The sequence below is a fragment of the Sturnus vulgaris genome, unplaced genomic scaffold, assembly GCF_052056855.1.
Source record: "Sturnus vulgaris isolate bStuVul1 unplaced genomic scaffold, bStuVul1.hap1 Scaffold_195, whole genome shotgun sequence".
NCBI lineage: Eukaryota > Metazoa > Chordata > Aves > Passeriformes > Sturnidae > Sturnus > Sturnus vulgaris.
The window spans coordinates 1,860,932-2,348,518 of NW_028276170.1; the positions used below are offsets into that span (position 1 = coordinate 1,860,932).

The window sequence follows — 487,587 nt, forward strand, 5'->3', positions numbered from 1 at the left end:
GGACTGTAACACCTGCCCCAGCTCGCACGGCACCGGGCCGCCTGCCCGCCGGACCCTTCCCAGACCACCCGGAGCCGGTCACAGCGCAACGCCACGGAGGAAATGCGCCTGGCCAGGGCCGGCCACCGGCTGGGCAGGGGTCCCCGCACGGGCCCGGCCCCCTCGGCCTTTCCCCGCGGCGGGTGCCCGGGAGATGGAGGGGAGATGGAGGCGAGGATCCGCCGAACCCGCGCCGGCCGAGCGCAACTCGCCGGGTTGAATCCTCCGGGCGGACTGCGCAGCCCCACCCGTTTACTTTTAACGGTTTCACGCCCTCTTGAACTCTCTCTTCAAAGTTTTTTTCAACTTTCCCTTACGGCACTCGGTGGCTATCGGTCTCATGTCGGTATTTAGCCCTAGATGGATTTTACCACCCGCTTTGGGCTGCATTCCCAAGCAACCCGACTCCGAGAAGTCCCGGGCCCGGCGCGCCAGGAGCCGCTACCGGCCTCACACCGTCCGCGGGCTGCGGCCTCGATCACAAGGACTTGGGTCCCCTGAGAGCGCCCATGGGGACGGGGGCTTCTGTACAGCACAGGTCCCGCTCCCCACCGCGGGGCGAGGATTCAGCGCTGGGCTTTTCTCTCTTCACTCGCTGTTACTAAAAGGAGTCTTCGTTAGTTTCTTTTTCTCCGCTGACTAATATGTTTCAATTCAGCGAGTCGCCATGAAATAGAGAAATTGAAATTTAAGAATCAAGCATTAAGAAATGCTTTGACTAAAAGGGGACTGACAAAACTGTATTGTTTGCTATAATTTACGGCGCTTACAAGAACAGAAGGAGAGCAAAGCTACAAGGTGGGGTCAAGGGCTAGAATGTGCAAACAGGCTGCAAGGACAAAGACATCACAGGATAAGGGGGTCCTCAGACCCGTGAGACCTGGAAAACTGATATCAAAGTCTGGAGAATGATCAAAGGACTAAAAAGAGAGCATGTGCAAGAAGGAAAGGTGAAAAGTTCAAACCGAGAGGAAGAGTGTTTACCTCATCCCAAAGAGTCCCAGACGACCACCAGAGCAACCTAAAAGGAACAATGATCTGTAGGGACACATATTGACAAAGCAAGACAATTACAGCCTGGAAAATATTCCAGGCCGGAGCTTCTCGGCTCTGTTCCCAGCCGATAAGCTGGTCCAGCTGAAAGTCAGGGAGAATTTCTCCAAGGGTGATAACTTGGTCAAAATAAAAAGGAATTAATAACAAAGATAAAGCACCTGTTGTGGTACGTGACCAGGCCCTGTGAATGGGGTGTCTTCTCTCTGAACCAGTCATCTTCTTTTACTCTCGGAGTTGTGAGCCATGCTATAAAAACAAGCATGTTTCTGAATAAACTTGTCTCTTTCTTTCCTATCATGAAAGATGACCATGTAACTTTGCATTTTATTTCCAATGCACTTAAAGGGTTAAAATCCCTTTCCACGGCTACAAATGCTCAGTCGAAAAGAGGAGTGAAAGTAATTTCAATGTGAAGCTGGGATAGGCAATGCATATGTATTAGGTGTATTGTGTAGTCCTAGTTTGTAGAGAATAAAAGGAGAGGGCAGGTGCCAAAGGTGTGCATGTTTTTGGAAGAGCTATCCACCATGCACCTCAGCGCTGAATAAATACACATCTACTCTTATAACTCATTTTGTGGGTTATTGAGTGTTTTTCCACGCTTCAATGGGGCCATGGTCAGTTCATCCCCAGTGGCTTCTCCCTCTGCTCAGGGACAGGAGTCGTTCCCCTGCTGCACCTTGGGGTCTCTCCCACAGAAGACTTCTCCTGGACTTCTCCAACCTGAGTCCATCCCATGGGTACCAGCCCCCTTCACTCTGCTGCAGCGTGGGTCACTCTGCCACGGGCTCAGTCCTTCAAGGACAGGCTGCTCCAGCGGGGGCCCCTCTGTCTGCGGGGTCACAGCCTCCTCTCAGGGATCCCCACGCTCCTGCGTGGCTCCTCCAGGGGCTGCGGGGGGATCTCTGCATCCCCATGGATCTCCAGGGTCTGCAGGGGGATCTCTGCATCTGGAACTGCTGTGTTTGGAGGCAGCAGGAATAGGCTGAGCTCTGCCTGAAGCTCTTCTCACAGTCCCCACACTCGTAGGGCCAATCCCCAGTGTGGATGTTCTGATCTTTCCTCAGCTTGTAGCTCCACCTGAAGCCTTCCTACATTCCAAGCACCCGTGGGGCTTCTCCATGGCCTGAGGCTTCTCCACCAGTTCCAAGATCTGGCCGGATCTCCCATTGCCTTCCTGGCACAGGGAGGGTCTTTCCTCCTCACAGCTCCCTGGGCTCAGTTTGCAGCCCCTCCTTGCGTGGGATCTCTGGGACTTTTCCTTCCCGTTGCATTTCAGTGCCACGGAGCTACTCAAAACGGCCTCTTCCACAAGGTTCTGTGCCAGGGATTTGTTGTCTCTGGTCTCTGTCTGCAGCTCAATGTCTGGGGGAGGAAGGACAAGGAGAGGAAGGGACAGCGAGAAGGGAAAAGGAAAAGGAAAAGGCAGGAGAGGAAAGAAGAAGAAGGAGCAAGGGAGGAAGGAGAAGGGAAAGGAACGTGGATGGATGAAGGACAGAAAGAGGAGAGGAAGGAAGGTGGACAAGGAGAGGATGGGATTTGCCTCCATTGCAGATGGAAGGGGAAGGAGATCCCCCCCAATCCGTCCCTGGCAGGAGGTGTCGGCAGCGGGGTTGTCCTGCAGCCGGGGGTGATGCTGGGCTGGGAGATGGAGCAGAGGAGAGGAGGAAAGGGGCACCTGCCCCTTCACCTGCCTCCTACCCAGGGCATCTTCCTTTTCCTCGCAGCCTCCTCCTCCAACATCTGAACAAAGTTTGGGATTGACAGATCCTGGCTTGGGGGGGAAAGAAAGTGGTGAGCACCTTGGGTTTTGTGAGGAACCAGCCTCACTCTTTAAAATTTTTAAAAGTTTAATAAGAGACAAAAGGGACAATAACAGTGCTGGGTGCGTAGCCACAGCCAGAGGCACACTGGTTAACCATAACAACTTTTTCATTGCATTGGTCAAATACATATTTATAGGGATTATACATATTCAAACATTGCTTTGAATTCGTTTACATCTGGCAATTCTTTAGTTTGGTTCGACCCCTGTCCCCGCTTCTGTGCAGCTTAGAGGGTCCTGTGTCACTTGCTCACAAGGGTCCCCTGTTTGGTAATTTCAGTGACAGTTATTGACAGTCAGCAGCAGAGTCCTCCTTACATCTGTTCTCTCAATGTTATCTGCATGGTTCTTTCAATGATGTCTGAACATGCAGACGGTTTCAGCTATTTCCACTACTCTAAGTTTATTATAAGTACTTTGAATCAACATAGACATTTCACAAATATATTTGAGTTATTCTAAATATTGTCAGTTAGTTATAAAAATAAAAGTATTATTTATTATTTCACAACTACATTTATTTCTGTAAATATTAATATTATAATGCACAATACAAAGCCTCTACTTAAATATTTTGTGAAAGTTTTAACTATAATATACATTTATCATGTATTAGTCTGTATGGACCCCCTAAACTACAAGTTTGTGGGGGACTCTCAGCACCAAGAAAATGGAGATGTAGAGTATCCACAGTATGCCACTGGGATCCATCTCCAAGACATCTGTGGATGCTCTCCATCAGAGAGCAGAATTCCATTCGGATCCACAGAGTGTTGAGGTTTTCTACTTAATTTGGCTCTTTCACTCTCTTTCTCTCCCCCCACCTCTATTCCATTTCTATTTTTCTCTCTCTGTCATTTTCTCTGCCTCTCATTTACTCTTCAGTAAAACCCACACTATTAACTTTGCCACATGCTCTCATTTGCACCCCAATTGAGGCAGAGCCATTTCTGATCATTTTCATCAGTGGATCAGAACAAGGGGCTCGAAGCCCTCCAGTCTGGCTGCTGCTCCATGCCACTTCCAGGGGCTTGGGCTGCTGAAGGGGTGCTGGGCTGGGCCCTTTGTGACACAGGGCCGTTCTATCGGGTTCCTGGGTGCTGTTGGCCATTCTGTTGTCCTGGTGACATGGCACAGCCCCGCCCTGCAGGGGTATATACGGGGCACAGGGCCCTGCGCTGCCCAGTGCCAGGAGTGCCACTGGCTCAGGAGGAAGCAGCTCCCGGGATCTCTGTGCTCCAGGCAGTTGCACATGGAGAAGGAAAAGGTGAATCCCAACTCCAAAGCAGCCAGCCCCATGCCCAGCAGGCTGGAAGAGCAGGCCCTCAGCGGGCAGTGGCTGGGGACAGGCGACAGCTCAGGCCTGCAACCATGCAGCAACCTCAGCAACAGCTGCCATGAGGGATCCCAAGGGGAAGCCTGCATTGAGCAGGAGCTGTCCCCACTGAAACCACCAGAGACCATCAGGCATCCTGAGGGGAAGCCTGCATTGAGCAGGAAGTCTCCCTAGAAAAAAACACCAGCAACCATTAGGAATCCTGTCCCGGCTGGGAGGACTCTGCTCCCTGCGCGCACGAGGGGCGGCGTGGGCAGAGCACAGAGACCTTCCAGGGGCCTGCGGGAGGGACATTCGTGGCCAGCGCCTTCCAGCTGATCCTTGCTGTCTCCTGCTTCCTCCAGGCCATGGCAAGAGCTGCCGTGTGGGATGGATGGGGCACGATGAAAGCAACCCCTTGGATGTTAATGCATGCAACAAGTCCTTTAAAAGGTCAAAACACATGCCAAATTTTGTGATGCAAGACAGAAACAGCTGGAAGGGCTTGAAAAATGTGTTCCAGGAACTCGTGATATGACAGCACTGGTGTTGCTTGGGAACTGTTCTTCCTCACCTCCTCCCTCATCTCCCTCATCTCCTCTTGGAGGCTCACAATTACAGCAGAGACATGAGCCTGCATCGAGCCTTGATCATACTCGCAAAATTTCTAAGCTTGTTGCTTGTTGGCAACAGAACCCACTGTCTCTTGGTTATTATCAGCATTAATTGTTGCAATGAAGGTGGTGTATTGAGATGGCCCCAGGTTTGCCAGATTCCACAACATCTGCCCTGTGCACCTGACCTTGTCAGGGTCATTGTCATGCTGTCCATCCCTCCCAAAGAGCACCTCCAGCACTGCCACTTCTCTCAGCTCTTGGATCCCTTCCTCAAGGGTATTCCAGCACATTCTATGGTGGTGCTCCTGCATTCTCTCTCTGTGGACAAACCTCTCTCTCACACTCATTAAAAGTCACTTCCAGAGGGAAAGGGACCCTGGCTCCCTTACAAATACCTGGTCCACACCTGAGTCCTGGGTCAAGGGTCCCAAATTCCTGGCCTCAGGACCATCCAGCTGCACACCTGTACCCATAAGGTCTCACACCTGCAGTAACCAGGTGGTAAAAGCCTCACGGCCTCGTCACTCAATGTCTTTTTGCAGAGTATGGAGACTTTTGTACGACAGGGACTTGGGGATGATCTCAACCTCTGGCTCCCCTGCTGGTTGTGAGGGCCCTCCTTTCTTATCCTTATTATCTAGGTACCTTGTTTTCATCTTAGACTTCTTTGTTTCCACAGGGGTGACTATTGCTGGCTGTGAGTGCCCTTGCAGTTCAGCTGGAACCTGGACAGATGTAATGTCTGTGGGTTCCACTGCTGCACCATCAGACTCTCCCTCTTTAAGGCAGGGGGAGGGTTTCTCACCAGCTGGGGAAAGGTACTCCTTCAGCATCTGGCCCATCTCACACATCTCCTTCACTAAAACACCCACCCAATCCGGGTGTTTCATTTCTGAAGTGGGCTGTGGGGCAGGGTCAGGCTCTGCAGCAGCATCCCAATTTCCTGGGGTAGGTATCAGGGTTGTTATCCAAATCAATCTCCCCTTATCTCTGAATGTTAAATAGAACAGGTTTAACAGTCTTATCAGCAACACCAGCCACTGTAAAGGCATTAGCATTTAGAGAAGATTTGAAGCCTTTGAAGCCTTTCAAAACTGGTGGGGTGGACCTAAACGGTGGACTGGATGAAGGGAAGGGAGAAAATTTCCCATGCTATTTTCCTCACAGTAAGTACCATTATTGAAGTAACCCCAAAAACTCACAGTTAGAGTGCAATAGCTCTGAACCCACGTTGCCATCTTCCAGAGGAAGTTAAAAACCCATGAATTCCTCACCTTATCAACCCACAAAATGAACTGGATAATAGTCACAGCCTTACTGATAGGACCCATGTTCAAATAAGGGCCTGCAAATGGGAGAGATGTAGCAGTGACCACGTGCAGCCCAAAACAGGGTAAGCTGGACAACATGGTGCCACCTAAAACACAAAATCAGGTCACTCAAGAACTGTTATTGCTTTTCCAGCTTTTCCACTCAGTGTCCACAGGTTTTACCGTTGGGTGCCAAAATCACTCCTGATTTGAATAAAAGACAGGTGTGTGCTAGGGAAAGCAGGGCCTTCCCTTGAAATGGAGGAAGTAAATCCCTCCCTCTGAATGAGTATAATTTTGAAATTAAGGGGCTCTCAGGCCAAGATATGGGGACAGGAATGACAGTTCTTTACTAGTATATGTAAGAAGGCAAACAGAACAACAACTCTGGAATCAAGAACAAGCAGAACAGGAACCCAGTTCCAGTCCTTCTGGGCCTCAGGGACTTTTCCCCTGTGCTGCAGTCACCGTCACCGCTGGCAGTGAGCGCTGGCAGATTCCCGGTGGACGGGGCAGATGTGACGATCCCGGCACCTGCAGGGGGCTGGGGGTGATGGCAGCTGTGTCCCAGATGGGAAGGGATGGAGGAGAGGCAGGATGCTGGGAAAACAGCAAGCTGAAGCAGGAGGGCGTCCAAGCAGGGCTGCGGGGTCCAAAACAGAGAGGCAGCTCCCGGCGTTGGGATGGTGGGGGGGTAGCAATGACCTTTCTGCTCCGAGAGCCAAAAGCGAGCGAGAGCCAGCAACTGCCCCCCACCCTCCTTTACCTGCTTCCAATCTCACCGTGTTCCCCCTTTCCCTCCCCCCACCCTCCGAGAGAAACTCCCAAAAAACCAGTGACGCTCTCCCTGGTGCTGGGACCCAACCATCAGTGCTTCTTAGCATGTCAATGGGAAAAAAATTCCACAGGCAGAGAGGAAAGGAAAAACCAACCCCCAACAGACGCTTATCCAGTTCTTCACTGATTTCAGGTTTATCAGCTGTTGCAGACACTGGGATGATGGTACAATGTTTTAATGTTTGGTAATAATCTAATTTTACAAGTGTTATTAATTATATCTCTTATCGGAAATGTTTTGGATTGCTGTATCAGAATTATTCCCAATTACTCTAAGTTTCTGGTTTTACTACATGTATTGTTTTATTTTGAACTTCCCTTCATGTTCATGGCAAGAGTCATGAATGCTGTTTTTAAAACAAAGAATGGAGAGTTAGCTCCTAAATATTTACGTATTTATAAAAATTTTTTTGCAATATTTTTACCAAAAAAATTTAAAATATTTTTATGTAAGGCTCTTGAATTGAAGGTACAATGACAAAGTCTAATTAATTCATTAACTTAAGGAGAAGGTATGCATGTGTTTTTATCATCAAGTTCAAAGTAGTCACCTCTTCATTCAGCCAAATATCAATTGCCTCCAAGAAAATTAAGCCCAGTGAGAAGAAAAAGAACCTAATCACCATGCAGCCTTCGTGGCCAGAGCAAAAACAGAATAGGACTGCCAAGACATGGCTGTGTCTGGAAATTTACAGGCAAATTGCCAACAAAAGCCTTGTGTCATCATCATGGTATAGTGTTCCTACTAACCTTCTTCAGTTATTCCCTGTTCCAGGATCCAAGAGCACATTCAGTAATGTCAAAGATCAACATTTCCAGCTAATGGACTATTTGGACTTTAAAACAATGGTCATTTATTTCCATTTCCCTAGGAGACATTGGACATTATGCTTTTGTTTTCTCATGCTGTGAAACCCTGGGTCAATGACATGATAGAATTTGCTAAGTTTTGTTGATTGTAATCTGTCTTTTATGTATCTTATCCCATATCTAACAGATAACCAGTGATAGCCTTAATGAGATAACACCCTCACAAGAGAGAGCTATTTTATCATCAGAACATATGAGCCTTTTTTGAATTAATGAAAAAGGGTGAGATGTTGCAGTCTGGTAGACAAATTATAAAAGGAAGGCTTCATAAAATCAGGTCTTGCTCTCTGCTAAATTAATAGCTAGCCTGTCACTTCTTCTATGTGCAGCTAAGTTACTTGCTTGTTCCCATGTGAAAACAATCTTAAACCTGAAAACGATTAACACAACAAGCTATTCTGGTAAGAGAACCATTTGCACCTGCAAGAAATAAGAAATCTGTCGTGCTGGGGACAAGGACGTTCATTCCCTTCCAGGAGCCCAATGCCCGGCTGGGGCTCCAGGGCAGGGGGTCCTTGAGCAGCTGCCCCAGAACCTCCGCCAGGGTCTCCCAGCGCAGCCGGAGCCGCTCGGCCTGGGGTCCCCAAAGGCCTCAGCGAGCCCCAAGTCCCTGCCAGGAACCCTCAACTCCCTCCAAGCCAGCATCCCCCACAGCCCCTGCAAGTTCCCCCCATGGCACCGGCCGTGGCCGTGTCCCCACATGTCACTGGCCATGTCCCACCATGTCCTCACCCATGGCTGTGTCCCCACCATGTTTCCATCCCTGTCACTGTCCCCCACATCTCCATCCATGCCCGTGTCCCCCCATGTCCCCACGAATGGCCACATCCCCCTCCATGTCCATGTGTCCCCATGTCACTCTCCATGTCTGTGTCCCCACCATGTCCCCACCCATGTTTCAGTTCAGTGTCTTTATTTTTAGCCAGTGTTGGATGTTTTAAAGGACGAAGATAAATGAAAATCAAATCCAGGCCAAAAGAAAATTATTTCCATGTCTCTGCGGGCTGAGGATTAACGTGCTTGGGAGGGAGGGAAGAACATTTTTGGAGGAGTTTCCACCCCACTGTCTCCAAAATCTTGGTCTTTGCCCCAGTCCATCACCATTTGGCTGCAGAAGACACCCCTGGGCAATAGGAAATTAAAATCCTGGAATCACTGATGTTTGATGTAGTGGTTTTGGTTTATTAATTTGAAACTTTTTTGTGAGAGAGGATTAAGAAGTAGACAAAAAACAGGTTTAACTTTAAATGGTACAAAGAGAAATTTTATTACTATAAACCAGAAGAAATATAAACTTAGAATAAAACTTGAGACAACTTTATTTCTTCCACACAATCTTTTTTACTACTGAAAACAAAGAAAAAAATCAGGCAGTTTACCATCTTTAAAATAGTTTTTTACTAATTTACTTCAAAGAGGAGACTTTTTTTCAGTCTATGGAGATTTCTTCACAACAAACAGTTTTCTTGTGGTTTGGATGTTACAGTGATTAAGATAATGGAAATCTGATTACTATCTAAAAACCCTTTTTTCAGACTAAAAGTTTTTCTCACAACTTTTATTACGGACTATATTAACTTATGAGGCACACTTTAAGGATTATAACCGTTTAAACAAAAGCTTACTTTATTTTTGAGAACAGAGGTTTTTTTCTGTTTTTTTTTTTTTTCTGTGGAACACCAGGGGGATTTTGATTATTTAAACGTAGATTACAGCAATTTTAACATGTGCTTACTTTAATATTACTGCCTTTGTTTATATTTACAGTTAGAACAGTCATATTCACTTCGTAATATTTTTATGTGGTATAGAGGAAACAAGAGTTTTTTTCTCCATATTTAAAAAAAGAGAAAATTTAGTTCATGAGTTTTCTCCTTTCTTTATTTGGTGTTTGACTTTTCTTTTTGTTTGATTTCGATGTTTTTATATTGTTTCTGCGTGTATTACTATTTTGGGTTTTTAAAATTTATTTTATTTTTTATTTAGGCGCGAGAATAAAGTATCTGTAAAGTTTTATTCTGGGCATTGAAAGAGTTAATACCTTGCCCAGAGGGCAGCAGATGGTTTTGTGATTTTTTCCAGGTGGGGCAGTCGGAGTTATTTACAATAAAAAGTCTTTCAAGGCCACGCTGGGGGCTGGGTGAGGACTGTAGGGTTCAGTCAGAGGAGCCGTGATGAGTTTCTGGTTTCATGGCTGTTCTCCGGCGCCCGCTGCACTCAATTCCAGCCACGGGCCGGGGGTTCTTCCTCCACCCTGCCCAGCAGGGCACCACCAGAAGAGAGGATTGAACACAGAAGAGCCAAATCCGCCCGCGCAGCCCCCGCCGAGCCCGAGCGGCGGCCGCCGGGGCCCTGCTCCCGAGAGCGCTGCGAGGAGATGGTGGCGCTGGAGCGGGCCGAGGAGCGCATGGCCGAGCTGCAGCAGGAGAAGGGCAGCCTGCGGCAGCTGCTGGAGGACGTGCGGGCCGCCCTGCAGAGCAGCGATGCGCGGTGCCCGGCGCTGCGGCTGAGTCCGGGCCGGCTTCTGCACCGCGCTCCCGGCGGCGGCTCGGGTGGCCCCGAGCGCTTCAGGAGAGATGCTGCTCTCGGAAAGTCAGTGTTTAGAACCCCTCCACCTCCGCACTGAGACCGAAGTTGCTCCTTCATCCTCGGCATTAACTTTCCAGTAAAGTTTAGTTACAAGGGAGGCTTTTAGGAGAAATGTATGGCATCGGTGTGCCATTAAATATGTTTGTGATGAGCACTATTCAAAGTGTAGGGGAGTTCAGCTTAACAAACCCACGTGTACAATGCTGCTGCTGCTTCTCCTGCACGTGCAGCCAGGATGTGCTGATAGCAGATGCTGGGTATGCACTGCTGCAGGGTTTTTCCTGAAGTAAGAAAGAACTTTGGGATTCTTACGTGCACAAGCACGTGCAGTGCCTCAGTCATAAGTGCCTCATAAATATCAGAAGTGTGTCTTCTTCAGAGTGTGGTCACAAGGGTTCAGAGTTGGAGCCAGTTCTGCGGGCAGGCTGATGAATAATCTGGGGCTCCTCTGCAGAGCACCATTCATTCTGGGGCTGCTTTCTGCTGGTTCTGCTGGACTGCCTCGAGTGAAACACACACCCAATTAACAGCAGTTAAATTACTCTGGCATGAAACAGTGGGGAACAGGCAGAGCAGTGAAGGGCAGCATGGATCAGTTGTTCTGGCAGGTCTGACGAGGTCTGGTTTGATACAGCACTCACAGAACTCTGCTCCACCTGTGACACTTCCACTTGCAGCAGATGACTGTTCCTCTTCACAATATCCAGCAAGGCAGGTCAAAGACACTTTTACCATTTTCATCTTCAAAAGGGAGAGGAAATCAGTAGCAAACATGAAGTAACCAGTCAGAGGTCCCAGGAAGAAACAAAAGAACAAAGAGTAGTGGATAAAACCAGGTGGAGCAGTGATCCTTATCTGTGTGGGAGATATCCTCTGCTAATGGGCCACCTGTTAAAACCAGGTGGGGCAGTGTTCTTTATCTTTTCCACAACCCATCCTTCCTCCAGGAAGATATCTTCTGTTAATGGGCCATTGAGTGCCACTGCATGACTGATAAAATTCCATCATCCCATTGGGAGATGCTCCAGCCAGGCGGAGGAGCCAAGCCTGTCCTACCTAGATAAAATCTGAGGTTTGGAGCACCAAGGCAGCCCTCACCCACTGGTTTCCAGAGGACAAGAGCTACCAGACCTTTCTACAGCATCACTACTACAAGACCACTTCATTGGGACTGCTACCACCACCCTAACTAGCGGGGTGTCAGGTTGTATTCTGATTCTGTCAGTTGTTTTCTTCTGTACTATTGCATGTATTTTTTTTCTCTTATCTTTTTTCCTATAGAATTGTATTTCTGACTGATTCTCTCATTGGTTTTGCTTTCAAACCAGCACATGTCTGGAGGGTATTTTGGCTGAATCTTGATATTTGGGGAGTTTTTGATCCGTGTGTTAAAGTTTGGAGGATTTTGGGCAGGAATCTTGGTGTTTGGGAGGTTATTACAGACACAAGATGCTCAATGACTTCCAGAGATGAACTTGGGCAAGGAGGAACACCCAGTTTATGGAGCTCTCTTCTTGTTATTTCCCCCTAATCCAGGAATTTTCATTCCTCAGGTGTCCGGGGATGGAGGAGGCAGAAAAGCCCCAGAGATCTCTCACGAGGAGGGGCTGCAAACCCAGCTCAGGGAGCTGCGAGGAGGAAAGACCCTCCCTGAGCCGGGAAGGCGGCCGGAGATCCAGGCAGAGCTCAGAGCTGGTGGAGAAGCCTCCTGGAGGGGAGAAGCCCCACAAGTGCTTGGAATGTGGGAAGGGTTTCAACTACAGGTCCCAGCTGATCCTACACCAGAGGATCCACACTGGGGAGAAGCCCTACCAGTGTGGGGAATGTGGGAAGGGCTTCAGCAACAGCTCCAACCTGATCCAGCACCAGGTGATCCACACTGGGGAACGGCCGTATACCTGCTTGGAATGTCGGGAGAGCTTTGGATGGAGCTCTGACCTGAGAAAACACCAGCGCATCCACACTGGGGAGCGGCCCTACGAGTGTCCCAAGTGTGGGAAGAGGTTTCAGACCAGCTCCAATCTCCTCCTACATGAGCGGATTCACACAGAGGAGAGGCCCTTCCGCTGCCCCGACTGCGGGAAGGGATTCAACCGCAACTCCACTCTCATGAGGCACCGGTGCATCCACACTGGGGAGAGGCCCTACGAGTGTCCTGAGTGTGGGAAGAGCTTCTCCAGGAGCTCTCACTTGACCCAACACCAACGGAGTCACCACTAATGGAAGCCCTGTGAATGCCCCGAGTGTGGGAAGAGCTTCGTGCTCTGCTCCAGCTCCATCCCCCATGGGAGGATCGGTGTTGGATGATCCCCAGTGACCCCCGTTGGGCAGAGCCCTGGTGATCTTTGGTCCTGGTGATCCGTGTTGGGAAGACACCTGGCTGGGGGGGTCTGCCTCATCCTGTCTCCCTGTGGGCACCTGGATGAATGCTGGGGCAGGAACGTCCATCAGGATCCAAACTGACATTGGGAATTCTTTGAGGAGAGCAGATTTGTTGACTTTCAACCCCAAAAAATCTCCTGTGTTCAATCCTATCTCCTGGTGGTATCCAGGAATATCCAGGAACGGTCTTGGACATCTTTTCCAACCTCACTGATTCCAGGATTTTCATTTCCTATTGCCCAAGGTTGTCTTCCGCTGCCAAATGGTGATGAACTGAGGCAAAGACCAAGATTTTGGAGACAGTGGGGTGGAAAGTCCTCCAAAAAATGTTTTTCCCTCCCACTCAAGCACATTGGTCCTCAGCTCACACAGACACGGAAATCCTTTTCTTTTAGCCTCGATTTGCTTTTCATTTCTCTTCATCCTTTTAAAACAACCAACACGGGTGAAAATAAAGACACTGAACTGAGACATGGGTGTGGATACGGAGGGATAAAGACATGGTGGGGCACAGACTTGGAGAGTTGAATCATGGTTTTAAAGAGTTAAGATTTTTGCTAAGGGTAGAAGGAGTTTCCATGGCCAAGATGTACGTTAGGTAGGTAATTACTTGATGCTTAGGAAAGAGCTAATTGGTATAATTATCTGCTTTTATGAACTTACGTAAAGAAGAACATAAAATAATAAACCGTTAATCATGAAGCACGAGGCCTTGGATCGTGCCAGAGGATCACAGAGACCTGATGAAGACTCTCCTGACTTCATCCATCGAGACCACTGACCCATTTCGAGACCACCGACCCAATTCAAGAGAAGAACTGCGCACACGTGAAGGACGAATGGGCTCATTTTAATATGGGATGGGGATGGGAGGTGCTGGGGTTATGCACATGTATTGTATGTAAGATCTTGGGCAATAAATAGAGGGCAAAGAACCTTGTTCGGGGCGGTCACGCCTTTGGGAGGTGACTCCCGTGCCGGTGAATAAACACACCACTTTGTCACTTTAATTAGTTAGAGGGTCTCTGTCCGTGATTATTCCGGTTTTTAATGATTCAGGGGGACAAACTGCGGTCCCGTGGGGACACTGCAGGGACATCGTAGTGACCCAAAACAGGACAGGCGACCTCAGGGTGGCCCTGATGTCCCCAAGGCAAGGCACCAAGGTCCCCAGTGTCCCTCGGGGTGACAGTGCCGCCCCCATGTCCCCACCCTGTCCCTGCATCCCGGGCTGCCGCCAGCTTTTGCATCACTTCCTTGTGTCCCTCCACCGAGGTCCCCAAGGCCACCACGATGTCCCTGAGGGCCTGGGCAGCTCTGGGGAACCCCTGTCACCATGTCCCACATGTGTCACCATCATGTCCCTGTTAACAGCGTCTACCAAGTACCCCAGGTGCCATGTCACCGTGTCCAGCTGCCCCTGGACATTGCGGTGACCTTGCTGGTGGCCGCGGTGGCCTCGGCACTGGCCCTGGTGGTCACCACCTGCTGGGTGCGGTCGAGCAGGCGCTGGGCCATGGCCCGGTGCTCACGGGCATTGGTGGCCAGGTGTCACCGCGATGTCACCGAGGCCTGCAGGGTCACCTGGCAGGACACGGCCACCATGCCCAGGGCCAGCAGCAGGTGACTGTCCTCAGTCACCCCCAGGGCAGCGCACGCCGAGTCCAGGGACACTGCGGGGACATGGGGACACTGCACAGGTGGCACTGGGGACACAGCAGCAGGGCAACCAGCACAGTGGCACCTGAGCAGTGGCACCAAGAACACCCCAGAGCCACCAGCCCAGGGCTGCCCCAGTGTCACCATCCCAGTGCCACCCGTTCAGTCTCAGTGTCACCAGCCCAGTGTCCCCAGTTCAATCCCAGTGTCCCCAGTTCAATCCCATTGTCCCCAGTTCAACCCCAGCACCACCAGAGCTGCCCCAGTGTCCCCAGTCCTGTCCCAGTGCCACCAGCTCACTGTTCCCAGTTCCTTCCCAGCCCAGTGTCACTTCCCCATTGCCACCATACCAATTTCACCATCCCAGTGCTCCCAGTTCCCTCCCAGTGTCTCCAGTCCATCCCAGTGTCCAGTGTCTCCAGTCCATCCCAGTGTCCCCCATCCTGTCCCAGTGTCCCTGTCCCAGTGCTCCTAGTTGTGTCCCAGTGTCACCAGTTCCATCCCAATGCCACCAGTTGTGTCCCAGTGTCACCATCCCAGTGCTCCCAGTTCAATCTGTGTCTCCAGTTCCCTCCCAGTGCCACCACCCTACTGTCCCCATACCAAAGTCACCATCTCAATGTCACCAAACCAGTTCCCTCCCAGTGCTCCCAGTGCCATCCCAGTGTGCCCCATCCTGTCCCAGTGCTCTTGTCCCAGTGCTCCCAGTTGTGTCCCAGTGCCACCAGTTCCCTCTCAGTGTCACCATCCCAGTGCTCCCAGTCCCATCCCAGTGCCACCCCCCCATTGTCACCATACCAGTGTCACCAACCCAGTGCCACCAGTTCTGTCACCACCCAAGTGCCACCAGCCTGGTGTCACTAACCCAGTTCCAGCCCAGTGTCCCCAGTCCTATCGCAGTGCCACCAGTCCTGTCCCAGTACCACATCCCCAGTGTCCCCATACCAATGTCGTCACCAGCCCAGTGTCCCCAGTGCCATCCCAGTGTCCCCCATCCTGTCCCAGTGTTCTTGTCCCAGTTCTCCCAGTTGTGTCCCTGTGCCAGCCCAGTGCCACCCCGTCATTGACCCGTACCAGTGTCACCAGCCCAGTGCCACCAGTCCTGTCCCAGTATCACTAGCCCAGTGCTCCCAGTGCCAGCCCAGTGCTCCCAGTGCCAGCTCAGTGTCACCATCCCAGTGTTCCCAGTTCCATCCCAGTGCCACCAGTTCTGTCCCAGTGTCACCACCTCAGTGTCACCAGTCCCTTCCTAATGTCCCCATCCCAACGTCCCCTTTCAGTGTTCCCAGTTTCATCCCAGTGTCCCCAGTGCCATCTCAGCGTCACCAGTGCCACCCATGGCACCACCCCCGTGTCCCCAGTTCAGTCTCAGTGTCCTCAGTCCTGTCCCAGTGTAACCAGGCCACTGCTCCCAGTTCCATTCCAGTGTCCCTGTCCCATCCCAGTATCCTCCATCCTGTTCCAGTGTCCCTGTCCCCATACTCCCAGTTGTGTCCCAGTGCCACCAGTTCCATCCCAGTTCCATCCCAGTGCCACCAACTCATTGTCCCCAAAACAATGTCACCATCTCAATGTCACCAAACCAGTTCCCTCCCAGTGCTCCCAGTGCCAGTCCAGTGTCCCCATCCTGGGACAGGGGAAGGTCTCTACTGGTCCATACTGGTCTGTACAGGTCTGTACTGGCCAATACTGCTCTATACTGGTTTATACTGGTCTGTACTGGTTTATACTCACACACAGCACCATCAGCCCCAAGGCCAGCCCATGCCCAGCCTGGAGCTCAGCTCACCCAAACTGGTATATACTGGTTTATACTGGTTTATACTGGTCCATACTGGTTTATACTGGTCCATACTGGTTTATACTGGTCCATACTGGTTTTTACTCACACACAGCATTGCACAGCACCATCAGCCCCATGGCCAGCCTGTGCCCAGCCCATAGCCAGCTCTGGCACTGCTGTGCCCCTTCCTCCTCCCGCTCCAACATCATCATCACTGCTGCCTCAGCCAGGACCCCTTGGAGCCCCACAGCTCCTGCTCATCCTCATCCCCCAGCGTCCCCTGGGCCACTGCCGGGGCCACCTCGGCCTTCCTGGCCTCCTTTAGCTCTTCCAGGGCCACTTGGGCCTGATACAGCGTGACCTTGGCTTCAGCCAGTGCCTTGGGGACGGTGCTTGGTGTCCTCAAGGCCTCGGCCAGGGCCACCAGAGCCACCAGGGCCACCAGGGCTCGGTGCCACATGGTATCCGCCTGGGCCAGCTCGGGGGGCAGGGCAGGGGGGGACAGCTGGGGACAGGAAAGGGGGGGTTAGGGGTGGGGGACAGGAGTTCTGGGGAGGGTTTGGGTGGTCCCAAGTGAGAATTCTCAAGGATTTGGGGTTTCCCGGATGCGGCTTGTGATAAATGTGATTCGTGCTAATTCAGACTCACTGCTGAGGCCTTGCAGCAGAGCACTGCTCCTGATGCAAAGGGATGCAGCAGAGCCAGAGGCTGCTGCCAGAGCCTGTGTCAGACTTGTCCCTGCCAGGGGAGGAACCTGGGCCTTCCCACCTGCCCCAAGTGTGTATGGACCCCCTGAACTCAGTGTTTGTGGGGGACCCTGAGCACCAAGAAGACAGAGATGTAGAGCATCCACAGGAAGCCACTGGGATCCATCTCCAAGGGGTCTGTAGATGCTCTCCATCAGAGAGCAGAATTCCATTGGGATCCACAGAGTGGTGAGGTGCTACATATAAACTATGTACATGGCCTATCTTGTTCTAACTGAAAAATGTAAGCAATATTCTTAACTCTAACTCTATTATGTCTGAAGCGAGGTTCTTGGAGCCTCGAAGGAAACACTAGCATGTCTTTCAACCTTCACTAGAACATGTACTACTTCTCTGGCGTCTAAGACCTTTTACTCACTAAAAGCACTTAAAACTTATTCCATTTACTTACTTATTGTTCCCTCGTGCTACAACCTAAACCTTCACCTCTGCTTTATGTGTGAGAGGCTTAACACATTTCAGTCCATCTCAAGACTTTAATTCAATCCCTCCACTCTGATTTCTCTCTGAAGGATTCAGAGAAACTCTTGACTTAATGACTCTAACACATCCCCACATTGATTTTAGAGGAGTCGTGTGTCCCACACCCAGCCCCGCTGTCATTCTGCCCAAGCACAGCTGCTCCAGTGTTCCCAGTAAAACTTCCCAGTTCACCCCAGTCCCGTTTATTGGGGGGCGGGACTGGGGAGGGACCTGGAGGGACCCCACTCCTTACAAACAGAAAATCCTGGATTTGGGTGAAACACTGGCTTGGGGTGTGCTTTCTTTTCCTCCTCCCTTTTGCCAACTCCTGCTGTTTTCTGTCTCTCTGTGAATGCTAATTTTTGCTGTACATTTTCCCTCAGATAATTGAACTGCTTACCATATCAAATGTAACAGTTGTTCTTCACCCAAATTTAACACGAGCAGGTGCTACTTCTCTTTCAGGTTAAGATCAGAGCTTGAATGCAGTGATTTCCAAGTGAATAAATTACCTTTCCCTCTTTCAGTCTGAAATGAGCTACTGCCACCTGCACTTGCCCTTCCCTTCCTCTCCTGAACCACCGAACAGCCCCACTGGGATGGCAGGAGCTGGGCCTGGGAACTGCTGCCTTTGGAGTTGCATCTCCTCCTCCCGTGGCCGCTGCTCAGAGCCCAGAAGTGCTCTGAGAACTTGGAGTTCTGGCAGCTGGGTTAGAGCCTACATGGGAGGAGGAGAAGGTTCACCAGAGCCCTTCTCCTGCCGTGCCAGCTCCAGGGCAAGGAGTGCAATGGAAGCCAGCCAATGTCCAAAGCCCATCTGCTCTGCCAGTTCCTGTGGGAATGAGCTGCTGCAGAGGGGAAGATTTGGGTGGGAATGTGGTTCTCTAAGAAGGCCATAACTAAATGCTTGCATGGGGGTTTTGGCTTCTGGAGCAGTGGGGTAGGGCTGTTGTTGGTTCCTACCCCTCCATCCCATGATGATGTAAGGGGTGAGGGATGCCATGTGTGCTGTGCCCTGGCAGTGATCCTCAAGAAATCCTATGAATCCTCTCCTTCGAGCTAGTCAAGCTCCTGGAAATGACAGGACAGAAAAAAAATAAAAAAGTGCTCAGTTTTTTGCCCTTCTTCCCTTGTGGGGTGAGGGGCAGGAGGCAGAGGTCCAGCTTGGTCTCTCTCTGACCTTTCCTTTGAGACAACACTGTCTGCTCCCACCACAAAGGCACAGAGGGTGCTCTTTGCCCCCACCAGTGGGAAGTGGCTCTGCTGACCCCACTAAGAGTGCTAGAAGATGAGTCTGTGAACGAAACAGTTGAATATTGCCTAGAGGGGGGTAGCAGGCAGTAGATGTGCCACCATTCTATTTCCAGGAGCCCACTGGGAGTACTTGAACTATCGACCATGAGAGAGAGATAGGGACACTGAATGGTGATCAAAATCCAATTTTTACTGAGCACTACATGTGCTTATATACCATTTACAGGAAGGCTGGTAATATTTTACTGCAATCACATAGACAAACCTTACATAGACAAACTCTCACATAGACAAACTTTACATTTGGACTCAGTAAAATCTTATTTCCCATAACCCACACTTGATCCAGTCCTCTTGCACTCAGATCTCTGTTTGCTCTTGCCAGGCATCCTCGTTGTCAGGCTGCATTTGCTGATTAAATCTGCAGTACTCTCAGTCTCATTTGCATTACCCATATCCACACCTCCCCCGTTTCTTTTAACTAAAAATAGACTCTTAAGCGATTTGTCTATTAAATTCTTAACACACTGTAAAATACAAGGAATAACTACTACAATGCATAATATGATGCCTAATACATACAAACCTATTTGAACTAAATTCCTGACCCAGCCAGTGAGTCCGCAGTGCCCTAAGAGCCAGTTCAGCCAGTCGTACCCATTATCTACACGAAGTTTATGCACACCTTCTTTGAGGGCTTGAATGCTGGCATAGATGGGCTGGGAGTGGTCAGAAAGGTTAAGGCAGCACATCCCATCGAATTCCTCAGCCACAGGCGGCGGCGGAGCTCGGAGGCGGCCCCAGCGCAGGTGGGAGCCGCGCTCGGTTGTGCGGGGGCTCGGGGCTCGCTGCGGGCCGAGGGGGCGGCAGGGGGCTCTGGCGGGTTGGTTGTGCCGGTGCCGGCCCGTGTTGGCGCTGGGCTGAGGGCGCTGCGGGAGCGGCTGCCCGCGGTCTCCTTCCCGCTGGGGCCTCGGCAGGAGCCGGTGCCGGAGCAGCGCTGGCTCGTCCCGGTTGCTGTGGGTGGCACAGAGGTGTCTGCCCTGTGCCCGGGGCTGTGCGGGAAAATTCCCGTGGCCAGAGGTTTGTGTGCCCAAAGGAGACAGAGGAGTCCTGTAAAAGTGACTTTATTCCTGAACAAAGAGAGAGGCCATGCGGCATTTGCCATGCGGTCTCTAAAATGCAGCCTCCTTTTTATCCTCATTTTCCAGGCTGCGTCTCCCTCTCCCTTTCCCCTCTGGCTGAGATACTTGGAAGGTTCAGAATTCCCGATCCGCCTACTGCATGTCCCTCTTAATATTCACCCCTACTACGATATTAATCTTACTGCTTTCAATCCTTCCTTTTCTCATATTCTCAAGAATTGCCTTTACTAACTTTTAATTTCCATTGACTCAATTTCTTTTCCTGCATCCTCTTTGGTGCAAGGTGTCGTGCATGGTAAAAAGCTGAGAGTTGCTGCAGCACGTCAGAGGAGCAGCAGCATTCGTTTAAGCCGTGGTCAGACAGAGAAACACGAAAATTTGTCCCATTCCCATCCTTTCTCCGGAATACGAGATATTTTCATATTTCCTTTGCTATCTGTTTAACCACTTTTCGGTTATCATCTGTTTGCAAACAGCCGTTTGCGTCACTTAATTTTCCACAAACTCCTCCTTCTTCTGTAAGTAGATAATCTGATCCCATCCCATGGTGAAATGTCTCTTTCCTCATTTGAGTGGATTGTTTGGCAGGAAGGTCAGGAGCTGGAGCTGTCTGCTTGGTTATTATTTCAGGGATACTTTTAAACCTAATTATGCCACTCAAATTATGGATGGGTTTTCTGTGTCCTGATATGAATTCGTTAGGGATCCCAGGGGCTGGTCCATGGTGTTGTAGCATTTGTTCTGGTGTCTGTTCATCTTTTTCCCTTTTTTGGGTGCTCCCTCCTGCCACGGCTGCATCAATTGACCACTTTTATCTTATGAAATGATAAAATGTTTGGATTCCCAACTCATTTCTCTGGACTAGCAAAAACACCTCATTGCTTTCGGGAGAGGGATGATCCCCCCCACACTTTTTTTCATGAAATTTGCTCAATATTCTCCGTTTGCTTTTTCCCTTTGCAGCTTAACCAGTTTCTGTTGCAGTCAGATATCCTCACTATGGGCTCTGCCTTTAGTTGTGCAAATTCCATCTGTGCAAGCAGGCAGAGCTGGGGGTGAGGGGCAGATGGACTCAGGGAAATTCCTCCCCCTGGCAAGAAGGCCCTGGGGCATTGTCCACACTTTTCCAGAGCAATGTTAATTTGCATTTCTAAAACTCCTCTCCTGGCTGCCTGGAACTAGGATTTTCTTCCAGAGCAGCCTTTAGGTGATTCACACGTCCACCCTCATAATCTGCTTTATTTTTCTTTTTTTATTTTTTTTAGCCATTTTTTATTAACAGTTTATGCGTTAAAGCCTCACCATTAATACTCTTCTAGGTTTGCAAAATGCAACTTAAAGCTGAGCTTCTAAAGATCCATTCTGAAATTCTGCCGTCATTAAGAGCCACCACAAATATATAGAAAAATATTCCAATGCAATCAAGTCTTTTCTGCCTCTTCTCCTAGGAGTAAAAATTGCTTGTCACACCACTGGCCCAAACCTAACTGACAATCTAAAAGTAGGATTAATGTGAAAAATTTTTCTCATGGTGTAATCTTGTCACTGAAACTGCAGGGACAATAAAAAACTCTCCAGCAATATCTTTAGTGTTAGAGAGTTAAGGCATTACTTGATTCTGGTCAGGATGTGCAACAGAAACAATTTCTTCCACACATAGCCCGGGTGTGCAGAGAAAATCATTCCATGAGGTGTGAATTTTACTAGATTTTTCCTGAAATTTTACAGTCTGAACCCATTGAAATCCATTGGTTTAGTGTACATTGCTTCAAAGTTGTGTAGTTCTTAGTGTTTGGTTTCCTATTGCACTCAGATTTCTCCTCTTCTGATGTTAATTAGATCCACATTCCTGGATTTCCTTCTCAGTCTTTTCCAGACCAGGTGTCTCCATCTTTGCTGGGGCAGTGTCTGGGGTGGGTGTTCCTTGATGTTTGCTGATGTTTCCTTGATGTTTTGTTGAATGTCGTTCTCTTTGTGGGAATATTTTGGGCTATTCCCAGATGTTAAACTCATCTCTGTTGAGTGATGCAACATCCCTTAAAAAAAACCTTTTAAAATTTCTTTCCTGAGAGAAAGGCAAACCGAGCCTGACTAGTAAAATGAAAGGTAAAAAAAATTTAAAGTTGGTATACTTTCCAAGAGTGGAATCGCAGGCAGCCCAGTGTGTGAGTGTAATTGAGAGGCAGAGTCCTGGGTGGATGCTGTGAACAGCAAAGTGCCAAGGCAGGCTCTGTGCCAGCCCAGCTTCCTGTGGCAGAGATTTCACAAGAGACAGGATTCTGGCCACAGACTGCTTGAAATATCCATCCCTTATCTCCAGCCCGCACTAGGTGGAGAATTCCCAGGGTAAGGAATTGCAAAGATCAATTCCAAGGGAGAGAATTGAATATCTGCCCTGGCTCTGGCCAAAGGTTATAATGGCCAGATGCTTGGCCTTCAGCCAAGGGCACACACTGACTCAGAAAACACTTCCTAAATGCAGCAACATGTTGCATATTCATAGACCTTCATGCATTATTCTGAATCACTCTCCTCTGACCTGTAAATCATTTTTTCCTTCCCTGGGGTTTTGGTGTCCTATAATCCAGGAATGTGAAGAATTTCCTGATTATCTTTTTTACCATTCTCCAAGTTTGTTACATGAACAAAAGATTTTTACATTATACTCCAAGAAAAATATATTTATCACACAGCTATTTATAAGTTTTGTTAATTGCAGAACTAAAAGAAACTATATTCACACGGCAATGTTTTCCAGCATATAGCATTCATTTTAATATTTGCAAAAACTCAATAATATAATGTACACTTATAACACACTTAGAATTCAAATTTCTTTTTCTCAGTGTGGAGGAGACATAGCTGGTGGTCCAATCATTTTGTTATTTTTCATTTTCTCAGGTTTTTTTCCTTTTCTCCTGTCCATACATCCCTTATCTCCACCCTCCACTAGGTGGAGAATTACGAGGGTAAGGAATTCCAAAGATCAATTCCAAGGGATATAATTCAATATCTGCCCTGGGTCTGGCTTTTATTCTTGCCCAAGTCAATGGCAAAAGCCGCTACCATGGCATCTTGGTTTCTATCACCAGCTTCCAAAGGAGTTTCTTTATTTCCCCATTCATTCTTTCTACCTGACCTGAGCTCTGGGGGTTCCAGGGCTTGTGGAGGTCCCATTGTATTCCTAAAGCAGCCATAACCCCCTGAAGGGTCTTTGCTGTAAAATGAGTTCCCCATCTGAGAGTCTGTTGTTTCCACAATCCCTTATCTTGGAGTTATTTGTTTTAGAAATACCTTAATAAGCGATCCGGTTATTGCTGAAGAAGTCAGAATTGCTTTTGCCACCCTGTTAGCTGCCATGCTGTCACCAGAAGATATTTGAGCCTTCCTCCTCAGGGCATTTCAGTGCCAGGCTCTTCCAAGCACACCCAGCTCTGCCGGTTGAGCTGACCATGCAGGCGGTAACCTGAGCTTGGTCTAATTCCCTTTCCTTCATCAGAGCGTGTCTTGGAGCTCTTTTCCCTTCTCCTGCCCTTGCAGACCCATCCATAAACACATTTTGTCCCTCAGGCCAGGGAATGTCTCCTAAATCTCTCCCAGCCTGGCTCTGGAGCTCTGTCACTTGAATGCAGTCATGGGTTTGTTCCCAGCCCCCTGTGCCGGCTGTTCAAACAGGAGCCTGGGTTAAACCCTTCCCCTGTCCTCAATTCTAAATCCTCCTGTGCCACTGAACAAGTTTCATTCTGTAATCACCGAGCACTGCTCATCCATGTAGAGGCTCCTTTGGTTATCAAAGCTTTGACTTGGTGCCAGACTTGAACAACAGGAGATCTGCTGCCATCAGTTTTTGGGCCTCAGGTCCCATTAAAGCTGTGGCTGCACAATTCTGCAGACAATGAGGCCACTCTGGCCACTGGGCTAAACATTTTAGCACAAGAATTCCTTTGGAATGGCCCTGTTTAACACCCACATCCAATTCAAATTTCTTTTCTAATTCTAAAGGAGCCGTGTCTGGGGCAACAATCATTTTGGTTTTATTTAATTTTTTGAAGTTTTGCAGTTTCTCATGTCCATACCACAACATTGAGGCTATCTAGGCTTAAAAAGTCAGACAATCTTCAATCCAGGATTGAGGATCCAATTGCAGGTCCTGCAATTATCTATTCAGTCTCAAAATTCTCCCAGCCCCATTTTAGTGCTGGGTAATGTTACTTCTGAGATTCCCTAGTCTTTCTCTGGGTCAATACACCACAAACCTTCAGTCAAAATATTTAACCTTTTTCTCCACCATTTGTGTTTTTTTTTTCAAATACTCAAAGATGCATTTTAGCCTGAACATTCAGCCATTTCACAGAGGCTTCTTCTGCCACTTCTTGTCCTCCTGATTGCAGCAAGTCATCCACATCCTGCATTAACCCAATCCCTGGGGATGGGGTAAATTCCTGTGATATTTTCTGCAAAGCTTGCCCCAATAAGGCTGGTGCTTCCGTGCATCCCTGCAGAAGGACCGTCCATGTCTTTCTCATTTTCCCTTCTACCTCTTGTTCCCACTCAAAGGCAAAATCCAGTTTACCACCCTGTGTAAGTGGGCATCCCCAGAAAGCATCTTTGCCATCAAGTCCTGAATGGTGTCAGTGTGAGGAGGGCACCTGGTTCAAGATGGTGTAAGGATGTGAGAGCCCCTGGGTGCTGGAGCCCCCTCGGGCCCTGGGGTTCATCCCTCAGGGGCTGTAGAAACTCTGCCATGGCCTTTGCCTTCCCCTTGGCCTTTTCCTCATCCCTTCTTGCATTCCCCTGCTGTGCCTTTGTGACCAAGTGCTCCAGGGGCTTCTTCTGCCCCTCCTGCAGCCCCCTCAGTGCCTGGGGGTGCTCATCCTCTGACAGCTGCTGAGCTTTCTGCTAAATCATTCCTTTCTGCGGTGACCCAAGGAAAATGCTTAAAAGTTAATCTGGATGCTTGCCCGTCCAATGCCCATTTCCCAGCTGTTCCTTTGTCCTGCTGCTCCTTGTGCTGTGGCTGCCGTGGCCAGCCCGTATCCCAGAGCCGGTGCCTGTCCTGCCGCAGTGTCCAAACGCGGCCCCCCCGGCGGGCAGGGCCGGCAGCTCCACGGGGCCGGGCAGCGGCCGGGGCGTCCCGCGGCCTCCTGGGGGCCGGGGGCCACTGCCGGGCCTGCAATTGCCGGGGGGTGCTGGGCTCAGGCAGCGCCCGGCGCTGAGCCCCGGCTGCCCCACAGCCCCGGCCCGGCCCCGCAGCTCCCCACAGGCCCCCAGCCCGTGCTCCCGGTGCCGCCCCTCTGCGCCCGCTCCTGCCGCTGCCCAGCACAGAGAAACCCCCTGCAATCCTGACCTCCTTGTGTGCCTGTCCTGGCAACCGGGGATACAAAGGATCTGCAGCAGCTGGCAACTTCTGAGGATAAGAGCCTGCTGGAAAACATCCCCATCCTCAGTATTTTTCTCTTCGTCGTCTTTGTCATCATCCATTTTCTTCCCACATAGATTCCTGCTGCTTCTTCTTTCCTGAACCATATTCCTGCCCACTGCTCTTCACCCAATCTCTTCCCAGCACACCAACACCATCCATCCCCTGTTGTCTAAATCCCTTCTGGACTTCCCTTATTGCCCCCCTGGGTGTCCATGTCCTTGATTACCTCTGGGGGAATGTGCAAACTCCCTCAACATGCTCCCAAGGGCCCCTTCAGAGATATTGTGGGATCGTCATGTCTTTTGCCAGGATCCCTTCCTGGCTTTCCATTTGTCCCCGAAGATCTCACTGTAGTCCCTGCTGAGATTTTCAGTGCTGTCTGGCTGCCGACTCTTCCCAGCCCCCCTGATCTGTCACTCGTCTGTCTCCTGGTCACTCTCGGGTACCCAATCCATGCCCTGTGCTGCTGCCACCCAAGGGAGCCGATCACCCAAACTGGGTGAGGCACCTTCAGCTCCACTCACTGTCCCCGCCCTGGATGGGGGAAGGAATTCGGACCGAGCCCCAAGGTGTGTGGGAAAATTCACATCACCAGAGGATTCTGTGCACAAAGAAGACAGAGGACTCCTGTAAAAGTAATTTCATTCACAAATAAAGGAAGAGGCCGTGGGCCATTTCCCATGGGGTCTCTGCAATTGTTAGTAGACACAGCATCCTTTTCATCCTAATTTTCCCAGCTGCATCTCCCTCTCCCTTTTCCCATTGGCTGAAGTACTTGAGAGGTACCGACATGCCAATGCACCTGCTGAATTTCCCCCCCCCCCGTTAATATTCATCCACTTTTGTATAGCTAACGATATTCATTGCTCTGTTAAGTCCTTCTTCTTTTTCTGGGAGTTCATGAATTGAGCAGGACCTTGGCTGAGCAGCAGTCTGTGTGATCAATTAATAACATTTTCTGACCCTGATGGCTTCTGCTGTCACTTCCCTATGTCCACGTCCCCGGCCCTGTGTCCAAGCGGATTCGCAGCCTGTGTTTGTAGAGACCCTTTGCTGTTGTTCCTTGCATGGGGGTCCCCCGTTTTGGGGCCATCCCCCCTGGAGCAGGGTGTCCCGGCTTGGTGCAGCCCCGCCCCTCGGGCAGCGCTGAGCCAATGAGAGCGCGCGGCGGTGATGACGCAGCAGTGTCCAGGCAGAGCCGCAGCTCCCAGCGTTGCCCACCTGGAGCCACCTGCGCCCGGCCCGGGCCCCAGCGCCCCCCGGCAGGGGAATTTGGGGAGGTGGGAGGGGGGGAGCGCCAAGGCCGGGCCCCCCCGCGCTGTGGTGGCGTTTTGGAGGTTTTTCCAGGCACGAGATGCCCAGTGACTTCCTGAGATGAACCTGGGCAAGGAGAAACCCCCAGCCTAAGGCCCTCTTCTCTTTTGTTTTCCTCCAAACTAGGATTTTTCATTCCAAAGACCTGGGCAGATGGAGCAGGAGGAAAAACCCCAGAGATCCCTCTCGAGGAGCGGCTGCAAACCCAGCCCAGGGAGCTGCGAGGAGGAAAGACCCTCCCTGAGCCGGGAAGGCGGCCGGAGATCCAGGCAGAGCTCAGAGCTGGTGGAGAAGCCTCCTGGAGGGGAGAAGCCCCACGAGTGCTTGGAATGTGGGAAGGGTTTCAGGTGGAGCTCCAGGCTGATTCGGCATCAGGTGATTCACACTGGGGAGAAGCTCTACGAGTGTGAGGAATGTGGCAAGGGATTCAGAGACAGGTCAGGCCTGATGCATCACCAGGTGATCCACACAGGGGAAAGGCCCTACACCTGCTTGGAATGTGGGAAGAGCTTTGGATGGAGCTCTGCCCTGAGAGACCACCAGCGAATCCACACCGGGGAGAGGCCTTACAAGTGTCCTGAGTGTGGGAAGAGATTTCAGACCAGCTCCAATGTCCTTGTACATAAGCGGATTCACACAGAGGAGAGGCCCTTCCACTGCCCCGACTGCGGGAAGGGATTCAACCGCAACTCCCATCTCATCAGGCACCGGCGAATCCACACTGGGGAGAGGCCCTACGAGTGTCCTGAATGTGGGAAGAGCTTCTCACAGAGCTTTCACTTGACCCAACACCAACGGAAGCACCACTAAGGGAAGCCCTGTGAGTGCCCCGAGTGTGGGAAGAGCTTCGTGCTCTGCTCCAGCTCCATCCCCCATGGGAGGATCGGTGTTGGATGATCCCCTGTGACCCCCGTTGGGCAGAGCCCTGGTGATCCGTGGTCCCGGTGATCCCTGTTGGGTGGAGGGAAGGGGTTGGAGAGATTTCTTTCCCTTCTCCTCGTGTTGCTGTGATTTGGTTGGTAATAAATTCCCTCGCTGTGCCCAGGCTGGCTCTGTTGTTCCCGTGCCGGTGCTCGGGGCGGGATCTCTCCTGTTCCTTCTCTCAACTCCCGGGCCTGTCCTCAGCCAATCAGAGAATGCGATGAAGAAGATTCAGCCAATGAGAGAGAGCAGCTGTGATGACTCACCGGTTGCCGGGCAGACCCGCAGCACCCAGTGTTCCCCACCTGGACCCCACCCTCCCCGCCCAGTCACGATCCCCCCGCGGGGTTCCCCCAAGTCCTTTCCCAGTCCCTCCCCCCAGTAAACGGAACTGGGTCTAATTGGGAAGCTTTATTGGGGAGGGGGGACATGACTCCCGGGACCCCCCCACCCCACCTTCTTGTACAGGTAGAAGCCGAGCACCAGGAAGACGAAGCCCAACACGGAGCCTCCGATCCCCATCAGCACCTTGCTGCAGGCGGCGTCTGGCAGCATCTCTGGGGATCCACAGGGGTCAGGACCCTCCAGACCTTCCGCAGCCCCTCTAAGCACCTTCCTAGTCAACTCCTGCCCACCCAGGACACCCTGTAACCTCCTCCCAATCTCTTCCCAGCCTCCCCAGGACCCACCAAAGCCCCTCTATTTCCACTCAGGATCCCATAACTCCCTCCTAGTTAACCTCCCCACTGCTCCAGGATCCCCAAACCCTCTCCCATTCCTTTCCAGGACCTGTCAGAACTCACCAAGGCCTTCCCAGTCTCTTCCCATCACAACCAACCTCATTCCAACCCTTGCTTTCCAATCCCTGATCTTGTTCCAGCCCCTCCAGGCTCACCCAGATCCCTCCCAGTTCCCCCCAGCTGATCCCAGTGTGTCCCCACTGTCTCCTAATGTCCCCTAGTTTGTCCATCTCACTGTGGCCTTCGAGCTCCCAGCCCAGCCCCAGCTGCCTGCTCTGCTCCGTGATGGATTTCTACGCTGCCAAGATCCAGCTGAGGTTTTTTCCAGGGCCAGCAGGAGCTCTCGGGCCACATGGTGGCCACCGAACTCAGATGGCCTAGACCTGTTCCCAGACAGCCCAGACTGCTCAAGTTATATCATGACAATAGTTATAGAATTATTTACATTATAAAATTACAATTGGGATTAGTTATAACTGGAAGGCCTCCAGGCCAGCTGTTAGCTACTACAGGTTTAGTGCTGGCCAAATCTTCCACTAGAATTATTTACTCATTTCCTGCTGTGAGATAGGATTAGGAGGAAGGCAAAGCAGGCTCCAATCTTAAAGGGTATAAAGAAAGAACTTTATTAACAGAACTAAAAGAATTATAAGAATCAGAATAAAACCTTCAGAACATTTCTCCTCTCCCACACCCTCTTTTCTTTACACTGACAGAGTGCAGGAACAATTCAGCCAGTTTACCATCTCTAAAATAGTGAACTTTTTCCAGTTCACTTAGGGAGAGGAGTCTCTCTTGTCATGCTATGGAGACTTCTCCACAAGAGACAATTCTCTCGTGGCTTCAAAGTCACAGTGCATCAGCTGCCCAGGAGAATGGAAATCTCATCACTTTGTAAAAGTCCCTCACCTCGACCTACAGCTTTCCCCACAATTGTTTTTGAGAGCTCAGTCTTTGGCTAATAGGGTACACTTTTAAGGATGAGCTGTTCAGAAGCAAAGGTTCTCTTCATCTGTCTCTGAGATCATCTTCATCCCTGGGAACAGAGGTTCTCTTCTTCTTCCCTGGGGTAAAGGGTCTTCATCACTCTCATCTCTCTCTGTTCAAGCTACTTCAATATCTGCTTGTTCAGCATGGATGCTTTTGCTCACGTCTACAATTTGAACGCTTCATCCTCCACATGCTTTTCAACAAGTTACAGGGAAATAGAGTCTGATGTATCTTTCCCATAGACTTACAAGAGGATTTCAGCCCAAGAGTGAAGCATCTCCTCAATCCCTCCCATCTGGGACCTGAATTCTGCTTCTCTAACCTTGGGGTCCAAATGTTGTTCCTCTACGTGTCTTCACTCTGTCCTGTTCTCTCACTCGAGAGAGAATTGAAGGTCTGCAAGACTCATCTGTACAGTGAAAGAGATAATATCTTGTTCCAAGGCCTGCAGATAATCATATGATCCCTGCTGGTGGTGGCCAGAGCTGTTTACAGTGGAGAATTCTGGGGGGGGGTGTGCCAGGATTTTCAAGGGCCCCAGCCAGGACAGTGTGGCCGCTGTGGCTGCACAGCTTTTTCAGTGGTTTAACAGGTTGTCAGTTCTCAACACTAATCACTGATTAGATTTTGTCAGACATGGAGGAAGCTCTTAGCAGCTCCTGTCAAAAAAAATCATTTCTGGGGGTGACTTCTTCCCTCCTCACAAAATGTCAAATGTGCAAAACCAGCACAGAGGGTCCCCCCTTTCTGTTGTGGGGTCTCATGTTGTCACCCTTGGCTCCATGAGGCCCTGTAAAGTCAAAATGGATCCTTCATTCCAGGAGACCCCACAATGTCACAATGATCTCTGGACACCATAAGGCCCTGAGGCATCACAATGGCCCCTTGGTTCCAAAAATCCCCACAGAACCATAGGGACCTCTGGATTCCATGAGACCGCACAGTGTCACAGAATCCCTTTCATTCCCTGAAGCCCCAAAATATCACAAAGGATTCTTGGTCCCATGAGGCCCCACAGAACTATAAGGGCCTCTGGATTCCACAAGACTCCAAAGTGTCAGAGTCACTTTATTTCTCCAAATCCTGAAAGTGTCACAATGGCTTCTTGGATTCAAGAGACCCCCACAGTGTCACAGTGTCCCCTCAGTTCCATGAAGTCACAGAGAACGACAAGGCCTTGTGGGATCACAATGGATCCTTGGTTCCATGAGGCCCTGCAGAATCACAGGGGCCTCTGGATTCCACAAGACACTGCAGTGTCACAGCGTCCACACAGTTCCATATGTCTCCTGAGTGTCACAATGGCCCCATTGTTCCACATGTCCCCTCAATGTCGTAATGGCCCCAAGGATCCATGAGTCCCGTCAATGTCACAATTGCCCCATTATTCCATGTGCCCTGTCAGTGGTACAATGGTCCCACAGTTCCAAGAGGCCCTGAGGTGTCACAATGTCTCACAGTTCCATTTGTCCCCTCAATGTCACAATGGCCCCAGAGTTCCATGTGTCCCCTCAAAGTTACAATACCTCCAAAGTTCCATGTGTCCCATTAGTGTCACAATGGCCCAGGGTTCCATGTGTCCCTTCAGGATCACCATGGTCCCACGGTTCAAAGAGACCCTGCATGTCACAATGGCCCAATGGTTCCACGTGATCCCTCCTGTCACAATGGCCTCAGGGTTCCATTCGTCTCCTCAGTCTGACAGTGGCCTCAGGATTCCATGTTTCCCCTCAGTGACACAATGGCCCCAGGCTTTCATGTGCCCACCAGTGTCACAATGGCCCCACAGATCTGGGAGGTCCTGCAGTTTCTCAATGGCCCCAGGGTTCCATGTGTCCCCTCAGTGTCACAATATCTGCACCATTTCAAGTGTCCCCTGAGTGTCACTTTGGGCCCAGGATTCCATGTGTGCCCTCAATGTCACAATAGCCCCACAGTTCCATGTGTCTCCTGAGTGTCACAATGGCCCCACAGTTCCATGTGTCCCCTCAGTGTCACCATGGTCCCATAGCTCCAAGAGACCCTGCCATTTCACAATGGCCCAACAGTTCCATGTTTCCCCTCACGTCACAATGGCCTCAGGTTTCGATGTGTCACAATGGCATCAGGGTTCCATTTGTCCCCTCAATATCACAATGGACCCAAAGTGTCATTTATGCCCTCATTGTGACAAGGGACCCATGGTTCCATGTGTCCCCATAGTGTAACAACGGCCCCACAATTCCAGGAGGCCCTGCAGTGTCACAATGGCCCCACAGTTCCACCTCTCCCCTCAGTGTCACAGACGAGCAGCACTGCAGTGGGAGCAGCACCACTGGAGGGGTTGCAGCTGCACTGGAACAGGAGCAGTGGCTGTGGAACAACAGGGGAGAAGCTGTGGAACACAAGTCCTGTGAGGAGCAGCTGAGGGAGCTGGGAATGTTTATCCTGGGGAAGAGGAGGCTCAGGGGAGACCTCATCACTCTCTACAACTCCCTGACAGGAGGGTGCAGCCTGGTGGGGGTCGGGCTCTTCTCTTAGGGAACAGGGACAGGACAAGAGGACACAGCCTTAACTGCACCAAAGGAAGGTCCTCCCGTGTCTCCACCCATGTCTCAGTTCAGTGAATTTATTTTTACCCCAGTGTTGGATATTTTAAAGGGATGAAGAGAAATGAAAAGCAAATCAAGGCCAAAATAAAAGAATTTCTGTGTCTGTGTGAGCTGAGGATTCACGTGCTTGGGAGGGAGGGAAGAACATTTTTGGAGGAGTTTCCACCCCACTGTCTCCAAAATCTTGGTCTTTGCCCCAGTCTGTCACCATTTGGCTGCAGAAGACACCCTTGGGTAATAGAAATCAAAATCCTGGAATCACTGATGTTTGATGTAGTGGTTTTTGTTTATTAATTTGAAACTTTTTTGTGGTGAGAGAGGATTAAGAAGTAGAAAAAACAGGTTTAAATGGTAGAAAGAGGAATTTTATTACTAGAAACTATAAGAAATATAAACTTAGAATAAAACTTGAGACAACTATTTTTTCTTCCACAGAATTTTTTTAATACTGAAAACACAGAAAAACAACTCAGGTAGTTTACCATCTTTAAAATAGTTTTTTACTAATTTACTTCAAAGAGGAGACTTTTCTTCAGTCTATGGAGATTTCTTCATAACAAACAGTTTTCTTGTGGTTTGGATGTTAGTGTTTAAGAGAATGGAAATCTGATGACTATCTAAAAACCCTTTATTCAGACTAACAGTTTTTCTCACAAGTTTTATTAAGGACTATATTAATTTATGAGGCATACTTTAAGGATTATAACAGTTTAAACAAAAGCTTACTTTGAGAACAGAGGGTTTTTTCTTTTTTTGGAGGGGGAACACCAGGGGTTTTCTTATTATTTAATCTTATGAGATTACAGCAATTTTAACGTTTGTTTACTTTAATATTAATGGTTTTGTTTATATGTACAATTAGAACAGCCATATTCACTTCATAATATTTTTATGTATTATAGAGAAACAAGATTTTTTTCTCCATACTTAAAAAAAGAGGAATTTTAGTTCATTACTTTTCTCCTTTATTTTATATTTGACTTTCCTTGATGTTTGATTTTGGTGTTTTTATACTGTTTCTGTGTGTTACTTAAGTATTTTTTTTTCTTATTTAGGAGAGAGAATAAAGTATCTGTAACGTTTTATTTTGGGCATTGAAAGAGTTAACACCTTGCCCAGGCAGCAGAGGGTTTTCTGACTTTTTTCCAGGTAGGGTGGTTGGAGTTATTTACAATAAAGAGTCTTTCAAGGCCATGGATGGATGGACGTTCCTGCCCCTGCATTCATCCAGGTGCTCACAGGAAGACAAGATGATGCAGAGACCCCAAAAAAGGTTCCCCCCCCCCCAAAACACGGATCACCAGGACCACGGATCACCAGGGCTCTGCCCAACGGGGGTCACTGGGGATCATCCAACACCGATCCTCCCATAGGGGATGGAGCTGGAGCAGAGCACGAAGCTCTTCCCACACTCGGGGCACTCACAGGGCTTCCCTTAGTGGAGCCTCCGTTGGTGTTTGGTCAAGGTTGAGCTCTGTGAGAAGCTCTTCCCACACTCAGGACACTCGTAGGGCCTCTCCCCAGTGTGGATGCGCCGGTGGACAGTGAGATGGGAGTTGTGCCTGAAGGCCTTCCTGCAGTGGGGGCAGCGGAAGGGCCTCTCCTCTGTGTGAATCCGCTCATGTACAAGGAGATTGGAGCTGGTCTGAAACCTCTTCCCGCACTGGGGACACTCGTAGAGCCTCTCCCCGGTGTGGATGTGCTGGTGGTATCTCAGGTTGGAGATCTGTCCAAAGCTCTTCCCACATTCCAGGCAGGTGTAGGACCGTTCTCCTGTGTGGATCACCTGGTGCTGCATTAGACCAGAGATGTCTCTGAAGCTCTTCCCACATTTCCCACACTCGTAGGGCTTTTCCCCAGTGTGGATCATCTGGTGCCGGATCAGATGAGAGCTGTAGCTGAAACCCTTCCCACATTCCAAGCACTTGTGGGGCTTCTGCCTTCCAGGAGGCTTCTCCACCAGCTCTGAGCTCTGCCTGGATCTCCGGCCGCCTTCCTGGCTCAGGGAAGGTCTTTCCTCCTCACAGCTCACTGGGCTGGGTTTCCAGCCCCTCCTCCTGAGGGATCCCAGGAAATTTTCCTCCTCCGCCATCTGCCCACCCCATGGGAATGAAGAATCCTGGTTTGGGGAAAAAACAAGAGGGGACTGCCTTGAGCTAGAGGTTCTTCCAACCGATGTGCAGCTGAGGAAGACACTGGGCATCCTGTGTTTGTAAGGACCTCCCAAACACCCAGACTGATCACAAAAATCCTCCAAATATCAAGACGCAGATCAAAAACTCCCAAAAAACCAAGATTCAGCCAAAACCCCCTGCAAAATATAAAGATTCAGGCCCAGCAAAAAAACAAAGCACCACGTCTTAGCCCAATAAAGCTCAGAAACAACAAAGTTCACCCCTCTGAAAATGGTGGATCCCCCTCTCCAGTCACCTGCTGAATGTGGAGGGGGGGGCCAACACACTGGGACTGGAGGGACGCTGTAGGTTTGGAATCCTGTGCTGCTTCCCATTTCTGATCCTCCTGTGTCTCTGCTTTTCCTCCCATTCCTCTTCCTCCTACTATTCCTCCTTCTCCTCCACAATCCCACCTTCTCCTCCGATATGCATCGTTTGATCATTTTGTTCTTCAACTCTGCTTGTCCCTCCCTCCTCCTGCTGCCCCCAGGCCCAGCACCCACTGCCGGCTCCCTCTTCCCCCCAAACCCACAGCATCCCAGCGCAGGGGCAGCCATGGAGCTGGGGCAGCTCGGGCTGGGGCAGCGCTGGGCTCTCGGCCGCTCCCGCCCGCACTCGCTCCCCACTGCAGCCGCTGCCGCCACCACAGCGCAGGGGGGCCCGGCCTTGGCGCTCCCCCCCTCCCACCTCCCCAAATTCCCCTGCCGGGGGGCGCTGGGGCCAGGACACAGACGAGTGACAGATCAGGGGGGCTGGGAAGAGTCGGCAGCCAGAGAGCACTGAAAATCTCAGCAGTGACTACAGTGGGATCTTCGGGGACTAAACATGGCAGGGCACCCGTGGAGGGTAGAAAGGGAAAGCCAGGAAGGGCACCCGGGAAAAGGGCTGATGATCCCAAAATATCTCTGAAGGGTCCCTTGGGAGCATCTTGAGGGAGTTTTCACATTCTCCCAAAGGTAATCAAGGACATGGACACTCAGGGGGGCAATCAGGGAAGTCCAGAAGGGATTTAGACAACAGGGGGATGGATGGTGTTGGTGTGCTGGGAAGGGATTGTGTGAAGGGGAGTGTGCAGGAATATGGTTCAGGCAAGAAGAAGCAGGAGCAATCTATGTGGGAAGAAAAAGGGTGATGGAAAAGAGGAGGAAGAGAAAAATGCTGAGGATGGGGATGCTTGTCAGCGGGCTCTTATCTGCAGCAGCTGGCAACTTCTGAGGATCCTTTGTATCCCCGGTTGCCAGGACAGGCACACAAGGAGGTCAGGATTGCAGGGGGTTTCTCTGTGCTGGGCAGCGGCAGGAGCGGGCGCAGAGGGGCGGCACCGGGAGCACGGGCTGGGGGCCTGTGGGGAGCTGCGGGGCCGGGCCGGGGCTGTGGGGCAGCCGGGGCTCAGCGCCGGGCGCTGCCTGAGCCCAGCACCCCCCGGCAATTGCAGGCCCGGCAGTGGCCCCCGGCCCCCAGGAGGCTGCGGGACGCCCCGGCCGCTGCCCGGCCCCGTGGAGCTGCCGGCCCTGCCCGCCGGGGGGGCCGCGTTTGGACACTGCGGCAGGACAGGCACCGGCTCTGGGATACGGGCTGGCCACGGCAGCCACAGCACAAGGAGCAGCAGGACAAAGGAACAGCTGGGAAATGGCGATTGGACGTGCAAGCATCCAGATTAGCTTTTAAGCATTCTGTTTGGGTCACTGCAGAAAGGAATGATTTAGCAGAAAGCTCAGCAGCTGTCAGAGGATGAGCACCCCCAGGCACTGAGGGGGCTGCAGGAGGGGCAGAAGAAGCCCCTGGAGCACTTGGTCACAAAGGCACAGCAGGGGAATGCAAGAAGGGAGGAGGAAAAGGCCAAGGGGAAGGCAAAGGCCATGGCAGAGTTTCTACAGCCCCTCAGGGATGAACCCCAGGGCCCAAGGGGGCCCCAGCACCCAGGGGCTCTCACATCCTTACATCATCTTGAAACAGGTGCCCTCCTCACACTGACACCATTCAGTCCTTGATGGCAAAGATGCTTTCTGGGGATGCCCACTCACACAGGATGGTAAACTGGATTTTGCCTTTGAGGGGGAACAAGAGATAGAAGGGAAAATGGGAAAGACATGGACGGTCCTTCTGCAGGGATGCACGGAAGCACCAGCCTTATTGGGGCAAGCTTTGCAGAAAATATCACAAGAATTTACCCCACCCCCAGGGATTGGGTTAATGCAGGATGGGGATGACTTGCTGCAATCAGGAGGACAAGAAGTGGCAGAAGAAGCCTCTGTGAAATGGCTGAATGTTCAGGCTAAATAGCATCTTTGAGTATTTGAAATAAAAGAGGAAATGGTGGAGAAAAGGGTTAAAGATTTGGGACATATTTTTGACTGAAGGTTTGTGGCGTATTGACCCAGAGAGGGACCAGGGAATCTCAGAAGTAATCCAGGACGAAAAAGCAGCTGTAAGAATTCTAAGGATTAATAGGAAATTGCAGGACCTGGATTGAAGATTCTCTGCTCTAGCCACAACATTGTATGACTTCTTAAACCCAAATATCCTCAATGTTGAGGTATGGACAGGAGAAAAGGAAAAAAAAAACCTGAGAAAATGAAAAACAACAAAATGATTGGACCACCAGCTATGTCTCCTCCAGACTCAGAAAAAGAAATTTGAATTCTGTGTGTGTTATAAGTGTACATTATATTATTGAGTTTTTGCAAATATTAAAATGAATGCTATATGCTGTAAAACATTGCCGTTTGAATATAGTTTCTTTTAGTTCTGCAATCAACAAAACTCATAAATACTTGTGTCATAAATATATTTTTCTTGGAGTATAATGTAAAAATCTTTTGTTCATGTAACAAACTTGGAGAATGGTAAAAAAGATAATCAGGAAATTCTTCACATTCCTGGATTATGGGAAACCAGAACCCCAGGGAAGGAAAAAATGATTTACAGGTTGGAGGGGAATGATTCTGAATAATGCATGAAGGTCTATGAGTATGCAACATGTTGCTGCATTTAGGAAGTGTTTTCTGAGTCAGTGTGTGCCCTTGGCTGAAGGCCAAGCATCCGGCCATTATAACCTTTGGCCAGAGCCAGGGCAGATATTCAATTATCTCCCTTGGAATGGATCTTTGCAATTCCTTACCCTGGGAATTCTCCACCTAGTGCGGGCTGGAGATAAGGGATGTATATTTCAAGCAGTCTGTGGCCAGAATCCTGTCTCTTGTGAAATCTCTGCCACAGGAAGCTGGGCTGGCACAGAGCCTGCCTTGGCACTTTGCTGTTCACAGCATCCACCCAGGACTCTGCCTCTCAATTACACTCACACACTGGGCTGCCTGAGATTCCATTGCTGGAAAGTATACCAAATTTAAATTTATTTAATATTCCATTTTAATAGTCAGGCTCGGTTTGCCTTTCTCTCAGGAAAGAAATTTTAAAAGGTTTTTTTTTAAGGGATCTTGCACCACTCAACAGAGATGAGTTTAACATCTCAACAGACTGGGAATAGCCCAAAAGATACCAACAAAGAGAACGACATTCAACAAAACATCAACGAAACATCAGCAAACATCAAGGAACACCCACCCCAGACACTGCCCCTGGCCCAGATGGAGACTCCTGGTCTGGAAAAGACTGAAAAGGAAATCCAGGAATGTGGATCTAATTAACATCAGAAGAGGAGAAATCCATTTGCAATAGGAAACCAAATACTAAGAACTACACAACTTAGAAGCAATGAACACTAAACCAATGGATTTCAATGGGTTCGGACAGTAAAAAGTTTAGGAAAAATCTAGTAAAATTCACATCTCATGGAATTATTTTCTCTGCATACCCGGGCTATGTGTGGATGAAATTTTTTCTGTTGCACATCCTGACCAGGATCAAGTAATGCCTTGACTCTCTAACATTAAGATATTGTTGGAGAGTTTTTGTTTTTCTGCAGTTTCAGTGACAAGATTACACCATTAGAAAAATTTTTCATAGTAATCCTACTTTTATATTCTGAGTTGGGTTTGGACCAGTCGTGTGAGAATCAATTTTTACTCCTAGGAGAAGAAGTAGAAAAATCTAGATTGCATTGGAATTTCTTTGTGTGTATTTGTGGGTGGCTCTTAATGATGGCAAAATTTCAGAATGGGTTTTTCGATGCTCACCTTTATGTTGCATTTTGCAAAACTAGAAGAGTATTAATGGTGAGGCTTCAACACATAAACAGTACAAAATTGTTAAAAAAAAAAGAGAAAAGAAAAAAAAACCAGATTGTGGGGGTGCACTTGTGGATAACCTAATGGCTGCTCTGGAATAAAAGCATTGGATCCAGGCACAGCCAGGAGAGGATCTTTAGAAATGCAAATTAACACTGATAGGGCAATGTGTGCACAATGAACCAGGATGATCTTCATGCCTGGGGGAGGAATTTCGGTGATTGCCTCTGTCTCACATGCCAAGCTCTGCCTGCTTGCACAGATGGAATTTGCACAACTAAAGGCAGAGCCCACAGTGAGGATATCTGACTGCAACAGAAATTGGTTAAGCTGCAAAGGGAATCAGCAAACGGAGAATGTTGGGAAAGCTTTACTAAAAAAAGTGGGGGGGAATCATCCCTCTCCCTGCTCCAACCTGTGCTGTCACTGTCCAGGTTATATAGGGTGTATTGGGGCACTGGGGTGTTTTTGGTGCCACGAGTTCAGGGAACTGAGTTGGAAATCCAAGTATGAGGTGATTTAATTAGATGAAAGTGGTCAATTGATGCAGCCCTGGATGGAGGGGGCACCCAAAAACGCAAAAAAGATGAACAGACACCAGAGCCAATCCTACAACACCATGGACCAGCCCCTGGGAACCCTAACGAATTCAGATCAGGACACACAAAATCCATCCATAATTTGAGTGGCAGAATTAGGATAAAAAGCTTCCTCGAAATAATAACCAACCACAGAGCTCCAGCTCCTGACCTTCCTGACGACCAATCCACTGAAATGAGGAAGGAGACATTTCACATGGGATAGGATCAGATTATCTATTAACAGAAAGAGGAGGTGTTTACGGAAAATTACAAGACTCAAACTGCTGTTCGCAAATAGATGATAACTGAAAAGTGGTGAAACAGATAACAAAGGAAATAAGAAAATAGCTCATATTCTGGAGAAACGATGGGAATGGGACACGTTTTCGTGGTTCCCTGGCAGACCACGGCTTAAACGAATGCTGCTCTTCCTGTGATGTGCTGCAGCAACTCTCAGCTTTTTACCATGCAAGACACCTTGCGCCAAAGAGGATGCAGGAAAAGATTGAGTCAATGCAAATTAAAAGTTTGTAAAGGCAATTCTTGAGAAAATGAGAAAAGGAGGGATTGAAAGCAGTAAGATTAATACCGTAGTAGGGGAGCATATTAACGAGGATATGTAGTAGGCGGATCGGGAAGTCTGAACCTTTCAAGTACCTCAGCCAGTAGGGAAGGGGAGAGGGAGGTGCAGAAGGGAAAATGAGGATAAAAAGGAGGCTGCGTTTCAGAGACCGCATGGCAAATGCCGCATGGCCTCTCTCTTTGTTCATCAATAAAGTCACTTTTACAGGACTCCTCTGTCTCCTGCGGGCACACAAACCTCTGGCCACGGGAATTTTCCCGCACAGCCCCGGGCACAGGGCAGACACCTCTGTGCCACCCACAGCAACCGGGACGAGCCAGCGCTGCTCCGGCACCGGCTCCTGCCGAGGCCCCAGCGGGAAGGAGACCGCGGGCAGCCGCTCCCGCAGCGCCCTCAGCCCAGCACCAACACGGGCCGGCACCGGCACAACCAACCCGCCAGAGCCCCCTGCCGCCCCCTCGGCCCGCAGCGAGCCCCGAGCCCCCGCACAACCGAGCGCGGCTCCCACCTGCGCTGGGGCCGCCTCCGAGCTCCGCCGCCGCCTCCCCGGGCTCCGGCCGCTGCCGCCGCTGCCGGGCCCGCACAGACGCTGCCACAATGGCGCCTTTGCTGCTCTGCCCAATCAGCGCGCGACAACCAGGAGTGACATTGGCACAATCAGCCAATGGCAGCGAGGGCCGGGCTCTGCACACGGCCCAGCCTCGGCCCGCGCTCTCAGGGCCCCCCGGGCTGTGGGAGGGCAAAGGCGGAGATGAGGAACAGCCCTGGAACGGGCCCGGGCCCGGGCCCGAGCCGCCATTGGCCTGGAAACACAAACAAAGTTCTCCGCAGCTCCCGGCACGCCTTTCCCAGCCCTGCGTGTTCGCTGCCTCCGTCTCAGCGGGAAGCCCTGGAGCCTCACTACCGCTTCCCCTAATTAGGAGCGTCTGTGCTTGGCTTTGATTTCCCCCAAAAAGGGAAAACTGCCCCAAACCCCTGTGGATGAGTGGACGGGAGAGATTTCTGGCAGAAAACTCCAAAAACTCAGAGCAGGATAATGAGAAGTAAATGGAGACCCTTCAAACCAGCTTTCCACACGCCTCCCTCCTTCCAGCTGCACCTCCTACCCTGGCAGCGCAGGGTGTGAGAAACGACGCTCACTTTTAACATTTTAAAGGTTTATGAAATCTTTAAAAAATGTAATAGTTGTCTTGTGAGAAGCGACAGGTGTTGGAAAGGATAAGGATTTGACAGGAAGGTCTCACAGATATGTATGTATAACAGAAAGGTCTTTGAATGTAGAATCTGAAGTAGGAATACAAATCATAGCAAATTTTGATGTAGAAGGGAAGAATTGCTGAACCAGTCTGACTGGGTAACTAGAAGGCAAAGAGCAAGTGAGTTGGAAGGGGCTTTTATGATTTAGAGCAAAGGATAAACCACCTCAAACAAAAGATTTTGGAAAAAAGTTTTTACCAAGCAAAAAGATTTTCACAGACAAACAAGAAAGCCAATGTTTCAAGTAGAGAAAATATCTCAGAATTTTCCACTGCAAGAAAACGGAAAAAGAACTTCTAGCTTAAACTGTAACATAGTAACCTTTTGTGATTGGACAATAGTAACATGAATATGGTTATGTCAGTAGTAAGGACAGGCTATAGGTAACAGTAAAGGTATCGATTGGGTGTCATGTACTGAGATGCTCTGTAATGAAACGTATAGAATGCAGTGTAACCAGAACTAGAGAAGCTTCAGACGAACCTACAGCTGTGGCTGAAAAGGCTCCATGACCCGTGAATTGCTGTATCATCTGGATACAATAAACAGCATTTGAAAGAGCCACCTGGAGCCCCACATCCCTCATTTCTGGCTCTTACACAAATGCAGAGCTGAGTCCTTTGTTTGAACTGCTAAAAGGAGACTCAGACCTTTTATCACCTAGAAGACTCAATTCACAAACTCATCAAGCCCTGCAGGGCAGAGCTTAGCAAAACGGCAAGGTGCACTATGTGCACTTCTTTTCATAATTCTGGCACAGCTAAACTGCCTCATGCTTTGATACTTCAATGGGACTCCGATGAACCAGACCCTTTGTTTATCATTGAATGGATTTTTTGGCCACACCAAGCAACCAAAGCCATCAGTACCCAACATGGAATGATGGCACAGCTGATTGTTAAAGCCCGACAGAGACTAACTTCCCTGGCAGGAGTGGATTTTTCCACTATTTACATGCCTATTACCACCTTTTATTTGGATTGGATATTTCAGGAATCTGAGGCTATTCAGATGGCCTTTGCTGAATTCAGAGGGCAAATTTCAATACACCCACCAAAACATAAGCTTTTAACCCCTTTATTCCAATTGATAGAAAAACCAAAGAGAAGTGAAGTCCCACTTAAAGCTTTAACAGTATTTACAGATGGTTCTGGTGCTCTCATAAATCAGTGGTGGTATGGAAGAGACCTCTCACCTGGTGTTCGGAAATCAGATGTGTCCACAGTTGAGGGGTCTCCCCAAATTGTTGAACTAGCTGCTGTTGTCAGAGTTTTTAAAAAATTTTCTGATCCCTTTAATTTGGTAACAGATTCAGCTTATGTTGCAGGAATTGTGATGACAGCTGAAGCATCAGTTTTGAAAGAGGTTGAATTTTCACAACTCTTTTATTGGTTACAGCTTCTTGGTTTTTCCTTAGAAAATAGAACATCTTATTTTGTTATGAATATTCGATCATACACAGACCTTCCTGGATTTTTGGCTGAAGGGAACAGGCAGGCTGATTTTTTAGCAATGCATGTACTAAATTCTGTACAGAAGATGGACCAAGCTAAATTGAGTTATTCATTTTTTCTCCAGAACGCTGCTGCTTTGCTTCAGAACTTTGGCATTACTAAAGCCCAAGCTTCAGTAATTATCACTGTTTGTCCTGACTGTCAAAGGTGTTATTCTCCTTCTATTGCAGGAGGTGTTAATCCCCGGAGGGCTTCAAAGCCTTCAAATCTGGCAAAGAGATGTTACCCATTTTGCTGAGTTTGGCTGTTTAAAATACATTCATTCCTCCATTGACGCCTTTTCTGGCGCTCTTTTTGCATCAGTCCATTCAGGGGAAACAGCTAAAGATGTCTGCAGACACTTTACTGCTGCTTTTGCAACTCTGGGTGCACCTTCTGAGGTGAAGACCGACAACGGCCCAGCTGATACTTCCCATCGAGCTGCTGCCTTTTTTGCTCTATGGGGAATTAGTCACAAAACAGGTATCCCTCATTCCCCAACAGGCCAATCTAGCATTGAATGAGCTCATGGCTCTCTTAAAGGTCTTTTAATACTACAAAAAGTGGGAGCTGGAGATGGCACCCCTGCCGAGAGACTGCAGAAAGCTCTTTATGTTTTTAACTTTTCGAAATGTTCTTTTATGGACCCCAATCCACCAACTGTTCACATTTTAATTGTAATTCACAATTGCAACATAAGGAAAGGCCCCCTGTTTTAATAAAAGATCCAGAATCCCGTAAAATATTGGGGGCTTATCCTTTGATCACCCGGGGTCGAGGTTTTTCTTGTGTCCTTACAGAGAATGGTTCCAAGTGGATCCCTGCAAATAATGTGAAGCCATTTCGAGAACCCCTGAATGCAGCACTGGAGGATTCGCCTTTAACTGCAGCACCTGAAGACCCACCTGTAATACCACCATGGAAGGAGGACACCCAGGAACAGGACTTTTAACTGAGGCTGACTGTGTTAGACATGCTACTCTGCAAAATAGAGCAGCAATAGACTTTTTGCTTTTAGCACAGGGACCTGTGGGTGAGGAATTCGATGGGATGTGTTGCCTTAACCTTTCTGACCACTCCCAGCCCATCTATGCCAGCATTCAAGCCCTCAAAGAAGGTGTCAATAAACTTCGGGTAGATAATGGGTACGACTGGCTGAACTGGCTCTTAGGGCACTGGGGACTCACTGGCTGGGTTAGGAATTTAGTTCAAATAGGTTTGTATGTATTAGGCATCATATTATGCATTGTAGTAGTTATTCCTTGTATTTTACAGTGTGTTATGAATTTAATAGACAAATCGCTTAAGAGTGTATTTTTAGTTAAAAGAAACGGGGGAGATGTGGATATGGGTAATGCAAATGAGACTGATAGTACTGCAGATTTAATCAGCAAATGCAGCCTGACAACGAGGATGCCTGGCAAGAGCAAACAGAGACCTGACTGCAAGAGGACTGGATCAAGTCTGCGTTATGGAAAAAAAGATTTTACTAAGTCCAAATTGGGAGGAATGTTGAATTTGTCTTTCCAAATGAGTTGTGGATCAGCCTATAGATAAGGCTAGCACTGAGAGATAAAAGAAACAATGGGATGGATTCCACTGATTGATGAATGGAAAGAGATATTTGCCTTTACAAACAAACTGTAGGGCTGCTGATAAATGAAATTGGATATCGAAAGATGAAAGAAGCAACGGGGGAAAACTATGAATTCTGTAAGAATTAAAAAGTAAAAGGGAGGGTTATACATTAGAGGGAAATTTCAGGTATCAGGCGTTCCGGGAAGTCTGTGCCTCTCAAGTACCTCAGCCAATGGGGAAAGAGAGAGGGAAATGCGGCCGGGAAAATAGGATAAAAAGGAGGCTGCGTCCTCCAAAAATTTGAGAGATCCCAGGGGAATGTCCCATGGCCTCTCCCTTTATTCGAATAAAGCAAAAAGGACTCCTCTGTCTCCTTTTTGGACATAAACCTCTGGTGTTTGTGGATTAATTTTCCTGACATAGGTGACCCGGGAGAGGGACCTTGCCCCCAATATCTTGGGCGGTCCTGGCAGGGTTTTTTTGAAAGGGGGAGGGATATTTGGAGCTCACCCGAAGTATCTTTGGTTCTCCCTGTTTGTGTATTTCGGGAGGTGGCGGGCGGAGCGATGTTTGCATCTCGCAGAGCTCCAAAGCTGTCCCGAAATCCCCTTTTGGGGGATCCTGCGGGGTCCCCGGGTGGTTTTTTTGGGGATGTCTGGGTGGCGGCTGCAGACAGAGCCCCGGCGGTGGGTGGGGGATGGAGGTCCCCGGAGCCCCGTGGCGATCGCCCGGGACTGGCAGGGCGAGGGGAGCAGCCTTGAGGGGGGGAAAGCGAAAAGGGGAGAGCCCCGGGAGTGCCGGAGCCTGAAATGGGGGCCTGGAGAGGGGGGACCCCGAGAGCCGGGAGTGAGGGGAGCCTGGAGAAGGGGCAGCCCGGAGAAGGGATGAGCCTGGAGACGGGGAACCCCTAGGACACCAAAGTGGGGACAGAAAGGGGGGGACCCCTGTGAGCCCTGGCAGGCCGGAGCAGGGAGTCAGGTGAGGAGGCACCCCTGGGAGCCCAGAACTCTCGGCATCCCTTAGTGCCACCCAGAGAGGGGCACCCATGGGACCCTCAGCAGCCCAGAGAAGAGGGAACCCCAGAATCCCAAAGTGGGGAGACCAAAGAGGGGGGATCCCTGGGATTCCCGGGAAGCCTGGAGCATCGGGACACCCTGCAGAGGAGGGACCACAACATATATGCAGGATCCAGGGCATCCAGGACAAGGGGATCCCCAGAACGTCATAGTGGAGACCCCTGTCTTGGGGTGACTGTATGATGCCTGTATCCCCAAATCGTCTGTTCTGCTGGTGTTGGATATTGAATTCTGCAGTTTTAAGACTGGTTCCAGGAGTGAAGGGGGAGAAAGAAGAAATGCAGAGTTTGTTATCAGAGACTGCACAGGCTCCCCCACATTCCTGCTCACAGACTGTGTTGTCTGCAGTGGACAGCCAGAGAGAGCTCTCTTTTTTTGCTTTTGGTTAATTTTTCTGCCTAGCTGAGGCAGAGAATCTCCCTGGACTGTGTGTTTTGGGTTTTTTTCCTTTTTCCTGGAACTGTTTGAACCTGCTCTGGACTGAAAACCCAGAAGGGCACCGGGAGCTCACACCTGTGGCCCACCAGGCCTGGCCTGGGCCGTGGCATTTCCCAGCACAGGAGGGACTGAGAACAGACTGAGTGAGCCGGGCAGCCCAGGGAAAGAACTCTTCTAAATCTGTCATCTCTTGGGAACAGCGAGGGGTTTTGCTGTTTGGTTTTGTTCATTTTTGTGCTGGGAGGTGTATTGCCTGTTGAATAAACAGTTTTTTCCTTTTCTACTTCTCTCCGAGGGAGTATTTATTCCCGAGCCAGCTGGGGGAGGGACGGCTTGAATCTCTTTCCTAGAGGGACCCCATTCAGAGGTTTCCTCCCAAGTTTGCCCTAAACCAGGACAAATACTTCTTTGGCGCCCAAGGTGTTGCAAGAAAGTGGAAAAGAAAACCTGATCTGATTGCATTTTGGTTGTACTTACTCTGTATTGGGGTAAAGCAGTCAGTAACCATGTTTTTTGAATTCATAATGTCTGTCAGGGTGAAGGCCTTTATGTGTCTCGGGTCCCTAGACTTTTTTGAGGTTTTAATACCTTTTTGGTCCCTAGGCTTATTTTCTTATCTGGAGATGTCTCCAGTAGTGTCCCTCATATGCAGTTTTTTCAGTAGAGGAGCACAAATTAGAATAGCTGTTGTGCTGGGCTCAGTGATAATGATTTATAGAAAGTTTATAAAGCTACTGAAGTTTGTTCCAGATATTTATGGTTCATGGTTTCTTCATCCAACCCTGCATCCCATTTCCAATAGCCTGTTTTGGGAGTTCATTAGTAATTGCACCCGGTTTGTTAGAGGAGAAGCAGGGGATGAGGCTTTTTTGCCTTTCCTTCTTCTCCTTTGAATCTGTTAAGTCATTTTTTGAGGATGTTCACTTTCCCCTGAATGTCAAGGATACCACTGTCCTGGTATTTCATCTGGTAAGCTTCCTCTACACAGTCTGCAGCCTCTCTAGAATGAGGGCTGAGGTGTCCAGAGGAGCTGATGGGACCCCTGACCCAGGAGTAGGCCCAGGCATGGAAAATTCTGAGTGGGATGGGGAATGGGAGAGAATGGGCAGAACCCTGAAGAAATTTTCTGATCCCCCAGCCTGGGAATTTTCACGTGAACAAATTCAGAACCCAGATGAAGTGGGGAAATATCTGGAAGAGAAGGTCCATGATGATTCTAATGAGAAAAAGATCATTGCAGTAAGCTGGGCCCTAGCATATGCTTATTGCACACTGCTAGATACCGTAGGGCAGCAGAGAGAGGCAGGGGGGCAGGGAGATAAATCAGCCAATACCCCAGTCACTCAGGCTGTAGCTAAACCAGACAGTGAGCCTAAGCCACTGGCAGTTGCTGTGGGGAGGAAGCACACCAGCAAAACTGATCGGCCAGTGGGTGATGATGATCCAGGGGAAGGATCCTCAAAGTGAGCTCCTGGTACAAAATCAGAAGTCAGAGCAACTGAGACAGGATCAGAAGCCAATATTGAGTCCTTATCCCTGAAAGACCTTCGTGGCCTGAGAAAGGATCACACCTGATGACCTGATGAATCTATAATTAGCTGGCTGGTCCGTCTTTGGGATGCTGCAGGCGAGGCCACAATTCTGGATGGCACTGAAGCCAGGCATTTGGGGTCCCTGTCACATGATCCCGTTATTGACCAAGGAATGATGAGGGGGGCTAATCCTCAGAGTCTCTGGGCACGGGTCCTGGGAAGTGTGGCATAAAGATATCTGTGTGCAGATGATCTCTGTATGCAGCAAACCCAGTGGGAGACCATAGAACAAGGGGTTCAACGCTTGAGAGAAATGGCAGTGGCAGAGATTGTTTTTTCAGATGACCTAACAACTAGGAATCCGGACTTGGTACCATGTACATCTGTGATGTGGCGAAAACTTGTACGACTTGGGCCACAAGAATACGCTTCTGCTTTAGCAACAATGAAGCTGGAGGAAAGGGAGGAGACCGTGCTCGATATGGAGAAGAAGCTCCGAGCATATGCAGATGCCGTGCATGGCCCAACACATGCCAGAATCTCAGCTGTGGAAACACTTCTACAGAAATGAGAAGATAAGATAGAGGAGAACCACAGGAAACTCAGGGAGGAGATGAAAGAGGGATTTCTCCAAATCTTGGCTGTACAGATCAAAAGTTCTGGCCCCAAACGTAAACGTTCCCCAGATGGGGAGAGAAGACCCTTCTCACGAGCTGAGCTGGATTCTGGAGAAAACATGAAGAAGAGGGATGGAAAATCTACTGTTGCTCTGGTAAAACTGGTGCTTGAATTGCAGGACAGTGAGATGCAGAGAGGGATTTCCACAAAAAAAGGTGGAACTTCACCAAACTTCACCAAAAAGGAAGCAGCTCCAGTTGCCGGTAGTCAAACTGCCAGGTATGATGATGATGATGATGACATGTCCAATCCCCTTGAAGGAACCTCCAAGACATAGCTCAGGAAAGAAGAATAACCAGGCTTAGAGGGGCCCTGCCTCTAGCCAGGTAGAGGCTGGGGAAATCCAGGTTTTTTGGACTGTGTGGTATCATTGGCCTGGCACATCAGAACCACGAAAATATGAGGCCTTGGTCAACCCTGGTTCACAGTGCACATTGATTCCATCAAGGCAAGTGGGGGCAGAATCTGTTTCTATCGCAAATGAGAGCATGTGCCGAAGTCAATAGTGTGGGTTTAAAGAAGAGTAAATGAGAGGCAGAGAGAATGACAAAGAGAGAAAAATAGAAATGGAATAGAGGTGGGGGATGAGAAAGAGAGTGACAGAGAGGGGATGAGAAAGAGAGTGACAGAGACAGATTAAGTAGAAAACCTCACCACTCTGTGGATCCCAGTGGCTTCCTGTGGATGCTCTACATCTCTTCTTGGTGCTCAGGGTCCCCCACAAACACGGAGTTCAGGGGGTCCATACACACTTGGGGCAGGTGGGAAGGCCCAGGTTCCTCCCCTGGCAGGGACAAGTCTGACACAGGCTCTGGCAGCAGCCTCTGGCTCTGCTGCATCCCTTTGCATCAGGAGCAGTGCTCTGCTGCAAGGCCTCAGCAGTGAGTCTGGGCAGCGCTTTGGGGCTCTTGGATGGATTCTGGCACCTCCTCAGCTGCCCCTCACGGCAATGTGCCGTGGATGTGGCCTTCCCGGGCTGGGGATTTTCCAGCGGAGCCAGTTTGTGTGAGGGAGGATGGGTGTTCAGTGCCTGTGGGCAGAGGTTCCCCCACAGCCCCAGAACTCTCCTCCTCCCTGGCTGGCTGTGGGCAGTGTGTGCAAACGTGGCCTCAGCAGATGAGCCTGTGGGCTACGGCCTCCCCCAGCCCCAGCCTGGCCCAAGCTGATTTTCAGGACAGCTGCTGGCTTTGCCTTGCTTTGGATACATTCTCCTGCCTCAGTCTCGTGTCCTTGTCCCTAGGCCAGAGGCAATTGATCAATGGTGTCACCTTGATGGTACCTCAGGTGCTGTTAGGCCACTCAAGTCCCAGGCCAAAGCTGCAGTCAGGTGAAGGAGGGCTGGGCTGGGGTGGTCTCAGCCTCTTTATTCAGTAGAGGATTTCTGAGATCCTTCACCACCCAAACTATGGTTTGACTCTAGAAGATGTGTGGATGTGTATTTTAACTTGATAACATTAATACAAATCATTATTATCATCATAACTTTATTATAACTATTTACTACAACTTCTATTATTTAATACTACATCTATTACTTCCTCCTCCTCCTCCTCTTCCTCTTCTCTTTCTTCTTCTTCCCATTCCTCCTCTTTTTCTTCTTTTTCTACTGTCTATACTTATAATGATTATTACATTTATTGCTACCACTATTTCTTCTTCAACTTAGGATTTTTATCATTCTTCTTCCTATTATAATTTTTACTATAACTATTTCTTCTTATGGGCTTCTTCTACTTGTTCTCCTATTTCTACATCTATTTCTTATTCTTATATTCTTATAGTCTTGTTCTTGCTCTTATAGTCTTATTTTTATTACTTTTTGGGTATTTTTCCTTATTCTTAATTCCTATTATTTTTCCTATTCTTATTCTAATTCTTCTTATTATTCTTTTTCTTTCATTTTCTTTTTTTCTTGTTCTCACTCCTTTTCCAGTCCTCCTGCTGGGGCAGTGGAGCCAGGCAGGGGCAGCGGCAGAGGCGGCGCAGCGCCCGCAGTGCCCGCCGCAGCCGGGATCGATGGTTATTGATGGCTGCAGGCGCTTCCACACGGGCAGGGCAGGCACAGCACGGGCCTGGGGAGCTCGGCTCAGCTGGTCCCGGCTCAACCCAGGCCTGGCGAGGGGCAGCCAAGGGGAACCCGCCTGCTGACAGACCTGCCCATCTGCGCTCTCTCTCTTCTTTCTCCTCACAGAGCTCGAGGACTGTGAGGTTTTGAACCTCCAGGTGCTCTCAGGCACCCAACTGTCGGGTTATTTTCTTTCATGTGCCAAGCAGCTAATCGTTACTATCAAGTTGTTTATTGCAGAAGCACATCAGTCTCAAAGGCAAAAACAAAGCAAAGCAATGGCAAAAAGCACATGGCATTAAAAGCAATGGCAAAAGCAATGGCATAAAGCAAGTGGCAATGGCAAAATGCAAGTGGCAAAATGCAATGGCATAAAGCCATGGCACAGAGCACCAGCTCTCCCTAAAGCATGTTCTTTTATAGAGACTTTCCAGCTTGCTAAGACACAAACTCGGACCACTGCTTCTTAACCTATTAGAATTCTAGTTTCTTAGCACGCCAGGCTACATATAAACTATGTACATGGCCTATCTTGTTCTAACTGAAAAATGTAAGCAATATTCTTAACTCTAACTCTATTATGTCTGAAGCGAGGTTCTTGGAGCCTCGAGGGAAACACTAGCATGTCTTTCAACCTTCACTAGAACATGTACTACTTCTCTGGCGTCTAAGACCTTTTACTCACTAAAAGCACTTAAAACTTTTTCCATTTACTTACTTATTGATCCCTCGTGCTACAACCTAAACCTTCACCTCTGCTTTATGTGTGAGAGGTTTAACATATTTCAATCCATCTCAAGACTTTAATTCAATCCCTGCACTCTGATCTCTCTCTGAATGCATCCCCACACTGGGATCTCAGGGGTGCCCATGGCCTGGGTGACGCTGGCCCGATGCCAGGCACCCACCAAAGCCACTCTGACCCTGCCTCTCCAGCTGCAAGGGAAGAGAAAGTTTAACCAGCAGCTCCAGGAGCAGATTAAGACAGGACGAGCAAACACAGGAAACAGCAAAACGGGTGACACAGACCCAGCCTGGGCACAGCGAGGGAATTTATTACCAATCAAATCATAGCAACAGAAGGAAAAGTGAGAGAAATCTCTCCAACCCCTTCCCCCTCACCCAACGGGGATCACCAGGACCACGGATCACCAGGGCTCTGCCCAACGGGGGTCACTGGGGATCATCCAATACTGATCCTCCCATGGGGGATGGAGCTGGAGCAAAGCACGAAGCTCTTCCCACACTCGGGGCACTCACAGGCTTCCCTTAGTGGTGACTCCGTTGGTGTCGGGTCAAGTGAGAGCTCTGTGAGAAGCTCTTCCCACACTCAGGACACTCGTAGGGCCTCTCCCCAGTGTGGATGCGCCGGTGCCTGATGAGAGTGGAGTTGCGGTTGAATCCCTTCCTGCAGTCGGGGCAGCGGAAGGGCCTCTCCTCGGTGTGAATCCACTCATGTTTGAGGCAATCAGAGCTGGTTTGAAACCTCTTCCCACACTTGGGACACTCGTAGGGCCTCTCCCCAGTGTGGATGCGCTGGTGTTGTCTCAGAGCAGAGCTCCACCCAAAGCTCTTCCCACATTCCAAGCAGGTGTAGGGCCGTTCTCCTGTGTGGATCACCTGGTGCCACATCAGGTGAGAAATCCTTGTGAAGCCCTTCCCACATTTTCCACACTCATAGGGCTTCCCCCCAGTGTGGACCACCTGGTGCCGGATCAGATGGGAGCTCCACCTGAAACCCTTCCCACATTCCAAGCACTTGTGGGGCTTCTCCCCTCCAGGAGGCTTCTCCACCAGCTCTGAGCTCTGCCTGGATCTCCGGCCGCCTTCCCGGCTCAGGGAGGGTCTTTCCTCCTCGCAGCTCCCTGGGCTGGGTTTGCAGCCCCTCCTCCTGAGAGATCTCCGGGGCTTTTCTGCCTCCTCCATCCCCGCACACCTGAGGAATGAAAATTACGGGTTTAGGGGGAAATAACAAGAAGAGAGCTCCATAAACTGGGTGTTCCTCCTTGCCCAAGTTCATCTCTGGAAGTCATTTGTCATCTTGTGTCTGTAATAACCTCCCAAACACCAAGATTCCCACTCAAAATCCTCCAGACTTTAAGACACAGATCAAAACCACCCCAAATATATAGATTCAGCAAAAATCCCCCCCAAAATTGTGCTGGGTTGAAAGCAAAACCAGTGAAAGACTCCAAGTCAGAAATACAATTTGATAGGAAAAAAGAGAAGAGAAATAAAATACATGCAATAGTAGAAAAGAAAACAACTGACAGAATCAGAATACAACCTGACTCCCCGCTAGTTAGGGTGGTGGTAGCAGTCCCGATGAAGTGGTCTTGTTGTAGTAGTGATGCTGTAGAAAGGTCTGGTAGCTCTTGTCCTCTGGAATCCAGTGGGTAAGGGCTGCCTTGGTGTTCCAAGTCTCAGATTTTCTCTAGGTAGGAAAGGCTTGGCTCCTCCCCCTGGCTGGAGCATCTCCCAATGGGATGATGGAATTTTATCAGTCATGCAGTGGCACTCAATGGCCCATTAACAGAAGATATCTTCCTGGAGGAAGGATGGGTTGTGGAAAAGATAAAGAACACTGCCCTACCTGGTTTTAACAGATGGCCCATTAGCAGAGGATATCTCCCACAGAGATAAGGATCACTGCTCTACCTGTTTTTTTCCACCAGTCTTTGTTCTTTTGTTTCTTCCCAGGACCTCTGACTGGTTACTTCATGTTTGCTGCTGATTTCTTCTCCCTTTTGAAGATGAAAATGGTAAAAGTGTCTTTGACCTGCCTTGCTGGATATTGTGAAGAGGAACAGTCATCTGCTGCAAGTGGAAGTGTCACAGGTGGAGCAGAGTTCTGTAAGTGCTGTATCAAACCAGACCTCGTCAGACGTGCCAGAACAACTGGTCCATGCTGCCCTTCACTGCTCTGCCTGTTCCCCACTGTTTCATGCCAGAGTAATTTAACTGCTGTTAATTGGGTGTGTGTTTCACTCGAGCCAGTCCAGCAGAACCAGCAGAAAGCAGCCCCAGAATGAATGGGGCTCTGCAGAGGAGCCCCAGACTATTCATCAGCCTGCCCGCAGAACTGGCTCCAACTCTGAACCCTTGTGACCACGCTCTGAAGAAGACACACTTCTGATATTTCTGAGGCACTTATGACTGAGGCACTGCACGTGCTTGTGCAGGTAAGAATCCCCAAGTTCTTTCTGTCAGGAAAATTAATCCACCAACACCACAGGTTTATGTCCAAAATGGAGACAGAGGAGTCCTTTTTGCTTTATTCGAATAAAGGGAGAGACCATGGGACATTCCCCTGGGATCTCTCAAATTTTTTGAGGACGCAGCCTCCTTTTTATCCTGTTTTCCCAGCCACATTTCCCTCTCTCTTTCCCCATTGGCTGAGGTACTTGAGAGGCACAGACTTCCCGGAACGCCTGATACCTCAAATTCCCCTCTAATGTATAACCCTTCCTTTTAATTTTTAATTCTTACAGAATTCATAGTTTTCCCCCGTTGCTTCTTTCATCTTTCAATATCCAATTTCATTTATCAGCAGCCCTACAGTTTGTTTGTAAAGGCAAATATCTTTTTCCATTCATCAATCAATGGAATCCATCCCATTGTTTCTTTTATCTCTCAGTGCTAGCCTTATCTACAGGCAGATCCACAGCTCATTTGTAAAGACTAATTCAACATTCCTCTCAACGTGGTTCTCTAAGAAGGCCATAACTAAATGCTTGCATGGGGATTTTGGCTTCTGGAGCAGTGGGGTAGGGCTGTGGTTGGTTCCTACCCCTCCATCCCATGATGATGTAAGGGGTGAGGGATGCCATGTGTGCTGTGCACTGGCACTGATCCTCAAGAAATCCTTCTAATCCTCTCCTTCGAGCTAGTCAAGCTCCTGGAAAAGATGGGTCCAAAAAAAAAGTGTTCAGTTTTGTGCCCTCCTGCCCTTGTGGGGTGAGGGGCAGGAGGCAGAGGTCCAGCTTGGTTTCTCTTTGACCTTTCCTTTGAGACAACACTGTCTGCTCCCACCACAAAGGCACAGAGGGTGCTCTTTGCCCCCACCAGTGGGAAGTGGCTCTGCTGACCCCACTAAGAGTGCTGGAAGATGAGTCTGTGAACGAAACAGTTGAATATTGCCTAGAGGGGGGTAGCAGGCAGTAGATGTTGCCACCATTCTCTTTCCAGGACCACACTGGGAGTACTAGAACAGAGATCTGTGAGGCTTAGAGGTTGAATATTGCCTGGGAGGGTGGCAAGCACTGGATGTGACTCGACTCATGTGGGCACTGGCCTGGCCTTTCCTGTTTGTGCAGAACAAGCTCACTGTTCACCACGGGTGTTCTCTTTCCAGCACAGATTCTCTGTGTGTTGTTTGCAATGGGAGGGAGATTTCTAGGTTGTCTTTTGTTTCTTCATTAAAGGCGAATGATGGTGGGCAGAGCTCTGCAGAGAGTGAGATGAAGAAAGGAACAGGGTTGGTTGCCCCTAAGAACATGAGAGGAGAGGAACAGTCCCCTTGTCCCCCGCTGAGCCTCGCCAGAGGGAAATAACCAAGAAATTGTCCCCAAACACAGGGTTTTGTGCAGCCTTGTGTTACCTGCAGGAATGCATGCAGGACCTGTCTTCGAGTATGTGTGTGCGGGAGGGTTGGGGAAGTAAGCAGAAGTTCTAGGGACATATTTTAACTAATTGTAAGCATCAACGGTGCCACAATGTGCCACCCATATTCCACTCTCCTGTCCCCATCCCCACCGTGTCATGATCCCACAGAGAGACCCACAGGGGGCTCGGGGCCAGGAGGGCTCTAGAAAAGTGCAGTGCACACGTGTGCCAGTGTGCAGAGCTCTGTGTGCACACACAGACACCGAAGTGCACACGTGTGTCAGTGTGCACAGCTGCACACACGGATATTTTCTAGCGTGTCCAGATGTAAGAGTGCCCGTCCTGCTTTGCACAGTGTCCATGTGTGCGGGTGTGCACAGCACTGTTCACATCTGTGCACTGCTGTGTACACGTGTGTGGAGTCTGTGCACAGCTCTGTGCTTGTAGGTGTGCACAGCTCCGCAAGGGTGAGCACGGCTCTGTGTGGGACATCCGTGTGTCAATGACACTGCACGTATTCGTGTGCACGAGCTCTCTAAGGACAACAGGTCTTGTGCTTGTGGGCAGGTGAGCATTAGTGGAGACTGTGCCTAGGTGGGTGTGTGTGTAGCATGGATGTGCTGGGGGGTGTGTGTGTGTGTGTGTGTCTGTGTGTCTGTGTCTGTCTGTCTGTGTCTGTGTGTCTGTGTGTGTCTATGTGTGTCTGTGTGTCTGTGTGTCACTGCTGGGCTCTGCTGGCTGCAGTGTCCCCTGGCTCTCTGTGTACACTCTGTTCTTGTAGGGAGAGGAATTCACCTCTACATATAAATTTGCCAATAATGTTTATAAGGTTGTGTACAGTGATTTCCATCAAATTTAGTAGTGTTTAAGGTTACATTGAATCCCTGTAAGATGTGCCTGCTTTGCACGGGTGTCTTTGGGAGGGGTGTGTGTTCTCTAAATAGATTTCATAGTCATTTCCAGAGCTTTGATTTATACTGACATTTTAAATCTAACATGTCAAACAAGAGTTTTTCAAATACATCAAGGAACAAGTGGCATTATTATGTGCATCCACTGCTGCTCTCACCCACGTCCCCTAGAAACTGCTGCCATCAAGACGAGAGGCCATGCCAGGCACATAACCTCTCTATAATTTAATGCTCCCCAAGCCAGTTCCCTTGTGTCAGCAGTGGTGAGCAACTGCCTTAGGGTGAAGCAGGGGGGGCAGTACTGGGGTGGAAATAGCCATGAAGAATAGAACTGCCTGCTAATATGTATTTGTTCAACAATGCTTCCTGAGTCTGTGCTTTCCAGCCCTGGCTGAGTCTCAGACACATTAAGCATTTCAGTTCCTTGTCCAACACTCAACAGAAGCTGCTATGTAGAAAAATGCTACCTTATGTACATTTTCTTCAGTGTCTGTCTTTTAGAGAAAGACCAGCTTTTAATCCCTCAGTGGGGAGGTCCCTTTCAGGTCCTGCTCACCACTGAATTGGCTGTGCCAACTGCAGAATGGGACTGGACTCATGGCAACAGATTTAAAGGTCCAGTAAAAGAACCCAAAGAATAAACTATAACATCCAGAACAGGTGAGATAGAACTGATTCTCAAGCTGAGACTGAGAGATAACCAAAGAAGTATGAAGACATCCAAAATGTGGGGTCAAGCTTCCACCAGCCAGCTCAAAGAGTGTTTTAACAAACACTCTGTCAGGGGGAGGGGGTTTGAACCATGTCAGTTATTAATGTAATTGTCCTGTTTTAATGGATGGAAATTACAAGCATCTGTTTAGGGAACCATAAGAGTTGCTGGGGTGGTTTCCTTAGGAACCAACAAGTGGAGTTCACACAAGAAATTCAGGGCAAGACGGGGTTGGCCCCTGTGTTCCCCACCAAGAAGATTGTATAGCCCTGCTGTGGGCAGCAACCCTGTAGGCATGGTAAGGTGGGGGCAAAAAGGCCATACCAGACCTCTATCATTCCTCAATTGGTGTGTAACAGGTGAGCTACACCTGCTATGGGCAGTAATGCCATCAGCATGGTAGGGGGCCATACCAGGACCCTGTGATTCCCAATTGTTCATTGTGAATAAGTGGGCCTAAGGAAAACCTGAGATTTTCTGTTCCCACTGTCCTCACCCACCTCAACAGATGCTAGTATGAAAAAACTCAATTTTGAAATGTAAGAGCGAATCATCAGAATCAAAAATAAGAGTCCATTGTTTAAGACAAATGACTTATGAAAAGGAAAAAGGAGGTCTGTTATAGATGAGAAATGTGATGGTTGGCTCTCAGAATTAAAGGATAAATATTGTGCCTAAGTTAAGATAAGTTTTATGGATGTATAATGATGTTATTGTAATATATCCTCCCATAGTGCTCTTTCCCCTCCCCCTTGTATTGTTGTAGTGACACAGCTTAGGTAGTCGGGGCATTTGGGCAGGGCCGTTGTCCTGGATTGGAAAGACAGGTGTGCTAGGGAAAGCAGGGCCTTCCCTTGAAATGAAGAAAATAAATCCTTCCCTCTGAATTAGTATAATTTTGAAATTAAGGGGCTCTCAGGCAAAGATATGGGGATAGGAAATAACAGTTCTTTACTAGTGTATATAACAAGGCAAACAAAACAACATCTATGGAATTAACAACAAACAGAACAGGCACCCAGTAACAGTTCTTTTGGTTGTGGACACCTTTTCCCTGTGGTGCAGATGCCGTCCCAGTTGGCAGTCAGTGCCAGCCGGCTCCCGGTGGGCAGGGGCAGACGCGGTGATCCCACGTGGCTGCAGGAGTGCTGGGGGCGATGGCAGCTGTGTCCCAGATGGGAAGGGATGGAGGAGAGACTCTGCTGGCGAATCCTTGGAGCAGTGTCGGTCCCGGTGCTCCAACAGGATGCTGGAGATCCAGACTGAAGCAGGAGAGTGTCCGAGCAGGGGTGAGGGATCCAACACCAGAAGAGGCGTTGGGATGGTGGGGCGAGGTTTTCCAGGGGCCTTCCTGCTCCCAGAGCCATAAGTGAACGAATGCCAGGAACTGCTCCCCCCCATCTTTACCTGCCTCCAATCTCGCGGTCTTCCCCCCTTTCCCCCTACCTCACCACACCCCCGCCGATGGCCTTCTCCAAGAGATACTCCCAAAAATCCAGGGAAGCTGTCCCTCCCCCATCTCAAGGTCTCAAGGATCTAGCCATGAGTGCTCCTTAGCATGTCAATGGGAAAAAATTCCACAGGCAGAGAGGAAAGGAAAAAACCAACCCCCAACACCCGGCTTGTTCCTACACCTGACCTCCAGTGCAGATGTAAGAAAGGAGTCTCCAGCAATGGACCGCAGAGAAGGAGTTCAGGGACAAGACTTTGGGAGGGCCCAGGGGCATAAAAGGCAGAACATCCATTCTGTAGGGGAGCACGTGGGGGTTTAGTCCTGTGCTCCCAGGGCTGATTTTTCTCATTCTACAGTCTTTTCTTGTATTTTTATGGTAAGCTTTAATAAACCTCTGAAATTTTTTAAAAAGTGAGCGTTGTTTCTCACACCCTACACTGCTGGGGTAGGAGGGAACAATGGGGGAAACCTGGTTTGAAGGGTCTTAATTTACTTCTCACTATACTGCTCTGAGCTTTTGGAGGTTTCTGCCAGAAATCTCTCCCCTCCCCCACTCATCCCATGGGGTTTGGGGCAGTTTTCCCTTTTTGGGGGAAATCAAAGCCATGCACAGACCCGCCTAATTAGGGGGTAGCAGCAGTGAGGGTCCAGGGATTCCCCCTGAGCCGGAGGCAGCGAACACGCAGGGCTGGGAAAGGCGTGCCGGGAGCTGCGGAGAACTTTGTTTGTGTTTCCAGGCCAATGGCGGCTCGGGCCCGGGCCCGTTCCAGGGCTGTTCCTCATCTCCGCCTTTGCCCTCCCACAGCCCGGGGGGCCCTGAGAGCGCGGGCCGAGGCTGGGCCGTGTGCAGAGCCCGGCCCTCGCTGCCATTGGCTGATTGTGCCAATGTCACTCCTGGTTGTCGCGCGCTGATTGGGCAGAGCAGCAAAGGCGCCATTGTGGCAGCGTGTGTGCGGGCCCGGCAGCGGCGGCAGCGGCCGGAGCCCGGGGAGGCGGCGGCGGAGCTCGGAGGCGGCCCCAGCGCAGGTGGGAGCCGCGCTCGGTTGTGCGGGGGCTCGGGGCTCGCTGCGGGCCGAGGGGGCGGCAGGGGGCTCTGGCGGGTTGGTTGTGCCGGTGCCGGCCCGTGTTGGCGCTGGGCTGAGGGCGCTGCGGGAGCGGCTGCCCGCGGTCTCCTTCCCGCTGGGGCCTCGGCAGGAGCCGGTGCCGGAGCAGCGCTGGCTCGTCCCGGTTGCTGTGGGTGGCACAGAGGTGTCTGCCCTGTGCCCGGGGCTGTGCGGGAAAATTCCCGTGGCCAGAGGTTTGTGTATCCAGAGGAGACAGAGGAGTCCTGTAAAAGTGACTTTATTGATGAACAAAGAGAGAGGCCATGCGGCATTTGCCATGCGGTCTCTAAAACGCAGCCTCCTTTTTATCCTCATTTTCCCACCCCCATCTCCGTCCCCACTGGCTGAGGTACTTGGAAGGTTCAGACTTCCCGATCCACCTACTGCTTGTCCCTCTTAATATGCACTCCTACTACCATATTAATGTTACTGCTTTCAATCCGTCCTTATCTCATTTTCTCAAGAATTTCCTTTACAAATTTTTAATTACCATTGACTCAATCTCTATTCCTGCGTCCTCTTTGGCGCAAGGTGTCGTGCATGGTAAAAAGATGAGAGTTGCTGCAGCACGTCAGAGGAGGAGCAGCATTCGTTTAAGCCATGGTCTGCCAGGGAACCCCGAAAACGTGTCCCATTCCCATCCTCTTCCTCTTTGCACTGGTACATGAGCTACTTTCTTATTTCCTTTGTTATCTCTTTCACCACTTTTCGGTTATCATCTGTTTGCAAACAGCCGTTTGCATCATTTAATTTTCCACAAACTCCTCCTTCTTCTGTAAGTAGATAATCTGATCCCATGGTGAAATGTCTCGTTCCTCATTTCAGCGGCTTGGTCAGCAGGAAGGTCAGGAGCTGGAGCTGTCTGCTTGGTTATTATTTCAAGGATACTTTTTAACCTAATTATGCCACTCAAATTATGGATGGGTTTTCTGTGTCCTGATATGAATTCGTTAGGGATCCCAGGGGCTGGTCCATGGTGTTGTAGGATTTGTTCTGGTGGCCGTTCATCTTTTTCCCTTTTTTGGGTGCTCCCTCCTGCCACGGCTGCATCAATTGACCACTTTTATCTTATGAAATGATAAAATGTTTGGATTCCCAACTCATTTCTCTGGACTAGCAAAAACACCTCATTGCTTTGGGGAGAGGGATGATCCCCCCCCACTTTTTTTCATGAAATTTGCTCAATATTCTCCATTTGCTTTTTCCCTTTGCAGCTTAACCAGTTTCTGTTGCAGTCAGATATCCTCACTATGGGCTCTGCCTTTAGTTGTGCAAATTCCATCTGTGCAAGCAGGCAGAGCTGGGGGTGAGGGGCAGATGGACTCAGGGAAATTCCTCCCCCTGGCAAGAAGGCCCTTGGGCATTGTCCACACTTCTCCAGAGCAATGTTAATTTGCATTTCTAAAACTCCTCTCCTGGCTGCCTGGAACTAGGATTTTCTTCCAGAGCAGCCTTTAGGTGATTCACACGTCCACCCTCACAACCTGCTTTATTTTTCTTTTTTATTTTTTTAACGATTTTTTATTAACAGTTTATGTGTTAAAGCCTCACCATTAATACTCTTCTAGGTTTGCAAAATGCAACTTAAAGCTGAGCTTCTAAAGATCCATTCCGATATTCTCCCGTCATTAAGAGCCACCACAAATATATAGAAAAATATTCCAATGCAATCAAGTCTTTTCTGCCTCTTCTCCTAGGAGTAAAAATTGCTTGTCACACCCCTGGCCCAAACCTAACTGACAATCTAAAAGTAGGATTAATATGAAAAATTTTTCTCATAGTGTAATCTTGTCACTGAAACTGCAGGGACAATAAAAAACTCTCCAACAATATCTTTAGTGTTAGAGAGTTAAGGCATTACTTGATCCTGGTCAGGATGTGCAATAGAAATAATTTCATCCACACATAGCCCGGGTGTGCAGAGAAAATCATTCCATGAGATGTGAATTTTACTAGATTTTTCCTGAAATTTTACAGTCTGAACCCATTGAAATCCATTGGTTTAGTGTTTATGGCTTCCAGGTTGTGTAGTTCTTAGTATTTGGTTTCCTATTGCAAATGGATTTCTCCTTCTGTGATGTTAATGAGGTCCCACTCCTGGATTTCCTTCTCAGTCTTTTCCAGACCAGGTGTCTCCATCTATGCAGGGGCATTGTCTGGGGTGGGTGTTCCTTGATGTTTGCTGATATTTCCTTGATGTTTTGTTGAATGTTGTTATCTTTCTGGGAATCTTTTGGGCTATTCCCAGTCTGTTGAGATGTTAAACTCATCTCTGTTGAGTGGTGCAACATCCCTTAAAAAAAAACTTTTAAAATTTCTTTCCTGAGAGAAAGGCAAACCGAGCCTGACTAGTAAAATGAAATGTGAAAAAAATTTAAATTTGGTATACTTTCCAACAGTGGAATCGCAGGCAGCCCAGTGTGTGAGTGTAATTGAGAGGCAGAGTCCTGGGTGGATGCTGTGAACAGCAAAGTGCCAAGGCAGGCTCTGTGCCAGCCCAGCTTCCTGTGGCAGAGATTTCACAAGAGACAGGATTCTGGCCACAGACTGCTTGAAATATACATCCCTTATCTCCAGCCCGCACTAGGTGGAGAATTCCCAGGGTAAGGAATTGCAAAGATCAATTCCAAGGGAGAGAATTGAATATCTGCCCTGGCTCTGGCCAAAGGTTATAATGGCCGGATGCTTGGCCTTCAGCCAAGGGCACACACTGACTCAGAAAACACTTCCTAAATGCAGCAACATGTTGCATATTCATAGACCTTCATGCATTATTCTGAATCATTCCCCTCCAACCTGTAAATCACTGTTTTTGCCTTCCCTGGGGTTTTGGTTTCCCATAATCCAGGAATGTGAAGAATTTCCTGATTATCTTTTTTACCATTTTCCAAGTTTGTTACATGAACAAAAGATTTTTACGTTACACTCCAAGAAAAATATATTTATCACACAACTGTTTATAAGTTTTGTTAATTGCAGAACTAAAAGAAACTATATTCATACAGGAATGTGTTCCAGCATATAGCATTCATTTTAATATTTGCAAAGTCTCAATAATATAATGTACACTTATAACACACCTAGAATTCATTTTTCTTTTTCTGAGTCTGGAGGAGACATAGCTGGTGGTCCAGTCATTTTGTTGTTTTTCATTTTCTCAGTTTTTTTTCCTTTTCTCCTGTCCATAGCACAACACTGAGGGTATTTGGGTTTAAAAAGTCATAAAATGTTGTGGCTAGAGGAGAGAATCTTCAATCCAGGTCCTGCAATTTCCTCTTAATCCTCAGAATTCTTGCACCTGCTTTTTAGTCCTGGATTACTTCTGAGATTCCCTGGTCCCTCTGTGGGTCAATACACCTCAAACCCTCAGTCAAAATATGTCCCAAATATTTAACTCTTTTCTCCAAAATTTCCTCTTTTATTTCAAATACTCAACGATGCTTTTCAGCCTGAACGTACAGCCATTTCACAGAGGCTTCTTCTGCCACTTCTTGTCCTCCTGATTGCAGCAAGTCATCCACATCCTGCATTAACCCAATCCCTGGGGGTGGGGTAAATTCCTGTGATATTTTCTGCAAGGCTTGCCCCAATAAGGCTGGTGCTTCCCTGCATCCCTGCCGAAGGACCGTCCATGTATTTTCCATTTTCCCTTCTATCTCTTATTCCCACTAAAAGGCAAATACTAGTTTTCCATACTGTGTACGTGGGCATCACCAGGAAGCATCTTTGCCATCAAGTACTGAATGGTGTCAGTGTGAGGAGGGCACCTGGTTGAAGATGGTGTAAGGATCTGAGACTGTTAGGTACCTGGGTTGGATAATCTCATTTATTTTCCTTAGGTCCTGCAGCATTCTATCGATTCCATCTGATGTCTTGACCGGCAGGATAGGAGCATTACAGGGAGAGATCCCTGGCTTCAAAAGCCCTGCCTTTAGCAGGGACTCAATAAGAGGCTGTAAGCCTTTCCTTCCCTCCCTTGGAGCAGGGTACTGCTTTTAGACACCGCTTGTCCTGGTTGCTTCAAAGAGCTTTGGAGAGGCTCCATATCTAATTTTCCCTATTTTTCTGGAGCTGCCCAAACTTCTGAGTTCACATCAGCTTAGGCCTTGCCAGATATTTGACACAAAGGCAAAACAGAACTTGACTCTGTACCACCTTTTGCAATGTTAATTTGCATTCGAATTTAGCTATCAAATCTCTTCTCAGTACATTACAATCACAATTAGGTGCAAATGAAAATTCTTGCATTTCAAACTCAGTCCCCTGGGTGCTGGAGCCCCCTTGGGCCCTGGGGTTCATCCCTCAGGGGCTGTAGAAACTCTGCCATGGCCTTTGCCTTCCCCTTGGCCTTTTCCTCATCCCTTCTTGCATTCCCCTGCTGTGCCTTTGTGACCAAGTGCTCCAGGGGCTTCTTCTGCCCCTCCTGCAGCCCCCTCAGTGCCTGGGGGTGCTCATCCTCTGACAGCTGCTGAGCTTTCTGCTAAATCATTCCTTTCTGCAGTGACCCAAGGAAAATGCTTAAAAGCGAATCTGGATGCTTGCACGTCCAATCCCCATTTCCCAGCTGTTCCTTCGTGCTGCTGCTCCTTGTGCTGTGGCTGCCGTGGCCAGCCCGTATCCCAGAGCCGGTGCCTGTCCTGCCGCAGTGTCCAAACGCGGCCCCCCCGGCGGGCAGGGCCGGCAGCTCCACGGGGCCGGGCAGCGGCCGGGGCGTCCCGCAGCCTCCTGGGGGCCGGGGGCCACTGCCGGGCCTGCAATTGCCGGGGGGTGCTGGGCTCAGGCAGCGCCCGGCGCTGAGCCCCGGCTGCCCCACAGCCCCGGCCCGGCCCCGCAGCTCCCCACAGGCCCCCAGCCCGTGCTCCCGGTGCCGCCCCTCTGCGCCCGCTCCTGCCGCTGCCCAGCACAGAGAAACCCCCTGCAATCCTGACCTCCTTGTGTGCCTGTCCTGGCAACCGGGGATACAAAGGATCTGCATCAGCTGGCAACTTGTGAGGATAAGAGCCTGCTGAAAAACATCCCCATCCTCAGTATTTTTCTCTTCCTCCTCTTTTCCATCATCTTTATTCTTCCCACATAGATTTTTCCTGCTTCTTCTTTCCTGAACCATATTCCTGCACACTCCCCTTCACCCAATCCCTTCTCATCACACCAACACCATCCATCCCCTGTTGTCTAAATCCCTTCTGGACTTCCCTTATTGCCCTTCTGGGTGTCCCTGTCCTTGATTACCTCTGGGAGAATGTGCAGACTCCCTCAAGATGCTCCCAAGGGACCCTACAGAGATATTTTGAGATCATCATCCCTTCTGCCGAGAGCCCTTCCTGGCTTTCCCTTTCTACCCTGCATGGGTGCCCTGCCATGTTTAGTCCCCGGAGATGCCACTGTAGTCACTGCTGAGATTTTCAGTGCTCTCTGGCTGCCGACTCTTCCCAGCCCCCCTGATCTGTCACTCGTCTGTCTCCTGGTCACTCTCGGGTACACAGTCTGTAGGAATTACTGCGTTGGGATTGTAGGGACAAACTGAGGCGCTCTGGTCTTGAAGTTTGCAGTTTATTTGGTAGGGCGTGGGTATATATAAGGCCCTGCTAGGAACTGCAGCTGCAGCTCAGAGCAGGAAGGAGAGAGAGGGATAGAGCAAGAGTTAGAGCAGAGAGCGTAAGAGAGTAAGAAAGATGGCAAGAGTAAGTGCATAAGAGTGAGATTTTCCCGTTTACAATACAAGAAATTTTCTTCTATGTTGAATATTCTAGTTTCCACTAACCACTCTTCTAGAAGATACAAATTGTCTAACATTTGTATGCAACCTATAGGAATGACTATATTACCATGTTTTACTGCTTTTCTTATCTCTAAATTTTATCTGGGACCCTTCGTGCCATGCCTAGGGAGGATGTCTGTTTGCTTTTTGGTATTCGCAGCATCTAACATGATCGAAACAAAGGGGCCTTCAGGCATTCAGTTGCTTTCAGCCACACAGTCAAAAATGGCTATCATTTCTATTTTGCTTATATTTTTCCTATTCTCAAAGTCTTTTGTTAGGCACTCGTATTGATAAGGTTTCCCTAATTCATCCTTCCCAAGCCCAGTCCATGCCCGATGCCGCTGCCACCCAAGGGAGCTGATCACCCAAACTGGGTGAGGCACCTTCAGCTCCACACACTGCCCTCCACCCCGGGCGGGGGAAGGAATTCCTGCCGACCCCCAAGGTGTGTGGAAAAATTCACATCACCAGAGGTTTCTGTGCTCAAAGAAGACAGAGGAGTCTTATATGAACGTAGCAGGACCTTGGCTGAGCAGCAGTCTGTGTGGTCAATTAATAACATTTTCTGACCCTGATGGCTTCTGCTGTCACTTCCTTATGTCCACGTCCCCGGCCCTGTGTCCAAGCGGATTCGCAGCCTGTGTTTGTAGAGACCCTTTGCTGTTGTTCCTTGCATGGGGGTCCCCCGTTTTGGGGCCATCCCCCCTGGAGCAGGGTGTCCCGGCTTGGTGCAGCCCCGCCCCTCGGGCAGCGCTGAGCCAATGAGAGCGCGCGGCGGTGATGACGCAGCAGTGTCCAGGCAGAGCCGCAGCTCCCAGCGTTGCCCACCTGGAGCCACCTGCGCCCGGCCCGGGCCCCAGCGCCCCCCTGGATGGGAATTTGGGGAGGTGGGAGGGGGGGAGCGCCAAGGCCGGGCCCCCCCGCGCTGTGGTGGCGGCAGCGGCTGCAGTGGGGAGCGAGTGCGGGCGGGAGCGGCCGAGAGCCCAGCGCTGCCCCAGCCCGAGCTGCCCCAGCTCCATCGCTGCCCCTGCGCTGGGATGCTGTGGGTTTGGGGGGAAGAGGGAGCCGGCAGTGGGTGCTGGGCCTGGGGGCAGCAGGAGAAGGGAAGGAGAAGCAGGGTTGAAAAACAAAAGGATCAAACGATGCACATGGGAGGAGAAGGTGGGATTGTGCAGGAGAAAGAGGAGTAATGGGAGGAAGAGGAGTGTTAGGAAGAGCAGGGACCCCAGAGGAGGAGCAGAAATGGGAAGCAGCACAATGTTCCACTCCTCCCTGTATCTGCAGCCTCTGCCCCAGCCCCGGGAGCCTTGCTCCCGCCACATGCAGCAGGTGACTGAAGAGGGGGATCCATGATTTTCACAGGGGTGAATCTTGGTGTTTGTGAGCTTTATTGGGCTAAATGTTGGTGCTTTGATTTTTTGCTGGGGCTGAATCTTTATATTTTGTAAGGGATTTGGGCTGAAACTTGCTTTTTGGGGAGATTTTGATCTGTGTCTTGATGTTTGGATAATTTTTGTGCTGAATCGTTGTGTTTTGGAGGTTCTTATAGACACAAGATGCCCAATGTCTTCCTGTGTTGCACTTTGACAGCCCAAGGTGCTCTCTTGTGTTTTCCTCCAAACGAGGATTTGTCATTCCCAAGGCGTTGGTGGATGGAGGAAGAGGAAAAGTCCCAGGGATCCCACAGGAAGAGGGGCTGCAAACCCAGCCCAGGGAGCTGCGAGGAGGAAAGACCCTCCCTGAGCCGGGAAAGCGGCCGGAGATCCAGGCAGAGCTCAGAGCTGGTGGAGAAGCCTCCTGGAGGGGAGAAGCCCCACAAGTGCTTGGAATGTGGGAAGGGTTTCAACTACAGGTTCCAGCTGATTCAGCACCAGATGATCCACACAGGGGAACGGCCCTACAGCTGCTTGGAATGTGGGAGGAGCTTCGGGTGGATCTCTGCCCTGAGATACCACCAGCACATCCAAACCGGGGAGAGGCCCTACGAGTGTCCTGAGTGTGGGAAGAGGTTTCAGACGAGCTCAAATCTCCTCCTACACGAGCGGATTCACACAGAGGAGAGGCCCTTCCGCTGCCCCGACTGCGGGAAGGGATTCAGGCACAACTCCACCCTCACTGTCCACCAGTGCATCCACACTGGGGAGAGGCCCTACGAGTGTCCTGAGTGTGGGAAGAGCTTCTCCAGGAGCTCAACCATGACCGAACACCAACGGAGGCTCCACTAAGGGAAGCCCTGTGAGTGCCCCGAGTGTGGGAAGAGCTTCGTGCTCTGCTCCAGCTCCATCCCCCATGGGAGGACTGGTGTTGGATGATCGAAAAAAACCCAAAAACACAAAACCGAAACAAACAGAAAAACCCAAAAAACAAACAAAAATAAACCCAACAAATCAAAAGAAAACAAACAAACAAAAAAAACCCCGAAACAAACAAAAAAACCCCACCAAATTAGTGATACACACAGAAACAATATAAAAACACTGAAATCAAACAAAAAGAAACGTTAAATTCGAAGCAAAGAAAGGAGAAAAGTCATGAACTAACATTTCTCTTTTATTAAACTATGGAGAAAAAACTCTTGTTTCCTCTAAAACATGTAAAAATATTTTGAAGTGAATATGACTGTTCTAACTGTACATATAAAGAAAAGCATTAATATTAAAGTAAACAAATGTAAAAATTGCAGTAATCTCCTAGGTTTTAGTAATAGAAAACCCCTGCTCTCCCCCCCAAAAAAAGAAAAAGGAAAAAACTCTATTTTAAAAAATAAAGTAAGTTTATTTTCAACTGTTATAATCCTTAAACTGTGCATCAGAAGTTAATATAGTCCTCAATAAAAGTTATGAGAAAAACTGTTAGTCTGTATAAAGGATTTTTAGATAGTAATCAGATTTCCATTCTCCTGGGAAGCTAATCACTGTAACATCAAAACAAAAAGAATCCGTTTTCTTGTGGAGGAATCTCCATAGACTGAAAAAAAGTCTCCTCTTTCAAGTAAATGAGTAAAAAACTATTTTAGAGATGGTAGACTTGAGTTGTTTTTGTACGTTTTTAGTATTAAAAAAATGTATGGAAGAAAAAGCAGTAGACTAAAGTTTTCTTCTAAGGGTTTTTTTCATATAGTTTCTAGTAATAAAATTTATCTTTATACCTTTTAAAGTAAAAGCTGTTTTTTGTCTACTTCTTAATCCTCTCTCACAACAAAAAAATTCAAATTAATAAACCAAAACTACTACATTTAACCTCAGTGGTTCCAGGATTTTGATTTCCTATTACTCTAGGGTGTCTTCTGCAGCCAAATGGTGATGGACTGGGGCAAAGACCAAGATTTTGGAGACAGTGGGGTGGAAACTCCTCCAAAAATGTTCTTCCCTCCCTCCCAAGCACGTTGATCCTCAGCTTGCAGAGACATGGAAATCGTTTTCTTGGCCTGGATTTGCTTTTCATTTCTCTTCATCCCTTTAAAACATCCAACCCTGGGATAAAAATAAAGACACTGAACTGAGACATGGGTGGGGACATGGAGGGACAATGACATGGTGGGACACAGACATGGAGAGTGACATGGGGACACATGGACATGGAGGGGGACGTGGCCATTCGTGGGGACATGGGGGGACACAGGCATGGATGGAGATGTGGGGGACAGTGACAGGGATGGAAACATGGTGGGGACACAGCCATGGGTGAGGACATGGTGGGACATGGCCAGTGACATGTGGGGACACGGCCACGGCCGGTGCCATAGGGGGAACTTGCAGGGGCTGTGGGGGATGCTGGCTTGGAGGGAGTTGAGGGTTCCTGGCAGGGACTTGGGGCTCGCTGAGGCCTTTGGGGACCCCAGGCCGAGCGGCTCCGGCTGCGCTGGGAGACCCTGGCGGAGGTTCTGGGGCAGCTGCTCAAGGACCCCCTGCCCTGGAGCCCCAGCCGGGCATTGGGCTCCTGGAAGGGAATGAACGTCCTTGTCCCCAGCAGGACAGATTTCTTATTTCTTGCAGGTGCAAATGGTTCTCTTACCAGAATAGCTTGTTGTGTTAATTGTTTTCATGCTTAAGATTGTTTTCACCTGGGAACAAGCAAGTAACTTAGCTGCACATAGAAGAAGTGACAGGCTAGCTATTAATTTAGCAGAGAGCAAGACCTGATTTTATGAGACCTTTCTTTTAGAATTTATATACCTGACTGCAACATCTCACTCTTTTTCATTAATTCAAAAAAGTCACATATGTTCTGATGATAAAATAGCTCTCTCTTGTGAGGGTGTTATCTCATTAAGGTTATCACTGGTTATCTGTTAGATATGGGATAAGATACATAAAAGACCAATTACAATCAACAAAACTTAGCAAATTCTATCATGTCATTGACACAGGGTTTCACAGCATGAGAAAACAAAAGAATAATGTCCAATGTCTCCTAGGGAAATGGGAATAAATGACCATTGTTTTAAAGTCCAAATAGTCCATTAGCTGGAAATGTTGATCTTTGACATCACTGAATGTGCTCTTGGATCCCGGAACAGGGAATAACTGAAGAAGGTTAGTAGGAACACTATACCATGATGTTGACACAAGGCTTTTTTTGCGATTTGCCTCTAAATTTCCAGACACAGCCATGTCTTGGCACTCCTACTTCTGGTTTTGTTCTGGCCACGAAGGCTGCATGGTGATTAGGTTCTTTTTCTTCTCACTGGGCTTCATTTTCTTGGAGGCAACTGATGTTTGGCTGAATGAACAGGTGACTACTTTGAACTTGTTGATGATAAAAACACATGCATACCTTCTCCTTAAGTTAATGAATTAATTAGACTTTGTCATTGTACCTTCAATTGAAGAGCCTTATATAAAAATATTTTACTTTTTTTTGTATAATATTGCAAAAAAAATTTTTATAAATATATAAATATTTAGGAGCTAATTCTCCCTTCCTTGTTTTAAAAACAGCATGCATGATTCTTGCCATGAACATGAAGGGAAGTTCAAAACAAAACAATACATGTAGTAAAACCAAGAACTTGAAGTAATTGGGAATAATTCTGATACAACAATCCAAAACATTTCCGATAACAGATATAAATAATAACACTCGTGAAATTAGATGATTAACAAGCATTAAAACATGGTACCATCATCCCAGTGTCTGCAACAGCTGATAAACCTCAAATCAGTGAAGAACTGGATAAGCGTCTGTTGGGGGTTGTTTTTTCCTTTCCTCTCTGCCTGTGGAATTTTTTTCCCATTGACATGCTAAGAAGCACTGATGGTTAGGTCCCAGCACCAGGGAGAGCCTCCCTGGTTTTTTGGGAGTTTCTCTCGGAGGGCGGGGGGAGGGAAAGGGGGAACACGGTTAGATTGGAAGCAGGTAAAGGAGGGTGGGGGCAGTTGCTGGCTCTCGCTCGCTTTTGGCTCTCGGAGCAGAAAGGTCATTGCTACCCCCCCACCATCCCAACGCCGGGAGCTGCCTCTCTGTTTTGGACCCCGCAGCCCTGCTTGGACGCCCTCGTGCTTCAGCTTGCTGTTTTCCCAGCATCCTGCCTCTCCTCCATCCCTTCCCATCTGGGACACAGCTGCCATCACCCCAGTGCCCCTGCAGCCGCACGGGGATCGTCGCACCTGCCCATCAGGAGCCTGCCAGAGCTCACTGCCAGCTGTGACAGCAACTGCACCGAAGGGGAAAGTGCCCGTGGCCCAGAGACTGGAACTCGGCTCCTGTTCTGTTTGTTGTTAATTTCATAGTTGTTGTTATTCCTATTTCCATATCATTGCCTGAGAGCCCCTTAATTTCAAAATTATACAGAGTGTTTATGACCCTCTAAAACTGGTGGAAAGCAGCAGGATCTTCCCTAATATCGGCTTCTGTGCTAGTTTCACCCGGGGAGAAGAAACTTAAGAGAGAAATTCTCTCTGTGAGAACTCCCTCTGGGAGTTGATGGGACCAATTGGAGGCTGGTTTGGTTATTGACAGCCTGAACAACCAATTGCAGAAAGTTAGTTCGCTCGGTGAGCACACATTTTGAAGGCGGTAACCCGGGAAAAAACTCTCTTTTATTTCCGGTGGCTGAGCAGGTAACAACGGCCCAGCCCGGGCTCCCTCCCATGTGGGGGGAGCTCGGGAGGCCGCTGGGCCCCGTTTGCAAACCAGGGAACCCGATGGCCGGGGGGAGGAAAGGCTCATTGATGAGACCTTAGCCCGGCTTCCTCCCCTACGAGCCCGCGGCTCTGGGGGGGCCCGGCTCCTGCTGCTGGCTCGGAGCAGCTTTGGAGGGGCCGAGCCCGCCCAGCCCCCGCACGGCCTGGGGGAGGCAGCCGGGCCCTGTCTGGAAGCAGGGGTGGCCATGGGCAGTGCGGGGCTGCAGCAAGCTCCAGAAAAGCTGATTAACATCTCAGCCGCCCCCACACCCAGCGCCGTGACTTCTGTGTGAAACTTTAACTCTTTAGTGCTCAGGTAAGATTTTGCAGACCTTCGGCTTTCCTTTGAATATGAGAGGGGAAAAAGGAGATGCTCCAAAGTCAGTGAAGCAAGAGCTAAGATTCTTTAGATGGAAGGAGAATGAGGAGATGCTGTGAAGATGGCTGAAAATCCTTTTGTAAGATTGTAGGTATGAACTGATGTACTGAATATTCCTATAAACCATGGAGAAAGACACGGGGAGGTTGGAGATGTTCCATTTGATAGATTGTTAATCAAAGGCATCTCTGTTGAGAATCCTTCACCCCGAGGAGAAAAGGGGATCTCTTTTTCTGGAGATGGAGCATGAACAGAGAGAAAGAGAGATGAAGAAAATGTTTGGTTTGGAACAGTTAATTCTTAAAACTAAATACCCCATGAGTATGGCCCATAAGCACAGCTTTGGGAAACGACTTTGCAAGTTTTTTCCCGGGCAGATGCAAATCGTGAAAGTGAAGCCACGAGAGGACTGTTTTTTTCCCTTCTTGTGGTGAAGTCCCTATGGCCTGACAAGAGGAAACTTTTCTCTCCAAAGTGAACTGAAAAGGACTATTTAAGTTGGGAACTGACTGAAGTAGTTTTTTGTATGTTTGTTTTGTTGTTATGAAGGTTGGGAGAGGGAAGGAAGGAGTGGTCTGAAGATCTTCTGAATTTGCTTTTCTTTCTCTTTTTTTTGTGTAGATAATAAAGTTTTTTATACCCTTTTTAAGTTTTAGTCCTGCCTTGCTCTTTTGCTCCTAGTTCTGTCTCACAACAGAAAAATGAGTATATTTAAATTGCAAGTCAAAACTATAACAATGGAGGAGAGTGTCAGCAGCTGCAGCTAAGGGCTCGTGTCCCATCAGAGTCTCTAACGATGGCACCAACACTGCTGCCTTGCAACAGCCGACTCTGGAAGGCGAGTGTGCCCTCGAGCAGAGCCGCTGAGGTCAGTCAGGGGGACAGGCTGCAGCTGAAGCTGCCAAGCGTTGCTGTGATTCTGGCAAGTCAAGAGAAAACCATGGTGATCACTTTCCCTTACACCCTTTGCCAAGCCACGAAAAATTGTGCACACAGCATCCCCTCTTTTGGCATCCTGTCTGGTGTGCATGTCTTCCTGAGGAGGTACAAGCCTTCTGGGTGCTGCTGTTCCTGTGCACACTCTGGTGATTTTTCTCTGCTGTCCAGAGCCACGTTGACAGCAGCAGCTCCACAGGCCAGCTCCAGGAGACATCGTTCTTGCCATGGTGGCAGCAGCTCTGTGGGTCCCGAGCTCAGTGTCAGGGGAGTCTTGGCCACACAGCACAGTGGCCTGGACAGCTCTGGGGACCCGGGCTGATCGCCAGTGCTGCCACTTTCCACTGCTCCTCGCCTGCAGCAGCCAGTGGCCGTGCTCCAGCAGGGCCTGCTTGGGGTCCTTGTCCCCCCTTGTCCCTGGCCAAACCGGACTGGGCACCTCGGGGCTGTCCCCACCGTCCTGCTGAGGCCAGGCCTCGAGGGCTTCTGCCGCGGGCACCAGAGACGCGTCGGGGAAGCGCCAGAGCAGCCAGCTGGCAGGAAGAAGGTGGCTGTCTGGGGGCTGCTTATGGCCTCTGCCACCCAGTTCCTCAGGGCTTCCCACCAACCCATCCACACAAGTCCTCCTGGCCCATCACAGCCTCCCGCCACCCAGCGCCACACGCATCCCCCTCACGCCTTCCCACTGCCTTCTCCGGGCAGGCCTTGGCAGCACCGCAGCCCTTCATGGCCTCCCACTGTCCCGTGCCCTCCAGGCCTCCCCCAGGCCTGCCTGGCTGCTGAAGGAGCTCCAGAGGAGCCGCATCAAGAGGCACCTCAGAGCCCTCAGCAATCCAGCCAGCAACACACGGGCAGGACACAGATGGCGCTTCCAGGCTGGCAGAGGGGTGCTGGCCATCTCCAGGGACCGGTCTCTCAGGGATCCCCGCCGCAGCTCCGGCCTCTGCCCGCCCGCTCTGTCAGAAGCCTTAAGGCTTCCACAGAACCACCAAAGGCCAAGGGCCTTTTGGCCACTTTCCCTTCCACACCGCACGCTTGGCCAACTTGGCGAGCACAAGCACCCTTTGTGCCCTCTTCCCCATTGGCCTGAAGACTCTGGGCACCAAAAGAAAGCTCCTGGACCTCTGTGTATGACAACAGCAATTTACTAATCCTACAATGGGGTGAAAGAATGTCCTTGAAGTGCAGAGGTGTTCCCTGCAGGCTCAGGTGGCCCCAGCAGACGCAGCCTCCCGGATCAGTTCTCCACAGTGCTCACACAGGACAACCAGCCCCTGCGACACAGGGAAGGCCGTGACTTCCAGAGCCGGCGGAATCCATCTCGCATCTGCTGGAGTCGGGAGGAGGGAAGGCTCTGTACAACGCTGTTGATGTACAGAGTCTGAAGAGCCAGGCATGAGATGGCAGGGCTGGTGTCATCTGTCATGTCCTGAAGGGCTGGAAGAGAGAGGAACAGAGCCACAGTCAGAGCCTGCATCTGCAGGGACCTGGGGAGACCCTCCTGCCCCATCCCTCCCACACGGCAGCTCTTGCCATAGCCTGAAGGAAGCAGGAGACAGCAAGGATCAGCTGGAAGGCGCTGGCCACGAATGTCCCTCCCGCAGGCCCCTGGAAGGTCTCTGTGCTCTGCCCACGCCGCCCCTCGTGCGCGCAGGGAGCAGAGCCCTCCCAGCCAGGGCAGGGAACGCAGCTGCCAGCGCCAGCCCCCGCTGACAGCCCGCTGGCCTCACTCACCCCTGCACATGAGCTGCAACTCTCGCTGCTGCTGCTCTCTCAGGAACCGCCGGGCCATCCCTGCCAACACAGAGCCTGTCACGGCCCCAGCCGCACAGCTGCCCCGCAGCGGCGCTGCCAGCCCTGCGGCCACAGCAGCGCCTTCCCCTGCAGGGCTCAGGCCCGGCCCTCGCCGCATCCTGACGCCCAAGGACACGGCTGCGAGAGGGCGGCAGCGGCGCCGAGGGCAGGCGGGGCTCCAGAGCCCCGGCCCGGATGGCGCTGCCGGGGCAGCAGGCGGGGCTGGGGCCGAGCTGCGGCGGGGCGGGGAGGGAGCCGGGCTTGTGGCTCACCAAGAAACCTGAGGGCCGCCTCTCGCAGGGGCTCCTGTGGACTCCGCAGGTATGGCAGCGCCTGGCGCAGCAGCTCGGCCGCTCGGCTCCTGTCCTGTGCCAGCTGGAGAGAGCGGCAGGGCACGGAGGGAAGGGTTGGCGCGGGCTCTGTCCCTTGGCCCCGGCCTGCCCTGCCCGCACAGCCCTGAGCGGGGCAGAGGGCCCGGCAAGGCGCGGGCTTGATGGAGCTCGGGGCTCCATCAGCTCCTGGCCTGGGGCCAGAGGAGCCTGGAGAAGAGCCCACGTGGGCAGCCCAGGGAAGGGAGCAGCGTTCTTACCAAGCACTCGCCAAACCTCCACATCTGATCCGCCATCAGCAGATGCTCAAGATCTCTCCTCTTCAGGAAGCTTAGTGCAGAAAGCAGCGTTTCACAAGAGGCCTGCAGAGCAGCAGAGACCCAGAGATGGCACCGCAGTCCAGGGCACAGGAGCTGCCTCCCTGTGCCAAGGCCAGGAGGAGGCTGGAGCCCATGAGGTGCCCGGGTGCAGGGAGACAGCTGAGCCCCCTGCCAGGAGGACAGCAGCGCCCAGGAGTCCTCACCTCTGCCACACGCATGTTCTCATGGTGGCAGTTGAAGAAGAGTGGCAGCAGGCTCTTGCTCACAAGCATCTTGAGGGGCTTTTTACCCCTGGCCGCTACCAACCTCATCACCTCTTGGAAGAGGCGAATGGAGAGCAGCTGCACATGGCGGTTGTCCTGTTGGAAAGGAAGCAAAAGCCCTCCTCATCAGCTGCTCCAGGCCCCTCTGTGCACAGGCCCAAAACTCCACGGGGCCCCACACTTGGGGGCAGCACCCAGTGGCCGTGGCTGGGGGCACAGAGCCTTACGTTGTCCAGCAGTGGCCAGAGCGCGCCAGCCAGCCGCAGGGCGATGGGGCTGGGTATTGCGAGGTGTCTGTGCGAGAGCAGAAAGCTGAGCACCGCGACGGTCATCTCAACGATGTCTTCATCTGCATCCCGCAACAGGTCCACAAGGCTTTCTGTCAGGCTGTACATTCTAATGTTCTGCATGGAAGACAAGGCAGGGCGAGCCCACGCTGCTGCTGCTGCCGTGGAGCCCAAGGGCCGAAGGGCTGTCCTGAAGCACTCGGGCAGCTGAACAGCAACGCAGGAGAGCTGGGAGCAGCTGCCACAGCTCCCAAAGGCCAGCCAAGCCCAAGGGGCTGCTTTCCCCAGCCCCACGCTGCCAGCACAGCTTCAGCCGCTGCTGTCTTCTCACCATCGAGGGGTCCTTGCTGAGCTGCACGAGGCCTCTGAGCACCAGGCGACGCATCTCCCTGGACGTGCTCTGCAGGCGCCTTGCCATGATTTCCAGGAGGCTGTCACCCCATTCTTTGATGTCCAGGAGGTCCAGGACCTGAAAGGCACAAAGCAGTGACCGGGGTGCCCAGCTGGCAGGAGCTCAGAACTGCACAGGCCTGAGCCAAGGCAGCAGCACAGGGCACGGGCACCGTCCCAGGCAGCTGCGGCTGTGAGAGGGCAGAGAGGTGGGAGGCAGCTCAGCTGTGCTGCCCATGGGGCTCACCTCCACAAGGAACGCCATGGCAGGCAGCTGCCAGTCTGAAATGTCTTGGCTGAGGAGCTCCAAGAGGCAGGAGATGAAGCTGCAACACCAGATCATGGAGACACAGCGCATCTCCCTGGTGGGGGGGAAAAGGCATCATTGCCCCTGAGCCGAGAGGGCAAAGCTCTCCCAGGAGTGACCCACGGAGCTCTGGTCTTTTCCCAAGCCCCCCGTGGGCTCTTTGGGAGGCGGCTGTTCCCGGGCACCCTCCTGTGCCAGCCTTTTCCAGTCTGCTCGTCCTTCTCTTTGTGACAAAGCCCTCTCACCCATGCCCATGGGAACTGTGTGGGGCACCCTGGGCACAAGTGCCGGGGGCAGCAGGGAGAAGGGGGTCTCACCTGGCCAGGAGTCCCACCGCATAGTGGTGGGTGTCAGTACAGAGCAGCGTGTCCCAGCCAGCCTTGCCTTCCATGGCTACCACAACACGCTCACACTGCACTCGGCAGAGCAGGACCTTCAGGGTCTGCACCGCAAACCTGTGTGCAGAGCAAAGCCCAGGTGATGCTGTCAGCCCTGGCTCCTGCCTTGGAAGGGATGGGGAGACTGGGAGGACTGGGATGGAGCACCTTTGGGGGTTGGTGGCAAGGCCCAGTTGCTCCTGGCACCCCTTCCAGAAGGTATCAACCTCCTCTGGCGTATCCAGTGCGCTGATGTAAACTTGGAAGAGCAGACACAGAAAGAGACGGGGAAAATACTCCAACACTATAGGTGGGCACCAGGTCAGGTTGAAGACCCTCCACAGTGTCACGGTTGCCTGCAAAAAATGAACCACCCAGAGACAACACTCAGTGCCAAGACATCCGTGTGGCAGGGCCCGAGCATGCCAGGGAGAGGCTGGGGGAGACACCTCGGGGTCACCCAGCCTGGTGCCCCTGAACCTTGCCCCTAAGGCAGGTTTCAGCCCAGTGCCTGAGGCAGAGAGATGCAGCTGGGGGGAGGACAGAGAGCTAGCTGCTGGAGAGGTGGCCTAGGGACAAGCCAAGGTCAGTTGCAGGAACTCACAGCCAGGGCAAAGACTCCTGTGCTGTCGCCATCGGAGGTGTACACACTGTCCACTGGCCAGGCGTTCAGCACATTGAGGAGTATCTGCAGCGCCGGCTCCGCAGTCCCAGTGGAGGACATGATCACTCCCCACATGGCCGTAGCAGCTCTGTGGGGTCAGAGCTCTGTGTCAGGGGGGTCTGGGCCACAGCACTGTGGCCTGGGCTGCTGCAGGGGCCCGCGCTGGCCGTCAGCCCTGCCTCTGCACACCGGCCCTCGCTGGCAGCACCCAGCCAGCCCACGGGGGTGCAGGCATCTTGAGGGGCAGGGAGGGAGCGTGGCAGCACGCTCAGGGGCTGACATGGCAGCACTGGCAAACGGAGGAGCCAGAGGCTCCTGGAACTGTCCCCCTGTCTGGCAGTCACCAGGGACAGGCTCTACAGGGTAACGGGCCGGGGAACCCTAAACCCTCAAGGCAGGTGGGGCTGCCGTACCTGTTACCCGATGGGGCCCAGCGCAAGAGAGTCATCAGCACATCGCAGGGGTATTCCCTGGTCAGCTCCAGAAGGGCCTTGTCCAGCCTGTGCCCAGCAGACTCATTGGCCGTGAGCCACTTGTGGATGTACCTCACCATGGCTGGCACCTGCAGAAGGCCCGGGGAGACTTGGACACCTGCCCGAGCAGCAGGTTCCCCAGCTTCCCCTGAGAAGTGCTGCCCTTCCCACCCTATTGGTCTGGGCCTCAAAGACTGAAGGAACCCAGCAGAGCTGGCTTGAGGCGCCACACAATTCCTGGGGTGATCAAGCCCTGGCCACAGGCTGCTTACTTGCTTTGGATTGGAGACACCCTTCTCCACAAGCAAATCCAGCATGGCAGCCCCGGTCTCAGCATTGAAGAGGGGAAAGTTTGCCAAGAGCCCAGTGCCCACACCGGTGGTCTCTTCCCACCAAATGCACATGATGAATTCATAGATCATCTGCAGGAGAAGGGCAGGAAAAGAGGGAGAATCCATGGAGTGCTCCAAGCACGGTGCTGGGCTGAGCAGTGACAGCAGGCCCAGCCCAGGTGGGGATGGCTGCAGTACCTGCGCTGTTCTGCAGAAGCGGCCACGGGCAGGGTCCTGCTCTTGTGTCGGGTCCATGGCGGCCCCTGGCAAAGAGCGAGCGCAGCCAGGGCTGAGGGGCTGTGGGAGAGGCCGGAGAACACAGGCCAGCCCTGCATTCCCAGGCAGGGACAGCCCTGGGATGCTCCAGGGATGGGGTGTGGCTGCCAGGGGGTTGAGGCACAGGCCCTCTTCTGTCCTATCCATGGGCATGTTGGATGGGATGGGATGGGATGGGATGGGGCTAAGCTGGCTGCAGGCACCAGCTCTGTGGCCCAGATCTGCTACTCACCCTCCTGCAGAAGCTGGATCTGCTCCAGCTCTTCAGGCTGCTGTGCTGAGGGAGCTGCAGCCTCCTCCTCCTCCTTCACCCAGGCCAGCTTGGGCACTCTGGGTGGTGTCTGCTCCATGTCACTGTTTGGAGTTGGGACTGCTTGCAGGAGAGATGTCTTGGAAAAGCTCCAGATGAGCAAGTGCTGCAGTTGTGCTTTGTAGGCAGCTGCAACAGAGAAGCCTTGGGAAGGCTACAGGACACCGTGTCCTGCAGTCTGTCCTCGAGGCCACCTGCAGAGGAAACGCTTTGGAAAAGCTCCGGGTCAGTAAGGAACAAGCTGGCTGTGTGGGGGCTCCTCACAGCACTGCTCTCTCCGTCCTGTCCCGACGAGTGACCACGGTGCACTGTGTCACAAAGAGCCCTAGGACACACCTCCACGTGCCCTGTGGACATCCCCACCACCCCCCCCCCAAAGTGGCCCAGCTTGCAAGGAAGACGTTCCCCCAAGGTTCGAGGACAGCCCAACAGGAATTTTAGGAATGGCTCAAACAACAAGCAGATGCTCCTCTGCTCTGCCTGCTCAGGGCAGCAGAAGGAGCCCCCACGGTTGCCGATGCAGCTGCAGCAGGAAGGGCATCGGGGCCTTCCACAGCAGCTGCCGGGGCCGCTCTGGGACAAGACCCGGTGCTGGGTGGCCGTCACACACACAGGAGTGTGACACAGACACGGGACGTATGGCCCAGGGCACGAATGCTGCTCTGAGTCCTGGGAGCAGTGAAATCAGCAGGTGTGGCAGAGTCCCTGCCAAAGGAGACCTGCCGCCCCCAAGGCCTGCCAATGCTGGTGCCTGCTCCTGCCACAGAGACCTGTGTCCCCTGGGGACTTCTCTGCCAGAGGACAGCCAAAGCCCACGTGCATTGCTGTGTGTGCTCCTTTCTGCAGGCGGCTGTTGGCAGGAGCACGTGGTGGCAACACTTGGTCTCTGTCAGAAGCTGTTACTCCTTCCTGGAATGATTTTTGCATGGAAGTGATTATGTGCAGTGTCCACGCATCTCCCCAGCCCATCACTGCCTCACACACGAGGTGACCACCAAGCCACTGTCCGGCCATCTGACCCGCAGCTGAGCCCTTCCCAGAGTGCCCGCACCCGCAGGGAGCGCAGGGCTGGATTTGGCCGCCAGAGAGTTGGTGACCCTCGTGAGATCCTCGGTGCATTTAGTTCCTACAGGAGTGTGGGCACCACTGGGAAATGATCTGCATGCCTTGTTAATTGGATGTTCTTCCACCGCTAGCCTGGGGCAGGATCTCTCCCGGTCCTCCTCTCAACTCCCGGGCCTCTCCTCAGCCAATCAGAGAAGGCACCAAAATAATTGAGCCAATCAGAGCGCGCGGCGCTGATGACTCCTCAGGCAGTCCCAGAGCGCCCAGAGCTCCTCACCTGGACTCCACCCGCGCCCCGCCCCCAGCGCCCCCCGCCAGGAGAATTTGAGGTGGGGGCTATCACGTTTTATCTTCTTTTTTGTTTTTCTAGAGTCGAGATTAAATGCTCGAGAGACGGTATTTCGTGTTCGGACTCAGATATTTATTAATTCTTATCTATATTACAGTGAGTTCTGCAGCACTTCTAGCTAACAGGCTAAAAATGGAGACGTATCTCTTTCTACAAGGCCTTTTAAGGGCCAATCTTTCCAATTAAGAACAGACAGCTAAATTCTTTTTACTTTTAACCCACCAACCAATCACGTGTGACCTGCAATGTGGAATTTTTTATCCAATTACAATTATCACCTAGACCCGTGAAGAAGGTGAAAAAGAAAGAAAACTCCACCCTAAATCATCCATCTTGTTTTATAAGTATTAATATATTCTAAAACCACAAATATTAAATTTTCCACCATGGGACATTACACACTTCTATTCAAACTACACACCAGTGATTTCAGTTCTATCACACAATTCTGGAAAGCTTCTTCACGGCCTCTAGTAAAAAGCAGTGTTTTCCTGGCGGTCAGTGCCTGTCAGCACAGAAAGCCCAAACCCCTCAGTTTCCAGGGTTCCAACAGGGGGAGGTGTCAGACCCTGCCCGGCGCTGGCCATGGGGCGTGTGGGGCAGCTGGGGCCCTACTGGTGCCACTGGGAGCCCCCCGGGCTGGGGGCGCGGAGCTCTCGGGTGAGCGGGAGGGGCGGGAAGGGAAGTGGTGGGAACGGTGGGGAGAGAAAGGGAAATGGGGAGGTGGGACCCCCAAACAGATGTTGGGGAGGGCTGGTGATTGGAGAATGTTGGGAAATGGGGAGGAAAATACAGAGAAGCCTGGAAAAGAGGAACTGGAACTGCGGGAAGAAGGGTCCCATGACGGCTGTGGGGCACTGGGGTTGCCCCGGAGCTCTTGGCTACTGTGGGCTGCTGGGGGGCTGCTGGGGGGACACCCCCGGACCTGTGTCCTGCACACACAGCGCTGTTCCAGGAGATGGTTTAGTCCGAGTGTCACTTCATTCACGGCACCGACCGGCTGAGGTTCGTGGAGAGGAACATCTCCAAGCGGGAGCAGTTCCTGCACTTGGGCAGCGATGTGGGGCTGCACGTGGGGACACCTCCTTTGGGGACAAGGCTGCCAGGCACTGGAACAGCGACCCGCAATGGATGGAGTACAGACGGGCTGCGGTGGACAGGCACTGCCGGCACAACTACGAGTTGTCCAGCCCGTTCCTCGAGGAGCGCAGAGGTGAGCGTGGGGCAGAGCGTGTCCCCTCGGGCCCTGCCCTGGGAATGACCCTGGAGCCCCTCAAAACCTCCCTGGGAATCACCCGAGACACGTCAGCCCTTCTTGTGCCCATCCCCGGGGCCTCCTGCCCCCTCACCCCAAGTGACTCCGGTTGCTCTCCCAGTCCATCCCAGTCTGTCCCTGTGTCCTCACGGTCATTCCCAGTGCCACCAGAGTCCCTCCGAATTCCTCTCATTCCACAGCAATTCCATTCCCAGTCCACTCCCAGTATTTCTAATTCCAATGCCAGACCTCCACCCTCTCTCCCAGTGCCCTTCCAGTCTGTTCCAAGAATTTGTACTCCAATTCCAGACTGCTACGCTCTCTCCCATTACCCCAATCCACTCCACTCTTTCCCAGTGTTCCCCGACTCTCTCCAATTTAATTCCCAGTCCCTCTCAGTGCAACACCAGCCCTCTCCCATCTCCCAGTTCCCCCTAGTTGATTCCAGTGTATCCCCACTCTCTCCCAATGCCCCCCTGTGTCCATCTCACTGCTTCCCTCGAGCTCCCAGCCCGGCCCCGTCTGCCTGCTCTACTCCCTGATGGATTTCTACCCTGCCGACATCCAGCTGAGCTGGTTCCAGGGCCAGCAGGAGCTCTCGGGACACGTGGTGGCCACCGACCTGGTCCCCAATGGGGACTGGATTTCTACCAGCTCCTGGTGCTGCTGGAAACCCCCCCCCGGCACGGGGTCAGCTCCAGCTCCAGGTGGAGCACGTCAGCCTGGAGCACCCCCTGAGCCGGCACTGGGGCACGGCCCGGACCCCACAGCGCCGGGAGGGGCTGGCAGGACACGGAGGGGACTGGGGGTCCTGGGCTTAACGTGGACACCCTCCCTGGGAACCCTCTTCCCGCTGTCCCATCTCCCTTTATACCCCCTCTCCCACCCCTTTCCCACCAGTCCCGTTCCCTTCGCGCTCACCCGAGAGAGCTCCTCGCCGGCAGCCGAGGGATGGAGGAGAAGGAGCAGGAGAGGGAGGAGGAGGAGCAGGAGGAAGAGGAGGGGTAGCGGAGGAGCAAGAAGAGGAGGAGGAGCAGCGAGAGGCGGCAGCCCGTGCGTCCATCGCTCTCTGGATCTGCAGCCCCTTCGCGCCCGCAGTATCGGCCCCCCCGTATTGTGTAGATGACCGGGGAGGGGGACCTCGCCCCGAATATCTTGGGCGGTCCTGGCAGGGATTTTTTGAGAGGGAGAGGGATATTTGGAGCTCACCCGATGTATCTTTGGTTCTCCCTGTTTGTGTATTTCGGGAGACGGCGGGCGGAGCGATGTTTGCATCTTGCAGGGCTCCAAAGCTGTCCCGAAATCCCCTTTTGGGGGATCCTGCGGGGTCCCCGGGTGGTTTTTTTGGGGATGTCTGGGTGGTGGCTGCAGACAGAGCCCCGGCGGTGGGTGGGGGATGGAGGTCCCCGGAGCCCCGTGGCGATCGCCCGGGACTGGCAGGGCGAGGGGAGCAGCCTTGAGGGGGGAAAAGCGAAAAGGGGAGAGCCCCGGGAGTGCCAGAGCCTGAAATGGGGGCCTGGAGAGGGGGGACCCCGAGAGCCGGGAGTGAGGGGAGCCTGGAGAAGGGATGAGCCTGGAGACGGGGAACCCCTGGGACACCAACGTGGGGACCCCAAAGCCTCCCAGGGCTCTGGCCACGCCAGGGGCTACAAGGCCACGAGGCCGGGGCTGCTCCGGGCCGCTTCCAGGCTGTCCCTCTGCTCTTGGGTGCCGGGGGTGGCCCTTTGTGACACGGGCGTGTGTCAGGGCCCTCGGTGATGCGGGACATTGTGGTGCTGTCATGAATGAGAGCGTTTGAGATCGCTTAAAAATCGGTGACAAGGGCATGAGCAAAAGTCAGATTTAATATTAAGCACCAAAGTACAATAAGTTTGTTGGCAAGATTCACTCTACTGCCTACAGGACAGGTGAGGCACAACAAGGCAAGAACAACACCAAATAAAATCCATGCAATCAGAACAGAAATTAACTGGGAACTCTCTAGGGGAGTGTGGGTGGGTGTGTGCTGTGTTTAGGTGCATGCAGGGATTAAAAGGAACACGGCCTAAAATCTCAACAACTCTAAACAACTCTTTAACTTCTACCTTAATTTGTAACTTAACTTATACCTTAGGCAGAGCAAATCAACAGAGGAACAATACTGAACGTGTACCTAACTTAACTTAGAACTTAACATTAACAATTCCACAGAGCAGTAACAATTAACAGCATTTAACCTAAAATACAGCTATAACTTCCGAGTTGTACTTGGCAATTAATACAAAAACAACAGTTATGACTTCCATTTAAGAACTTAGCAAAACACTTAGCATTTAACAGCATTTAAGTATGTTCATAACTATAACTGAACCTTGCTTTCAGGCATAACTTAGATATCCAAGGTACTTCCACATCTAGGAAAGCTGTATTTCTCCCAGATTTGCTATAGCATATGTGCAGGGGCACACACACAGACAGGAACATAGAGTGCAAACAATTCCCCCAGAGCTCAGTGAAATCCTCCCTTCAGATGTTTTTGCATCTCCCACTGGCCGAAGGATGGGGCCTTGAGCAGTGAGGGTATGGGCCCAGGACACGTCGTGTTTCAGCGATCCTCCAGGCATAGCAAAGCCGAGGGTTTGCTGGCTCTGAGAGGCCACTCAGAGGGAGACTGCTGCTCACAGCCCACGGTGGCCCAGGAGAGCTCAAAGGTCTCCTTTTGGATTTCTGTTGAGAGGGTCACAAGTGAGTGGGGTCCAGTCATAACCATGTTTCATCCCAGCCGCTGTCTGGGTGGGCACTTTCTCTAGGAGTGGGGGAATGCATCCCCACACTGGGATCTCAGGGGTGCCCATGGCCTGGGTGACACTGGCCCGATGCCAGGCACCCACCAAAGCCACTCTGACTCTGCCCCTCCAGCTGCAAGAGAAGAGAAAGTTAAACCAGGAGCTCCAGGATCAGATTAAGACAGGACGAGCAAACACACCAAACAGCAAAACGGGTGTAACAGACCCAGCCTGGGCACAGCAAGGGAATTTATTCCCAATCAAATCATAGCAACAGAAGGAAAAGGGAGAGAAATCTTTCCAACCACTTCCCCCCACCCAGTGGAGTCACCAGGAACACAGATCACCAGGGCTCTGCCCAACGGGGGTCACTGGGGATCATCCAACACCGATCCTCCCATGGGGGATGGAGCTGGAGCAGAGCACTAAGCTCTTCCCACACTCGGGGCACTCACAGGGCTTCCCTTAGTGGTGATTCCTTTGGTGTTGGGTCAAGTGAGAGCTCTGTGAGAAGCTCTTCCCACACTCAGGACACTCGTAGGGCCTCTCCCCAGTGTGGATGCGCCGGTGGACAGTGAGGTTGCCATTTTCCTTGAATCCCTTCCTGCAGTCGGGGCAGCGGAAGGGCCTCTCCTCTGTGTGAATTCGCTCATGTTTGAGGAGATTGGAGCTGGTGTGAAACCTCTTCCCACACTTGGGACACTCGTAGGGCCTCTCCCCAGTGTGGATGCGCTGGTGTCTTCTCAGGGCAGAGCTCCACCCAAAGCTCTTTCCACATTCCAAGCAGGTGTAGGGCCGTTCCCCTGTGTGGAACACCTGGTGCTTCATCAGATCAGAAATCGTCCTGAAGCTCTTCCCACATTTCCCACACTCATAGGGCTTTTCTCCAGTGTGGATCATCTGGTGTTGGATCAGGTTGGAGCTCCACTTGAAACCCTTCCCACATTCCAAGCACTTGTGGGGCTTCTCCCCTCCAGGAGGCTTCTCCACCAGCTCTGAGCTCTGCCTGGATCTCCGGCCGCCTTCCCGGCTCAGGGAGGGTCTTTCCTCTTCGCAGCTCCCTGGGCTGGGTTTGCAGCCCCTCCTCATGAGGGATCTCCCGGGCTTTTCCTCGTCCTCCATCTGCCAACGCCTTGGGAATGAAAAATCCTGGTTTGGGGAAAAAACAAGAGGGGAGTGCCTTGAGCTGGCAGTTCCCCCTTGCCCAAGTTCATCTCAGAAAATCATTGGCCATATTATGTCTGTAAAAACCTCTGAAACACCAAGATACAGCCCAAAAATCCTCCAAACCTCAAGATACATGTCAAAAACGCCTCAAAAAGTAAGATTCAGTCCCCGCAAAAGAAATAAAGCATCAACTTTTACCCCAATAAAGCTTTCAAACACCAAGATTCACCCTTCAGAAAATCATAGATCCCCCTCTCTGGTCACCTGCTGCATTTAGAGGGGAGCAATGTACCTGGGGCTGCGGGGCTGAGGTTGCAGATACAGGGAGGGATAGAAACTTGTGCTGCTTCTCCTTTCTGCTCCTCCTTCTCCTGTGTCCCTGCTTTTCCTCACATTTCTCTTCCTCCTTCTCCTGCACAATCCCACCTGCTCCTCCCATAGGCATCGTTTGACCATTTTGTTCTTCAATTCTGCTTCTCCTTCCCTTCTCCTCCGGCCCCCAGGCCCAGCACCCACTGCCGGCTCCCTCTTCCCCCCAAACCCACAGCATCCCAGCGCAGGGGCAGCGATGGAGCTGGGGCAGCTCGGGCTGGGGCAGCGCTGGGCTCTCGGCCGCTCCCGCCCGCACTCGCTCCCCACTGCAGCCGCTGCCGCCACCACAGCGCGGGGGGGCCCGGCCTTGGCGCTCCCCCCCTCCCACCTCCCCAAATTCCCCTGCCGGGGGGCGCTGGGGCCCGGGCCGGGCGCAGGTGGCTCCAGGTGGGCAACGCTGGGAGCTGCGGCTCTGCCTGGACACTGCTGCGTCATCACCGCCGCGCGCTCTCATTGGCTCAGCGCTGCCCGAGGGGCGGGGCTGCACCAAGCCGGGACACCCTGCTCCAGGGGGGATGGCCCCAAAACGGGGGACCCCCATGCAAGGAACAACAGCAAAGGGTCTCTACAAACACATGCTGCCAATCCGCTTGGACACAGGGCCGGGGACGCGGACATAAGGAAGTGACAGCAGAAGCCATCAGGGTCAGAAAATGTTATTAATTGACCACACAGACTGCTGCTCAGCCAAGGTCCTGCTCAATTCATGAAATCCCAGAAAAAGAACAAACACCTAACAGAGCCGTGAATATCGTTAGATATACAATAGTGGGGTGCATATTAACGGGGGGGGGAATTCAACAGGTGCATTGGAAAGTCTGTACCTCTCAAGTACTTCAGCCAGTGGGAAAAGGGAGAGGGAGATGCAGCGGGGAAAATTAGGATGAAAAGGAGGCTGTGTCTACTAACAACTGCAGAGACCCCATGGGAAATGGCCCACGGCCTCTTCCTTTTTTTATGAATTAAATTACTTTTACAGGACTCCTCTGTCATCCTAGCAGACAGAAACATCTGGTGATGTGAATTTTTCCACACACCTTGGGACTCGGCCAGAATTCGTTCCCCCGTCCGGGCCGGGGGCAGTCAGTGGAGGTGAAGGTGCCTCACCCAGTTTGGGTGATCGGCTCCCTTGGGTGGTGGCGGCACCGGGCATGGATTGGGTACCCGAGAGTGACCAGGAGACAGACGAGTGAGATCGGGGGGGGCTGGGAAGAGTCGGCAGCCAGAGAGCACTGAAAATCTCAGCAGTGACTACAGTGGGATCTTCGGGGACTAAACATGGCAGGGCACGCATGGAGGGTAGAAAGGAAAAGCCAGGAAGGGCTCCTGGCCAAAGAGATGATGATCCCAAAATATCTCTGAAGGGTCCCTGGGGAGCATGGTGAGGGAGTCTGCACATTCTCCCAGAGGTAATCAAGGACATGGACGCCAAGGGGAGCAATCAGGGAAGTCGAGAAGGGATTGGTACAACACGGGGGTGGATGCTGTTGGTGTGCAGGGAAGGGATTGGGTGAAGGGCAGTGTGCAGGAATATGGTTCAGGAAAGAAGCAGCAGGAAAAATCTATGTGGGAAGAAAAAGGATGATGGAAAAGAGGAGAAAGAGAAAAATACTGAGGATGGGGATGTTTTTCAGCAGGCTCTTATCCTCACAAGTCACCAGCTGATGCAGATCCTTTCCATCCCCGGTTGCCAGGACAGGCACACAAGGAGGTCAGGATTGCAGGGGGTTTCTCTGTGCTGGGCAGCGGCAGGAGCGGGCGCAGAGGGGCGGCACCGGGAGCACGGGCTGGGGGCCTGTGGGGAGCTGCGGGGCCGGGCCGGGGCTGTGGGGCAGCCGGGGCTCAGCGCCGGGCGCTGCCTGAGCCCAGCACCCCCCGGCAATTGCAGGCCCGGCAGTGGCCCCCGGCCCCCAGGAGGCTGCGGGACGCCCCGGCCGCTGCCCGGCCCCGTGGAGCTGCCGGCCCTGCCCGCCGGGGGGGCCGCGTTTGGACACTGCGGCAGGACAGGCACCGGCTCTGGGATACGGGCTGGCCACGGCAGCCACAGCACAAGGAGCAGCAGCACAAAGGAACAGCTGGGAAATGGGCATTGGACGTGCAAGGATCCAGATTAGCTTTTAAGCATTTTCCTTGGGTCACTGCAGAAAGGAATGATTTAGCAGAAAGCTCAGCAGCTGTCAGAGGATGAGCACCCCCAGGCACTGAGGGGGCTGCAGGAGGGGCAGAAGAAGCCCCTGGAGCACTTGGTCACAAAGGCACAGCAGGGGAATGCAAGAAGGGATGAGGAGAAGGCCAAGGGGAAGGCAAAGGCCATGGCAGAGTTTCTACAGCCCCTGAGGGATGAACCCCAGGGCCCAAGGGAGCCCCAGCACCCAGGGGCTCTCACATCCTTACACCATCTTCAACCAGGTGCCCTCCTCACACTGACACCATTCAGTCCTTGATGGCAAAGATGCTTTCTGGGGATGCCCACTCACACAGGATGGTAAACTGGATTTTGCCTTTGAGTGGGAACAAGAGGTAGAAGGGAAAATGGAAAAGACATGGACGGTCCTTCTGCAGGGATGCAGGGAAGCACCAGCCTTATTGGGGCAAGCCTTGCAGAAAATATCACAAGAATTTACCCCACCCCCAGGGATTGGGTTAATGCAGGATGTGGATGACTTGCTGCAGTCAGGAGGACAAGAAGCGGTAGAAGAAGCCTCTGTGAAATGGCTGAATGTTCAGGCTAAAAAGCATCTTTGAGTATTTGAAAAAAAAAGAGGAAATGGTGGAGAAAAAGGTTAAATATTTGGTACATATTTTTGACTGAATATTTGTGGTGTATTGACCCAGAGAGGGTCTGGAGAAGCTCAGAAGTCATCCAGGACTGAAAAGGAAGTGCAAGAATTCTGAGCATTAATAGGAAATTTCAAGACCTGGATTGAGGATTCTTTCTTCTACCCATAACATTGTATCACTTTCTAAACCCCAACAGCCTCAAGGCTGTGGTATGGCAGGACGAAAGGAAGAAAACCTGAGAAAATGAAAAATAACAAAATGATTGGTGCCCCAGCTATGGCTCTTCCCGACTCAGAAAATAAATTTGAATCCTAGGTGTGTTGTAAGTACATATTATATTATTGGCTTTTTCAAATATTAAAATGAATGCTATATGTTGGAAAACTTTGCTGCATGAACACAGTTTCTTTTAGCTTTGCTATTAACAGAACTTATAAATAATAGTGATAAATACAGTTTTTGGACTACAAAATTTTGATGTAAAAAGCTTTTCTTCATGTAACTAACTCAGAGAATGGTAAAAAAGATAATCAGGAAATTCTTCACATTTTTGGACTCTGGGACACCAGAACCCCAGGGAGGGAAAAATTAATGATTTACAGGTTGGGGAGAATGATTCTGAATAATGCATGAAGGTCTATGAATATGCAACATGTTGCTGCATTTAGGAAGTGTTTTCTGAGTCAGTGTGTGCCCTTGGCTGAAGGCCAAGCATCCGGCCATTATAACCTTTGGCCAGAGCCAGGGCAGATATTCAATTCTCTCCCTTGGAATTGATCTTTGCAATTCCTTACCCTGGGAATTCTCCACCTAGTGCGGGCTGGAGATAAGGGATGTATATTTCAAGCAGTCTGTGGCCAGAATCCTGTCTCTTGTGAAATCTCTGCCACAGGAAGCTGGGCTGGCACAGAGCCTGCCTTGGCACTTTGCTGTTCACAGCATCCACCCAGGACTCTGCCTCTCAATTACACTCACACACTGGGCTGCCTGCGATTCCATTGCTGGAAAATATACCAAATTTAAATTTTTTTTACATTTCATTTTACTAGTCAGGCTCGGTTTGCCTTTCTCTCAGGAAAGAAATTTTTAAAGGTTTTTTTTAAGAGATGTTGCACCACTCAACAGAGATGAGTTGAACATCTCAACAGACTGGGAATAGCCAAAAAGATTCCCACAAAGAGAACGACATTCAACAAAACATCAACGAAACATCAGCAAACATCAAGGAACACCCACCCCAGACACTGCCCCTGGCCCAGATGGAGACACCTGGTCTGGAAAGGAAATCCAGGAATGCGGACATCATTAACATCAGAAGAGGAGAAATCCATTTGCAATAGGAAACCAAATACTAAGAACTACACAACCTGGAAGCAATAAACACTAAGCCAATGGATTTCAATGGGTTCAGACTCTAAAACGTTTAGGAAAAATCTACTAAAATTCACGTGTAATCGAATGATTTCTCTGCACACCCGGGCTATGTGTGGATGAAATTATTTCTGTTGCTCATCCTGACCAGAATCAAGTAATGCCTTGACTCTAACACTAAAGACATTATTGAAGAGTTTTTGTTTTTCCTGCAGTTTCAGTGACAAGATTACATCATTAGAAAATTTTTCACATTAATCCTACTTTTATTTTATCAGTTAGGTTTGGAGCAGGAGTGTGACAACCAATTTTTACTCCTAGGAGAAGAAGTAGAAAAGACTTCATTGCACTGGAATATATTTCTATATATTTGTGGCTGGCTCTTAATGATGGCAGAATTTCGGAATGGATTTTTCAAAGCTCACCTTTAAGTTGCATTTTGCAAACCTAGAAGAGTATTAATGGTGAGGCTTTAACACATAAACAGTTAGTACAAAACCGTTAAAAAAAAAAAAAAAAGGAAAAGAAAAAATAAGCAGATTGTGAGGGCGCACATATGAATCATCTAATGGCTGCTCTGGGAGAAAATCATAGGTTCCAGGCAGCCGGGAGAGGAGCTTTAGAAATGCAAATTAACACTGCTAGGGCAATGTGTGCACAACGTACCAAACTCTTCTAGCCTGGGGGAGGAATTGGGCGGATTCCCTCTGCCCCTCACCCCAAGCTCTGCCTGCTTGCACAGATGGAATTTGCACAACTAAAGGCAGAGCCCAGAGTGAGGATATCTGACTGCAAGAGAAATTGGTTAAGCTGCAAAGGGAATCAGCAAACGGAGAATGTTGGGAAAACTTCATGAAAAATAGTGTGTGTGTGGGGGAATCATCCAGAGAAACCAGTTGGGGATCCAAGTATTTGATGATTTAATAAGATAAAAGTGGTCAATTGATGCAGCCCTGCCTGGAGGGAGCACCCAAATATGGGAAAAAGGCAAACGGCCACCAGAACAAATACTAAACACCATGGACCAGCCCCTGGGAACCATAATGAGTTCATATCACGAGACAGAAAATCCATCCATAATTTGAGTGGCATAATTAGGTTAAAAACTGTCCTCAAAATAATAACCAACCAGACAGCTCCAGCTCCTGACCTTCCTGCAAACAATCCACTGAAATGAGGAACGACACATTTCACCATGGGATGGGATCAGATTATCTATTAACAGAAAGAGGCGGAGTTTGTGGAAAATTAAATCATTCAAATTGCTGTTCGCAAACAGATGATAACCGAAAACTGGTGAAATAGATAACAAAGGAAATAAGAAAGTAGCTCATGTACCAGTGCAAACAGGGAAAGGATGGGAATGGGACACGTTTTCGTGGTTCCCTGGCAGACCATGGCTTAAACGAATGCTGCTCCTCCTCTGATGTGCTGCAGCAACTCTCAGCTTTTTACCATGCAAGACACCTTGCGCCAAAGAGGACACAGGAAAAGAGACTGAGTCAATGGAAATTAAAAGTTTGTAAGCGCTACTCTTGAGAAAATGAGAAAAGGAGGGATTGAAAGCAGTAAGATTAATATCGTAGTAGGAGTGCATATTAAGAGGGACATGCAGTAGGTGGATCGGGAAATCTCAACCTTCCAAAAACGTCAGCCAGAGGGGAAGGGGAGAGGGAGATGCAGACAGGAAAATGAGGATAAAAAGGAGGCTGCGTTTTAAAGACCGCATGGCAAATGCCGCATGTCCTGTCCCTTTGTTCATCAATAAAGTCACTTCTACAGGACTCCTCTGTCTCCTGCGGGCACACAAACCGCCGGCCACGGGAATTTTCCCGCACAGCCCCGGGCACAGGGCAGACACCGCTGTCCCACCCACAGCAACCGGGACGAGCCAGCGCTGCTCCGGCACCGGCTCCTGCCGAGGCCCCAGCGGGAAGGAGACCGCGGGCAGCCGCTCCCGCAGCGCCCTCAGCCCAGCGCCAACACGGGCCGGCACCGGCACAACCAACCCGCCAGAGCCCCCTGCCGCCCCCTCGGCCCGCAGCGAGCCCCGAGCCCCCGCACAACCGAGCGCGGCTCCCACCTGCGCTGGGGCCGCCTCCGAGCTCCGCCGCCGCCTCCCCGGGCTCCGGCCGCTGCCGCCGCTGCCGGGCCCGCACAGACGCTGCCACAATGGCGCCTTTGCTGCTCTGCCCAATCAGCGCGCGACAACCAGGAGTGACATTGGCACAATCAGCCAATGGCAGCGAGGGGCGGGCTCTGCACACGACTGCTGCAAAGTGCTCCTCTCGTGCCACCGTCTCCTCGTGTCACCCAGACCAGTTTGGGGAGCTCTTTGTGTCACCCAGAGGAATTTTGGGGCTCCTCGTGTCACTGAGAGCCCCGCGAGTGTCACCAAGAGCTCCTCGAGTGCCACCAGGAGGAACGGGGGGATTCCTCGTGTCACCGAGAGGCCTGCGAGTGACACCGAGAGCCCTGTGTCACCAAGAGCCCCTCAAGTGCCCCCAGCTCTTTGTGCCACCAGGAGCCCCTGGAGTGCCACCAGCTCCTCGTATCACCGAGAGCACCAAGAGCCCCTCGTGCCACCAGGACCTCGTGCCAGAGAATTTGGGCAGAGTGTCTGTGCCACCCGGAACCCCTGAGTGTCACCAGCCCCGTGCCAGGGTCCCCATTGTCACCGCGGTCTCTCTCTGTGTCACACACCAGACCCCCCCTCCGAGCACCAGGACCCCCGAATTTAACCGTCCTCGTGCACCGGGACCCCCTCAGGACCCTCGAGTTTCCTCTCTCCCCTCCTCGTGCACCGGCATCACCGGACCGCCCCCCCCCCTTTCCCGAGGAATCGCCGGAGACCCCCTCCATCAATCACCGGGCACCAGGACCACCAGAGGACCTCCCCCATCAATCAGCACCGTCACCGTGCACCGGGACTCCCCCCACCCATCGAGCAGTGACACCCCCTCATCGTGCACCGGGACCGCCGGACACCCCCCCAAACATCGCCAGCCTCGGGCACCGAGATCACCGGAGACCCCTCCATGAGTCACCGGGACCCCCCCGTCATGCACCAGGACCACCGGAGACCTCCCCAGGAATCACCGGACACCCCCTCACGAATCACCGGGCACCGGGACGCCCCCTCGGGCACCGGGACTGGAACCCCCCTCGTGTACCGACCACCCTCCGGTGCACAGGGCCCGGACCCCCCTTTGTGCCCCCCCTGCCCATCCCGGGGATTCCGCCCCTCCCCTTTGACTTCCCCCGGGAACAGGAGCGGGAATGGGGGGGGCCGTGCGCTGGGGGGGCACCGGGGTGTCCCCAGCAGCGGGGGGAGTCCCTTGGGACTCGCTCCTTTCCCCCCTCTCCTCCGGTTATCACCAGGGACCCCCCCCAATTTACCGGGGCTCCCCCTATTCACTGCCCCCCCGTTCACCGACCGCCCCAAAGCGCTGGGACCCCCCGGATACTTGGGACCACCCCAGCGCGCCAGGACCCCCCCTCACTCACCGCCCCTCCCCCATCCATGGGACCCCCCCCCCCACTCACCGCTCCCCCCCCGTCACCAGGACCCCAAAATCCATGGGACTCCCCCCACACTCGACTCCCCCCAAATCCATGGGACCCCTCCCTCCCCCCCACTCACCACCCCCTTCTCAGCACTCCCCGGGCCCTCCCCATTGATCGAACGCCCCCATGGCCCCCCCAGCCCCTCGCCCTCGCATTGGGCCCCCCCGGGGCCGAGGCAGAGCCCTCCCTGAGGGACACCCCTCATCCCCGGCCTGCAGCCGCCCATGGAGCCGCTGACCACAACTCCCTGCCTGCGTCCATCCGGCCAATTCCTCTGGCCCCGCACAGCCCAGCCTGCAAAGCCAGCACCTGCTGGGCACCTGCTCCATGCCACTTCCAGGGGCTTGGGCTGCTGAAGGGCTGCTGGGCTGGGCCCTTTGTGACACAGGGCCGTTCTATCGGGTTCCTGGGTGCTGTTGGCCATTCTGTTGTCCTGGTGACATGGCACAGCCCCGCCCTGCAGGGGTATATACGGGGCACAGGGCCCTGCGCTGCCCAGTGCCAGGAGTGCCACTGGCTCAGGAGGAAGCAGCTCCCGGGATCTCTGTGCTCTAGACGACGTTACACATGGAGGAGGAAAAGGTGAACCCTGTTATAAATGAGAGACAAAAGTCTCGATATTCAGCAAAATTTAGATTGCTTTATTTGATATAGAAAGAGCAAGCAGCGCTGGGGAACGTGAGGGGTCACCGCCCACTCCACGCTCCACCCAACCTTGGTTTGCAGCCTCTTCTTATACTGTGGGTTCTCGTTGTACACAACTTCACAAAGCCTCCGGACGATAATCAGTCACAGATAGCCATCTGGTCCTTGTAGATAAGCACCAGAGAAGTTCTCGAAGTCTGGTCCTTGAGATAGGCAGTATTGATCAGACAAAGGGAGGAAGGGCTATTGGGAAGTCTGATTTTGCAAGCTGGTAGCCGATACAACTTATTTGGAAAACAGAACATAATATAACATTACATAAAATAATATACCATAACAAGGTGATTTTAAACAGCATGATTTTATCATATAATTTCCTTTATCTAGTGTCCATGCTTCACTTCAGAGCTTAGTATACTGGTTTATAGAAACCACAATGCTTTTGTGATTAACACGAATCTTTTATCAATTATCACAATTTCCCCACTTCTTTTTTGTTTTTTTATCCCATTGATTCGTGTTCTGGCTTCAAATTTTGTCAATACCTCTTGTACTAGATTTAATTCATTTACTGTCATTAATTTTTTTGCCTTCTCAGGTTCTCTTGGTATTGTAGCAACTTGCATTCCTTGAACCACCGACTGGATTAGTCGAATGAAGCATGGAACAAGACAAGGGATGAACAGTAGTCCTAATAATGCACATGTTAACATAAACCCTAATTTCTTCCACCAAGCTCCCCCCCAACAGGTTATTCCACCAATTATCATTAAGCATAGAGTTCCAGGTTTGTACAGGCACATGGGCTATTCGTTTTATTTCTTCTGCAATTTTAGTCATTACTTCACTATTATAATAAATTTCTAAGCAGCATTCAGAATTATTAAATTTCCCACACACTCCCCCTCGATATTTCTGTTTGATTTCACTGTAACAACTGCTCTGGCCCTAATCCTTCACCCCACCTCCTTGGCCATTGTTCAGTCATCTGCATTCCTCTACAGATCCAACAGTGAGTTAAGTTCAGTAGTAATTTCTTTCATTAATTCTACAAATAAATTTTTCCCAAGGTGGGTAAGTCCCATTCGCTGAGTTGTTGTTTTATTTTCTCATACAAGTTAAAACTTCCTCCACGGTTTGTCCTTGTTCCTTTGAACATTTTAGTTATAATATTTTTTTTATCAATTTCTCCTTGTAGTGATCTTGCACTCCTCCCTGATCTGAATATCCCCACATACCTTCTTTTGTGCAGCAGAGGTGTGTCTCTCCTACTGGGCAACTTTGGTATGCTGATGGAGCCCACCCTCCTTTTCCCAAATTGGTGGCCACTTCTTTCCATAATAGTGCATAATGTGTTTATTACAGCAGGCCGAATTGATGTGTGTGTGGAAGGCAAGGGTGGATACCGTGCATCCCCGTACCCAATTGTCTGGTGACACTTGGAACAAGCATCAGCATTATTTCCTTTTATCATCATTAGCAATGGGATGACTCCCATGACCATTTTCATCCCTCTGCCTCCCTCAAGGCCTACGGGGTTGCTGCCAGTAGCCGAGGTTTGTTTCATCTTCTCGGCAGCAGGGAATATGTCCTGGGCTCTCCCACTTTGTCTTTCTCTTTTGGTAGTTTCTTAATTTTGTCCCAGCTTTTAGCTTTAACATTCCAGTACGAGGTACAGCAGTAACAGCTCGGTATACACAACCCTTCTGACACTTTCTTGCCAATACCTCTGCTCTGGCTCTCTTTTTTTCCTTATTCCTCCCACCAGTTATGATCATCAATTTCGATTTCTCCTTGTGCTGATAGGGTATTAATACTTTAATAGTTTCCTTACATTCATTTCTTCTACACTGGACACATAATGGGAATGGGGGATACCCACCATAGGAATAACACCACAATAACTCAGTACAATATGGACACCTTTTCTTGATGAACAGGCTACAGCCGGGTTTGGGGCAGGTGACTTTCAGTCCTGATTAGGAGACCTTCGAGACGAATTGATCCGATATTGACATCAAGTCTTCTGAATTCGCCCTTTGAGGTCTCCAGGCTCAGATGTCACTGTCCAACCTGCAGTAGGAGGGGTTACAGGACCCTGGACTCTACTCACATGTGTCCACCCCTTTCCAGCTGTCCTCACAGCTGTTTCAGTTGTTAACAGAACTAATTACGGTCCTTCCCATTTTGGAGCTAGATTTTCTTCTTTCCATACTTTAATTAACACATGTTGTCCTGGCTTAATTTTATGTATGGCAAATCCTAGAGGGACAGTTTGAGCTAAAATCCCCTTCTCTCTTAATTCTTCCAAGTTTTTGCTGATTGTTATTATGTAATTCTGAAGAGAAGGGTCCTGAACTAAGGTCGGATCAAGGTGTACTCCTTTAGGGTCAGGCATACCATACAGCATTTCATATGGTGAAATCCCCGGTTTTGAATTTGGCATTGTTCGTATATTAGACAGGGCTAGTGGGAGGCACTTTGTCCATGGCATTTTAGTCTCAATCATTAATTTTGACAGCTGTTGTTTCAATGTTTGATTCATCCTTTCAACCCTGCCAGAACTCTGAGGGTGCCAAGGTGTGTGATACTCCCAGCTGATGCCCAGTGCCGGGGTCAGTGACTGCAGCACCTTTGATGTAAAGTGCGTCCCCTGCTCTGAGTCTATTGCTCGAACCAGGCCATACCTTGGGATTATGTGTTCCAACAATATTTTGGCTACCACTTGTGATGTGGCCCTAGCTGCAGGGTATGCCTCTACCCAGTGGGTTAATTAGTTACTATCACTAGTAAGTATTTCCACCTTCCTATTTTTGGTAATTCTGTAAAACCTACTTGTATTCTTTTAAAGTGTCTGTAAGCAGTTTTCAGTCCTCCTGACGGACCTTGTCACATACCTTTTTTATTAATTTTCTGACAAGTTAAACAACCTTGTACGCTCTGCTTTGCAATATCAAAAATGCCCATGCATCCAAAAAATTTTAAAAATTGGTCTGCTAGTGCTCTGGTTCCCCAATGTGTTTGTTGGAGTAATTGTTCAATAATTTGTCTGGCCTGGGTCTTAGGTAAAATTTCCCTGCCATCTGGTAAAACCCATTTGTTCTCATGCTGTTCTGCCTTTAATTTTTTTATCGCTTCTTTTTCCTGAGGAGTAAATAGCTTCTGTAATTCCTGGTTTGGGCTGAGATCTTTAACTGTAGTACTTAATACAGAAACAGGTTTTTGCTCCAATGCTGCTTTTTTTGCTTCTTTGTCAGCCAGATTATTCCCCCTTGTATGGTAGCTTGTTCCTTTTTGGTGCCCTCTTATATGGACCACAGCAATTTCAGTGGGGCCCCTAAGAGCCTCTAGTATTCTAACAATTAATTCTTGATGTATCAACCCCCATCCTTGAGTGTTAATTAACCCCCTTTCTTCCCAAATTTTACCAAATGTGTGGACTATGCCATAGGCATACTTAGAATCCGTATATATCGTCCCTTTTTTACCTTCTAAATAAGACAATGCCCTATAAAGAGCAAATAGTTCACAAGCCTGAGCAGACCATGCTGCGTTTAAGGGTCCGGATTCTACTAATTTCAATTCTTCTCCTCCTACTATGGCATATCCTGATTTTCTTTTTCCTTCCACCACTCGAGAAGATCCATCTATAAACAATTTTACTCCATCCTTAAATTCAACTTCTCCCAAGTCAGGTCTAATTTTTGTTTGTAATTCTATAACATCCAAACAATCATGTTCTAAATTTTCTCCTGGTTCCCCATATAGGAATTGTGCAGGACTTTGAGCAGTTGTTGCTTTTAGCTCCAAATCTGGGGAAGTGATTAGAATAGCTTCATATTTTAATATTCGGGCATCAGTTAACCATTTCTCAGCTTTTTGATTCAGAATTCCCCTTACGTTATGAGGGGTGTGGACCACTAGGGCTGCCCCAAAGGTAATTTTTCGGGCTTCTTCAATTAAAAGTGCTGTGGCCACTGGGGCCTGGAGGCATGTGGGCCAACCCCGACTGACAGGGTCGAGCAGTTTAGAATAAAATCCCACTGGCTTTCGACTGCCTGCCCATTCCTGGGTGAGCACCCCATATGCTGTTTGATCAGAGGTGTTTACAAATAACTGAAATGGTCTCTCCAAGTCTGGGAGACTGAGTACAGGGGCTTGAATTAAAGCATGTTTGACCTTTTCAAAACTTTTATCATCCTCTTCTGTCCATTTTAGGCGATTAGTGATAAGCTTTTCATATAGAAATTTTACTTTCTCACTAAATCCCTCTATCTATTGACGACAATATCCCAGCAATCCCAAAATTTTCCTCATTTCTTTTTTGGTTTTTGGAGGTCCCAGACTTAAAATTCCAGAGATTCTATTAGGATCCAATTTCTTTTTCCCTTTACTTAGCCAATGTCCCAAATATTTTACTTCTGGTTCTCTGAAATGTAATTTGGCTTTGGATACCTTCAATCTCTGCTGTCCCAAAAAGTTTAAAAGTTTTATAGTCCCATTTCTAGTAGATTTCTCGTCTTTTCCTGCTATTAATAGATCAACTACATATTGTAACAATTTCACCCCGTCTGGTGACTCAAAAGATTGCATTAATTCTTCTAGGGCTTGTCCAAAGAGATTGGGGGATTCTGTCAAGCCCTGAGGCAATAGTGTCCAACGCAGTTGTTGTTTCCTGCCCTTATCAGGATCTTCCCATTCAAAGGCAAAGCAATCTCTGCTACTTTCCTCTAATGGGCATGCCCAGAAGGCATCTTTTAGATCTATTACACTATACCAAGTGTAGTCAGGGGACAAATCCTTTAAGAGTGTGTAAGGGTTTGCTACTACAGGAAATTTGGTAACAGTTCGCTGATTTATAGCCCTCAAATCCTGTACCAATCTGTAATTCCCCTCTGTCTTTTTGACAGGCAGAATAGGAGTATTATGTGGGGACATACATGGTTCCAAAGCCCCCTGTTGCAAAAGGTTTTCTATGAGAGGCTTAAGGCCCCGTCTCCCTTCCAGAGATATTGGATATTGATGAACTCGGATAGGTAAATCGAGATCAGTGATTTGCACTTTGATAGGTTTCATTTTTAACTTCCCTATTTCTCCAGGGGTGTACCACACCTCAGAACATATTTGCTCCTCGTCCTTTTGGGTTAAAGCAAAAATTTTAAGCTGCCCTTGGGATACTTCAATTTTCAAATCCAATGCTATTATTAAATCCCTCCCCAATAAATTATTTTCTGCCTCTGGCAGTAACACCAGATCTTTTAATTCAATTTTGTTCTGAGTCTCAATTTGCACATTTTTAATAATAGGGACCTGAAATGGTTCACCTTTTGCTCCAACCACGAGTGCTGTTTCTCTACTAGGTTTACACCCTTTTGGTAGGTGTTTAATTGTGGATTTTTCGGTTTCTGTATCTACTAAAAATTCCACCTCCTCCCACTGGGGACAGATCCTTAATTTTATCAAGGGCTCTTTGGATGGTATGGTCCCCAGTACATACAGCCCCTGACACCCCTATTCGTCTTCCTGGAACTTTTTTTTTTTTTTTTCATCCTGTATCCGTTCTTTACAATTTTTCTTTATATGAACTTTCTTGTTACAGTAAAAGCAGATTCGCCTTGGTGAATTATTTCCTGCTTCATTTCCTTGTTTCGGGGGGGTTTTCGTGGTTTCCCTCCCCCTTTCTGCTGGGTTTCTTTCTGTGTTTCACGAACTGCAGCTATAAAGATTTTAGCTTTTGCTTTTTGCTTCTCTTAGCAATTCTTGTAACCCCCGATTTTGCCAATTGTCTAACTTTTCTAATTTCTTTCTAATATCTCCCCGTGATATTAGAAAGAAATTGGGTTTTGAGGAGTGCCTGACCCACTTGTGTGTCAGGGTCTATCCAGGAGTACATTTGGAGATTTTTCCTCAGCCTCTCCAACCAGTCAGTCGGGGATTCGTCCTTTTTTTGTTGTTCACTAAAGGCTTTATTAATATTTTGTCCTTTAGGAACTGATTCTCGGATACCTTTAACGAGTATCCATCTTAAGTCCATCATATTCTGGCGATGGACATCATTTTGATTATCCCAGTTAGGATTATTTAATGGCCATTTCTGGTCTCCCCTAGGTCCAATCTGATGCTCCCGGTCCCATACCCTCATTCCAGCCTGTCTGATCATTTCCCGTTCCTCCGTGGTGAATAGGATACTTAATATAGATTGTAATTCCATCCAAGTATACATACTTGGTCCGAGGAATTGATCTAGTCTCTCTGATACTCCTATAGGATCTTCTAATAGTTTTCCCATTTCTTTTTTAAAGTTCCTCACTTCCCCTGTGTTCAAGGGAACATTTACAAATCCAGTTAATCCAGCCTGTTGTCCTGCTAATGGCACTTCCCTCAGGGGGTAAAGGCGAGCCTTTGTGTCGTTATCTCCCTCCTCTCTGGTGATACCATCTCTCCTGGTATTCCTTTGACTGGAGCGAGTTCTCAGAGCTATGGGAGTACCAGGAGGAGAAGTGGGTGCGTGGGGGGGTCTCCTGTATTTTCTGTATTATATGGAGGTGGGAGATTATCGAGGGGTTCCCAGGTAACCTTTTTTTTATCCTCATTCTCTTTTTCTTTTAAAGTATATATCAAGGATGGCTTGGACTGTTTTGCCCACAGGGCAGCATACTCACATTCCTCTCTGTTAAATGGTTCTTTATGAGCCACATATGTGTTTAATGCCCGACAAATCCAACCCTCAAATGATCGGAACATGGGCCAGTATAGGTTATCTTTATGGATTATTTCTTTGGTCCATTCCACCATGCAATATTGAATCAATTTTTCTTTACTTTTTCCTCTGTATATCACCCCTGTGTCCCAACATTTTAATATTACTCCCAAAGGGCTGCCTGGTGGTACTTCTGGCAACCTACTTGTCTTGTCTTTATTTTCCCGGTCCCTTTGTGGACCAAATGAACTTGAACCTCTTTGTGGGTCCCTGGGACTCAGAATTTTACTCTTTCTTTGTCCCATTTTTACCTCAAGGGACTGTCTTGAGGTGTTTGTACTCCCCGATGTGTTCTGCTTGAACCCCTGCCTCTCCTTGGGTCAGGATGGACTGGAACCCGCCTCTACCTGGGCTGGGATGGGAAAAGCAGCTTTTCCCTTCTCCCTCCGTGACTGGTGTCTTGCCATCTGCTTTTCTTTTCCTCCCCCTTCCCCCTGCTTTTCCTGGGTCCTGCCTTTGCCTGGACTAGGATGGGAAGGACCCAGCCTCTACCTGGGCTAGGACAAGAAAAGCAGTCTCTCCCTTTGTGCTCACTCGCTTCGTCCGGTCACCGGCCAGGTCCCTCGCGGGATGCTGGAAACGCGGATAGAAGGACTCCACTCTCGCTTCGCAGCAAAGGCCACGTCTCATTCAGGCAAGCACACAGTCATCCCCACCAAACCACACAGATACTCACAGTCCGATGCTCCTGTCTGGCTCTTCGTGCACGAGAATTCCAGGTGATTTTGCCGCGGTCTTCCGGGGAGATTTTCCTTGCTCAGTCTCTATGGTGCGGGACGTCGATGGGTCCCGAGAATCACTGACGAACCGGGGCCACAGCAGTGGGGCGCCTCCCCGAAATCGCAGTGCCTCTCAGGGCTCCAAGGACGTCCCGGGTATCAGCACCAAATTGTTATAAATGAGAGACAAAAGTCTCGGTATTCAGCAAAATTTAGATTGCTTTGTTTGATATAGAAAGAGCAAGCAGCGCTGGGGAACGTGAGGGGTCACCGCCCACTCCACGCTCCACCCAACCTTGGTTTGCAGCCTCTTCTTATACTGTGGTTTCTCGTTGTAATCAATAATTTTTGGTTTTTTGTTGTTATAAGCAGTGGTGGTTGAATAAACATCCTTACACAAATTCACAAAGCCTTTGGGTGATAATCAGTCACAGATAGCCATCTGGTCCTTGTAGATATCCACCAGAGAAGTTCTGGGAGTCTGGTCCTTGAGATAGGCAGCATTGATTAGACAAAGGCAGGAAGGGCTATTGGGAAGGCTGATTTTGCAAGCTGGTAGCCGATACAACTTATTTGGAAAACATAACATAATGTAACATACTACAACATAATATACCATAACAAGGTGATTTTAAACAGAATGATTTAATCATATAATTTCCTTTATCTAGTGTCCATGCTTCACTTCAGAGCTTAGTATTCTGGTTTATATAAACCCCAATGCTTTTGTGATTAACACGAATCTTTTATCAATTATCATACTGAGAACCCCAAAACTCCCCCTGGACCCTCACCTGGGAAACCCCAAATCCTTGGGAATGCTCACCTGGGATCCCCCCCAAAAATCTCATCTGGGTACCTGGGAACTCCAAAACCCCCTGCAGCCTCATCTGGGAAACCCCAAATCCTTGAGAATTCTCACTTGGAACCACCCAAACCCCTCCCAAACCCACCCCAGAACTCCCCAACCCCTCCCCCACCCCCTAACCCCCATTTCCTGTCCCCAGCTGTCCCCCCCTGCCCTCCCCCCCGAGCTGGCCCAGGTGGACACCGCGTGGCACCGAGCCCTGGTGGCCCTGGTGGCCCTGGCCAAGGCCTTGAGGACACCAAGCACCGTCCCCGCGGCACTGGCTGAAGGCAAGGTCACGCTGTATCAGGCCCAAGTGGCCCTGGAAGAGCTAAAGGAGGCCAGAAAGGCCGAGGTGGCCCCGGCGGTGGCCCGGGGGACCCTGGGGGATGAGGACGAGCAGGAGCTGTGGCACCAAGGGGTCCTGGCTGAGGCAGCAGTGATGATGATGCTGGAGCGGGAGGAGGAAGGGGCACAGCAGTGCCAGAGCTGGCTATGGGCTGGGCACAGGCTGGCCATGGGGCTGATGGTGCTGTGCACTGCTGTGTGTGAGTAAAAACCAGAATGGACCAGTATAAACCAGTATGGACCAGTATAGACTAGTTTGGATGAACTGGGCTCTGGGCCAGGCACAGGCTGGCCATAGGGCTGATGACACTGTGTGTCAGTAAAAACCACTATAAACCAGTATGGACCAGTATAAAGCAGTACAGACCAGTACAGACCAGTTTGGGTGAGCTGAGCTCCAGGCTGGGCATGGGCTGGCCATGGGGCTGATGGTGCTGTGTGTGAGTAAAACCCTGTATAAACCAGTATAGACCAGTATAAACCAGTATAGACCAGTATGGACCAGTATAGAGCAGTATGGGCCAGTACAGACCTGTACAGACCAGTATGGACCAGTAGAGACCTTCCCCTGTCCCAGGATGGGGACACTGGGCTGGCACTGGGAGCACTGGGAGGGAACTGGTTTGGTGACATTGAGATGGTGACATTGTTTTGGGGACAATGAGTTGGTGACACTGGGATGGGACTGGGATGGAACTGGTGACACTGGGACACAACTGGGAGCACTGGGACAGGGACACTGGGACAGGATGGAGGATACTGGGATGGGACAGGGACACTGGAATGGGACTGGGAGCAGTGGCCTGGTTACACTGGGACAGGACTGAGGACACTGAGACTGAACTGGGGACACGGGGGTGGTGCCATGGGTGGCACTGGTGACGCTGAGATGGCACTGGGGACACTGGGATGGAACTGGGAACACTGAAAGGGGACGTTGGGATGGGGACATTAGGAAGGGACTGGTGACACTGAGGTGGTGACACTGGGACAGAACTGGTGGCACTGGGATGGAACTGGGAACACTGGGATGGTGACACTGGGACAGGACTGGTGGCACTGGGCTGGTGACACTGGTACGGGTCAATGACGGGGTGGCACTGGGCTGGCACAGGGACACAACTGGGACAACTGGGACAAGAACACTGGGACAGGATGGGGGACACTGGGATGGCACTAGGGACACTGGGCTGGTGATGACATTGGTATGGGGACACTGGGGATGTGGTACTGGGACAGGACTGGTGGCACTGCGATAGGACTGGGGACACTGGGCTGGAACTGGGTTAGTGACACCAGGCTGGTGGCACTTGGGTGGTGACAGAACTGGTGGCACTGGGTTGGTGACACTGGTATGGTGACAATGGGGGGGTAGCACTGGGATGGTGACAATGGGGGGGTAGCACTGGGATGGTGACACTGAGAGGGAACTGGTGGCACTGGGACACAACTGGGAGCACTGGGACAAGAGCACTGGGACAGGATGGGGCACACTGGGATGGCACTGGGAGCACTGGGAGGGAACTGGTTTGGTGACATTGAGATGGTGACTTTGGTATGGGGACAATGGGGTGGTGACACTGGGAGGGAACTGGAGACACAGATTGAACTGGGAGCACTGGGATGGTGACACTGGGACACAACTGGTGGCATTGGGATGGAACTGGTGACACTGGGACACAACTAGGAGCACTGGGACAGGGACACTGGGACAGGATGGGGGACACTGGGATGGACTGGAGACACTGGACACTGGGATGGACTGGAGACACTGGGAGGGAACTGGGAGCACTGGGATGGTGAAATTGGTATGGTGGCAATGGGGCAGTGACACTGGGCTGGGAAGGAACTGGGAACAGTGAGCTGGTGACACTGGGACAGGACTGGGGACACTGGGGCAGCTTTGGTGGCGCTGGGGTTGAACTGGGGACACCAGGCTGGTGACACTGAGACTGAACGGGTGGCACTGGGATGGTGACACTGGGACACAACTGGTGGCATTGGGATGGAACTGGTGACACTGGGACACAACTAGGAGCACTGGGACAGGGACACTGGGACAGGATGGGGGACACTGGGATGGACTGGAGACACTGGACACTGGGATGGACTGGAGACACTGGGAGGGAACTGGGAGCACTGGGATGGTGAAATTGGTATGGTGGCAATGGGGCAGTGACACTGGGCTGGGAAGGAACTGGGAACAGTGAGCTGGTGACACTGGGACAGGACTGGGGACACTGGGGCAGCTCTGGTGGCGCTGGGGTTGAACTGGGGACACCAGGCTGGTGACACTGAGACTGAACGGGTGGCACTGGGATGGTGACACTGGGGCAGCCCTGGGGACACTGGGCTGGTGGCTCTGGGGTGTTCTTGGTGCCACTGCTCAGGTGCCACTGTGCTGGTTGCCCTGCTGCCGTGTCCCCGGTGCCACCTGTGCAGTGTCCCCATGTCCCCGCAGTGTCCCTGGACTCGGTGTGCGCTGCGCTGGGGGTGACCGAGGACAGTCACCTGCTGCTGGCCCTGGGCACGGTGGCCATGTCCTGCCAGGTGACCCTGCAGGCCTCGGTGACATCGCGGTGACACCTGGCCAGCAGTGCCCGTGAGCACCGGGCCATGGCCCAGCATCTGCGAGACCGCACCCAGCAGGTGGTGACCACCAGGGCCAGTGCCGAGGCCACCGCGGCCACCAGCAAGGTCACCACAAAGTCCAGGGGCAGCTGGACATGGTGACATGGCACCTGGGGTACTTGGTAGACGCTGTTAACAGGGACATGATGGTGACACACGTGGGACATGGCAACAGGAGTTCCCCAGAGCTGCCCAGGCCCTCAGGGACATCGTGGTGGCCTTGGGAACCTCGGTGGAGGGACACAAGGAAGTGATGCGAAAGCTGGAGGCGGCCCGGGATGCAGGGATAGGGTGGGGACATGGGGGCAGCACTGTCACCCCAAGGGACACTGGGGACCTTGGTGCCTTTGCCTTGGGGACATCGGGGACACCCTGAGGTCGCCTGTCCTGTTTTGGGTCACTACAATGACCCTGCAGTGTCCCCACGTGACCGCAGTTTGTCCCCCTGAATTGTTAAAAACCGGAATAATCACGGACAAAGGCGCTGTAACTAATTAAAGTTACAAAGTGGTGTGTTTATTCACCGGCACGGGAGTCACCTCCCAAAGGCGTGACCGCCCCGAACAAGGTTCTTTGCCCTCTATTTATTGCCCAAGATCTTACATACAATACATGTGCATAACCCCAGCACCTCCCATCCCCATCCCATATTAAAATGAGCCCATTCGTCATTCATGCGTGCGCAGTTCTTCTCTTGAATTGGGTCGGTGGTCTCGAAATGGGTCAGTGGTCTCAAAGGATGAAGTCAGGAGAGTCTTCATCAGGTCTCTGTGACCCTCTGGCACGATCCAAGGCCTCGTGCTTCATAAATAACGGTTTATTATTTTATGTTCTTCTATACCTAAGTTCATAATAGCAGATAATTATACCAATTAGCTCTTGCCTAAGGATCAAGTAATTACCTACCTAACTCACATCTTGGCCATGGAAACTCCTTCTACCCTTAGCAAAAATCTTAACTCTTTCAAACCATGATTCAACTCTCCATGTCTGTGCCCCACCATGTCTTTGTCCCTCCATATCCCCACCCATGTCTCAGTTCAGTGTCTTTATTTTCACCCGTGTTGGTTGTTTTAAAAGGATGAAGAGAAATGAAAAGCAAATTGAGGCCAAAAGAAAAGGATTTCCGTGTCTGTGTGAGCTGAGGACCTATGTGCTTGAGTGAGAGGGAAAAACATTTTTTGGAGGACTTTCTACCCCACTGTCTCCAAAATCTTGGTCATTGCTTAGTTCATCACCATTTGGCTGCCGAAGACAATCTTAGGCAATAGGAAATGAAAATCCTGGAATCAGTGAGGTTGGAAAAGATCTCCAAGACTGTTCAGTATTCCTGGATGCGAACAGGAGATAGGATTGAACGCAGAAGATTTTCTGGGGATCAAAGTCAACAAATCTGCTCTCCGCAAGGAATTCCCAATGTCAGTTTGGGCCCTGATGGGCGTTCCTGCCCCTGTGTTCATCCAGGTGCCCACAGGGAGACAGGATGATGCAGAGACCCCCCCCCAGCCAGGTGTCTTCCCAACACGGATCACCAGGATCACGGATCACCAGGGCTGTGCCCAATGGGGGTCACTGGGGATCATCCAACACCGATCCTGCCATGGGGGATGGAGCTGGAGCAGAGCACGAAGCTCTTCCCACACTCGGGGCACTCACAGGGCTTCCCTTAGTGGAGCCTCCGTTGGTGTTGGGTCAAGTGAGAGCTCTGTGAGAAGCTCTTCCCACACTCAGGACACTCGTAGGGCCTCTCCCCAGTGTGGATGCGCCGGTGGACAATGAGGTTGGAGTTGTGCTTGAATCCCTTTCCGCAGTCGGGGCAGCGGAAGGGCCTCTCCTCTGTGTGAATCCGCTCATGTTTGAGGCAATCAGAGCTGCTCTGAAACCTCTTCCCACACTTGGGACACTCGTAGGGCCTCTCCCCAGTGTGGATGCGCTGGTGTTTCTTCAGGTCAGAGCTCCAGCCAAAGCTCTTCCCACATTCCAAGCAGGTGTAGGGCCGTTCCCCTGTGTGGATCACCTGGTGCTGCATCAGAGTTGAAATAGTCCTGAAGCTCTTCCTGCATTTCCCACACTCGTAGGGCTTCTCCCCTGTGTGGATCTTCTGGTGCTGCATCAGACCAGAGATCATGCTGAAGCTCTTCCCACATTCCCCACACTCGTAGGGCTTTTCCCCAGTGTGGATCCTCTGGTGTTCGATCAGCCTGCACCTGTAGCTGAAACCCTTCCCACATTCCAAGCACTTGTGGGGCTTCTCCCCTCCACGAGGCTTCTCCACCAGCTCTGAGCTCTGCCTGGACCTCCGGCCGCCTTCCCGGCTCAGGGAGGGTCTTTCCTCCTCGCAGCTCCCTGCGCTGGATTTGCAGCCCCTCTTCCTGTGGGATCCCTGGGACTTGTCCTCCTCCTCCATCCATCCACGACTTGGGAATGACAAATCCTGGTTTGGAGGAAAACACAAGAGAGCACCATGGGCTGAGGGTTTCTCCTGCCAAAGTGCAACTCAGGAAGTCATTGGGCATCTTGTGTCTATAAGAACCTCCAAAACACAATAATTCAGCACAAAAATTATCCAAACATCAAAACTCCCCAAAAAGCAAGTTTCAGCCCAAATCACATCCAAAATATAAAGATTCAGCCTCTGCAAAAAATCAAAGCACCAACATTTAGCCCAATAAAACTCACAAACACCAAGATTCACCCCTGTGAAAATCATGGATTATCCTCTTCAGTCACCTGCTGCATGTGGGGGGAGCAAGGGACTGGGGCAGAGGCAGCAGATACAGGGAGGAGTGGAACATTGTGCTGCTGCCCATTTCTGACCCTCTTGTGGTGTCCCTACTCTTCCCCAAACTCCTTCCTCTTCCTCCCATTATTCCTCTTTCTCCTGCACAATCCCACCTGCTCCTCCCACGTGCATCCTTTGACCATTTTGTTTTTCAACCCTGCTTCTCCTTCCCTTCTCCTGCTGCCCCCAGGCCCAGCACCCACTGCCGGCTCCCTCTTCCCCCCAAACCCACAGCATCCCAGCGCAGGGGCAGCGATGGAGCTGGGGCAGCTCGGGCTGGGGCAGCGCTGGGCTCTCGGCCGCTCCCGCCCGCACTCGCTCCCCACTGCAGCCGCTGCCGCCACCACAGCGCGGGGGGGCCCGGCCTTGGCGCTCCCCCCCTCCCACCTCCCCAAATTCCCATCCAGGGGGGCGCTGGGGCCAGGAGACAGACGAGTGACAGATCAGGGGGGCTGGGAAGAGTCGGCAGCCAGAGAGCACTGAAAATCTCAGCAGGGACTACAGTGGCATCTTCGGGGACTAAACATGGCAGGGCACCCGTGGAGGGTAGAAAGGGAAAGCAAGGAAGGGCTCCTGGCCAAAGGGATGATGATCCCAAAATATCTCTGAAGGGTCCCTTGGCAGCATGTGGAGGGAGTTTGCACATTCTCCCAGAGGTAATCAAGGACATGGACACCCAGGGGGGCAATAAGGGAATTCGAGAAGGGATTTAGACAACAGGGGATGGATGCTGTTGGTGTGCTGGGAAGGGATTGGGTGAAGAGGAGTGTGCAGGAATATGGTTCAGGCAAGAAGCAGAAGAAGGAATCTATGTGGGGAAGAAAAAGGATGAACGGAAAGAGGAGCAAGAAAAGAAATACTAAGGATGGGGATGTTTTTCAGCAGGCTCTTATCCTCAGAAGTTGCCAGCTGCTGCAGATCCTTTGTATCCCCGGTTGCCAGGACAGGCACACAAGGAGGTCAGGATTGCAGGGGGTTTCTCTGTGCTGGGCAGCGGCAGGAGCGGGCGCAGAGGGGCGGCACCGGGAGCACGGGCTGGGGGCCTGTGGGGAGCTGCGGGGCCGGGCCGGGGCTGTGGGGCAGCCGGGGCTCAGCGCCGGGCGCTGCCTGAGCCCAGCACCCCCCGGCAATTGCAGGCCCGGCAGTGGCCCCCGGCCCCCAGGAGGCTGCGGGACGCCCCGGCCGCTGCCCGGCCCCGTGGAGCTGCCGGCCCTGCCCGCCGGGGGGGCCGCGTTTGGACACTGCGGCAGGACAGGCACCGGCTCTGGGATACGGGCTGGCCACGGCAGCCACAGCACAAGGAGCAGCAGCACAAAGGAACAGCTGGGAAATGGGCATTGGACGTGCAAGCATCCAGATCAGCTTTTAAGCATTTTCCTTGGGTCACTGCAGAAAGGAATGATTTAGCAGAAAGCTCAGCAGCTGTCAGAGGATGAGCACCCCCAGGCACTGAGGGGGCTGCAGGAGGGGCAGAAGAAGCCCCTGGAGCACTTGGTCACAAAGGCACAGCAGGGGAATGCAAGAAGGGAGGAGGAAAAGGCCAAGGGGAAGGCAAAGGCCATGGCAGAGTTTCTACAGCCCCTGAGGGATGAACCCCAGGGCCCAAGGGGGCCCCAGCACCCAGGGGCTCTCACATCCTTACACCATCTTCAACCAGGTGCCCTCCTCACACTGACACCATTCAGGACTTGATGGCAAAGATGCTTTCTGGGGATGCCCACTCACACAGGATGGTAAACTGGATTTTGCCCTTGAGTGGGAACAAGAGGTAGAAGGGAAAATGGGAAAGACATGGACGGTCCTTCTGCAGGGATGCACGGAAGCACCAGCCTTATTGGGGCAAGCCTTGCAGAAAATATCACAAGAATTTACCCCACCCCCAGGGATTGGGTTAATGCAGGATGTGGATGACTTGCTGCAATCAGGAGGACAAGAAGTGGCAGAAGAAGCCTCTGTGAAATGGCTGAATGTTCAGGCTGAAAAGCATCGTTGAGTATTTGAAATAAAAGAGGAAATGATGGAGAAAAGGGTAAAATATTTGGGACATATTTTGACTGAGGGTTTGTGGTGTATTGACCCGAAGAGGGACCAGGGAATCTCAGAAGTGATCCAGGACTAAACAGCAGGTGCATGAATTCTGACGATTAATAGGAAACTGCAGGACCTGGATTGAAGATTCTCTGCTCTAGACACAACATTGTATGACTTTTTAAACCCAAATATCCTGTGTTGTGGTATGGACAGGAGAAAAGGAAAAACCCTGAGAAAATGAAAAATAACAAAATGATTGGACCACCAGCTACGTCTCCTCCAGACCGAGAAAAAGAAATTTGAATTCTATGTGTGTTGTAAGTGTACATTATATTATTGAGTTTTTGCAAATATTAAAATGAATGCTATATGCTGGAAAACATTGCTGTATGAATATAGTTTCTTTTAGTTCTGCGATTAACAAAACTTATAAATAGTTGTGTGATAAATATATTTTTCTTGGAGTATAATGTAAAAATCTTTTGTTCATGTAACAAACTTGGAGAATGGTAAAAAAGATAATCAGGAAATTCTTCACATTCCTGGATTATGGGACACCAGAACCCCAGGGAAGGAAAAAATTATTTACAGGTTGGAGGGGAATGATTCTGAGTAATGCATGAAGGTCTATGAATATGCAACATGTTGCTGCATTTAGGAAGTGTTTTCTGAGTCAGTGTGTGCCCTTGGCTGAAGGCCAAGCATCCGGCCATTATAACCTTTGGCCAGAGCCAGGGCAGATATTCAATTATCTCCCTTGGAATTGATCTTTGCAATTCCTTTCCCTGGGAATTCTCCACCTAGTGCGGGCTGGAGATAAGGGATGTATATTTCAAGCAGTCTGTGGCCAGAATCCTGTCTCTTGTGAAATCTCTGCCACAGGAAGCTGGGCTGGCACAGAGCCTGCCTTGGCACTTTGCTGTTCACAGCATCCACCCAGGACTCTGCCTCTCAATTACACTCACACACTGGGCTGCCTGCGATTCCACTGTTGGAAAGTATACCAAATTTAAATTTTTTTTATATTCCATTTTACTAGTCAGGCTCGGTTTGCCTTTCTCTCAGGAAAGAAATTTTAAAAGGTTCTTTTTAAGAGATGTTGTACCACTCAACAGAGATGAGTTTAACATCTCAACAGACTGGGAAGAGCCCAAAAGATTCCCACAAAGATAACAAACATCAATAAAACATCAAGGAAACATCAGCAAACATCAAGGAACACCCACCCCAGACACTGCCCCTGGCCCAGATGGAGACACACGGTCTGGAAAAAGCTGAGAAGGAAATCCAGGAATGTGGATCTAATTAACATCAGAAGAGGAGAAATCCGTGTGCAATAGGAAACCAAACACTAAGAACTACACAACTTGGAAGCATTGAACACTAAACCAATGGATTTCAATGGGTTCGGACAGTAAAAAGTTTGCGAAAAATCCTGTAAAATTCACATCTCATGGAATGATTTTCTCTCCACATCCGGGCTATGTGTGGATGAAATTATTTCTGTTGCTCATCCTGACCAGAATCAAGTAATGCCTTGACTCTAACACTAAAGACATTATTGAAGAGTTTTTGTTTTTCCTGCAGTTTCAGTGACAAGATTACACCATTAGAAAATTTTTTCATATTAATCCAACTTTTATCATTTAGGTTTGGACCAGGGGTGTGACAAGCAATTTTTACTCCTAGGAGAAGATGTAGAAAAGACTTGCTTGCACTGGAATATTTTTCTATATATTTGTGGCTGACTCTTAATGATGGCAGAATTTCCGAATGGGTTTTTCGATGCTCACCTTTAAGTTGCATTTTGCAAACGTAGAAGAGTATTAATCGTAAGGCTTTAACACATAAATAGTTAATACAAAATCGTTAAAAAAAAAAAAGAAAAATAAAGCAGATTGTGAGGGTGGACGTGTGAATCACCTAAAGGCTGCTCTGGAAGAAAATCCTAGTTCCAGGCAGCCAGCAGAGGACCTTTAGAAATGCAAATTAAGATTGCTCAGGAAAAATGCAGACAATGCCCAAGGGCCTTCTTACCTGGGGGAGGAATTGGGCTGATTCCCTCTGCCCCTCACCCCCAGCTCTGCCTGCTTGCACAGATGGAATTTGCACAACTAAAGGCAGAGCCCATAGTGAGGATATCTGACTGCAACAGAAACTGGTTAAGCTGCAAAGGGAAACAGCAAACGCAAAATGTTGTGGAAGCTTAAGGAAAAACAGTGTGGGGGGGGGGGGAATCATCCCTCTCCCCAGAGCACTGAGGTGTTTTTGCTAGTCCAGAGAAATCAGTGGGGAATCCAAGTATTTGATGATTTAATAAGATAAAAGTGGTCAATTGATGCAGCCATGGCAGGAGGGAGCACCCAAAAGGGGGAAAAAGATGAACGGCAACCAGAACAAATCCTACAACACCATGGACCAGCCCCTGGGATCCCTAACGAATTCATATCAGGAGACAGAAAATCCATCCATAATTTGAGTGTCATTATTAGGTTAAAAAGTGTCCTTGAAATAATAACCAACCAGACAGCTCCAGCTCCTGAACTTCCTGACAAACAATCGGCTCAAATGAGGAAAGAGGCATTTCACCATGGGATGGGATCAGATTATCTATTCACAGAAAGAGGAGGAGTTTGTGGAAAATTAAATCATTCAAATTGCTGTTTACAAATAGATGATGACCGAAAAATGGTGAAACAGATAACAAAGGAAAGAAGAAAGTAGCTCATGTACCAGTCCAAAGAGGGAAAGGATGGGAATTGGACACGTTTTCGTGGTTCCCTGGCAGACCATGGCTTAAACGAATGCTGCTCCTCCTCTGACGTGCTGCAGCAACTCTCAGCTTTTTACCATGCACGACACCTTGCGCCAAAGAGGACGCAGGAAAAGAGATTGAGTCGATGGAAATTAAAAGTTTGTAAGCGCTATTCTTGAGAAAATGAGACAAGGAGGGATTGAAAGCAGTAATATCGTAGTAGGAGTGCATATTAAGGGGGACATGCAGTAGGCGGATCGGGAGGTCTGAACCTTCCAAAAACGTCAGCCAGAGGGGAATGGGAGAGGGAGATGCAACGGAAAAATGAGGATAAAAAGGAGGCGGCGCTTTAGAGACCGCATGGCAAATGCCGCATGGCGTCGCCCTTTGTTCATAAATAAAGTCACTTTTACAGGACTCCTCTGTCTCCTGCGGGCACACAAACCTCTGGCCACGGGAATTTTCCCGCACAGTCCCGGACACAGGGCAGACACCTCTGTGCCACCCACAGCAACCGGGACGAGCCAGCGCTGCTCCGGCACCGGCTCCTGCCGAGGCCCCAGCGGGAAGGAGACCGCGGGCAGCCGCTCCCGCAGCGCCCTCAGCCCAGCGCCAACACGGGCCGGCACCGGCACAACCAACCCGCCAGAGCCCCCTGCCGCCCCCTCGGCCCGCAGCGAGCCCCGAGCCCCCGCACAACCGAGCGCAGCTCCCACCTGCGCTGGGGCCGCCTCCGAGCTCCGCCGCCGCCTCCCCGGGCTCCGGCCGCTGCCGCCGCTGCCGGGCCCGCACAGACGCTGCCACAATGGCGCCTTTGCTGCTCTGCCCAATCAGCGCGCGACAACCAGGAGTGACATTGGCACAATCAGCCAATGGCAGCGAGGGCCGGGCTCTGCACACGGCCCAGCCTCGGCCCGCGCTCTCAGGGCCCCCGGGGCTGTGGGAGGGCAAAGGCGGAGATGAGGAACAGCCCCGGAACGGGCCCAGGCCCGAGCCGCCATTGGCCTGGAAACACAAACAAAGTTCTCCGCAGCTCCCGGCACGCCTTTCCCAGCCCTGCGTGTTCGCTGGCTCCGGCTCAGCAGGAAGCCCTGGAGCCTCACTTCTCCTACCCCCTAATTAGGAGCCTCAGTGCATGGCTTTGATTTCCCCCAAAATGGGAAAACTGCCCCAAACCCCTGTGAATGAGTGGGGGAGGGGAGAGATTTCTGGCAGAATACTCCAAAACCTCAGAGCAGGATAATGAGAAGTAAATGAAGACCCTTCAAACCACCTTTCCACACGCCTCCCTCCTTGCAGCTGCACCTACTACCTCGGTAGTGCAGGGTGGGAGAAACGACGCTCTCTTTTTAAAATTTTAAAGGTTTATGAAGTCTTAAAAAATATAATAGTGGACTTGTGAGAAGCGACAGGTGTTGGAAATGATAAGGATTGGACAGGAAGGTCTCACAGATATGTATGTGTAACAGAAAGGTCTTTGAATGTAGAATCTGAAGTAGGAATACAAATCATAGCAAATTTTGATGTAGAAGAATTGCTGAGCCAGTCTGACTGGGTAACTAGAAGGCAAAAAGCAAGTGAGTTGGAAGGGGCTTTTATGATTTAGAGCAAAGGATAAACCACCTCGAACAAAAGATTTTGGAAAAAAGTTTTTACCAAGCAAAAAGATTTTCACAGACAAACAAGAAAGCCAATGTTGCAAGCAGAGAAAATATCTCAGAATTTTCCACAGCAAGAAAACTGAAAAAGAACTTCTAGCTTAAACTGTAACATAGTAACCTTTTGTGATTGGACAATCGTAACATGAATATGGTTATGTTAGTAGTAAGGACAGGCTATAGGTAACAGTAAAGGTATCGATTGGGTGTCATGTATTGAGATGCTCTGTAATGAAAGGTATAGAATGCATTTTAACCAGAACTAGAGATGCTTCAGAGGAACCTACAGCTGTGGCTGAAAAGGCTCCATGACCCATGAATTACTGCATCATCTGGATACAATAAACAGCATTGGAAAGAGCCACCTGGAGCCCCACATCCCTCATTTCTGGCTCTTACACAAATGCAGAGCTGAGTCCTTTGTTGAACTGCTAAAAGGAGACTCAGACCTTTTATCACCTAGAAGACTCAATTCACAAACTCATCAAGCCCTGCAGGGCAGAGCTTAGCAAAACGGCAAGCTGCACTATGTGCACTTCTTTTCATAATTCTGGCACAGCTAAACAGCCTCATGCTTTGATACTTCAATGGGACTCCGATGAACCAGACCCTTTATTTATCATGGAATGGATTTTTTTGCCACACCAAGCAACCAAAGCCATCAGTACCCAACATGGAATGATGGCACAGCTGATTGTTAAAGCCCGACAGAGACTAACTTCCCTGGCAGGAGTGGATTTTTCCACTATTTACATGACTATTACCACCCTTTTATTTGGATTGGATATTTCAGGAATCTGAGGCTATTCTGATGGCCTTTGCTGAATTCAGCGGGCAAATTTCAATACACCCACCAAAACATAAGCTTTTAACCCCTTTATTCCAACTGATAGAAAAACCAAAGAGAAGTGAAGTCCCACTTAAAGCTTTAACAGTATTTACAGATGGTTCTGGTCGCTCTCATAAATCAGTGGTGGTATGGAAGAGACCTCTCACCTGGTGTTCGGAAATCAGATGTGTCCACAGTTGAGGGGTCTCCCCAAATTGTTGAACTAGCTGCTGTTGTCGGAGTTTTTAAAAAATTTTCTGATCCCTTTAATTTGGTAACAGATTCAGCTTATGTTGCAGGAATTGTGATGACAGCTGAAGCATCAGTTTTGAAAGAGGTTGAATATTCACAACTCTTTTATTGGTTACAGCTTCTTGTTTTTTCCTTAGAAAATAGAACATCTCCTTATTTTGTTATGCATATTCGATCACACACAGACCTTCCTGGATTTTTGGCCGAAGGGAACAGGCAGGCTGATCTTTTAGCAATGCATGTACTAAATTCTGTACAGAAGATGGACCAAGCTAAATTGAGTAATTCATTTTTTCTCCAGAACGCTGCTGCTTTGATTCAGAACTTTGGCATTACTAAAGCCCAAGCTTCAGTAATTATCACTGTTTGTCCTGACTGTCAAAGGTGTTATTTTCCTTCTATTGCAGGAGGTGTTAATCCCCCAAGGGCTTCAAAGCCTTCAAATCTGGCAAAGAGATGTTACCCATTTTGCTGAGTTTGGCTGTTTAAAATACATTCATTCCTCTGTTGACGCCTTTTCTGGCGCTCTTTTTGCATCAGTCCATTCAGGGGAAACAGCTAAAGATGTCTGCAGACACTTTACTGCTGCTTTTGCAACTCTGGGTGCACCTTCTGAGGTGAAGACCGACAACGGCCCAGCTGATACTTCCCATCGAGCTGCTGCCTTTTTTGCTCTATGGGGAATTAGTCACAAAACAGGTATCCCTCATTCCCCAACAGGCCAATCTAGCATTGAATGAGCTCATGGCTCTCTCTTATACTACAAAAAGTGGGAGCTGGAGATGGCACCCCTGCCGAGAGACTGCAGAAAGCTCTTTATGTTTTTAACTTTTCGAAATGTTCTTTTATGGACCCCAATCCACCAACTGTTCACATTTTAATTGTAATTCACAATTGCAACATAAGGAAAGGCCCCCTGTTTTAATAAAAGATCCAGAATCCCGTCAAATATTGGGGGCTTATCCTTTGATCACCCGGGGTCGAGGTTTTTCTTGTGTCCTTACAGAGAATGGTTCCAAGTGGATCCCTGCAAATAACGTAAAGCCATTTCGAGAACCCCTGAATGCAGCACTGGAGGATTCGCCTTTAACTGCAGCACCTGAAGACCCACCTGTAATACCACCATGGCAGGAGGACACCCAGGAACAGGACTTTGAACTGAGGTTGACTGTGTTAGACATGCTACTCTGCAAAATAGAGCAGCAATAGACTTTTTGCTTTTAGCACAGGGACCTGTGGGTGAGGAATTCGATGGGATGTGTTGCCTTAACCTTTCTGACCACTCCCAGCCCATCTATGCCAGCATTCAAGCCCTGAAAGAAGGTGGGAATAAACTTCGGGTAGATCATGGGTACGACTGGCTGAACTGGCTCTTAGGGCACTGGGGACTCACTGGCTGGGTTAGGAATTTAGTTCAAATAGGTTTGTATGTATTAGGCATCATATTATGCATTGTAGTAGTTATTCCTTGTATTTTACAGGGTGTTACGAATTTAATAGACAAATCGCTTAAGAGTGTATTTTTAGTTAAAAGAAACGGGGGAGGTGTGGATATGGGTAATGCAAATGAGACTGATAGTACTGCAGATTTAATCAGCAAATGCAGCCTGACAACGAGGATGCCTGGCAAGAGCAAACAGAGACCTGACTGCAAGAGGACTGGATCAAGTCTGGGTTATGGGAAATAAGATTTTACTAAGTCCAAATTGGGAGGAATGTTGAATTTGTCTTTACAAATGAGTTGTGGATCTGCCTGTAGATAAGGCTAGCACTGAGAGATAAAAGAAACAATGGGATGGATTCCACTGATTGATGAATGGAAAGAGATATTTGCCTTTACAAACAAACTGTAGGGCTGCTGATAAATGAAATTGGATATCGAAAGATGAAAGAAGCAACGGGGGCAAACTATGAATTCTGTAAGAATTAAAAATTAAAAGGGAGGGTTATACATTAGAGGGGAATTTCAGGTATCAGGCGTTCCGGGAAGTCTGTGCCTCTCAAGTACCTCAGCCAATGGGGAAAGAGAGAGGGAAATGCGGCCGGGAAAATAGGATAAAAAGGAGGCTGCGTCCTCCAAAAATTTGAGAGATGCCAGGGGAATGTCCCATGGCCTCTCCCTTTATTCGAATAAAGCAAAAAGGACTCCTCTGTCTCCTTTTTGGACATAAACCTCTGGTGTTTGTGGATTAATTTTCCTGACATAGGTGACCCGGGAGAGGGACCTTGCCCCCAATATCTTGGGCGGTCCTGGTAGGGTTTTTTTGAAAGGGGGAGGGATATTTGGAGCTCACCCGAAGTATCTTTAGTTCTCCCTGTTTGTGTATTTCGGGAGGCGGCGGGCGGAGCGATGTTTGCATCTTGCAGGGCTCCAGAGCTGTCCCGAAATCCCCTTTTGGGGGATCCTGCGGGGTCCCCGGGTGGTTTTTTTGGGGATGTCTGGGTGGCGGCTGCAGACAGAGCCCCGGCGGTGGGTGGGGGATGGAGGTCCCCGGAGCCCCGTGGCGATCGCCCGGGACTGGCAGGGCGAGGGGAGCAGCCTTGAGGGGGGGAAAGCGAAAAGGGGAGAGCCCCGGGAGTGCCGGAGCCTGGAATGGGGGCCTGGAGAGGGGGGACCCCGAGAGCCGGGAGTGAGGGGAGCCTGGAGAAGGGGCAGCCCGGAGAAGGGATGAGCCTGGAGACGGGGAACCCCTGGGACACCAAAGTGGGGATAGAAAGGGGGGGACCCCTGTGAGCCCCGGCAGGCCGGAGCAGGGAGTCAGGTGAGGAGGCGCCCCTGGGAGCCCAGAACGCTCGGCATCCCTTAGTGCCACCCAGAGAGGGGCACCCATGGGACCCTCAGCAGCCCAGAGAAGGGGGAACCCCAGAATCCCAAAGTGGGGAGACCAAAGAGGGGGGACCCCTGGAATTCCCGGGAAGCCTGGAGCATCGGGACACCCTGCAGAGGAGGGACCACCACATATATGCAGGATCCAGGGCATCCAGGACAAGGGGATCCCCAGAACCTCATAGTGGGGACCCCTGTCTTGGGGTGACTGTATGATGCCTGTACCCACAAATCGTCTGTTCTGCTGGTGTTGGATATTGAATTCTGCAGTTTTAAGACTGGTTCCAGAAGTGAAGGGTGGGAAAGAAGAAGTGCAGAGTTTGTTATCAGAGACTGCACAGGCTCCCCCACATTCCTGCTCACAGACTGTGTTGTCTGCAGTGGACAGCCAGAGAGAGCTCTCTTTTTTTTGCTTTTGGTTAATTTTTCTGCCTAGCTGAGGCAGAGAATCTCCCTGGACTGTGTGTTTTGGGTTTTTTTCCTGGAACTGTTTGAACCTGCTCTGGACTGAAAACCCAGAAGGGCACCGGGAGCTCACACCTGTGGCCCACCAGGCCTGGCCTGGGCCGTGGCATTTCCCAGCACAGGAGGGACTGAGAACAGACTGAGTGAGCCGGGCAGCCCAGGGAAAGAACTCTTCTAAATCTGTCATCTCTTGGGAACAGCGAGGGGTTTTGCTGTTTGGTTTTGTTCATTTTTGTGCTGGGAGGTGTACTGCCTGTTGAATAAACAGTTTTTTCCTTTTCTACTTCTCTCCGAGGGAGTATTTATTCCCGAGACAACTGGGGGAGGGACGGCTTGAATCTCTTTCCCAGAGGGACTCCATTTAGAGGTTTCCTCCCAAGTTTGCCCTAAACCAGGACAAATACTTCTTTGGCACCCAACGCGTTGCAAGAAAGTGGAAAAGAAAACCTGCTCTGATTGCATTTTGATTGTACTTACTCTGTATTGGGGTAAAGCAGTCAGTAACCATGTTTTTTGAATTCATAATGTCTGTCAGGGTGAAGGCCTTTATGTGTCTCGGGTCCCTAGACTTTTTTGAGGTTTTAATACCTTTCTGGTCTCTGGGCTTATTTTCTTATCTGGAGATGGCTCCAGTAGTGTGCCTCATATGCAGTTTTTTCAGTAGAGGAGCACAAATTAGAATAGCTGTTGTGCTGGGCTCAGTGATTATGATTTATAGAAAGTTTATAAAGCTACTGAAGTTTGTTCCAGATATTTATGGTTCATGGTTTCTTCATCCAACCCTGCATCCCATTTCCAGTAGCCTGTTTTGGGAGTTCATTAGTAATTGCATCTAGTTTGTTAGAGGAGAAGCAGGGGATGAGGCTTTTTTGCCTTTCCTTCTTCTCCTTTGAATCTGTTAAGTCATTTTTTGAGGATGTTCACTTTCCCCTGAATGTCAAGGATACCACTGTCCTGGTATTTCATATGGTAAGCTTCCTCTGCACAGTCTGCAGCCTCTCTAGAATGAGGGCTGAGGTGTCCAGAGGAGCTGATGGGACCCCTGACCCAGGAGTAGGCCCAGGCATGGAAAATTCTGAGTGGGATGGGGAATGGGAGAGAATGGGCAGAACCCTGAAGAAATTTTCTGATCCCCCAGCCTGGGAATTTTCACGTGAACAAATTCAGAACCCAGATGAAGTGGGGAAATATCTGGAATAGAAGGTCCATGATGATTTTAATGAGAAAAAGATCATTGCAGTAAGCTGGGCCCTAGCATATGCTTATTGCACACTGCTAGATACTGTAGGGCAGCAGAGAGAGGCAGGGGGGCAGGGAGATAAATCAGCCAATACCCCAGTCACTCAGGCTGTAGCTAAACCAGACAGTGAGCCTAAGCCACTGGCAGTTGCTGTGGGAAGGAAGCACAGCAGCAAAACTGATCGGCCAGTGGACGATGATGATCCAGGGGAAGGATCCTCAAAGTGAGCTCCTGGTACAAAATCAGAAGTCAGAGCAACTGAGACAGGATCAGAAGCCAATATTGAGTCCTTATTCCTGAAAGACCTTCCTGGCCTGAGAAAGGATCACACCTGATGACCTGATGAATCTATAATTAGCTGGCTGGTCCGTCTTTGGGATGCTGCAGGCGAGGCCACAATTCTGGATGGCACTGAAGCCAGGCATTTGGGGTCCCTGTCACATGATCCCGTTATTGACCAAGGAATGGTGAGGGGGGCTAATCCTCAGAGTCTCTGGGCACGGGTCCTGGGAAGTGTGGCATAAAGATATCTGTGTGCAGATGATCTCTGTATGCAGCAAACCCAGTGGGAGACCATAGAACAAGGGGTTCAACGTTTGAGAGAAATGGCAGTGGCAGAGATTGTTTTTTCAGATGACCTAACAACTAGGAATCCGGACTTGGTACCATGTACATCTGTGATGTGGCGAAAACTTGTACGACTTGGGCCACAAGAATACGCTTCTGCTTTAGCAACAATGAAGCTGGAGGAAAGGGAGGAGACCGTGCTCGATATGGAGAAGAAGCTCCGAGCATATGCAGATGCTGTGCATGGCCCAACACATGCCAGAATCTCAGCTGTGGAAACACTTCTACAGAAATGAGAAGATAAGATAGAGGAGAACCACAGGAAACTCAGGGAGGAGATGAAAGAGGGATTTCTCCAAATCTTGGCTGTACAGATCAAAAGTTCTGGCCCCAAACGTAAACGTTCCCCAGATGGGGAGAGAAGACCCTTCTCACGAGCTGAGCTGTGGTCTTTGCTGCGTGATTCTGGAGAAAACATGAAGAAGTGGGATGGAAAATCTACTGTTGCTCTGGTAAAACTGGTGCTTGAATTGCAGGACAGTGAGATGCAGAGAGGGATTTCCACAAAAAAAGGTGGAACTTCACCAAACTTCACCAAAAAGGAAGCAGCTCCAGTTGCCGGTAGTCAAACTGCCAGGTATGATGATGATGATGATGACATGTTCAATCCCCTTGAAGGAACCTCCAAGACATAGCTCAGGAAAGAAGAATAACCAGGCTTAGAGGGGCCCTGCCTCTAGCCAGGTAGAGGCTGGGGAAATCCAGGTTTTTTGGACTCTGTGGATTCATTGGCCCGGCACATCAGAACCACGAAAATATGAGGCCTTGGTCAACCCTGGCTCACAGTGCACATTAATTCCATCAAGGCAAGTGGGGGCAGAATCTGTTTCTATCGCAAATGAGAGCATGTGCCAAAGTCAATAGTCTGGGTTTAAAGAAGAGTAAATGAGAGGCAGAGAGAATGACAAAGAGAGAAAAATAGAAATGGAATAGAGGTGGGGGATGAGAAAGAGAGTGACAGAGACAGATTAAGTAGAAAACCTCACCACTCTGTGGATCCCAATGGCGTCCTGTGGATGCTCTACATCTCTGTCTTCTTGGTGCTCAGGGTCCCCCACAAACACGGAGTTCAGGGGGTCCATACACACTTGGGGCAGGTGGGAAGGCCCAGGTTCCTCCCCTGGCAGGGACAAGTCTGACACAGGCTCTGGCAGCAGCCTCTGGCTCTGCTGCATCCCTTTGCATCAGGAGCAGTGCTCTGCTGCAAGGCCTCAGCAGTGAGTCTGGGCAGCGCTTTGGGGCTCTTGGATGGATTCTGGCACCTCCTCAGCTGCCCCTCACGGCAATGTGCCGTGGATGTGGCCTTCCCGGGCTGGGGATTTTCCAGCGGAGCCAGTTTGTGTGAGGGAGGATGGGTGTTCAGTGCCTGTGGGCAGAGGTTCCCCCACAGCCCCAGAACTCTCCTCCTCCCTGGCTGGCTGTGGGCAGTGTGTGCAAACGTGGCCTCAGCAGATGAGCCTGTGGGCTACGGCCTCCCCCAGCCCCAGCCTGGCCCAAGCTGATTTTCAGGACAGCTGCTGGCTTTGCCTTGCTTTGGATACATTCTCCTGCCTCAGTCTCGTGTCCTTGTCCCTAGACCAGAGGCAATTGATCAATGGTGTCACCTTGATGGTACCTCAGGTGCTGTTAGGCCGCTCAAGTCCCAGGCCAAAGCTGCAGTCAGGTGAAGGAGGGCTGGGCTGGGGTGGTCTCAGCCTCTTTATTCAGTTTACCCATAATGTGCAAATCTCCTTCCTGGCAGCGTTTAAGCCATTCCCCATAACATTTCAGTGTGTGACACCGCTGCTGTGCCCAGAGCCCTGTGAGGCCCAGTGGCCCAGGACAGACCCCCCCGAGCCCCACAGTGCCAGGCCTGGCTTTGCAGGCTGGGCTGTGCGGGGCCAGAGGAATTGGCCGGATGGACGCAGGCAGGGAGTTGTGGTCAGCGGCTCCATGGGCGGCTGCAGGCCGGGGATGAGGGGTGTCCCTCAGGGAGGGCTCTGCCTCGGCCCCGGGGGGGCCCAATGCGAGGGCGAGGGGCTGGGGGGGCACAAAGGGGGGTCCGGGCCCTGTGCACCGGAGGGTGGTCGGTACACGAGGGGGGGGTCCAGTCCGGGTGCCCGAGGGGGCGTCCCGGTGCCCGGTCATTCGTGAGGGGGTGTCCGGTGATTCCTGGGGAGGTCTCCGGTGGTCCTGGTGCATGACGGGGGGGTCCCGGTGACTCATGGAGGGGTCTCCGGTGATCTCGGTGCCCGAGGCTGGCGATGTTTGAGGGGGGGTCCGGCGGTCCCGGTGCACGATGAGGGGGTGTCACTGCTCGATGGGGGGGGGAGTCCCGGTGCACGGTGACGGTGCTGATTGATGGGGGAGGTCCTCTGGTGGTCCCGGTGCCCGGTGATTGATGGAGGGGGTCTCCGGCGATTCCTCGGGAAAGGGGGGGCGGTCCGGTGATGCCGGTGCACGAGGAGGGGAGAGAGGAAACTCGAGGGTCCTGAGGGGGTCCCGGTGCACGAGGACGGTTAAATTCGGGGGTCCTGGTGCTCGGAGGGGGGGTCGGTTCCTGGTGTGTGACACAGAGAGAGACCCCGGTGACACTGGGGACCCTGGCACGGGGCTGGTGACACTCAGGGGCTCCGGGTGGCACAGAGACTCTCCCCAAATTCTCTGGCACGAGGTCCTGGTGGCACGAGGGGCTCTTGGTGCTCTCGGTGATACGAGGAGCTGGTGGCACTCCAGGGGCTCCTGGTGGCACAAGGAGCTGGGGGCACTTGAGGGGCTCTTGGTGACACAGGGCTCTCGGTGTCACTCGCAGGCCTCTCGGTGACACGAGGAGTCCCCCCTTTCCTCCTGGTGGCACTCGAGGAGCTCTTGGTGACACTCGCGGGGCTCTCGGTGACACGAGGATCCCCCAGATTCCTCTGGGTGACACAAAGAGCTCCCCAAACTGGTCTGGGTGACACGAGGAGACGGTCGCACGAGAGGAGCCCTTTGCACGAGGATCCGTCGCACGAGGACCCCCAAAATTCCTCGAGCGAACCCCCCCGAAATCCTCACGCGGAACCCCCACTCAGCGCCAGCCCAACCCCCCCCTCCTGGTCCTCACCCCGGGGGTCTCCGGGTGATCCCGCCCCAGGTCCTCCCCTTTCGCCCTTTTCCCCCAGGACTGGGAAGGTCGGAGGGACTGAAGGGGGGGTGCAGGTGCGGGTTTTTTTCGGGGGGGTCCCGGCGGCCCCCGGGGCGGGGTCAGTGCTCAGCAGCGGGGCCGCGCCGCTCGCACCCGTTGGCCGAGATCGGGTGGGGGGGGGGGGGGGGCGGGGGTGGCCCGGGGACCCCCCTGGGCCCCCAAATCACACCCGGGTCTGCTGCTTTAGTCCTGTGCTACCAGCGCTGATTTTTCTCCTAATTCAGTCTTTTAGTGTATTATTATGCTAAAGTTTAATAAACCTATGACACTTTTAAAAACCCCAAAAACAACAGCGTCGTTTGTCATAAGACCTTTATTATATTTTGTTAAGGTTTCAGAAACCATTAATATTTTAAAAAGTGAGCGTCGTTTCTGCACTGCCGGGGTAGGAGATGAAGCTGGAAGGAGGGATGGGTAGAGGAAAGCTGGTTTAAAGGGTCTTCATTTATTCTCATTACACTGCTCTGAGTTTTTGGAGTTTTCTGCCAGAAATCTCTCCCCTCTCCCACTCATCCCCTGGGGTTTGGGGCAGTTTTCCCTTTTTGGGGGAAAACAAAGCCATACACTGATGCTTCTAATTAGGGGTAGCGGCAGTGAGGCTCCAGGGATTCCCGCTGAGCCGGAGGCAGCGAACAGGCACGGCTGGGAAAGGCGTGCCGGGAGCTGCGGAGAACTTTGTTTGTGTTTCCAGGCCAATGGCGGCTCGGGCCCGGGCCCGTTCCAGGGCTGTTCCTCATCTCCGCCTTTGCCCTCCCACAGCCCGGGGGGCCCTGAGAGCGCGGGCCGAGGCTGGGCCGTGTGCAGAGCCCGGCCCTCGCTGCCATTGGCTGATTGTGCCAATGTCACTCCTGGTTGTCGCGCGCTGATTGGGCAGAGCAGCAAAGGCGCCATTGTGGCAGCGTCTGTGCGGGCCCGGCAGCGGCGGCAGCGGCCGGAGCCCGGGGAGGCGGCGGCGGAGCTCGGAGGCGGCCCCAGCGCAGGTGGGAGCTGCGCTCGGTTGTGCGGGGGCTCGGGGCTCGCTGCGGGCCGAGGGGGCGGCAGGGGGCTCTGGCGGGTTGGTTGTGCCGGTGCCGGCCCGTGTTGGCGCTGGGCTGAGGGCGCTGCGGGAGCGGCTGCCCGCGGTCTCCTTCCCGCTGGGGCCTCGGCAGGAGCCGGTGCCGGAGCAGCGCTGGCTCGTCCCGGTTGCTGTGGGTGGCACAGAGGTGTCTGCCCTGTGCCCGGGGCTGTGCGGGAAAATTCCCGTGGCCAGAGGTTTGTGTGCCCAAAGGAGACAGAGGAGTCCTGTAAAAGTGACTTTATTGATGAACAAAGAGAGAGGCCATGCGGCATTTGCCATGCGGTCTCTAAAACGCAGCCTCCTTTTTATCCTCATTTTCCCGTCTGCATCTCCCTCTCCCTTTACCCACTGGCTGAGATACTTGGAAGGTTCAGAATTCCCGATCCACCTACTGCATGTCCCTGTTAATATTCACCCCTACTACGATATTAATCTTACTGCTTTCAATCCTTCCTTTTCTCATTTTCTCAAGAATTGCCTTTACAAACTTTTAATTTCCATTGACTCAATTTCTTTTCCCGCATCCTCTTTGGCACAAGGTGTCGTGCATGGTAAAAGCTGAGAGTTGCTGCAGCACGTCAGAGGAGCAGCAGCATTCGTTTAAGCCATGGTCTGCCAGGGAACCACGAAAATTTGTCCCATTTCCATCCTTTCTCCGGAATACAAGATATTTTCATATTTCCTTTGCTATCTGTTTTACCACTTTTCGGTTATCATCTGTTTGCAAACAGCCGTTTGCGTCACTTAATTTTCCACAAACTCCTCCTTCTTCTGTAAGTAGATAATCTGATCCCATCCCATGGTGAAATGTCTCGTTCCTCATTTCAGAGGCTTGGTCAGCAGGAAGATCAGGAGCTGGAGCTGTCTCCTTGGTTATTATTTCAAGGATACTTTTTAACCTAATTATGCCACTCAAATTATGCATGGGTTTTCTGTGTCCTGATATGAATTCGTTAGGGATCCCAGGGGCTGGTCCATGGTGTTGTAGCATTTGTTCTGGTGGCCGTTCATCTTTTTCCCTTTTTTGGGTGCTCCCTCCAGCCAGGGCTGCATCAATTGAACACTTTTATCTTATGAAATGATAAAATGTTTGGATTCTCAAGTGATTTCTCTGGACTCGCAAAAACACCTCATTGCTTTGGGGAGAGGGATGATCCCCCCCACACACACTTTTTTTTTCATGAAATTTGCTCAATATTCTCCGTTTGCTGTTTCCCTTTGCAGCTTAACCAGTTTCTGTTGGAGTCAGATATCCTCACTCTGGGCTCTGCCTTTAGTTGTGCAAATTCCATCTGTGCAAGCAGGCAGAGCTGGGGGTGAGGGGCAGATGGACTCAGGGAAATTCCTCCCCCTGGCAAGAAGGCCCTTGGGCATTGTCCACACTTTTCCAGAGCAATGTTAATTTGCATTTCTAAAACTCCTCTCCTGGCTGCCTGGAACTAGGATTTTCTTCCAGAGCAGCCTTTAGGTGATTCACACGTCCACCCTCACAATCTACTTTATTTTTCTTTTTAATTTATTTTAACGATTTTTTATTAACAGTTTATGCGTTAAAGCCTCACCATTTGTACTCTTCTAGGTTTGCAAAATGCAACTTAAAGGTGAGCTTCTAAAGATTCATTCTGAAATTCTGCCATTATTGAGAGCCACCACAAATATATAGAAAAATATTCCAATGCAATCAAGTCTTTTCTGCCTCTTCTCCTTGGAGTAAAAATTGCTTGTCACACCCCTGGCCCAAACCTAACTGACAGTCTAAAAGTGGGATTATTATGAAAAATTTTTCTCATGGTGTAATCTTGTCACTGAAACTGCAGGGACACTAAAAATCTCTCCAACAATATCTTTAGTGTTAGAGAGTTAAGGCAGTAGTTGATTCTGGTCAGGATGTGCCACAGAAGTAATTTCATCCACACATAGCCCGGGTGTGCAGAGAAAATCATTCCATGAGATGTGAATTTTACTAGATTTTCCCTTAACTTTTTACTGTCCGAACCCAATGAAATCCATTGGTTTAGTGTTCATTGCTTTAAAGTTGTGTAGTTCTTAGTGTTTGGTTTCCTATTGCACACGGATTTCTCATCTTCTGATGTTAATTAGATCCGCATTCCTGGATTTCCTTCTCAGTCTTTTCCAGACCAGGTGTCTCCATCTATGCCGGGGCAGTGTCTGGGGTGGGTGTTCCTTGATGTTTGCTGATGTTTCCTTGATGTTTTGTTGGATGTCGTTCTCTTTGTGGGAATCTTTTGGGCTATTCCCAGTCTGTTGAGATGTTAAACTCATCTCTGTTGAGTGGCCTAACATTCCTTAGAAAAAAACTTTTAAAATTTCTTTCCCAGGACAACGGCAAACCGAGCCTGACTAGACAAATGGAAGGTAAAAAATTTAAAATTTGGTATATTTTCCAACAGTGGAATCGCAGGCAGCCCAGTGTGTGAGTGTAATTGAGAGGCAGAGTCCTGGGTGGATGCTGTGAACAGCAAAGTGCCAAGGCAGGCTCTGTGCCAGCCCAGCTTCCTGTGGCAGAGATTTCACAAGAGACAGGATTCTGGCCACAGACTGCTTGAAATATACATCCCTTATCTCCAGCCCGCACTAGGTGGAGAATTGCCAGGGTAAGGAATTGCAAAGATCAATTCCAAGGCATATAATTCAATATCTGCCCTGGGTCTGGCTTTTATTCTTGCCAAAGCCAATGGCAAAAGCTGCTACCATGGCATCTTGGTTTCTATCACCAGTTTTCAAAGGTGTTTCTTTATTTCCCTGTTTGTTCTTTCTACCTGACCTGAGCTCTGGGGGTGCCAGGGCTTGTGGAGGTCCCATTGTATTCCTAAAGCAGCCATAAGCCCCTGAAGGATCTTTGCTGTAAAATGAGTTCTCAGTCTCAGTCTCTAGCTTCTGCAATCTGTTCTCTTGGAATTATTTCTTTAAGAAATACCTTCATAAGCGACCCAGAGATTGCTGAAGAAGTCAGAATTGCTTTTTTCACCCTGTTAGCTGCCATGCTGTCACCAGCAGATATTTGAGCCTTCCTGCTCAGGGCATTTCAGTGCCAGGCTCTTCCAAGCACACCCAGCTCTGCCGGTTGAGCTGACCATGCAGGCGGTAACCTGAGCTTGGTCTAATTCCCTTTCCTTCATCAGGGCGTGTCTTGGAACTCTTTTCCCTTCTCCTGCCTTTGAAGAGCTATCCATAAACACATTTTGTCCCTCAGGCCAGGGAATTTCTCCTAAATCTCTCCCAGCCTGGCTCTGGAGCTCTGTCACTTGAATGCAGTCATGGGTTTGTTCCCAGCCCCCTGTGCAGGCTGTTCAAACAGGAGCCTGGGTTAAACCCTTGCCCTGTCCTCAATTCTAAATCCTCCTGTGCCACTGAACAAGTTTCATTCTGTAATCATCGAGCACTGCTCATCCATGTAGAGGCTCCTTTGGTTATCAAAGTTTTCACTTGGTGCCAGGCTTGAACAACAGGAGATCTGCTGCCATCAGTTTTTGGGCCTCAGGTCCCCTTAAAGCTGTGGCTGCACAATTCTGCAGACAATGAGACCACTCTGGCCACTGGGCTAAACATTTTAGCAGAAGAATTCCTTTGGCATGGCCCTGTTTAAGATCCATATACAATTCAAATTTTTTTTCTGAGTCTGGTAGAGCCATGGCTGCAGCATCAATCATTTGTTTATTTCATTTTATTAAGTTTTGTTCCATTTCTTGTATCCATACCACAGCATTGAGGCTATCTGGTGTTAAGTCACAAAGTGTTCTGGCTAGAACAGAGAATCCTCAATCCAGATCCTGCAATTTCCGATTAATCGTCATACTTCTTGCAACTCCTTTTTAGACCTGGGTTATTTCTGAGCTTCCCTGGTCTCTCTCTGGGTCAATACACCAGAAACCTGCAGTCAAAATATGTCCCAAATATTTAACCTTTTTTTCCACCATTTGCGCTTTTTTTTTTTCCAAATATTTAAGGATGCTGTTTAGCCTGAACATTCAGCCATTTCACGGAGGCTTCTTCTACCACTTCTTGTCCTCCTGATTGCAGCAAGTCATCCACATCCTGCATTAACCCAATCCCTGGGGGTGGGGTAAATTCTTGTGATATTTTCTGCAAGTCTTGCCTGAATAAGGCCCGTGCTTCCATGCATCCCTGCAGAAAGACCATCCATGTCTTTCCCATTTTCCCTTCTACCTCTTGTTCCCACTCAAAAGGAAAATCCAGTTTACCATCCTGAGTAAGTGGGCATCCCCAGAAAGCATCTTTGCCATCAGGTACTGAATGATGGCAGTGTGTGGAGGGCACCTGGAACAAGATGGTGTAAGGATGTGAGAGCCCCTGGGTGCTTGGGCCTTAATATGCACTCCACTTTTGTATAGCTAGTGATATTCATGGCTCTGTTAAGTGTTTGTTCTTCCTCTGGGAGTTCATGAATTGAGCAGGAGCTTGGCTGAGCAGCAGTCTGTGTGGTCAATTAATAACATTTTCTGACCCTGATGGCTTCTGCTGTCCCTTCCTTATGTCCACGTCCCCGGCCCTGTGTCCAAGCGGATTCGCAGCCTGTGTTTGTAGAGACCCTTTGCTGTTGTTCCTTGCATGGGGGTCCCCCGTTTTGGGGCCATCCCCCCTGGAGCAGGGTGTCCCGGCTTGGTGCAGCCCCGCCCCTCGGGCAGCGCTGAGCCAATGAGAGCGCGCGGCGGTGATGACGCAGCAGTGTCCAGGCAGAGCCGCAGCTCCCAGCGTTGCCCACCTGGAGCCACCTGCGCCCGGCCCGGGCCCCAGCGCCCCCCGGCAGGGGAATTTGGGGAGGTGGGAGGAGGGGAGCGCCAAGGCCGGGCCCCCCCGCGCTGTGGTGGCGGCAGCGGCTGCAGTGGGGAGCGAGTGCGGGCGGGAGCGGCCGAGAGCCCAGCGCTGCCCCAGCCCGAGCTGCCCCAGCTCCATCGCTGCCCCTGCGCTGGGATGCTGTGGGTTTGGGGGGAAGAGGGAGCCGGCAGTGGGTGCTGGGCCTGGGGGCAGCAGGAGAAGGGAAGGAGAAGTAGGGTTGAAGAACAAGATGATCAAATGATGCATGTGGGAGGAGCAGGTGGGATTGTGCAGGAGAAGGAGGAAGAGGAGTGTGAGGGGCAGTAGGGACACAGGATGAGGACGAGGAGTAGCAGAAACAGGAAACACCACAAGGTTCCACCCCTCCCTGTATCTGCAGGCCCCCGCAGCCCCAGGGGCGTTGCACCCCCGACCTGCCGCGGGTGATCAGGGAGAAGGATCCATGATTTGCACAGGGGTAAATCTTGGTGTTTCTGAGCTTTATTGGGCTAAATGTTGGGGCTGAGGTTTTTCTGTGGGGACTGAATCTTTATATTTTTTTCCTCGGTTCCAATGTAAAATGTGCCCAAAAGTATGTATTCTATCACCATCTGTTGAAGCCAGCTGGGGTAGTGATCCTTATCTCCGATGGAGATATCCTCTGTAAATGGGCCATATGCTAGAAAACAGGTGGGGGAGTGTTCTTGATCTTTTCTTCCATCCATCCTTCCTCCAGGACGATATCAGGTATCTTCTGTTAATGGGCCATTGAGTTCAATACATAACTGATAAAATTACATCATCCCATTTTGCGATTCTGCACCCAGGGGGAGGAGCCAAACATTTCGTACCTAGATTCAAACTGAGATTTGGAACACCAAATCATCCCTTACCCACTGGTTTCCAGAGGACAAGAGCTACCAGACCTTTCTACAGGATCACTGCTTCAACAAGACCACTTCATCTGGTCTGCTACCACCACCCTAAGTAGCGGGGTGTCAGGTTGTATTCTGACTCTATCAGTTCTTTTCTTTTGAATTGCATGTATTTTATTTTTTTCTCTTGTTTTTTTCTATTAAGCTGTATTTCTGACTTGGAGTCTCTCACTGGTTTTGCTTTCAAATCAGCACAATTTTGGAGGGGATTTTGACTGAATCTTGGTGTTTGGGAGGTTATTACAGACACAAGATGCTCAATGACCTGCAGAGATGAACTTGGGCAAGGAGGAACTCCCAGTTTATGGAGCTCTCTTGTTTTTTCCCCAAACCAGGACTTTTCATTCCCACGGCGTGAGGAGATGGAGGAGGCAGAAAAGCCCCGGAGATCCCGCAGGAGGGGCTGCAAACCCAGCCCAGGGAGCTGCGAGGAGGAAAGACCCTCCCTGAGCCGGGAAGGCGGCCGGAGATCCAGACAGAGCTCAGAGCTGGTGGAGGAGCCTCCTGGAGGGGAGAAGCCCCACAAGTGCTTGGAATGTGGGAAGAGTTTCAGCTACAGGTGCAGGCTGATCCAACACCAGAGGATCCACACTGGGGAAAAGCCCTACGACTGTGGGAAATGCGGGAAGGTATTCAATGAGATCTCTGGCCTGCTCCGGCACCAGGTGGTCCACACAGGTGAACGGCCCTACAGCTGCTTGGAATGTGGGAAGAGCTTTGGATGGAGCTTTGACCTGAAAAAACATCAGCGCATCCACACTGGGGAGAGGCCCTACGAGTGTCCTGAGTGTGGGAAGAGCTTCTCCAGGAGCTCTAACTTGACCCGACACCAACGGAGGCTCCACTAAGGGAAGCCCTGTGAGTGCCCCGAGTGTGGGAAGAGCTTCGTGCTCTGCTCCAGCTCCATCCCCCATGGGAGGATCGGTGTTGGATGGTTGAAAAAAACACAAAAACACAAAAACCAACTAACCAAACAAAAAACTCCAAAACCCAAACAAACACACAAACAAAAGAACCCCCCAAAAACAAAACAAAACCAAAAACCCACTAAAATAGTGATACGCACAGAAGCAATATAAAAACACCAAAATCAAACAAAAAGAATAGTCAACTTTGAAATAAAGAATGGAGAAAAGTCATGAACTAACATTTCTCTTTTTTTAAACTATGGAGAAAAAACTCTTGTTTCCTCTAAAACATGTAAAAATATTTTGAAGTGAATATGACTGTTCTAACTGTACATATAAAGAAAAGCATTAATATTAAACAAATGTAAGAATTGCAGTAATCTCCTAGGTTTTAGTAATAGACAACCCCTGCTCTCCCTCCCAAAAAAAGAAAAAGGAAAAAACTCTATTTTAAAAAATAAAGTAAGTTTTTTTTCAACTGTTATAATCCTTAAACTGTGCATCAGAAGTCAATATAGTCCTCAATAACAGTTATGAGAAAAACTGTTAGTCTGCATAAAGGATTTTTAGATAGTAATCAGATTTCCATTCTCCTGGGAAGCTAATCACTGTAACATCAAAACAAGAAGAATCCGTTTTCTTGTGGAGGAATCTCCATAGACTGAAAAAAAGTCTCCTCTTTCAAGTAAATGAGTAAAAAACTATTTTAGAGATGGTAGACTGAGTTGTTTTTGTACGTGTTTAGTATTAAAAAAAATGTATTGAAGAAAAAGCTGTAGCCTAAAGTTTTCTTCTAAGGGTTTTTTCTTATAGTTTCTAGTAATAAAATTTCTCTTTATACCATTTAAAGTAAAAGCTGTTTTTTGTCTACTTCTTAATCCTCTCTCACAACAAAAAAATTAAAATTAATAAACCAAAACTAATACATTTAACCTCACTGATTCCAGGATTTTGATTTCCTATTACTCTAGGGTGTCTTCTGCAGCCAAATGGTGATGGACTGGGGCAAAGACCAAGATTTTGGAGACAGTGGGGTGGAAACTCCTCCAGAAATGTTCTTCCCTCCCTCCCTCCCAAGCACGTGGATCCTCAGCTCGCACAGACACAGAAATTCTTTTATTTTGGCCTTGATTTGCTTTTCATTTCTCTTCATCCCTTTAAAACATCCAACACTGGGGTAAAAATAAAGACACTGAACTGAGACATGGGTGGGGACAGGGGGACAATGACATGGTGGGGACACAGACATGGAGAGTGACATGGGGACACATGGACATGGAGGGGGATGTGGCCATTCATGGGGACATGGGGGGACACAGGCATGGATGGAGATGTGGGGGACAGTGACAGGGATGGAAACATGGTGGGGACACAGCCATGGGTGAGGACATGGTGGGACATGGCCAGTGACATGTGGGGACACGGCCACGGCCGGTGCCATGGGGGGAACTTGCAGGGGCTGTGGGGGATGCTGGCTTGGAGGGAGTTGAGGGTTCCTGGCAGGGACTTGGGGCTCGCTGAGGCCTTTGGGGACCCCAGGCCGAGCGGCTCCGGCTGCGCTGGGAGACCCTGGCGGAGGTTCTGGGGCAGCTGCTCAAGGACCCCCTGCCCTGGAGCCCCAGCCGGGCATTGGGCTCCTGGAAGGGAATGAACGTCCTTGTCCCCAGCAGGACAGATTTCTTATTTCTTGCAGGTGCAAATGGTTCTCTTACCAGAATAGCTTGTTGTGTTAATTGTTTTCATGCTTAAGATTGTTTTCACCTGGCAACAATCAAGTAACTTAGCTGCACATAGAGGAAGTGACAGGCTAGCTATTAATTAGCAGAGGGCAAGACCTGATTTTATGAGGCCTTCCTTTTATAATTTGTCTACCTGACTACAACATCTCACCCTTTTTTGTTAATTCAAAGAAGGTTCATATGTTCTGATGATAAAATAGCTCTCTCTTGTGAGGGTGTTATCTCATTAAGGTTTTCACTGGTTATCTCTTAGATATGGGATAAGATACATAAAAGACAGATTACAATCTACAAAACTTAGCAAATTCTATCATGTCCTTGACACAGGGTTTCACAGCATGAGAAAACAAAAGAATAATGTCCAGTATGTCCTAGGCAAATGGGAATAAATGACCATTGTTTTAAAGTCCAAATAGTCCATTAGCTGGAAATGTTGATCTTTGACATCACTGAATGTACTCTTGGATCCTGGAACAGGGAATAACTGAAGAAGGTTAGTAGGAACACTATTCCATGATGATGATACAGGGCTTTTGTTGGCAATTTTCCTGTAAATTTCCAGACACAGCCATGTCTTGGCAGTCCTGCTTCTGGTTTTGTTCTGGCCACGAAGGCTGCATGGTGATTAGGTTCTTTTTCTTCTCACTGGGCTTCATTTTCTTGGAGGCAACTGATGTTTGGCTGAATGAACAGGTGACTACTTTGAACTTGTTGATGATAAAAACACATGCATACCTTCTCCTTAAGTTAATGAATTAATTTGACTTTGTCATTGTATATTCAATTCAAGAGCCTTACATTAAAATATTTTGCCTTTTTTTGGTATAAATATTGCAAAAAATTTTTTTATAAATATGTAAATATTTAGGAGCTAATTCCCCCTTCTTTCATTTAAAAACAGCATGCATGACTCTTGCCGTGAACATGAAGGGAAGTTCAAAACAAAACAATACATGTAGTAAAACCAAAAACTTAGAGTAATTGGGAATAATTCTGATACAACAATCCAAAACATTTCCGATAAGAGATATAATTAATAACACTTGTGAAATTAGATTATTACCAAACATTAAAACATTGTACCATCATCCCAGTGCCTGCAACAGCTGATAAACCTCAAATCAGTGAAGAATTGGATAAGCGTCTGTTGGGGGTTGTTTTTTCCTTTCCTCTCTGCCTGTGGAATTTTTTTCCCATTGACATGCTAAGAAGCACTGATGGTTGGGTCCCAGCACCAGGGAGAGCGTCACTGCTTTTTGGGAGTTTCTCTCGGAGGGTGGGTGGAGGGAAAGGGGGAACACGGTGAGATTGGAAGTAGGTAAAGGAGGGTGGGGGGCAGTTGCTGGCTCTCGCTCGCTTTTGGCTCTCGGAGCAGAAAGGTCATTGCTACCCCCCCACCATCCCAACGCCGGGAGCTGCCTCTCTGTTTTGGACCCCGCAGCCCTGCTCGGACGCCCTCCTGCTTCAGCTTGCTGTTTTCCCAGCATCCTGCCTCTCCTCCATCCCTTCCCATCTGGGACACAGCTGCCATCACCCCCAGCCCCTGCAGGTGCCGGGATCGTCACATCTGCCCCGTCCACCGGGAATCTGCCAGCGCTCACTGCCAGCGGTGACGGTGACTGCAGCACAGGGGAAAAGTGCCTGAGGCCCAGAAGGACTGGAACTGGGTTCCTGTTCTGCTTCTTGTTAATTCCAGAGTTGTTGTTCTGTTTGCCTTCTTAGATATACTAGTAAAGAACTGTCATTCCTGTCCCCATATCTTGGCCTGAGAGCCCCTTAATTTCAAAATTATACTCATTCAGAGGGAGGGATTTACTTCCTCCATTTCAAGGGAAGGCCCTGCTTTCCCTGGCACACACCTGTCTTTTATTCAAATCAGGAGTGATTTTGGCACCCAACGGTAAAACCTGTGGACATTGAGTGGAAAAGCTGGAAAAGCAATAACAGTTCTTGAGTGACCTGATTTTGTGTTTTAGGTGACACCATGTTGTCCAGCTTACCCTGGTTTGGGCTGAACGTGGTCACTGCTACATCTCTCCCATTTGCAGGCCCTTATTTGAGCATGGGTCCTATCACTAAGGCTACTGTGACTATTATCCAGTTCATTTTGTGGGTTGATAAGGTGAGGAATTCATGGGTTTTTAACTTCCTCTGGGAGATGGCAACGTGGATTCAGAGCTATTGCACTCTAACTGTGAGTTTTTGGGGTTACTTCAATAATGGTACTTACTGTGAGGAAAATAGCATGGGAAATTTTCTCCCTTCCCTTCATCCAGTCCACCGTTTAGGTCCACCCCAGCAGTTTTCAAAGGCTTCAAAGGGTTCAAATCTTCTCTAAATGCTAATGCATTTACAGTGGCTGGCGTTGCTGATATGCCTGTTAAACCCGTTCTATTTAGCATTCAGAGATAAGGGGAGATTGATTTGGATAACAACCCTGATACCTACCCCAGGAAATTGGGATGCTGCTGCAGAGACTGACCCTGCCCCACAGCCCACTTCAGAAATTAAACACCTGGATTGGGTGGGTGTTTTAGTGAAGGAGATGTGTGAGATGTGTGAGATGCTGAAGGAGTACCTTGCCCCAGTTGGTGAGAAACCCTCCCCCTGCCTTAAAGAGGGAGAGTCTGATGGTGCAGCAGTGGAACCCACAGACATTACATCTGTCCAGGTTCCAGCTGAACTGCAAGGGCACTCACAGAGAGCAATAGTCACCCCTGTGGAAACTAAGAAATCTAAGATGAAAACAAAGCACCTACTTAATAAGGATAAGAAAGGAGGGTCCTCACAACCAGCAGTGGAGCCAGAGGCTGAGATCATCAACGAGTCCCTGTCGTATGAGAGTCTCCATAATCTATGAAAAGACCTTGTGTGACAGTGCCGTGAGACTTTTACAACCTGGTTCCTGCGGATCTGGGACATTATGGGAACAGGTGTGCAACTGGATGGTCCTGAGGCAAGGAATTTGGGACCCTTGACCCAGGACTCTGGTGTGGACCAGGTATTTGTAAGGGAGCCAGGCCTCCTTTCCCTCTGGGAGTGGCTTTTAATGAGTGTGACAGAGAGTCCACAGAGAATGCAGGAGCACCACTATAGAATGTGCTGGAAGACCCTTGAGGAAGGGATCCAAGAGCTGAGAGAAGTGGCAGTGCTGGAGGTGCTCTTTGGGAGGGATGGACAGCATGACAATGACCCTGACAAGGTCAGGTGCACAGGGCAGATGTTGTGGAATCTGACAGACCTGGGGCCATCTCAATACACCACCTTCATTGCAACAATTAATGCTGATAATAACAGAGACAGTGGGTTCTGTTGCTAATAAGCAACAAACAAGCTTAGAAATTTTGAGAGTATGATCAAGGCCCAATGCAGGCTCATGTCTCTGCTGTAATTGTGAGCCTCCAAGAGGAGATGAGGGAGATGAGGGAGGAGGTGAGGAAGCAAGTGTTCCCAAGCAACACCAGTGCTGTCATATCACGAGTTCCTGGAACACATTTTCAAGCCCTTCCAGCTGTTTCTGTCTTGCATCACAAAATTTGGCATGTGTTTTGACCTTTTAAAGGACTTGTTTTATGCATTAACATCCAAGGAGTTGCTTTCATCGTGCCCCATCCCTCCCACACGGCAGCTCTTGCCATGGCCTGGAGGAAGCAGGAGACAGCAAGGATTAGCTGGAAGGCGCTGGCCACGAATGTCCCTCCCGCAGGCCCCTGGAAGGTCTCTGTGCTCTGCCCACGCCGCCCCTCGTGCGCGCAGGGAGCAGAGCCCTCCCAGCCGGGGCAGGATTCCTAATGGTTGCTGGTGTTTTTTTTAGGGAGACTTCCTGCCCAATGCAGGCTTCCCCTCAGGATGCCTGATGGTCTCTGGTGGTTTCAGTGGGGACAGCTCCTGCTCAATGCAGGCTTCCCCTTGGGATCCCTCATGGCAGCTGTTGCTGAGGTTGCTGCATGGTTGCAGGCCTGAGCTGTCGCCTGTCCCCAGCCACTGCCCACTGAGGGCCTGCTCTTCCAGCCTGCTGGGCATGGGGCTGGCTGCTTTGGAGTTGGGATTCACCTTTTCCTTCTCCATGTGCAACTGTCTGGAGCACAGAGATCCCGGGAGCTGCTTCCTCCTGAGCCAGTGGCACTCCTGGCACTGGGCAGCGCAGGGCCCTGTGCCCCGTATATACCCCTGCAGGGCGGGGCTGTGCCATGTCACCAGGACAACAGAATGGCCAACAGCACCCAGGAACCCGATAGAACGGCCCTGTGTCACAAAGGGCCCAGCCCAGCAGCCCTTCAGCAGCCCAAGCCCCTGGAAGTGGCATGGAGCAGCAGCCAGACTGGAGGGCTTCGAGCCCCTTGTTCTGATCCACTGATGAAAATGATCAGAAATGGCTCTGCCTCAATTGGGGTGCAAATGAGAGCATGTGGCAAAGTCAGCAGTATGGATTTTACTGTAGGGTAAACAAGTGGCAGAGAGAATGAAAAAAAAAGAGAAAAATAGAAATGGAATAGAGGTGGGGGGAGAGAAAGAGAGTGAAAGAGACAGATTAAGTAGAAAACCTCACCACTCTGTGGATCCCAATGGAATTCTGCTCTCTGATAGAGAGCATCCACAGATGTCTTGGAGATGGATCCCAGTGGCATACTGTGGATGCTCTACATCTCCATTTTCTTGGTGCTGAGAGTCCCCCAAAAACTCGGAGTTTAGGGGGTCGAGACACACTAATCCATGATAAATGTATATTATAGTTAAAACTTTCACAAAGGATTTAATAGAGGCTTTGTATTGTGCATTATAATATTAATATTTGCAGAAATAAATTTAGTTGTGAAATAATAAATAGTACTTTTAATTTTATAACTAACTGACAATATTTAGAATAACTCAAATATATTTATGAAATGGCTGTGTTGATTCAAAGTACTTATAATAAACTTAGAGTAGTGGAAATAGCTGAAACCGTCTGCATGTTCAGACATCATTGAAAGAACCATGCAGATAACATTGAGAGAACAGATGTAAGGAGGACTCTGCTGCTGACTGTCAATAACTGTCACTGAAATTACCAAACAGGGGACCCTTGTGAGCAAGTGACACAGGACCCTCTAAACTGCACAGAAGGGGGGACAGGGGTCGAACCAAGCTAAAGAATTGCCAGATGTAAACGAATTCAAAGCAATGTTTGAATATGTATAATCCTTATAAATATGTATTTGACCAATGCAATGAAAAAGATTTTATGGTTACCCAGTGTGCCTCTGGCTGTGGCTACGTACCCAGCACTGTTATTGTCCCTTTTATCTCTTATTAAACTTTTAAAAATTTTAAAGAGTGAGGCTGGTTCCTGACAAAACGCAAGGTGCTCACCACTTTCTTTCCCCCCCAAGCCAGGATCTGTCAATCCCAAACTTTGTTCAGATGTTGGAGGAGGAGGCTGCGAGGAAAAGGAAGATGCCCTGGGTAGGAGGCAGGTGAAGGGGCAGGTGCCCCTTTCCTCCTCTCCTCTGCTCCATCTCCCAGCCCAGCATCACCCCCGGCTGCAGGACAACCCCGCTGCCGACACCTCCCGCCAGGGACGGATTGGGGGGGATCTCCTTCCCCTTCCATCTGCAATGGAGGCAAATCCCATCCTCTCCTTGTCCACCTTCCTTCCTCTCCTCTTTCTGTCCTTCATCCATCCACGTTCCTTTCCCTTCTCCTTCCTCCCTTGCTCCTTCTTGTTCTTTCCTCTCCTGCCTTTTCCTTTTCCCTTCTCTCTGTCCCTTCCTCTCCTTGTCCTTCCTCCCCCAGACATTGAGCTGCAGACAGAGACCAGGGACAACAAATCCCTGGCACAGAACCTTGTGGAAGAGGCCGTTTTGAGTGGCTCCGTGGCACTGAAATGCAACGGGAAGGAAAAGTCCCAGAGATCCCACACAAGGAGGGGCTGCAAACCGAGCCCAGGGAGCTGTGAGGAGGAAAGACCCTCCCTGTGCCAGGAAGGCAATGGGAGATCCGGCCAGATCTTGGAACTGGTGGAGAAGCCTCAGGCCATGGAGAAGCCCCACGGGTACTTGGAATGTGGGAAGGCTTCAGGTGGAGCTACAAGCTGAGGAAACATCAGAACATCCACACTGGGGATTGGCCCTACGAGTGTGGGGACTGTGAGAAGAGCTTCAGGCAGAGCTCAGCCTATTCCTGCTGCCTCCAAACACAGCAGTTCCAGATGCAGAGATCCCCCTGCAGCCTCTGGAGATCCATGGGGAGGCAGAGATCCCCCTGCAGACCCTGGAGATCCATGGGGATATAGAGATCCCCCCACAGCCCCCGGAGGAGCCACGCAGGAGTGCGGGGATCCCTGAGAGGAGGCTGTGACCCCGCAGACAGAGGGGCCCCCGCTGGAGCAGCCTGTCCTTGAAGGACTGAGCCCGTGGCAGAGTGACCCACGCTGCAGCAGAGTGAAGGGGGCTGGTACCCATGGGATGGAGTCAGGTTGGAGAAGTCCAGGAGAAGTCTCCTGTGGGAGAGACCCCAAGGTGCAGCAGGGGAACGACTCCTGTCCCTGAGCAGAGGGAGAAGCCACTGGGGATGAACTGACCATGGCCCCATTGAAGCGTGGAAAAACACTCAATAACCCACAAAATGAGTTATAAGAGTAGGTGTGTATTTATTCAGCACTGAGGTGCATGGTGGATAGCTCTTCCAAAAACATGCACACCTTTGGCGACCTGGCCTCTCCTTTTATTCTCTACAAACTAGGACTACACAATACACCTGTAGCCGTGGAAAAGGGTTTTAACCCTTTAAGTGCAGCAGAAATAAGATGCACAGCTACATGGTCATCTTTCATGACAGGAAGAAAGAGAAAAGTTTATTCAGAAATACACTTGATTTTATAGCATGACTCGCAACTCCAAGAGTAGAGAAAAGGTGATTGGTTCAGAGAGAAGACACCCCATTCCCAGGGCCTGGTCACACACCACAACAGATGTTCTATTTCTGTTATTAATTCCTTTTTATTTTGACCAAATTATCACCCTGAGAGAAATTCTCCCCAGCCTTGAGCTGGACCAGCTTATCGGCTGGGAACAGAGCTGAAAAGCTCCAGCCTGGAATATTTTTTAGGCTGTATTTTCTTGCTTTCTCAATATGTGTCCCACAGGTCCCCCTTCTGAAATATATTAAAAAAAGAAGAGAGAAGTGTTTGTGCTTCCCAGAAGAGCCAGGAAAAACAAACGCAACCCAAAGACCTGAGGATATTTGAGTGCCAAGGGTTTGGTGTCTTTTTTCTGCCTAAATCCCATCACTAAGTGAAGTAAAACAATGGACATTTCACCACTAAGTGATTATACTAATACAATTGTGAAAACTGCGACTATTTCACCCAAACACATATCAACAGCTCAATGAACAGATGAATGTCCATCCCCCACATGTAGAGGGATCATCCCGTTGGTGTTTGGTTTGTTGTGCAGCATGGAAACTGAATAGTGACCACATTCTGCTTTTGCTGGCACAGGACAGAGTGAGCATTTCTTGCAGGTCACAGTAGAAACCCAGATGTGTCTCATCCAAAGCCTGTAATGAGGCAAAGGTGATTCACAAGAACAGGATTATTTTGATTTCTTTTTCTCTTTTTCCAATTTCTCTGTCCTGCCTTGGAGACAGCAACAGAATTTTGCTGTTCTGCATTTGAGACAGCAACAGCTATAGGAAAAACCTGTGCTTCTCCCATTTGACTGTCATTCATGCAAATTGTCAGGAATTCTCTTGCAGAAATTGACTCAAGCACAGAAACATCTGCCTGAGAATTCCTTTTCCCCATGCCCACCCCAAGAATGGACCCAGCTCCTCCTCCTTTCGAAACGAGAGCAGGGTTGTTGCTGCTGCCAGCACAGGACTGGAGCGATGCAGCGCGGTGGATCGGTGGGAGGAGACCCCCTGAGACCGGACAGACAGACAGGTCTCCTCCGGTCGATGAGATCGGTGCTGGGGTCAGCAAATTCGAGGAAAAGGTCATCTCTTCTTGGCGAATGAATGATGAGGCTGAGGGGGAAAGAGAAAACACCCTTTCCTTTGCCGCAGCAGAGAAAGAAGGCGGAGACCCAGGCCCCACGAAGGAGCCAGGCTCTGACACCAGGGAGAGGGGAGGAGCCGGCACCATCCCCGGACTGGGGAAAGGTGCCCGCGTCCCCCTCTCAGCAGCAAGCGGGTCGGGATCCGATGTCATCGTGAAAGGGCGGGCCAGCACCACCGCTCTCTCTGAGAGCGAGGGCGACAGCCCGGCAGGGGAGGGGGGAGTTGCCACCGCCCCTCGGGCTGGGGTTGGCGGCCGCATCTCCCTCCCAGCATCGGGCGGCCCCGGAGGGCAGCGCAGCCCCCGCAGGCGCTGGCCGTGAGGCTGCGCCCCCCGTGAGCGGCTCGGGGGGGGCTGCTGAGTTGGAGCGGCTCACGGCGAGCTCGAGGCTGCCCAGCAGCAGCCAGCGGTGTCAGCTCCGGGCGGGCGGCGGCGAGCGCGTCAGCCGCCACGGCGACCGGAGCGCTCCCCGCCCCAGCGAAGGAGGGGGAGAGCGAAACGGCGCCCGGGCCCGGCCCGGGAAAGGACAGAAAGGGCGGGTCAGCCGCCGGGGGCCCCGCTGCAGCAGCGGTGGCGGCGGCGCCGGGGCTGGGCCCCGCCGGCGACCCCGAGCCGGCAGCCGGCGGTGCATGGGCAGCAAAAGCGGGCACAGCTGCCGGGGACGCGCAGTCCCCGGGCGCTGCCAACTTCTCGCTCGCGGTGCCCGGGAGCGTCTCGGGCACTGCTGCGCCGAGTTGAGTGGCTGTTAAAACTTCTAGTTCCTTATTTACAGCTTGCATAACTTGTTCTGTGATCACGGCCATGAATCAAGTAACCACGCCACTTGGAAAAAACTCTGTCTCTGCGGGCGAGGGGGACACGTGAGCGGGGAGCCGGCGCTGCGAAAGCGGGGAGACACGGAGAGGTAAAGGTTCCGGTGCAGTCTAAATCAATTAAAATGTCTCTCAGAGTTGAGAGCACAGTGTCCTGCTGTTTAGAATGTTGAATTCCCATATTTAAAGAAAAACCCGGTCCTCCCAGGAATAATCCTGGGGTTTCCGCCGCCTAAAGCGAGCTAAACAATAGCTCTGGAGCAAAAGTGCTCCCGTTACCTCTGTGATGGAGGCACAGCCGACGAATTCCGTGGGATGTCCCGTCCCGCTGCAGTCGGGTGAGGGATCCACGATCTTCCCAGACGGCTCTCTCGGTCCCGGCTGTCGTCACGGGTCCGGTCCCAGCCCCAGAGACCGGTGTCCTGGTTTTCTGGGTATTCCAGCCTGCTCCAGCACAGCTCTGGCTAGACAAAGCTCAGCTCTGAGCACAGCCCCGGTTATCGACAGCCTCTCTGGGTATGCCCCGGTTCGGCAGGCTTCAGGCCCCGAATTCTTCAGTGTCCTTTTCGACAGAGGTCCCGTGGACCTTCAAATGTCCATCGGTGGAACCTTCCAAATGTAGCCGTGGAAAGGGGTTTTAACCCTTTAAGTGCAGCGGAAATAAGATGCACAGCTACATGGTCGTCATTCATAAGAGGAAAGTAAGAGACAAGTTTATTCACAAACACACTTGGTTTTATAGCATGACTCGCAATTCCAAGAGTAGAGAAAAGGTGATTGGTTCAGAGAGAAGACACCCCATTCCCAGGGCCTGATCACACACCACAACAGGTGTTCTATCTGTGTTATTAATTCCTTTACATTTTGACCAAGTTATCACCCTGAGAGAAATTCTCCCTAGCCTACAGCTGGACCAGCTTATCAGCTGGGAACAGAGCTGAGAAGCTCCAGCCTGGAATATTTTTCAGACTGTAATTTTCTTGCTTTCTCAATATGTGCGCCTACACAGCAAAGCCCAGGAGGCCGGGAGGAGAACCCGGGGCCAGCGCAGCTGCTTGGCAGTTGCTCCTTCCAGGACCTGGACCCAACCCATCCCTGAGCAGCCACTGCCAGCCCCGACCCCCCCTGCCCCGTGACAGCTCCCCCAGCCCAAGGGGACAGAGTCAGGCCCTCTCAGGACACATCTGGGCCTGGACCTCCTCCAATGGCACGCCAGGTAAAGAGGGAAACCATTGAGAGCATCTCCAGAGACACAGCCTGACCAGCAGTGTCAGCAGGCAAAACAAAGGTTTTGCTAAGCAATGGCCTTTCATGGAGCAAAACATTTACAATCAGGGCAGTCCATTCGTGCAGATGGGGGTACACTCTGGGGGCACAGCTAAGGCCATGAGGTCACAGCAGGCTCTGGGGTCACAGCAGGCTGAGGTCACAGCAGGCTCTGAGGTCCCAGAGGTGCCAGAGCCCCGTGGTTGCACAGCACCACAGGCACCGAGCAGTCAGGCCTTGAGCACAACTGCTGCGGCAGCAGCGGCGGCGGCGGCAGTGGTGCTGACATTGGGACAGCGGTGTCAGGACAGCGGGGGCAGCAAGAGCTGCGGGACTGGCACAGGGCAAGGCACCATGGCCCTGGCTCTGCGCCTCTTCCTCCTGCTCCTCCTGGCACTGGCCCTGCCTGCCAGGGCTGCCCAGGCAGCTCCGTGGAGAGCACAGGGAGCAGGTGAGCTGGGGGCCTGGCTCCCCTTTCCTGGGACAGCGCTCCCTTCTACCCAAGAAGCTTTGGGGATGGTTTTCCATAGGGCTTTAGGGAGGCTTTCCTCAGTGGGAGGGAGAGAGCCCACATGGGCCCTGGGCTGGCCTGGTTTCCCCTCCAGGGATGTTGAACAGGGCATGGAAAGAGTGTGCAGAGTGACCAGAGCCAGCCCAGAGCTCCCCAGGCCTCTCTGCAGCTTTGGCCATGTCCATTCACATCTGGCTCCCACAGCCTCACCCTATGCATACACTTGAAGTGCAACTGTTTTGCTCTAAGGTCTTCCAAAAGCCAAGAGGCAAGACACAGGAGACCAGAAATCTCTGGAGGCAGCCAAACATCTGGACCAGATGCTAAGTGATCTGGAGAGACACCGTGGTGGCTGCATTTCCCTTCCTTGCACTGCCCAGTTCCCTAAGGCAGAAGGGGATCCCAGCACACCATGGAAATGCTTCTGCTCTGTTCTCCCTTCTAGGTGAGGTTCCTGGGAAGGCTTCTCAAGGACGTTGGGTGGAAGATGATTTGGAACTCTTGGGAGCTTCTGCAGGTAAGTTCTTAACTTCCCCTCACAGCAAAATCGTTAGCAACCTGGCAGAAACCAGGTGACAGAAGCTTGTGTGGCTGTTGAGTTACAGGTGTGTCTGCAGGGAGCACTTTGGCAGCTCCAGGGCTGGATGCTGTGTACAAACCCAGTTCCCATAGCAGGGGTGAGTGGTGTGTCCCTGCTGAGCCCACAGGCTGAGCACTGCTGTTGTGGGATCCATTCTGTGGGCTGGGGGAGCTGTCACGGGGCAGGGAGGGTCGGGGCTGGCAGTGGCTGCTCAGGGATGGGTTGGGCGCGGCTCCCTGGAAGCAGCGACTGCCCAAGCAGCTGCGCTGGCCCCGGGCTCTCCTCCCGGCCTCCTGGGCTTTGTTGGGTGGCACAGCCTGTGCCAAGGGGTGCCAAGGTGCCTGCAGGCCCCAGCTCTGGGGCAAACAGAGAACGTCCTGGCCGTATGCAGCGAGCTGCCAGCTCAGCAGTGGAGCACAGCACGGGCTCACGCTCCCCATTGCTCCCACAGATGTTATCCCTGAAACAGGAATAGATGCTCAGGATCCAGAGCGCCTTCCAAGAATTGTCTGCCCCCAGGATGTGTGCTGGTCCTGCATGATCGGCACAGTAGTGACAATGTTCACTGTGCCACTTTCCATGGTCCTGTGCTATGTCGGGTTCCGGTGGTGGAAGGAAAGGAAAGCAAACAGTAAGTTGTTGTTGTTGTTCTGGTTGTTGTTGTTGTTGTTGTTGATCTCCACCCTCCAGCTTCTTTAAAGGCAGCTGATAGGAAACATTTCCAGTGAGGCTGCTGTGGACTTGTGGATGGTCAGTGGTTGTCCACATAGTTCTGCTGAGGGTTCTGCTGCTGCCCAGTGCTTTAATTGGCCTCTTAATTGCTGGGCCTTGTCCTGGGGAGCCCGCTGGGGCTGCAGCCAGTGCTGGTTCCCACTGAGGCTGCGTGGCCAAGAGCAGCCCCAGGAGCAGCGGCAGAGGCAGAGCAAGGTGGGGAGGAGAAAGAGCAGGGACCAGATGGCCCTTGGAAGGCAGACGTGCTCTGGGGCCCGCTCCTGGCCAGGGACCCTGCCCAGAGCCATCCCCTGCTCGCCAGGGCCTTGAGGGGCAGCTGTCCAGCTGGGCCAAGGTGTGCCAGCAGCTCCAGCCGTGCTGGGGAGCCTTGCCAGCTCTGGGCCCTGCTGTGCAGGAGGGTCCCTGTGTGAGCTGGGGTCTCAGCCACTCCTCTCTCCACACTCACCCTGCTGCAGCTCCACCATCCCGGCCAAGAAGGCGCGACTCTCCCTCGCCCCCAGGGAGCCCAAGGACCGTCCGGTTTGACAGCTCTCACACACGGCCTCAGCAGCAGCAGTCGCCCAGGAAAGCAGAGCACCAGCCCTCCCTGCCTCCCCCACGGCCCCCCAGCCCGGCCGTGAAGTGGAAGCCCCCCGAGATCCCCCCACCTCCTCCCCTGCCCAGCCAGCCACCCTGGTCCAGCTAGGACTGAAACTGGGCCAGCCACGGCAGGACTTGGGCCACCAACAGCTTGGGGCATCTGCTCTTCTCTACAAATAACACGTGTTACCTATGGATAACATCCAGAGGCAGTTTTCATACTGTTGTGCCTTCAACAGGAAGGGCTGAAGATTCTTCCCATGCCCTGCCTCATCCTTTGCTGTTTTGATTTTCATACACCCGGGTTCTGGCTGAATCTCTTCAAAGAACATTTCTAACACTGCATGACTTAGACCAACTATCGAGAGAAAAAAAAAAAATTCAGACTTTATTTTTAGTGTCGATGGCCACTCCCATTTTGAGCAATTAATTTTCCATAGTACCTCTGCCCTTTTCCTTACAATCTATAAAAAGTACATCTGGACATGAAAATCACCACTATTACTGAGATTCACCTCAAAGCCCAGAGGACAATCTAGCACAAAATATTCTCCCTGTGTACTGCACAATAAGAAATATTGAGGGGAAAATACAGTGGCAGCTGAGGCTTATGGAACTCCCAGAATACTGAGCCTGCAGAGGAGGCAAACAGCCCTGGCAGTGCCTGAGGGGACTTCTCCTCACAGACTCCTCTCAAAGTGTGTCACTTCAGCAGGGAAAGGCTTTCAGACCTTTGCCTTTCCTTCCTCCTGTGCTAAAATTTAAGGCTCCTCCTGAGAAAATACTGAGCGACAAACAATTCTCCATTATTCAACAAAGCTGCTCAGTTGCACCACTTAAGAAAGAGCAAAACCAAAGGTGGTCAGAAATTTCCCATCAAGGCCTATTTGCAGAGAAACCCCATCATATGTGAGCAAATATTTATTACCATCAGTTCACTCAAAAGAAACCCAACCCTATATTAAGCAGTGTTTTAAACGAACTTGAATTCTTTTTCCTGTCATATCAGCTGGACTGGTTTGCTCCTTTTTTGTCCTAGAGAGAATATTAGAACGATTTGCTCTTGACAGGACTCCTTGGGTGGTCCCCAGCCCTGGCTCCTCACCACGCCTTGCCTGGGCTGTTAACGCAGCCTGTCAGCACCACCTGACTTTGGCAGCCTGTTCAGACCTCGGGCACGGCTGGTGCCACGGTCCCCTCTGGCTCCTGGCGTGTCCCTGCTGCTGGAGGAGCCCTGCTCATGCTGCTGCCTGCATTCAACAACGCCGGTCCTGCTCCCCAGGCAAAGAGAGACCAAAATCACTGCTTTGGGCAGCTCGTTTGAACGAGTTGAACACTTACTCATCTCTAACACAGACCTCTTAACATCCACACACCAACACCAGGAAGTCACCTCATCTACAGAGGTGAGGAATCCTGAGCAAACAGAAGGACGAAATTGTAGCGCATGGGGTTTTTTATTTAGTGGAAGCACTCACTCGTTCACAAGCCTTACTTGTCAAACTGGATTGTGCGATGCAATTGTCTTGCTTGTGTTAGAGAGAAACCAGGGAGAAATCAGCTAAGAAATAAGAACCACACTTGGGGCTCGGGCTTGGCAGACAAAGGGAGCAGGGCGGCACCTGCCCGCTTTGCCCGAGTCCCTGCTCCTGCCGGACAAAGGCGGACGCGGCTCCGTGCGGGGCGAGCCGGGCGCTCCGTGCCGGGGCCGGGGCCGAGCGCTTGGGCGGGCGGCGCTCAGGATGCTCGGGCAGCGCCGCGGGCCGGGCGGGCGCGATGGAGCCGCCTGAGGGCTGGGACCCCTCCGGGCGGCCGGCCCGGCGCACGCAGTGGCTGCTCAGCGCCCTCGCCCACCGCTACGGGCTGGAGCGCGGCGTGGAGAACGAGATGGTCGTGCTGGCCAGCGGCCCGGAGCAGTCCCTGCAGGAGATCTTCCAGCAGCGGGACTGCGCCGGGCCGGGCCGCATCCCCGGCGAGGAGTCCCGCACGCTGTGCCGGGCGCTGGGGCCGGAGGAGGCGGCGGAGCCCGAGGAGTGCGCGGGGCTGTGGGACGGGCTCTGGGCCGAGCTCACCTTCCGCCAGCTCCACGCGCGGCTCTGCGGCCACTTCAGCACCCGCGCGGGGCCGCGGCTGCCGCTGGGCCGGGAGGGCGAGCACATCGAGAGCCACATCCGCCCGCGCAGCCCCCGCCGAGCCCGAGCGGCGGCCGCCGGGGCCCTGCTCCCGAGAGCGCTGCGAGGAGATGGTGGCGCTGGAGCGGGCCGAGGAGCGCATGGCCGAGCTGCAGCAGGAGAAGGGCAGCCTGCGGCAGCTGCTGGAGGACGTGCGGGCCGCCCTGCAGAGCAGCGATGCGCGGTGCCCGGCGCTGCGGCTGAGTCCGGGCCGGCTTCTGCACCGCGCTCCCGGCGGCGCCTCGGGTGGCCCCGAGCGCTTCAGGAGAGATGCTGCTCTCGCAAAGTCAGTGTTTAGAACCCCTCCACCTCCGGACTGAGGCCGAAGTTACTCGTTCATCCTCAAAATTTAGCAAAGTTTAGTTATAAGGGAGGCTTTTAGGAGAAATGTATGGCATCGGTGTGCCATTAAATATGTTTGTGATGAGCACTGTTCAAAGTGTAGGGGAGTTCAGCTTAACAAACCCACGTGTACAATGCTGCTGCTGCTTCTCCTGCACGTGCAGCCAGGATGTGCTGATAGCAGATGCTGGGTATACACTGCTGCAGGATTTTTCCTGAAGTATGAAAGAGCTTTGGGATTCTTCCCTGCACAAGCACGTGCAGTGCCTCAGTCATAAGTGCCTCAGAAATATCAGAAGTGTGTCTTCTTCAGAGTGTGGTCACAAGGGTTCAGAGTTGGAGCCAGTTCTGTGGGCAGGCTGATGAATAGTCTGGGGCTCCTCTGCAGAGCCCCATTCATTCTGGGGCTGCTTTCTGCTGGTTCTGCTGGACTGGCTCGAGTGAAACACACACCCAATTAACAGCAGTTAAATTACTCGGGCATGAAACAGTGGGGAACAGGCAGAGCAGTGAAGGGCGGCATGGACCAGTTGTTCTGGCAGGTCTGACGAGGTCTGGTTTGATACAGCACTCACAGAACTCTGCTCCACCTGTGACACTTCCACTTGCAGCAGATGACTGTTCCTCTTCACAATATCCAGCAAGGCAGGTCAAAGACACTTTTACCATTTTCATCTTCAAAAGGGAGAAGAAATCAGCAGCAAACAGGAAGTAACCAGTCAGAGGTCCCAGGAAGAAACAAAAGAACAAAGAGTAGTGGAAAAAAGCAGGTGGAACAGTGATCCTTATCTGTGTGGGAGATATCCTCTGCTAATGGGCCATCTGTTAAAACCAGGTGGGGCAGTGTTCTTTATCTTTTCCACATCCCATCCTTCCTCCAGGAAGATATCTTCTGTTAATGGGCCATTGAATGCCATTGCATGACTGATAAAATTCCATCATCCCACTGGGAGATGCTCCAGCCAGGGGGAGGAGCCAAGCCTTTCCTACCTAGATAAAATCTGAGATTTGGAACACCAAGACAGCCCTTACCCACTGGTTTCCAGAGGACAAGAGCTACCAGACCTTTCTACAGCATCACTACTACAACAAGACCACTTCATTGGGACTGCTACCACCACCCTAACTAGCAGGGTGTCAGGTTGTATTCTGATTCTGTCAGTTGTTTTCTTTTGTACTATTGCATGTATTTTTTCCTCTTATGTTTTTCCTATGAATTTGTATTTCTGACTGATTCTCTCACAGGTTTTGCTTTCAAACCAGCACAGTTTTGGAGTGGATTTTGGCTGAATCTTGATATTTGGGGAGGTTTTGATCTGTGTCTTAAAGTTTGGAGGATTCTGGGTAGGAATCTTGGTGTTTGGGAGGTTATTACAGACACAAGATGCTCAATGACTTCCAGACATGAACTTGGGCGAGGAAGAACACCCAGTTTATGGAGCTCTTTTCTTGTTATTTCCCCCTAAACCAGGAATTTTCATTCCCCAGGTGTACGCAGATGGAGGAGGCAGAAAAGCCCCGGAGATCTCTCTCGAGGAGGGGCTGCAAACCCAGCCCAGGGAGCTGCAAGGAGGAAAGACCCTCCCTGAGCCGGGAAGGCGGCCGGAGATCCAGGCAGAGCTCAGAGCTGGTGGAGAAGCCTCCTGGAGGGGAGAAGCCCCACAAGTGCTTGGAATGTGGGAAGGGTTTCAGCCAGAGCTCCAGGCTGATCCGGCACCAGAGGATCCACATTGGGGAAAAGCCCTATGAGTGTGGGGAATGTGGGAAAAGTTTTAGGGACAGCAACTACCTGATGAGGCACCAGGTAATCCACACAGGGGAACGGCCCTACACCTGCTTGGAATGTGGGAAGAGCTTTGGGTGGAGCTCCAACCTGAGATATCACCAGCGCATCCACACTGGGGAGAGGCCCTACGAGTGTCCCAAGTGTGGGAAGAGGTTTCAGACCAGCTCCAGTGTCCTTCTACACGAGCGGATTCACACAGAGGAGAGGCCCTTCCGCTGCCCCGACTGCGGGAAGGGATTCAACCGCAACTCCCATCTCACTGACCACCGGCGCATCCACACTGGGGAGAGGCCCTACGAGTGTCCTGAGTGTGGGAAGAGCTTCTCACAGAGCTCTCACTTGACCCAACACCAACGGAGGCTCCACTAAGGGAAGCCCTGTGAGTGCCCAAGTGTGGGAAGAGCTTCGTGCTCTGCTCCAGCTCCATCCCCAATGGGAGGATCGGTGTTGGATGATCCCCAGTGACCCCCGTTGGTTGAGGGGAAAGGGGTTTGAGAGATTTCTTTCCCTTCTTCTTGTCCTGCCGTGATTTGGTTGGTAATAAATTTCCTCTCCATGCCCAGGCTGGGTCTGTGATGCACATTTTGCTGTTTCGTATGGGATGTTTCTCCTTTTTACACCAACCCAGGAACTCTGGGTTAAACTTTTTCTCCCCTGTTGCAGCTGGAGAGGCAGAGTCAGTGGCTTTGGTGGGTGCCTGGCATCGGGCCAGCATCACTCTGGCCATGGGCACCCCTGAGATCCCAGTGTGGTGATGCATTTCCGCACCTCTAGAGAAAGTGCTGACCCAAACTGAGGCCAGGATGAAACATGGTTATGACTGGAGCCCACTCTCTTGTGACCCTGTCAGCAGAAATCCAAAAGGAGACCTTTGAGCTCTCCTGGGCCACCGTGGGCTGTGACCAGCAGTCTCCCTCTGAGGGGCCTCTCAGAGCCAGCAAACCCTCGGCTTTGCTGTGCCTGGAGGATCGCTGAAACACGACGTGTCCTGGGCCCATACCCTCACTGCTCAAGGCCCCATCCTTCGGCCAGGGGGAGATGCAAAAACATCTGAAGGGAGGATTTCACTGAGCTCTGGGGGGAATTGTTTGCACTGACTGTTCCTGTCTGTGTGTGTGCCCCTGCACATATGCTATAGCAAATCTGGGAGAAATACAGATTTCCTAGATGTGGAAGTACCTTGGATATCTAAGTTATGCCTGGAAGCAAGGTTCAGTTATAGTTATGAACATACTTAAATGCTGTTAAATGCTAAGTGTTTTGCTAAGTTCTTAAATGTAAGTCATAAGTGTTGTTATTGTATTAAGTTGCTAAATACAACTTGGAAGTTACAGCTGTAAGTTAGGTTAAATGCTGTTAATTGTTATTGCTCTGTGGAATTATTAATGTTAAGTTCTAAGTTAAGTTAGGTATAAGTTTGGTGTTGTTCGTCTGTTGATTTGCTAGGCCTAAGGTATAACTTAAGTTACAAATTAAGGTAGAAGTTCAAATGTTTTTAGGCCGTGTTCCTTTTAATCCCTGCATGCACCTAAACACAGCACACACCCACCCACACTCCCCTAGAGAGTTCCCAGTTAATTTCTGTTCTGATTGCATGGATTTTATTTGGTGTTGTTCTTGCCTTGTTGTGCCTCACCTGTCCTGTAGGCAGTGGAGTGAATCTTGCCAACAAACTTATTGTAATTTGTTGCTTAATATTAAATCTGACTTTTGTTCATGCCCTTGTCACCGATTTTTAAGCGATCTCAAACGCTCTCATTCATGACAGCACCACAATGTCCCGCATCACCGAGGGCCCTGACACACGCCCGTGTCACAAAGGGCCACCCCCGGCACCCAAGAGCAGAGGGACAGCCTGGAAGCGGCCCGGAGCAGCCCCGGACTCGTGTCCCTGTAGCCCCTGGCGTGGCCAGAGCCCTGGGAGGCTTTGGGGTCCCCACGTTGGTGTCCCAGGGGTTCCCCGTCTCCAGGCTCATCCCTTCTCCAGGCTCCCCTCACTCCCGGCTCTCGGGGTCCCCCCTCTCCAGGCCCCCATTTCAGGCTCCGGCACTCCCGGGGCTCTCCCCTTTTCGCTTTCCCCCCTCAAGGCTGCTCCCCTCGCCCTGCCAGTCCCGGGCGATCGCCACGGGGCTCCGGGGACCTCCATCCCCCACCCACCGCCGGGGCTCTGTCTGCAGCCACCACCCAGACATCCCCAAAAAAACCACCCGGGGACCCCACAGGATCCCCCAAAAGGGGATTTCGGGACAGCTTTGGAGCCCTGCAAGATGCAAACATCGCTCTGCCCGCCGCCTCCCGAAATACACAAACAGGGAGACCCAAAGATACTTCGGGTGAGCTCCAAATATTCCTCCCCCTTTCAAAAAAACCCTGCCAGGACCGCCCAAGATATTGGGGGCAAGGTCCCTCTCCCGGGTCATCTATGTGAGGAAAATTAATCCACAAACACCAGAGGTTTATGTCCAGAAAGGAGACAGAGGAGTCCTTTTTGCTTTATTTGAATAAAGGGAGAGGCCATGGGACATTCCCCTGGCATCTCTCAAATTTTTGGAGAACACAGCCTCCTTTTTATCCTATTTTCCCGGCCGCATTTCCCTCTCTCTTTCCCCATTGGCTGAGGTACTTGAGAGGCACAGACTTCCCGGAACGCCTGATACCTGAAATTCCCCTCTAATATATAACCCTCCCTTTTCATTTTTAATTCTTATAGAATTCATAGTTTTCCCCCCGTTGCTTCTTTCATCTTTCAATATCCAATTTGATTTATCAGCAGCCCTACAGTTTGTTTGTAAAGGCAAATATCTCTTTCCATTCATCAATCAGTGGAATCCATTCCATTATTTCTTTTATCTCTCAGTGCTAGCCTTATCTAAACGGAGATCCACAGCTCATTTGTAAAGACAAATTCAACATTCCTCTCCAAGGGGTCCTGGCTGAGGCAGCAGTGATGACGCTGGAGTGGGAGGAGGAACAGGCACGGCAGTGCCAGAGATGGCTACAGGCTGGGCACAGGCTGGCCATGGGTCTGATGGTGCTGTGCAGTGCCGTGTGTGAGTAAAAACCAGTATGGACCAGTATAAAGCAGTATAAACCAGTAAAATCCAGTATAGACCACTATAAACCAGTATGGACCAGAATAAACCAGTATAGAGCAGTACAAACCAGTGCAGACCAGTTTAGGTGAGCTGGGCTCCAGGCTGGGCATGGGCCGGCCGTGGGGCTGATGGTGCTCTGTGTGAGTATAAACCAGTAGAGACCAGTATGGACCAGTACAGACCTGTACAGACCAGTATGGACCAGTAGAGACCTTCCCCTGTCCCAGGATGGGGACACTGGGCTGGCACTGGGAGCACTGGGAAGGAACTGGTTTGGTGACATTGAGATGGTGACATTGTTTTGGGGACAACGAGTTGGTGACACTGGGATGGGACTGGGATGGAACTGGGGGCACTGGGACACAACTGGGAGCACTGGGCTGGTGACACTGGGACAGGACTGAGGACACTGAGACTGAACTGGGGACACGGGGGTGGTGCCATGGGTGGCACTGGTGATGCTGAGATGGTACTGGGGACACTGGGACAGGACCAGTGACACTGGATTAGTGACACTGGGACAGAACTGGTGGTACTGGCATGGAACTGGCCACACTGGGTTGGTGACCCTGAGCTGGCACTGGGAGCACTGGGCTGGCACTGGGAGCACTGGGCTAGTGGCACTGGGACAGGACTGGTGGCACTGGGCTGGGGACACTGGTATGGGTCAATGACAGGGTGGCACTGGGCTGGCACGGGGACACAACTGGGAGAACTGGGACAAGAACACTGGGACAGGATGGGGGACACTGGGATGGCACTAGGGACACTGGGCTGGTGATGACATTGGTATGGGGACACTGGGGATGTGGTACTGGGACAGGACTGGTGGCACTGCGATAGGACTGGGGACCCTGGGCTGGAACTGGGTTAGTGACACCAGGCTGGTGGCACTTGGATGGTGACAGACAGAACTGGTGGCACTGGGTTGGTGACACTGGTATGGTGACAATGGGGGGGTGGCACTGGGATGGGACTGGGAGCACTGGGATGGTGATACTGAAAGGGAGCTGGTGGCACTGGGACACAACTGGGAGCACTGGGACAAGAACACTGGAACAGGATGGGGGACACTGGGATGGCACTGGGAGCCCTGGGAGGGAACTGGATTGGTGACATTGGTCTGGTGGCACTGGGCTGGCACGGGGGACACTGGGATGGTGACATTGATATGGTGACAATGGGATGGTGACACTGGGCTGGCACTGGGGACACTGGGGCAGCTCTGGTGGCGCTGGGGTTGAACTGGGGACGCTGGGATTGAACTGGGGACACTGGGCTGGTGACACTGAGACTGAACGGGTGGCACTGGGATGGTGACACTGGGGCAGCCCTGGGGACACTGGGCTGGTGGCTCAGGGGTGTCCCTGGTGCCACTGCTCAGGTGCCACTGTGCTGGTTGCCCTGCTGCCGTGTCCCCGGTGCCACCTGTGCAGTGTCCCCATGTCCCCGCAGTGTCCCTGGACTCGGTGTGCGCTGCGCTGGGGGTGGCCGAGGACAGTCACCTGCTGCTGGCCCTGGGCACGGTGGCCGTGTCCTGCCAGGTGACCCTGCAGGCCTCGGCGACATCGTGGTGACACCTGGCCAGCAGTGCCCGTGAGCACCGGGCCATGGCCCAGCATCTGCGAGACCGCACCCAGCAGGTGGTGACCACCAGGGCCAGTGCCGAGGCCACCGCGGCCACCAGCAAGGTCACCACAATGTCCAGGGGCAGCTGGACATGGTGACATGGCACCTGGGGTACTTGGTGGATGCTGTTAACAGGGACATGATGGTGACACATGTGGGACATGGCAACAGGGGTTCCCCAGAGCTGCCCAGGCCCTCAGGGACATCGTGGTGGCCTTGGGGACCTCGGTGGAGGGACACAAGGAAGTGATGTGAAAGCTGGAGGCGGCCCGGGATGCAGGGACAGGGTGGGGACATGGGGGCAGCACTGTCACCCCAAGGGACACTGGGGACCTTGGTGCCTTTGCCTTGGGGACATCGGGGACACCCTGAGGTCGCCTGTCCTGTTTTGGGTCACTACAATGACCCTGCAGTGTCCCCACGTGACCGCAGTTTGTCCCCCTGAATTGTTAAAAACCGGAATAATCACGGACAAAGGCGCTGTAACTAATTAAAGTTACAAAGTGGTGTGTTTATTCACCGGCACGGGAGTCACCTCCCAAAGGCGTGACCGCCCCGAACAAGGTTCTTTGCCCTCTATTTATTGCCCAAGATCTTACATACAATACATGTGCATAACCCCAGCACCTCCCATCCCCATCCCATATTAAAATGAGCCCATTCGTCCTTCACGCGTGCGCAGTTCTTCTCTTGAACTGGGTCGGTGCTCTCGAAATGGGTCAGTGGTCTCGATGGATGAAGTCAGGAGAGTCTTCATCAGGTCTCTGTGATCCTCTGGCACGATCCAAGGCCTCGTGCTTCATGATTAACGCATTATTATTTTATGTTCTTCTATACCTAAGTTCATAATAGCAGATAATTATACCAATTAGCTCTTGCCTAAGCATCAAGTAATTACCTACCTAACTCACATCTTGGTCATGGAAGCTCCTTCTACCCTTAGCAAAAATCTTAACTCTTTAAAGCCATGATTCAACTCTCCATGTCTGTGCCCCACCATGTCTTTGTCCCTCCGTATCCACACCCATGTCTCAGTTCAGTGTCTTTATTTTCAACTGTGTTACTTGTTTTAAAAGGATGAAGAGAAATGTAAAGCAAATCGAGGCTAAAAGAAAAGGATTTCCTTGTCTGTGTGAGCTGAGGACCTATGTGCTTGAGTGGGAGGGAAAAATATTTTTTGGAGGACTTTCCACCCCACTGTCTCCAAAATCTTGATTTTTTGCCTCAGTCCATCACCATTTGGCTGCGGAAGACAACCTTGGGCAATAGGAAATGAAAATCCTGGAATCAGTGAGGTTGGAAAAGATCTCCAAGATTGTTCAGCATTCCTGGATGCCAGCAGGAGATAGGATTAAACACAGAAGATTTTCTGGGGATCAAAGTCAACAAATCTGCTCTCCTCAAGGAATTCCCAATGTCAGTTTGAGCCCTGATAGACGTTCCTGCTCCTACATTCATCCAGGTGCCCACAGGGAGACAGGATCATGCAGAGTCCCCCCAGCCAGATGACTTCCCAACAGGGATCACCAGGACCATGGATCACCAGGGCTCTGCCCAACGGGGGTCACTGGGGACCATCCAACACCGATCCTCCCATGGGGGATGGAGCTGGAGCAGAGCACGAAGCTCTTCCCACACTCGGGGCACTCACAGGGCTTCCCTTAGTGGAGCCTCTGTTGGTGTCGGGTCAAGTTAGAGCTCTGTGAGAAGCTCTTCCCACACTCAGGACACTCGTAGGGCCTCTCCCCAGTGTGGATGCGCCGGTGGACAGTGAGGATGTCGTCGCGTTTGAATCCCTTCCCGCAGTCGGGGCAGCGGAAGGGCCTCTCCTCTGTGTGAATCCGCTCATGTAAAAGGACATGGGAGCTGCTCTGAAACCTCTTCCCACACTTGGGACACTCGTAGGGCCTCTCCCCAGTGTGGATGCGCTGGTGCCTTCTCAGGTGAGAACTGTGCCCAAAGCTCTTCCCACATTCCAAGCAGGTGTAGGGCCGGTCCCCTGTGTGGATCACCTGGTGTTGCATCAGATGAAAAATGGTCCTGAAACTCTTCCCACATTTCCCACACTCATAGGGCTTCTCCCCAGTGTGGATCCTCTGGTGCCGGATCAGCTGGGACCTGTAGCTGAAACTCTTCCCACATTGCAAGCACTTGTGGGGCTTCTCCCCTCCAGGAGGCTTCTCCACCAGCTCTGAGCTCTGCCTGGATCTCCGGCCGCCTTCCCGGCTCAGGGAGGGTCTTTCCTCCTCGCAGCTCCCTGGGCTGGGTTTGCAGCCCCTCCTCGTGAGAGATCTCTGGGGCTTTTCTGCCTCCTCCATCCACGCACACCTGGGGAATGAAAAATCCTGGTTTAGGGGGAAATAACAAGAAGAGAGCTCCATAAACTGGGTGCTCCTCCTTGCCCAAGTTCATCTCTGGAAGTCATTGAGCATCTTGTGTCTGTAATAACCTCCCAAACACCAAGATTCCCACCCAAAATCCTCCCAACTTTAAGACACGGATCAAATCTCCCTAAATAAAAAGCTTCAGCCAAAATCCCCTCCAAAATTTTGCAGGTTTAAAAGTAAAACCAGTGAGAGACTCCAAGTCAGAAATACAATTTGATAGGAAAAATGATAAGAGAAAAAAAATCCATGCAATAGTACAAAAGAAAACAACTGACAGAATCAGAATACAACCTGACTCCCCGCTAGTTAGGGTGGTGGTAGCAGTCCCAATGAAGTGGTCTTGTTGTAGTAGTGATGCTGTAGAAAGGTCTGGTAGTTCTTGTCCTCTGGAAACCAGTGGGTAAGGGCTGTCTTGGTGTTCCAAATCTCAGATTTTATCTAGGTAGGAAAGGATTGGCTCCTCCCCCTGGCTGGAGCATCTCCCAATGGAATGATGGAATTTTATCAGTCATGCAGTGGCACTCAATGGCCCATGAACAGAAGATATCTTCCTGGAGGAAGGATGGGTTGTGGAAAAGATAAAGAACACTGCCCCACCTGGTTTTAACAGATGGCCCATTAGCACAGGATATCTCCCACAGAGATAAGGATCACTGCTCCACCTGTTTTTTTCCACCACTCTTTGTTCTTTTGTTTCTTCCTGGGACCTCTGACTGGTTACTTCATGTTTGCTGCTGATTTCTTCTCCCTTTTGAAGATGAAAATGGTAAAAGTGTCTTTGACCTGCCTTGCTGGATATTGTGAAGAAGAACAGTCATCTACTGCAAGTGGAAGTGTCACAGGTGGAGCAGAGTTCTGTGAGTGCTGTATCAAACCAGACCTCGTCAGACCTGCCAGAACAACTGGTCCATGCTGCCTTTCACTGCTCTGCCTGTTCCCCACTGTTTCATGCCAGAGTAATTTAACTACTGTTAATTGGGTGTGTGTTTCACTCGAGCCAGTCCAGCAGAACCAGCAGAAAGCAGCCCCAGAATGAATGGGGCTCTGCAGAGGAGCCCCAGACTATTCATCAGCCTGCCCGCAGAACTGGCTCCAACTCTGAACCCTTGTGACCACACTCTGAAGAAGACACACTTCTGATATTTCTGAGGCACTTATGACTGAGGCACTGCACGTGCTTGTGCAGGTAAGAATCCCAAAGTGCTTTCAGTCAGGAAAATTAATCCTCAAACACCAGAGTTTTATGTCCAAAAAGGAGACTTTATTGGAATAAAGGGAGAGGCCATGGGACATTCCCCTGGGATCTCTCCAATTTTTGGAGGACGCAGCCTCCTTTTTATCCTATTTTCCCGGCCGCATTTCCCTCTTTCTTTCCCCATTGGCTGAGGTACTTGAGAGGCACAGACTTCCCGGAACGCCTGATACCTGAAATTCCCCTCTAATGTATAACCCTCCCTTTTCATTTTTAATTCTTACAGAATTCATAGTTTTCTCCCCCGTTGCTTCTTTCATCTTTCAATATCCAATTTCATTTATCAGCAGCCCTACAGTTTGTTTGTAAAGGCAAATATCTTTTTCCATTCATCAATCAGTGGAATCCATCCCATTGTTTCTTTTATCTCTCAGTGCTAGCCTTATCTACAAGCAGATCCACAGCTCATTTGTAAAGAAAAAATTCAACATTCCTCTCAATGTGGTTCTCTAAGAAGGCCATAACTAAATGCTAGCATGGGGGTTTTGGCTTCTGGAGCAGTGGGGTAGGGCTATTGTTGGTTCCTACCCCTCCATCCCAGGATGATGTAAGGGGTGAGGGATGCCATGTGTGCTGTGCACTGGCAGTGATCCTCAAGAAATCCTTCTAATCCTCTCCTTCGAGCTCGTCAAGCTCCTGGAAATGACAGGACAGAAAAAAAAATTTAAAAGTGCTCAGTTTTGTGCCCTTCTTCCCTTGTGGGGTGAGGGACAGGAGGCAGAGGTCCAGCTTGGTCTCTCTCTGACCTTTCCTTTGAGACAACACTGTCTGCTCCCACCACAAAGGCACAGAGGGTGCTCTTTGCCCCCACCAGTGGGAAGTGGCTCTGCTGAGCCCACTGAGAGTGCTAGAAGATGAGTCTGTGAACTAAACAGTTGAATATTGCCTAGAGGGGGGTAGCAGGCAGTAGATGTGCCACCATTCTCTTTCCAGGAACCCACTGGGAGTACTTGAACTATCGACGATGAGAGAGAGACGGGGACACTGAATGGTGATCAAAATCCAATTTTTACTGAGCACTACATGTGCTTATATACCATTTACAGGAAGGCTGGTAATATTTTACTGCAATCACATAGACAAACCTTACATAGACAAACTCTCACATAGACAAACTTTACGTGTGGACTTAGTAAAATCTTATTTCCCATAACCCAGACTTGATCCAGTCCTCTTGCAGTCAGATCTCTGTTTGCTCTTGCCAGGCATCCTCGTTGTCAGGCTGCATTTGCTGATTCAATCTGCAGTATTCTCAGTCTCATTTGCATTACCCATATCCACACCTCCCCCGTTTCTTTTAACTAAAAATACACTCTTCAGCGATTTGTCAATTAAATTCTTAACACACTGTAAAATACAAGGAATAACTACTACAATGCATAATATGATGCCTAATACATACAAACCTATTTGAACTAAATTCCTGACCCAGCCAGTGAGTCCCCAGTGCCCTAAGAGCCAGTTCAGCCAGTCGTACCCATTATCTACCCGAAGTTTATTGACACCTTCTTTGAGGGCTTGAATGCTGGCATAGATGGGCTGGGAGTGGTCAGAAAGGTTAAGGAGGCAACACATCCCATCGAATTCCTCAGCCACAGGCGGCGGCGGAGCTCGGAGGCGGCCCCAGCGCAGGTGGGAGCCGCGCTCGGTTGTGCGGGGGCTCGGGGCTCGCTGCGGGCCTCGGGGGCGGCAGGGGGCTCTGGCGGGTTGGTTGTGCCGGTGCCGGCCCGTGTTGGCGCTGGGCTGAGGGCGCTGCGGGAGCGGCTGCCCGCGGTCTCCTTCCCGCTGGGGCCTCGGCAGGAGCCGGTGCCGGAGCAGCGCTGGCTCGTCCCGGTTGCTGTGGGTGGCACAGAGGTGTCTGCCCTGTGCCCGGGGCTGTGCGGGAAAATTCCCGTGGCCAGAGGTTTGTGTGCCCAAAGGAGACAGAGGAGTCCTGTAAAAGTGACTTTATTGATGAACAAAGGGAGACGCCATGCGGCATTTGCCATGCGGTCTCTAAAACGCAGCCTCCTTTTTATCCTCATTTTCCCGGCTGCGTCTCCCTCTCCCTTTCCCCTCTGGCTGATGTTTTTGGAAGGTTCAGACTTCCCGATCCGCCTACTGCATGTCCTCGTTAATATTCACTCCTCCTACGATATTAATCTTACTGCTTTCAATCCTTCCTTTTTTCATTTTCTCAAGAATTGCCTTTACTAATTTTAATTTCCATTGACTCAATTTCTTTTCCTGTGTCCTCTTTGGCGCAAGGTGTCGTGCATGGTAAAAAGCTGAGAGTTGCTGCAGCACGTCAGAGGAGGAGCAGCATTCGTTTAAGCCGTGGTCTGCCAGGAAACCACGAAAACGTGTCCCATTCCCATCCTTTCTCCGGAATACGAGCTATTTTCATATTTCCTTTGCTATCTGTTTAACCACTTTTCGGTTATCATCTGTTTGCAAACCGCCGTTTGCGTCACTTAATTTTCCACAAACTCCTCCTCCTTCTGTTGATAGATAATCTGATCCTATCCCATGGGAAATGTCTCCTTCCTTATTTCAGTGGATTGGTCGTCAGGAAGGTCAGGAGCTGGAGCTGTCTGGTTGGTTATTATTTTGAGGACACTTTTTATCCTAATTCTGCCACTCAAATTATGGATGGATTTTCTGTGTCCTGATATGAATTCGTTAGGGTTCCCAGGGGCTGGTCCATGGTGTTGTAGGATTGGCTCTGGTGTCTGTTCATCTTTTTTGCGTTTTTGGGAGCTCCCTCCATCCAGGGCTGCATCAATTGACCACTTTTCTCTAATTAAATCACCACATACTTGGATTTCCAACTCATTTCCCTGAACTTGTGGCACCAAAAACACCCCAGTGCTCCAATAGACCCTATATAACCTGGACAGTGACAGCACAGGTTGGAGCAGGGAGAGGGATGATTCCCCCCTACTTTTTTTAGTAAAGCTTTCTCAACATTCTCCGTTTGCTGTTTCCCTTTGCAGCTTAACCAATTTCTGTTGCAGTCAGATATCCTCACTATGGGCTCTGCCTTTAGTTGTGCAAATTCCATCTGTGCAAGCAGGCAGAGCTTGGGGTGAGAGACAGAGGCAATCACCGAAATTCCTCCCCCAGGCATGAAGATCATCCTGGTTCATTGTGCACACATTGCCCTAGCAGTGTTAATTTGCATTTCTAAAGATCCTCTCCTGGCTGTGCCTGGATCCAATGCTTTTATTCCAGAGCAGCCATTAGGTTATCCACAAGTGCACCCCCACAATCTGGTTTTTTTTTCTTTTCTCTTTTTTTAACAATTTTGTTTTAACTGTTTATGTGTTGAAGCCTCACCATTAATACTCTTCTAGTTTTGCAAAATGCAACATAAAGGTGAGCATCAAAAAACCCATTCTGAAATTCTGCCATCATTAAGAGCCACCCACAAATATACACAAAGAAAATCCAATGCAATCTAGATTTTTCTACTTCTTCTCCTAGGAGTAAAAATTGATTCTCACACTCCTGGTCCAAACCCAACTCAGAATATGAAAGTAGGATTATTATGAAAATTTTTCTAATGGTGTAATCTTGTCACTGAAACTGCAGGAAAAACAAAAACTCTCCAACAATATCTTAATGTTAGAGAGTTAAGGCATTACTTGATCCTGGTCAGGATGTGCAGCAGAAATAATTTCATCCACACATAGCCCGGGTGTGCAGAGAAAATCATTCCATGAGATGTGAATTTTATTAGATTTTTCCTAAACTTTTTACTGTCCGAATCCATTGAAATCCATTGGTTTTGTGTTCATTGCTTCCAGGTTGTGTAGTTCTTAGAGTTTGGTTTCCTATTGCAAATGGATTTCTCCTCTTCTGATGTTAATTAGATCCACATTCCTGGATTTCCTTCTCAGTCTGTTCCAGACCAGGTGTCTCCATCTTGGCCAGGGGCAGTGTCTGGGGTGGGTGTTCCTTTATGTTTGCTGATGGACTTTGATGTTTTATTGATGTTTGTTCTCTTTGTTGGTATCTTTTGGGCTCTTCCCAGTCTGTTGAGATGTTAAACTCATCTCTGTTGAGTGGTCTAACAGTCCATTAAAAATAACCTTTTAAAATTTCTTTCCTGAGAGAAAGGCAAACCGAGCCTGACTAGTAAAATGAAATGTAAAAAAAATTTAAATTTGGTATATTTTCCAGCAATGGAATCGCAGGCAGCCCAGTGTGTGAGTGTAATTGAGAGGCAGAGTCCTGGGTGGATGCTGTGAACAGCAAAGTGCCAAGGCAGGCTCTGTGCCAGCCCAGCTTCCTGTGGCAGAGATTTCACCAGAGACAGGATTCTGGCCACAGACTGCTTGAAATATACATCCCTTATCTCCAGCCCGCACTAGGTGGAGAATTCCCAGGGTAAGGAATTGCAAAGATCAATTCCAAGGGAGATAATTGAATATCTGCCCTGGCTCTGGCCAAAGGTTATAATGGCCGGATGCTTGGCCTTCAGCCAAGGGCACACACTGACTCAGAAAACACTTCCTAAATGCAGCAACATGTTGCATATTCATAGCCCTTCATGCATTATTCAGAATCATTCCCCTCCAACCTGTAAATCATTATTTTTTCCTTCCCTGGGGTTTTGGTGCCCCATAATCCAGGAATGTGAAGAATTTCCTGATTCTCTTTTTTACCATTCTCCAAGTTTGTTACATGAACAAAAGATTTTTACATTATACTCCAAGAAAAATATACTTATCACACAACTATTTATAAGTTTTTTTAATTGCAGAACTAAAAGAAACTATATTCATACAGCAATGTTTTCCAGCATATGGCATTCATTTTAATATTTGCAAAAACTCAATAATATAATGTACACTTAGAACACACATAGAAGTCAAATTTCTTTTTCTCAGTATGGAGGAGACATAGCTGGGGCACCAATCATTTTGTTATTTTTCATTTTCTCAGGTTTTTTCCTTTTCTCCTGTCCATAGAACAACACTGAGGATATTTGGATTTAAAAAGTCATACAATGTTGTGGCTAGAGCAGAGAATCTTCAATCCAGGTCCTGCAATTTCCTATTAATCCTCAGAATTCTTGCACCTGCTTTTTAGTCCTGGATTACTTCTGAGATTCCCTGGTCCCTCTCTTGGCCAATACACCACAAATCCTCAGTCAAAATAAGTCCCAAATATTTAACCCTTTTCTCCACCATTTCCTGTTTTGTTTCAAATACTCAAAAATGCTTTTTAGCCTGAACATTCAGCCATTTCACAGAGGCTTCTTCTGCCACTTCTTGTCCTCCTGACTGGGGAAAGTCTTCCACATCCTGCATTAATCCAATTCCTAGGTAAATCCTAGGGATAAATTCTTATGATATTTTCTGCAAGATTTGCCCCAATAAGGCTGGTGCTTCCCTGCATCCCTGCAGAAGGACCGTCCATGTCTTTTCCATTTTCCCTTCTACCTCTTGTTCCCACTCAAAGGCAAAATCCAGTTTACCATCCTGTGTGAGTGGGCATCCCCAGAAAGCATCTTTGCCATCAAGGACTGAATGGTGTCAGTGTGAGGAGGGCACCTGGTTGAAGATGGTGTAAGGATGTGAGAGCCCCTGGGTGCTGGGGCCCCCTTGGGCCCTGGGGTTCATCCCTCTGGGGCTGTAGAAACTCTGCCATGGCCTTTGCCTTCCCCTTGGCCTTTTCCTCATCCCTTCTTGCATTCCCCTGCTGTGCCTTTGTGACCAAGTGCTCCAGGGGCTTCTTCTGCCCCTCCTGCAGCCCCCTCAGTGCCTGGGGGTGCTCATCCTCTGACAGCTGCTGAGCTTTCTGCTAAATCATTCCTTTCTGCAGTGACCCAAGGAAAATGCTTAAAAGCTAATCTGGATCCTTGCCCGTCCAATGCCCATTTCCCAGCTGTTCCTTTGTGCTGCTGCTCCTTGTGCTGTGGCTGCCGTGGCCAGCCCGTATCCCAGAGCCGGTGCCTGTCCTGCCGCAGTGTCCAAACGCGGCCCCCCCGGCGGGCAGGGCCGGCAGCTCCACGGGGCCGGGCAGCGGCCGGGGCGTCCCGCAGCCTCCTGGGGGCCGGGGGCCACTGCCGGGCCTGCAATTGCCGGGGGGTGCTGGGCTCAGGCAGCGCCCGGCGCTGAGCCCCGGCTGCCCCACAGCCCCGGCCCGGCCCCGCAGCTCCCCACAGGCCCCCAGCCCGTGCTCCCGGTGCCGCCCCTCTGCGCCCGCTCCTGCCGCTGCCCAGCACAGAGAAACCCCCTGCAATCCTGACCTCCTTGTGTGCCTGTCCTGGCAACCGGGGATACAAAGGATCTGCATCAGCTGGCAACTCTTGAGGATAAGAGCCTGCTGAAAAACATCCCCATCCTCAGTATTTTTCTCTTCCTCCTCTTTCCCTTCACCCTTTTTCTTCCCACATAGATTGCTCCTGCTGCTTCCTTGCTGAACCATATTCCTGCACACCCCCCTTCACCGAATCCCTTCCCAGCACACCAACACAATCCATTCCCTGTTGTCTAAATCCCTTCTGGACTTCCGTTATTGCCCCCCTGGGTGTCCATGTCCGTGATTACCTCTGGGAGAATGTGCAAACTTCATCAACATGCTCCCAAGGGACCCTTCAGAGATATTTTGGGATCATCATTCCTTTGGCCAGGAGCCCTTCCTGGCTTTCCCTTTCTACCCTCCATGGGTGCCCTGCCATGTTTAGTCCCCGAAGATGCCACTGTAGTCCCTGCTGAGATTTTCAGTGCTCTCTGGCTGCCGACTCTTCCCAGCTCCCCTGATCTGTCACTCGTCTGTCTCCTGGTCACTCTCGGGTGCCCAATCCATGCCCGTTGCTGCCGCCACCCAGGGGAGCCGATCACCCTGGGTGAGGCACCTTCAGTTCCACTCATTGCCCCCGCCCTGGATGGGGGAAGGAATTCCGGCCGAGTCCCAAGATGTGTGGAAAAATTCACATCACCAGAGGTTTCTGTCTACTAGGAAGACAGAGGAGTCCTATAAAAGTAATTTCATTTAGAAAGAAAGGGAGAGGCCATGGGCCATTTCCCATGGCGTCTGCGATTCTTAGAGAACACAGCCTCCTCTTCATCCTAACTTTCCCTTCCTCATATTCCTCTCCATTTCCCCTTTGGCTGACGTACTTGAGAGGTACAGACTTCCCAATGCACCTACTACATCCCTCCCTTAATATGCACGCCACTTTTGTGTAGCTAACGATGGCCAGGACTCTATTAAGTGTTTGTTCTTCCTCTGGGAGTTCATGAATTGAGCAGGAGCTTGGCTGAGCAGCAGTCTGTGTGGTCAATTAATAACATTTTCTGACCCTGATGGCTTCTGCTGTCCCTTCCTTATGTCCACGTCCCCGGCCCTGTGTCCAAGCGGATTCGCAGCATGTGTTTGTAGAGACACTTTGCTGTTGTTCCTTGCATGGGGGTCCCCCGTTTTGGGGCCATCCCCCCTGGAGCAGGGTGTCCCGGCTTGGTGCAGCCCCGCCCCTCGGGCAGCGCTGAGCCAATGAGAGCGCGCGGCGGTGATGACGCAGCAGTGTCCAGGCAGAGCCGCAGCTCCCAGCGTTGCCCACCTGGAGCCACCTGCGCCCGGCCCGGGCCCCAGCGCCCCCCTGGATGGGAATTTGGGGAGGGGGGAGGGGGGGAGCGCCAAGGCCGGGCCCCCCCGCGCTGTGGTGGCGGCAGCGGCTGCAGTGGGGAGCGAGTGCGGGCGGGAGCGGCCGAGAGCCCAGCGCTGCCCCAGCTCCATCGCTGCCCCTGCGCTGGGATGCTGTGGGTTTGGGGGGAAGAGGGAGCCGGCAGTGGGTGCTGGGCCTGGGGGCAGCAGGAGAAGAGAAGGAGAAGCAGGGTTGAAGAACAAAATGGTCAAACGCTGCACGTGGGAGGAGCAGGTGGGATTGTGCAGGAGAAAGAAGAATAATGGGCGGAAGAGGAGTGTGAGGAAGAGTAGGGACACCGCAGGAGGGTCAGAAATGAGAAGCAGCAAAATGTTCCACCCCTCCCTGTATCTGTAGCCTCTCCCACAGCCCCAGGAGCGTTGCTCCCCCCACATGCAGCAAGTGTCCGAAGAGGATGATCCATGATTTTCACAGGGGTGAATCTTCGTGTTTGTGAGCTTTATAGGGCTAAATGTTGGTGCTTTGGTTTTTTGCAGGGGCTGAATCTTTATATTTTGGAGGGGATTTGGGCTGAAACTTGCTTTTTGGGGAGTTTTTGATCTGTGTCTTGATGTTTGGATAATTTTTGTGCTGAATCATTGTGTTTTGGAGGTTCTTATAGACACAAGATGCCCAATGACTTCCTGAGTTGCACTTGGGAAGGAGGAACCCTCAGCCCAAGGTGCTCTCTTGTGTTTTCCTCCAAACCAGGATTTGTCATTCCCAAGGCGTAGATGGATGGAGGAGGAGGAAAAGTCCCAGGGATCCCACAGGAAGCGGGGCTACAAATCCAGCGCAGGGAGCTGCGAGGAGGAAAGACCCTCCCTGAGCCGGGAAGGCGGCCAGAGATCCAGGCAGAGCTCAGAGCTGGTGGAGAAACCTCCTGGAGGGGAGAAGCCCCACAAGTGCTTGGAATGTGGGAAGGGTTTCAAGTGGAGCTCCGAGCTAATCCAACACCAGATGATCCACGCTGGGGAAAAGCCCTATGAGTGTGGGAAATGCAGGAAGAGCTTCAGCACTATTTCCTATCTGATGCAGCACCAGGTGATCCACACAGGGGACCGGCCCTACACCTGCTTGGAATGTGGGAAGAGCTTTGGATGGAGCTCTGCCCTGAAATACCACCAGCGCATCCACACTGGGGAGAGGCCCTACGAGTGTCCCAAGTGTGGGAAGAGGTTTCAGAGAAGCTCCACTCTGATCAGACATGAGCGGATTCACACAGAGGAGAGGCCCTTCCGCTGCCCTGACTGCGGGAAGGGATTCAAGCACAACTCCATCCTCACTGTCCACCGGCGCATCCACACTGGGGAGAGGCCCTACGAGTGTCCTGAGTGTGGGAAGAGCTTCTCAGACAACTCAGTCTTGACCCGACACCAACGGAGTCACCACTAAGGGAAGCCCTGTGAGTGCCCCGAGTGTGGGAAGAGCTTCGTGCTCTGCTCCAGCTCCATCCCCCATGGGAGGATCGGTGTTGGATGATCCCCAGTGACCCCATTGGGCACAGCCCTGGTGATCCGTGATCCTGGTGATCCGTGTTGGGAAGACACCTGGCTGGGGGGGGTCTCTGCATCATCCTGTCTCCCTGTGGGCACCTGGATGAACACAGGGGCAGGAACGCCCATCAGGGCTCAAACTGGCATTGGGAATTCCTTGTGGAGAGCAGATTTGTTGACTTTGATCCCCAGAAAATCTTCTGCGTTCAATCCTATCTCCTTTTCGCATCCAGGAATACTGAACAGTCTTGGAGATCTTTTCCAACCTCACTGATTCCAGGATTTTCATTTCCTATTGCCTAAGATTGTCTTCGGCAGCCAAATGGTGATGAACTGAGGCAAAGACCAAGCTTTTGGAGACAGTGGGGTAGAAAGTCCTCCAAAAAATGTTTTTCCCTCTCACTCAAGCACATAGGACCTCAGCTCACACAGACACGGAAATCCTTTTCTTTTGGCCTCGATTTGCTTTTCATTTCTCTTCATCCTTTTAAAACAACCAACACGGGTGAAAATAAAGACACTGAACTGAGACATGGGTGGGGACACGGAGGGACAAAGACATGGTGGGGCACAGACATGGAGAGTTGAATCATGGTTTTAAAGAGTTAAGATTTTTGCTAAGGGTAGAAGGAGTTTCCATGACCAAGATGTGAGTTAGGTAGGTAATTACTTGATCCTTAGGCAAGAGCTAATTGGTATAATTATCTGCTATTATGAACTCAGGTATAGAAGAACCTAAATAATAAATAAAATAATAATGCGTTAATCATGAAGCACGAGGCCTTGGATCGTGCCAGAGGATCACAGAGACCTGATGAAGACTCTCCTGACTTCATCCATCGAGACCACTGACCCATTTCGAGACCGACCCAATTCAAGAGAAGAACTGTGCACACGTGAAGGACGAATGGGCTCATTTTAATATGGGATGGGGATGGGAGGTGCTGGGGTTATGCACATGTATTGTATGTAAGGTCTTGGGCAATAAATAGAGGGCAAAGAACCTTGTTCGGGGCGGTCACGCCTTTGGGAGGTGACTCCCGTGCCGGTGAATAAACACACCACTTTGTAACTTTAATTAGTTACAGCGCCTTTGTCCGTGATTATTCCGGTTTTTAATGATTCAGGGGGACAAACTGCAGTCACGTGGGGACACTGCAGGGACATCGTAGTGACCCAAAACAGGACAGGCGACCTCAGGGTGGCCCTGATGTCCCCAAGGCAAGGCACCAAGGTCCTCAGTGTCCCTCGGGGTGACAGTGTCACTTCCATGTCCCCACCCTGTCCCTGCATCCCGGGCCGCCTCCAGCTTTCGCATCACTTCCTTGTGTCCCTCCACCGAGGTCCCCAAGGCCACCATGATGTCCCTGAGGGCCTGGGCAGCTCTGGGGAACCCCTGTTGCCATGTCCCACATGTGTCACCATCATGTCCCTGTTAACAGCGTCTACCAAGTACCTCAGGTGCCATGTCATCGTGTCCAGCTGCCCCTGGACATTGTGGTGACCTTGCTGGTGGCCACGGTGGCCTCGGCACTGGCCCTGGTGGTCACCACCTGCTGGGTGCGGTCTCGCAGATGCTGGGCCATGGCCCGGTGCTCACAGGCGGTGGTGGCCAGGTGTCACTGCGATGTCACCGAGGCCTGCAGGATCACCTGGCAGGACACAGTCACCGTGCCCAGGGCCAGCAGCAGGTGACTGTCCTCGGCCACCCCCAGGGCAGCGCACGCCAAGTCCAGGGACACTGTGGGGACATGGGGACACTGCACAGGTGGCACTGGGGACACAGCAGCAGGGCAACCAGCACAGTGGCACCTGAGCAGTGGCACCAGAGACACCCCAGAGCCACCAGCCCAGTGTCCCCAGGGCTGCCCCAGTGTCACCCGTTCAGTCTCAGTGTCAGCAGCCCAATGTCACCAACCCAGGGCCATCCCAGTGTCCTCAGCCCTGTCCCAGTGTCATCCGCCCAGTGGCACCAGGGCTACCCATGTATCACCAACCCAGTGTCCCTAGTTCCATCCCAGTGCCACCAGTTCTATCCCACTGTCACCAGCCCAGTGTCACCAACCTAGTGCCACCAAGCCACTCCCATTCCAGTGTCCCCAGGCCTGTCCCAGTGTCACCAGCTCAGTGTTCCCAGTTCTTTCCCAGTGGTCCCAGTGCCAGCCCAGTGTCACTGCCCCATTGCCACCATACCAATTTCACCATCCCAGTGCTTCCAGTCCCTCCCAGTGTCTCCAGTCCCATCCCAGTGTCGCCCATCCTGTCCCAGTGTCCCTGTCCCAGTGCTCCTAGTTGTGTCCCAGTGTCACCAGTTCCATCCCAATGCCACCAGTTGTGTCCCAGTGTCACCATTCAGTGCTCCCAGTTCAATCTGTCTCCAGTTCCCTCCCAGTGCCACCACCCCGTTGTCCCCGTACCAATGTCACCATCTCAATGTCACCAAACCAGTTCCCTCCCAGTGCTCCCAGTGCCAGCCCAGTGTCACCATCCCAATGTCACCATCCCAGTGTCCCCCGTGCCAGCCCAGTGCCACCAGACCAATGTCACCAATCCAGTTCCCTCCCAGTGCTCCCAGTGCCATCCCAGTGTCCCCCATCCTGTTCCAGTGTTCTTGTCCCAGTGCTCCCAGTTGTGTCCCAGTGCCACCAGTTCCCTCTCAGTATCACCATCCCAGTGCTCCCAGTCCCATCCCAGTGCCACCCCCCATTGTCACCATACCAGTGTCACCAACCCAGTGCCACCAGTTCTGTCTGTCACCACCCAAGTGCCACCAGCCTGGTGTCACTAACCCAGTTCCAGCCCAGTGTCCCCAGTCCTATCCCAGTGCCACCAGTCCTGTCCCAGTGTTCTTGTCCCAGTGCTCCCAGTTGTGTCCCCGTGCCAGCCCAGTGCCACTCCCTCCTTGACCCATACCAGTGTCACCAGCCCAGTGCCACCAGTCCTGTCCCAGTGTCACTAGCCCAGTGCTCCCAGTGCCAGCTCAGTGTCACCATCCCAGTGTCCCCAGTTCCATCACAGTGCCACCAGTTCTGTTCCAGTGTCACTGGTCCTGTCCCAATGTCCCCAGTGCCATGTCAGCGTCACCAGTGCCACCCATGGCACCACCCCAGTGTCCCCAGTTCAATCTCAGTGTCCTCAGTCCTGTCCCAGTGCCACCAGCCCAGTGCTCCCAGTTCCATTCCAGTGTCCCTGTCCCATCCCAATATCCCCCATCCTGTCCCAGTGCACCCAGTTGTGTCCCACTGCCACCAGTTCCATCCCAGTCCCATCCCAGTGTCACCAACTCATTGTCCCCATACCAATGTCACCATCTCAATGTCACCAAACCAGTTCCCTCCCAGTGCTCCCAGTGCCAGCCCAATGTCCCCATCCTGGGACAGGGGAAGGTCTGTACTGGTCCGTACTGGTCTGTACAGGTCTGTACTGGCCCATACTGCTCTATACTGGTCCATACTGCTCTATACTGGTTTATACTGGTCTATACTGGTTTATACAGGGTTTTACTCACACACAGCACCATCAGCCCTATGGCCAGCCCATGCCCAGCCTGGAGCTCAGCTCACGCAAACTGGTCTCCACTGGTCTGTACTGCTCTATACTGGTCCATACTGGTTTATAGTGGTCTATACTGGATTTTACTGGTCTATAGTGGTCTGTACTGGTTTATACTGGTTTTTACTGACACACAGTCATCAGCCCTATGGCCAGCCTGTGCCTGGCCCAGAGCCCAGTTCACCCAAACTGCTCTATACTGGTCCATACTGGTTTATACTGGTCCATACTGGTTTATACTGGTTTATACTGGTCCATACTGGTTTTTACTCACACACAGCAGTGCACAGCACCATCAGCCCCATGGCCAGCCTGTGCCCAGCCCATAGCCAGCTCTGGCACTGCTGTGCCCCTTCCTCCTCCCGCTCCAGCATCATCACCACTGCTGCCTCAGCCAGGACCCCTTGGAGCCACAGCTCCTGCTCGTCCTTGTCCCCCAGGGTCCCCCCAAGGGTTTGGAGTTTCCCAGGTGAGGGTCCAGGGGGAGTTTGGGGTTCCTAGGTACCCAGGTGAGATTTTGGGGGTCCCACCTGAATCTCCCCAGGAATCTAGGGGGTCCCCCCCCTTTTCCCTTTCCCTGGCCCCTCTGAACTCCACAGACTCTGGAACTTTCCACTTCCCCTTTTCCCTCCCTCGGCGCTGGGGGGTCCCAGACTTGCCCCAAACGCCCCAAAATCCCCCCAGAAATCCCCCCCGACTCCCTCTCCCAGGATAGTAACCCCGCGGGATTTTGGGGTTCCCACCTGTGGCTCCATCCCGGTCTCCATACGGAGGCTCTGCCTGGAGCTGTGTGGGACGAGGGTGTTGAGGCTCGGAGGAGGGAGGGCCCTGATCCTCCCCCGAGGGCTTTGTTTACCCTGCCAGGACCTGGGTGACACTTTCGGAGTGGAGTTTAACCCCCCGGGGCCCAGATCCTCCCCTGAGGGCTCTGATTTACCCTGACAGCACCCCCTTGGAGCCCATTTTCCCCAACCAGGGATCTCTTTACCCTGCCAGGACCCTGATTTGGAATCGAATTTAGGATTGCTTTTGGGGATCCAGCAGGATTTGGGGTCTGGGATTTGGGATTTTGGGGGGATCTGGGATTTGAGATCATTTAGAATTGGATTTTGGGGATCCAATAGCATTTGAGATCTGGGATTTTTTGGGATGCAGGATTTTTTGGGATCCAGGATTCGGGATTTGAGATCATTTGGGATCATTTCCTGGATCCAGCAAGATTTGGAATAATTTGGGGTAATTTTAGAACTGGATCGGATCCCAGATTTGAGATCATTTGGGATTATTCCTTGGGATCCAGCAGGATTTGGGATCATTTGGGACCCCAGGTGTCCCTAATCCCCCCCGCCATGTCCCCAAGGGGTCCCATTTTAGCCCCCATTGATCGCTCCGCCCCTTACCACGCCCCATTGATGGCCCCACCCCCTCTCCCCCGCCCCATTTCTTGCCCGCTCCTTCCCGCGCTCCCCTTCCCGCCACACCCAGGCCCCGCCCCCTCCTCTCCCCATTGGCCGTCTCTCCCAGGGCCCGGCCCACTGCTCCACACACCATTATTTCCTGCGCCCTCTCCATCCCCGCTACGCTCCCGCCGCCTCCCATTGGCCGCCACGCTCGGCCCTGCCCCTCACTGGGCGTGGCTAAAAGACCGGTGGGCGTTTACTGAAAGGCTCCGCGCAGTGGCGGCCCCGGGGGGCGGAGCCAGTCAGGCCCCGGGGGAGCCATGGGAGCGTTCGATCAATGGGGAGGGCCCGGGGAGTGCTGAGAAGGGGGTGGTGAGTGGGGGGGAGGGAGGGGTCCCATGGATTTGGGGGGAGGAGTCTTGATGAGTGGAGGGGGGGGAGGGTCCTGGCGCCCTGGGGTGGTCCCAAGTATCCGGGGGGGTCCCAACGCTTTGGGGCGGTCGGTGAACGGGGGGGCAGTGAATAGGGGGAGCCCCGGTAAATTGGGGGGGGTCCCTGGTGATAACCGGAGGGGGGGGGGGGGGGGGGAACGGAGCGAGCCCCAAGGGACTGACCCCGGTGCTGGGGACACCCCGGTGCCCCCCCAGCGGACGGCGTCCCCCCCCCCATTCCCGCTCCTGTTCCCGGGGGAAGTCAAAGGGGAGGGGCGGAATCCCCGGGATGGGCAGGGGGGGCACAAAGGGGGGTCCGGGCCCTGTGCACCGGAGGGTGGTCGGTACACGAGGGGGGGTCCAGTCCCGGTGCCCGAAGGGGCTTCCCGGTGCCTGGTCATTCGTGAGGGGGTGTCCGGTGATTCCTGGGGAGGTCTCCGGTGGTCCTGGTGCATGACGGGGGGGTCCCGGTGACTCATGGAGGGGTCTCCGGTGATCTCGGTGCCCGAGGCCGGCGATGTTTGAGGGGGGTTCGGCGGTCCCGGTGCACGATGAGGGGGTGTCACTGCTCGATGGTGGGGGGGGAGTCCCGGTGCACGGTGACGGTGCTGATTGATGGGGGAGGTCCTCTGGTGGTCCCGGTGCCCGGTGATTGATGGAGGGGGTCTCCGGCGATTCCTCGGGAAAGGGGGGGCGGTCCGGTGATGCCGGTGCACGAGGAGGGGAGAGAAGAAACTCGAGGGTCCTGAGGGGGTCCCGGTGCACGAGGACGGTTAAATTCGGGGGTCCTGGTGCTCGGAGGGGGGGTCGGTTCCTGGTGTGTGACACAGAGAGAGACCCCGGTGACACTGGGGACCCTGGCACGGGGCTGGTGACACTCAGGGGCTCCGGGTGGCACAGAGACTCTCCCCAAATTCTCTGGCACGAGGTCCTGGTGGCACGAGGGGCTCTCGGTGACACGAGGAGCTGGTGGCACTCCAGGGGCTCCTGGTGGCACAAGGAGCTGGGGGCACTTGAGGGGCTCTTGGTGACACAGGGCTCTCAGTGTCACTCGCAGGGCTCTCGGTGACACGAGGAATCTCCCCGTTCCTGCTGGTGGCACTCGAGGAGCTCTTGGTGACACTCGCGGGGCTCTCAGTGACACGAGGAGCCCCCAGATTCCTCTGGGTGACACAAAGAGCTCCCCAAACTGGTCTGGGTGACACGAGGAGACGGTGGCACGAGAGGAGCCCTATGAACGAGGATCCGGCGCAAGGGGACCCCCAAAATTCCTCGAGCGAACCCCCCCGAAATCCTCACGCGGGACCCCCCACTCACCGCGAGCCCAACCCCCCCCCCCTCACCCCGGGGGTCTCCGGGTGATCCCGCCCCAGGTCCTCCCCTTTCCCCCTTTTCCGTCAGGACTGGGAAGGTTGGAGGGACTGAAGGGGGGGTGCAGGTGCGGGTTTTTTCGGGGGGGTCCCGGTGGCCCCCGGGGCGGGGTCAGTGCTCAGCAGCGGGGCCGCGCCGCTCGCACCCGTTGGCCGAGATCGGGGGGGGCGGGGGCGGCCCGGGGACCCCCCTGAGCCCCCAAATCACACCCGGGTCTGCTGCTTTAGTCCTGTGCTCCCAGCGCTGATTTTTCTCCTTTTTCAGTCTTCTGATAATTGATAAAAGATTCGTATTAGTCACAAAAGCATTGGGGTTTTTATAAACCAGAATACTAAGCTCTGAAGTAAAGCATGGACACTAGATAAAGGAAATTCTATGATAAAATAATTCTGTTTGTTATAATATGTTGTATTATGTTGCATTATGTTATGTTATGTTTTCCAAATCAGTTGTATTGGCTACCAGCTTGCAAAATCGGACATCCCGAAAAGCCCTTCCTGTCTTTGTCTAATCAATACTGCCTATCTCAAGGACCAGACTCTCAGAACTTCTCTGCTGGTTATCTACAAGGACCAGATGGCTATCTGTGACTGATTATCGCCCAAAGGCTTTGTGAATTTGTGTAAGGATGTTTATTCTACCACCACTGCTTATGACAACAAAAAACCAAAAATTATTGATTACAACGAGAACCCACAGTATAAGAAGAGGCTGCAAACCAAGGTTGGGTGGAGCGTGGAGTGGGCGGTGACCCCTGACGTTCCCCAGCGCTGCTTGCTCTTTCTATATCAAATAAAGCAATCTAAATTTTGCTGAATATCGAGACTTTTGTCTCTCATTTATAACAAACTTTTGTTGTATTTTTTTTGCTAAGGTTTAATAAACCTTTAAAATTTTACAAAGTGACTGTCGTTTCTCACACCCTGCACTGCCGAGGTAGGAGGTGCAGCTCCAAGGAGGGAGGTGAGTGGAAAACTGGTTTGAAGGGTCTTCATTTACTTCTCATCATCCTGCTCTGAGTTTTTGGAGTTTTCTGCCAGAAATCTCTCCCGTCCACTCATCCACAGCTGTTTGGGGCAGTTTTTCCTTTTTGTGGGGGAAATCAAAACCATGCACTGACGCTCCTAATTAGGGGGTAGGAAAAGTGAGGCTCCAGGGCTTCCCGCTGAGCCGGAGCCAGCGAACACGCAGGGCTGGGAAAGGCGTGCCGGGAGCTGCGGAGAACTTTGTGTTTCCAGGCCAATGGCGGCTCGGGCCCGGGCCCGTTCCAGGGCTGTTCCTCATCTCCGCCTTTGCCCTCGCACAGCCCGGGGGGCCCTGAGAGCGCGGGCCGAGGCTGGGCCGTGTGCAGAGCCCGGCCCTCGCTGCCATTGGCTGATTGTGCCAATGTCACTCCTGGTTGTCGCGCGCTGATTGGGCAGAGCAGCAAAGGCGCCATTGTGGCAGCGTCTGTGCGGGCCCGGCAGCGGCGGCAGCGGCCGGAGCCCGGGGAGGCGGCGGCGGAGCTCGGAGGCGGCCCCAGCGCAGGTGGGAGCCGCGCTCGGTTGTGCGGGGGCTCGGGGTTCGCTGCGGGCCTCGGGGGCGGCAGGGGGCTCTGGCGGGTTGGTTGTGCCGGTGCCGGCCCGTGTTGGCGCTGGGCTGAGGGCGCTGCGGGAGCGGCTGCCCGCGGTCTCCTTCCCGCTGGGGCCTCGGCAGGAGCCGGTGCCGGAGCAGCGCTGGCTCGTCCCGGTTGCTGTGGGTGGGACAGCGGTGTCTGCCCTGTGCCCGGGGCTGTGCGGGAAAATTCCCGTGTCCAGAGGTTTGTGTGCCCAAAGTTGAGAGAGGAGTCCTGTAAAAGTGACTTTATTCCTGAATAAAGGGAGACGCCATGCGGCATTGCCCATGCGGTCTCTAAAGCGCATCCTCCTTTTTATCCTCATTTTCCCGTTTGCATCTCCCTCTCCCATTACCCTCTGGCTGAGGTACTTGGAAGGTTCAGATTTCCCGATCCGCCTACTGCATGTCCCTCCTAATATGCAGTCCTACTATGATATTAATCTTACTGCTTTCAATCCTTCCTTCTCTCATTTTCTCAAGAATAGCGCTTACAAACTTTTAATTTCCTCAATTCCTCAATCTCTTTTTCCGCATCCTCTTTGGTGCAAGGTGTCGTGCATGGTGAAAAGCTGAGAGTTGCTGCAGCACGTCAGAGGAGGAGCAGCATTCGTTTAAGTCATGGTCTGCCAGGGAACCACGAAAACGTGTCCCATTCCCATCCTTTCCCTGTTTGCACTGGTACATGAGCTACTTTCTTATTTCCTTTGTTATCTGTTTCACCAGTTTTCGGTTATCAACTATTTGTAAACAGCAATTTGAATGATTTAATTTTCCACAAACTCCTCCTCTTTCTGTTGATAGATAATCTGATCCCATCCCATGGTGAAATGTCTCGTTCCTCATTTCAGTGGATTGGTCGTCAGGAAGGTCAGGAGCTGGAGCTGTCTGGTTGGTTATTATTTTGAGGACACTTTTTAACCTAATTCTGCCACTCAAATTACGGATGGCTTTTCTGTCTTCTGATAAGAATCCGTTAGGGATCCCAGGGGCTGGTCCCTGGTGTTGTAGGATTTGTTCTGGTGGCCGTTCATCTTTTTCCCATTTTTGGGTGCTCCTTCCAGCCGGGGAAGAATCAATTGACCCCTTTTCTCTGATTAAATCATCAAATGTTTGGATTCCCAACTGATTTCTCTGGATTAGCAAAAACACCTCAGTGCTCTGGGGAGAGGGATAATTTCCCCCCCACACTTTTTTTATTAAAGTTTTCCCAACATTCTCCGTTTGCTGTTTCCCTTTGCAGCACAGCCAGTTTCTGTTGCAGTCAGATATCCTCACTATGGGCTCTGCCTTTAGTTGTGCAAATTCCATCTGTGCAAGCAGGCAGAGCTGGGGGTGAGGGGCAGATGGACTCAGGGAAATTCCTCCCCCAGGCAAGAAGGCCCTTGGGCATTGTCCACACTTTGCTTCAGGTAATTTGCATTTCTAAAGCTCCCCTCACGGCTGCCTGGAACCGATTCTTCTCTTCCAGAGCTGCGGTTTGCTGATTCACATGTGCACCCCTACATCCTGCTTGTTTTGTTTTGTTTTGCTTTTTTTTTTAAACGATTTTGTATTAACTGGTTATGCATTAAAGTCTCACCATTAATACTCTTCTAGTTTTGCCAAATGCAACCTAAAGATGCGCATCCAAAAATCCATTCCGACATTCTGCCATCATTAAGAGCCTCCTGTAAATATGTACAAAAATATTCCAATGCAATCAAGTTTTTTCTGCTTTTCCTGGGAGTAAAAACTGTCACAACCCTGGCCCAATCCTAACTGATAATATAAATGTAGGATTATTATGAAATTTTTTTCTAATGGAGTAATCTTGTCAGTTAAACTGCAGGAAAAACAAAACTCTCCAATAATATCTTTGGTGTTAGAGAGTCAAGGTTTTACTTGATTCTGGTCGGGGTGTGCAACAGAAATAATTTCATCCACACATAGCCCGGATGTGCCAAGAAAATCATACCATGACACGTGAGTTTTACTAGATTTTCATAAAGTTTTTACAGCCGGAACCCATAGAAATCCACTCGTCTATTCCTCATTGCTTCAAAGTTGTGTGGTTCTTAGTATTTTGTTTCTTAGCAGACCCGGATTTCTCCTCTTGTGATGTTAATTAGGTCCGAACTCCTGGATTTCCTTCTCAGCCTTTTCCAGACCAGGTGTCTCCATCTGTGCTCGATGCCGGGGGCAGTGTCTGGGTGGGTGTTCTTTGATATTTGCTGATGTTTCGTTGAGGTTTTGTTGATGGGCATTCTCTTTGTGGATATCTTTTGGGCTTTTCCCAGTCTGTTGACATATTAAACTCATCCTTATTGACTGGTGTAACACCCCTTAAAAAGTTCTTTAAAATTTCTTTCCCCTCTTTCCCCAGTGCAAAGGCAAAACAAGCCTGAGTTGACAAATAACTTTTAAAAATTTAAACTAGGTATATTTTCCAACAATGGAATCCCGGCAAGGCCAGTGTGTGAGTGTAACTGAGAGGCAGAGTGGAATTCTGCCATTGTCTTCCCCAGCAGCTGTGGCAGTGCAGGCACTCTTTTGGTTATCAAAGCTTTAATTTGATGCAAGACTTGACCAACAGGAGATCCTCCTTCCAGCAGTTTTTGGGCCTCAGGTCCCATTAAAGCTGTGGCTGCACAATTCTGCAGACAATGAGGCCACTCTGGCCACTGGGTTAAATATTTTAGCATGAGAATTCCTTTGGCATGGCCCTGTTTAGCATTCTCATACAATTCAAATTCTTTTTCCCTTTGTGGTAGGGCCAGGGCAGGAGGCTCAGTTAATCTGCTTTTTAACACTTGAAAATTCTGCTTTCCTCCTGGTGTCCATCCCTCCAGTTTCTTGACTGGCAAGACAGGAATGTCTTAGGAATAAGTACCTGTCTCCAAAAGCCCTGCCTTTAGCAGGGACTCAGTAAGAGGCTCTAAGCCCTTGCTTCCCTCCCTTGGAATAGGGTATTGCTTTCAGACTCCAGTTGTCCTTGTTGCTTCAAAGTACTTTGGAGAGGCTCCATATCTAATTTCCCTATTTTCCTGGAGCTGCCCACACTTCTGGTTTCACTTCAGCATAGGCCTTGCCAGACATTGGACACAAAGGCACAACAAGCCTCTGTATCACCTTTTCCAATATCAATTTGCATTCCCAATTTAGCCATCAAATCCCTTCCCAGTAAATTACAATCACAATTAGGAGGAAATAAAAATTCCTAAATTACAAACCCATCCCCCACAGCTGCTAACAGCGGTTGAATAAAACACACCAGCTCACCTTTCCCATTTATCCCCTGAATAATTTTTGGCGTTTTGTCACCTTAAATCTAAGATTGGGAGTGGATGGAGAGGTCTCTGTGTCCATCAGGAAAGGCCTCCTCTCGATCCAGATCCACCCTGAATGTTCTCAAGGGCCCCAATGCGGTGTGTCCCTGGTGTAATGGGAGCTGTGACACCCCTGACAATGTATGTCCATCAAGGGCTGGACTTGCTCCTCCTGAGGGTGCTCCTGTATCTGCTTCCAGTGTCCTTCTGCCCTGCACATGGAACCCGGATTCCTTCCCAGGGACTGTTTGGGTCGGCTCTCCCCTGCCGAGGAGGGCAATGCCTCTGCCAGGTCCTTGTGGCCGACCCCGTCCCCTGGGTGCTGGGGGCCCCTTGTGCCCTGGGGTTCATCCATCAGGGGCTGTAGAAACTCTGCCATGGCCTTTGCCTTCCCCTTGGCCTTTTCCTCATCCCTTCTTGCATTCCCCTGCTGTGCCTTTGTGACCAAGTGCTCCAGGGGCTTCTTCTGCCCCTCCTGCAGCCCCCTCAGTGCCTGGGGGTGCTCATCCTCTGACAGCTGCTGAGCTTTCTGCTAAATCATTCCTTTCTGCAGTGACCCAAGGAAAATGCTTAAAAGCTGATCTGGATGCTTGCACGTCCAATCCCCATTTCCCAGCTGTTCCTTTGTGCTGCTGCTCCTTGTGCTGTGGCTGCCGTGGCCAGCCCGTATCCCAGAGCCGGTGCCTGTCCTGCCGCAGTGTCCAAACGCGGCCCCCCCGGCGGGCAGGGCCGGCAGCTCCACGGGGCCGGGCAGCGGCCGGGGCGTCCCGCAGCCTCCTGGGGGCCGGGGGCCACTGCCGGGCCTGCAATTGCCGGGGGGTGCTGGGCTCAGGCAGCGCCCGGCGCTGAGCCCCGGCTGCCCCACAGCCCCGGCCCGGCCCCGCAGCTCCCCACAGGCCCCCAGCCCGTGCTCCCGGTGCCGCCCCTCTGCGCCCGCTCCTGCCGCTGCCCAGCACAGAGAAACCCCCTGCAATCCTGACCTCCTTGTGTGCCTGTCTTGGCAACCGGGGATATAAAAGATGTCAGTCAGCTGGCAACTTTCCTGCTTCTTGCCTGAACCATATTCCTGCACAATCCCCTTCACCCAGTCCCTTCCCAGCACACCAACACCATCCATCCCCTGTTGTCTAAATCCCTTCTGGACTTCTCTTAATGCCTCCCTGGGTGTCCCTATCCTTGATGACCTCTGGGAGAATGTGCAAACTCCCTCCACATGCCCTCAAGGGACCCTTCAGAGATATTTTGGGATCATCATCCCTTTTGCCGGGATCCCTTCCTGGCTTTCCCTTTCTACCCTCCACGGGTGCCCTGCCATGTTCAGTCCCCGAAGATGCCACTGTAGTCACTGCTGAGATTTTCAGTGCTCTCTGGCTGCCGACTCTTCCCAGCCCCCTGATCTGTCACTCGTCTGTCTCCTGGCCCCAGCGCCCCCCTGGATGGGAATTTGGGGAGGTGGGAGGGGGGGAGCGCCAAGGCCGGGCCCCCCCGCGCTGTGGTGGCGGCAGCGGCTGCAGTGGGGAGCGAGTGCGGGCGGGAGCGGCCGAGAGCCCAGCGCTGCCCCAGCCCGAGCTGCCCCAGCTCCATCGCTGCCCCTGCGCTGGGATGCTGTGGGTTTGGGGGGAAGAGGGAGCCGGCAGTGGGTGCTGGGCCTGGGGGCAGCAAAAGAAGGGAAGGAGAAGCAGGGTTGAAGCACAAAATGGTCAAATACTGCACGTGGGAAAAGAAGGTGGGATTGTGCAGGAGGAGCAGGAATAGTAGGAGGAAGACGAGTGTGAGGACATTTGGCGAAAACAGAGGAGGAGGATGAGCAGAAACGGGAAACAGCACAAGGTTCCACCCTTCCCTGTATGTGCAGCCTCCCCTCCAGCCCTAGGAGTGTTGTTCCTCCCACCTGCAGCGGGTGACAACGGAGAGGGTTCCACGATTTTCACAGGGATGAATCTTAGTGTTTCTGAGCTTTATTGGGCTGTTGGTGCTTTAGTTTATTTGCAGGGCCTTAATCTTTCTATTTTGGAGAGGATTTTGGCCCAGTCTTGTTGTTTGGGGGGGTGGGGTTTGAGGTGTATCTTGATCTTTGGAGGATTTTTGGGCTGAATCTTGGTGTTTTGAAGGTTCTTACACACAGACACAAGATGCTCAGTGACTTCCTGAGATGATCTTGGGAAAGGAGAAGCCCCCAGCCCAAGTACCTCTTATCTTGTTCTTTTCCTCAAACTAGGATATGTCATTTCGAAGGTGTGGGCAGATGGAGGAGGAGGAAAAGCCCCATAGATCCCTCAGGAGGAGGAGCTGCAAACCCAGCCCAGGGAGCTGCGGGAAGGAAGGACCCTCCCTGAGCCGGGAAGGCGGCCGGAGATCCAGGCAGAGCTCAGAGCTGGTGGAGAAGCCTCCTGGAGGGGAGAAGCCCCACAAGTGCTTGGAATGTGGGAAGGGTTTCAGCTGCAGCTCCCACCTGATCCAGCACCAGATGATCCACAATGGGGAACAGCCCTACGAGTGTGGGAAATGTGGGAAAAGCTTCAGGACGATTTCTGATCTGATGAAGCACCAGGTGATCCACACAGGGGAACGGCCCTACACCTGCTTGGAATGTGGGAAGAGCTTTGGGTGGATGTCCTACCTGAAGAAACACCGACGCATCCACGCTGGGGAGAGGCCCTACGAGTGTCCCAAGTGTGGGAAGAGGTTTCACACCAGCTCCCATGTCCTCAGACATGAGCGGATTCACACAGAGGAGAGGCCCTTCCGCTGCCCCGACTGCGGGAAGGGATTCAACCGCAACTCCACCCTCATCAGGCACCGGCGCATCCACACTGGGGAGAGACCCTACGAGTGTCCTGAGTGTGGGAAGAGCTTCTCACAGAGCTCTCACTTGACCGAACACCAACGGAGGCTCCACTAAGGGAAGCCCTGTGAGTGCCCCGAGTGTGGGAAGAGCTTCGTGCTCTGCTCCAGCTCCATCCCCCATGGGAGGATTTGTGTTGGATGATCCCCAGTGACCCCCGTTGGGCAGAGCCTTGGTGATCCGTGTTGGGTGGGGGGAAGGAGTTGGAGAGAACTTTTCACTCTCCTTGTCTTTGAGCTATTTGGTTGGTAATAAATTTCCTCCCTGTTCCCAGGCTGGGTCTGTGATGCCTGTTCTGCTGTTTTTGGACGATCTCTCCCTGTCTTAATCTGACCCAGAAATTCTCTATTAAATTTTCTGTCCCCTGTGCAGCTGGAGGGGCAGGGTCATATTGGCTTTGATGGGTGCCTGGCATTGGGCCAGCGTCATCCAGGCCATGGGCACCCCTGAGATCCCAGTGTGGTGATGCATTCCCCCACTCCTAGAGAAAGTGCCAACCCAAACTGAGGCCAGGATGAAACATGGTTATGACTGGAGCCCACTCTCTTGTGACCCTCTCAGCAGAAATCCAAAAGGAGACCTTTGAGCTCTCCTGGGCCACCGTGGGCTGTGACCAGCAGTCTCCCTCTGAGGGGCCTCTCAGAGCCAGCAAACCCTCGGCTTTGCTGTGCCTGGAGGATCGCTGAAACACGACGTGTCCTGGGCCCATACCCTCACTGCTCAAGGCCCCATCCTTCGGCCAGTGGGAGATGCAAAAACATCTGAAGGCAGGATTTCACTGAGCTCTGAGGGGAATTTTTCCCAGGTACCTTGCTTGCACTGAGTGTACTGTCTGTGTGTGTGCCCCTGCACATTTGCTACAGCAAATCTGGGAGAAATCTTACTTTCCTAGATGTGAAAGTACCTTGCATACCTAAGGTCTGTATGCAAGGTTTAGTTATAGTTATGAACTTTCTTAAATACTTCTATTATTCTATTGCTAGATTGTTAAATGTAAGTCATAAGCTAAGTGGTGTTTTTCTATTAAGTTGCTAAGTACAACTTGCAAGTTATAGCTATAAGTTAGGTTAAATGCTGTTAAGTGTTATTCCTCCGTGGAATTCTTAACGTTAAGTTATAAGTTAAGTTAGGTATTAGTTCAGTGTTGTACCTCTGTTGCATTGCAGGGACTAAGGTATAAGTTAAGTGACAAATTAAGGGAGAAGTTAAAGTGTTCTTTAGAGTTGTAAAATTTTTAGGCCATGCTCCTTTTAATCCTTCCCTGCACTGTCTTTTGTCCCATGCGCATAAACACAGCACACACCCACCCACACTCCCCTAGGGAGTTCTCAGTTCATTTCTGTTTTGGTTGACTGGTTTTTGTTTGGTTTTGTTGTTGCTTGTTTTCCCTTGTTGTGCCTTAGCTGTTCTGTAGGCAGTAGAGTCAATCTTGCCATCAAACTTGTTGTATTTTGTCGCTCAATATTAAATCTGACTTTTGTTCATGCCCTTGTCACCAATTTTTAAGCGATCTTAAGTACTCTCATTGATGATGAATGGATAAATGGATTTCAATGGATTTCAATCTCATTCATGACAGCACCACAATGTCCCGCATCACCGAGGGCCCTGACACACGCCCGTGTCACAAAGGGCCACCCCCGGCACCCAAGAGCAGAGGGACAGCCTGGAAGCGGCCCGGAGCAGCCCCGGCCTCGTGGCCTTGTAGCCCCTGGCGTGGCCAGAGCCCTGGGAGGCTTTGGCCACGGTGGGAGCCGGCAGCCCCAGCCCCGGCCTGCAGAGCCCTGGGGCTGCAGCCCGGGCTGGCCGGGGCAGGAGGAATTGGCCGGGCCGGACGTGCCAGGGCCTTGTGGGCAGTGGCTCCGTGTCCCGCGGGAGGCCGGGGACGAGGGGTGTCCCTCAGGGCTGTGCCCGGGCACCGGGGCTCGTCAGTGCCTCGCTCAGTGACACCCAGGGGCACCGAGCGCAGCCTCGGCGCCTTTGCAGGGCACGGGGAGCTGAGCGGGGCAGGGGCACCACGGAAACACCGAGTGCCTGCCCGGGGCAGAGCCGGGGCAAAGCCGGGCTGGAGAGCCGGGAGAGGCTGCTCAGAGCTGGCCCGGGCACTTGGGCACCTGGGAGACAGAGCCCGACTCGGAGCTGACACTGAGCCAAATACCTGAGAAATCACAGCCGGCTTTTCTAGACACTCTTCATTATTCTGTATTTTCTCAACGTTACTTTTCATCAGGGAACATTTCAATGTATATTTTACTTTATTTTTTACCCTATAGAAATGATTCCGTGTATTTTGTAATGTGCGAGGAGAGATGTGCTGGGAAATGTTGTGGTTAAGGGAGTTTTTTATTCAATATATTTTCAAATCTGAGATGTGACAAGTCCAGACTTTGACTCCAGCAGCAGTGTCTGGTTCCAGACTGCTCTGCTTTTCACAGTGACATCTCAGTTCATTCAAATCCAGCAGTCAAAGCCCTGGAAGCACGGAAAAGCTGGGAATGAGGTTAAAGCCCTTGGAGGGTTTGCTGTGTCCGTACATTCCCCATCTCCCCTGGTGTCCGTTCATCCTCTCTGCTCCTGTCCTAGAGCACATTGCTGTACCCAGAGTTCAGTACATGCTTTTATAGATAGATAGATACATGTGATTATTGTGTACACGATTCTCTTGCAGTGAGTTACTGTGATGGTAATTCCATGATCCTCTGCTTTGTGCCCAAAGAATGGTTATTGTATCTAAACCCCGGCAGCCCGGGAGGGGATGTGTGCGGGGCCGGGGCGGGGAGAGGCTCCTTGTTCATTCCGCGGGCGTTTTGAAGCCTCGCTGCTCGGGTTTTCCGCGGCTCTCTCTGTGCACCGTGGGTTTCTGTTTGCCTGAGAATCGGTTTTGCCCCAAGCAAACAAAGGATTTTTTTTCCCTTTTCTTGGCTCGGAGAGGCTGCAGGGGCAGCCTTGCCGTGCCTGGAGGCGAACTGAGCAGCTGCTGTGTCGCAGCCCGGGGGCTCCGCGCCGGCAGGAGCGGAGCGGCGCCGCTGCAGCCCAAAGCCGCTGCGAGCCGGGCCGAGCCGGGAGAGAAAACAGCCCGAGGCTTCAGCCCCGCTGCTTCGCCTGCCGGGACCGTGCCCGCGGAGCCCGGCTGGGGAGGAGTTCAAGGGCAGGCGAGCCCCGGGCTTTCATCTCCTTCGGGACAGCCCCTGGTTGGTTTTCCCCCTGGGGAAGAAGCCGGCGGCTGTACCGTGTGTCATGAGCGGGGATTTCTCTGGCATTTTGGGTCTTTTGTCCCAGGTGTTTGTGTGGGATAAGATCGGACAATTTAATATCTAGCAATTATTTTCATTTTTTTCCTTGCCTTGTGGGCTTACTGTTTGTTAATAAAGTGATGGAGTTTTTTCCACTTTCATCTATTAATATTAATTTCGTATTTGTGGAAAGGGATTATTGGAACCCTGTAGAGGAGATGATACTCACTCCAGAGTGTCCTCTTAAAAATCACAACTCAAACTGTGACACCCTACAAGAGCTTAGAACATGGAATGAGCTCCACCCTGAGCTCCCACTTGATTCGGCACCAGGAGATCCAAACTAAGAAATATCCCTGCTGGTGCTTGGAAGGCGGGAAGAGCTTCAGCAAGAACCCCCACAGCATGAAGGACCTCAAGATTCACGCTGGGGAGAGGCCCTAGGAATGCCCCGAGCGTGGGAAGAGCTTCATGCTCTGCTCCAGCTCCATCCCCCGTGGGAGGATCGGTGTTGGATGATCCCCAGTGACGCCCGTTGGGCAGAGCCCTGGTGATCCGTGATCCTGGTGATTCCCGTTGAATGAGGGGGAAGGGGTTGAAGAGATTTCTTTCCCTTCTCCTTGTCCCGCTGTGATTTGGTTGGTAATAAATTCCCTCGCTGTGCCCAGGCTGGCTCTGTTGTTCCCGTGCCGGTGCTCGGGGCGGGATCTCTCCTGTTCCTTCTCTCAACTCCCGGGCCTCTCCTCAGCCAATCAGAGAATGCGATGAAGAAGATTCAGCCAATCAGAGAGAGCAGCTGTGATGACTCACCGGTTGCCGGGCAGACCCGCAGCACCCAGTGTTCCCCACCTGGACCCGCCCTCCCCGCCCAGTCACGACCCCCTCCCGGGGTCCCCCCCAAGTCCTCTCCCAGTCCCGCCCCACAATAAACGGGACGGGGCGAACTGGGAAACTTTACTGGGAACACCGGGAGCAGCCAGGCTGGGGCAGAGTGAGAGTGGGGCTGGGGGGAACACACGACCCCCCCAAAATCAGCGCGGGGACGGAGCGGGGGGGTCCCGGCCGCACCCGAGGCCATGGGGAGGGGCTGCAGCAGCTGCTGGGTCAGGAGCTCTGTGGGCCGAGAAAAGGGGGTAGCACCTGACTGGGGGCCCCATGGGGAGCGCACACGCTCCGGGGTCGGAACGCGACCCCCAGGACCCTCCCCTCACCCTTCTTGCACAGGTAGAAGCCGAGCCCCAGCGCCAGGAAGACGAAACCCAACACGGAGCCCCCGATCCCCATCAGCACCTTGCTGCGGGCGGTGTCTGGCGGCATCTCTGGGCGTCCACAGGCGTTAAGACCTCCCAAAATCTCTCACTGACACCCCAAGCTACTCCAATCACCCTCCCAGTCACCTCTACCCCCCAGGACTTCTTGAATCCTCCTCCCAATCTCTTCCCGGTCTCCCCAGGACCCACCAACGCTCCTCCTGTCCCTCTCACGATCCCATAACCCCCTCCCAGTTGCCCCCCACCACCCCAGGACCCCCAAACCCTTTCCCAGTCCCTGCCCGGTGTCACCAGGACTCACCAGGACTCCTCACAGTCTCTTCCCATCACAGCCAATCTCATTCCAACCTTTGCTTTCCAGCTCCACATCTTTCTCCAACCCCTCCAGGCTCTCTCAAATCCCTCTCTGTTCCCCCCAGCTGATCCCACTGTGTCCCCACTCTCTCCCAGTGCCCTCCAGTGTGTCCATCTCACTGTGGCCCTCGAGCTCCCAGCCCGGCCCCCGCTGCCTGCTCTGCTCCATGGATTTCTACCCTGCTGAGATCCAAGTGAGGTGGTTCCAGGGCCAGCAGGAGCTCTCAGGGCATGTGGTGCCCACCAGGACCAGGTCCCCAGCAGGAGAGGGCTGGTGTGGCCCTGAGAGGGACTGGGAATGAAATTGGAGAGAGTGGGGGAACACTGGGAGAGAGTGGATTGGACTGAGGCAATGGGAGAGAGGGTGGAGGTTTGGGAGTGGAGTTAGAAGGACTGGGAGTGGGAATGGAATGGCTGTGGACTGAGAGGAATTCGGAGGGACTCTGGTGACAATGAGAGGGACCATGAGGACGCCGAGACAGACTGGGATGGACTGGGAGAACCACCGGAGTCACTTGGGGTGAGGGGCAGGAGGCCCCGGGGATGGGCACAAGAAGGGCTGACGTGTCTCCGGTGATTCCCAGGGAGGTTTTGAGGGGCTCCAGGGTCATTCCCAGGGCAGGGCCCGAGGGGACACGCTCTGCCCCACGCTCACCTCTGCGCTCCACGAGGAACGGGCTGGACAACTCGTAGTTGTGCCGGCAGTGCCTGTCCACCGCAGCCCGTCTGTACTCCATCCATTGCGGGTCGCTGTTCCAGTGCCTGGCAGCCTTGTCCCCAAAGGAGGTGTCCCCACGTGCAGCCCCACATCGCTGCCCAAGTGCAGGAACTGCTCCCGCTCGGAGATGTTCCTCTCCACGAACCTCAGCCGGTCGGTGCCGTGAATGAAGTGACACTCGGACTAAACCATCTCCTGGAACAGCGCTGTGTGTGCAGGACACAGGTCCGGGGGTGTCCCCCCAGCAGCCCCCCAGCAGCCCACAGTAGCCAAGAGCTCCGGGCCCCCGCCACACGCCCCATGGCCAGCGCCGGGCAGGGTCTGACACCTCCCCCCTGTTGGAACCCTGGAAACTGAGGGGTTTGGGCTTTCTGTGCTGACAGGCATTGACCTCCAGGAAAACACTGCTTTTTTCCAGAGGCCAGGAAGAAGCTTTCCAGAATTGTGTGATAGAACTGGGATCACTGGTGTGTAGTTTGAATAGGAGTATGCAATGTCCCATGGTGGAAAATTTAGAATTTGTGGTTTTAGAATATATTAATATATATAAAACAAGATGGAGATTTTAAGGTGGAGTTTTCTTTCTTTTTCACCTTCTTCACGGGTCTAGGTGTTACTTTTGTCATTGGATAGAAAATTCCACATTGCAGGTCACAGGTGATTGGTTGTTGGGTTAAAAGTAAAAAGAATTCAGCTGACTGTTCTTAATTAGAGAGAATGACCCTTAAAAGGCCTTGTAGAGAGAGAGAGAGAGATATGTGTCCATTTTTGGCCTGTTAGGTAGAAGTGCTGTAGAACTCACTGTAATATCGAGAAGAATTAATAAATATCTGAGTCCGAACACGAAATTCCGTCTCTAGAGCATTTAATCCTGACTCTGGAAGAACAAAAAAGAAGATAAAACGCAATTTCCCCCTCCCCAAATTCTCCTGGGGGGGGGGCGCTGGGGGCGGGGCGCGGGTGGAGTCCAGGTGAGGAGCTCTGGGCGCTCTGGGACTGCCTGAGGAGTCATCAGCGCCGCGCGCTCTGATTGGCTCAATTATTTTGGTGCCTTCTCTGATTGGCTGAGGAGAGGCCCGGGAGTTGAGAGGAGGACCGGGAGAGATCCTGCCCCAGGCTAGCGGTGGAAGAACATCCAATTAACAAGGCATGCAGATCATTTCCCAGCGGTCCCCACACTCCTGTAGGAACTAAATGCACCGAGGATCTCACGAGGGTCACCAACTCTCTGGCGGCCAAATCCAGCCCTGCGCTCCCTGCGGGTGCGGGCACTCTGGGAAGGGCTCAGCTGCGGGTCAGATGGCCGGAGAGTGGCTTGGTGGTCACCTCGTGTGTGAGGCAGTGATGGGCTGGGGAGATGCGTGCACACTGCACATAATCACTTCCAAGCAAAAATCATTCCAGGAAGGAGTAACAGCTTCTGACAGAGACCAAGTGTTGCCACCAGGTGCTCCTGCCAACAGCCGCCTGCAGAAAGGAGCACACACACCAATGCACGTGGGCTTTGGCTGTCCTCTGGCAGAGAAGTCCCCAGGGGACACAGGTCTCTGTGGCAGGAGCAGGCACCAGCATTGGCAGGCCTTGGGGGCGGCAGGTCTCCTTTGGCAGGGACTCTGCCACACCTGCTGATTTCACTGCTCCCAGGACTCAGAGCAGCATTCGTGCCCTGGGCCTTATGTCCCGTGTCTGTGTCACACTCCTGTGTGTGTGACGGCCACCCAGCACCGGGTCTTGTCCCAAAGAGGCCCCGGCAGCTGCTGTGGAAGGCCCCGATGCCCTTCCTGCTGCAGCTGCATCGGCAACCGTGGGGGCTCCTTCTGCTGCCCTGAGCAGGCAGAGCAGAGGAGCATCTGCTTGTTGTTTGAGCCATTCCTAAAATTCCTGTTGGGCTGTCCTCGAACCTTGGGGGAACGTCTTCCTTGCAAGCTGGGCCACTTTGGCGGTGGGGTGGGTGGGGGTGTCCCCAGGGCACGTGGAGGTGTGTCCTAGGGCTCTTTGTGACACAGTGCACCGTGGTCACCGTGCAATAGGAAAGGGACAGACCGTACAAGGGTGACCCTTTGTGACACATCGTGACATAGGTGCTGGCGGCGACACGGCCACACCACAGTGCTCGGTGCACTCGTCGGGACAGGACGGAGAGAGCGGTGCTGTGAGGCGCCCCCACACAGCCAGCTTGTTCCCTACTGACCCGGAGCTTTTCCAAAGCGTTTCCTCTGCAGGTGACCTCGAGGACAGACTGCAGGACACGGTGTCCTGTAGCCTTCCCAAGGCTTCTCTTTTGCAGCTGCCTACAAGGCACAACTGCAGCACTTGCTCATCTGGAGCTTTTCCGAGACATCTCTCCTGCAAGCAGTCCCAACTCCAAACAGTGACATGGAGCAGACACCACCCAGAGTGCCCAAGCTGGCCTGGGTGAAGGAGGAGGAGGAGGCTGCAGCTCCCTCAGCACAGCAGCCTGAAGAGCTGGAGCAGATCCAGCTGCTGCAGGAGGGTGAGTAGCAGAGCTGGGCCACAGGGCTGGTGCCTGCGGCCAGCTTAGCCCCATCCCATCCCATCCCATCCCATCCCATCCCATCCCATCCCATCCCATCCCATCCCATCCCGTCCCACATGCCCATGGATAGGACAGAAGAGGAGCTGGGGCTGAACCCCCAGGCAGCCACCCCCCATCCCTGGAGCATCCCAGGGCTGTCCCTGCCTGGGAATGCAGGGCTGGGCTGTGTTCTCCGGCCTCTCCCACAGCCCCTCAGCCCTGGCTGCGCTCGCTCTTTGCCAGGTGCCGCCATGGACCCGACACAAGAGCAGGACCCTGCCCGTGGCCGCTTCCGCAGAACAGCGCAGGTACTGCAGCCATCCCCACCTGGGCTGGGCCTGCTGGCACTGCTCAGCCCAGCACCGTGCTTGGAGCACTCCATGGATTCTCAATCTCTTCCTGCCCTTCTCCTGCAGATGATCTATGAATTCATCATGTGCATTTGGCGGGAAGAGACCACCGGTGTGGGCACTGGGCTCTTGGCAAACTTTCCCCTCTTCACTGCTGAGACCGGGGCTGCCATGCTGGATTTGCTTGTGGAGAAGGGTGTCTCCAATCCAAAGCAAGTAAGCAGCCTGTGGCCAGGATTTGTGTGGTGCCTCAAGCCAGCTCTGCTGGGTTCCTTCAGTCTTTGAGGCCCAGACCAATAGGGTGGGAAGGGCAGCACTTCTCAGGGGAAGCTGGGGAACCTGCTGCTCGGGCAGGTGTCCAAGTCTCCCCGGGCCTTCTGCAGGTGCCAGCCATGGTGAGGTACATCCACAAGTGGCTCACGGCCAATGAGTCTGCTGGGCACAGGCTGGACAAGGCCCTTCTGGAGCTGACCAGGGAATACCCCTGCGATGTGCTGATGACTCTCTTGCGCTGGGCCCCATCGGGTGACAGGTACGGCAGCCCCACCTGCCTTGAGGGTTACCCTGGCCCGTTACCCTGTAGAGCCTGTCCCTGGTGACTGCCAGACAGGGGGACAGTTCCAGGAGCCTCTGGCTCCTCCGTTTGCCAGTGCTGCCATGTCAGCCCCTGAGCGTGCTGCCACGCTCCCTCCCTGCCCCTCAAGATGCCTGCACCCCCGTGGGCTGGCTGGGTGCTGCCAGCGAGGGCCGGTGGGCAGAGGCAGGGCTGACGGCCAGCGCGGGCCCCTGCAGCAGCCCAGGCCACAGTGCTGTGGCCCAGAACCCCCTGACACAGAGCTCTGACCCCACAGAGCTGCTACGGCCATGTGGGGAGTGATCATGTCCTCCACTGGGACTGCGGAGCCGGCGCTGCAGATACTCCTCAATGTGCTGAACGCCTGGCCAGTGGACAGTGTGTACACCCCCGATGGGGACAGCACAGGAGTCTTTGCCCTGGCTGTGAGTTCCTGCAACTGACCTTGGCTTGCCCCTAGGCCACCTCTCCAGCAGCTAGCTCTCTGTCCTCCCCCCAGCTGCATCTCTCTGCCTCAGGCACTGCGCTGAAACCTGCCTTAGGGGCAAGGTTCAGGGGCACCAGGCTGGGTGACCCCGAGGTGTCTCCCCCGGCCTCTCCCTGGCATGCTCAGGCTCTGCCACACGGATGTCCTGGCACTGAGTGTTGTCTCTGGGTGGTTCATTTTTTGCAGGCAACCGTGACACTGTGGAGGGTCTTCAACCTGACCTGGTGCCCACCTATAGTGCTGGAGTATTTTCCCCGTCTCTTTCTGTGTCTGCTCTTCCAAGTTTACATCAGCGCACTGGATACGCCAGAGGAGGTTGATACCTTCTGGAAGGGGTGCCAGGAGCAACTGGGCCTTGCCACCAACCCCCAAAGGTGCTCCATCCCAGTCCTCCCAGTCTCCCCATCCCTTCCAAGGCAGGAGCCAGGGCTGCCAGCATCACCTGGGCTTTGCTCTGCACACAGGTTTGCGGTGCAGACCCTGAAGGTCCTGCTCTGCCGAGTGCAGTGTGAGCATGTTGTGGTAGCCATGGAAGGCAAGGCTGGCTGGGACACGCTGCTCTGTACTGACACCCACCACTATGCAGTGGGACTCCTGGCCAGGTGAGACCCCCTTCTCCCTGCTGCCCCCGGCACTTGTGCCCAGGGTGCCCCACACAGTTCCCATGGGCAGGGGTGAGAGGGCTTTGTCACAAAGAGACGGACGAGCAGACTGGAAAAGGCTGGCACAGGAGGGTGCCCGGGAACAGCCGCCTCCCAAAGAGCCCACGGGGGGCTTGGGAAAAGACCAGAGCTCTGTGGGTCACTCCTGGGAGAGCTTTGCCCTCCCGGCTCAGGGGCAATGATGCCTTTTCCCCCCACCAGGGAGATGCGCTGTGTCTCCATGATCTGGTGCTGCAGCTTCATCTCCTGCCTCTTGGAGCTCCTCAGCCAAGACATTTCAGACTGGCAGCTGCCTGCCATGGCGTTCCTTGTGGAGGTGAGCCCCATGGGCAGCACAGCTGAGCTGCCTCCCACCTCTCTGCCCTCTCACAGCCGCAGCTGCCTGGGACGGTGCCCGTGCCCTGTGCTGCTGCCTTGGCTCAGCCCTGCCTGTGCAGTTCTGAGCTCCTGCCAGCTGGGCACCCAGGTCACTGCTTTGTGCCTTTCAGGTCCTGGACTTCCTGGACATCAATGAATGGGGTGACAGCCTCCTGGAGATCATGGCAAGGCGCCTGCAGAGCACGTCCAGGGAGATGCGTCACCTGGTGCTCAGAGGCCTCGTGCAGCTCAGCAAGGACCCCTCGATGGTGAGAAGACAGCAGCGGCTGAAGCTGTGCTGGCAGCGTGGGGCTGGGGAAAGCAGCCCCTTGGGCTTGGCTGGGCTTTGGGAGCTGTGGCAGCTGCTCCCAGCTCTCCTGCGTTGCTGTTCAGCTGCCCGAGTGCTTCAGGACAGGCCTTCGGCCCCTGGGCTCCACGGCAGCAGCAGCAGCGTGGGCTTGCCCTGCCTTGTCTTCCATGCAGAACATTAGAATGTACAGCCGGACAGAAAGCCTTGTGGACCTGTTGTGGGATGCAGATGAAGACATCGTTGAGATGACCGTCGCGGTGCTCAGCTTTCTGCTCTCGCACAGACACCTCACAATACCCAGCCCCATCGCCCTGCGGCTGGCTGGCGCGCTCTGGCCACTGCTGGACAACGTAAGGCTCTGTGCCCCCAGCCACGGCCACTGGGTGCTGCCCCCAGGTGTGGTGCCCCGTGGATTTTTGGGCCTGTGCACAGAGGGGCCTGGAGCAGCTGATGAGGAGGGCTTTTGCTTCCTTTCCAACAGGACAACCGCCATGTGCAGCTGCTCTCCATTCGCCTCTTCCAAGAGGTGATGAGGTTGGTAGCGGCCAAGGGTAAAAAACCCCTCAAGATGCTTGTGAGCAAGAGCCTGCTGCCACTCTTCTTCAACTGCCACCATGAGAACATGCGTGTGGCAGAGGTGAGGACTCCTGGGCGCTGCTGTCCTCCTGGCAGGGGGCTCAGCTGTCTCCCTGCACCCGGGCACCTCATGGGCTCCAGCCTCCTCCTGGCCTTGGCACAGGGAGGCAGGTCCTGTGCCCTGGGCTGCGGTGCCATCTCTGGGTCTCTGCTGCTCTGCAGGCCTCTTGTGAAACGCTGCTTTCTGCACTAACCTTCCTGAAGAGGAGCGATCTTGAGCACCTGCTGATGGCGGATCAGATGTGGAGGTTTGGCGAGTGCTTGGTAAGAACGCTGCTCCCCCTTCCCTGGGCTGCCCACGCGGGCTCTTCTCCAGGCTCCTCTGGCCCCAGGGCCGGAGCTGATGGAGCCCCGAGCTCCATCAAGCCCGCGCCTTGCCGGGCCCTCTGCCCCGCTCAGGGCTGTGCGGGCAGGGCAGGCCGGGGCCAAGGGACAGAGCCCGCGCCAACCCTTCCCTCCGTGCCCTGCCGCTCTCTCCAGCTGGCACAGGACAGGAGCCGAGCGGCCGAGCTGCTGCGCCAGGCGCTGCCGTACCTGCGGAGCCCACAGGAGCCCCTGCGAGAGGCGGCCGTCAGGTTTCTTGGTGAGCCACAAGCCCGGCTCCCTCCCCGCCCCGCCGCAGCTCGGCCCCAGCCCCGCCTGCTGCCCCGGCAGCGCCATCCGGGCCGGGGCTCTGGAGCCCCGCCTGCCCTCGGCGCCGCTGCCGCCCTCTCGCAGCCGTGTCCTTGGGCGTCAGGATGCGGCGAGGGCCGGGCCTGAGCCCGGCAGGGGAAGGCGCTGCTGTGGCCGCAGGGCTGGCAGCGCCGCTGCGGGGCAGCTGTGCGGCCGGGGCCGTGACAGGCTCTGTGTTGGCAGGGATGGCCGGGCGGTTCCTGAGAGAGCAGCAGCGAGAGTTGCAGCTCATGTGCAGGGGTGAGTGAGGCCAGCGGGCTGTCAGCGGGGGCTGGCGCTGGCAGCTGCGTTCCCTGCCCCGGCTGGGAGGGCTCTGCTCCCTGCGCGCACGAGGGGCGGCGTGGGCAGAGCACAGAGACCTTCCAGGGGCCTGCGGGAGGGACATTCGTGGCCAGCGCCTTCCAGCTGATCCTTGCTGTCTCCTGCTTCCTCCAGGCTATGGCAAGAGCTGCCGTGTGGGATGGATGGGGCAGGAGGGTCTCCCCAGGTCCCTGCAGATGCAGGCTCTGACTGTGGCTCTGTTCCTCTCTCTTGCAGCCCTTCAGGACATGACAGATGACACCAGCCCTGCCATCTCATGCCTGGCTCTTCAGACTCTGTACATCAACAGAGTTGTACAGAGCAGTCCCTCCTCCCGACTCCAGCAGATGCGAGATGGATTCCACCGGCTCTGGAAGTCACGGCCTTCCCTGTGTCGCAGGGGCTGGTTGTCCTGCGTGAGCACTGTGGAGAACTGATCCGGGAGGCTGCGTCTGCTGGGGCCACCTGAGCCTGCAGGGAACACCTCTGCACTGCAAGCACTTTCTTTCACCCCAGTGTAGGATTAGTAAATTGCTGTTGTCATACACAGAGGTCCAGGAGCTTTCTTTTGGTGCCCAGAGTCTTCAGGCCAATGGGGAAGAGGGCAAAAAGGGTGCTTGTGCTCGGCAAGTTGGCCAAGCGTGCGGTGTGGAAGGGAAAGTGGCCAAAAGGCCCTTGGCCTTTGGTGGTTCTGTGGAAGCCTTAAGGCTTCTGACAGAGCGGGCGGGCAGAGGCCGGAGCTGCGGCGGGGATCCCTGAGAGACCGGTCCCTGGAGATGGCCAGCACCCCTCTGCCAGCCTGGAAGCGCCATCTGTGTCCTGCCCGTGTGTTGCTGGCTGGATTGCTGAGGGCTCTGAGGTGCCTCTTGATGGGGCTCCTCTGGAGCTCCTTCAGCAGCCAGGCAGGCCTGGGGGAGGCGTGGAGGGCACGGGACAGTGGGAGGCCATGAAGGGCTGCGGTGCCGCCAAGGCCTGCCCAGAGAAGGCAGACCCCACTAAAAATTCTGTCCCATCTTTTTTACAAGTCCCCTTAAGGTACTGAAAGGTAGCAATCAGGTCTCCCTGGAGCCTTCTCTCTTCCAGCATGAACACCCCCAGCTTCCCAGCCTGTTTCCAAAGCAGAGAGGCTCCAGCCCTCAGATCATTTTGTGCCTCCTCTGGACTAGCTCCAACGGGACCATGTCCTTCCTGTGTTGGGACCCAGAGCTGGATGCAGTACTCCAGGTGGGGTCTCATCAGACCAGAGGGGTGGAATTACCTCCTTCAACATTCACTCCTTTGGATGTGTCATTGCTGGCTCATGTCCAGCCTCTCATCTAGCAGCACCCACAAGCCCTTCCCGGCAGAGCTGCTCTCCATCCCTTCATCCCCCAGGCTGTGAGATCAGCTGGGCTGGGACTGTGTCACAGCCCTTGGACAGAGCTGCTGGGCAGGATGAGCTCCCTCCCAAAGAACATAGATCCCACTCCCCACAAAATTCCACGCTGGACATGAGGTCACAGCAGGCTCTGAGGTCGCAGAGGTGCCAGAGCTCCGTGGTTGCACAGCACCACAGGCACCAAGCAGTCAGGCCTTGAGCACAACTGCTGCGGCAGCAGCGGCGGCGGCAGTGGTGCTGACATTGGGACAGTGGTGTCAGGACAGCGGGGGCAGCAAGAGCTGCAGGACTGGCACAGGGCAAGGCACCATGGCCCTGGCTCTGCGCCTCTTCCTCCTGCTCCTCCTGGCACTGGCCCTGCCTGCCAGGGCTGCCCAGGCAGCTCCGTGGAGAGCACAGGGAGCAGGTGAGCTGGGGGCCTGGCTCCCCTTTCCTGGGACAGCGCTCCCTTCTCCCCAGGAAGCGTTGGGGATGGTTTTCCATAGGGCTTTAGGGAGGTTTTCCTCAGTGGGAGGGAGAGAGCCAGAGTGGCCGTGGGCTGCCCTGATATCCCCTCCAGGGATGTTGAACAGGGCATGGAAAGAGTGTGCAGAGTGACCAGAGCCAGCCCAGAGCCCCCCAGGCCCCTCTGCAGCTTTGGCCATGTCCATTCACATCTGGCTCCCACAGCCTCACCCTATGCATACACTTGAAGTGCAACTATTTTGCTCTAAAGTCTTCCAAAAGCCAAGAGGCAAGACACAGGAGACCAGAAATCTCTGGAGGCAGCCAAACATCTGGACCAGATGCTAAGTGATCTGGAGAGACGCCGTGGTGGTTGCATTTCCCTTCCTTGCACTGCCCAGTTCCCTAAGGAAGAAGGGGATCCCAGCACACCATGGAAATGCTTCTGATCTGTGCTCCCTTCTAGGTGAGGTTCCTGGGAAGGCTTCTCAAGGAAGTTGGATGGAAGATTTGGAACTCTTGGGAGCTTCTGCAGGTAAGTTCTTAACTTCCCCTCACAGCACAATCATTGACAACCTGGCAGAAACCAGGTGACAGAAGCTTCTGTGGCTGTTGAGTTACAGGTGTGTCTGCACGGAGCACTTTGGCAGCTCCAGGGCTGGATGCTGTGTCCAAATCCAATTCCCATAGCAGGAGTGAGTAGTGTGTACCTGCTGACCCCACAAGCTGAGCACTGCTTTTGTGGAATCCATCCACATGATGTTGAATTACTTTGCTCTAAGATCTACCAACAGGCAAGGCCCAAGAAACAGGAAACAAGAAATCCCTGGAGGCAGCCAAACTGCTGGACCAGATGCTGAGTGATCTGCAGAGACGCCGTGGTGGGTGCATTTCCCTCAGCCTTCTCCTGACACTCAGCAGCCGGGGGCTTTCTCTGCACATCTGGACACGCTGTGCCCGGCACAGCGGGAAGGGATCCATGGCAGCCTCGCTGTCCCACTGCTGCTGTCACAGCCTGCAGGGCTGTTTCCCAGCCTGGCCTGGCTGCAGCTTCTCCCGACCCTCTGCAGGAAGGCCTTTGGCATCATCTGACAGGGATCCCAAAGTGCCCCACAGGCCATGCACACCCTGAGATCCCCTGAAATTTCCTGGTCTCAGGGTAGATCAGGAGGGGTGGCTGTTTGGAGGAGGGAGGGCCCCGTGGCAACCCCAAGAGCCTGGGCCTTTTCCTCATCCTTATCCATGTCTTTGACAAATATTACTTACTGAAGATGCCCCCTCCCCAATGGGGAATGGTTCCATCTGATCCAGCTGTGCCTCTTCCTTTCTCCAGAGGTGGACCAAAAGGCCTTGGTGAAGGCAGCGCTTCCTGGAGGAAGCAATGGCTCCGTGCCAGCCCCTGGTACACAAAGGGAGGAGATGCCAGGCAGAGCCACAGAAGGTGATTGCTGTGCCAGGCTCAGCCAGGCTGAGCAATCCTGCTGGGATCCCTCCGTGGGAGACACCGCCCGAAACCTGGGAGGGGCTGCAAGGGGTGACCATGGTGGGGAAAGAGCAGAGGGGGAGAGCAGGGCTCCAGTGTGTCCTGACAAGGCCTGGCTCTGTCCCCTTGGGCTGGGGGAGCTGTCACGGGGCAGGGAGGGTCGGGGCTGGCAGTGGCTGCTCAGGGATGGGTTGGGCGCGGCTCCCTGGAAGCAGCGACTGCCCAAGCAGCTGCGCTGGCCCCAGGCTCTCCTCCCGGCCTCCTGGGCTTTGTTGGGTGGCACAGCCTGTGCCAAGGGGTGCCAAGGTGCCTGCAGGCCCCAGCTCTGGGGCAAACAGAGAACGTCCTGGCCGTATGCAGCGAGCTGCCAGCTCAGCAGTGGAGCCCAGCACGGGCTCACGCTCCCCATTGCTCCCACAGATGTTATCCCTGAAACAGGAATAGATGCTCAGGATCCAGAGCGCCTTCCAAGAATTGTCTGCCCCCAGGATGTGCGCTGGACCTGCATGATCGGCACAGTAGTGACAATGTTCACTGTGCCACTTGTCCTGCTCTGCTGCTATTTTGGCATTCGGAAGCTCTATCAGATAGGACGGTAAGTTGCTGATTTTTCTCTGCAGTTTTATTAAAACTCTGCTCATTGCATTGGTAGCCTGGCTCATGGTCATGCTGCTGTGGAGCTGTGGCAAGTCCCTGTTGTCCCAATAACTCTGATAAGGGTTCTGCTGCTGCCCAGTGCTTTAATTGGCCTCTTAATTGCTGGGCCTTGTCCTGGGGAGCCCGCTGGGGCTGCAGCCAGTGCTGGCTCCCACTGAGGCTGCCAAGAGCAGCCCCAGGAGCAGCGGCAGAGGCAGAGCAAGTTCACAACAATATTTGGGAATGCATTTCAGGATGGGAATGTGGTTATTTAGCAGCTCATGTAAAGTTTCATGGTAATAATGATGTTACAGGATGAGCAAATTTTCTACAATTGAGTGTTTAAACAAATCCAACCCGATGGAGGTTTGGCTTTGGCCTTGAGACTTTGCTCTGTGTGTGAGCCCTGTTCTCGACTGATTTTGGATTCACTTTTGGGTGAAGACTTATCCCAGCCCTGACCCTTGGCAGCTCTGGGCTCAAAGGGACAGTTGAGGCTGCACTGCACATGACTGGGGTGCAGGGCTCCATTATCAAAGGGCTTTGAGAAGTTTAAATTACTGTATTTTTACTACATGGTTTTGTTTATGAAATTAATCCACTTTTTTAAAACCTAGCTTTAAAAAAATTTCTTTTCTATTGCTTTTACCAGTTATTTAATCTAGTGAATGATGGCATAATTATCCCAAGGTTGAATTAGAAGACTTTAAGTACTAGAAAATGAACTAATTTTTACACTCTTCTGTCTTTCACAGACTTATGTTGGTTTGATGTGACCAACAGAAGAGGTTTTTGCTTGCTTTGAATTCAAACAGGGAGCAAAGCTGGAACCTGTTGAAATGAGTCTCTTGACTTCACAGCTAAAGCAAACTGCCAGGGTTCTTTTTTTTCAGCTTTGGGTGGGGATATAAAAATATACCAGCAGCAAATACTATAAATAAATATATACTGAATACATAGCAACAAATAGTCCAGTAAAGTAACTGATCTAAATGAGGGGTTTGGTGTGTTTGCTCACTAAGCCCTGAGTTCCTCAGAGCTGCAGCTCCCTGCTCTCTGTGCAGACAGAGGCTGGCTATGGGTGACAGTGCTGTGTCTGGCCTGGTGCACACCAGCTCCACACAGGAGCTAAGGGATTATCCTTGCACACTCCATCCTGGAAGATCCGAGTTCATTGATGAATCTGACACAATTTATGGCATGGCAGCCAAAAAAAAAAAAAAAAGGCAAAAAAAAGGTTAGAATTGATTCCATTCCAAACACTTTACATTTTGCTGTGTGTAATGCAGATGGGAACTACAAGTTTCCTATTCATGCACAATTTGTTAGAGCTCACAGTCCTCAAAGTCACAGGGCCTTGCAGAGCTGTGTGTGAGATGACTTTAAAAACAAAAACAACCTTTATGTGCAACACCTGTCTTCAAAACTTTACAATCCAAATCACAAGCTGATTCCTACTGGTAACTGGAGAAAACCCCAACCAAATAACAAAACTAAAACTGTGACCCAACAAAACAGGCAAACAAAACAACCACCAAGAAAAAATCAAAACCCATACAAAATCGCCCACAAATCCAGATAAAAAATAAAAATCAGATCATTAGAAAGTACAGATAATTAGAAAGGACAGTTAATCAGTGGCTATGGCACCAAACTAGCCAGGGGATCTGAGATACAGTTCTCACCCTTCTGAATACAAAATGAACAGAAAATAAATGATGATGATTGTGAAATGGGACTCTGAATGTTTAGCTTTAATATATCAATTGTGTGTAAGTTCTGTTTGCCTTGTTAAGTCACATCCTCTGGCAAGGAAGTTTTTCTGTTCAAAGAAATCTGCAGTGGAAGAGGAGGCCAGCTTGGAAAATATTAAAAGCAAGAGTTAAAAATAAAGTACTTGTTTTTAATATGTTGTTTGGCTGGTTGCTGTTTGTTCATGGGGCTTTTGTCGGCCTTTGAAAGCGACCCCTTGGATAATAATGCATGTAACAAGTCCTTTTTAAAGGGCAAAACACCTGCCAATTTTGTGATGCAAGACAGAAACAGCTGGAAGGGCTTGAAAATGTGTTCCAGGAGCTCGTGATATGAAAGAGTCTGATTAACACAGTTTACTGTCACGATGTGCAAGATGTAAGTTATCAATAAAATACTCAGAGTGTACTCTAACTTTGGGGTCTGTGACTCGCACTGGTGCTGCTTGGGAACTGTTCCTCCTCGTCTCCCCCCTCATCTCCCTCATCTCCCTCATCTCCTCTTGGAGGCTCACAATTACAGCAGAGACATGAGCCTGCACCGGGCCATTGATCATACTCCCAAAATTTCTAAGCTTGTTAGCAACAGAACCCACTGTCTCTGTTATTATCAGCATTAATTGTTGCAATGAAGGTGGTGTATTGAGATGGCCCCAGGTCTGCCAGATTCCACAACATCTGCCCTGTGCACCTGACCTTGTCAGGGTCATTGTCATGCTGTCCATCCCTCCCAAAGAGCACCTCCAGCACTGCCACTTCTCTCAGCTCTTGGATCCCTTCCTCAAGGGTCTTCCAGCACATTCTATGGTGGTGCTCCTGCATTCTCTCTCTGTGGACAAACCTCTCTCTCACACTCATTAAAAGCCACTCCCAGAGGGAAAGGAGGCCTGGCTCCCTTACAAATACCTGATCCACACCTGAGTCCTGGGTCAAGGGTCCCAAATTCCTTGCCTCAGAACCATCCAGTTGCACACCTGTACCCATAAGGTCCCAGACCTGCAGTTACCAGGTGGTAAAAGCCTCAAGGCCTCGTCACTCAATGTCTTTTTGCAGAGTATGGAGACTTTTGTATGACAGGGACTTGGTGATGATCTCAACCTCTGGCTCCCCTGCTGGTTGTGAGGGCCCTCCTTTCTTATCCTTATTATCTAGGTGCCTTGTTTTCATCTTAGACTTCTTTGTTTCCACAGGGCTGACTATTGCTGGCTGTGAGTGCCCTTGCAGTTCAGCTGGAACCTGGACAGATGTAATGTCTGTGGGTTCCACTGCTGCACCATCAGACTCTCCCTCTTGAAGGCAGGGGGAGTTTCTCACCAGCTGGGGAAAGGTACTCCTTCAGCATCTGGCCCATCTCACACATCTCCTTCACTAAAACTCCCACCCAATCCGGGTGTTTCATTTCTGAAGTGGGCTGTGGGGCAGGGTCAGTCTCTCCAGCAGCATCCCAATTTCCTGGGGTAGGTATCAGGGTTGTTATCCAAATCAATCTCCCCTTATCTCTGAATGTTAAATAGAACAGGTTTAACAGGCATATCAGCAACACCAGCCACTGTAAATGCATTAGCATTTAGAGAAGATTTGAAGCCTTTGAAGCCTTTGAAAACTGGTGGGGTGGACCTAAACAGTGAACTGGATGAAGGGAAGGGAGAAAATTTCCCCTGCTGTCACTTCCTCACAGTAAGTACCATTATTGAATTAAACCCCAAAAACACACAGTTAAGACTGCAATAGCTCTGAATCCACGTTGCCATCTTCCAGAGGAAGTTAAAAATCCATGAATTCCTCACCTTATCAACCCACAAAATGAACTGGATAATAGTCACAGTAGCCTTAGTGATAGGACCCATGTTCAAATAAGGGCCTGCAAATGGGAGAGATGTAGCTGTGACCACGTGCAGCCCAAACCAGGGTAAGCTGGACAACATGGTGCCACCTAAAACACAAAATCAGGTCACTCAAGAACTGTTATTGCTTTTCCAGCCTTTCCACTCAATGCCCACAGGTTCCACCGTTGGGTGCCAAAATCACTCCTGGTTTGAATAAAAGACAGGTGTGTGCTAGGGAAAGCATGGCCTTCCCTTGAAATGGAGAAAGTAAATCCCTCCCTCTGAATTAGTACAATTTTGAAATTAAGGGGCTCTCAGGCCAAGATATGGGGACAGGAATGACAGTTCTTTACTAGTATATCTAAGAAGGCAAACAGAAGAACAACTCTGGAATTAACAAGAAGCAGAACAGGAACCCAGTTCCAGTCCTTCTGGGCCTCAGGCACTTTTCCCCTGTGCTGCAGTCACCGTCACCGCTGGCAGTGAGCGCTGGCAGATTCCCGGTGGACGGGGCAGATGTGACGATCCCGGCACCTGCAGGGGCTGGGGGTGATGGCAGCTGTGTCCCAGATGGGAAGGGATGGAGGAGAGGCAGGATGCTGGGAAAACAGCAAGCTGAAGCAGGAGGGCGTCCAAGCAGGGCTGCGGGGTCCAAAACAGAGAGGCAGCTCCCGGCGTTGGGATGGTGGGGGGGTAGCAATGACCTTTCTGCTCCGAGAGCCAAAAGCGAGCGAGAGCCAGCAACTGCCCCCACCCTCCTTTACCTGCTTCCAATCTCACCGTGTTCCCCCTTTCCCTCCCCCCGCCCTCCGAGAGAAACTCCCAAAAAACCAGGGAGGCTCTCCCTGGTGCTGGGACCTAACCATCAGTGCTTCTTAGCATGTCAATGGGAAAAAAATTCCACAGGCAGAGAGGAAAGGAAAAACCAACCCCCAATAGACGCTTATCCAATTCTTCACTGATTTGAGGTTTATCAGCTGTTGCAGGCACTGGGATGATGGTACAATGTTTTAATGTTTGGTAATAATCTAATTTCACAAGTGTTTTTAATTATATCTGTTATCGGAAATGGTTTGGATTGTTGTATCAGAATTATTCCCAGTTACTGTAAGTTTTTGGTTTTACTACATGTTTTGTTTTGTTCTGAACTTGCCTTCATGTTCATGGCAAGAGTCATGCATGCTGTTTTTAAAACACGGAAGGGGGAATTAGCTCCTAAATTTATATAATTACAAAATTTTTTTTGCAATATTTACGCCAAAAAAAAGTAAAATTTTTTTGTAAGGCTCTTCAATTGAATGTACAATGACAAAGTCAAATCAATTCATTAACTTAAGGAGAAGGTATGCATGTGGTCTTATCATCAACAAGTTCAAAGTAGTCACCTGTTCATTCAGCCAAACATCAAATGCGTCCAAGAAAATGAAGCCCAGTGAGAAGAAAAAGAACCTAATCACCATGCAGCCTTCGTGGCCAGAACAAAACCAGAAGCAGGACTGCCAAGACACGGCTGTGTCTGGAAATTTACAGGCAAATTGCCAACAAAAGCCTTGTGTCAACATCATGGTATAGTGTTCCTACTAACCTTCTTCAGTTATTCCCTGTTCCGGGATCCAAGAGCACATTCAGTGATGTCCAAGATCAAATTTCCAGCTAATGGACTATTTGGACTTTAAAACAATGGTCATTTATTCCCATTTCCCTAGGAGATATTGGACATTATTCTTTTGTTTTCTCATGCTGTGAAACCCTGTGTCAATGACATGATAGAATTTGCTAAGTTTTGTTGATTGTAATCTGTCTTTTATGTATCTTATCCCATATCTAACAGATAACCAGTGATAACCTTAATGAGATAACACCCTCACAAGAGAGAGCTATTTTAACATCAGAACATATGAGCCATCTTTGAATTAAAGAAAAAGGGTGAGATGTTGCAGTCAGATAGACAAACTATAAAACAAAGGCTTCATAAAATCAGGTCTTGCTCTCTGCTAAATTAATAGCTAGCCTGTCACTTCTTCTATGTGCAGCTAAGTTACTTGCTTGTTCCCAGGTGAAAACAATCTTAAGCATGAAAACAATTAACACAACAAGCTATTCTGGTAAGAGAACCATTTGCACCTGCAAGAAATAAGAAATCTGTCCTGCTGGGGACAAGGACGTTCATTCCCTTCCAGGAGCCCAATGCCCGGCTGGGGCTCCAGGGCAGGGGGTCCTTGAGCAGCTGCCCCAGAACCTCCGCCAGGGTCTCCCAGCGCAGCCGGAGCCGCTCGGCCTGGGGTCCCCAAAGGCCTCAGCGAGCCCCAAGTCCCTGCCAGGAACCCTCAACTCCCTCCAAGCCAGCATCCCCCACAGCCCCTGCAAGTTCCCCCCATGGCACCGGCCGTGGCCGTGTCCCCACATGTCACTGGCCATGTCCCACCATGTCCTCACCCATGGCTGTGTCCCCACCATGTTTCCATCCCTGTCACTGTCCCCCACATCTCCATCCATGCCTGTGTCCCCCCATGTCCCCACGAATGGCCACGTCCCCCTCCATGTCCATGTGTCCCCATGTCACTCTCCATGTCTGTGTCCCACCATGTCATTGTCCCCCCATGTCCCCACCCATGTCTCAGTTCAGTGTCTTTATTTTTACCCCAGTGTTGGATGTTTTAAAGGGATGAAGAGAAATGAAAAGCAAATCCAGCCCAAAATAAAAGAATTTCTGTGTCTGTGCTAGCTGAGGATCCACGTGCTTGGGAGGGAGGGAAGAACATTTTTGGAGGAGTTTCCACCCCACTGTCTCCAAAATCTTGGTCTTTGCCCCAGTTCATCAGCATTTGGCTGCAGAAGATACCCTTGGGTAATAGAAATCAAAATCCTGGAATCACTCATGTTTGATGTAGTGGTTTTGGTTTATTCATTTGAAACTTTTTTTGTGGTGAGAGAGGATTAAGAAGTAGACAAAAACCAGGTTTAACATTAAATGGTATAAAGAGAAAATTTATTACTAGAAACTATAAGAAATATAAACTTAGAATAAAACTTGAGACAACTTTTTTTTCTTCCACACATTTTTTTTAATACTGAAAACATACAAAAGCTATTCAGGTAGTTTACCATCTTTAAAATAGTTTTTTACTAATTTAATTCAAAGAGGAGACTTTTTTTCAGTCTATGGAGGTTTCTTCATAACAAACAATTTTCTTGTGGTTTGGATGTTACAGTGATTAAGGTAATGGAAATCTGATTACTATCTAAAAACCCTTTTTTCAGACTAACAGTTTTTCTCACAACTTTTATTACGGACTATATTAATTTATGATGCAGTCTTTAAGGATTATAACAGATTAAACAAAAACTTACTTTATTTTTGAGAACAGAGGGGTTTTTTTTCTTTTTTTTTTTTTTTCTGGGGAACACAAGGTAGATTTTCATTATTTAAACTTAGGAGATTACAGCAATTTTAACGTGTTTAGTTTAATATTACAGCCTTTGATTATATTTACAGTTAGAACAGTCATATTCAGTTCGTAATATTTTTATGTGTTATAGAGGAAACAAGAGGTTTTTCGCCATATCATAAAAAAAGAGAAATTATAGTTCTTTGGGATTTGACATTTCTTTTTGTTTGATCTTGATGTCTTTATATTGTTTCTGTGTGGTTTTTGTTGGTTTTTTTTAAGGAGAGACAGAATAAAGTATCTGTGAAGCTTCATTCTGGGCATTGAAAGAGTTAATACCTTGCCTGGGCAGCAGAGGGTTTTGTGATTTTTTCCATGTGGGGCAGTCCGAGTTATTTACAATAAAGAGTCTTTCAAGGCCACGCTGGGGGCTGGGTGAGGACTGTAGGGTTTAGTCAGAGGAGCCGTGATGAGTTTCTGGTTTCATGGCTGTTCTCCGGCGCCCGCTGCACTCAATTCCAGCCACGGGCCGGGGGTTCTTCCTCCACCCTGCCCAGCAGGGCACCACCAGAAGAGATGATTGAACACAGAAGAGCCACATCCGCCCGCGCAGCCCCCGCCGAGCCCGAGCGGCGGCCGCCGGGGCCCTGCTCCCGAGAGCGCTGCGAGGAGATGGTGGCGCTGGAGCGGGCCGAGGAGCGCATGGCCGAGCTGCAGCAGGAGAAGGGCAGCCTGCGGCAGCTGCTGGAGGACGTGCGGGCCGCCCTGCAGAGCAGCGATGCGCGGTGCCCGGCGCTGCGGCTGAGTCCGGGCCGGCTTCTGCACCGCGCTCCCGGCGGCGGCTCGGGTAGCCCCGAGCGCTTCAGGAGAGATGCTGCTCTCGGAAAGTCAGTGTTTAGAACCCCTCCACCTCCGGACTGAGACCGAAGTTGCTCCTTCATCCTCGGCATTAACTTTCTAGCCAAGTTTAGTTACAAGGGAGGCTTTTAGGAGAAATGTATGGCATCGGTGTGCCATTAAATATGTTTGTGATGAGCACTGTTCAAAGTGTAGGGGAGTTCAGCTTAACAAACCCATGTGTACAATGCTGCTGCTGCTTCTCCTGCACGTGCAGCCAGGATGTGCTGATAGCAGATGCTGGGTATGCACTGCTGCAGGGTTTTTCCTGAAGTAAGAAAGAACTTTGGGATTCTTACGTGCACAAGCACGTGCCTCAGTCATAAGTGCTTCAGAAATATCAGAAGTGTGTCTTCTTCAGAGTGTGGTCACAAGGGTTCAGAGTTGGAGCCAGTTCTGCAGGCAGGCTGATGAATAGTCTGGGGCTCCTCTGCAGAGCCCCATTCATTCTGGGGCTGCTTTCTGCTGGTTCTGCTGGACTGGCTCGATTGAAACACAGTCCCAATTAATAGCAGTTAAATTACTCTGACATGGAACAGTGGGGAACAGGCAGAGCAGTGAAGGGCAGCATGGACCAGTTGTTCTGGCAGGTCTGACGAGGTCTGGTTTGATACAGCACTCACAGAACTCTGCTCCACCTGTGACACTTCCACTTGCAGCAGATGACTGTTCCTCTTCACAATATCCAGCAAGGCAGGTCAAAGACACTTTTACCATTTTCATCTTCAAAAGGGAGAGGAAATCAGCAGCAAACATGAAGTAACTAGTCAGAGGTCCTGGGAAGAAACAAAAGAACAAAAAGAGGTGGAAAAAACAGGTGGAGCAGTGATCCTTATCTGTGTGGGAGATATCCTCTGCTAATGGGCCATCTGTTAAAACCAGGTGGGGCAGTGTTCTTTATCTTTTCCACAACCCATCCTTCCTCCAGGAAGATATCTTCTGTTAATGGGCCATTGAGTCCCACTTCATGACTGACAAAATTCCATCATCCCATTGGGAGATGCTCCAGCCAGGGGGAGGAGCCAAGCCTTTCCTACCTAGAGAAAATCTGAGATTTGGAACACCAAGGCAGCCCTTACCCACTGGTTTCCAGAGGACAAGAGCTACCAGACCTTTCTACAGCATCACTACTACAACAAGACCCCTTCATCTGGACTGCTACCACCACCCTAACTAGCGGGGTGTCAGGTTGTATTCTGATTCTGTCATTTGTTTCCTTTTGTACTATTGCCTGATTTTTTTTTCTCTTATCTTTTTTCCTATGAAATTGTATTTCTGACTTGGAGTCTCTCACTGGTTTTGCTTTCAAACCAGCAGAAGTTTGGAGGGGATTTTGGCTGAATCTTGATATTTGGGGAGGTTTTGATCTGTGTGTTAAAGTTTGGAGGATTCTGGGTGGGAATCTTGGTGTTTGGGAGGGAGGTTATTACAGACACAAGATGACAAATGACTTCCAGAGATGAACTTGGGCAAGGAGGAACACCCAGTTTATGGAGCTCTCTTCTTGTTATTTCCCCCTAAACCAGGAATTTTCATTCCTCAGGTGTGCAGGGATGGAGGAGGCAGAAAAGCCCCGGAGATCTCTCACGAGGAGGGGCTGCAAACCCAGCCCAGGGAGCTGTGAGGAGGAAAGACCCTCCCTGAGCCGGGAAGGCGGCCGGAGATCCAGGCAGAGCTCAGAGCTGGTGGAGAAGCCTCCTGGAGGGGAGAAGCCCCACGAGTGCTCGGAATGTGGGAAGGGTTTCAGGTACAAGTGCAGGCTGATCCAGCATCAGATGATCCACACTGGGGAAAAGCCCTACGAGTGTGGGGAATGCAGCAAGAGCTTCAGCAACAGCTCCACCCTGATCCAGCACCAGGTGATCCACACAGGGGAACGGCCCTACACCTGCTTGGAATGTGGGAAGAGTTTTGGGTGGATGTCCTCCCTGAGATACCACCAGCGCATCCACAGTGGGGAGAGGCCCTACGAGTGTCCCAAGTGTGGGAAGAGGTTTCAGACCAGCTCCAATCTCCTCCTACACGAGCGGATTCACACAGAGGAGAGGCCCTTCCGCTGCCCCGACTGCGGGAAGGGCTTCAAGCAACATGGCAACCTCACTGTCCACTGGCGCATCCACACTGGGGAGAGGCCCTACGAGTGTCCTGAGTGTGGGAAGAGCTTCTCACAGAGCTCTAACTTGACCCGACACCAACGGAGTCACCACTAAGGGAAGCCCTGTGAGTGCCCCAAGTATGGGAAGAGCTTCGTACTCTGCTCCAGCTCCATCCCCCATGGGAGGATCGGTGTTGGATGATCCCCAGTGACCCCCGTTGGGCAGAGCCCTGGTGATCCGTGGTCCTGGTGAACCCCATTGGGTGGGGGGAAGTTGTTGGAGAGATTTCTCTCACTTTTCCTTCTATTGCTATGATTTGATTGGTAATAAATTCCCTCGCTGTGCCCAGGCTGGGTCTGTTACACCCGTTTTGCTGTTTTGTGTGTTTGCTCTCCCTGTCTTAATCTGATCCTGGAGTTCCTGGTTAAACTTTCTCTTCCCTTGCAGCTGGAGGAGCAGGATCAGAGTGGCTTTGGTGGGTGCCTGGCATCAGGCCAGCGTCACCCAGGCCATGGGCACCCCTGAGATTCCAGTGTGGGGATGCATTCCCCCACTCCTAGAGAAAGTCCCACCCAAACTGCGGCCAGGATGAAACATGGTTATGACTGGAGCCCACTCTCTATCAACAGAAATCCAAAAGGAGACCTTTGAGCTCTCCTTGGCCACCGTGGGCTGTGACCAGCAGTCTCCCTCTGGGTGGCCTCAGAGCCAGCAAACCCTCGGCTTTGCTGTGCCTGGAGGATCGCTGAAACACGACGTGTCCTGGGCCCATACCCTCACTGCTCAAGGCCCCATCCTTCGGCCAGTGGGAGATGCAAAAACATCTGAAGGGAGGATTTCACTGAGCTCTGGGGGGAATTGTTTGCACTGACTGTTCCTGTCTGTGTGTGTGCCCCTGCACATATGCTATAGCAAATCTGGGAGAAATACAGCTTTCCTAGATGTGGAAGTACCTTGGATATCTAAGTTAGGCCTGTAAGCAAGGTTCAGTTATAGTTATGAACATACTTAAATGCTGTTAAATGCTAAGAGTTTTGCTAAGTTCTTAAATGTAAGTAATCAGGGTTGTTTTTGTATTAAGTTGCTAAGTACAACTTGGAAGTTATAGCTGTAAGTTAGCTTAAACGCAGTTAAGTATTATTGCTCTGTGGAATTGTTCATGTTATTAGTTAAGTTAGGTATAAGTTCGGTGTTGTTTGTCTGTTGAATTGCTAGGCCTAAGGTATAAGTTAAGTTACAAATTAAGGTAGAAGTTAAAGAGTTGTTTAAGTTCTTTTTTTAAGTTTTTTTTTTAAGTTGTTAAGTTTTTAGGCCGTGTTCCTTTTAATCCCTGCATGCACCTAAACACAGCACACACCCACCCACACTCCCCTAGGGAGTTCCCCGTTAATTTCTGTTCTGATTGCATGGATTTTATTTGGTGTTGTTCTTGCCTTGTTGTGCCTCACCTGTCCTGTAGGCAGTAGAGTGAGTCTTGCCAACAAACTTATTGTACTTTGTTGCTTAATATTAAATCTGACTTTTGTTCATGTCTTTGTCACCGATTTTTAAGCGATCTCAAACGCTCTCATTCATGACAGCACCACAATGTCCCGCATCACCGAGGGCCCTGACACACGCCCGTGTCACAAAGGGCCACCCCCGGCACCCAAGAGCAGAGGGACAGCCTGGAAGCGGCCCGGAGCAGCCCCGGCCTCGTGTCCCTGTAGCCCCTGGCGTGGCCAGAGCCCTGGGAGGCTTTGGGGTCCCCACGTTGGTGTCCCAGGGGTTCCCCGTCTCCAGGCTCATCCCTTCTCCAGGCTCCCCTCACTCCCGGCTCTCGGGGTCCCCCCTCTCCAGGCCCCCATTCCAGGCTCTGGCACTCCCGGGGCTCTCCCCTTTTCGCTTTCCCCCCCTCAAGGCTGCTCCCCTCGCCCTGCCAGTCCCGGGCGATCGCCACGGGGCTCCGGGGACCTCCATCCCCCACCCACCGCCGGGGCTCTGTCTGCAGCCGCCACCCAGACATCCCCAAAAAACCACCCGGGGACCCCGCAGGATCCCCCAAAAGGGGATTTCGGGACAGCTTTGGAGCCCTGCGAGATGCAAACATCGCTCCGCCCGCCGTCTCCCGAAATACACAAACAGGGAGAACCAAAGATACTTCGGGTGAGCTCCAAATATCCCTCTCCCTTTCAAAAAAACCCTGCCAGGACCGCCCAAGATATTGGGGGCGAGGTCCCTCTCCCGGGTCACCTATGTCAGGAAAATTAATCCAAAAACACCAGAGGTTTATGTCCAAAAAGGAGACAGAGGAGTCCTTTTTGCTTTATTCGAATAAAGAGAGAGGCCATGGGACATTCGCCTGGGATCTCTCAAATTTTCGGAGGACGCAGCCTCCTTTTTATCCTATTTTCCCGGCCGCATTTCCCTCTCTCTTTCCCCATTGGCTGAGGTACTTGAGAGGCACAGACTTCCCGGAACGCCTGATACCTGAAATTCCCCTCTAATGTATAACCCTCCCTTTTAATTTTTAATTCTTACAGATTTCATAGGTTTCCCCCATTGCTTCTTTCATCTTTCGATATCCAATTTCATTTATCAGCAGCCCTACAATTTGTTTGTAAAGGCAAATATCTTTGTCCATTCATCAATCAGTGGAATCCATCCCATTGTTTCTTTTATCTCTCAGTGCTAGCCTTATCTACAGGCTGATCCACAGCTCATTTGGAAAGACAAATTCAACATTCCTCTCAATCCCTCCTCTTTTATTTTTTAATAATTGTCTTTACAAACTTTAGGTATCATTGACTTAATTTCTTGTTCCTGAGTTGTTTTTGGTTTTGTAATTATTTGGAGTGACATCAATTTCTGTCCTTTTGTAACTATCTCTGGGTCAGTAGGCGTGGCTATTACCTGCATCCCTTTGATCACATGTTGAATAAGTTGTACTAAGCAAGGGATCATGCTCGCCAAAAAAGATTAGAGTTGCTACAGCACATAAGAAGAAAAAAAGCAGTTGTTTAACTTATAGTCCACCAGGTAGCCAAGAAAACATGTCCTATTCCCATCTTTTTTATCTTTGGACTGGTACATGAGCTAATTTTTTTAATTCATTTTGCAATTTGTTTCACCACTTTTCCATTGTCATCTATTTGCCTATTTAGGCAATAAGTGTCTTTTTCAGAAGAATGAAGCCGCCATGGACTTCCTTCTTCATCCCAAAATCCTGTTCCATTACAGACTTTACTCAGGGTGTTAATCTACTATTTAGGTTTTACTGGGCTGGCCACCCATGGCCCGTTTTCAGATTCTCCTGGCCCTCCACAGACCCAACAATTGCTAAGGTTAAAGGTTTTTGCTACTTCTTCTCCTAAGGTCAAAAAATTATTTTCCCATTCTTGGCCCCAACCTAACTGATAATATAAAGGTAACATTATTAAGAGAAACATTCTGATTGTGTAATCTAATTTCCTAACTTCATTTTTACTTTCACGTTGTCTTCCACACCACCTGTGGCGAGTGAAGGCACAGAAAGAGCTTAACATAAAGAAAACAATGACAGCAAGGGTTGGCCCCCAGTGCCTGGAGATCTGAGAGGAGGGATGCCCACACAGACTATTTCAGCAGGCACTCTGTGGGTGGGCACACAAGGCTTCCCCCGATGTCGATGCCCTGGCTGCTGCTCCAGTCCCCTCCTGCCGAGTGTCAGTCGCGGCTTCCCGTCCTTCTCCTCCAGCTGAGATGTCCAAATCTCTGGGGCTGCAGATGTTACCGTATGGACTAGAAATCCTGAATATTAGAATATAAAGTGTATAAACCATAATAGTAGTAGTAATGCTAAGGCTTGAAGACTGCAGTCCCCAGAGTAGGCCCTGGGAAACTAACTTAGGAATGTGCTGTGCTGAGAGCATGCAGAACCGTTAGTGATAAGGTTAAAGTATAAACATAAATAAAGTACTGGTGGTGGGCAGTGGCGTAAGAGAGAGATTGAGGGGGAGAACACTATAGTCCTAAGGCAGTGGCGTAAGAGAGAGATTGAGGGGGAGAACACTATAGTCCTAAGATAAGCAACCATGTAAGATTCATGATGCAAAATGCTATCTTCAAGGTGAATGTATCTATAGAAGAATGTGTACTTCTGCACATAAACCATTTGTAAAAGGGTATAAAAAACCCTCTAAAAAGGGAACCAGTGGGATCCTGACTTGGGACGCGAGTCCGCAGGTCCCCGGCCCTGAATAAAGCAGCGCATAAACTGACACTCTGTTAGTTTGTGTTTTACTTGGGGTTTCGGGCAGCAATCCCCACCAAACCACACAGATACTCACAGTCCGATGCTCCTGTCTGGCTCTTCGTGCACGAGAATTCCAGGTGATTTTGCCGCGGTCTTCCGGGGAGATTTTCCTTGCTCAGTCTCTATGGTGCGGGACGTCGATGGGTCCCGAGAATCACTGACGAACCGGGGCCACAGCAGTGGGGCGCCTCCCCGAAATCGCAGTGCCTCTCAGGGCTCCAAGGACGTCCCGGGTTTCGGCACCAAATTGTTATAAATGAGAGACAAAAGTCTCAATATTCAGCAAAATTTAGATTGCTTTATTTGATATAGAAAGAGCAAGCAGCGCGCTGGGGAACGTGAGGGGTCACCGCCCACTCCACGCTCCACCCAACCTTGGTTTGCAGCCTCTTCTTATACTGTGGTTTCTCATTGTAATCAATAATTTTTGTTTTTTTTCTTGTCATAAGCAGTGTTGGTTGAAGAAACATCCTTGTAGATAACCACCAGAGAAGTTCTGGAAGTCTGGTCCTTGAGATAAGCAGTATTGATCAGACAAAGACAGGAAGGGCTTTTCGGGAAGTCCAATTTTGCCAGCTGGTAGCCAATACAACTTATTTGGAAAACATAACATAACATAATATAACGTAACATAAAATAACCTAATATTCCATAACAAGGTGATTTTAAACAGAATTATTTAATCATATAATTTCCTTTATCTAGTGTGCATGCATCACTTCAGAACTTAGTATTCTGGTTTATACAAACCCCAATGCTTTTGTGATTAACACAAATCTTTTATCAATTATCACAGTGATGATTGGCGTCCTTGATTTCTTCAGGGCATCGAGAGATTGGACAGGCCCTCTTACCAATCCTCACTCACGGACTACGTAGACTTCACTCACAAGATGTTACCACCCCCTCACACCTCGACCTGGCCCCCCCCTTTAAAACTCTTAACAAACATTAATTTAACTTATTATAACATTTCAATTAACTTCAAAAACAATGAACTTCTACATAAAGTCACAACAGGGCAACAATTAACTTAGAAAATTAACATTCTTAACTAGCAACAAACATTAACCAAATTTTACCCATAAGACCCTGGACCCCCTGACCCCTGTTCCTGCCTTTCCCAGCTCCCAAACCCCACTTTGCCCAACACCTGGACCCCCTTTCCTGAGCACAGGGACCCCCTGGATCCCCCATCCCACCTCTCCCAGTCCCTTTCTTGAACCTTGGACCCTTCCCGGCTCTCGCAGTTCCGCTTCCTGACCCTTGAATGCCGCCAGCCCCCCAATCTCTGCGTCCCCCTCAGTTCTCCACCCATGCTCATCCTGCGGGGAGGACTTGGGAGGTCCCGGGGGGGATTCAGGGGAATTCCCAGAGTTTCCTCTGTCCCCTCCCCCTCCTCGAGTTCCCCCGATCACTTTTGCGTCTCCCAAGCTGTGGCTCTGGGATTCACCGCGGGACCAGTGACCGCCCCCTGCACCGGGACCCCCCTGAACCCCCGTTCTTGGGCACGAGGACTCCCCTGCACTTCCATTTCCAGGCAAGTCCCCCTTCCTGGGCACAGAGAACGCTGGTTTCATGGCACTGGGACCCCGCTGTACTCCCTTCCCCAGTCCTGAAAATCCCTGCACCGCTTTATCTGGAACGTGGAACACCCCTGAACCCCCATTCCCGTACAAGGATTCCTCCCTGAACCCCCATTTCTGGGCACCGGGACCCCCCCTGAAGCTCCATTTCCAGGCAATGGGACCCCTTGAACTCCAGAACTCGGGAAGTCCCCTGAACCCCATTTCCTGGGATCTGGGACCCACTGCATCCTGTTATCCGGCACCGAGACCCCCCTGAACCCCCATTCTGCTGCACCGGGACCTCCCGAGCCCTCCATTCCTGTGAACGGGAACCCCCGTGCACCCCCTTCCCCAGCACCAGATCTCCCCATGCCGTTATTTGGCACCAGGACCACCCTGAACCCCGATTTACCGGCACGGGAACTCCCCTGAACCCCCATTCCTGGGCATGGGGACGGCCCTGAATCTGCATTTCGGAGGAACCGAGACCACCTTCCCCAGTTCCGGGAGCCCCTGAACCCCTATATTCAGGACCGGAACTCCCCTGAACCCCCAGTTCCCGTGCACCGGGATCCCCTGTATCCCCTTATCCAGCACCGGCTGAACCCCTTCATCCAGCACCAATGTCCCCCGCACCCCCTTTCCCGACCCTCTCCCTCTCGGAGACCCCAGTCCCCTTTTTCCTTGTCCTCGAGACCCCCTGGACCCCTTTCCTGCCTTTCCCAGGCCCCGCCCTCCACTTTCCTCAACCCGTGCACCCCCTTTCCTGGGCACAGGGACCTCCTGGACCCCCCATTGCCTTCACCCCTCTTTCCTTCACCCCAGGACCCCCTAAACCCCTATTCCTGGGTATGAGGATCCCTCCCGCACTCCTTTATTCTGTACTGAGACCCCTTCCTGAACATCCTTCACATCTACTGGGACCCCCTGCACCCTTTTCTCGGGCATCCCGCACTTCCCAGACCCCCGACCCGCCCTTTTCCTTCACCTTTTTACCCCCAGATCTCCCAAATTTCCGTGTCTCCCCAGTTCTTCACTCCCAGCGCTTTCTTAAGGAGGGTTGCAGGGGGTCCCAGGTGATTCTCAGAGGGCTCCAGGGGGGTCGCAGCCGGGACCAAGAGGAATTCTCTGGAATTCTCTGGAATTCTCACGTCCCCTCCCCCCCCCGCGCTCTCTCGGTCTCTTTCACTTCCGCGTCCCAACCTGTGAGACCGGGATCTACGCGGCGGCCTGTGAAGTCACTGTGAGATCGAGCTGCCATTGGCGGACAGGAAATAGCAGCGCCAATGGCGGGGCATGGGGCGGCTCTGTGGGCGGGGCATGGGGCGGCTCTGTGGGCGGGGCCAGAGCTGGGTCGAGTTCGGGCGGGCTCGAAGCGGAGCAGCGCCATGGCTCCAGCGCTGGGGTTGCCGTTGGGGGCCCCAGGGAACGCGACGAAAGGTGAGTGGGACCCTTGAAATCACGACCCCCCCTGAACGTCCGTTTCCGGGCACTAGGAAACCCCTAAACCTTCATTCCATGGCAGGGGAACGCCCGGAATCCGCATTTTGGGTCCTGTGACCCCCCCTTAATCCCCTTCCCCAGCACCAAGACCCCCCTGTACCCCCATTTCTGGGCACGGGGCCTCTCTTGAGCACCAATTTCCGGGCACCGGGACACCCCTGAAGCCCCTCATCTGGCACCAGGACCCCCTTAAACCCTCATTCCTGGGGATCAGGATCCCTTTGAACCCCGAATCGCGGACCGGCAAACGCCCTGAACTTCCATTTCCGGGCACCGGGAACCCCCTTAACCTTCTTCTTCGGGTACGGGAAAGTGCCCCCCCATCGCCTATTTTGGGTCCTGTGACCCCCCCATCCCCTTCCCCGGTATCAGGACCCCCCTGTACCCCCATTTCTGGGTACGGGGACCCTCTTGAGCACCAATTTCCGGGCACCGGGATCCCCCTGTACCTCCTTATCTGGCACCGGCACCCCATGAACCCCCATTCCTGGGGATCAGGATCCCTTTGAACCCCGAATCGCGGATCGGGAACCCCCCTGAACTTCCATTTCCAGGCACTGGGAACCTCCTAAACTTTATTCCCGGGTACGGGAAACACTCCAACGCCCCATTTTGGGACCTGTGACCCCCCCATCCCCTTTCCCGCTATAAGGACCCCCCTGTACCCCCTTAACTGGCATCAGCACTTCCCTGAAGCCCCATTCCTGGGGAGCAGGATCCCTTTGAACCCCGAATTGCAGACCAGGAATCCCCCTGAACCCCCCTTCCTGGGCACCGGGAACCCCCTAAACTTTCATTCCCGGGCAGGGAAACTCCCCTGAATCCCCTGTTTGGGTCCTGTGACCCCCCCATACCCTTCCCCAGCACCAGGACCCCCCTGGAACCCCTTATCTGGCACCGGGACCCCCCTGAATCCTCATCCATGGGGATCAGGATTCTTTTAAACCCCGAATCGCAGCATGGGAGCCCTTCTGACCCCCATTCCTGGGCGCTGGGACATCCCTGAATCTCCATTTCCGGGACTGCAACCCCCCTGCACCTCCTTTTCCGGCATCCCGCTTTTCCCAGACCCCATTCCTGCCCTTTTCCTTGACTTTTGGACCCCCGAGATCTCCCAGCTTTCCATGTCTGCCCCGTTTCCACTCCCGCCACTTCTCGAAACGGGGTCCCAGAGGGTCCCCGGCATCCCAGGGCTCTCACGAAGGTCGCATCGGGGATCCAGTAGGATCCAGATGAAGTCCCTGGAATTCCCCCTTTTCCCTCGACCCCTCCCCCACCGCTCTCCCTCGGCCTCTTTCTCATCTCCCAGGCTGCGCCTCAGGGATCCTCTCTCCCATCTCCAGATCCCCCTTTCCCGTGAACCAGGGACCCCCTGGCCCCCCATTCCTGTCTTTCCCAGCTCCCAGACCCCCCTTTACCTCAACACCGGGGATCTCTGAACCCTCTTTCCTGGGGACAGGGACCCCCTGGATCCCCCATCCCGCCTCTCCCAGTCCTTTCCTTGAACCTTAGACCCTTCCCAGCTCTCCTGGCTCTCCCCCTTCTGCTTCCTGCCCCCTCAATCTCTGCAACCCCCCAGTTCTTCACCCCCTGCTCCTCCTGCAGGGGGTTCCGGGGGTCCAGGAAGGTCCCTGGGGGGTCGTGGAGGGTCCCAGGGGGGATTCTGGTCTCTGGGATGCCCCTGAATTTCCAGTCTTGGGCACTGGGACCCCCCTGCACTCCCTTATCCCGTACCATTTCCCTCCTGCACCCCCTTTCCCATCCATCCCGCCTTTCCCTTTTCCAGACTCCCCTTTTCCTTGACCCTGAGACCCCCTGGACTCCCATTCCTGATTTTTTTAGCCCCCAGCTCCCTGTTTCCTCTGCATCAAAGATCCCCTGAGACTCCCATTCCATCCATCCCGGGTCTCCCTGCCTTGTGACTCCTCTTTCCTTGGCACTGGGGTCCCCTGGACTTTTTTCCTGGGCACAAGAATCCCTTGAAACCCCCATCCCACCTCTCCCAATCCTTGTATTCCCCTTTCCTTGACACTGGGAGTCCCCTGAGCCCCCGTTCCTGGACACTGGGTCCCCATGCACCCCATTCCCGGCTCTCCCAGTTCCTCTTTCATTGATCCATGACTCACTCAACCCCCCCAAATCTCCGTGTCCCCCCAGTTCTCCACTCCCTGCGTTACAAGCACGTGGCCGTGTCGGAGCCCTGCCCAGGGATCCCCCAGTACATGGTCACGGGGTTTGTGGATGGGATCCCCTTCGAGCGCTACGACAGCGAGCGGGGCCGGGCGGTGCCACTGACACAGTGGATAAAGGATGGAGCCGAGCTGGGATATTGGGATAGGATGACTGAGACCTGCAAGAGGAACCAGCACATGGATGCCAGGAACCTGGAGACACTGCGGGACCGGTACAACCAGAGCAGGGGTGAGTGGGGGGACCTGTGGGGCTGGGGTGGGAACTGTGGACCTGGGATTTATGGGGCTGGGATAGATCTATGGGTTGGGCTGGGGATCCATGCGACTGAGATGGGATCCATGGGGCTGAGGTGTGGATCCATAGGGCTTGAATGTGAATTCACAGGGCACCAAAAAGGCTGAGATGGGGATCCATTAGGCAGGTATGGAATATCTTGTGATCCATCAGTGTGAATGGGGATCCATGTGTTTGGGATATGGATCCATGGGGTTGGGATGGGATCTCTGGGGTTGGGTTGGGATCTGTGGGTTAGAATGGGGCTCCATGGGGCTGGGATGAGGCTCTGTGGGTTTCCATCAGACTCTGGGGCTCCATAGGGCTGTAATGGGGCTCTGTGGGGCTGGGACCCAATTCCATGGGTCTCTGTGGGTACAATCCCCCCAGGTCTCCACACATTGTTGCAAGTTTACGGCTGTGACCTCTGGTCTGACGGGCGAGTCCGTGGATCCTACCGGAGTGGCTACGACAGGTGGGATTACATCTCCTTTGACCTGGGATCCAGGAGATTCGTGGCGGCCGACAGCGCTGCTGAGATCACCAGGAGGCGCTGGAAACGTAAAACGAACGAGGTCGAGAGTTTGACGAATTACCTGGAGCATGAATGCCCAAAATGGCTCCAGAAATACGTCAAATATGGGCAGAAGGAGCTGGACCACAAAGGTGGGAGCAGAATTCTTGAGGGAATGTGGGATTTTGGAATGGAGGACTTGGAAACATGGGAATTCCTGTGGGAATTCCATGGGCAGATCTCACCTCCATCCCATTCCCATAGAATTTCATGGGTAGAGCTCACCCCCATCCCATTTCCATGAATTCCATGGGCATATCTCACCCCCATCCTATTACAGTGGGATTTCCATGGGCAGATCTCACCCCCATCCCATTCCAATGGGAATTCCATGGATGTTTCTCACCGTTATCCCATTCCAGAGCCCCCTGATGTCCATGTGTCTGGAAAAGAGGAACACGGGACGCTGATCTTGTCCTGCCACGCATACGGATTCTACCCCAGCTCCATTGACATCAACTGGATGAAGGGGGATGAAATCTGGGATCAGGAGACGGAGTGGGATGGGATCGTTCCCAACAGCGACGGCACCTTCCACACCTGGGCCAGGATCGAGGCGCGGCCGGAGGAGCGGGAGCAGTACCGGTGCCGGGTGGAGCATCCTGGAATGTTGGAGCCTGGGATCTACGCTTGGGGTGAGGCTGGGAATGTGGAATGTGGGAATTGGGAATTTGGAATTCCCAAATGGGGATTCTCCTCCCCCTGCTCACCATCCCGTTTTTCCCAGAGCCAACAGCTGGCAGGAATCTCACCGTGGTGGTCGCTGTGTCCGTCACTGCCATCATCATCCTCATTGTCCTCATTGGATTCATTGTCTGGAAGCGCCAATCCGGTAACACACGGGATGGGGGCTGGGAAGGGGCATGGATCCACCTGGCACTGTTCTGGGAATCCTGTGCCACCAATGCTGATCCCACTGTTTTTCCACAGGGAGGAGGGACAGGAATGAATACAGCATGGCAGCCAGTGAGTACCAGTGGTGGATCCAGCTCTGGATCCCCTCTGTGCAGATCCCAGGATGGATCCTGGGGTTAATCCTGGTGTGTGATCCGTGCTAGAATCTCATGGATTTTCTCTTTCTGCAGGAAATGATGTGGGAACAATGGCTTGACCGCAGGTACAGAGAGGGATGAGGGTGGGATTCCAGAGAGGGATCAGGGCAGGATTGGATAGATTGGGATCAGGGAGGGACTCTAGATCAGAGCAGGGGTCCAGAGCAGGATCAGATGGAATTGTGGAGTGGGATCGGGGCTGGATTCTGGAGCGGGATCAGCTGGGATGGATGGAACAGGATTGGTTGGAATTCCAGAAAGGAATTGGGGCAGGATGGGTAGGGCGAGATTGCGTGGAATAGATGGAGCAGGATTGGTGTGGGATGGATGAAGTGGGATCAGGGAGGTCTTCCAGAGCAGGATGAGTTGGATGGATAGAGCAAGTTTGGGACAGGATCAGGTGGAATTCCAGAGCAGCTCCCGCTCTCCATGGGCTCCAGCAAGGTCCATCTTGTGGGATGGGGACAGGGAAAGGGTGACACCGTGACCCTCTCTTATCCTGGCAGGAATCACTGCCTGAGCAATCCCCAGAGCTGGATCCGGCCCCTTCCTGTGGTAGTCGATTTGGCTGAGATGGACTGGGATTTAGCCCAAATTCCCTATAAAGAAAGCACAAATTTAAGACCTTGGGAGGCAGGCTGTTAAAAAGCAAGGCCTTAGACATTAGGTCTGGCCCCTGCCCTGCAGATGCAGAGGCTTTAGCCTAAAACCATGGGATTTGTAAGGACATGTCAGGCATGCCTAGGCACGTCCCTAATTCTCATTTGTCTTTGGACCTTTGCCCTCGGGTATCCCTGTGTATATCCCTCCCCCTGGTCTTTGGATGCAGCCTCTCAGATCACATGTTCACAAATGGATTAAAAGGATATCACAGGCACACCATCATTCCCATCCCGCTTATTATTATTATTATCATTATTATTATTATTATTATTATTATTAGCCACACCGTAACCCGGTCAGGCTGGTGAAGTTGTCACAAAGGGAAAAACCCCCATTGCATTACAACAGGCAGCCATATCAGATTCCATGTGTTCCAGGTTAAATTCACATGAAGGGGAAACTGGATTTACAGAGATATCTAATGGCTTTAGGTTCCATATTGCAGAAGCTCCAGAATTACATCCTGCTATCCAGACCCATAGGACTGGACACACCTGCACATCCCTTCCAGCCTGGACACTGGGTCTATGCGAAGTGGTGGGACAGTGATCCTCTACAAGCCAAGTGGAGAGGACCATTCCAAGTCCTGAAGACCACCCTCACCTCAGTCAAAGTTGCTGGCAAAGGACCCTGGATCCACTGCTCCAGAGTTAAGGGTTCTGCTCCTGAAACAACTGAAAATACAGAGACTGATGCAGATAAAAATATGTTTTAAATTATTCCTCTTCTGTGCCTAAAGAACTGTTTGTAATAATCAGGATTCGTCTTTGCATGATAGCCAACTGTGCAAGACATTACTACTGTTAGATATTTACTGTTAGATATTTATATATTGTTAGATATTTATCTGTTGTTAGATGTTTACTGTTGTTTGATATTTATCTATTAGATATTTATTTACTGTTAGATATTTACTGTTGTTACATATTTATCTATTTATTGGGGGTTAGGTTTCTTTTCTTTTGTTCCTTCTTACCTATAGAATTTTTCCCATGAATTGCTAGAAAATTCTAACTGCAGCTACTGGTTAGTGCTTTAGAAAACAAAAGGTTGGCCTGGCCCAGGTAAAAAGGAGGGCGGGGGTGGGCAGCTACTCAAGGCTTTGGGTTTTGGAAGACACGTTTGGAGCTGCTCTTGCTCAAGGAGAGGAAATCCCCATGACCCAGCACAGAGCTGCTGCTCCTTCTCCTCTGGGGTGAGCCTCTGCTCGTAAGAGCAGCCACTGACCTAAGGCCTTATTAACCCCTTCCTCACTAAAAGAGGCACCGATCACCCTCTGCTCACACCCAGCTGCCGCTGCGCGCTGCTCCTTCAGCGCTGCTCTGAGTTTCTCTGCGCTGAAGCCCCGCCCTGCCCTGCCCTGCTGGGACGTCCTGAGGTTCCAACTCCTGCCGAAAAACTCTCTGATACATCTCGTCCACCAGCCCAACATCTTTTGTTCATTCCTGCTGTTCTAGCTTAGTGCTCTTCAGAGTCCTGCAGGGGCACTGGGATTGACTGCCCCAGGGCTTTGAGAAGCAAATCCTCTCCTCCATCCTTTCCCATCTCGGCCAGAAATGCTGTCACAGGCTCCCTGGTTCTGTTTGTTATTAATTCCACAGTTGTTGTTTTCTTGCCTTGTTATACATACCAGTAAGAAACTGTTATTCCTATCTCGTATCTTCGATTAAAACCCCCTTAGTTTCAAAATTATAATAATTCAGAGGGAGGGGTTTACATTCTCCAGTCCGAGGGAGAGTCCTGCCTTCCCTAGCAAACACATGTCTTTCAAACTGAAAGAAATTTTGGTGCCCAACATTCTCTGCGGAGAACTTTGTTTGTGTTTCCAGGCCAATGGCGGCTCGGGCCCGGGCCCGTTCCAGGGTTGTTCCTCATCTCCGCCTTTGGCCTCCCACAGCCCGGGGGGCCCTGAGAGCGCGGGCCGAGGCTGGGCCGTGTGCAGAGCCCGGCCCTCGCTGCCATTGGCTGATTGTGCCAATGTCACTCCTGGTTCTCGCGCGCTGATTGGGCAGAGCGGGGACAAGCCCCGCCCATTAGGCGGGGTGCAGCAAAGGCGCCATTGTCGGACAGTTTGTGTGGGCCCGGCAGCGGCGGCAGCTACCCAAGTCCGGTGAAGCCGCGGTGAAGCTCGGAGGCGGCCCCAGCGCAGGTGGGAGCCGCACTCGGTTGTGCGGGGGCTCGGGGCTCGCTGCGGGCCGAGGGGGCGGCAGGGGGCTCTGGCGGGTTGGTTGTGCCGGTGCCGGCCCGTGTTGGCGCTGGGCTGAGGGCGCTGCGGGAGCGGCTGCCCGCGGTCTCCTTCCCGCTGGGGCCTCGGCAGGAGCCGGTGCCGGAGCAGCGCTGGCTCGTCCCGGTTGCTGTGGGTGGCACAGAGGTGTCTGCCCTGTGCCCGGGGCTGTGCGGGAAAATTCCCGTGGCCAGAGGTTTGTGTGCCCGAAGGAGACAGAGGAGTCCTGTAAAAGTGACTTCGTTCATGAACAAAGGGAGACGCCATGCGGCATTTGCCATGCGGTCTCTCCAGTTGTTGTAGTACGCAGTCTCCTTTTTATCCTCATTTTCCCGGCTGCATTCCGCCTCTCCCTTTCGCCACCGACTGAGGTACTTTGAAGGCTCAGACTTCCCGATCCGACTACTGCATGTCCTCGTTAATATGTACCTCTCCTTTTGTATAACATCCGATATTCATGGCTCTGTTAAGTGTTTCTCCTTCTCGAAGGTCAGGCACTGAGCAGGATCTTGGCTGAGCAGCTGTCTCTGGAAATTAGTAACAGTTTCTGAAAACGATGGTTTCTCCCATTACTTCCTTTTATACAAATCCCTGGCCCTATCTCCAGGCATATTCATCTTACTCTACTCAAATCCTCTTCTTATTTTCTCAGTAATTATCTTTACTGACTTTAATTACCATTGGCTTAGTCTCTTTTCCTGCGTCCCCTTTGGTTTGGGATTATTCTCAGTGACCTCACTGCCTGTCCTTTTGTAGCCGTTTCTGGATCAGGAGGCCTGGCTGCCACCTGCATCCCCTTGCTCACCTGCTGAATGAGCTGCACTCAGCAAGGTGTCGTGCATGGTAAAAAGATGAGAGTTGCTGCAGCACATCAGAGGAGGAATTGCATTCGTTTAACCCATGGAACCCCAAAAACTTGTCTAATTTTCATCCTTTCTACATTTCTACCAGAATATGAGCTACTTTCCTTTGTTATCTATTTCACCAGTTTTCCGTTATTATCTGTTTGCAAATAGCAGTTTGAATAATCTAATTTTCCACAAATGTCGCCTTCATCTTTGGCGTGGTTTGGTTGTCATGAAGGTCAGGAGCTGGGTCTGCCTGCTTCATTATTATTTCGAGGACATCTTGTAATCTAATGCTGTAGTACAAATGATAAATGGGTCCTTGTCCCCAGCAGTTTTAATCTGTGTTTCTAAAGCTCTTTTGACTGCCTGGAACCAAAGGTTCTCTTCCAGAGCAGGAATTGCATGACTCACATGTGGCCCCCCCACAATCTGCTTTTTATTTGATATCTTTAGTGTTAGAGAGTCAAGGCATTACTTGATTCTGGGCAGGATGTGCAACAGAAATAATTTCATCCACACATAAGTGCCCGGGTTGTGCAGAGAAAATCATTCCATGACATGTGAGTTTTACTGGATTTTTCCTGAACTTTATACAGTCTTAAACCCTTTGGAATCCATTGGTTTAGTGTTCATTGCTTCTAAGTTGGATAGTTCTTAATATTTGGTATCCTATTGGCCCCGTATTACTTTTCCTCTGATGTTAATTAGGGCCACATTCCTGGATTTCCTTCTCAGCCTTTTCCAGACCAGGTGCCTCCATGTATGCCGGGGGCAGTGTCTGGAGTGGGTGTTCCTTGATGTTTGCTGATGTTTCCTTGATGTTTGGTAGCCTTGTGGGTATCTTTTGGGCTATTCCCAGTCTGTTGAGATGTTAAACTCATGTTCATTTAATGTAACATCCCTTTAAAAACACACTTAATAATTCCTTTCTCCAAGACAAATGCAAATCAAGCCTGCCTAGAGAAATAATTCTGAAAACATTTTTCAACTTGGTATATATTCCAGCAATGGAATCCCCGGCAGCCCAGTGTGTGAGTGTAACTGAGGGGCAGAGTGGAATTGTGCCGTTGTCTTCCCCAGCAGCTGTGGCAGTGCAGGCACAGAAAGCAGCGAAGCTCCAGCAGTGGCAGCAAGGATTGGCCCCAGTGTGTGGAGATGCCAAAGGAGGGTGCCCAGGCAGAGGATTTCAGCAGAGGATCTGTGGGCAGGCCCAGGGGCTTGGCCCGATGTGGAGCCCTGGCTGCTGCTGCGTTGCCTTCAGTGCAGGGTCAGTGGTGCCCTCCCATGCTGCTCCTGCAGCCGGGAATTCCAAATCTCCGGGGCTTGAGAGCCCCTGAGCCCAGGGTGAGGGGTCCCCCCGTGTTGAGCTGTGCTGGCGGCTGTTTCTGTGCTCAGGGACTCTTGGAATGGGCCACGGCACTTGGCCACCAGTGGTGCTTCTTTGCACTCCTTAGGCAGGACCCGATGTCCTGGGTGGATGCTGTGAACAGCAAAGTGCCAAGGCAGGCTCTGTGCCAGCCCAGCTTCCTGTGGCAGAGATTTCACAAGAGACAGGATTCTGGCCACAGACTGCTTGAAATATACATCCCTTATCTCCAGCCCGCACTAGGTGGAGAATTACCAGGGCAATGAATTGCAAAGATCACTTCCAAGGGAGATAATTGAATATCTGCCCTGGGTCTGGCTCTTATTCTTGCCCAAGCCAATGGCAAAAGCTGTATCCATTGCATCTTGGTTTCTATCACCAGCTTCCAAAGGTGTTTCTTTATTTCCCCATTCCTTCTTTCTACCTGCCCTGAGCTCTTGGGGTGCAAGGGCTTGTGGAGGTCCCATTGTATTCCTAAAGCAGCCATAACCCCCTGAAGGATCTTTGCTGTAAAAAGTTCCCCATCTGAGAGTCTGTTTTTTCCACAATCCTTTATCTTGGAGTTGTTTTAGAAATACCTTAATAAACGATCCAGTGGTTGCTGAAGAATGTCACAGTGTTAGCTGGTTTACACTGGGCAGTGAATTTGGCCTCTGCTAAGAGAAGTGGCCTGGCCTAACAGCAGGCCCCCAGAGAGCAGAGATAGGCTGGAACTCATTGGGTTACATCCTTGTCTGTCTTCAATTCTGTCCTAAGCTGCAGGGGCTATTGCTCAGAGGGCTGAGCAGCCTAAACTTGGAACCAATCACAGGCGCTTACCTGGGAACATTAAGAAAGATATTTAAGAAGAAGTCAGAAAAATAAAGAGGACTTTTACATAAGGATCAGAGAGTGCTGTGTTTTCTGTCTCAAGTACAGCAGCAGTCGACTCAACAGAAGAAGTCAGAATTGCGTTTGCCATCCTGTTAGCTGCCATGCTGTCACCAGCAGATATTTGAGCCTTCCTGCTCAGGGCATTTCAGTGCCAGGCTCTTCCAAGCACACCCAGCTCTGCCGGTTGAGCTGACCATGCAGGGGTAACCTGAGCTTGGTCTAATTCCCTTTCCTTCATCAGAGCGTGTCTTGGAGCTCTTTTCCCTTCTCCTGCCCTTGAAGACTCATCCATAAACACATTTTGTCCCTCAGGCCAGGGAATTTCCCCTAAATCTCTCCCAGCCTGGCTCTGGAGCTCTGTCACTTGAATGCAGTCATGGGTTTGTTCCCAGCCCCCTGTGCAGGCTGTTCAAACAGGAGCCTGGGTTAAACCCTTGCCCTGTCCTCAATTCTAAATCCTCCTGTGCCACTGAACAAGTTTCATTCTGTAATCACCGAGCACTGCTCATCCATGTAGAGGCTCCTTTGGTTATCAAAGCTTTCACTTGGTGCCAGACTTGAACAACAGGAGATCTGCTGCCATCAGTTTTTGGGCCTCAGGTCCCATTAAAGCTGTGGCTGCACAATTCTGCAGACAATGAGACCACTCTGGCCACTGGGCTAAACATTTTAGCACAAGAATTCCTTTGGCATGGCCCTGTTTAACATCCACATCCAATTCAAATTTTTTTTCTGAGTCTGGTAGAGCCATGGCTGCAGCATCAATCATTTGTTTATTTCATTATCTTAAGTTTTGTTCCATTTCTTGTATCCATACCACAGCATTGAGACTATCTGGTGTTTAAAAGTCACAAAGTGTTCTGGCTAGAACAGAGAATCCTCAATCCAGATCCTGCAATTTCCTATTAGTCGTCATACTTCTTGCAACTCCTTTTTAATCCTGGGTTATTTCTGAGCTTCCCTGGTCTCTCTCTGGGTCAATACACCAGAAGCCTGCAGTCAAAATATGTCCCAAATATTTTACCTTTTTCTCCACCATTTGCCCTTTTTTTTAATCAAATATTTAAAGATGCTGTTTAGCCTGATTTCACAGAGGCTTCTTCTACCACTTCTTGTCCTCCTGATTGCAGCAAGTCATCCACATCCTGCATTAACCCAATCCCTGGGGGTGGGGTAAATTCTTGTGATATTTTCTGCAAGGCTTGCCCCAATAAGGCTGGTGCTTCCATGCATCCCTGCAGAAGGACCGTCCATGTCTTTTCCATTTTCCCTTCTATCTCTTGTTCCCACTCAAAGGCAAAATCCAGTTTACCATCCTGTGTGAGTGGGCATCCCCAGAAAGCATCTTTGCCATCAATTCCTGAATGGTGTCAGTGTGAGGAGGGCACCTGGTTGAAGATGGTGTAAGGATGTGAGAGCCCCTGGGTGCTTGGGTCTTAATATGCACTCCACTTTTGTACAGCTAGTGATATTCATGGCTCTGTTAAGTCTTTGTTCTTCTGGGAGTTCATGAATTGAGCAGGACCTTGGCTGAGCAGCAGTCTGTGTGGTCAATTAATAACATTTTCTGACCCTGATGGCTTCTGCTGTCCCTTCCTTATGTCCACGTCCCCGGCCCTGTGTCCAAGCGGATTCGCAGCCTGTGTTTGTAGAGACCCTTTGCTGTTGTTCCTTGCATGGGGGTCCCCCGTTTTGGGGCCATCCCCCCTGGAGCAGGGTGTCCCGGCTTGGTGCAGCCCCGCCCCTCGGGCAGCGCTGAGCCAATGAGAGCGCGCGGCGGTGATGACGCAGCAGTGTCCAGGCAGAGCCGCAGCTCCCAGCGTTGCCCACCTGGAGCCACCTGCGCCCGGCCCGGGCCCCAGCGCCCCCCTGGAGGGGAATTTGGGGAGGTGGGAGGGGGGGAGCGCCAAGGCCGGGCCCCCCCGCGCTGTGGTGGCGGCAGCGGCTGCAGTGGGGAGCGAGTGCGGGCGGGAGCGGCCGAGAGCCCAGCGCTGCCCCAGCCCGAGCTGCCCCAGCTCCATCGCTGCCCCTGCGCTGGGATGCTGTGGGTTTGGGGGGAAGAGGGAGCCGGCAGTGGGTGCTGGGCCTGGGGGAAGCAGGAGAAGGGAAGGAGACGCAGGGTTGAAGAACAACATGATCAAATGATGCATGTGGGAGGAGGAGGTGGGATTGTGCAGGAGAAGGAGGAATAGTAGGAGGAAGAGGAGTGTGAGGGGCAGTAGGGACACAGGATGAGGACGAGGAGTAGCAGAAACAGGAAACATCACAAGGTTCCACCCCTCCCTGTATCTGCAGGCCCTCCCAGCCCCAGGAGTGTTGCACCTCCTTACGTGCCACAGGTGATGAGGGAGAAGGATCCATGATTTGCACAGGGGTAAATCTTGGTGTTTCTGAGCTTTATTGGGTTAAATGTTGGGGCTGAGGTTTTTCTGTGGGTGCTGAATCTTCATATTTTTTTCCTCGATTACAATGTAAAATGTGCCCAAAATTATGTATTCCATCACCATCTGTTGAAGCCAGCTGGGGTAGGGATCCTTATCTCCGAGGGAGATATCCTCTGTCAAAGGGCCATATGCTAGAAAACAGGTGGGGGAGTGTTCTTTATCTTTCCTTCCATCCATCCTTCCTCCAGGACGATATCAGGTATCTTCTGTTAATGGGCCATTGAGTTCAATACATAACTGATAAAATTACATCATCCCATTTTGAGATTGTGCACCCAGGGGGAGGAGCCAAACATTTTGTACCTAGATTCAAACTGAGATTTGGAACACCAAATCATCCCTTACCCACTGGTTTCCAGAGGACAAGAGCTACCAGACCTTTCTACAGGATCACTACTACAACAAGACCACGTCATCTGGACTGCTACCACCACCCTAACTAGAGGGGCGTAAGGTTGTATTCTGACTCTGTCAGTTGTTTTCTTTTGTATTGCATGTATTATATTTTTTTCTCTTGTTTTTTTCTATAAAATTCTGTTTCTGACTTGGAGTCTCTCACAGGTTTTGCTTTCAAACCAGCCCAATTTTCGAGGGGATTTTGGCTGAATCTTGGTGTTTGGGAGGTTATTACAGACACAAGATGCTCAATGACTTCCAGAGATGAACTTGGGCAAGGAGGAACTCCTGGTTTATGGAGCTCTCTTGTTTTTTCCCCAAACCAGGATTTTTCATTCCCACGGCGTGAGGACATGGAGGAGGCAGAAAAGCCCCGGAGATCCCGCAGGAGGAGGGGCTGCAAACCAAGCACAGGGAGCTGCAAGGAGGAAAGACCCTCCCTGAGCCGGGAAGGCGGCCGGAGATCCAGGCAGAGCTCAGAGCTGGTGGAGAAGCCTCCTGGAGGGGAGAAGCCCCACAAGTGCTTGGAATGTGGGAAGGGTTTCAGCTACCGCTCCAGCATGATCCGGCACCAGCAGATCCACACTGGAGAGAAGCCCTATGAGTGTAGGGAATGTGGGAAGGGATTCAGAGTCAGCTTCCATCTCATCCGGCACCAGCTGATCCACACTGGGGAAAAGCCCTATGAGTGCGGAGAATGTGGGAAGAGCTTCAGCAACAGCTCCAACCTGATCCGGCACAAGATGATCCATACTGGGAAAAAGCCCTACGAGTGTGGGGATTGTGGGAAGAGCTTCAGCTACAGCTCCAATCTGATCCGGCACCAGCTGATCCACACTGGACAAAAGCCCTACGAGTGTGGGAAATGTGGTAAGGGTTTCAGCAACAGTTCCTACCTGTTGCAGCATCAGTTGAGCCATACAGGGGACAGGCCCTACACATGCTTGGAATGTAGAAAGAGCTTTGCGTGGATGTCCAGCTTAAAAAAACACCAGCGCATCCACACCGGGGAGAGGCCCTACGAGTGTCCCAAGTGTGGGAAGAGGTTTCAGACCAGCTCCAATCTCCTCATGCATGAGCGGATTCACACAGAGGAGAGGCCCTTCCGCTGCCCTGACTGCGGGAAAGGATTCAATCTCAACTCCACCCTCACTGTCCACCGGCGCATCCACACTGGGGAGAGGCCCTACGAGTGTCCTGAGTGTGGGAAGAGCTTCTCAAAGAGCTCAACCTTGAGCCGACACCAACGGAGGCACCACTAAGGGAAGCCCTGTGAGTGCCCCGAGTGTGGGAAGAGCTTCTTGCTCTGCTCCAGCTCCATCCCCCATGGGAGGATCGGTGTTGGATGATCCCCAGTGACCCCCGTTGGGCAGAGCCCTGGTGATCCGTGGTCCTGGTTATCCTCGTTGGGTCGGGGGAAGGGGTTGGAGAGATTTCTTTCCCTTCTTATTCTCCTGTGATTTGGTTGGTAATAAATTCCCTCGCTGTGCCCAGGCTCAGTCTGTTGTTCCCCTTCAGGTGCTCAGGGTGGGATCTCTCCTGTTCATTCTCTCAACTCCTGGGCCTTTCCTCAGCCAATCAAATAATGTAATTTAGATTCAGCCAATCAGAGAGAGCAGCTCTGTTGACACAGCAGTGTCCAGGCAGATCCATAGCACCCAGTGTTCCCCACCTGGACCCCACCCAGTCACTAACCCCCTGTGGCACTTACACAGGTCCTTCCCCAGTCCCTCCACACAATAAACGTGACTGGGGTGAACTGGTAAGCTTTATCGGGAACACTGGGAGCAGCTGGGGAGGGGCAGAGTGGCAGCAGGGCTGGGGGTAACACATGATCCCCCTAAAATTAGTGTGGGGACAAAGCAGGGGTCCTGCCCAAGCCTGATACCACGGGGCAGGGCTGCAGCTGCTGCCAGCTCAGCAGCTCTGTGGGAACAGAAAAGGAGGTGACACCCGAGTGGGGTCCCCATGGGGAGCACACACACTCCAGGAGAGGTGGCACATGACCCCCCAGGACCCCTGGTCTTAGGCTGCAATACAGGATGGGACAAAAAGTATGTATTCTATCACCACCTGTTGAAATCAGCTGGGGCAGTGATCCTTATCTCTGTGGGAGATATCCTCTGCTAATGGGCCATCTGTTAAAATCAGGTGGAGCAGTGTTCTTTATCTTTTCCAAAGCCCATCCTGCCTTCAGGAAGATATCTTCTGTTAATGGGCTATTGAGTTATACTGTATGACTGATAAAATTACATCATTCCTTCCGTTCCCAATGAATGAATGATAAAATTCTATCATCGCACTGGGAGATGCTCCAGCCAGGGGGAGGAGCCAAGCCTTTCTTAGCTAGATAAAAACTGAGATTTGAAACACCAAGACAGTCTTTCTCCACTGGATTGCAGTGGAAAATTGGATCTTTCAACATCAATACTGGACCTTCAGAGGAGAACTGCATGTTTCTACAGGAGCACTGCTTCAACTGAACCATATCTGTCATCGAGGGGGACTGCAGCCACCATTCAATCAGACTGCTACCAGCACCCTGACTGACACGGTGTCAGGTTGTATTCTGACTGTCAGTGGGTTATTTTTGGGCTTTTACTCTCTGATACTGTATTTCTATTTTAATTTTCCTAGTAAAGAACTGTTATGCCTATTCCCATACCTTTGCCAGAGAGCCTCTTAATTTCAAAATTATAATAATTTGGAGGGTGGGAGTTTAGATTCTCCATGTTAAAAAGAGGCTTCTGCCTTTCTTGGCAGACACCTTCTTTCAAACCAAGATAGATTTTGGTGCCCAACGTGGGGTCTGAGGGCACTGGGAGAAAGAAGGAATAACAGTTCCTGGGTAACCTGTTTTTTTGTGTGCTGGATATAGAAACCTCATTGGGTGGCACCATGTGGTCTAGCTTACTGTGGTTCAGGTGGCACGTGGTCGTGGCTGTATTCCTGCCATTTGCAGGCCCTATAATTAAAGCTACTGTGGCTGTTATCCAGTTTGCTTTATGGGTTAATAAGGTGAGAAATTAATGGATTTTTAACTTCTTTGGAAGGCGGGTACATGGATTCAGGACTATCACACTCTAAATGTGTTATTTGGATTACTTTAACAATGGTACCTACTGTGAGGGAATGACACCAGGGAAGACTTTTCTCCCAACCCTTTACCCAGATTTTTGGGTCTACCTCACCATTTTCTGAAGGGATAAAATGTCCTCTAAATGCTAATGATATCATACAGTGGCTGGTGTTGCTGATATGCCTGTTCTATTTAACATTCAGAGATAAGGGGAGATTGATTTGGATAACAACCCTGATACCTACCCCAGGAAATAGAGATGCTGCTGCAGAGACTGACCCTGCCCCACAGCCTACCTCAGAAAGGAAACACCCAGAGTGGGTGGGTGTTTTAGTGAAGGAGATGTGTGAGATGAGCCAGATGCTGAAGGAGTACCTTTCCCCAGCTGGTGAGAAACTCCCCCTGCCTTAGAGGGAGAGTCTGATGGTGCAGCAGTGGAACCCACAGACATTACATCTGTCCAGGTTCCAGCTGAACTGCAAGGGCAATCACAGCCAGCAATAGTCAGCCCTGTGGAAACAAAGAAGTCTAAGATGAAAACAAGGCACCTAGATAATAAGAAAGGAGGGCCCTCACAAGCAGCAGGGGAGACAGAGGTTGAGATCATCACCGAGTCCCTGTCATATGAAAGTCTCTCTAGTCTGTGAAAAGACATTGTATGATGGGGCAGCGAGGCTTTTACAACCTGGTTACTTTGGGTCTGGGACCTTATGGGTACAGGCGTCCAACTGGATGGTCCTGAGGCAAGGAATTTGGGACCCGTGACCCAGGACTCAGGTGTGGACCAGGTATTTGTAAGGGAGACAGGGTCCCTTTCCCTCTGGAAGTGGCTTTTAATGAGTGTGAGAGAGAGGTTTGTCCACAGAGAGAATGCAGGAGCACCATCATAGAATGTGCTGGAAGACCCTTGAGGAAGGGATGCAAGAGCTGAGAGAAGTGGCAGTGCTGGAGGTGCTCTTTGGGAGGGATGGACAGCATGACAATGACCCTGACAAGGTCAGGTGCACAGGGCAGATGTTGTGGAATCTGGCAAACCTGGGCCCATCTCAATACACCTTCATTGCAACAATTAATGCTGATAACAACCAAGATACAGTGGGTTCTGTTGCTAATAAGCAACAAACAAGCTTAGAAATTTTGAGAGTATGATCAAAGCTCGATGCAGGCTCATGTCTCTGCTGTAATTGTGAGCCTCCAAGAGGAGATGAGGGAGGAGGTGAGGAAGAACAGTTCCCAAGCAGCACCAGTGCGAGTCACAGACCCCAAAGTTAGAGTACACTCTGAGTATTTTATTGATAACTTACATCTTGCACTTCATACATTAAACTGTGTTAATCAGACTCTGTCATATCACGAGTTCCTGGAACACATTTTCAAGCCTTCCAGCTGTAGCCCAAGGGAAGCTGTTTCTGTCTTGCATCACAAAATTGGCAGATGTTTTGCAAAGACAGCCCTTTAAAAAGGACTTGTTACTTGCATTAACATCCAAGAGGTTGCTTTCAAACACAGACAAAAAACCCCATGAACAAACAGAAACCAAACAAACAACATATTAAAAACTTTATTTTTAGCTCTTGCTTTTAATATTTTCCAAGCTGGCCTCTTCTTCCACTGCAGTGTTTTTCTTTGAACAGAAAAACACCTTTGCCAGAGGATGTGACTTAACAAGGCACATAGAACTTACACACAGTGGATATATTAAAGCTAAACAGGCAGAGTCCCATTTCACAATCATCATCATTTATTTTCTGTTTATTTTGTTTTCAGAAGGGTGAGAACTGTATCTCAGATCCCCTGGCTAGTTTGGTGCCATAGCCACTGATTACCTGTCCTTTCTAATTATCTGTCCTTTCTGTAGTTCCTCTGGCCATTTGTTGCTCTTTGATCGTTGCCTCCTTCACCTGATTTTTATATTTTTCTGGATTTATGGGGGTTTTTATATGGGTTTTGATTTTTTTCTTGCTGGTTGTTTTGTTTGCCTGTTTTGTTGGGTCACACTTTCCATTTTGTTATTTGGTTGGGGTTTTTTCCAGTTACCAGTAGGAATCAGCTTGTGATTTGGATTGTCAAGTTTTGAAGACAGGTGTTGCACATAAAGGTTGTTTTTGTTTTTAAAGTCATCTCACACACAGCTCTGCAAGGCCCTGTGACTTTGAGGACTGTGAGCTCTAACAAATTGTGCATGAATAGGAAACTTGTAGTTCCTATCTGCATTACACACAGCAAAATGTAAAGTGTTTGGAATGGAATCAATTCTAACCTTTTTTTTTTTCCTGCCATGCCATAAATTGTGTCAGATTCATCAATGAACTCGGTTCTTCCAGGATGGAGTGTGCAAGGATAATCCCTTAGCTCCTGTGTGGAGCTGGTGTGCACCAGGCCAGACACAGCACTGTCACCCATAGCCAGCCTCTGTCTGCACAGAGAGCAGGGAGCTGCAGCTCTGAGGAACTCAGGGCTTAGTGAGCAAACACACCAAACCCCTCATTTAGATCAGTTACTTTACTGGACTATTTGTTGCTATGTATTTAGTATATATTTATTTATAGTATATGCTGCTGGTATATTTTTATATCCCCACCCAAAGCTGAAAAAAAAGAACCCTGGCAGTTTGCTTTAGCTGTGAAGTCAAGAGACTCATTTCAACAGGTTCCAGCTTTTCTCCTTGTTTGAATTCAAAGCAAGCAAAAACCTCTTCTGTTGGTCACATCAAACCAGCATAAGTCTGTGAAAGACAGAAGAGTGTAAAAATTAGTTCATTTTCTAGTACTTACAGTCTTCTAATTCAGCCATGGGATAATTATGCCATAATTCACTAGATCAAATAACTGGTAAAAGCAATAGAAAAGAAATTTTTTTAAAGCTAGGTTTAACAAAAGTGGATTAATTTCATAAACAAAACCATGTAGTAAAAATACAGTAATTTAAACTTCTCAAAGCCCTTTGATAATGGAGCCCTGCACCCCAGTCATGTGCAGTGCAGCCTCAGCTGTCCCTTTGAGCCCAGAGCTGCCAAGGATCAGGGCTGGGATGAGCCTTCACCCAAAAGTGAATCCAAAATCAGTCGAGAACAGGGCTCACACACAGAGCAAAGTCTAAAGGCCAAGCCCAAACCTCCATCAGGTTGGATTTGTTTAAACACTGAATTGTAGAAAATTTGCTCATCCTGTAACATCATTATTACCATGAAACTTTACATGAGCTGCTAAATAACCACATTCCCATCCTGAAATGCATTCCCAAATATTGTTGTGAACTTGCTCTGCCTCTGCCGCTGCTCCTGGGGCTGCTCTTGGCCACGCAGCCTCAGTGGGAGCCAGCACTGGCTGCAGCCCCAGCGGGCTCCCCAGGACAAGGCCCAGCAATTAAGAGGCCAATTAAAGCACTGGGCAGCAGCAGAACCCTTATCAGAGTTATTTGGACAACAGGGACTTGCCACAGCTCCACAGCAGCATGACCATGAGCCAGGCTACCAATGCAATGAGCAGAGTTTTAATAAAACTGCAGAGAAAAATCAGCAACTTACCGTCCTATCTGATAGAGCTTCCGAATGCCAAAATAGCAGCAGAGCAGGACAAGTGGCACAGTGAACATTGTCACTACTGTGCCGATCATGCAGGACCAGCGCACATCCTGGGGGCAGACAATTCTTGGAAGGCGCGCTGGATCCTGAGCATCTATTCCTGTTTCAGGGATAACATCTGTGGGAGCAATGGGGAGCGTGAGCCCGTGCTGGGCTCCACTGCTGAGCTGGCAGCTCGCTGCATACGGCCAGGACGTTCTCTGTTTGCCCCAGAGCTGGGGCATGCAGGCACCTTGGCACCCCTTGGCACAGGCTGTGCCACCCAACAAAGCCCAGGAGGCCGGGAGGAGAGCCCGGGGCCAGCGCAGCTGCTTGGGCAGTCGCTGCTTCCAGGGAGCCGCGCCCAACCCATCCCTGAGCAGCCACTGCCAGCCCCGACCCTCCCTGCCCCGTGACAGCTCCCCCAGCCCAAGGGGACAGAGCCAGGCCCTGTCAGGACACACTGGAGCCCTGCTCTCCCCCTCTGCCCTTTCCCCACCATGGTCACCCCTTGCAGCCCCTCCCAGGTTTCGGGCGGTGTCTCCCACGGAGGGATCCCAGCAGGATTGCTCAGCCTGGCTGAGCCTGGCACAGCAATCACCTTCTGTGGCTCTGCCTGGCATCTCCTCCCTTTGTGTACCAGGGGCTGGCACGGAGCCATTGCTTCCTCCAGGAAGCGCTGCCTTCACCAAGGCCTTTTGGTCCACCTCTGGAGAAAGGAAGAGGCGCAGCTGGATCAGATGGAACCATTCCCCATTGGGGAGGGGGCATCTTCAGTAAGTAATATTTGTCAAAGACATGGATAAGGATCAGGAAAAGGCCCAGGCTCTTGGGGTTGCCACGGGGCCCTCCCTCCTCCAAACAGCCACCCCTCCTGATCTACCCTGAGACCAGGAAATTTCAGGGATCTCAGGATGTGCATGGCCTGTGGGGCACTTTGGGCTCCCTGTCAGATGATGCCAAATGCCTTCCTGCAGAGGCTGGGGAGAAGCTGCAGCCAGGCCAGGCTGGGAAACAGCCCTGCAGGCTGTGACAGCAGCAGTGGGACAGCGAGGCTGCCATGGATCCCTTCCCGCTGTGCCGGGCACGGCGTGTCCAGATGTGCAGAGAAAGCCCCCGGCTGCTGAGTGTCAGGAGAAGGCTGAGGGAAATGCACCCACCACGGCGTCTCTGCAGATCACTCAGCATCTGGTCCAGCAGTTTGGCTGCCTCCAGGGATTTCTTGTTTCCTGTTTCTTGGGTCTTGCCTGTTGGTGGATCTTAGAGCAAAGTAATTCAACTTCATGTGGATGGATTCCACAAAAGCAGTGCTCAGCTTGTGGGGTCAGCAGGTACACACTACTCAACTCCTGCTATGGGAATTGGATTTGGACACAGCATCCAGCCCTGGAGCTGCCAAAGTGCTCCCTGCAGACACACCTGTAACTTAACAGCCACACAAGCTTCTGTCACCTGGTTTCTGCCAGGTTGTCAATGATTGTGCTGTGAGGGGAAGTTAAGAACTTAACTGCAGAAGCTCCCAAGAGTTCCAAATCTTCCATCCAACTTCCTTGAGAAGCCTTCCCAGGAACCTCACCTGGAAGGGAGCACAGATCAGAAGCATTTCCATGGTGTGCTGGGATCCCCTTCTTCCTTAGGGAACTGGGCAGTGCAAGGAAGGGAAATGCAACCACCACGGCGTCTCTCCAGATCACTTAGCATCTGGTCCAGATGTTTGGCTGCCTCCAGAGATTTCTGGTCTCCTGTGTCTTGCCTCTTGGCTTTTGGAAGACTTTAGAGCAAAATAGTTGCACTTCAAGTGTATGCATAGGGTGAGGCTGTGGGAACCAGATGTGAATGGCCATGGCCAAAGCTGCAGAGGGGCCTGGGGGGCTCTACGGTAGCTCTGGTCACTCTCCACACTCTTTCCATGCCCTGTTCAACATCCCTGGAGGGGATATCAGGGCAGCCCACGGCCACTCTGGCTCTCTCCCTCCCACAGAGGAAAACCTCCCTAAAGCCCTATGGAAAACCATCCCCAAAGCTTCCTGGGGAGAAGGGAGCGCTGTCCCAGGAAAGGGGAGCCAGGCCCCCAGCTCACCTGCTCCCTGTGCTCTCCACGGAGCTGCCTGGGCAGCCCTGGCAGGCAGGGCCAGTGCCAGGAGGAGCAGGAGGAAGAGGCGCAGAGCAAGGGCCATGGTGCCTTGCCCTGTGCCAGTCCCGCAGCTCTTGCTGCCCCCGCTGTCCTGACACCGCTGTCCCAATGTCAGCACCACTGCCGCCGCCACCGCTGCTGCCGCAGCAGTTGTGCTCAAGGCCTGACTGCTCGGTGCCTGTGGTGCTGTGCAACCACGGGGCTCTGGCACCTCTGGGACCTCAGAGCCTGCTGTGACCTCACAGCGAGGGTGGAATTTTGTGGGGAGTGGGATCTATGTTCTTTGGGAGGGAGCTCATCCTGCCCAGCAGCTCTGTCCAAGGGCTGTGACACAGTCCCAGCCCAGCTGATCTCACAGCCTGGGGGATGAAGGAATGGAGAGCAGCTCTGCCGGGAAGGGCTTGTGGGTGCTGCTAGATGAGAGGCTGGACATGAGCCAGCAATGACACATCCAAAGGAGTGAATGTTGAAGGAGGTGATTCCACCCCTCTGGTCTGATGAGACCCCACCTGGAGTACTGCATCCAGCTCTGGGTCCCAACACAGGAAGGACATGGTCCCGTTGGAGCTAGTCCAGAGGAGGGACAAAATGATCTGAGGGCTGGAGCCTCTCTGCTTTGGAAACAGGCTGGGAAGCTGGGGGTGTTCATGCTGGAAGAGAGAAGGCTCCAGGGAGACCTGATTGCTGCCTTTCAGTACGTTAAGGGGGCTTGTAAAAAAGATGGGACAGAATTTTTAGTGGGGTCTGCCTTCTCCGGGCAGGCCTTGGCAGCACCGCAGCCCTTCATGGCCTCCCACTGTCCCGTGCCCTCCACGCCTCCCCCAGGCCTGCCTGGCTGCTGAAGGAGCTCCAGAGGAGCCGCATCAAGAGGCACCTCAGAGCCCTCAGCAATCCAGCCAGCAACACACGGGCAGGACACAGATGGCGCTTCCAGGCTGGCAGAGGGGTGCTGGCCATCTCCAGGGACCGGTCTCTCAGGGATCCCCGCCGCAGCTCCGGCCTCTGCCCGCCCGCTCTGTCAGAAGCCTTAAGGCTTCCACAGAACCACCAAAGGCCAAGGGCCTTTTGGCCACTTTCCCTTCCACACCGCACGCTTGGCCAACTTGGCGAGCACAAGCACCCTTTTTGCCCTCTTCCCCATTGGCCTGAAGACTCTGGGCACCAAAAGAAAACTCCTGCACCTCTGTGTATGACAACAGCAATTTACTAATCCTACGGTGGGGTGAAACAAAGTGCTTGCAGAGCAGAGGTGTTCCCTGCAGGCTCAGGTGGCCCCAGCAGACGCATCCTCCCAGATCAGTTCTCCATGGTGCTCACGCAGGACAACCAGCCCCTGCGACACAGGGAAGGCCGTGACTTCCAGAGCCGGCGGAATCCATCTCGCATCTGCTGGAGTCGGGAGGAGGGAAGGCTCTGTACAACTCTGTTGATGTACAGAGTCTGAAGAGCCAGGCATGAGATGGCAGGGCTGGTGTCATCTGTCATGTCCTGAAGGGCTGGAAGAGAGAGGAACAGAGCCACAGTCAGAGCCTGCATCTGCAGGGACCTGGGGAGACCCTCCTGCCCCATCCCTCCCACACGGCAGATCTTGCCATGGCCTGGAGGAAGCAGGAGACAGCAAGGATCAGCTGGAAGGCGCTGGCCACGAATGTCCCTCCCGCAGGCCCCTGGAAGGTCTCTGTGCTCTGCCCACGCCGCCCCTCGTGCGCGCAGGGAGCAGAGCCCTCCCAGCCGGGGCAGGGAACGCAGCTGCCAGCGCCAGCCCCCGCTGACAGCCCGCTGGCCTCACTCACCCCTGCACATGAGCTGCAACTCTCGCTGCTGCTCTCTCAGGAACCGCCCGGCCATCCCTGCCAACACAGAGCCTGTCACGGCCCCAGCCGCACAGCTGCCCCGCAGCGGCGCTGCCAGCCCTGCGGCCACAGCAGCGCCTTCCCCTGCAGGGCTCAGGCCCGGCCCTCGCCGCATCCTGACGCCCAAGGACACGGCTGCGAGAGGGCGGCAGCGGCGCCGAGGGCAGGCGGGGCTCCAGAGCCCCGGCCCGGATGGCGCTGCCGGGGCAGCAGGCGGGGCTGGGGCCGAGCTGCGGCGGGGCAGGGAGGGAGCCGGGCTTGTGGCTCACCAAGAAACCTGAGGGCCGCCTCTCGCAGGGGCTCCTGTGGGCTCCGCAGGTACGGCAGCGCCTGGCGCAGCAGCTCGGCCGCTCGGCTCCTGTCCTGTGCCAGCTGGAGAGAGCGGCAGGGCACGGAGGGAAGGGTTGGCGCGGGCTCTGTCCCTTGGCCCCGGCCTGCCCTGCCCGCACAGCCCTGAGCGGGGCAGAGGGCCCGGCAAGGCGCGGGCTTGATGGAGCTCGGGGCTCCATCGGCTCCGGCCCTGGGGCCAGAGGAGCCTGGAGAAGAGCCCGCGTGGGCAGCCCAGGGAAGGGAGCAGCGTTCTTACCAAGCACTCGCCAAACCTCCACATCTGATCCGCCATCAGCAGGTGCTCAAGATCTCTCCTCTTTAGGAAGCTTAGTGCAGAAAGCAGCGTTTCACAAGAGGCCTGCAGAGCAGCAGAGACCCAGAGATGGCACCGCAGCCCAGGGCACAGGAGCTGCCTCCCTGTGCCAAGGCCAGGAGGAGGCTGGAGCCCATGAGGTGCCCGGGTGCAGGGAGACAGCTGAGCCCCCTGCCAGGAGGACAGCAGCGCCCAGGAGTCCTCACCTCTGCCACACGCATGTTCTCATCGTGGCAGTTGAAGAAGAGTGGCAGCAGGCTCTTGCTCACAAGCATCTTGAGGGGCTTTTTACCCTTGGCCGCTACCAACCTCATCACCTCTTGGAAGAGGCGAATGGAGAGCAGCTGCACATGGCGGTTGTCCTGTTGGAAAGGAAGCAAAAGCCCTCCTCATCAGCTGCTCCAGACCCCTCTGTGCACAGGCCCAAAAATCCATGGGGCCCCACACTTGGGGACAGCACCCAGTGGCCGTGGCTGGGGGCACAGAGCCTTACGTTGTCCAGCAGTGGCCAGAGCGCGCCAGCCAGCCGCAGGGCGATGGGGCTGGGTATTGCGAGGTGTCTGTGCGAGAGCAGAAAGCTGAGCACCGCGATGGTCATCTCAACGATGTCTTCAACTGCATCCCGCAACAGGTCCACAAGGCTTTCTGTCAGGCTGTACATTCTAATGTTCTGCATGGAAGACAAGGCAGGGCAAGCCCACGCTGCTGCTGCTGCTGCCGTGGAGCCCAGGGGCCGAAGGCCTGTCCTGAAGCACTCGGGCAGCTGAACAGCAACGCAGGAGAGCTGGGAGCAGCTGCCACAGCTCGCAAAGCCCAGCCAAGCCCAAGGGGCTGCTTTCCCCAGCCCCACGCTGCCAGCACAGCTTCAGCCGCTGCTGTCTTCTCACCATCGAGGGGTCCTTGCTGAGCTGCACGAGGCCTCTGAGCACCAGGCGAAGCATCTCCCTGGACGTGCTCTGCAGGCACCTTGCCATGATCTCCAGGAGGCTGTCACCCCATTCATTGATGTCCAGGAGGTCCAGGACCTGAAAGGCACAAAGCAGTGACCGGGGTGCCCAGCTGGCAGGAGCTCAGAACTGCACAGGGCTGAGCCAAGGCAGCAGCACAGGGCACGGGCACCGTCCCAGGCAGCTGCGGCTGTGAGAGGGCAGAGAGGTGGGAGGCAGCTCAGCTGTGCTGCCCATGGGGCTCACCTCCACAAGGAACGCCATGGCAGGCAGCTGCCAGTCTGAAATGTCTTGGCTGAGGAGCTCCAAGAGGCAGGAGATGAAGCTGCAACAGCAGATCATGGAGACACAGCGCATCTCCCTGGTGGGGGGAAAAGGCATCATTGCCCCTGAGCCGAGAGGGCAAAGCTCTCCCAGGAGTGACCCACGGAGCTCTGGTCTTTTCCCAAGCCCCCCGTGGGCGCTTTGGGAGGCGGCTGTTCCCGGGCACCCTCCTGTGCCAGCCTTTTCCAGTCTGCTCGTCCGTCTCTTTGTGACAAAGCCCTCTCACCCCTGCCCATGGGAACTGTGTGGGGCACCCTGGGCACAAGTGCCGGGGGCAGCAGGGAGAAGGGGGTCTCACCTGGCCAGGAGTCCCAGTGCATAGTGGTGGTTGTCAGTACAGAGCAGCGTGTCCCAGCCAGCCTTGCCTTCCATGGCTACCACAACACGCTCACACTGCACTCGGCAGAGCAGGACCTTCAGGGTCTGCACCGCAAACCTGTGTGCAGAGCAAAGCCCAGGTCATGCTGGCAGCCCTGGCTCCTGCCTTGGAAGGGATGGGGAGACTGGGAGGACTGGGATGGAGCACCTTTGGGGGTTGGTGGCAAGGCCCAGTTGCTCCTGGCACCCCTTCCAGAAGGTATCAACCTCCTCTGGCGTATCCAGTGCGCTGATGTAAACTTGGAAGAGCAGACACAGAAAGAGACGGGGAAAATACTCCAACACTATAGGTGGGCACCAGGTCAGGTTGAAGACCCTCCACAGTGTCACGGTTGCCTGCAAAAAATGAACCACCCAGAGACAACACTCAGTGCCAAGACATCCGTGTGGCAGGGCCCGAGCATGACAGGGAGAGGCCGGGGGAGACACCTCGGGGTCACCCAGCCTGGTGCCCCTGAACCTTGCCCCTAAGGCAGGTTTCAGCCCAGTGCCTGAGGCAGAGAGATGCAGCTGCGGGGAGGACAGAGAGCTAGCTGCTGGAGAGGTGGCCTAGGGGCAAGACAATGTCAGTTGCAGGAACTCACAGCCAGGGCAAAGACTCCTGTGCTGTCCCCATCGGAGGTGTACACACTGTCCACTGGCCAGGCGTTCAGCACATTGAGGAGTATCTGCAGCGCCGGCTCCGCAGTCCCAGTGGAGGACATGATCACTCCCCACATGGCCGTAGCAGCTCTGTGGGGTCAGAGCTCTGTGTCAGGGGGGTCTGGGCCACAGCACTGTGGCCTGGGCTGCTGCAGGGGCCCGCGCTGGCCGTCAGCCCTGCCTCTGCCCACCGGCCCTCGCTGGCAGCACCCAGCCAGCCCACGGGGGTGCAGGCATCTTGAGGGGCAGGGAGGGAGCGTGGCAGCACGCTCAGGGGCTGACATGGCAGCACTGGCAAACGGAGGAGCCAGAGGCTCCTGGAACTGTCCCCCTGTCTGGCAGTCACCAGGGACAGGCTCTACAGGGTAACGGGCCGGGGAACCCTAAACCCTCAAGGCAGGTGGGGCTGCCGTACCTGTCACCCGATGGGGCCCAGCGCAAGAGAGTCATCAGCACATCGCAGGGGTATTCCCTGGTCAGCTCCAGAAGGGCCTTGTCCAGCCTGTGCCCAGCAGACTCATTGGCCGTGAGCCACTTGTGGATGTACCTCACCATGGCTGGCACCTGCAGAAGGCCCGGGGAGACTTGGACACCTGCCCGAGCAGCAGGTTCCCCAGCTTCCCCTGAGAAGTGCTGCCCTTCCCAGCCTATTGGTCTGGGCCTCAAAGACTGAAGGAACCCAGCAGAGCTGGCTTGAGGCACCACACAAATCCTGGCCACAGGCTGCTTACTTGCTTTGGATTGGAGACACCCTTCTCCACAAGCAAATCCAGCATGGCAGCCCCGGTCTCAGCAGTGAAGAGGGGAAAGTTTGCCAAGAGCCCAGTGCCCACACCGGTGGTCTCTTCCCGCCAAATGCACATGATGAATTCATAGATCATCTGCAGGAGAAGGGCAGGAAGAGAGGGAGAATCCATGGAGTGCTCCAAGCACGGTGCTGGGCTGAGCAGTGACAGCAGGCCCAGCCCAGGTGGGGATGGCTGCAGTACCTGCGCTGTTCTGCGGAAGCGGCCACGGGCAGGGTCCTGCTCTTGTGTCGGGTCCATGGCGGCACCTGGCAAAGAGCGAGCGCAGCCAGGGCTGAGGGGCTGTGGGAGAGGCCGGAGAACACAGGCCAGCCCTGCATTCCCAGGCAGGGACAGCCCTGGGATGCTCCAGGGATGGGGGGTGGCTGCCTGGGGGTTCAGCCCCAGCTCCTCTTCTGTCCTATCCATGGGCATGTGGGACGGGATGGGATGGGATGGGATGGGATGGGATGGGATGGGATGGGATGGGATGGGATGGGATGGGGCTAAGCTGGCCGCAGGCACCAGCCCTGTGGCCCAGCTCTGCTACTCACCCTCCTGCAGCAGCTGGATCTGCTCCAGCTCTTCAGGCTGCTGTGCTGAGGGAGCTGCAGCCTCCTCCTCCTCCTTCACCCAGGCCAGCTTGGGCACTCTGGGTGGTGTCTGCTCCATGTCACTGTTTGGAGTTGGGACTGCTTGCAGGAGAGATGTCTTGGAAAAGCTCCAGATGAGCAAGTGCTGCAGTTGTGCTTTGTGGGCACCTGCAACAGAGAAGCCTTGGGAAGGCTACAGGACACCGTGTCCTGCAGTCTGTCCTCGAGGCCACCTGCAGAGGAAACGCTTTGGAAAAGCTCCGGGTCAGTAGGGAACAAGCTGGCTGTGTGGGGGCTCCTCACAGCACCGCTCTCTCCGTCCTGTCCCGACGAGTGCACCGAGCACTGTGGTGTGGCCGTGTCACCGCCAGCACCTATGTCACGATGTGTCACAAAGGGTCACCCTTGTACGCTCTGTCCCTTTCCTATTGCACGGTGACCACGGTGCACTGTGTCACAAAGAGCCCTAGGACACACCTCCACGTGCCCTGGGGACACCCCCACCCCCCCCCCACAAAGTGGCCCAGCTTGCAAGGAAGACGTTCCCCCAAGGTTCGAGGACAGCCCAACAGGAATTTTAGGAATGGCTCAAACAACAAGCAGATGCTCCTCTGCTCTGCCTGCTCGGGGCCTTCCAGAGCAGCTGCCAGGGCCTCTCTGGGACAAGACCCGGTGCTGGGTGGCCGTCACACACACAGGAGTGTGACACAGACACGGGACGTATGGCCCAGGGCACGAATGCTGCTCTGAGTCCTGGGAGCAGTGAAATCAGCAGGTGTGGTAGAGTCCCTGCCAAAGGAGACCTGCCGCCCCCAAGGCCTGCCAATGCTGGTGCCTGCTCCTGCCACAGAGACCTGTGTCCCCTGGGGACTTCTCTGCCAGAGGACAGCCAAAGCCCGCGTGCACTGGTGTGTGTGCTCCTTTCTGCAGGCGGCTGTTGGCAGGAGCACCTGGTGGCAACACTTGGTCTCTGTCAGAAGCTGTTACTCCTTCCTGGAATGATTTTTGCTTGGAAGTGATTGTGTGCAGTGTCCACGCATCTCCCCAGCCCATCACTGCCTCACACACGAGGTGACCACCAAGCCACTCTCCGGCCATCTGACCCGCAGCTGAGCCCTTCCCAGAGTGCCCGCACCCGCAGGGAGCGCAGGGCTGGATTTGGCCGCCAGAGAGTTGGTGACCCTCGTGAGATCCTCGGTGCATTTAGTTCCTACAGGAGTGTGGGCACCACTGGGAAATGATCTGCATGCCTTGTTAATTGGATGTTCTTCCACCGCTAGCCTGGGGCAGGATCTCTCCTGCTCCTCCTCTCAACTCCCGGGCCTCTCCTCAGCCAATGAGAGAAGGCACCAAAATAATTGAGCCAATCAGAGCGCGCGGCGCTGATGACTCCTCAGGCAGTCCCAGAGCGCCCAGAGCTCCTCACCTGGACTCCACCCGCGCCCCGCCCCCAGCGCCCCCCGCCAGGAGAATTTGGGGAGGGGGGTATCGCGTTTAATCTTCTTTTGTGTTTTTCTAGAGTCAGGATTAAATGCTCGAGAGACGGAATTTCGTGTTTGGACTCAGATATTTTATTCTTATCTATATTACAGTGAGTTCTACAGCACTTCTAGCTAACAGGTCAAAAATGGACACGTATCTCTCTCTACAAGGCCTTTTAAGGGCCAATCTGTCCACTTAAGAACACACAGCTAAATTCTTTTTACTTTTAACCCAACAACCAATCACCTGTGACCTGCACGGTGGAATTTTCTATCCAATTACAAAAGTACCAGCAAGACCCGTGAAGAAGGTGAAAAAGAAAGAAAACTCCACCCTAAAACCTCCATCTTGTTTTTTATATATATATATATATATATATATATATATATATATATATATATATATATATATATTAATATAGTCTAAAACCACAAATTCTAAATTTTCCACCATGGGACATTACACACGTCTATTCAAACTACACACCAGTGATTCCAGTTCTATCACAATTCTGGAAAGCTTCTTCACAGCCTCAGGTCAAAAGCAGTGTTTTCCTGGGGGTCAATGCCTGTCAGCACAGAAAGCCCAAACCCCTCAGTTTCCAGGGTTCCAGCAGGGGGGAGGTGTCAGACCCTGCCCGGCGCTGGCCATGGGGCGTGTGGCGGGGGCCCGGAGCCCTTGGCTACTGTGGGCTGCTGGGGGGCTGCTGGGGGGACACCCCCGGACCTGTGTCCTGCACACACAGCGCTGTTCCAGGAGATGGTTCAGTCCGAGTGTCACTTCATTCACGGCACCGACCGGCTGAGGTTCGTGGAGAGGAACATCTCCAACCGGGAGCAGTTCCTGCACTTGGGCAGCGATGTGGGGCTGCACGTGGGGACACCTCCTTTGGGGACAAGGCTGCCAGGCACTGGAACAGCGACCCGCAATGGATGGAGTACAGACGGGCTGCGCTGGACAGGCACTGCCGGCACAACTACGAGTTGTCCAGCCCGTTCCTCGTGGAGCGCAGAGGTGAGCGTGGGGCAGAGCGTGTCCCCTCGGGCCCTGCCCTGGGAATGACCCTGGAGCCCCTCAAAACCTCCTTGGGAATCACCTGAGACACGTCAGCCCTTCTTGTTCCCACCCTCGGGCCTCCTGCCCCTCACCCCAAGTGACTCCGGTTGCTCTCCCAGTTCATCCCAGTCTCTCCTGCTGTCCTTACAGTCCGTGTCACCAGAGTATCTCCCATTTCCTCTCAGTCCACAGCCATTCCATTCCCTGTCCACTCCCCGAGCAGAAAAATCTCTCCAACCCCTTCCTCCCACCCAATGGGGATCACCAGGACCACGGATCACCAGGACTCTGGCCAACGAGGGTCACTGGGGATCATCCAACACCGATCCTCCCATGGGGGATGGAGCTGGAGGAGAGCACGAAGCTCTTCCCACACTCGGGGCTCTCACAGGGCTTCCCTTAGTGGAGCCTCCGTTGGTGTTGGGTCAAGTTAGAGCTCTGTGAGAAGCTCTTCCCACACTCAGGACACTCGTAGGGCCTCTCCCCAGTGTGGATGCGCCGGTGGTCAGTGAGATGGGAGTTGCGGTTGAATCCCTTCCCGCAGTCGGGGCAGCGGAAGGGCCTCTCCTCTGTGTGAATCCGCTCATGTAGGAGGAGATTGGAGCTTCTCTGAAACCTTTTCCCACACTTGGGACACTCGTAGGGCCTCTCCCCAGTGTGGATGTGCTGGTGTTGTCTCAAGTCGCACCTCCACCCAAAACTCTTCCCACATTCCAAGCAGGTGTAGGTCCGTTCCCCAGTGTGGCTCACCTTGTGCCGCATCAGGCTGGAGCGCTGGCGGAAGCTCTTCCCGCATTCCCCACATTCATAGGGCTTTTCCCCAGTGTGGACCAGCACATGCTGCATCAGATTAGAGATCGTCATGAATCCCTTCTCACATTCCCCACATCTGTAAGGCCGTTCCCCAGTGTGGATCCTCTGGTGCCGGATCAGCTCGGAGCTCCAGCTGAAACCCTTCCCACATTCCAAGCACTTGTGGGGCTTCTCTCCTCCAGGAGACTTCTCCACCAGCTCTGAGCTCCGCCTGCATCTCCAGCCTCCTTCCTGGCTCGAGGAGGGTCTTTGCTCCTCACAGCTCACTAGGCTGGGTTTGCAGCCCCTCGTCCCACGGGATCTCCGGGGCTTTTCTTCCTCCTTCATCTGTTCACACCTTGGGAACGTAAAATTCTGGTTTGGGGAAAAAAACAAGAGGGGAGTGCCTTGAGTTGCGGGTCCCTCCTTGCCCAAATGTAAACCAGGAAATTATTGGGCATATGATGCCTGCAAGAACCTACAAAATACCAAGATTCAGCCTAAAAATCCTCCAAAACATCATGACACAGATAAGAAACTCCGCATAACAGCAAGATTTACCCAAAACCTCCTCCAAAATATAAGCATTCAGCCCCTGCAAAAAATCCAAAGCACCAACATTTAACCCAGTAATGCCCAGAAACACCAAGATGCACCCCTGTGGAAATCGTGGATCCCCCTCCCCGGTCGCCTGCTGAATGTGGCGAGGGCAATGCTCCTGGGGCTGGGGGTTCCTCCTTTCAAAGTGCAACTCAGGAAGTCATTGGGCATCTTGTGTCTGTAAGAACCTCCAAAACACAACGATTCAGCACAAAAATTATCCAAACATCAAGACACAGATCAAAAACTCCCCAAAAAGCAAGTTTCAGCCCAAATCCGTTCCAAAATATAAAGATTCAGCCCCTGCAAAAAATCAAAGCACCAGCATTTAGCCCAATAAAGCTCACAAACACCAAGATTCAGCCCTGTGAAAATCATGGATGGTCCTCTTCAGTCACCTGCTGCATGTGGGGGGAGCAACGCTCCTGGGGCTGGGGCAGAGGCTGCAGATACAGGGAGGAGTGGAACATTGTGCTGCTTCCCGTTTCTGCTCCTCCTCTGGTATCCCTACTCTTCCTCACAGGCCTCTTCCTCCCATTATTCATCTTTCTCCTGCACAATCCCACCTGCTCCTTCCACAGGCATCCTTTGACCATTTTGTTCTTCAACCCTGCTTCTCCTTCCCTTCTCCTGCTGCCCCCAGGCCCAGCACCCACTGCCGGCTCCCTCTTCCCCCCAAACCCACAGCATCCCAGCGCAGGGGCAGCGATGGAGCTGGGGCAGCTCGGGCTGGGGCAGCGCTGGGCTCTCGGCCGCTCCCGCCCGCACTCGCTCCCCACTGCAGCCGCTGCCGCCACCACAGCGCGGGGGGGCCCGGCCTTGGCGCTCCCCCCCTCCCACCTCCCCAAATTCCCCTGCCGGGGGGCGCTGGGGCCAGGAGACAGACGAGTGACAGATCAGGGGGGCTGGGAAGAGTCGGCAGCCAGAGAGCACTGAAAATCTCAGCAGTGACTACAGTGGGATCTTCGGGGACTAAACATGGCAGGGCACCCATGGAGGGTAGAAAGGGAAAGCCAGGAAAGGCTCCTGGCTAAAGGGATGATGATCCCAAAATATCTCTGAAGGGTCCCAGGGGAGCATCTTGAGGAAGTTTGCACATTCTCCCAGAGGTAATCAAGGACATGGACACCCAGGGGGGGCAATAAGGGAATTCGAGAAGGGATTTAGACAACAAGGGATGGAGGTGTTGGTGTGCTGGGAAGGGACTGGGTGAAGGGGAGTGTGCAGGAATATGGTTCAGGCAAGAAGAAGCAGCAGGAATCTATGTGGGAAGAAAAAGGATGATGACAAAGACAAAGAAGAGAAAAATACTGAGGATGGGGATGTTTTTCAGCAGGATTTTATCCTCTAAAGGTGGCAGCTGCTGCAGATCCTTTGTATCCCCGGTTGCCAGGACAGGCACACAAGGAGGTCAGGATTGCAGGGGGTTTCTCTGTGCTGGGCAGCGGCAGGAGCGGGCGCAGAGGGGCGGCACCGGGAGCACGGGCTGGGGGCCTGTGGGGAGCTGCGGGGCCGGGCCGGGGCTGTGGGGCAGCCGGGGCTCAGCGCCGGGCGCTGCCTGAGCCCAGCACCCCCCGGCAATTGCAGGCCCGGCAGTGGCCCCCGGCCCCCAGGAGGCTGCGGGACGCCCCGGCCGCTGCCCGGCCCCGTGGAGCTGCCGGCCCTGCCCGCCGGGGGGGCCGCGTTTGGACACTGCGGCAGGACAGGCACCGGCTCTGGGATACGGGCTGGCCACGGCAGCCACAGCACAAGGAGCAGCAGCACAAAGGAACAGCTGGGAAATGGGGATTGGACGTGCAAGGATCCAGATCAGCTTTTAAGCATTTTCCTTGGGTCACTGCAGAAAGGAATGATTTAGCAGAAAGCTCAGCAGCTGTCAGAGGATGAGCACCCCCAGGCACTGAGGGGGCTGCAGGAGGGGCAGAAGAAGCCCCTGGAGCACTTGGTCACAAAGGCACAGCAGGGGAATGCAAGAAGGGATGAGGAAAAGGCCAAGGGGAAGGCAAAGGCCATGGCAGAGTTTCTACAGCCCCTGAGGGATGAACCCCAGGGCCCAAGGGGGCCCCAGCACCCAGGGGCTCTCACATCCTTACACCATCTTCAACCAGGTGCCCTCCTCACACTGACACCATTCAGTCCTTGATGGCAAAGATGCTTTCTGGGGATGCCCACTTACACAGGATGGTAAACTGGATTTTGCCTTTGAGTGGGAACAAGAGGTAGAAGGGAAAATGGAAACGACATGGACGGTCCTTCTGCAGGGATGCACGGAAGCACCAGCCTTACTGGGGCAAGCCTTGTAGAAAATATCACAAGAATTTACCCCACCCCCAGGGATTGGGTTAATGCAGGATGTGGATGACTTGCTGCAGTCAGGAGGACAAGAAGTGGTAGAAGAAGCCTCTGTGAAATCGCTGAATGTTCAGGCTAAAAAACGTCTTTGAGTATATGAAAAAAAGGAGCAAATGTTGGAGTAAAAGGTAAAATATTTGGGACATATTTTGACTAAAGATTTGTGGTGTATTGACCCGGAGAGGGTCCGGAGACGCTCAGAAGTCATCCAGGACTGAAAAGGAGGTGTAAGAATTCTGAGCATTATTAGGAAATTGCAGGACCTGGATTGAGGATTCTTTCTTCTACCCATAACATTGTATCACTTTCTAAACCCCAATAGCCTCAAGGCTGTGGTATGGCAGGACGAAAGGAAGAAAACCTGAAAAAATGAACGATAACAAAATGATTGGTGCCCCACCTATGGCTCTTCCCGACTCAGAAAATAAATTTGAATCCTAGGTGTCTTATGAGTACATATTAAATTATTGGCTTTTTGAAAATATTAAAATGAATGCTCTATGTTGAAAAACTTTCCTGTATGAACATAGTTTCTTTTAGCTTTGCTATTAACAGAACTTATAAACAATAGTGATAAATATATTTTTTTGGACTACAATATTTTGATGTAAAAAGCTTTTGTTCATTTAACTAACTCAGAGAATGGTAAAAAAGATAATCAGGAAATTCTTCACATTCTTGGACTCTGGGACACCAGAGCCCTAGGGAGGGAAAAATTAATGATTTACAGGTTGGGGAGAATGATTGTGAATAATGCATGAAGGTCTATGAATATGCAACATGTTGCTGCATTTAGGAAGTGTTTTCTGAGTCAGTGTGTGCCCTTGGCTGAAGGCCAAGCATCCGGCCATTATAACCTTTGGCCAGAGCCAGGGCAGATATTCAATTCTCTCCCTTGGAATTGATCTTTGCAATTCCTTACCCTGGGAATTCTCCACCTAGTGCGGGCTGGAGATAAGGGATGTATATTTCAAGCAGCCTGTGGCCAGAATCCTGTCTCTTGTGAAATCTCTGCCACAGGAAGCTGGGCTGGCACAGAGCCTGCCTTGGCACTTTGCTGTTCACAGCATCCACCCAGGACTCTGCCTCTCAATTACACTCACACACTGGGCTGCCTGCGATTCCACTGTTGGAAAATATACCAACTTTAAATTTTTTTACATTCCATTTTACTAGTCAGGCTCGGTTTGCCTTTCTCTCAGGAAAGAAATTCTAAAAGGTATTTTTTATGGACTGTTAGACCACTCAACAGAGATGAGTTTAACATCTCATCAGACTGGGAATAGCCCAAAAGATATCCACAAACATAACAAACATCAACAAAACATCAATGAAACATCAGCAAATATCAAGGAACACCCACCCCAGACAGTGCCCCGCCATAGATGGAGACACCTGGTCTGGAAAAGACTGAGAAGGAAATCCAGGAGTGGGACCTCATTAACATCACAGGAGGAGAAATCCAGGTCCAATAGGAAACTAAACACTAAGAACTACACAACCTGGAAGCAATAAACACTAAACCAATGGATTTCAATGGGTTCAGACTGTAAAATTTCAGGAAAAATCTAGCAAAATTCACATCTCATGGAATGATTTTCTCTGCACGCCCGGTCTATGTGTGGATGAAATTATTTCTGTTGCACACCCTGACCAGAATCAAGTAATGCCTTAACTCTCTAACACTAAAGATATTGCTGGAGAGTTTTTTATTGTCCCTGCAGTTTCAGTGACAAGATTACACCATGAGAAAAATTTTCACATTAATCCTACTTTTAGATTGTCAGTTAGGTTTGGGCCAGGGGTGTGACAACCAATTTTTACTCCTAGGAGAAGAGGCAGAAAAGACTTGATTGCATTGGAATATTTTTCTATATATTTGTGGTGGCTCTTAATGACGGCAGAATTTCGGAATGGATCTTTAGAAGCTCACCTTTAAGTTGCATTTTGCAAACCTAGAAGAGTATTAATGGTGAGGCTTTAACGCATAAACTGTTAATAAAAAATCGTTAAAAAAATAGAAAAGAAAAATAAAGCAGATTGTGAGCTTGCACGTGTGAATCCCCTAATAGCTGCTCTGGAAGAAAATCCTAGTTCCAGGCAGCCAGGAGAGGAGTTTTAGAAATGCAAATTAACATTGCTCTGGAAAAGTGTGGACAATGCCCCAGGGCCTTCTTGCCAGGGGGAGGAATTTCCCTGAGTCCATCTGCCCCTCACCCCCAGCTCTGCCTGCTTGCACAGATGAAATTTGCACAACTAAAGGCAGAGCCCATAGTGAGGATATCTGACTGCAACAGAAACTGGTGAAGCTGCAAAGGGAAACAGCAAACGGAGAATATTGAGCAAATTTCATGAAAAAAAGTGTGGGGGGGATCATCCCTCTCCCCAAAGCACTGAGGTGTTTTTGCTAGTCCAGAGAAATCACTTGGGAATCCAAACATTTTATCATTTCATAAGATAAAAGTGGTCAATTGATGCAGCCGTGGCAGGAGGGAGCACCCAAAAAAGGGGAAAAGATGAACGGCCACCAGAACAAATCCTACAACACCATGGACCAGCCCCTGGGATCCCTAACGAATTCATATCAGGACACAGAAAATCCATCCATAATTTGAGTGGCATAATTAGGTTAAAAAGTGTCCTTGAAATAATAACCAAGGAGACAGCTCCAGCTCCTGACCTTCCTGCTGACCAAGCCGCTGAAATGAGGAACGAGACATTTCACCATGGGATGGGATCAGATTATCTACTTACAGAAGAAGGAGGAGTTTGTGGAAAATTAAATCATTCAAATTGCTGTTTGCAAATAGATGATAACCGAAAAGTGGTAAAACAGATAACAAAGGAAATAAGAAAGTAGCTCATGTACCAGTGCAAAGAGGGAGAGGATGGGAATGGGACACGTTTTCGTGGTTTCCTGGCAGACCATGGCTTAAACGAATGCTGCTCCTCCTCTGACGTGCTGCAGCAACTCTCAGCTTTTTACCATGCAAGACACCTTGCGCCAAAGAGGACGCAGGAAAGGAGATTGAGTCAATGGAAATTAAAAGTTTGTAAAGGCAATTCTTGAGAAAATAAGAAAATGAGGGATTGCAAGCAGTAAGATTAATATCGTAGTAGGAGTGCATATTAAGAGGGACATGCAGTAGGTGGATCGGGAAGTCTGAACTTTCCGAAAACGTCAGCCAGAGGGGAATGGGAGAGGGAGATGCAGACGGAAAAATGAGGATAAAAAGGAGGCTGCGTTTTAGAGACCGCATGGCAAATGCCGCATGGCCTCTCTCTTTGTTCACCAATAAAGTCACTTTTACAGGACTCCTCTGTCTCCTTTGGGCACACAAACCTCTGGCCACGGGAATTTTCCCGCACAGCCCCGGGCACAGGGCAGACACCTCTGTGCCACCCACAGCAACCGGGACGAGCCAGCGCTGCTCCGGCACCGGCTCCTGCCGAGGCCCCAGCGGGAAGGAGACCGCGGGCAGCCGCTCCCGCAGCGCCCTCAGCCCAGCGCCAACACGGGCCGGCACCGGCACAACCAACCCGCCAGAGCCCCCTGCCGCCCCCTCGGCCCGCAGCGAGCCCCGAGCCCCCGCACAACCGAGCGCGGCTCCCACCTGCGCTGGGGCCGCCTCCGAGCTCCGCCGCCGCCTGTGGCTGAGGAATTCGATGGGATGTGTTGCCTTAACCTTTCTGACCACTCCCAGCCCATCTATGCCAGCACTCAAGCCCTGAAAGAAGGTGTGAATAAACTTCGGGTAGATCATGGGTACGACTGGCTGAACTGGCTCTTAGGGCACTGGGGACTCACTGGCTGGGTCAGGAATTTAGTTCAAATAGGTTTGTATGTATTAGGCATCATATTATGCATTGTAGTAGTTATTCCTTGTATTTTACAGTGTGTTAAGAATTTAATCGACAAATCGCTTAAGAGTGTATTTTTAGTTAAAAGAAACGGGGGAGATGTGGATATGGGTAATGCAAATGAGACTGATAGTACTGCAGATTTAATCAGCAAATGCAGCCTGACAACGAGGATGCCTGGCAAGAGCAAACAGAGACCTGACTGCAAGAGGACTGGATCAAGTCTGGGTTATGGGAAATAAGATTTTACTATGTCCACATGTAAAGTTTGTCTATGTGAGAGTTTGTCTATGTAAGGTTTGTCTATGTGATTGCAGTAAAATATTACCAGCCTTCCTGTAAATGGTATATAAGCACATGTAGTGCTCAGTAAAAATTGGATTTTGATCACCATTCAGTGTCCCCGTCTCTCTCTCTCTCATCGTCGATAGTTCAAGTACTCCCAGTGGGTTCCTGGAAAGAGAATGGTGGCACATCTACTGCCTGCTACCCCCCTCTAGGCAATATTCAACTGTTTAGTTCACAGACTCATCTTCCAGCACTCTTAGTGGGGTCAGCAGAGCCACTTCCCACTGGTGGGGGCAAAGAGCACCCTCTGTGCCTTTGTGGTGGGAGCAGACAGTGTTGACTCAAAGAAAAGGTCAGAGAGAGACCAAGCTGGACCTCTGCCTCCTGTCCCTCACCCCACAAGGGAAGAAGGGCACAAAACTGAGCACTTTTAAATTTTTTTTTCTGTCCTGTCATTTCCAGGAGCTTGACTAGCTCGACGGAGAGGATTAGAAGGATTTCTTGAGGATCACTGCCAGTGCACAGCACACATGGCATCCCTCACCCCTTACATCTTCATGGCATGGAGGGGTAGGAACCAACAACAGCCCTACCCCACTGCTCCAGAAGCCAAAACCCCCATGCAAGCATTTAGTTATGGCCTTCTTAGAGAACCACATTGAGAGGAATGTTGAATTTGTCTTTACAAATGAGCTGTGGATCAGCCTGTAGATAAGGCTAGCACTGAGAGATAAAAGAAACAATGGGATGGATTCCACTGATTGATGAATGGAAAAATATATTTGCCTTTACAAACAAACTGTAGGGCTGCTGATAAATGAAATTGGATATTGAAAGATGAAAGAAGCAACGTGGGAGAAAACTATGAATTCTGTAAGAATTAAAAATGAAAAGGGAGGGTTCTACATTAGAGGGGAATTTCAGGTATCAGGCGTTCCGGGAAGTCTGTGCCTCTCAAGTACCTCAGCCAATGGGGAAAGAGAGAGGGAAATGCGGCCGGGAAAACAGGATAAAAAGGAGGCTGCGTCCTCCAAAAATTTGAGAGATGCCAGGGGAATGTGCCATGGCCTCTCCCTTTATTCCAATAAAGTCTCCTTTTTGGACATAAACCTCTGGTGTTTGAGGATTAATTTTCCTGACAGAAAGCACTTTGGGATTCTTACCTGCACAAGCACGTGCAGTGCCTCAGTCATAAGTGCCTCAGAAATATCAGAAGTGTGTCTTCTTCAGAGTGTGGTCACAAGGGTTCAGAGTTGGAGCCAGTTCTGCAGGCAGGCTGATGAATAGTCTGGGGCTCCTCTGCAGAGCCCCATTCATTCTGGGGCTGCTTTCTGCTGGTTCTGCTGGACTGACTCGAGTGAAACACACACCCAATTAACAGCAGTTAAATTACTCTGGCATGAAACAGTGGGGAACAGGCAGAGCAGTGAAGGGCAGCATGGACCAGTTGTTCTGGCAGGTCTGACGAGGTCTGGTTTGATACAGCACTCACAGAACTCTGCTCCACCTGTGACACTTCCACTTGCAGTAGATGACTGTTCCTCTTCACAATATCCAGCAAGGCAGGTCAAAAACACTTTTACTGTTTTCATCTTCAAAAGGGAGAGATATCAGCAGCAAACATGAAGTAACCAGTCAGAGATCCTGGGAAGAAACAAAAGAACAAAGAGTGATGGAAAAAAACAGATGGAACAGTGATCCTTATCTGTGTGGGAGATATCCTCTGCTAATGGGCCATCTGTTAAAACCAGCTGGGGCAGTGTTCTTTATCTTTCCCACAACCCATCCTTCCTCCAGGAAGATATCTTCTGTTAATGGGCCATTGAGTGCCACTGCATGACTGATAAAATTCCATCATCCCATTGGGAGATGCTCCAGCCAGGGGGAGGAGCCAAGCCTTTCCTACCTAGATAAAATCTGAGATTTGGAACACCAAGACAGCCCTTACCCACTGGTTTCCAGAGGACAAGAGCTACCAGACCTTTCTACAGCATCACTACTACAACAAGACCCCTTCATCTGGACTGCTACCACCATCAAAACTAGCGGGGTGTCAGGTTGTATTCTGATTCTGTCAGTTGTTTTCTTTTGTACTATTGCATGTATTATTTTTCTCTTCTCTTTTTTCCTATCAAATTCTATTTCTGCCTTGGAGTCTTTCATTGGTTTTGCTTTCAAACCAGCACAAGTCTGGAGGGGATTTTGGCTGAATCTTGATATTTGGGGAGTTTTTGATCCGTGTCTTAAAGTCTGGAGGATTCTGGGTGGGAATCTTGGTGTTTGGGAGGTTCTTACAGACACAAGATGCTCAATGACTTCCAGAGATGAACTTGGGCGAGGAGGAACATCCAATTTATGGAGCTCTTTTCTTGTTATTTCCCCCTAAACCAGGAATTTTCATTCCTCAGGTGTGTGGGAATGGAAGAGGCAGAAAAGCCCCAGAGATCTCTCAGCACGAGGAGGGGCTGCAAACCCAGCCCAGGGAGCTGCGAGGAGGAAAGACCCTCCCTGAGCCGGGAAGGCGGCCGGAGATCCAGGCAGAGCTCAGAGCTGGTGGAGAAGCCTCCTGGAGGGGAGAAGCCCCACAAGTGCTTGGAATGTGGGAAGGGTTTCAACTACAGGTCCCAGCTGATCCTACACCAGAGGATCCACACTGGGGAGAGGCCCTACCAGTGTGGGGAATGTGGGAAGAGTTTCAACTACAGCACCAGCCTGATCTGGCACCAGGTGATCCACACAGGGGAACGGCCCTACACCTGCTTGGAATGTGGGAAGAGCTTTGGGTGGAGCTCTGCCCTGAGAAGGCACCAGCGCATCCACACTGGGGAGAGGCCCTACGAGTGTCCCAAGTGTGGGAAGAGGTTTCAGACCAGCTCCAATCTCCTCCTACATGAGCGGATTCACACAGAGGAGAGGCCCTTCCGCTGCCCCGACTGCGGGAAGGGATTCCAGCACAACTCCAACCTCATCAGGCACCGGCGCATCCACACTGGGGAGAGGCCCCACGAGTGTCCTGAGTGTGGGAAGAGCTTCTCACAGAGCTCAACCTTGACCCGACACCAACGGAGGCTCCACTAAGGGAAGCCCTGTGAGTGCCCCGAGTGTGGGAAGAGCTTCGTGCTCTGCTCCAGCTCCATCCCCCATGGGAGGATTGGTGTTGGATGATCCAAAAAAACCCCAAAAACACAAAAACCAAAGAAAAACAAACGAACAAAAACAACCACAACAAAAAACCCCAAAAAAAACAAAAAACCAAAAAAACCACACACACACACACACACAAAAAAACAAAACCAAAAAACCCAAACCCACCAAAATAGTGATACACATAGAAACAATATAAAAGCACCGAAATCAAACAAAAAGAAAAGTCAAATCCGAAATAAAGAAACGAGAAAAGTCATGCACTAACATTTCTCTCTTTTTAAACTATGGAGAAAAAGCTCTTGTTTCCTTTAAAACATGTAAAAATATTTTAATATTTTGAAGTGAGTATGACTGTTCTACCTGTACATATAAACAAAAGCATTAATATTAAAGCAAACAAATGTTAAAATTGCAGTAGTCTCCTAGGTTTAAATAATAAGAAAACCCCTGGTGTTCCCGCCAACAAAAAGAAAAAGGAAAAAATTTCTTTTCTCAAAAGTAAATAAGCTTTTGTTTAAAGTGTTATAATCCTTAAACTGTGCCTCATAAGTTAATATAGTCCTCAATAAAAGTTATGAGAAAAACTGTTAGTCTGAATAAAGGCTTTTTAGATAGTAATCAGATTTCCATTCTCCTGGGAAGCTAATCACTGTCACATCAAAACAAGAAGAATCCGTTTTCTTGTGAAAAAAAATCTCCATAGACTGAATAAAAGTCTCCTCTTTCATGTAAATTAGTAAAAAACTATTTTAAAGATGTTAAACTAACTGAGTTGTTTTTGTACGTGTTTAGTGTTAAAAAAATGTATGGAAGAAAAAAGTAGTCTCAAGTTTTATTCTAAGGGATTTTTCTTATGGTTTCTAGTAATAACATTTATCGTTATACCATTTAAAGTAAAGCCTGCTTTTTGTCTTCCTCCTAATCCTACCTCACAAAAAAAAATTCAAATTAATAAACCAAAACTACTACATTTAACCTCAGTGATTCCAGGATTTTGATTTCCTATTGCCCAAGGGTGTCTTCTGCAGCCAAATGGTGATGGACTGGGGCAAAGGCCAAGATTTTGGAGACAGTTGGGGGGAAACTCCTCCAAAAAATGTTCTTCCCTCCCTCCCAAGCACGTTAATCCTCAGCTCGCAGAGACATGGAAATAGTTTTCTTTTGGCCTGGATTTGCTTTTCATTTCTCTTCATCCCTTTAAAACATCCAACACTGGGGTGAAAATAAAGACACTGAACTGAGACATGGGTGGGGACATGGGGGGACAGTGACATGGTGGGACACAGACATGGAGAGTGACATGGGGACACATGGACATGGAGGGGGACGTGGCCATTCGTGGGGACATGGGGGGACACAGGCATGGATGGAGATGTGGGGGACAGTGACAGGGATGGAAACATGGTGGGGACACAGCCATGGGTGAGGACATGGTGGGACATGGCCAGTGACATGTGGGGACACGGCCACGGCCGGTGCCATGGGGGGAACTTGCAGGGGCTGTGGGGGATGCTGGCTTGGAGGGAGTTGAGGGTTCCTGGCAGGGACTTGGGGCTCGCTGAGGCCTTTGGGGACCCCAGGCCGAGCGGCTCCGGCTGCGCTGGGAGACCCTGGCGGAGGTTCTGGGGCAGCTGCTCAAGGACCCCCTGCCCTGGAGCCCCAGCCGGGCATTGGGCTCCTGGAAGGGAATGAACGTCCTTGTCCCCAGCACGACAGATTTCTTATTTCTTGCAGGTGCAAATGGTTCTCTTACCAGAATAGCTTGTTGTGTTAATTGTTGTCATGCTTAAGATTGTTTTCACGTGGGAACAAGCAAGTAACTTAGCTGCACATAGAAGAAGTGACAGGCTAGCTATTAATTAGCAGAGAGCAAGACCTGATTTTATGGAGCCTTCCTTTTATAATTTGTCTACCTGACTGCAACATCTCACTCTTTTTCATTAATTCAAAAAAGTCACATATGTTCTGATGATAAAATAGCTCTCTCTTGTGAGGGTGTTATCTCATTAAGGTTATCACTGGTTATCTGTTAGATATGGGATAAGATACACAAAAGACCAATTACAATCAACAAAACTTAGCAAATTCTATCATGTCATTGACACAGGGTTTCACAGCATGAGAAAACAAAAGAATAATGTCCAGTGTGTCCTAGGGAAATGGGAATAAATGACCATTGTTTTAAAGTCCAAATAGTCCATTAGCTGGAAATGTTAATCTTTGACATCACTGAATGTGCTCTTGGATCCTGGAACAGGGAATAACTGAAGAAGGTTAGTAGGAACACTATACCATGATGTTGACACAAGGCTTTTGTTGGCAATTTGCCTGTAAATTTCCAGACACAGCCATGTCTTGGCAGTCCTGCTTCTGGTTTTGTTCTGGCCACGAAGGCTGCATGGTGATTAGGTTCTTTTTCTTCTCACTGGGCTTCATTTTCTTGGACGCATTTGATGTTTGGCTGAATGAACAGGTGACTACTTTGAACTTGTTAATGATAAAAACACATGCATACCTTCTCCTTAAGTTAATGAATTAATTAGACTTTGTCATTGTACCTTCAATTGAAGAGCCTTACATAAAAATATTTTACTTTTTTTTTGGTAAAAATACTGCAAAAAAAATTTTATAAATATGTGAGTATTTAGGAGCTAATTCCCCCTTCTTTGATTTAAAAACAGCATTCATGACCCTTGCCATGAACATGAAGGGAAGTTCAAAACAAAACAATACATGTAGTAAAACCAAAAACTTACAGTAATCGGGAATAATTCTCATACAACAATCCAAAACATTTCCGATAACAGATATAATTAATAACACTTGTGAAATGAGATTATTACCAAACATTAAAACATTGTACCATCATCCCAGTGCCTGCAACAGCTGATAAACCTCAAATCAGTGAAGAAATGGATAAGCGTCTGTTGGGGGTTGTTTTTTCCTTTCTCCTCTGCCTGTGGAATTTTTTTCCATTGACATGCTAAGAAGCACTGATGGTTGGGTCCCAGCACCAGGGAGAGCCTCCCTGTTTTTTGGGGAGTTTCTCTCGGAGGGCGGGGGGAGGGAAAGGGGGAACACGGTGAGATTGGAAGCAGGTAAAGGAGGGTGGGGGCAGTTGCTGGCTCTCGCTCGCTTTTGGCTCTCGGAGCAGAAAGGTCATTGCTACCCCCCCACCATCCCAACGCCGGGAGCTGCCTCTCTGTTTTGGACCCCGCAGCCCTGCTTGGACGCCCTCCTGCTTCAGCTTGCTGTTTTCCCAGCATTCTGCCTCTCCTCCATCCCTTCCCATCTGGGACACAGCTGCCATCACCCCCAGTCCCTGCAGGTGCCGGGATCGTCACATCTGCCCCGTCCACCGGGAATCTGCCAGCGCTCACTGCCAGCGGTGACGGTGACTGCAGCACAGGGGAAAAGAGCCTGAGGCCCAGAAGGACTGGAACTGGGTTCCTGTTCTTTTTCTTGTTAATTCCAGAGTTGTTCTTCTGTTTGCCTTCTTAGATATACTAGTAAAGAACTGTCATTCCTACCCCCTTATCTTGGCCTGAGAGCCCCTTAATTTCAAAATTGTTCTCATTCAGAGGGAGAGATTTGCTTTCTCCAATTCAAGGAAAGGCCCTGCTTTCCCTAGCACACACCTGTCTTTTATTCAAACCAGGAGTGATTTTGGCACCCAACGGTGGAAACTGTGGGCATTGAGTGGAAAGGCTGGAAAAGCAATAACAGTTCTTGAGTGACCTGATTTTGTGTTTTAGGTGGCACCATGTTGTCCAGCTTACCCTGGTTTGGGCTGCACGTGGTCACAGCTACATCTCTCCCATTTGCAGGCCCTTATTTGAACATGGGTCCTATCACTAAGGCTACTGTGACTGTTATCCAGTTCATTTTGTGGGTTGATAAGGTGAGGAATTCATGGGTTTTTAACTTCCTCTGGAAGATGGCAATGTGGGTTCAGAGCTATCACACTCTAACTGTGTGTTTTTGGAGTTATTTCAATAATGGTACTTACTGTGAGGAAGTGACAGCAGGGGAAATTTTCTCCCTTCCCTTCATCCAGTCCACCATTTAGGTCCACTGCACCAGTTTTCAAAGGCTTCAAATGGTTCAAATCTTCTCTAAATGTTAATGCTATTCTACAGTGGCTGGTGTTGCTGATATGCCTGTTAAACCTGTTCTATTTAACATTCAGAGATAAGGGGAGATTGATTTGGATAACAACCCTGATACCTACCCCAGGAAATTGGGATGCTGCTGCAGAGCCTGACCCTGCCCCACAGCCCACTTCAGAAATGAAACACCCGGATTGGGTGGGTGTTTTAGTGAAGGAGATGTGTGAGATGAGCCAGATGCTGAAGGAGTACCTTTCCACAGCTGGTGAGAAACTCCCCCTGCCTTAAAGAGGGAGAGTCTGATGGTGCAGCAGTGGAACCCACAGACATTACATCTGTCCAGGTTCCAGCTGAACTGCAAGGGCACTCACAGAGAGCAATAGTCGCCCCTGTGGAAACAAAGAAGTCTAAGATGAAAACAAGGCACCTAGAAAATAAGGATAAGAAAGGAGGGCCCTCACAACCAGCAGGGGAGCGAGAGGTTGAGATCATCACCAAGTCCCTGTCATACAAAAGTCTCCATACTCTGCAAAAAGACATTGTGTGACAAGGCCGTGAGGCTTTTACCACCTGGTTACTGCAGGTGTGGGACCTTATGGGTACAGGTGTGCAACTGGATGGTACTGAGGCAAGGAATTTGGGACCCTTGACCCAGGACTCAGGTGTGAATCAGGTATTTGTAAGGGAGCCAGGCCTCCTTTCCCTCTGGGAGTGTCTTTTAATGAGTGTGAGAGAGAGGTTTGTCCACAGAGAGAGAATGCAGGAGCATCATCATAGAATGCCTTGGAATACCCTTGAGGAAGGGATCCAAGAGCTGAGAGAAGTGGCAGTGCTGGAGGTGCTCTTTGGGAGGGATGGACAGCATGACAATGACCCTGACAAGGTCAGGTGCACAGGGCAGATGTTGTGGAATCTGGCAAACCCGGGGCCATCTCAATACACCACCTTCATTGCAACAATTAATGCTGATAATAACAGAGACAGTGGGTTCTGTTGCCAACAACCAACAAGCTTAGAAATTTTGAGAGTATGATCAATGGCCCAGTGCAGGCTCATGTCTCTGCTGTAATTGTGAGCCTCCAAGAGGAGAAGAGGGAGATGAGGGAGGAGGTGAGGAAGAACAGTTCCCAAGCAACACCAGTGCTGTCATATCACGAGTTCCTGGAACACATTTTCAAGCCTTTCCAGCTGTTTCTGTCTTGCATCACAAAATTTGGCATGTGTTTTGACCTTTTAAAGGACTTGTTGCATGCATTAACATCCAAGGGGTTGCTTTCATCGTGCCCCATCCATCCCACACGGCAGCTCTTTCCATGGCCTGGAAGAAGCAGGAGACAGCAAGGATCAGCTGGAAGGCGCTGGCCACGAATGTCCCTCCCGCAGGCCCCTGGAAGGTCTCTGTGCTCTGCCCACGCCGCCCCTCGTGCGCGCAGGGAGCAGAGCCCTCCCAGCCGGGACAGGATTCCTAATGGTTGCTGGTGTTTTTTTCTAGGGAGACTTCCTGCTCAATGCAGGCTTCCCCTCAGGATGCCTGATGGTCTCTGGTGGTTTCTTGTGGGGACAGCTCCTGCTCAATGCAGGCTTCCCCTTGGGATCCCTCATGGCAGCTGTTGCTAAGGTTGCTGCATGGTTGCAGGCCTGAGCTGTCGCCTGTCCCCAGCCACTGCCCGCTGAGGGCCTGCTCTTCCAGCCTGCTGGGCATGGGGCTGGCTGCTTTGGAGTTGGGCTTCACCTTTTCCTTCTCCATGTGCAACTGTCTGGAGCACAGAGATCCCAGGAGCTGCTTCCTCCTGAGCCAGTGGCACTCCTGGCACTGGGCAGCGCAGGGCCCTGTGCCCCGTATATACCCCTGCAGGGCGGGGCTGTGCCATGTCACCAGGACAACAGAATGGCCAACAGCACCCAGGAACCCGATAGAACGGCCCTGTGTCACAAAGGGCCCAGCCCAGCAGCCCTTCAGCAGCCCAAGCCCCTGGAAGTGGCATGGAGCAGCAGCCAGACTGGAGGGCTTGTAGCCCCTTGTTCTGATCCACTGATGAAAATGATCAGAAATGGCTCTGCCTCAATAAGGTTGCAAATGAGAGCATGTGGCAAAGTCAATAGTATGGATTTTATTGTAGAGTAAACAAGTGGCAGAGAGAATGAAAAAAAAAGAGAAAAGTAGAAATGGAATAGAGGTGGGGGAGAGTGAAAGAGACAGATTAAGTAGAAAACCTCACCACTCTGTGGATCCCAATGGAATTCTGCTCTCTGATGGAGAGCATCCATAGATCTCTTGGAGATGGATCCCAGTGGCATACTGTGGATGCTCTACATCTCCATTTTCTTGGTGCTGAAAGTCCCCCAAAAACTCGGAGTTTAGGGGGTCGATACACACTAATCCATGATAAATGTGAGAGGAATGTTGAATTTGTCTTTACAAATGAGTTGTGGATCAGCCTATAGATAAGGCTAGCACTGAGAGATAAAAGAAACAATGGGATGGATTCCACTGATTGATGAATGGAAAGAGATATTTGCCTTTACAAACAAACTGTAGGGCTGCTGATAAATGAAATTGGATATTGAAAGATGAAAGAAGCAACGTGGGAGAAAACTATGAATTCTGTAAGAATTAAAAATGAAAAGGGAGGGTTATACATTAGAGGGGAATTTCAGGTATCAGGCGTTCCGGGAAGTCTGTGCCTCTCAAGTACCTCAGCCAATGGGGAAAGAGAGAGGGAAATGCGGCCGGGAAAACAGGATAAAAAGGAGGCTGCGTCCTCCAAAAATTTGAGAGATGCCAGGGGAATGTGCCATGGCCTCTCCCTTTATTCCAATAAAGTCTCCTTTTTGGACATAAACCTCTGGTGTTTGAGGATTAATTTTCCTGACAGAAAGCACTTTGGGATTCTTACCTGCACAAGCACGTGCAGTGCCTCAGTCATAAGTGCCTCAGAAATATCAGAAGTGTGTCTTCTTCAGAGTGTGGTCACAAGGGTTCAGAGTTGGAGCCAGTTCTGCAGGCAGGCTGATGAATAGTCTGGGGCTCCTCTGCAGAGCCCCATTCATTCTGGGGCTGCTTTCTGCTGGTTCTGCTGGACTGACTCGAGTGAAACACACACCCAATTAACAGCAGTTAAATTACTCTGGCATGAAACAGTGGGGAACAGGCAGAGCAGTGAAGGGCAGCATGGACCAGTTGTTCTGGCAGGTCTGACGAGGTCTGGTTTGATACAGCACTCACAGAACTCTGCTCCACCTGTGACACTTCCACTTGCAGTAGATGACTGTTCCTCTTCACAATATCCAGCAAGGCAGGTCAAAAACACTTTTACTGTTTTCATCTTCAAAAGGGAGAGATATCAGCAGCAAACATGAAGTAACCAGTCAGAGATCCTGGGAAGAAACAAAAGAACAAAGAGTGATGGAAAAAAACAGATGGAACAGTGATCCTTATCTGTGTGGGAGATATCCTCTGCTAATGGGCCATCTGTTAAAACCAGCTGGGGCAGTGTTCTTTATCTTTCCCACAACCCATCCTTCCTCCAGGAAGATATCTTCTGTTAATGGGCCATTGAGTGCCACTGCATGACTGATAAAATTCCATCATCCCATTGGGAGATGCTCCAGCCAGGGGGAGGAGCCAAGCCTTTCCTACCTAGATAAAATCTGAGATTTGGAACACCAAGACAGCCCTTACCCACTGGTTTCCAGAGGACAAGAGCTACCAGACCTTTCTACAGCATCACTACTACAACAAGACCCCTTCATCTGGACTGCTACCACCATCAAAACTAGCGGGGTGTCAGGTTGTATTCTGATTCTGTCAGTTGTTTTCTTTTGTACTATTGCATGTATTATTTTTCTCTTCTCTTTTTTCCTATCAAATTCTATTTCTGCCTTGGAGTCTTTCATTGGTTTTGCTTTCAAACCAGCACAAGTCTGGAGGGGATTTTGGCTGAATCTTGATATTTGGGGAGTTTTTGATCCGTGTCTTAAAGTCTGGAGGATTCTGGGTGGGAATCTTGGTGTTTGGGAGGTTCTTACAGACACAAGATGCTCAATGACTTCCAGAGATGAACTTGGGCGAGGAGGAACATCCAATTTATGGAGCTCTTTTCTTGTTATTTCCCCCTAAACCAGGAATTTTCATTCCTCAGGTGTGTGGGAATGGAAGAGGCAGAAAAGCCCCAGAGATCTCTCAGCACGAGGAGGGGCTGCAAACCCAGCCCAGGGAGCTGCGAGGAGGAAAGACCCTCCCTGAGCCGGGAAGGCGGCCGGAGATCCAGGCAGAGCTCAGAGCTGGTGGAGAAGCCTCCTGGAGGGGAGAAGCCCCACAAGTGCTTGGAATGTGGGAAGGGTTTCAACTACAGGTCCCAGCTGATCCTACACCAGAGGATCCACACTGGGGAGAGGCCCTACCAGTGTGGGGAATGTGGGAAGAGTTTCAACTACAGCACCAGCCTGATCTGGCACCAGGTGATCCACACAGGGGAACGGCCCTACACCTGCTTGGAATGTGGGAAGAGCTTTGGGTGGAGCTCTGCCCTGAGAAGGCACCAGCGCATCCACACTGGGGAGAGGCCCTACGAGTGTCCCAAGTGTGGGAAGAGGTTTCAGACCAGCTCCAATCTCCTCCTACATGAGCGGATTCACACAGAGGAGAGGCCCTTCCGCTGCCCCGACTGCGGGAAGGGATTCCAGCACAACTCCAACCTCATCAGGCACCGGCGCATCCACACTGGGGAGAGGCCCCACGAGTGTCCTGAGTGTGGGAAGAGCTTCTCACAGAGCTCAACCTTGACCCGACACCAACGGAGGCTCCACTAAGGGAAGCCCTGTGAGTGCCCCGAGTGTGGGAAGAGCTTCGTGCTCTGCTCCAGCTCCATCCCCCATGGGAGGATTGGTGTTGGATGATCCAAAAAAACCCCAAAAACACAAAAACCAAAGAAAAACAAACGAACAAAAACAACCACAACAAAAAACCCCAAAAAAAACAAAAAACCAAAAAAACCACACACACACACACACACAAAAAAACAAAACCAAAAAACCCAAACCCACCAAAATAGTGATACACATAGAAACAATATAAAAGCACCGAAATCAAACAAAAAGAAAAGTCAAATCCGAAATAAAGAAACGAGAAAAGTCATGCACTAACATTTCTCTCTTTTTAAACTATGGAGAAAAAGCTCTTGTTTCCTTTAAAACATGTAAAAATATTTTAATATTTTGAAGTGAGTATGACTGTTCTACCTGTACATATAAACAAAAGCATTAATATTAAAGCAAACAAATGTTAAAATTGCAGTAGTCTCCTAGGTTTAAATAATAAGAAAACCCCTGGTGTTCCCGCCAACAAAAAGAAAAAGGAAAAAATTTCTTTTCTCAAAAGTAAATAAGCTTTTGTTTAAAGTGTTATAATCCTTAAACTGTGCCTCATAAGTTAATATAGTCCTCAATAAAAGTTATGAGAAAAACTGTTAGTCTGAATAAAGGCTTTTTAGATAGTAATCAGATTTCCATTCTCCTGGGAAGCTAATCACTGTCACATCAAAACAAGAAGAATCCGTTTTCTTGTGAAAAAAAATCTCCATAGACTGAATAAAAGTCTCCTCTTTCATGTAAATTAGTAAAAAACTATTTTAAAGATGTTAAACTAACTGAGTTGTTTTTGTACGTGTTTAGTGTTAAAAAAATGTATGGAAGAAAAAAGTAGTCTCAAGTTTTATTCTAAGGGATTTTTCTTATGGTTTCTAGTAATAACATTTATCGTTATACCATTTAAAGTAAAGCCTGCTTTTTGTCTTCCTCCTAATCCTACCTCACAAAAAAAAATTCAAATTAATAAACCAAAACTACTACATTTAACCTCAGTGATTCCAGGATTTTGATTTCCTATTGCCCAAGGGTGTCTTCTGCAGCCAAATGGTGATGGACTGGGGCAAAGGCCAAGATTTTGGAGACAGTTGGGGGGAAACTCCTCCAAAAAATGTTCTTCCCTCCCTCCCAAGCACGTTAATCCTCAGCTCGCAGAGACATGGAAATAGTTTTCTTTTGGCCTGGATTTGCTTTTCATTTCTCTTCATCCCTTTAAAACATCCAACACTGGGGTGAAAATAAAGACACTGAACTGAGACATGGGTGGGGACATGGGGGGACAGTGACATGGTGGGACACAGACATGGAGAGTGACATGGGGACACATGGACATGGAGGGGGACGTGGCCATTCGTGGGGACATGGGGGGACACAGGCATGGATGGAGATGTGGGGGACAGTGACAGGGATGGAAACATGGTGGGGACACAGCCATGGGTGAGGACATGGTGGGACATGGCCAGTGACATGTGGGGACACGGCCACGGCCGGTGCCATGGGGGGAACTTGCAGGGGCTGTGGGGGATGCTGGCTTGGAGGGAGTTGAGGGTTCCTGGCAGGGACTTGGGGCTCGCTGAGGCCTTTGGGGACCCCAGGCCGAGCGGCTCCGGCTGCGCTGGGAGACCCTGGCGGAGGTTCTGGGGCAGCTGCTCAAGGACCCCCTGCCCTGGAGCCCCAGCCGGGCATTGGGCTCCTGGAAGGGAATGAACGTCCTTGTCCCCAGCACGACAGATTTCTTATTTCTTGCAGGTGCAAATGGTTCTCTTACCAGAATAGCTTGTTGTGTTAATTGTTGTCATGCTTAAGATTGTTTTCACGTGGGAACAAGCAAGTAACTTAGCTGCACATAGAAGAAGTGACAGGCTAGCTATTAATTAGCAGAGAGCAAGACCTGATTTTATGGAGCCTTCCTTTTATAATTTGTCTACCTGACTGCAACATCTCACTCTTTTTCATTAATTCAAAAAAGTCACATATGTTCTGATGATAAAATAGCTCTCTCTTGTGAGGGTGTTATCTCATTAAGGTTATCACTGGTTATCTGTTAGATATGGGATAAGATACACAAAAGACCAATTACAATCAACAAAACTTAGCAAATTCTATCATGTCATTGACACAGGGTTTCACAGCATGAGAAAACAAAAGAATAATGTCCAGTGTGTCCTAGGGAAATGGGAATAAATGACCATTGTTTTAAAGTCCAAATAGTCCATTAGCTGGAAATGTTAATCTTTGACATCACTGAATGTGCTCTTGGATCCTGGAACAGGGAATAACTGAAGAAGGTTAGTAGGAACACTATACCATGATGTTGACACAAGGCTTTTGTTGGCAATTTGCCTGTAAATTTCCAGACACAGCCATGTCTTGGCAGTCCTGCTTCTGGTTTTGTTCTGGCCACGAAGGCTGCATGGTGATTAGGTTCTTTTTCTTCTCACTGGGCTTCATTTTCTTGGACGCATTTGATGTTTGGCTGAATGAACAGGTGACTACTTTGAACTTGTTAATGATAAAAACACATGCATACCTTCTCCTTAAGTTAATGAATTAATTAGACTTTGTCATTGTACCTTCAATTGAAGAGCCTTACATAAAAATATTTTACTTTTTTTTTGGTAAAAATACTGCAAAAAAAATTTTATAAATATGTGAGTATTTAGGAGCTAATTCCCCCTTCTTTGATTTAAAAACAGCATTCATGACCCTTGCCATGAACATGAAGGGAAGTTCAAAACAAAACAATACATGTAGTAAAACCAAAAACTTACAGTAATCGGGAATAATTCTCATACAACAATCCAAAACATTTCCGATAACAGATATAATTAATAACACTTGTGAAATGAGATTATTACCAAACATTAAAACATTGTACCATCATCCCAGTGCCTGCAACAGCTGATAAACCTCAAATCAGTGAAGAAATGGATAAGCGTCTGTTGGGGGTTGTTTTTTCCTTTCTCCTCTGCCTGTGGAATTTTTTTCCATTGACATGCTAAGAAGCACTGATGGTTGGGTCCCAGCACCAGGGAGAGCCTCCCTGTTTTTTGGGGAGTTTCTCTCGGAGGGCGGGGGGAGGGAAAGGGGGAACACGGTGAGATTGGAAGCAGGTAAAGGAGGGTGGGGGCAGTTGCTGGCTCTCGCTCGCTTTTGGCTCTCGGAGCAGAAAGGTCATTGCTACCCCCCCACCATCCCAACGCCGGGAGCTGCCTCTCTGTTTTGGACCCCGCAGCCCTGCTTGGACGCCCTCCTGCTTCAGCTTGCTGTTTTCCCAGCATTCTGCCTCTCCTCCATCCCTTCCCATCTGGGACACAGCTGCCATCACCCCCAGTCCCTGCAGGTGCCGGGATCGTCACATCTGCCCCGTCCACCGGGAATCTGCCAGCGCTCACTGCCAGCGGTGACGGTGACTGCAGCACAGGGGAAAAGAGCCTGAGGCCCAGAAGGACTGGAACTGGGTTCCTGTTCTTTTTCTTGTTAATTCCAGAGTTGTTCTTCTGTTTGCCTTCTTAGATATACTAGTAAAGAACTGTCATTCCTACCCCCTTATCTTGGCCTGAGAGCCCCTTAATTTCAAAATTGTTCTCATTCAGAGGGAGAGATTTGCTTTCTCCAATTCAAGGAAAGGCCCTGCTTTCCCTAGCACACACCTGTCTTTTATTCAAACCAGGAGTGATTTTGGCACCCAACGGTGGAAACTGTGGGCATTGAGTGGAAAGGCTGGAAAAGCAATAACAGTTCTTGAGTGACCTGATTTTGTGTTTTAGGTGGCACCATGTTGTCCAGCTTACCCTGGTTTGGGCTGCACGTGGTCACAGCTACATCTCTCCCATTTGCAGGCCCTTATTTGAACATGGGTCCTATCACTAAGGCTACTGTGACTGTTATCCAGTTCATTTTGTGGGTTGATAAGGTGAGGAATTCATGGGTTTTTAACTTCCTCTGGAAGATGGCAATGTGGGTTCAGAGCTATCACACTCTAACTGTGTGTTTTTGGAGTTATTTCAATAATGGTACTTACTGTGAGGAAGTGACAGCAGGGGAAATTTTCTCCCTTCCCTTCATCCAGTCCACCATTTAGGTCCACTGCACCAGTTTTCAAAGGCTTCAAATGGTTCAAATCTTCTCTAAATGTTAATGCTATTCTACAGTGGCTGGTGTTGCTGATATGCCTGTTAAACCTGTTCTATTTAACATTCAGAGATAAGGGGAGATTGATTTGGATAACAACCCTGATACCTACCCCAGGAAATTGGGATGCTGCTGCAGAGCCTGACCCTGCCCCACAGCCCACTTCAGAAATGAAACACCCGGATTGGGTGGGTGTTTTAGTGAAGGAGATGTGTGAGATGAGCCAGATGCTGAAGGAGTACCTTTCCACAGCTGGTGAGAAACTCCCCCTGCCTTAAAGAGGGAGAGTCTGATGGTGCAGCAGTGGAACCCACAGACATTACATCTGTCCAGGTTCCAGCTGAACTGCAAGGGCACTCACAGAGAGCAATAGTCGCCCCTGTGGAAACAAAGAAGTCTAAGATGAAAACAAGGCACCTAGAAAATAAGGATAAGAAAGGAGGGCCCTCACAACCAGCAGGGGAGCGAGAGGTTGAGATCATCACCAAGTCCCTGTCATACAAAAGTCTCCATACTCTGCAAAAAGACATTGTGTGACAAGGCCGTGAGGCTTTTACCACCTGGTTACTGCAGGTGTGGGACCTTATGGGTACAGGTGTGCAACTGGATGGTACTGAGGCAAGGAATTTGGGACCCTTGACCCAGGACTCAGGTGTGAATCAGGTATTTGTAAGGGAGCCAGGCCTCCTTTCCCTCTGGGAGTGTCTTTTAATGAGTGTGAGAGAGAGGTTTGTCCACAGAGAGAGAATGCAGGAGCATCATCATAGAATGCCTTGGAATACCCTTGAGGAAGGGATCCAAGAGCTGAGAGAAGTGGCAGTGCTGGAGGTGCTCTTTGGGAGGGATGGACAGCATGACAATGACCCTGACAAGGTCAGGTGCACAGGGCAGATGTTGTGGAATCTGGCAAACCCGGGGCCATCTCAATACACCACCTTCATTGCAACAATTAATGCTGATAATAACAGAGACAGTGGGTTCTGTTGCCAACAACCAACAAGCTTAGAAATTTTGAGAGTATGATCAATGGCCCAGTGCAGGCTCATGTCTCTGCTGTAATTGTGAGCCTCCAAGAGGAGAAGAGGGAGATGAGGGAGGAGGTGAGGAAGAACAGTTCCCAAGCAACACCAGTGCTGTCATATCACGAGTTCCTGGAACACATTTTCAAGCCTTTCCAGCTGTTTCTGTCTTGCATCACAAAATTTGGCATGTGTTTTGACCTTTTAAAGGACTTGTTGCATGCATTAACATCCAAGGGGTTGCTTTCATCGTGCCCCATCCATCCCACACGGCAGCTCTTTCCATGGCCTGGAAGAAGCAGGAGACAGCAAGGATCAGCTGGAAGGCGCTGGCCACGAATGTCCCTCCCGCAGGCCCCTGGAAGGTCTCTGTGCTCTGCCCACGCCGCCCCTCGTGCGCGCAGGGAGCAGAGCCCTCCCAGCCGGGACAGGATTCCTAATGGTTGCTGGTGTTTTTTTCTAGGGAGACTTCCTGCTCAATGCAGGCTTCCCCTCAGGATGCCTGATGGTCTCTGGTGGTTTCTTGTGGGGACAGCTCCTGCTCAATGCAGGCTTCCCCTTGGGATCCCTCATGGCAGCTGTTGCTAAGGTTGCTGCATGGTTGCAGGCCTGAGCTGTCGCCTGTCCCCAGCCACTGCCCGCTGAGGGCCTGCTCTTCCAGCCTGCTGGGCATGGGGCTGGCTGCTTTGGAGTTGGGCTTCACCTTTTCCTTCTCCATGTGCAACTGTCTGGAGCACAGAGATCCCAGGAGCTGCTTCCTCCTGAGCCAGTGGCACTCCTGGCACTGGGCAGCGCAGGGCCCTGTGCCCCGTATATACCCCTGCAGGGCGGGGCTGTGCCATGTCACCAGGACAACAGAATGGCCAACAGCACCCAGGAACCCGATAGAACGGCCCTGTGTCACAAAGGGCCCAGCCCAGCACCCCTTCAGCAGCCCAAGACCCTGGAAGTGGCATGGAGCAGCAGCCAGACTGGAGGGCTTCTAGCCCCTTGTTCTGATCCACTGATGAAAATCATCAGAAATGGCTCTGCCTCAATTGGGGTGCAAATGAGACCATGTGCCAAAGTCAATAGTATGGATTTTATTGAAGAGTAAATGAGAGGCAGAGAGAATGACAAAGAGAGAAAAATAGAAATTGAATAGAGATGGGGGGAGAGAAAGAGAGTGACAGAGACAGATAAAGTAGAAAACCTCACCACTCTGTGGATCCCAATGGCTTCCTGTGGATGCTCTACATCTCTGTCTTCTTGGTGCTCAGGGTTCCCCACAAACACGGAGTTTAGGGGGTCCAGACACACTTGGGGCAGGTGGGAAGGCCCAGGTTCCTCCCCTGGCAGGGACAAGTCTGACACAGGCTCTGGCAGCAGCCTCTGGCTCTGCTGCATCCCTTTGCATCAGGAGCAGTGCTCTGCTGCAAGGCCTCAGCAGTGAGTCTGGGCAGCGCTTTGGGGCTCTTGGATGGATTCTGGCCCCTCCTCAGCTGCCCCTCACGGCAATGTGCCATGGATGTGGCCTTCCCGGGGTGGGGATTTTCCAGCGGAGCCAGTTTGTGTGAGGGAGGATGGGTGTTCAGTGCCTGTGGGCAGAGGTTCACCCACAGCCCCAGAACTCTCCTCCTCCCTGGCTGGCTGTGGGCAGTGTGTGCAAACGTGGCCTCAGCAGATGAGCCTGTGGGCTACGGCCTCCCCCAGCCCCAGCCTGGCCCAAGCTGATTTTCAGGACAGCTGCTGGCTTTGCCTTGCTTTGGATACATTCTCCTGCCTCAGTCTCGTGTCCTTGTCCCTAGACCAGAGGCAATTGATCAATGGTGTCACCTTGATGGTACCTCAGGTGCTGTTCGGCCGCTCAAGTCCCAGGCCAAAGCTGCAGTCAGGTGAAGGAGGGCTGGGCTGGGGTGGTCTCAGCCTCTTTATTCAGTTTAGCCATAATGTGCAAATCTCCTTCCTGGCAGCGTTTAAGCCATTCCCCGTAACATTTCAGTGTGTGACACCGCTGCTGTGCCCAGAGCCCTGTGAGGCCCAGTGGCCCAGGACAGACCCCCCCGAGCCCCACAGTGCCAGGCCTGGCTTTGCAGGCTGGGCTGTGCGGGGCCAGAGGAATTGGCCGGATGGACGCAGGCAGGGAGTTGTGGTCAGCGGCTCCATGGGCGGCTGCAGGCCGGGGATGAGGGGTGTCCCTCAGGGAGGGCTCTGCCTCGGCCCCGGGGGGGCCCAATGCGAGGGCGAGGGGCTGGGGGGGCCATGGGGGCGTTCGATCAATGGGGAGGGCCCGGGGAGTGCTGAGAAGGGGGTGGTGAGTGGGGGGGAGGGAGGGGTCCCATGGATTTGGGGGGAGTCTTGATGAGTGTGGGGGGAGTCCCATGGATTTTGGGGTCCTGGTGATGGGGGGGCGCGGTGAGTGGGGGGTCCCATGGATGGGGGAGGGGCGGTGAGTGGGGGGGGGTCCTGGCCCACTGTGGTGGTCCCAAGTATCCGGAGGGGTCCCAGCGCTTTGGGGGGTGTTATGAATGGTTTTCTATTTTTCCAATTAAACAAACAGCAACGATTAAAAGTAACAACAAATTTTTAATAGTAACAATTATAAATGAATACAATCAAAAGTATTAAAGATGATTACAAAAATTATTGAAACTGAATACCATCCAAGTAAAGTATTACAGTTGTATAATTTGGGATGGATAAAATTTGAGAGTAAGTGTTTTAGTATAATTGAGGTTCGTATAAAGCATAAGCAAAACCGACTGGGGGTACGGGGAGGGGCCTGCCCTTCCTCTCGTACCAAAGCATTTGGGCTAACAATCCCACTTATATACTATAGGCTACAAAAGTTTCTAGAAAGCTCCTCCTAGTTTCTATTCCTAAGATCTACGTAACTATACTGCACGGTGCATGCTCTACTAATGGGTTAGGGGGTCTCTCATCCTTTTAAGGGTCTTATTTCCGGTGAAGGCCCATCATCATCATCAGTGACCGAGGTGTGACCTGCAGGTAGCGCAGGTGCCCTGTGTGACTGAGCAGATGTTTTCCATAACATGACTCTAATTAAGTCCCATGCTTGGAATCATTCCATTTTTGCCCATTTCAAGGTTGAAGCTGTATTTCTAGATGCTGCTTATCAGACCTATGTCCTTCCACTATTCTTATCTGACTTTCTGCTAACCTTCTTCGACTCCCAACATCTGGAAGATGTCTTTTATCCTGTCTCACCCATCTCCCCCCCTTTCACTCGGTAACAATTGTCTTCTATTGATCTAAATACAATTTTGCTAATATAGTTACAATTTAATTAGCACGAATCACATTTATCACAGAGGGCTAGGGGAGGCAGGGGAGGAGGGAAAGGGGTAACACTGTGGAATTCAAAGCAGGTATTGAGGGTGGGGGGCAGTTGCTGGCTCTCGCTCTCTTTTGGCTCTCGGAGCAGAAAGGTCATTGCTACCCCCCCACCATCCCAACGCCGGGAGCTGCCTCTCTGTTTTGGACCCCGCAGCCCTGCTTGGACGCCCTCCTGCTTCAGCTTGCTGTTTTCCCAGCATCCTGCCTCTCCTCCATCCCTTCCCATCTGGGACACAGCTGCCATCACCCCAGTGCCCCTGCAGCCGCACGGGGATCGTCGCACCTGCCCATCAGGAGCCTGCCAGCGCTCACTGCCAGCTGTGACAGCAACTGCACCAAAGGGGAAAGTGCCCGTGGGCCAGAGACTGGAACTGGGCTCCTGTTCTGTTTGTTGTTAATTCCAGAGTTGTTGTTATTCCTATCTCCATATCTTTGCCTGAGAGCCCCTTAATTTCAAAATTATACTAATTCAAAGGGAATGGTTTTATTTTCTCCATTTCAAGAGAGGGCCCTGCTTTCCCTAGCAGACTTTCAAACCAAGACACACCTCCTGAGCAGCAAGGGAGAGTTCTCCCTGCAGTTGATCACCCCAATATGGTATATTTTTGTCAGCTCTGAATTTCCCCTTCTCCACTTCACCTTCAGGATAAGAAAAAACCCTGACTTTGTCTCTCAGGTTTCCTGATAATTTGTAACTGAAAGATTTTGAGATCCTGAACTTGCTCCCATGGTGTTGGGCCCATTGTGCCCCCCCAAATATCTTCCTTTACCCTATAAACAACTGACAGAAATGGAAAGCACAGTAACAGCTCTAGTTGTAGGAATGTAACAACTACAAATCTGTGCCACCTTCTGTCTACTGCCCTGACCTGCCAAAATAGGGCTTGGAAATAATTTCTTTTTTTTTTTTTTTTTTTTTTTTAATAAATATACATGCTCTTTAATTTTTCTTTTCTTTTATGAGAGCTGCCAACCCTTTTGTACCCTGAATGTCTCTCCAAGTCTCTACCCAAAGGCCTGACCCGAGCTGTGATCCTTCCAGCCAGGACCCCACCGTGAGGGGGTGGCAAGAGCTCTGTGTGTCAGCCCGGCTCTGGAAGCTGAGCTGGGAGTGATAATTATCCATTTTCTAATGTCCTGTGAGCGGTGACTGCCAATTCTCCAAGGGCAGTGACACATTTTCACCAGGAGTGTGATGTTCATTGTTAAAAGTTTCCATTTTTACAAAGAAAACATTTGCAGTTTCGTTTTCTCCCTGTAGTGGAAGAAGAAAAAATCACGGCTACTATTGTAAATAAACCAAAAGCGTTTCAGGCAGGTTTGTTAAATTGAAACATCTACTCCTCAGGGCACAGCCTCACCCTTTTTACAAGGCTTCCTTTGAATGCAATGTGGAATTTGCTCAAGTAGGAACTGCTGGGTGATGCTTACTGAGATGGATTTTTTCTGTTGGATGCAACTGTCTCCAAACTGGAGGATATTGAACAAAATGATAAGTGAATCAGTTTTGTCTCATTTAAGGTGTGGAATGCCAGAGCGATGCAAAGAACTGGTAGAAGCAGGATTTGATGTTCGACTGGCAGACAAAGAAAATGTGACTCTTCTTCACTGGGCAGCAATAACAGAGAGGAGCCGGTGAAGTGAGCTGGGAGTCCCTGTGACAGGAACAGCAACAGCATATTCTGCCACTGTTACCTATAATGACTTTGCTGCTTTTGGACTTGAAGGAATGCACTGCTTGAGGAGAAAAGGGTAGAATTCAAATCTTAATGTACTTACCTTTGCGAAAATATCACCAAAATGGAAAGATAGCCCAGTTTCCTTGTATGTGAATTTATGAAGAACATGAAATCATTACATTTTCCCAGGTTTGGGTATTTTAGCAAACTCTCTTGTTTTAAAAGGAAAGATGTCTGCTAAGAAAGGTGAGAAACTTTCTGGAATGGAAAGAAGACCCGTCCCTCCAAATCCTTATAACTTCAAAAATTATGGAGCTTCCAAGCAAAAATGCAGGAAAAGGAGCAACAATTCTTTAGTATTAAACATGTACAGATCAGAACAGAACAAACAGCACAAACACAGGAGTTTGCCCCTGCTGAGCGCTGTTTGCCCTTTGGTGCAGTTATGACCAAACCCGGCAGGGGGCGCTGGGAGAGGCTGCGGGGCAGGGGCGGGGCCAGGGTCAGTCACGGCCAGCAGGGGGCGGGGCCAGGGTCACTCAGGGCCAGCAGGGGGCGGGGCCAGGGTCAGTCAGTCACGGCCAGCAGGGGGCGGGGCCAGGGTCACTCAGGGCCAGCAGGGGGCGGGGCCAGGGTCAGTCAGTCAGGGCCAGCAGGGGCGGGGCCAGGGTCAGTCACGGCCAGCAGGGGGCGGGGCCAGGGTCAGTCACGGCCAGCAGGGGGCGGGGCCAGGGTCAGTCAGTCAGGGCCAGCAGGGGCGGGGCCAGGGTCAGTCACGGCCAGCAGGGGGCGGGGCCAGGGTCAGTCACGGCCAGCAGGGGGCGGGGCCAGGGTCAGTCACGGCCAGCAGGGGGCGCTCCGGTGCTCGCTCGGGCCCTCACGGAGGGGCAGCGGCCGCTCGGACAAAAGGCAGCGAAGGCAGCGATTCCCCCGGGCACTCGGGTGACGGCGGACACTGCCCCGGCTCCAGGCGGCGCACCGCGCTCCGGCTCTGCATTCTCGAGCAGCAGGGAGGCAGGGAAAGCAGGCACATTGGATCCCATTGCCGAATTGCAGCGTAGCAAAGTCCCGAAGCCGAATGCACAAAAGCTCCCGCAGCAACCATGCAACCGACTGCCCTGATCCACTGATGGAAGGGAAGCAGCCAGGGTTGCACCCCAGTCACTGAATTCCAGGATTAAACCAACATTCTTTTGCTCTAGGTAGGCTCAAAGGATAATTCCCAACCAGATATTCTCAAGAGGTTAAAAGCACACAGTTTACTAGCAAACTGGCAAAAACGTTTACAGGCAAACCAGAGAAAATTAAGGAACATTGTCAAAAGAGTAAACACAACACCACTTATCACAGCATAGACTTAGCTCACCAAACATAGAAAATCTTTACACTCATTTGATGTTACCTTCCGTGAGAGAGAAGAAAGAGGAAACCAGAAAGACAGGAAAGATATAGAAAAACAGACATCTGTCTATGGAGTCCTGGGTTCCAGTGATGTAAAACTCCAAGATGAAGGTAGGGCTAAAGGATCATGTGCTTGCCTTATGGGGATCCTTCTTTCCTATGGTGGCCCCAAACCTTTTCAGCCCATCCTGGGCTTTCCTCCCCAGAGGGATTTCTGATCTCTTGGCCACTTGGGTGCCTCCAGTGTGCCATGACTGACAGACATTGTGGAGCAGAGCACTACCTTCCCAGAGATCTGATCTACTCCTAGCACACATTCCCAGCCCCTCAGGATGTCTCACAAAAGATTACCTTTTCCAGACTCTGACAGGCAGAACCCACCCCCACAAAGTCTCGTTCAGAGCGTACACCTTTAGCACAATGTGAAACTGCCTAGGCAGCCTTTAAAAACTCGTGTCTGAGATCAAACCCCTCTATCCTCCTCAAGGTTTCCTGGCTGTCAAATCCTAAAGACACAGCGACCATCTTTTTGGCACAAAGGGTCATTGGACAGATACTTTATCACCAGGAATCCCTCCTAAGCCAGCATCCTTCCAGAGAGTTGTAGAGAAAGAGAGAAGGTCCTCCCTGAGCCTCCTTTCCTGCAGGCTGAGCCCCCATCTCCCTCAGCCGCTTCTCACCTGACTTGTGCTCCAGAGCCCGCCCCAGCTCAATTCTCTGCACACACTCGAGCACCTCAAAGTCTTTCTTGTAATGAGGAACCCAAAACTGACCCCAGGATTAAGGTGAGACCTCAGCAGTGCCCAGAACAGGGGGGCAGTCACTGTCCTGCTCATGCTGGCCACACTATTGCTGACACTGGCCAGGATGCCATTGTCCTTCTTGGCCACCTGGGCACACCTGGGCTCGTGTTCGGCAGCTCTGGGCCAGCACCTCGAGGTCTTTTTCTGTGGGATGATTGGAAACTGCGGGGAACGATCAGTGGAATGTGGACAGTTTAGTAACAATTCCAGGAGGCCCAGTCTGATTTCGGGACTCTTTGGCCGCTTTGGTAACAAGTCAAGTCAGCCCAGTTCCCCTTAAGAGCTCTGTGGCCGCCTGAAGTAACCAGCCCGTAGCCCTACAGGGGGATGTTGTAACCCAAGTGCAGGTGTAAGCTATTTCTTTGGACACCCGTTCCCACTGTTCCAGAACGTTGGGGTTTATTTATCGGTCCCTCGTGCCCGCTGGCCGAAGCGCCTCCTGCCCCCGCTGTTGTTGCTGTCGGAGCTCGCAGCGCAGCCCTGCAGGAACGGCCGCTGCGCGCGGGCCCCGCTCCGCCGCTGCCCCGGTGACGGCCGAACCCTGGGCGCGAGCACCGCCACGGGGGCGGGGCCTGCGCCCCTCGCGCTGCTCGGCCACCAATGGGGAGCCGTGGGACGGGCGGGGCGGGCGGGGATTGGCTGGGGCCGGTGGGCGGGGGCGGGGCCCGGAGGGGCGGGGCCCGGCTGAGGGGCCGTTGGTGCGGCAGAGTGGGAGCGGCGGCGGCCGGGGCGGCGTGGGGGAGCGGAGTGCGGTGGGGAAGGGACCGACCCCCGGTGGGAGAGAAACCGACCCCCGAAGGGGGAGGGACCGGCCCCCGGCGAGGAACTGAGTGGCCTCTGACGAAGGAGTGAGCCCCGGTGAGTGGCCCTTAACGAGTGCCCCTCGCGGCGTGGTCTCGCGTCCTGTGCCCAGTACCAGCGCTCTCTGACTGATCCACATCTGTACTTGCATCTGTTTGACATCTGGAACAGGACTCCCATGCTGACCTCCATGGCTGCTGGCATATATTTATTCTCTTTGTGTCACTTTCCAGGTACATTATTGATTTATGATCCGGATGCAGTGTCTGGTTTCCCACACAGCTGTTGAATGAATCCTTTTGCACAAAAGGTGGTGGATGATGCACTGGCATTTACTCTTTGGTGTTTCACACTTTCCAAGGCATTTTGGAATCCAAATGAAGCTTATGTACTTAGAAATTAAATATGTAGGGAATGTAGTCAAATATTGCTTGTGTGACGTATTCCTTAATGAGTTCTTTTAGAAAAAGCAACTATATACAACAGTACCCATTTGTTTTAAATTAATACACAAGATCAAAATAAAAGGACAAGGAGCCGAATCTAATTACCAACTGTGCTGCCTCCCCACCAAAAAAGGGTGACAACCTTACATGCAATCCATTTTTAGAGCTGTGTAACAGGTTAGATGTATTAGTAGTCTAGAATCACTACATCTGTATACTGCCGTATTGGCTTACCCAATACTTAACAGAAACTTAATAGTAATATTTGGTATATGTATGTAAGGGATAGTGTTTTGAGGGGTTTTGTCTTATATGCATTTACTGTGAATACATTCTCTCTTCTCAGTGGTTTTGTATGTGTCCATGCCTGACTTCTGCCATAAACTTCTCCCTAGCTGTGTGGGAGGTGTACAAGAAGGTGCTGTCAGCCCTGCTGGGAAGGTCTTCCTTGGAATACATGCACACCATGGAATCCTCTGAAGTTATACTATGTCTGTTCTTAGAGTATTTAATAACCATTGTGTAGCCAGAGCAAACGTGGACATAAAGGCTCTCACCTTCCTCACGTGTTCAGTTCAAACAAAACCAGAAAGCAATCTATGTCATCTTTTAGAATAAGTTATAGCATTTGTATTTCTTATAATTAGTAACACTGTTGATCTGGTAGGCACCACATCATCAATGGAAAAGTACTGGTTGATGATTTTGGCACTTAAAATTGTCAGTGGACAATTCCTGGTATTTGACAAGACAGTTTTACCTCATCAAGCTCCATGAACCCAAGGGACTTGAACAAAATGTGTGATGTGAACTGTTAGAAAAAATCCTACAGTTGTTACTGTTATAAATGAGAGACAAAAGTCTCGATATTCAGCAAAATTTAGATTGCTTTATTTGATATAGAAAGAGCAAGCAGCGCTGGGGAACGTGAGGGGTCACCGCCCACTCCACGCTCCACCGAACCTTGGTTTGCAGCCTCTTCTTATACTGTGGGTTCTCGTTGTAATCAATAATTTTTGGGTTTTTGTTGTCATAAGCAGTGGTGGTTGAATAAACATCCTTACACAAATTCACAAAGCCTTTGGGTGATAATCAGTCACAGATAGCCATCTGGTCCTTCTAGATAACCACCAGAGAAGTTCTGGGAGTCTGGTTCTTGAGATAAGCAGTATTGATCAGACAAAGGCAGGAAGGGCTTTTTGAGAAGTCTGATTTTGCAAGGTGGTAGCTGATACAGCTCATTTGGAAAACATAACATAACATATTATATAATGTAACATAATACAACATAATATAACATAACAAGGTGATTTTAAACAGAATTATTTTATAATATAATTTCCATTATCTAGTGTCCATGCCTCACTTCAGAGCTTAGTATACTGGTTTATACAAACCCCAATGCTTTTGTGTTTAACATAAATCTTTTATCAATTATCACACCAGTCAAATCCAAAACAGTGGGAACATTCTGTCAAGTCTCCGAGAAAATCCTAATGTATTTAACACTAATGCTCCGAAGAAGATCAGATCTTAATCTGTAAACACATTCCTGGTACTCGGAGGCCATCTGACCAGTAGAGTGGGGGAGCTTCCTGCAGGTGGAAAAACCTCCTTGGTTTCATGTGAATCTTTCCTGCTGCAAAGCATGGGGGGTTCCCCACTGGAACAGGGACAGCGTTCTGGGAACTGACTGTAGGCTGAACACAAGTGGCTCCAGGACACTTCCTGCTGGGACACTTGCCTCTGGGAACAGCTTCTTGGAGATGGCTGGGCTCCACTTTTTTATTCCAGGCCTTTCCTGCCCTTCTGCCCATCCTCAGGGATGAGGCTGTTTGTCTCATAGCCGTGGCTCTGAGGGAGCAGGGACGCCTGTCCAAAGGGCTGCCTCCCTCTGCACTCTGGCAGCTCTCACCCAGGCTCTGGCAGGGGTGAAGGCTCTTGCAGAAATATCCCAAGGCTGGAGATCTTCCTCACCCTGCTCCTCCACTGCTGATACCACAGAGTTCCCTGCACATAGGAACATCACCTTTTCTTCTGCAGGAACCTGTTCCAGCACAACACCCAAGGGTCTTCTCCTGTGGCACCACCACAGCATCCTTAAAGCCGTGGACTAGCAAGTGACAGCTCCTGGAAATTGCTGCTGTGTGTCTGGCTGCAGGAAACCCCTTCTAGAACGCCCTTGGTCTCCAGTTTTTGCTTTCTGGACTTTCATGGCCAATCTGCATTGATTGCCAGAGAAAATCGCGAGGGTGCGGCGTGAGCAGCGGCCGAAAGCGCTGAGCGGGGCCATCAAACCCAGCCCAGCAACTCCCGGCGTTCGCCAGCCCAGAGGTGGCGCGGACAGCGCGGCCGAGGGTGGAGAACCAGCCCGGCTGTGCGGGAGGGCTCTCACGTGGGAATGTGGTTCTCTAAGAAGGCCATAACTAAATGCTTGCATGGGGATTTTGGCTTCTGGAGCAGTGGGGTAGGGCTGTTGTTGGTTCCTACCCCTCCATCCCATGATGATGTAAGGGGTGAGGGATGCCATGTGTGCTGTGCACTGGCAGTGATCCTCAAGAAATCTTTCTAATCCTCTCCTTCGAGCTAGTCAAGCTCCTGGAAATGACAGAAAAAAAAAAAAAAGTGCTCAGTTTTGTGCCCTCCTGCCCTTGTGTGGTGAGGGGCAGGAGGCAGAGGTCCAGCTTGGTCTCTCTCTGACCTTTCCTTTGAGACAACACTGTCTGCTCCCACCACAAAGGCACAGAGGGTGCTCTTTGCCCCCACCAGTGGGAAGTGGCTCTGCTGAGCCCACCGAGAGTGCTAGAAGATGAGTCTGTGAACGAAACAGTTGAATATTGCCTAGAGGGGGGTAGCAGGCAGTAGATGTGCCACCATTCTCTTTCCAGGACCCCACCGGGAGTACTAGAACAGAGGTCTGTGAGGCTGAGAGGTTGAATATTGCCTGGGAGGGTGACAATCACTGGATGTGACTCGACTCATGTGGGCACTGGCCTGGCCTTTCCTGTTTGTACAGTGAGCTCACTGTTCACCATGGATGTTCTCTTTCCAGCACAGATTCTCTGTGTGTTGTTTGCACTGGGAGGGAGATTTCTAGGTTGTCTTTTGTTTCTTCATTAAAGGCGAATGATGGTGGACAGAGCTCTGCAGAGAGTGAGATGAAGAAAGGAACAGGGCTGGTTGCCCCTAAGACCATGAGAGGAGAGGAGCCATCCCATTGTCCCGACCCGGAGCCTCGCCAGAGGGAAATAACCAAGAAATTGTTCCCAAAAACAGGGTTCTGTGTCGCCTTGTGCTGCCTGCAGGAATGCAGGACCTATATTCGAGTGTGGGGGAGGGTTGGGGAAGTAAGAAGAACTTCTAGTGACATATTTTAACTAATTGTAGGCATGAACTGTGCCACAGTGTCCCACCCATACTCCCCTCTCCTGTCCCCATCCCCACCGTGTCATGATCCCACAGAGAGACCCACAGGGGGGTCGGGGCCAGGAGGGCTCTAGAAAAGTGCAGAGCACACGTGTGCCAGTGTGCAGAGCTCTGTGTGCACACACAGACACCGAAGTGCACACGTGTGTCAGTGTGCACAGCTGCACACACGGATATTTTCTAGCGTGTCCAGATGTAAGAGTGCCCGTCCCGCTTTGCACAGTGTCCATGTGTGCGGGTGTGCACAGCACTGTTCACATCTGTGCACTGCTGTGTACACGTGTGTGGAGTCTGTGCACAGCTCTGTGCTTGTAGGTGTGCACAGCTCCGCAAGGGTGAGCACGGCTCTGTGTGGGACATCCGTGTGTCAATGACACTGCACGTATTCGTGTGCACGAGCTCTCTAAGGACAACAGGTCTTGTGCTTGTGGGCAGGTGAGCATTAGTGGAGACTGTGCCTAGGTGGGTGTGTGTGTAGCACGGATGTGCTGGGGGGGGTGTCTGTGTGTGTGTGTGTGTCTGTGTGTGTGTGTGTCTGTGTGTGCCCGTCTGTAAGAGCCAAAACGAGCTATGTGGGGCTCCAGACGGCTCTTTAAAATGCTGGTTTTTGTATCCAGATGATACCGCAATCCACAGGTCGTGGAGCCTTTTCAGCCACAGCTGTAGGTTCGTCTGAAGCTTCTCTAGTTCTGGTTACAGTGCATTCTATACTTTCCATTACAGAGCATCCTTTACTGTTACCTATAGCCTATCCTTACTACTAACATTACCATATTCATGTTACTATTGTCCAATCACCAAAGGTTAGTATGACACACTTTAAGCTAGAAGTACTTTTTCAGTGTTCTTGCATTGGAAAATTCTGAGCTCTTTTCTCTACTTGCCACGCCAGCTTTCTTGTTTGTCTGTGAAAATCTTTTTGCTTGGTAAGAACATCTTTTGTTTGAGATGGATTTATCCTTTGCTCTAAGTCACACAAGCCCCGTTCCCCTCGCTCGCTCTTTGTCTCCTGGTGGCGGCGGCCCCGGGGCCGGGCTCTCCCCGGCTCTGCCCAATCAGCGCGCGAATTCGAGGAGTGACAGCGGAATCGGCCAATCGCCGCGAGGGGCGGGCTCTGCACGCGGCACGGACTCTGCTCCCTTTGCCCGAGCTCCGCCATTTCTCGGAAACCTCGCCTGAGGAGCGGGCAGGAGGCCAAGGAACTGCTGCTGCCCTGAACCGCCGGGAGCTCGGGGTGAGCGGGAGCTGAGGGCGCTGGGAGCTGGGGGTGAGTCCGGGATGGAGCCCAGACCCACCTGCAGCCTCGGCAGGAGCCGGTGCCGGAGCAGCGCTGGCTCGTCCCGGTTCCTGTGGGCAGCACAGAGGTAGCTGCCCTTGTCTCTGGGGCTCTACGGCATAATTCACGTGGCGAGAGGTTTGTGTACACAAAAGAGACAGAGGAGTCCTGTAAAAGTCACTTTATTCATGAACAAGGGGAGAGGCCATGCGACATTTGTAATGCGGTCTCTGAAACGCAGCCGCCTTTTTATCCTCATTTTCCCGGCCGGATCTCCCTCTCCCTTTCCCCACTGCCTGAGGTACTTGGAAGGTTCAGACTTCGCGATCCGCCTACTTCATGCCCTCGTTAATATGCACCCCTCCTTTTGTATAACATCCGATATTCCCGGCTCTGTTAAGTGTTTCTCCTTCTCGAAGTTCAGGAATTGAGAAGGATCTTGGTTGAGCAGCTGTCCGTGCCAATTAGTTTTCTGAAACTGATGGTTTGTCTTGTTACTTCCTTTTCTATAAATTCCTGGCCCTGTCTCCGGGCACATTCATCTTACTCTGTTCAAACCCTCTTCTCATTTTCTCAAAAATTATCTTCACTAACTTTATTACTATTGACTTAGTATCTTTTCCTGGATCCTCTTTGATTTTGGGATTATTCTCAGTGACCTCATTCCCTGTCCTTTTGTAGCCGTTTCTGGATCAGGAGGCCTGGCTGCCACCTGCGTCCCCTTGCTCACCTGCTGAATGAGCTGCACTCAGTGCATGGTAAAAAGATGAGAGTTGCTGCAACACATCAGAGGAGGAACTGCATTCGTTTAACCCATGGTCTGCCAGGGAACCACAGAAACGTGTCCCATTCCCATCCTTTCTACATTTGGATTGGAATATGAGCTACTTTCTTCTTTCCTTTGTTATCTGTTTCACCACTTTTTGCTTATTATCTGTTTGCAAATAGCAGTTTCAGTCATTTAATTTTCCACAAACTCCTCTCCTTCTTTTAATAGATAATCTGATTCTATCCCATGGTGACATGTGTCATTCTTCATTTCCTTGGATTGGTGGGCAGTAAAGTCAGGAGCTGGAGCTGTCTGGTTGGTTATTATTTCGAGGACAGTTTTTAACCTAATTATGCCACTCAAATTATGATTATGATTTTTTGTCTCCTGGTACGAAATCATTAGGGCTTCCAGGGGCTGGTCCGTGGTGTTGTAGGATTTGTTCTGGTGGCCGTTCATCTTTTTCCCATTTTTGGGTGCTCCCTCCAGCCAGGGCTGCATCAATTGACCACTTTTCTCTAAATAATCATCAAATACTTGGATTCCCAACTGATTTCTCTGAACAGTGACAGCACATGTTGGATGGGGAGAGGGATTATTCCCCCTTCCCACATTTTTCATGAAGTTTTCACAACGTATTCCTTTGCTGATTCCCTTTGCAGCTTAACCAATTTCTGTTGCAGTCAGATATCCTCACTATGGGCTATGCCTTTAGTTGTGCAAATTCCATCTGTGCAAGCAGGCAGAGCTGGGGGTGAAGGACAGAGGAAATCAGCGAAATTCCTCCCCCAGGCAACAAGAGCCTGGTACATGGTGCAGACTTTGCCCTAGCAGTGTTAATTTGCATTTCTAAAGCTCCTCTCCTGCTGCCTGGATCCAGTGCTTCTCTTCCAGAGCAGCCCTTAGGTGATTCACACGTGCACCCCCCACAATTTGCATTATTTTTTGCCATTTTTTTTTCTTTTTAAGAATATTTTCTTAAATGTTTATGCATTAAAGCATCACCTTTAAAGCGTTTCTGGTGTTGCAAAATCCACCCTAAACGTGAACGTGGAAAAACCCATATGGAAATGTTGTCATCATTAAGAGCCACTCAAAAATATACACAAAAAATTTCCAATGCAATCAAGATTTTTCTACTTCTTCTCCAAGGAGAAAAAATTGCTTGTCACATCCTTGGCCCAAACCTAACTGACAACACAAAAGTAGGATTATTCTCCACTAGATGGAGAATTACCAGGGTAAAAAATTTCACACACCAATTCCAAGGGAGATAATGGAATATCTGCCCTGGATCTGGCATTTTTCTGGCCAAAGCCAATGGCAAAAGCCGTAGCCATGGCATCTTGTGTGGAACAGGCAGAGCAGTGAAGGGCAGCATGGACCAGTTGTTCTGGCAGGTCTGATCAGGTCTGCTTTGATACAGCACTCACAGAACTCTGCTCCACCTGTGACACTTCCACTTGCAGTAGATGACTGTTCCTCTTCACAATATCCAGCAAGCCAGGTCAAAGACACTTTTACCATTTTCATCTTCAAAAGGGAGAGAAATCAGCAGCAAACATGAAGTAACCAGTCAGAGGTCCTGGGAAGAACCAAAAGAACAAAGAGTGGTGGAAAAAACCAGGTGGAGCAGTGATCCTTATCTCTGTGGGAGATATCCTCTGCTAATGGGCCATCTGTTAAAACCAGGTGGGGCAGTGTTCTTTATCTTTTCCACAACCCATCCTTCCTTCAGGAAGATATCTTCTGTTAATGGGCCATTGAGTGCCACTGCATGACTGATAAAATTCCATCATCCCATTGGGAGATGCTCCAGTCAGGGGGAGGAGCCAAGCCTTTCCTACCTAGATAAAATCTGAGCTTTGGAACACCAAGGCAGCCCTTACCCACTGGTTTCCAGAGGACAAGAGCTACCAGACCTTTCTACAGCATCACTACTACAACAAGACCACTTCATCGGGACTGCTACCACCACCCTAACTAGCGGGGTGTCAGGTTGTATTCTGATTCTGTCAGTTGTTTTCTTTTTTACTATTGCATGTATGTTATTCCTCTTCTCTTTTTTCCTATAGAATTGTATTTCTGACTTGAAGTCTCCCACTGGTTTTGCTTTCAAACTAGCACAATTTTAGAGGGGCTTTTGGCTGAAACTTGATATTTGGGGAGGTTTTGATCCGTGTGTTAAAGTTTGGAGGATTTTGTGTTGGAATCTTGGTGTTTGGGAGGTTATTACAGACACAAGATGCTCAATGACTTCCAGAGATGAACTTGGGCAAGAAGGAACATCCAATTTATGGAGCTCTCTTCTTGTTATTTCCCCCCAAACCAGGAATTTTCATTCCTCAGGTGTGCGGGGATGGAGGAAGCAGAAAAGCCCCAGAGATCTCTCAGCACGAGGAGGGGCTGCAAACCCAGCCCAGGGAGCTGCGAGGAGGAAAGACCCTCCCTGAGCCGGGAAGGCGGCCGGAGATCCAGGCAGAGCTCAGAGCTGGTGGAGAAGCCTCCTGGAGGGGAGAAGCCCCATAAGTGCTTGCAATGTGGGAAGAGTTTCAGGTGGAGCTATGATCTGATCCAGCACCAGAGGATGCACACTGGGGAGAAGCCCTATGATTGTGGGAAATGTGGGAAGGGCTTCACAAGGATCTCTCACCTGATGTGGCACCAGGTGATCCACACTGGGGAAAGGCCCTACACCTGCTTGGAATGTGGGAAGAGCTTTGGGTGGATCTCTGCCCTGAGAAAACACCAGCGCATCCACACTGGGGAGAGGCCCTACGAGTGTCCCAAGTGTGGAAAGAGGTTTCACAGCAGCTCCAATTGCCTCATCCATGAGCGGATTCACACAGAGGAGAGGCCCTTCCGCTGCCCCGACTGCGGGAAGGGATTCAACCGCAACTCCCATCTCGCTGTCCACCGGCGCATCCACACTGGGGAGAGGCCCTACGAGTGTCCTGAGTGTGGGAAGAGCTTCTCACACAGCTCTAACTTGACCCAACACCAACGGAGGCTCCACTAAGGGAAGCCCTGTGAGTGTCCCGAGTGTGGGAAGAGCTTCGTGCTCTGCTCCAGCTCCATCCCCCATGGGAGGATTGGTGTTGGATGATCCCCAGTGACCCCCGTTGGGCAGAGCCCTGGTGATCCATGGTCCTGGTGATCCTCATTGGGTGGGGGGATGGGGTTGAAGAGATTTCTTTTACTTCTCCTTGTGCTGCTGTGATTTGGTTGTAATAAATTCCCTCGCTGTACTTAGGCTGGGTCTATTGTTCCCGTGCCGGTGCTCGGCATGGGATCTCTCCCATTGCTTCTCTCAACTCCCAGGCTTCTCGTCAGCCAATCAGAGAAGGCACCAAAATAATTGAGCCAATCAGAGCGCGCGGCGCTGATGACTCCTCAGGCAGTCCCAGAGCGCCCAGAGCTCCTCACCTGGACTCCACCCGCGCCCCGCCCCCAGCGCCCCCCGCCAGGTGAATTTGGGATGGGGAGTATCACGTTTTATCCTTTATACTTCCAGAGTCAGGATTAAATGCTCGAGAGACGGAATTTCATGTTCGGACTCAGATATTTATTAATTCTTATCTATATTACAGTGAGTTCTACAGCACTTCTAGCTAACAGGCTAAAAATGGAGACGTATCTCTTTCTACAAGGCCTTTTAAGGGCCAATCTTTCCAATTAAGAACAGACAGCTAAATTCTTTTTACTTTTAACCCACCAACCAATCACGTGTGACCTGCAATGTGGAATTTTTTATCCAATTACAATTATCACCTAGACCCGTGAAGAAGGTGAAAAAGAAAGAAAACTCCACCCTAAATCATCCATTTTGTTTTATAAGTATTGATATATTCTAAAACCACAAATACTAAATTTTCCACCATGGGACATTACACACTTCTATTCAAACTACACACCAGTGATTTCAGTTCTATCACACAATTCTGGAAAGCTTCTTCACGGCCTCTAGTAAAAAGCAGTGTTTTCCTGGAAGTCAGTGCCTGTCAGCACAGAAAGCCCAAACCCCTCAGTTTCCAGGGTTCCAACAGGGGGAGGTGTCAGACCCTGCCCGGCGCTGGCCATGGGGCGTGTGGGGCAGCTGGGGCCCTACTGGTGCCACTGGGAGCCCCCCGGGCTGGGAGCGCGGAGCTCTCGGGTGAGCGGGAGGGGCGGGAAGGGAAGTGGTGGGAACGGTGGGGAGAGAAAGGGAAATGGGGAGGTGGGACCCCCAAACAGATGTTGGGGAGGGCTGCTGACTGGGGAATGTTGGGAAATGGGGAGGAAAATACAGAGAAGCCTGGAAAAGAGGAACTGGAACTGTGGGAAGAAGGGTCCCATGACGGCTGTGGGGCACTGGGGGTGCAAGGTCGGGGTTGCCCCGGAGCTCTTGACGACTGTGGGCTGCTGGGGGGCTGCTGGGGGGACACCCCCGGACCTGTGTCCTGCACACACAGCGCTGTTCCAGGAGATGGTTTAGTCCGAGTGTCACTTCATTCACGGCACCGAGCGGCTGAGGTTCGTGGAGAGGAACATCTCCAACCGGGAGCAGTTCCTGCACTTGGGCAGCGATGTGGGGCTGCACGTGGGGACACCTCCTTTGGGGACAAGGCTGCCAGGCACTGGAACAGCGACCCGCAATGGATGGAGTACAGACGGGCTGTGGTGGACAGGCACTGCCGGCACAACTACGAGTTGTCCAGCCCGTTCCTCGTGGAGCGCAGAGGTGAGCGTGGGGCAGAGCGTGTCCCCTCGGGCCCTGCCCTGGGAATGACCCTGGAGCCCCTCAAAACCTCCCTGGGAATCACCTGAGACACGTCAGCCCTTCTTGTGCCCATCCCCGGGGCCTCCTGCCCCCTCACCCCAAGTGACTCCGGTTGCTCTCCCAGTCCATCCCAGTCTGTCCCTGTGTCCTCACGGTCATTCCCAGTGCCACCAGAGTCCCTCCGAATTCCTCTCATTCCACAGCAATTCCATTCCCAGTCCACTCCCAGTATTTCTAATTCCAATGCAGACCTCCACCCTCTCTCCCAGTGCCCTTCCAGTCTGTTCCAAGAATTTTTACTCCAATTCCAGACTGCTACGCTCTCTCCCATTACCCCAATCCACTCCACTCTTTCCCAGTGTTCCCCGACTCTCTCCAATTTAATTCCCAGTCCCTCTCAGTGCAACACCAGCCCTCTCCCATCTCCCAGTTCCCCCTAGTTGATTCCAGTGTATCCCCACTCTCTCCCAATGCCCCCCTGTGTCCATCTCACTGCTTCCCTCGAGCTCCCAGCCCGGCCCCGGCTGCCTGCTCTACTCCCTGATGGATTTCTACCCTGCCCACATCCAGCTGAGCTGGTTCCAGGGCCAGCAGGAGCTCTCGGGACACGTGGTGGCCACCGACCTGGTCCCCAGTGGGGACTGGATTTCTACCAGCTCCTGGTGCTGCTGGAAACCCCCCCGGCACGGGGTCAGCTCCAGCTCCAGGTGGAGCACGTCAGCCTGGAGCACCCCCTGAGCCGGCACTGGGGCACGGCCCGGACCCCACAGCGCCGGGAGGGGCTGGCAGGACACGGAGGGGACTGGGGGTCCTGGGCTTAACGTGGACACCCTCCCTGGGAACCCTCTTCCCGCTGTCCCATCTCCCTTTATACCCCCTCTCCCACCCCTTTCCCACCGGTCCCGTTCCCTTCGCGCTCACCCGAGAGAGCTCCTCGCCGGCAGCCGAGGGATGGAGGAGAAGGAGCAGGAGAGGGAGGAGGAGGAGCAGGAGGAAGAGGAGGGGTAGAGGAGGAGCAAGAAGAGGAGGAGCAGCGAGAGGCGGCAGCCCGTGCGTCCATCGCTCTCTGGATGTGCAGCCCCTTCGCGCCCGCAGTATCGGCCCCCCCGTATTGTGTAGGTGACCAGGGAGGGGACCTCGCCCCGAATATCTTGGGCGGTCCTGGCAGGGATTTTTTGAGAGGGAGAGGGATATTTGGAGCTCACCCGATGTATCTTTGGTTCTCCCTGTTTGTGTATTTCGGGAGACGGCGGACGGAGCGATGTTTGAATCTTGCAGGGCTCCAAAGCTGTCCCGAAATCCCCTTTTGGGGGATCCTGCGGGGTCCCCGGGTGGTTTTTTTGGGGATGTCTGGGTGGCGGCTGCAGACAGAGCCCCGGCAGTGGGTGGGGGATGGAGGTCCCCGGAGCCCCGTGGCGATCGCCCGGGACTGGCAGGGCAAGGGGAGCAGCCTTGAGGGGGGGAAAGCGAAAAGGGGAGAGCCCCGGGAGTGCCAGAGCCTGAAATGGGGGCCTGGAGAGGGGGGACCCCGAGAGCCGGGAGTGAGGGGAGCCTGGAGAAGGGGCAGCCCGCAGAAGGGATGAGCCTGGAGACGGGGAACCCCTGGGACACCAACGTGGGGACCCCAAAGCCTCCCAGGGCTCTGGCCACGCCAGGGGCTACAGGGACACGAGGCCGGGGCTGCTCCGGGCCGCTTCCAGGCTGTCCCTCTGCTCTTGGGTGCCGGGGGTGGCCCTTTGTGACACGGGCTTGTGTCAGGGCCCTCGGTGATGCGGGACATTGTGGTGCTGTCATGAATGAGAGCGTTTGAGATCGCTTAAAAATCGGTGACAAATGCATGAACAAAAGTCAGATTTAATATTAAGCAACAAAGTACAATAAGTTTGTTGGCAAGATTCACTCCACTGCCTACAGGACAGGTGAGGCACAACAAGGCAAGAACAACACCAAATAAAATCCATGCAATCGGAACAGAAATGAACTGAAAACTCTCTGGGGGAGTGTGGGTGGGTGTGTGCTGTGTTTAGGTGCATGCAGGGATTAAAAGGAACACGGCCTAAAAACATTTGAACTTCTACCTTAATTTGTAACTTAACTTATACCTTAGGCCTAGCAAATCAACAGACGAACAACACCAAACTTATACCTAACTTAACTTAGAACTTAACATTAACAATTCCACAGAGCAATAACACTTAACAGCATTTAACCTAACTTACAGCTGTAACTTCCAAGTTGTACTTAGCAACTTAATACAATAACAACACTTATGACTTACATTTAAGAACTTAGCAAAACACTTAGCATTTAACAGCATTTAAGTATGTTCATAACTATAACTAAACCTTGCTTAGAGGCCTAACTTAGATATCCAAGGTACTTCCACATCTAGGAAAGCTGTATTTCTCCCAGATTTGCTATAGCATATGTGCAGGGGCACACACACAGACAGGAACAGTCAGTGCAAGCAATTCCCCCCAGAGCTCAGTGAAATCCTCCCTTCTGATGTTTTTGCATCTCCCACTGGCCGAAGGATGGGGCCTTGAGCAGTGAGGGTATGGGCCCAGGACACGTCGTGTTTCAGCGATCCTCCAGGCACAGCAAAGCCGAGGGTTTGCTGGCTCTGAGAGCCCCCTCAGAGGGAGACTGCTGGTCACAGCCCACGGTGGCCCAGGAGAGCTCAAAGGTCTCCTTTTGGATTTCTGTTGAGAGGGTCACAAGAGAGTGGGCTCCAGTCATAACCATGTTTCATCCTGGCCTCAGTTTGGGTGGGCACTTTCTCTAGGAGTGGGGGAATGCATCACCACACTGGGATCTCAGGGGTGCCCATGGCCTGAGTGATGCTGGCCCGATGCCAGGCACCCACCAAAGCCACTCTGATCCTGCCTCTCCAGCTGCAACAGTGGGGAGAAAGTTTAACCCAGAGTTCCTGGGATGGTGTAAAAAGGGGAAGCATCCCATACCAAACAGCAAAATGTGCATCACAGACCCAGCCTGGGCACAGAGAGGAAATTTATTACCAAGCAAATCACGGCAGGACAAGAAGAAGGGAAAGAAATCTCTCAAACCCCTTCACCCACACCAAATGGGGGTCACTGGGAATCATCCAACACAAATCCTCCCATGGAGAATGGAGCTGGAGCAGAGCACGAAGCTCTTCCCACACCTGGGCACTCACAGGGCTTCCCTCAGTGGTGACTCCGTTGGTGTTTGGTCAAGTGAGAGCTCTGTGAGAAGCTCTTCCCACACTCAGGACACTCGTAGGGCCTCTCCCCAGTGTGGATGCGCCGGTGCCTGATGAGGGTGGAGTTGTGCTTGAATCCCTTCCCGCAGTTGTGGCAGCGGAAGGGCCTCTCCTCTGTGTGAATCCGCTGATGGACGAGGAGATTGGAGCTGGTCTGAAACCTCTTCCCACACTTGGGACACTCGTAGGGCCTCTCCCCGGTGTGGATGCGCTGGTGTTTTCTCAGGTTGCAGCTCCACCCAAAGCTCTTCCCACATTCCGAGCAGGTGTAGGGCCGTTCCCCTGTGTGGATCACCTGGTGCTTCATCAGATCAGAAATAGTGCTGAAATTTTTCCTGCATTTTCCACACTCATAGGGCTTCTCCCCAGTATGGACCCTCTGGTGTAGGATCAGCTGGGAGCTGTAGCTGAAACCCTTCCCACATTCCAAGCACTGGTTGGGCTTCTCCCCTCCAGGAGGCTTCTCCACCAGCTCTGAGCTCTGCCTGGATCTCCGGCCGCCTTCCCGGCTCAGGGAGGGTCTTTCCTCCTCGCAGCTCCCTGGGCTGGGTTTGCAGCCCCTCCTCGTGAGAGATCTCCGGGGCTTTTCTGCCTCCTCCATCCCCGCACACCTGAGGAATGAAAATTCCTGGTTTAGGGGGAAATAACAAGAAGAGAGCTCCATAAACTGGGTGTTCCTCCTTGCCCAAGTTCATCTCTGGAAGTCATTGAGCATCTTATGTCTGTAATAACCTCCCAAACACCAAGATTCCCACCCCAAATCCTCCAGACTTTAAGACACAGATCAAAACCTCCCCAAATATCAAGATTCAGCCAAAATCCCCCCCAAAATTGTGCTGATTCGAAAGCAAAACCAGTGAAAGACTCCAAGTCAGAAATACAATTTTATAGGAAAAGAGATAAATTCATGCAATAGTACAAAAGGAAACAACTGACAGAATCAGAATACAACCTGACACCCCCCTAGTTAGGGTGGTGGTAGCAGTCCAGATGAAGTGGTTTTGTTGTAGTAGTGATGCTGTAGAAAGGTCTGGTAGCTCTTGTCCTCTGGAAACCAGTGGGGAAGGGCTGCCTTGGTGTTCCAAATCTCAGATTTTATCTAGGTAGGAAAGGCTTGGCTCCTCCCCCTGGCTGGAGCATCTCCCAATGGGATGATGGAATTTTATCAGTCATGCAGTGGCACTCAATGGCCCATTAACAGAAGATATCTTCCTGGAGGAAGGATGGGTTGTGGAAAAGATAAAGAACATTGCCCCACCTGGTTTTAACAGATGGCCCATTAGCAGAGGATATCTCCCACGCAGATAAGGATCACTGTTCCACCTGGTTTTTTCCACCACTCTTTGTTCTTTTGTTTCTTCCCGGGATCTCTGACCGGTTACTTCATGTTTGCTGCTGATTTCTTCTCCCTTTTGAAGATGAAAATGGTAAAAGTGTCTTTGACCTGCCTTGCTGGATATTGTGAAGAGGAACAGTCATCTACTGCAAGTGGAAGTGTCACGGGTGGAGCAGAGTTCTGTGAGTGCTGTATCAAACCAGACCTCGTCAGACCTGCCAGAACAACTGGTCCATGCTGCCCTTCACTGCTCTGCCTGTTCCCCACTGTTTCATGCCAGAGTAATTTAACTGCTGTTAATTGGGTGTGTGTTTCAGTCGAGCCAGTGCAGCAGAACCAGCAGAAAGCAGCCTCAGAATGAATGGGGCTCTGCAGAGGAGCCCCAGACTATTCATCAGCCTGCCCGCAGAACTGGCTCCAACTCTGAACCCTTGTGACCACACTCTGAAGAAGACACACTTCTGATATTTCTGAGGCACTTATGACTGAGGCACTGCACGTGCTTGTGCAGGTAAGAATCCCAAAGTTCTTTCTGTCAGGAAAATTAATCCTCAAACACCAGAGTTTTATGTCCAAAAAGGAGACTTTATTGGAATAAAGGGAGAGGCCATGGGACATTTCCCTGGGATCTCTCAAATTTTTGGAGGACCCAGCCTCCTTTTTATCCTATTTTCCTGGCCTCATTTCCCTCTCTCTTTCCCCATTGGCTGAGGTACTTGAGAGGCACAGACTTCCCAGAACGCCTGATACCTGAAATTCCCCTCTAATGTATAACCCTCCCTTTTAATTTTTAATTCTTACAGAACTCATAGTTTTCTCCCCCGTTACTTCTTTCATCTTTCAATATCTAATTTCATTTATCAGCAGCCCTACAGTTTGTTTGTAAAGGCAAATATCTTTTTCCATTCATCAATCAATGGAATCCATCCCATTGTTTCTTTTATCTTTCAGTGCTAGCCTTATCTACAAGCAGATCCACAGCTCATTTGTAAAGACTAATTCAACATTCCTCTCAACGTGGTTCTCTAAGAAGGCCATAACTAAATGCTTGCATGGGGGTTTTGGCTTCTGGAGCAGTGGGGTAGGGCTGTGGTTGGTTCCTACCCCTCCATGCCATGATGATGTAAGGGGTGAGGGATGCCATGTGTGCTGTGCACTGGCACTGATCCTCAAGAAATCCTTCTAATCCTCTCCTTCGAGCTAGTCAAGCTCCTGGAAAAGATGGGTCCAAAAAAAAAGTGTTCAGTTTTGTGCCCTCCTGCCCTTGTGGGGTGAGGGGCAGGAGGCAGAGGTCCAGCTTGGTTTCTCTTTGACCTTTCCTTTGAGACAACACTGTCTGCTCCCACCACAAAGGCACAGAGGGTGCTCTTTGCCCCCACCAGTGGGAAGTGGCTCTGCTGACCCCACTAAGAGTGCTGGAAGATTAGTCTGTGAACGAAACAGTTGAATATTGCCTAGAGGGGGGTAGCAGGCAGTAGATGTTGCCACCATTCTCTTTCCAGGACCACACTGGGAGTACTAGAACAGAGATCTGTGAGGCTGAGAGGTTGAATATTGCCTGGGAGGGTGGCAAGCACTGGATGTGACTCGACTCATGTGGGCACTGGCCTGGCCTTTCCTGTTTGTGCAGAACAAGCTCACTGTTCACCACGGGTGTTCTCTTTCCAGCACAGATTCTCTGTGTGTTGTTTGCAATGGGAGGGAGATTTCTAGGTTGTCTTTTGTTTCTTCATTAAAGGCGAATGATGGTGGGCAGAGCTCTGCAGAGAGTGAGATGAAGAAAGGAACAGGGTTGGTTGCCCCTAAGACCATGAGAGGAGAGGAACAGTCCCCTTGTCCCCCGCTGAGCCTCGCCAGAGGGAAATAACCAAGAAATTGTCCCCAAACACAGGGTTTTGTGCAGCCTTGTGTTACCTGCAGGAATGCATGCAGGACCTGTCTTCGAGTATGTGTGTGCGGGAGGGTTGGGGAAGTAAGCAGAAGTTCTAGGGACATATTTTAACTAATTGTAAGCATCAACGGTGCCACAATGTGCCACCCATATTCCACTCTCCTGTCCCCATCCCCACCGTGTCATGATCCCACAGAGAGACCCACAGGGGGGTCGGGGCCAGGAGGGCTCTAGAAAAGTGCAGTGCACACGTGTGCCAGTGTGCAGAGCTCTGTGTGCACACACAGACACCGAAGTGCACACGTGTGTCAGTGTGCACAGCTGCACACACGGATATTTTCTAGCGTGTCCAGATGTAAGAGTGCCCGTCCTGCTTTGCACAGTGTCCATGTGTGCGGGTGTGCACAGCACTGTTCACATCTGTGCACTGCTGTGTACACGTGTGTGGAGTCTGTGCACAGCTCTGTGCTTGTAGGTGTGCACAGCTCCGCAAGGGTGAGCACGGCTCTGTGTGGGACATCCGTGTGTCAATGACACTGCACGTATTCGTGTGCACGAGCTCTCTAAGGACAACAGGTCTTGTGCTTGTGGGCAGGTGAGCATTAGTGGAGACTGTGCCTAGGTGGGTGTGTGTGTAGCACGGATGTGCTGGGTGTGTGTGTGTGTGTCTGTCTGTGTCTGTGTGTCTGTGTGTTTTTGTGTCTGTGTGTCACTGCTGGGCTCTGATGGCTGCAGTGTCCCCTGGCTCTCTGTGTACACTCTGTTCTTATAGGGAGAGGAGTTCGCCCCTGCATAGAAGTTTGCCAAAAATATATATAAGGTTGTGTACAGTGATTTCCATCAAATTTAGTAGTGTTTAAGTTTCCATTGAATCCCTGTAAGATGTGCATGCTTTGCACGGGTGCCTTTGGGACGGGTGTGTGTTCTCTAAATAGATTTCATAGTCGTGTCCAAAGCTTTGATTTCTACCGGCCTTTTAAATCTGACATGTCAAACAAGAGTTTTTCAAATACACCAAGGAACAAATGGCATTATTATGTGCATCCACTGCTGCTCTTGCCCACGTCCCCTAGAAACTGCTGCCATCATGATGAGAGGCCATGCCAGGCACATAACCTCTCTATAATTTAATGCTCCCCAAGCCAGTTCCCTTGTGTCAGCAGTGGTGAGCAACTGCCTTAGGGTGAAGCATGTGGGGCAGTACTGGGGTGGAAATAGCCATGAAGAATAGAACTGCCTGCTAATATGTATTTGTTCAACAATGCTTCCTGAGTCTGTGCTCTCCAGCCTCTGGCTGAGTCTCAGACACATTAAGCATTTCAGTTCCTTGTTCCAACACTCAACAGAAGCTGCTATGTAGAAAAATGCTACCTTATGTACATTTTCTTCAGTGTCTGTCTTTTAGAGAAAGACCAGCTTTTAACCCCTCAGTGGGGAGGTCCCTTTCAGGTCCTGCTCACCACTGAATCGGCTGTGCCAACTGCAGAGTGGGAGTGGACTCATGGCAACAGAATTAAAGGCCCAGTAAAAGAACCCAAAGAATAAACTATAACATCCAGACAGGGAGAGATAGAATTGACTCTCAAGCTGAGAACTAGAGATAACCAAAGTGAGGTCAAGCTTCCACCAGACAGCTCCAAGACTGCTTTAACTAACAGTTTAAGGGGGAGTTTGAACCATATCAGCTATTAATGTAATTGTCCTGTTTTAATGGATGGAAATTACAAGCATCTGTTTAGGGAAAGTACACAGGGAACCGTAAGAGGTGCTGGGGTGGTTTCCTTAGGAACCAACAAGTGGAGTCACACAAGAAATAGAGGGCAAGACGGGGTTGGCCCCTGTGTTCCCCACCGAGAAGATTGTATAGCCCTGCTGTGGGCAGCAACCCCGTAGGCATGGTAAGGTGGGGGCAAAAAGGCCATACCAGACCTCTATCATTCCTCAATTGGTGTGTAACAGGTGAGATACACCTGCTATGGGCAGTAATGCCATCAGCATGGTAGGGGGGCATACCAGGCCCCTGTGATTCCCAATTGTTCATTGCAAATAAGTGGGCCTAAGGAAAACCTGAGATTTTCCTGTTTCCACTGTCCTCACACACCTCAACAGACGCTAGTATGAAAAAACTCAGTTTTGAAAAGTAAGAGCGAATCATCAGAATCGAAAATAAGAGTCCATTGTTTAAGCCAAATGACTTATGAAAAGGAAAAAGGAGGTTTGTTATAGATGAGAAACGTGATGGTTGGCTCTCACAATTAAAGGATAAATATTGTGCCTAAGTTAAGATAAGTTTTATGGCTGTATAATGATGTTATTGTAATATATCCTCCCTTAGTCCTCTTTCCCCTCCCCCTTGTATTGTTGTAGTGACACGGCTTAGGTAGTCGGGGCATTTGGGGAGGGCCGTTGCCCTGGTTTGGAAAGACAGGTGTGCTAGGGAAAGCAGGGCCTTCCCTTGAAATGAAGAAAATAAATCCTTCCCTCTGAATTAGTGTAATTTTGAAATTAAGGGGCTCTCAGGCAAAGATATCGGGATAGGAAATAACAGTTCTTTACTAGTGTATATAACAAGGCAAACAAAACAACATCTATGGAATTAACAACAAACAGAACAGGCACCCAGTAACAGTTCTTTGGGTTGTGGACACCTTTTCCCTGTGGTGCAGATGCCGTCCCAGTTGGCAGTCAGTGCCAGCCGGCTCCCGGTGGGCAGGGGCAGACGCGGTGATCCCACGTGGCTGCAGGAGTGCTGGGGGCGATGGCAGCTGTGTCCCAGATGGGAAGGGATGGAGGAGAGACTCTGCTGGCGAATTCTTGGAGCAGTGTCGGTCCCGGTGCTCCAACAGGATGCTGGAGATCCAGACTGAAGCAGGAGAGCGTCCGAGCAGGGGTGAGGGATCCAACACCAGAAGAGGTGTTGGGATGGTGGGGCGAGGTTTTCCAGGGGCCTTCCTGCTCCCAGAGCCATAAGCGAGCGAATGCCAGGAACTGCTCCCGCCCATCTTTACCTGACTCCAATCTCGCGGTCTTCCCCCCCTTCCCCCTACCTCACTCCCGCTCCACCAACGCCCTCCTCCAAAAGAAAGTGCCAAAAATCCAGGGAAGCTGTCCCTCCCCCATCTCAAGGTCTCAAGGATCTAGCCATCAGTGCTCCTTAGCATGTCAATGGGAAAAAATTCCACAGGCAGAGAGGAAAGGAAAAAACCAACCCCCAACACCCGGCTTGTTCCTACACCTGACCTCCAGTGCAGATGTAAGAAAGGAGTCTCCAGCAATGGACGGCAGAGAAGGAGTTCAGCGACAAGACTTTGGGAGGGCCCAGGGGCATAAAAGACAGAACATCCATTCTGTAGGGGAGCACGTGGGGGTTTAGTCCAGTGGTCCCAGCGCTGATTTTTCTCATTCTACAGTCTTTTCTTGTATTTTTTTTTAAGCTTTAATAAACCTCTGAAATTTTTTAAAAAGTGAGCGTTGTTTCTCACACCCTGCACTGCTGGGGTAGGAGGGAACAATGGGGGAAACCTGGTTTGAAGGGTCTCCATTTACTTCTCACTATACTGCTCTAAGCTTTTGGAGGTTTCTGCCAGAAATCTCTCCCCTCCCCAACTCATCCACAGGGGTTTGGGGCAGTTTTCCCGTTTTGGGGGAAATCAAAGTGAGAGGAATGTTGAATTTGTCTTTACAAATGAGTTGTGGATCAGCCTGTAGATAAGGCTAGCACTGAGAGATAAAAGAAACAATGGGATGGATTCCACTGATTGATGAATGGAAAGAGATATTTGCCTTTACAAACAAACTGTAGGGCTGCTGATAAATGAAATTGGATATCGAAAGATGAAAGAAGCAACGGGGGGAAAACTATGAATTCTATAAGAATTAAAAATTAAAAGGGAGGGTTATACATTAGAGGGGAATTTCAGGTATCAGGCGTTCCGGGAAGTCTGTGCCTCTCAAGTACCTCAGCCAATGGGGAAAGAGAGAGGGAAATGCAGCCGGGAAAATAGGATAAAAAGGAGGCTGCGTCCTCCAAAAATTTGAGAGATCCCAGGGGAATGTCCCATGGCCTCTCCCTTTATTCAAATAAAGCAAAAAGGATTCCTCTGTCTCCTTTTTGGACATAAACCTCTGGTGTTTGTGGATTAATTTTCCTGACAATTTTGGGGGCTCGTCCGGGATCTTTCCACCGTCCGGGGCAGCGAGTGGAGCTGAAGGCGCCTCACCCAGTTTGGGTGATCAGCTCCCTTTGGTGCCGGCCGGTACCGGGCGATCCATTGGGTTCCCGAGACTGTCCAGGAGACAGACGAGTGGCGGACCAGGGGGGTCCGTGAAGAGTCCGCAGGGAAGGACCACTGAAAATCTCACCGGTGAGTAAAATGGGATCTTCGGGGAGCAAAGCTGGGAGGGCACCCATGGAGGGTAGCACAGGTAAAACGGGGCACCCAGAGAGGGTTGGAAAGGTGAAGCCACGAAGGGGCCCCGGCAAAAGGGATGATGATCCCATAATACCCCAGGAGAGTCCCTTGGGGTGAATGCTGAGGTCTTGGGACAGATTGTATATTCACCCAGAAGTAACTATGGAAATAATGGTAAAATATTGTTATTTTGTGTGGCCAGAGTATAAGCTGGCAAGGGGACTTATATGGCTACTTATGGAACAGATAAAATTCATTTGTGTCGAATTTTGTGAAGGTACTTAGAGGAGAATTGGAAAGGATGGATTGAAAGGGAATGTGGATTAATATGGGTCAGACAAGAAACAAGAGAAATTTATGTGTTAAGAAAAAAGAGGAGGAAGAGGAAAGTGGTGAGGATTGGAATGTTTTTCAGCACCTTCCCCCGTCTTGTCCTCTAGTGTTGCTGGCTGACCCAGGGCCAGCTGCAGGTCTTCTGTATCCTCAACTTCCAGAGCAAGGGGATCAGGGATATTGTTATTCCTACAGCCCCACCTGAGAAGGATGATGGTGTAGGGGGAGGGGAGCAGCATGTTGTATCACCCCCCAGAACTAGAAGAGGAACTCAGTTTAGGGCATCAGAAGCCCCCCAAGAGACAGGGGTACACCAGATGCCACTCTGTCAAGTTCCTTTGGGGGGTCAAGGGGGAGGATTTGGGTTTGTAATTGTACCACTCACTACCCAGGATATAAGAGGGTTGAAAAAAGAATTACCCCCATATTTGGATGATCCCATAGGGGTGGGGGAAAAGATAGAGGAATATTTGGGAAATGCGGATTATACATGGAAGGATTGGGATTTTCTTTTGGGAATTTTGTTTGGGTCATCAGAGAAAGGAATGATTTTGTAGAAAGCTCGGCAGCTGTGGGAGGATGAACACCCACAAGCAGCAGGGGGGGCTGGACCCAATGCACCTACGGTGGGTGATGCCATCCCCCAGGCAGACCCCCAGTGGGACCCAAATAACCAGGCCAGTCTGGCTCACCGTGATTGCCGTGCTTATTTGATCAGGGCAATCAAGTCAGCGGCTCCCAGAACTAACAACATAGCTAAGGCTCTGTCGTTAGAACAGGAGAAACAGGAAAGCCCTCATTGGTTGGAGAGGATTAGGGATGCCTTGAGGAAGCACGGGGGGATGGATCCTGAAGGGCCAGCCTTCAACACATTGCTTAAGGTACAATTTGTTACTAAGGCCTGGCCTGATATAAGGAAAGGAGTACAGAAAGATGAAAAGTGGCAAAATAAGCCTCTAGAGGAATTGGTTAGAAAAACACAGCAGATATATGTAAGAAGGGATGAGGAAAAGGCAGAAGCTAAAGCAAGGATGATGGCAGAGGTTTTGCAGCCCCAGAGGAATAACCACAGGGTCCAAGGGGTCCCCAGGGACAGAGGGGACGGGGTCGGCCACAAGGAAGGGGCAGAGGGATTCCCTCCTCGGCAGGGGACAGCCGACCCAAACAGCGGCTGGGGAAGAACCAGTGTGCTGTCTGCAGGGCAGAAGGGCATTGGAAAAACGAGTGTCCGCAGAAACAACTGGACCCTCAGGAGGAGGAAGTCCAGAGGATAATGGAAATGGATTGTTAGGGGTGTCAGGGGCTCCTATTATACCAAGGACCCACCACTCAGGAGCCCTTGATAACTTTTAAGGTGGGTCCGGATCGAGAGGAGTTGTGTTTTTTGGTAGACACGGGGGGGCCTCTCGGTCCACCTTAAATTTTATACCTAAGAGGGGGAAATTGTCAAAAAGATCCTTGGTTATTCAAGGAGTAAGCGGGAAGGATGAGCGAGTGCATTTTATTCAACCGCTGTTAATAGATGTGGGGGACAGATTTGAACTGCATGAATTCTTGTTTGTTCCTAATTGTGATTGTAATTTACTGGGAAGAGATTTGATGGCTAGAATGGGAATGCAAATTAGCACTGTAAAAAAGCGACACGGAGTCCGAAACTGTGATATCTTTGTGTAAAATGTCTGAAAAGGCTTATGCTAAAATAAATCCAGAAGTATGGGCAGCTCCAGGGAAATATGGGAAACTGGACATAGAGCCTCTCCAAATTACTTTGAAGCAACCAGGACAAGTGGTGTCTAAAAAGCAATGCCCTCTTTCAAGGGAGGGAAAGAAAGGGTTACAGCCTGTTATTGAGTCCCTGCTAAAAGCAGGTCTTTTAGAGCCGTGTATGTCTCCCTATAACACTCCTATCCTGCCGGTTAAGAAACCAGATGGAACCTACAGAATGGTGCAGGATATAAGAATAATACATGAGATTGTCAAACCAAGGCATCCCACAGTTCCAGATCCATACACAATCCTGAATCAAATCCCTTCTTCACATCAGTATTATTCTGTACTGGATTTGAAGGATGCTTTCTGGAGGTGTCCAATCACAGAAGATAGTAAACAGTATTTTGCTTTTGAGTGGGAACAGGAGGAAGGAGGGAAAATGATAAAACAACAATTGCCATGGACAGTACTCCCTCAAGGATATACAGAATCACCAGTTCTGTTTGGTCAAGCTTTGCAGAAAATATTAAGAGAGTTTACTCCACCCTCAGGAGTCAAGTTGTTGCAGTATGTAGATGATTTGCTCTTATCAGGGGAACAGGAAAAGGTGGTTGAAGAGGCTACTGTAAAGCTGCTTAATTTTCTTGCAAAAAAGGGACTTAGAGTATCCAAAAAGAAAGCACAGTTAGTAGAAAAGAAGGTCAAATATTTGGGACACATTCTGTCCGAAGGGTTACGGTGTATTGATCCAGAAAGGATACAAGGGATTTTACAGGTACCATTACCCCAGACTAAAAAGGAGTTACAGCGGTTTTTTGGGTTGGTGGGGTACTGTAGAGCATGGATCGAGGATTTTTCTGTGGTGGCCAGACCTTTATATAACTTTTTAACTCAAAACAGTCCTAATGTCGTGGTATGGACACCAGAAGGAAAGAAAAGCTTTAAGAAATTAAAAGACAAATTGGTTAAGGCCCCAGTCTTGGCTCTTCCAGATGCAGAAAAAGAATTTCAGCTATATGTGGATGTCAAACAGGGTCATGCTAAAGGAATTTTGGTGCAAGAGCATGGGGGAACACGGAGGCCTGTTGCCTGTTTTTCTAAGTTGTTAGACCCGGTGGCCAGAGGCGGCCCCATTGTCTGCAGAACTGTGCAGCCACAGCTCTGATGGTGGCTGAGGCCCGAAAGCTGACAAGGGGAGGGCATCTCATTGTTAAAGTCCCACATCAGATTAAAGCTTTGTTAACTGAGAGAGCCTCTAAGTAGATGACGAGTGCTCGATTATTACAGTATGAATCTTGTTTAATGGAACAGGAGGATTTAGAATTTAAAGGTGGGGAAATTTTTAATCCAGCCTCTTATTTAAATGGCCCTGGAGAAAAGGGGGGCCAGGAAGAAATCCATGATTGTATCCAGGTTATAGACCTCCAGACACGGGCTAGGGAAGATCTCCGAGATATTCCCTGGCCTGAGGGAGAGAATGTGTTCATTGATGGGTCCTCCAAGGTGGTAGAAGAAAAACGATTTACAGGATACTCTATCGTGAATGGGAAGCAATTAAAGGAAGGGGGGAGGTTACCACACACCTGGTCAGCTCAGACAGCAGAGCTGTACGGGCTTGTGAGAGCCTGTAAATTATACCAGGACAAGACAGTAAATATATTTACTGATTCTAAATATGCATATGGGGTAATACATGCATTTGGAAAACGATGGGAAGAAAGAGGTTTATTAAGCTGCAGAGGAAAGACATTAGCTCACGAGAACTTAATCTCTCGCCTATTGGAGGCAGTGAATTTACCAAAAAAGGTGGCGATAATCCACATTAAGGGGCATCAGGCAGGATGGTCGGAGGAGGCAATAGGAAACCGACTGGCTGATGAAGAAGCTCGCAAAGCTGCATTGTTGCCAGAAGTCTCTAAGACCCTGCCTTTGCTCCCAGTAACTGCACCACTGCCAGAGAAACTCTCTTTTCCCCCAGAGGAACTTGAGATAATTAAAAAGAGTGGGGCAGAGAAAAGAGAAAATAATTGGTTTACAAGGGATGGTAAGCAGTGGATACCAAAAGCTCTGGCCTTACAATTGTTAAAACAACTTCATGAAGGGAGTCATTGGGGCTCCCGAGGACTGGCAGAAGCCTTCCTCAAAATGAACGCTGCTGTTGGTCTCTTTAGCCTGGCAAAGCGAGCCACTGAAGGCTGTTTGACTTGTGCTAAAACCAACAACAAAGTTACAAAGAAACTGGCCAGGGGAGGGAGGCGTTGGGCAGTACGTCCCTTCCAGAGATGCCAGGTGGATTTTACTGAAATGCCTCGAGTGGCAAGATTTAAATATCTTCTGGTAATAGTATGTCAATTAACCGGGTGGCCAGAAGCATTTCCAACTGTTTCAGCAACTACAGGATCAGTTGTTAAAGTATTTTTGAAACAAATAATTCCAAGATATGGGATGGTGGAAGCAATAGATTCAAATAGGGAAACTCATTTTACAGGAAAAATTCTTCAAGGAGTTATGACTGCTTTAGGGATACAGTGGAACCTCCATACCCCCTGGCACCCACAGAGTTCGGGCCAGGTTGAGAGGATGAATGGAGAAATAAAGAAACATCTCCTGAAGCTGGTGATAGAAACTAAAATGCCGTGGGTACGGCTCCTGCCCCTGGCTTTAGCAAGGATAAGAGCCAGACCCAGGGGAGATATTCAATTATCTCCCTTTGAATTGATGTTTGGAATTCCTTACCCTTGTAATTCTCAGCCTAGTGGGGGGATAGAGATAAGTGATGTGTATTTGAAACAATATGTGGCTGGATACTGTCTCTTGTGAAATCTCTTCGACAGGAAGCTCAGCTGGCACAGACCCTGCCTTTGGACTTTGCTGTTCACAACATCCAACCGGGACACTGGGTCCTGGTTAAGGAGTGGGAAGAAGCACCACTGGTGGCCAAGTGGCGTGGACCTTTCCAGGTGTTGCTGAGCACAGACACAGCCGTCAAGACAGCTGAACACGGCTGGACCCATCACACTCGGGCCAAGGTCTCTGCAGCCCCAGAGATTTGGACATCTCAGCTGGAGGAGAAGGACGGGAAGCCGCGACTGACACTCGGCAGGAGGGGACTGGAGCAGCAGCCAGGGCGTCGACATCGGGGGAAGCCTCGTGTGCCCACCCACAGAGTGCCTGCTGAAATAGTCTGTGTGGGCATCCCTCCTCTCAGATCTCCAGGCACTGGGGGGCCAACCCTTGCTGTCATTGTTTTCTTTATGTTAAGCTGTTTCTGTGCCTTCACTCGCCACAGGTGGTGTGGAAGACAACGTGAAAGTAAAAATTAAGTTAGGAAATTAGATTACACAATCAGAATGTTTCTCTTAATAATGTTACCTTTATATTATCAGTTAGGTTGGAGCCAAGATTGGGAAAATAATTTTTGACCTTAGGAGAAGAAGTAGCAAAAACCTTTAACCTTAGCAATTGTTTGGTCTGTGGAGGGCCAGGGGGACCTGAAAACGGGCCATGGGTAGCCAGCCCAGTAAAACCTAAATAGTGGATTAGCACCCTGAGTGAGGTCCGTAATGGAACAGGATTTTAGGATGAAGAAGGAAGTCCATGGCAATTTCATTCTTCTGAAAGAGGCACTTACTGTCTAAATAGGACAGAAAGCATAAACATGGGAAAAAGCGTTTGTGACTGGACTTTATCTTTGGGTTTAGATTGTTGGACCCCCAACTTCCTTCCTTATGATTGTTCCAGATATCAAGGCAGATGGAATCAAACGCATGTTAAGCTCACAAATGGTAGCTGGGTAAAGTGCTCCTACCATAATTACCAGAAAGATTTAAAAGGCTGTAAAGCAGTGGGGAAGGATAAGTTTTTTGACCCCTTATTTTTAAGCTGCCCCCGAGATAATTCCACAAGTAGGACACATGTTATCCGTGACTACCAGTGGAAATGGCAACATCGAAATGGAACTCGAACCCTTTTTAATAGGTTCTGGTCCAAATCTAACAAAACAGATCTGGGATGAAACTGCAGGTGGAAACCTCATGTGGGAGCTTGGAAATGCAACTACTGTGATTCTTATGGTGGGGCAACCATTGTTGGGAGACCACTGGGCCCAGGGAGTAAGCTGTATTTTGACTCTCCAATTGACCATGAAAATTGGGAAGGTCCCTTTGCCAATGGGACCTGGGCTTTAAAGGGGCATTACTGGATTTGTGGCCAACATGCATATCGCAGGTTACCCCCAAACTGGTCAGGAATATGTTATGTGGGGTATATCAGACACTGTTCTTTCTGCTACCACATATTCAGGGAAATCACTTAGGAATCAAGGTACATGATGATCTAATTAGAGAAAAGCAGTCAATTGATGTATCCCTGGCTGGAGGGAGCACCCAAAGATGGGGTGAAGATGAATGGCCACCTGAACGAATCATACAACACTACGGACCAGCCACTTGGAATCCTAATGAATTCATATCAGGTGCCAGAGAACCCATTTATAATCTAAACCGGATCATTAGGTTACAAGCTGTCTTTGAAATAGTAAGTAACCAGACAGCTACAGCTCTTGACCTTCTTGCTGACCAGTCTACTCAGATGAGAACTGCAATATTTCAACACTGGATGGTATTAGACTATTTATTAGCAGAAGAAGGGGGAGTGTGTGGCAAATTTAATGACTCAAACTGCTGTTTGCAAATAGATGACAATGGAAAGGTGGTGAAGCAAATAGCAAAAGGAATAAGAAAATTAGCTCATGTGCCAGTCCAAACATGGAAACGATGGGAATGGGACATGTTTTCTTGGCTACCTGGTGGACTATGGGTTAAACAACTACTTTTTTTCCTCTTATGTGCTGTAGCAACTCTAATCTTTTTGCCAGGCATGTTCCCTTGCTTAGTACAACTTATTCAACATGTGATCAAAGGGATGCAGGTAATAGCCACGCCCACTAATCCAGAGATGGTTACAAAAGGACAGAAACTGATGTCACTCCAAATAATTACAAAACCAAAAAGGACTCAGGAACAAGAAATTAAGTCAATGAGAGCTAAAGTTTGTAAAGACAATTATTAAAAAATAAAAGAGGAAGGATTGAGAGGAATGTTGAATTTGTCTTTACAAATGAGCTGTGGATCAGCCTGTAGATAAGGCTAGCACTGAGAGATAAAAGAAACAATGGGATGGATTCCACTGACTGATGAATGGAAAAAGATATTTGCCTTTACAAAGAAACTCTAGGGCTGCTGATAAATTAAATTCTATATCGAAAGATGAAAGAAGCAACGGGGGAAAACTATGAATTCTATAAGAATTAAAAATTAAAAGGGAGGGTTATACATTAGAGGGGAATTTCAGGTATCAGGCGTTCCGGGAAGTCTGTGCCTCTCAAGTACCTAAGCCAATGGGGAAAGAGAGAGAGAGGGAAATGCATCTGGAAAAATAGGATTAAAAGGAGGCTGCATCCTCCAAAAATTTGAGCGATGCCAGGGGAATGTCCCATGGCCTCTCCCTTTATTCGAATAAAGCAAAAAGGACTCCTCTGTCTCCTTTTTGGACATAAACCTCTGGTGTTTGTGGATTAATTTTCCTGACAGAAAGAACTTTGGGATTATTACCTGCACAAGAAAGTGCAGTGCCTCAGTCATAAGTGCCCCAGAAATATCAGAAGTGTGTCTTCTTCAGAGTGTGGTCACAAGGGTTCAGAGTTGGAGCCAGTTCTGCGGGCAGGCTGATGAATAGTCTGGGGCTCCTCTGCAGAGCCCCATTCATTCTGGGGCTGCTTTCTGCTGGTTCTGCTGGACTGGCTCGAGTGAAACACACACCCAATTAACAGCAGTTAAATTACTCTGGCATGAAACAGTGGGGAACAGGCAGAGCAGTGAAGGGCAGCATGGACCAGTTGTTCTGGCAGGTCTGACGAGGTCTGGTTTGATACAGCACTCACAGAACTCTGCTCCACCTGTGACACTTCCACTTGCAGTAGATGACTGTTCCTCTTCACAATATCCAGCAAGGCAGGTCAAAGACACTTTTACAATTTTCATCTTCAAAAGGGAGAAGAAATCAGCAGCAAACATGAAGTAACCAGTCAGAGGAAGAAACAAAAGAACAAAGAGTGGTGGAAAAAACCAGGTGGAGCAGTGATCCTTATCTGTGTGGGAGATATCCTCTGCTAATGGGCCATCTGTTAAAACCAGGTGGGGCAGTGTTCTTTATCTTTTCCACAACCCATCCTTCCTCCAGGAAGATATCTTCTGTTAATGGGCCATTGAGTGCCACTGCATGACTGATAAAATTCCATCATCCCATTGGGAGATGCTCCAGCCAGGGGGAGGAGCCAAGCCTTTCCTACCTAGATAAAATCTGAGATTTGGAGCACCAAGGCAGCCCTTACCCACTGGATTCCAGAGGACAAGAGCTACCAGACCTTTCTACAGCATCACTACTACAACAAGACCACTTCATCTCGACTGCTACCACCATCAAAACTAGCAGGGTGTGAGGTTGTATTCTGATTCTGTCAGTTGTTTTCTTTTGTACTACTGCATGTATTATTTTTCTATTATCTTTTTTCCTATCAAATTGTATTTATGACTTGGAGTCTCTCACTGGTTTTGCTTTCAAACCAGCACAATTTTGGAGGGGATTTTGGCTGAATCTTGATATTTGGGGTGGTTTTGATCCGTGTCTTAAAGTTTGGACGATTTTGGGTGGGAATCTTGGTGTTTGGGAGGTTATTACAGACAGAAGATGCTCAATGACTTCCAGAGATGAACTTGGGCAAGGAGGAACACCCAGTTTATGGAGCTCTCTTCTTGTTATTTCCCCCTAAACCAGGAATTTTCATTCCTCAGGTGTGCAGGGATGGAGGAGGCAGAAAAGCCCCAGAGATCCCTCACGAGGAGGGGCTGCAAACCCAGCCCAGGGAGCTGCGAGGAGGAAAGACCCTCCCTGAGCCGGGAAGGCGGCCGGAGATCCAGGCAGAGCTCAGAGCTGGTGGAGAAGCCTCCTGGAGGGGAGAAGCCGTACGAATGTGGGGAATGTGGGAAGGGTTTCAGCTACAGGTCCCAGCTGATCCGGCACCAGAGGATCCACACTGGGGAGAGGCCCTATGAGTGTCCCCAGTGTGGGAAGAGGTTTCACACCAGCTCCAATCTCCTCCTACATGAGCGGATTCACACAGAGGAGAGGCCCTTCCGCTGCCCCGACTGCGGGAAGGGATTCAACCGCAACTTCACCCTCATCAGGCACCGGCGCATCCACACTGGGGAGAGGCCCTACGAGTGTCCTGAGTGTGGGAAGAGCTTCTCCAGGAGCTCTCACTTGACCCAACACCAACGGAGTCACCACTGAGGGAAGCCCTGTGTGTGCCCGAGTGTGGGAAGATCTTCGTGGTCTGCTCCAGCTCCATCCCCCATGGGAGGATCGGTGTTGGATGATCTCCAGTGACCCCCGTTGGGCAGAGCCCTGGTGATCTGTGTTCCTGGTTGTCCCCGTTGGGTGAGGGGGAAGGGGTTTGAGAGATTTCTGTCTCTTTTCCTTCTGTTGCTATGATTTGGTTGGTAATGAATTCCCTTGCTGTGCCCAGGCTATGTCTGTGACATCCGTTTTGCTGTTTGCTGTGTTTGCTCGTCCTGTCTTAATCTGCTCCTGGAGCTACTGGTTAAACTTTCTCTTCCCTTGCAGCTCGAGGGGTAGGGTCAGAGTGGCTCTGGTGGGTGCCTGGCATCAGGCCAGTGTCACCTTGTCTTGGTTTGAAAGACAGGTATTTTCTAAGGAAAGGCGAGAACCCCTTTCCTGAGATGCAGAGTGCAACCCCCTCCCTTCTAATTATTTTAGTTTCAAATCAGAGCCTGTCAGGCAGAGGATATGGGGATAGGAATAAGAGTTCTTTACTGAGATCTAACAAGGCAAAATAGCAGAAACAACAGCTATAAAAACTGACAACAGAACGGAACAGTATAGCTCAGTTCCAGTCCCTTTGGCCAAAGCCCTCTCTCCCTGTGCTCAGTTACCGGTGCTGGGGGCAGGGCAGGTCCCGCGCAGTTGAAGAGGGGCTGGAGTGATGGCGGCAGCAGCCCAGGGGTGAGAGGGATGGGGGAGTGACTCCCCCCTCACGGTGTCGGTCGTGGTGCTCAGCAGAGTGTCCGGAGGTAGCAGGGTGAGGTGGGAGAGCAGCAGAGCGATGTCCAAAGGCAGGGAGCGTGGATCTCAGTGCTGGGATGGCAGGGGAAGATGCCAGATCCGAGCACGGGGCATCCTCCTCTCACTCCACAGGCGAAGTGAGAGAGCAAGAGTCCCCCCCCAGACCCCTCTCCCACCTTTTCCTTTTCTGGTGTCCCCCCATCCCCCCACCCCCCTCCAAGAGAAAACTATTGCTACTAAGGTGTAGCCACAAATACTTAGCAGAACAATGGGAAAAATTTGTCAGAGAGAAAGGGGAACAATTCAACCCCAAACAGGAGGAAAGAGTGGTCTGAAGATCTTATTCTGAATTTGCTTTTCTTTCTCTTTCTTCGTGTAGTTCATAAAGATTTTTATACCCTTTTAAGTTTTAGGCCTGACTTGCTCTTTTGCTCCTGGTTCTGTCTCACAACAGAAAATGAGTATATTTAAATTGGCAAGTCAAAACTATAACATTATTTGGTGCGTTGGCCAGGAAATTCAAAAATTCAAATTAAACCAAGACATTAGATTATCCTGTCTGGATGAAGATAACCAGAACTCTAGGAAAGGAATTTATTGATGGGGAGTAGGACAGGATGGCTACAAAAAAAGTTGATTTACAAGTTGGGGTTGATGATTTTGAATACTGAAGGTCAATGAATATGCAACATGTTGATGCATTTAAGGAAGTGTTTTCTGAGTGTGTGCCCTTGGCTGAATGCCCAGCACTCAGCCACATTAACCCTTTGCTTTACTGTCTTAGTCTCCTATTTGTCTTTTTTTTTTTTTTTTTTTTAATTAAACCTTGTAAAATTTACCAGGAAAGTGAACCTCGTTTTTCACATCACTATGGGCAGGGAGCTGCTGCTCCTGAAGCTCACCTTTCCTCGTTCCTTCCAGGAGGAAAGCTGGGTGTGGGAGCGCTGCATGCGCTCCTTCAGAGGCTGCTGAGGGCAGGGCTGGGGAAGGAGAAGAAGTGGATGAAGAACTGCGTGCAGTGTCCTGGCCCTGCTCATCCTCCCCATGAATGACGAGGCCCCCAGGGTGGGCCAGGCACTGCTGCCAAGGCTGAGCACTGACACGGAGAGGGGTGGCTGACCCCTCCTGGGGCTCCAGGCCTTGGGCAGCATTCCCCAAGCACAGCCCAGGGAAGGGTCCCTGCAGAGCCAAGTTGGCATTGCCAGCACCTGCCCTGCCCACTCCAGCAGGGCTCAGCACCAGGCCAGGACACCGAGGTGTGGACAGGTGTGTCCCCAAAGGTGTTGGAGAGCAGGCATTTGGGCCTCAATCCCTGTACCTGGGGGCCATTCCCGGATGTTTTGGCAGCTCCCTAAAGGCAGAGTCACCCCAGGTCAACTTTCCCAGGCCCTGGAGCCATCTCCCAGTTCCTGCTGTCCCACAGGCCTCCAGGAATGCCGTCCTTGCTATCACAGAGCTCCTCAAGTGGAAGGAGCTGAAGCACGTGGTGAAGACAGGGCAGAGCTGGAGGATGGCTGACTGCTGGGTGAGGATGTGCCCCAGGGACTGTGCTGGGCCGTGGGCTCTGCAGCTGGGCCTGGGGAAGAGACCCCACAGCCTGGAGCTGCATCCTTGCTCCTGGCTCAAGAACAGAGCCCCAGGAGTCTCCTCCAGTCCCATCTCCCCTTCCTGCACCCAGTGGGAGGGAGGAGGGCTCTTGGTAATGGGGCTGCTGCCAGGAGGGGCTGCTCCAGCCACCTGGAAGATGTGTGACAATGCCACATCTTTATGGTCCCTGCAGATGGAAAAGGACAGCAGCAGGGCTGAGCAGCACCTTCATCAGAGCCTGCAGTACCTGAGGGACCCTCAGCAACGTGTGCAAGACTGGACCATCAGGTTCATGAGCCCCAGCCCGGGGTCCCTCTTTGGGCAGCCCCTGTCCCCCCCAGCCCCTGCCCAGTGCCACATCGAGGCTGCTGGTGGTCCCTGGTTGTTTGGGATCGTGCTGGGGAACAGCAGGGGCTGACAGAGCTCTGTGCCCAGGGACCATCGTGTGACATCCCCAGGACCAGAGCGAGGAGCTGCCTGCTCTGGATTTCAGTGGGGAGTGGGGAGTGAGGGCTGGGAGAGTGGGGGGTCTCTACAAACACGGGAACTCATCTCGGCTCTGTTTTGGTCACAGAACTTCAGGCCTTGCAGAAAGATGGGTGTGAACTCACGCGTTGTCTGGCAGCTCAGAGCAGCTCGATCCTGAGGAGCCGAAGGAGCAGCGGACACCGGGACAGTCCCTGCGAGCTCTGTGGTGCTGGCACTGCTGAGCTGGGGGCCTGTTGTGCCCAGAGTGGGACATTCAGGCTCGACTGATCAGGGACACCCTCCTGCTGATTCACAAGGTGCAGAAAGGACTCCTTGACTTCCCAGGGTTCTTCTCAGAGAAGGCTCTGGCTGTGGCTGGATCCAACCCCAGCCCCAGACTGGGGCAGCACTTTAAGTCTGAAGGGTCACACAGGCGTCCCTGAGCCTGGAGATCACTTTGTCCTAAGGATTATGGCTGGCAAGCCAACTATAGCTTTGTAAATAAAGTTAGTTTTTTAAGTTTTAAGTAATTGCTTTTCAAATTTCTTTTAAGACATCCCAAAGGTACCTGCGGGCAGGTGGGCACACAGGTGTGATGGGGTGGGTGGGATCAGGCCAGGAATTAGACCCTGATTTTGTGATTTACAGCAGGACTTCTCTGATCCTAATTCCCAGTGTTATGGTGCTGCCAGGTGTGCTGCTGGTGGGTCTGGGACCCTCACATTGAGATCTGATACCCCTAAACTGGGGTTTGGGTCCCTCAGATTGGGGGTTCAGGTCCTGGACTCCTAAACTGGGGTCAGGGGCCCTCAAACTGTAATCTGGGTTCTTTAAACTGGGTCTGGGAGTCTTAAACTGAGATCTGGTACCCCCAAACTGGGATCTGCAGCCCTCCAGCGTGATCTGGGATCCTCACACTGAGGTCTCAGCTCTCCACCCTGGCACCTGGGCCTCTCAAACTGGGGTCTGGAATCCTCAAACTGGGTCTGGACCCTCCCCCCACCTGGAGTTTGGACCCCTGAAAAAACTGGGGGGGACAAGTGGGGGAGGTGAGGTAGGGGTTTATTTGGGGGTACAAAGATGAAAGGGGGATGGGGAGACCTCAGGGTGGAATTTTGGGTCCACCTTAGAGGGGGGAGGTGAGTGGGAGTAGCCCAGGATGGAGATTTGGGATCCTCAGGGTGGGCTTTGTGGGGTCTCAGGGGGGGATTTGGAGGTCCCAGAGTGGGTTCTGGAGGGTCTCAGGGTGGAACTTTGGGGTCCCAGAGTTGATTTAGGCAGTTCCAAGATAGATTTTGTGGGTCCCAGCGCCAGTTTTCGCAGACCCCTTAGTGGAAGGCCTTTGGGGTTAGAGGATTCCCAGGGTGGATTTTGGAGTTTCACAGTGAGTTTCACCCTCCCCAGGATGGATTTGGGCATCTCAGGTTGGGTTTTGGGGTTCCAGAGTAGGTTTTTAGGGTCCTAGGATGGATTTTTGGGGTCCTAGGCTGGGTTTTCAGGGTCAGGGGGATGGATTTTAGGGTTCCAGCACCCGCAGCGCAAAGTCCAGGGCGGGGGCACTGTGGGTCAGACACCCCATGGACACCACGTCGATGTGGGGCCCCAAAAACTGGGGGAGGGTCTCCAAAACGATGCCCCCGCTGGCCTCCACCGTCACTCCGGGATGTGCAGCCTTGACCTGCGCCGCAGCCGAGTGCAGCTCCTGGGGGGACACCCTGTTAGCAGGGAGCACCCCCTCCCCAAAATTTGGGGGTACACTGGACATAGGGATGTATACTGGATGCTACATAGTGCAGAATCCCCCCCCAAATTGGCCCAAATCTGCCCAATGTGGGACCTCCCCCACAGGAAACCCCCAATTCAGGGATTGTTCTACCCACTGAGCTCCAAAATTCGGGTGTCCACCTCCAACCCCTCCAAATCAAGGGTTATCCTGATTAAACCCAATAAAAACTCAATATAAATAGATTCCCACCCAACATCTGCCCAACTGGGGGCACCACCCACCACTGACCTCCAGAACAACCCCAAATTTGGGCTCTCCAATCCAAATGGCTGTCCCCCCACCCAGAACGCCCCAAAATTGTGGCCTCCTATTCAAAGCCTCCAATCTCTGCATTTGCCCACCCACTGACCCCCAAATTACAATCCCCCCACCTAAACTCCCCAAGTCAAGGGTCCCTTCACCCTAAACCTCCCAAATTGGGATTACCCAACCCTCTGACTCCACCGTAATTGGGATTCTCCCTCATATCATTAGGGCTGCCCCACATTTACAGCAGATCCCCATTTTACTGGTGTAGCCTTACCCTATTTTTGCCACTCTCCTCGATTTTGGGGGCTCAGCTGGGGATAACAGAGCCAGGATCTATGTGGTTAACCCCCACTTTTTTGGGTTCAACCCATTTCACTGGTCAGCCTCTCTTTTTAAAAGGTCTTGACCCCCATTTTTGGGGTCCAGGCTCACACCTGGAGGGTCCTCCCATTCTTGGGGGCCCTTGCCAGATTTTGGAAGCTCACCTGGTGGGGGCAGAGGTCAAACCTATGGCATTACCCACCTTTTTTCAGAGATCTGTGCCCATTTTTGGCATTTATCCCCATTTTTAGAATCCAAACTCCCATTTTTGGGGTCCAGCCCACACTTGGGGTCCCACCACTATTGGCCCCCCTCCGATTTTGGGGCTCACCTGGGGGCTCAGGTTGTCCAGCAGGACGATGTCAGCCCCAGCCCCAGCAGCCGCCAGCGCCTCGTCCGCACTCGAGCACTCGACCCCCAACCGGCGGGTGAAGCCCCCGGCCCGGCGCACCCCCAAAATCATCTGGGGAAGAGGGGGGGTCAGGGAGAACCCCAGAGGAACGCCCCAGTAGGTGGCAGGGTAAAATGGGGGCTCTCCCACAGTCATTCACTTAAAATTGGGCCCCCCCACTGTCCTCCCCCCCACATTGATCCCCAAATTTGGGGTCCTCTCCCCCAGAGTCCCCCAATTCAAGGTTGTCTGCTGCCACCAAAGTTGGGGTTCTCCCAACTACAAACACCAAAATTTAGAGTTACTCAATGCATGATCTTCCCCCAATTCAGGGGTGACCCCCCAGTTTCCCTCCCAAATTGGGACCCCCCACCCATCCCCCCCAATTCAGGGGTCCTCCTACATCAGTCCACACCCACAATAGCCCAGTCCAAGAGTCTGTCCCAAAATTGGTACCCCCTTTAAATATTGGTGCTTCCCCACCACCCTCGAAATTCGGGGTACCCCAAGCCATCACTGCCCCAAAATCGAGCCCCCTGCACCAAAACCCCCTCATTACCTCCAGACCTCACATTCCCCACACCCCCAGAATTGGGGTTGTCACACCGACCACCCAGAACCCACCAATTCAAGGGTCCCCCTCCAATTTCCCCCCCAAACTGGGGTGCTGCTCCTCCAGTCTCCGGGTTTCCCCAAAATCCAGGGATCCTGCCGCCATTACCGCCCAAATTCTGGAGTCCCCCCACACCCAGAACCCCCAATTCAAGCCCCCTCCCAATTGTCCCCCCAAGTTTGGCGTCCCCACCTGCTCGAGCCCCCCCGCTGCCGCCGCCAGCGCTCGGTGATTGTCCTTGAGGAGGAGGAGTCCCCCCAAACCTGCCCGGTGGGGGTCAGCGCCCCCCACCCCCAGCGCGTATTTCTCCGCCAAGCGGAACCCGGGCGTGGTTTTTCGGGTGCCCCCCACGACCCCCGCCCAGCCCTGGGCCCGGGCCACCCCCACAGCCCTCGCGGCCATCGAGGCCACCCCGCTGCAGCGCCCCAAAATATTGAGGGCGACCCTCTCCGCTGCCAGCACCCCCGCGGCCGGACCCTCCACCTCGGCCACCAACACCCGCCCGGGGGGCAGCGCCGCCCCCTCGGGCACCCTCCAGGTGACCCGGCACCCCGACACCCCGAAAACGGCCTCGGCCAAGGGGGCCCCGGCCAGGACACCCCCCGAGTGCCCCCGGGCCTTGCTGAGCAGCTGCGCTCGGGTCGCGCTGTCCCCCACGGTCGCCACCGCCGCGTCCGGCCAGGGCGCGTCCTCGTCCAGCCAGGAGCGCGCCAGGGAGCGCAGGCGGTGCGGGGGGGGCGGGGGGGCCCAGCCCCGGGCGGGGGGCGGCGAGCGGGCCGGGGGCGAGCGGGACATGGTCCGGGGGAGCCTGGGCAGAGAGACAGAGGCGCTGCTTGGGGGCTGCGGGAGTGGGATTTGGGGTCGTGGGGAGGGATTTAGGATCTTGGGGAGGGATTTGGGGTCATGGAGAGGGATTTGGGGTCGTGGGGAAGGATTTGGGGTCTTGGGGATGGGTTGTTGGCGTCCTAGGAAGGTCCGTGAGAGGGTATTGGGATCCAGGAAGGATTTTCAGGGAGATATTTGGGCGTTGAGGGGGTTTGGAGGGGTTTTGAGGCGTTGAGGGGGAAATTTGGGTTGGTCTTTGTAGGATTTAGGGAATTTTGAGCGGTTGCTGCAGGGGTTGAGGGTCCCAGGAGGGTCCTTGAAGAGATATTGGGGTCCTGGGAAGGGCTTGTCGGGAGGTTATTGCGTCCTGGGAAGGGGATTTTGGGCGGCTCCTGGGGGGAGGTTGAGGGTCCTAGGAGGGTCTTGGAGGGGATATTGGGGTCCTAAGGGGTTTTGGAAAATATTTTTGGGTGCAGGGGGCATGTTGGGCGTTATTGGGGTCCTGGGATGGATCTGGGAGTCCAGGAAGGAGATCAAATGTGGGTCCCGCCCCTCCATGGGCACCCAAAATGTGGGTCTCTCTCCCCGCTCCTGCCCCTTCCCCCCAGCTCAGGGGGGTCCAAAGTCCGGTCCGGAGTGGCCACATCACCCACCCCTCCCCCCTCCCCTTCCCGAGACTCCCAGGTGGGGGAGGGGCGCCCCACTGACCTGTCCAGGGTTGGAGGCGACTGAAGCCCGAATTGGGGCTCGGGGGTTCTTACCTGGGGGGGCGTGGCCCGCCTCGCCCCAATGCCCGACCCTGGGCCGTGATTGGCTGCCCTGGGGGTCCCCACCCCCCAAAAAACCCGCAGGCGGTTTGGGATGAGGGAGGGGAAATTCCCTTTATTGACAGTAAATGAGCGTGGCGAGGGCATTGGGGACACTTGGGTGGCGCCCCACGGGCGGGGGGTGGCACTTGGGGTGACACCAGATGACGTCAGGTGATTGCCCCAACCTGCCCCCCCTAATTCAGACCCTGCCACATCCCATCAGTGTCACGTGGGGGGGTTACAGCGGCATCGGGGGTGACGGACACATGGGGGTGACAGGAGGTGACAGTGACAGGGGTGTTCCCGCAGTAGCCGTGATAGGAACACTGGGATGTGAAAGGGAAAACAAGGCGTGGGGAGGAGAGGGGGTGGTGACAGTGCCAGGGGTGTGGTGACAGTGCCAGGGGTGTGGTGACAGTGCCAGAGGTGTGGTGACAGTGTCGGGGTTGCTGGTGACAGTGCCAGGGGTATGGTGACAGTGCCAGGGGTGTGGTGACAGTGCCAGGGGTGTGGTGACAGTGCCAGAGGTGTGGTGACAGTGTCGGGGTTGCTGGTGACAGTGCCAGGGGTGTGGTGACAGTACCAGGGGTGTTCCTCTGGGCGGGGCTGTGGCCGAGGGGTTGGACAAGGTTGGGCTGAGGGCAGAAGATGGAGATGGGGGAAGAGGGGAACAGAGGGACATTGCGAGGGGGAGACAGGGAAGAGATCGAGATATGTGAGCCATGGTGGAGGGGACAGCAGAGGGGACATGGAGATGACAGTGGGGGTAGAGACAAGAGAGGACCCAGACATGGAGTTGGAGACATGGAGAGGACATGGACATGGTGGTGGGGTCATGGGGATGGGGATGGTAGCCAGGAGGAGATGGTCAAGGAGACCTGCAGATCGTGGAGGTGACCTGGACATGGTGGTGGCACATTTGGAGGGGACAGGGAGGAGGTGGAGGAGACAGGAAGATGGAACTGGGGACGGAGATGAGCAGTGAAATGTGGAGAGGTGGTGGGGACATGGGGAGGACATGAGGGGGGATATGGAGATGTTCAAGGTGAACAGGATGTGGTGGTGGGACATGAGGAGGGGACAGGGAGATGGTAGTGGGGGCATGGAGATGGCCAAGAGCACCTGGAGATGGTCGAAGGGACACAGGAAGTGAGAGAGTGGGGACAGGGAAGAGCTGGAGGTGACCTTGGACCGTGAAGGTGACCATGGAGGTGACCCATGAGCAGAGGGCAGGGTTCAGGTGGGACATGGGCCCATGGGAACAGGGGGATTGGGAATGCTGGGACAGGGGGCTGTGGGGACATGGTGTGAGCAGTGTCAGGGTGATGGTGTCAAGGGTGTGGGTGGTGAAGATGAAGGTGATGATGAAGATGGAGCTGTTGGTGTTGTGGTGATGATGATGGAGGTTGATGGTATTGGGAGATGATGATGGTGGTGTGGGTGATGAAGATGATGATGTTGGAGAGGATAAGGCTGAGGTTGTGGGTGGTTGTGGTGATGAAGATGATGGTGATGATGAAGGCCACCCCTGCTCCTTATTGAGGGCATTTCACATCTCGATGGGGACCAGCACTGGCAGCGCCATCGGCTCTGGAGCCTCAAAGATGTCACAGTCCAGAGCCTCAAAGACCTCGCTGTGCTCTGGGAGCTGCATGAAGTGGGGCTGGAGGGGGTCACTGGGGAGTCACTGGGCTGGAACACTTAGGGGACACCTTGGGGACACCCAGGCAGGACTCCTGGGGGCTGGGGAGGCTCCACTGGTGTTGGGACTAAGGAGCAGCAGTTGCCCATCCCAAACACTGTCCCCACAGGGGGATTTTGCCAAGAGACAAGCACGGAATGGAGCTCCCTAAGGTAAGATCAAGGTGGGACAATTGTCCTCAGGCCATCTTGGACCTTGGGGGAGGTAAACAAAGCTGGGGGATCAGAATGGACCCTGGTGGTGGACAAGGAAATCCAACCCAGCACTGGTGCTGGAATCAGCTGTGACTGGGTCAAAGGGAATTCCAGAGGGGCAGATGGTGACCACTGATCCATGGCCACCAAGCCCAGAAACCTCCGGCTGAACAGAAGAGTCAGCCTGAGCCTGGAATAATCAGCACCCAAGGCCAGGGAATCGTTAAACCAATGGCATTAGAGAGGGGTGTAGCCCATGAGCACTGATTCCTGAGTTTGCTAAAATGGATAAACAGGGAGAAGCTCAGAATGACCTCAGGACCCCCCCATCACCTGGAAGCTCCAGGGGAAGAAGGACCAACAGGACACTGCTGGATCCATGGGTGGTGCTGAGCTTCTGACTGATCTCTCTCCCTCCCTTCTCCCTCTCTTCCTGCCCCTCCTCCTTTCTCTCCCTGGCATTTTATTGTTCAGTAAATTCCAGACTGTTGACTTTGGTCCCATTTGCCCCTGAATTTGGGCAGAGGCACCTCAAGGATGGGATCTGAACAGCCCAAGATTCTTCAAGTGACCTTAACCCCCTAATTGCCAAGAGCCATGAAGCCACGAGTGCTGATCCTTGGCCAGGGAAGCTCTGTCACTCCCAGAGGGAGCAGAGGAGCCAGGGCTCCAGGCTCCTGGCCATGATCCTCTCCTGCCCCGAGCCCAACCTGTGCTCCCTGGGGATGGGGCTCCCAGAGCCCTGGGCAGAACCTGTTTCCCTCTGTGCCCCAAACCCTGGGGGCTCCAGAGGCTGCTCTGGGTGCCCCTCGTCCCTCCCAGCTCCAGGGGGACATTCCAGGGTGTCCCAGCCTGCCCTGCCCAGGGCACACAGTGGTGGGAGGGGAGAGAGACCCCTGGGAGCCCCCGGAGTCACTCTGGTCATGGTGGGGGAAGGACTGGAGACTCGCAGGGTTGAACAAGGGCCACAGAATACACAGGGACACGGAACACGGACATGGGAACACACATGGAGACAAGAACACGCAGGGACGTTGGAACACACAGGGACAGGGAAGACATGTGGGCACAAAACATGGACATGGATACACATGGATATGGAACGCAGAAGGACATGGGAACACACATGGATGTGGGAACACACACACGGACATGAGAACAGGCACACGTGCATACACAGAGTTGTTTTGCTGAAGAGGTTTATTGATTATTCCAGGGACATTCCCAGGGCTCCCAGGGGATCAGGGGGATTATCCAGAGATGATCATCTCCTCATGCTGCTGGAGGGGGACAGGCCCTGGGTGTCATCACCAGTTCCAGACCTGAAAGGCAAAGCCCAAGTCGTGACACCCGTGTCCACTGGGACACGAGAGGGACCTTGTTCCCACCCCTCTCTTTGCAGGGACCTGCAGCAGGAGAAGGGATTTGGAGCCCCGGATACACCTGGGACTGGACTTGGCTCCTGACATCCATGGGGCTCCCAGAGCCCCTCACCCTGGAATATCCCAAAACCTCCCAGAGCCCTTGCTGCTCCCACAGGGACACTGGGTGTCCCCAGAGCCCCCCAGTGCAAGGAAAGCCTTGGGGACAGCTCTGTCCACCGAACCCCAGCATATGGATCAGGGACAGCCCCCTCCATGTCCCTCTGACTTTCCCAAGCTCTGCCCACCCCACAGGGCTCAAGGCTCTGCCCTGGTCCCCGAGGATCTTTTGTGGGGCTGGAATCCCCCAAGATTTCTCACCAGGGCATCCAGAGGGGCAGCCAGGCATCACTCCCGCAGAAGCTCCACCTGCTCAGCCACGAGGGGCTGGGGAGAAAGGGGGGGTTAGAGCCACACTGGGGGATACTGGGGCTGGTTGGGAGATACTGGGGCAGGCTGGGGTGTACTGGGGCACAGTGGGGTGTGCTGGGGTGCACTGGGGGTGATGACCAGGACAGGGGAAGCTCTGGGCCCAGCAGAACTGCGGGTACCCACCTCAGACCTCTTCACTCGTTGGACGCCGTTCTTCTTCTGCAGAGAGATGGGGAGATGTCACTGGTCACCGGGGTGTCCCCAGTCCCAGCAAGGCATGGGGGGACCCAACTGGCCCCCAGTTCCCACACTGGTGCCCCAATTCCAGGACTTACCACAATGCATCCACCTGCAGCTCCTCCTATGACTACCTGCAGATGGAGAGCAAAGGTTTAGTCTGGAATGGCCCCTGTGGGAATTCAAGAGTCACAGGTGTCCCCACGCCCTGTGGCTGTCCCCAATCTGAGTGGGAAAATCCCTTCTGCTCCCCCCAGTCCCACTCCAGGCAGTTTCACCCGATCCCTGTTCCTGCAGGGACCACGGTGGGGATGGAGACGAGGAGAGCAAAGGGAACTTGGGCCCTCCAAGGAGGAGGGGATGGAGTGGGATGTGAGGGCCCAAAGACACTGAACTGGGGGGAGTTTGGGGCCCCTCGGGATGGGGCTGGGGGTGCTGAAGGGATGGGAATGGGGGAATGCAGGTGGGGAGGCAGGAATTCCAATGGGGGGATATGGGGGCTGAAGTGGGAGGTGGGTGGGGGCAGGGGAAAGCAGGGGCAGAGGACCAAAATTGTTGGGTTTGGGAGGGGCTTTGGGAGTCCAGGAGGGGGATTTGGGGATACTGTGATGGAGAATGAGAAAGGGAAGGGAGTGGAGGGAAAGAGGAGAGGAAGTGGACTGGGCATGGGGCTCTTTGGGGTGCCTGGGGTGCACTGAGATGGGTGGGAATACAATGGGGACCCTGGGGAAGGGGCAGCCTTGGGAAGCTCTGGGATGTACAGGCACGCACTGGGGTGCACTGGGATGGCCTGGAGGGTCATGGCCATGAGAGGGGAGGCTCTGGTTCAGCAGAAAAATTCAGGATACTCACATCGCCAACAGCAATGCCACCAACTCGCTGTGGAGAGAACATGAGATGTCACTGGGGTGTCCCCAGTCCTAGTAAAGATTGGGGGTGACCAAACTTCCCCCCAGTTCCCACACTGGTGCCCCCAGCTCCAGGACTTACCCCAGCACACAGAGCTCCACCACTGCCATCAAAGGTGGCCTGGGCAAAGAGAGCAAAAGGTTGGTCAGGATTGGCCCTTGAGGGGCTGGGGGGACACAGAAGTCCCCAGCCCCCCACCTCCCACCCATGGCTGTCCTCTGCTCTGAGCAGGGGGTGCCAGGGGATTTGGGAACATCACTGCAGGGTGGAAGGCAATGAACTGAGGGCAAAGATTGGAAAGAAGATCCTGGGAATCATCTGGGGGCTTGAGGGGACGAGGGGGCGAAGGGGAGGGGAGGCATTTCCCAGTTTGTGCCAGCTCAGCCTGGCTTGGGACTGGAACAGTTCATCCCAGTTTGGCCGAGTTCAGCCTAGTCTGTACTTAAATGAGTTTGGACCTCTTGGTCCCACTTCAGCCTAGTTTGGGATTGGCCTTTGTTCTTGTGTGGGCAACAGAGGAGATGCTGGGGAGATGCCCGAGGGGATCAGAGGATGGGATGGGATGGGATGGGATGGGATGGGATGGGATGGGATGGGATGGGATGGGATGGGATGGGATGGGATGGGATGGGATGGGATGGGGAGGCCCAAAAGGACGGGATTTGGGGATAGCAGCACAGGAAAGCTCTGGGGCCCTCGCAGGGAGGAGCCGGGTCCGAGCATCCGTGGGGAAGCCGGGCTCTGGCAGCGGGAGTTGAATTGCGGCAAGGGGAAGGACAGAGGCAATGGTGGCGAGGAGAAAGCGGCACGGCCCGGGGCCGGGGAGCCCGGCGGAGCCCCTGCATTGGGAAGAGCCCTCAGACCTGAGCCCAGCCCGTGCCTTTGGAGCCTCACCTCGCTCTGTGCCGGGGGGCACAGCAGGATGGAGAAGAGCAGGGCCACGCTGAGCACAGCCACCTTCATCTTCCTCTCGCTCTGGGCAGCGCTGGCTGAGGCTGCAGCAGGGCAGGAGCACCTTTATCCCTGCCGGGACTCCTCCCTGCGCCCTCCCTGACAGCCCCCAGGCCAAAGCCCGGCTTGGCACAGCCCCCAGCCCTGGCCACAAGCCCAGCCCTGGCACAGAGTCCATCCCGGCTGTGGCACGGATCCAGCCCCGCTCTCCGCATCCCTGCAGCTTCCTGCACGGGGCAGCTGCCCCTGGAGGGGACCGGGCACCCGGGGGGCCGAGGGGGGCACGCAGGGATCCAAAGGCAGCTGGGGACCCTGTGGGGACACCCCCACTCCAACACAATCCATCCTCCAACAGCCCCCAGCCCCACACCCCCCATCTCCCGGGACCCCTCCCCTCCCAGAGCGTTCCTTGCAGGACACCCCGGAGCTGAGCCCAGCCCCAAACCTGGAGTGTCAGAGCAGGATTGTCCCTGTTCCCACTGTAGCCCCTGGGCTCATTGGGGCTGCACTGACCCCTCTTCCTGGGGCAGCAGCACCCCGGGATCAGGGAGAAGGGGCAGGGGGGAGCACAGCGGGGTCAGGGGCCATGGCAGCAGCTGGGGGACCGGGATCTCCAGTCCCTGCAGGTGCCCTGGGGAGCACTGGGCAATGGTGGCACTGGGACACCGGGGCTGGCCTTGTGGCAGTGCTGGGGTGGTGGCAGTGTGGAGCCCAGCTGGGGATTCCTTGCTGGGGACATGGGCATTGACAGTGGGGTTGGGAATGGGGCAGCAGTCCTTCTGCACTCCTTCTTCCCAATTGCCATCCACTTCCAAACCCCTCCAGCAGCCCATGGGACAGGAAAGAGTGCTCTGGTTTTGTGTTCTGCCTACGATGGTGTGTGGAGAAGCATTTTCAAGACCCAAGCTGAGCATCACAGGCTGAGGTGAAAACTTGATTTGTGTTCTGAAGTCAGTAGAAGGTTTGCCTGAGCCATAGAGAATCCCAAGGATCCCTGGTTTTGTTTCCAGGATGATCCTGTCCCAGCTCAGAGGCCCCTGTCAGGGTCACCCCGAGGACACAGATCAGTGACAGTCCCTGCCAGGGCTGCCACGAGCTGCCAGTGCCTCCATTCTCCACTGACATTCCGTGACATTTCCAGGACATGTTCCCTCCTCACGGGACACTGACCTCACAGAAGGGACCTGTTGTGGCACAGGTCAGAAAATCCTTCAGGCACCTGACTTGACTGTTTGCATTGGATTTTCCTGCAGAGCCAGCAGTGACCTGGAAGATTTTCCTTTTGCCTGTTGATGCTTTGTGCCTCCTTTGTTGGAGAACTGAGGAGCGTTGATCCTGGAGGGGCCCAATGGAAGTGAAGCTGCTCAGGAGATGAATTTCCAGCCCCTGGACACCTAAGGGGCCATTCCAGATGACCCCACCACAGGGTTGATGGGCTCCTTTTTCCAGATCAGCACTTCAGGGCTCAGGGCTGACTGTGTCTCCCAGTACCAAATTCATGGAAAACACCAAGCTGTGTGGCCCTGTGGATCTGCTGCTGGGCAGGAAGGCTCTGCAGAAGGATCTGGGCAGGCTGGATCGATGGGCTGAGGCCAAAAGTGTGAGGGTCAATAAGGCCAAGTGTGGGGTCCCACACTGGGGTCACAACAACCCCATGGAATGCTCCAGGCTGGGGCAGACAGGCTGGAAAACTGGAAAAGGTCCTGGGAGTGCTGGTGGCAGTGTGTGAACATGAGCACAGGTGTGCCCAGGTGGGCAGAGGCAAAGGGCACCTGCGCTGTCCCAGCCATGGGGCAGCAGCAGGACCAGGGCAGTGACAATCCCTGTGCTGGCACTGCTGGGGACCCTTGAGGGCTGGGTCCAGGGCTGGCTCCTCATGGCCAGAGAGACATTGAGGGGCTGGAGCGTGTCCAGGGAAGGGAATGGAGCTGTGGAAGGTGCTGGAGCACCAGAAGTGTCTGATGGAGCCGGGGGGACTCAGCCTGGAGAAAAGGAGGCTCAGAGGGAACCTTCTCACTCTGCACAACTCCCTGACAGGAGGGGACTGCCAGGTGAGGGTCGGGCTCTGCTCCCAGGGAACAGGGACAGGGTGGGAGGAAACAGCCTGCAGCTGTGCCAGCTGGACATCAGGAGGAATTCCTTCATGGAAAGGGTGGTCAGGCCTTGAAAGGGGCTGCCAGGGGAGGTGATGGTGTCCCCATCCCAGAGGTGTCCAAGGAAAGCCTGCAAGTGGCACTCAGGGCTCTGGTGGGGATTGGTCACAGGGTGGCTTTGGTGGCATTGGAGGGCTCTTCCAGCCACAGTGATCCTAGGATTCTGGGATTGTCCTGGAGAAATGCTTTTTGGCTTTTTTTCCCATTCCAAGTTCTCTACTCGAACTTCCAGTCTCCAGGGAGGTTCCCCATCTCACTTCCTTGTGTCTAACCCCCTGATCCACAGACAGAACCACGGGGTGACCCACGGGCTGTGGCACCAGCACCACTCCCTTGAGCAGAAATTCTTCATAGCTGAGACAGTAGGAGCAGGAAAAACATCCTTCCTTAAAAGCTGGAATAAATGTTGGGACATTTTCTCCACAGCTGAGACACATCCCAAGGGAGGCAGGGCCATGCCCAGTTCCTGGAGCTGGGTGGCCTGTCCAGCTCATTGTCCCCACGCTCTTGGTGAACAACATCAGTCAGTTCACTTTGCACAAACTCTCTCTGCACGGACAGCACGTACAGGATTCCATCCAGGTGTTGGGATGGCTGCTTGTTCTCCAGGTTCCTGTAAATTGCCTCCCCCACAGGTGATTCCCTCAGATCCTGGGTACCTCCCTCATCAGGGGCTCACAAGATCCTGCTCAAAGAGATTCCTGTCCTTCCCAGTGAGCAGGAGCTGCTTCTGGAGGCTGAGGATTGCTGCCCCATTCCCAACCCCACTGTCAATGCCCATATCCCCAGCAAGGAATCCCCTCGAATTCCTAACTCTTGGCCCTGGTATCTGGCATTGGAGTAACCAGCTCATGGTTTGCTCTCCCAGAGAGTGGCTGAAATCTTTTTGCATCTCTCCCAAATCAGCCTCTGTTTCCATGGATCCTTCCTGGCTCCAGGGCAGCCAGTGCAGCCAAGGGCCATGGTCTGGTGTTTGTGTGTCTGGAGATCCAGAGCTGCCCTGTTCCCCTCCCTGGATGTGGAGCAGGGGCAGGATGGGCCCAGCTGTGTCACACAGAGCTGGTGCTGGGGTTCCTTCCCTTGGCTTGAACCTCAGGACACTCCCTCCCTCCTGAACTCGCTCAGGTTGAAGTCTCAGACTGTTGGAGGTGACAACCTTCAGAGGGACCTGCCTGTGTTTGCCCACCTTGTCAGCCACGACTGCACTGCTTTGGGGTGGGGCAAATCCCTGGGATCTCCCTAAAGAGTTGGTGAACCTTAGGAAAACCTGGGAAACTCTTCTTGGGAAGCACCACCAGGAGGATTGTAGCTTCACAAGGATGTTCAGGACACTGAGGAATTGTTGGAATCAAGGAGAGCACACCTATGACAGAGGCACAGGTGGGGCAGGTGCTATTCTTGTGTGTCCTCTGCTGAAAACATCTTGGAGGACAAAAGGCAAAAAAAGTGAAATTGGGAATTGTCTCCATCCCCAAAGCAGAGGGATGGCCCAGCACAGAGCTGCAATGCCTGACAAAGATCAAGGCCAGGATTTTACAGCACTACCCAGAAAGCCCCCACAGAGCACAGTGACTGCAGCCCAAACCCACCTGTCAGGATTCCAGCAGGGACAGGAGCATGGCACAGCTGGGAAAACTGATGGGGAGACCTGGAAAGGCTTTGCTATGGCCAGCAACTGCTCACCAGCCAGTTATCCCAGCCAAACCAGTACAACAGCACTGAGACCCCCTGTTCCTGCCCTGTGTCCCCGCCTCTCCCCCACACCACAGCTACTGAGGGAGTCTGGCAAGTGGAGGGCTCTGGGAAATTTGGAAAGGAGATGTAAATGTGGGGAGAACAGGCTCCTCTTTTATCCCCTGTGACCACCACAACACCTCCCTGTGGTCCCAGCCTGGGGAGAATGGGCAGGCCAGAAACTGATTTGAAACCTGACTGTGGAAGAAATCCCAAGGACAGGATGACAGAAAAATCAGAAATTTCCAAGGTTGCTCACTGTCCTGCCCAGGGAGAGGAAGGAACCAGTCCAGGACAGATCAACTAAACCTCAGACCCCCTGATCACTTCTCTAACCCATCTCTCCATCATACACCAAACTGGAAATTTGGGGATTTTCCATGTTCTAGTGAGCTGCTGATCTGGAAACGGGAACACGTAGGTGCAGAGTTCATGAACCCACAGCTGGGAACATCTGGAATGGCCCCTTAGGTGTCCAGGGGCTGGAAATGTCCCTGGGCCCCTCCAGGATCAACGCTCCTCAATTCTCCAACAAAGGAGGCACAAAGCATCAACAGGCAAAAGGAAAATCTTCCAGGTCACTGCTGGCTCCGCAGGAAAATCCAATGCAAACAGTCAAGTCAGGTGCCTGAAGGATTTTCTGACCTGTGCCACAACAGGTCCCTTCTGTGAGGTCAGTGTCCCGTGAGGAGGGAACATCTCCTGGAAATGTCACGGAATGTCAGTGGAGAATGGAGGCACTGGCAGCTCGTGGCAGCCCTGGCAGGGACTGTCACTGATCTGTGTCCTCGGGGTGACCCTGACAGGGGCCTCTGAGCTGGGACAGCAGCGCAGGACCCTGGGCTGGGAAGGTCAGCCCCAGCTCAGGGCCAGCGCTGGGAGCAGGGCAGGACAGGGCAGGGCCATCCCTGGGGCCAGGGGAGCTGCGGGAGCTGTGTCCCAGTGCCAGCCCGGTCTGGAGCCACAGCCCTGCTGGGCACAGAGCCCCTGGGAGCCGATGGCTGGGCCAGCTCAGCACAGCGGGCTTGGGCTGATCCAGCAGGACACGGTGGCCGTGGCTGTGCCAGGGGCTCTGCCCGGGGATCTTCCCCTGGGGGCCTGGAGCAGTCTGGGGCTGCAGGGACAGGAATGGGCTGGAGCCGGGCACTGCCACCACCCCAGCACTGCCACAAGGCCAGCCCCGGTGTCCCAGTGCCACCATTGCCCAGTGCTCCCCAGGGCACCTGCAGGGACTGGAGATCCCGGTCCCCCAGCTGCTGCCATGGCCCCTGACCCCGCTGTGCTCCCCCTGCCCCTTCTCCCTGATCCCGGGGTGCTGCTGCCCCAGGAAGAGGGGTCAGTGCAGCCCCAATGAGCCCAGGGGCTGCAGTGGGAACAGGGACAATCCTGCTCTGACACTCCAGGTTTGGGGCCGGGCTCAGCTCCGGGGTGTCCTGCAAGGAACGCTCTGGGAGGGGAGGGGTCCCGGGAGATGGGGGGTGTGGGGCTGGGGGCTGTTGGAGGATGGATTGTGTTGGAGTGGGGGTGTCCCCACAGGGTCCCCAGCTGCCTTTGGATCCCTGCCTGCCCCCCTCGGCCCCCCGGGTGCCCGGTCCCCTCCAGGGGCAGCTGCCCCGTGCAGGAAGCTGCAGGGATGCGGGGAGCGGGGCTGGATCCGTGCCACAGCCGGGATGGACTCTGTGCCGGGGCTGGGCTTGTGGCCAGGGCTGGGGGCTGTGCCAAGCCGGGCTTTGGCCTGGGGGCTGTCAGGGAGGGCGCAGGGAGGAGTCCCGGCAGGGATAAAGGTGCTCCTGCCCTGCTGCAGCCTCAGCCAGCGCTGCCCAGAGCGAGAGGAAGATGAAGGTGGCTGTGCTCAGCGTGGCCCTGCTCTTCTCCATCCTGCTGTGCCTGCCGGCACAGAGCGAGGTGAGGCTCCAAAGGCACGGGCTGGGCTCAGGTCTGAGGGCTCTTCCCAATGCAGGGGCTCCGCCGGGCTCCCCGGCCCCGGGCCGTGCCGCTTTCTCCTCGCCACCATTGCCTCTGTCCTTCCCCTTGCCGCAATTCAACTCCCGCTGCCAGAGCCCGGCTTCCCCACGGATGCTCGGACCCGGCTCCTCCCTGCGAGGGCCCCAGAGCTTTCCTGTGCTGCTATCCCCAAATCCCGTCCTTTTGGGCCTCCCCATCCCATCCCATCCCATCCCATCCCATCCCATCCCATCCCATCCCATCCCATCCCATCCCATCCCATCCCATCCTCTTGATCCCCTCGGGCATCTCCCCAGCATCTCCTCTGTTGCCCACACAAGAACAAAGGCCAGTCCCAAACTAGGCTGAAGTGGGACCAAGAGGTCCAAACTCATTTAAGTACAGACTAGGCTGAACTCGGCCAAACTGGGATGAACTGTTCCAGTCCCAAGCCAGGCTGAGCTGGCACAAACTGGGAAATGCCTCCCCTTCACCCCCTGCTCCCCTCAAGCCCCCAGATGATTCCCAGGGTCTTCTCTCCAGTCTTTGCCCTCAGTTCATTGCCTTTCACCCTGCAGTGATGTTCCCAAATCCCCTGGCACCCCCTGCTCAGAGCAGAGGACAGCCATGGGTGGGAGGTGGGGGGCTGGGGACTCCTGTGTCCCCCCAGCCCCTCAAGGGCCAATCCTGACCAACCTTTTGCTCTCCTTGCCCAGGCCACCTTTGATGGCAGTGGTGGAGCTCTATGTGCTGGGGTAAGTCCTGGAGCTGGGTGCACCAGTGTGGGAATTGGGGGGAAGTTTGGTCACCCCCAATCTTTACTAGGACTGGGGACACCCCAGTGACATCTCATGTTCTCTCCACAGCGAGTTGGTGGCATTGCTTTTGGCAAGGTGAGTACCCCGAGTTCTTCTGCTGAACCAGAGCCTCCGCTCTCATGGCCATGACCCTCCAGGCCATCCCAGTGCACCCCAGTGCGTGCCTGTACATCCCAGAGCTTCCCAAGGCTGCCCCTTCCCCAGGGTCCCCATTGTATTCCCACCCATCTCAGTGAACCCCAGGCACTCCAAAGATCCCCATGCCCAGTCCACTTCCTCTCCTCTTTCCCTCCACTCCCTTCCCTTTCTCATTCTCCATGACAGTATCCCCAAATCCCTCTCCTGGACTCCCAAAGCCCCTCACAAACCCAACAATTTTGGTTCTCTGCCCCTGCTTTCCCCTGCCCCACCCACCTCCCACTTCAGCCCCCATGTCCCCCACTGGAATTCCTGCCTCCCCACCTGCATTCCCCCATTCCCATCCCGTGGGGCTCCCAACTCCCCCAGTTCAGTGTCTTTGGGGCCCTCACATCCCACTCCATCCCCTCCTCCTTGGAGGCCCCAAGTTCCCCTCGCTCTCCTCGTCTCCATCCCCACCGTGGTCCCTGCAGGAACAGGGATCGGGTGAAACTGCCTGGAGTGGGACTGGGGGGAGCAGAAGGGATTTTCCCACTGAGACTGGGGACAGCCACGGGGTGTGGGGACACCTGTGACTCTTGAATTCCCACAGGGGCCATTCCAGACTAAACCTTTGCTCTCCATCTGCAGGTAGTCATAGGAGGAGCTGCAGGTGGATGCATTGTGGTAAGTCCTGGAATTGGGGCACCAGTGTGGGAACTGGGGGCCAGTTGGGTCCCCCCGTGCCTTGCTGGGACTGGGGACACCCCGGTGACCAGTGACATCTCCCCATCTCTCTGCAGAAGAAGAACGGCGTCCAACGAGTGAAGAGGTCTGAGGTGGGTACCCGCAGTTCTGCTGGGCCCAGAGCTTCCCCTCTCCTGGTCATCACCCCCCAGTGCACCCCAGCACACCCCACTGTGCCACAGTACACCCCAGCCTGCCCCAGTATCTCCCAATCAGCCCCAGTATCCCCCAGTGTGGCTCTAACCCCCCCTTTCTCCCCAGCCCCTCGGGGCTGAGCAGGTGGAGCTTCTGCAGGAGTGATGCCCGGCTGCCCCTCTGGATGCCCTGGTGAGAAATCTTGGCGGATTCCAGCCCCACAAAAGATCCTCGGGGACCAGGGCAGATTCTTGAGCCCTCTGGGGTGGGCAGAGCTTGGGAAAGTCAGAGGGACATGGAGGGGGCTGTCCCTGATCCATGTGCTGGGGTTCGGTGGACAGAGCTGTCCCCAAGGCTTCCCTTGCACTGGGGGGCTCTAGGGACACCCAGTGTCCCTGTGGAGCAGCAAGGGCTCTGGGAGGTTTTGGGATATTCCAGGGTGAGAGGCTCTGGGAGCCCCATGGATGTCAGGAGCCAAGTCCAGTCCCAGGTGTATTCGGGGCTCCAAATCCCTTCTCCTGCTGCAGGTCCCTGCAAAGAGAGGGGTGGGAACAAGGTCCCTCTCGTGTCCCAGTGGACACAGGTGTCAGAAAGGGGTTCTTGCCTTTCCTTAGAAAATACCTGTCTTTCAAACCAAGACAAGGTGACACTGGACCAATGCCAGGCACCCACCAGAACCACTCCGACCCTACCCCTCGAGCTGCAAGGGAAGAGAAAGTTTAACCAGTAGCTTCAGGAGCAGATTAAGACAGGACGAGCAAACACAGCAAACAGCAAAACGGATGTCACAGACATAGCCTGGGCTCAGCAAGGGAATTTATTACCAACCAAATCATAGCAATAGAAGGAAAAGAGACAGAAATCTCTCAAACCCCTACCCCCTCACCCAACGGGGATAACCAGGAACACAGATCACCAGGGCTCTGCCCAACGGGGGTCACTGGGGATCATCCAACACCGATCCTCCCATGGGGGTTGGAGCTGGAACAGATCACAAAGCTCTTCCCACACTCGGGGCACTCACAGGGCTTCCCTCAGTGGTGACTCCGTTGGTGTTGGGTCAAGTGAGAGCTCTGTGAGAAGCTCTTCCCACACTTGGGACACTCGTAGGGCCTCTCCCCAGTGTGGATGCGCCGGTGCCTGATGAGGGTGAAGTTGCGGTTGAATCCCTTCCCGCAGTCGGGGCAGCGGAAGGGCCTCTCCTCTGTGTGAATCCGCTCATGTAGGAGGAGATTGGAGCTGGTCTGAAACCTCTTCCCACACTTGGGACACTCGTAGGGCCTCTCCCCGGTGTGGATGCGCTGGTGTTTTCTCAGGTCAGAGCTCCATCCAAAGCTCTTCCCACATTCCGAGCAGGTGTAGGGCCGTTCCCCTGTGTGGATCACCTGGTGCTGGATCAGGTTGGAGCTGTTGCTGAAGCCCTTCCCACATTCCCCACACTGGTAGGGCTTCTCCCCAGTGTGGATCCTCTGGTGTAGGATCAGCTGGGACCTGTAGCTGAAACTCTTCCCACATTCCAAGCACTTGTGGGGCTTCTCCCCTCCAGGAGACTTCTCCACCAGCTCTGAGCTCTGCCTGGATCTCCGGCCGCCTTCCCGGCTCAGGGAGGGTCTTTCCTCCTTGCAGCTCCCTGGGCTGGGTTTGCAGCCCCTCCTCGTGAGAGATCTCTGGGGCTTTTCTGCCTCCTCCATCCCTGCACACCTGAGGAATGAAAATTCCTGGTTTATGGGGAAATAACAAGAAGAGAGCTCCATAAACTGGGTGTTCCTCCTTGCCCAAGTTCATCTCTGGAAGTCATTGAGCATCATGTGTCTGTAATAACCTCCCAAACACCAAGATTCCTGCCCAAAATCCTCCAAACTTTAAGACACGGATCAAAAACACCCCAAATATATAGATTCAGCCAAAATCCCCTCCAGACATGTGCTGGTTTGAAAGCAAAACCAGTGAGAGTCTCCAAGTCATAAATACAATTTGATAGGAAAAAAGATAAGAGAAAAAAAATACATGCAATAGTACAAAAGAAAACAACTGACAGAATCAGAATACAACCTGACTCCCCGCTAGTTAGGGTGGTGGTAGCAGTCCCAATGAAGTGGTCTTGTTGTAGTAGTGATGCTGTAGAAAGGTCTGGTAGCTCTTGTCCTCTGGAAACCAGTGGGTAAGGGCTGCCTTGGTGTTCCAAATCTCAGATTTTATCTAGGTAGGAAAGGCTTGGCTCCTCCCCCTGGCTGGAGCATCTCCCAATGGGATGATGGAATTTTATCAGTCATGCAGTGGCACTCAATGGCCCATTAACAGAAGATATCTTCCTGGAGGAAGGATGGGTTGTGGAAAAGATAAAGAACACTGCCCTACCTGGTTTTAACAGATGGCCCATTAGCAGAGGATATCTCCCACACAGATAAAGATCCCTGCTCCACCTGTTTTTTTCCACCACTCTTTGTTCTTTTGTTTCTTCCCGGGATCTCTGACTGGTTACTTCATGTTTGCTGCTGATTTCTTCTTCCTTTTGAAGATGAAAATGGTAAAAGTGTCTTTGACCTGCCTTGCTGGATATTGTGAAGAGGAAGAGTCATCTACTGCAAGTGGAAGTGTCACAGGTGGAGCAGAGTTCTGTGAGTGCTGTATCAAACCAGACCTCATCAGACCTGACAGAACAACTGGTCCATGCTGCCCTTCACTGCTCTGCCTGTTCCCCACTGTTTCATGCCAGAGTAATTTAACTGCTGTTAATTGGGTGTGTGTTTCACTTGAGCCAGTCCAGCAGAACCAGCAGAAAGCAGCCCCAGAATGAATGGGGCTCTGCAGAGGAGCCCCAGACTATTCATCAGCCTGCCCGCAGAACTGGCTCCAACTCTGAACCCTTTTGACCACACTCTGAAGAAGACACACTTCTGATATTTCTGAGGCACTTATGACTGAGGCACTGCACGTGCTTGTGCAGGTAAGAATCCCCAAGTTCTTTCTGTCAGGAAAATTAATCCACAAACACCAGGGGTTTATGTCCAAAAAGGAGACAGAGGAGTCCTTTTTGCTTTATTCAAATAAAGGGAGAGGCCATGGGACTCCCTTGGGATCGCTCAAATTTTTGGAGGACGCAGCCTCCTTTTTATCCTGTTTTCCCGGCCGCATTTCCCTCTCTCTTTCCCCTTTGGCTGAGGTACTTGAGAGGCACAGACTTCCCGGAACGCCTGATACCTGAAATTCCCCTCTAATGTAGAACCCTCCCTTTTAATTTTTAATTCTTATAGAATTCATAGTTTTCCCCCCCGTTGCTTCTTTCATCTTTCGATATCCAATTTCATTTATCAGCAGCCTCACAGTTTGTTTGTAAAGGCAAATATCTCTTTCTATTCATCAATCAGTGGAATCCATCCCATTGTTTCTTTTATCTCTCAGTGCTAGCCTTATCTACAGGCTGATCCACAGCTCATTTGTAAAGGACAAATTCAACATTCCTCTCAACCCCTGCTCTTTTATTTTTTAATAATTGTCTTTACACACTTTAGCTCTCATTGACTTAATTTCTTGTTCCTGAGTCTTTTTTGGTTTTGTAATTATTTGGAGTGACATCAATTTCTGTCCTTTTGTAACCATCTCTGGATCAGTAGGCGTGGCTATTACCTGCATCCTTTTGATCACATGTTGAATAAGTTGTACTAAGCAAGGGAACATGCCTGGCAAAAAGATTAGAGTTGCTACAGCACGTAAGAGGAAAAAAAGCAGTTGTTTAACTTATAGTCCACCAGGTAGCCAAGAAAACATGTCCCATTCCCATCCTTTTCATCTTTCGACTGGCACATGAGCTAATTTTTTTAATTCATTTTGCAATTTGTTTCACCACTTTTCCATTGTCATCTATTTGCCTATTTAGGCAATAAGTGTCTTTTTCAGAAGAATGAAGCCGCCATGGACTTCCTTCCTCATCCCAAAATCCTGTTCCATTACAGACTTTACTCAGGGTGCTAATCTACTATTGATGTTCAACTGGGCTGGCCACCCATGGCCAGTTTTCAGATTCTCCTGGCCCTCCACAGACCCAACAATTGCTAAGGTTAAAGGTTTTTGCTACTTCTTCTCCTAAGGTCAAAAAATTATTTTCCCATTCTTGGCCCCAACCTAACTGATAATATAAAGGGAACATTATTAAGAGAAACATTCTGATTGTGTAATCTAGTTTCCTAACTTAATTTTTACTTTCACGTTGTCTTTCACACCACCTGTGGCGAGTGAAGGCACAGAAACAGCTCAACATAAAGAAAACAATGACAGCAAGGGTTGGCCCCCAGTGCCTGGAGATCTGAGAGGAGGGATGCCCACACAGACTATTTCAGCAGGCACTCTGTGGGTGGGCACACGAGGCTTCCCCCGATGTCGACGCCCTGGCTGCTGCTCCAGTCCCCTCCTGCCGAGTGTCAGTCGCGGCTTCCCGTCCTTCTCCTCCAGCTGAGATGTCCAAATCTCTGGGGCTGCAGAGACCTTGGCCCGAGTGTGATGGGTCCAGCCGTGTTCAGCTGTCTTGACGGCTGTGTCTGTGCTCAGCAACACCTGGACAGGTCCACGCCACTTGGCCACCAGTGGTGCTTCTTCCCACTCCTTAACCAGGACCCAGTGTCCCGGTTGGATGTTGTGAACAGCAAAGTCCAAAGGCAAGGTCTGTGCCAGCTGAGCTTCCTTAAAAGTTATCAAGGGCTCCTGAGTGGTGGGTTCTTGGTATAATAGGAGCCCCTGACACCCCTAACAATCCATTTCCATTATCCTCTGGACTTCCTCCTCCTCAGGGTCCAGTTGTTTCTGTGGACACTCGTTTTTCCAATGCCCTTCTGCCCTGCAGACAGCACACTGGTTCTTCCCCAGCCGCTGTTTGGGTCGGCTGTCCCCTGCCGAGGAGGGAATCCCTCTGCCCCTTCCTTGTGGCCGACCCTGTCCCCTCTGTCCCTGGGGACCCTTGGACCCTGCGGTTTATTCCTCCGGGGCTACAAAAACTCTGCCATCATCCTTGCTTTAGCTTTTGCCTTTTCCTCATCCCTTCTTACATATATCTGCTGTGTTTTTCTAACCAATTCCTCTAGAGGCTTATTCTGCCACTCTTCATCCTTCTGTACTCCTTTCCTTATATCAGGCCAGGCCTTAGTAACAAATTGTACCTTAAGCAATGTGTTGAAGGCTGGCCCTTCAGGATCCATCCCCCCGTGCTTCCTCAAGGCATCCCTAATCCTCTCCAACCAATGAGGGCTTTCCTGTTTCTCCTGTTCCAACGACAGAGCCTTAGCTATGTTGTTCATTCTGGGAGCCGCTGACTTGATTGCCCTGATCAAATAAGCACGGCAATCACGGTGAGCCAGACTGGCCTGGTTATTTGGGTCCCACTGGGGGTCTGCCTGGGGGATGGCATCACCCACCGTAGGTGCATTGGGTTCAGCCCCCTCCTGCTGCTTGTGGATGTTCATCCTCCCACAGCTGCCGAGCTTTCTGCAAAATCATTTGTTTCTCTGATGACCCAAACAAAATTCCCAAGAGAAAATCCCAATCCTTTCACGTATGATCTGCATTTCCCAAATATTTCTCTATCTTTTCCCCCACCTCTATGGGATCATCCAAATCTTTTTTTTTTTTCAACCTTCTTAAATCCTGGGTAGTGAGTGGTACAATTACAAACCCAAATCCTCCCCCTTGACCCCCCAAAGGAACTTGACAGAGTGGCATCTGGTGTACCCCTGTCTCTTGGGGGGCTTCTGATGCCCTAAACTGAGTTCCTCTTCTAGTTCTGGGGGGTGATACAACATGCTGCTCCCCTCCCCCTACACCATTATCCTTCTCAGGTGGGGCTGTAGGAATAACATTCTCCTGATCCCTTTGCTCTGGAAGTTGAGGATACAGACGACCGGGGTCAGCTGGCAACACTGGAGGACAAGACGGGGGAAGGTGCGCAAAAACATCCCAATCCTCACCACTTTCCTCTTCTCCTTTTTTTTTTTTCCTTAACATATAAATTTCCTTAAATACCTCCACAAAATTCGACACAAATGAATTTTATCTGTTCCATAAGGTAGCCATATAAGTCCCCTTGCCAACTTATACTCTGGCCACACAAAATAACAATATTTTACCATCATTTCCATAGTTACTTCTGGGTGAATATACAATCTTTCCCAAGACCTCAGCACTCTCCCCAAGGGACTCTCCGGGGGTACTATGGGATCGTCATCCCTTTTGCCGGGGTCCCTTCGCAGCTTCACATTTCCAACCCTCTCTGGGTGGCCCGTTTTACCTGTGCTACCCTCCATGGGTGCCCTCTCAGGTGTACCTGTGCTACCCTCCATGGGTGCCCTCCCAGGTTTGCTCCCCGAAGATCCCATTTTACTCACCGGTGAGATTTTCAGTGGTCCTTCCCTGCGGACTCTTCACGGACCCCCCTGGTCCGCCACTCGTCTGTCTCCTGGACAGTCTCGGGAACCCAATGGATCGTCCGGTACCGGCCGGCACCAAGGGGAGCTGATCACCCAAACTGGGTGAGGCGCCTTCAGCTCCACTCGCTGCCCCAGATGGTGGAAAGATCCCGGACGAGCCCCCAAAATTGTCAGGAAAATTAATCCACAAACACCAGAGGTTTATGTCCAAAAAGGAGACAGAGGAGTCCTTTTTGCTTTATTTGAATAAAGGGAGAGGCCATGGGACATTCCCCTGGGATCTCTCAAATTTTTGGAGGACGCAGCCTCCTTTTTATCCTATTTTCCCGGCCGCATTTCCCTCTCTCTTTCCCCATTGGCTGAGGTACTTGAGAGGCACAGACTTCCCGGAACGCCTGATACCTGAAATTCCCCTCTAATGTATAACCCTCCCTTTTAATTTTTAATTCTTACAGAATTCATAGTTTTCCCCCCGTTGCTTCTTTCATCTTTCGATATCCAATTTGATTTATCAGCAGCCCTACAGTTTGTTTGTAAAGGCAAATATCTTTTTCCATTCATCAATCAGTGGAATCCATCCCATTGTTTCTTTTATCTCTCAGTGCTAGCCTTATCTACAGGCAGATCCAGAGTTCATTTTTAAAGACAAATTCAACATTCCTCTCAGCCCAGAGGAGAATCTAGCACAAAATATTCTCCCTGTGTACTGCACAAGAAATATTCAGGGGAAAATACAGTGGCAGCTGAGGCTTGTGGAACCCCCAGAATACTGAGCCTGCAGAGGAGGCAAACAGCCCTGGCAGTGCCTGAGGGGACTTCTCCTCACAGACTCCTCTCAAAGTGTGTCACTTCAGCAGGGGAAGGCTTTCAAACCTTTCCCTTTCCTTCCTCCTGTACTAAAATGTAAGGCTCCTCCTGAGAAAATACTGACCTACAAACAATTCTCCTTTCTTCAACAAAGCTACTCAGGTGCTCAACCGAAGAAAGAGCAAAACTGAAGGTGGTCAGAAATTTCCTATCAAGGACTATTAGCAGAGAAACCCCACCATATGGGAGCAAATATTTATTAGCATCAGTTCACCCAAAAGAAACCCAACCCTATATTAAGCAGCGTTTTAAACAGACTTGAATTCGTTTTCCTCACATATCTGCTGGACTGGTTTGCTCCTTTTTTATCCTTGAGAGAATATTAGAACGATTTGCTCTTGACAGAATTCCTCTGGTGGTCCCCAGCCCTGGCTCCTCACCACGCCTTGCCTGGGCTGTTAACGCAGCCTGTCAGCACCGCCTGACTTTGGCAGCCTGTTCAGGCCTCGGGCACGGCTGGTGCCACGGTCCCCTCTGGTGCCACGGTCCCCTCTGGTGCCACGGTCCCCTCTGGCTCCTGGCGTGTCCCTGCTGCTGGAGGAGCCCTGCTCGTGCTGCTGCCTGCGTTCAACAATGCCGGTCCTGCTCCCCAGGCAAAGAGAGACCAAAATCACTGCTTTGGGCAGCTCGTTTGAATGAGTTGAACACTTACTCATCTCTAACACAGACATCTTAACATCCACACACCAACACCAGGAAGTCACCTCATCGACAGAGGTGCGGAAGCCTGAGCGAACAGAAGGTCGGCATTCAAGCACATCGAGATTTTAATTTAGTGGAAGCACTCACACGTTCACAAGCCTTACTTGCCAAACTGAATTGTGCGATGCTATTGTCTTGCTTGTGTCAGAGAGAAACCAGGAAGAAATTAGCTAAGAAATAAGAACCACAATTGGGGCTCGGGCTTGGCAGACAAAGGGATCAGGGCGGCACCTGCCCGCTTTGCCCGAGTCCCTGCTCCCGCCGGACAAAGGCGGACGCGGCTCCGTGCGGGGCGAGCCGGGCGCTCCGTGCCGGGGCCGGGGCCGAGCGCTCGGGCGGGCGGCGCTCAGGATGCTCGGGCAGCGCCGCGGGCCGGGCGGGCGCGATGGAGCCGCCTGAGGGCTGGGACCCCTCCGGGCGGCCGGCCCGGCGCACGCAGTGGCTGCTCAGCGCCCTCGCCCACCGCTACGGGCTGGAGCGCGGCGTGGAGAACGAGATGGTCGTGCTGGCCAGCGGCCCGGAGCAGTCCCTGCAGGAGATCTTCCAGTAGCGGGACTGCGCCGGGCCGGGCCGCATCCCCGGCGAGGAGTCCCGCACGCTGTGCCGGGCGCTGGCGCCGGAGGAGGCGGCGGAGCCCGAGGAGTGCGCGGGGCTGTGGGACGGGCTCTGGGCCGAGCTCACCTTCCGCCAGCTCCACGCGCGGCTCTGCGGCCACTTCAGCAGCCGCGCGGGGCCGCGGCTGCCGCTGGGCCGGGAGGGCGAGCACATCGAGAGCCACATCCGCCCGCGCAGCCCCCGCCGAGCCCGAGCGGCGGCCGCCGGGGCCCTGCTCCCGAGAGCGCTGCGAGGAGATGGTGGCGCTGGAGCGGGCCGAGGAGCGCATGGCCGAGCTGCAGCAGGAGAAGGGCAGCCTGCGGCAGCTGCTGGAGGACGTGCGGGCCGCCCTGCAGAGCAGCGATGCGCGGTGCCCGGCGCTGCGGCTGAGTCCGGGCCGGCTTCTGCACCGCGCTCCCGGCGGCGGCTCGGGTGGCCCCGAGCGCTTCAGGAGAGATGCTGCTCTCGCAAAGTCAGTGTTTAGAACCCCTCCACCTCCGGACTGAGACCGAAGTTGTTCCTTCATCCTCGGCATTAACTTTCTAGCAAAGTTTACTTACAAGGGAGGCTTTTATGAGAAATGTATGGCATCGGTGTGCCATTAAATATGTTTGTGATGAGCACTGTTCAAAGTGTAGGGGAATTGAGCTTAACAAACCCACGTGTACAATGCTGCTGCTGCTTCTCCTGTACGTGCAGCCAGGATGTGCTGATAGCAGATGCTGGGTATGCACTGCTGCAGGGTTTTTCCTGAAGTAAGAAAGAACTTTGGGATTCTTCCCTGCACAAGCACGTGCAGTGCCTCAGTCATAAGTGCCTCAGAAATATCAGAAGTGTGTCTTCTTCAGAGTGTGGTCACAAGGGTTCAGAGTTGGAGCCAGTTCTGCGGGCAGGCTGATGAATAGTCTGGGGCTCCTCTGCAGAGCCCCATTCATTCTGGGGCTGCTTTCTGCTGGTTCTGCTGGACTGCCTCGAGTGAAACACACACCCAATTAACAGCAGGTAAATTACTCTGGCATGAAACAGTGGGGAACAGGCAGAGCAGTGAAGGGCAGAATGACCAGTTGTTCTGGCAGGTCTGACGAGGTCTGGTTTGATACAGCACTCACAGAACTCTGCTCCACCTGTGACACTTCCACTTGCAGTAGATGACTCTTCCTCTTCACAATATCCAGCAAGGCAGGTCAAAGACACTTTTACCATTTTCATCTTCAAAAGGAAGAAGAAATCAGCAGCAAACATGAAGTAACCAGTCAGAGATCCCGGGAAGAAACAAAAGAACAAAGAGTGGTGGAAAAAAACAGGTGGAACATCGATCCTTATCTCTGTGGGAGATATCCTCTGCTAATGGGCCATCTGTTAAAACCAGCTGGGGCAGTGTTCTTTATCTTTTCCACAACCCATCCTTCCTCCAGGAAGATATCTTCTGTTAATGGGCCATTGAGTGCCACTGCATGACTGATAAAATTCCATCATCCCATTGGGAGATGCTCCAGCCAGGGGGAGGAGCCAAGCCTTTCCTACCTAGATAAAATCTGAGATTTGGAACACCAAGGCAGCCCTTACCCACTGGTTTCCAGAGGACAAGAGCTACCAGACCTTTCTACAGCATCACAACTTCAACAAGACCACTTCATCGGGACTGCAACCACCACCCTAACTAGCGGGGTGTCAGGTTGTATTCTGATTCTGTCAGTTGTTTTCTTTTGTACTATTGCATGGATTTTTTTTCTCTTATATTTTTCTTATGAAATTCTATTTCTGACTTGGAGTCTTTCACTAGTTTTGCTTTCAAACCAGCATAATTTTGTAGGGGATTTTGGCTGAAGCTTGATATTTGGGGTTGTTTTTGATCCGTGTCTTAAAGTTTGGGGGATTTTGGTTGGGAATCTTGTTGTTTGGGAGGTTATTAGAGACACAAGATGCTCAATGACTTCCAGAGATGGACTTGGGCAAGGAGGAACACCCAGTTTATGGAGTTGTCTTCTTCTTATTTCCCCCTAAACCAGGAATTTTCATTCCCCAGGTGTGCAGGGATGGAGGAGGCAGAAAAGCCCCGGAGATCTCTCACGAGGAGGGGCTGCAAACCCAGCCCAGGGAGCTGTGAGGAGGAAAGACCCTCCCTGAGCCGGGAAGGCGGCCGGAGATCCAGGCAGAGCTCAGAGCTGGTGGAGAAGCCTCCTGGAGGGGAGAAGCCCCACAAGTGCTTGGAATGTGGGAAGGGTTTCAGCTACAGCTCCAAACTGATCCTACACCAGAGGATCCACACTGGGGAAAAGCCCTACCAGTGTGGGGAATGTGGGAAGGGCTTCAGCAACAGCTCCAGCCTGATCCGGCACCAGGTGATCCACACTGGGGAACGGCCCTACAGCTACTTGGAATGTGGGAAGAACTTCGCATGGAGCTCTGACCTGAGAAAACACCAGCGCATCCACACAGGAGAGAGGCCCTACGAATGTCCCAAGTGTGGGAAGAGGTTTCAGACCAGCTCCAATCTCCTCCTACATGAGCGGATTCACACAGAGGAGAGGCCCTTCTGCTGCCCCGACTGCCGGAAGAGATTCAACCGCAACGACAACCTCATCAGGCACCAGCGCATCCACACTGGGGAGAGGCCCTACGAGTGTCCTGAGTGTGGGAAGAGCTTCTCACAGAGCTCTCACTTGACTCAGCACCAACGGAGTCACCACTAAGGGAAGCCCTGTGAGTGCCCCGAGTGTGGGAAGAGCTTCGTGCTCTGCTCCAGCTCCATCCCCCATGGGAGGATCGGTGTTGGATGATCCCCAGTGACCCCCGTTGGGCAGAGCCCTGGTGATCCGTGATCCTGGTTATCCCCGTTGCGTGGGGGGAATTGGTTGGAGAGATTTCTCTCCCTTCTCCTTGTCCCTCTGTGATTTGGTTGGTAATAAATTCCCTCGCTGTGCCCAGGCTGGCTCTGTTGTTCCCGTGCCGGTGCTCGGGGCGGGATCTCTCCTGTTCCTTCTCTCACTCCCGGGCCTCTCCTCAGCCAATCAGAGAATGCGGTGGAGAAGATTCAGCCAATCAGAGAGGGCAGCTGTGATGACTCACCGGTTGCCGGGCAGACCCGCAGCACCCATTGTTCCCCACCTGGACCCCACCCTCTCCGCCCAGTCACGATCCCCCCGCGGGATTGCCCCAAGTCCTTTCCCAGTCCCGCCCCACAATAAACGGGACTGGGTCTAACTGAGAAGCTTTACTGGGAGCAGCCAGGCCGGGTCAGAGTGACAGCGGGGCTGGGGAGGACACACGACCCTCCCCCAATATCAGTGTGGGGACAAAGCAGGGTGTCCTGGCTGGGCTCGAGGCAATGGGCAGGGTCTGCCGCCACTGCTGGGTCAGGAGTTCTGTGGGTGGAGAAAAGGGGGATGTCACCGGACTGGGAGCCTCAGGGGGAGCACATGCGCGCTGGTGGAGGGAGCACACGACTCCCTAGGACCCCTCCCTCTTGCACAAGTAGAATCCGAGCCCCAGTGCTAGGAAGATTGAAGCCCAGCTCGAAGCCCCCAATTCCCATCAGCACCTTGCTCTGGACGGTGTCTGGCAACATCTCTGGGGGATCACAAGGGTCAGGACCCTCCCAAAACCTGTCACAGATACTCCAAATCCCTCTAAGTACCCTCCCAATTTCCTCCAGCCTACCCAGGACCCCTTAAAATCTCCTCCCAGTCTCTTCCCAGCCTCCCCAGCTCCCACCAAAGCCCCTCTTGTCCCTCTCCGGATCCCGTAACTCCCCTCTCAGTTTCCCCCCACTAGCACAGGACTCCCAACCCTCTCACAGTCACTTCCAAGCCCCACCAGGACACACCAAGACGCGTCTCAGTTTCTCTCCAGCACAACCAACCTCATTCCAACCCCTGCTTTTCCCTCCCTGATCTTCTTCCATCCCCTCCAGGCTCACTCAAATCCCTCCCAGTTACACCCAGTACCCCCAAACTCCCTCCCAGTGCCCAGAAGGACACCCGGAACCCCATCCCACCCTCCCCAACATCCTTCAGACTCCTTCTTAGCCATTCTAGACCCCCGAGCCTTACTCCCAGTTTAAGCCAGACTATCTCAAACTCCCTCACAGTTACTCCCAGCACACCTCAATTCACCCACCAGCCCCCCAGTACTTCCCCCACTACCCCCTGCTGTGGGGTCCGGGCCGTGCCCCAGTGCCGGCTCAGGGGGTGCTCCAGGCTGACGTGCTCCACCTGGAGCTGGAGCTGACCCCGTGCCGGGGGGGGTTTCCAGCAGCACCAGGAGCTGGTACAAATCCAGTCCCCGTTGAGGAACAGGTCGGTGGCCACCACGTGTCCCGAGAGCTCCTGCTGGCCCTGGAACCAGCTCAGCTGGATGTTGGCAGGGTAGAAATCCATCACGGAGCAGAGCAGGCAGCCGGGGCCGGGCTGGGAGCTCGAGGGCCACAGTGAGATGGATACACTGGGGGTCACTGGGAGAGAGTGAGGACACTTTGGGATCAGCGGGGGGGAGATGGGAGAGGACTGGTGTGGCACTGAGAGGGACTGGGAGTGAAGCTGGAGAGAATGGGGAAACATCGAGAGAGAGTGGAACGGATTGGGGCAATGGGTGATAGGGTGGTGGTCTGGAACTGGACTGAAAAAGGACTTGGAAAGGACAGGGAATGGACTTGGAATGGAATGGCTGTGGACTGAGAGGAATTTGGAGGGACTCTAGTGACACTGGGAGGGACTATGAGGATATTGGCAGGGCCTGGGGAGGCACTAGGAGAGATGGACTCTCTCCATAGAGATGGATGGACTGGAAGAGACTGGGACGGACTGGAAGAGCCACCATCTCACCATTTCCCGCCCCTCCCGCTCACCCGAGAGCTCCGCGCCCCCAGCCCGGGGGGCTCCCAGTGGCACCAGTAGGGCCCCAGCTGCCCCACACGCCCCATGGCCAGCGCCGGGCAGGGTCTGACACCTCCCCCTGTTGGAACCCTGGAAACTGAGGGGTTTGGGCTTTCTCTGCTGACAGGCATTGACCCCCAGGAAAACACTGCTTTTGACCTGAGGATGTGAAGAAGCTTTCCAGAATTGTGATAGAACTGGGATCACTGGTGTGTAGTTTGAATAGAAGTGTGTAATGACCCATGGTGGAAAATTTAGAATTTGTGGTTTTAGATTATATTAATATATATAAAACAAGATGGAGGTTTTAGGGTGGAGTTTTCTTTTTCACCTTCTTCACAGGTCTTGGTGGTACTTTTGTAATTGGATAGAAAATTCCACATTGCAGGTCACAGGTGATTGGTTGTTGGGTTAAAAGTAAAAAGAATTCAGCTGTCGGTTCTTAATTGGACAGATTGGCCCTTAAAAAGCCTTGTAGAGAGAGAGAGAGATACGTGTCCATTTTTGGCATGTTAGCTAGAAGTGCTGTAGAACTCACTGTAATATAGATAAGAATTAATAAATATCTGAGTCCAAACACAAAATTCCGTCTCTCGAGCATTTAATCCCGACTCTGGAAGAACACAAAAGAAGATAAAACGCGATACCCCCCTCCCCAAATTCTCCTGGCGGGGGGCGCTGGGGGCGGGGCGCGGGTGGAGTCCAGGTGAGGAGCTCTGGGCGCTCTGGGACTGCCTGAGGAGTCATCAGCGCCGCGCGCTCTGATTGGCTCAATTATTTTGGTGCCTTCTCTGATTGGCTGAGGAGAGGCCCGGGAGTTGAGAGGAGGACCGGGAGAGATCCTGCCCCAGCCTAGCGGTGGAAGAACATCCAATTAACAAGGCATGCAGATCATTTCCCAGCGGTGCCCACACTCCTGTAGGAACTAAATGCACCGAGGATCTCACGAGGGTCACCAACTCTCTGGCGGCCAAATCCAGCCCTGCGCTCCCTGCGGGTGCGGGCACTCTGGGAAGGGCTCAGCTGCGGGTCAGATGGCCGGAGAGTGGCTTGGTGGTCACCTCGTGTGTGAGGCACTGATGGGCTGGGGAGATGCGTGGACACTGCACAGAATCACTTCCACTCAAAAATCATTCCAGGAAGGAGTAACAGCTTCTGACAGAGACCAAGTGTTGCCACCAGGTGCTCCTGCCAACAGCCGCCTGCAGAAAGGAGCACACACACCAATGCACGGGGGCTTTGGCTGTCCTCAGGCAGAGAAGTCCCCAGGGGACACAGGTCTCTGTGGCAGGAGCAGGCACCAGCATTGGCAGGCCTTGGGGGCGGCAGGTCTCCTTTGGCAGGGACTCTGCCACACCTGCTGAATTCACTGCTCCCAGGGCTCAGAGCAGCATTCGTGCCCTGGGCCATACGTACCGTGTCTGTGTCACACTCCTGTGTGTGTGACGGCCACCCAGCACCGGGTCTTGTCCCAGAGAGGCCCTGGCAGCTGCTGTGGAAGGCCCCGATGCCCTTCCTGCTGCAGCTGCATCGGCAACCGTGGGGGCTCCTTCTGCTGCCCTGAGCAGGCAGAGCAGAGGAGCATCTGCTTGTTGTTTGAGCCATTCCTAAAATTCCTGTTGGGCTGTCCTCGAACCTTGGGGGAACGTCTTCCTTGCAAGCTGGGCCACTTTGGGGGGGGGGGTGTGGGTGTCCCCAGGGCACGTGGAGGTGTGTCCTAGGGCTCTTTGTGACACAGTGCACCGTGGTCACCGTGCAATAGGAAAGGGACAGAGCGTACAAGGGTGACCCTTTGTGACACGTCGTGACATAGGTGCGGGTGGTGACACGGCCACACCACAGTGCTCGGTGCACTCGTCGGGACAGGACGGAGAGAGCGGTGCTGTGAGGAGCCCCCACACAGCCAGCTTGTTCCCTACTGACCCGGAGCTTTTCCAAAGCGTTTCCTCTGCAGGTGGCCTCGAGGACAGACTGCAGGACACGGTGTCCTGTAGCCTTCCCAAGGCTTCTCTGTTGCAGCTGCCTACAAGGCACAACTGCAGCACTTGCCCATCTGGAGCTTTTCCGAGACATCTCTCCTGCAAGCAGTCCCAACTCCAAACAGTGACATGGAGCAGACACCACCTAGAGTGCCCAAGCTGGCCTGGGTGAAAGAGGAAGAGGAGGCTGCAGCTCCCTCAGCACAGCAGCCTGAAGAGCTGGAGCAGATCCAGCTGCTGCAGGAGGGTGAGTAGCAGAGCTGGGTCACAGGGCTGGTGCCTGCAGCCAGCTTAGCCCCATCCCATCCCATCCCATCCCATCCCATCCCATCCCATCCCATCCCATCCCATCCCATCCCATCCCATCCCATCCAACATGCCCATGGATAGGACAGAAGAGGGGTTGGGGCTGAACCCCCAGGCAGCCACACCCCATCCCTGGAGCATCCCAGGGCTGTCCCTGCCTGGGAATGCAGGGCTGGCCTGTGTTCTCCGGCCTCTCCCACAGCCCCTCAGCCCTGGCTGCGCTCGCTCTTTGCCAGGTGCCGCCATGGACCCGACACAAGAGCAGGACCCTGCCCGTGGCCGCTTCCGCAGAACAGCGCAGGTACTGCAGCCATCCCCACCTGGGCTGGGCCTGCTGTCACTGCTCAGCCCAGCACCGTGCTTGGAGCACTCCATGGATTCTCCCTCTCTTCCTGCCTTTCTCCTGCAGATGATCTATGAATTCATCATGTGCATTTGGCGGGAAGAGACCACCGGTGTGGGCACTGGGCTCTTGGCAAACTTTCCCCTCTTCACTGCTGAGACCGGGGCTGCCATGCTGGATTTGCTTGTGGAGAAGGGTGTCTCCAATCCAAAGCAAGTAAGCAGCCTGTGGCCAAGAATTGTGTGGCGCCTCAAGCCAGCTCTGCTGGGTTCCTTCAGTCTTTGAGGCCCAGACCAATAGGGTGGGAAGGGCAGCACTTCTCAAGGGAAGCTGGGGAACCTGCTGCTCGGGCAGGTGTCCAAGTCTCCCCGTGCTTTCTGCAGGTGCCAGCCATGGTGAGGTACATCCACAAGTGGCTCACGGCCAATGAGTCTGCTGGGCACAGGCTGGACAAGGCCCTTCTGGAGCTGACCAGGGAATACCCCTGCGATGTGCTGATGACTCTCTTGCGCTGGGCCCCATCGGGTGACAGGTACGGCAGCCTCACCTGCCTTGAGGGTTGAGGGTTCCCTGGCCCGTTACCCTGTAGAGCCTGTCCCTGGTGACTGCCACACAGGGGGACAGTTCCAGGAGCCTCTGGCTCCTCCGTTTGCCAGTGCTGCCATGTCAGCCCCTGAGCGTGCTGCCACGCTCCCTCCCTGCCCCTCAAGATGCCTGCACCCCCGTGGGCTGGCTGGGTGCTGCCAGCGAGGGCCGGTGGGCAGAGGCAGGGCTGACGGCCAGCGCGGGCCCCTGCAGCAGCCCAGGCCACAGTGCTGTGGCCCAGACCCCCCTGACACAGAGCTCTGACCCCACAGAGCTGCTACGGCCATGTGGGGAGTGATCATGTCCTCCACTGGGACTGCGGAGCCGGCGCTGCAGATACTCCTCAATGTGCTGAACGCCTGGCCAGTGGACAGTGTGTACACCTCCGATGGCGACAGCACAGGAGTCTTTGCCCTGGCTGTGAGTTCCTGCAACTGACCTTGGCTTGCCCCTAGGCCACCTCTCCAGCAGCTAGCTCTCTGTCCTCCCCCCAGCTGCATCTCTCTGCCTCAGGCACTGCGCTGAAACCTGCCTTAGGGGCAAAGTTCAGGGGCACCAGGCTGGGTGACCCCACGGTGTCTCCCCCGGCCTCTCCCTGGCATGCTCGGGCCCTGCCACACGGATGTCTTGGCACTGAGTGTTGTCTCTGGGTGGTTCATTTTTTGCAGGCAACCGTGACACTGTGGAGGGTCTTCAACCTGACCTGGTGCCCACCTATAGTGTTGGAGTATTTTCCCCGTCTCTTTCTGTGTCTGCTCTTCCAAATTTACATTAGCGCACTGGATACACCAGAGGAGGTTGATACCTTCTGGAAGGGGTGCCAGGAGCAACTGGGCCTTGCCACCAACCCCCAAAGGTGCTCCATCCCAGTCCTCCCAGTCTCCCCATCCCTTCCAAGGCAGGAGCCAGGGCTGCCAGCATGACCTGGGCTTTGCTCTGCACACAGGTTTGCAGTGCAGACCCTGAAGGTCCTGCTCTGCCGAGTGCAGTGTGAGCGTGTTGTGGTAGCCATGGAAGGCAAGGCTGGCTGGGACACGCTGCTCTGTACTGACACCCACCACTATGCAGTGGGACTCCTGGCCAGGTGAGACCCCCCTTCTCCCTGCTGCCCCCGGAACTTGTGCCCAGGGTGCCCCACACAGTTCCCATGGGCATGGGTGAGAGGGCTTTGTCACAAAGAGACGGACGAGCAGACTGGAAAAGGCTGGCACAGGAGGGTGCCCGGGAACAGCCGCCTCCCAAAGCGCCCACGGGGGGCTTGGGAAAAGACCAGAGCTCCGTGGGTCAGTCCTGGGAGAGCTTTGCCCTCTCGGCTCAGGGGCAATGATGCCTTTTCCCCCCCACCAGGGAGATGCGCTGTGTCTCCATGATCTGGTGTTGCAGCTTCATCTCCTGCCTCTTGGAGCTCCTCAGCCAAGACATTTCAGACTGGCAGCTGCCTGCCATGGCGTTCCTTGTGGAGGTGAGCCCCATGGGCAGCACAGCTGAGCTGCCTCCCACCTCTCTGCCCTCTCACAGCCGCAGCTGCCTGGGACGGTGCCCGTGCCCTGTGCTGCTGCCTTGGCTCAGCCCTGTGCAGTTCTGAGCTCCTGCCAGCTGGGCACCCCGGTCACTGCTTTGTGCCTTTCAGGTCCTGGACTTCCTGGACATCAAAGAATGGGGTGACAGCCTCCTGGAGATCATGGCAAGGCGCCTGCAGAGCACGTCCAGGGAGATGCGTCGCCTGGTGCTCAGAGGCCTCGTGCAGCTCAGCAAGGACCCCTCGATGGTGAGAAGACAGCAGCGGCTGAAGCTGTGCGGGCAGCGTAGGGCTGGGGAAAGCAGCCCCTTGGGCTTGGCTGGGCTTTGGGAGCTGTGGCAGCTGCTCCCAGCTCTCCTGCGTTGCTGTTCAGCTGCCCGAGTGCTTCAGGACAGCCCTTCGGCCCCTGGGCTCCACGGTAGCAGCAGCAGCGTGGGCTTGCCCTGCCTTGTCTTCCGTGCAGAACATTAGAATGTACAGCCTGACAGAAAGCCTTGTGGACCTGTTGCGGGACGCAGATGAAGACATCGTTGAGATGACCGTCGCAGTGCTCAGCTTTCTGCTCTCACACAGACACCTCGCAATACCCAGCCCCATCGCCCTGCGGCTGGCTGGCGCGCTCTGGCCACTGCTGGACAACGTAAGGCTCTGTGCCCCCAGCCACGGCCACTGGGTGCTGCCCCCAAGTGTGGGGCCCCGTGGATCTTTGGGCCTGTGCACAGAGGGGCCTGGAGCAGCTGATGTGGAGGGCTTTTGCTTCCTTTCCAACAGGACAACCGCCATGTGCAGCTGCTCTCCATTCGCCTCTTCCAAGAGGTGATGAGGTTGGTAGCGGCCAAGGGTAAAAAGCCCCTCAAGATGCTTGTGAGCAAGAGCCTGCTGCCACTCTTCTTCAACTGCCACGATGAGAACATGCGTGTGGCAGAGGTGAGGACTCCTGGGCGCTGCTGTCCTCCTGGCAGGGGGCTCAGCTGTCTCCCTGCACCCGGGCACCTCATGGGCTCCAGCCTCCTCCTGGCCTTGGCACAGGGAGGCAGCTCCTGTGCCCTGGGCTGCGGTGCCATCTCTGGGTCTCTGCTGCTCTGCAGGCCTCTTGTGAAACGCTGCTTTCTGCACTAAGCTTCCTAAAGAGGAGAGATCTTGAGCACCTGCTGATGGCGGATCAGATGTGGAGGTTTGGCGAGTGCTTGGTAAGAACGCTGCTCCCTTCCCTGGGCTGCCCACGCGGGCTCTTCTCCAGGCTCCTCTGGCGCCAGGGCCGGAGCTGATGGAGCCCCGATCTCCATCAAGCCCGCGCCTTGCCGGGCCCTCTGCCCCGCTCAGGGCTGTGCGGGCAGGGCAGGACGGGGCCAAGGGACAGAGCCCGCGCCAACCCTTCCCTCCGTGCCCTGCCGCTCTCTCCAGCTGGCACAGGACAGGAGCCGAGCGGCCGAGCTGCTGCGCCAGGCGCTGCCGTACCTGCGGAGCCCACAGGAGCCCCTGCGAGAGGCGGCCGTCAGGTTTCTTGGTGAGCCACAAGCCCGGCTCCCTCCCCGCCCCGCCGCAGCTCGGCCCCAGCCCCGCCTGCTGCCCCGGCAGCGCCATCCGGGCCGGGGCTCTGGAGCCCCGCCTGCCCTCGGCGCCGCTGCCGCCCTCTCGCAGCCGTGTCCTTGGGCGTCAGGATGCGGCGAGGGCCGGGCCTGAGCCCTGCAGGGGAAGGCGCTGCTGTGGCCGCAGGGCTGGCAGCGCCGCTGCGGGGCAGCTGTGCGGCTGGGGCCGTGACAGGCTCTGTGTTGGCAGGGATGGCCGGGCGGTTCCTGAGAGAGCAGCAGCGAGAGTTGCAGCTCATGTGCAGGGGTGAGTGAGGCCAGCGGGCTGTCAGCGGGGGCTGGCGCTGGCAGCTGCGTTCCCTGCCCCGGCTGGGAGGGCTCTGCTCCCTGCGCGCACGAGGGGCGGCGTGGGCAGAGCACAGAGACCTTCCAGGGGCCTGCGGGAGGGACATTCGTGGCCAGCGCCTTCCAGCTGATCCTTGCTGTCTCCTGCTTCCTCCAGGCCATGGCAAGAGCTGCCGTGTGGGAGGGATGGGGCTGGAGGGTCTCCCCAGGTCCCTGCAGATGCAGGCTCTGACTGTGGCTCTGTTCCTCTCTCTTCCAGCCCTTCAGGACATGACAGATGACACCAGCCCTGCCATCTCATGCCTGGCTCTTCAGACTCTGTACATCAACAGAGTTGTACAGAGCATTCCCTCCTCCCAACTCCAGCAGATGCGAGATGGATTCCGCCGGCTCTGGAAGTCACGGCCTTCCCTGTGTCTCAGGGGCTGGTTGTCCTGTGTGAGCAGTGTGGAGAACTGATCCGGGAGGCTGCGTCTGCTGGGGCCACCTGAGCCTGCAGGGAACACCTCTGCTCTGCAAGCACTTTGTTTCACCCTACTGTAGGATTAGTAAATTGCTGTTGTCATACACAGAGGTCCAGGAGCTTTCTTTTGGTGCCCAGAGTCTTCAGGCCAATGGGGAAGAGAGCAAAAAGGGTGCTTGTGCTCGCCAAGTTGGCCAAGCGTGCGGTGTGGAAGGGAAAGTGGCCAAAAGGCCCTTGGCCTTTGGTGGTTCTGTGGAAGCCTTAAGGCTTCTGACAGAGCGGGCGGGCAGAGGCCGGAGCTGCGGCGGGGATCCCTGAGAGACCGGTCCCTGGAGATGGCCAGCACCCCTCTGCCAGCCTGGAAGCGCCATCTGTGTCCTGCCCGTGTGTTGCTGGCTGGATTGCTGAGGGCTCTGAGGTGCCTCTTGATGCGGCTCCTCTGGAGCTCCTTCAGCAGCCAGGCAGGCCTGGGGGAGGCCTGGAGGGCACGGGACAGTGGGAGGCCATGAAGGGCTGTGGTGCTGCCAAGGCCTGCCCGGAGAAGGCAGACCCCACTAAAAATTCTGTCCCATCTTTTTTACAAGTCCCCTTAAGGTACTGAAACGCAGCAATCAGGTCTCCCTGGAGGCTTCTCTCTTCCAGCATGAACACCCCCAGCTTCCCAGCCTGTTTCCAAAGCAGACAGGCTCCAGCCCTCAGATCATTTTGTGCCTCCTCTGGACTAGCTCCAACGGGACCATGTCCTTCCTGTGTTGGGACCCAGAGCTGGATGCAGTACTCCAGGTGGGGTCTCATCAGACCAGAGGGGTGGAATCACCTCCTTCAACATTCACTCCTTTGGATGTGTCATTGCTGGCTCATGTCCAGCCTCTCATCTAGCAGCACCTGCAAGCCCTTCCTGGCAGAGCTGCTCTCCATCCCTTCATCCCCCAGGATGTGAGATCAGCTGGGCTGGGACTGTGTCACAGCCCTTGGACAGAGCTGCTGGGCAGGATGAGCTCCCTCCCAAAGAACATAAATCCCACTCCCCACAAAATTCCACCCTCGCTGTGAGGTCACAGCAGGCTCTGGGGTCCCAGAAGTGCCAGAGCCCCGTGGTTGCACAGCACCACAGGCACCGAGCAGTCAGGCCTTGAGCACAACTGCTGCGGCAGCAGCGGCGGCGGCGGCAGTGGTGCTGACATTGGGACAGCGGTGTCAGGACAGCGGGGGCAGCAAGAGCTGCGGGACTGGCACAGGGCAAGGCACCATGGCCCTTGCTCTGCGCCTCTTCCTCCTGCTCCTCCTGGCACTGGCCCTGCCTGCCAGGGCTGCCCAGGCAGCTCCGTGGAGAGCACAGGGAGCAGGTGAGCTGGGGGCTTGGCTCCCCTTTCCTGGGACAGCGCTCCCTTCTCCCCAGGAAGCGTTGGGGATGGTTTTCCATAGGGCTTTAGGGAGGCTTTCCTCAGTGGGAGGCAGAGAGCCCACACGGGCCCTGGGCTGGCCCGGTTTTCCCTCCAGAGATGTTGAACAGGGCATGGAGAGAGTGTGCAGAGTGACCAGAGCTACCATAGAGCCCCCCAGGCCCCTCTGCAGCTTTGGCCATGTCCATTCACATCTGGTTCCCACAGCCTCACCTTATGCATATACATGAAGTGCAACTGTTTTGCTCTAAGGTCGTCCAAAAGCCAAGAGCCAAGACACAGGAGACCAGAAATCTCTGGAGGCAGCCAAACATCTGGACCAGATGCTAAGTGATCTGGAGAGACACCGTGGTGGGTGCATTTCCTTTCCTTGCACTGCCCAGTTCCCGAAGGCAGAAGGGGATCCCAGCACACCATGGAAATGCTTCTGATCTGTGCTCCCTTCTAGGTGAGGTTCCTGGGAAGGCTTCTCAAGGAAGTTGGGTGGAAGATGATTTGGAACTCGTGGGAGCTTCTGCAGGTAAGTTCTTAACTTCCCCTCACAGCACAATCATTGACAACCTGGCAGGAACCAGGTGACAGAAGCTTGTGTGGCTGTTGAGTTACAGGTGTGTCCGCAGGGAGCACTTTTCAAGCTCCAGGGCTGGATGCTGTGTCCAAATCCAATTCCCATAGCAGGAGTGAGTAGTGTGTACCTGCTGACCCCACAAGCTGAGCACTGCTTTTGTGGAATCCATCCACATGAAGTTGAATTACTTTGCTCTAAGATCCACCAACAGGCAAGGCCCAAGAAACAGGAAACAAGAAATCCCTGGAGGCAGCCAAACTGCTGGACCAGATGCTGAGTGATCTGCAGAGACGCCGTGGTGGGTGCATTTCCCTCAGCCTTCTCCTGACACTCAGCAGCCGGGGGCTTTCTCTGCACATCTGGACACGCTGTGCCCGGCACAGCGGGAAGGGATCCATGGCAGCCTCGCTGTCCCACTGCTGCTGTCACAGCCTGCAGGGCTGTTTCCCAGCCTGGCCTGGCTGCAGCTTCTCGCCAGTCTCTGCAGGAAGGCTTTTGGCATCATCTGACAGGGAGCCCAAAGTGCCCCACAGGCCATGCACACCCTGAGATCCCTGAAATTTCCTGGTCTCAGGGTAGATCAGGAGGGGTGGCTGTTTGGAGAAGGGAGGGCCCAGTGGCAACCCCAAGAGCCTCGGCTTTTTCCTGATCCTTATCCATGTCTAGGACAAATATTACTTACTGGAGATGCCCCCTCCCCAATGGGGAATGGTTCCATCTGATCCAGCTGTGCCTCTTCCTTTCTCCAGAGGTGGACCAAAAGGCCTTGGTGAAGGCAGCGCTTCCTGGAGGAAGCAATGGCTCCGTGCCACCCCCTGGTACACAAAGGGAGGAGATGCCAGGCAGAGCCACAGAAGGTGATTGCTGTGCCAGGCTCAGCCAGGCTGAGCAATCCTGCTGGGATCCCTCCGTGGGAGACACCGCCCGAAACCTGGGAGGGGCTGCAAGGGGTGACCATGGTGGGGAAAGGGCAGAGGAGGAGAGCAGGGCTCCAGTGTGTCCTGACAGGGCCTGGCTCTGTCCCCTTGGGCTGGGGGAGCTGTCACGGGGCAGGGAGGGTCGGGGCTGGCAGTGGCTGCTCAGGGATGGGTTGGGCGCGGCTCCCTGGAAGCAGCGACTGCCCAAGCAGCTGCGCTGGCCCCGGGCTCTCCTCCCGGCCTCCTGGGCTTTGTTGGGTGGCACAGCCTGTGCCAAGGGGTGCCAAGGTGCCTGCAGGCCCCAGCTCTGGGGCAAACAGAGAACGTCCTGGCCGTATGCAGCGAGCTGCCAGCTCAGCAGTGGAGCACAGCACGGGCTCACGCTCCCCATTGCTCCCACAGATGTTATCCCTGAAACAGGAATAGATGCTCAGGATCCAGCGCGCCTTCCAAGAATTGTCTGCCCCCAGGATGTGCGCTGGTCCTGCATGATCGGCACAGTAGTGACAATGTTCACTGCGCCACTTGTCCTGCTCTGCTGCTATTTTGGCATTCGGAAGCTCTATCAGATAGGACGGTAAGTTGCTGATTTTTCTCTGCAGTTTTATTAAAACTCTGCTCATTGCATTGGTAGCCTGGCTCATGGTCATGCTGCTGTGGAGCTGTGGCAAGTCCCTGTTGTCCAAATAACTCTGATAAGGGTTCTGCTGCTGCCCAGTGCTTTAATTGGCCTCTTAATTGCTGGGCCTTGTCCTGGGGAGCCCGCTGGGGCTGCAGCCAGTGCTGGCTCCCACCGAGGCTGCGTGGCCAAGAGCAGCCCCAGGAGCAGCGGCAGAGGCAGAGCAAGTTCACAACAATATTTGGGAATGCATTTCAGGATGGGAATGTGGTTATTTAGCAGCTCATGTAAAGTTTCATGGTAATAATGATGTTACAGGATGAGCAAACTTTCTACAATTCAGTGTTTAAACAAATCCAACCTAATGGAGGTTTGGCTTTGGTCTTGAGTCTTTGCTCTGTGTGTGAGACCTGTTCTCGACTGATTCCCAATCAGCCTTGGAGCCACTTTTGGGTGAAGGCTCATCTCAGCCCTTGGCAGCTCTGGGCTCAAAGGGACAGCTGAGGCTGCACTGCACATGACTGGGGTGCAGGGCTCCATTATCAAAGGGCTTTGAGAAGTTTAAATTACTGTATTTTTACTACATGGTTTTGTTTATGAAATTAATCCACTTTTGTTAAACCTAGCTTTAAAAAAATTTCTTTTCTATTGCTTTTACCAGTTATTTGATCTAGTGAATTATGGCATAATTATCCCATGGCTGAATTAGAAGACTGTAAGTACTAGAAAATGAACTAATTTTTACACTCTTCTGTCTTTCACAGACTTATGCTGGTTTGATGTGACCAACAGAAGAGGTTTTTGCTTGCTTTGAATTCAAACAGGGAGCAAAGCTGGAACCTGTTGAAATGAGTCTCTTGACTTCACAGCTAAAGCAAACTGCCAGGGTTCTTTTTTTTTCAGCTTTGGGTGAGGATATAAAAATATACCAGCAGCATATACGATAAATAAATATATACTAAATACATAGCAACAAATAGTCCAGTAAAGTAACTGATCTAAATGAGGGATTTGGTGTGTTTGCTCACCAAGCCCTGAGTTCCTCAGAGCTGCAGCTCCCTGCTCTCTGTGCAGACACAGGCTGGCTATGGGTGACAGTGCTGTGTCTGGCCTGGTGCACACCAGCTCCACACAGGAGCTAAGGGATTATCCTTGCACACTCCATCCTGGAAGAACCGAGTTCATTGATGAATCTGACACAATTTATGGCATGGCAGAAAAAAAAAAAAAAAAAAAAGGTTAGAATTGATTCCATTCCAAACACTTGACATTTTGCTGTGTGTAATGGAGATAGGAACTACAAGTTTCCTATTCATGCACAATTTGCTGTCTGAGAGCCCACAGTCCTCAAAGTCACAGGGGCTTGCAGAACTGTGTGTGAGATGACTTTAAAAACAAAAACAACCTTTATGTGCAACACCTGTCTTCAAAACTTGACAATCCAAATCATAAGCTGATTCCTACTGGTAACTGGAAAAAACCCCAACCAAATAACAAAACCAAAACTGTGACCCAACAAAACAGGCAAACAAAACAACCAGCAAGAAAAAATCAAAACCCATACAAAAACCCCCACAAATCCAGAAAAATATAAAAATCAGGTGAAGGAGGGAGTGATCAAAGAGCAACAAATGGCCAGAGGAACTACAGAATGGACAGATAATTAGAAAGGACAGGTAATCAGTGGCTATGGCACCAAACTAGCCAAGGGATCTGAGATACAGTTCTCACCCTTCTGAAAACAAAATAAACAGAAAATAAATGATGATGATTGTGAAATGGGACTCTGCCTGTTTAGCTTTAATATATCCATTGTGTGTAAGTTCTGTTTGCCTTGTTAAGTCACATCCTCTGGCAAAGGTGTTTTTCTGTTCAAAGAAAAACACTGCAGTGGAAGAAGAGGCCAGCTTGGAAAATATTAAAAGCAAGAGCTAAAAATAAAGTTTTTAATATGTTGTTTGGTTGGTTCCTGTTTGTTCATGGGGCTTTTTGTCTGTCTTTGAAAGCAACCTCTTGGATGTTAATGCAAGTAACAAGTCCTTTTTAAAGGGCTGTCTTTGCAAAACATCTGCCAATTTTGTGATGCAAGACAGAAACAGCTTCCCTTGGGCTACAGCTGGAAGGCTTGAAAATGTGTTCCAGGAACTCGTGATATGACAGAGTCTGATTAACACAGTTTAATGTATGAAGTGCAAGATGTAAGTTATCAATAAAATACTCAGAGTGTACTCTAACTTTGGGGTCTGTGACTCGCACTGGTGCTGCTTGGGAACTGTTCCTCCTCCCCTCCTCCCTCATCTCCTCTTGGAGGCTCACAATTACAGCAAAGATATGAGCCTGCATCGGGCCATTGATCATACTCTCCTAATTTCTAAGCTTGTTGGTGACAGAACCCACTGTTTCTCGGCTGCTGTCAGCACTAACCATTGCAATAAAGGTGGTGTATTGAGATGGCCCCAGGTTTGCCAGATTCCACAACATCTGCCCTGTGCACCTGACCTTGTCAGGGCCATTGTCATGCTGTCCATCCCTCCCAAAGAGCACCTCCAGCACTGCCACTTCTCTCAGCTCTTGGATCCCTTCCTCAAGGGTCTTCCAGCACATTCTATGGTGGTGCTCCTGCATTCTCTCTCTGTGGACAAACCTCTCTCTCTCACTCATTAAAAGCCACTCCCAGAGGGAAAAGGGCCCTGGCTCCCTTACAAATACCTGGTCCACACCTGAGTCCTGGGTCAAGAGTCCCAAATTCCTTGCCTCAGGACCATCCAGTTGCACACCTGTACCCATAAGGTCCCAGACCCAAAGTAATCAGGTTGTAAAAGCCTCACGGTGCATCATACAATGTCTTTTCACAGATTACCTCGATACAACAGGGACTTGGTGATGATCTCAACCTCTGACTCCCCTGCTGGTTATGAGGACCCTCCTTTCTTATCCTTATTTTCTAGGTGCTTTGTTTAAATCTTAGACTTCTTTGTTTCCACAGGGGTGACTGCTGCTGGCTGTGACTGCCCTTGTGGTACATTTGGAACCTGGACAGATGTAATGTCTGTGGGTTCCACTGCTGCACCATCAGACTCTCCCTCTTTAAGGCAGGGGGAGGGTTTCTCACCAGCTGGCGAAAGGTACTCCTTCAGAATCTGGCTCATCTCTTTCCCCTACCTACTCTGGGTGTTTCATTTCTGAAGTGGGCTGTGGGGCAGGGTCAGGCTCTGGGGCAGCAGCTCGATTTCCTGGGGTAGGTATCAGGGTTGTTATCCAAGCCAATATCCCCTGATCTCTGACTGCTAAATAGAACAGGCATATCAGCAACACCAACCACTGTATGATATCATTAGCATTTAGAGTGGATCTGAACTCCTTCAAATCTGGTGGAGAGGACTTAAAAAACTGGGTGATGGGTTGGGAGTACATTTTCCCTGCTGACACTTCTTCACAGTAAGTACCATTATTGAAGTAAACCCCAAAACTACACACTCAGAGTGCAAAAGCTCTAAATCCATGTGGCTGTCTTCCAGGGGAAGTTAAAAATCCATTAATTTCTCAAGTGATCAACCCACAGAATGAACTGGATAATGGCCACAGGAACCTCAGTGATGAGAGCCATTTTCAAAAAAGGGCTTGCAAATGGGAGAGGTATAGCAGTGACCACATGGAGGCCAAACCAGGGTAAGCTGGACAGCATGGTGTCACCTACCACAACTTAGGTAACTCAAGAGAACTGTTGTTCCTTTTTCACCCTCCTCTCAATGCCCTCAGGCCCAAATCTGTCTTGGTTTGGAAGACAGGTATTTGCCAAAAGAGACAGCAGCCTCTCTTTGAAATGGAGAGTATAAACCCCCCCTCCCTTCACTTGAATATAATTTTGAGATCAAGGGGCTCTCAGGTATGGGGGGGTAGGAATAGCAGTTCTTTACTAATATATCTAACAAGACAAACAAAAACAACAGCTATGAAATTAACAGCCAACAGAACAATAACTCAGTTCTAGTCCTTTTTTGGCCGCAGACATCCTCTCCTTGCCCTGCAGTTACCGGGGCTGTGGGCAGGTCCCGCCCCCGCAGCTGCGGGAGGACCGGGGCAATGGCTGCGGCCTCGTCCCGGGTGGGAGAGGGATGGGCAGAGACTTCTCTGCTCACGGTGTCGGTCACGGTGCCCAGCAGGGTATCCGGAGCTGGGAGACCGAAAGCGGGAAAGGGAGCAGTGCGGTGTCCCACAGCAGAGAACGCGGCTCCCGGCGCTGGGATGGCGAGGGGGTGGCGGCAGCAGCACCGGCGTCTTTCCTCCGACTCCACGAGCGAGAGAGAGAGCGACTCCCAAACCTCTCCTTTACCTGCTGCCTGCACATCGCGGTGCTTCCCCCTCTTCCCTCCCCCTCCCCTCGAGGGAAAACCAGCCGTCTGAGCCAGGGGGGAGCCACAGCTTCTTAGCATAACAATGGGGAAAATTCCACAGAGAGAAAAAGGGGAACACCCAACCTCCAACAAACAGTCATATTCACTTCATAATATTTGTATGTGTTATATAGAAACAAAAGTATTTTGTCCATAGTTTAAAAAAAGAGAAATTTTAGTTCATGAGTTTTCTCCTTTCTTTATTTAGGATTTGACTTTTCTTTTTGTTTTATTTTGGTGTTTTTATATTGTTTCTGTGTGTATTACTATTTTGTCTTTGTTGTTGTTGTTGTTTTTTTCAATTTAGGAGCGAAAATAAAGTATCTGTAAAGTTTTATTCTGGGCATTGAAAGAGTTAATACCTTGCCCAGGCAGCAGAGGGATTTGTGATTTTTCCCAGGTGGGGCAGTCGGAGTTATTTAGGATAAAGAGTCTTTCAAGGCCACGCTGGGGGCTGGGTGAGGACTGTAGGGTTTAGTCAGAGGAGCCGTGATGAGTTTCTGGTTTCATGGCTGTTCTCCAGCACCCGCTGCACTCAATTCCAGCCAAGGGCTGGGGATTCTTCCTCCACCCTGCCCAGCAGGGCACCACCAGAAGATAGGATTGAACACAGAAGATTTTCTGGGGTTGAAAGTCAACAAATCCACTCTCCCTAAGGAGTTCCCAATGTCAGTTTGGGTCCCAATGGACGTTCCTGCCCCAGCATTCATCCGGGTGCCCAGAGGGAGACAGGATGATGCAGAGCCCCCCAGCCACGTGTCTTCCCAACACGGATCACCAGGATCACGGATCACCAGGGCTCTGCCCAACGGGGGTCACTGGGGATCATCCAACACCGATCCTAACATGGGGGATGGAGCTGGAGCAGAGCACGAAGCTCTTCCCACACTCGGGACACTCACAGGGCTTCCATTAGTGGTGACTTCGTTGGTGTCAGGTCAAGTGAGAGCTCTGTGAGAAGCTCTTCCCACACTCAGGACACTCGTAGGGCCTCTCCCCAGTGTGGATGCGCCGGTGGCTGATGAGGTGGGAGTTGCGTCTGAATCCCTTCCCGCAGTCAGGGCAGCGGAAGGGCCTCTCCTCTGTGTGAATCCGCTCATGTAGAAGGAGATTGGAGCTGGTCTGAAACCTCTTCCCACACTGGGGACACTCGTAGGGCCTCTCCCCAGTGTGGATGCGCTGGTGTTGTCTCAGACTGGAACTCCACCCAAAGCTCTTCCCACATTCCAAGCAGGTGTAGGGCCGTTCCCCTGCGTGGATCACCTGGTGCTGCATCAGATGAGAAATAGTCCTGAAGCTCTTCCTGCATTTCCCACACTCATAGGGCCGTTCCCCAGTGTGGATCCTCTGGTGCTGGATCAGATGGGAGCTCCGGCTGAAACCCTTCCCACATTCCAAGCACTTGTGGGGCTTCTCCCCTCCAGGAGGCTTCTCCACAAGCTCTGAGCTCTGCCTGGATCTCCAGCCGCCTTCCTGGCTCAGGGAGGGTGTTTCCTCCTCACAGCTCCCTGGGCTGGGTTTGCAGCCCCTCCTCCTGAGGGATCTCCGGGGCTTTTCCTCGTCCTCCATCTGCCAATGCCTTGGGAATGAAAAATCCTGGTTTGGAGAGAGAACAAGAGAAAACAGCTCCTAGGACTGGGAGTTCCTCCTTTCCAAAGTGCAAATCACGAAGTCACTGTGCATCTTGTGTCTGTAAGAACCTCCAAAACATCAAGATTCAGCACAAAATCTCCAAACATCATGACAAAGATCAAAAACTCTCCAAACATCAAGACTCAGCCAAAACTCACTGCAAAATATAAGGATTCAGGCACAGCAAAAAAAACAAAGAATCAACTTTTAGGCCAAAAAAGCTCAGAAACACCAAAGTTCACCCCTCTGAAAATCGTGGATCCTCCTCTCCGGTCACCTGCTGAATGCGTGTGTGGGGTGGGGGGCAATGCCCTGTGACTGGAGGGACGCTGTAGATACAGGGAGGTTTGGAATCTTGTGCTGCTTCCCGTTTCAACTTCTCCTCCTGTGAACCTGCTCTTCCTGACATTCCTCTCCCTCCTATTCTTCTTCGACCTCCTGCACAATCCCACCTTCTCCTCCCTCGGGCATCGTTTGACCATTTGGTTCTTCAACCCTGCTTCTCCTTCCCTTCTCCTGCTGCCCCCAGGCCCAGCACCCACTGCCGGCTCCCTCTTCCCCCCAAACCCACAGCATCCCAGCGCAGGGGCAGCGATGGAGCTGGGGCAGCTCGGGCTGGGGCAGCGCTGGGCTCTCGGCCGCTCCCGCCCGCACTCGCTCCCCACTGCAGCCGCTGCCGCCACCACAGCGCGGGGGGGCCCGGCCTTGGCGCTCCCCCCCTCCCACCTCCCCAAATTCCCCTGCCGGGGGGCGCTGGGGCCAGGAGACAGACGAGTGACAGATCAGGGGGGCTGGGAAGAGTCGGCAGCCAGAGAGCACTGAAAATCTCAGCAGGGACTACAGTGGGATCTTCGGGGACTAAACATGGCAGGGCACCCATGGATGGTAGAAAGGGAAAGCCAGGAAGGGCTCCGGGCCAAAGGGATGATGATCCCAAAATATCTCTGAAGGGTCCCTTGGCAGCATGTGGAGGGAGTTTGCACATTCTCCCAGAGGTAATCAAGGACAGGGACACCCAGGGGGGCAATAAGGGAAGTCGAGAAGGGATTTAGACAACAGGGGATGGATGCTGTTGGTGTGCTGAGAAGGGATTGGGTGAAGGAGAGCGTGCAGGAATATGGTTCAGGCAAGAAGCAGCAGGAGCAATGTATGTGGGAAGAAAAAGTATGATGGAAGAGAGAAGGAAGAGAAAAATACTGAGGATGGGGATGTTTTTCAGCAGGCTCTCATCCTCAAGACTTGCCAGCTGCTGCAGATCCTTTGTATCCCCGGTTGCCAGGACAGGCACACAAGGAGGTCAGGATTGCAGGGGGTTTCTCTGTGCTGGGCAGCGGCAGGAGCGGGCGCAGAGGGGCGGCACCGGGAGCACGGGCTGGGGGCCTGTGGGGAGCTGCGGGGCCGGGCCGGGGCTGTGGGGCAGCCGGGGCTCAGCGCCGGGCGCTGCCTGAGCCCAGCACCCCCCGGCAATTGCAGGCCCGGCAGTGGCCCCCGGCCCCCAGGAGGCTGCGGGACGCCCCGGCCGCTGCCCGGCCCCGTGGAGCTGCCGGCCCTGCCCGCCGGGGGGGCCGCGTTTGGACACTGCGGCAGGACAGGCACCGGCTCTGGGATACGGGCTGGCCACGGCAGCCACAGCACAAGGAGCAGCAGGACAAAGGAACAGCTGGGAAATGGGCATTGGACGTGCAAGCATCCAGATTAGCTTTTAAGCATTTTCCTTGGGTCACTGCAGAAAGGAATGATTTAGCAGAAAGCTCAGCAGCTGTCAGAGGATGAGCACCCCCAGGCACTGAGGGGGCTGCAGGAGGGGCAGAAGAAGCCCCTGGAGCACTTGGTCACAAAGGCACAGCAGGGGAATGCAAGAAGGGAGGAGGAAAAGGCCAAGGGGAAGGCAAAGGCCATGGCAGAGTTTCTACAGCCCCTGAGGGATGAACCCCAGGGCCCAAGGGGGCCCCAGCACCCAGGGGCTCTCACATCCTTACACCATCTTCAACCAGGTGCCCTCCTCACACTGACACCATTTAGTCCTTGATGGCAAAGATGCTTTCTGGGGATGCCCACTTACACAGGATGGTAAACTGGATTTTGCCTTTGAGTGGGAACAAGAGGTAGAAGGGAAAATGGAAAAGACATGGACGGTCCTTCTGCAGGGATGCACGGAAGCACCAGCCTTATTGGGGCAAGCCTTGCAGAAAATATCACAAGAATTTACCCCACCCCCAGGGATTGGGTTAATGCAGGATGTGGATGACTTGCTGCAATCAGGAGGACAAGAAGTGGCAGAAGAAGCCTCTGTGAAATGGTTGAATGTTCAGCCTAAAAATAATCTTTCAGTATTTGAAAAAAAAAAAGAGCAAATGCTAGAGAAAAGAGTTAAATATTTGTGAGATATTTTGTCTGAAGGTTTGTGGTATCTTGAACTAGAGGGGGTCAGGGGAGTCTCAGAAGTAATCCAGGACTGAAAAGGAGGTGCAAGAATTCTGAGCATTAATAGGAAACTGCAGGACCTGAATTGAGAGTTCTCTGTTCTACCCATAACATTGTATCACTTTCTAAACCCCAATAGCCTCAAGGTTGGGGTATGGACAGAAGAAAGGGAACAAAAGCTGAGAAAATGAAAAATAACAAAATGATTGGTGCCACAGCTATGACTATTCCAGACTCAGGAAAGAAATTGGGATTCTACGTGTGTTATAAGTACATATTATATTATTGTCTTTTTGCAAATATTAAAATGAATGCTATCTCTTGGAAAACTTTGCTGTATGAACATAGTTTATTTTAGCTCTGCGATTAACAGAACTTAGAAATAGTTGTGGTAAATATATTTTTTGTAATTACAACATTTTGATGTAAAAAGCTTTTGTTCATGTAAGTAAATCAGAGAATGGTAAAAAAGATAATCAGGAAATTCTTCACATTCCTGGATTATGGGACACCAGAATCCCAGGAAGGAAAAAGAATGATTTACAGGTCTGGGGAGAATGAATCTGAATAATGCATGAAGGTCTATGAATATGCAACATGTTGCTGCATTTAGGAAGTGTTTTCTGAGTCAGTGTGTGCCCTTGGCTGAAGGCCAAGCATCCGGCCATTATAACCTTGGGCCAGAGCCAGGGCAGATATTCAATTATCTCCCTTGGAATTGATCTTTGCAATTCCTTACCCTGGGAATTCTCCACCTAGTGCGGGCTGGAGATAAGGGATGTATATTTCAAGCAGTCTGTGGCCAGAATCCTGTCTCTTGTGAAATCTCTGCCACAGGAAGCTGGGCTGGCACAGAGCCTGCCTTGGCACTTTGCTGTTCACAGCATCCACCCAGGACTCTGCCTCTCAATTACACTCACACACTGGGCTGCCTGCGATTCCACTGTTGGAAAGTATACCAAATTCAATTTTTTTTACATTCCATTTTACTAGTCAGGCTCGGTTTGCCTTTCTCTCAGGAAAGAAATTTTAAAAGGTTTTTTTTAAGGGATGTTGCACCACTCAACAGAGATGAGTTTAACATCTCAACAGACTGGGAATAGCCCAAAAGATTCCCACAAAGATAACAACATTCAACAAAACATCAAGGAAACATCAGCAAACATCAAGGAACACTCACCCCAGACACTGCCCCAACATAGATGGAGACACCTGGTCTGGAAAAGACTGAGAAGGAAATCCAGGAGTGGGACCTCATTAACATCACAGGAGGAGAAATCCAGGTCCAATATGAAACCAAAAACTAAGAACTACACAACCTGGAAGCAATAAACACTAAACCAATGGATTTCAATGGGTTCAGACTGTAAAATTTCAGGAAAAATCTAGCAAAATTCACATCTCATGGAATGATTTTCTCTGCACACCCGGGCTATGTGTGGATGAAATTATTTCTGTTGCACATCCTGACCAGAATCAAGTAATGCCTTAACTCTCTAACACTAAAGATATTGCTGGAGAGTTTTTTATTGTCCCTGCAGTTTCAGTGACAAGATTACACCAGGAGAAAAAATTTTCACATTAATCCTACTTTTAGATTGTCAGGTTTGGGCCAGGGGTGTGACAAGCAATTTTTACTCCTAGGAGAAGAGGCAGAAAAGACTTGATTGCATTGGAATATTTTTCTATATATTTGTGGTGGCTCTTAATGATGGGAGAATTTCGGAATGGATCTTTAGAAGTTCACCTTTAAGTTGCATTTTGCAAACCTAGAAGAGTATTAATGGTGAGGCTTTAACGCATAAACTGTTAATAAAAAATCGTTAAAAAACATAAAAACGAAAATAAAGCAGATTGTGAGGGTGGACATGTGAATCACCTAAAGGCTGCTCTGGAAGAAAATCCTAGTTCCAGGCAACCAGGAGAGGAGTTTTAGAAATGCAAATTAACATTGCTCTGGAGAAGTGTGGACAATGCCCCAGGGCCTTCTTGCCAGGGGGAGGAATTTCCCTGAGTCCATCTGCCCCTCACCCCCAGCTCTGCCTGCTTGCACAGATGGAATTTGCACAACTAAAGGCAGAGCCCATAGTGAGGATATCTGACTGCAACAGAAACTGGTTAAGCTGCAAAGGGAAAACAGCAAACGGAGAATATAGAGCAAATTTCATGAAAAAAAAAAGTGTGTGTGGGGGGGATCATCCCTCTCCCCAGAGCACTGAGGTGTTTTTGCTAGTCCAGAGAAATCAGTTGGGAATCCAAACATTTTATCATTTCATAAGATAAAAGTGGTCAATTGATGCAGCCGTGGCAGGAGGGAGCACCCCAAAAAGGGAAAAAGATGAACGGCCACCAGAACAAATGCTACAACACCATGGACCAGCCCCTGGGATCCCTAACGAATTCATATCAGGACACAGAAAATCCATCCATAATTTGGGTGGCATACTTAGGTTTAAAAGTATCCCTGAAATAATAACCAAGCAGACAGCTCCAGCTTCTGACCTTCCTACTGACCAAACCGTGAAATGAGGAACGAGACATTTCACCATGGGATGGAAAGAGATTATCTACTTACAGAAGAAGGAGGAGTTTGTGGAAAATTAAATGACGCAAACGGCGGTTTGCAAACAGATGATAACCGAAAAGTGGTTAAACAGATAGCAAAGGAAATAAGAAAATAGCTCGTATTCCGGAGAAAGGATGGGAATGGGAGACGTTTTCGTGGTTTTCTGGCAGACCATGGCTTAAACGAATGCTGCTCCTCCTCTGACGTGCTGCAGCAACTCTCAGCTTTTACCATGCACGACACCTTGCGCCAAAGAGAACACAGGAAAAGAGATTGAGTCAATGGAAATTAAAAGTTAGTAAAGGCAATTCTTGAGAAAATGAGAAAAGGAAGGGTTGAAAGCAGTAAGATTAATATCGTAGTAGGAGTGCATATTAACGAGGACATGCAGTAGGCGGATCGCGAAGTCTGAACCTTCCAAGTACCTCAGCCAGAGGGGAATGGGAGAGGGAGACGCAGCCGGGAAAATGAGGATAAAAAAGGAGGCTGCATTTTAGACACCGAATGGCAAATGCCGCATGGCCTCTCTCTTTGTTCATCAATAAAGTCACTTTTACAGGACTGCTCTGTCTCCTTTGGGCACACAAACCTCTGGCCACGGGAATTTTCCCGCACAGCCCCGGGCACAGGGCAGACACCTCTGTGCCACCCACAGCAACCGGGACGAGCCAGCGCTGCTCCGGCACCGGCTCCTGCCGAGGCCCCAGCGGGAAGGAGACCGCGGGCAGCCGCTCCCGCAGCGCCCTCAGCCCAGCGCCAACACGGGCCGGCACCGGCACAACCAACCCGCCAGAGCCCCCTGCCGCCCCCTCGGCCCGCAGCGAGCCCCGAGCCCCCGCACAACCGAGCGCGGCTCCCACCTGCGCTGGGGCCGCCTCCGAGCTCCGCCGCCGCCTGTGGCTGAGGAATTCGATGGGATGTGTTGCCTTAACCTTTCTGACCACTCCCAGCCCATCTATGCCAGCATTCAAGCCCTGAAAGAAGGTGTCAATAAACTTCGTGTAGATAATGGGTACTGCTGGCTGAACTGGCTCTTAGGGCACTGGGGACTCACTGGCTGGGTCAGGAATTTAGTTAAAATAGATTTGTATGTATTAGGCATCATATTATGCATTGTAGTAGTTATTCCTTGTATTTTACAGTGTGTTAAGAATTTAATAGACAAATCGCTTAAGAGTGTATTTTTAGTTAAAAGAAACGGGGGAGGTGTGGATATGGGTAATGCAAATGAGTCTGATAGTACTGCAGATTTAATCAGCAAATGCAGCCTGACAACGAGGATGCCTGGCAAGAGCAAACAGAGACCTGACTGCAAGAGGACTGGATCAAGTCTGGGTTATGGGAAATAAGATTTTACTAAGTCCAAATGTAAAGTTTGTCTATGTGAGAGTTTGTCTATATAAGGTTTGTCTATGTGATTGCAGGAAAATATTACCAGCCTTCCTGTAAATGGTATATAAGCACATGTAGTGCTCAGTAAAAATTGGATTTTGATCACCATTCAGTGTCCCCATAGTTCAAGTACTCCCAGTGGGTTCCTGGAAAGAGAATGGTGGCACATCTACTGCCTGCTACCCCCCTCTAGGCAATATTCAACTGTTTAGTTCACAGACTCATCTTCCAGCACTCTTAGTGGGGTCAGCAGAGCCACTTCCCACTGGTGGGGGCAAAGAGCACCCTCTGTGCCTTTGTGGTGGGAGCAGACAGTGTTGTCTCAAAGGAAAGGTCAAAGAGAGACCAAGCTGGACCTCTGCCTCCTGCCTCTCACCCCACAAGGGCAGGAGGGCACAAAACTGAGCACCTTTTGAATTTTTTTTTCTGTCCTGTCATTTCCAGGAGCTTGACTAGCTCGAAGGAGAGGATTAGAAGGATTTCTTGAGGATCACTGCCAGTGCACAGCACACATGGCATCCCTCACCCCTTACATCATCATGGGATGGAGGGGTAGGAACCAACAACAGCCCTACCCCACTGCTCCAGAAGCCAAAACCCCCATGCAAGCATTTAGTTATGGCCTTCTTAGAGAACCACATTCCCACCCAAATCTTCCCCTCTGCAGCAGCTCATTCCCACAGGAACTGGCAGAGCAGATGGGCTTTGGACATTGGCTGGCTTCCATTGCACTCCTTGCCCTGGAGCTGGCACGGCAGGAGAAGGGCTCTGGTGAACCTTCTCCTCCTCCCATGTAGGCTCTAACCCAGCTGCCACAACTTCAAGTTCTCAGAGCACTTCTGGGCTCTGAGCAGCGGCCACGGGAGGAGGAGATGCAACTCCAAAGGCAGCAGTTCCCAGGCCCAGCTCCTGCCATCCCAGTGGGGCTGCTCGGTGGTTCAGGAGAGGAAGGGAAGGGCAAGTGCAGGTGGCAGTAGCTCATTTCAGACTGAAAGAGGGAAAGGTAATTTATTCAGTTTGAAATCACTGCATTCAAGCTCTGATCTTAACCTGAAAGAGAAGTAGCACCTGCTCGTGTTAAATTTGGGTGAAGAACAACTGTTTCATTTGATATGGTAAGCAGTTCAATTATCTGAGGGAAAATGTACAGCAAAAATTAGCATTCACAGAGAGACAGAAAACAGCAGGAGTTGGCAAAAGTGAACAGGAAAAGAAAGCACACCCCAAGCCAGTGTTTCACCCAAATCCAGGATTTTCTGTTTGTAAGGAGTGGGTCCCTCCCCCTAATAAACGGGACTGGGGTGAACTGGGAAGCTTTACTGGGAACACTGGAGCAGCTGTGCTTGGCCTGAATGACAGCGGGGCTGGGTGTGGGACACACGACTCCTCTAAAATCAGTGTGGGGATGTGTTGGAGTCAGTAAGTCAAGAGTTTCTCTGAATCCTTCAGAGAGAGATCAGACTGCAGGGATTGAATGAAAGTCTTGAGATGGATTGAAATATGTTAAGCCTCTCACACATAAAGCAGAGGTGAAGGTTTAGGTTGTAGCACAAGTGTTATTACACAAGGGAGCAATAAGTAAGTAAATGGAATAAGTTTTAAGTGCTTTTAGTGAGTAAAAGGTCTTAGACGCCAGAGAAGTAGTACATGTTCTAGTGAAGGTTGAAAGACATGCTAGTGTTTCCTTCGAGGCTCCAAGAACCTCGCTTCAGACATAATAGAGTTAGAGTTAAGAATATTGCTTACATTTTTCAGTTAGAACAAGATAGGCCATGTACATAGTTTATATGTAGCCTGGCGTGCTAAGAAACTAGAATTCTAATAGGTTAAGAAGCAGTGGTCCGAGTTTGTGTCTTAGCAAGCTGGAAAGTCTCTATAAAAGAACATGCTTTAGGGAGAGCTGGTGCTCTGTGCCATGGCTTTATGCCATTGCATTTTGCCACTTGCATTTTGCCATTGCCACTTGCTTTATGCCGTTGCTTTTGCCATTGCTTTTAATGCCATGTGCTTTTTGCCATTGCTTTGCTTTGTTTTTGCCTTTGAGACTGATGTGCTTCTGCAATAAACAACTTTATAGTAACTATTAGCTGCTTGGCACATGAAAGAAAATAACCCGACAGTTGGGTGCCTGAGAGCACCTGGAGGTTCAGAACCTCACAGTCCTCGAGTTCTGTGAGGACAAAGAAGAGAGAGAGCGCAGATGGGCAGGTCTGTCAGCAGGCGGGTTCCCCGGGGCTGCCCCTCGCCAGGCCTGGGTTGAGCCGGGACCAGCTGAGCCGAGCTCCCCAGGCCCGTGCTGTGCCTGCCCTGCCCGTGTGGAAGCGCCTGCAGCCATCAATAACCATCGATCCCGGCTGCGGCGGGCACTGCGGGCGCTGCGCCGCCTCTGCCGCTGCCCCTGCCTGGCTCCACTGCCCCAGCAGGAGGGCTGGAAAAGGAGTGACAACAAGAAAAAAAGAAATTGAAAGAAAAATAATAATAATAATAATTAGAATAAGAATAGGAAAAATAATAGGTATTAAGAATAAGGAAAAAAACCCAAAAGTAATAAGAATAAGACTGTAAGAGTAAGACCAAGACTATAAGAATTTAAGAATAAGAATAGATGTAGAAATAGGAGAACAAGTAGAACAAGCCCATAAGAAGAAATATTTATAGTAAGAATTATAAAAGGAAGAAGAAAAATAAAAATCCTAAGTTGAAGAAGAAATAGTGGTAGAAGTAAATGTAATAATCATTATAAGTATAGACAGAAGAAAAAGAAGAAAAAGAGAAGGAATGGGAAGAAGAAGAAAGAGAAGAGGAAGAGGAGGAAGAAGAAGTAATAGATGTAGTATTAAATAATGGAATTTGTATTAAATAATTATAATGAAAATAAAATTATTATTATAATAATAATTTGTATTAATGTTACCAAGTTAAAATACACATCCACACATCTTCTAGAGTCAAAGCATAGTTTGTGTTGGGAAGGACCTCAAAAATCCTCTACTGAATAAAGAGGCTGAGACCACCCCAGCCCAGCCCTCCTTCACCTGACTGCAGCTTTGGCCTGGGACTTGAGCGGCCTAACAGCACCTGAGGTACCATCAAGGTGACACCATTGATCAATTACCTCTGGTCTAGGGACAAGGACACGAGACTGAAGCAGGAGAGTGTATCCAAAGCAAGGCAAAGCCAGCAGCTGTCCTGAAAATCAGCTTGGGCCAGGCTGGGGCTGGGGGAGGCCGTAGCCCACAGGCTCATCTGCTGAGGCCACGTTTGCACACACTGCCCACAGCCAGCCAGGGAGGAGGAGAGTTCTGGGGCTGTGGGGGAACCTCTGCTCACAGGCACTGAACACCCATCCTCCCTCACACAAACTGGCTCTGCTGGAAAATCCCCAGCCCGGGAAGGCCACATCCACGGCACATTGCCGTGAGGGGCAGCTGAGGAGGGGCCAGAATCCATCCAAGAGCCCCAAAGCGCTGCCCAGACTCACTGCTGAGGCCTTGCAGCAGAGCACTGCTCCTGATGCAAAGGGATGCAGCAGAGCCAGAGGCTGCTGCCAGAGCCTGTGTCAGACTTGTCCCTGCCAGGGGAGGAACCTGGGCCTTCCCACCTGCCCCCAGTGTGTATGGACCCCCTGAACTCCGTGTTTGTGGGGGACCCTGAGCACCAAGAAGACAGAGATGTAGAGCATCCACAGGACGCTACTGGGATCCATCTCCAAGGGGTCTGTGGATGCTCTCCATCAGAGAGCAGAATTCCATTGGGATCCACAGAGTGGTGAAGTGCTACATATAAACTATGTACATGGCCTGTCTTGTTCTAACTGAAAAATGTAAGCAATATTCTTAACTCTAACTCTATTATGTCTGAAGCGAGGTTCTTGGAGCCTCGGAGGAAACACTAGCATGTCTTTCAACCTTCACTAGAACATGTACTACTTCTCTGGCGTCTAAGACCTTTTACTCACTAAAAGCACTTAAAACTTATTCCATTTACTTACTTATTGCTCCCTCGTGCTACAACCTAAACCTTCACCTCTGCTTTATGTGTGAGAGGCTTAACATATTTCAATCCATCTCAAGACTTTAATTCAATCCCTGCACTCTGATTTCTCTCTGAAGGATTCAGAGAAACTCTTGACTTACTGACTCCAACACATCCCCACATTGATTTTAGAGGAGTCGTGTGTCCCACACCCAGCCCCGCTGTCATTCAGGCCAAGCACAGCTGCTCCAGTGTTCCCAGTAAAACTTCCCAGTTCACCCCAGTCCCGTTTATTGGGGGGCGGGACTGGGGAGGGACCTGGGAGGACCCCACTCCTTAGAAACAGAAAATCCTGGATTTGGGTGAAACACTGGCTTGGGGTGTGCTTTCTTGTCCTCCTCCCTTTTGCCAACTCCTGCTCTTTTCTGTCTCTCTGTGAATGCTAATTTTTGCTGTACACTTTCCCTCAGATAATTGAACTGCTTACCATATCAAATGTAGCAGTTGTTCTTCACCCAAATTTAACATGAGCAGGTGCTACTTCTCTTTCAGTTTAGGATCAGAGCTTGAATGCAATGATTTCAAAGTGAATAAATTACCTTTCCGTCTTTCAGTCGGAAATGAGCTACTGCCACCTGCACTTGCCCTTCCCTTCCTCTCCTGAACCACCGAACAGCCCCACTGGGATGGCAGGAGCTGGGCCTGGGAACTGCTGCCTTTGGAGTTGCATCTCCTCCTCCCGTGGCCGCTGCTCAGAGCCCAGAAGTGCTCTGAGAACTTGAAGTTCTGGCAGCTGGGTTAGAGCCTACATGGGAGGAGGAGAAGGTTCACCAGAGCCCTTCTCCTGCCGTGCCAGCTCCAGGGCAAGGAGTGCAATGGAAGCCAGCCAATGTCCAAACCCCATCTGCTCTGCCAGTTCCTGTGGGAATGAGCTGCTGCAGAGGGGAAGATTTGGGTGGGAATGTGGTTCTCTAAGAAGGCCATAACTAAATGCTTGCATGGGGGTTTTGGCTTCTGGAGCAGTGGGGTAGGGCTGTTGTTGGTTCCTACCCCTCCATGCCATGATGATGTAAGGGGTGAGGGATGCCATGTGTGCTGTGCCCTGGCAGTGATCCTCAAGAAATCCTTCTAATCCTCTCCTTCGAGCTAGTCAAGCTCCTGGGAAAGATAGGACCGAAAAGAAAAAAAGCATTCTCAGTTTTGTGCCCTCCTGCCCTTGTGGGGTGAGGGGCAGGAGGCAGAGGTCCAGCTTGGTCTCTCTCTGACCTTTCCTTTGAGACAACACTGTCTGCTCCCACCACAAAGGCACAGAGGGTGCTCTTTGCCCCCACCAGTGGGAAGTGGCTTTGCTGACCCCACTAAGAGTGCTAGAAGATGAGTCTGTGAACGAAACAGTTGAATATTGCCTAGAGGGGGGTAGCAGGCAGTAGATGTTGCCACCATTCTCTTTCCAGGACCCCATTGGGAGTACTTGAACTATCGGCGATGAGAGAGAGACGGGGACACTGAATGGTGATCAAAATCCAATTTTTACTGAGCACTACATGTGCTTATATACCATTTACAGGAAGGCTGGTAATATTTTCCTGCAATCACATAGACAAACCTTACATAGACAAACTCTCACATAGACAAAACTTTACATGTGGACTTAGTAAAATCTTATTTCCCATAACCCAGATTTGATCCAGTCCTCTTGCAGTCAGGTCTCTGTTTGCTCTTGCCAGGCATCCTCGTTGTCAGGCTGCATTTGCTGATTAAATCTGCAGTACTATCAGTCTCATTTGCATTACCCATATCCACACCTGCCCCGTTTCTTTTAACTAAAAATACACTCTTAAGCGATTTGTCGATTAAATTCTTAACACACTGTAAAATACAAGGAATAACTACTACAATGCATAATATGATGCCTAATACATACAAACCTATTTGAACTAAATTCCTGACCCAGCCAGTGAGTCCCCAGTGCCCTAAGAGCCAGTTCAGCCAGTCGTACCCATTATCTACCCGAAGTTTATTGACACCTTCTTTGAGGGCTTGAATGCTGGCATAGATGGGCTGGGAGTGGTCAGAAAGGTTAAGGCAACACATCCCATCGAATTCCTCAGCCACAGGCGGCGGCGGAGCTCGGAGGCGGCCCCAGCGCAGGTGGGAGCCGCGCTCGGTTGTGCGGGGGCTCGGGGCTCGCTGCGGGCCTCGGGGGCGGCAGGGGGCTCTGGCGGGTTGGTTGTGCCGGTGCCGGCCCGTGTTGGCGCTGGGCTGAGGGCGCTGCGGGAGCGGCTGCCCGCGGTCTCCTTCCCGCTGGGGCCTCGGCAGGAGCCGGTGCCGGAGCAGCGCTGGCTCGTCCCGGTTGCTGTGGGTGGCACAGAGGTGTCTGCCCTGTGCCCGGGGCTGTGCGGGAAAATTCCGGTGGCCGGAGGTTTGTGTGCCCGAAGGAGACAGAGGAGTCCTGTAAAAGTGACTTTATTCCTGAACAAAGAGAGAGGCCATGCGGCATTTGCCATGCGGTGTCTAAAACGCAGCCTCCTTTTTTATCCTCATTTTCCCGTCTGCATCTCCCTGTCCCTTTCCCCTCTGGCTGAGATACTTGGAAGGTTCAGACTTCCCGATCCCCCTACTGCATGTCCCTCTTAATATGCACCCCTACTACGGTATTAATCTTACTGCTTTCAATCCCTCCTTCTCTCATTTTCTCAAGAATTGCCTTTACTAACTTTTAATTTCCATTGACTCAATTCCTTTTCCTGTGTCCTCTTTGGCGCAAGGTGTCGTGCATGGTAAAAAGCTGAGAGTTGCTGCAGCACGTCAGAGGAGGAGCAGCATTCGTTTAAGCCATGGTCTGCCAGGGAACCACGAAAACGTGTCCCATTCCCATCCTTTCTCCGGAATACGAGATATTTTCATATTTCCTTTGCTATCTGTTTAACCACTTTTCGGTTATCATGTGTTTGCAAACAGCCGTTTGCGTCACTTAATTTTCCACAAACTCCTCCTTCTTCTGTAAGTAGATGATCTGATTCCATCCCATGGTGAAATGTCTCGTTCCTCATTTCAGTGGCTTGGTCAGCAGGAAGGTCAGGAGCTGGAGCTGTCTGCTTGGTTATTATTTCAAGGATACTTTTAAACCTAATTATGCCACTCAAATTATGGATGGGTTTTCTGTGTCCTGATATGAATTCGTTAGGGATCCCAGGGGCTGGTCCATGGTGTTGTAGCATTTGTTCTGGTGGCCGTTCATCTTTTTCCCTTTTTTGGGTGCTCCCTCCTGCCACGGCTGCATCAATTGACCACTTTTAGCTTATGAAATGATAAAATGTTTGGATTCCCAACTGATTTCTCTGGACTAGCAAAAACACCTCATTGCTTTGGGGAGAGGGATGATCCCCGCACACACACTTTTTTTTTCATGAAATTTGCTCAATATTCTCCGTTTGCTGTTTCCCTTTGCAGCTTAACCAATTTCTGTTGCAGTCAGATATCCTCACTATGGGCTCTGCCTTTAGTTGTGCAAATTCCATCTGTGCAAGCAGGCAGAGCTGGGGGTGAGGGGCAGATGGACTCAGGGAAATTCCTCCCCCTGGCAAGAAGGCCCTTGGGCATTGTCCACACTTCTCCAGAGCAATGGTAATTTGCATTTCTAAAACTCCTCTCCTGGCTGCCTGGAACTAGGATTTTCTTCCAGAGCAGCCTTTAGGTGATTCATACGTCCACCCTCACAATCTGCTTTATTTTTCTTTTTTTTTTTTATTTTAACGATTTTGTATTAACTATTTATGTGTTAAAGCCTTACGATTAATACTCTTCTAAGTTTGCAAAATGCAGCTTAAAGGTGAGCATTGAAAAACCCATTCCGAAATTCTGCCATCATTAAGAGTCAGCCACAAATATAGAGAAAAATATTCCAGTGCAAGCAAGTCTTTTCTACATCTTCTCCTAGGAGTAAAAATTGCTTGTCACACCCCTGGTCTGAATCTAAATGATAAAATAAAAGTTGGATTAATATGAAAAAATTTTCTAATGGTGTAATCTTGTCACTGAAACTGCAGGAAAAACAAAAACTCTTCAGCAATATCTTAATGTCAGAGAGTCAAGGCATTACTTGATCCTGGTCAGGATGTGCAACAGAAATAATTTCATCCACACATAGCCCAGAGAAAATCATTCCATGAGATGTGAATTTTACTAGATTTTTCCTAAACGTTTTACTGTCCGAACCCTATGAAATAGTGTTTATTGCTTCCAGGTTGTGTAGTTCTTAGTATTTGGTTTCCTATTGCACTCAGATTTCTCCTCTTCTGATGTTAATTAGATCCACATTCCTGGATTTCCTTCTCAGTCTTTTCCAGACCAGGTGTGTCCATCTATGCCGGGGCAGTGTCTGGGGTGGGTGTTCCTTGATGTTTGCTGATGTTTCATTGATGTTTTGTTGAATGTTGTTATCTTTCTGGGAATATTTCGGGCTATTCCCAGTCTGTGGAGATGTTAAACTCATCTCTGTTGAGTGGTGCAACATCCCTTAAGAAATACCTTTTAAAATTTCTTTCCTGAGAGAAAGGCAAACCGAGCCTGACTAGTAAAATGGAATATAAAAAAAATTTAAATTTGGTCTATTTTCCAGCAATGGAATCGCAGGCAGCCCAGTGTGTGAGTGTAATTGAGAGGCAGAGTCCTGGGTGGATGCTGTGAACAGCAAAGTGCCAAGGCAGGCTCTGTGCCAGCCCAGCTTCCTGTGGCAGAGATTTCACAAGAGACAGGATTCTGGCCACAGACTGCTTGAAATATACATCCCTTATCTCCAGCCCGCACTAGGTGGAGAATTCCCAGGGTAAGGAATTGCAAAGATCAATTCCAAGGGAGAGAATTGAATATCTGCCCTGGCTCTGGCCAAAGGTTATAATGGCCGGATGCTTGGCCTTCAGCCAAGGGCACACACTGACTCAGAAAACACTTCCTAAATGCAGCAACATGTTGCATATTCATAGACCTTCATGCATTATTCAGAATCATTCCCCTCCAACCTGTAAATCATTATTTTTTCCTTCCTGGGATTCTGGTGTCCCATAATCCAGGAATGTGAAGAATTTCCTGATTATCTTTTTTACCATTCTCTGAGTTAGTTACATGAAAAAAAGCTTTTTACATCAAAATGTTGTAGTCCAAAAAAATATATTTATCACTACTAAGTTCTTTTAATCGCAGTAATAAAAGAAACTATGTTCATGCAGCAATGTTTTCCAACATATAACACTCATTTTAATACTTGCTAAACGCCAATAATATAATATGTACTTATAACACACGTAGGATTCAGATTTCTTTCCTGAGTCTTGAAGAGCCATAGGTGGGGCACCAATCATTTTGTTATTTTTCATTTTCTCAGATTTTATTCCTCTTCTTATGTCCATACCAGAACATTGAGGTGATTGGGGTTTAAAAAGTGATACAATGTTATGGGTAGAACAGGGAATCCTCAATCCAGGTCCTGCAAATTCCTATTAATGCTCAGAATTCTTGTACCTCCTTTTCAGTCCTGTTTGACTTCTGACATTCCCCAGACCCTCTCTAGGTCAAGACACCACCAAACTTCAGTCAAAATATGTCCCAAATTTTCTCTGGCATTTGCTCTTTTTTTTCAAATACTCAAATATTATTTCTAGAGGCTTCTTTTCTTCCTGATTGGAGCAAGTAGTCCACATCCTGCATTAACCCAATCCCTGCGGGTGGGGTAAATTCTTGTGATATTTTCTGCAAGGCTTGCCCCAATAAGGCTGGTGCTTCCGTGCATCCCTGCAGAAGGACCGTCCATGTCTTTTTCATTTTCCCTTCTACCTCTTGTTCCCACTCAAAGGCAAAATCCAGTTTACCATCCTGTGTAAGTGGGCATCCCCAGAAAGCATCTTTGCCATCAAGTCCTGAATGGTGTCAGTGTGAGGAGGGCACCTGGTTGAAGATGGTGTAAGGATGTGAGAGCCCCTGGGTGCTGGGGCCCCCTTGGGCCCTGGGGTCCATCCCTGAGGGGCTGTAGAAACTCTGCCATGGCCTTTGCCTTCCCCTTGGCCTTTTCCTCATCCCTTCTTGCATTCCCCTGCTGTGCCTTTGTGACCAAGTGCTCCAGGGGCTTCTTCTGCCCCTCCTGCAGCCCCCTCAGTGCCTGGGGGTGCTCATCCTCTGACAGCTGCTGAGCTTTCTGCTAAATCATTCCTTTCTGCAGTGACCCAAGGAAAATGCTTAAAAGCTAATCTGGATGCTTGCACGTCCAATGCCCATTTCCCAGCTGTTCCTTTGTGCTGCTGCTCCTTGTGCTGTGGCTGCCGTGGCCAGCCCGTATCCCAGAGCCGGTGCCTGTCCTGCCGCAGTGTCCAAACGCGGCCCCCCCGGCGGGCAGGGCCGGCAGCTCCACGGGGCCGGGCAGCGGCCGGGGCGTCCCGCAGCCTCCTGGGGGCCGGGGGCCACTGCCGGGCCTGCAATTGCCGGGGGGTGCTGGGCTCAGGCAGCGCCCGGCGCTGAGCCCCGGCTGCCCCACAGCCCCGGCCCGGCCCCGCAGCTCCCCACAGGCCCCCAGCCCGTGCTCCCGGTGCCGCCCCTCTGCGCCCGCTCCTGCCGCTGCCCAGCACAGAGAAACCCCCTGCAATCCTGACCTCCTTGTGTGCCTGTCCTGGCAACCGGGGATACAAAGGATCTGCAGCAGCTGGCAACTTCTGAGGATGTGTGTGCTGAAAAACATCCCCATGCTCAGTATTTTTCTCTTCCTTCTCTTTTCCATCCGTCTTTTTTTTTCCCACATAGATTGCTCCTGCTTCTTCTTGCCTGAACCATATTCCTGCACACTCCCCTTCACCCAATCCCTTCCCAGCACACCGACACCTCCATCCCCTGTTGTCTAAATCCCTTCTCGAATTCCCTTATTGCCCCCCTGGGTGTCCCTGTCCTTGATTACCTCTGGGAGAATGTGCAAACTCCCTCAAGATGCTCCCAAGGGACCCTTCAGAGATATTTTGGGATCATCATCCCTTTGGCCAGGAGCCCTTCCTGGCTTTCCCTTTCTACCCTCGACGGGTGCCCTGCCATGTTTAGTCCCCGAAGATGCCACTGTAGTCCCTGCTGAGATTTTCAGTGCTCTCTGGCTGCCGACTCTTCCCAGCCCCCCTGATCTGTCACTCGTCTGTCTCCTGGCCCCAGCGCCCCCCGGCAGGGGAATTTGGGGAGGTGGGAGGGGGGGAGCGCCAAGGCCGGGCCCCCCCGCGCTGTGGTGGCGGCAGCGGCTGCAGTGGGGAGCGAGTGCGGGCGGGAGCGGCCGAGAGCCCAGCGCTGCCCCAGCCCGAGCTGCCCCAGCTCCATCGCTGCCCCTGCGCTGGGATGCTGTGGGTTTGGGGGGAAGAGGGAGCCGGCAGTGGGTGCTGGGCCTGGGGGCAGCAGGAGAAGGAAAGGAGAAGCAGGGTTGAAGAACAAAATGGTCAAACGATGCATATGGGAGGAGAAGGTGGGATTGTGCAGGAAGTAGAGGAATAATAGAAGGAAAAGGAATGTGAGGGAGAGCAGGAACACAGGAGGAGGCGGAGGAGTAGAAACGGGAAGTAGCACAAGATTCCAAACCTCCCTATATCTACAGAGTCCCTCCAGTCCCAGGGTGTTGGTCCCCCCCTCCCAACATTCAGCAGGTGACTGGAGAGGAGGATCCACGATTTTCAGAGGGGTGAATCTTGGTGTTTCTGAGCTTTTTTGGGCTAAAAGTTGGTTCTTTTTTTTTTTTGCTGGGCCTGAATCCTTACATTTTTCAGGGGGTTTTGGCTGAATCTTGATGTTTGGAGGATTTTGTGCTGAATCTTGATGTTTTGGAGGTTCTTACAGACACAAGATGCACAGTGACTTTGTGAGTTGCACTTGGGCAAGGAGGAACTCCCAGTCCAAGGTGCTATCTTGTCTTGTTCTTTCCCCAAACTAGGATTTTTCATTCCCATTGCGTGGGTAGATGGAGGAGGAAAAGCCCCGGAGATCCCTCACAAGGAGGGGCTGCAAACCCAGCCCAGGGAGCTGCGAGGAGGAAAGACCCTCCCTGAGCCAGGAAGGCGGCCGGAGATCCAGGCAGAGCTCAGAGCTGGTGGAGAAGTCTCCTGGAGGGGAGAAGCCCCACAAGTGCTTGGAATGTGGGAAGGGTTTCAGGCGGAGCTCCAATCTGATCCAGCACCAGAGGACCCACACTGGGGAGAAGCCCTACGAGTGTGGGCAATGTGGGAAGAGCTTCAGCATGATCTCTGGTCTGATGCAGCACCAGAAGATCCACACAGGGGAGAAGCCCTATGAGTGTGGGAAATGTGGGAAAAGTTTCAGGGACAGCAACTACCTAATGCAGCACCAGGTGATCCACACAGGGGAACGGCCCTACACCTGCTTGGAATGTGGGAAGAGCTTTCAGTGGAGCTCCAACCTGAGAAGCCACCAGCGAATCCACACCGGGGAGAGGCCCTATGAGTGTCCCAAGTGTGGGAAGAGGTTTCAGAGCAGCTCCAATCTCCTCATGCATGAGCGGATTCACACAGAGGAGAGGCCCTTCCGCTGCCCCGACTGCGGGAAGGGATTCAAACAAAACTCCAATCTCATCAGGCACCGGCGCATCCACACTGGGGAGAGGCCCTACGAGTGTCCTGAGTGTGGGAAGAGCTTCTCCAGGAGCTCTCACTTGACCCAACACCAACGGAGTCACCACTAAGGGAAGCCCTGTGAGTGCCCCGAGCGTGGGAAGAGCTTCGTGTTCTGCTCCAGCTCCATCCCCCATGGGAGGATCGGTGTTGGATGATCCCCAGTGACCCCCGTTGGGCAGAGCCCTGGGGATCCGTGGTCCTGGTGATCTCCGTGGGGTGGGGGAAAGGTGTTGGAGAGATTTCTCTCTCTTTTCCTTGTTCTGCTGTGATTTGGTTGGTAATAAATTCCCTCGCTGTGCCCAGGCTGGCTCTGTTGTTCCCGTGCCGGTGCTCGGGGCGGGATCTCTCCTGTTCCTTCTCTCAACTCCCGAACCTGCCCTCAGCCAATCAGAGAATGCGATGAAGAAGACTCAGCCAATCAGAGAGAGCAGCCGGTGATGACTCACCGGTTGCCGGGCAGACCCGCAGCACCCAGTGTTCCCCACCTGGACCCGCCCTCCCCGCCCAGTCACGATCCCCCCGCGGGGTCCCCCGAAGTCCCGCCCCCAAGTCAATGGAACTGGGTAAAACTTGGAAGCTTTATTGGGAGCGCTGGGAGCAGCTGGGCTTGGACAGAGTAACAGAGGGTTGGAGGTGTGATAAATGTGATTCGTGCTAATTAAGTTGTAACTATATTAACAAAATTGTATTTAGATCAATAGAAGACAATTGTTACAGAGTGAGAAGGGGGAGATGGGTGAGACAGGATAAAAGACATCTTACAGATGTTGGGAGTCGAAGAAGGAGGTTAGAAGAAAATCAGATAAGAAGAGTCGAAGGACGAAGGTCTGATAAGCAGCATCTAGAAATACAGCTTCAACCTTGAAGCTGTCAAAAATGGAATGATCACAAGCATGGGACTTAATTAAAGTCATGTTATGGAAAACATCTGCTCAGTCACACAGGGCGCCTGCGCTACCTGCAGGTCACACCTCGGTCACTGATGAAGATGATGAGCCTTCACGGGAAATAAGACCCTCAAAAGGAGGAGAGACCCCCTAACCCATTAGTAGAGCATGCGCCGTGCAGTATAGTTACGTAGATCTTAGGAATAGAAACTAGGAGGAGCTTTCTAGAAACTTCTGTAGCCTACAGTATATAAGTGGGATTGTTAGCCTGGATGCTTTGATACGTGAGGAATGGGAGCCACTCCCCGTATCCCCGGTCGGAGGGGGGCCCCTCCCCGGTCGGTTTTGCTTGTGCTTTATACGAACCTCAATTATACTAAATTACTTACTGCCAAATTTTGTATATTCTTAAATATATGCACTTTGATTGTTTCATCTCCAATACTTTAATTGTCATCTCCAATACTTTGATGGTATTCATTTTGTTACTATTAAAAACTTACTATTAAATTTAATCTTGTTGCTTGATAAATTGAGAAAAATAGAACATCATTCATAACAATTTGGTGCCGAAACCCGGGAACTCCAGTCCAAGTGAAGAGTGGCTAGTTTTGGGAAGGAGCTCCCCACCAGTTGTTAAGGTGGTCCCAAGGCTAGACCAGGCTCTCTTGGAAAAGGAGTTCCAAATTAAAATAAAGCATAAGCAAAAGAAGCTCGCTACAAGGAGGCGCGCCAGAAGAAGAAGGCTCCCGTGAGAACGCCGGCAGAAAGGGAAAGGTGCCCGTAAAACGTCTTGTGCACAAGAGCCCTGTGCGAAAATGGGCTGTGTGAGTACCATGGGGTTGGGTAAAGGGGGCGGCTGTGTGCTTGTGTGTGAGTGAGGAATGTCTGAAAGGGGAGAGCGAGTGAATACCCCGGGAGGGACTGGGAGGGAAAGTCCCAGCCCGAGAACTCACGAGAAAAGTCTTTGAGAAGGGAGCTGATGCTCGGAAGAAGTGATTTAAGAAGGGAGTGAATGAGTCAGGTTCAACTATCTGTTGGGAGGATAATAGATGGAAGTTTCAGTACGTGATTAAGAAAGGATTGTGGAAAATAGTCAGAAAGAGAGGTTGGGGAGAGAATAAAAGGAAAAGAAGGAATTAGGTGGGAAACAAGTGTTTGGCAAAAGAAGTGAGATTGGTATATTAAGCGAAGGAGTTGAACCGCAGAACGAATGAGAGAGAGCAAGGGAAATGTTGCCGCCAGAGATGGGTCAGAGGAAAAGTAAAATCTCTGACCCAGGGGTTGTGAATTATGAGAATAGTTCACGAGAACCCGGTGTGCCTGGGAACCGAGAGGGGGTTCCCAGAAGGGGAGCGAGATTCCTCAGGACAGCCCCCTGGGGATAGTGTTACAATACTAAAGTACAAGGGAATCCCAAAGAGAAAAAGTAAGCAGAAAATTATACAGTACTGTATGTTTGAGTGGACAAAAGAAAAGATTTGTGCAAATAATTTGTACTGCCCAGAGTTTAAATCATTTGAAGATTAGATTTGTCAGGTTTTAAATCTATATATGAGTTCAAAACAACGTTTTAATTAGGAAGAAAGTGAATATGCTGCTTTGTGTCTTCCAAAAAGTGTGTGGGGGTTAAATTTATAGTTCAAAGGCAAGAAAAAGAAGGTTATTCGTTATACCCTTTGCAAACTAAAGGACGGGCAGCAAGAAGGGACTGGCTAAAGCCATGGGACTCGTTAGATCACCTCCCACCCCCATACAGACAGCCTGGCCAGCCTGGCCAGCCCTTGGTCCCCGATGCACCCCCTATTCAGGACGAGCCAGTAGCACACAGAACTAGAGGCAGAAGGGAACAAGAGGAAGAAAGTGACAAAGAGGGCGAGGGAGGAGGAAGGGAAGATAGATTATACCCTCTTAGAGAGGTTCCAATGGCAAATCTGGCCCCAGGACAGGGACCTATTGGGTACGTGAGTGTTCCCCTGAATACTAGGGACGTTAGGAAATTTAAGAAAGAGATGGGCAGGATGCCAGAAGATCATATTGAGGTAGCAAAGAAACTAGATCAGTTATTAGGACTGAATATTTACACCTGAGTGGAATTACAGTCTATTTTAGAAATCTTGTTTACAGTGGAAGAGAGAAATGATTAGATAGTCAGGAATACAAGCTTAGAATAGAGATCATTAGAAGCCAAACCAAAAAGATCAGAAATGGCCTATGGCAGATCCAAATTGTAATAATCAGGAGGTAGAACATAGGCAAAATATGAGAGATTTCAAGTAAATGATTATCCAAGGTATTCAGGAAGCAATGCCCAGAGGACAAAATATAGGGAAATCTCTGAGTGAGCACCAAGGAAAAGATGAATGCCTGGCAGAATGGTTAAAGAGACTAAAAAAAAAAAAAAGGATTTGCAGTTATACTCAAGCATAGACCCCGATACACCAGCAGGGCAGGTCCTTTTGAAAACACAATTTGTAGCTAAGTCTTAGGGGGGGACATCAGGAAAAAATTAGAAAAATTGGAAAATTAGCAGGATAGGAGCTTCAGGAGTTGTTAAAGGAAGCACAAGAAGCGTATGTTCGGAGAGATGAGGAAAAGAAAATTAAAGCCAGGATTTTAATAACAGCAATCCAAGAAATACAAGCAGCCACAAACACAAAGAATTTATCAGGAAAAAATATTAATTCAAGAAAACTAAGGGGGGGTCAGGAGCTCATTTATTTAATATGAACCAAAATACCAGAAGACCCCTTGATAAAGCTGAAAGTAGATTCTCAAAATAAAGAAATCATATTTTTAGTAGACACAAGCACTTTGTTTTAATTTAAGGTAAATTTAGAAAGAAACTTTTGAATAGAATTTTTCTGGAAAACAAATTTAAGCAATCTTTTTTTAAATTAGTTAGAGAAAAAAAAAATTTCCTCAGAGAGAAGTGGGAAAAATAACTATTTATTTAACAGGCAAAACACTTTCCAGTATAAAAATGAACAATATTAAACAACAAAACTTCTTATTGTTTCAAAAAGATGACAGATTCAAAAGAAGGTTTTTTGTGAGTTGCAGCTTAACTTACTTAGTCTGGTATCAGTTCCTTCAGTGCTGGGAAATGCCTTGGCCCAGGCCAGGCTAGGTGAGCTACAGTGTGAGCTTCCAGTGCTTTCTTGGGTTTTCAGTCCAAAGCAAAATTAAATAATTCAAGAAAAAAAGAAGAAAAACAGACTCCAGGGAATTTTTTACTTTAATTGGTTAAGAAGAAAAAAAAACCTAACCAAAAAGCAAAAGAGAGTTCTCTCCCGCTGTCCACTGCAGACAACTAGGTCTGTGAGCAGGAATGCGGGGGAGTCAGTGTAGTTTCTGATAACTAATTCTGCACTTTTTCTCTCCTCTTTCACTCTTGGAATCAGTCTTAAAGCTGCAGAATTCAATATTCAACACCAACTGAACAGACTATTTAAAGATACAAGCATCATAAAATAAAAAGAAACAATTTAGCTGATAATAAAGCAGGGGGGGAGCCCTAGGAGAAAACGGCAGTGTGAGTGTGGCTTTTCGGGAAGCAAAAGCACAGGGTGGGGCACATGCTTTTCCTTGGCAGAAGTGGAGGCTGTGAAAAAGCTGGGGGTAACCCTAAAAAAAGGATGAATTCTTCTGCCCAATAGTAAAAGAGCGGTGCCAGGACTTTTGGCCCAACAGATCCCAGACAGCTCAAATGGGGGGATTCACTGGGGCACGAGAGCACTTTGTGACCATTTTGTAAAATTTTATTAAAAAACAAATTACTCAAATTGTAATAAATCGAATAAAGCTAAGGAGGGTACTGGGTGCCAAAAGCTCCAGTCCATATAGAGTTAGCATAGAACCACTGTACTTTGGGACCAAGGGAGAATGTGATTTTTATATTATTTTACTGCTGTTTGAAATACCAGTTTAAAGTTGTTTTAAAAGGTGCATTATCAAAGTCTGGACATCCTGAATTAGCTGCCAGCTGCAACCTCATTGAACCTGAAGGCAGAACAGCGCTGATGGGAAAGAATCAGACACCTCGTTGATCAATGAAAACAGCCCAGGAGGATTGAAAAATTTCTCCAAGAGCCTCCAACAAACATGAACTGATTTATTTGAAGAACTACAACTCCAGAAAAAAAGACTGGTAACACCTGTTATTAAGAGGGTCAAAAACATAATTAACACACTGGGAAAGTACTAACCATGGCTTAAAGCGTTGTCCATAAATTTGTGTTATTTGTACCTATTGTTTTAATTTGTAGTAAAGAGTAACTAGAGTGAGAAAAAAAAAAGATAATTGGTTTGTTTAAGTTGTGTATGTAAACAGCTAACTTTAAAAAAAAAAAAAATTTTTAGTAATTTTTTTGGAATGCTATTGGGACAAGTTATGTGAAAACAAATCTTGTAGTTGGCATATCTCCGGAGCTTTAGTGGATTAGGAAAAATAGCTGATCAATCTAAGGAGAAAGATAAGGCAGTGCTGCAGAACTACGAATACTTTGTGCCATCTTTGGAACAAAAAAAAAAAAAGTTAAAATAGTTCATACGAACCTTATGAGGCCAAGGGTATCAAAAAGAAACAAATTCCAGGATAAAAACTTTGCTACCAAGAAGATGGACATCTCGGCCCTTGGCTGCAACCCAAGGGGCCTTGAGACAGGTAGAAAGTTAAAATTCCTGAGAATTATTTTCATTGTGCTTACTATAATACCCCTGGCAACTGGCTAAAACCATAAGACAGCATGGAGCAAAGAACAGGCCATGCAGGAACAAATTACAAGAAGACAAGCAATGCAAGAGCCAGCAGTAAAGAAACAAACTGTTCCTGATCCCTGTGGGTCAAGGATAAGATGGAATCAGTTTTTGTGGCACATTCACATGTTACTGCTGCCTGTTATGACTGTACCAGCTTTTTAGAAAATTGTGTGAAAAGTCCAAAATTCTATTGAGTAAGAAGAAATTTAGGATTCAATGAGTGAACTCCTTATCCTAACAATAATCAACTTTGTCCTAGATATAAAATTTTCTTTTGTTTTGAAAAATATAATAATGGAAGTTGAAAAATAAAAAGAAACAAAAAAAAAAAGATAGGAAAAGATCAAAAGGAAAGAGTTAAGGAAATTGAATGAGCTGTATAAACAATTAAAACAGCACTATAGCGACTGGGATTTGCCAACTTCAAACAAAAATTTGTTTGTAGATCTAATGCAAGAAATTGCCACAGAATTGGGATTATCTAAATGTTTTGTTTGTGGAGGACTTAGAATGGCTAAAAGATGGCCATGGAGAGGTGAAGGTTTGGCTCCAGAACAATTTTTAAAATGGGAATCATACACAAATTTCTAAGACCCTAAAACGGCCTGAAGGCTGGGTCCTGAGTCATCAAGTCATTGGAACAGTTTGTATAATTCGGGAAGGGAGAAAATACACTGAAGTGGTAGGATATACTCCTTGCCTATCTACTTTAGTAGTAAATTCAGACAATAACACAAAGACCTGGCGACCCAAGAGTCCTACTGGATATTGGGGAATAGCAAAAGAAATGAATTGCAAGTGGAATAATCAAACTAATTTGTGCTGGCATAACAGTTCTGGAGCTAACCCCTACCAATCCATAAAAGATTTGAAATCTTATTGGGAACAACCAGAAAATACAAAAGAAAGATGGAAAGCCCCTGATGGAATATATTGGATTTGTGGGCAACGAGCATACAGTGAACTACCCTGAAAATGGGAGAGAACTTGTACCTTAGAAATTATACGACCCTCCTTCTTTGTCAGACCAAGGTCTAAGGGTGATGTACTAGGAACACCACTTTATGAAACCTTAGAAAGAAAAAAAAAAAAAGATAATTAAATCTCGACTTTCCGATGGCGGGAGGAAACCAAAAATGGAAAGATGAAGAATGGCCTGCAGAAAGAATTATAGCATACTATGAACCTGCTACTTGGGCTCAGGATGGGTCTTGGGGATATAGAACTCCAATTTACCTATTAAACCGGTTGATAAGGCTCCAGGCCGTAGTAGAAGTCGTCTCAAACCACACAGCAGACGCCTTAAAGTTGTTGGCCAAACAGCATTCACAAATGCGAGCATTTGTATATCAAAACAGAATTGCCCTAGACTACCTGTTGGCAGAAGAAAGAGAAGTTTGTAGGAGGTATAATGAATCTGAGTGCTGTGTGGAAATGGATGACCACGGGGAAACCATCACCAAACTTGCTGGCGAAAAAGTGGCACATGTACCAGTTTAAAAATGGAATTCTATCCTGAAAGCTGACTGGTGGAATAATCTTTTTGGGGGTGTGTGGTGGAAAAAATTAGGATTCATGCTATTGTGTTCTGTTTTAAGTCTATTGTTTCTGCCTTGCATGATATCCTATCTAACCGAACTAATCCACTCAGTAATTCAAGGAATGCAACTTACAGCCATGCCCATGGATCTAAAATCAACAGAAAAAAAAAAATTAAATTCCTTGATGGTACTGAAAGCACAATCCACTTGCACTCGAAGAAAAAAAAAAATTGAGAAAATAGTGACTGAATGCAAAAAAATACCCTGGCATGAGAAATGTTAACCAAATTTGAGAAAGAGTGTGAAAAGCTGGATGCCACATGAAAAATGTTAGAAAAATTAGAGGCTAGTATAAAGAAACATAGACAATACCAAGTAGCAACTTTTTAGAGCACGAATCAATATAATCAAAAAGAGAAATGGGGGAATTGTGATAAATGTGATTCGTGCTAATTAAGTTGTAACTATATTAACAAAATTGTATTTAGATCAAGAGAAGACAATTGTTACAGAGTGAGAAGGGGGAGATGGGTGAGACAGGATAAAAGACATCTTACAGAGGTTGGGAGTCGAAGAAGGAGGTTAGAAGAAAGTCAGATAAGAATAGTAGAAGGACGAAGGTCTGATAAGCAGCATCTAGAAATACAGCTTCAACCTTGAAGCTGTCAAAAATGGAATGATTCCAAGCATGGGACTTAATTAAAGTCATGTTATGGAAAACATCTGCTCAGTCACACAGGGCGCCTGCGCTACCTGCAGGTCACACCTCGGTCACTGATGAAGATGATGAGCCTTCACCGGAAATAAGACCCTTAAAAGGATAAGAGACCCCCTAACCCATTAGTAGAGCATGCGCCGTGCAGTATAGTTACGTAGATCTTAGGAATAGAAACTAGGAGGAGCTTTCCAGAAACTTCTGTAGCCTACAGTATATAAGTGGGATTGTTAGCCTGGATGCTTTGATACGTGAGGAATGGGAGCCACTCCCCATATCCCCGGTCGGAGGGGGGCCCCTCCCCGGTCGGTTTTGCTTATGCTTTATACGAACCTCAATTATACTAAATTACTTACTGCCAAATTTTGTATATTCTTAAATATATGCACTTTGATTGTTTCATCTCCAATACTTTAATTGTCATCTCCAATACTTTGATTGTATTCATTTTGTTACTATTAAAAACTTACTATTAAATTTAATCTTGTTGCTTGATAAATTGGGAAAAATAGAACATCATTCATAACACCCAGAATGGGAAAACTGCCCCAAACCCCAGGGGATGAGTGGACGGGAGAGATTTCTGCCAGAAACTGGAGAAACTCAAAGCAGGACAATGTGAAGTAAATGAAGACCCTTCAAACCAGCTTTCCCTCACCCCTCCCTGCTTCCAGCTGCACCTCCTACCTTGGCAGTGCAGGGTGGGACAAACGACGCTCATTTTTTTAAACTTTATGAGGTTTATTAAATCTTAGTGTAAAAATACAACAACAGACTGAGAAAGGTGAAAAATCACCACTGGGAGCACTGGACTAAACCCCCACGTGCTCCCCTACAGAATGGATGTTTTGCCTTTCATGCCCCTGGGCCCTCCCAAAGTCTTGTCGCTGAACTCCTTCTCTGCCGTCCATTGCTGGAGACTCCTTTCTTACATCTGCACTGGAGGTCAGGTGTAGGAACAAGCCGGGTGTTGGGGGTTGGTTTTTTCCTTTCCTCTCTGCCTGTGGAATTTTTTCCCATTGACATGCTAAGGAGCACTGATGGCTAGATCCTTGAGACCTTGAGATGGGGGAGGGACAGCTTCCCTGGATTTTTGGGGGTGTCTCTTGGAGGAGGGCGTCAATGGAGCCGGGGTGAGGTAGGAGGAAGGGGGGGAAGACCGCGAGATTGGAGGCAGGTAAAGATGGGGGGAGCAGTTCCTGGCACTCGCTCGCTTATGGCTCTGGGAGCAGGAAGGCCCCTGGAAAACCTCGCCCCACCATCCCAACGCCTCTTCTGGTGTTGGATCCCTCACCCCTGCTCGGACGCTCTCCTGCTTCAGTCTGGATCTCCAGCATCCTGTTGGGGCACCGGGACCGACACTGCTCCAAGGATTCGTCATCAGAGTCTCTCCTCCATCCCTTCCCATCTGGGACACAGCTGCCATCGCCCCCAGCACTCCTGCAGCCACGTGGGATCACCGCGTCTGCCCCTGCCCACCGGGAGCCGGCTGGCACTGACTGCCAACTGGGACGGCATCTGCACCACAGGGAAAAGGTGCCCACAACCAAAAGAGCTGTTACTGGGTGCCTGTTCTGTTTGTTGTTAATTCCATAGATCTTGTTTTGTTTGCCTTGTTATATACACTAGTAAAGAACTGTTATTTCATATCCCCATATCTTTGCCTGAGAGCCCCTTAATTTCAAAATTACACTAATTCAGAGGGAAGCCACAAGCCCAGCCCAGGCACCCCAAAGATCCCCATACCCAGTCCACTTCCTCTCCTCTTTCCCTCCACTCCCTTCCCTTTCTCATTCTCCATGACAGTATCCCCAAATCCCCCTCCTGGACTCCCAAAGCCCCTCCCAAACCCAACAATTTTGGTTCTCTGCCCCTGCTTTCCCCTGTCCCACCCACCTCCCACTTCAGCCCCCATGTCCCCCCACTGGAATTCCTGCCTCCCCACCTGCATTCCCCCATTCCCATCCCTTCAACACCCCCAGCCCCATCCCGAGGGGCCCCAAACTCCCCCCAGTTCAGTGTCTTTGGGGCCCTCACATCCCACTCCATCCCCTCCTCCTTGGAGGCCCCAAGTTCCCCTCGCTCTCCTCGTCTCCATCCCCACCGTGGTCCCTGCAGGAACAGGGATCGGGTGAAACTGCCTGGAGTGGGACTGGGGGGAGCAGAAGGGATTTTCCCCCTCAGATTGGGGACAGCCACAGGGCGTGGGGACACCTGTGACTCTTGAATTCCCACAGGGGCCATTCCAGACTAAACCTTTGCTCTCCATCTGCAGGTAGTCATAGGAGGAGCTGCAGGTGAATGCATTGCGGTAAGTCCTGGAATTGGGGCACCAGTGTGGGAACTGGGGGCCAGTTGGGTCCCCCCATGCCTTGCTGGGACTGGGGACACCCCGGTGACCAGTGACATCTCCCCATCTCTCTGCAGAAGAAGAACGGCGTCCAACGAGTGAAGAGGTCTGAGGTGGGTACCCGCAGTTCTGCTGGGCCCAGAGCTTCCCCTGTCCTCGTCATCACCCCCAGTGCACCCCAGCACACCCCACTGTGTCCCAGTACACCCCAGCCTGCCCCAGTATCTCCCAACCAGCCCCAGTATCCCCCAGTGTGGCTCTAACCCCCCCTTTCTCCCCAGCCCCTCGTGGCTGAGCAGGTGGAGCTTCTGCGGGAGTGATGCCCGGCTGCCCCTCTGGATGCCCTGGTGAGAAATCTTGGGGGAATCCAGCCCCACAAAAGATCCTCGGGGGCCAGGGCGGATCCCTGAGCCCTGTGGGGTGGGCAGAGCTTGGGAAAGTCAGAGGGACATGGAGGGGGCTGTCCCTGATCCATGTGCTGGGGTTAGGTGGACAGAGCTGTCCCCAAGGCTTTCCTTGCACTGGGGGGCTCTGGGGACACCCAGTGTCCCTGTGGAGCAGCAAGGGCTCTGGGAGGTTTTGGGATATTCCAGGGTGAGGGGCTCTGGGAGCCACATGGATGTCAGGAGCCAAGTCCAGTCCCAGGTGTATTCGGGGCTCCAAATCCCTTCTCCTGCTGCAGGTCCCTGCAAAGAGAGGGGTGGGAACAAGGTCCCTCTCGTGTCCCAGTGGACACAGGTGTCAGAAAGGGGTTCTTGCCTTTCCTTAGAAAATACCTGTCTTTCAAACCAAGACAAGGTGACACTGGCCCGATGCCAGGCACCCACCAGAGCCACTCTGACCCTACCCCTCGAGCTGCAAGGGAAGAGAAAGTTTAACCAGTAGCTCCAGGAGCAGATTAAGACAGGACGAGCAAACACAGCAAACAGCAAAACGGATGTCACAGACATAGCCTGGGCTCAGCAAAGGAATTTATTACCAACCAAATCATAGCAATAGAAGGAAAAGAGACAGAAATCTCTCAAACCCCTTCCCCCTCACCCAACGGGGATAACCAGGAACACAGATCACCAGGGCTCTGCCCAACGGGGGTCACTGGGGATCATCCAACACCGATCCTCCCATGGGGGATGGAGCTGGAGCAGAGCACAAAGCTCTTCCCACACTTGGGCACTCACTGGGCTTCCCTCAGTGGTGACTCCGTTGGTGTTGGGTCAAGTGAGAGCTCTGTGAGAAGCTCTTCCCACACTCAGGACACTCGTAGGGCCTCTCCCCAGTGTGGATGCGCCGGTGCCTGATGAGGGTGAAGTTGCGGTTGAATCCCTTCCCGCAGTCGGGGCAGCGGAAGGGCCTCTCCTCTGTGTGAATCCGCTCATGTAGGAGGAGATTGGAGCTGGTCTGAAACCTCTTCCTACACTTGGGACACTCATAGGGCCTCTCCCCGGTGTGGATGCGCTGGTGTTTTCTCAGGTCAGAGCTCCATCCAAAGCTCTTCCCACATTCCGAGAAGGTGTAGGGCCGTTCCCCTGTGTGGATCACCTGGCGCTGGATCAGGTTGGAACTGTTGCTAAAGCCCTTCCCACATTTCCCACACTGGTAGGGCTTCTCCCCAGTGTGGATCCTCTGGTGTAGGATCAGCTGGGACCTGTAGCTGAAACTCTTCCCACATTCCAAGCACTTGTGGGGCTTCTCCCCTCCAGGAGGCTTCTCCACCAGCTCTGAGCTCTGCCTGGATCTCCGGCCGCCTTCCCGGCTCAGAGAGGGTCTTTCCTCCTCGCAGCTCCCTGGGCTGGGTTTGCAGCCCCTCCTCGTGAGAGATATCCAGGGCTTTTCTGCCTCCTCCATCCCTGCACACCTGAGGAATGAAAATTCCTGGTTTAGGGGGAAATAACAAGAAGAGAGCTCCATAAACTGGGTGTTCCTCCATGCCCAAGTTCATCTCTGGTAGACATTGATCATCTTGTGTCTGTAATAACCTCCCAAACACCAAGATTCCTGCCCAAAATACTCCAAACTTTAACACACGGATCAAAAACTCCCCAAATATCAAGCTTCAGCCAAAATCCCCTCCAGACATGTGCTGGTTTGAATGCAAAACCAATGAGAGAATCAGTCAGAAATACAATTCTATAGGAAAAAAGATAAGAGAAAAAAAATACATGCAATAGTACAAAAGAAAACAACTGACAGAATCAGAATACAACCTGACACCCCGCTAGTTAGGGTGGTGGTAGCAGTCCAGATGAAGGGGTCTTGTTGTAGTAGTGATGCTGTAGAAAGGTCTGGTAGCTCTTGTCCTCTGGAAACCAGTGGGTAAGGGCTGCCTTGGTGTTCCAAATCTCAGATTTTATCTAGGTAGGAAAGGCTTGGCTCCTCCCCCTGGCTGGAGCATCTCCCAATGGGATGATGGAATTTTATCAGTCATGCAGTGGCACTCAATGGCCCATTAACAGAAGATATCTTCCTGGAGGAAGGATGGGTTGTGGAAAAGATAAAGAACACTGCCCCACCTGGTTTTAACAGATGGCCCATTAGCAGAGGATATCTCCTACAGAGATAAGGATCACTGCTCCACCTGTTTTTTTCCACCACTCTTTGTTCTTTTGTTTCTTCCTGGGACCTCTGACTGGTTACTTCATGTTTGCTGCTGATTTCTTCTTCCTTTTGAAGATGAAAATGGTAAAAGTGTCTTTGACCTGCCTTGCTGGATATTGTGAAGAGGAACAGTCATCTACTGCAAGTGGCAGTGTCACAGGTGGAGCAGAGTTCTGTGAGTGCTGTATCAAACCAGACCTCGTCAGAGCTGCCAGAACAACTGGTCCATGCTGCCCTTCACTGCTCTGCCTGTTCCCCACTGTTTCATGCCAGAGTAATTTAACTGCTGTTAATTGGGTGTGTGTTTCACTCGAGCCAGTCCAGCAGAACCAGCAGAAAGCAGCCCCAGAATGAATGGGGCTCTGCAGAGGAGCCCCAGACTATTCATCAGCCTGCCCGCAGAACTGGCTCCAACTCTGAACCCTTGTGACCACACTCTGAAGAAGACACACTTCTGATATTCCTGAGGCACTTATGACTGAGGCACTGCACGTGCTTGTGCAGGTAAGAATCCCCAAGTTCTTTCTGTCAGGAAAATTAATCCACCAACACCACAGGTTTATGTCCAAAAAGGAGACAGAGGAGTCCTTTTTGCTTTATTCGAATAAAGGGAGAGGCCATGGGACTCCCTTGGGATCTCTCAAATTTTTGGAGGACGCAGCCTCCTTTTTATCCTATTTTCCCGGCCGCATTTCCCTCTCTCTTTCCCCATTGGCTGAGGTACTTGAGAGGCACAGACTTCCCGGAACGCCTGATACCTGAAATTCCCCTCTAATGTATAAAATTCCCTTTTAATTTTTAATTCTTATAGAATTCATAGTTCCCCCCCCCCCCGTTGCTTCTTTCATCTTTCGATATCCAATTTCATTTATCAGCAGCCCTACAGTTTGTTTGTAAAGGCAAATATCTCTTTCCATTCATCAATCAGTGGAATCCATCCCATTGTTTCTTTTATCTCTCAGTGCTAGCCTTATCTACAGGCTGATCCACAGCTCATTTGTAAAGGACAAATTCAACATTCCTCTCAACCCCTCCTCTTTTATTTTTTAATAATTGTCTTTACACACTTTAGCTCTCATTGACTTAATTTCTTGTTCCTGAGTCTTTTTTGGTTTTGTAATTATTTGGAGTGACATCAATTTCTGTCCTTTTGTAACCATCTCTGGATCAGTAGGCGTGGCTATTACCTGCATCCCTTTGATCACATGTTGAATAAGTTGTACTAAGCAAGGGAACATGCCTGGCAAAAAGATTAGAGTTGCTACAGCACGTAAGAGGAAAAAAAGCAGTTGTTTAACTTATAGTCCACCAGATAGCCAAGAAAACATGTCCAATTCCAATCCTTTTCATCTTTGGACTGGCACATGAGCTAATTTTTTAAATTCATTTTGCAATTTGTTTCACCACTTTTCCATTGTCATCTATTTGCCTATTTAGGCAATAAGTGTCTTTTTCAGAAGAATGAAGCCGCCATGGACTTCCTTCTTCATCCCAAAATCCTGTTCCATTACAGACCTTACCCAGGGTGCTAATCTGCTATTGATGTTCAACTGGGCTGGCCACCCATGGCCCGTTTTCAGATTGTCCTGGACCTCCACAGACCCAACAATTGCTAAGGTTAAAGGTTTTTGCTACTTCTTCTCCTAAGTTCAAAAAATTATTTTCCCATTCTTGGCCCCAACCTAACTGATAATATAAAGGGAACATTATTAAGAGAAACATTCTGATTGTGTAATCTAATTTCCTAACTTAATTTTTACTTTCACGTTGTCTTCCACACCACCTGTGGCGAGTGAAGGCACAGAAACAGCTTAACATAAAGAAAACAATGACAGCAAGGGTTGGCCCCCAGTGCCTGGAGATCTGAGAGGAGGGATGCCCACACAGACTATTTCAGCAGGCACTCTGTGGGTGGGCACACGAGGCTTCCCCCGATGTCGACGCCCTGGCTGCTGCTCCAGTCCCCTCCTGCCGAGTGTCAGTCGCGGCTTCCCGTCCTTCTCCTCCAGCTGAGATGCCCAAATCTCTGGGGCTGCAGAGACCTTGGCCCGAGTGTGATGGGTCCAGCCGTGTTCAGCTGTCTTGACGGCTGTGTCTGTGCTCAGCAACACCTGGAAAGGTCCACGCCACTTGGCCACCAGTGGTGCTTCTTCCCACTCCTTAACCAGGACCCAGTGTCCCGGTTGGATGTTGTGAACAGCAAAGTCCAAAGGCAGGGTCTGTGCCAGCTGAGCTTCCTGTCGAAGAGATTTCACCAGAGACAGTATCCAGCCACATATTGTTTCAAATACACATCACTTATCTCTATCCCCCCACTAGGCTGAGAATTACAAGGGTAAGGAATTCCAAACATCAATTCTAAGGGAGAGAATTGAATATCTCCCCTGGGTCTGGCTCTTATTCTTGCTAAAGCCAGGGGCAGGAGCCGTACCCACGGCATTTTAGTTTCTATCACCAGCTTCAGGAGATGTTTCTTTATTTCTCCATTTATCCTCTCAACCTGACCCGAACTCTGTGGGTGCCAGGGGGTATGGAGGTTCCACTGTATCCCTAAAGCAGTCATAACTCCTTGAAGAATTTTTCCTGTAAAATGAGTTCCCCTATCTGAATCTATTGCTTCCACCATCCCATATCTTGGAATTATTTGTTCCAAAAATATTTTAACAACTGATCCTGTAGTTGCTGACACAGTTGGAAATGCTTCTGGCTACCCGGTTAATTGACATACTATTACCAGAAGATATTTAAATCTTGTCACTCGAGGCATTTCAGTAAAATCCACCTGGCATCTCTGGAAGGGACGTACTGCCCAACGCCTCCCTCCCCTGGCCAGTTTCTTTGTAACTTTGTTGTTGGTTTTAGCACAAGTCAAACAGCCTTCAGTGGCTCGCTTTGCCAGGCTAAAGAGACCAACAGCAGCGTTCATTTTGAGGAAGGCTTCTGCCAGTCCTCGGGAGCCCCAATGACTCCCTTCATGAAGTTGTTTTAACAATTGTAAGGCTAGAGCTTTTGGTATCCACTGCTTACCATCCTTTGTAAACCAATTATTTTCTCTTTCCTCTGCTCCACTCTTTTTAACTATTTCAATTTCTTCTGGTGGAAAAGAGAGTTTCTCTGGCAGCGGTGCAGTTACTGGGAGCAAAGGCAGGATCTTAGAGACTTCTGGCAACAATGCAGCTTTTTGAGCTTCTTCATCAGCCAGTCGGTTTCCTATTGCCTCTTCCGACCATCCTGCCTGATGCCCCTTAGTATGGAATATTGCCACCTTTTTTAGTAAATTCACTGCCTCCAATAGGCGAGAGATTATGTTCTCGTGAGCTAATGTCTTTCCTCTGCAGCTTAATAAACCTCTTTCTTTCCATAGTTTTCCAAATGCATGTATCACCCCATATGCATATTTAGAATAAGCAAATATATTTACTGTCTTGTCCTGGTATAATTCACAGGCTCTCACAAGCCCGTACAGCTCTGCTGTCTGAGCTGACCAGGTGTGTGGTAACTTCCCCCCTTCCTTTAATTGCTTCCCATTCACGATAGAGTATCCTGTAAATCGTTTCCCTCCTACCACCTTGGAGGACCCATCAATGAACACATTCTCTCCCTCAGGCCAGGGAATATCCCGTAAATCTTCCCTAGCCTGTGTCTGGAGGTCTATAACCTGGATACAATCATGGATTTCTTCCTGGCCCCCCTTTTCTCCAGGGCCATTTAAATAAGAGGCTGCATTAAAAATTTCCCCACCTTTAAATTCTAAATCCTCCTGTTCCATTAAACAAGATTCATACTGTAATAATCGAGCACTCCTCATCCACTTAGAGGCTCTTTCAGTTAACAAAGCTTTAATCTGATGTGGGACTTTAACAATGAGATGCCCTCCCCTTGTCAGCTTTCGGGCCTCAGCCACCATCAGAGCTGTGGCTGCACAGTTCTGCAGACAATGGGGCCGCCTCTGGCACCGGGTCTAACAACTTAGAAAAACAGGCAACAGGCCTCCGTGTTCCCCCATGCTCTTGTACCAAAATTCCTTTAGCATGACCCTGTTTGACATCCACATATAGCTGAAATTCTTTTTCTGCATCTGGAAGAGCTAAGACTGGGGCATTAACCAATTTGCCCCTGGGGCTGCCCATACTTCCTGATTTATTTCAGCATAAGCCTTCTCAGACATTTTACACAAAGATATCACAGTTTCGGACTCCGTGTCACTTTTTTACAATGCTAATTTGCATTCCCATTCTAGCCATCAAATCTCTTCCCAGTAAATTACAATCACAATTAGGAACAAACAAGAATTCATGCAGTTCAAATCTGTCCCCCACATCTATTAACAGCGGTTGAATAAAATGCACTCGCTCATCCTTCCCGCTTACTCCTTGAATAACCAAGGATCTTTTTGGCAATTTCCCCCCCTTTAGGTATAAAATTTAAGGTGGTTGGAGAGGCCCCCGTGTCTACCAGAAAACACACCTCCTCTCGATCCGGACCCACCTTAAAAGTTATCAAGGGCTCCTGAGTGGTGGGTCCTTGGTATAATAGGAGCCCCTGACACCCCTAACAATCCATTTCCATTATCCTCTGGACTTCCTCCTCCTCAGGGTCCAGTTGTTTCTGCGGACACTCGTTTTTCCAATGCCCTTCTGCCCTGCAGACAGCACACTGGTTCTTCCCCAGCCGCTGTTTGGGTCGGCTGTCCCCTGCCGAGGAGGGAATCCCTCTGCCCCTTCCTTGTGGCCGACCCCGTCCCCTCTGTCGCTGGGGACACCTTGGACCCTGCAGTTTATTCCTCCGGGGCTACAAAAACTCTGCCATCATCCTTGCTTTAGCTTCTGCCTTTTCCTCATCCCTTCTTACACATATCTGCTGTGTTTTTCTAACCAATTCCTCTAGAGGCTTATTCTGCCACTTTTCATCTTTCTGTACCCCTTTCCTTATATCAGGCCAGGCCTTAGTAACAAATTGTACCTTAAGCAATGTGTTGAAGGCTGGCCCTTCAGGATCCATCCCCCCGTGCTTCCTCAAGGCATCCCTAATCCTCTCCAACCAATGAGGGCTTTCCTGTTTCTCCTGTTCTAACGACAGAGCCTTAGCTATGTTGTTAGTTCTGGGAGCCGCTGACTTGATTGCCCTGATCAAATAAGCACGGCAATCACGGTGAGCCAGACTGGCCTGGTTATTTGGGTCCCACTGGGGGTCTGCCTGGGGGATGGCATCATCCACCGTAGGTGCATTGGGTCCAGCCCCCCCTGCTGCTTGTGGATGTTCATCCTCCCACAGCTGCCGAGCTTTCTGCAAAATCATTCATTTCTCTGATGACCCAAACAAAATTCCCAAAAGAAAATCCCAATCCTTCCATGTATAATCCGCATTTCCCAAATATTCCTCTATCTTTTCCCCCACCCCTATGGGATCATCCAAATATGGGGGCAATTCTTTTTACAACCCTCTTATATCCTGGGTAGTGAGTGGTACAATTACAAACCCAAATCCTCCCCCTTGACCCCCCAAAGGAACTTGACAGAGTGGCATCTGGTGTACCCCTGTCTCTTGGGGGGCTTCTGATGCCCTAAACTGAGTTCAAATTCTAGTTCTGGGGGGTGATACAACATGCTGCTCCCCTCCCCCTACACCATTATCCTTCTCAGGTGGGGCTGTGGGAACAACATTTCCCTGATCCCCTTGCTCTGAAAGTTGAGGATACAGATGACCTGCAGCTGGCTCTGGGTCAGCCAGCAACCCTGGAGGACAAGACGGGGGAAGGAGCTGAAAAACATCCCAATCCTCACCACTTTCCTCTTCCTCCTCTTTTTTCTTAACATATACATTTCTCTTGTTTCTTGTCTGACCCATATTAATCCACATTCCCTTTCAATCCATCCTTTCCAATTCTCCTCTATGTACCTTCACAAAATTCAACACAAATGAATTTTATCTGTTCCATGAGGTGGCCATATAAGTCCCCTTGCCAACTTATACTCTGGCCACACAAAATAACAATATTTTACCATTATTTCCATAGTTATTTCTGGGTGAATATACAATCTCTCCCAAGACCTCAGTATTCACCCCAAGGGACTCTCCGGGGGTATTATGGGATCATCATCCCTTTTGCCGGGGCCCCTTCCCGGCTTCACCTTTCCAACCCTCTCTGGGTGCCCCGTTTTACCTGTGCTACCCTCCATGGGTGCCCTCCCAGGTTTGCTCCCCGAAGATCCCATTTTACTCACCGGTGAGATTTTCAGTGGTCCTTCCCTGCGGACTCTTCACGGACCCCCCTGGTCCGCCACTCGTCTGTCTCCTGGACAGTCTCGGGAACCCAATGGATCGCCCGGTACCGGCCGGCACCAAGGGGAGCTGATCACCCAAACTGGGTGAGGCGCCTTCAGCTCCACTCGCTGCCCCGGACGGTGGAAAGATCCCGGACGAGCCCCCAAAATTGTCAGGAAAATTAATCCACAAACACCAGAGGTTTATGTCCAAAAAGGAGACAGAGGAGTCCTTTTTGCTTTATTCGAATAAAGGGAGAGGCCATGGGACATTCCCCTGGCATCTCTCAAATTTTTGGAGGACGCAGCCTCCTTTTTATCCTATTTTCCCGGCCGCATTTCCCTCTCTCTTTCCCCATTGGCTGAGGTACTTGAGAGGCAGAGACTTCCCGGAACGCCTGATACCTGAAATTCCCCTCTAATGTATAACCCTCCCCTTTCCTTTTTATTTTTTATATAATTCATAGTTTCCCCTCCCCCCTTGCTTCTTTCATCTTTTGATATCCAATTTGATTTATCAGCAGCCCTACAGTTTGTTTGTAAAGGCAAACATCTTTTTCCATTCATCAATCAGTGGAATCCATCCCATTGTTTCTTTTATCTCTCAGTGCTAGCCTTATCTACAGGCAGATCCAGAGCTCATTTTTAAAGACAAATTCAACATTCCTCTCAGCCCAGAGGAGAATCTAGCACAAAATATTCTCCCTGTGTACTGCACGACAAAAAATATTCAGGGGAAAATACAGTGGCATCTGAGGCTTGTGGAACTCCCAGAATACTGAGCCTGCAGAGGAGGCAAACAGCCCTGGCAGTGCCTGAGGGGACTTCTCCTCACAGACTCCTCTCAAAGTGTGTCACTTCAGCAGGGGAAGGCTTTCAAACCTTTGCCTTTCCTTCCTCCTGTGATAAAATTTAAGGCTCCTCCTGAGAAAATACTGACCTACAAATAGTTCTCCATTCCTCAACAAAGCTACTCAGGTGCTCAACTTAAGAAAGAGCAAAACAAAAGGTATTCAGTAATTTCCCATCAAGGCCTATTTGCAGAGAAACCCCATCATATGGGACCGAATATTTATTGACACCAGTTCACTCAAAAGAAACCCAACCCTGTATTAAGCAGCGTTTTAAACGAACTTGAATTCTTTTTCCTCACATATCAACTGGACTGGTTTGTTCCTTTTTTGTCCTAGAGAGAATATTAGAACGATTTGCTCTTGACAGGACTCCTTGGGTGGTCCCCAGCGCTGGCTCCTCACCACGCCTTACCTGGGCTGTTAACGCAGCCTGTCAGCACCACCTGACTTTGGCAGCCTGTTCAGACCTCGGGCACGGCTGGTGCCACGGTCCCCTCTGGTGCCACGGTCCCCTCTGGCTCCTGGCGTGTCCCTGCTGCTGGAGGAGCCCTGCTCGTGCTGCTGCCTGCGTTCAACAACCCCGGTCCTGCTCCCCAGGCAAAGAGAGACCAAAATCACTGCTTTGGGCAGCTCGTTTGAACGAGTTGAACACTTACTCATCTCTAACACAGACCTCTTAACACCCACACACCAACACCTGGAAGTCACCTCATCTACAGAGGTGAGGAAGCCTGAGAGAACAGAAGGTCGACGTTCAAGCACATTTGTGGGACACATATTGAGAAAGTAAGAAAATTACAGCCTGAATAATATTCCAGGCTGGAGCTTTTCAGCTCTGTTCCCAGCCGATAAGCTGGTCCAGCTCAAGGCTAGGGAGAATTTCTCCCAGGCTGATAATTTGGTCAAAATAAAAAGGAATTAGTAACAAAGATAGAACAGCTGTTGTGATGTGTGACCAGGCCCTGGGAATGGGGTGTCTTCTCTCTGAACCAATCACCTTTTCTCTACTCTGGGAATTACGAGTCATGCTATGAACCGAGTGTATTTCTGAATAAACTTGTCTCTTTCTTCCTGTCATGAAAGATGACCATGTAGCTGTGCATCTTATTTCCGCCGCACTTAAAGGGTTAAAACCCGATTCCACGGCTACACACATTGGGTTTTTAATTTAGTGGAAGCGCTCACTCGTTCACAAGCCTTACTTGTCAAACTGGATTGTGCGATGCTATTGTCTTGCTTGTGTCAGAGAGAAACCAGGGAGAAATTAGCTAAGAAATAAGAACCACACTTGGGGCTCGGGCTTGGCAGACAAAGGGAGCAGGGCGGCACCTGCCCGCTTTGCCCGAGTCTCTGCTCCTGCCGGACAAAGGCGGACGCGGCTCCGTGCGGGGCGAGCCGGGCGCTCCGTGCCGGGGCCGGGGCCGAGCGCTCGGGCGGGCGGCGCTCAGGATGCTCGGGCAGCGCCGCGGGCCGGGCGGGCGCGATGGAGCCGCCTGAGGGCTGGGACCCCTCCGGGCGGCCGGCCCGGCGCACGCAGTGGCTGCTCAGCGCCCTCGCCCACCGCTACGGGCTGGAGCGCGGCGTGGAGAACGAGATGGTCGTGCTGGCCAGAGGCCCGGAGCAGTCCCTGCAGGAGATCTTCCAGCAGCGGGACTGCGCCGGGCCGGGCCGCATCCCCGGCGAGGAGTCCCGCACGCTGTGCCGGGCGCTGGGGCCGGAGGAGGCGGCGGAGCCCGAGGAATGCGCGGGGCTGTGGGACGTGCTCTGGGCCGAGCTCACCTTCCGCCAGCTCCACGCGCGGCTCTGCGGCCGCTTCAGCACCCGCGCGGGGCCGCGGCTGCCGCTGGGCCGGGAGGGCGAGCACATCGAGAGCCACATCCGCCCGCGCAGCCCCCGCCGAGCCCGAGCGGCGGCCGCCGGGGCCCTGCTCCCGAGAGCGCTGCGAGGAGATGGTGGCGCTGGAGCGGGCCGAGGAGCGCATGGCCGAGCTGCAGCAGGAGAAGGGCAGCCTGCGGCAGCTGCTGGAGGACGTGCGGGCCGCCCTGCAGAGCAGCGATGCGCGGTGCCCGGCGCTGCGGCTGAGTCCGGGCCGGCTTCTGCACCGCGCTCCCGGCGGCGCCTCGGGTGGCCCCGAGCGCTTCAGGAGAGATGCTGCTCTTGGAAAGTCAGTGTTTAGAACCCCTCCACCTCCGGACTGAGACCGAAGTTGCTCGTTCATCCTCGGCATTAACTTTCCAGCAAAGTTTAGTTACAAGGGAGGCTTTTAGGAGAAATGTATGGCACCGGTGTGCCATTAAATATGTTTGTGATGAGCACTGTTCAAAGTGTAGGGGAGTTCAGCTTAACAAACCCACGTGTACAATGCTGCTGCTGCTTCTCCTGCACGTGCAGCCAGGATGTGCTGACAACTGATGCTGGGTATGCACTGCTGCAGGGTTTTTCCTGAAGTAAGAAAGAACTTTGGGATTCTTCCCTGCACAAGCACGTGCAGTGCCTCAGTCATAAGTGCCTCAGAAATATCAGAAGTGTGTCTTCTTCAGAGTGTGGTCACAAGGGTTCAGAGTTGGAGCCAGTTCTGCGGGCATGCTGATGAATAGTCTGGGGCTCCTCTGCAGAGCCCCATTCATTCTGGGGCTGCTTTCTGCTGGTTCTGCTGGACTGGCTCGAGTGAAACACACACCCAATTAACAGCAGTTAAATTACTCTGGCATGAAACAGTGGGGAACAGGCAGAGCAGTGAAGGGCAGCATGGACCAGTTGTTCTGGCAGGTCTGACGAGGTCTGCTTTGATACAGCACTCACAGAACTCTGCTCCACCTGTGACACTGCCACTTGCAGCAGATGACTCTTCCTCTTCACAATATCCAGCAAGGCAGGTCAAAGACACTTTTACCATTTTCATCTTCAAAAGGGAGAAGAAATCAGCAGCAAACATTAAGTAACTAGTCGGAGGTCCTGGGAAGAAACAAAAGAACAAAGAGTGGTGGATAAAAACAGATGGAGCAGTGATCCTTATCACTGTGGGAGATATCCTCTGCTAATGGGCCATCTGTTAAAACCAGGTGGGGCAGTGTTCTTTATCTTTTCCACAACCCATCCTTCCTCCAGGGAGATATCTTCTGTTAATGGGCCATTGAGTGCCACTGCATGACTGATAAAATTCCATCATCCCATTGGGAGATGCTCCAGCCAGGGCGGGGAGCCAAGCCTTTCCTACCTAGATAAAATCTGAGATTTGGAACACCAAGGCAGCCCTTCCCCACTGGTTTCCAGAGGACAAGAGCTACCAGACCTTTCTACAGCATCACTACTACAACAAAACCACTTCATCTGGACTGCTACCACCACCCTAACTAGTGGAGTGTCACGTTGTATTCTGATTCTGTCAGTTGTTTTCTTTTGTACTATTGCATGTATTTTTTTTCTCTTATCTTTTTTCCTATAGAATTGTATTTCTGACTGATTCTCTCATTGGTTTTGCTTTCAAACCAGCACATGTCTGGAGGGGATTTTGGCTGAAGCTTGTTATTTGGGGAGTTTTTGATCCGTGTGTTAAAGTTTGGAGGATTTGAAGCAGGAATCTTGGTGTTTGGGAGGTTATTAGAGACACAAGATGCTCAATGACTACCAGAGATGAACTTGGGCAAGGAGGATCACCCAGTTTATGGAGCTCTCTTCTTGTTATTTCCCCCTAATCCAGGAATTTTCATTCCTCAGGTGTGCAGGGATGGAGGAGGCAGAAAAGCCCTGGATATCTCTCACGAGGAGGGGCTGCAAACCCAGCCCAGGGAGCTGCGAGGAGGAAAGACCCTCCCTGAGCCGGGAAGGCGGCCGGAGATCCAGGCAGAGCTCAGAGCTGGTGGAGAAGCCTCCTGGAGGGGAGAAGCCCCACAAGTGCTTGGAATGTGGGAAGGGTTTCAACTACAGGTCCCAGCTGATCCTACACCAGAGGATCCACACTGGGGAGAAGCCCTACCGGTGTGGGGAATGTGGGAAGGGCTTCAGCAACAGCTCCAACCTGATCCAGCACCAGGTGATCCACACAGGGGAACGGCCCTACACCTGCTCGGAATGTGGGAAGAGCTTTGGGTGGAGCTCCAATCTGAGAAAACACCAGCGCATCCACACTGGGGAGAGGCCCTACGAGTGTCCCAAGTGTGGGAAGAGGTTTCAGACCAGCTCCAATCTCCTCCTACATGAGCGGATTCACACAGAGGAGAGGCCCTTCCGCTGCCCCGACTGCGGGAAGGGATTCAACCGCAACGACAACCTCATCAGGCACCGGCGCATCCACACTGGGGAGAGGCCCTACGAGTGTCCTGAGTGTGGGAAGAGCTTCTCACAGAGCTCTAACTTGACCCGACACCAACGGAGTCACCACTAAGGGAAGCCCTGTGAGTGCCCCGAGTGTGGGAAGAGCTTTGTGCTCTGCTCCAGCTCCATCTCCCATGGGAGGATAGGTGTTGGATGGTCCCCAGTGACCCCCGTTGGGCAGAGCCCTGGTGATCTTTGGTCCTGGTGATCCGTGTTGGGAAGACACCTGGCTGAGGGGTTTCTGCATCATCCTGTCTCCCTGTGGGCACCTGGATGAACACAGGGGCAGGAACGTCCATCAGGGCCCAAACTGACATTGGGAATTCTTTGAGGAGAGCAGATTTGTTGACTTTCAACCTCAGAAAATATTCTGTGTTCAATCCTATCTCCTGGTGGTATCCAGGAATATCCAGGAATGGTCTTGGAGATCTTTTCCAACCTCACTAATTCCCGGATTTTCATTTCCTATTGCCCAAGGTTGTCTTCCGCAGCCACATGGTAATGAACTGAGGCAAAGACCAAGATTTTGGAGACAGTGGGGTGGAAAGACCTCCAAAAAATGTTTTTCCCTCCCACTCAAACACATTGGTCCTCAGCTCACACAGACACTGAAATCTTTTTCTTTTAGCCTCGATTTGCTTTTCATTTCTCTTCATCCTTTTAAAACAACCAACACGGGTGAAAATAAAGACACTGAACTGAGACATGGGTGTGGATATGGAGGGACAAAGACATGGTGGGGCACAGACATGGAGAGTTGAATCATGGTTTTAAAGAGTTAAGATTTTTGCTAAGGGTAGAAGGAGTTTCCATGGCCAAGATGTACGTTAGGTAGGTAATTACTTGATGCTTAGGAAAGAGCTAATTGGTATAATTATCTGCTATTATGAACTTACATATAGAAGAACCTAAATAATAAATAAAATAATAATGCGTTAATCATGAAGCACGAGGCCTTGGATTGTGCCACAGGATCACAGAGACCTGATGAAGACTCTCCTGACTTCATCCATCGAGACCACTGACCCATTTCGAGACCACCAACCCAATTCAAGAGAAGAACTGCGCACGCATGAAGGACGAATGGGCTCATTTTAATATGGGATGGGGATGGGAGGTGCTGGGGTTATGCACATGTATTGTATGTAAGATCTTGGGCAATAAATAGAGGGCAAAGAACCTTGTTCGGGGCGGTCACGCCTTTGGGAGGTGACTCCCGTGCCGGTGAATAAACACACCACTTTGTAACTTTAATTAGTTACAGCGCCTTTGTCAGTGATTATACCGGTTTTTAACGATTCAGGGGGACAAACTGCGGTCACGTGGGGACACTGCAGGGACATCGTAGTGACCCAAAACAGGACAGGCGACCTCAGGATGGCCCTGATGTCCCCAAGGCAAGGACACCAAGGTCCCCAGTATCCCTCGGCATGACAGTGCCACTTCCATGTCCCCACCCTGTCCCTACCCCTGCCCCACCACCACATCCTGGGCCACCTCCAGCTTTCGCGTCACCTTCTTGTGTCCCTCCACCAATGTCCCCAAGGCCACCACGATGTCCCCGAGGGCCTGGGCAGCTCTGGGGATCCCCTGTCGCCATGTCCCCCATGTTTCACCACCATGTCCTGGTTAACAGCATCCACCAAGGTCCCCAGGTGCCATGTCACTGTCTCCAGCCGCCCCTGGACATCTGCAGTGACTTTGCTGGTGGCCGCGGTGGCCTCAGCACTGGCCTTGGCGGTCACCACCCGCTGGGCACAGTCACGCAGGCGCTGGGCCATGGCCTGGTGCTCACGGGCACTGCTGGCCAGGTGTCACCACGATGTCACTGAGGCCTGCAGGGTCACCTGGCAGGACACGGCCACCGTGCCCAGGGCCAGCAGCAGGTGACCGTCCTTGGCCACCCCCAGTGCAGCGCGCACCGAGTCCAGGGACACTGCGGGGACATGGGGACACTGCACAGGTGGCACCGGGGACACGGCAGCAGGGCAACCAGCACAGTGGCACCTGAGCAGTGGCACCGGGGACACCCCAGAGCCACCAGCCCAGGGCTGCCCCAGTGTCACTATCCCAGTGCCATCCGTTCAGTCTCAGTGTCACCAGCCCAGTGTCCCCAGTTCAATCCCATTGTCCCCAGTTCAACCCCAGCGCCACCAGAGCTGCCCCAGTGTCCCCAGTCCTGTCCCAGTGTCACCAGCCCAGTGTCACCAACCCAGTGCCACCAAGCCATTCCCATCCCAGTGTCCCCAGTCCTGTCCCAGTGTCACCAGCTCAGTGTTCCCAGTTCCTTCCCAGTGCTTCAAGTGCCAGCCCAGTGTCACTGCCCCATTGCCACCATACCAATGTCACCATCCCAGTGCTTCCAGTCCCTCCCAGTGTCTCCAGTCCCATCCCAGTGTCCCCCGTCCTGTCCCAGTGCTCCTAGTTGTGTCCCAGTGTCACCAGTTCCATCCCAATGCCACCAGTTGTGTCCCAGTGTCACCATTCAGTGCTCCCAGTTCAATCTGTCTCCAGTTCTCTCCCAGTGCCACCACCCCATTGTCCCCATACCAATGTCACCATCTCAATGTCACCAAACCAGTTCCCTCCCAGTGCTCCCAGTGCTAGCCCAGTGTCACCATCCCAGTGCCACCAGACCAATGTCACCAATCCAATTCCCTCCCAGTGCTCCCAGTGCCATCCCAGTGTCCCCCATCCTGTTCCAGTGTTCTTGTCCCAGTGCTCCCAGTTGTGTCCCAGTGCCACCCCCCCATTGTCACCATACCAGTGTCACCAACCCAGTGCCACCAGCCTGGTGTCACTAACCCAGTTCCAGCCCAGTGTCCCCAGTCCTATCCCAGTGCCACCAGTCCTGTCCCAGTACCACATCCCCAGTGTCCCCATACCAATGTCATCACCAGCCCAGTGTCCCCAGTGCCATCCCAGTGTCCCCCAGCCTGTCCCAGTGTTCTTGTCCCAGTTCTCCCAGTTGTGTCCCCATGCCAGCCCAGTGCCACCCCCTCATTGACCCATACCAGTGTCCCCAGCCCAGTGCCACCAGTCCTGTCCCAGTGCCACTAGCCCAGTGCTCCCAGTGCCAGCCCAGTGCTCCCAGTGCCAGCTCAGTGTCACCATCCCAGTGTCCCCAGTTCCATCCCAGTGCCACCAGTTCTGTCCCAGTGTCACCAATCCAGTGTCACTGGTCCTGTCCCAATGTCCCCAGTGTCATCTCAGTGTCACCAGTGCCACCCATGGCACCACCCCCGTGTCCCCAGTTCAGTCTCAGTGTCCTCAGTCCTGTCCCAGTGTAACCAGGCCACTGCTCCCAGTTCCATTCCAGTGCCCCTGTCCCATCCCAGTATCCCCCATCCTGTGACAGTGTCCCTGTCCCAGTGCTCCCAGTTGTGTCCCAGTGCCACCAGTTCCATCCCAGTCCCATCCCAGTGTCACCAACTCATTTTCCCCATACCAATGTCACCATCTCAATGTCACCAAACCAGTTCCCTCCCAGTGCTCCCAGTGCCAGCCCAGTGTCCCCATCCTGGGACAGGGGAAGGTCTCTACTGGTCCATACTGGTCTGTACAGGTCTGTACTGGTCCATACTGGTCTATACTGGTTTATACTGGTATATACTGGTTTATACTCACACACAGCACCACCAGCCCCACGGCCAGCCCATGCCCAGCCTGGAGCTCAGCTCACCCAAACTGGTCTGTACTGGTCTGTATGCTCTATACTGGTCCATACTGGTTTATAGTGGTCTGTACTGGATTTTACTGGTCTGTACTGGTTTATATTGGTTTTTACTGACACACAGTATCATCAGCCCTATGGCCAGCCTGTGCCTGGCCCAGAGCCCAGTTCACCAAAACTGGTCTATACTGGTCCATACTGGTTTATACTGCTCTATACTGGTTTATACTGGTCCATACTGGTTTATACTGGTCCATATTGATTTTTACTCACACACAATCCTGCACAGCACCATCAGCCCCATGGCCAGCCTGTGCCCAGCCCATAGCCAGCTCTGGCACTGCTGTGCCCCTTCCTCCTCCTGCTCCAGCATCATCATCACTGCTGCCTCAGCCAGGTCCCCTTGGTGCTGAAGCTCCTGCTCGTCCTCGTCCCCCAGGGTTCCCCGGGCCACTTCCGGGGCCACCTCGGCCTTTCTGGGTCCTTCATCTCTTCCAGGGCCACTTGGGCCTGATACAGCGTGACCTTGGCTTCAGCCAGTGCCGCGGGGACGGTGCTTGGTGTCCTCAAGGCCTCGGCCAGGGCCACCAGTGCCACCAGGACCACCAGGGCCACCAGGGCTGGACGCCACGTGGTGTGAAAAACTGGGCCAGCTGGGGGGGGAGGGCAGGGGGGACAGCTGGGGACAGGAAAGGGGGGTTAGGGGGTGGGAGAGGGGTTGGGGAGTTCTGGGGAGGGTTTGGGTGGTTCCAAGTGAGAATTCTCAAGGATTTGGTGTTTCCCAGATGAGGCTCCAGGGGGTTTTGGAGTTCCCAGGTACCCAAATGAGATTTTTGGGGGGGATCCCAGGTGAGAATTCCCAAGGATTTGGGATTTCCCAGGTGACAATTTCCAAGGATTTAGGGTTACCCAGGTGAGGGTCCAGGGGGAGTTTTGGGGTTCTCAGTATGATAATTGATAAAAGATTCGTGTTAATCACAAAAGCATTGGGGTTTGTATAAACCAGAATACTAAGCTCTGAAGTGAAGCATGGACACTAGATAATGGAAATTATATGATAAAATCATTCTGTTTAAAATCACCTTGTTATGTCATATTATGTTGTATTATGTTACATTATAATATGTTATGTTATGTTTTCCAAGTGAGTTGTATCAGCTACCACCTTACAAAATCAGACTTCCCAAAAAGCCCTTCCTGCCTTTGTCTGATCAATACTGCTTATCTCAAGAAACAGACTCCCAGAACATTTCTGGTGGTTATCTACAAGGATGTTTATTCAACCACCACTGCTTATGACAACAAAAATCAAAAAAAATTGTTGACTACAATGAGAAACCACAGTATAAGAAGAGGCTGCAAACCAAGGTTCAGTGGAGCGTGGAGTGGGCAGTGACCCCTCACGTTCCCCAGCACTGCTTGCTCTTTCTATATCAAATAAAGCAATCTAAATTTTGCTGAATATCGAGACTTTTGTCTCTCATTTATAACAATTTGGTGCCGATACCCGGGACGTCCTTGGAGCCCTGAGAGGCACTGCGATTTCGGGGAGGCGCCCCACTGCTGTGGCCCCGGTTCGTCAGTGATTCTCGGGACCCATCGACGTCCCGCACCATAGAGACTGAGCAAGGAAAATCTCCCCGGAAGACCGCGGCAAAATCACCTGGAATTCTCGTGCACAGAGAGCCAGACAGGAGCATCGGACTGTGAGTATCTGTGTGGTTTGGTGGGGATGACTGTGTGCTTGCCTGAATGAGACGTGGCCTTGGCTGCGAAGCGAGAGTGGAGTCCTTCTATCCGCGTTTCCAGCATCCCGCGAGGGACCTGGCCGGTGACCGGACGAAGTGAGTGAGCACAAAGGGAGAGACTGCTTTTCTTGTCCTAGCCCAGGTAGAGGCTGGGTCCTTCCCATCCTAGTCCAGGCAAAGGCAGGACCCAGGAAAAGCAGGGGGAAGGGGGAGGAAAAGAAAAGCAGATGGCAACACACCAGTCACGGAGGGAGAAGGGAAAAGCTGCTTTTCCCATCCCAGCCCAGGTAGAGGCGGGTTCCAGTCCATCCTGACCCAAGGAGAGGCAGGGGTTCGGGCAGAACACATCGGGGAGTGCAAACACCTCAAGACAGTCCCTTGAGGTAAAAATGGGACAAAGAGGGAGTAAGATTCTGAGTCCCAGGGACCCACGAAGAGGTTCAAGTTCATTTGGTCCACAAGGAGACTGGGAAAATAAAGACAAGACAAGTAGGTTGCCAGAAATACCTCCAGGCAGCCCTTTGGGAGTAATATTAAGATGTTGGGACACAGGGGCGGTATACAGAGGAAGAAGTAAAGAAAAATTGATACAATATTGCATGGTGGAATGGACCAAAGAAATTATCCATAAAGATAACCTATACTGGCCCATGTTCGGATGATTTGAGGGTTGGATTTGTCGGGCATTAAACACATATGTGGCTCATAAAGAACCATTTAACAGAGAGAAATGTGAGTATGCTGCCCTGTGGGCAAAACAGTCCAAGCCATCCTTGATATATACTTGATAAGAAAAAGAGGATGAGGATAAAAAAAAGGTTACCTGGGAACCCCTCGATAATCTCCCACCTCCGTATAATACAGAAAATACAGGAGACCCCCCCACGCACCCACTTCTCCTCCTGGTACTCCCATAGCTCCAAGAACTCGCTCCAGTCAAAGGAATACCAGGAGAGATGGTATCACCAGAGAGGAGGGAGATAACGACACAAAGGCTCGCCTTTACCCCCTGAGGGAAGTGCCATTAGCAGGACAACAGGCTGGATTAATTGAATTTGTAAATGTTCCCTTGAACACAGGGGAAGTGAGGAACTTTAAAAAAGAAATGGGAAAACTATTAGAAGATCCTATAGGGGTATCAGAGAGACTAGATCAATTCCTCGGACCAAGTATGTATACTTGGATGGAATTACAATCTATATTAAGTATCCTATTCACCACGGAGGAACGGGAAATGATCAGACAGGCTGGAATGAGGGTATGGGACCGGGAGCATCAGATTGGACCTAGGGGAGACCAGAAATGGCCATTAAATAATCCTAACTGGGATAATCAGAATGATGTCCATCGCCAGAATATGATGGACTTAAGATGGACACTCGCTAAAGGTATCCGAGAATCAGTTCCTAAAGGACAAAATATTAATAAAGCCTTTAGTGAACAACAAAAAAAGGACGAATCCCCGACTGACCAGTTGGAGCGGCTGAGGAAAGATCTCCAAATGTACTCCGGGATAGACCCTGACACACAAGTGGGTCAGGCACTCCTCAAAACCCAATTTATTGCTCGAATATGGGGAGATATTAGAAAGAAATTAGAAAAGTTAGACGATTGGCAAGATCGAGGGTTACAAGAATTGCTAAGAGAAGCAGAAAGCAAAAGCAAAATCTTTATAGCTGCAGTTCGTGAAACACAGAAAGAAACCCAGCAGAAAGGGGGAGGGAAATCACTAAAACCCCCACCGAAACAAGGAAATGAAGCAGGAAATAATTCACCAAGGCGAACCTGCTTTTACTGTAACAAGAAAGGTCATATAAAGAAAAACTGTAAAGAACGGATACGGGATGAAAAATTGTTCCAAGAAGACGAATAGGGGTGGCAAGGGCTGTATGTATTAGGGACCATACCATCCAAAGAGCCCTTGATAAATTTAAAGATTGGTCCCCAGGGAGAGGAGGTAGAATTTTTAGTAGATACAGGAGCCGAAAAATCCACAATTAAACACCTACCAAAAGGGTGTGAGCCTAGTAGAGAAACAGCACTCGTGGTTGGAGCAAAAGGTGAACCATTTCGGGCCCCTATTATTAAAAATGTACAAATTGAGACCCAAACCAAAATTAAATTAAAAGATCTGCTGTTACTGCCAGAGGCAGAAAATAATTTATTGGGGAGGGATTTAATAATAGCATTGGATTTGAAAATTGAAGTATCCCAAGGTCAGCTTAAAATTCTTGCTTTAACCCAAAAGGACGAGGAGCAAATATGTCCTGAGGTGTGGTACACCCCTGGAGAAATAGGGAAGTTAAAAATGAAACCTATCAAAGTGAAAATCACTGATCCCGATTTACCTATCCGAGTTCATCAATATCCAATATCTCTGGAAGGGAGACGGGGCCTTAAGCCTCTCATAGAAAACCTTTTGCAACAGGGGGCTTTGGAACCATGTATGTCCCCACATAATACTCCTATTCTGCCTGTCAAAAAGACAGACGGGAATTACAGATTGGTACAGGATTTGAGGGCTATAAATCAGCGAACTGTTACCAAATTTCCCGTAGTAGCAAACCCTTACACTCTCTTAAACCAGTTGTCCCCTGACTACACTTGGTATAGTGTAATAGATCCAAAAGATGCCTTCTGGGCATGCCCGTTAGAGGAAAGTAGCAGAGATTGCTTTGCCTTTGAATGGGAAGATCCTGATAAGGGCAGGAAACAACAACTGCGTTGGACACTATTGCCTCAGGGCTTTACAGAATCCCCTAATCTCTTTGGACAAGCCCTAGAAGAATTAATGCAATCTTTTGAGCCACCAGACGGGGTGAAATTGTTACAATATGTAGATGATCTATTGATAGCAGGAAAGGACGAGAAATCTACAAGAAATTGGACTATAAAACTTTTAAACTTTTTGGGACAACAAGGATTGAAGGTATCCAAAGCCAAATTACAGTTCACAGAACCAGAAGTAAAATATTTGGGACATTGGCTAAGTAAAGGGAAAAAGAAATTGGATCCTAATAGAATCTCTGGAATATTAAGTCTGGGACCTCCAAAAACTAAAAAAGAAGTGAGGAAAATTTTGGGATTGCTGGGATATTGTTGCCAATGGATAGAGGGATTTAGTGAGAAAGTAAAATTTCTATATGAAAAACTTACCACTAATCGCCTGAAATGGACAGAAGAGGATGATAAAAGTTTTGAAAAGGTCAAACATGCTTTAATTCAAGCCCCTGTACTCAGTCTCCCAGACTTGGAGAGACCATTTCAGTTATTTGTAAACACCTCTGATCAAACAGCATATGGGGTACTCACCCAGGAATGGGCAGGCAGTCGAAAGCCAGTGGGATTTTATTCTAAACTGCTCGACCCTGTCAGTCGGGGTTGGCCCACATGCCTCCAGGCCCCAGTGGCCACAGCACTTTTAATTGAAGAAGCCCGAAAAATTACCTTTGGGGCACCCCTAGTGGTCCACACCCCTCATAACGTAAGGGGAATTCTGAATCAAAAAGCTGAGAAATGGTTAACTGATGCCCGAATATTAAAATATGAAGCTATTCTAATCACTTCCCCAGATTTGGAGATAAAAGCAACAACTGCTCAAAGTCCTGCACAATTCCTATATGGGGAACCAGGACAAAATTTAGAACATGATTGTGTGGATGTTACAGAATTACAAACAAAAATGAGACCTGACCTGGGAGAAGTTGAATTTGAGGATGGAGTAAAATTGTTTATAGATGGATCTTCTCGAGTGGTGGAAGGAAAACGAAAATCGGGATATGCCATAGTAGGAGGAGAAGAATTGAAATTAGTAGAATCCGGACCCTTAAACGCAGCAGGGTCCGCTCAGGCTTGTGAACTATTTGCTCTTTATAGGGCATTGTCTTATTTAGAAGGTAAAAAAGGAACGATATATACGGATTCTAAGTATGCCTATGGCAGAGTCCACACATTTGGTAAAATTTGGGAAGAAAGGGGGTTAATTAACACTCAAGGACGGGGGTTGATACATCAAGAATTAATTGTTAGAATACTAGAGGCTCTTAGGGGCCCCACTGAAATTGCTGTGGTCCACATAAGAGGGCACTAAAAAGGAACAAGCTACCATACAAGGGGGAATAATCTGGCTGACAAAGAAGCAAAAAAAAGCAGCATTGGAGCAAAAACCAGTTTCTGTATTAAGTACTAGAGTTAGAAATCTCAGCCCCAACCAGGAATTACAGAAGCTATTTACTCCTCAGGAAAAAGAAGCAATAAAAAAATTAAAGGCAGAACAGCATGAGAACAAATGGGTTTTACCAGATGGCAGGGAAATTTTACCTAAGACCCAGGCCAGACAAATTATTGAACAATTACACCAATAAACACATTGGGGAACCAGAGCACTAGCAGACCAATTTTTAAAATTTTTTGGATGCATCGGCATTTTTGATATTGCAAAGCAAAGCGTACAGGGTTGTTTAACTTGTCAGAAAATTAATAAAAAAGGTATGTGACAAGGTCCGTCAGGAGGACGGAAAACTGCTTACACACCCTTTGAAAGAATACAAGTAGATTTTACAGAATTACCAAAAATAGGAAGGTGGAAATACTTACTAGTGATAGTAGACCAATTAACCATCTGGGTAGAGGCATACCCTGCAGCTAGGGCCACATCACAAGTGGTAGCCAAAATATTGTTGGAACACATAATCCCAAGGTATGGCCTGGTTCGAGCAATAGACTCAGAGCAGGGGACGCACTTTACATCAAAGGTGCTGCAGTCACTGACCCCGGCACTGGGCATCAGCTGGGAGTATCACACACCTTGGCACCCTCAGAGTTCTGGCAGGGTTGAAAGGATGAATCAAACATTGAAACAACAGCTGTCAAAATTAATGATTGAGACTAAAATGCCATGGACAAAGTGCCTCCCACTAGCCCTGTCTAATATAGGAACAATGCCAAATTCAAAAACAGGGATTTCACCATATGAAATGCTGTATGGTATGCCTGACCCTAAAGGAGTACGCCTTGATCCGACCTTAGTTCAGGACCCTTCTCTTCAGAATTACATAATAACAATCAGCAAAAACTTGGAAGATTTAAGAGAGAAGGGGATTTTAGCTCAAACTGTCCCTCTAGGATTTGCCATACATAAAATTAAGCCAGGACAACATGTGTTAATTAAAGTATGGAAAGAAGAAAATCTAGATCCAAAATGGGAAGGACCGTATTTAGTTCTGTTAACGACCGAAACAGCTGTGAGGACAGCTGGAAAGGGATGGACACATGTGAGTAGAGTCAAGGGTCCTGTAACCCCTCCTACTGCAGGTTGGACAGTGACATCTGAGCCTGGAGACCTCAAAGGGCGAATTCGGAAGACTTGATGTCAATATCGGATCAATTCGTCTCGAAGGTCTCCTAATCAGGACTGAAAGTCACCTGCCCCAAACCCGGCTGTAGCCTGCTCATCAAGAAAAGGTGTCCATATTGTACTGAGTTATTGTGGTGTTATTCCTATGGTGGGTATCCCCCATTCCCATTATGTGTCCAGTGTAGAAGAAATGAATATAAGGAAACTATTAAAGTATTAATACCCTATCAGCACAAGGAAAAATCGAAATTGATGATCATAACTGGTGGGAGGAATAAGGAAAAAAAGAGAGCCAGAGCAGAGGTATTGGCAAAAGAGTGCTGAAAATGGTTGTGTATACCAAGCTGTTACTGCTGTACCTTGTACTGGAATGTTAAAGCTAAAAGCTGGGACAAAATTAAGAAACACTACCAAAAGAGAAAGACAATGTGGGAGACCCCAGGACATATTCCCTGCTGCTGAGAAGATCAAACAAACCTCGGCTACTGGCAGCAACCCCGTAGGCCTTGAGGGAGGCAGAGGGATGAAAATGGTCATGGGAGTCATCCTATTGCTAATGATGATAAAAGGAAATAATGCTGATGCTTGTTCCAAGTGTCACCAGACAATTGGGTACGGGGATGCACGGTATCCACCCTTGCCTTCCACACACACATCAATTCGGCCTGCTGTAATAAACACATTATGCACTATTATGGAAAGAAGTGGCCACCAATTTGGGAAAAGGAGGGTGGGCTCCATCTCATACCAAAGTTGCCCAGTAGGAGAGACACACCTCTGCTTCACAAAAGAAGGTATGTGGGGATATTCAGATCAGGGAGGAGTGCAAGATCACTACAAGGAGAAATTGATTAAAAAAAATATTATAACTAAAATGTTCAAAGGAACAAGGACAAACCGTGGAGGAAGTTTTAACTTGTATGAGAAAATAAAACAACAACTCAGCGAATGGGACTTACCCACCTTGGGAAAAATTTATTTGTAGAATTAATGAAAGAAATTACTACTGATCTTAACTCACTGTTGGATCTGTAGAGGAATGCAGATGACTGAACAATGGCCAAGGAGGTGGGGTGAAGGATTAGGGCCAGAACAGTTGTTACAGTGAAATCAAACAGAAATATCGAGGGGGAGTGTGTGGGAAGTTTAATAATTCTGAATGCTGCTTAGAAATTTATTATAATAGTGAAGTAATTACTAAAATTGCAGAAGAAATAAAACGAATAGCCCATGTGCCTGTACAAACCTGGAACTCTATGCTTAATGATAATTAGTGGAATAACCTGTTGGGGGGGAGCTTGGTGGAAGAAATTAGGGTTTATGTTAACATGTGCATTATTAGGACTACTGTTCATCCCTTGTCTTGTTCCATGCTTCATTCGACTAATCCAGTCGGTGGTTCAAGGAATGCAAGTTGTACAATACCAAGAGAACCTGAGAAGGCAAAAAAATTAATGATAGTAAATGAATTAAATCTAGTACAAGAGGTACTGACAAAATTTGAAGCCAGAACACGAATCAATGGGATAAAAAAACAAAAAAGAAGTGGGGAAATTGTGACAATTGATAAAAAATTCGTGTTAATCACAAAAGCATTGGGGTTTGTATAAACCAGAATACTAAGCTCTGAAATGAAGCATGGACACTAGATAAAGGAAATTATATGATAAAATAATTCTGTTTAAAATCACCCTGTTATGTTATATTATGTTGTATTATGTTACATTATAATATATTATGTTATGTTTTTCAAATAAGTTGTATCGACTACCAGCTTGCAAAATCGGACTTCCCAAAAAGCCCTTCCTGCCTTTGTCTAATCAATGCTGCCTATCTCAAGGACCAGACTCCCAGAACTTCTCTGGTGCTTATCTAGAAGGACCGGATGGCTATCTGTGACTGATTATCACCCAAAGGCTTTGTGAATTTGCGTACAACGAGAACCCACAGTATAAGAAGAGGCTGCAAACCAAGGTTGGGTGGAGCGTGGAGTGGGCGGTGACCCCTCACGTTCCCCAGCGCTGCTTGCTCTTTCTATATCAAATAAAGCAATCTACATTTTGCTGAATATCGAGACTTTTGTCTCTCATTTATAACAGGGTTCACCTTTTCCTCCTCCATGTGTAACGTCGTCTGGAGCACAGAGGTCCCAGGAGCTGCTTCCTCCTGAGCCAGTGGCACTCCTGGCACTGGGCAGCGCAGGGCCCTGTGCCCCGTATATACCCCTGCAGGGCGGGGCTGTGCCATGTCACCAGGACAACAGAATGGCCAACAGCACCCAGGAACCCGATAGAACGGCCCTGTGTCACAAAGGGCCCAGCCCAGCACCCCTTCAGCAGCCCAAGCCCCTGGAAGTGGCATGGAGCAGCAGCCAGCCTGGAGGGCTTCTAGCCCCTTGTTCTGATCCACTGATGAAAATGATCAGAAATGGCTCTGCCTCAATTAGGGTGCAAATGAGAGCATGTGCCAAAGTCAATAGTATGGGTTTTATTGTAGAGTAAACAAGTGGCAGAGAGAATGAAAAAAAAGAGAAAAATAGAAATGGAATAGAGGTGGAGGAGAGAAAGAGAGTGACAGATCAAGATTAAGTAGAAAACCTCACCACTCTGTGGATCCCAATGGAATCCTGCTCTCTGATGGAGAGCATCCACAGATCTCTTGGAGATGGATCCCAGTGGCATACTGTGGATGCTCTACATCTCCATTTTCTTGGTGCTGAGAGTCCCCCACAAACTCGGAGTTTAGGGGGTCCATACACACTAATATATGATAAATGTATATTATAGTTAAAACTTTCACAAAATATTTAAGTAGAGGCTTTGTATTGTGCATTATAATATTAATATTTGCATAAATAAATGTAGTTGTGAAATAATAAATAATACTTTTATTTTTATAACTAACTGACGATATTTAGAATAACTCAAATATATTTGTGAAATGGCTATGTTGATTCCAAGTACTTATAATAAACTTACAGTAGTGGAAATAGCTGAAACCGTCTACATGTTCAGACATCATTGAAAGAACCATGCAGATAACATTGAGAGAACAGATGTAAGGAGGACTCTGCTGCTGGCTGTCAATAACTGTCACTGAAATTACCAAACAGGGGACCCTTGTGAGCAAGTGACACAGGACCCTCTAAACTGCACAGAAGGGGGGACAGGGGTCGAACCAAACTAAAGAATTGCCAGATGTAAACTAATTCAAAGCAATGTTTGAATATGTATAATCCTTATAAATATGTATTTGACCAATGCAATAAAAAGTTGTTATGGTTAACCAGTGTGCCTCTGGCTGTGGCTACGCACCCAGCACTGTTATTGTCCCTTTTGTCTCTTATTAAACTTTTAAAAATTTTAAAGAGTGAGGCTGGTTCCTCACTGTGATAGGTTGACTTAGGAAGAAGAAACTCAGAAGAGATTCTTCCTAAGGGAATTTCCTCTGTGGGGGTTGGGATACCTGCAACAGCCAATTAGAGAAAGTTAGTTCGCTCCGTGCACACACATTTTGGGGAAGGTAATCCGGAACTGAGCCTCTTTGTCTTCCAGCGGCTGAGCAGGTAACATCAACCCGAGCTTCCCCCTCCCCCATGCGGGGGGGAGGCTCGGGAGGCCGCTTGGGGCCCTTTTGCCAACGAGGGGGACCCGATGGCCGGAGGGAGAAAAAGTTGTGTGATGAGACCTTCACGGCTTCCTCCTCCACGGGCCCGCGGCTCTGGCGTGGGGGGAGGCCGACTCTTGCTGCTGCCGGACGGGCCGGGGCTGCCCGGGTGGCCATGAGCAGTGTGGGGCTGCAGCCCAGCCCCAGAAAGGCTGATTGACACCTCAGCTGCCCCCCCCAGCACGGCCTGAGCCTGGCCCAACTCTTGTAGTTGTGTTAAACTTTAACTCTTTAGTGCTCAGATAAGATTTGCAAAGCCTCCAGCCTTTCCTTTTAATATGAAAGGGAATAAGAAGATTTCTGAAGTCAGTGATGTAAGAGCTAAGTTTTTAAGATGGAAGGAGAATGAGAAGATGCCGAAATGGCTGAAAATCTTTTTGTAAAATTGTAGGGATGAACTGATGTACTGAATATTCCTATAAACCATGGAAAGAGACATGGGGGATGGAAATGTTCCATTTAATAGATGATTTGACTAAAGAGCACCTGTGTTAAGAATTTCTGTCCTGAGAAGAGAAGGGGATTTTGGTTTTCTGAAGATGAAGCCTGAGCAGAGAAAAAGGAGACAGAGAGAATCTTTGCGGTTGAACATTTCATTCTTAAAAGTAATACCCCATGAGACAGACATGGCCCACATCTACAGCTTTGGGACGGCTGTAGAGTTGGGAGGAGCGTCACGGTTGCAGGTTCCCGGGCGGATGCAAATCGTGAAAGATAAAACCACAAGAGAACTGTCTTTTTTCCTTCTTGTGGGAAAAATCCCTACAACTTCAACAAGAAGAAGCTTCTCTCTCCAGAAAGTGAACTGAGAAAGACTAAATTGGGCACTGACCGAAGTATTTGTTATATGTTTGTTTTGTTGTTATGAAGATTGGGAGAGGGAGGGAAGGAGTGATCTAAAAAATCTTATTCTGAATTTTTTTTCCTCTCTTTTTGTTTGTGTAGTTAATAAATTTTCTTTTATACTCTCTCAAGTTTTAGGCCTGCCTTGCTCTTTTGCTCCTGGTTCTGTCTCACAACAAGAAAAATAAGTTTATTCAAATTGGCAACTCAAACTCAAGACATTAATTTGGTGCATTGGCCGGGAAACGTCAAAATTAAACCAAGACAGCTCCCCAAGTCCTTCCCTGTGGGGCCCCACTCCAATGTCAGAGCCTGTTGGAATGTGTAAAATTAGAAGCCTCTCTGAGTCACTCAGAGAAAAGAATGGAGGGATTGTATTAAAGCCTTTAGAGAAATTAAAATATATTAAGCCACACAGACGTGAAGTAGAAGGTTAAGTTTTAGTTTTAATTCAGTAGGAATATTATTTAATCACATAGATATGAAGAAGAAGTTTTAGTTTTAAATAAGAATATATTTTAAGTGCCTTAAGAGTGTTTAAACCCCTAAAATCTATTTTAAAGTTCAGAAACTTAGCCCCGGACTGTGCTAGGTTACAATGGAAAGATATGCCCAAAATGATGTATTCTGTGACCTCTTCATGAGCTGTGGAAAGCAGGTGGGGCAGTGATCCTTATCTCTGTGGGAGATATCCTCTGCTAATGGGCCATCTGTTAAAACCATGTGGGGCAGTGTTCTTTATCTTTTCCACAACCCATCCTTCCTCCAGGAAGATATCTTCTGTTAATGGGCCATTGAGTGCCCCTGCATGACTGACAAAATTCCATCATCCCATTGGGAGATGCTCCAGCCAGGGGGAGGAGCCAAGCCTTTCCTAGCTAGATAAAATCTGAGATTTGGAACACCAAGGCAGCCTTTTTCCATTGAATTCCAGAGGAAAAACCAGACATTTCCATTTCATCACTGAACCTTTGGAGGAAAACTGCACCCTTCTAGAGGACCAGTGCTCAACTGAACAACATCTGTCATCCAGGAGGACTGCAGCCACCATTTAATGGGACTGCTACCAACACCCTGACTGACGGGGTGTCAGGTTGTATTCTAACTCGGTCAGTGTTTTGGGTTTGTTCTTTGTAATACTGTAGTTCCATTTTAATTTTTCCTCGTAAAGAACTGTAATTTCTATTCCCATATCTTTCCCTGAGAGCCCCTTAATTTCAAAATTAAAATAACTTGGAGGGAGGGGGTTTACATTCACCATTTTAAAGAGAGGTTCCTGCCTTTCTTAACAGACCCCTATCTTTCAAACAAAGACAGGAGGTTTTTGGTTCTGAATCCTGGTGTTTGGGAGGTTCTTACAGACATGACATGCCCAGTCCTCCTGAATTCTGGAGATGAACTTGGGCAAGGAGTTTATGGAGCTCTCTTCCTGTTTTTTCCCCAAACCAGGATTTTTCATTCCCAAGGCGTGGGCAGATGGAGGACGGTGAAAAGCCCCATAGATCCCTCATGAGGAGGGGCTGCACACCCAGCCCAGGGAGCTGCGAGGAGGAAAGACCCTCCCTGTTCCAAGAAGGTGGCCGGAGATCCAGACAGAGCTCAGAGCTGGTGGAGAAGCCTCCTGGAGGGGAGAAGCCCCATGAGTGCTCGGAATGTGGGAAGGGTTTCAGCTACAAGTGCAGGCTGATCCAGCATCAGATGATCCACACTGGGGAAAAGCCCTACGAGTGTGGGGAATGCAGGAAGAGCTTCAGCAGCAGCTCCACCCTGATCCAGCACCAGGTGATCCACACAGGGGAACGGCCCTACACCTGCTTGGAATGTGGGAAGAGTTTTGGGTGGATGTCCTCCCTGAGATACCACCAGCGCATCCACAGTGGGGAGAGGCCCTACGAGTGTCCCAAGTGTGGGAAGAGGTTTCAGAGAAGCTCCAATCTCCTCCTACACGAGCGGATTCACACAGAGGAGAGGCCCTTCCGCTGCCCCGACTGCGGGAAGGGCTTCAAGCAACATGGCAACCTCACTGTCCACCGGCGCATCCACACTGGGGAGAGGCCCTACGAGTGTCCTGAGTGTGGGAAGAGCTTCTCACAGAGCTCTAACTTGACCCGACACCAACGGAGTCACCACTAAGGGAAGCCCTGTGAGTGCCCCGAGTGTGGGAAGAGCTTCGTGCTCTGCTCCAGCTCCATCCCCCATGGGAGGATCGGTGTTGGATGATCCCCAGTGACCCCCGTTGGGCAGAGCCCTGGTGATCCGTGGTCCTGGTGAACCCCATTGGGTGGGGGGAAGTTGTTGGAGAGATTTCTCTCTGTTTTCCTTCTGTTGCTATGATTTGATTGGGAATAAATTCCCTCGCTGTGCCCAGGCTGGGTCTGTTACACCCGTTTTGCTGTTTTGTGTGTTTGCTCTCCCTGTCTTAATCTGATCCTGGTGCTCCTGGTTCAACTTTCTCTTCCCTTGCAGCTGGAGGAGCAGGATCAGAGTGGCTTTGGTGGGTGCCTGGCATCAGGCCAGCGTCACCCAGGCCATGGGCACCCCTGAGATTCCAGTGTGGTGATGCATTCCCCCACTTCTAGATAAAGTCCAACCCAAACTGCGGCTAGGATGAAACATGGTTATGACTGGAGCCCACTCTCTTGTGACCCTCTCAACAGAAATCCAAAAGGAGACCTTTGAGCTCTCCTGGGCCACCGTGTGCTGTGACCAGCAGTCTCTCTCTGAGTGGCCTCAGAGCCAGCAAACCCTCGGCTTTGCTGTGCCTGGAGGATCGCTGAAACACGACGTGTCCTGGGCCCATACCCTCACTGCTCAAGGCCCCATCCTTTGGCCAGTGGGAGATGCAAAAACATCTGAAGGGAGGATTTCACTGAGCTCTGGGGGGAATTGCCTACATTGACTATTCCTGTCTGTGTTTGCCCCTGCACATATGCTATAACAAATCTGGGAGAAATACAGCTTTCCTAGGTGTGGAAGTACCTTGGATATCTAAGTTAGGCCTGTAAGCAAGGTTCAGTTATAGTTATGAACATACTTAAATGCTGTTAAATGCTAAGTGTTTTGCTAAATTCTTAAATGTAAGTAATCAGGGTTGTTTTTGTATTAAGTTGCTAAGTACAACTTGGAAGTTATAGCTGTAAGTTAGCTTAAACTTGTTAAGTATTATTGCTCTGTGGAATTGTTAATGTTATCAGTTAAGTTAGGTATAAGTTCGGTGTTGTTCGTCTGTTGAATTGCTAGGCCTAAGGTATAGGTTAAGTTACAAATTAAGGTAGAATTTAAAGAGTTGTTTAGAGTTGTTAAGTTTTTAGGCCGTGTTCCTTTTAATCCCTGCATGCACCTAAACACAGCACACACCCACCCACACTCCCCTAGGGAGTTCCCCGTTAATTTCTGTTCTGATTGCATGGATTTTATTTGGTGTTGTTCTTGCCTTGTTGTGCCTCACCTGTCCTGTAGGCAGTAGAGCGAGTCTTGCCAACAAACTTATTGTACTTTGTTGCTTAATATTAAATCTGACTTTTGTTCATGCCCTTGTCACCGACTTTTAAGCGATCTCAAACGCTCTCATTCATGACAGCACCACAATGTCCCGCATCACCGAGGGCCCTGACACACGCCCGTGTCACAAAGGGCCACCCCCGGCACCCAAGAGCAGAGGGACAGCCTGGAAGCGGCCCGGAGCAGCCCCGGCCTCGTGTCCCTGTAGCCCCTGGCGTGGCCAGAGCCCTGGGAGGCTTTGGGGTCCCCACGTTGGTGTCCTAGGGGTTCCCCGTCTCCAGGCTCATCCCTTCTTCAGGCTCCCCTCACTCCCGGCTCTCGGGGTCCCCCCTCTCCAGGCCCCCATTTCAGGCTCCGGCACTCCCGGGGCTCTCCCCTTTTCGCTTTCCCCCCCTCAAGGCTGCTCCCCTCGCCCTGCCAGTCCCGGGCGATCGCCACGGGGCTCCGGGGACCTCCATCCCCCACCCACCGCCGGGGCTCTGTCTGCAGCCGCCACCCAGACATCCCCAAAAAACCACCCGGGGACCCCGCAGGATCCCCCAAAAGGGGATTTCGGGACAGCTTTGGAGCCCTGCAAGATGCAAACACCGCTCTGCCCGCCGCGTCCCGAAAAGAAGAAACAGGGAGAACTAAAGATACTTCGGGTGAGCTCCAAATATCCCTCACCCTTTCAAAAAAACCCTGCCAGGACCGCCCAAGATATTGGGGGCGAGGTCCCCCTCCCGGGTCACCTATGTCAGGAAAATTAATCCAAAAACACCAGAGGTTTATGTCCAAAAAGGAGACAGAGGAGTCCTTTTTGCTTTATTCGAATAAAGGGAGAGGCCATGGGACATTCCCCTGGCATCTCTCAAATTTTTGGAGGACGCAGCCTCCTTTTTATCCTATTTTCCCGGCCGCATTTCCCTCTCTCTTTCCCCATTGGCTGAGGTACTTGAGAGGCACAGACTTCCCAGAACGCCTGATACCTGAAATTCCCCTCTAATGTATAAAATTCCCTTTTAATTTTTAATTCTTATAGAATTCATAGTTTCCCCCCCCCCCCGTTGCTTCTTTCATCTTTCGATATCCAATTTCATTTATCAGCAGCCCTACAGTTTGTTTGTAAAGGCAAATATCTCTTTCCATTCATCAATCAGTGGAATCCATCCCATTGTTTCTTTTATCTCTCAGTATCTTATCTACAGGCTGATCCACAGCTCATTTGTAAAGACAAATTCAACATTCCTCTCAATCCCTCCTCTTTTATTGTTTAATAATTGTCTTTACAAACTTTAGGTATCATTGACTTAATTTCTTGTTCCTGAGTTGTTTTTGGTTTTGTAATTATTTGGAGTGACATCAATTTCTGTCCTTTTGTAACCATCTCTGGATCAGTAGGCGTGGCTATTACCTGCATCCCTTTGATCACATGTTGAATAAGTTGTACTAAGCAAGGGAACATGCCTGGCAAAAAGATTAGAGTTGCTACAGCACATAAGAGGAAAAAAAGCAGTTGTTTAACTTATAGTCCACCAGGTAGCCAAGAAAACATGTCCCATTCCCATCTTTTTCATCTTTGGACTGGTACATGAGCTAATTTTTTAAATTCATTTTGCAATTTGTTTCACCACTTTTCCATTGTCATCTACTTGTCTATTTAGGCAATAAGTGTCTTTTTCAGAAAAATGAAGCCGTCATGGACTTCCTTCTTCATCCCAAAATCCTGTTCCATTACAGACTTTACTCAGGGTGCTAATCTACTGCTGATGTTCAACTGGGCTGGCCACCCATGGCCCGTTTTCAGATTCTCCTGGACCTCCACAGACCCAACAATTGCTAAGGTTAAAGGTTTTTGCTACTTCTTCTCCTAAGGTCAAAAAATTATTTTCCCATTCTTGGCCCCAACCTAACTGATAATATAAAGGTAACATTATTAAGAGAAACATTCTGATTGTGTAATCTAATTTCCTAACTTAATTTTTACTTTCACTTTATCTTCCACACCACCTGTGGCGAGTGAAGGCACAGAAAGAGCTTAACATAAAGAAAACAATGACAGCAAGGGTTGGCCCCCAGTGCCTGGAGATCTGAGAGGAGGGATGCCCACACAGACTATTTCAGCAGGCACTCTGTGGGTGGGCACACGAGGCTTCCCCCGATGTCGACGCCCTGGCTGCTGCTCCAGTCCCCTCCTGCCGAGTGTCAGTCGCGGCTTCCCGTCCTTCTCCTCCAGCTGAGATGTCCAAATCTCTGGGGCTGCAGAGACCTTGGCCCGAGTGTGATGGGTCCAGCCGTGTTCAGCTGTCTTGACGGCTGTGTCTGTGCTCAGCAACACCTGGAAAGGTCCACGCCACTTGGCCACCAGTGGTGCTTCTTCCCACTCCTTAACCAGGACCCAGTGTCCCGGTTGGATGTTGTGAACAGCAAAGTCCAAAGGCAGGGTCTGTGCCAGCTGAGCTTCCTGTCGAAGAGATTTCACAAGAGACAGTTGTTTTAACAATTGTAAGGCTCGAGCTCTTGGTATCCACTGCTTACCATTCCTTGTAAACCAATTATTTTCTTCTTTCCTCTGCCTCACTCTTTTTAATTATCTCAAGTTTCTCTGGTGGAAAAGAGAGTTTCTCTGGCAGCGGTGCAGTTACTGGGAGCAAAGGCAGGGTCTTAGAGACTTCTGGCAACAATGCAGCTTTGCGAGCTTCTTCATCAGCCAGTCGGTTTCCTATTGCCTCCTCCGACCATCCTGCCTGATGCCCCTTAATGTGGATTATCGCCACCTTTTTTAGTAAATTCACTGCCTCCAATAGGCGAGAGATTAAGTTCTCGTGAGCTAACGTCTTTCCTTTGCACCTGAATAAACCTCTTTTTTTTTTTTTCCATCGTTTTCCAAAGGCATGTATCACCCCATATGCATATTTAGAATCAGTAAATATATTTACTGTCTTGTCCTAGTATAATTCACAGGCTCTCACAAGCCCGTACAGCTCTGCTGTCTGAGCTGACCAGGTGTGTGGTAACCTCCCCCCTTCCTTTAATTCCTTCCCATTCACGATAGAGTATCCTGTAAATCGTTTCCCTTCTACCACCTTGGAGGACCCATCAATGAACACATTCTCTCCCTCAGGCCAGGGAATATCTCGTAAATCTTCCCTAGCCCTTGTCTGGAGGTCTATAACCTGGATACAATCATGGATTTCTTCCTGGCCCCCCTTTTCTCTAGGGCCATGTAAATAAGAGGCTGGATTAAAATCTTCTCCACTTTTAAATTCTAAATCCTCCTGTTCCATTAAACAAGATTCCTACTGTAATAATCGAGCACTCGTCATCCACTTAGAGGCTCTCTCAGTTAACAAAGCTTTAATCTGATGTGGGACTTTAACAATGAGATGCCCTCCCCTTGTCAGCTTTCGGGCCTCAGCCACCATCAGAGCTGTGGCTGCACAGTTCTGCAGACAAGGGGGCCGCCTCTGGCCACCGGGTCTAACAACTTAGAAAAACAGGCAACAGGCCTCCGTGTTCCCCCATGCTCTTGCACCAAAATTCCTTTAGCATGACCCTGTTTGACATCCACATATAGTTGAATTTTTTTTTTCTGCATCTGGAAGAGCTAAGACTGGGGCCTTAACCAATTTGTCCCTGGGGCTGCCCATACTTCCTAATTTATTTCAGCATGAGCCTTCTCAGACATTTTACACAAAGATATCACAGTTTCGGACTCCGTGTCACTTTTTTACAATGCTAATTTGCATTCCCATTCTAGCCATCAAATCTCTTCCCAGTAAATTACAATCACAATTAGGAACAAACAAGAATTCATGCAGTTCAAATCTGTCCCCCACATCTATTAACAGCGGTTGAATAAAATGCACTCGCTCATCCTTCCCGCTTACTCCTTGAATAACCAAGGATCTTTTTGACAATTTCCCCCTCTTAGGTATAAAATTTAAGGTGGACCGAGAGGCCCCCCGTGTCTACCAAAAAACACACCTCCTCTCGATCCAGACCCACCTTAAAAGTTATCAAGGGCTCTTGAGTGGTGGGTCCTTGGTATAATAGGAGCCCCTGACACCCCTAACAATCCATTTCTATTATTCTCTGGACTTCCTCCTCCTGAGGGTCCAGTTGTTTCTGCAGACACTCGTTTTTCCAATGCCCTTCTGCCCTGCAGACAGCACACTGGTTCTTCCCCAGCCGCTGTTTGGGTCGGCTGTCCCCTGCCGAGGAGGGAATCCCTCTGCCCCTTCCTTGTGGCCGACCCCGTCTCCTCTGTCCCTGGGGACCCCTTGGACCCTGTGGTTTATTCCTCCGGGGTGCAAAAACTCTGCCATCATCCTTGCTTTAGCTTCTGCCTTTTCCTCATCCCTTCTTACATATATCTGCTGTGTTTTTCTAACCAATTCCTCTAGAGGCTTATTCTGCCACTTTCATCTTTCTGTACTCCTTTCCTTATATCAGGCCAGGCCTTAGTAACAAATTTTACTTTAAGCAATGTGTTGAAGGCTGGCCCTTCAGGATCCATCCCCCCGTGCTTCCTCAAGGCATCCCTAATCCTCTCCAACCAATGAGGGCTTTCCTGTTTCTCCTGTTCTAACGACAGAGCCTTAGCTATGTTGTTAGTTCTGGGAGCTGCTGACTTGATTGCCCTGATCAAATAAGCACGGCAATCACGGTGAGCCAGACTGGCCTGGTTATTTGGGTCCCACTGGGGGTCTGCCTGGGGGATGGCATCACCCACCGTAGGTGCATTGGGTCCAGCCCCCACAGCTGCCGAGCTTTCTGCAAAATCATTCGTTTCTCTGATTACCCAAACAAAATTCCCAAAAGAAAATCACAATCCTTCCATGTACAATCCGCATTTCCCAAATATTCCTCTATCTTTTCCCCCACCCCTATGGGATCATCCAAATATGGGGGTAATTCTTTTTCCAACCCTCTTGTATTCTGGGTAGTAAGTGGTACAATTACAAACCCAAATCCTCCCCCTTGACCCCCCAAAGGAACTTGACAGAGTGGCATCTGGTGTACCCCTGTCTCTTGGGGGGCTTCTGATGCCCTAAACTGAGTTCCTCTTCCAGTTCTGGGGGGTGATACAACATGCTGCTCCCCTCCCCCTACACCATTATCCTTCTCAGGTGGGGCTGCAGGAATAACATTTTCCTGATCCCCTTGCTCTGAAAGTTGAGGATACAGACGACCTGCAGCTGGCAACACTGGAGGACAAGACGGGGGAAGGTGCTGAAAAACATCCCAATCCTCACCACTCTCCTCTTCCTCCTCTTTTTCCTCTTCTCCTTTTTTTCTTAACATATACATTTCTCTTGTTTCTTGTCTGACCCATATTAATCCACATTCCCTTTCAATCCATCCTTTCCAATTCTCCTCTAAATACCTCCACAAAATTCGACACAAATGAATTTTATCTGTTCCATAGGGTGGCCATATAAGTCCCCTTGCCAACTTATACTCTGGCCACACAAAATAACAATATTTTACCATTATTTCCATAGTTACTTCTGGGTGAATATACAATCTCTCCCAAGACCTCAGCATTCTCCCCAAGGGACTCTCCGGGGGTATTATGGGATCGTCATCCCTGTTGCCAGGGCCCCTTCCCGGCTTCACCTTTCCAACCCTCTCTGGGTGCCCCGTTTTACCTGTGCTACCCTCCATGGGTGCCCTCCCAGGTTTGCTCCCCGAAGATCCCATTTTACTCACCGGTGAGATTTTCAGTGGTCCTTCCCTGCGGACTCTTCACGGACCCCCCTGGTCCGCCACTCGTCTGTCTCCTGGACAGTCTCGGGAACCCAATGGATCGCCTGGTACCGGCCGGCACCAAGGGGAGCTGATCACCCAAACTGGGTGAGGCGCCTTCAGCTCCACTCGCTGCCCCGGACGGTGGAAAGATCCCGGACGAGCCCCCAAAATTGTCAGGAAAATGAATCCACAAACACCAGAGGTTTATGTCCAAAGAGGAGACAGAGGAGTCCTTTTTGCTTTATTCGAATAAAGGGAGAGGCCATGGGACATTCCCCTGGCATCTCTCAAATTTTTGGAGGACGCAGCCTCCTTTTTATCCTATTTTCCCGGCCGCATTTCCCTCTCTCTTTCCCCATTGGCTGAGGTACTTGAGAGGCACAGACTTCCCGGAACGCCTGATACCTGAAATTCCCCTCTAATGTATAACCCTCCCCTTTCCTTTTTATTTTTTATATAATTCATAGTTTCCCCTCCCCCCCTTGCTTCTTTCATCTTTTGATATCCAATTTGATTTATCAGCAGCCCTACAGTTTGTTTGTAAAGGCAAACATCTTTTTCCATTCATCAATCAGTGGAATCCATCCCATTGTTTCTTTTATCTCTCAGTGCTAGCCTTATCTACAGGTAGATCCAGAGCTCATTTTTAAAGACAAATTCAACATTCCTCTCAGCCCAGAGGAGAATCTAGCACAAAATATTCTCCCTGTGTACTGCACGACAAAAAATATTCAGGGGAAAATACAGTGGCATCTGAGGCTTGTGGAACTCCCAGAATACTGAGCCTGCAGAGGAGGCAAACAGCCCTGGCAGTGCCTGAGGGGACTTCTCCTCACAGACTCCTCTCAAAGTGTGTCACTTCAGCAGGGGAAGGCTTTCAAACCTTTGCCTTTCCTTCCTCCTGTGATAAAATTTAAGGCTCCTCCTGAGAAAATACTGACCTACAAATAGTTCTCCATTCCTCAACAAAGCTACTCAGGTGCTCAACTTAAGAAAGAGCAAAACAAAAGGTATTCAGTAATTTCCCATCAAGGCCTATTTGCAGGGAAACCCCATCATATGGGACCGAATATTTATTGACACCAGTTCACTCAAAAGAAACCCAACTCTGTATTAAGCAGCGTTTTAAACGAACTTGAATTCTTTTTCCTCACATATCAACTGGACTGGTTTGTTCCTTTTTTGCCCTAGAGAGAATATTAGAACGATTTGCTCTTGACAGGACTCCTTGGGTGGTCCCCAGCGCTGGCTCCTCACCACGCCTTACCTGGGCTGTTAACGCAGCCTGTCAGCACCACCTGACTTTGGCAGCCTGTTCAGGCCTCGGGCACGGCTGGTGCCACGGTCCCCTCTGGTGCCACGGTCCCCTCTGGTGCCACGGTCCCCTCTGGCTCCTGGCGTGTCCCTGCTGCTGGAGGAGCCCTGCTCGTGCTGCTGCCTGCGTTCAACAACCCCGGTCCTGCTCCCCAGGCAAAGAGAGACCAAAATCACTGCTTTGGGCAGCTCGTTTGAACGAGTTGAACACTTACTCATCTCTAACACAGACCTCTTAACACCCACACACCAACACCTGGAAGTCACCTCATCTACAGAGGTGAGGAAGCCTGAGAGAACAGAAGGTCGACGTTCAAGCACATTTGTGGGACACATATTGAGAAAGTAAGAAAATTACAGCCTGAATAATATTCCAGGCTGGAGCTTTTCAGCTCTGTTCCCAGCCGATAAGCTGGTCCAGCTCAAGGCTAGGGAGAATTTCTCCCAGGCTGATAATTTGGTCAAAATAAAAAGGAATTAGTAACAAAGATAGAACAGCTGTTGTGATGTGTGACCAGGCCCTGGGAATGGGGTGTCTTCTCTCTGAACCAATCACCTTTTCTCTACTCTGGGAATTACGAGTCATGCTATAAACCAAGTGTATTTCTGAATAAACTTGTCTCTTTTTTCCTGTCATGAAAGATGACCATGTAGCTGTGCATCTTATTTCCGCCGCACTTAAAGGGTTAAAACCCCATTCCACGGCTACACACATTGGGTTTTTAATTTAGTGGAAGCGCCTTACTTGTCAAACTGGATTGTGCGATGCTATTGTCTTGCTTGTGTCAGAGAGAAACCAGGGAGAAATTAGCTAAGAAATAAGAACCACACTTGGGGCTCGGGCTTGTCAGACCAAGGGATCAGGGCGGCACCTGCCCGCTTTGCCCGAGTTCCTGCTCCTGCCGGACAAAGGCGGACGCTGCTCCGTGCGGGGCGAGCCGGGCGCTCCGTGCCGGGGCCGGGGCCGAGCGCTCGGGCGGGCGGCGCTCAGGATGCTCGGGCAGCGCCGCGGGCCGGGCGGGCGCGATGGAGCCGCCTGAGGGCTGGGACCCCTCCGGGCGGCCGGCCCGGCGCACGCAGTGGCTGCTCAGCGCCCTCGCCCACCGCTACGGGCTGGAGCGCGGCGTGGAGAACGAGATGGTCGTGCTGGCCAGCGGCCCGGAGCAGTCCCTGCAGGAGATCTTCCAGCAGCGGGACTGCGCCGGGCCGGGCCGCATCCCCGGCGAGGAGTCCCGCACGCTGTGCCGGGCGCTCGGGCCGGAGGAGGCGGCGGAGCCCCAGGAGTGCGCGGGGCTGTGGGACGGGCTCTGGGCCGAGCTCACCTTCCGCCAGCTCCACGCGCGGCTCCGCGGCCACTTCAGCACCCGCGCGGGGCCGCGGCTGCCGCTGGGCCGGGAGGGCGAGCACATCGAGAGCCACATCCGCCCGCGCAGCCCCCGCCGAGCCCGAGCGGCGGCCGCCGGGGCCCTGCTCCCGAGAGCGCTGCGAGGAGATGGTGGCGCTGGAGCGGGCCGAGGAGCGCATGGCCGAGCTGCAGCAGGAGAAGGGCAGCCTGCGGCAGCTGCTGGAGGACGTGCGGGCCGCCCTGCAGAGCAGCGATGCGCGGTGCCCGGCGCTGCGGCTGAGTCCGGGCCGGCTTCTGCACCCCGCTCCCGGCGGCGGCTCGGGTGGCCCCGAGCGCTTCAGGAGAGATGCTGCTCTCGGAAAGTCAGTGTTTAGAACACCTCCACCTCCGGACTGAGACCGAAGTTGCTCCTTCATCTTCGGCATTAACTTTCCAGTAAAGTTTAGTTACAAGGGAGGCTTTTAGGAGAAATGTATGGCACCGGTGTGCCATTAAATATGTTTGTGATGAGCACTGTTCAAAGTGTAGGGGAGTTCAGCTTAACAAACCCACGTGTACAATGCTGCTGCTGCTTCTCCTGCACAGCCAGGATGTGCTGATAGCAGATGCTGGGTATGCACTGCTGCAGGGTTTTTCCTGAAGTATGAAAGAGCTTTGGGATCCTTCCCTGCACAAGCACGTGCAGTGCCTCAGTCATAAGTGCCTCAGAAATATCAGAAGTGTGTCTTCTTCAGAGTGTGGTCACAAGGGTTCAGAGTTGGAGCCAGTTCTGTGGGCAGGCTGATGAATAGACTGGGGCTCCTCTGCAGAGCCCCATTCATTCTGGGGCTGCTTTCTGCTGGTTCTGCTGGACTGGCTCGAGTGAAACACACACCCAATTAACAGCAGTTAAATTACTCTGGCATGAAACAGTGGGGAACAGGCAGAGCAGTGAAGGGCAGCATGGACCAGTTGTTCTGGCAGGTCTGACGAGGTCTGGTTTGATACAGCACTCACAGAACTCTGCTCCACCTGTGACACTTCCACTTGCAGTAGATGACTGTTCCTCTTCACAATATCCAGCAAGGCAGGTCAAAGACACTTTTACCATTTTCATCTTCAAAAGGGAGAAGAAATCAGCAGCAAACATGAAGTAACCAGTCAGAGGTCCCGGGAAGAAACAAAAGAACAAAGAGTGGTGGAAAAAAACAGGTGGAGCAGTGATCCTTATCTCTGTGGGAGATATCCTCTGCTAATGGGCCATCTGTTAAAACCAGGTAGGGCAGTGTTCTTTATCTTTTCCACAACCCATCCTTCCTCCAGGAAGATATCTTCTGTTAATGGGCCATTGAGTGCCACTGCATGACTGATAAAATTCCATCATCCCATTGGGAGATGCTCCAGCCAGGGGGAGGAGCCAAGCCTTTCCTACCTAGATAAAATCTGACATTTGGAACACCAAGGCAGCCCTTACCCACTGGTTTCCAGAGGACAAGAGCTACCAGACCTTTCTACAGCATCACTACTACAACAAGACCACTTCATCTGGACTGCTACCACCACCCTAACTAGCGGGGAGTCAGGTTGTATTCTGATTCTGTCAGTTGTTTTCTTTTGTACTATTGCATGAATTTATCTCTTTTCCTATAAAATTGTATTTCTGACTTGGAGACTTTCACTGGTTTTGCTTTCGAATCAGCACAATTTTTGGGGGGATTTTGGCTGAAGCTTGTTATTTGGGGAGGTTTTGATCTGTGTGTTAAAGTCTGGAGGATTTGGGGCAGGAATCTTGGTGTTTGGGAGGTTATTACAGACACAAGATGCTCAATGACTTCCAGAGATGAACTTGGGCAAGGAGAAACACCCAGTTTATGGAGCTCTCTTCTTGTTATTTCCCCCTAAACCAGGATTTGTCATTCCTCAGGTGTGCGGGGATGGAGGAGGCAGAAAAGCCGCGGAGGTCCCTCAGGAGGAGGGGCTGCAAACCCAGCCCAGGGAGCTGCGAGGAGGAAAGACCCTCCCTGAGCCGGGGAGGCGGCCGGAGATCCAGGCAGAGCTCAGAGCTGGTGGAGAAGCCTCCTGGAGGGGAGAAGCCCCACAAGTGCTTGGAATGTGGGAAGGGTTTCAGCTGGAGCTCCAACCTGATCCGGCACCAGATGATCCACACTGGGGAAAAGCCCTATGAGTGTGGGGAATGTGGGAAGAGCTTCAGAGACAGCTCCAGCCTGCTCTGGCACCAGATGATCCACACAGGGGAACAGCCCTACACCTGCTTGGAATGTGGAAAGAGCTTTGGCAACAGCTCCAACCTGAGACAACACCAGCGCATCCACAGTGGGGAGAGGCCCTACGAGTGTCCCAAGTGTGGGAAGAGGTTTCAGACCAGTTCCAATCTCCTCCTACATGAGCGGATTCACACAGAGGAGAGGCCCTTCCGCTGCCCCGACTGCGGGAAGGGCTTCAAGCAAAATGGCAACCTCACTGTCCACCGGCGCATCCACACTGGGGAGAGGCCCTACGAGTGTCCTGAGTGTGGGAAGAGCTTCTCACAGAGGTGTAACTTGACCCAACACCAACGGAGTCTCCACTAAGGGAAGCCCTGTGAGTGTCTCGAGTGTGGGAAGAGCTTCGTGCTCTGCTCCAGCTCCATCCCCCATGGGAGGATCAGTGTTGGATGATCCCCAATGACCCCCGTTGGGCAGAGCCCTGGTGATCCGTGTTTCTGGTTATCCCCGTTGGATAAGGGGAAGGGGTTGGAGAGATTTTTTTTTCCTTGTGCCGCTGTGATTTGGTTGGTAATAAATTCCCTCGCTGTGCCCAGGCTGGCTCTGTTGTTCCCGTGCCGGTGCTCGGGGCGGGATCTCTCCTGTTCCTTCTCTCAACTCCCTGGCCTGTTCTCAGCCAATCAGAGAATGCAATGGAGAAGATTCAGCCAATCAGAGATAGCAGCTGTGATGACTCACCGGTTGCCGGGCTGACCCGCAGCACCCAGTGTTCCCCACCTGGACCCACCCTCCCCCCCAGTCACGATCCCCCCGCGGGGTCCCCCAAGTCCTCTCCCAGTCCCGCCCCACAATAAACGGGACGGGGCGAACTGGGAAACTTTACTGGGAACACTGGGAGCAGCCAGGCTGGGACAGAGTGACAGCAGGGCGGGGGGGAACACACGATCCCCCCTAAATCAGCGTGGGGACCGAGCGGGGGGTCCCTGCCTCACCCGAGGCCATGGGCAGGGTCTGCCGCCACTGCTGGGTCAGGAGTTCTGTGGGCAGAGAAAAGGGGGTAGCACCTGACTGGGGGCCCCATGGGGAGCGCACACGCTCCGGGGTCGGAACACGACCCCCGGGACCCTCCCCCCACCCTTCTTGCACAGGTAGAAGCCGAGCCCCAGCTCCAGGAAGACGAAACCCAACACGGAGCCCCCGATCCCCATCAGCACCTTACTGCGGGCGGTGTCCGGTGGCATCTCTGGGGGTCCACAGGCGTCAAGACCTCCCAAAATCTCTCACAGACACCCCAAGCTACTCCAATCACCCTCCCAGTCACCTCTAACCCACCCAGGACTCCTTAAATCCTCCTCCCAATATCTTCCCAGCCTCTCCAGGACCCACCAACGCTCCTGCTTTCCATCTCAGCATCCCATAACCCCCTCTCAGTTGCCCCCCACCACCTCAGGACCCCCAAACCCTCTCCCAGTCCCTACCCGGTATCACCAGGACTCACCAGAACTCCTCCCAGTCTCTTCCCATCACAGCCAACCTAATTCCAACCCTTGATTTCCAGCTCCAGATCTTTCTCCATCCCCTCCAGGCTCACTCAAATCCCTCCCTGTTCCCCCCAGCTGATCCTAGTGTGTCCCCACTCTCTCCCAGTGTCCCCTAGTGTGTCCGTCTCACGGTGGCCCTCGAGCTCCCAGCCCGGCCCCACCTCCCTGCTCTGCTCCATGGATTTCTACACTGCTGAGATCCAGGTGAGGTGGTTCCAGGGCCAGCAGGAGCTCTCAGGGCATGTGGTGGCCACCAGGACCAGGTCCCCAACAGGAGATGGCTGGTGTGGCACTGAGAGGGACTGGGAATGAAACTGGAGAGAGTGGAGGAACACTGGGAGAGAGTGGATTGGATTGGGGCAATGGGAGAGAGGGTGGAGGTCTGGGAGTGGACTGGGAATGGGATGGCTGGGGACTGAGAGGAATTGGGAGGGACGCTGGTGACACTGGGAGGGACCGTGAGGACACTGGAAGAGACTGGGATGGAGTGGGAGAGCCACTGGAGTCACTTGGGGTGAGGGGGCAGGAGGCCCCGGGGATGGGCACAAGAAGGGCTGACGTGTCTCGGGTGATTCCCAGGGAGGTTTTGAGGGGCTCCAGGGTCGTTCCCAGGGCAGGGTCCGAGGGGACACGCTCTGCCCCACGCTCACCTCTGCGCTCCACGAGGAACGGGCTGGACAACTCGTAGTTGTGCCGGCAGTGCCTGTCCACCGCAGCCCGTCTGTACTCCATCCATTGCGGGTCGCTGTTCCAGTGCCTGGCAGCCTTGTCCCCAAAGGAGGTGTCCCCACGTGCAGCCCCACATCGCTGCCCAAGTGCAGGAACTGCTCCCGGTTGGAGATGTTCCTCTCCACGAACCTCAGCCGGTCGGTGCCGTGAATGAAGTGACACTGGGACTAAACCATCTCCTGGAACAGCGCTGTGTGTGCAGGACACAGGTCCGGGGGTGTCCCCCCAGCAGCCCCCCAGCAGCCCACAGTAGCCAAGAGCTCCGGGGCAACCCGGACTCGGCACCCCCAGTGCCCCACGGCTGCCATGGGACCCTTCATCCTGCAGTCCCAGTTCCTCTTTTCCACCCTTCTCTGTATTTTCCTCCCCCTTTCCCAACATTCCCCAGTCACCAGCCCCCCCCAACATCTGTTTGGGGATCCCACCTCCCCATTTCTTTTTCTCTCCCCACTGTTCCCACCATCCCACCACTTCCCGCCCCTCCCGCTCACCCGAGAGCTCCGTGCCCCCAGCCCGGGGGGCTCCCAGTGGCACCAGTAGGGCCCCAGCTGCCCCACACGCCCCATGGCCAGCGCCGGGCAGGGTCTGACACCTCCCCCCTGTTGGATCCCTGGAAACTGAGGGGTTTGGGCTTTCTGTGCTGACAGGCAGTGACCCCCAGGAAAATGCTGCTTTTGACCTGAGGCTGTGAAGAAGGTTTCCTGAACTGAGTGATAGAACTGGGATCACTGGTGTGTTGTTGGAATAGAAATGTGCAGTGTCACATAGTGGAAAATTAAAATTTGTGATTTTAGAATGTAGTAATATATATTAAACAAGATGGAGATTTTAGGGTGGAGGTTTCTTTCTTCTTCACTTTCTTCACGGGTATAGGTGGTACTTTTGTAATTAGATAGAAAATTCCACATTGCAGGTCATGGGTGATTGGTTCTTGGGCTATTATGGTGTCTTTTTTTAATTGGTCTCATTGGCCCTTAAAAGGCCTTGTAGAGAGAGATACGTCGCCATTTTTAGCCTGTTGGCTAGAAGTGCTATTGAACTCACTGTAATATAGATAAGAATTAATAAACATCTGAGTCCGAACACGAAATACCGTCTCTCGAGCATTTAATCTCGACTCTAGAAAAACAAAAAAGAAGATAAAACGTGATAGCCCCCACCTCAAATTCTCCTGGCGGGGGGCGCTGGGGGCGGGGCGCGGGTGGAGTCCAGGTGAGGAGCTCTGGGCGCTCTGGGACTGCCTGAGGAGTCATCAGCGCCGCGCGCTCTGATTGGCTCAATTATTTTGGTGCCTTCTCTGATTGGCTGAGGAGAGGCCCAGGAGTTGAGAGGAGCACCGGGAGAGATCCTGCCCCAGGCTAGCGGTGGAAGAACATCCAATTAACAAGGCATGCAGATCATTTCCCAGTGGTCCCCACACTCCTGTAGGAACTAAATGCACCGAGGATCTCACGAGGGTCACCAACTCTCTGGCGGCCAAATCCAGCCCTGCGCTCCCTGCGGGTGCGGGCACTCTGGGAAGGGCTCAGCTGCGGGTCAGATGGCCGGAGAGTGGCTTGGTGGTCACCTCGTGTGTGAGGCAGTGATGGGCTGGGGAGATGTGTGGACACCACATGATCAGAGAGCTGACTGGGTAAAGGGACACATCAACAGCGACACCGCAGTGACAGGCAGCCAATGCGGGCTTGTTTCACTAAAGTTTGGGTTAAGTTTCTCTTGGGGGTTGTTTTTATTTTTTTTTTTTCCCCCGCCTAGTTCTCTGGAATTTTTTCCCATTGACATGCTAAGATGGCTAGTGATAGGGGGAGACTCCCTGACCCTTTTTGGAGTTTCTCTCGTAGGGCAGGGGGGATGGGGAGGGAAGAGGGAGAACACTGCAAAATCAGGGGCAGGTAAAGGAGAGGTGTGTGCAGCTGCTCGCTCTCTCGCTCGTTTGGCTCGGAGAAGGACGGCCACTGGAAAACCTCGCCCTGCCATCCCAACGCCGGGAGCTTCGCTGTGGGACCCCGCACTCTCCTGGTCGGACACTCTCCCACTTCAGCCTGCCACCTCCACACAACCTATTGGAGCACTGGGACTGACACTGCCTCCAAGGATCCATGAGCAGAGTCTTTCCTCCGCCCTTCCCACCCAGGACACAGCCGCCATCACCCCCAGCACTCCTGCAGCCACACGGGATCACCGCATCTGCCCCTGCCCATCGGGAGCCGGCTGGCACTGACTGCCAAACTGGGACGGTAACTGCAGCAGAGGGGAAAGGTGTCCGCAACCAGAAGAACTGTTACTGGGTTCCCGTCTTCTATTTGTTGTTAATTACTTAGCTGTTGTTGTTTTGTTTGCCTTGTTATATATATATACACATACTAGTAAAGAACTGTTATTCCTATCCCCATATTTTTGCTTGAAATCCCCATAATTCCAAAATTATACTAATTCAGAGGGAGGGATTTATTAGCTCCATTTCCAGGGAAGGCCCTGCTCTTCTCCAGCACACACCTGTCCTTTTTAAAACCAGGACAGATTTTTGGCGCCCAACATGGCCCCTCTCCCTCTGGGAATGGCTTTTAATGAGTGTAATAGAGAAGTTTCTCCACAGAGAGAGAATGCAGGAGCACCATCATAGAATGTGTTGGAAGACCCTTGAGGAAGGGATCCAAGAGCTGAGAGAAGTGGCAGTGCTGGAGGTGCTCTTTGGGAGGGATGGACAGCATGACAATGACCCTGACAAGGTCAGGTGCACAGGGCAGATGGCAAACCTGGGGCCATCTCAATACACCACCTGTACTGCAATGGTTAGTGCTGACAGCAGCACAGAAACAGTGGGTTCTGTCATCAACAAACTTAGACATTAGGAGAGTACGATCAATGGCCCGATGCAGGCTCATGTATTCCACCCAAACCCCTGCCTCTCCTCGGGTCAGGATGGACTGGAACACGCCTCTACCTGGGCTGGGATGGGAAAAGCAGCTTTTCCCTTCTCCCTCCGTGACTGGTGGGTTGTAATCTGCTTTTATTTTCCTCTCCCTTCCCCCCGCTTTTCCTGGGTCCTGCCTTTTCCTGGGCTAGGATGGGAAGGACCCAGCCTCTACCTGGGCTAGGACAAGAAAAGCAGTCTCTCCCTTTGTGCTCACTCGCTTCGTCCGGTCACCGGCCAGGTTCCTCGCGGGATGCTGGAAACGCGGATAGAAGGACTCCACTCTCGCTTCGCAGCAAAGGCCACGTCTCATTCAGGCAAGCACACAGTCATCCCCACCAAACCACACAGATACTCACAGTCCGATGCTCCTGTCTGGCTCTTCGTGCACGAGAATTCCAGGTGATTTTGCCGCGGTCTTCCGGGGAGATTTTCCTTGCTCAGTCTCTATGGTGCGGGACGTCGATGGGTCCCGAGAATCACTGACGAACCGGGGCCACAGCAGTGGGGCGCCTCCCCGAAATCGCAGTGCCTCTCAGGGCTCCAAGGACGTCCCGGGTATCGGCACCAAATTGTTATAAATGAGAGACAAAAGTCTCGATATTCAGCAAAATTTAGATTGCTTTATTTGATATAGAAAGAGCAAGCAGCGCGCTGGGGAACGTGAGGGGTCACCGCCCACTCCACGCTCCACCCAACCTTGGTTTGCAGCCTCTTCTTATACTGTGGTTTCTCATTGTAATCAATAATTTTTGTTTTTTTCTTGTCATAAGCAGTGGTGGTTGAAGAAACATCCTTGTAGATAACCACCAGAGAAGTTCTGGAAGTCTGGTCCTTGAGATAAGCAGTATTGATCAGACAAAGACAGGAAGGGCTTTTCGGGAAGTCCAATTTTGCCAGCTGGTAGCCAATACAACTTATTTGGAAAACATAACATAACATAATATAACGTAACATAAAATAACCTAATATTCCATAACAAGGTGATTTTAAACAGAATTATTTAATCATATAATTTCCTTTATCTAGTGTGCATGCATCACTTCAGAACTTAGTATTCTGGTTTATACAAACCCCAATGCTTTTGTGATTAACACAAATCTTTTATCAATTATCACAGTGATGATTGGCGTCCTTGATTTCTTCAGGGCATCGAGAGATTGGACAGGCCCTCTTACCAATCCTCACTCACGGACTACGTAGACTTCACTCACAAGATGTTACCACCCCCTCACACCTCGACCTGCCCCCCCCCTTTAAAACTCTTAACAAACATTAATTTAACTTATTATAACATTTCAATTAACTTCAAAAACAATGAACTTCTACATAAAGTCACAACAGGGCAACAATTAACTTAGAAAATTAACATTCTTAACTAGCAACAAACATTAACCAAATTTTATCCGTAAGACCCTGGACCCCCTGACCCCTGTTCCTGCCTTTCCCAGCTCCCAAACCCCACTTTGCCCAACACCTGGACCCCCTTTCCTGAGCACAGGGACCCCCTGGATCCCCCATCCCGCCTCTCCCAGTCCCTTTCTTGAACCTTGGACCCTTCCCGGCTCTCGCAGTTCCGCTTCCTGACCCTTGAATGCCGCCAGCCCCCCAATCTCTGCGTCCCCCTCAGTTCTCCACCCATGCTCATCCTGCGGGGAGGACTTGGGAGGTCCCGGGGGGGATTCAGGGGAATTCCCAGAGTTTCCTCTGTCCCCTCCCCCTCCTCGAGTTCCCCCGATCACTTTTGCGTCTCCCAAGCTGTGGCTCTGGGATTCACCGCGGGACCAGTGACCGCCCCCGGCACCGGGACCCCCCTGAACCCCCGTTCTTGGGCACGAGGACCCCCCTGCACTTCCATTTCCAGGCAAGTCCCCCTTCCTGGGCACAGAGAACGCTGGTTTCATGGCACTGGGACCCCGCTGTACTCCCTTCCCCAGTCCTGAAAATCCCTGCACCCCTTTATCTGGAACGTGGAACACCCCTGAACCCCCATTCCCGTACAAGGATTCCTCCCTGAACCCCCATTTCTGGGCACCGGGACCCCCCCTGAAGCTCCATTTCCAGGCAATGGGACCCCTTGAACTCCAGAACTCGGGAAGTCCCCTGAACCCCATTTCCTGGGAACTGGGACCCACTGCATCCTGTTATCCGGCACCGAGACCCCCCTGAACCCCCATTCTGCTGCACCGGGACCTCCCGAGCCCTCCATTCCTGTGAACGGGAACCCCCGTGCACCCCCTTCCCCAGCACCAGATCCCCCCACGCCGTTATTTGGCACCAGGACCACCCTGAACCCCGATTTACCGGCACGGGAACTCCCCTGAACCCCCATTCCTGGGCATGGGGACGGCCCTGAATCTGCATTTCGGAGGAACCGAGACCACCTTCCCCGGTTCCGGGAGCCCCTGAACCCCTATATTCAGGACCGGAACTCCCCTGAACCCCCAGTTCCCGTGCACCAGGATCCCCTGTATCCCCTTATCCAGCACCGGCTGAACCCCTTCATCCAGCACCAATGTCCCCCGCACCCCCTTTCCCGACCCTCTCCCTCTCGGAGACCCCAGTCCCCTTTTTCCTTGTTCTCGAGACCCCCTGGACCCCTTTCCTGCCTTTCCCAGGCCCCGCCCTCCACTTTCCTCAACCCGTGCACCCCCTTTCCTGGGCACAGGGACCCCCTGGACCCCCCATTGCCTTCACCCCTCTTTCCTTCACCCCAGGACCCCCTAAATCCCTATTCCTGGGTATGAGGATCCCTCCCGCACTCCTTTATTCTGTACTGAGACCCCTTCCTGAACATCCTTCACATCTACTGGGACCCCCTGCACCCTTTTCTCGGGCATCCCGCATTTCCCAGACCCCCGACCCGCCCTTTTCCTTCACCTTTTTACCCCCAGATCTCCCAAATTTCCCTGTCTCCCCAGTTCTTCACTCCCAGCGCTTTCTTAAGGAGGGTTGCAGGGGGTCCCAGGTGATTCTCAGAGGGCTCCAGGGGGGTCGCAGCCGGGACCAAGAGGAATTCTCTGGAATTCTCTGGAATTCTCACGTCCCCTCCCCCCCCCGCGCTCTCTCGGTCTCTTTCACTTCCGCGTCCCAACCTGTGAGACCGGGATCTACGCGGCGGCCTGTGAAGTCACTGTGAGATCGAGCTGCCATTGGCGGACAGGAAATAGCAGCGCCAATGGCGGGGCATGGGGCGGCTCTGTGGGCGGGGCATGGGGCGGCTCTGTGGGCGGGGCCAGAGCTGGGTCGAGTTCGGGCGGGCTCGAAGCGGAGCAGCGCCATGGCTCCAGCGCTGGGGTTGCCGTTGGGGGCCCCAGGGAACGCGACGAAAGGTGAGTGGGACCCTTGAAATCACGACCCCCCCTGAACGTCCGTTTCCGGGCACTAGGAAACCCCTAAACCTTCATTCCATGGCAGGGGAACGCCCGGAATCCGCATTTTGGGTCCTGTGACCCCCCCTTAATCCCCTTCCCCAGCACCAAGACCCCCCTGTACCCCCATTTCTGGGCACGGGGCCTCTCTTGAGCACCAATTTCCGGGCACCGGGACACCCCTGAAGCCCCTCATCTGGCACCAGGACCCCCTTAAACCCTCATTCCTGGGGATCAGGATCCCTTTGAACCCCGAATCGCGGACCGGCAAACGCCCTGAACTTCCATTTCCGGGCACCGGGAACCCCCTTAACCTTCTTCTTCGGGTACGGGAAAGTGCCCCCCCATCGCCTATTTTGGGTCCTGTGACCCCCCCATCCCCTTCCCCGGTATCAGGACCCCCCTGTACCCCCATTTCTGGGTACGGGGACCCTCTTGAGCACCAATTTCCGGGCACCGGGATCCCCCTGTACCTCCTTATCTGGCACCGGCACCCCATGAACCCCCATTCCTGGGGATCAGGATCCCTTTGAACCCCGAATCGCGGATCGGGAACCCCCCTGAACTTCCATTTCCAGGCACTGGGAACCTCCTAAACTTTATTCCCGGGTACGGGAAACACTCCAACGCCCCATTTTGGGACCTGTGACCCCCCCATCCCCTTTCCCGCTATAAGGACCCCCCTGTACCCCCTTAACTGGCATCAGCACTTCCCTGAAGCCCCATTCCTGGGGAGCAGGATCCCTTTGAACCCCGAATTGCAGACCAGGAATCCCCCTGAACCCCCCTTCCTGGGCACCGGGAACCCCCTAAACTTTCATTCCCGGGCAGGGAAACTCCCCTGAATCCCCTGTTTGGGTCCTGTGACCCCCCCATACCCTTCCCCAGCACCAGGACCCCCCTGGAACCCCTTATCTGGCACCGGGACCCCCCTGAATCCTCATCCATGGGGATCAGGATTCTTTTAAACCCCGAATCGCAGCATGGGAGCCCTTCTGACCCCCATTCCTGGGCGCTGGGACATCCCTGAATCTCCATTTCCGGGACTGCAACCCCCCTGCACCTCCTTTTCCGGCATCCCGCTTTTCCCAGACCCCATTCCTGCCCTTTTCCTTGACTTTTGGACCCCCGAGATCTCCCAGCTTTCCATGTCTGCCCCGTTTTCCACTCCCGCCACTTCTCGAAACGGGGTCCCAGAGGGTCCCCGGCATCCCAGGGCTCTCACGAAGGTCGCATCGGGGATCCAGTAGGATCCAGATGAAGTCCCTGGAATTCCCCCTTTTCCCTCGACCCCTCCCCCACCGCTCTCCCTCGGCCTCTTTCTCATCTCCCAGGCTGCGCCTCAGGGATCCTCTCTCCCATCTCCAGATCCCCCTTTCCCGTGAACCAGGGACCCCCTGGCCCCCCATTCCTGTCTTTCCCAGCTCCCAGACCCCCCTTTACCTCAACACCGGGGATCTCTGAACCCTCTTTCCTGGGGACAGGGACCCCCTGGATCCCCCATCCCGCCTCTCCCAGTCCTTTCCTTGAACCTTAGACCCTTCCCAGCTCTCCTGGCTCTCCCCCTTCTGCTTCCTGCCCCCTCAATCTCTGCAACCCCCCAGTTCTTCACCCCCTGCTCCTCCTGCAGGGGGTTCCGGGGGTCCAGGAAGGTCCCTGGGGGGTCGTGGAGGGTCCCAGGGGGGATTCTGGTCTCTGGGATGCCCCTGAATTTCCAGTCTTGGGCACTGGGACCCCCCTGCACTCCCTTATCCCGTACCATTTCCCTCCTGCACCCCCTTTCCCATCCATCCCGCCTTTCCCTTTTCCAGACTCCCCTTTTCCTTGACCCTGAGACCCCCTGGACTCCCATTCCTGATTTTTTTAGCCCCCAGCTCCCTGTTTCCTCTGCATCAAAGATCCCCTGAGACTCCCATTCCATCCATCCCGGGTCTCCCTGCCTTGTGACTCCTCTTTCCTTGGCACTGGGGTCCCCTGGACTTTTTTCCTGGGCACAAGAATCCCTTGAAACCCCCATCCCACCTCTCCCAATCCTTGTATTCCCCTTTCCTTGACACTGGGAGTCCCCTGAGCCCCCGTTCCTGGACACTGGGTCCCCATGCACCCCATTCCCGGCTCTCCCAGTTCCTCTTTCATTGATCCATGACTCACTCAACCCCCCCAAATCTCCGTGTCCCCCCAGTTCTCCACTCCCTGCGTTACAAGCACGTGGCCGTGTCGGAGCCCTGCCCAGGGATCCCCCAGTACATGGTCACGGGGTTTGTGGATGGGATCCCCTTCGAGCGCTACGACAGCGAGCGGGGCCGGGCGGTGCCACTGACACAGTGGATAAAGGATGGAGCCGAGCTGGGATATTGGGATAGGATGACTGAGACCTGCAAGAGGAACCAGCACATGGATGCCAGGAACCTGGAGACACTGCGGGACCGGTACAACCAGAGCAGGGGTGAGTGGGGGGACCTGTGGGGCTGGGGTGGGAACTGTGGACCTGGGATTTATGGGGCTGGGATAGATCTATGGGTTGGGCTGGGGATCCATGCGACTGAGATGGGATCCATGGGGCTGAGGTGTGGATCCATAGGGCTTGAATGTGAATTCACAGGGCACCAAAAAGGCTGAGATGGGGATCCATTAGGCAGGTATGGAATATCTTGTGATCCATCAGTGTGAATGGGGATCCATGTGTTTGGGATATGGATCCATGGGGTTGGGATGGGATCTCTGGGGTTGGGTTGGGATCTGTGGGTTAGAATGGGGCTCCATGGGGCTGGGATGAGGCTCTGTGGGTTTCCATCAGACTCTGGGGCTCCATAGGGCTGTAATGGGGCTCTGTGGGGCTGGGACCCAATTCCATGGGTCTCTGTGGGTACAATCCCCCCAGGTCTCCACACATTGTTGCAAGTTTACGGCTGTGACCTCTGGTCTGACGGGCGAGTCCGTGGATCCTACCGGAGTGGCTACGACAGGTGGGATTACATCTCCTTTGACCTGGGATCCAGGAGATTCGTGGCGGCCGACAGCGCTGCTGAGATCACCAGGAGGCGCTGGAAACGTAAAACGAACGAGGTCGAGAGTTTGACGAATTACCTGGAGCATGAATGCCCAAAATGGCTCCAGAAATACGTCAAATATGGGCAGAAGGAGCTGGACCACAAAGGTGGGAGCAGAATTCTTGAGGGAATGTGGGATTTTGGAATGGAGGACTTGGAAACATGGGAATTCCTGTGGGAATTCCATGGGCAGATCTCACCTCCATCCCATTCCCATAGAATTTCATGGGTAGAGCTCACCCCCATCCCATTTCCATGAATTCCATGGGCATATCTCACCCCCATCCTATTACAGTGGGATTTCCATGGGCAGATCTCACCCCCATCCCATTCCAATGGGAATTCCATGGATGTTTCTCACCGTTATCCCATTCCAGAGCCCCCTGATGTCCATGTGTCTGGAAAAGAGGAACACGGGACGCTGATCTTGTCCTGCCACGCATACGGATTCTACCCCAGCTCCATTGACATCAACTGGATGAAGGGGGATGAAATCTGGGATCAGGAGACGGAGTGGGATGGGATCGTTCCCAACAGCGACGGCACCTTCCACACCTGGGCCAGGATCAAGGCGCGGCCGGAGGAGCGGGAGCAGTACCGGTGCCGGGTGGAGCATCCTGGAATGTTGGAGCCTGGGATCTACGCTTGGGGTGAGGCTGGGAATGTGGAATGTGGGAATTGGGAATTTGGAATTCCCAAATGGGGATTCTCCTCCCCCTGCTCACCATCCCGTTTTTCCCAGAGCCAACAGCTGGCAGGAATCTCACCGTGGTGGTCGCTGTGTCCGTCACTGCCATCATCATCCTCATTGTCCTCATTGGATTCATTGTCTGGAAGCGCCAATCCGGTAACACACGGGATGGGGGCTGGGAAGGGGCATGGATCCACCTGGCACTGTTCTGGGAATCCTGTGCCACCAATGCTGATCCCACTGTTTTTCCACAGGGAGGAGGGACAGGAATGAATACAGCATGGCAGCCAGTGAGTACCAGTGGTGGATCCAGCTCTGGATCCCCTCTGTGCAGATCCCAGGATGGATCCTGGGGTTAATCCTGGTGTGTGATCCGTGCTAGAATCTCATGGATTTTCTCTTTCTGCAGGAAATGATGTGGGAACAATGGCTTGACCGCAGGTACAGAGAGGGATGAGGGTGGGATTCCAGAGAGGGATCAGGGCAGGATTGGATAGATTGGGATCAGGGAGGGACTCTGGATCAGAGCAGGGGTCCAGAGCAGGATCAGATGGAATTGTGGAGTGGGATCGGGGCTGGATTCTGGAGCGGGATCAGCTGGGATGGATGGAACAGGATTGGTTGGAATTCCAGAAAGGAATTGGGGCAGGATGGGTAGGGCGAGATTGCGTGGAATAGATGGAGCAGGATTGGTGTGGGATGGATGAAGTGGGATCAGGGAGGTCTTCCAGAGCAGGATGAGTTGGATGGATAGAGCAAGTTTGGGACAGGATCAGGTGGAATTCCGGAGCAGCTCCCGCTCTCCATGGGCTCCAGCAAGGTCCATCCTGTGGGATGGGGACAGGGAAAGGGTGACACCGTGACCCTCTCTTATCCTGGCAGGAATCACTGCCTGAGCAATCCCCAGAGCTGGATCCGGCCCCTTCCTGTGGTAGTCGATTTGGCTGAGATGGACTGGGATTTAGCCCAAATTCCCTATAAAGAAAGCACAAATTTAAGACCTTGGGAGGCAGGCTGTTAAAAAGCAAGGCCTTAGACATTAGGTCTGGCCCCTGCCCTGCAGATGCAGAGGCTTTAGCCTAAAACCATGGGATTTGTAAGGACATGTCAGGCATGCCTAGGCACGTCCCTAATTCTCATTTGTCTTTGGACCTTTGCCCTCGGGTATCCCTGTGTATATCCCTCCCCCTGGTCTTTGGATGCAGCCTCTCAGATCACATGTTCACAAATGGATTAAAAGGATATCACAGGCACACCATCATTCCCATCCCGCTTATTATTATTATTATCATTATTATTATTATTATTATTATTATTAGCCACACCGTAACCCGGTCAGGCTGGTGAAGTTGTCACAAAGGGAAAAACCCCCATTGCATTACAACAGGCAGCCATATCAGATTCCATGTGTTCCAGGTTAAATTCACATGAAGGGGAAACTGGATTTACAGAGATATCTAATGGCTTTAGGTTCCATATTGCAGAAGCTCCAGAATTACATCCTGCTATCCAGACCCATAGGACTGGACACACCTGCACATCCCTTCCAGCCTGGACACTGGGTCTATGCGAAGTGGTGGGACAGTGATCCTCTACAAGCCAAGTGGAGAGGACCATTCCAAGTCCTGAAGACCACCCTCACCTCAGTCAAAGTTGCTGGCAAAGGACCCTGGATCCACTGCTCCAGAGTTAAGGGTTCTGCTCCTGAAACAACTGAAAATACAGAGACTGATGCAGATAAAAATATGTTTTAAATTATTCCTCTTCTGTGCCTAAAGAACTGTTTGTAATAATCAGGATTCGTCTTTGCATGATAGCCAACTGTGCAAGACATTACTACTGTTAGATATTTACTGTTAGATATTTATATATTGTTAGATATTTATCTGTTGTTAGATGTTTACTGTTGTTTGATATTTATCTATTAGATATTTATTTACTGTTAGATATTTACTGTTGTTACATATTTATCTATTTATTGGGGGTTAGGTTTCTTTTCTTTTGTTCCTTCTTACCTATAGAATTTTTCCCATGAATTGCTAGAAAATTCTAACTGCAGCTACTGGTTAGTGCTTTAGAAAACAAAAGGTTGGCCTGGCCCAGGTAAAAAGGAGGGCGGGGGTGGGCAGCTACTCAAGGCTTTGGGTTTTGGAAGACACGTTTGGAGCTGCTCTTGCTCAAGGAGAGGAAGTCCCCAGGACCCAGCACAGAGCTGCTGCTCCTTCTCCTCTGGGGTGAGCCTCTGCTCGTAAGAGCAGCCACTGACCTAAGGCCTTATTAACCCCTTCCTCACTAAAAGAGGCACCGATCACCCTCTGCTCACACCCAGCTGCCGCTGCCCGCTGCTCCTTCAGCGCTGCTCTGAGTTTCTCTGCGCTGAAGCCCCGCCCTGCCCTGCCCTGCTGGGACGTCCTGCAGTTCCAACTACTGCCGAAAAACTCTCTGATACATCTTGTCCACCAGCCCAAGATCTTTTGTTCATTCCTGCTGTTCTAGCTTAGTGCTTTTCAGAGTCCTGCAGGGGCACTGGGATTGACTGCCCCAGGGCTTTGAGAAGCAAATCCTCTCCTCCATCCTTTCCCATCTCGGCCATAAATGCTGTCACCGGCTCCCTGGTTCTGTTTGTTATTAATTCCACAGTTGTTGTTTTCTTGCCTTGTTATACATATCAGTAAGAAACTGTTATTCCTATCTCGTATCTTCGATTAAAACCCCCTTAATTTCAAAATTATAATAATTCAGAGGGAGGGGGTTTACATTCTCCAGTCCGAGGGAGAGTCCTGCCTTCCCTAGCAAACACATGTCTTTCAAACTGAAAGAAATTTTGGTGCCCAACATTCTCTGCGGAGAACTTTGTTTGTGTTTCCAGGCCAATGGCGGCTCGGGCCCGGGCCCGTTCCAGGGCTGTTCCTCATCTCCGCCTTTGCCCTCCCACAGCCCGGGGGGCCCTGAGAGCGCGGGCCGAGGCTGGGCCGTGTGCAGAGCCCGGCCCTCGCTGCCATTGGCTGATTGTGCCAATGTCACTCGTGGTTCTCGCGCGCTGATTGGGCAGAGCGGGGACAAGCCCCGCCCATGAGGCGGGGTGCAGCAAAGGCGCCATTGTCGGACAGTTTGTGTGGGCCCGGCAGCGGCGGCAGCGGCGGCAGCTGCCCAAGTCCGGTGAAGCTGCGGTGGAGCTCGGAGGCGGCCCCAGCGCAGGTGGGAGCCGCGCTCGGTTGTGCGGGGGCTCGGGGCTCGCTGCGGGCCGAGGGGGCGGCAGGGGGCTCTGGCGGGTTGGTTGTGCCGGTGCCGGCCCGTGTTGGCGCTGGGCTGAGGGCGCTGCGGGAGCGGCTGCCCGCGGTCTCCTTCCCGCTGGGGCCTCGGCAGGAGCCGGTGCCGGAGCAGCGCAGGCTCGTCCCGGTTGCTGTGGGTGGCACAGAGGTGTCTGCCCTGTGATCGGGGCTGTGCGGGAAAATTCCCGTGGCCAGAGGTTTGTGTGCCCGCAGGAGACAGAGGAGTCCTGTAAAAGTGACTTCGTTCATGAACAAAGGGAGACGCCATGCGGCATTTGCCATGCGGTATTTGCCATGCGGTCTCTCCAGTTGTTATAGTACGCAGTCTCCTTTTTATTCTCATTTTCCCGGCTGCATTCCCCCTCTCCCTTTCGCCACCGACTGAGGTACTTTGAAGGCTCAGACTTCCCGATCCGACTACTGCATGTCCTCGTTAATATGTACCTCTCCTTTTGTATAACATCCGATATTCATGGCTCTGTTAAGTGTTTCTCCTTCTCGAAGGTCAGGCACTGAGCAGGATCTTGGCTGAGCAGCTGTCTCTGGAAATTAGTAACAGTTTCTGAAAACGATGGTTTCTCCCATTACTTCCTTTTATACAAATCCCTGGCCCTATATCCAGGCATATTCATCTTACTCTACTCAAATCCTCTTCTTATTTTCTCAGTAATTATCTTTACTGACTTTAATGTCCATTGGCTTAGTCTCTTTTCCTGGGTCCTCTTTGGTTTGGGATTATTCTCAGTGACCTCATTCCCTGTCCTTTAGTAGCCGTTTCTGGATCAGGAGGCCTGGCTGCCACCTGCATCCCCTTGCTCACCTGCTGAATGAGCTGCACTCAGCAAGGTGTCGTGCATGGTAAAAAGATGAGAGTTGCTGCAGCACATCAGAGGAGGAACTGCATTCGTTTAACCCATGGCGCCCCAAAAACTTGTCTAATTCTCATCCTTTCTGCTTTTCTACCAGAATATGAGCTACTTTCTACTTTCATTTGTTATCTATTTCACCAGTTTTCCGTTATTATCTGTTTGCAAATAGCTGTTTGAATAATCTAATTTTCCACAAATGTCGCCTTCATCTTTGGCGTGGTTTGGTTGTCATGAAGGTCAGGAGCTGGGTCTGTCTGCTTCATTATTATTTCGAGGACATCTTGTAATCTAATGTTGTAGTACAAATGATAAATGGGTACTTGTCCCCAGCAGTTTTAATCTGTGTTTCTAAAGCTCTTCTGACTGCCTGGAACCAAAGGTTCTCTTCCAGAGCAGGAATTGCATGACTCACATGTGGCCCCCCCACAATCTGCTTTTTATTTGATATCTTTAGTGTTAGAGAGTCAAGGCATTACTTGATTCTGGGCAGGATGTGCAACAGAAATCATTTCATCCACACATAATTGCCTGAGTGTGCAGAGAAAATCATTCCATGACACGTGAGTTTTACTGGATTTTTCCTGAACTTTATACAGTCTTAAACCCTTTGGAATCCGTTGGTTTAGTGTTCATTGCTTCTAAGTTGGATAGTTCTTAATATCTGGTATCCTATTGGCCCCGTATTACTTTTCCTCTGATGTTAATTAGGTCCACATTCCTGGATTTCCTTCTCAGCCTTTTCCAGACCAGGTGCCTCCATGTATGCCGGGGGCAGTGTCTGGGGTGGGTGTTCCTTGATGTTTGCTGATGTTTCCTTGATGTTTGTTAGCCTTGTGGGAATCTTTTGGGCTATTCCCAGTCTGTTGAGATGTTAAACTCACGTTCATTTAGTGTAACATCCCTTTAAAAACACACTTAATAATTCCTTTCTCCAAGACAAATGCAAATCAAGCCTGCCTAGAGAAATAATTCTGAAAACATTTTTCAACTTGGTATATATTCCAGCAAGGGAATCCCCGGCAGCCCAGTGTGTGAGTGTAACTGAGGGGCAGAGTGGAATTGTGCCGTTGTCTTCCCCAGCAGCTGTGGCAGTGCAGGCACAGAAAGCAGCGAAGCTCCAGCAGTGGCAGCAAGGATTGGCCCCAGTGTGTGGAGATGCCAAAGGAGGGTGCCCAGGCAGAGGATTTCAGCAGAGGATCTGTGGGCAGGCCCAGGGGCTTGGCCCGATGTGGAGCCCTGGCTGCTGCTGCGTTGCCTTCAGTGCAGGGTCAGTGGTGCCCTCCTTGGCACCACTTGGCTCCTGCAGCCGGGAATTCCAAATCTCCGGGGCTTGAGAGCCCCTGAGCCCAGGGTGAGGGGTCCCCCCGTGTTGAGCTGTGCTGGCGGCTGTTTCTGTGCTCAGGGACTCTTGGAATGGGCCACGGCACTTGGCCACCAGTGGTGCTTCTTTGCACTCCTTAGGCAGGACCCGATGGCCTGGGTGGATGTTGTGAACAGCAAAGTGCCAAGGCAGGCTCTGTTCCAGCCCAGCTTCCTGTGGCAGAGATTTCACAAGAGACAGGATTCTGGCCACAGACTGCTTGAAATATACATCCCTTATCTCCAGCCCGCACTAGGTGGAGAATTACCAGGGCAATGAATTGCAAAGATCAATTCCAAGGGAGATAATTGAATATCTGCCCTGGGTCTGGTTCTTATTCTTGCCCAAGCCAATGGCAAAAGCTGTATCCATTGCATCTTGGTTTCTATCACCAGCTTCCAAAGGAGTTTGTTTATTTCCCCATTCATTCTTTCTACCTGCCCTGAGCTCTGGGGGTGCCAGGGCTTGTGGAGGTCCCATTGTATTCCTAAAGTAGCCATAACCCCCTGAAGGATCTTTGCTGTAAAAAGAGTTCCCCATCTGAGAGTCTGTTTTTTCCACAATCCTTTATCTTGGAGTTGTTTTAGAAATACCTTAATAAACAATCCAGAGATTGCTGAACAATGTCACAGTGTTAGCTGGCTTACACTGGGCAGTGAATTTGGCCGCTGATAAGAGAAGTGGCCTGGCCTAACAGACAGGCCCCCAGAGAACAGAGATAGGCTGGAACTCATTGGGTTACATCCTTGTCTATCTTCAATTCTGTCCTAAGCTGCAGGGGCTATTGGTCAGAGGGCTGAGCAGCCTAAACTCGGAACCAATCACAGGCGCTTACCTGGGAACATTAAGAAAGATATTTAAGAAGAAGTCAGAAAAATAAAGAGGCCTTTTTCACATGGATCAGAGAGTGCTGTGTTTTCTGTCTGAAGCACAGCACCAGTCGACTCAACAGAAGTCAGAATTGCTTTTTTCACCCTGTTAGCTGCCATGCTGTCGCCAGAAGATATTTGAGCCTTCCTGCTCAGGGCATTTCAGTGCCAGGCTCTTCCAAGCACACCCAGCTCTGCCGGTTGAGCTGACCATGCAGGGGTAACCTGAGCTTGGTCTAATTCCCTTTCCTTCATCAGAGCGTGTCTTGGAGCTCTTTTCCCTTCTACTGCCCTTGAAGACCCATCCATAAACACATTTTGTCCCTCAGGCCAGGGAATGTCTCCTAAATCTCTCCCAGCCTGGCTCTGGAGCTCTGTCACTTGAATGCAGTCATGGTTGGGAGCGCCAAGGCCGGGCCCCCCCGCGCTGTGGTGGCGGCAGCGGCTGCAGTGGGGAGCGAGTGCGGGCGGGAGCGGCCGAGAGCCCAGCGCTGCCCCAGCCCGAGCTGCCCCAGCTCCATCGCTGCCCCTGCGCTGGGATGCTGTGGGTTTGGGGGGAAGAGGGAGCCGGCAGTGGGTGCTGGGCCTGGGGATAGCAGGAGAAGGGATTGAATCTTTTTATTTTGTCGGGACTTTTGGCTAAATCTGTGTGTTTGGGGGGTTTTCGATCTGTGTCATGATGTTTGGAGGATTTTTGTGCTGAATCTTGGTGTTCTGGAGATTCTTACAGACACAAGATGCTCAATGTCTTCCTGAGTTGCACTTGGGCCAAGAGGAACCCCTTGGCCAAGGCGCTCTTCCCTTGTTCTTTCCCCAAACCAGGATTTGTCATTCCCAAGGCATTGGCAGATGGAGAACGAGGAAAAGCCCCAGAGATCTGTCAAAAGGAGGGGCTACAAACCCAGCCCAGGGAGCTGCGAGGAGGAAAGACCCTCCCTGAGCCGGGAAGGCGGCCGGAGATCCAGGCAGAGCTCAGAGCTGGTGGAGAAGCCTCCTGGAGGGGAGAAGCCGCACAGGTGCTTGGAATGTGGGAAGGGTTTCAGCCACAGCTCCAGGCTGATCCGGCACCAGATGATCCACACTGGGAAAAATCTCTATGAGTGTGGGAAATGTGGGAAGGGTTTCAGAGACAGCTCAGACCTGCTCCGGCACCAGGTGATCCACACAGGGGAACGGCCCTACTCCTGCTTGGAATGTGGGAAGAGCTTTGCGTGGAGCTCCAACCTGAGAAGCCACCAGCACATCCACACCGGGGAGAGGCCCTACGAGTGTCCCAAGTGTGGGAAGAGGTTTCAGAGAAGCTCCGATCTCCTCAAACACGAGCGGATTCACACAGAGGAGAGGCCCTTCCGCTGCCCCGACTGCGGGAGGCGATTCAAACGCAACGACAAACTCACTGTCCACCGGCGCATCCACACTGGGGAGAGGCCCTACGAGTGTCCTGAGTGTGGGAAGAGCTTCTCCAGGAGCTCAACCTTGACCCAACACCAGCAGAGTCACCACTAAGGGAAGCCCTGTGAGTGCCCCGAGTGTGGGAAGAGCTTCGTGCTCTGCTCCAGCTCCATCTCCCATGGGAGGATCGGTGTTGGATGATCCCCAGTGACCCCCCTTGGGCAGAGCCCTGGTGATCTTTGGTTCTGGTGATCCGTGTTGGGAAGACACCTGGCTGGGGGGTTCTGCATCATCCTGAATGCAGGGGCAGGAAAGTCCATCAGGATGCAAACCAACATTGGGAATTCCTTGGGGAGAATGAATTTGTTCATATTCAACTCTAGAAAATCTTCTGTGTTCAATCCTATCTTCTGGTGGTGCCCTGCTGGGCAGGGTGGAGGAAGAACCCCCGGCCCGTGGCTGGAATTGAGTGCAGCGGGCGCCGGAGAACAGCCATGAAACCAGAAACTCATCACGGCTCCTCTGACTAAACCCTACAGTCCTCACCCAGCCCCCAGCGTGGCCTTGAAAGACTCTTTATTGTAAATAACTCCGACTGCCCTACTTGGGAAAAATCACAAAACCCTCTGCTGCCCGGGCAAGGTATTAACTCTTTAAATGCCCAGAATAAAACTTTACAGGTACTTTTTTCTCTCTCCTAAATAAATAAAAAATAAATAAAATAATAATTTTTAAAAAGTAATATACACAGAAACAATATAAAAACAATATAAAATTGCTGTTATCCCCTAAGTTTAAATAATAAATACACACTTGTTGTTCCCCCAAAAAAAAGAAAAAGAAAAGAACCCTCTGTGTTCTCAAAAATAAAGTAAGCTTTTCTTTAAACTGTTGTAATCTTTAAAGTGTGCCCCAAAGTTAATATAGTACTCAATAAAAGTTATGAGAAAAACTTTTAGTCTGAATAGAGAGGTTTTAGATAGTAAGCAGATTTCCATTATCCTGGGAGGCTAATCACTGTATCATCAAAACCACAAGAAACAGTTTTCTTGTGAAAAAATCTCCATATTCTGAGAAAAAGTCTATTCTTTCAAGTAAGTTAGTAAAAAACTATTCTAAAGATGGAAAACTAACTGAGTTGGTTTTTATAAGTTTTCAGTATTAAAAAAAATGTATGGAAGAAAAAACAGTAGTCTAAAGTTTTATTCTAAGGGTTTTTTCCTTAGTTTCTGAAAGTAAAATTTCTCTTTATACCATGTAACGTTAAGCCCGTTTTTTGCCTTCCTCCTAATCCTATTTCACAACAAAAAAACCTTAAAATTAATAAACCCAAACCACTGCATCTAACCTCAGTGATTCCAGGATTTTGATTTCCTATTGCCCAGGGGTGTCTTCTCCAGCCAAAGGGTGATGAAGTCAGATAAAGACCAAGATTTTGGAGACAGTGGGGTGGAAACCCCTCCAAAAAAAGTTTCTTCCGCCCAAGCACGTGGATCCTCAGCTCACACAGACACAGAAATCGTTTTCTTTTGGCCTTGATTTGCTTTTCATTTCTCTTCATCCCTTTAAAACATCCAACACTGGGGTTAAAATAAAGACACTGAACTGAGACATGGGTGGAGACACGGGAGGACCTTCCTTTGGTGCAGTTAAGGCTGTGTCCTCTTATCCTGTCCCTGTTCCCTAAGAGAAGAGCCTGACCCCCACCAGGCTGCACCCTCCTGTCAGGGAGTTGTAGAGAGTGATGACGTCTCCCCTGAGCCTCCTCTTCCCCAGGATAAACATTCCCAGCTCCCTCAGCTGCTCCTCACAGGACTTGTGTTCCACAGCTTCTCCCCTGTTGTTCCACAGCCACTGCTCCTGTTCCAGTGCAGCTGCAACCCCTCCAGTGGTGCTGCTCCCACTCCAGTGCTGCTCGTCTGTGACAATGAGGGGACAGGTGGAACTCTGGGTCCCTTGTGACACTGAGGGCACACATGACACTTTGGGGCCATTGTGACGTGAGGGGAAACATGGAACCATCAGGCCATTGTGACATGGCAGGGTGTCTTGGAGCCATGGGACCATGGTGACACTGAGGGGACACATGGAACTGTGGGGTCATTGTGACACTGAGGGGACACATGAAACAATGGCCGGACCCTCCACCTCGGCCACCAACACCCGCCCGGGGGGCAGCGCCGCCCCCTCGGGCACCCTCCAGGTGACCCGGCACCCCGACACCCCGAAAACGGCCTCGGCCAAGGGGGCCCCGGCCAGGACACCCCCCGAGTGCCCCCCGGCCTTGCTGAGCAGCTGCGCTCGGGTCGCGCTGTCCCCCACGGTCGCCACCGCCGCGTCCGGCCAGGGCGCGTCCTCGTCCAGCCGGGAGCGCGCCAGGGAGCGCAGGCGGTGCGGGGGGGGCGGGGGGGCCCAGCCCCGGGCGGGGGGCGGCGAGCGGGCCGGGGGCGAGCGGGACATGGTCCGGGGGAGCCTGGGCAGAGAGACAGAGGCGCTGCTTGGGGCTGCGGGAGTGGGATTTGGGGTCGTGGGGAGGTATTTGGGATCGTGGAGAGGGATTTGGGGTCATGGAGAGGGATTAGGGGTCGTGGAGAGGGATTTGGGGTCGTGGGGAGGGATTTGGGATCTTGGGGAGGGGCTGTTGGCGTCCTAGGAGGGTCCCCGAGAGGGTCTTGGGATGCAGGAAGGATTTTCAGGGAGATATTTGGGTCTGGAGAGGTTTTGAGGTGTTGAGGGGGAAATTTGGGTTGGTCTTTGGGAACCCCAGAGTGACACCCAATCCCTCAGAACAGTATGGGGCAGGGTAAAATGGGGGCTCCCTCTGTCTTTGAATTAAAATTGGGGTCCCTACCACGGATTGATCCCCACAAATCGGGGTCCTCTCCCCAGAGCCCCCCAATTCAAGGGTGTCTTCTGGCCCCAAAGTTGGGGTTCGCCCAACGACAAACACCAAAATTTAGAGTTTCCCAACACACGATCCCCCCAGTTCAGGGTATTGAAGTATTGAGGAGGAAATTTGGATTAGTCTTTGTAGGATTTGGGGAATTTTGAGGGGTTGCTGCGGCGTTTGAGGGTCCCAGGAGGGTCCTTGAAGAGATATTGGGGTCCTGGGAAGGGCTTGTCGGGAGGTTATTGCGTCCTGGGAAGGGGATTTTGGGCGGCTCCTGGGGGGAGGTTGAGGGTCCTAGGAGGGTTCTGGATGAGATATTGGGGTTCTAAGGGGATTTTGGAAAATATTTTTGGGTGCAGGGGGTATTCTGGGAGTTACTGGGGTCCTGGGATGGATCTGGGAGTCCAGGAAGGAGATCAAATGTGGGTCCCGCCCCTCCATGGGCACCCAAAATGTGGGTCCCCCTCCTCCCTGCTGCCCCTTGCCCCCAGCTCAGGGGGGTCCAAAGTCCGGTCCGGAGTGGCCACATCACCCACCCCTCCCCCCTCCCCTTCCCGAGACTCCCAGGTGGGGGAGGGGCGCCCCACTGACCTGTCCAGGGTTGGAGGCGACTGAAGCCCGAATTGGGGCTCGGGGGTTCTTACCTGGGGGGGCGTGGCCCGCCTCGCCCCAATGCCCGACCCTGGGCTGTGATTGGCTGCCCTGGGGGTCCCCACCCCCCAAAAAACCCGCAGGCGGTTTGGGATGGGGGAGGGGAAATTCCCTTTATTGACAGTAAATGAGCGTGGCGAGGACATTGGGGACACTTGGGTGGCGCCCCACGGACGGGGGGGACACTTGGGGTGACACCAGATGACGTCAGGTGATTGCCCCAACCTGTCCCGCCTAATTCAGACCCTGCCACATCCCATCAGTGTCACGTGGGGGGGGCTATAGAGGCATCGGGGGTGATGGACACATGGGGGTGACAGGAGGTGACAGTGACAGGGGTGTTCCTGCAGTAGCTGTGATAGGAACACTGGGATGTGAAAGGGAAAACAAGGCGGGGGCGAGGGAGAGGGGGTGGTGACAGCGCCCGCGGTGTGATGGTGGCAGTGCCATGGGTGTGGTGCTGGCAGTGCCAGGTGTGTGGTGGTGTCAGTGCCAAGGGTGCGGTGACAGTGCCAGAGGTGTGGTGGCACTGCCAGGGATGTGGTGGTGACTGTGTCACGGGTACGGTGACACTGCCAGTGGTGTGGTGACAGTGCCAGGGGTGTGGTGACAGTGCCAGGGGTGTTCCTCTGGGCGGGGCTGTGGCCGAGGGGTTGGACAAGGTTGGGATGAGGGCAGAAGATGGAGATGGGGGAAGAGGGGAACAGAGGGACATGGCAGGTGGGAGACAGGGAAGAGATCGAGGTGGGCGAGCCATGGTGGAGGGGACAGCAGAGGGGACATGGAGATGACAGTGGGGGCAAGGACAAGAGAGGACCCAGACATGGAGTTGGAGACATGGAGAGGACATGGACATGGTGGTGGGGTCATGGGGATGGGGATGGTAGCCAGGAGGAGATGGTCAAGGAGACCTGGAGATCGTGGAGGTGACCTGGACATGGTGGTGGCACATTTGGAGGGGACAGGGAGGAGCTGGAGGAGACAGGAAGATGGAACTGGGGACAGAGATGAGCAGTGAAATGTGGAGAGGTGGTGGGGACATGGGGAGGACATGAGGGGGATAAGGAGATGTTCAAGGTGAACGGGATGTGGTGGTGGGACATGAGGAGGGGACAGGGAGATGGTAGTGGGGGCATGGAGATGGTCAAGAGCACCTGGAGATGGTCGAAGGGACACAGGAAGTGAGAGGGTGGGGACAGGGAAGAGCTGGAGGTGACCTTGGACTGTGAAGGTGACCATGGAGGTGACCCATGAGCAGAGGGCAGGGTTCAGGTGGGACATGGGCCCATGGGAACAGGGGGATTGGGAATGCTGGGACAGGGGGCTGTGGGGACATGGTGTGAGCAGTGTCAGGGTGATGGTGTCAGGGGTGTGGGTGATGAAGATGAAGGTGATGATGAAGATGGTGCTGTTGGTGTTGTGGTGATGATGATGGAGGTTGATGGTATTGGGAGATGATGATGGCAGTGTGGGTGATGAAGATGAAGATGATGATGTTGCAGGGGATAAGGCTGATGATGTGGGTGGTTGCGGTGATGAAGATGATGGTGATGATGAAGGCCACCCCTGCTCCTTATTGAGGGCATTTCACATCTCGATGGGGACCAGCACTGGCAGCGCCATCGGCTCTGGAGCCTCAAAGATGTCACAGTCCAGAGCCTCAAAGACCTCGCTGTGCTCTGGGACCTGCATGAAGTGGGGCTGGAGGGGGTCACCAGGGGGTCACTGGGCTGGAACACTTAGGGGACACCTTGGGGACACCCAGGCAGGACTCCTGGGGGCTGGGGAGGCTCCACTGGTGTTGGGACTAAGGAGCAGCAGTTGCCCATCCCAAACACTGTCCCCACAGGGGGATTTTGCCAAGAGACAAGCACAGAATGGAGCTCCCTAAGGTAAGATCAAGGTGGGACAATTGTCCTCAGGCCATCTTGGACCTTGGGGGAGGTAAACAAAGCTGGGGGATCAGAATGGACCCTGGTGGTGGACAAGGAAATCCAAGCCAGCACTGGTGCTGGAATCAGCTCTCACTAGGATAAACGGAATTCCAGAGGGGCAGATGGTGACCACTGATCCATGGCCACCACCAAGCCCAGAAACCTCCAGCTGAACAGAAGAGTCAGCCTGAGCCTGGAATCATCAGCACCCAAGGCCAGGGAATCGTTAAACCAATGGCATTAGAGAGGGGTGTAGCCCATGAGAACTAATTCCTGAGTTTGCTAAAATGGATAAACAGGGAGAAGTTCAGAATGACCTCAGGACCCCCCATCACCTGGAAGCTCCAGGGGAAGAAGGACCAACAGGACACTGCTGGATCCATGGGTGGTGCTGACCTTCTGATTGATCTCTCTCCCTCCCTCCTCCCTCTCTTCTTGCCCTTCCTCGTTTCTCTCCCTGGCATTTCATTGTTCAGTCAATTCCAGACTATTGACTTTGGTCCCATTTGCCTCTGAATTTGGGCAGAGGCACCTCAAGGATGGGATCTGAACAGCCCAAGATTCTTCAAGTGACCTTAACCCCCTCATTGCCAACAGCCATGAAGCCACGAGTGCTGATCCTTGGCCAGGGAAGCTCTGTCACTCCCAGACGGAGCAGAGGAGCCAGGGCTCCAGGCTCCTGGCCATGATCCTCTCCTGCCCCGAGCCCAGCCTGAGCTCCCTGGGGATGGGGCTCCCAGAGCCCTGGGCAGAACCTGTTTCCCTCTGTGCCCCAAACCCTGGGGGCTCCAGAGGCTGCTCTGGGTGCCCCTCGTCCCTCCCAGCTCCAGGGGGACATTCCAGGGTGTCCCAGCCTGCCCTGCCCAGGGCACACAGTGGTGGGTGTTGGGGGAGAGAGATCCCTGGGAGCCCCTGGAGTCACTCTGGTCATGGTGGGGGAGGGACTGGAGACTCGCAGGGTTGAACAAGGGCCACAGAACACACAGGAACACGGACATGGGAACACACATGGAGATAAGAACACACAGAGACACAGGAACACACAGGGATGTGGGAACACACAGGGACACGGAGCACACATGGATGTGGGAACACACACATGGACAGGGGAACACACACACGGACATGAGAACAGGCACACGTGCATACACAGAGTTGTTTTGCTGAAGGGGTTTATTGATCATTCCAGGGAAATTCCCAGGGCTCCCAGGGGATCAGGGGGATTATCCAGAGATGATCATCTCCTCATGCTGCTGCAGGGGGACAGGCCCTGGGTGTCATCACCAGTTCCAGACCTGAAAGGCAAAGCCCAAGTCGTGACACCCGTGTCCACTGGGACACGAGAGGAACCTTGCTCCCACCCCTCTCTTTGCAGGGACCTGCAGCAGGAGAAGGGATTTGGAGCCCCGGATACACCTGGGACTGGACTTGGCTCCTGACATCCATGTGGCTCCCAGAGCCTCTCACCCTGGAATATCCCAAAACCTCCCAGAGCCCTTGCTGCTCCCACAGGGACACTGGGTGTCCCCAGAGCCCCCCAGTGCAAGGAAAGCCTTGGGGACAGCTCTGTCCACCGAACCCCAGCACATGGATCAGGGACAGCCCCCTCCATGTCCCTCTGACTTTCCCAAGCTCTGCCCACCCCACAGGGCTCAGGGATCTTTTGTGGGGCTGGAATCCCCCAAGATTTCTCACCAGGGCATCCAGAGGGGCAGCCGGGCATCACTCCCGCAGAAGCTCCACCTGCTCAGCCACGAGGGGCTGGGGAGAAAGGGGGGGTTAGAGTCACACTGGGGGATACTGGGGCTGGTTGGGAGATACTGGGGCAGGCTGGGGTGTACTGGGGCACAGTGGGGTGTGCCGGGGTGCACTGGGGGGTGATGACCAGGAGATGGGAAGCTCTGGGCCCAGCAGAACTGCGGGTACCCACCTCAGACCTCTTCACTCGTTGGACGCCATTCTTCTTCTGCAGAGAGATGGGGAGATGTCACTGGTCACTGGGGTGTCCCCAGTCCCAGCAAGGCACGGGGGGACCCAGCTGGCCCCCAGTTCCCACACTGGTGCCCCAATTCCAGGACTTACCACAATGCATCCACCTGCAGCTCCTCCTATGACTGTCTGCAGATGGAGAGCAAAGGTTTAGTCTGAAATGGCCCCTGTGGGACTCAGGGGGTCACAGGTGTCCCCACGCCCCGTGGCTGTCCCCAGTCTGAGGGAGAAAATCCCTTCTGCTCCTCCAGTCCCACTCCAGGCAGTTTCACCCGATCCCTGTTCCTGCAGGGACCACGGTGGGGATGGAGACGAGGAGAGCGAGGGGAACTTGGGACCTCCAAGGAGGAGGGGATGGAGTGGGATGTGAGGGCCCCAAAGACACTGAACTGGGGGGAGTTTGGGGACCCAGGGGATGGGAATGGGGGAATGCAGGTGGGGAGGCAGGAATTCCAGTGGGGGGACATGGGGGCTGAAGTGGGAGGTGGGTGGGGGCAGGGGAAAGCAGGGGCAGAGGACCAAAATTGTTGGGTTTGGGAGGGGCTTTGGGTGTCCAGGAGGGGGATTTGGGGATACTGTCATGGAGAATGAGAAAGGGAAGGGAGTGGAGGGAAAGAGGAGAGGAAGTGGACTGGGCATGGGGATCTTTGGGGTGACTGGGGGGCACTGAGATGGGTGGGAATACAATGGGGACCCTGGGGAAGGGGCAGCCTTGGGAAGCTCTGGGATGTACAGGCACGCACTGGGGTGCACTGGGATGGCCTGGAGGGTCATGGCCATGAGAGGGGAGGGCCTGGTTCAGCAGAAAAATTCAGGATACTCACATCGCCAACAGCAATGGCACCACCTCGCTGTGGAGAGAGCATGAGATGTCACTGGGGTGTCCCCAGTCCTAGTAAAGATTGGGGGAGACCAAACTTCCCCCCAATTCCCACCCTGGTGCCCCCAGCTCCAGGACTTACCCCAGCACATAGAGCTCCACCACTGCCATCAAAGGTGGCCTGGGCAAGGAGAGCAAAAGGTTGGTCAGGATTGGCCCTTGAGGGGCTGGGGGGACACAGGAGTCCCCAGCCCCCCACCTCCCACCCATGGCTGTCCTCTGCTCTGAGCAGGGGGTGCCAGGGGATTTGGGAACATCACTGCAGGGTGAAAGGCAATGAACTGAGGGCAAAGACTGGAGAGAAGACCCTGGGAATCATCTGGGGGCTTGAGGGGAGCAGGGGGTGAAGGGGAGGCATTTCCCAGTTTGTGCCAGCTCAGCCTGGCTTGGGACTGGAACAGTTCATCCCAGTTTGGCCGAGTTCAGCCTAGTCTGTACTTAAATGAGTTTGGACCTCTTGGTCCCACTTCAGCCTAGTTTGGGATTGGCCTTTGTTCTTGTGTGGGCAACAGAGGAGATGCTGGGGAGATGCCCGAGGGGATCAGAGGATGGGATGGGATGGGATGGGATGGGATGGGATGGGATGGGATGGGATGGGATGGGATGGGATGGGATGGGATGGGATGGGATGGGGAGGCCCAAAAGGACGGGATTTGGGGATAGCAGCACAGGAAAGCTCTGGGGCCCTCGCAGGGAGGAGCCGGGTCCGAGCATCCGTGGGGAAGCCGGGCTCTGGCAGCGGGAGTTGAATTGCGGCAAGGGGAAGGACAGAGGCAATGGTGGCGAGGAGAAAGCGGCACGGCCCGGGGCCGGGGAGCGCGGCGGAGCCCCTGCATTGGGAAGAGCCCTCAGACCTGAGCCCAGCCCGTGGCTTTGGAGCCTCACCTCGCTCTGTGCCGGGAGGCACAGCAGGATGGAGAAGAGCAGGGCCACGCTGAGCACAGCCACCTTCATCTTCCTCTCGCTCTGGGCAGCGCTGGCTGAGGCTGCAGCAGGGCAGGAGCACCTTTATCCCTGCCGGGACTCCTCCCTGCGCCCTCCCTGACAGCCCCCAGGCCAAAGCCCGGCTTGGCACAGCCCCCAGCCCTGGCCACAAGCCCAGCCCTGGCACAGAGTCCATCCCGCCTGTGGCACGGATCCAGCCCCGCTCCCCGCATCCCTGCAGCTTCCTGCACGGGGCAGCTGCCCCTGGAGGGGACCGGGCACCCGGGGGGCCGAGGGGGGCAGGCAGGGATCCAAAGGCAGCTGGGGACCCTGTGGGGACACCCCCACTCCAACACAATCCATCCTCCAACAGCCCCCAGCCCCACACCCCCCATCTCCCGGGACCCCTCCCCTCCCAGAGCGTTCCTTGCAGGACACCCCGGAGCTGAGCCCGGCCCCAAACCTGGAGTGTCAGAGCAGGATTGTCCCTGTTCCCACTGCAGCCCCTGGGCTCATTGGGGCTGCACTGACCCCTCTTCCTGGGGCAGCAGCACCCCGGGATCAGGGAGAAGGGGCAGGGGGAGCACAGCGGGGTCAGTGGCCATGGCAGCAGCTGGGGGACCGGGATCTCCAGTCCCTGCAGGTGCCCTGGGGAGCACTGGGCAATGGTGGCACTGGGACACCGGGGCTGGCCTTGTGGCAGTGCTGGGCTGGTGGCAGTGCCCGGCTCCAGCCCATTCCTGTCCCTGCAGCCCCAGACTGCTCCAGGCCCCCAGGGGAAGATCCCCGGGCAGAGCCCCTGGCACAGCCACGGCCACCGTGTCCTGCTGGATCAGCCCAAGCCCGCTGTGCTGAGCTGGCCCAGCCATCGGCTCCCAGGGGCTCTGTGCCCAGCAGGGCTGTGGCTCCAGACCGGGCTGGCACTGGGACACAGCTCCCGCAGCTCCCCTGGCCCCAGGGATGGCCCTGCCCTGTCCTGCCCTGGTCCCAGCGCTGGCCCTGAGCTGGGGCTGACCTTCCCAGCCCAGGGTCCTGCGCTGCTGTCCCAGCTCAGAGGCCCCTGTCAGGGTCACCCCGAGGACACAGATCAGTGACAGTCCCTGCCAGGGCTGCCACGAGCTGCCAGTGCCTCCATTCTCCACTGACATTCCGTGACATTTCCAGGACATGTTCCCTCCTCACGGGACACTGACCTCACAGAAGGCACCTGTTGTGGCACAGGTCAGAAAATCCTTCAGGCACCTGACTTGACTGTTTGCATTGGATTTTCCTGCAGAGCCAGCAGTGACCTGGAAGATTTTCCTTTTGCCTGTTGATGCTTTGTGCCTCCTTTGTTGGAGAACTGAGGAGCGTTGATCCTGGAGGGGCACAATGGAGGTGAAGCTGCTCAGGAGATGAATTTCCAGCCCCTGGACACCTAAGGGGCCATTCCAGATGACCCCAGCAGGTTGATGGGCTCCTTTTTCCAGATCAGCACTTCAGGGCTCAGGGCTGACTCTGTCTACCAGCACCAAATTCATGGAAAACACCAAGCTGTGTGGCACTGTGGATCTGCTGCTGGGCAGGAAGGCTCTGCAGACGGATCTGGGCAGGCTGGATCGATGGGCTGAGGCCAAAAGTGTGAGGGTCAATAAGGCCAAGTGTGGGGTCCCACACTGGGGTCACAACAACCCCATGGAATGCTCCAGGCTGGGGCAGACAGGCTGGAAAACTGGAAAAGGTCCTGGGAGTGCTGGTGGCAGTGTGTGAACATGAGCACAGGTGTGCCCAGGTGGGCAGAGGCAAAGGGCACCTGCGCTGTCCCAGCCATGGGGCAGCAGCAGGACCAGGGCAGTGACAATCCCTGTGCTGGCACTGCTGGGGACCCTTGAGGGCTGGGTCCAGGGCTGGCTCCTCATGGCCACAGAGACATTGAGGGGCTGGAGCGTGTCCAGGGGAGGGAACGGAGCTGTGGAAGGTGCTGGAGCACCAGAAGTGTCTGATGGAGCCGGGGGGGCTCAGCCTGGAGAAAAGGAGGCTCAGAGGGAACCTTCTCACTCTGCACAACTCCCTGACAGGAGGGGACTGCCAGGTGAGGGTCGGGCTCTGCTCCCAGGGAACAGGGACAGGGTGGGAGGAAACAGCCTGCAGCTGTGCCAGCTGGACATCAGGAGGAATTCCTTCATGGAAAGGGTGGTCAGGCCTTGAAAGGGGCTGCCAGGGGAGGTGATGGAGTCCCCATCCCAGAGGTGTCCAAGGAAAGCCTGCAAGTGGCACTCAGGGCTCTGGTGGGGATTGGTCACAGGGTGGCTTTGGTGGTCTTGGAGGGCTCTTCCAGCCACAGTGATCCTAGGATTCTGGGATTGTCCTGGAGAAATGCTTTTTGGCTTTTTTTCCCATTCCAAGTTCTGTACTCGAGCTTCCAGTCTCCAGGCAGGTTCCCCATCTCACTTCCTCGTGTCCAACCCCCTGATCCACAGACAGAACCATGGGGTGACCCACGGGCTGTGGCACCAGCACCACTCCCTTGAGCAGAAATTCTTCATAGCTGAGACAGTAGGAGCAGGAAAAACATCCTTCCTTAAAAGCTGGAATAAATGTTGGGACATTTTCTCCACAGCTGAGACACATCCCAAGGGAGGCAGGGCCATGCCCAGTTCCTGGAGCTGGGTGGCCTGTCCAGCTCATTGTCCCCACGCTCTTGGTGAACAACATCAGTCAGTTCACTTTGCACAAACTCTCTCTGCATGGACAGCACGTACAGGATTCCATCCAGGTGTTGGGATGGCTGCTTGTTCTCCAGGTTCCTGTAAATTGCCTCCCCCACAGGTGATTCCCTCAGATCCTGGGTACCTCCCTCATCAGGGGCTCACAAGATCCTGCTCAAAGAGATTCCTGTCCTTCCCAGTGAGCAGGAGCTGCTTCTGGAGGCTGAGGACTGCTGCCCCATTCCCAACCCCACTGTCAATGCCCATATCCCCAGCAAGGAATCCCCTCGAATTCCTAACTCTTGGCCCCGGTATCTGGCATTGGAGTAACCAGCTCATGGTTTGCTCTCCCAGAGAGTGGCTGAAATAATTTTGCATCTCTCCCAAGTCAGCCTCTGTTTCCATGGATCCTTCCTGGCTCCAGGGCAGCCAGTGCAGCCAAGGGCCATGGTCTGGTGTTTGTGTGTCTGGAGATCCAGGGCTGCCCTGTTCCCCCCCCCGGATGTGGAGCAGGGGCAGGATGGGCCCAGCTGTGTCACACAGAGCTGGTGCTGGGGTTCCTTCCCTTGGCTTGAACCTCAGGACACTCCCTCCCTCCTGAACTCGCTCAGGTTGAAGTCTCAGACTGTTGGAGGTGACAACCTTCAGAGGGACCTGCCTGTGTTTGCCCACCTTGTCAGCCATGACTGCACTGCTTTGGGGTGGGGCAAATCCCTGGGATCTCCCTAAAGAGTTGGTGAACCTTAGGAAAACCTGGGAAGCTCTTCTTGGGAAGCACCACCAGGAGGATTGTAGCTTCACAAGGATGTTCAGGACACTGAGGAATTGTTGGAATCAGGGAGAGCACACCTATGACAGAGGCACAGGTGGGGCAGGTGCTATTCTTGTGTGTCCTCTGCTGAAAACATCTTGGAGGACAAAAGGCAAAAAAAGTGAAATTGGGAATTGTCTCCATCCCCAATGCAGAGGGATGGCCCAGCACAGAGCTCCAATGCCTGACAAAGATCAAGGCCAGGATTTTACAGCACTACCCAGAAAGCCCCCACAGAGCACAGTGACTGCAGCCCAAGCCCACCTGTCAGGATTCCAGCAGGGACAGGAGCATGGCAGAGCTGAGAAAACTGATGGGGAGACCTGGAAAGGCTTTGCTATGGCCAGCAACTGCTCACCAGCCAGTTATCCCAGCCAAACCAGAACAACAGCACTGAGACCCCCTGTTCCTGTCCTGTGTCTCCGCCTCTCCCCCACACCACAGCTACTGAGGGAGTCTGGCAAGTGGAGGGCTCTGGGAAATTTGGAAGGGAGATGTAAATATGGGGAGAACAGGTTCCTCTTTTATCCCCTGTGACCACCACAACACCTCCCTGTGGTCCCAGCCTGGGGAGAATGGCCAGGCCAGAAACTGATTTGAAACCTGACTGTGGAAGAAATCCCAAGGACAGGATGACAGGAAAATCAGAAATTTCCCAGGTTGCTCACAGTCCTGTCCAGGGAGAGGAAGGGACCAGTCCAGGACAGATCAACTAAACCTCAGACCCCCTGGTCACTTCTCTAACCCATCTCTCCATCAGACACCAAACTGGGAATTTGGGAATTTTCCATGTTCTAGTGAGCTGCTGATCTGGAAACAGGAACACGTAGGTGCAGAGTTCATGAACCCACAGCTGGGAACATCTGGAATGGCCCCTTAGGTGTCCAGGGGCTGGAAATGTCCCTGGGCCCCTCAGGATCAATGTTCCTCAGTTCTCCAACAAAGGAGGCACAAAGCATCAAGAGGCAAAAGGAAAATCTTCCAGGTCACTGCTGGCTCTGCAGGAAAATCCAATGCAAACAGTCAAGTCAGGTGCCTGAAGGATTTTCTGACCTGTGCCACAACAGGTCCCTTCTGTGAGGTCAGTGTCCCGTGAGGAGGGAACATGTCCTGGAAATGTCACGGAATGTCAGTGGAGAATGGAGGCACTGGCAGCTCGTGGCAGCCCTGGCAGGGACTGTCACTGATCTGTGTCCTCGGGGTGACCCTGACAGGGGCCTCTGAGCTGGGACAGCAGCGCAGGACCCTGGGCTGGGAAGGTCAGCCCCAGCTCAGGGCCAGCGCTGGGACCAGGGCAGGACAGGGCAGGGCCACCCCTGGGGCCAGGGGAGCTTCGGGAGCTGTGTCCCAGTGCCAGCCCGGTCTGGAGCCACAGCCCTGCTGGGCACAGAGCCCCTGGGAGCCGATGGCTGGGCCAGCTCAGCACAGCGGGCTTGGGCTGATCCAGCAGGACACGGTGGCCGTGGCTGTGCCAGGGGCTCTGCCCGGGGATCTTCCCCTGGGGGCCTGGAGCAGTCTGGGGCTGCAGGGACAGGAATGGGCTGGAGCCGGGCACTGCCACCACCCCAGCACTGCCACAAGGCCAGCCCCGGTGTCCCAGTGCCACCATTGCCCAGTGCTCCCCAGGGCACCTGCAGGGACTGGAGATCCCGGTCCCCCAGCTGCTGCCATGGCCCCTGACCCCGCTGTGCTCCCCCTGCCCCTTCTCCCTGATCCCGGGGTGCTGCTGCCCCAGGAAGAGGGGTCAGTGCACCCCAATGAGCCCAGGGGCTGCAGTGGGAACAGGGACAATCCTGCTCTGACACTCCAGGTTTGGGGCTGGGCTCAGCTCCGGGGTGTCCTGCAAGGAACGCTCTGGGAGGGGAGGGGTCCCGGGAGATGGGGGGTGTGGGGCTGGGGGCTGTTGGAGGATGGATTGTGTTGGAGTGGGGGTGTCCCCACAGGGTCCCCAGCTGCCTTTGGATCCCTGCCTGCCCCCCTCGGCCCCCCGGGTGCCCGGTCCCCTCCAGGGGCAGCTGCCCCGTGCAGGAAGCTGCAGGGATGCGGGGAGCGGGGCTGGATCCGTGCCACAGGCGGGATGGACTCTGTGCCAGGGCTGGGCTTGTGGCCAGGGCTGGGGGCTGTGCCAAGCCGGGCTTTGGCCTGGGGGCTGTCAGGGAGGGCGCAGGGAGGAGTCCCGGCAGGGATAAAGGTGCTCCTGCCCTGCTGCAGCCTCAGCCAGCGCTGCCCAGTGCGAGAGGAAGATGAAGGTGGCTGTGCTCAGCGTGGCCCTGCTCTTCTCCATCCTGCTGTGCCTGCCGGCACAGAGCGAGGTGAGGCTCCAAAGGCACGGGCTGGGCTCAGGTCTGAGGGCTCTTCCCAATGCAGGGGCTCCGCCGGGCTCCCCGGCCCCGGGCCGTGCCGCTTTCTCCTCGCCACCATTGCCTCTGTCCTTCCCCTTGCTGCAATTCAACTCCCGCTGCCAGAGCCCGGCTTCCCCACGGATGCTCGGACCCGGCTCCTCCCTGCGAGGGCCCCAGAGCTTTCTTGTGCTGCTATCCCCAAATCCCGTCCTTTTGGGCCTCTCCATCCCATCCCATCCCATCCCATCCGATCCCATCCGATCCCATCCCATCCCATCCCATCCCATCCCATCCCATCCCATCCTCTTGATCCCCTCGGGCATCTCCCCAGCATCTCCTCTCTTGCCCACACAAGAACAAAGACCAGTCCCAAACTAGGCTGAAGTGGGACCAAGAGGTCCAAACTCATTTAAGTACAGACTAGGCTGAACTCGGCCTAACTGGGATGAACTGTTCCAGTCCCAAGCCAGGCTGAGCTGGCACAAACTGGGAAATGCCTCCCCCTCTGCCCCTGGTCCCCTCAAGCCCCCAGATGATTCCCAGGGGGAATCTTTGCCCTCAGTTCATTGCCTTTCACCCTGCAGTGATGTTCCCAAATCCCCTGGCACCCCCTGCTCAGAGCAGAGGACAGCCATGGGTGGGAGGTGGGGGGGCTGGGGACTCCTGTGTCCCCCCAGCCCCTCAAGGGCCAATCCTGACCAACCTTTTGCTCTCCTTGCCCAGGCCACCTTTGATGGCAGTGGTGGAGCTGTATGTGCTGGGGTAAGTCCTGGAGCTGGGTGCACCAGTGTGGGAACTGGGGGGAAGTTTGGTCACCCCCAATCTTTACTAGGACTGGGGACACCCCAGTGACATCTCATGCTCTCTCCACAGCGAGTTGGTGGCATTGCTGTTGGCGATGTGAGTATCCTGAATTCTTCTGCTGAACCAGAGCCTCCCCTCTCATGGCCATGACCCTCCAGGCCATCCCAGTGCACCCCAGTGCGTGCCTGTACATCCCAGAGCTTCCCAAGGCTGCCCCTTCCCCAGGGTCCCCATTGTATTCCCACCCATCTCAGTGCACCCCAGTCACCCCAAAGATCCCCATGCCCAGTCCACTTCCTCTCCTCTTTCCCTCCACTCCCTTCCCTTTCTCATTCTCCATGACAGTATCCCCAAATCCCCCTCCTGGACTCCCAAAGCCCCTCCCAAACCCAACAATTTTGGTCCTCTGCCCCTGCTTTCCCCTGCCCCCACCCACCTCCCAGTTCAGCCCCCATGTCCCCCCACTGGAATTCCTGCCTCCCCACCTGCATTCCCCCATTCCCATCCCCTGGGTCCCCAAACTCCCCCCAGTTCAGTGTCTTTGGGGCCCTCACATCCCACTCCATCCCCTCCTCCTTGGAGGCCCCAAGTTCCCTTTGCTCTCCTCGTCTCCATCCCCACCGTGGTCCCTGCAGGAACAGGGATCGGGTGAAACTGCCTGGAGTGGGACTGGAGGAGCAGAAGGGATTTTCTCCCTCAGACTGGGGACAGCCATGGAGCTTGGGGACACCTGTGACCCCTGAGTCCCACAAGGACCATTCCAGACTAAACCTTTGCTCTCCATCTGCAGGTAGTCATAGGAGGAGCTGCAGGTGGATGCATTGTGGTAAGTCCTGGAATTGGGGCACCAGTGTGGGAACTGGGGGCCAGTTGGGTCCCCCCGTGCCTTGCTGGGACTGGGGACACCCCAGTGACCAGTGACATCTCCCCATCTCTCTGCAGAAGAAGAACGGCGTCCAACGAGTGAAGAGGTCTGAGGTGGGTACCCGCAGTCCTGCTGGGCCCAGAGCTTCCCATCTCCTGGTCATCACCCCCCAGTGCACCCCGGCACACCCCACTGTGCCCCAGTACACCCCAGCCTGCCCCAGTATCTCCCAACCAGCCCCAGTATCCCCCAGTGTGGCTCTAACCCCGCCTTTCTCCCCAGCCCCTCGTGGCTGAGCAGGTGGAGCTTCTGCGGGAGTGATGCCCGGCTGCCCCTCTGGATGCCCTGGTGAGAAATCTTGGGGGATTCCAGCCCCACAAAAGATCCCTGAGCCCTGTGGGGTGGGCAGAGCTTGGGAAAGTCATAGGGACATGGAGGGGGCTGTCCCTGATCCATGTGCTGGGGTTCGGTGGACAGAGCTGTCCCCAAGGCTTTCCTTGCACTGGGGGGCTCTGGGGACACCCAGTGTCCCTGTGGGAGCAGCAAGGGCTCTGGGAGGTTTTGGGATATTCCAGGGTGAGGGGCTCTGGGAGCCCCATGGATGTCAGGAGCCAAGTCCAGTCCCAGGTGTATCCGGGGCTCCAAATCCCTTCTCCTGCTGCAGGTCCCTGCAAAGAGAGGGGTGGGAACAAGGTCCCTCTCGTGTCCCAGTGGACACAGGTGTCACGACTTGGGCTTTGCCTTTCAGGTCTGGAACTGGTGATGACACCCAGGGCCTGTCCCCCTCCAGCAGCATGAGGAGATGATCATCTCTGGATAATCCCCCTGATCCCCTGGGAACCCTGGGAATTTCCCTGGAATAATCAATAAACCCCTTCAGCAAAACAACTCTGTGTATGCACGTGTGCCTGTTCTCATGTCCGTGTGTGTTCCCCTGTCCATGTGTGTGTTCCCCTGTCCATGTGTGTGTTCCCACATCCCTGTGTGTTCCATGTCTATGTGTATCCATGTGTGCTCCGTGTCCCTGTGTCTTCCCACATCCCTGAGTGTTCCTGTGTCTCTGTGTGTTATCTCCATGTGTGTTCCCATGTCCGTGTTCCGTGTCCCTGTGTGTTCTGTGGCCCTTGTTCAACCCTGCGAGTCTCCAGTCCCTCCCCCACCATGACCAGAGTGACTCCAGGGGCTCCCAGGGGTCTCTCTCTCCCCCCACACCCACCACTGTGTGCCCTGGGCAGGGCAGGCTGGGACACCCTGGAATGTCCCCCTGGAGCTGGGAGGGATGAGGGGCACCCAGAGCAGCCTCTGGAGCCCCCAGGGTTTGGGGCACAGAGGGAAACAGGTTCTGCCCAGGGCTCTGGGAGCCCCATCCCCAGGGAGCACAGGTTGGGCTCGGGGCAGGAGAGGATCATGGCCAGGAGCCTGGAGCCCTGGCTCCTCTGCTCCGTCTGGGAGTGACAGAGCTTCCCTGGCCAAGGATCAGCACTCGTGGCTTCATGGCTCTTGGCAATGAGGGGGTTAAGGTCACTTGAAGAATCTTGGGCTGTTCAGATCCCATCCTTGAGGTGCCTCTGCCCAAATTCAGGGGCAAATGGGACCAAAGTCAATAGTCTGGAATTGACTGAACAATAAAATGCCAGGGAGAGAAAGGAGGAAGGGCAGGAAGAGAGGGAGAAGGGAGGGAGAGAGATCTGTCAGAACCTCAGCACCACCCATGGATCCAGCAGTGTCCTGTTGGTCCTTCTTCCCCTGGAGCTTTTGGGTGGTGGGGGGTCCTGAGGTCATTCTGAACTTCTCCCTGTTTATCCATTTTAGCAAACTCAGGAATCAGTGCTCATGGGCTACACCCCTCTCTAATGCCATTGGTTTAACGATTCCCTGGCCTTGGGTGCTGATGATTCCAGGCTCAGGCTGACTCTTCTGTTCAGCCAGAGGTTTCTGGGCTTGGTGGTGGCCATGGATCAGTGGTCACCATCTGCCCCTCTGGAATTCCCTTTGACCCAGTCACAGCTGATTCCAGCACCAGTGCTGGGTTGGATTTCCTTGTCCACCACCAGGGTCCATTCTGATCCCCCAGCTTTGTTTACCTCCCCCAAGGTCCAAGATGGCCTGAGGACAATTGTCCCACCTTGATCTTACCTTAGGGAGCTCCATTCTGTGCTTGTCTCTTGGCAGAATCCCCCTGTGGGGAGAGTTTTTGGGATGGGCAACTGCTGCTCCTTAGTCCCAACACCAGTGGAGCCTCCCCAGCCCCCAGGAGTCCTGCCTGGGTGTCCCCAAGGTGTCCCCTAAGTGTTCCAGCCCAGTGACCCCCTGGTGACCCCCTCCAGCCCCACTTCATGCAGCTCCCAGAGCACAGCGAGGTCTTTGAGGCTCTGGACTGTGACATCTTTGAGGCTCCAGAGCCGATGGCGCTGCCAGTGCTGGTCCCCATCGAGATGTGAAATGCCCTCAATAAGGAGCAGGGGTGGCCTTCATCATCACCATCATCTTCATCACCACAACCACCCACATCATCAGCCTTATCCTCTGCAACATCATCATCTTCATCTTCATCACCCACACCGCCATCATCATCTCCCAATACCATCAACCTCCATCATCATCAACACAACACCAACAGCACCATCTTCATCATCACCTTCATCTTCATCACCCACACCCTTGACACCATCACCCTGACACTGCTCACACCATGTCCCCGCAGCCCCCTGTCCCAGCATTCCCAATCCCCCTGTTCCCATGGGCCCATGTCCCACCTGAACCCTGCCCTCTGCTCATGGGTCACCTCCATGGTCACCTTCATGGTCCATGGTCACCTCCAGCTCTTCCCTGTCCCCACTCTCTCACTTCCTGTGTCCCTTCGACCATCTCCAGGTGCTCTTGACCATCTCCATGCCCCCACTACCATCTCCCTGTCCCCTCCTCATGTCCCACCACCAAATCCTGTTCACCTTGAACATCTCCATATCCCCCCTCACGTCCTCCTCATGTCCCCACCACCTCTCCACATTTCACTGCCCATCCCTGTCCCCAGTTCCATCTTCCTGTCTCTTCCACCTCCTTCCTGTCCCCTCCAAATGTGCCACCACCATGTCCAGGTCACCTCCACGATCTCCAGGTCTCCTTGACCATCTCCTCCTGGCTACCATCCCCATCCCCATGACCCCACCACCATGTCCATGTCCTCTCCAGGTCCCCAACTCCATGTCTGAGTCCTCTCTTGTCCCTGCCCCCACTGTCATCTCCATGTCCCCTCTGCTGTCCCCTCCACCATGGCTCGGCCACCTCGATCTCTTCCCTGTCTCCCCCTCGCAATGTCCCTCTGTTCCCCTCTTCCCCCATTTCCATCTTTTGCCCTCAGCCCAACCTCGTCCAACTCCTCTGCCCCAGCCCCGCCCAGAGGAACACCCCTGGCACTGTCACCACACCCCTGGAACTGTCACCACACCCCTGGAACTGTCACCACACCCCTGGCACTGTCACCACCACACCCCTGGCACTGTCACCACACCCCTGGCACTGTCACCATACCCGTGACACAGTCACCACCACATCCCTGGCAGTGCCACCACAACCCTGGAACTATCACCACCGCACCTCTGGCACTGTCACCACCACACCCTTGGCACTGTCAGAACCACACCAGCTGGCACTGTCACTGCACCCTTGGAACTCTCATCACCACAGCCCTGGCACTGCCAGCACCACACCCATGGCATTGCCACCATCACACCCCTGGCACTGTCACCACCCCCTCTCCCCCCCACGCCTTGTTTTCCCTTTCACATCCCAGTGTTCCCTATCACAGCTATTGCGGGAACACCCCTGTCACTGTCACCTCCTGTCACCCCCATGTGTTCGTCACCCCCGATGCCTCTGTAACCCCCCCACGTGACACTGATGGGATGTGGCAGGGTCTGAATTAGGGGGGGCAGGTTGGGGGAATCACCTGATGTCATCTGGTGTCACCCCAAGTGCCCCCCCCGTCCGTGGGGCGCCACCCAAGTGTCCCCAATGCCCTCGCCACGCTCATTTGCTGTCAATAAAGGGAATTTCCCCTCCCCCATCCCAAACCGCCTGCGGGTTTTTTGGGGGGTGGGGACCCCCAGGGCAGCCAATCACAGCCCAGGGTCGGGCACTGGGGCGAAGCGGGCCACGCCCCCCCAGGTAAGAACCCCCGAGCCCCAATTCGGGCTTCAGTCGCCTCCAACCCTGGACAGGTCAGTGGGGCGCCCCTCCCCCACCTGGGAGTCTCGGGAAGGGGAGGGGGGAGGGGTGGGTGATGTGGCCACTCCGGACCGGACTTTGGACCCCCCTGAGCTGGGGGGAAGGGGCAGCAGGGAGGAGAGGGATCCACATTTTGGGTGCCCATGGAGGGGCGGGACCCACATTTGATCTCCTTCCTGGACTCCCAGATCCATCCCAGGACCCCAATAACTCCCAACATCCCCCCTGCACCCAAAAACCTTCTCCAAAATCCCCTTAGGACCACAATATCCCCTCCAAGACTCTCCTAGGACCCTCAACCTCCCCCCAGGAGCCACCCAAAATCCCCTTCCCAGGACGCAATAACCTCCCGACAAGCCCTTCCCAGGTCTCCAATATCTCTTCAAGGACCCTCCTGGGACCCTCAAGCCCTGCAGCAACCCCTCAAAATTCCCCAAAATCCTACAAAGACCAACCAAAATTTCCCCCTCAATACTTCAATACCCTGAACTGGGGGTATCGTGTGTTGGGGAACTCTAAATTTTGGCGAACCCCAACTTTGAGGCCAGAAGACACCCTTGAATTGGGGGGCTCTGGGGAGAAGGCCCCGATTTGTGGGGATCAGTCAGTGGCAGGGACCCCAATTCCAATTCAAAGACAGGGGGAGCCCCCATTTTACCCTGCCCCATACTCTTCTGAGGGATTGGGTGTCACTCTGGGGTTCCCAAAGACCAACCCAAATTTTCCCCTCAACACCTCAAAACCCTTCCACCCTCGAACCCCCCCCAGACCCAAATATCTCCCTGAAAATCCTTCCCGGATCCCAGTATCCCCTCAAGGACCCTCCTGTGACCCTCAACCCCCTCAGCATCCCCACAAAATTCCCCTAAAGAATTGGTGTTTGGGAATTCCCAAGAACCCCCGTATTCCCCACACCCCTCAAAGACCAAGCCAAACTTGCCCCTCAACACCTCAAAACCCCTCCAGACCCAAATATCTCCCTGAAAATCCTTCCTGCATCCCAAGACCCTCTCGGGGACCCTCCTAGGACGCCAACATCCCCTCTCCAAGATCCCAAATCCCTCCCCACGCCCCCAAATCCCTCTACACGCCCTCAAATCCCACTCCCGCAGCCCCCAAGCAGCGCCTCTGTCTCTCTGCCCAGGCTCCCCCGGACCATGTCCCGCTCGCCCCCGGCCCGCTCGCCGCCCCCCGCCCGCGGCTGGGCCCCCCCGCCCCCCCCGCACCGCCTGCGCTCCCTGGCGCGCTCCCGGCTGGACGAGGACGCGCCCTGGCCGGACGCGGCGGTGGCGACCGTGGGGGACAGCGCGACCCGAGCGCAGCTGCTCAGCAAGGCCGGGGGGCACTCGGGGGGTGTCCTGGCCGGGGCCCCCTTCGCCGAGGCCGTTTTCGGGGTGTCGGGGTGCCGGGTCACCTGGAGGGTGCCCGAGGGGGCGGCGCTGCCCCCCGGGCGGGTGTTGGTGGCCGAGGTGGAGGGTCCGGCCGCGGGGGTGCTGGCAGCGGAGAGGGTCGCCCTCAATATTTTGGGGCGCTGCAGCGGGGTGGCCTCGATGGCCGCGAGGGCTGTGGGGGTGGCCCGGGCCCAGGGCTGGGCGGGGGTCGTGGGGGGCACCCGAAAAACCACGCCCGGGTTCCGCTTGGCGGAGAAATACGCGCTGGGGGTGGGGGGCGCTGACCCCCACCGGGCAGGTTTGGGGGGACTCCTCCTCCTCAAGGACAATCACCGAGCGCTGGCGGCGGCAGCGGGGGGGCTCGAGCAGGTGGGGACGCCGAACTTTGTGGGGACAATTGGGGGGGCTTGAATTGGGGGGTTCTGGGTGTGGGGGGACTCCAGAATTTGGGCGGAAATGGCGGCAGGATCCCTGGATTTTGGGGAAACTCGGAGACTGGAGGAGCAGCACCCCAGTTTGGGGGGGAGATTGGAGGGGGACCCTTGAATTGGTGGGTTCTGGGTGGTCGGTGTGACATCCCAAATTTTGGGGGTGTGGGGAATATGAGGTCTGGAGGTAATGGGGGGTTTTGGTAGACGGGGCTCGATTTTGGGGGAGTGATGGCTTGGGGTACCCCGAATTTCGAGGGTGGTGGGGAAGCACCAATATTTAAAGGAGGTACCAATTTTGGGACAGACTCTTGGACTGGGGTATTGTGGGCGTGGACTGATGTAGGAGGACCCCTGAACTGGGGGGGATGGGTGCAGGGGTCCCAATTTGGGAGGGAAACTGGGGGGTCACCCCTGAATTTGGGGAAGATCATGCGTTGAGTAACTCTGAATTTTGGTGTTTGTAGTTGGGAGAAGCCCAACTTTGGGGGCAGCAGACAACCTTGAATTGGGGAACTCTGGGGGAGAGGACCCCAAATTTGGGGATCAATGTGGGGGGGAGGGCAGTGGGGGGGCCCCAATTTTAAGCGAATGACTGTGGGGGAGCCCCCATTTTACCCTGCCCCATACTGGGGCGTCACTCTGGGGTTCTCCCTGACCCCCCTCTTCCCCAGATGATTTTGGGGGTGCGCCGGGCCGGGGGCTTCACCCGCCGGTTGGGGGTCGAGTGCTCGAGTGCGGACGAGGCGCTGGCGGCTGCTGGGGCTGGGGCTGACATCGTCCTGCTGGACAACCTGAGACCCCAGGTGAGCCCCAAAACCGGAGGGGGGCCAATAGTGGTGGGACCCCAAGTGTGTGCTGGACCCCTAAAATGGGGGTTTGGATTCCAAAAATGGGGATAAATCCCAAAAGTGAAACACAGGGGACATCCCGGGGTGAGGCTACACCAGTAAAATGGGAATCTGCTGTAAATCTGGGGCAGTCCTAAAGATACGAGGGGGAATCCCAATTTCGGGGGGAGTCAGTGGGTTGGATAATCCAAATTTGGGGGGTTTGGGTGAAGGGACCTTTTACTTGGGGAGTTTAGGTGGGGGGATTGTAATTTGGGGATCAGTGGGTGGGCAAATGCCTGGATTGGAGGCGTTGGATAGGAGGCCACAATTTTGGGGGGTTCTGGATGGGGGGACAGCCATTTGGATTGGAGAGCCCAAATTTGGGGTTGTTCTGGAGGTCAGTGGTGGGTGGTGCCCCCAGTTGGGCAGATGTTGGGTGGAAATCTCTTTTTATTGAGTTTTTATTGGGTTTAATCAGGATAACCCTTGATTTGGAGGGGTTGGGGGTGGACACCCCAATTTTGGAGCTCAGTGGGTGGAATAATCCCTGAATTGGTGGTTTCTTGTGGGGGGACCACATTGGGCAGATTTGGGCCAATTTGGGGGGGGATTCTGCACTATGTAGCATCCAGTATAGATCCATATGTCCAGTGTACCCCCAAATTTTGGTGAGGGGGTGCTCCCTGCTAACAGGGTGTCCCCCCAGGAGCTGCACTCGGCTGCAGCACAGGTCAAGGCTGCACATCCCGGAGTGACGGTGGAGGCCAGCGGGGGCATCGTTTTGGAGACCCTCCCCCAGTTTTTGGGGCCCCACATCGACGTGGTGTCCATGGGGTGTCTGACCCACAGTGCCCCCGCCCTGGGCTTTGCGCTGCGGGTGCTGGAACCCTAAAATCCATCCCCCTGACCCTGAAAACCCAGCCTAGGACCCCAAAAATCCATCCTAGGATCCTAAAAACCTACTCTGGATCCCCAAAACTCAACCTGAGATGCCCAAATCCATCCTGGGGAGGGTGAAACTCACTGTGAAACTCCAAAATCCACCCTGGGAATCCTCAAACCCCAAAGGCCCCCCACTAAGGGGTCTGTGAAATCTGGCGCTGGGACCCACGAAATCCATCTTGCACCCCAAAATCTATCTTGGAACTGCCTAAATCAACTCTGGGACCCCAAAATTCCACCCTGAGGCCCTCCAGAACCCACCCTGGGACCCCAAATCCCCCCTGAGACCCCACAAAGCCCACCCTGAGGATCCCAAATCTCCATCCTGGGCTACTCCCACTCACCTCCCCCCTCTAAGGTGGACCCAAAATTCCACCCTGAGGTCTCCCCATCCCCCTTTAATCTTTGTACCCCCAAATAAACCCCTACCTCACCTCCCCCACTTGTCCCCCCAGTTTTTTCAGGGGTCCAAACTCCAGGTGGGGGAAGGGTCCAGACCCAGTTTGAGGATTCCAGACCCCAGTTTGAGAGGCCCAGGTGCCAAGGTGGAGAGCTGAGACCTCAGTGTGAGGATCCCAGATCACGCTGGAGGGCTGCAGACCCCAGTTTGGGGGTACCAGATCTCAGTTTAAGACTCCCAGACCCAGTTTAAAGAACCCAGATTACAGTTTGAGGGCCCCTGACCCCAGTTTAGGAGTCCAGGACCTGAACCCCCAATCTGAGGGACCCAAACCTCAGTTTAGGTGTATCAGATCTCAGTGTGAGGGTCCCAGACCCACCAGCAGCACACCTGGCAGCACCATAACACTGGGAATTAGGATCAGAGGAGAAGTCCTGCTGTAAATCACAAAATCAGGGTCTAATTCCTGGCCTGATCCCAACCCACCCCATCACACCTGTGTGCCCACCTGCCCACAGGTACCTTTGGGATGTCTTAAATTTAAAAAGCAATTACTTAAAACTTAAAAAAACTAATTTATTTACAAAACTATAGTTGGCTTGGCAGCCATAATCCTTAGGACAAAGTGATCTCCAGGCTCAAGGACGCCTGTGTGACCCTTCAGACTTAAAGTGCTGCCCCAGTCTGGGGCTGGGTTTGGATCCAGCCACACCGAGAGCCTTCTCTGAGAAGAACCCTAGGAAGTCAAGGAGTCCTTTCTGCACCTTGTGAATCAGCAGGAGGGTGTCCCTGATCAGTCGAGCCTGAATGTCCCACTCTGGGCACAACAGGCCCCCAGCTCAGCAGTGCCAGCACCACAGAGCTCGCAGGGACTGTCCCGGTGTCCGCTGCTCCTTCGGCTCCTCAGGATCGAGCTGCTCTGAGCTGCCAGACAACGCGTGAGTTCACACCCATCTTTCTGCAAGGCCTGAAGTTCTGTGACCAAAACAGAGCCGAGATGAGTTCCCGTGTTTGTAGAGACCCCCCACTCTCCCAGCCCTCACTCCCCACTCCCCACTGAAATCCAGAGCAGGCAGCTCCTCGCTCTGGTCCTGGAGATGTCACACGATGGTCCCTGGGCACAGAGCTCTGTCAGCCCCTGCTGTTCCCCAGCACAATCCCAAACAACCAGGGACCACCAGCAGCCTGGATGTGGCACTGGGCAGGGGCTGGGGGGGACAGGGGCTGCCCAAAGAGGGACCCCGGGCTGGGGCTCATGAACCTGAAGGTCCAGTCTTGCACACATTCCTGAGGGTCCCTCAGGCACTGCAGGCTCTGATGAAGGTGCTGCTCAGCCCTGCTGCTGTCCTTTTCCATCTGGAGGGACCATAAAGATGTGGCATTGTCACACATCTTCCAGGTGGCTGGAGCAGCCCCTCCTGGCAGCAGCCCCATGACCAAGAGCCCTCCTCCCTCCCACTGGGTGCAGGAAGGGGAGATGGGACTGGAGGAGAGCCCCCGGGGCTCTGTTCTTGAGCCAGGAACAAGGATGCAGCTCCAGGCTGTGGGGTCTCTTCCCCAGGCCCAGCTGCAGAGCCCACGGCCCAGCACAGTCCCTGGGGCACATCCTCACCGAGCAGTCAGCCATCCTCCAGGTCTGCCCTGTCTTCACCACGTGCTTCAGCTCCTTCCACTTGAGGAGCTCTGCGATAGCAAGGACGGCATTCCTGGAGGCCTGTGGAAGAGCAGGAACTGGGAGATGGCTCCAGGGCCTGGGAAAGTTGACCTGGGGTGACTCTGCCTTTAGGGAGCTGCCAAAACATCCGGGAATGGCCCCCAGGTACAGGGATTGAGGCCCAAATGCCTGCTCTCCAACACCTTTGGGGACACACCTGTCCACACTTCGGTGTCCTGGCCTGGTGCTGAGCCCTGCTGGAGTGGGCAGGGCAGGTGCTGGCAATGCCAACTTGGCTCTGCAGGGACCCTTCCCTGGGCTGTGCTTGGGGAATGCTGCCCAAGGCCTGGAGCCCCAGGGGGGGTCAGCCACCCCTCTCCGTGTCAGTGCTCAGCCTTGGCAGCAGTGCCTGGCCCACCCTGGGGGCCTCGTCATTCATGGGGAGGATGAGCAGGGCCAGGACACTGCACGCAGTTCTTCATCCACTTCTTCCCCTTCCCCACCCCTGCCCTCAGCAGCCTCTGAAGGAGCGCATGCAGCGCTCCCACACCCAGCTTTCCTCCTGGAAGGAACGAGGAAAGGGGAGCTTCAGGAGCAGCAGCTCCCTGCCCATAGTGATGTGAAAAACGAGGTTCACTTTCCTGGTAAATTTTACAGGGTTTAATTAAAAAAAAAAACAAAAAAACCAAATAGGAGACTAAGACAGTAAAGCAAAGGGTTAATGTGGCTGAGTGCTGGGCATTCAGCCAAGGGCACACACTCAGAAAACACTTCCTTAAATGCATCAACGTGTTGCATATTCATTGACCTTCATTATTCAAAATCATCAACCCCAACCTGTAAATCAACTTTTTTTTGTAGCTATCCTGTCCTACTCCTCATCAATAAATTCCTTCCCTGGAGTTCTGGTTATCTTCATCCAGATAGGATAATCTAATGTCTTGGTTTAATTTGAATTTTTGAATTTCCTGGCCAACGCACCAAATAATGTTATAGTTTTGACTTGCCAATTTAAATACACTCATTTTCTGTTGTGAGACAGAACCAGGAGCAAAAGAACAAGTCAGGCCTAAAACTTAAAAGGGTATAAAAAACTTTATGAACTACACAAAGAAAGAAAAGCAAATTCAGAATAAGATCTTCAGGCCACTCTTTCCTCCTGTTGGGGATTGAATTGTTCCCTTTTCTTTCTGTGGAATTTTTCCCATTGTTATGTTTAGTATTTGTGGTTACACCTTAGTAGCAATAGTTTTCTCTTGCGGGGGTGTGGGGGGGAGACCGGAAAAGGAAAAGGTGGGAGAGGGGTCTGGGGGGGGACTCTGCTCTCTCACTTCGCCCAAGGAGTGGAAGGAGGACGCCCTGTGCTCGGATCTGGCATCTCCCCTGCCATCCCAGCACTGAGATCCACGCTCCCTGCCATTGGACATCGCTCTGCTGCTCTCCCACCTCACCCTGCTACCTCCGGACACTCTGCTGAGCACCACGACCGACACCGTGAGGGGGGAGTCACTCCCCCATCCCTCTCACCTGGGCTGCTGCCGCCATCACTCCAGCCCCTCTTCAACTGCGCGGGACCTGCCCTGCCCCCAGCACCGGTAACTGAGCACAGGGAGAGAGGGCTTTGGCCAAAGGGACTGGAACTGAGCTATACTGTTCTCTTCTGTTGTCAGTTTTTATAGCTGTTGTTGTTTCTGCTATTTTGCCTTGTTAGATATCAGTAAAGAACTGTTATTCCTATCCCCATATCTCCTGCCTGAAGGCCTCTGATTTGAAACTAAAATAATTAGAAGGGAGGGGGTTGCACTCTGCATCTCAGGAAAGGGGTTCTCTCCTTTCCTTAGAAAATACCTGTCTTTCAAACCAAGACAGGGCACCATTTCACAGTGGTGGTAATAAAGAGATGGGGTCTCCAGCTTGATGTAAGCGTGAAGCCATTTATTGATACACACAGCTGAATGTACATACCTTTTCAGCTATAGCTAAAAACAGCACACCAAAAATATTTGTGGAACTAGGCTATATTGCACAATTGTAACTAAGTAACATTGCTGAATCAATGCCCCATTCCAAGCAAACCAGGTATCTTGGCTTGCAAAGTAGGATGTAACCAAAAGATGTATTCTGTCACCGCTTGTTGAAACCGGATGGGGCAGTGATCCTTATCTCCATGGGAGATACCCTCTGTTAATGAGCTATCTGTCAAAAGCAGGTGGGGCAGTGTTCTTTATCTTCTCCACAACCCATCCTTCCTCCAGGAAGATATCTTCTGTTAATGGGCCATTGAGTGCCACTGCATGACTGATAAAATTCCATCATCCCATTGGGAGATGCTCCAGCCAGGGGGAGGAGCTGAGCATTTTGTACCTAGATAAATCTGAGATTTGGAATATCAGAGCAGCCTTTTTTCCCACTGGATTCCAGAGGAAAACCAGACCCTTCTACATCATCACTAGATCTACAAAGGAAAACTGTATCTGTCTACAGGAGCACTGCTTCAACAGAACCACATCTGCCACTCCAGGAGGACTGCAGCCAGTATTTATTGGGACTGCTACCAACACCCTGACTGATGGGGTGTCAGGTTGTATTCTGACTGTGTTTTGCGTTTGCTCTTTTTGTAATACTGTATTTCTATTTTAATTTTTCCTAGTAAAGAACTATTACTCCTATTCCCATATATTTGCCTGAGAGCCCCTTAATTTCGAATTTATAATAATGTGGAGGGAGGGGAATTACATTTTCCATTTTAAGAGAGGTTCCTGCCTTTCTTAGCAGACACCTGTCTTTCAAACCCAGCCACCAGGTATGTACGGTATTTGCATGATTCCCCACAAACCATCACACTAACCACATCGTACCAAGCACTCTCTTATCTCTTACATTCCTTCTTCAGAATCCCACTTACTCTTGCCAAGCTTTGCGGTCTACTATGGCTAACACATCTATGTCACTTGTTACAAGCTGAGCTCTGCTTCTAGTCTTGCTCTCTAGCTGCATTCCCACAGTTCTTGGCTTTAAAACACTGGAAAATGGGAAATTGATCCGTTAGCAAGAGCTGTGGGTGGGAGCACTGGCATGAGCTCTGCTGGCAATTCTCGGTTTCCCAGGAAAAGGGAAGGGGCTGGATCCAGCTCCATGAATCGCTCAGGCAGTGATTCCTGCCAGGATGAGAGAGGGTCACAGTGTCACCCTGTCCCTGTCCCCATCCCACAGGATGGACCTGGCTGGAGCCCATGGAGAGCGGGAGCTGCTCCAGAAGCTCACCTGATCCCGCCACAATCCTGCTTCATCGATCCCACCTGATCCTGCTCCATCCATCCTGCCCTAATCCCTCTCTGGAATCCCAACCTGATCCCATCCCAATCCTGCTACAATCCCGCTCCATCCTTCCCAGCTGATCCTGTTCTGGAATCCCTCCCTGAGCCTGCCCCGTACGTCCCACACCAATCCTACTCCATTCATTCCAACTGATCCTGCCCCATCCATCCATCCATCCATCCATCCATCCATCCATCCATCCATCCATCCATCCATCCATCCATCCATCCCAACTGATCCTGCTCCATCCATCCCACATGATTCTGCTCCATAATCCAGCCCCTATCCCATTCCACAATACCGTCTGATCCTCCTCTGGACCCCTGCTCTGATCCAGAATCCCTCCCTGATCCCAATCTGTCCATCTTGCCCCAATTACCCTCTGGAATCCCACCCTCATCCTGCTCCATACCTGTGGTCAAGCCATTATTTCCATGTCATTTCCTGCAGAAAGAGAAGATCCATGAGATTCTATCATAGATCACACACCAGGATTAACCCCAGGATCCATCCTGGGATCCACACGGAGGGGATCAAGAGCTGGATCCACCACTGGTACTCACGGGCTGCCATGCTGTATTCATTCCTGTCCCTCCTCCCTGTGGAAAAACAGAAGGATCAGTGCTGGTGGCACAGGATTCCCAGAACAGTGCCAGGTGGATCCATGCCCCTTCCCAACCCCCATCCCATGTGTTACCGGATTGGTGCTTCCAGACAATGAATCCAATGAAGGCAATGAGGATGATGATGGCAGCGACGGACACAGCGACCACCACAGTGAGATTCCCGCCGGATGTTGGCTCTGGGAAACATGGGATGGTGAGGAGGTGAGGGGAATCCCCAGTTGGGAATTCCAAATTCCCACATTCCACATTCCCAGCCTCACCCCAAGTGAAGATCCCAGGCTCTGACATTCCGGGATGCTCCACCCGGCACCGGTACTGCTCCCGCTCCTCCGGCCGCGCCTCGATCCTGGCCCAGGTGTGGAAGGTGCCGTCGCTGTTGGGAACGATCCCGTCCCACTCCGTCTCCTGATCCCAGATTTCATCCCCCTTCATCCAGTTGACTGCGATGGAGCTGGGGTAGAATCCGTACGCATGGCAGGACAAGATCAGCGTCCCCTGTTCCTCTTTTCCAGACACATGGACATCAGGGGGCTCTGGATGGGAGAGACATCCATGGAATTCCATGGGAATGGCATGGGGGTGAGATCTGCCAATGGAATTCCCACAGGAATTATCGTGTTCCCAAGTCCTCCATTCCCAAATCCCACATTCCCACAGGAATTCTGCACCCACCTTTGCGGTCCAGCTCCTTCTGCCCGTATCTGACGTATTTCTGGAGCCATTCCAGGCATTCGTGCTCCAGGTAATCCGACAACACCTCAACCTCTTTCCCTTCATGCTCCCAGCGACTCCTGGTGATCTCAGCAGCGCTGTCGGCCGCCACCAATCTCCTGGATCCCAGGTCAAAGGAGATGAAATCCCGCCCATTGTAGCCATACCGCTCAGATCCACGGATGCTCCCATCAGACAGGAGATCACAGCCGGAAAGCAGCAACCATGTGTGGAGACCTGGGGGGATTGTATCCACAGAAACCCATGGAATTGTGTCCCAGCCCCACAGAGCCCCATTCCAGCCCTATGGAGCCCCAGAGTCTGATGGAGACACACAGAGCCTCATCCCAGCCCCATGGATCCACATCCCAACCCATGGATCACAAGATATCCCATACCAGCCTAATGGATCCTCATCTCAGCCCCTTGGTCCCCTGTGAATCCCCATCCCCATAAATCCCTTTTCAACCCCACAGATTCCATCCCAGCCCCACAGATCCCCTCACTCACCCCTGCTCTGGTTGTACAAGTCCTGCACTGCCTCCAGGTTCCTGCAAGCCGTGTGCTGGTGCCTCTCGCAGAGCTGGGTCCCCCTATCCCAATATCCCTGCTCAGCTCCATCCTTTATCCACTGTGTCAGTGGCTCCATCCGGCCCCTCTCGCTGTCGTAGCGTGTGAAGGGGATCCCATCCAGGTATCCAATGCACGTGAACTGAGGGATCCCAGGGCTGGGCTCTGACACCGTCACATGCAGGTAACGCAGGGAGTGGAGAACTGGGGGGACACAGAGATTTGGGGGGGTTGAGGGGGTCACGGATCAATGAAAGAGGAACTGGGAGAGCTGAGAAGGGGGTGCATGGGGTCCCAGTGTCCAGGAATGGCGGCTCAGCATCAAGGAAAGGGGGATACAAGGACTTGGAGATGTGGGATTGGGGTTTCAGGGGATCCCTGTGTCCAGGAAAGGGGGTCTAGGGGACTCCAGTGCCAAGGAAAGAGGGGTCACAAGGTAGGGAGACCCGGGATGATTGGAATGGGGGGCTCGGGGGTTCTTGATACAGAGGGAAAGGTGGGCTGAGGGCTAAGAAAAGCAGGAATGGGGGTCTAAGGGGTCTCAGAATCAAGGAAAAGGGGGGTCTGGGGCTGGGAGTGGTGGGATGCATGGGAAGGGGGATGCAGGGGGGGATTGATACTGGATAAGGGAGTGCAGGGGGGTCCCAGTGCCCGGGACTGGAAATTCAAGGGGGTCCCAGAGCCCAGAATCCCCCCTGGGACCCTCAATGACCCTCCAGGGACCTTCCTGGACCCCTTGGGACACCCCCGCAGGACGAGCAGGGGGTGGAGAACTCGGGGGACACAGAGTTTAGGGGAGGGCAAGAAGCAGAAGGGGGAGAGCTGGGAAGGGTCCAAGGTCAAAGAGGAGACTGGGAGAGGCGGGATGGGGGATCCACGTGGTCTCTGTCCACGGGAGGGGGGTCCAGGGGTCGCCGGTGTTGAGGGAAAGGGGGGTCTGGGAGCTAGGAAAAGTAGGAATGGGGGTCCAGGGAGTCCCTGGGTCACGGGAAAGGGAGGTCTGGAGCTGGGAGAGGTGAGCAGATCCCAGAGGCGCAGCCCGGGAGACGGGAAAGAGACCGAGAGAGTGCGGTGGGGGAGCAGACGGGGGGAAAAGAGGAATTCCAGGGAATTCATCTGGATCCCATTGGATCCCCGCTGCGACCCCCTTGAGACCCTTGGGACCCCGTTTCAGGAAGCGGCGGGAGTGGAAAACGGGGAGGACACGGAAAGTTGGGAGGTCCGGAGGGTCCAAAGGGCGAGACTGGGTCTGCCAAAAGCGGGATGCACGAAAAGGAGGTGCAGGGGCGTCCCAGACCCGGAAATGGAGATTCAGGGGTGTCCCAGTGCCCAGGAATGGGGGTTCAGGAGAGTTCCTGGTCTGCGATTCGGGGTTCAAAGGGATCCTGATCCCCAGGAATGGGGGTTATGGGGGGTCCCGGTGCCAGATAAGGGGGTACAGGGGGGTCCCGGTGCCCGGAAATTGGTGCTCAAGGGGGTCCGGTGCCCAGAAATGGAGGTACAGGGGGGTCCTGGTGTCGAGGAAGGGGATGGGGGGGTCACAGATCCCGAAATGGGCTATGGGGTGTTTCCCATACCCGGGAATGAAAATTTAGGGGGTTCCCAGTGCCCGGAAACGCAAGTTCGGGGCGGGTTCCTGGTCCGCGATTCAGGGTTCAAAGGGATCCTGATCCCCAGGAATGGGGGTTCAGGGGGGTGCCGGTGCCAGATAAAGGGGTGCAGGGGGTTCCCGGTGCCCGGAAACTGGTGATCAAGGAGGTCCCCGTGCTCAAGAATGGGGTTCAGGGGGGTCCTGGTGACAGATGAGGGGGTACAGGGGGGTCTTCGTGGTGGTGGGGGGCGTCACAGTTCCCAAAATGGTGATCCCGGGGGGGTTCCCCTTCTCGGGAATTAAGGTTTAGGGGGCTTCCGGTGCCTGGAAATGAATGTTCAGGGGGGCCCCGGTTTCGGGAGGTCCCACTCACCGCTCGTCGCGCCCCCCGGGCCCACCAGAACTCCCAGAAGCCCCAGGAGCAGCGCCAGACCCAGCGCTGGAACCATCGCCCCGTTCCGCCGCTGGCCAGCCCGGACGCGACTCAGTCTAGCCCCGCCCCCAACTCTGACCCCGCCCCCAGAGCAGCCTCCGGCCCCGCCATTGGCGCCGCTATTTCCTATCCGCCAATGGCAGCCATATCGCTCTGTGACGTCACCGGTCGCCGGGTAGATCCCGGTCTCTCAGGTTGAGACGCGGAAGCGAAAGAGACCGAGGGAGCGCGGTGCGGGGACGAGGGAATTCCAGA

General features: G+C 51.9%; 4 protein-coding genes and 1 pseudogene across 8 annotated transcripts; 4 read left to right on the forward strand and 1 right to left on the reverse strand.

The window, feature by feature from the left end:
* Positions 1-140,143: 140,143 nt before the first annotated feature.
* On the forward strand, positions 140,144-265,205 carry LOC148217987 (uncharacterized; annotated as a pseudogene).
* LOC148217988 (class I histocompatibility antigen, F10 alpha chain-like) lies at positions 214,703-220,521 on the forward strand. Of its 2 annotated transcripts, none has more exons than XM_088158110.1 (8): positions 214,703-214,797; positions 217,018-217,281; positions 217,717-217,992; positions 218,263-218,535; positions 218,628-218,732; positions 218,831-218,866; positions 218,986-219,017; positions 220,047-220,521. In XM_088158110.1, the coding sequence occupies exons 1-7, from the start codon at positions 214,746-214,748 to the stop codon at positions 219,009-219,011; spliced, it is 1,032 nt and encodes a 343-aa protein (XP_088014236.1). In that variant the 5' UTR covers positions 214,703-214,745; the 3' UTR covers positions 219,012-219,017; positions 220,047-220,521. The 2 variants fall into 2 exon arrangements, with proteins under 2 accessions (XP_088014236.1, XP_088014237.1); XM_088158111.1 differs by having other exon boundaries at positions 220,061-220,521.
* On the forward strand, positions 221,662-454,778 carry LOC148217989 (uncharacterized). Of its 2 annotated transcripts, none has more exons than XM_088158115.1 (2): positions 221,662-221,764; positions 452,862-454,778. In XM_088158115.1, the coding sequence occupies exon 2, from the start codon at positions 452,889-452,891 to the stop codon at positions 453,543-453,545; it is 657 nt and encodes a 218-aa protein (XP_088014241.1). In that variant the 5' UTR covers positions 221,662-221,764; positions 452,862-452,888; the 3' UTR covers positions 453,546-454,778. The 2 variants fall into 2 exon arrangements, with proteins under 2 accessions (XP_088014241.1, XP_088014240.1); XM_088158114.1 differs by lacking the exon at positions 221,662-221,764 and adding an exon at positions 448,727-448,867.
* Positions 441,795-447,614, forward strand: LOC148217990 (class I histocompatibility antigen, F10 alpha chain-like). Of its 2 annotated transcripts, none has more exons than XM_088158112.1 (8): positions 441,795-441,889; positions 444,111-444,374; positions 444,810-445,085; positions 445,356-445,628; positions 445,721-445,825; positions 445,924-445,959; positions 446,079-446,110; positions 447,140-447,614. In XM_088158112.1, the coding sequence occupies exons 1-7, from the start codon at positions 441,838-441,840 to the stop codon at positions 446,102-446,104; spliced, it is 1,032 nt and encodes a 343-aa protein (XP_088014238.1). In that variant the 5' UTR covers positions 441,795-441,837; the 3' UTR covers positions 446,105-446,110; positions 447,140-447,614. The 2 variants fall into 2 exon arrangements, with proteins under 2 accessions (XP_088014238.1, XP_088014239.1); XM_088158113.1 differs by having other exon boundaries at positions 447,154-447,614.
* A 26,894-nt stretch (positions 454,779-481,672) lies between the features above and the next one.
* Positions 481,673-487,372, reverse strand: LOC148217991 (class I histocompatibility antigen, F10 alpha chain-like). Of its 2 annotated transcripts, none has more exons than XM_088158014.1 (8): positions 487,273-487,372; positions 485,249-485,512; positions 484,700-484,975; positions 484,288-484,560; positions 484,099-484,203; positions 483,965-484,000; positions 483,814-483,845; positions 481,673-482,457 (listed from the first exon to the last, which is right to left on the reverse strand). In XM_088158014.1, exons 1-7 carry the CDS (start codon positions 487,346-487,348, stop codon positions 483,820-483,822), a joined length of 1,056 nt encoding a protein of 351 aa, XP_088014140.1. In that variant the 5' UTR covers positions 487,349-487,372; the 3' UTR covers positions 481,673-482,457; positions 483,814-483,819. The 2 variants fall into 2 exon arrangements, with proteins under 2 accessions (XP_088014140.1, XP_088014139.1); XM_088158013.1 differs by having other exon boundaries at positions 481,673-483,241.
* Between the last annotated feature and the right edge of the window lie 215 nt (positions 487,373-487,587).

Excerpts from the sequence above, each read along its gene's own strand:
- LOC148217988 (XM_088158110.1), top strand. The coding sequence starts at position 214,746 with ATGGCTCCAGCGCTGGGGTTGCCGTTGGGGGCCCCAGGGAACGCGACG. Across the intron at positions 214,798-217,017 it reads CCCAGGGAACGCGACGAAAG|TTCTCCACTCCCTGCGTTAC; the intron begins GTGAGTGGGACC and ends GTGTCCCCCCAG. Across the intron at positions 218,733-218,830 it reads TGTCTGGAAGCGCCAATCCG|GGAGGAGGGACAGGAATGAA; the intron begins GTAACACACGGG and ends GTTTTTCCACAG.
- LOC148217990 (XM_088158112.1), top strand. The coding sequence starts at position 441,838 with ATGGCTCCAGCGCTGGGGTTGCCGTTGGGGGCCCCAGGGAACGCGACG. Across the intron at positions 444,375-444,809 it reads CCGGTACAACCAGAGCAGGG|GTCTCCACACATTGTTGCAA; the intron begins GTGAGTGGGGGG and ends CAATCCCCCCAG. Across the intron at positions 445,629-445,720 it reads GCCTGGGATCTACGCTTGGG|AGCCAACAGCTGGCAGGAAT; the intron begins GTGAGGCTGGGA and ends CGTTTTTCCCAG.
- LOC148217989 (XM_088158114.1), top strand. The coding sequence starts at position 448,742 with ATGAGGCGGGGTGCAGCAAAGGCGCCATTGTCGGACAGTTTGTGTGGG. Across the intron at positions 448,868-452,861 it reads CGGAGGCGGCCCCAGCGCAG|GATTTGTCATTCCCAAGGCA; the intron begins GTGGGAGCCGCG and ends TCCCCAAACCAG.
- LOC148217991 (XM_088158014.1), bottom strand. The coding sequence starts at position 487,348 with ATGGTTCCAGCGCTGGGTCTGGCGCTGCTCCTGGGGCTTCTGGGAGTT. Across the intron at positions 485,513-487,272 it reads CCCGGGGGGCGCGACGAGCG|TTCTCCACTCCCTGCGTTAC; the intron begins GTGAGTGGGACC and ends GTGTCCCCCCAG. Across the intron at positions 484,204-484,287 it reads GCCTGGGATCTTCACTTGGG|AGCCAACATCCGGCGGGAAT; the intron begins GTGAGGCTGGGA and ends CATGTTTCCCAG.